Source organism: Amblyomma mixtum, chromosome 5 (assembly GCF_055824585.1).
Source record: "Amblyomma mixtum isolate Tamu chromosome 5, ASM5582458v1, whole genome shotgun sequence".
NCBI lineage: Eukaryota > Metazoa > Arthropoda > Arachnida > Ixodida > Ixodidae > Amblyomma > Amblyomma mixtum.
In genome coordinates, this window is record NC_143016.1 from 99,608,852 (window position 1) to 100,140,125 (window position 531,274).

At 49.7% G+C, this 531,274-nt stretch overlaps 12 protein-coding genes and 2 pseudogenes across 25 annotated transcripts; 7 read left to right on the forward strand and 7 right to left on the reverse strand.

Moving 5' to 3' along the window:
* Nucleotides 1-13,308: 13,308 nt before the first annotated feature.
* LOC149343182 (endothelin-converting enzyme 1-like) lies at nt 13,309-32,602 on the forward strand. Its single transcript, XM_089545712.1, has 2 exons — nt 13,309-14,761; nt 29,548-32,602. The coding sequence occupies exon 2, from the start codon at nt 29,611-29,613 to the stop codon at nt 31,483-31,485; it is 1,875 nt and encodes a 624-aa protein (XP_089401838.1). The 5' UTR covers nt 13,309-14,761; nt 29,548-29,610; the 3' UTR covers nt 31,486-32,602.
* A 12,421-nt stretch (nt 32,603-45,023) lies between these two features.
* On the reverse strand, nt 45,024-132,321 carry Khc (kinesin heavy chain). The gene is made up of 20 exons (XM_089545715.1): nt 131,787-132,321; nt 86,541-86,628; nt 65,567-65,640; nt 64,641-64,745; nt 63,603-63,651; nt 63,430-63,485; nt 62,277-62,364; nt 61,689-61,813; nt 60,247-60,351; nt 58,938-59,086; nt 57,619-57,767; nt 55,899-56,176; nt 54,236-54,592; nt 52,384-52,479; nt 51,976-52,189; nt 50,800-51,323; nt 49,252-49,388; nt 47,207-47,286; nt 46,499-46,611; nt 45,024-46,021 (listed from the first exon to the last, which is right to left on the reverse strand). The coding sequence occupies exons 1-19, from the start codon at nt 131,958-131,960 to the stop codon at nt 46,499-46,501; spliced, it is 2,961 nt and encodes a 986-aa protein (XP_089401841.1). The 5' UTR covers nt 131,961-132,321; the 3' UTR covers nt 45,024-46,021.
* Nucleotides 105,034-108,522, forward strand: LOC149343184 (uncharacterized). Its single transcript, XM_089545713.1, has 3 exons — nt 105,034-105,302; nt 105,977-106,173; nt 107,224-108,522. Exons 1-3 carry the CDS (start codon nt 105,143-105,145, stop codon nt 107,689-107,691), a joined length of 825 nt encoding a protein of 274 aa, XP_089401839.1. The 5' UTR covers nt 105,034-105,142; the 3' UTR covers nt 107,692-108,522.
* Nucleotides 132,322-136,858: 4,537 nt separating the features above from the next.
* LOC149343185 (uncharacterized) lies at nt 136,859-138,426 on the reverse strand. Its single transcript, XM_089545716.1, has one exon. It carries the CDS (start codon nt 138,334-138,336, stop codon nt 137,011-137,013), a length of 1,326 nt encoding a protein of 441 aa, XP_089401842.1. The 5' UTR covers nt 138,337-138,426; the 3' UTR covers nt 136,859-137,010.
* A 3,146-nt stretch (nt 138,427-141,572) lies between these two features.
* LOC149343186 (uncharacterized) lies at nt 141,573-371,026 on the reverse strand. Of its 11 annotated transcripts, none has more exons than XM_089545720.1 (44): nt 370,858-371,026; nt 289,785-289,877; nt 249,487-249,687; nt 235,250-235,372; nt 234,684-234,791; nt 234,115-234,183; nt 230,715-230,942; nt 228,853-228,996; nt 224,220-225,878; nt 223,218-223,469; nt 221,982-222,206; nt 220,930-221,292; nt 204,094-204,229; nt 202,584-202,867; nt 199,321-200,666; nt 198,175-198,283; nt 196,920-197,014; nt 195,667-195,687; nt 193,225-193,278; nt 186,715-186,884; nt 185,348-185,512; nt 184,776-184,955; nt 182,812-183,024; nt 181,326-181,376; nt 178,443-178,675; nt 177,822-177,941; nt 175,763-175,948; nt 174,797-175,012; nt 172,552-172,881; nt 168,189-168,395; nt 166,497-166,661; nt 163,038-163,166; nt 160,240-160,326; nt 158,613-158,840; nt 157,020-157,286; nt 155,693-156,131; nt 153,052-153,504; nt 152,138-152,331; nt 151,469-151,579; nt 150,114-150,270; nt 147,114-147,336; nt 145,724-146,727; nt 144,757-144,907; nt 141,573-142,831 (listed from the first exon to the last, which is right to left on the reverse strand). In XM_089545720.1, the coding sequence occupies exons 1-44, from the start codon at nt 370,900-370,902 to the stop codon at nt 142,720-142,722; spliced, it is 11,346 nt and encodes a 3,781-aa protein (XP_089401846.1). In that variant the 5' UTR covers nt 370,903-371,026; the 3' UTR covers nt 141,573-142,719. The 11 variants fall into 11 exon arrangements, with proteins under 11 accessions (XP_089401846.1, XP_089401843.1, XP_089401847.1 ...); XM_089545717.1 differs by having other exon boundaries at nt 193,225-193,350; XM_089545721.1 differs by lacking the exon at nt 289,785-289,877 and having other exon boundaries at nt 193,225-193,350.
* Nucleotides 213,461-214,651, forward strand: LOC149343187 (uncharacterized). The gene has a single exon (XM_089542319.1). It carries the CDS (start codon nt 213,540-213,542, stop codon nt 214,602-214,604), a length of 1,065 nt encoding a protein of 354 aa, XP_089398445.1. The 5' UTR covers nt 213,461-213,539; the 3' UTR covers nt 214,605-214,651.
* On the forward strand, nt 352,248-364,638 carry LOC149343188 (G protein-coupled receptor Mth2-like). Its single transcript, XM_089545729.1, has 3 exons — nt 352,248-352,583; nt 362,099-363,084; nt 363,910-364,638. Exons 2-3 carry the CDS (start codon nt 362,159-362,161, stop codon nt 364,196-364,198), a joined length of 1,215 nt encoding a protein of 404 aa, XP_089401855.1. The 5' UTR covers nt 352,248-352,583; nt 362,099-362,158; the 3' UTR covers nt 364,199-364,638.
* A 112-nt stretch (nt 371,027-371,138) lies between the features above and the next one.
* LOC149343189 (general transcription factor 3C polypeptide 4-like) lies at nt 371,139-390,785 on the forward strand. Its single transcript, XM_089545730.1, has 14 exons — nt 371,139-371,503; nt 372,401-372,530; nt 372,825-372,942; nt 374,109-374,332; nt 375,451-375,571; nt 376,183-376,268; nt 377,686-377,831; nt 380,110-380,254; nt 382,330-382,419; nt 382,552-382,657; nt 384,378-384,423; nt 386,429-386,667; nt 388,926-388,971; nt 389,921-390,785. The coding sequence occupies exons 1-14, from the start codon at nt 371,381-371,383 to the stop codon at nt 390,365-390,367; spliced, it is 2,067 nt and encodes a 688-aa protein (XP_089401856.1). The 5' UTR covers nt 371,139-371,380; the 3' UTR covers nt 390,368-390,785.
* Nucleotides 390,786-392,054: 1,269 nt separating this feature from the next.
* LOC149343190 (uncharacterized) lies at nt 392,055-404,374 on the reverse strand. Of its 2 annotated transcripts, XM_089545731.1 has the most exons (8): nt 403,977-404,359; nt 403,588-403,797; nt 400,378-400,494; nt 399,351-399,393; nt 399,188-399,239; nt 397,870-398,057; nt 396,754-396,894; nt 392,055-392,482 (listed from the first exon to the last, which is right to left on the reverse strand). In XM_089545731.1, the coding sequence occupies exons 1-8, from the start codon at nt 404,051-404,053 to the stop codon at nt 392,369-392,371; spliced, it is 942 nt and encodes a 313-aa protein (XP_089401857.1). In that variant the 5' UTR covers nt 404,054-404,359; the 3' UTR covers nt 392,055-392,368. The 2 variants fall into 2 exon arrangements, with proteins under 2 accessions (XP_089401857.1, XP_089401858.1); XM_089545732.1 differs by lacking the exon at nt 403,588-403,797 and having other exon boundaries at nt 403,977-404,374.
* A 3,743-nt stretch (nt 404,375-408,117) lies between these two features.
* LOC149343191 (uncharacterized) lies at nt 408,118-409,296 on the reverse strand (annotated as a pseudogene).
* A 6,615-nt stretch (nt 409,297-415,911) lies between these two features.
* LOC149343192 (endothelin-converting enzyme homolog) lies at nt 415,912-417,912 on the reverse strand. The gene has a single exon (XM_089546905.1). It carries the CDS (start codon nt 417,910-417,912, stop codon nt 415,912-415,914), a length of 2,001 nt encoding a protein of 666 aa, XP_089403031.1.
* Nucleotides 417,913-429,410: 11,498 nt separating this feature from the next.
* Nucleotides 429,411-432,169, forward strand: LOC149343193 (uncharacterized). Of its 2 annotated transcripts, XM_089542320.1 has the most exons (3): nt 429,750-430,048; nt 430,155-430,241; nt 431,036-432,169. In XM_089542320.1, the coding sequence occupies exons 1-3, from the start codon at nt 429,888-429,890 to the stop codon at nt 431,370-431,372; spliced, it is 585 nt and encodes a 194-aa protein (XP_089398446.1). In that variant the 5' UTR covers nt 429,750-429,887; the 3' UTR covers nt 431,373-432,169. The 2 variants fall into 2 exon arrangements, with proteins under 2 accessions (XP_089398447.1, XP_089398446.1); XM_089542321.1 differs by lacking the exons at nt 430,155-430,241; nt 431,036-432,169 and adding an exon at nt 429,411-429,522 and having other exon boundaries at nt 429,640-430,052.
* A 2,249-nt stretch (nt 432,170-434,418) lies between these two features.
* LOC149343194 (uncharacterized) lies at nt 434,419-441,287 on the forward strand. 2 transcript variants are annotated; one of them, XM_089542322.1, is made up of 4 exons: nt 434,419-434,558; nt 434,908-435,020; nt 437,682-437,833; nt 439,950-441,287. In XM_089542322.1, the coding sequence occupies exons 2-4, from the start codon at nt 435,012-435,014 to the stop codon at nt 440,464-440,466; spliced, it is 678 nt and encodes a 225-aa protein (XP_089398448.1). In that variant the 5' UTR covers nt 434,419-434,558; nt 434,908-435,011; the 3' UTR covers nt 440,467-441,287. The 2 variants fall into 2 exon arrangements, with proteins under 2 accessions (XP_089398448.1, XP_089398449.1); XM_089542323.1 differs by lacking the exon at nt 434,419-434,558 and adding an exon at nt 434,683-434,793.
* On the reverse strand, nt 440,650-482,071 carry LOC149343195 (uncharacterized; annotated as a pseudogene).
* Between the last annotated feature and the right edge of the window lie 49,203 nt (nt 482,072-531,274).

The window sequence follows — 531,274 nt, forward strand, 5'->3', positions numbered from 1 at the left end:
TTCCTCCCCTTCCGAAGACCTTCTCAGACCGATTTCTCTACCCTCTCCCTCTACAACTCCCTCCCTTCTACCACCTTTACATCGCCTCCCTCATACTCCCGTTTACCTCGTTTCCTCTTTTCCCCTGCTTACCTACCACGCGCTGCGATGCTCTGCCTCTCCCTCCTCTTCTCGTAGAGCTTCCCTAGAGTAAGGGAAGCAGAAAAAAATGGGTTTTAAGGAAAGGACTAGCTTCTCGGTGAACACCGCAACCTCGCCGTAAGGGAAGGTGGAAGTGAAAGAAGAGAGGGAGTGCCGCAGTGAAGGGCTCCAGAATGATTTCGAGCACCAGGGATCTTTAACCTGCACTGACACAGGTACACTGGCTCAGTAGCCGACACCTCAACCGCGCCATGAGGGAAGGGATGAAGGAGGGAGTGAAAGAGGAGCCGTAGTGGAGGGCTTCGGTTTAATTTCGGCCATCTGGGGTTCTGTACTGTGCATTGACATCGCACAGCACGCGGGCGCCTTTTGTGTTTCGCCTCCAACGAAACGCGGCCGCCGCGGCCCGGTTCGAACACGGGTACTCTGGCTCAGTAGCCGGCTCCTCAACCGCGCCATGTGATGGAGGGAGTGAAAGAAGTGCCGTAGTGGAGGATTGCAGATTAATTTCGGCCATCTGAGGATCTTTATCGTGCAATGACATCGCACAGAACAGGGGCGCCTTTTGCGTTTCGCCTCCGACGAAACGCGGCCGCTGCGGCCGGTTTCGAACACGGGTACTCTAGCTCAGCAGCCGGCACCTCAACCGCGCCATGAGGGAAGGGATGAAGGAGGGAGTGAAAGAAGTGCCGTAGTGAAGGGCTTCTGATTAATTTCGGCGGCCATCCACCTGGGTTTCTTTATCGTGCAGTGACATCGCACAGCACAGGGGCGCCTTTTGCGTTTCGCCACCGACGAAACGCGACCGCTGCGGTCGGTTTCGAACACGTGTACTCTGGCTCAGTAGCCGGCACCTCAACCGCGCCGTGAGGGAAGGGGTGATGGAGGGAGTGAAAGAAGTGCCGTATTGGAGGGCTTCAGATTAATTTCTGCCATCTGGGGATCTTTATCGTGCACTGACATCGCACACATAGGGGCGCCTTTTGCGTTTCGCCTCCGACGAAACGCGACCGCTGCGGTCGGTTTCGAACGTGTACTCTGGCTCAGTAGCCGGCACCTCAACCGCGCCATGAGGGATGGGGTGATGGAGGGACTGAAAGAAGTGCCGTAGTGGAGGACTTCAGATTAATTTCGGCCATCCACCTGGGTTTCTTTATCGTGCAGTGACATCGCAAAGCATAGGGGCGCCTTTTGCGTTTCGCCACCGACGAAACGCGGCCGCTGCGGCCGGTTTCGAACACGTGTACTCTGGCTCAGTAGCCGGCACCTCAACCGCGCCATGAAGGAAGGGGTGATGGAGGGATTGAAAGAAGTGCCGTAGTGGAAGGCTTCAGATTAATTTCGGCCATCCACCTGGGTTTCTTTATCGTGCTCTGACATATCGCACAGCACACGGACGTCTTTTGCGCTTCGCCTCCAGCGAAACGCAGCCACCGCGGCCGGGATTGAACCCGGGTACCCCTGTTTGATGAAGGGGGGATTAACGCCAGCTGAGGTTACAAGGAGGGGCCGGGATTTGTTTGAATAAACACCTCCGTGCTCGAACACAGAGGGTACGAACTCGGGAAGCTGCCGTAAAACGCGCTTCCAGATAACATGCGGAAGATGTGCCCACACAATTCATGAACAAGTGTTGACACTGTTTGCTCTATGCTGCGTAATGCGTTAAACTGGGCGACGGCAGTGTCGCATGGCCGCGCTGGTGACGCCTCCTACTTCATTCATAGTTAAAGCAGGGCTTTACTCGGTCTGCCGAAGCCATAGAGAGTACATCCGGACAAATCTTTAGCTGGTGTGCGCGACGGCCGCGTTTTTCGTGCTCCTACAGCTTATGATGTAGCAAACTTGCGAAAATATCAAATCTAAGCACAGGCACACTAAGCCCGTGCGTAATATTGAGCTTTCCGCAAGTTCGCTTCGTAGCAAAGCGCAGAAAAAGCGGCCGTCACGCACGCCAGCTAAAGATTTGGCCGGGTGTACGTGTCCGTGTATATGGTAATGAATAGCTATAAGAAAAGAAAACGCGCGGTCGCAGTTTCGCAGTGGGCGGGCACCTGGACCGTACCGTAAAGTGAAGGGTGAAAATAGTAGAGATTTTAGAGATGGACGACAAATGAGCATAGCTACCGCATAATTTCGCGATTACCGTATCAAGCGTAGACGTCAGTTCTCTCCCATCCCCTCCCCCATGTTTTTTTTTTTTTTATAAAACAATGCAAACTGAAAGCACGCAAACCGCACAGCCTAACAACCACTGTCGCAGAAAATCCGGCAATGTCGGTGACCGTCAGCGAACAATAGACGAAAAATGCCCAGAGAAGCAAGCTAGGAGACAGCTGGGCCACCTGTCACGGAACCTTGTGGTGTCATCCCAACCTGCCCACCGGACTGTGAGCAAACATCACCGTGGAAGGTGGCGGTTAAATTAATGATTGGTTGCTCGGGAAGAGCAAGCTGGATCGCATTCTCACCGGTGGCAGCACCTGTCGTCGCAGGGCAGTGGCACATTGCTTATCCGCTGCACCACAGCGCCAGGAGTAGTATGAAGACTCCTAGGGTTCTATGAATGTTGAGTATAGAGAATGACCAATTCTGCATCAATGAGCATTAACCCATTACGCTATCGCGTCGTACCCTTAAGGCGGAGCTTAAGTGTCCCCTCTATTTTTTTTTCTCCGGAAGATGACGATGCCTTTCTATTTGTAATAGGGTGTTTGAAATTAATAAACTGTTCTTTCTTCCCCATCATCTCCGCTGCTTCGATTGTCGCTCACGTGCCGCTTTTTTGGGACATTATTCTCTAAGCGGCTGCACCCACCATTTCTCGATTTGTCCGCGCTAACTCTGTCCTTAGTACTTGCACCAATAATTATATCACTTAAAAAATCGAAGCATCACAAAAGTTAATTTGGCATTGTATTAATTCGCTGACACTGGGCCGCACGCGAGCAGCGTGCCGGGGCGGCGGTCGAAGTTACGAAGCAAGGAAAAGTTCTGTTTTCGCGGTCCTCGGGGTAAATGGGATTTTGAATTTGGGTAGAGCGTGCTGTAACTTTGTACCGACTTTACGTTCAGTTCTACGAGCAGGTGTTGGCAGGCGCTTCCCTCACTCCAGTGTTGAGTACGATAGCGGTGGCCTTCGATCCCTTTGTGAGAATTGGCAGCGGTGAGTGAATTAGAACAGAAACTCTTTATAACGAAGTTGAAGGGGACCGGCGATTACTTCGCTATAGCCGTAGCTTCGTTCCCGTGTTAACCGAGCTTCAAAGGGGAAATAGTCATTGTTTCGTTATATCCATTATTTCGCCATAAACCGTTTCTTTATAACGAGGTTCTACTGCAGTTCGGCCACACCGGCATTGCATGCCTCCGAGGCAGTCACCTGGCATGAAGCTCAACGTATAGGCGGTAATTCCGAAAAAAAAAACACGAGCTGATGCAGACGCCCCCAGGTGACTGAATCTGGGTCTCTTCATTAGCAAAAGCTGCCACTAAGCAGCTTTTGCGGAGCGGTATAGGTGCTACGATATTGGTGAATAACCCGTGATGTAATCTGTCGTGGCGCGGTATGATGTTTACAGAAGATGGCGCGACCATATGCTACTCAGACCATCTAAACACGCTCGCAGACTCCTTTGTTCATTTCGCATCCGGTGTGGTATGTTTTATGGATATGTTTTCACAATAATAAAAAAGAAATCCTGTAGGCATACATGCCACAAGTACCTTCGAATGCCATATAGCTCACTGCGGTACTTGCGCCGACCGAAAAACGTTATAAACCCTGGAAAGTGCTCCATTCAGCTTTTGTTGTAAAAATTTAAAAAGGCCATACTACTCGTCCTCCGGTGCAAACAAACTCGTATACTGCAGTCGCAACTGTAGCATATGTGTTAGTCAGGCCGGCACACAAGCCGTCGCACGTCGCTACGAGGCGAAAAGCTTTCAGCGCGCGCCCTGTACGCTGCAGAAGACCTGCCGCATTCCAGCGCAGGATGGAGTCACCGCGGCGCGCTTGGATCGCGGAGCGAGATGAGAGGCGATCACGAACAGAGCGAGGTTAGCGAGGCCGCGAAAGTGCGCCAGCTGTCCGCGCACGGCGACTGCAATGCATGACTCAACAGGCTGGCTGCGCGCCGGTCGTGACTCAGGCGGTTACGGCAGTTTGTAAGAACGAGTCCCACACATAGAAAAGAAAAAAAATGAATTGCTGGAAATAATTACTTCACAACGCGCTGCCACGCTCGCCTCTGCGTTAAATGTATGTACTTGCGCAGTAGGAACAAGCAGTGAGCCTGCATACCTGATGTCGCTCCCGAGCGCCGCCACTTAGCGCCACGCGCGACTGATTCGTCCATGGTGGAAATCGAAAAACAGTTAAGGGGCTTACGTAAACGCAACTCTTCAACACGAGAGGCGAAGCCAGTCTAGCGCGGCAAGAGTGAGATTAGAGGTCTATGTCGTGTAGCACTGGAGTGTATGCTTTCATGAGGAAGGCGAGGCTCGGATAAGGTCGTCAACCGATTGACACCGACACTGCGTGGAGACTGAGAGAATGCGCGAGCACTTGGGGAGAGCCTGTGTACTGTGCGATGCCAGGGCACGTCAAAGAACCCCAGGTGGTCGAAATTTCCGGAGCCCTCCACTACGCCGTCTCTCACAGCCTGAGTTGCTTTGGGACGTTAAACTCCAATAAACCAAACCAAACCAAACCAAACTTGGGGAGCCGAACACTCAGTGCAAAATAATTAAACAAAAAAAAAATGGCACCAAATTTGCTTGGAAGCTAAATGCGACTGAAGTGCGCCACCACTTTTGCCCACTTTTGCAGTTTTTTTTTTAGCTTTAAAATTCGAGTTGCACCCAAATGTTCTTGCAGTCGTTCCTCGGCTGTACTCCTGCGGTAAGCCGCATGAGCTGCTCGTTGCGATTCGAATCGTCGTTCCCTCTGTTCAGCGCTCTCTGAAGCTAATTGTACTCGCCTCTACTGCGCGTTCCTCTGGCGACTTCATCATTCTGGCACCAGAATGTACACGCAACCGTGTTTCTCGCTCATCATCGTTTTCCTCATCCGTGTTCAGCTCAGTTATGCTGTCTCCGCCGTTATGCTTCGGCTTTCCGCCAAGCTTCGCTGGGCGCTCTTCTTTTGTGTTGCTGTTCAGCTTGCCGTGCACGTCGTTCCACTTCGGAATCACTCGAAGACCGGCTTCATCCATGATTTACTGTCCGCTGCACGGCGCTTTCCTCCGGCGGCTTCTAAGCTGAGCATGGTGGCAATTGCCACCACCCCGTTTTAAAGGGGGCGCTCCTATCCATCCATCCATCCATCCATCCATCCATCCATCCATCCATCCATCCATCCATCCATCCATCCATCCATCCATCCATCCATCCATCCATCCATCCATCCATCCATCCATCCATCCATCCATCCATCCATCCATCCATCCATCCATCCATCCATCCATCCATCCATCCATCCATCCATCCATCCATCCATCCATCCATCCATCCATCCATCCATCCATCCATCCATCCATCCATCCATCCATCCATCCATCCATCCATCCATCCATCCATCCATCCATCCATCCATCCATCCATCCATCCATCCATCCATCCATCCATCCATCCATCCATCCATCCATCCATCCATCCATCCATCCATCCATCCATCCATCCATCCATCCATCCATCCATCCATCCATCCATCCATCCATCCATCCATCCATCCATCCATCCATCCATCCATCCATCCATCCATCCATCCATCCATCCATCCATCCATCCATCCATCCATCCATCCATCCATCCATCCATCCATCCATCCATCCATCCATCCATCCATCCATCCATCCATCCATCCATCCATCCATCCATCCATCCATCCATCCATCCATCCATCCATCCATCCATCCATCCATCCATCCATCCATCCATCCATCCATCCATCCATCCATCCATCCATCCATCCATCCATCCATCCATCCATCCATCCATCCATCCATCCATCCATCCATCCATCCATCCATCCATCCATCCATCCATCCATCCATCCATCCATCCATCCATCCATCCATCCATCCATCCATCCATCCATCCATCCATCCATCCATCCATCCATCCATCCATCCATCCATCCATCCATCCATCCATCCATCCATCCATCCATCCATCCATCCATCCATCCATCCATCCATCCATCCATCCATCCATCCATCCATCCATCCATCCATCCATCCATCCATCCATCCATCCATCCATCCATCCATCCATCCATCCATCCATCCATCCATCCATCCATCCATCCATCCATCCATCCATCCATCCATCCATCCATCCATCCATCCATCCATCCATCCATCCATCCATCCATCCATCCATCCATCCATCCATCCATCCATCCATCCATCCATCCATCCATCCATCCATCCATCCATCCATCCATCCATCCATCCATCCATCCATCCATCCATCCATCCATCCATCCATCCATCCATCCATCCATCCATCCATCCATCCATCCATCCATCCATCCATCCATCCATCCATCCATCCATCCATCCATCCATCCATCCATCCATCCATCCATCCATCCATCCATCCATCCATCCATCCATCCATCCATCCATCCATCCATCCATCCATCCATCCATCCATCCATCCATCCATCCATCCATCCATCCATCCATCCATCCATCCATCCATCCATCCATCCATCCATCCATCCATCCATCCATCCATCCATCCATCCATCCATCCATCCATCCATCCATCCATCCATCCATCCATCCATCCATCCATCCATCCATCCATCCATCCATCCATCCATCCATCCATCCATCCATCCATCCATCCATCCATCCATCCATCCATCCATCCATCCATCCATCCATCCATCCATCCATCCATCCATCCATCCATCCATCCATCCATCCATCCATCCATCCATCCATCCATCCATCCATCCATCCATCCATCCATCCATCCATCCATCCATCCATCCATCCATCCATCCATCCATCCATCCATCCATCCATCCATCCATCCATCCATCCATCCATCCATCCATCCATCCATCCATCCATCCATCCATCCATCCATCCATCCATCCATCCATCCATCCATCCATCCATCCATCCATCCATCCATCCATCCATCCATCCATCCATCCATCCATCCATCCATCCATCCATCCATCCATCCATCCATCCATCCATCCATCCATCCATCCATCCATCCATCCATCCATCCATCCATCCATCCATCCATCCATCCATCCATCCATCCATCCATCCATCCATCCATCCATCCATCCATCCATCCATCCATCCATCCATCCATCCATCCATCCATCCATCCATCCATCCATCCATCCATCCATCCATCCATCCATCCATCCATCCATCCATCCATCCATCCATCCATCCATCCATCCATCCATCCATCCATCCATCCATCCATCCATCCATCCATCCATCCATCCATCCATCCATCCATCCATCCATCCATCCATCCATCCATCCATCCATCCATCCATCCATCCATCCATCCATCCATCCATCCATCCATCCATCCATCCATCCATCCATCCATCCATCCATCCATCCATCCATCCATCCATCCATCCATCCATCCATCCATCCATCCATCCATCCATCCATCCATCCATCCATCCATCCATCCATCCATCCATCCATCCATCCATCCATCCATCCATCCATCCATCCATCCATCCATCCATCCATCCATCCATCCATCCATCCATCCATCCATCCATCCATCCATCCATCCATCCATCCATCCATCCATCCATCCATCCATCCATCCATCCATCCATCCATCCATCCATCCATCCATCCATCCATCCATCCATCCATCCATCCATCCATCCATCCATCCATCCATCCATCCATCCATCCATCCATCCATCCATCCATCCATCCATCCATCCATCCATCCATCCATCCATCCATCCATCCATCCATCCATCCATCCATCCATCCATCCATCCATCCATCCATCCATCCATCCATCCATCCATCCATCCATCCATCCATCCATCCATCCATCCATCCATCCATCCATCCATCCATCCATCCATCCATCCATCCATCCATCCATCCATCCATCCATCCATCCATCCATCCATCCATCCATCCATCCATCCATCCATCCATCCATCCATCCATCCATCCATCCATCCATCCATCCATCCATCCATCCATCCATCCATCCATCCATCCATCCATCCATCCATCCATCCATCCATCCATCCATCCATCCATCCATCCATCCATCCATCCATCCATCCATCCATCCATCCATCCATCCATCCATCCATCCATCCATCCATCCATCCATCCATCCATCCATCCATCCATCCATCCATCCATCCATCCATCCATCCATCCATCCATCCATCCATCCATCCATCCATCCATCCATCCATCCATCCATCCATCCATCCATCCATCCATCCATCCATCCATCCATCCATCCATCCATCCATCCATCCATCCATCCATCCATCCATCCATCCATCCATCCATCCATCCATCCATCCATCCATCCATCCATCCATCCATCCATCCATCCATCCATCCATCCATCCATCCATCCATCCATCCATCCATCCATCCATCCATCCATCCATCCATCCATCCATCCATCCATCCATCCATCCATCCATCCATCCATCCATCCATCCATCCATCCATCCATCCATCCATCCATCCATCCATCCATCCATCCATCCATCCATCCATCCATCCATCCATCCATCCATCCATCCATCCATCCATCCATCCATCCATCCATCCATCCATCCATCCATCCATCCATCCATCCATCCATCCATCCATCCATCCATCCATCCATCCATCCATCCATCCATCCATCCATCCATCCATCCATCCATCCATCCATCCATCCATCCATCCATCCATCCATCCATCCATCCATCCATCCATCCATCCATCCATCCATCCATCCATCCATCCATCCATCCATCCATCCATCCATCCATCCATCCATCCATCCATCCATCCATCCATCCATCCATCCATCCATCCATCCATCCATCCATCCATCCATCCATCCATCCATCCATCCATCCATCCATCCATCCATCCATCCATCCATCCATCCATCCATCCATCCATCCATCCATCCATCCATCCATCCATCCATCCATCCATCCATCCATCCATCCATCCATCCATCCATCCATCCATCCATCCATCCATCCATCCATCCATCCATCCATCCATCCATCCATCCATCCATCCATCCATCCATCCATCCATCCATCCATCCATCCATCCATCCATCCATCCATCCATCCATCCATCCATCCATCCATCCATCCATCCATCCATCCATCCATCCATCCATCCATCCATCCATCCATCCATCCATCCATCCATCCATCCATCCATCCATCCATCCATCCATCCATCCATCCATCCATCCATCCATCCATCCATCCATCCATCCATCCATCCATCCATCCATCCATCCATCCATCCATCCATCCATCCATCCATCCATCCATCCATCCATCCATCCATCCATCCATCCATCCATCCATCCATCCATCCATCCATCCATCCATCCATCCATCCATCCATCCATCCATCCATCCATCCATCCATCCATCCATCCATCCATCCATCCATCCATCCATCCATCCATCCATCCATCCATCCATCCATCCATCCATCCATCCATCCATCCATCCATCCATCCATCCATCCATCCATCCATCCATCCATCCATCCATCCATCCATCCATCCATCCATCCATCCATCCATCCATCCATCCATCCATCCATCCATCCATCCATCCATCCATCCATCCATCCATCCATCCATCCATCCATCCATCCATCCATCCATCCATCCATCCATCCATCCATCCATCCATCCATCCATCCATCCATCCATCCATCCATCCATCCATCCATCCATCCATCCATCCATCCATCCATCCATCCATCCATCCATCCATCCATCCATCCATCCATCCATCCATCCATCCATCCATCCATCCATCCATCCATCCATCCGTCCGTCCGTCCGTCCGTCCGTCCGTCCGTCCGTCCGTCCGTCCGTCCGTCCGTCCGTCCGTCCGTCCGTCCGTCCGTCCGTCCGTCCGTCCATCCGTCCATCCGTCCATCCATCCGTCCGTCCGTCCGTCCGTCCGTCCGTCCGTCCATCCATCCATCCATCCATCCGTCCGTCCGTCCGTCCGTCCGTCCGTCCGTCCGTCCGTCCGTCCGTCCGTCCGTCCGTCCGTCCGTCCGTCCGTCGTCATCATCATTCTCCTCTTCTTTCTAGCACCAGAACCGCGTTTCTCGCTGTTCGTTTTCACATCCTCTCTCCACTCGGCTGCAGCTGGCGCGACGGCCTCCTCCCATGGGCTGCACCTGGCGCTACGCTTCTCCCAGCTTAGCCGAGTTACTCCGAGGCTTCACGCGGTGTCACCTTCGTGCACTTTAGCGTGCACTCCCAGACACCCATAGCGCGTGTAGGGGTAGCGGTCTCGGCCTCAAGAGAGATGCCCTCGACTCAGCGTGGCAGGTTCAGCCAAAAACCAGCTACCAACCCCATTAGCACAAGGTGGCGGGCCCACGCGTGTCCGACATGGGCAATGAGGGCTGGTGGCTGCCTGCAATAATCCCACATGGGTCCCTCGTGGGTGCAGTGCTGGCACAAAACGCCTGGGCTGGCCACTTCATGCCTGAGTGGGACCCTCCTCGGCAATGCATGGGCTTAAACAGACTGGGCAGCCCACCTAGGTCCCACCGCGGATACATGCGGGCTAAGATGCGGGCTCTTTTATGGCGAAGTGCAGGCAACCCCAATAGGGGCTGCCCATACATTACCGTGAGGGAGCCGCGGTGGTTTTTCGCGGGCAAAGAGCCTTCAACCTACATGGGTCCCACGTAGGAAATATAGAGGCTAAACTTTGGGCTTCACAGCGGCGAAGCGTAAGCATGCAGTTTGGGCTGTCTGAGCAACACCTGCGACGGTCCCGCATCGGCAGGTTTGCCATTTCCACATGCCATTCCCATGCATGCAGTTCGTGTGCATAAAAGATGGGGCTACTTGGTGGTGGACTACGAGCACCCCCAATAGAGAGAGGCTGCCCGTGCAGAGCTCTGAGAGAGCCTGTTAGGCTGTGTGTGGGCTAACACCAGTATTGCCGCCTGTAGCCTGCATGGGTCCTGCGTACAAAATACTTGGACTGGGCATGGGCACATTTCCCATTCCCACACCTTCCCCGCCTGTATCCTTCATATCTAGTAGAAAAGGGTTAAGCGTAGGCTGCGCAGTGGCGAAACATGCAGTGCGTGCATGAAAGACGCTTGGTACATGACGGTGAATTGCGGGCAACTGCAATAGGGGATTCCCGTGCAGCACCCTGACAAAGCCAATGCGGCTGTGTGTGGGCAAACAGCTAGTATATTTCCACCTGCTGCCTTCGTAAGTCCTGCGCACATTACTCTGGGCTTCATAATGCAGAAACTTCATGCGCCATTAGCGAGTTGCCAGGCAACACCTATCGACAGTCCCACGTACATTAGTTGTACACGGGAAGAGTTGACATTCTCACATTTAGCCTGCTTGCATAACCTACATCGAACGTAAAAGGACTAAGCGTGCACAAATAGCAAGACCTTGCATGTTTCACTCTTATGAAGAGCTACAGTTTGACCGTCATAATAAAACAAAAAACTCGCCCCTTTACATGGGATTTTCATGCTTCTTTTGCGCATATCGCTCTGCATTTTTTCTGGTGTACTACGGTCGCCGCGGAGGAAGCTGCCAGCATAAGGTGTCTTGCTTGTTTCAATGCACTGACGACAGCACTACGAGCGCTTTCGTCCATGCAACATGTGGCGCATGGCACCCTCTGCATTGCATGGCAATAAATGTTTCCGCCAACACCACCACGTCAAAGTGCGCCATGTCTTTCTGAACTGAAATCCCTTCGTGAAGTTTTTGTACCCTAGCCTTTCTTCTGCCAGTATCGTAGCGTGGATGCATGTTTTTGGGCAGAGGATGAACGATTAGGTGTTCATGCACGTGCCTTGGAATTGGCAAGGTGTGTACACGGATTCCTTCATATTGTACTCCTGATTTCGTAACCCCACCACTGCCAAATACATCATCAGAGACTATAAAACCGCAATTCGAAATTTTGCCAAAAGAAGGGCCCACTCCGCAGCCATCAAAATCTTACAAAAAATCTCCAATGCCCGCCAGAACACATTGATCTGGGTCCCCGCCCATTCGAATCATCCTGGAAACGAGGCGGCGCACCAATTAGCCCGAGGATTCGTGGTTAACCGGGAGGTGCACTAGTCCGAGCTCAGGTCGGCCAAGGAGCGAGTGACGACTTACGAAGAAATTACTACCCACTTCAAGAAAGAAAGACAAATCTTCCCAGAAACATACAGATCTGTAAGTAAAACACAGCAAGTGAGTTGGCGGCAGCTCCAAACAGACACTTTCTTTAATCCGTACATGTACTCCACATGGTTCCCAGAGCAGTTCAGCCCCGTCTGTTCTCTCTGTGGGCTCCAAAAGGCAGACACAGCGCACATCCTATACTCATGTACTCAAGACAAGCCATCGCAGAGTCTGCAGCTCTCTACCCAATCTCATTGGGAGGCCGTGCTGCTCAGCTCGGACCCGGAGGCTCAACTCCGAGTCACGGAGCGGGCCGAAGAGGTCGCCGAACGACATCGTCGGTCGGCCACCTGGCGTCCTGCCTAGAAGAGGAGCCCACCGCGGGGAGGCGAACGTCACCCCAACCGGCGCCAAGAACTCGTCTTTAATACAGTTTACCTCCTCTTCCTACAATGCGGGTGCCGCAGTGATCTCTAACGTTTCTTCTTTATGGATGTGATGATGATTTTGTCCTCAGGCTTAATGGCACATACCCACGGCGAGGATTGGACAGGGTGCATAGCGGCACCCTTAACCACATTCCCAAGTTTGTTTTTGAAGCGAAAAGCTTCACTAGGCTCGTCAACACCGCGCTTCGCGTGGGCCACCCCTGGGCGCCGCCGTGGCGCGCCCTTTCCCTCCTCGCCACCCCCTCCCTTCTCCTCCTCGCCAGTTTTTCACTCCGACTCCGAGCCATGCGAACGGGCTTCGCATGGGCTCCGTAAATTATCGCTACCACGGCGAAACGAAACAGCGCATTGACCCAAGACTGGTACCAGACGAAGCGGAACACCATCCGGATTCCGTGGATACCTATTGCTATCAGGCAAGTGGGTCCTCTGCCGAATATTCGACGGAAACATTTTTCGGACGCCGTGTTGACAGCTAGGCATAGCTGCGACCACGGCATCGACCGAGCCGGCTAGGCCTAACGGCGACGCCGGTGCCGAGTACGGTCACGCAAGATGATCCACGCCGTAGAAGGCGAAGCTGTAACGGAGGCAGAGCTTCAGGATGACGGATGGATCCCCGCCGCCCTCGCCACGCAGAAGAAATACAGGAAAAATAGGCAAGCCGCCAACGGAACGCCGGCAGCAGACGCTGACGGGCCGGGGCGTCTCTCTGATCACAGCAAGGCGTCCAAGGATGGAAACTCTGCTACACCCAAGCCGCGTCCGCCGCCTCTATTTCGAGGCAAACCACTGCCAAAACTCCCGCAAGACGACTACATAATCGTCGTACGACCACGAACGCCACTAGATCTGAAGACGGCATCCACGTTGGAGATTGCCGAAGCCATCTGTACTGCGCTAAAACTGCCTCCAGCGGAGACAGTCCAGAATGATAGGTTCAGAGTGCATCCGTCGAACAACACTCTGACCATCTGCACGCCAAACATGCAACGTGCCGAAGCTTATAGTCGCCTGACATCTTTTCAGATGGCGGACCAGCTGTTTGAGGTTAAGTCCTACGTACCAAAGCCAGAAGATTCTGTCCTAGGTATCGTCTTCAACACTTACACGAGATAAAAGGACGAGGAGATCCTAGCGGAACTTCGCGCCCGAAATCCCGACACGGATATAATACACGCGCGAAGAATGGGGCAGACCAGGCACTTCTTCATCATATTTGCCGGAAATCACCTCTCAAGATCCATCAGATATCTGATGTTCGATGAACTCGTTTATCCATACCACGACAGAGTGGAAGCTTGCTTCAACTGTCGGAAGGTTGGACACCGCATGGACGTCTGCCCACAACCATTCCGCGAACTCTGCCGCAGATATGGAGTCAACCACGCTCAGCCCAAGCAGGGAGAACAACATACGTGCATCTCCACTTGCATCATCTGCAGGGGCCATCACTTCACTGGCAGCCGCAACTGCAAGTTCCGCTTTCAAAAGCAAGTAAAAGAAGCCAACATGAAGAGGGCCAACAACAGCGAGGGCCAAAAACAAACCGACGAGAGACAATCGCGATCCAGGAGCAAGCATCCACCAGGGGGACGCCACCGCAGCGGATCGTCATCCAGGCAGCGACGCCTCGTCGGGAAGCGCCAGCAGATCCGCCAGCCGCAGCCGATATCGCGACCGCAGCGAAAGCCCGGGACGCAAGAGTGTGACCTGGCACAGGCCCCGAAAAAGAAGCCCTTCAGAAACAGGTGAGGGAGCTTCAAATGCATAACCAGCGCTTGCAGTCCCAAATAGACGAGCTGAGGAAGCTAATAGGACAACATGCCGTAACTCCTTCTAATCAACAAAAATCCTACAAGGCAGTGCTACAGCAGTCTGCAACCACAAGTACTCCACCTGAACCCAAATCACCTTCCCCATCAGGCCCCTCAGTGATCAAACACACATCCCCTGCTCTTCCCAAGCAGGACGATAAGCTAGGAGATAAGGCTATGGACGTGGAGGTGGCATCTAGACTTAAAAGGCCGGCCAATTCGATGGCAGATACTCCTCTCACACCTCCCAAGAAAAAACCGAAACGACGGTAGCAGATTTAGTCGCCAAAGTGGACCTCAGATTTGCCAAAGTAGAGGCCGACAGAAAGGCCGATCTAGAACGTCTAGATGCCAAATTCGCGGCTACACTGGCAGAATTCAAAAGTTTTATCATCGACGAAGTTAAGAAAGAAATGGCCAACCTAGCGGCCAGGATCACTACACACGGAATGCAACCAATTCATGGGCAATATGGCCCCCCGCCCACAGAGAATTAGCGTATGGCAGTGGAACTGCAGGTACTTCCTTCCCAAGAAGGATCACCTGCAGCTTCTAATCCAGAATACTGAAGAAAATCCGGACGTAATTGCGCTCCAGGAGAATAGAGGAAAAATCAAATTAGCGGGATTCAAAAGCTTCATGCAGAAAGGCGCGGACACCAAAAAAGAACAGTTAACCGCTATTCTAGTACAAAGAAACATCACGGCTATCCAGCACGAATTCGATAGCATAGCCGCTAATTACACTCTGATAGAGGTTGTTCCTCGCAATAGAGGAGACAGAAATCTTTTCATACTAAATGTGTTCAGCTCTCCCCAAGATAAAGGGCTAGCCGTTCCAAATTTATTGCGTAAGACTATGCACTTCACTAAAGGAGCGCAACTCCTCGTATCGGAGACTTTAACGCACCCCATGCTGAATGGGGATACGTTAAATCCACCAAGAAAGGCACGAAGCTATGGGAAACTTCACGCGATCTCGGCCTCACTTTACTTAATGATCCGCACTCCTGCACGCGGCTAGGCAACAGCGTAGCAGGGATAGCACACCCGACCTGACCTTCACCAAGAATATAACTGAAGCCAAATGGCATAACACCAGAAATACGGCAGGCAGCGATCACTGCATTATAACAATCTCGTTTCATACGTCCGCACACAAGTCAATTCCAACAAGCACTACGCTCACGGATTGGGATAACTTTAGAAAACTTAGAGAAGATACCGCTCCCACCAACATCGAAAACTTAGATAGTTGGGTAGAGCAGCTTAAAAATGACGTGCGCAAGACGACCAAGGAGGTGGACGCGACGGAAGATCAGCCGACGGCTGACTCCAAGCTTCTACATCTCTGGGAAGCGCACAAAAGCACGGTCAACCAGATAGTCAGGCTCATTCGAAGAATCACTGCTAAGAAGAGAGGTATGAAGGAGTCCGACATCTGTCGCCTTATACATGCATTCGTCATTAGCAGATTCACCTACTCTCTACCATACCTCAAACTCTTTAAGATGGACATCGACAGATTAAACAGGTTACTCAGACAGGCATATAAAGCTGGTCTAGGGCTTCCTAGAAACACACCCGCGGACAGATTTTTATCCTTGGGTATACACAACACTGTAGAAGAACTCATCACTGCACACAAGGCGATGCACATCCAATGACTGGCCAACACTACAGCGGGAAGGGAGATTCTAGATCGAATAGGCGTAAACGCTGAACCCATGTCTAACCGACCGGGCCCTCTACTACGAGGAGTGCGCGACAAACTACTCATCAAACCGCTCCCCAAAAATATGCTACCGGGCTTCCACGATGGCAGACGACGAGCCAGAGCGCGGGCTCTGCATAGAAAGTACCTCAATCATCCTGGAGCAGTATACACCGATGCAGCCGATTATAATTTCAGCCAAGGGGCCTTCGCTATCTGCGCATACAAATTCATAGCAGGAAGAAGCGAGTGCATCTCTGCGGCCTCAGTCACGGTCAAGTACGCGGATCAAGCAGAAGAAGCGGCCATAGCCTTGGCCATAGCAAATACTGACATCATTCTCAGTGATTCCAAGACTGCCATACGCAACTTCTCGCGCGGTAGAATATCCATAACTGCTAGAAACATACTCACAAATATTACACTGCAACGAGAAATAGAACTGGTATGGACTCCTGCCCATTCAGGCAACCCAGGGAACGAAGCAGCCCACCAACATGCTCGAGGTTTTGTCGGCCGAGCGGTGGGTTCTCGTCCAGGGGGATCCGAGATGGAGGCAGTGATTTCGTACCACGAAATTACCCAATTCTACAAACTCTTTAGAAGAATCTATCCTCCCCCGCACAAGTCACTCTCCAAACACCAAGAGGTGGCTTGGAGAAGACTTCAAACCAATTCTTACCCGAACCCGTACATTTACGCCCACATCTACCCCGATCTCATAGACCCCACCTGCAAACACTGCGGTAGCACAGCCACCCTCGATCATATGCTATGGGACTGCCCGGAGGATCCTCCTCCGGAAGCTCTTATAGAAGCTCCCTCACCAGACGCCTGGGAAGAAGTGCTGCGCAGCTCGGACCCCGCCGTCCAGGCAGGAGCCATCGAGCGCGCCGAAGAGGTCGCCGCCAGCTATCAGCTAACGGCCACCTGGCCCTTCTGCCAAGCGTCCAGGAACCCTTCTTTTCCGACAATAAAGTTTTTCTCTCTCTCTCCTCCTCGCCACCGGTTTACCCTTCGCCGCTGCGGCGCGGTCTCCGCCGCAGTCCCAAGAGAAGGTTCTTTCGCAAGTAGTTGCGATAACGCGTGAGCGGCGGCGGCCGTAGAAGAGGCGCAGACATTCGCCATGGAAGGAAGAAAAGAAGACCCAGACGTGGTAGCGAGGGAGTTGGCTCGAAATCTACACCGCTATCGTGCTGCTCCCAGTGCCTTGTGCGCGAACTGCGACATCCATGGCGTCAAACAAAGCATAAATGCAGCTTTTCGCTTGTATATCCAGGCTTAACCAGAGTTAAACCACTGCGAATTTGTTTCCTTCCTCAGGTGGGGCCTCAGTGATAACGCATTAAAAACGTTAATTATCCGGCCTTTTTGTTGGTGATGACTGTATGGCAGTTCAACGTTCGAAAGATACACATTCGCTATGAGAGACGCTGTATTGTGGAGTGCTCTAGATTAATTCCGACCCCCTGACGTTCGTTAACGGGCACTGACATCGAACAGCACACTGGCGCCTTTGCATTTCGCTTCCATTTATATGCAGCCGCCCTGGCCGAGATTTGATCCCTGCCATCATTGGCTTAGCATCCGAAAGCCACTCTGGCGGGGAGAAGGGACAATCACACACGCGTTGCCGTTTTTCGAAGAGGAAAACAGACAAGGAACGCGCACGGAAGAAGGAAGACAGAGAAGAATAGGCTGCTTTCACGAGCGGTCACGCGATCGCCTGCTCTAGAACGTCGGTTCTCCTGGCCAACTCGAACCAACGAAGCTCTACCGATGGACGCCGGGAAAAAAGATGCCGATTCCACAGCGCACGATAAGGGCTCACGGAAAAAAAAGAAGGCGGAGAAAGAACCGCACAAGGAACGCGACAGTGAAGCACCCACTGCGACGGCAAAGGACTCGTCCAAAAAGGAGAAGACAGCCCCGAAGAAGCGTCCAGGAGTACAATCGTCCAAAGGCCCGTCCTCCGCCGTTGGAGGTCCACCGCCAGAGACAACCGCGGCCGAACACACTGCGGTGGAGACTGCCGCCGTCGTTGGGCATCGTCAATCTGACATTACCCAAGGGACCACGGCTTCAAAGGCGACGCTTGCCAAAAGCCGCGACAAAGATGGCGGCGACAAGCGTAAGGGACGGGGCGTCGGTTCCAGTTCCAAGGAGTCTGCGTTACGGTCAGCATCCATCAAAGGTCCGAGCCTGCAACCGGACGTCGGTAGTTCCCAGGGGGCTCGCGTGAGCAGTGACAACGCCAACCCGGATGCTCCACGTACTTCCCACCAGACTGCAGATGGTCGTAAGCCAAGCGCCGCAGCTCTGTCGCAGCTCATCGACGGAGTGGAGCTCTCCGGTGGTCTGTCGGTAGATGTCATGGCAAATGCGCCGGTCTACGTGGCGGTTGTTCCCGCGAGTGGCGCATCTGACGCCCACGGCACAGCGCATGCTGAAAGAAGTGCCCACGAAGCGGCTGACGGGAAGTACTCTGCTCTCACGGATGCGAGCAGCGTCGCGGCGAGCGCGTCAGAGCACGTCGACATAGCCGCGCGGAGCGACAGGAGGCGGTCGACGCTCGTGAAGCAGCACACCGCTATCGCCGAGAGAGCGCTACGAGACCGACGGGGCTCCACAATGCCAGCGGTACGTGTGCTGATCGAAAGGGGCATTCGCGTTTTGAGGGCTGTGCAGAACGCTGAAGGAATCTAACCAAGGATTGTAACGTGGTCGGCAAGCTTAAAACTTGGAGGGACACTTCAGCTACGCCACAGCCGCTCCCCACCGATCTCAGCGCACTTGCCCGTTGTCAATTTCGGCCAATCAGTGACCGCTTTGGCGGCGCCTGGCGGTGCGCGCTTGCGACCGGTTTGGGGAATAAATAGTAGTAGCGCAGCCCTCTCGAGCGGACCTTCCGGTTGCTCGCCCGTGAGGAGGGAGGAAAGCGTACTTTCCTGCGTCTCCACGGCGCGCCTCGTCGGCCATGCGCCTCGTCGGTCATACGGCGTTCTGAAATTACCGCAGACTAATGCCATATATATACGGAACTGATAATTCCCGACTTAATATTTTTAGATCCCTGGGGGTCATGATACGACTCCAGGTGCAATGGCCCTGCGATTGCACATGGTGCCACTGGTGGGGCCTGTACGACCCAGGTTGCTTATCTTGGGCAACTTCTCGCGTCCAGTCATTAATTTAATTGCCACCTGCCCCGGTTGTCAGATTGCTCCCAATCCGGCGGGCAGGTTGTGACGATGATGCACCAATGTCACGTGACCTAGGTTGCTTCTCCGGGGATTTATCGCTCAACGCCCACGCCGCCGACGCCGGATTCTCTGCACAGCGGGGGCCCTGACGCTGTCGCGTTAAAACGGCAGCGGTGCTTCCTTTTTATTTTAACCCGTTTCTGTGGGTTGAAGGGACGCGTTCGGACCGGGCATCAAATGTGGTCGGAGCTTGAGCGACAGTATCCGGATTCGAACCTGGCCTCGGCGGCTACGTTTCGGTGTTGGCAGCACGAAATGCACCTATGTGCTGTGCAATGTCAATGCAAGTCTGTTACGTCCTTTATTGCTGGTGGCAGGGTACAGACTGGCGGGGAAGCCGCCAACACGTGACACATGGTAGCTCAGGGTTGCTTGGCCCTAAAGATTGTCCCGCTATAACACTCCTCCCCCCTACGTCACGAAGTCCTTCAGATACGCAGGGCGGCTGCGTTGGCGCTGTGGTCGCTGGACTTGAAGGGAAGCACTCGCTTCACGGTCCTCACCACAGGAAGCAGATTCGGTACTAGGCGCTGCAGCCTCCTCCAGTCTTTCTCCTTGGTCCCGTCTTCCAGGGTCCTCTAGGCTTGAAGGAATGCCAAGCCCGGAACACCCTGCTGGGGAAGCAACCAGCGGTTCCTCCTCTTCACACATCCCAGAAGCGAAACTGTCCAATGCGTAGCTGGCAGAACGACTTCTGAGTTGGTCAACATGACGTCTCCATCGACGACCGTCCTTGGTGACGACCAAGTACGACACTGGTCCTGTGACAGCATCCACAATGCCCGGCAACCACTTGGGCCCATAGAGATAGTTGCGCACAAACACTCGATCCCCCACATCAAACAGTCGCACTGCCTGGCTACGGCGCTGCATCACCTGCTCTTGTTTCTGCTGCACACTGGACTGCAGGTCAGGATGCAGACGCTCTAACACAGTTGAAAGTTTCCTGCCCATTAGCAATTCGGCCGGGCTCTTGCCTGTTGTAGCATGAGGCAGGATATGCTGGGTCATTAAAAACCTAGCCAGACGTGTGTCGATATCGCCTCCAACCATTCGCTTGAGTACTCCCTTGGTTTCGCGCACCATGCGTTCTGCTTGACCATTCGAAGAAGGGTGATATGGGGCAACGGTCACATGTCGGATTTGATTCCGGCACATGAAGTCTCTGAACTCCTCCGAACAAAAGGCAGTGCCATTATCAGAAACAACAGTTTCTGGAATGCCATGGGTAGCAAAAAGGAAACGAAGCTTCGCACAAACTGTAGCTGTCGACATGGAATTCATCCGGCACACTTCCAACCACTTTGAGTGAGAGTCCACCACAATGAGGAAAACTTTGCCTTGGAAGGGCCCAGCAAAATCGATGTGTAGTCTTGTCCAAGGACGCTTTGTGAATTCCCAAGGGTGAATCTTTGCAGCTGCTGGCGCAGACCTGGATTCCTGACAACGTGCACAGTCTCTCACCTTCTGCTCAACATCTCTGTCGATTCCTGGCCACCACACGGCTCCTCTGGCAAGCCCCTTCATCTTGACAATTCCTGGATGAGCTGTGTGAAGAATGTCCATGACATACGGTCGAGCTGGCTCTGGAATGACCACACGACTGCCCCACAGCAAACAACCTTGGTACACCGACAGTTCATGCTTGCGGCTCACAAACGCTGCAAACTCTTCTGGCAGCTTACCCTCTGGCCACCCATGCTGCACCCAATTGCAGACTCTAGCCAACAGCTTATCCCTTGACGTGAATCTTGCCACCTTCCTAGAGTTCCATGCTACTTCCGGCGCCATTTCCAGCATCCCTACTTCCCAAAGACGCTGCTCCTCTTCCTCTGCCCTACTGGCTCTCAGTGGTAAACGACTGAATGCATCAGCATTGGAAAGCTTCTCCGCTGGTCGATACTCAATTTCATAGTCATAAGCCGATAACATGAGGGTCCAACGCAGCATCCGTGGTGATAGCACCTGGGGAATGGGCTTGGCATGGTGCAACAGTCCTAAGAGGGGTTTGTGGTCTGTCACAATTTTGAAATGTCTCCCATATAGAAACTGATGATACTTCTTTATGCCAAAGCCGATGGCGAGCGCTTCTCGGTCTGTCTGGGCATAATTCCGTTCTGCCGCACTCATAGTTCTCGACGCATATGCAACCGGTCTCTCGCTGCCATCTTCGCACACATGACTCAACACAGCACCCAGTCCGTACGGGGATGCGTCACAGGCCAGCACTAGGGGTTTGTTGACATCATAGTGCACCAGAACATGTGATGACTGTAGCAGATCTTTCGCCTGGCGAAATGCTTCCGCCTCAGCTTCCATCCAACGCCACTCGCGACCCTTGTCCAACAGCCGGTACAGTGGCTCCAAGGCATGAGCTGCTCCTTTAAGAAACTTGTTGTAAAAGTTCAGAGCTCCTAAAAAGGCTTGAAGTTCCTTTTTGCATGTCGGCTCTGGGGCCTTGTGAATAGCACGCACCTTGTCTTCTGTCGGCTGCACACCTGCAGAGTTCACACGGAATCCCAAGTAACACACTTCCTCAACACCAAATTGACATTTGTCAAACTTTAGTCGCAGACCGTCTTCATGAATTCTTTTGAGCACTTCTTGTAAACGAGCATTGTGCTGCACCTCATCCTTTCCACCGATCAAGATGTCATCCAAGAACACAAGAACACCATCAATTCCATGCAACAGTTCTTCCATGTACCTCTGAAAGATAGCCACTGCCACTGCCACGCCAAATTGAAGACGGGTTACGCGGAACAGTCCCCGATGTGTTGTAACCGTCAACAAGTCAGCTGTTTCTTCATCAACAGTCTTCTGTTGATACGCCTGTCCGAGGTCTAGCCTTGAAAACTTCGAGCAACCTGCCAGCCTGGCAAACAGCTGCTCCGGTGTCGGCAGGGGATACGTCTCCCACTGCACTACACGATTGACTGTGCTCTTGTAGTCCCCACAGATCCTTATCGATCCATCTTTTTTGACAACTGGAACGACAGGTGTTGCCCACTTCGAGTGCCGCACAGGCTGGAAAATGCCTTGGCTCACCAACTTGTCCAGTGCTTCGTCCACCTTCGGTCTCAATGCAAACGGTACTTGTCGTGGCTTCAGAAATCGCGGCGGAGCTGCCGGGTTCACCTCTATGCGTACAGGAGGCCCTTTACTTGTCCCAAGTCCAGGCTCAAAGACTGAAGAATACTTCTTGAGCAAGGCTGTTGTTCCCCTACTGCCAGTTCGACTCGGCTCGTACACACTGTGAACACCACTCAGACTTATTCCCAAAGACTTGAACCAGTCCCGACCGAGAAGTCCGATACTAGCACCCTTAACCACCACCAATCGCAGGCGATGTTCCTGCCCCTTGAATTCCACCTTCACGGTCAGTTCACCCAACACTCGTAGTTCCTTGTTATTGTAAGCTCGGAGATGAAGATTACTTGGGCGCAACGCCCTTTTCGATATTCGCAGCTTCTGCATAGTCCGGTCGTTGATGACTGAACACACTGCACCAGAGTCCACCTCCATCTCTAGGGGACTTCCGTTGACGCGCACTTCCACTCTCACGGCTGGCTCTTCACCAGACAGCACGAACACGTCGTAAACGTCCGACGCAGCATTCTTGTGACGGCCTCCACTGGCCCGTTTTTTGTTCTGAGAGTTGGGTTCAGCCGAAGCGCGAGCTGCCGCCTTCCTCCTGCATGCTCTCACTATGTGCCCTCGTTGCTTGCAGAAGTGGCACTGCATATTCATGAATGGGCAACTGCTTGGCGAATGCGCACCCTTGCAGCGGAAACATACGCTTGTGCTTCCAGGCGAACCAGCCTGCTTATGGGTACCCTCCTTGGCTGTCACTGGCGCAGAGACCTTCGCAACACACGGGTCGAAACGCTGCCCGCTCACGCTGCCAACTTCACACGATGCGGCACTGCCGCGAATTTGCTCGGTCTGTCGCTGCGCAGATTCCATTGCAATGGCTTTCTCCCGAGCTGTAGCAAACGTAAGCTCCGGCTCCGCCAGCAACCGACGCTGAAGGGTCTCGCTTCGCACCCCGCACACTAGCCGGTCGCGCAACATGTCATCGAGCGACGCACCGAAATCGCAGTGTTCCGAGAGACGTCGCAATTCTGCGATGTAGTCGGCAATTGACTCACCGGGCTGCTGTTGACGTGTGCCAAACTTGAAACGCTGTACTGTCACCGACGGTCGCGGCGAGAAGTGGTTTGAGAGACGCCTGACGATCTCATCGTAGGCCACGGCCGACGGCGCATCCGGAGAACAAAGGGAGCGAACGATGGCATACGTTGCTGGGCCGCAAACGCTGCAGAGCGTTGCTCGCTTCTTCTCGTTACCGTCGATGTCGTTTGCTTGAAAGAAAAATTCGAGGCGCTCCAAATACAAGGGCCAAGACGTCGCCTCTGTTGGAACGAATTCCCCAATCGTGCCCAGCGCAGTTGCCATTTTTACCTCGTCGCCAATTATATGTTACGTCCTTTATTGCTGGTGGCAGGGTACAGACTGGCGGGGAAGCCGCCAACACGTGACACATGGTAGCTCAGGGTTGCTTGGCCCTAAAGATTGTCCCGCTATAACAAAGTCAAAGATCCCAGGTGATCGAAATCATACCGGAGGCCTTAACAAATTTCTCTATGCCTACACTATGACACCCCTTTATACCTTCTTTCACTCTCTCTCATCTTTCCAGTCGCGGCGCGGTTGAGGTGTCCAATTCACAAGCGGTCTCTCAAAAGGCCGCTCACACAGGCTCGACTCCCAGACTGGCAGGCTTTCAGAAAGTCCCTGCCCACAACCAGCCTGGTTAAAGATGGATACGAGCAGTGGGCCCAAACACTTATGACAACACTCAAGAAACACGAAACAGATACAGACCACGGAGGACTGCCCAGCGGTGGACAACCATCTACTCCACATCTGGGAAGCCCGCCGCAGTCTCACGAAACGTTGGAAAAGACAGAAACATAACAGAACACTCAAGAAGCGCATCCTAGATCTCTCACAAAGCAGCTCAGTATGCCTCAACTTGCTGACGCCAACTGGATAGATCGCTGTAACACGGCTGCCAGGCAGATGTCCGGGAAGAACACTTGGAGGCTTTTCCGCAGCCTTATAGACCCCGCGCAGACCCGGGGCGAAACACAGCGCCACTTACAACGAGCACTGCATAATTTCAAGGGCAGTAAAACACAACTCGCAGACACACTCAGGGACAAGTATCTCTGCTGCAAACAGGACCCTTGTGGTCAGAAGTATCTTTACGCAGGCAAAGATAATCCTGAGTTAGACGAACCGTTCCAACTCTTTCATCTCAAGGCAGGCCTGGCTAAAATGAGAAGGGGCACTGCGCCTGGGCGGGATAAGGTCACAGTCAAGCTGCTGGCCAATCTCCCTGACCAGGCGTATGAGGCCCTTCTGGAATACATCAACACTATATGGAAGGGCGAAACTCCGCTCCCTCTAGACTGGCAAACAGCTCTAGTAAACTTCATCCTCAAGGCGGGAAAGGAAATCAACACAGACAACTTGAGGCCTATCTCGCTCACCTCGTGTGTGGGCAAGCTAAAGGAGACAAGTGCGGGATAGGCTCTCCGAATACTTGGAACAACGAAACACGTTTCCAGACACTATGTTCGGCTTTCGCCCACATAAGTCGGCACAGGACATACTCCTCCAACTCAACAGAGACATAATACAACCAGTTGAACATCCACATAATGACAAGGTCGTCCTGGCCTTGGACTTGAAAGGAGCCTTCGACAATATCAAACACAGCGTCATACTGACACACCTCAATGAGACCCACTGTGGCCGCAACACTTTCAACTAAATCACAGACTGTCTAACCCATCAAGCAGCATTAATCAAAATCCAAGAGGCAGAATATGGTCCGTATCAAATGGGTACGCGGGGGACACCACAAGGCACGGTGCTACCCCCTTCCCCTTAAATTTGGCGATGCTCCATCTCCCGGACCAGTTGCAGGGTATTGAAGGCATGCGGCATGCGCTGTGTGCCGATGATATCACGACCTGGGCCACAGAGGGAAACTTAGGGCGCATGGAGGAATGCCTGCAAACAGCCGCTCACGTAGTGGATCGCTACGCAGGACACTGTGGTCTCCAATTCGCACCCAGCAAATCTGAATTTGTACACCTTAGGGTAACCCCTAAGGACACTACCAAATTACATCTCTCCTTAACAAGTGGCCCCATACATGAGGCCAAAGAGATTCGAATACTCGGACTCTTAACCAAAGAAGAGTACACAACATTGCACAAACTCCGCTAAATTGGTGGGCCGTATGGTCCGTCGCGTCTCCAAAAACAGAGGGGGTTTGCGAAGCAGGGATGCAGTTCGGCTGGCCCATGCTTTCGTAATCAGCCGAATTCTCTATTCGGTCCCTTATCTACACTTGCGGAAGCACGACGAAGACAAAGTTGAGATAATACTCCGTAAAATGATGAAGAGGGCATTTGACCTTCCTGTCTCCACCTCCAATGCGAGACTTCTTGCATTGGGAGTGGTGAACACCTTTCAGGAGCTCAAGGAAGCCCATCTCACAAATCAATACACGAGGCTAGCCCAAACGAAGTCGGGCCGGGACATACTAGCCCGGCTTCACATCCAACACGATTTCCACATTCAGGAGCGGGTCCGAGTGCCCGAACTCTGGAGACGCACCGTCAGAGTTCGACCCCTCCCCACTAAGATGGATAAGGAAGATCATAGTGGTCGTCGCCAGGCTAGGGCGGAAGCCTTAGCGCGCCACTATGGCAACAAGCAAGGTGTCTACTACATAGATGTAGCCGGGCCGACCCACGTGGGGTGGTACACGGCCGCGGTCATACATCAAGAAATACAGGTGGATGGGCTCTCCTTTCGAGCCCCAAGCACAACACAACCTGAAAAGGATGCTATCGCCCTATAGCTGCTTCTGATACCAAATCAAAACACATCATAACAGACTCGCGTTCGGCGTGTAAAAATTATAGGGCTGGCTGGATAACTCCACTAGCTGAACGGATACTAAGGAACTGCAGCCGAGACACCGATCCTACTCCCCGCTGGATAGTTTGGACTCCTGGCCATCAGGGCCTAGCAGGAAACGAAGCTGCAGACGCGGCGGCCCGAGCACTCATTCACCGGGCGTTCCCATTGGCTCCTGAGCACCTGAAACCTGAAGGTGGCTCTTTACTCTCGTTCAAAGATATAACATCTTATTATAAGGATAGGCACCGCGTGTACCCAGCCCCTGCAAAGGGACTGGGGAAAGCATACGAACGCGTTCTACTTAGACTATTCACTAATACAATGCTGTGCCCGGCAGTATTTAAACATTTCGATCCCGCGTTCACTGGCAGGTGCAAACACTGTGGCGAGGTGGCTGACACCTACCACATGGTTTGGGCTTGCCAGCGCAACTCAGCTCTCTCCCCCACCGCAACCCTACCAGAGAGGAATGGGAGGCGGCCCTGCTTGGCTGCTCGGACCTTCAGGCCCAAAAGGCTTTGGTCAAGAGGGCTAAGCTGGCGGCTTCGACCAATGGGGCCCCGGAATAGGGACTCCACCCATTGCGGGGCTCTTTAAGAGAGCCTCACCTATTTTAATAAATAGAGGCTTTTCATCATCATCATCACCGATAAATGAGACAGTTCGCCATTTCCTTTCCTCATAAACCAATTTTATATAGCGATGTAAACCAGCCCCGAAGTATTGAGTTTAGAATAGACACGTATTTAACTTGTCGAGATAGGCCTCGGTGCAGGCAACGCAATACTCACACGCTGTCTCGGTCAGTGTGACAGAATTTGTGGTTTTCGAGCTAGATAAGTGTATTAGCAAGTGTATAAGTGTATAGGAGCTCATCCTGTTTGCTTCTCTCCTGTGTTTTGTCCCCTGCTCAGTTTTATGTTTTGTAATCATGTCATACCAACTAACTGCCAGCAGAATGTTTTTTTTTTCAATAATTTACACTTATTTGGTACTGCTCACAGAGTGCCGTTTATACTTTTTTTTTTCATAGGAATCGTCCGAGACATTCCTGAGCAATATAAAACATTTCATGGGGTGTCTAAGACATGTGCTACTTGGTAAAACGATTGATAACGATTGCACAGCTACCATAGTCCTCCATAAAGCCAGCAGTAAAATTCCAATAAGGAAAGGTGTCAGGCAGGGAGACACGACCTCGCCGATGCTATTCATCGCCTGTTGACAGGAGGTATTCCGGGGCCTGAAATGGGAACAGTTGGGGATAAGAGTTAATGGAGAATGCCTAAGAAATTTGCGATCCGCTGATGATATTGCCTTACTAAGTCACTCAGGACATGAACTGCAAAGCTAGACCAATGAATTAGACAGGCAGAGCAGAACGGTGGGGCTAAAAATTAACATGCATAAAACAAAAGTAATGTTGAACAGTCTAGCAAGGGAACAGCAGTTCGCAATTGTTAGCGAGGTGCTGGAAGTAGTAAGAGAATATGTCTTCTTAGGGCAGGTAGTGACCGCAGAGCCGGATCATAAGAGGGAAATAACTAGAAGAATAAGAATGGGGTGGAGCGCGTATGGCAGGTTCTCTCAGATTATGAATGGCAGCTTGCCAATATCCCTCAAGAGAAAAGTCTACAACAGCTGTATCATATACCGTTACTCACCTATGGGGCAGAAACGTGGAGGCCGACAAACAGGGTTCAGCTTAAGTTAAGGACAACGCAGCGAGCTATGAAGAGGGCAGTGCGGGTGAGGGAACAAACGCGGGTAAAGACGACCTAGTCGAAATAGGTTTTTGGTTTGGTTTGGTTTTGGTTTATGGGGCTTAACGTCCCAAAGCAACTAAGGCTGAGAGACGCCGTAGTGGAGGGCTCCGGAAATTCCGACCACCTGGGGTTCTTTAACTTGCACTGACATCCACAGTACACGGGCCTCTAGAATTTCTTCTCCAAAGAAATTCAACCGCCGCGGCCGGGATCGAACCCGCGTCTTTCGGGTCAGCAGCCGAGCACCATAACCACTGAGCCACCGCGGCGGCGCCCTAGTCGAAATCAAGAGGAAGAAGTGGGCTTGGGCAGGGCATGTAATGCGAAGGCAAGATAACCGCTCCTTAAAGGTAACAGAGTGGATTCCAAGAGAAGGCAAACGTAGCAGGGAGCAGCAGAAAGTTGGGTGGGCAAGTGAGATAGTTTGCGGGGATACGCTGGCCGCAGCTGGCAAATGACATGGTTAATTGGAGAGGCTTGGGAGAGGCATTTGCCCTGCAGTGGGCGCAGTCAGGCTGATGATGATATGATGATATTACGCGGTTACCCTCGGCGCTGTGGCCTAACAAAATTGCGCTGCTTCGATGATTTACGTGCACTGAAGAGGTTGCTTTCCCTGCAAGCTTCTTGAAAGCGCATGTATGATGGCGCAATGTGGAAAAAATTTGTAGGGCCTCAGCGCCGAGGGTAACCACGTTTTCAAAGCTCTAAAAACTGATATGGATACTTACAGTGGGCTACACGTCTCTCAGTAATTAAGCCTAAAAGTAATAGTGGAGGTCTCCGGAATAATTTCGACCACCTGGGGATCTTTAACGTGCACTGACATCGCACAACACACGGGCGCCTCTTGCGTCAATCAAAAAGCCTATTTTTAAAAATTGTGTAGTCTTAGGTGAGAAACCCTGTATAAGGCATCCATTCATGTGTCTTGTGTCAGTGCAGTCAAAATTATTTATATTCTTTCTTCCAGAAATCAGGGCTCTCCAACAACAAGGCGGTCGTCGCGCTATGTGCGCTCGCCATAGTTGGCGGCATGCTGCTCCTGGTGCTCGCCCTGTACAGAGAACCGGGAATTCTCAAGAGCAAGGTCTGTGAAACTCAGGCTTGTGTCGAGTTTTCCAGCAGGATACGCGAGTCGCTGAATGCCTCCGTGGAACCATGCCAGGACTTCGCGCAGTTCGTCTGCGGCGGCTGGGGCAAGGCACACGAACTGACAGTGGCCGAAGAAGCTCTCGTAGCGGCTTTGCGCGGCATGGGCGACTGGTTGCAAGACGTGAGGGCGGCCGATAAGCAAGACACGACGCTGAAGGCGCACCTCCTCTACCGCAGCTGCTACTCAGTGCTGAAAGGAGAGAGGGACGAGCTGGACGACGTTCGTAAGGCGCTGCTCGAAGTGGGAGTCGTCTGGCCCCACACGTCTCCAGAGCCCGACGTGCTGAGCACGGTCCTCCGCTCGTCCCTGGCCCTCCACTGGGGCGCTCCTTTTGACGTCACCCTGCGACAGGAGGCCACTGGCGCGCTCGTCGTTGAGCTGGAGCCGTCCAGAATGTTCGGCCTAGTTCGCGACAAATTCGACGAATTGTCCGGAGATGTCCAGAGACGCAAAGCTTACTTCGAAGCCCTCAGGCTGAGTTTCAAAAAGAACGACGAGAACCTACTGGACTTTGAGCAGGTGAACGGACTGGACAAAGACGCCTTCTCTTCCCTTCCGCAGAAGGTCGAAGTCGCTACGGACTCGGTGACGCTCGACACGAAGCTCGTCTTCGAAGGCGTCGAATATGTTACACCAGAACTGTGGCGGGAAGTGCTGACTCCTTACGCGCCGGCGAAGAACCCGAATAACATCCTGGTCAAGACGCGCTCAAATGAATTCCTAATGAACATCAGGGAGCTGTGGACAAAGTACGGCAAAAATAATACGCACGTCTTCGTGTCCTGGTGCATCGTGCAGACTGCCGCCCTCTACGCCAACCAGAAGCTCCAGCTCAACTTCTACGACACCGAGGACAGAGCAGTTCTGATTCAAGGCTCCACGTGTCTCGCCAGGGCCTTTCTCATCGCCCGCAGCCAGATCTTTGCCGGCTACGGCGACGAGGTGCTCGCGTCCAGGTCGCGGATTCTGGCTTACAAACTAATGGTGACAGTGCGCCAAGCCTCCAGTCACCGTCTGCGTCGCTGGAAGGGCTACAATCCTAACGTGACAGTCCTGCGGAAGACCAGTGCGACGGAGGCAGTGCTGCACGTCCTGCACCCGAGCTTTGTGCCTGACGGCGACGATACGGCGGCCAACATGCAGGACTCGCTCGTTCACAACTGGCGCAGCGCACCCGCCCCGACCACGGAGGCAGGACCCGTGCGGGACGTGCACTCCGCCATCGAAGCCAGGCAGCTGCTCCTGCTGCAGGAACAGGACTTCGTGCTTATGCCGTACGCCTTCACTTTCCCGTACTTCGACGAAGGCTTTACGGCGGCTCTCAACTACGCAGGCGTCGGAGGCATCGCTGCGTTCGCAATGGCCAACCTCTACTTCGAGGCGTACACTGAGCCGACCGGCGTCAATTCCTATCTGCAGGAAGCCTTAGACTGCATGAGCAACTCTTCGGTGGACGCCCAGGACGAAACGATGGCCAAGCTGCTGATGCTTCACGTGCTGTCATCGTCAGCTTCGCTCGACGCCTACGAGCGCCATTGGGTTTCGAACGACGTACCCCTGACGGGGCTTCAGTCGTACTCGCCGCGCCAACTTTTTTTCATTGCGTACTGCTACAGGCTCTGTGCGGGCGGCGTCCACTCCGCTGTTCATGCGCTATGCAACGAATTCCTGCAGCACGTTGAGGAGTTTGCGCGTGCCTTTAGTTGCCCAGAGAACTCGCCCATGAATCCGCTGATGAGGTGCAGCCTGCTTTGAAGAGTTCTCTGCGTACTTCCCAGTGGACAACCGGAGGAATGACGACTTTGCCAGCGTCTTCGCAATTCTGGGCTGCAGCTTATAGATCGTCTCCCTCAAAATTCATCGCGTCTTGAGCTATTTCGTACTACTGCATGAAACTGTTGTAATTTTCTAGCGGCCGTGTGTGTGTCATGTTTTGCTTCTATGAGACGGACTTAGTTATTTCTGTGCTCTCGATGAGATATTTGCAAGGCCTTCACCTGTAATGCTTTCTGTACCTTTCCTGACTAGTTTGTAGTCGCGTATCGATTGTAACGCCATACTGTCACTTTTTTTTTTTCTGAACACGCCAACCCTAGAGATGTTTGTGATCTTGTCACGAACTTGCGCGTGCGTGCCGCGGGCAGACATGGGCCTTTTCGTAGACGTAGCGGTGTACATGGAAGTCAGTCATGAGTCTTTCATTTTCTCCTATTGCTCTCCGACTGGCACCCCTTCAGTTCGATTCGTATATAAGCAGCCCGTATAACAGCTTTCTTAACCTTGTTTTGCGGCGAAGCGAGAGAGATGTGTTGAGAACACAACGCAGAGGACTGCTTCACAGAAGGGCTAGCCAAATGGACTCTGATGGACGCGTGGAAACGCTCATCGTGTAAGCGCGGTCACTACTCTTGGTGTGAAGAGGACCGAACTTTCTATACACTGCATCTGAGATATCTCAGAAAACATCACAAGGCCCAATCAGCAGGCGCGGCATCTTTTGTTGATTTCATATCGCTGTCATTCGCCGCTTCTTTCCGCCACTTGTTCACTTTCTTTCGCTGTTAGGAATGCATGGTTTCAGTGCGGAGCCGTGCGGTGGTGTTGATGCATGAGGAGGAAGCAGAGCGACCAGATGGCACGCCCAAGTTGAATTTGTTTTTAGGGCTCATGAACTTTTAGTGATGAACGTACGCACGTCAAACTGGAGCGAAACCTTGTCCAGCGGTCACGTGTGCGGTTGGAAACGCTGGATCCGGAGACGTCACTTAAATCATATTCCTCGCTGATCAGCGGCTCTCGTCGACAACTTGGAAAACAATCCTGCTTCCACGTGTTTGTGGCTTGACTGTGTTTCTTTTCTGAGTGCTGCTTGTCTGCCATGAAGGCGCTGTTGCATCGTCCTAGGGTTCGTGGTGCCCTTATTCTCATCTCGCCTTCGAAGCAACCGTCATGTTTTCGACAGGCGTGCGCGGCATTCCTGTTCGACGCAGGTGCCGCCTCTGTTAACTGTCCCAAGCAACAAATGTGCCGCACGCACACCGTGGGGGCTTGGCCGAGAATATGGAGGCATAGAGGGGCTAATTAGAAGAAGAGCTTCGAGAGGCAGATAAAGGACAGACGCCGCGTAGAGCATCTCCAGGAGGACTTCACACAGTGTCATCGCCAAGAAAGCGAAACACGAAAAAGGGGTAAAATTGTGAGACTAGCATCGCAGCCAGTGTGCGATTCAGATAAAATTTTAAACGGCGCAACAAACAGCCCTGTGGATGCACCCAGGCATGGTGGCGCCATATGTATACAGTATATGGCAGATAGAATTGGTCAAGCTAAGGTCAAGGACCCCTCCAATAGCCTCTTCCAATTAAAGGGACACTGAGGAGAAAGTGCAGTTGGCTTATGCCAGCTCCTAACTACAAAAAGGCTACTCTTGCTTCAAACAAAGCTCTTGCAGTGTAGAAGAGAGCAAGAACTTTAAGGCAGGTTATGGGGTTGCCAGTGGACGCGGCACTTATTTCAAAAGTATCTTCAGGCGGGCTAGTTGGTCTGAATTGTTCATATTTAAAACTGCGCGAAAACAAGGACCGAGCACGAACACAGTAACACACACAAGCAAGAACATAACACACACACAATCTACGCTTGTGTGTGTTACTGTTTTTGCTCGGTCCTTGTTTTGCTAAGTAATCAGCGATTCGCGGATGACAATGCCTTGGTAAGTCACTCAAGAGATGAACTGCAAAGCATGATCAATGAGTTAGACAGGCAGAGCAGAATGGTGGATCTAAAAATTAACATGCAGAAAACCAAAGTAATGTTCAATATTGTGGAGTTTAAAATGGGGAGATAAACACGTTCTCCCCTTTTAAGTACGGCTGACAGAGTTCAAAGCCGCGCGGACCCCACCCCGTGGTCGCGTACGCTACCGAGCGCACGCCGACCACGGCGGGCATTGCTCTGCGGGAACAAAGGAACGACACACTGGCTGACACAATCAAGGCATTTATTGCTGCAACAACAATAACGCCAGCTAGCAACAAAATACACTGAGGAATCGAGAATGTCCGACTCACCAGCACGGTTACGAGCGAACGTTCGCCCACGGTGGGGCAGAGGGAATAACTCCGAGGCCGGACGGGACGAGCTGAGGGGAACACGTTTCCACACGAGGTCGCCCGCCGACGAAGAGCGAAGCGGCTTGCGAAACGTCCGCGAGCTATCCCGGTGCCGAGCAGAAGAGACCCCATCGCTCCCCGTGAGCGCGCAGCAAATCGCCATCCGTGGCGCTGGTGCCGCTGCGACGCGAGCGCCCTCCCCTGTTAGTTAGAAGCAGGGTGTCGAACCGGTATTTTTTCGGGTTCGGTTCGGGTTCACGCCTTTCGGGTTCAGTTCCGGGTTCAGCTCCAGAGGGCCATTCCGTTCCGGTTCGAACCGGTTCGGACCGTCTCGAACCGGTTCAAACGGGTTCAGGACAAAAAAAAAAAAGAACGCAGATGGGTTTCAGTGATATGCGTTTTCTTTTTTCTTGCACATCGCTATACAAAATAAAAAATGCAAAGATTTGTTTGCGAGAACATAAAACTGGGCTAGTTGGTAACTGTTGCTTAAGCAGCGCAGTAAACAGGACAAACGGAAGTCTGAAGACGACATAGACGCTGACTAACAACTGGTTATTACATTCTCTGAAAAATATATGAAGGCGCAGGACACAATGAACAATCCAAACAACAGCAGAGCAAAGATTAAAACTAAAAAACCATACTACGCATGGACATCGTAGTCTAGTCATGACATCTTTTTCAATGAAATTCGAAGACTATATTCCATAGTAGACGGCACTCCCCTATCTCCTGGACCTCACATAATTCCAAGAAAGCCTGGCTCCTTATCTGCGAAATTGATGTATGGTGAAGCAACACGCTCATCTGCATCCTTCCTGATCATACAGGCCTCCACCATCTCCCTACAAATTCGATCAGGGGGATTAAACAGGAGACTTGTCTTACTAAGTGGGGAAGCAGATGAGTGTGTTGCTTCACCATCTATCAGCTTGGGAGATAAGGAGTCAGGCTTTCTTGGCATTGTGTGAGGTCCAGGAGACAGGTGAGTGCCGTCTACTATCGAATATACTCTTCGAATTTCGTTGAAAAAGACGTCACGACTCGACTGTGATGTGCATGCGCCGTATGGTTTTTAAGTTCTAACCTTTGTTCTGTTTTTCTGGGGTTGTTTCCTGTGTCCTGCGCCTTTTTCAAGAATAAAATTACCAGTTGTTAGTCAGCGCTCGTGTCGTCTTCTGTCTTCCTTTTGTCGTGTTTACTGCGTTACTTGAGGATGAAAAAATTGTTTAATGCGAGATGTTCTCACTTTACCCATTTCATTTATTGTCCGCAGCAAAAACACGAACTTATGGTAAGAGCCGCAAAATGAAATGAACTCGAAATTAATGAAAATCGGCTATGTATATACACTATAATCCACCTTATGAGGTGTAGGATGAAATTTAAGGCAGAAAGCTGGGCTAGTTGGTGTTTGGATTGAGAGGACATAGTAGTAGCGCTAAAAAACAAGGACGACAGGGTAGACAAAGATATCACAGGCGCTAGACATCAACATTGCAAACGATGTAAGCATGATGAAAAAACATGTACCCCTTTGTTTGAGCAGACGTGTGATATATGTCAATGCAGATCAGAAAGAGCGGGAAGTATTGGAAGCCTTTCTCATTCACATGGAAAGGCAATCGTGCGTGAGCAAACGAAATGTTTATCTGTGCATTAAAAATTTGAGGTTCCTGTATCGGGAAGTGCCATCACGCATGCGATTCAATTGTTGATTTTTTTATGCCCCTGATTGTCGCCTATAAATTCGGAGTTGTTCTCGAGAATAAAGTCAGTTGGTGTCTAGCGCCTGTGTTGTCTTTGTCTACCCTGTTGTCCTTGTTTTTTAGCACTACTACTATGTCCTCTCAAGTAGGATGAAAAGCCGATGGATTTTACATCTGCAAGACCCTCCTGCGTCAGCAGTATGGGAGACCCCGTAGCGCGAGTAATAATAGGCCTCCCTTGAAGCTTTAATCAGTTGGGACTTTCTCATACGCAGTGTACTTACGGGGCCCCAAAATTGCCGCTGCACGCGCCCTCTACGTTCCCGCGCACTACTGAGAAACGAAACTGTCATGTATCGGTCCGTATACATACAGACAGATACCTTTCCGTCACACCGAAACCGACTTGCCAGTCCCCCCTCCTTTACTACATGGTAAGAAAATGTTCGAGAATCCCTCCACCGCCCATCCCCCACCCAACGAGAGCCTCGTGGGAGCACTGGCTCTCCCTAACATCCAGAACTTACCAATCATATTTTACTTAAATCGCCTATTCAACATCGCCTTTGTGACTCACGTACGTTATATATCCTGAGCCCCTATAGCTCAGTATCTTCAAAAATCAGCTAATCGTGGCTTCTCGCTATAGTAAAGTAAGAAATTTATTTGGGATAGAATGTTTGGGACTTTTCCTGGGGCGCTATCCAATGCAACCTTTGCGTCCACAGAATTTTTTGCGCCCCTGATAGAGTGATAAGGAGGGGTTAATCTGGCATGCACCATTTGTCCACCAACTTGTTTCAGGCATTTATTTCCAAAACCACAAACAACCCCTTTCTGGCAGCTATGCTTAATAGGTGAGTAAGTGCTTGCCTGTCTTTTCTGGACATGCTCGCGAGTGCTGATTCATTCGGTTTTCTCAGTCTTGGCTTTTACTTACCTGTACGGCCTCTCCACAAGGCAGATGACAAATGTTGCGATCGGCCATTACTTCCTTTACCCATACATCTACAGCCTTACCTAAACTTTCTTGATACTAGTGTATTAAAGCGAAGTCAGCGGATGTACAGTGGAGCCCACTGATATAACGAACGCTCGCTTATTTTGAGCGGGTGTGGTGAAACCGTGAAAATATGCATAAGGGCAACGGAAATTCATCGCAGATACAGCGAACAACTCTGGCCACACCACTCGGTTATAGCGAACGAGGTGGCGTGGTGAACTACCCCGAGGTTGTGGAGGTCGCCCTTCCGCTAAGCACGCAGATGAAATAGCGCCTCTCAACCTTCACGACACCGCCCCGGAAAGAACATGTCAACCCAGAAATGGAATTACAAGGCGTCACTGCTGTGCGCAACGCTAACCGGAAAGTCCGGCGTCCGGTAACACTGTATATGCTAATGTAAACACGGTAACCATGTGCTATAATTCTCTATTGAAATGAAATAGTAAGTAGCCGCCGGCCAAACCCGCGTCGATGGCCAACGAGGGCGATCATTGCCAACGCGTTCGCCGGCTCGGCAAAGCGTCCTGAGTAGAAGAAGCGCGATGCGCGTGAGACAGGGGCATCGTCAAAAGCGAAGCTACTGAAAAATCTCGCGGATCAACTAAAAACAGCGATTAGATAATTTTGAAATCCTTGCTGGCCATGCCAACCACGCGGTGGAACCTGCGGGACCGTCAGGTTCGCTGTAAGTGGGCTCCACTTCGTTTTAATCGGCCACAAAAACCCTATTCACCCTTCAGACACGGACCTTACATGTTAGGACGTACCTTCGTGCCCAAAAAAATACAGCATCATGACAAAAATATCATTTTATTGCTGAAATTGTTTCTCGTTGCTCGCACAGGTGGAAATGCACTGACCACGGCACAAACGCCCCTTTGGCGCGAAGGTATGGTTTGGTTTGGTTAATGGGGTTTAACGTCCCAAAGCAACCTAGGCTATGAGGGACGCCGTAGTGAAGGGCTCCGGAAATTTCGACCACCTGGGGTTCTTTAACGTGCACTACTGACATCGCACAGTACACGGGCCTCTAGAATTTGTCCTCCAAAGAAATTCAACCGCCGCGGCCGGGGTTCGATCCCGGCTGCGAAAAGTAGATATAAGTCGCCAGACAGAGAATTCAAGATCGAGCAGTGCGCGAACAGCGGATGGAGCCGCGCGCTGGCGACTGGCAGCAATTTTCTCTTAGAAGCAGAATGATTTCAGCGAATCGGCATAACGAAATCACTTCATCGTAGTTACATTGCATCGCAGTAGCATCTTTTTGGGCGTAATCACTACCGCATGCCATCGAGCACATGTATTTCCGCATTGCCCTTTTGTGTAATAGGTATTTAATTTTTTCCTTATTAGTACATCTCCACCGTTGCCAAGAACCCGCCTTTCGTTGCTTATTTCCGTCGCACGCAAACAAGAATATGCGGATTCTAAAAAAAAAAAAAGAAGCTGCAGCAATTTATACATCCTTCTTTTGGTAATACTAGTAGCAATATCTTAGGTTTAACGTGTCGAGTATACATAGGGACTATATGACAGACGGTGTAGTGGAGGACTACAGATTAACGGAGACCAGCTGGGGATTTTGGACGTACGCTGGTTTTTGTACTTTTGGAATCAGCAGCCGAGCTCCACAGCCATTGAGCCATTTTTTTTTCTTTATTGCCCTACAGGCCCATCGTGAGGGGTTTTTTATTTAGAACTTGCTGTCTAAGATAATGAGCGCCTACAAAAGTAAATGTTGCACTGCCCACTGCGGTTGTTCATTGGTTAGAGCGCTCGGTTACTTATTCGGTGTACCTGGGTTCGAACTCGGCCCCGGCGGCCAGGTTTCCATGGAGGCGAAACGCAAAAGGCCCCGTATGCTGCGCGATGTCAGTGCACGTTAAAGGGCAACTGCGCCACTTTTTGAGAATTTCGCGATACTCAAGGATTCAAATCTATATAGGCTGCAGGTAAAGCATGCTAAGTTTTTTGCACTACCATTTAAAATAGTGACGTAATCGACGATTAAATTTTGCACTTCTCCTCAAAGCAAAAAAGGAGTGCGGGGAAGTTCAGTGTGAGGTCACGGAAGGTATGATTTCAAATTACTGCTGCCGTCAGCCACGCCCTGCCGTGCCTCATTGCACGCTTCCAAACAACGTTCGGCGTGCTTTGACTTCGGTGCCGTTGGTTTTTTTTTCCTTCAAAGCAGGCGTTTATGCGTTGGAAATGTACGGATACTTTCGATGACGTCATCATACGTCCCCCACTTAGCGTTGTGCGCTGCGGAGAAGCTTGAAGGCCGTCGAAACTTTAATTTGTCATTACGTCACCGTTTCAAATGCTAGGCCAAAAGGACTTCGCATACTTTACCTGGAAGTTTCACTCATTCGACCTTTTTAAGCTCGTCGATTTCTAAAACATATGCAGTTGCCCTTTAAGGATCCCCAGCTGGTAGAAATTATTCTGGAGCCCACCCCTACTGCGCTTGCTTCTCTTTTTTCTTTCCCTCCTACCTTCCTCCCTCTCTTACGGCGTGTTTCAGGTGTCCATCAAGAAGTGAGACAGACTGCGCCATTTCCTTTCTTCAAAAACCACCATCACAACATTGTTGGGTCAGCCGCCGCGGTGGCTCAGTGGTTATGGTGCTCGGCTGCTGACCCGAAAGACGCGGGTTCGATCCCGCCCGCGGCGGCTGGAATTTCTTTGGAGGAGAAATTCTAGAGGCCCGTGTACTGTGCGATGTCAGTGCACGTTAAAGACCCCCAGGTGGTCGAAATTTTCGGAGCCTTCCACTACGGCGTCTCTCATAGCCTTAGTCGCTTTGGGACGTTAAACCCCATAAACCAAACCAAACCAACATTGTTGGGTCCTCGCGCTAATATTTCGTCTATTGGTGGGAAATGACGCAAAGAAAAGGAAGGCATTCTCAATCCGTACTAAAATGACTATAGACACCCAGTTTTATTGCGTGTTTTCTCCTTTCAGATGACGCCATAGATATTAGAATACATGGATCACCGTGTGGTATTCGCCTACTGCCACTAAATAATTTAGAAAATAACTCTTTCTCCCATGCTGTTTCGGTTTCATCAACCGAATGATGGCTTTGACGTGAGTTCAACATTAGATCACGTGAGGTACGGTAAAACTAATACAAACGCTGATACGTTGTTTTGACTCACTGCAGCACTTATATAGCCGACTTCAAGACCTATAATTACAACGAACGACGTGTCAGCAGTTATTTTGCCTTTTTATAGCACCTCACGCGACCTAATTTCCACTACACGTCACAGCCATGGTGAAACCAAAACAGGGTCAAGAAGAAATTGAAACAAATTATTTATTATGAGTTGGTGAATACCACGCGGTGCTCCATGTACACCAACGTCAAACGCATCGTTTGAAAGAAGAAAGCACACAAGCAAAAGTTTGGTGTCTTTAGTACTTTACTGAGTTAGAGCAGTCCTAACATTTTGATTAAAAATTTACGCAAATATGTAAAAGCGAGGAGTAATAACTCAAGATTTCACATAAACCTGACGTACAAGTGTTTAGAATTGGCGGCAGTACATTACAGAAGTGTCAATTAGGCTTCTTCCCAGGCACCAGGCCTCCTGTAAGTTTGCTGTCGCATATACTGGGTACCATTTTCGGACTTCCCAGCGCAGACTGCTGCGGGTGGGTAAGTCTATGCGATAGATCCTCTCATTTTGTCGGAAAACAAGACGTATGCCGGGATGCAAAAAAAGAGGGGCTGAACCGGATCCCGAACCGGTTCGGAACGGTTCCTTTGAATTGTTCCGGTTCGGGTTCAGTTCCAAGATGGCGAAAAATATGGGTTCGGTTCGGTTCCGGTTCCGGGCGAAAATTCGGGTTCGGTTCCGGCTTCGGGTTCAGTTCCGGTTCGACACCCTGGTTAGAAGTAACCCCACTAAAGGGAGTGCGTTGCGGGGGAGCTAACCACAGGGAACTAGTGAGTTGAGGGAAAGCGAACGCAGGGGACGAAGGCGTCCCCACAATATTCTTGAAAGAGAACAGCAAGGAAGTGGTGAGGGAAAAATTGGTTTTGAGGAAAGGGAATGACTCAGTAACTGTCTCACAAATCTCAGTGGACACCCGAACCATGCCATAAGGGAAGGGACAAAGGAGGGAGAAAGAAGAAAGGAAGGAAGAGGTGCCATAGGGGAGGGTTCCTGAATATAATTTTGACCACATGGGGATTAACATGCACAGCACATGGGCACCTTCTGTGTTCGGCTCCATTGAAACATTGAAACGCGGCCCCGGTTGGATGCCGTAGTGAAGGGCACAGTACACGGGTCTCTAGAATGTTGCCTCCATCGAAATTCTAGAGAATAAGAACGGGGTGGAGCGCATATAGCAATTTCTCTCAGATCATGAATGGCAGTTTACCAACATCCCTCAAGAAAAAAATATACAACAGTAGTGTCTTACCAGGGCTCACCTATGGGGCAGAAACATGGAGGCTGACAAAAGGGTTGAGCTTAAATTAAGGACAATGCAGCGAGTTATAGAAAGAAAAATGAGGGGGGTAAGGTTAAAAACCACGGGAACAAATGTGGATTGATGAGATCCTAGTTGAAATCAAGGGGAAAAAATGGGCTTGGGCAGGGCATGTAATGCAAAGGCAAAATAACCGCTGGTTCTTAAGGGTAACTGAGTGAATTCCAAGAGAAGGCAAGTGTAGCAAGGGCAGCAGAGAGTTAGGTGGGTGCATGAGATCAAGAAGTTTGCGGGGATATGGTGGCTGCAGCCGGCAAAGGACAGGGTTAATTGGAGAGGCCTTTGCCCTAAAATGGGTGTAGTCGAGCTAATGATGATGATGATGCATCCTGGAGAGTTTTGTTCCCAATAGCATTCAAACTCTTCTCACACCTTACTTCCAGAAAATCAAAAGGTACAGTCACAGACAGAAGAATATGGAATATACTTCAGTGGTTAAAGGTTTGGTTTGGTTTATGGGGTTTAACGTCCCAAAGTGACTAAGGCTATGAGAGACGCCGTAGTGGAGGGCTCCGGAAATTTCGACCACCTGGGGTTCTTTAACGTGCACTGACATCGCACAGTACACGGGCCTCTAGAATTTCTCCTCCAAAGAAATTCCAGCCGCCGCGGCCGGGATCGAACCCGCGTCTTTCGGGTCAGCAGCCGAGCACCATAACCGCTGAGCCACCGCGGCGGCCAGTGGTTAAAGACTTCTGAAACATTACCCAACGGAAAGAAACAGATGCTTGATGCATATGCCAGTAAAATTTACTCTTGCACTAGCACGTAAAGGGAGCAAACACTTATATTTCCATTACGCTAAGTGACAGAAGTCTCTGAATGCGGAAGCATAGTCTACATTAGTATGTCCGTGAGTGTACATTCATACATGGGCTAGCAAATGCCACTTGTACGCTCGAGTATAGCCCTGAGAAAACTTTACGTTCCGTTAACGGAACGTTCAAGAAAAGTTCACACGCTGAAGTGTGCTCTGTATTATTTCAGCTGCACATGCACAAATGTGCTGTCAACACGTGAATGGTGACCAAAGCGCGCTGCAGTGCTTTATGGGGGGAAAGTTGGTGGCGCCGGCACAAGACTCAGCTAAACGCGCAAAAGGAGAGTGTTCTGCCATTCCGAACGTGTGCTGTGCATCGCTCGCCGAGCTTTATCATAAGCCTGCTACTTTCTTCCAAAGCACTAACATTTCAGTGCACCAGTGACTGTGCTGTGATGCAGTTTTTTTTTTTTTACTTGTCATGATGGTATTGTTACAGATGGGGAACAAGGATGCAGGGGAGAAAGCTCTGGGCAATGCGCACGTTTGGAACAGCAGCGGTCCCTCGTTTCAATTTCAGCACAGTTGCACTGTTCGCGTGTTGCAGGTCATAATAAGTAGAGGCACAAAGCCCGCAACACCATGCAGTTATTGACAGCGCAGATCCAGGGACCAGCTGTATTTCTTCTAGCGATCACAACTCCATCACCTTCCCACCTCATATGCCTGCCAAGACACAGGACATGCTGTGTGCTGTGGAGTGATGAGGGTCGAGAGCCAACTCACCATGAAGCTTATTCTTGCTGTAAAAATGCAATAACTAAACATACATAATGACAATTTTTGAAAATGACATCTACCTAGAAGGCTGCAATAGGCATGCTTGTTCCTGACAGACTTTAAATGAGAGAAGGACCGGACAGGTTACCACCAGAAAACAAAACTTTTATTAAGCCACATACAGTACGGTACAATGTTTTTTTTTTCATAAATTACTTTAACGCTTGACTTCCCATGGACACATTGCAAAAAAAAAAAAATATAGAGGATAAGACGAAAGGTGGTTTAGGTGCGGACACAATCCCGCCTGCAAGAACCATTACAAGCAAACCGCCCCATAAAAGCCCAAAGTGTATGTGTGTGTGTGTGTACGCTGCATGCACTAATTGCACTAGCCCATCATGATGCTGCGCAAAACGCCAATAATGAGCCTACACTGTGGTTTCTGAAGAGGGCAATCCCACCTTTTCCCATCATGCACCAGATGAAGTGCTGTTCGTGGGCAAAAGTAAAAGCAAAACCACACAGCTATAAAGAGCAACGAGGCAACAATAAGCCCAGAGGATATGCGCCCAAGAAGAGAACAGAAGCACGCACTTTGAAGGCTACAGTTCCCCTCGCGGCTGAGAACAAAGCCTGCGCATAGATTGTGTACACATCATCTTTTTTTTTGTTTGTTTGTATGTTTCTTAAGCTGTAGTGCATTCCGTCGAAACAATAAAAAATAGTACAGCTATTCAACTCTATTATTATAACAACCGCCTCAAAACACACGGTATATAAATAATTGTTACGAGCTACAAAATAGGAAGAAGGGAAAATATCAGGAGGGGGTCATCACTATTGCAGGCTGCTGTTCACAGCCATTTAAAAGTCTGTTGTACCCTCCCCTCCTCCCCTACCATGCCAAGCTCACAGCAGCTGAAAGCAAGAGATGTACATATCTAAAGAAAAAAAAAAAAGACCACGCATCAAGCTCAAAAGCAATCACAAGTAACAAAGGAGTCGATGCATACTTTCCAAGCATTGAGTGGACAACGGAAACTACCAAACTTTTTTTTTTTGGTCCAGACAGCGACATAAAATGCACGCCAAGAAAGTCTAAAGAGGAAGAAGAAGAAAAAAAAAAAGAAAGACAAGTAGTACTGGGGGCTCCCGAGGACGTATCACACCAATGCTCTCTCTCTCTCTTGTACAGCGGCATTCACACCCCAAATTCAAGGTTTCCGCGCCACAGTCTACATCTGTCTGTCAGTCTGTGTACTGTTGTATGTCCACATGTGTGTTGAGTGCACGTGTCTGTTGTGCGCAGCATGTGTTGGTCACCACCATGAGAAAGGCACAACAAACCCCCAAGGACGTCGCCTGCAGCACTGCTCCAAAAATATATAGTACGCAACTCTCCCTTTTCCCTCCTTTCCATTCCTGTTGAGGGGAAGGACCATGGGAAGGTGGGTTCGGGAGGGCCCAACAAACAAGCCCCATAAGACACGGCACTGAGGAGGATTAATGACAGACACAAGAGGATGGACGGGCACCTAGCTAAGGATCTGCAGAACGACATCAGGACAGAGAATTTGCACCTGCGCCATTAGAAACCGGCAAACACAAGCGAGTTGCAAATCAGCCACACAATGAAGGCTTTCATGGACAAGAGAGACTGAATCCACAGAGAGTCACGGGCAGCCTGCTCATGTGACATCTGGCGTGAGCATTCCTTTCGACAATTTATGTACAAGCTGTGGGAGTGGAAGGGGCCATGTTAGAGAGAGAACAGTGGGAGAGTTAAGAAAAAAAAAATAAAGAGGGAAAGAGAGAAAGAGAGTCTCTGCTTCACGAGGAGCAGGTTTGATCTCTTCAACGAGGCTGACGTCGCACTTGTTCGGTAGCATCTGCAGGGTGCAGATGATTGCCTGTGTACCGCAACAGTGGGCGCTCCCTCGAACAAAATCAAAACCCGGGAGTGAAAAACAGTGAAGGGAACAAAAAAGAAATTGGGGACGAAGTCCCCAAGAAATGCAGGCAAATAGTGAAATGGGTGTCTGAGCACAGTCACAGTGAGAAACAAAGAATATAAAGGAGAGACAGGCACGCAACAGACCAGATGCCACATTAGTATGGTTTCACAGTCACCTTGACGTCCCGTCAGCACCGGCAACTGTGGGAGCCAACCGAGCACAACAAGCGCAATGCTCACAGTCGACCCACCTATCATCACACGTCTGTGCGAAATTGCAGGCGATAAAATTTTAACTGAGCATGTACACGCGCAACGAAAAAGGAAGTCCACACTCCAGTGCCGTTAGCTTTGTACAACATGCCTCGATGCTGTTAGAGGAAATGCACCCGCCTCGATTCATAGCACCTGCCCCTTGCCTTGCACTCCAGATGTACAGCTTCGAACGGAAGATCCCAAACGCATGTTCAACCATACAGCATTTCATCAAATAACATGCAATTGTTGCTGTTGCAATAGTGAAACACAAAAGGCAATTGAAGAATACAGAAGGCAACCAAGTAGAAGACACAACAAGGAGAAAGGCAGGGCACTATACCGTGCAATGGACTTAAACGCCTTCCCAAGCTGTGCGAGTACATTACATCATAAAAACAAACCATTGCCTTCGAACCCAAACTATATTTTTTTTTGCTTTTTTTTTTACTCACTGGGTATGCAAGGTGTAAAAGAAAGTAAAAGTGAGGACTCTTGATAGAAGTAACAATCTAGAACAAAACTCTTCATTAGAAGCAGCAAGCTGTAGGAACTTTTACAAAAAAAAACGCTAAAGGTGAATAAAGGGACAGTTCCTACCGCGTCTCGACAAAGCAATGAGTCAGCTAAACTAAAAATGTATGCGCACTGAGCAACATTTTGGTGCGGAGCTTAGACAGTTATCACCAGTCTGATAAGGAGAGACAAGAGTGAGCTTAGGACTGAGAGAGTGGGGGGAGAGGAAGAGCAGACCAGAAAGCAGTTTGATCCTCTAAAGCGACTTTTTTTTTTTTTTGCTGTTTCACTGCTGCCATCTTTGGAAAGAAGCTGCACGCCATTTGCTGCACTACAAACTGCTGTCTGCTGTTGCTGGTATTTGGAAGGATACAGTATGCACAAAGGAGGTCCCAGAGGATTGAAACACGAAGGCAAGATGGGGGGGGGGCATAAAGTAAAAACAGAAAGGAAAAAAAAATCACAAAGGAAGCACTGGAGGGAAGAAGTGTGGGTAAACCCTGAAGGAACACGATGCGAGTCCCATGCCTGCAGGCATGTGACACCAAACAAGCAAGGCCCAGTGTCTCTCTCTCTCCTTCCTCCTCCTCCTCTTGCCTTCCTTCTCTCCTCGGCCTCTTGTGAGTGCTGGCAGCTGCAGTTGCGTGCACTGTGCGGCTGTGTGTCGTGTGTGTCCATGATCTGGCAAGAGAAAGGAGGCGGGGATTGGCAGGAGAAAGTTAGACCGAGCTGAGAATTCCTCCGACTGAATGTGGCGAAGAAATGCTAGGGTCGAGCCCAACTCGATGCTTCGCACAGAGACAGAACGGTCAGCGCGAGCAACATCCATCAAGAAATGAGCAAGGTTTGGCTTTTTGCGTGTCTTGTCTAATACGTGCCGCAAAGATGGCTTTCAACCTGCCATGCACACACAGCAGGCGTTCAACAACTGCGACACCTAAAATATCCTTAGTGAAAAAAAAGAAAGATGAAGGACAGAAAGAAAGAAAGAAGGTGGAGCACCAATGAAACCAGCGTGAAGTTCCGTACACCAAAGACTTCTTCAGTTACCTGAAGCATGGCACACTGCCCAAATTGAGTGATTCTGGCATGAAATTAACCCTGACTATGAACCTAGGCTGGCTGATGAAGCTGGAGTCACGCAGCAAGCGCACTCACCTAAGCCTTTTCCACGGCTGTGTTGGGATGTTGGTAGACCATGCCACCACCTCGGATGGCAGCTCCCACGGGAGCGTGGGGAGCGTGGGGCTGGCCGGCTCGGATTGGCTTGGCTGTGCAAAGAAAGTAGCAAAACGACACTTTAATATGATCAGCTGCAAACGAAAGGCACACAGTGTGTCTATAACGAGGCCCTCCACATGAGCTGCGAAGACACTGCACAAAAGAGAGCCCGTCGCTAGCCTCGGTCTGCCATTGAATGAACTGAACAAGAACAGCACAGCAAGAGGGAATGGCACAGATGCATTACAATAATGAAGCTGTCATCAGGACTGTAATGAAAGCTGGCAAAGGTGCACCCAATATATGTAAACAGTCCTCTACCACCGGTTACCATGACAACGCCTCTAACTCTACATCTAACCGATTCTACTCGTCCACGGGGAATCCAGAGCTGCTGCTTTTAAAGCACTAGTCCTTATTGGCTCTTTCCCTGTTTTACGGCACCGTCCTCAAGCACTAGTCTGCAGCGCTGCACAAACAGGGTGCCCAAAAATCGTGTGTCACAGCACGGTTTTGTGGCAGCCTGTTTGTGCAGTGCTTTTGTGGCGCCACAAAACTAAGCCACATATGGTGCCTCGATGCAGCATTCCTGGAAACACCACAACACAGCATCGCAGGGGCACAAGAAGTTCGGTTTCCACCCACCTATCTGTGCCATGTGAGTCCTCCTGGCGAGGTTCTTCTGCCTGACAGCCTCCTTGATGCGATCCACCTCATACTGGTAGCTGAAACATTCACACACACCCACATTTAGCCCCACTGGGAGTTGATTGTACGGGCTCAAGGCAACACAAGGCTTGGTGACATTAATTTGAACACGGTATAGAGCTGCCGAGTCATTTTTCATTGTTGGAAACAGTTTTTTTCTAGCAAAACGTAGCTCAGTGCAAAAGGCAGCATTTCAACAGTCCTATTCATACCCAGAACAAAATTAGGCTATATGTAAAGTGCGCAATCACAGTAAAATTTAACCACATATTCAAAAGGCAATTGATTTGCACGAACATTGAAGAATTCAAGCATAGGAGCGGGGAAGGATCTAAAGTGAGCACGGCTGAAATACACTCACAGATAAGATTTATCAACGGCATGCATCTCGCTGCAACAAGCTTAGAGAGTAGAGTCAGACTCCTGAATTTCACACCTTAAATTTCTCGGATGTGCTTGATAATTAAGACTTCTTCGCAACACTGCCATATGCCCCATAAAGTCACTAACAGCGACTAAGTCACTCACTGCTGAATTTCTAAAACCTCCCATGCGCTCACCACAATGCCACCTTCAATAGCCAAGCCGTCATTAAATCTGCACCATGGAATCTATTTGAAAATTCATAGGAGCCAAAAATTGGTCCAAGTAAGGTGGAGTTCAGACTGAAAGGGCATTTTTTAGATTGTGGGGCTGAGTCTCTATGGGTTGCCATACAGCAGAATCTCGTCGATACGTGGAAAGAAAATGTGTAACTGGCAACACCTCAGTTTCTGGTGCTCGCATAATTCGGTCTGCATATGCATTCTTCACTGCACAGAAGAAAAACTCTGCTAATCATTCGGTTTCTGGGCGCCAATGAGGAAAGTAGCCGGAATCTCTTCTCCTGTCGCATCCCCACGGGAACAGCCCACTTGTCTTATTGATTTCTTTTCTTTTTTTTGTACTTTGTCCCTTCACACCAACTCACTGCAGAGGAGCGACCACAACTGGTGACTGCAGTTTCACTCCAGCTTTTCACGCCACATGCCACCAGATGACCAGGTTCGGCCCGCTCTTATGTTTGCACCCACTAAATGTATCATACTGTCACGTAGTGGTGACTGCAGTCCGGCGAACTGGAACACAGCGAGAATGTCTTCGAAACGAAACTCTTTATTCGGGCTGACTTGTGCCCGCAAAGAACTGAATCACTCGGCGGCGGCGTAGCAACAAGCGTGCTCGGCAGTCGTCGAACAGAATGCCCGCCGCTGTCGGCCGTGCTCTTTTTAAAGCTGATAGCGAGCATTCGCGATACAGCTTAGGAAGTTACTAGAACCTTCTGGAACAAACTAGAACCAGCTCCGTCCGCATGCGATCAATCGAGATAAATCTAGGCGCGTCTTGCGTCACAAACGAAGCGATAAAGTGGCGCGTCGGCAGCCTTAAGCATGAACAAACAAATACTACAAACGAACGCTACAAAGATCCACGGCAATACGATCACAAATGATGAGCTTTTGAGCAGACTTATTGGGAGTTCACGTTATCAGGGAATGTTTTAAAGGAAGAAAAAGAGTGACTCTATGGGACATTTTATTGCTCGCGATTCTGAGTGTATGAACCAAAAGTCGTACAAACCAGAAACAACAGCGGTGAGGTTTTACTGCATTACTACCCAGAAATTTAAGAACTATCAGCCATCAATTATAAGTTTCGTTACATGCATCATCTCATTTAAATCATAACACACCGCCATTTAAGGCAGGATAGACCTATCTGTGACCAAAACCGTCAACAAATCGTCAGCCACAACAAGAACTAACTAGTGCAATACGTTAATGCAGATACAGGAACCAGCTCATCCCATAGTTATACCCAATAGAGAGCCAATAGAGCTGCTTGTAACAAATTATTCTCTGCACTGCCGGCGAGCAGAGTGGGTAAACAAGAGTCGTGGAATAAGAGGTGTTGTGGAGAAGGGAATGAGGGCACAAACTCACCGCTTTCTGTCGCGCATGGCACTTTCCTTCGCTTCTTTCAGAGCACTCTCCAGAGCCTTCACTCGCTCCATGGTTGCTCGCAAGCGCTTTTCCAGCTTAGGCAGTTCACAGCGCAAGTCAGCGTTGTCACGCACCAACTGTGCCATCACAAGACAAGAGGAAAAAAAAAAAAAAACGAGGTTAGGCTTACATCTGTACAGGTTCCCACATGAATGTCACTTGATCTCAAAAGTTAGGTACCTGGAAAACAAGTCATCCCCTTAATTCTGGTTGTACCAATCAAATCTATCTCAAATCTTACAGCAGTCATGGTTTGGTTTAGTTTATGAGGTTTAATGCCCAAAGAGACTCAGGCTATGAGGGACGCCGTAGTGGAGTGGTGCGGAAAATTTCGACCGCCTAGGGTTCTTTAATGTGCACCGACAACACACAGTACACGGGTCTCTGGCATTTCACTTCTACTGAAATGCGACTGCCGCGGTCAGTATCAAACTTGTGTCTTTTGGGTCAGCAGCCAAGCACCATAACCACTGAGCCACCATGGTGACTAAAAGCAATCATGGAACCTTTGCTTGTCACCAATATATTCACTAACGTATTACTAACAAAAAACAAGGTAATTCTCTTATGCCAAATAAACATCCTCCCCCCCAAATGTATTCTGAATACACACTCAAAAATTCTGCCAAATTTGCCAAAAATAAACGACAAATCCAACACCTACTCATATCAGCCCATTACACTTAAATGACATGGGCCGGGATATTTTATTTTTAATTCGTTTTTAATAAGTTCCACCACAGTAAAAAAAAAAAAAAAACCTAGTCATGTAATTATTATGGTTTTCACCTCTGCACAGAGTCACATCAAACAGAATAGACATCGAGGGCTAGCACAGGAAGCTAATGATAACCTCACAAAGCAGAACGATAAACAATCCTCAGCTTAAATCAACAGTGCAAGAAATGCTGCAACAGTGTACAGGAGTGCTAACATCATCAGCTTCCATTAAAACAAGCCCAGCATAAGAACTGCTGCCATTTAGGTGCAGGAAAGACAGAATGCATTTGATGTCAACTAAATCTCTCAAATCTGTCACCCTGCTACCTGCCACAGTGGCTCAGTGGTTAAGGCGTTCCTATACCAAGCCAGAGTACCAGGGTTCCAGACCATGGGGGCCTCCTTTCCATGGGAACGCAAAAGGTGCCTGTGTGCTGTGGGATGTCAGTGCATGTTAAAGATCCCCAGGTGGATTGAAATTATTCTGGAGACCTCCACTACAGCACCTCTTTCCTTCTTTCTTCTTTCACTCCCACCTTCATCCCTTCCCCTACAGGGCTGCTTCTTTCCCTCCTCCTTCTTTCACTCCCACCTTCCTCCCAATCTCTCTCTCTTCTTTCACCCCCACCTTCATCTCTTTCCCTACAGCACCTTTAAGGTGTCCACCCAGATATGCCAGCTAGATACTACACCATTTCCTTTCCTCAAAAACCAATTTACCAATTTACCACCCTGCTATGATGGGATGCCAGGAAGCCGCATACAGACCTGCTTGTGGACCTTGGTAAGCTGGTCCAGGTTGTTCTCGAGGAAGGCGATCTTCTGCTTCTGGGCCAGGGAGCCCCCGCCGCTGGCGTCCTCGGCGTCCTCCCCCTGGTTGGCCTTCTTGACGCGGCTCTGCAGGTCCTGCACGAACAGCTTGCGCAGGTTGTGCAGGGTCTGCAGCTCCTTGGAGACGGTCTCCTCGAGCCCCTTGAGGTCCTGGCGCGCCTGCTCGCGACGTGCGTTGAGGAACTGCAGCTCCTGCAGCTTGTGGCTCTTCTCCTGCTCCTCCTGCTTGAGCCGGTCGTACTCCTGCTGCAGCCGCTCCTGGGCTAGCGACAGCTTCTGGTTGGCGTCCTTCAGTGCGTCAATGTGGCCCATCTTGTCCGCGATCTCGTCCCGCAGCGAGCTCAGCTGCTTCTGGTGGGCGTCCCGGTGCTTCTCGATCTGCTGCTCCAGGGCCTCCTTCATCTTCTCCGCAGAGTCCTTCTCCTTCTCTTTCTCCCGGGAGGCCATGATGTGCATCTCCTCTGCAGAGCAGGGCGCAACGGACGTGGATCAGAGAAGCCCATGACGTCGAATTTGAACACAAAAATGTCTCCTCCTGCACCCCCCGTCAAAAGTATACAGCCCAAGGGGTTTGCTTGTGAGGCCGGCAGACAGCCTCGTTATGCATCCTCAGCGACCATAATCTCTCGAAAGAGGAACGGCTATGCGTCCTTAATTTACCCAAGCTTCGGACTGTTAGACATGCTAGGGGGCCCCGCTAAACGGCTTAGAAGCAAAACCCCTTGGACTGTATACTTTTGACGGGGGCTGTACATACAGTTCCCACAGAAAGCGGTGCGTGAAGTGTAACATTTGCATCTGTTGACACAGAAGTTGACAGAACTCAGCTACTGAACATGCAGAACAATGACAGTGCTAGTATTTATTTACAACGGTGAACCTGCACCTTATAATTTTCACACCTCTGATACTAATTTCAGGACATTAGAGGTACAAGGTGTTTCATTGTAATAATGCAACCAACTCTGAATACCGCTTGCGAGTGGCCACGCAGCACAACTGATGCTGACAACACCAAGGTGGTCCAATTGAAAATGTGTATTCAGTGCCTGCTTAACCTTTCGTGGTCAGCCTTCAACTCCAGATGTTGTGAGGGGCTCGAAAAAGGCTTACCAGCTGCCTTGAGTTTGGAGCACTCCTCGTTGAGCTCATCAAGTGACTCCTCCAAGGCACGCTTCTTGTTCTCGATGTCCTTCATTGACTCCTGAAGCGACTTCATCTTAGCTTCGTACTGGCTAATCAGTAGGCGGCACTCAGCGAGGTCCTTCTCATTGGACTCGATCTTCTTGTTGCAGTCTGACTGGAACGACTCCAGTTGGTGGCAACGCTGCATAGCCAAGAAACAATTCAGTGCATCGGGTATACTATGTGCACAAATGTAGCACACAGAGCCAGAAATTCCATGTCACAACAATGTACGAGCTGACTGAAATAGATGTTTGGGAGCTTTGAATGCAGATTTTACCTGCCCAGATCAAGATCAGCAAGATGCCGCATGCAGTGCTTCATACAGCCCCTTACCTGAGCCAATGCTTTGACCTCAGACTTCATCTTGCTGATGTATAACCGAGCCACGGTGAACTCCTCTTCGATCTTGCCATTCACATCAGTGCCAGGCTGTGAAGAGATGATGTCAAAGATGTCATGTTAGGTCCCAAGGGTAAGATAACGACAGCAATGCACCGACAAGTAACAGACACTGCCTGGGTCCGCTTCAGAACAAAAATAGCAGAATAACGACACGTGTACAAAGAGCAGGGGAAATTGTAAACAGTACCATTAACTGCATGAGTGGAGACAAGTAAATATTAATAGCAAGGACTAAATCTGCTGAATAAAAATTCAAAGGAGGATATCTTGTGGTTAATTCAGAACTGGACAGGTAGATGAACAGCAGCTCAGGTTAAATGATGTGTACTACTCGTCATTACAGCACTGAAATGAATAATGGCTCGCAGCTTTTTTTCACAGGCTGTACCCAACTATCTCAGAACATTATATGAGCATGATGCACACAGTTGGTGCTCTACATGTTCACAGGCCACCGACAAAAGATGCACACAGGCAACTACCATATTTACTCAAATTTAACGTGCGTTTTTTTACCGCAGATCAAAGTGAAAAGGCACCCCCCGTATTATGATCGAATATTATGTAGAGACAAAAGCACATGATGCCCTATTTACTCGCACACTGGTTGACGCCTCGTACAGGTCGGCCCTCACCTTCGGGAAACAGAAACGCAAAGTTGTAAAATTGCATAAGTCGATGAACAAAAGCTGCAAGTCGCAAACATTTCCACTAAGGCGAATGGCACAGTGCACCACGTATCGGAGCAGCAGAGGAGCAGTGAAAGATTCATCACCGGGGGCAGCTCTTGTGCACCAAGCATTAACTCATTGCTTCATTTCAAGGAAAGCACGACAGAATACACGAGGCGTAAGAGCCTTCATTTCATTCTATTTAAAGTTTGGCAGAGGGTGGGCGCTCCCGATGTTGCAAATTAACGACTGTAATGCGTTTCGGGTGCATGCAAAGTTTGGTATTGCTATTGCAAGCGAAAAGCCGCAATCACTGCTTTCCTTATTATCGCTTCTGACACACCTTTTGGTGACATCGAACTCGCGTGCTGTCTCGTAATGTTTCAGTAGCTCCGAGCATAAGGCCACGACTCACTTAAATGCTGCAGAGAACAGTCACTGACATACGGAAGGCATGGCTCACCACCATGCAGTTGAGTCAATCGAGCAAAGGGGAGAAGTTTCATTTTTAAGCAGACAGTCGATGTGGTGAAAGAGTGACAAGACCCCCAAAAGCAGCCTTCATGTAACATTGGTATGCTTTTGCACTCGTAGCACTACTACTGTGGTGCAAGCCAAACAGAATACAAAACTGAAGCCAGAGACAGAGGTAGAGAATTAAAAATGAAAGGCACCCTCGTGGTTTCAGTAGACCAACTGGCACAGAGAATGTACACCTGCTGTCAAAAGTTAACGCAAAACAACTCTGTCAGAAAATTTTTTTTTTTTTTTTGCATCCAAACATATTGCTCGAAATTTATTTTGCAGATTGGCAGTCAGGCTATTTATTCCAGGATTCACACAAAAAAAAAATGGCTATGAAATTATAATTTATTGGCTTATACTATTGCCTTCCATAAACTTTTGACAGAGGGCGTACACACACCAAGATGGAAGACATATGCTATTATTTACTACAGAGCTGTATACTCTGATTATGCGTTAAGTATTGTAGATCATGTACGTGCACAATGTTATTTACTTGGAAATAAAGCATTCTGCTTCTGGTAGAACCTGGCCATCTTTTTTTTTTTTTTTTTCACAAGGGGCACACTTTGACAGAGACCACCCACCTTGGCGTCACCAGCGGGCCCGCCGAGGACCAGCCCAATCTCGGCCAGGTCCTTGAGCAGCGAGGTGAGCATCTCTGTGGTGCGTTTCTTCTGGTGCACACTGTGGTCCTTCATCTGCTGCAGCTCGTTCTGGGCCGAGTTGAGCTGGCAGAGCTTCTGGTTGAGCTCCTCGCCCAGGGACTCACACTCGCGGTTCTTGGCGTCCACCTCCTGCGACTTCTGGTCGTAGTTGACGGCCAGCTCCTCCAGGGCCTGCAGCACCTCCTTCACCTCCTCCTTCGCAGACTCGTTCTCCTGCTGGATGCGCAGCATCTCCTGCTGCAGGCTGCTGTAGTCACGCCGCGTGGTCGTAATCAGCTGCACACACGGACAGGACACGGTGCAGTCAGCACACTCGGAAGTGACAGGCAGGCTTGGTTCTCGACAAGGCCACAAAAGGACATGCAGGCAAAGAGGTGGGTGACCAATTCCCTAATCTGCCCATCAAGTGAGGCTTCTGCACCTCTAAGCCCCAGCTAGCGATGGTTTTTCTCCAGCACTTGTGGCCCTTTTTGCCTCCCCGTACCAATGGAATGTAATGGTTAAACCCCCTTAAGACTGCTAAATGGCATCCAAGAACTTTCACATGTATGCTTTGGAGCCCCTCTTCGGTCACAACCCAAGTACATAATGGATTTTGTACCTAACTGAAGCCTTCCCACTCTTCTTTTGGTAGTTGAGGCCACTGCCATTCTTAAGTGGCCAAAGAATAATGAAAAGTGTGGGCATCTATGGACTGCTGCACTACATAGCATCCGGTACAAAAGTTTAGGCCGGCTCAGAAATAACACTCTGGCAGCTGATAGCTTTGCCTATTCAAGCTACGTTATGTAGAAAACGCTTTTGAGACTACGTCGTTTTAATACTACGTTTAGGGACATCCTAGAGAAATATTTGCTCGTAAAGTCTACAAACATTATACCGATGATTTCTAGCTTTGGACAAATAAAGCACTGCCCACATGACACAAGTTGGCGGCTACTACTGTAGTCTTCAGACGTCTTCTAAGTTTACAGGACCTAACACTGCCTCAATAAGCCAACAAGGCAGCACATACTGTCTTTTTAAGCATGAGCAGACACCCAGTCAAAACAGAGTGTCACCTTGACTAGGGCAAAGAAACGCACAGTGTCCAGCCCACTTCATCGCCATGAGCACAAAATTGTTTTCTGCAAGGGGCAAAAAACTCAGCCTGCTTTTATGCCTTCCCTCTTTACGTGATATGTTTGATGGTTATGTGTTTTTTGATGCCCTGAACGTGTTTATTTTTGATGCAATGTGCTTTTGTTTTAAATATGTGACAGGCATAACATATAATGTACCGTTGTGTGATTGTGGGTTTTTGTGCACAATGTAGTTGCTGTAGGGGGCGGGGACCTCTGTCAAGCCTCTATAGGCTTTTTGTCCCCGCTCCCCACATCCTTGATGTGAAAATAAACCTGATTGATTGATTGATTGATTGATTGATTGATTGATTGATTGATTGATTGATTGATTGATTGATTGATTGATTGATTGATTGATTGATTGAAGCAGCTCTCCCGTCGAGGATGAAGCAAAGCTCATGGGAGTGTCAAGCAGAGTGCAAGCTAGGGCGTGTGTGTGCATGTGTGCACGTGCGCACCTCCTCCTGCTCCATCATCTGCTCCTTGAGCTTCTCAATCAGCTGGCTCTGGCGGTCGATCTCATCGTCCTTCTCATCCAGCTGGGCGTATAAGCGTGTGCGCTCCTCTCCAACCAGCGGGTCCCCCTTGGGTGCTGCAGTGGCCGCAGCTGCCGTGGGCGTGGTGCCCCCAACCGACAGGGTGCTGGCCGTCAGGTTGCCAGCCGAGGCCGTCTCAGACAGGCTCATGGTGCTGGTCTCTAGGTCCTTGAGTTGCTCGTCCGTGGGCACACTCTCACCTACAAGAGAATGTGAATGAGTGGGGACACATGAGCACAGTGACGCCTCGAAGACAAACACCTCCGTCTTCTCCAGTCATGCACCGCTCTGAACACTGCTCTGTTAGAGCTGCAGGTATCGCATGTGTGCCTCATTGAATGTATGGGCTTCACTGTAAACAGACATCCGTAGTTCATCTAAGGAAACAAAATATCATTAAGGGGGGACACTGGTCTTGAAAAGAAAATTTTATTAATTTAGTCATAGTTATGAAATTTTCATGGCACATGTATTTTTGTGCGCTGATTCTAGATATGTCATTTAATTTCATGTAACACAATTCCTTGAGCACTTATGCGCTTTTTATGCAAGTATTTTTTGGACAGTTTTGAAGAAAATTTGCTGCAGGAAACTCGCTGAAATGTATGCCATTGGGTTCTCTAGACACCAAGGAATACAATAAGGGTAAAATTATCATCCTGGCTCTCATAGAACTTGAGTAATAGGGTACTGAAGCTGCCACTTCACACACTGGAATACACACTTTCCTTCTCATTTCTGAAGCGACAACTTCAAAACTCTATAACTTAAGTTCTATGATAGGCAGGAAGACAATTCCACCCTTATTGCATTCCTTGGTGTCAGGAGAACCCAATGGCATACATTTCAGCGAGTTTCCCGCAGCAAATTTTCTTCAAAACTCTCCGCAAGATACTAGCATAAAAGGTGCATAAGTGCTCAAGGAATTGTTTTATATGAAATTAAATGACATATTTAGAATCAGTACACAAAAATGCATATTCCCTGAAGATTTCATAACTGTGACTTCATTAATAAAAATTTTTTTTTCAAGACCAGTGTCCCCCCTTAAGACTAGGACCCTCAAACCACTTTTCTTGCTTTTCAGCTAGAATCACAACTCTTCCCAACCAGAAGAAGTGTATCAAATGGCTTACTGAAAGCCGTGCAACTGATTATTGCATTATGATTAGTGCACTATGCTCGTACCCTCTGTTTCTTTCGCTTTGTCTACACGACTCTCTGCCCACAGTGACGGGATTTGAAGGCGCAGGCTCCTTTCCCAAGCAATGTAGCCCTAGTAAGCCGAGCACCAGGCCGGGCCATAGCTTGTACCCATTTTGAGAAAACCGGTGGGTACCCGGCCGGTGGCGGGAGTCGAACCTAATAATATCTGCTTTAACTACATGGACAACTAGTTGTCCAATATTTCGTACATGTGGCAAAGCACAAGACAATGTCTGCTGAGTGCCCCTGCAAACTGCTAGTCAAATATCAACGCTGCCCATGTCAACACTGTTCACTCCTTGCTAACTGGCTGTCAAGTGCTCAGCAATCTTATAAACTGCACAGTACGAACACGCCTTCAGAGGGAGCATGCTAGAAATCAAGCATTCCCACCAAGAGAAGAAGGAAAAAGATAGCGGTGGGGAGCAGCACTGACCACTGCGCCAGCGGCTGAGCTCAAACTCAGCCCTGCTCAGCTGGCCCTTGAGCTTGGCCACCTTCTCACGCTCCTTGTCGAAGCGCCGCTTCCATTCCTCCGCTGTCAACTCCTCGTTGACGATGACTGTGTTCTTGATCGTCTTGGCCCTGCGTGTGCCAACAGGTGCAAAAATCACTCACAATGGGTACCAGGGACAAAGAAAAAAAAGAGGCAAATGCAAGCAGTGCCATTTCTGTTACAAAGAGAGAGCTGCACAAAAGATATTGCCACAAAGCTTTGTAGTGCTTGTTCCATTCCCTTTTCCCTTATCTTTGTTTACCATCACTAGCATGTGGCTTTATCATGTTCTGCTGGCCACGCAGAGTGAGATATCTCAAATGGTCATTAGGTTTAGTCTAGTCTATGTCAGTTTCCATCAGTGCTTTTTGTTTATCGCCACATGCATGTGGTCTCATCATTTCTTGATCACTGTGCACGTTATCTTGCATGTGTTCACTGGAGAGTAAAGCCTGTTAGCAAATCTACTCATGCCTAGGAAATGTAACAAAGTTTTGTGGCAAAATCAACAGGCACGCATATATCCACCCCTTTTCAATCTGCATTTTCTGTCTCAAATGACAAAGCTGGTTTTGCTTTTTGTTGCTCAGGGTATTACTCATGAGCCAAATTAAGTACTTAATAAAGTATACAACAAGGTTATCAACTATACTGGCATTAAGGCTCCAAGCATCAAGCCTGTCACTTCACGCAAGCATTTCACACGATTTGCTTGTATGACTTCGCCGAAACAAAACTTTTTCCACACATATACAGTGTTTAAATTTTTTCTACCAATTGTACATGCAGAGTGCAATAAAAGTGGTGATGTGGGGGGGGGGGGGGGGGGGGGGGAAGGGTGCATAACAAGCACAGAACAAGATGCAATACGATCTGCGTGCGACTGCCCTCCTTTTCTATGCCAATAAAAGGTACCTTACACTTAGGCAACATGCCAACAATTCCTCTCTTTTTTCCTTTCTAATAGCTCTTTTAAGAAGAGTTAAAAATATGTTCCACAAAATAATAAAGGGCCGATACAGCCACTACTACATGCTAATCTTAAAGAAAAGTCCAATACTGCATAGAAAACAAGGCAACAATGTGCCAGTGCCACTTCCTTTTTCTTTTGAACACTTACGTCGATTACATGGCTTCAGAGCAAACGCCTAAAATGCAAACACAAAAGCCAAAGATAAGCACACGGAAACACTTTCACTGTTGATGTGTGACAGTTAGGTTCAAGTTGGTTATAGATGCAACTGTGAAAAGGTACCCACCTTTTGCCAAACTCAAGGGTAGACTTGGTCTCGCATTCGTTGAAGGATGCTGGCGAGCAGCAGATGATGATTGTTGTCCTAGAGTTGCCCCCAAGACTCTCCTGCAGGATTCTCGTCAGCTTGCTGTCTCGGTATGGGATGTGCGACTTCTGCGATTGGAAACAAGAGGTCACAACACAAATGAATGGAAAACCCGTGGTTTTACAGAGCAATAGAATGCTTCTCTGCAAGATTCTGCCGGATACAACGCATGTAGCGTGGGCACCAAATATCTGGTGGGTATAGATCTGGGCACCGCACTTGCGCATGCTCGCGTCCTGCACTGCAAGCGTTTGCAGACCGGTTCCGGCATACACATCGACGCGCACGCTTCGGTAGTGTTTGTAGTCTGAGCTTTAGTGAACATCGTTGCCGGATGCACTGTCTTCAGAAAGGCCCTTGTCAGAGACCTTCCCACAGAAACATGTCTTCGATACCATTGAGTGCATTCAATATCCCGCATTTCTTGAAATCACAATCGGTGGGCTCCTCATCAGATGCTGGCCCAAGCGCCCGCTATCCAAATGCAGTGTGGCTGGAGGTATGGGATGTGTCCGGCGGCAGTAACTGCAGGCTCTCCGCACCTCATCCAGACCGTGTGGAAGCCCTTGACACGATTTTGACTTTTTTGACAGCTATGATTAGTACTTTCCTTTAAAAAGCAGCCGAGTACTGCTTTCGCTGTCACAACACCATGGGAAGTGCAATCGTCCTGTGCAGGTCAGCATAGTGAAATAGCAACAAAATCGAAACTACCGACCTGCGCCTACACCTCCCTACACCTCCTCTTGCTTGAAGCCTGATGGTGATGACACTCAATCATAACAAAACGGGAACTGCGGATTCTAGCCGAAAATTGTTTGAATCCGCATATAATATGAGGTGGAAATCAGACATGCTAAAATGTGAAAAAAAGAAACTTGCACTATACGTAGGTTTTTGCAGTATTTTTCCCAGAACAATACCATAAAGACAAGATGTAAGAATAAAATTGGTCAGCTCTGACTAGGAGGGCTTCTCAAATGACATGGAGGTCTGAAGCAAACCACTATTTGCAGTGAGCCAATATACACAGCCTTGTTGCTCTTCCTTACTTACCTTGCTGCTCTTCCTTACTTAAACAGGAGGAAAAAAAACTTTCTCGTGCCCTCAGCCAAATAATGAAAGAAAACATTTTAGAAGCCAATGCAGCAGTTAGACCTCTACCTAGATATGCCCGAAAAATATCTCTGTCTGAAAACAGCTTCAAAAAATAGTCAAAAAAACTTACATTTCCATCGGCAAGTGCCGCAATCACGTTGCCCAGTGCAGACAGGGACTTGTTAATGTTCTTCGCCTCATCCAGGACCATGCCTTCGGCTCCAGTTTTGCTGACCTGCAAAAGTGAGCACCACGGATGAGGCAATGTGTGCAACCACTGCCAAGTACCTCCTCACCCAGTTTCGGTATGGCATGCAGGGCTCAACAAGACAATATCTGCTTCAATTCAAGCGGCGTGTCAAGAAAATATTATATTACTAACCACAATGCCAACCATGCATAACAAGCTCATAAAATGGCCCAGTAATCACGGCAGTGACAAATTCCAAGTCAAATGAACATGGGCACTGCTATATTATGCAACAACTTTTCTGGGCAATGGAGTGAAAGCACCAGTGAAAGCACCAGGAGTGAAAGTGCCAGGGCCATGTTACCACCGGCCGACCTCTCCACCTTTCCCTCATTAAAATTCCTTTCTCTCTCTCTCTCCTTATTTAAGACATTTTTCTACCATAACTGCCAATTTTCGACGTTACAGAGTCGCGGCAAAAATAGTTTCTTTAATTACAGCAGATTTTCAAAGCTCGTCCTGTTACAAGAAGCTTCCACAGATGATGCCAGCCACACCAGCGACAGAGGAAAGCAACCATCCAGTGAGCAATGCGCAAGGCGCATCGTGTAACAACTGAACTATTTTGCCAAGCGACACAGCTATGGATGCTCTGCGCTTGTAGCTTTCACTTCATTGCCAAGAAAAGATTTCACGGAGTGCCACCACTGCAGATATAGTGCAGCAGATGAATGACTATATCCCATGCACAGAACAGCCATTATCTACAAGCCTTGCTTCTAACAGCAAAACATATATTTACACAGTCAAAGTGCCCCCTGAATTTTTTTACGCTTTTCATTCTTGAACCGAAAGGCTCGGATAGAAGGCAAAAGAGCTTTAATTTTTTTTTAGATTCAGCTAGGGTCATTTTATTAGTCAAGTAAGCTAATATAATACAGCCTTTAGGCAGTCACATGCGAACAAGACCAACTGAACTGTTTTTACCATTTACATTATTTTTTACAACCAAGCTGACATCATTGTCAGCTGCAACTCACATGCCGCTATGTGCCATGCTGTCCAGAACAACACAATAGGACACTACACATCTTCTGTGCCTCACATCAGGCACACACAAAAACTGAGCTTCACAAATGTGGCTAGAGTTTACTCATCCAGCTATGCTAAACAAGGACATCACAGAATCACACTGAACAAGAACAGAAAATGAAACCAGCCATGATGACTGCTCCTTTTTTTTTTTTCATCCGTGCATTGCTGCCCTATAATGCCTTTGCACAAAGTGAAATACCTAGCCTCAGCAAGAGCATTATTCAACAGTAAAGCTGAAAGCTCACACACGCACAAAGCATCGAGAAAGTAAGCAGAAGTGAACATACTTTTTCACTGCCAGCAAGATCTACTAGGTACAGCTTGCCACTCAGCTTCTTCTGGTCATCGAGGTTCTCCTGCTTGACATTGATTAGGAACACGCTGTGGCTTCTGGAGCTGTGCTCGTTCATGTCTGCAGGAATGACACCAGAGTCCACATGACACGCTATCAAAGCGCCTCTTTCATTGCACACCTGTCCCACTCAACACACACGTTACATGGTTCAAATCAAACCCCATGCTCACTCTAACTTTTTCCACGGGGGCGAAAATCAGGCGCTTTTCGTTATGCTGTGTTTAATGCCCCAAAGCTGGAGACATAAGCTATGAGGGATGCCGCAGTGGAGGGCTATAACTTAAGCTTAATCTCAATCCAGTGTGGTTTTTAACACACACAGCCATCACACAGTAAACGGGTGTTTTTGTTTTTCGCCTTCACTGAAATGCGCCAATTGCAGATCGAATTCAATTCCACAATCCTGGGCTTGGCAGCCTAACGCCCAAAGCCACTGAGCCATTGCAAAGAGCTATCTGCAAGAACTAGAGACTGTGAATGATCAGCAAGCAATCATGAGGAAGTCAGGAGAGTGGCTTACTTGTAACAGCAATGTGTCGGTTTGCTTTTCCCTCATCGATGACTTCCATCACCTCTTCGGGGCTGGTGACAAACCTCTCTGTAGCACCCTAGAAGGCAAAACAAAAAAGAGAGCACAGAAATGGGTCATTTCAATGACATAATTACATACCAGGAGAGATGAATTTGCCAAGGCTACAACATTTACAGATTAGACACCAACACGTAGAGTCTACGATTTGAAAGACAAAGGCCCTCTTAACAGTACGATTTTAGTTCGCAGAACACAAAGTTTGCCATAGAATCACTCGCCTTGTATAATGTCTCCTTCTCACAGCACCCAAACGGCATTTTGATACCAACATGACGTGACATTTCACTATGGTTTATGGGGTCTTGAGTCCCAAAGCAACTCAGGCTGTGACGGACGGCAAAGTGGAGGGCTCCGGATAAATTCGACCCCCTGGGGTTCTTTATGCGCACTGACATCACATAGCACACGGTTCTGCCTCCATCAAAATGCAACCACCGCAGCCGGGATCGAAACAGCGACTTTAGGGTCAGCAGCAAAGCACCACAACCACTAAGCCATTGCGGCAGCTGACCTTTCTCTAAGACACACCAATGGTCAAATATAAACTTTCTGAGGAATACAAAGGTCTTTACCACTTAATGCAAAATTCATACAATGGTTGGTTGGTTGGTCTATGGGGTTTAACGTCCCAAAGCGACTAAGGCTATGAGAGACGCCGTAGTGGAGGGCTCCGGAAATTTCGACCACCTGGGGTTCTTTAACGTGCACTGACATCGCACAGTACACGGGCCTCGAATTTCTCCTCCAAAGAAATTCAACTGCCGCGGTCGGTATCAATGGTTTCTGCATAAGTACATATTACAACTGCAACTGCTTAATCATTTAAGTGCCGATTAAGAAATGAAGAACATAAAAATGGTTTTACTGCCTTTATTTAGGAGCGTGACTACCACAGCTTCATAGTTAATGCTTTGCTGCATACCTTTTCTCGTTGTTACCAAATCATTTTAAAACAACAGAATGAATGCATGAGACTATCACATTTTTGGTAGTTTCCATAAAAAAGTAAGATCGTACATGAAAGCGCCTAATACAAAGCACCTAAACTTTCCCATTCAAAAATAACAAGACTGCTGCCTACCTTGACAAAGGGAACTCTGTTCTTGTCTTCATGCACTGACAAGTTTGTCTTTGTTACTGAAATGAAAGCAAAACGCACGTTCAAGGCATCATTCTTTAAAACACCGCTACAGTGATTATTAGCAAGGGAAAGAAAAATGCAGAGAAGCAGAGCAAGAAGATGAACCCTCTTACCATCAAGGAGATCACGAATCTTGTCAAGATAAATTTCAAAATAAGACACCTGCAAGAGAAGTGGCAAATAATGAGCTTACAACCACTGCAAACATGTGAAAGCACGTACTGTTTTATCAAAGAGCGCAGTAGCTACTCAGATTTTGAACATACAGTGTTCGTCAAAAGTATACTGCCCAAGGTGTTTGCTTCCAATCCATGTAGCGGGGCTCTTAAGCATATCTGAGAGTCCTAAGCTTGGGAGGGTTGAGGACTTCAGTTCCTCCCTCCTTCGTGAGATCAGGGTCCCTGAGTATGCAAGAGGAGCCATGCTGCCGGGCTCAGAAGCAGACCCCTTGGGCTGTATACTTCAGACAAAGACTGTACCTTTACTATGCTAAATCTTAAATAAGTAGACAAAAAAAAATGATGTCAAGGTCAGACAGAAACCTGTTTTAACAGTGCTGCTGTAAGCGCTGGATGAATCAAAACCCTTGCAATTAACTGGCAAAAGCCCCCAAATGACCAAAGCAGCATAGTACTGGTGGCTAGGAGGAGCCTTTCCCCAAACACTTCTTCCCTGGAAAACACAAGCAATTGAATGGGGGATACTTTTAAAGGTTAGAAAAACTGGCGGATTATTGGCAATACTCGGGTTTAAACACAGTACCTCCTCCCATATCTGGAACCAATGCAATACAACTAGGTTATCTCACTTTGTCTACTCTGAACAAGGTGATAAATTTCATGGTTTGCATGCATCATACCAAAGCAAGAAGAGTCAAACAATTGTTAAAAGTGGCATAGCTAATCCACACGAGTTAAATTTTACACAAAAAACGTAAAAGTACCACAAAACATGTGGCTGCTCACTGTATTGAAGCCTTCTAGAAGCGTTAAAAAGCACTGGCTCAATTTAATCACAAATTTAATAAGAGTAGCCCTAACACTGGCATGCCAATACAGCAACAACATGCTAACAGGGCAAAAAGTCAGCACACTAAATGTTGCTTACACAAGCAGATATAATAGTGCAACTAAAACATGATCAGTACAAACCTTTATGTGGAACTCAATATTTTCATCCATTGAATAAATGTGATTAAAAATATCGTTAATGATCCGAGGGATGATGCCTTGGCTGTAGGGATCTCCCAGAACGCCCTGCAAACATTAATATAAAGCATATAAGCAACAAAGATAGCTGTGCAATTCAGAAGTTTTAAACATAACATACCTAGAAATTTTGACAGCTTTAGTTCACTTATTTTTAGATAATTAAACCAGCAAAGTTATTAACATGACACTGCACAAATATGTTCAACACTTTTTTTCACAAAGACAAATAAGGCAGCTTCTATGCTTTTCCACCTCAACACCAACACATTTGCTGCCGAAATCTGAACACGCAAAAAAACTACTGGAGTCATTTATTGCCAACGTTGGTAGAAACTGCAGTGGGAATAAGTGTAGCAGTCTACTACTGCTGGCTCCCCAATTTCTAGTACCCCAAGAACTGCCTTCTAGAAAAGACACCTATGGATCCATTTACCCATAGCTTTTAGGAGTTAGCAGAAAAATAATACCAGCCTAACAGCCTTCAATATTTCATCTGAAGTATCTGAAACTGCCTCGCTGAACATTCATGTATACCCGTGCTTTGTGGCTTTCCTTGGTTTCTTCATCTTTTTTTTTTATCTCTTCTGGCCGTGAATTCACCAGAACACCCAGTTTAGGGGCAAAATACACACAGAAAATTAAACCCGCGCCGGGTACTCTCGCCCCAGTGTTCACAGCGACGCACACGCCGCGCGTCCGTGTTGGTCAGGGGCCTGTGCAACAGCGCGTGGTGGCCGGACCAAGAGCGACCTCTACGGGTCAGTCTGACCCCTGCAGGCGTGCCCCTGCACCCCACGTACGGACGAGAGAGAAAGAGAGAAAAAAAGAAACAAGGAAGAGCAGCGGGGAAGCGCTGCAGTGCCCACCTCCATTGTGTGCGTCTTCCCGCTGGAAGTCTGGCCGTAGGCAAATATGGTTCCATTGTAGCCCATGAGCACATCTGCAAAAGAGGAGAAACAATCGCCACACTCATGAGCGGGAGGCGTCCCGTACTCCCCCCTCCGGGCAACAAACGGAAGGGGGCAATTACAGCGCCAACAAAAGGGCATTCAGTGCGAGACACGAAGAAGACGACGAAGAGCGGCCGTGCCACATGCGCGCGGCGCTTTGACGAAAGGGTTTCTAAACGGGCACGCCGCGGAGACAATGCGCACCGCATGCCCCGGCGTCCGCGGAGCGCCATGCGTCCCTGACTGTTGTCAGTCCATCACGGCGCACACGTCTGAAAGGCGCCGGCGACGATCAAACCCGTTCTCGCATCTCCAGCAGAGGAAGTCCCGAGCCGGCGCGCAACTCCACATACGTGTCTACGTATGTTCAAGTTAGCGCGCGCGGCTGTAGTCTGCTCGGGATAGTAGTAGAGCGCATCATAGTAGACGAAGGGGATATACCCGACGTTTCTCCTAAGATGCTCTGCAATTTTTTTTAAATGGCTTTTTTTGTTAGAAGGGCGCTTTTTCGTCATGGCATTGTCAGCGGTGTAGCGCATCAAAATACAGCTAACACGTGCTAACTGGTATGCTGGTTAACTAATATTGAATAGTTAACTTTTTAACTATTCTCCTTATTTTCTGAGAGGCGTACGTACTACGTAACATCCATATCAGTTTTTAGAACTTCGAAAATGCAGTTGCATTTGGAGCCGCCGCCCAACAAACCGTCTGCATCGCGCCAAAATGCGTGCGCTCTGGAAAAGCTTGCAGGCGAAGCAATCCCTCGTCGCGATAGCCAGAATTTGTCGGGCCACAGCGCCGAGCGTAACCGCGTTTTCGAAGTTCGGAAAACTGATAAGGATATTGCTTACGATGGGCCACGCACCCCGCAATGTTTAATGAGAGGCGCGTAGCTCACCGCAACTGACAGGGTTAGTTTTTTTTTTTACTAACTAGATAACTTTTTAATTTACTCAATATTAGTTAACCAGCCTACTAGTTAGCACATCTTAGCTGTATTCTGATGCGACTACACCACTGGCAATGCTATGTCGAAAAAAGCGCTCTGGTATTAAAAATTGCAGAACACCTAAGGTGAAACACCCGGTATATGCTGCATGGCACTCCGAGTGGCGTATAGCAACCAGAATGACAGTCATGATCGGCTCTTGGCAGGTTCACAAAGGCGAAGTGTCTGGGTAACAGCAACCACGGTAATGGCAGGCACTGTAGAGGCATGTACAAAAGTTTGCGGGATGCGAATTCGCGGATTTATTTATTTCTGCGTTGCCTCGCTAGCCGACCAGCTGACTGTCATTCCAGACGATGCATTTCATCTACTTGCTTTGCCTTTTTTTTTTGTTCCTGCAAAGCCGCATCCCGAAAACTTTTGTCCATGACCATGCAGTTCTTGCGACGACATAAACTGAATAACGCGCTTTGGTGTGCGTCACTAAACAAGCAGAAACACTGCATGGAATCCTGTTCTCTATTATCACCAAGATGTATCCGGCTCTCTGTCGAATCCAGATCATTTTTTTTTCTCTTCGTGGACTGAACGCCTTCGCACCATATGTGTTGCAGCGCGCGATTAACTGCATAAATTACCTTCGCTGGCACAGCACGGATTTATTATAGGTCGCCGGTTCGAATCCGTGCCGCGAGTTAGGCTCTAACTTAACTAGCAGGCTTATGTTGCAACAAACACTGAATCGTATGACACTATCAGGAACATTCTGCGGCAAGCGGTTGGCATGATACGATTGTTTTTACGCAGCCCCGATTATTTCCAACACGCGGTGCCGACTAATAATTACTACGCCGACGGCTTTTCGACCGAACAAGCTGTATACGCTGCCGCGTAAGGAGAGTAGCACTCTCTTAGAAATGGGACAGTGAACGCGCATTAATTCCGAACAAATGTGCCGACACGTTGAGTTTGCAGGCCTTCTCGGAGTGAGTCTATCTTTCGCTCATTGTCCAGCAATCAAGTCCTGCGCCGCATTGCGGCAAGCAAATGCAACACGATTAGAGATCGGAAGACTTCCCCGTAGTTCAACACGCCATGTTCCGCGCGAAGGAACGGAGCCCTCGATCGCGAACACACCAAGCACACCGCCTGCCCGTAAATCAATCCCAGAGCTTATACAGCTTATAGTTCATCAATAAGGTAGTATACACACATACAGGCGAGTTCGAGCGTAGTATACACGGAGCGCTCGTACATCACAATGACGGACGATTATACCGGCTCCTCGTTACACGCGCGAGGGGCGGTCGACGACAAGCCAGGCCAACAACGATTTCTCACCTCGCGCGAAGTCGGGGCGTAACAACAACGCCGTTCATTGACCCCTTTATTTTTCTTTTTTTTCCCCTCCGTTCTTCGGCTCGTTTAGCGAAGCTCGCAAAAGCCACGCTGCGCGCTGACCAACGCAGAAGCGGCAGCAATCTTTCCGGCCCGCACGCTGAAGCGCCCGAGAAAGACGCGCCTCCCAAAACGAGCACGTACACACACACGCATTTAGGCAGGAGATCGCGATGCGAACAGAAGATTCCTTCCCGTCATCGGCGAAGGCGCGCGCCCGACCCACATTATACGCTTACGGTGCGTGTGTGTGTGTGTGTGTGTGTACATACGCAGACAGACGTCGGACGCATACGTACGTATACACACTCGGACGACTCTGGGCGGGCGCCAATCAGAGCGTGGAGAATAACGCCGCTCTCTCGCGCGCGCGCCGGTCAGAAACACGAGGAGCTCCCAGCGGACGGGCCGAACGGGGATCAGTTTAGAGGGGGCCAAAGCAAACAATGGGAAAAATCGGCGTGCGAAAGGAAAGGCGAGACTCCCGCGAACGTCGCCTCTGAGTGAGGACGAACGAGAAACGGGCGAAATTGGTTTCAGCCTACGGGCTGCGAGGTACCAGCCGCTTCCGCGTAATAAACTGCCCAGTTAGGGGTGTACACAGATGCATCTGCGGGCCGCGTTTACCCGGGATGACGGGCTTTATGACGTTTGGTTTGCGTTTAGGTTTGAACTCGAGCGACGAGACGGGGCTAAAACGGGACGCTATAAAGAGGTTTCGCACGTCGTCAATTTATTAGAGTGTACTTTCGAGCGATCAGGAGATAAGGCTCTCGGAGCACACCTAGTGCGCGCTCCGTGCGCTTCCAGGCGCACTTTATTTTTCTCCGGTAAAGGTGCTTTCAACAAGCCCGCATACCCCCACACTTTCAATCACGGACGAGATGATGCAGGAGCGATAGCAAGAGCTTTTAGTGAAGACCAGCGCTAGGACTATCTCGGCTATCACTAAAAAGAAAGGATTAGAAAGGGAGTAAACTGCCTTCTAACGCACGAGGGCGTTATTATTTAGAGTGTAGGGTTCGGCTGCCGGCATCGGCCTTTAGAGGTGTTTCATTACACTCGCCCACGAAGAAGGGGGACCGCGTTCTTCTGACCGCGGACAGGCAGGCGAAAGAAATCGGCGCAACAGAAAGGGAACTTCTCGACAGAAGCGGAGTGTAGAAACTACAAATCTGTACTCGTGTGTGAACACAAGCGCGCCAAATGATCGCTAACGGTGTTCGACAAAGAAATAAAAACTTTCAAATGATCCAAGGCAACTAAAATAAATACAGAAGTTCTGAAAGGCATGCTGCTCAACAATTTGCTCGCGACACGTAGCCGGACACCGAGATCCAACGACGACGCAAGAAAGCGCCCGCTTTCGTCCGTCTTCTTCACAGTTGTATGCGTGCGCTCAGCAAGAACAAGGCAGCATCGACCAGCATATACTAGCAGATATGAAACGGGCAGTGTTTCACGCGAGTCCCGGCGATCGTCTGGAGGTGTTCACTGCCCCTCTCTAATGTAAGGAAAAGCTCAGGAGCGGACCTAAAAGGACAGAAGCTACGGCGAGCAGCTTAATCTAGAGCGTGGATGGGCAAGAAAAATCCGTTTGGAACAGTAACTGGGTGCACAGTATTGAACCCTAGCCAGTGAAGCGCTAGACAGATAACTGGAAGCTTCCTTTTTTATCCGCAACGCCACTGCTGTCACCTATAGGACTAAGGGCGAACAACCTCCCCCGTAATCTTGTTGAGGCATAAACGATCTGCAACGCTCGGCAGTACTGGCGCACGTGGGATCGCTCCACGAGCGAGGTGTCCATCCAGTTTGTCAAGACTCAAACCACACCGCCCGCGGACAGAGAGCCGGGCCTACGGACTGACAGGGGTGTCGAGGAGGAGAGAGCCGCAGACTTAACCATACAGCCGCCCCCTCCGCGGCGGTGGGCGCAGCTGGAGCGAACTGCGTCACAGACGCGTTACGACACCGGCGCACGCACGCGCGGGGAGACGGCGGCACGCCAGGCACGGGCGAAGAACGAACGACACTCGAAACTCGCCGGTACAGCCGGCTTCGCCCGGAAAAGAAGCGACAATGGAGGGGAACTAGCACGGCGCTTCGCAAAGACAAAGGGAGAGAGACTGCCGCCACTAACAGAAAGAAGGTCCGGCGACGACGACGACGCTCCCTCGAGTTGCATAAAGGGTCCGCCCGACACCAGCAAGAGCGCAGCAGCAGCAGCAGCAGCAGCACGTGCTAGGGAACTCAGAAGCACGCCGGCGAGCTAGACGGACGAGAGGTTCCAGCCGTTAAAAATTAAAAAAAAAAAAAGAGAGACCGGTAAAGCGTTCGTCTCCGGTGTGCAAGTTGGGACGAGGAGGGTGAAGAAGAGAGGGCCGTCGGCGCGTAATCGGGGGGTTGCGCAAGCAGGGCGCTCCGTGCCAGAGGTGCGCGGGGACGGCTCTTGGCGCACGGCGACAAGCCACACACGCGATGCGCCTCTCTGCCTCCGAGCGCAGGTGGGCCGCGTCCGGCGGCGCTCAATGCACGAGGACGAACAGGCCGCCGGAGAGGGAGCAGCGCACGAGGCGAGACAGCGCGTCGGGCTGAACGACGGACAGGCAGGCGGCCGAGGAAAACACCCCTGAGGGCTGTGAACAAAAAAATTTATAGTGGCTTAACGTAGTTAAACCGAGTAGAACTGCGAAACCAGGTGTTCACTCTTCAATTGGAGGGGGCACTTAAACTCCGCCTTAGGGGTGTGGCATGATACCTTTAGTAGGTCAATGCCCACGTGTGCTGAATTGGTCATCCCTACTTAAGATTCATAGATGGCGGCGAGTCCTCATATACCACTACCAGCGATGTGCCACTGCACTGGCAGGTGGCTGTTTCTATCCCAGTCGGGATTTTGCGACACATGTTGCTCTCCCCGAGCAACCTCTCTTGCCCAGATGGCACGACGCTCGTCCGAGCTTACCCGAGTTACTACCCGATCTTACCCGAGTAACTCGTGTAAGCTCGGGTAGTAACTCAGGTTGCTAGGCAACGGCACAAGATCGTTTCGTAGCCGCACCGCCACGAGCATACGCGACGAGCCGAGCTGGGCTCCAGTAGTGTTGCTTTCGTAACAAAAAAAAAAAAGTGATGATCGATTCGCATAGTTGGGCCAAATGCGAATTAGGTGTGCTAGCAGTTTAGTTTTCACTTCGGCTCCGGTGTCCAGATCCAGTGTTCCCGGATGGCAGTTGTTCGGACAGCGATAATGGGTTAGTGTGCATCTATGTGGAGTTGGTCATTCTCTACATTCATAGATCCCTGGGAGTCTTCCTACCGCTCCTGGCGCAGTGGTACTGCAGCGGTCAAGCGATGCACCACAGCCCTTTTTATGGCTGGTGCTGCTATCGGTGGGACTTGGGTTGGGTTGCGATCCGGGTCGCTCTCCCCGAGCAGCCCCTCACTATTAATTGAGCCGCTGCCTGACACGGTGGGCAGGCGAGCAGCCTGCCACAAAACAGGCCTCAGACAGACAGACAAACACACAACGGCTAAATGCGGGGAACGGTAAGCGCAATAAAGTAATAACAAAAAAAGCTGTCACTCAGCACACCATGGGGTTGTATCACCTTATAAGCCGGTTGGAGGAGCGAACATCCTTGGAAGAAAGAGGAAATAATATTCATTCGCACACCGAGGCAGCGAACAACAGGAACATCGCGATGTTACACGCCGTGACCGCGATGAACCACACGAAGCTCTCCACTTTTCAAAACGCGCACAGGTGCGGTACATTCAACTTTGATGTATGATTTATGTGTTCAATAAAGCAGAATCAATCAATCAATAGTAGTATACTTCTTGCAGCCGCAATGAGAAATGGGGACAGAGGACTCATTCCAACTTCCCAACCGGTGTTCAACATCTGCCCCGAGTCATGCAACACACCAAAGCGGGTTGCCCAATGTCAGGCGCGTACCACGATCGGGGATTCTACAATTGGGCTTCGCGTTGAATATGCACCGTATGAGTACTGCCACACTTTCCGCCCTTCCATCGGTAGAATAAGCGACGTTACAGCTGTCCCGCACCCATTACGCCATGTAAACTTAGTCCACTTACACGCCGTCTAGTAACCACGTGACCAGGGAAGGCACGTTCTCGACACGGTCCACTGTCTCGCGCAACTGTCCCACTGGAATGCCCACATGGGACAGGCACATCTGGACGACGCCACCACAAAGAGCCCATGCACTGTCGAGGGCATCCATAGTTACCCCCGCCACAAAAGGCGCCGCCACCGCAGAGAGCTCTGCCTAACGTTATTTGATGAGGCCGAATGAATCGTCCCAATTTGGGCACCGCTCCGGTTGTGCCAGACGAGACAGTCGGCGCGGCCCCCACCTACCCTGCCCTAACCTCCGTTCCAGAGGGTGCCCAAGGCGCGCCGGGAGAAGGAGGGGAGTTCAGACGGCGGACACCCCGGGGCGAGGGGGGGAGGGCGCCAAGGGCGTAGCAGGGGCAGCCCTCACCCACTTCCCTCACCTCGACGAGACATCGATCGCGCCGCCGCTGCGCTCAGGGTCCCGTTCCCGTCCCTTGGGCGCGGTTCGAACCCGACGTCGGCGCGTCGGCGGCGGCCCTCCCTGCCTGCACAACTGCCGGTCGATGCACCGGGCATGCCGGCCACCACGAGTGCGTGAGGGACGCGCAGCCTCCGACGCCTCTACAGAGGCGCACGGGCGCGGCGTCCCAAATAGAAGAGGTCCCGGCGAGAGCGGCACGCGCAAAGGGGCTGCACCGAGGGACCCCTCCGGGCGGCCATGGCCGTTCTTCCGTAAAACTGCCCCCACCTGCTATGCCACTGGTCCTCGTCCCGCACAAGTGCCCTCGTTAGCTCGCAAGCACCCCCTGCTCTCGGAGCTATTTACTGCAGCGGAAATGCGGCGAAGAGGTGCATTTCTGCGGTGGGAAGAAGCGGGGGAGCCGCGCTGAGCGCCAGGAGTCACCATCTCTGGAGGCCATCTACTCCGTCAGTTCTTGGCAGCGCAAACGAGAGCGCGAAGACAATTACCGCTGGACCATCTCTCCACCTTTAATGTCAAGCTCTTCATGGCAAATCAAGAAGGGAACTGCACACGGGACGCCTTCTCCTGCTCCACGTCCGAACTTCCTCCGCGTGTGAAGCCAGCAGGCGCGAGCAGCCACGAAAACGTAGGGTGTTCCTCAGAACACACCACAGACCCCATGGATATACCCGGACGTCTTCCGCGGGTCAATAGTACCAAGTGAGGCAAGGAAAGCGCCTCTAGCATAAAAGCCCATCTCAGACTGGACACTCCAACGCGTCATAAGACGATCGAGGAAATAACGGCCCACAAGCGGCACTTTAACCAAATATATGAAGACGGCGACCCGTTTAATTTCGGGTTTTCAGAATTCACATAGGTGAGTGCGAACTATAGCCGCGGCACCGTCCAAGGCCTTGCTTCACAAGTTCCCGAGTATTCCCATGCGAGACGAAACAACTGGGGGCCACTAACAAGGGCACGATGTGGATTTGGGCAAGCACGGAGAGCTTTCAGTGGAATCCCTTCGGATGTAAGAGTAGACGCTGTGACCGCTGAAGACATATCGGCAACGGGCAATTCATGCATACGCTGAAAGCCGAGAATAAATTTATAGTTCAGACCACTTGAAAACGACAACGTTGGCTCTGCAGCAGGCTGCAAGACTTTGTACAGTTGGCACCGCCGAAAGAAGGACCTGTACACTAACGACGCACCCCTCCAAGATGGCGACGCTCGCATGAGCGAGACTAAGATCGTCAGCAACGCATGGGAGAACGGTGCGTTAGGGATCCCTCGTCCAGCTGCTCACCGTTCAAGGTATATTACACGTGTATACGAAAACGAAGGACGAGTTAGGCGCGCCCGAGGCGGACGTTGCTACGCTGTTCCGAGCGTTTCCGAGTCGTACCGACAGAAGGAACGGCGGAGAGCAATACGCAAATTCTGAATTCTGCGCGCTCTCGCTACACGACTGAAACGAAACGAAAAAGACATCGACTGACTTGCGGTTTGCCACGCCCTGTTCGAGACTAGCGAGAGACGCCAGCTAGCAACATCTCCGGCTGGTCTCGAGACTAGGTGACGGCGCCGACAGTGTCGACGAGCATCCACGAACAGGACAGAACACCCGTAGGGGCTAACAGTAGCGGAGGCACTAATCTGGTCCCGCCGCAGCCACTGCAGCAACGCGATATACTCGTACAAATGCCGGCCAACGGCAGTCGCAGCAAGCGCCAAATCCAACTCGTATACAGCAGCTCGCATAGGAGGAGCGTTTTCCGCACTGCGCACCGCACTCCCGCTACAATGGCCGGCGGACTCGAATGGCACACTCGAAAGCACTCGACAGCAGCAGCAAGTTCTGCGCAGACCTGGCAAGCCGGCTGCATACTGTGTGGCTGACGCTGCACCTTTTCCCTTCCTTCCAGCCCCCCCCCCCCCCCCCCCCAAAAAAAAAACCTACGCACCACACACACACACACACACACAAAGAAGAGAGAAAAGAAAATGGAGATAACGGCACTATGACGACGATGTGATTACCCCGGAGAGCCATCAACGGCGGTACGCGGATGTCGAAGGCGAGGGAGAAACCGAAGGCCGACACACTCCTCTGACGTGTACCGTTTTGATGCACCGTTTCCAGTCACGTGACGGGCCAAAAGCCGCTGACGGGGCGAGGCTCAAAAGGGGAAAAAAAAAATACAAAGCGGACAGAACGAGGGATAACAAAAAGGCATTAAAAAGCAAGAACGAAACGTCCGACAATGGGCCGTCCAGGGGGGGAGGTGGAAGCTCACGGAATGCCTTTTGTTTTCGCCCTTCCGTCCATCTGTACCGCGCACGGCTTCGATTTTTCGATCACGACGCGGACACACGCGCGTCATCAGCTGAGTCGGCGGCGGCGTAGCGGGCGCCACGCGAAAGCCGCCGCGCCAGCGCACCGCACGGCGGCGGCGGAACAGTGGGGCGCCTCGAGAATGCGGTGCAGCACGCGGGAAGGCCTCGACGAAAGAAAGGGTGAGCTGCTGCACGCACGGAATGGTCGCGATAAGTCGGAGGAGGACGCAAAAAGAACGCGACCGCGCACCCAGCGAGCCCCGCTAACGGACCCCCACCGATGTCCAGGCAACACCACCTAGATAGACTCCAGGCCGAGAGGACGGAGACGGGGGGCTGACTTGGAAAGGTGAAGGACGGAACACGGTGAAAGGCTTACGGGGGAAAAAAAAAGACGCTCATCGCCCCCGCCATATTTATAGCCTCGAAAACGGTGCTTTCTGGTCAGACGGAGCCACCACGCCCCAACCTTGTTTTGTTGCCCGGACACGAACGACACGCGAGCAGCCAGCCGGCGAAGCGTGGACGCCCTACTAGGAATTGAAGTGCCGCACATGCGACTGGACGGCCGGTCGATGGATCCACAGACGCGGAGGCAGATATACAAGGGCGATCGGCAAAATCGTATACGAAGCAAGCGTACAGCCTATCTATAGGCTCCTCCTTAATTGACTGATGGACAGAAGCCATCAGAATGGCCGCTGATAGTGGGGACAAGCAAGAGAAAACCGCCATCCATTCGAGGGACGATGCCCGGACAGGAGAAAATCAAGAAACAATGGGAGCAGCAGAGATAAACATTACACTTGAAAACACGATACATGACGTCACTGCTGCACGCTTACTCCAGGAACGACAGCGCTGCAGACCGAACGACCAGCAGGAGGAGACAAGTCCCGCGGGCGACCAGCTACAGGGAATCAAAGATGGCGCATCAACCGGAAAACCGCATGCATGCCAAGCCGGCAATTTTCGCGCATTTGGAGCGGCCGCAGAGTTGCGATTGCATATATAGTCCTGCCGTCCCAATTACGGGAAGCGTGTCGCATTATAGACGGGGCAGGGCAGTTACAGTTGCACGGCCGCTGTACGTATAGGTACGACAGGGAATCGACGAAATGACAGAGGGCTGATGCAGATGGTGTGATACATAGGCGTGCTCCATTTCCACCTGCATCAGCGGACAGCGCGGTTGGATCTTTTCTTCTTCTTCTTCAGTCGGTCGTTACACGCGCGGCACCGAAGGGAAGACCATTGTGCCGTCCGCGGGGATGTAACACGGCACGCAGTCACGGAGAGACCATCATCGCGGCACCGATGGCGTTGCTCGATCGCCCTTCGCTGAGGGACGAAGGCGACTCTGCGAGAAAGAGTCGGCCGCCGCCGCCGCTGCGACGCGAGAACGAAGCGACGAGTCCACAGATGCGCGGCCCAATGTCGCACATGCATACACCGTGCCACGCCAGCGACTAGAGAGCTTCTGGACTGCCGGGTATACGGTCGCCCCGTAAGCCAGGACAACCGACGAACGGCAGCCGAAGCTGAGTGCTTCGAAGGGGAACGGTGCCCGAAGCTGGGGTCGAGTCGAACTGGAACTTCAGCCAAGTGATGATAAGGAAACGTTATACGGTGCTGCACTCCACCGATACGGCTGCAGGGGACGCCGACGGAGCACTGCTTTGGCGGTTAGGCCCCACGACCCGGAATCTTTCACCGCGGCTACTGAAACGCAAGATCGTAACACGGCAGCCCAGTAATTGTCGATATTGAGTCCGCATCAAAACGCGACCAGCGCCGCCGGCAGGCGGTCGATATCCCATCGCCTAAAGTTCTTAGCTGTACTGGCTAATGACTCCGGCAGCGGCTGACTCCACGAGAAAGCTTATACGCAGCAGCGCCCGGGGGCGTTCTCGGAGAGGAGCTGTTACTAACGAGGAAGGCGAACACGTTACAGTCTGTCAACGTGCGTCACAATGAACCGATGTTTCAGAGCCTGGTCGCTACAGAGGAGCGACACATACGGTTGTTTCCTATGCTTGCACCGTAGTCAAGAACTTCGTTGCGTTCGACTCCGGAGCCGCGTCAACTCGTACGATCGACACGCGGCACTTCCGTCTTCCTTCTGAGAATAGCACACCGCAGCTAAAGCGGCAGTGAATTGTGTGCGTGCAACATCGTGCGCCTGAAGATTGAGCCGGCCGACTACACGCGGCTCTCGGGAGACGAATATACATCAGATTAAAAGCAGGCGCAGATAAGGAGCGAAAACTCGCGCGTGGATGCCAGTGGGTCCAGATCGATATGCGCAACTCTTTCTTTTTATATCGCGACCCCAACGCGGCGCTCGCGTATAAATGCGCAATGACGCTCAGTGATTAATGAGGCAACCGGAAGAGAGATGATCCATTAGAGACCGCAGCGAGCGCCCCCAAGCGCCGCCGCCTCGCACAGGCGGAGCTCAATCTGCCAAATGGACAGCGACAGCGGCGCGGAGTCGCAATGCGGGCACGTATATACGCACTGCCACTGTGTACGCGCGCCCACGTCTACACCGGTCTGAAACTGCATACAAAGCTGCGGGGAGGCACTCGGGACTCAAAAAAGATCCACAATCGAAGCGAGGACATGTCAGATGCAAGGGGTTGGAGTTCGCCCAACATGGAGCACGAAAATTACGACACATGTACGGATGGGGAATAAACGCACTATACCTTCGAACGTTGTGCTGCGGCCAATGGGCGGCCTACACTTCGTGTGACAAATGGACTAAAAACTACAATGCCACAATGCACTACACTATAAGCTGATGAAGATGATGAGCTTTCATGGCGCAAGGGCATCTGTGGCCAAAGAGCGCCAAATACAAGGTTTTTGGTTGGCCCAGGCTAAAATATGTACACATGTTAAATTCAATACCGGGTCTATAGGGCCTAAGATTAGTGAGTATGTGAATGACTATACTGTGTCAGGAGGGTGTATAAGTCAGGTAGAATGGCCTAAAGTGGTGTATAGCGCCTAAAAATTGTGTTAGTAATTGTTACCCATAAAAGACGAAGTCAGGCAGCCTGAGGCAACCCCATTCCTTGCTTGGGCAAGAAGGGCGACGCATCTGGCGGCTACACTACACTATATAAGTTCACTCAGGAATCACTCGCGTTCTCGTTTTTCCACATTTACTATTACACACCCGCCGGTTAAGTAACGCACACAATCCTACCTAATGGCTGCACCTCAACCCTGCTGATCTATATAGTACGTCGGCCCAACGTTCCAACTGCCACGGTATAGGCATCCGCTGAAGTCATAGTTGCGGGCACAACACTGAAAAGCGCCAAACACCACACGGGGCCAATGCCGTCCCAAGTGACGTCGACTAACGTAGCCGAATGCCTACACGGGAAAGTAATGCAAGCGGCAGGAATAACACTGAAACAGTACTGTTAATGAGCGCCTAAATATCAAGTAAGAGTGCTTTCTTCTAAACGGCGCTAGCCAATTTATTACGTAGAATTAAATGACGCGTACATTTTTTAACAGCGGGCGACCCGATACGCAAGAGAATTCGTCAGAAGATTGCAAAACATCAAACGAAACCGAAGACGGCGGAATTGTCGTTCCTTATCGCGACAAGTGCGGTGAAGAATAGGCGCGATGCAAATCCCGAACTCGAGTGGCAAAAGCCAGCAAGTTACGAGTAACCGCGCGTTCGGCAGCACTTCCGCATACTGGCGAGTGCCGACCGCGCTGTTGTTGGAGACGGAGGGGCCCAGGTGTTGCCCGACTCATTCAACCCCCAGGTCCCGGCTCCTAAGGACGGTGCCGAAATCCGTTATGGAGGAAACTGTACAGTAGGTTTATTTGTACATATTTACAGTCGAGATAGGAGTGTGTCGGTCACAAAACATCCCGTTAAATACGCTTCGTATTCCCAGATCCCTGACTGGGGAATAAAGTTCGCAGAACGATGTCCAATCAGGTGGGCGGTTTGTGGACACCGGTGGTGCCACCCATGGCCGGGGGCAGCGCTGATGCACTCTCGCTCTCTCACAGCTCGGGCGATGGAAGGGGGTAGAGACAGAGTCATCAAACACTCATGTGTCGCTTTGACCACTGCGGCTAGTCTTCTGTTCGTTGCCTCTGTGGGAAGGGAATTTCCTGCAGTCTCCCAGCAGGTGAATGAACGTCCTCGTACTCCCCCGCCAGATGTCCGAAACACGAGATCTCTGTCGAGGACACAGCCGTCTTTCAATTATCAGCAACAGCTTGACCTTTCGCACCATCATTCCGTCCGGCGACCCGAGGGCAGACTCAGCCACTTGACGCCGCTGCTTCCGCCGCGGCGATGACTCATGTCCGGTAGGAATTCCTCCCAGGCCCATGTTGTAACTGAAACCCTTCGCGTAGCTCCAGTGGTTTAAATGCCGGTTAATAAAGTTTAGCTAGTTATTTCGGAAAGCAGTAAATAAAACACAAGGCAATGAAGATCACCAAACAATGTTGATTTAATGTTATCCCTGCGTTTTGCACTTTTTTGTTTTATAAAAACCACTGACTAAAGTTAGCATCGCCACCATCCACACCATCGTGTGTTTCAATTCAGCTCTTTTCTGACTTCAACGAACAGTTTTCCACTGTCTCCGCAGAGTTTTCCGGATGCCGTTCAAAGCACACTGCACCGCCCGCGCCAATACACACAACACAAACAACGCCGCTTCAACCAGCGACGTGGCTAGCGCTCGCCACAAATTGACACCCCCCTCGCAAATCCCACGAACGTGTCCTCAGCGGCTCAATCAAATTTAGATTTACGGCCTCAGGGGGCAAAAAAAAAAAAGGCGAAAAAGCATATCCCGTTTCCTCGACGACAGAGGGGGGAACGCCGAGCAGCAGCATCGCCGTCGGAACGAATGACCCGAGGAAGGAACGACGACGAAGACAGGAGAACAGGCGAAAGCCTCGCGAAAACCCGCCCGCTGCGGCGGCGTCCCGTTTTAGCCGCAAAGCCTCGCTTTACCTACTTCTACGTATTCGCTCGCTGCCTACTTAACTGCGCTCTTCCCAAGTTTATTTTTACTTCTAGTTTCAGCTTTCTTCGCTCGCCGCCCACTGAGCTCGACCTTTCCAAACCGCGGCGTGTAAGCAGCCTTCGAGCGAAGGGACGCGCGGTACAGTACGCGCGCCGCCAGAACAACGTCGGCAGCAGCGCGACCAGCGCCCGCGGAGCGGCGACGACCTCCTCCCCCGCACAGCGGCGGCAACAGCTGTGCCGGCTTATGCCTCGCTCTTCTTCTGTTTCCCGCCAAGCGCTCCCCGGCGAGAAATGACATCAGCGGGGCCTCGCAGCGAGGGAGGCGGCCGCACTGCGAAAGCGAAAGAACACAAAGGTCGCCACGAAGCGTCAGGCTTTTCTTCCCTTCCTTTTAGCCTCGCCGCCCGCAGCGATGCTTCCACGTCTGCCGGCCAGATATGTCTATGCGCCGCAGCGAGTCGCGTGATGAGCCTTTTATCGCTCCCCCCTCTCTCTTCAACAAACAGCTGATGGAAGAATATGGGCCACTTCGAAAACCATGCGCGGTGCGCATTCACAGAAAACGCGCCGACTACCCAAAGCCTGCTACTGCACACAATAAGTACGTAGTACCGCACTCTCGCAACGACCGGAGGCCTTTCTTCGCTGAGTGTCCGGGCAATTAAGGCCAGACAGCTCGGAGCTCTTACGTCTCCATCCATCGCAGCGGCGGCGGAGAAAACGTTGTCGCAATAGAAGCCGCACACGCTTGCTGTGCATACACGCAATCAAACTTGCGCGCCTCCGGTCAAAGGACTCCATTCGCTTCCGCGTGGCGCGCGCGCGCGTTCGGCCACGCCCCCACTGTCTCTTACGTATGCGCACAACAAACGCCGACGACTCGCGAGCGCAAAAGCAATGCAATCGGGTTGCGTCGCGCAGTGAAAGCGATTCTGGGCGCAGCACGCACGCCCTCCGAACACTGTCATTGGAGCCGCAAGCGAGTGCGTAATATGGGGGGACACCTACAAAACCCGGTTTTGCAGCGCTGTCGTAGTGGGGAAGGCCACAGGGAGTCGAGGAAGCGACGCCGCGGGCAAGACGGCAGCCGCACAACAGCGAGCACTTTATCGTTACCTAATTACGTCGTAATTGAGAGATTTCGCATAGCAGAGACGTACTGCAGCGTACTTACACAATGTTTACAGTGCATACCGAAGAGCAGGGTGACTGCCGCGCACGCGCAGTGGCCAGGGGAGGGAGTGCACCTGCTACGGCGCAGTAGCAGTATCACGTAAGTGGTCCAACCTCGTTATAACGAAACGGGTTATGACGACATAACGGATATAACGAAGGAATGAGGATTCCCCTTGGAAGTTCGGTCAACACGAGCTGTAAGTTTAAAACGAAGTATTCGCCGGGCACCTTCAACTTCGCTATAACGAGGTTCAACTGCATATCGTATATGACATCGCAAATATATAATTACGCCGCACAAATACACTACTGCGTCACACAGAATTCCGTTAGACAAACCTATTTCCGACACGCAACCGAAAGCACGCACGCGCCAGCAGTACGCAAATATGAGAAAATGAAGCCCAGCTGCAGCTGGAAGCCACGTATCCTGCGTAGCTTCGAAGGGCGATGAAAAAAAAAAGGAAAACAAAGAGATGACGGTGTCAAGCCTGGGCTGTCACGTACACGGCCGGAGAAACAGGCCGAGACAAACAATCGCTACAAGGGGCGAGGAGACAGCGAACAATGAAGGCAATCGCGAAGGACCGAAACAGGAAAACCTGAGTCGCCAAGGTTAGGGTGATTTCGCACCCGGCGCCGGTGTGTGTGTGTTGTGCAAATAGTTGTGCAAATACGCAGTACTAGAAAAGCGGTTGAAGAAACACTCCCATCGTTACATATGTCCGTCCGCTTGCAGTTAATTGTCATCGAAGTCAGAACAACGCACCCCCTACAAAGGGGCTCACTCGGAACGGCCACAAAGGAATGGGGCAACAATCCGAGGTCATAGAGCACAAAGGTCTGAAGTGTGAAAAAAACAACAACAAAGAAACAAAGTAGCCAATGCATCACGCGCGTTGCATTGCTCATTTCCCGAGTACAAAACACTCCGCCAGCCACAACGTATCACAACGCACCTTTTTACAGGAGGGGAAAAAAAAAAAAAAAACACGCGTCCTAGTCACAATAAACTACTACCTCCACATAACCAGCGCTTTGTGTTGGCAGGAGCTAAGAATTACTCCTGTCCCGGAAAGAACGCACCTTCCAACCCTCGCTCGACACAGAATGGAGCCTTGACTACACTGCTACCGAAGACAACATAAGAACGAAGCATAGACTCCCACGAGATACTCCAGTCCATGCCGCAAAGGCCGTTAACAAATCTATAACGACTCTGCGCCCACGTTATGCAAAACGCAAGCGAGCAGAGAGAGTGTTACTCGACTGCCAGCCGTTTCATAGCTGCGGGTGCAACTGCAAACCGAAGAGCACCGCAAGAGTTCGAAATTAAGCTCCCGCATGCTGCGGGCGCCCTCTATACCTTGAGAACAAATTGCGTCCGTGACAAAGCAATTACAGCGAAGGAGGCTAATGCGCCAGTTCGCACCATACATCTCGCTCCTCCACTCGTCCACGGCTCTCGGCACATCGCGGGCCGCCACTCATACTCCCCCCACCGAACAGAAACCGCCGTCTTAATTGAGCGCCGACTTCCTTTCTTCCATGCCACCCGATGCCGCCAGCAATCGTTCGGGCGGTTTGATTAATTAGGGCCGCACTTCAATTCATTAAACGCGTACGACGTTCAATTAGTCTCGCTCCGCGGCGGCTGGACAGGCAATACTGCTCTTTCAACCTCGGCCTTTTTTTTCTTCTTTTTTTGATCTCCTCCAGCACGATTACGAATTTCATCAGAAGGCCCGCGCAGCACTCTCCGGGTCTCTGTGCTACCCGTTTCTTCCGCGCTCCTTAAAACTTGGGCGTATTCGAAATACAGCACACATAAACGCAATGGCTGCGAACTGCGCAATGGATGCGAACTTCTTTAAATATGATGAACGGAGACAAAAAAAAAAATTAAGCCAGAAAAAAAATTTCTTACGAGCTGAGACGCAAAGAAGAATTCTCGCCGCTTCCCTCCGCATGGGAGAAACCATCGAGCGACAAAAAAAAAAAGAAAAAAAAGGACCAAAAACGCTTGCAGCGACGAGGACTCGAGAGCGGCTCGCAAGGGCCGCAGTTCATATTCGCGGCGGTTCCCAAGAAGACTAGACGCAAGTCCTCGCCGCCGGTCCCTGGCGCTTCCGCCTAAGCCGCGCTTGTGATGTATCGCATCTTACCGCATACAGACACGACGGCGAGTCGTAAAGAAGAAACAGCGTCCAAGAACAGGAACACGAGCGTGACACAGAGCCGCGCTCCGGCAGCCCCATGCACCTTACCCCGGTCGTTGCTTGTTCTTTTCACCGCCTACGTCATGCGTGATCGCCCTTGTCCTCGTTCGCACACCCTTACAAAGCGCGCCACGGACTAACCAACCTCTGTTTCGCTTTACAGCAAACTGGAGCAGCCACACGTTGCTTGTTACTCGCAAGCGAGCGCAGGCAGCCAAGGCTTAGAAGAACTTTTTGTGGGGCTAGATGGTGCATGTTGAAAGAAAAGAACTGTAGCGTAACCAAGAACTACACAAGAGAGGACCACACAGGACTAGCGCTAAACTTCATCCAACTTTATTCACTAACAGCGCAGCAAATATAAGGAAAAACCAGGACACGTGCAGAGAGATACCGGTTCCCACACAACACCATCTACATAACCGTTCGAGATACGCCATTTCCGATTTGAAGAGGCTGACCGACGTATCGCTAACACAAAATACACCTCTCTTTTTTTTATATGAAATGCTTCCAATAGTTCCCTTGCTCTTGTATCCTTGCTTTTACCTAGAATCTTTATCTCGTGAAACCGTGGTTGACACTTTTTGCAGTACTTGCATCTAGCCTGTGGCCAAGGCGCAGCCAAGGCGAAGCCAGCGATCGCTGCCATCTCGTCCATCACGAGTCCCGTTCTCCTTTGCAGTCACCGCACGAAAGACTGCACAGATGAGAGCTAACCGACGCTAACAGACAGAGCGCAGATATGTATTTTTTTTTCTTTCGAGGAAAGAAATTCACTACAGGCTGCATATAAATGGAAACACGACGCCTCGCCTCGACCCCCAAGATACCAGACATCCATTAGTATAGAAGCTGCTTGCAGTTGCCGATTTCCTGTTTAACCGGAAGCGCGGATCGGCGTTCTCGCCACAAGTATAAAGACCGGCCGCTTTTTGACAGGAGCGTTGAATATCCCATTTGCGCGACGTAAGAATGGTTTGTGGGGGGTTTAACGTCCCAAAGCGACTCAGGCTATGAGGGACGCCGTAGTGGAGGGCTCCGGAAAGTTTTACTACCTGGAGAACTTCTTTCGCGTGCACTGACATCGCACAGTACACGGGCCTCTACAGAATGGAAGCGGGTAAACGGTAAAACCTAGCGTAAACGTCTCGTAGCAGACTGGTTGCTCACACGTACGAGGCTTGCAAGTTATGAATGCGAACAAGAGCGTCTGTCTACCGGTCGCACACAATGAGGCGGCCAAAATGACAAAAACAAAACTATCATTAGGATCGCCCGAGTTCCTTTGGACGGCGAGGTAATGCGGTAAGAGGCTGAACCATCTCTCTGGGGGAACAATTTCTGGGAGAAGCTTGAAGGATCCGACAAAACGAGTCCTCAGTTAATCCCTCTGATCTGCAGCACCCCTTCTGTCGGTAAACGGTTGACAGCTGCACAAGAACGTACATTCCTGGCCATAATATTACGGAAGTACCTTTATGCCTATGTTAGCATGTGCCGCTGGTGTGCTCACGAACCCAAGAAGCCACCACCTCTTCTTTAGGGAACGGGTGAGAAAACTGCAAACGCCGAAGCGTGCTGTGTGATATTTTGGCCGCACCGCGGCACTTGTGAGGCCCGTTCAAACGGAACCTTTACGTTTATACCGCTTCAGGTTTAAAGGTGCACTAAATAGGAATCTGAACTCGTCTTTTTCGAACTAGATCTACACATTCCGAGCATTCTTAGAAACCTCGAATAATTGTCCTGCGCGGCCGATTTCCCTAATTTAAATCGAATTAAACATCCCGGCTCCCACCTTTTTTTTTTCTTTTTTAACTCGCCGCTGACGGTAGGAGGAATCAACCAACCTTTCAGTTAGTCCCGTGGCGGCTTGCCGCTCTGCCATCGGCGAAGTGATACGTAGCGATCGGCGAAGGCAAGGAGTCCGCGCGTATTTTTATTTCCGCGGGCCTAATTTGCAGCTATGTAGTCTCTGACTGGATCTATTTAATCACGGAAACCAAGAAAACAAAACAAAAAGCGAAAGCAAAGACGCCACACGACTGCCTGAAACGCACTCCACGCGTTAGTTCGCCCCTCGTCCTGTCAGCGGTGAGTTCAAAAAAAAAAAAAAAAACAAAGGCGAGAGCCGGGACGTTTAATCCGATTTAAATTGGGGAAATCGGCCGCCCAGGCAATAATTTGGTGTGTCTAAGAATTCTCGGAACGTGTAGACAGAGTTCCCGCGGTAATAAGACGAGTTCCGATTTCTCTTCAGAGCACCTTTAAGGAAAGTCTGGAGCAAAGCTCGGGCTCCACTACACCCTTGGGACGCGTCCTTCGCGTCCCGATAGACTCGGGCTGTTGCAACCACAGCCGAAAAGGGTGTGCAAGAAAATAACGCGAAGGTCTGCCGCAAGAGCGAAAACAATGCGACCAGTCTCCCCGTCCTCGCCCCCTTCCCCCTCCGCGAAAAGAGGAAATAAAGAAAAAAAACAGCTGAAGTGCTGACATTATCGCAGCACGTCATATGTCCTTCATTCCGGAGGTCAAGTACTCGGTAAAACAAAAAAAAAAAAGAGCAGCAAAAGCAAAACTAAACACTGCCAAGACTCACTCCGGTCGATGTCCTACAGTTTCAGGCGTTCAGTGAACACAGGAGAGCTACCTACTCTCTCAAGCGGCGTTGCGAGGATGAAGAAAAAGCTACGGTTCGCTGAGCGGAAATATTCTCGGGGCAGTATACAAAGGAGCCGCTATGCCAACGCTATTTTCATATAGCTACACGCTTCGCAACTTCGCTGCTTCAAACAAACCTTGCCTTTACCAAGCACATGCTGCTGATATCAAACTGCGCTTTGAAATTACGCTACCCCTCACAGGCTTCCTCACCGGTAACGAAACAAGAAATCGAAACTATAGTAGAATACAAGTCAAGAAAAAAGCGGCTTTTCCCTAACAGCCGATGGCGCCGGCCGGTTCTCAGGAACCTGAGCGTCACAATGCAGGTAGTGGCGTGACAACGCAGGCAGTGGCGATTGTTCCCGACAATGCAGGGAGGGGACCAGCCCCTTACAAGCGCCACTCCCTGCATTGTCACACTAGCAGGTTCATGAAAATCGGCCAACACCACTGGCTGGCAGGGAAAAGCCGCTTTTCTCCTGACTTATATCATCCGACTAGCTATAGCGAGCGGCGACCAACAGAGCACGGGGGGCAGCGATCATGCGCGCACCTTTGACGATGGCCTTGGCTGCCTCGTTGTAGACCTTCTCCTGCGTGGCGTTCGGCTTGAACACCTTGTCGTACACGTACACCTTGCCCTGCAAAGAGAGATAGAACGGCGAAAACGTCACTTCCTGCTTACACACAACACACAAGAGGCACGGGGATGTTACGCAAGAACGCGACGGCAGGCCTAATGATTGTCGCGACACGCCCACGGCTCTCCATCACTACTCGCACGCTGCCTCCCGTTTCGAGGGCACCGATGAAACGGAGGAGGTGGGTAAACAAAAAAAAATACAAGCTGCAGCTCAAGGCAGGCTATAGAGCGAACAAAGCGAAAGGCTAAGTCCAGTCGTTACTCGCGGCAAACCATTTTAACGACCGTCACACCGTAAGCAGTAAGCAATTCGTGTTCAGTCAGAAGCGGGGACCACTTTCCATTGAAGCACGCTATTAAGCTCTACCAGGGGAAGTAGTTAAGCTTGCACAAGAACTGAAAGAACGTCTAAACTTGTTTTGCATTTACCTGAAGCGATCACGCCTGACATAACTGAGTGGTCTACGATCAAAAAGAATCGTTGCGGTCGCTCCTGCAGTAAGTGACTCGATCAGGTCGACACGTGTTCCCTGCCTCATAATCTTTTATAGTACAGAAAAAAAAAATATAGCCTCCGACTACGTCCCCGTGTAATCGCGTAGGATGCCCGCCGAGCCACGTCACAATGCTCAAAGTCACGCTGCATACGACTTATAGACAGGAGCCAGCAGACAGTATACGGCACTGTTTATAAAGCGAACTTCCTTACAGAACTTACGAGCACGACGCACGGATACATGCAACATAATACCCTTAAGTGGCCAGCCAAGACCAACAGGCATACTGTAAATGCGAAGACGGAACAAACAACAGGGCCCAAGGTGAGACAAACGGCAGTGTACTGTCGCGCTCAATATGAACTGCAACGCGCAGGAAGTTTTAAGAGTTCAGTTCCCGAAACGGTGCTCGAAATTTGGGCACCTAGCTTCCGATAAAAAAAGAACAGAGCGCACTGAATGTTTGGGCACGTTATGTGCTCCGTGTAAAAGGGTTTTTAATGTACTATGAAGCGAGAAATTCTGTTGGTTCACTCAAGGCGCGTTAACCAACAGCTGAAATGACGGACATAAAAACAGACTAGCTGTTCTTGCAGGTTCAAGGCGTGAGCAAGACAGGCAGTGAACTGGCCGGCCTAAAATATAAATGGACGACGAAAACAAAGAACCCACTGATGTGGTGTAGACTTACACAAACTGAGTTGACTGATATGCACTCTCCCCCCCTCCCCTTTCACGCGTGAGGGACTGAACATCTTCCTACTCAGTTGTAGCCCGCCACAGCCGTGGTTATAATCTGCCCGATGCATCGGTCCACGCCACACGCCACAGACCACACGCTACGTGCCCTCACTCCCTCAGCTTACCAAGAGGCACGAAACTCGGGCCGATTGCCTTCTTCACGCGGAAAAACCGTATCCGAGATGCAGCTTTTACCCTTTTTTTTTTCACCAACAAAACAGCGACCTCATTTATGCAATGCCACGAGTAAAATGAACTCGAAAAACCGAAGTATACAGCAATTTCCTCGCAACGCAGAGCCTTTGAAAGCTTGATTACTGCAAGATTTAAAGGCGCCTACACTATATTCCCCCTACTTGCACGGTTCCCCATTTTTCAACGTCACGCGGCTAAGCAAGCAGCACGTAATAATAACGTGCTCGGTAAGCACAAGGTGCCCTCCATTTCGCCGGCACGTACGCCCCGACCGTTATACCGGCAGCCTTCGGGACTGCAGTGAGTATACCAGGATGTTTCCCAGCTATACATCGTAACGCCGCTCCTTTTTTGTTGTTTTCTCCTCGACTCGCCAACGCGGCACGAGGTGCGGGTTATCCGGCGCGGCTCGGTCCACGCCAGGCGCACGCAAAAGACCCTTGGAGAGCCGCCTCTCGCGCTCCCATTCCGCGCTAACGCGAGGCAAGGACGCCTCTCGCCTTCCTGTTACCACAACTAGCTAACTTTTCTTTTTTTTTTTTGTAGCAGCTACGAGGCGTGCTGCGCGAGACACGCAGCACAGCGTGCGTGTTCTTGGGCACGCACGGACGCGCTGTAGAACCGCTCGCATTTCCAAGGCACGAAATACTATTCTGATTATCGTTCCTTCTCTAACCGTGGCAAAGCCAACGGCTTCCCACGAAAATAAAGCGGCCGTAAGAAATGACGATGGGAAGCGAATACAGCTGAACCTCGTTATAACGAAGTTATAACTTCGTTATAGCCGTAGCTTCGTTGTAGCACGCGTTGACCGAGCTTCCAAGGAAAAATCTTCATTCCTTCGTTATATCCATTATTTCGTTATAAACCGCTTCGTTGTAACGAGGTTCGACTGTACATCGCACGGAATGAGGAAGAGCACGCGCGCCGTACACGTAAAAGGTTCCGTCGGCATGCCAAATGTACGGTTAGTGTACTGACCCCCCCAAGAACAGGAGTACCGAGCACCTTGGACAGCACTTGATGTCACGCACTCGGAAGCAGCACATCCTAAAGTGTTCCGGCGAAGGCGACGAACTGCTTCGCGGAAAACGCGAAGCAAAATGAGGCGGTTAAATGAGAAAGTTTCGTATCAGAAAGTTCCATATGCGCTGCAATCTGCGAAAAGTGCACCCACGCACGGAGAGACACAGACTGCCATGCGGCACTAAGGCACATGCAAATAAAGCGGTACGGAACGTCCCTTATTCCGTTCGCGCCATTGAAAAGTTAACTCCAAAGGACGGGCTTCTTGGATTAGATATTACGGCACGTGTTCAAGCCATGCGATCGACAGCCGTCGGATATGAAGCAAGCTGCTGACGTCGCTAAGAGCACGCGACTATCTGCATTGAGGCAATGTGCCTTGGAGATGTGGGAGTTGGGTGGAGGGGAGGGGGGGGGGGGGGGGGGGGGTGCAATTCAGGACCAAGTTACTTAGGACAGCATTACCCATGACTAGAGAAATTCAATTATGGCAGCTGGCTCGTTAATTGCATACACCCACGCACACTATCCAGCAACTATCCGTATCTGCCGAGAGTGTCACGCTGCTAGCAGTTACGTAAACAATGGACAAGGAACAAGGAACACCAATAATGAAAACAGGCAAGTGGTCAGGCAAGACAAGCCATTACGAGAGCTGAAACGACCGCTACGTCGAGTGCTTGGTGGTTCTATACCTAATCGCCGGGGCTTCGCCATTCAACACGTTTTTCCGGCTCGGAAACGTAAACGAAGGTTCGAAAATTTTCCGCAAGAACTAACAACTTTGGGCTAATCGCTCTGTGTTTAGTGCTCCCTTCTTCTGGCAAACCTTAAGGAATATGCAGTGTTGCCTATATTTCCCCTTCAAAATGACGTTGCGCAACTCCGAGACGCGCGCGCGTCAGGGTGAAGGGCGCGAGTCCATACCAAGACGGCCACGACCTCCTCCCACAGGAGCGGCTGTGTGCGTGTTATTTCTTCCGTAATGCGCGCGCTTTGAGGACCCACGCACGGAGGGACCTATACAACGTTCCGAGGGCGCCCGGAAGAAGAACGTGCGGACATGTTCGCGCAACTCTAGAAACGAAAACAAAACAACGGCGTGCAATCAAAGGCGGCGACTAGCCGCGCATCGCCGGAATTTTAAAGGCAAGCCAAGGCGTGTGCGGGCCCTGCCCAGATTTGCCAACACCGCCGCTCGCATGCCTAGCCGCTTGTTTACGCACTTCGTACGCGCGAGAGCGCAGAGCGGCCAATAGCGTTGCCTGCCGGAAGACGTGAGGGCCGCTCCTCTCAACGGCTGACGGCCCCAGCATCGCCGTCATCCCAGCAGGCAGCCGAGGAGGGCTGATTGAACGATCGCTCGCCCACCAGCCGCGTCTTCGGGGCTACACGAAGGAAAGAGTACGAGAGGCAGCGCGCCTCTCGGCACGCTCCGACGAAGAAGACTCGCTCGTCCAGGCACAGGAACCACGACCAGAGGCCCACGAAGCAAGCGAAGCCGGCAGAACAACGAACGAAGGCGACGGTGTCAACGAAAGTGAAAACACACCGGCTTCTGGTATGAGCACCCGCACACGAGAGAGTGCATATAAATTCCGCCAGACTAGAATCCGCGTCACACTCTCCTGAATAGCAACATGAGCGGCATATCGCCTCTAAAAAAGCCGATAGAATGAAAGCGGAACAGCGGCGACGCGGAACGGAATGCACAACGGAGAGGACGAAAGACTGCAGCCAAGCCGGATGGTTTCGTTAATTCTCAGCGGGGTTGCGACTGCCCTCGCTTGGCCCAGAACGTAAACGGTGTACGTTTCGGGTCACCTTATATAGCACGAAGCCGAGCGGTTAATGCACCAAGTGTTTTGATAAACGCAACGTTTCGCTGGACGTATATACAAGTCACGCGTCTCTCGAGAAATGTGGAGACAAACTCTTGGACGAACAGGACCATGGAACAGGAACGGGTCAGCCAGTCGCCCCGGGACCGCGAAACCCTGTATGGAAAGGCAGGGGAGGGGAGATGCTCACGAACGGATACACGACGATCGAGAGCAATGTTCGCACTAGGACACGAAAGTCAAATACCGCCTCGTTAGTCCACGTTCGCCACAGAATTAGAGACCGAAGAAACGAAGACGTCCCGCAACTCACTTCACTCCAGCCGCGGAGACAATGACAATGAACATGGAGACAATGAACGACAGCGCGTGGTAACGAGGCCGGCACAGCTCCTGTGTACAACAAGCGCGACGACTGCGTTAACACGCTGCTGCAAGCGTGTAGCAGCACGCGCGCAATCAGCGGATTTCCCGCGCACACAGCGGCTGGCCGAAAGGGTTTAAAAGCTCGGAAACACGCCGCGCACGGGCAGACATGCGGTCGGCACACCGACAGGCACGAACGCAAACACCGACCGGAAGCGCGTGCCGGAACGCACTGCGGCGACAGCGCGCGGGGTGAGGTAATCAGAGTGCTTCCGTTATACGGCGAGGCCTATATATGCACTGACGTCACAGTGGCGGCCATTTTGTGGCGTGTGCAGCACGGCGAAAGGATATAAGTGTACATCTAATCGGCTTATCTCCACCTGCTGCGGCTTGCACTGCTGAAGTTGCGCGCCGCACCACAAAATGGCGCCCGTGACGTCACGTATGCACGCATCACCTCTGCCGCTAACGACACGAACGGAGACTGCAGCGCTCCCTTGCGGCCGACTGGCGGCTCGAGTTCGGCTCCTGAGGCGACGAAACATGTTCCTTCAACGCGAAACAGAGGCTCGAGCGAGAATTAGTTCCTGCAACAGACCATCGTCAGTAGAAAACAAACGACACCGATGAAGCGGCAGCGGAACTCGGTAAAACGCGCACCTATGCGCGCAGACCTCGCACGCTATTTACGACTATACGCGAGAGGCGCCTCTGCAGCCCGTTTCGGGCAGCACAGACACAACAAAGAGAAATCGTCCGCCCCTTTCTTGGAAGTGTTTACCCAGCTGAGAAACGGGGGAAATCCCCCACGCCAGAGGCGTCTTCCGGAATAAGGAGACAAGAAGAGGGGAACTCGGCAGCGCGCCGCAGTCCCGAAATAGTAGCAGCCCAGAGGCAACGAAACAAGATGAAAAAAAAAAAAATCGAAACCTCTCCGAACTTTCACACTTTCATACACACATAAAAACGCGCCCGAGCGGTAAAACTATGGCGCGTTTCGCAGGCCTGGCATTCTCCGCGCGCACACTTCAAGCAGCGAACCCACCAAAAGCAAGCGCTGTCAAACCGAACCAAGCAAAGGACGAATACAGAGAGGATCGCAGGGGCTCCCGAGCCTCCAACGACGCGCACTGTCGGGAAGAAGGAAGGAAGGAACGAGCCGAGCAAGAACAAGAGCTCATGCGGAACACGGCGGCGGGGGCGGCGGCACGCAGCGTCGAAGGTCACGCAACAGAGGCACGCGGGGGTGCGACGCGTATATAGAGTACACACGGCAAAGGGCGACGCGCTCTTCTTCTAAAAGGGGCAAGTTCACGAGGGGAAGAAGAGTTGAGAGGCAGCGCCACAGCGGAGCCCGGGCGCCGTCGGGGGCAGGAACCTTTTAAAGGAGCCGGGGCCCCGGAGTTGATGGCCTTCTTAGCGGAGCGCGCGAGCTACCGTGGGGACCGGAAATAGAATCGGCGCCCTCTTTTTCGCCTCCCGACGCCGAGATCGCGAGTGAAGCGCCCAGCAGCTGCTCGTTCCTTCTATTCTATGCATGCACGCAGTCTCTTAGAAGGACTGACCCCGTCGGAGACAGAGAATGTGGACGACTCCAGACCGGTGGCACACGACCGCGTCTCGACCACTCCGATGTAGTACCGCGTACCCGAAAACATAGGCCACATTCACTTGAGTTTTCGTTATGTCTTGCTGGATCTTGACGGCTATAATATTAAAACTAAGATACGGGGGGAGATGAAACGCTGCTTCTGCCGATACAACACAGTTAATGACTGTTGAATGACTGAGGCACGGGAAAGCGAAGAACATGTCAAAAGTCATTGCGATCAAACCAACTTCAACCTGACCGAGACTGTCCACTTGAAGTTGCGCTCCTTCCCGGCGTTGTGTGTCTCTTGCTTCTAGAGTCTGTCGTTTTCGTACGCCAGTTACCACATCGTCCTCGCAAAGGGTGCGGCGGATTTACGAAGCACAGCATCGGCTCGCGACACACTACGCAGCGACAACTCAACGAGGAGAAGGTTGCCACATAATGTTCATTAGGAAGTGACTGCACACTGTAGAAACCGCCTAGTGAGCGGCTTTCTTGCAGGGCCATTCCTTTCATGCTTTAGGCGGTAGCACATGCGGCTTCTTGAAAGCTGTTTCCTGGACCAAGGCCGGAAACTTCCAAGGTCCAGCTGGTTGCCAGCAAATTCCTCGCACATTCTCACTGTCAACCAAGTGGGGGGGGGGGGGGGGGGGGGGCAGCAGCAAGCGACATCTTGCGACCCAGGAGCCGCCGCTAGGGGCGCTACTACCACTTCCCCTTGCGACCTGCCCAGGGGGCGAAGCCCAGCTACGCACGTCTACGAAGTCACTGCTGCCTTCAGAGTCGCGAGAAACTGCAGAAACGACCGCGGAAACGGCGGACAACAAGAGAAATGAACGCACGGGGGTCCATCGTCAATCACGCACGTGGTGAGCACGCGAGATATCGACGCAGAGCACGCAACGTGTTCATCCAACCTCTTGCTCGTTCACGGAAGAAACCACGGCAGGTTCAGATCACCACCGCCGCCGTTGAAGCAGAGAGAGAGAGAAAGAGGTACAAGTAGCACCGAACGCTACACGCCGGCTTCGTTTAACAATAGAGCTACACGCGCACCCCTTGCGGCGGCCGGACCCATCAATCAGAGCGCAAGTGGGGAAGAGGAGGCTGATTAGCGACCGCCGCTCCGCTAATGGACGCACGAGCTCCGCGTGCTCCGCCGATGCGTCGTCGTTCGCCAACGCCGCAGGCGGCAGCTAATTGCCCGCGGTGCGCGCGCCACGCTCCATCGCGCCGAGGGAAGAGGAGTCCGCGTCCATTCGCCTCCCACTCCCGTATATAGTATTCCATTGCGCGCGGGGAACCCTCCTCTCTGTGTGCAGCTTCGGGCGAAATCTCGCTCTTTCGCGCGTTCCCGGAGGTCATAAAAAAACAACGCCAGCAGCGTACCCTGCGCGCAGTAGTCGACTGCAGAGAGACACATTCATCAAATGTGGTTATTTAAATGGAACTCAGAAATGATATGTCTTCGTATATCTGCTGCTCAAGCAGCCGTCGCAGTCGCTTCGGCGGACGCGGTTGCTGCGACACGCGCCTCTCCTTTCAATCTTTCCTCTCACATCACTTTCAACTTTCCTCTGTCTGCACTGGGACTGTATGGCCCAGCTGTACGCGGGTGCGAACCCGGCCACGGCGGCCGCGTTTCGATGCAAACGGAACGTAAAAGGCGCCCATGTGCTGTGCATTGTCAGTGCACGTTAAAGGTCTCCAAGTGGTAGAAATTATTCAGGAGACCTCCACTATATGGCACCTCTTCCTTCCTTTCTTCTCTCAGTCCCTCCTTTATCCCTTCCCTTACAACGTGGTTCACGTATCCACCAAGATATGTGAAGCAGACACTGCGCCATTTCCTTTCTTCAAAGAAGAAACGGTACATTTCTGCGCCCGCGTTCGCATCAGAGCTGCATAACCACCAAACCTAGCTGGAACTCGCATCAACGCGAATACGCGCAGACCTTCGGCGGCTCTCAAACCAACCCACTGTGATGTAAAACCGTTCAACTCAGTAAGAATGAGTGAGCGAATTGCGTGTGCCAACGGGAAAGGGGTGTTCGGAAGAGGGACGGGAGGAGAACGGGTGCTGCAGTACGAAGCTGCGACAGCCCGAAGCACTGAAGCCCAAGCGACACACAAATGCGTAACTAGGCGCAGTCCTCTTCGGGCGACACCACTTTCACGAACCACACACAGCTTCGGCGGCGCTGCACGGAACCGAGAGAGAGGGCGCGCCCATGCAGCCTTTCCCGCGCCTCTCATAGGCGATGCTAAACTGTGCGCATAAATTCGGCTCCGAATATGCTCACCTAACGTTACAAACAAAATCAGCAAGCACACAAGTACCGCGAACTACTACTGTCACCTAGAAAGATGGATGATCGCTATAGACACGCAAATTTTTTACTTTTCTTAAGGCTAGCCTCGACACATCAAGCGCGCGACCCCCGGTAGAAGACGGATCGCTCATTCTCAGCTGCATGCAGGCTTTATACCGCGTGTGACCTACTTTTGTCGACACTCACTACATGCAAAAAAGGAATAAAGAAAACCGCTGACGCCGACGCTTCGACCGCGCTCAAATGCACGCAAAGCGCGTACTTTGGTCAAGAAATCGAGAAAGAGAAGCGGCTCCGATACGACCTGTCGTTCCAAAACCGGACGAGAAACAGATTTCGGGGGCGGAAAGCGCGAAACCGCATGCAGCCTACCCGGAGTTGTAAATTATTCCGACGCTGTTCCCGCCCTTTCGCGCTCTCCCCCACACAAGTTGTAGCTGGCAAATGGACCGGTACACACACAGGGAAGCGTATATCTAAAAGACGTTTACGGCCCTCGCCGAGCTCGGTAGCTTCGCGCGCGTTCTACGAGAAAGCGGCCGACACCCGTGGCTTTCTCGGGGCTACACGCCGATGCCTTCCGTGCACGACATGTTCATACAGGCGGTGTGAACGAGGTGTGCTGGCTTGATGCGAAATTTCCAGCACAGTGGAGTCCAGGAGCTCTAACGGGTATACTTCAAGGCCGTGACTTTTCGTTGCGTTGCTCGTGCCTGTGAAGTCACGGATGATGATGATGATGATGATGAAAACGTTTATTTAAAGCCCCAATGACTTAGATTAAGGGAAGGCTGACCGGGTCCCTAGTCCGGACCCGGTCACGGAGAAAACATCTTGGGATGCGAGTCCGAGAAAAAGAGTGAGAGAGAGAAAAAAAACATCCCTGCATTTCCTCGGTACCCAGTCAGCTGACTCTGGTCGAATGGACAGAGCATGCGCGTCTCCCATTCATGTTTCCAGAATTTTTGCTCAGAAAAACAAACAGAGCATTCGCATGCCAAAAAATCTTCTCCGACACTGCACGAACAGAAACGTCTGCGCTCGCAGCACGGATGCGATGAAGGCGTAACTTCCCCAGGGTTCACCCATGAGAGTAGCCTCGGCTACCAATAAAGGCCGCACGTACGGCCGACACCAGCTCTGAGAAAGAAAAACGAGGGAGAAGGGGAGAGGAGGTGCAAATACGACTATACGACAAAGCCTTTCGGGTCTCCATCACGCCTCGGACCAACACACGTCTCGAGGGCGCGCGCATCCTTCGAGATCTCGCCGCCGAGATGCTTGTATGCATGCATGCGTGCGTGCGTCCACGAAGAACAAAGAGCCGCTTTGGCACCGCCGGGCCGGGCTCCTCTCTATGGATAGGGACGGGGTGCGCTGGACGGCTTCAAGCGCCCCGAAGGTCTTCGGCGAGGCCGCGCTAACATCGGCCAAGAGGAGGAACGGGAGAGGAAATAGGCAAAGACAAAAGCCAACGCAGTTCGAACAACTGCTCGCTGCCGCGCCGCTACTCGCGCGCCGCCAGACGCCCTCCACAGAAGAGGACGGAGGGAACAAAGGGATGGGGGGCTGCGAAAATATAGTGGATATTTAAAGGGCTCCAGACAGTATGTCCGAAAAAGAAAAACAGAACCGAAAAAGAGCTTTAAAGGGCTCCAGACAGTATACCCGAAAAAAAAAAAAAAAAAAAAACAGAAAGAGCTGATAACGTTGGGGGCTGACTTCGTCCCGGAAGTTGTCCAGGTTTCATTTTTCTTTTCCCTTCCCGTGCTTTTCATCTTCGAGAGGAATCGACGGCCTGAAGCAAGCTCGTCAAAAGCGAGCTGGATTAGCCGGCAGCGAGGAACGTAGTACCCGATCGGCAAGGAACCAAAAAAAAAAACGAGTCCGTAATATTGCGCACGCTTTTCCGGAAGCTAAGTTTTCCATTCTTCACCCACCTGGCGCCGCGTGCTTCTTTGACGGCAGAATAAAGACGCCGAGCCACGCCAGCACTGAATAACACGCAACCGCTTAGATCGGTACAGCGAGCTCCAAGATAACCGTGTTAAGACCCCTACTCCCGAATAAACGGGAAGTCCGAATCGAGCGGGGTCGCACTGACAAGATTTCACAGTGTGCAGGCTTCGCGTCCTGAGCTCCCAGTCACGCTATTTTCTCAAAAAAAAACAAAAAAAAACGGGGGCTGACGCGATGTCCGCCTACAGTGAAATCTCGTTAATGCGAACTCGCTTGATTCGATCTCCCCGTTTATTCGAACTGGTGCTTCCGGTCCCCTTACTTCCAACTCTGCGTAATCCCATCCAGTTTCGGAGCATCTCCTAGTTCGAAATGCCAGGATTCGAATGCTTAATTACGAGCTCGGACGCACGATATGCTCAATCTGACACTATTACGAGGCTCCACTGATACATCGAAAAGAGCAGCAGCAGTAGATCGATGCGCACTGCTGAATAGACTGATGAGCTGCATGCAGGGGTCGGCTCGTCCCTTCCACCGACGAGCCCACAAAGCTTCCCTCTTGTTCCGTTCACTAACATGACCAACGCGGAAGAGCTGGCTGCGCCTGCATGACTTGGGTCGCATCGTTAATCCCTCCACAAGAGGGAGCCCCTTTTGTTCGACAGGGCGCCGTGGGCTTCCCAACAAAGGAGACGCATTCGTCCGACCAAGCTGTGGTCCCTTTAATCCAACCAGCTTGTAACCGACCGTCCGATAACCAGAACAGAGCGCGTATACATGGCAGCAAACCGGTCAAAGCAGTATACCGGAATGCGTGCGCGCCATGCAATGCGTCTCCATCAGGAAACACGCTCGATTACGCGCTTGGAGGGGGGGAGGCTGCTAGCAGAGGCAGGAAATGGAACGAAGAGGGAGGTTAGATATAGCTTTTCGACAACCGAGGCACGGCTAGACGAGAGACAGAGGTCTGCGGTCTCGGTGGTCACCCACCGCCCACCGCTCGGGGCCAGCAGGATGGGGACACATTTACAAGCGGACGCGAGCAGCGGCACAGGGAGGCCGGGACTCTTCAGTGGCGGCCGTGACCATGAATAGAACGAATAGGTGGTGTGGCATGTGGAGTGTAACGTTCCGAAGCCGCACACGGGTTGCGAAGGATATGAATTTCGACAACCTGCACCGACACTGCGCAAAATACGGGTGATTTTGCATTTCGGTCTTATCGACACACGCGGTCGGCGTGGCTGGGATCCGAACCCACGACGTTGTGACAGCCAACTACAAGAGCCACCGCGGCGAATGACTATGGACAAAGGCAGCATAACATCGTTGATGTTGAGCTCGTTTAGCAATTGCACAGACCTGTGTGCAGTTGACAAATGTGGGGTGGAGCGGGTGGGGGGTTCGCCATTAAGTTTCCACTTATCAGAAATGGAACCAGCTTCAGAAGGGCCAGTACTGACTAAACCGTCGAAATAGCTGCAACGCATGGTAGAGGTAGAAGGACACGGCCACCTCGACTGCTGGGCTATGAGCCAGCGAGGAAAAAGGCGCGGCGCGCGATCGAACCGCGGCTCAGCTACCGACTCTGCACACGGCGGCGTCGGCGGCGGGGTTCAATGACACCGCGCGCCGACACGCAACGCCCGTTTAAGTGGCGGCGGCAGCGGCAGCGTATGACGCACTGTTGTGCAGACACACACAGAGAGGGCGATTCCCATGAGCGGAGGAAGCAGAGCGCCACCCGCGCACGGGGAAAGACGGCAACACCCCGAGAGGCTGGAGGAAGTGCGCCCGGAGAGGAAAAGAAGAAGATTCGGCCCGGCTGCTGCTGAGCCAGCTGACCGGAACTCTCGCTGCTGCTGCTGCTGCTGCCATGGCGGCGGAAGACAAAGGGGGCGGCCGTGCTCGGCGGAACGCGCACTGGCGACGAGGAAAAGAGGAGGAGGCGGCGCGGCCGTCAACGGCACGCGTATGCGCAGCAGCAGAGAACGGATGCAGGCAGCCACGGGGAAGACGAGTCGCAGAGCTTCGCGGGAGGTCCCCCGCCTCTTCTTCAACGACTCGCTTCGCCCTAAAGGACGGCGAGTGAAGCCCGGACCGACACACGCCTGCAAGAGGGTACACGTGTCTGCTTATCGCCCAGTTAAAAAATAATGAGAAAACCGATGGCGGCATTTTATATACCAATTCACGGGGACTGCATTTCAACATCTGTGTCCAACTTGTTAGGAGCAACAAAGCTCTCCGGGATAGATAAAACTAAAAAGAGGCTAGTCGCATCACCGGTTCTGAATTCCGACCAAGCAGTTCCGCACGCACCGCCCAAAGCGCACGACGGCCCAACTTCGGCCACCTCAATCGGCGCTGCGCTGAATCCGAGCCAGCGTTGATCCCGACGGCCGTTTAATAAAATGAACGAGGCCCTCGCATTACCTCCTCCAGCGACCTGCATCTAAGCCATAATTCAAGGATGGCAAGTACTACACGCGGACGCGCGTAAGCAAACCGAGCAAAGTCATTACGCAATAAGCACGCCTCGTCAAAAGCACCGCGAGCGTTTATATAAACGGGCGAGTCCCCGATAGCGGCCGCCAGAATAGATACACATAGACTGGCGCGCACGCGTCGTGATCGAAGGCAAACTCGCAGCGCGAGTCTGGTCAGCCAACGGAAGCGACAAACGGCGGTGCAAAAAGCCGCCCCAGAAGCCGATAAATTACATCGTTACATGCGCTGGCGGCGCGCTTCGCAAACCGCACGGGGGCGCCGCGGGCGCTCCGTGCCCAGGACGCCCTCCGTACCCGCAGTGGGCGCAGATATACGATTACGTCGGCCTCCCCGACTTCAGGGAGCATTAGGCGCGAAAAACAGACAGAACGATCCCCGGCTCAGTTCCGACGAAAGGGCTCGCACACGGGAGCCCCGAGGCAAACAGGGCGCAGCGGGGTAAAATAGAAATGTAGAAAAGAAAGAATATCGAAGCGGCACCGACGAATGCGCCACGCATCTTACACATAGCGAGCGGAGCGAATTGGGGGGGGGGGGGTGTTCCGTTATTCGCGACGCGTGTTGGGCACCCCCGCCTCTCCAAGGCTGCTAAGCTCGTTATCTGCCCATACGTAAAGAGGGGAGAGAGGGAGAGCCGTGAAGGGCAAGGCAAGATGGAGATGGCTCGAAGGGAACCGGCCGGCGAAAGGGCAGCTCGAGAGCACGCCTGCGGCAGGCTGCGCGATCGTCTTCGCCGAACGGGCGTCGGTCACCTCGTCCACGGCCTTTTAATGGGCCCTGCCGCTCTCTCTCCCAGACTGCATAACAAATCGGGCCGAGCTGCGGCGGCGGCCTCCCTCGCAGCATCGCACGCGGCGTGCGAGGCCCTACATGCCGGACCGGCCCCAAGGTCAGCCGAAGAAAGGGCCGGTGGAAGAGGCTTCAAGTTCGCCCGGAATGAAACACGTGGACGGTTGTGCTTCCCTCGGAACGTGGGGAGCCGCCAAAGCTGCCGCATATAAGCCCCCTGGATCCAGTTACAGCCACGCACGTGGCATCACGACTCACTTGCGAGCACGCTAGCGTGCGGAACAGCGGTATCGCTCGCCGCGCGGGAACCTAGAGTAATCGAGGCTACCAAGCGTCGACTACGGTATCGGCGTGTTCGCACGCCGGTCAGGATGAAGCGCGCCGAGCCCAAATGTACTGTCTCGAGGCAATGCACAGACCAATCGTGTGTCACCAGTGGTGTCGACGCGGGGGAGGAAAGGGCTCGAACTTTGGAGACAACCCCCAAACACAATCCTTTGGGAACAACGCTTTGGGGACAACGCTTTGGGGACAGTGCTTTGGGGTCAACCCTTGGGGGACATAGCGGCCGCAGAGAATAAGGCTATTTGTAGCCAACATTTGAGGCGACTGGCCAGTTATCGCTAGTTAAGCCTATCTATTCCGTGAGCGGTGAACGAGCCATGATCGGTGTGTGCATACCAAGCTCAAAAGTGGTTGGCTGACGATATCCACAGCAAGGGTATAACAAACCCAGTGTATGCCTGACAACCCCGTTTTTACTTTAATTTACTTTAGGCTATGCAGAACAGTGCCAGCACAGGATTTCTTTTTTTTCTTTTTTGCAGATTTCCAAGAGCGACGGAGACGCCGAACCAGGACTGCGGCTCGGGCGCCCCACAAAGCCTTCGGGGACCTGCACGCTACTACGACCCCGTCCCTTGCGTTAGAGTGTAGTCTACTTGCGTTCCATCTTGGGCCGGCGCGCACCCGGAAGTCGTGCACCTCCTACGCAACTTCCTGCGGGACGCTCGGCCGCGCGCACCTGCACACCACGAGCGGTGGCCCGCAGCGCGAGCGCGCGCGCGCCCGCATCAGGCCGGGTATTTTCTGCAAACCTGTTTCGGCGGAAACGGGGGCGATTGCGCGACGGCGGACGACGATGATGATGCCGCGGCCGAGGACAATGGAGGCGACGGTCGTCTTCCGTCCCTCCTCGGCGCTCTCGGTATAAATACAACCCCCCCAACCCCTCCCGCGGCGACGATGCCCTCACACAACATGCGCGCGCCGAGGTGGAATCCCCGTAAGAAAAACGTCGTCCCCTTGTGCCGACAGAAGGGGTTACTTTAACAACCCCCCCCCCCCCCCCCCCCCACACACACACACACACACCGAAGAGCAATGAACAACAAGCCAGAGAACGCAAGGTTTTCACGTAACCAACAACTGCTCCTCCTCAATCACGCAAACTTTTCGTATTCCCCTTTCAGTATTCTTGCTGTGAAAGACTGAGACGCCCATTAGGCGCTTTTGGTTGTTGCTCAGTTTCATATTTGCCTTTACCCGCACTGTTGAGCAATTTGGCCCCGCTTATTCCGCTCAAAGGAGCGGCAAAAAGTCGAAAGGGAAAAGGTGAACGACCAGACGCCGATGCGGGCGCTCGTGTGCGTTGTCCGCTACTTCACTTCCTTCTGACCGGCCAGTCCGAGAGCTGCACACGCACGTGGGGAGTGCAAAGCGAAGGAGGAGAATAGCATAGGTGAAGGCCCCTTCCGAAACAAGGCCTCTTCCTATATTATAGGCAACCTGCAATAGCCAGGCGGCGCCGCTGTCGCGCTGCTTACAGCGCCGCCACCATATGTTTTTTTGGTACTGGGTAGGCGGTCGTTCTTTTCGGCGTGCATGCCCAGTACGAATTTGAAAATGTCGGTTATTTTATATTGCCGATTCAAGCCTATTGATGCCATCGGTGTGTATTTTCGGCGACCGGAGCTCTAAAAAGGATGTCGCCTTTACGAGAGCAACCATGTGCACTCAGTGAAGGAAACGGACGGCGCTGAAATTTCGGCGAAGTGTCAGTCTCAGCGGGGCAAACACGTGTACGACGTTCAACTTGTGCATGTACAGTGCATGTGTAAGCAACCGTCTCGTCGCTTTGCATTGTACTGATATGGAAAATAGATTTTGAAAAACATAAAGGGACAAAGTTTAGATGCACGGGACCCGTGAATATGTGAATTTTTCCCGTAGCGTGTAATCGAAAGCACAGTAAACAGTGGTGGGTGTACAGAAAGAATTGCATCTATCGAGCCCAGACTGAACGTCCAAGCAACCACACAGTGAGCCTCTTTATGACTCCCGCGGTATCCAGGTGTTTACAGCTGAATTCAGGTTGTTAATAATCTTAGGGCAGTTTCATGCATGACCTTGCTTGTCGGGAGATAACCGGGATGCGTTTCAATGGTACTCTTTTCACCACGGACAAAGTGCTTTGAACATATTTTTGTGTTGTCATTTGGGCTGCAGTTGAAGAAGTCTTCACCACTCAAATATAATGCAACCAAATTTGTATGACACACAGCACTGCAAAATCAATTCACCCCTTAGGCAAAGCATGTAAATCTGCGCGAGACGGGCAAACACATAAGGGAACGACATACGGGAGTGGGACCTGAATTAATCACCTGCGACTCACCCCGCGAGGCGTGCTGCCTTTAATTCATGGTACCTCGACACGTACGCGCTAACGTTGAGCGCACGTACTTGAGTACCAGTATAGGACAAAACCGCGACCAAGAGCCCTGCTTTCGAACGCGACGAATCCTGATTTGAAGACCGTTGTTCTGACAGAACCAGAAAAACGGATTCTTAACGCGAGAGCGCGACCGCAATTCGACGATACCAAGCAAGAGAACTACTAGCGGCGAATTTAATGAACGCTCAATATTATAGCTTCATTCAGCAGCTCCACATTTATACTTTTTTTCTCCTCTTAGCTTCACGTGAATTATAACACCAGTGCAACTTCCTTGACACGACGCACTGCGACGATCCACTTCAGTAGCCGGGTTGACCCGTACGCCCTTGCAGGGAAACGAAACAGCTTCACGTCTCCGTTCCCTTCTCGGGTATGACAGTCCTTCACGCAACAGTATCTCCGGTTGGTTTTTTTTCCGAGTGCGACCGACATCCATGGCGTAGGATGGCCGAGGTAAAGCTTCCAGAAAATCCGCAAAGCTCGCTGTTTGCGCCTTCCTCGGGAAGCGGAGCCGGTCGGGCCGCGCCGAGCTGCCTACTCAGTGCTTGTCTCTTCGGCCGCGAGACGGCGCCACATGTACCTGCAAACTACACTGCAGGTTGCCTATGGCTGTGGGGTAGATGAAGGGGATTGAACAGGACCGATACACGTTTCATTCACTGCCTAATAAAAAAAATGACGGTGCTGGATAGGGGATTCAAACATGAAGCTAATCTCACGTGTTTCATCCAGCCTTCTTGCAAAAATAAGCTGCACCAGAGCATTTTGACCTTGCGAACATTACGCAGTGACTTTGCGAACATTACGCTGAGGACGCAAGCGGCGAGAAAGCCCTCACATTTCTCCACATTGTACCTGCTTCAAATAGGCTTACCGCACGGAAAGCGATACGAGCCATGGAAGCTCGTAGGAACTAGACGTAAAGGCGAGGAAAAAAAGGAGGTAGGGGAAGGGGGGGAGGAGGGGAAGCATAACTGCGAGGGTGATCACCCGTCGCCTCAAAATCTAACGGGAGCCAGGGTGGGCCAGAAATGGGAAGAAAATTTAAAAAAAAATCAGAAAAGAAAGGGCTGGCCCGCATGAGAGGAGGGCGAACCCTGCCTGATGACGGACGTGCACAGGCGGCCAACGGACCGACCGGGGCGGCAGCGGCAAAAGCAAAGCGCGGAAGGGGTATACGAGTGCAGGTATATATATATAAAACGTCACCCCCCCCCCCCCCCCCCCCCCCCTTCCCCCTTAAGCCCGAGTCACACTGCAGGAACACAACAACGACATGAACCAAACATGTTCGCAAACGAGCCGTCAACAAGTCGCCCAACCAACTCGTCCCACAACTTCTTGTCACACTGCACGAACGGCAGGGAAACGAGACAGGTTGCTGGGATGTTCCCTCGGTTTGACAGCTTCCGGGAACCGGAACAACAAACAAACAGCGTTCGTGGACCCTGTTGGCGCTGTTCGCCGGCCGGGCGAATTTCCTGGCGACACCGCACGAACAAACCAAGCACTTTGCGGTGCTTCACCGCTTTTGTGTCTTTCGTGCTTGGAAACGTCGTTTTCGAAGTGCAAACATGGGCATTTTTTTCAGAAGGTCGTGGTTTTTTTTCGTCGCAATGGTATCTGCCGCGTACGGCGTCTTGCAGGCGGGCGCATGCGGACGGGGAGGCTGCCGTGGCAACCACCGGCTGGCGGATGCCACCGCCGTGGAGAAGCACATTTCCCCGTCGCATTCTTGTGAGCAGTGAGGAATGCGGCTTTGTAGGGAGCCAAAAGGAATGTCTTGTGCCGTGTGTAGAGCCTACCTCGGCCGCGAGCACTAGCAGTTTCTTGACGGGGTTGTGCGCGAGATAGCACCACTCGAGCATCTAGCAGCCGCGACAGCAGACGAGTGTGCCACTTGCTCCCGCAAACATGCTGCCGTCGTTCTCCAGCCGCCAGGAAACTGACTTGATCGGGATGGTTGAAGAGAGGAGATATTTATGGGACATCACGGACCCAAAATACCATCGGCGTGATTGGAAAGAGTCCGCTTATCAAGAGATCGCTACCAAATTGGGACCGGACTTCACAGGTGAGCGCGAGTTACCTGTCCTGCTACTTTTGAACGTGAGATGAACAAGAAAGCAGCGCTGTAACCCCCCCCCCCCCCCCCCCCCTATGAAATAGCAATCAGAATAATTTAACTGAGTTCCAGTTTCATTGCAAGAATGATATGTATAATTATGCATTTTTTCACTCTGACAGGGTGGAACAAAGTTAATGAATCTGTCAAGATTGTGGCGTGATTTGTACTGATGTGTACTTAAGGTGACACGTCTCCAATTATTCTTCAATTGGGCAAAAAGCCGGCCGGGGTGGCAATGCATCGTGGAACAGCAGCGCAAAATACGGAATGAATGCATTGAAGTAGACACAGGACGCAAAAAGCAAACGCATGTAGCCCCTGTTTAATTCTGTGTGTTGCGTTTTTTGCGCTGGTCTTGCACATTTATCAAGCTGGTTACAATTGTAATTGTTCAGTTTTGCCTTGTATCGTACCATTTCTGATTCGTATTTTTGGCATGATACGATTTTTTTTAGCCCTCTTATTTTTTTTCTAATGTAAATGTGCAGACCCCACTCTGCTACAACTGGAACCTGTAGTTAGCAGTACTGTAGATAAACAAAATTAGGTGTGGTGTCGGCTGGCCATCATTGTGTCTATTCTTCAAGATTTCTAAAGAGGTGATGCCTTATTTTTTGCAGCCGCAGCAGTCAAGGCGAGGTTTTCAAACCTGCGCTCGCAATTCCAGCGCGAAAACCGAAAAGTTAAAGCGAGCGAAAAATCAGGAGCCGGACAGGAGGATATCTATGTGCCACGATGGGTCCACTACGCGGAACTCCTATTTCTGCTGAGTGGATGCCCGAAGCGTGACAGTCGGTCAAATATGGCATCGGCAAATGTAAGTCACAACTTTGCGCTTCAGTGAAGCCAGTTTTCTTGGGCACTGCACTCTGCCTGGGAAATAAACACTTTCCATTTTTGTGCATGGATGTCTAGGCGTGCCTCTTCCACTCAGTCCCTTTATTTGGTAATGTTATTCCTCTTCAGCGACATTCTGTGAATAGCGTACCTACTATATTGTAGCTTATTTTCGCTTAATAAAAGAGCCCTACATTCATTGTGTACAGGCCCAGCTGTAGAAATAGTTCGAAACTTTTTATGTTGGCAATCTTTTTCATTGCGACAACTTAAGTTTGATGGCCCATATTTCCTACAAAATCAAGCATGATTTCATTTATTTCTGCATTACTTACCTTTCTAGGAATATAGCATATTATTTACATGTGGTTTCCCTATCCACTACAAGATCTAGAGCTAACTATTTAATAAAGGTCAGGTAGCCACATATTGCAACCCTGTGTAAGGTGTAAGGTAAGGTAACCCTGTGTAAGGTAACCCTGTGTAAGGTAAGGCTACCAATCTCTTGTAGCAACTGCACAACAAAGTACCAGTTTGTTTGTCTTTAGTAAAACTGAAGATTTTTTTATCCTCTCTATAATCTTAATCAATGCCAGAAATTGTTGACATTGTGCGGATTAATTTGCGTTATTCTGTTATACTGTTTATTTTAATAATGCTGTATTTTCAGAGCCTCTTTCATTTTCCTATTCTGCTGTATTTATTTTGAAAATTGTTTTGCTTGCTACTGAATAATATGGTAACACCTTAAATTTTTTTTTCACTGCACTGTGCAAACATTCTAAAAGTGTTTTGTCATGTGTTTTTCCCGCTCTGCCTCTGGTGTCACAATATGTAATCCGGGTTGTAGGTCTCATCAAGAGGCATACTTCGTCTCCGTTCTTTAGCCCATCCTCTTGGCCGTATTGTATAATATGGTGATATAAAATAAATACTTCCACTACTAGCCCAAACAAAAATAAACAATTCAGCAAGCTGGAAGGAATAGAATGAAAGTGAAACTCTGCGCTATTTCTGCTTTATTTCACAGTCGCAGGTTGAAAAAGAGAATGAAGAGGCCGGATCAACAGAGAGTGCTCAGTTGTGCTTCGATGAGACGCAGCAGCCTGTTGACAACATAGAAGATGAGACAGTAGGCACTGCGGTCATGGTGAACGATGGGCCTGCAGACAACGGCTGCACTTCGAGGGGCGCTTCAGCCACTCCACCCATTGTTCATCGGAGAGAGCCTGCCAAAAGAAAGCAGGAGGAAAGTTGTGGCAGCGAAAAGAAGCTACTTCTAGAAGCAGCAGTGCATGCTTTAAATAAGTCTGCGAGTGCCGCTCGGCAAAAAGATGAGTGCGACGATTTTGCTGCAACTATGGCCAATGCACTGCGGCAGGTGCCTGAAGGGCCGCACAGACAAATGGCCTACTTAGCAGGATATAATGCCATTGTAAAGTATAGCATGGCACTTCATAACACACAAGTAGAAATTATACAGGAAGCAGATGAATGATCAGGGACGTAGGCTGAGTGCAGACTCAAACAAAATTCACATGTGCCTAATTTAATACGGTGTTGTGTGTTATAATTGTTCTGCAACCGAAATTAAAATTGAAGTAATGTCATCAGATGTTATGGTATGTCATTTTGTTGTGTGAAGTGAGTCATTTTTATGTCAGTGCATGTCGTATGTGTGTAATTTATGTAAATTCAACAGAGGTGTGGAAGAAGCATGCAGTGCTTTGGGACAATGTGTATTATTTTACCCATCTTTGATTTCCTTTTGTGATGTTAGTATAGAGATAGTGATTTTGTAAGTCTCTTTTCATGAAATGCAAAGCAGATACTTAGTTTACATAGCCTTGTACCAAAAGATTATTCTTGGAGATGATTAATTTTTGCCCATCTTGTTGTGCTACTGTTGCAGCCAGGGCAACGCAGCTTACTCAACCAACTTTCCTGCCATAAGCATGCCTCCCTAAGCTGTGCTCTGTTTTCTGAATAAACCAATAGTTAAAAAAACATACTTTGAGCATTGCATAAAGCTACATTTCCACTACACTGCATGGTGAATGAAGAGCAAAAAAGTGGAGCAAACGCATCATAGTCAGGCTGTCAAGGCACAACAAGAACGTGCAACTTACGCCTTCATTGTGGCAGAAGCTCCTGATTAGGCAACGAGGCGCCACTGCCAGCTGACCTGTCCTTCGTTCACAAAGTACTCCGTGTACGTATCCCGGACAGCCTTGGCATTGACGGAGTGGTTGCTTCCAACTCTTGGGAGCTGGCTCATGGCTCCAGATGGGCTCACACCATCCCTCCAAGAGCCATTGCGTACGTGCCCTATGTATCAGATAGCAGCACCATACATGCGAAAAATTAACTCTTGGTTATAATAATACATTTGTATCAGTCAAGAGAGAGGCCCATAGGCTTGAACGTTTCATGAAAAGCCTTGCAGAAATTTTCTCTGAGCCTGTGATCGTCAAGCCATAAGTGCTCTTGTAATCATTTTAGTGTGTGCCACATGCACTGCATTAGATAGCTCTGTGTTTCAGGCTTTCACATCATGTACAGCAGTTTCAAAACACACATACCTGTCAAAACGTCCTCTACATCCACACTGTCTTGAGGGGTGTAAAGTTGCTGAGTGGTTTTCTTCGAGCGTAAGTAATTGTGCAGTGCTAGTGTAGCCAACACAATGTCTTCCGCTCGCTCAGGAGAGTGTCGAAGTGGGGCGCGGAAAATTTGCCAGCGGTTTGCAAGCACTCCAAAAGCATTTTCCGCTGTCCGTCGAGCGCGGGAAAGTCTGAAAGGGATCGCAAAAATAGAAATAAGGCAACGCTGACTGGTGGTCTGCTACCAAGTTCTGAAGTTGTTTGCAAGCATTCATGGGTACTTATTCATGTTAAATAAAAGTTTTGTTATTAATCTACTCCTTTTGTTATTTTCATGTCATCCAAAATAGTATTTGAAGCAAGGCAAGCAGACATTCATGACAAGTCACACAACTGCATAAAACTTAGTGCTGGGTGAATGAATCGCTACGTGACTTTTTTTGCGCTGAGCGTGTGCATTAGTTGTGATATTAGTAGCATTGGTTAAATGGCAAGCTAAACTTCAGTACTGTGCTTACCTGTAATTAAAAATTCTTTTCTCCTTGGTCAGCTCACCAGCAGGATATGGCCTCATTAAGTAGTGTTTTAGGCCAAAACCCTCATCACCCACGATGACATATGGTGCTGTCCTTTTCGAGAGCGGCAGGACTTCAGCACAGGGCAGCGGTGATGGCTGCACCTCCAAGGCCTTTTTCATCTCGCATTCGCTCCAGACTCCGCTGTCATTTAGTCGGCCATTACGGCCAACATCAGCAAACACAAAATTTAGCTCCGCATCCACCAGTGCCATAAGCACAATGCTAAAGAATCCCTTGTAGTTTCGGTATTGCGCACCGGAGTTGGCTGGTGGATTTATAGCTATGTGCTTCCCATCCAGAGCTCCGATGCAGTGTGGAAATTGCCATAAGTCTTGAAAGCCCTGTGCTATGGCTTTCCACTCCTCGGGGCGGCTAGGAACCTGTAAGAGACATTTTGCTGGTCGTTCATATTCCACAGCAGAATTCTCAGCTGTGGGACACAGTGAATAAGTCTAGCGGTTCAATTTTTCTGCCTGCCACCTGGAAGGTCGGTGGAGATTGGTTGCTTTATTAAAGCCAAGTGAGGTCCCATAAGCGCCACGCCTACAAGTGATCAAGTTGAACCTTTTTGAGCTGACAAACCACAGAGGATGCCGCTACACTTTTATGATTTCTTATTACCTCTACTAATAAGTGTATTGAAGTGTAAGGTTAGATAATTATTTGGAATGGCAGAATTTTAACTTTGCATTAAATTATCACAAAAATATATCAATACACTAACAAATTGCTCCATATAAAATTTTGATCAAATTATTCTGTATAACCAAAACATCTCATGTAGATTAATTTCAAAACAATACCAGATGATCTTTTTAACGTTCACAGATTTTTATTTTCAGAAACTGTGACAGCTACGTCAGTGCTGTTTGTTTAAGTGGACTGTACAGCAAGGCAGGCATGTACGTGATAGACCCCAATAATTATTTGCCTAAAAGAACAATAAAATTCTTAATTTTTACTTTATGAGAAGAGATTATGTTGCAGAATTGAAGGCCGTCAACATGTATAGTGAGCCCAGTATATTTTCTTTATCGGCAATGTGGTTCAAAATATGAAACGCCAAAAAATACGCACCTCAAAGCTATTGAATTGGCTTTCCCACGTTGCACATTTATAAAATGGGGGCGATAGCATTTTGAATGCTGCAAATAGAGACGCACTTTGTGTATCTTACAGCGTAGAACCAGTTAACAGGATTTCGGTGGCAGTACTACGCACAGTGACTTAGTATAGGCAACTGACACAGCTTTGAAATGCACAATTTTGACTTTCTAAGCTCTCCTGTCTTGTCCCTGTCCTTTTATTCCCGCTAGCACTAATAAAACCACTAATAATATTAATTCTGAAACTTTGAAGCACATTTCCGATAAAACTGCAAAAACTGCACATCTTCGACGTTGACGGCCTTGACTCTTGCCCCCCAAAAATCTCTTGCCCCCCAAAAATCAAAACTAGAAAGTTGATGAGTTCATTTTAGCTACAGAATTAATCTCCAAAGAACGCACCGACGTGTCACTCAGTTCTTAAAACAAAAAATTGTTTAGAAGTCACACTGTATAGTCTCACTTCAGTCGCAGAGCCGACAAATTGCACCATTTACATACCTTCAAGAAATCCTCCTTGAGTTCGGCATATATGGCCTTGCACACATCTTGCACAATCCCAGAGACTGTGTTGTGTTTCCTTCTGAACTGCCACTGTATGGACATTTGACTGTCTCCTGAAAACGAGGTCAAAGATCAACAAATTAGCTGAGATGTATTCATAGAACAGATAGATAAGGACAGAACACACGCAAAATTAGTTTTGCGCTCATGCCTACTCATGCCACAAGCGGGCACATCGCTTTGGGAGTGTGCACTTCACGTACACTACATACGGCAGCGAACGAGGCTACCTCAGAGAAGAAGCTTTCGTAGCGATCTCCCGAGCATAAGAAACTGCGGCGGACAAAAAATTTTAAGCTAGGAGCTCACCTGTGGCGATGTAGCGCAGTCCAATGGCCAGTCGTTCTGCAGCAGGAATGGCAAGGCGGAAATTCGTGTCCTTTTTTTCGATTGCTGGTCTCACTCGGGCTAAAAGTTCTTCGAACGAGCTGGTGTCCATACGTATCCAGCGGCGGTACCCCTCCGCATCTTCTAGGGCCAACTCTCGCATCAAGTTTTCGAAAGCGCCCTGCTCAGGCGCCCTTCGCAGCCAGCCCATCATCCATTTGGAGCGCGGTTTCTTCTGGGGTGGCGGCTCGTCGTCCGAGTCAGAATCGACGGCGCAGTATAGCAGCAAGGATGCTGCTGCAGCAGCCGCGCACGGCGATACTTCCTCCGACATTCTGCAAAACCACAAGCAGCTACGGCAGCGCAAGGTATCGAAAATTTCCGCGGCTGTACACACGCAGCGATCGCGCACGGAAGAGAGCGCGCGAGCAAAGGCAGAGAGGTGGCGGGGAGTGCGCCGGAACTGGTTTTTCTGGTGTGACAGGGAGTTGCTGAACAAGTGGCGCACATGTGGCCGACACATGTCGGCGGGAGACGGCGACACGTTTCCCCACTGTTCGTGTTGACGCGGTGTGACAGGATCGCCAACCCGACGAAAACACTGTTTTGTCGGGCGGGTTGGCGGACTGTTTCCTCAGTGTGACTCGGCCATTACTTCACGGCTTCACTCACACGCAGACAGACACACGCAGCTGTCGCCGAGGCAACGGCACTGGCCTAGATCTGGGCACCGCCACCACCCCCACCGCGGCGCCCGCGTGTGCGGCCAACCGCGCTGCTGCGGGTAGCGGGAGGAGGCAACCCGTTTCGCCCGCAATGACGGACAACTCGAGCCAGCTAGACGCCCGGGAAGCGGCCGGCGTTCGCAGCAGCAGCAGCAGCTGCGCTGTTCCGTTTTCGCCACAGATGCACGGCAGCATACTGAGGCAGGTCTTCTTCTCCGAAGGACAGCCGATCTATTTTGCATGCAAGGCAAGGAGAACGATGGAGCACACACGCACAAAGGGAGTGGTCTGCACGTATATTCGTCCAGCTCGCATACGTAAGCGCGCACTGGTAGACGGTGGCGGCGGCGAGCGCAACGAGAATAAAAATGCGATCGCCACAGCGATGCAAGGACGGGAAAGCCAGCGTCGAACCTCGTTATAACGAAACTGTTAATAACGAAATAATGGCTATTACGAAGTTATGTCGATTTCCCTTGGAAGCTCTGTCAACACGGGCTATAACGAAGTTACAGCTGTAACGAAGGAATCGCCAGGACCCTTCTACTTCGATATAACGGGGTTCAACTGTACTACCTTTCTCGGGTGTTCGAGACTGTTCGAGTTTCCTTACCGCAAAATACACCGGTACTAGGAGGCGAAACCTTCGTCCGCGGTGCACGTGAAACATCCCGCACGTGTGAAGATAACCGGTAGTGGAGCACGACTTCGGGTCGAAGCTTACAACGGAGCTGGAGCTGGTCCAAAAGGGGCGTCTTCGACGAGGTATTTGCTCCCACCGTGACGAAAACACAGCCGTCGACGAAGCACGCGTAGGTGTCTGACGGGCCTCGCGTATGTTTACATCCTACGGCTGCATGATAACCGGTAACGCGAGACTTGGAATCGTATCTTCGATTCCGGCACTGCCCAACCGCCACGGTCACCCGTTATTCCGTCCAAACAAGAACAACGACCGCACAGCGCTACCAAAACGTCAAGACAATTCGAGTGAAAGACGGAACGAAGAAACAAACAAGCAGGGAGGGTGAGTGCCGAAAATTTGACAGAAGAATGCCGCCAAAGTCGGTGACTTGGCCATTAAAGAGAGAGAGAGAGACGTTAGCTTCCACACGCCCGGTAAGCTATTACTACTACGGCTCCTGCTGCCAGATAAACGTCAAGACACCCCAAAAGAGCTACAGAACCGAATTTTACCGAGAATAAAAAATTAGGTGGAGTTGTCCTCAAGAGTCCCTTTTGAAACAAAGCACACCGACATCGCTCAACCGAATGATTTCGGGGCCGACTCCCGCACGCTGCAAACCTCAGTGGTGTGGGTAACGTTTCGAGACCCGACTAAGGACGGCAGGAAATTACGAAATCGCCGCACAAATTCCTCGACGCTATTTAAGGAAAACAAAAAGGCGCTACAAAGAAAAGATCAACCTCTAGACTTCCGTCAAACGCTGTGTTACGCAACTATCTTTCGACGCCTTCCAACGAAAAACAACCTGGTCGCGCGAACAACAATGTGGTCACAAGCTTGCACAGCGTCAGCAGTTCCGCAGCACGAACTAGCTATAGGCGAGACGCGGGCCTTCGGCGCAAGGCTTCCTCCGCCAACTGTGGCCAGCTGTACCCTTTCCCTCTCCCCACAACGGCCCCCATTTTTATTCCTCCTCAATCGATCAGAGAGTCCAACAATAGTCGGGCAGAGCAGGCGTAATCCGCGCACGCTTTCCCACTGAGAGACGCAGGCAGAAAAACGCGCCGAAGGCGCCTGCGAGAACGGGAAACGGAGAAAGAGAGAGGGGGGGGGGGGGGGAGGCTCTTGAATAACAGCGGATGCCGTCGCAAATCTACATCGGCGCGGCCGCCGCGCAAAGGTATAGGAACCGAGGAGAGAAGCACGAAAAACCCGCTGACAGAGGCAGACCCCGGCGACAAACAAACAAGAGAGGGCGGCGGAGCCGACCGCAGGCGAAGCCAGCTGTTGGGACTCCGCCAAGGTCGGCGCGCGCCGCAACTCACTCCCCTTTCACGTCCACCCCTTTCCTCACCCTTCCCTGCAACGCCATAGCAGGCCTCCGAGGAAGAGGAGGAACAATAACACAAAGGGCTCGGAAAGAGCATCGCGCAACGCTCCAGCGGCAGCCGCGTATGAATAATAATACAGCACGCGCGGGAAGGGGGGGGGGGGGGGGGGCGGAAGAAGCTGTGTACAGGAGGTAGCGGCATCATGACAAGGAGCGCTTAGTTTACGTCCAAGGATAGGGCTCAGTTTTGCGTGTCTGCGAGGAACACGAAGAACAAACATCCTGGGACGCAAGTCTTCAAGAGGAAAGGTACTTATAGAAAAGCAAAGAAAAAAAAGTGGCTTCTCATTTGTGCTTGTTAAGTATAAGCGCTGCAATCAGGTCAAGTAATAATCGGGCGCTCCCTTACGCATTGATGAGGCCTATACGTGCGAAGCCGTGCAACTCGCGGTTGCTTTTCCTTGCAAGGGAGAAGGTTACTTCGAAGGAAAGATGCGGAGCTGCCTGAATTTCTCCGGGACGAACAGTGCGCTCCAAGCATTTCGACCAAACAGTGAAAGGGCTGGGACAAAGCGAGAAGAAAAAGAAAACAGGACGGACGACAAGGCACGTTTACGGCAGGACAGTTCCTGCGTCTTCCAAGACCCGAGAGCAAGATATGTTAACACCTCTAAGGGCTGCCACGGTTCTTCCCTCTGTCGCGTAACATTTGCATCTCGTGATAATGAGCGGATTTGTTTCCCTCAAATTATGATTGAAAAAAAAAAAGGAACATTACCCCCCGCAGTACGAGACGTGAAATAGGCGACAGCTGATGAGAGAGCCTCGGCAGCCCTTCTCCGCGCGTGGCCGTGCGTAGTGTGGAAAACGTGCCATTTTCCTCACTCAAAGAGGCGCCCGAAGAGAAAAAAAGGCTCGTCAAGAGGTGACGATCGTGCCCCTCTCGACTGTCGCTCGCTGGCGCCGGCGCGACTTAATTACTTCGCCGGCGGCCGACCGCGCCAGTGTAGAGGCGCCGCCTCGCAGAACCACGCCTCCACCGTGGCCGCATCCAACATGCACAGCTAGCGCGCTTCAAACGGCGCTGCCAGAGGAAATACCCCAAGAACACGATGAACCGTTTGCGGCGACTATAGCTAAACTATACCTAACTGCACCTATACTGAAGCTATACTACCTTTATACTGTACCTATGCTACACCCAACTATGCCTTCCTATACGTCACGTGAAGGCCACTCAACGTGCTATGCGTGAAGTTTCGCACCGCACGTCGTGATACATATGCGCGGCTGAGGAGAAAACCGAACGAAGCAGCAGGGGGGCAACGCCAAGACGGTCACGCAGTTTCTTGCATCCGCTGTGAGCTTCGAATATACGCCGCATAGACGTACTCGACGTGCAGTCACGGAAGGGGGAAAATTCGCGCGCGAGCCTGGCGCCGACGGGCCGACACGACTCGCAGAGCGCTGCCCAAACATTCGCGCACGTCACGCAAGCAGTTAATAGAGGCGAGTAGAACCGCGCGTAATGGCAATCACTCGGGGTTGCACGTACGCTTCTTTGGCTGCTAGCGCCGGAGTGGAAACGGGTCTCAGACCTCTCGCGCGGCTCTTGGACGAAAAAAGTGGCAGCTGTACCGCTGATGTAATAACGGTACACAGTAAACCGTTGAACTGCCACGCCCACAACGACGGCGTCTTCGCTTGGTGTTTACGGTAGTAGAGACGTACAAACTACGCTCCGGGTGAACTCCTGACGCTTCCGCTGAGGTTCATATGGCTCTGCCGCCGGATATCTGGGACGAGGCATAACAAAGCGCTGCTGCGTCCTGCGGGAGAGGCCGTTTCATTATAAAAACCTGTGGAGTTTCGTCCTTGCTTTCGGGCAGAAAAGGCTATTTCGCCGCAAAAGAACGGGCACAGGCCCCGGATAGCAAGAACCGCACACCTCCGCTGCAACCTCTAATTAGCGGCCCGCTGTGACGGGACAAATAAGGGCGGGGGGGGGGGGGGGGGGGGGGGGGGGGGGGGGGGGGGGAGAGTGCAGTGGAGGCACAGGTGCGCGCGAAGCGGCCGACACCACACCTCACTGCGCTGTCCTGTCGATGCGACAGCGAGCGAAACGAAGCCCCCACAGAGAGGGACGGAAGAGCTGACACGCGCGGCGTCACTATGCGTCACGGAGGAGAGACGGGCGAGGCCGCGAGAAGGCTGATCGCTGCCTCCTGCCTGCCACGCAGCAGTCACTGACACTGCGCGGTTTCAAAAGATGCACTTGAGCTGCCAGAAGGAAAGAAGGAACTCGTGCAGCGCGATTAGAGAGAAACCGTACGGAGGAAGCCGCACGAAGGTCAAACTTGAACGAACAGAAACAAAAGGCCACCGCACGTCGCAGGCCCCGAGGAACACAGAATGTTTACCTAACCGGATTTCAAGCGCGCCAGATCGAAGACGCGACCGAAGTGGAGGGTTTTTCAAACTAACCCTTCAGCAAAGCCCAGTGTCGCGAATTCGCTACATACCGTTTGCAAGACGTGTATACTCAACACGGTGCTTGCATGCAAAGTTTGACGTCACATAGTGTTCACAGTAGACAGCAATTTCCAGTCTACTTGGCGTCACTGTGAGGAAGATGCGTGAAGAAAAAAAACGGGGCGAGAATGTGCGGGAAGAATAGGATGACGTTAGCCTGTATGTTGGATAAAAAAAAAAAAAAATGATGTCTATTGCTCCTGGGCCTTCGAGTTGGTCTTTCAAACAACTTTTACTGGCTGCACAACATGGACCAAACTTTCATTGTTTCGGATTCACGATGCATTCATTTCTCAAATTTTAGTGACGCAAAGAAATTTCTAATATTGGCGTTTGAATGAGTACATAAATTAGTATAATGTGGAGGCAGTGAATTTTGTTTTCTTTCGTTCCTTTTTAATTTCCACATCAAATAGTTAATTGCTACCACGTGCACTGACACCGGACAGCACGCGGCGTCTTCGTGTTTCGCCTCCATCGAGTTGCGGCCGCCGCGGCAGGGATTCGATCATGAGACCTTTGGCTCCGCAGCCAAGCGCCAAAACAACTGAGCTGGTTTGCCAGATCGAAGAATCATTGTGTCCGTTTTTGAACACCCCTTCGTTGTTGTTGCTATTGTTATTATTCACCATAGCACACCCTCGCACTGTCGAAGGAAGAAATGAATGCTTTCACATCGACGGCACTCAACTACAATGGACCCGCAACCTATGACTCACGTGTCAAAGCCCACTTAGCCCCGCGAGCTGTTTCCTCCAGCCCCACGCTTGTTTATGCGCGCCGACATTTTAAAAGTTCAAGGTTTCCGCGCACAGTCCCGAGCAGGATCGAGCACACCTAAACAAAGCAAACAAGAAGGCAGACATTTCCTGGGACTAAAAAGTACCCGTACATACGCCGGTCGTGTACGACAGAAGAACACGCTCGCTCATCGCCAAGTCCCTACGCCAGCGCAAGCAATCACGCGTCGTTCAGGAAGTTATCTCGACCGCCGCCTTTCGGCCGTCAATCACAGGCACGAAACAGCCGCGCGTCCAAACGAAACAAAGAGAAAGAAAAAGGGAGCACAGGTAAGGTCGGAGGACGTGCGCGTGGCACGTTTGCACACATTCAGAGGGAGAGTGAGGGGCACGAAGAGACCGTCACATCTTTTGTCTTCTCTCTCTCGCGTCCGCTCCTCTAAATATGCTCCAAAAATACCGACGCGATAGGACAGGAGCGAAAGAGGAGGAGAGAAACGGAGAAAGCGAAGAGAATGGGGGAGGAGGGGGGATCCATTTTGCAACACAAAGGAGACGACACTGCACGGGCAAGAGGAGGAGGATGAGGGCAGAGGCCGCACGCGCCCTCCGCAGGCGTCGTCTTATCGGCGCGCACGTCTCTGCAGACGCGGCCGCAACACAGCAACGCGAGAGTGGGTGACGAGTGCCTCTCTCTACGCCGCGGACCGCGCGAGAAATACGACGCCTCCTCGGCTCCTAGGAGAAGCAGAACGGAGACGACGCATCCAGAGCGCGTGCGGTGGGAATAAAAGATGAAGAGGCGGCCGCTCGAGCGTCGGGCGAGCGGAGAAAAAGGAAGGCGCGGGGAGGGTTTTGCATGTCGCCGCACACGAACACACACAAAGGGAGAGCGCACCGCCCGAGAAATAAGGAAGCCAGAGTCGGACGGGAGGAGAACAGCGGCGCCAGCAACAATAGTGTGACATTATATACGTACCAGGACGCAAACAGCAAACGGTTCGTGTGTGTGTGTGTGTGTGTGGGGGGGGGGTTAGGTCCGTGTGCGTGGAAACAGAAAACAGAACAGCCCCAAAGAATCTTTGCATGCATTCATGCACGAGCCTTCTGTATCTTTTTTTTTTTTTGTTCTCGCCAAGGCAGCGAAGGATGAGAGGGATGCTGCTCCAGATACGCTCCGAATGTGGGTTAACGCACAGCGAAGACGACGACGACGTCCACCGCGCAAAGAAGGGTACACCTCCACCGTCGGTCCGCAAGCTTTTTAATTTTATTTTTTTGTTTCTTCTCTTTTACGACGCGTCTCTCGGGGTCGGGGGTGATACAGCAGCGGCCGTGGCACAGGCGCCGCCTACCACCGAGACGTCTACGTGAGATCAAAACACCACGGGGGGCGCGGTGAGTGTGCACACTTGCCTCGTCCTAACTATTACACGCGCGACCAGACGGGTCAGCCTTATCTTCCCCCATCCCCATTCGGCTCGGGTTGCGGGTGGTGTTTCACCTATGCCACGATGAAGGAATGGCTATGCACAAAGACTGGCGTCTGCGGAGCACCGGACAATCCAAGTGAGAACGAAAAGACGGAACGGGCCGCCGCAGCGTGTCAGATCAGAGAGAGGTCATAAAGCCACTGAAAAAAGAGCCACACGCTGGACGCATCGCGGCGAACCTTCACACCCCACCCCGCCTTCTTTTTTATTATTATTCTCCTGCGCATTACTCACCCAGATTTCTTTCAGAGGCTGCGAAAACGAGACAGAGGCGTTCTGTATTCAAGTTCACTGCCCTCGCAATTACCGCCCACTCGGTCTCAAATTACGCTTTTTTTTTTTGCCAGCGGAAAGTGAAGGCCCCAAAAGTGAACAACGCCTAGCCCAACCAGCACTGGAACCAGTACTGGCGCACGCTTCGTTTGTTACCCGATGTGGGCGGTCCTTGCCACTGCGCTATACCGAACGCCATGCGAGAAGGAGACCAAGGTGGTTTTGTGAGACAGCTTATTCAAGACGGCTTGGGATTACCCCGGCTCCTCTCGATTTGAACGAGACCCGCCGCGGTGGCTCTGCGGTTACGGTGCTCAGCTACTGACCCGAAAGAAGCGGGTTCGATCCCGGCCGCGGCGGTCGCGGCCCCCGTGCACTGTGGCTGAGCGTGCACTGTGTCGCGCACATCGCCTCCTGGGGAAGCTTGTGGATCGACACCGCTGATGCAGGTCCAGTCAGGAGCACACCAAAAAGCCGTGTGCGTATAGTGACTCATACACTCGCGGGAAGCCACGGATGCGCAGGACTGCGAGCTAGAATACAATCATCGGGAACGATCAGGCGGGAAACACGCGAAAAGGCTCGGTAGTACTACTCTCGCGACCGATGTGTCCCCCGCCGAAATCGAGAGTTTATCTCGCACGCCGCGTTGTCAGCGCTGCGGATCAGTTCACACGGAGCATCCGAAAAGGAAGGCAGGAATTTCACGCGGCGTGTAGTATACCTGCGCCGCCTTAAGCCCAAGATATCATCAAAGCCGCGGGGTGCCTGGACGCCGTGTAGCGGAACGCCCTTTCTCTTCGCGCCGATTTCTTTCGCGCCCATGCACCGACACCAAGCCCTTCGTGCGAATAGCGTATCGGTGCCGTGTATATATATATATATTCGGGCAGCTACCGTATAAAAGTGGTCTATAGACTTCTTACAGATGTTTCCTTCTGTCTATCCACAGTCTGCAGACTGTGATTAGACAAAAGTCTGCTAAAAGTGCATGAGAATAAATTTACAGATTGTCCATACAGAATGTCTATAGGATTTGTGTTGCCTATAGACTAATCTCTAGAATTTGTCTATAGACAGTCTATAGACAAAGGTGTATGGAAAGTCTACAGACAGTCTAAACAAATTTTTGTAAGGGCGTGTCTCCGACTACAGACGCTGATTTCAAGATCGAGCAATCCTGAGAGCAAAGTAAGCCGCGATCAGGGAACCTTTGCCCACTGGTGAAGGGTACCGAACGATTCACAATCGGGGCATCAAAAAAAAAAAAGAGAGACGGGGGAGAAAGCGAAACGCCATGAACGGAAGAACAACGAGTGCTTCCTCCGCACTGTGTCGCGTCCTCTTCCTCGTCTTTGCCTTCCGTTTTGCCGGTCCCGTTTCTCCAAACCACATCCTCTTGACAGTTGGCGCGTGCCCATAATACAATAAAGTATCTCACGATCAGATGGCGCTGCTCAACACGGGCGGCTCACGCTAAGCGCGCACATCCTACGGGCTTGACGACAGGCGATCAACTTTCAACAGGAAAAAAAGGGGGTTGAGATGGAAATGACTCCGATTCGCATCGACCTCAATACGCCGCGTCACACGCGCACGGACGGACCGGAAGGGGGCGGAGGAAGGAATCCAGCCTCCTCCCCCTCTGATGACACGCTCCGCACAAGCTGCGGCGGTGGGATGAAGGAACTAACGACGATTCGCCCGTGCCAATTGAAAACTTCCGACCCTCCGCCTCGTCCCGATGACGCGAAGGGAAGCGGGGCATCCAGAAATAGCCGACGACAGCGTGCCACCGACTCACCCCCCATTCGTTCACCTCCCGCTGCAAGCCCGGGTCAATTGCATCACAGCTGGGAAACAGAAGAAAAAAAAACAAAACCCGCCCACGGAAAGTGTCCAAAATAGCCACCACGCGCCTCATTCACTTTCGAGGAGGCGTCGTGACAGTTGATTTCCCGCTACAACGCCTCGGCATATAACCTCCCCCCCCCCCCCCCACTTCCAAGTCACACAATGACGGGGCAAGTGCTGCAAAATGGCGGGCAGCGGGACTCGCGCCTGCGCTCTCTCGGGCGACCACCGTTGTGACACTTTGCTCATGCAACTTGCTCGCAGTGGAGCGCAAGCTGTATACCAAACGCTAGGCGACGGTTTCCACGAATGTGCTGTTCCTCTCACGAGCTCGCGAGCCGGCCGCACAGGTGTGTGGAAGCTGTCCACCCACGCACGTCGCTTATGCTCCGCCATCAGCAAACTGCGAGTGGAATTACAAGGTAGCAGGTACACTATACTACAGCCTTTGTCAAAGACATACAGCATATCAGGGTTGTTTCTGGGCCATGCAGTGCGACTCCATTTTGCATCGTCAGTGTTAAAATAGGCGAGAGAAACTGCAACTCTCACTCGTCCGAAACCTATAGAGAAGCTTCCAGGGAGCCTCACTGAACCACTGAAAACCACTCGGGCTGCTGTAGTACACGGGTTTCAGGAGAGCAAGCTACCGGGCTAGTTTGCGATGCATTTTCTGAAGAAGTTAGCGCAAAAAACGGACAAGAGACATAAAGAAATGACACATAAGACATTCACGAGCGGTCGTGAATATCTTATGTGTATTTTCTTTCTGTCTCTAGTCCGTTTATGCGCTAACTTCTACAGAAAACACGGGTTTCGCTTACGGGCTTCTGGCAACGCATATTAGCTACTGGAACCAAAAGCACCACAACCAAGGGGACAACGGAAGATGAGAAGACAAAACACGCCCCACGAATGAACTAATCAAAAGAGTGAGCAACTTTCGGGCTCCATGCGGGTGCTCGTGCTACACTGCGGTTTATTTCCACAACAAAGGCAGCTAACCACTCCAGATCGAGAAGGCACTGAACACCTGTACTTCAGCGGGACACCACCGACACGGCCGCTCAACGGAGGCGCACTTGGCTCTCCATTGAGCAGCCGTGCCACCGAAAAGTCGAGACACGTGCCCGCAGTCCCCGCCGCCGACAGCGTCCCACGCGTTCCTTTCTCCGACAAGCGGCGCACCTGACAGCGGTGCCAAGAGTCTCGCCTGCGCGCGCCGCATTCCCGGACCCTTAATCGACGCCATTTGTATCAACTGCTCGTTCGTTCAGTAACATCGCGTTTCATATCCCGCGGGCATCTACGCCGCACGCGAGAAACAAATAAGTCCCGGATAGTGACGTCACCACGCCACGCCAAGTGCGAGTGCGGTGGCCAACCACGAGGGCTGTCGCAGACAGGCAGGCGAACCGCGAGAGAAAAATTCGCTGGTCCTATGGGTGCTCTGCTCACGAGTTGGTGTAAGAATAACTGTGTAATGCATGCCGCAACTTGTTCGATACCGCAGCACATGGTCCCAGCCCGCGCAAACAGAGCACGCCGCTGCTCTCAACAACATAGGCCAGCGGCTGTTCACTCCGGCAGGAACACGTGGTCGCTCCCCCGCCGCAGGCAGTGCTGTCCACAGGCTACGCTCGGGCCAGAGCACGCGGCCCTCGTTCTGGTCGTCTCTGCGACGGCACACTTCTTTTCCAAAAGACTACGCTGTGGAGTCACGCGTCCTTGCACATTTTTTACTGAGCCCACACTTCAGGGTCTCCTCTTCAGTGCGCCAGCTCGCTACGCGGCGTCACGGCAGAACCGGGCGTATAAAAAGCACGTTACGGAGCCATTCTTCCTCACACAGCCCCCCGTAGACCGCTTTTATAGCGAGGTCCTATGCAGTTAAATACCCCCCGCTCAATTACACGACGCGCAGGAAAGCCAACCACGAGGCGGCAGAAGACGAACGCTCAGGGTCAATGACGAATCGCCGCCCTACGGCTACAAGGGCGGGTAACGCCAATCCCAGACACAAGCAGCGAGACGGCGAAAACAAAGTGATCACGCCAGCCTCCTCCCCCTCGTCCCGCCGGTACACTCTCTCTCCCATCGTCGGCAGCGGGCGACGAAAGCTGGCTGCCTCTACGGGTTTGCTGCAAACGACACAAGCACGCCACTGCACCTCCACGGGGTGGCCCAATCAGCGCCGGCTTGGCTGAGGCACCTTTGCACACCCCACCTCCTCCTGCTGCCAGGAGGTATTTCGAGGTATGCAGCGGGTGGCGCACGGGTAAGAATCGAATACAAGGAGAAAAACTGAGAAGGCCATGGAACATGAGAGGGACGGCGCTAATGAAGTCGCGCGAAGATCATTACCCCCTCCCACGCGATTGCACAACCGCTCACTCATTTGTCTTCCACGGAGCCGCGTGGCTCACGCAGCGTCGGTGCACGGAGTAAGCACCAGCTCCCTAGGGGAACAGCCCCCTCTCCACACATACTTATTTTCACCCGCTTGCTAACAACTTCACGCATGAGAACGCAAATCGACCTACTCGCACCTTTCATTCCGGCACCTTTTTTTTTTTTTTGTTTTCACCTACGTTAGAAGAAACGCGCGAAAAAGGAAAAGTTTGCCTTAGGTATTCCAAACTATTCAGTACTGCCTGTTGCCTAAGCAGTAATATGTAGTATTATATAATATATAAATTTAGCGGATGAATAGAAACGAGCAAGGCCGTTTGGCATTAAAATCTCTCACTGCGCTGCTCGCATCTTCCCATAATAACATGCCTGTGGGAAATCATGAAATCAAACGAAAACGCACGCGAATGTTTAGTGAGGACCTAGCCTAAGCGCATTCACTGTCGCGCTATCGACAGACACACGAACCGCATCCTGAAAAAGTGTGTGTCTGTACGTGTGTGTGCGCGGGCCGGTTGGGCGGGGGGTGTAATGTGCGTATTTGCTACCAAAAGTTCGAGAAGTTTAGCTGTACACCTTACTTGTGTAAGCAAATAGCCTTCCGTTTTCATCCCCGCGCCCAAGCAAAACCAATGGAACAGAGAAAGCAAGAGTAAAACAAAAAGTAAAGTGGTGTCGAAATCGCGCCGCCGGACTCGATGCGAGCGACACGGGAGTCACAGCTACGTTTCGAGGATGGCCCGAGTGAGTGACCGCAAAAGTTGGCGGCCAGAACCAAAGCCACCCAGAACACGAAGACGAAGAGGAAAAAGAAAAAGGGAAAGAACTCCCAGTCTTCTCGCCACTTCACGGAGCAAAGAACTGACAGAAGTAAGCTGTACCGCACAAAGTCGACTCTGGGGCCCACTCTTCCACAACGTGACGACCACAGGCGGCACAATCCAACGCCACCTAGACTGCACTGGACAGCGCCCATACCCCGGCACAAGTATCCGTCACGGCTCAGGAGGCTCCCGTGGCAAAAGCAGGTGAAGGCGAGGGTGCGCGGACAAAACGGGTCCCGGTTATGAACAATGACATGCTGTCTAGCCGAAAGTGCCCAGCCCAGCCGGCCCACCAGTGGGCGCTATATTTAGAGGGCAAAGCGTCCCTGGTTGTTCGGCTATGGTTCGGCCACCGTTCTAGACGGCACTATCGGCGCAGGCAGGATGCGATACGGACGCAGGGAGCGGCGGCAGCCGCCGACGACAGCATCGTGTGTCACCAGCCGAAGGGCGCGTATACTGCGGCCGCTTATCGCAGCGCCGAAGCGACAGCGAGATGACGACGGGGATCGGATTCCCTTTCCGGAGTACGATGAAGCCTTGCACTCATTCGGGGTGCATGGGTATCAAGGGTGTCGCCTGTTTGCAGAACGAATTCCATGCCTTTCCCTGAGCCCTCCGACTCCTTTATGCACATCTATAAAAAAGAAAGGAAAGAAGAGACAAACGGAAAATGTCTCTCAAAGGAGACCCTGCCTTCAACCAATGAGCTCGGCCTATGTCACGAGACACGACTCGCTCCGCGCTTCCTGAATGAGAAATTGTCGGGCTCGTTTTCGCGAACCTACGACGCTTCAAGAGTGGTGCCGTTTAGGCAACCTCGAGCAACAAGCGCGCGCTAGAAACGTTTGTCGGGAGCGTCTGTGACGTATTACGTCACAGCGAAGCACTCTGCAGCCTAGTTTCGGTTTCCTGTTGCTGTAAACAATAACTATAATTTAATGAGAGGCCAGGCCACTCTCTCTGGACACCTCAACCACGCTGTGAGGGAAGGGAGGTAACGATGGAACTCGTGACAACTTGGGGTTCCTTAACTGGTATCGCACAGCGCACGGGCGATTTGCGTATTTTCTTGCAAAACAATTTGTTGCAATCAAGAAAGACGAAATGAATTTATTTCGACCATGAACATGACATGTTCAAAAAGAAATCTCCTTCTCACCCTTAACTGGTTCAGCCCTCAGCCTCGCTGACATGAAAACGAAGCACCGAGACGGATCAAGGGTAGCCGTGCATACCAAAGCTACGTGCCGCCCTACGCCACCAGCGAGATGCACCCAACCGCAGACAGTAAAGCAAGACCGAAGCGGCCGCATCGAAACAGAATTCCTACCCGCTCGGCCGGCGGCACTGGAACGCGAAACAGTTCCAGCGAAACGCGAGCAACCACGCTGCCGATGCAAACGCCGGCGCGACCGAGACTCTGGGGGCCCGCATTCGCAAATCCCTTCCGCGCAGCTACTCCTCCGCTCTGTTTCACCGCGTCACGGGACAGCCAGCGGAGCGTGCACATCCTCTCCTGAGAAAAACAAGGCGGCGCGGCCCCGCAAAACGCCAGCAGCCAACAGCAGTAGCAGTTGCCGTAGTAGCAACAACGGCAGCAATTTTCTGCCGCAGTGGCTCAACAATGGCGAGCCCAGCCCCCGTTTCGCCGCTCAATTCTTGCGACAGCGACTCCGTCGGCGACCCAGAGGGAGAAACCGCGCGGCACACTGGAGACCGGAACAGAGTAAAAGCAGCAGCACAAGCTACTTCAAAGAAAATCGCCAGAGGCACAAAAAAAGTAAGAGAATGAGAAACGGAGAGGGTGGCGAAGAGACCAGTCGCCTCTCTCTCCCACTTCTCCTAATCGGTGTCTCCCGCTCGCATTTTCGCTTTCTAATTCGGCGCGCGCAAGTAGCCAACTCGGAGTTGCCCTTGCTGCTTTTTTTTTTTCGCGGCCAGGTAATCGGGGGCGATCGACGAACGGCGGCAAGCGCCGGCGGCCGAGCGGGAACCCTTGATGAATGACCCGACGGAGCGTGAGTCACCCGGCCGAAGAGACGAGCGAGACGCGGAGGGAAGGGAGGCGACAGCCTTGGAAAAGCGCGGGCCGCCGTTGTGTTGACGAGGGAGGGAATGCAGTAGGAAGACATGAGGTCTCTTTCTGTCTGTCTCTCTCTCTCTCTCTCATTTTTATTTTTCTTCCGCAGAGACAGCAGGTGCGCGCACCACAGCAGAAGCAGACAACGTGTCAAGGACGCCCTTTTTCCGATCGCCGGCTACATGTGTGGCCCGCAAAGAGGAGAAAAAGACGCGAGAATGTCCAAGACAAAGGGACAAGTGTCGGCAGCGGTGGACACCATGACGACGCCGCCCGAGGGAATCGGCACATTTTGAAAACTTTCGCAAGAGTGATCAAGCCTGAGGCAGCGACTCGTCGACGATCGCGTTCAGAAAGCACGCCTTACAGACGCGCTAAACGGGTTACAAACCCGGCAACCTCCCACCACCTTTCTTACTGCGGTCAATTTTTCGCAGTAGGTACTAGGTAGCCCCGCCGGAATCCGAACATTACTTCCGCCTGAAACCCACGCGCGCTGGAACTCGTGTTCTGCTCCGTATTGCATTCGAACGCGGCAGCGCACCGCCGCCTCCCCAACCCTGGTTACTTTCATGGACACGTGATCAGCATTTCGCCACATCGGGGGGGGGGGGGGGGGGGGGGGGGGGGGAGACGAGAGTCGGCGTCACGAAAATACCCCCAAAAGCAACACGCCAGCACTGCTCAGAGGTTTTACTTATAATCTAACCTAGCAAAATACATCTCCGTGCGTTCCTATGTGGCGCACTTATTAGCAGCAGTGGGGGCCGAATTTCGATGCATACGAAATTCTAGCGGCCCGTTGTACTGTGCGATGCCAGTGCACGTTAAAGAACCCCAGGTAGTGGAAATTTCCGGAGCCCTCCACTACGGCGTCCCTCGTAGCCCGAGTCACTCTGGTACGTTAAAACCCCATAAACCAAACCAACAAATGAACCGGCTCAATACCGCACCCATTAATGAGCACGCACGAAAGCGCGGCCGAGCCACTCCAGCAGATAAGGAATGCGCGATGAGTGCACAATGTAAACAGTGCACCCAGGAATGTGTACGAACTCGCTGCCGGCACTTATCTCGCGCCACAGACGAGCGGTACTCCGTGCAAAGGCTTCTGAGCTGTCTTGAGCAAACATGCCTACGCACCTCTCTCGTCCCAGAGCAGCTGATAGCCGAGCGGAGTGTCAATATCATCGAGAGGCACACAGTGCGCGCGTCATGCAAAGTTCCGATAAGCGTCCTATCGGAGCATTCCGAGAGGTACGGTGACGGCATCGGCCCCTCCCATTCACTCAGCAACGAATCCGAAAAGGGAAAAAATCGGGCCGCACGGTCAACTAAAAGCGCCGTTATCGGAAACGCACCTTGCTCTCCCATCAAACCCGGCTAGAAAATACAAACGGAGGAAACGGATTTGTTTGGTTTGGTTTATTGGGGTTTAACGTCCCAAAGCGACTAAGGTTATGAGAGACGCCGTAGTGGAGGGCTCCGGAAATTTCGACCACCTGGGGTTCTTTAACGTGCACTCACATTGCACAGTACACGGGCCTCTAGAATTTCTCCTCCAAAGAAATTCGGCCGCCGCGGCCGGGATCGAACCCGCGTCTTTCGGGTCAGCAGCCGAGCACCATAACCACTGAGCCACCGCGGCGGCAAACGGATTTGTGCAACAATGCACAAGAAAGAAAACAGCAAACGCAACTACAGGAGCTGCCCGTAAATACAAATTGTCAATAATGGCAGTACGAACTATAACGGCCAACTGCAGCTGCAGGTTATGACCATTGCTGCAGCCAATTTTTCTTCACAATGACGTCCTGTGGGGCGAATTGGTGCATGATGACTTGAAAGGTGACGCAACGACGACAGCACAAGTGACAACACATGCGCATTGATTTTCCTTCACTGCATTCTTGCTGAATGATGTCTCATGTGACATCATCTACGCGCTTGTTACAAGCACCTTGCATTTATCAAAAGCTGACCAGGCATCTCTATATGCCGGATTTCTTCTTGCAAGGTGCTTGTCACAAGCACTTTGCGGGGGGGGGGGGGGGGGGGGGGGGGGGCAGCTGTTCTGATACTGCCGCTGTAATCAACATCCTCGAGCGCCTTGTAGCATGTCTGTGGAGAAAGTAGACGAGCGTGGGAGTTAGCTTTCGAGGGTCCCGTCTCGATAATTCCAGCTGGGTTCCTTCTGACTGTCAACAAAGTCCTACAGGCAGCCTTCTAGAAAATAGGGTGACCGAACTATGGCCGCCGTGGTCGGGAGTCGAGTCCGCAACCTCGTACTCGGTGGCAGACAGCCACAAATACCCGTCCGCAGCGGCGTGTGAGCAATCGCAGCCAAACATTAAACTGATCCCAGTAAAAAAGAATAGTGAGCGTCACAAAATTATTGCTCCCTTGAAGACGGCTTCACTCCAGCTAGTCACGCAGGGAGTGCCGGGGCGAAATGCTTCTGAAGAGGATGTAGCTATGAATTTCAAGACAGTAGTAGTAAAAACTTATTTATTGATGGAAAATTCGCCTCTTCACTACAATTAGGCATCGGACTGACGGTGGACTACGTTTCCTAGATTCCGGAGTTTGAATGGACTCGGCATTGATCTCTTCAGTATGCAGTTCCGCGGGTTCGATCCCAGCCGCGGCGGTCGAATTTCGATGGAGGAGAAATTCTAGAGGCCCGTGTGCTGCGCGATGTCAGTGCACGTTAAAGAACCCTAGGTGGTCGAAATTTCCGGAGCCCTTCACTACGGCGTCCCTCATATAGCCTGAGTCGCTTTGGGACGTTGAACCCCATAGTAGTAGTAGTAGTAGTAAAAGACTTTTATTCGACCAAAATTTATAGGCCGAGCATTTCGACCGCCTGGGCGACCAGAAGTCGCTGTTCTTCTTCCCCTTCAGCGCCAAGCCAGTCGAGCCAGGTGGTGATGGATAGAGAGGGTGGGGGGAAGGAACCCGACTGCTGAGCAGCCGGGCAATAGAAGAGGCAATGGGCCAGGTCCGCATAGATACAGGGGCAGTTGGGACAGGAAGGGTCCGATCGATAGCGATAGAGGAAGAGGCGGGACGGGGTGATAACTGCATTCATCTGAATGTGCCGAAGAAGGCGAGACTCCGGCACCGTGAACCCCATAAACCATACCAAACCAGCACGCAGTTCACTACGGGGATGTGCCACCACACCAAGCAGTGTGAGCGTGCGTGTGTGTGTGTGTACGCGCTCCGAAATGCGACAAAGAATTTATAGGCAATCCATTTGTGTCGCCGAAACGGTTAACAGCAGAAAAGGGGTGACGACAGCGCGGCCAGGAGCGCAAGTTGCTACGGCAACGTCCAACCTAGACAGAGAAGCAAACCGAGCCGGAGTACAGCAGTACGCAAGCATGGTAGTCGGCAGCCCGCATTGTCCGTGCACGCTGCGCGGCAGTCGCGGCTGGTCGCGGCATAGTTTAAAATGAATCATGATGCGGGAAGTGCTCGAAAGGTTTGCCATCGTTCCAAATGCGGCCCGAGGAGCGCCGCAGGACGGAAGCTTCCTCCAAGTCACCCAAACCAAGATATATAAACTCACCATCATCATCATCAGCCCCAATACGCTCACTGCAGGGCAAAGGCCTCTTCCCACGTCTCTCCAATCAACCCAGTCCTTTGCAAGCAGCGGCCACCCTATCCCCGCGAACAACTAAATCTCATCCGCCCACCCAACTTTCTGCCGCCCCCTGCCACGCTTGGCTTCTCCTGGAATCCACTTCATCGGAGAGATTAATAGGGCAATTATTTTGAAAGATAACTGAACAAAAGAGCAGAAGCAAAAAACAACCACATGCCGCCAGTGGGACCCGAACCCACGACCTCCGAGTCTGAGGTCGACACCTAGACTACGATTTTTGTGGGACAATCGCGCCAGCTGATTCTCCCCAAAGGTTGAAGAGGGGGGCGGGGGGGGGAGATTTGCCACATCCATACGACGGCGCCGCAGCACGTATTGTCATGCAAGACAGGCTCTCGGTTCCGCGTTCTGTGAAAGCAGAGCGAGCGAGCGAATAAAGCAATGAGTCATGGGACCTGGCCACGCAACAACGACGTCATGTTATACGCAGCCTTTCATCTTCTTAACTTGGCATACTGACTGCCGTCTCCTGACGAAACAATAAACTGCGAGAAGAATACCACTATTTCTTACTGTCGCAGATAATGCACGGCGGTGAAGAATGGATTACCCAGCTGAAAACTGCTCACGGAGAGTAGAATATAAAGGAAGGGGGGGGGGGGGGGGGGGGTACAGCTGCGTCTCATAACTTAAGCTGCACTATTTTAACGCTTCTAGCGGCTTTCTCTCGCGTGTGTTCTCGCTTTTATTACAGAAAAATTGCGAGTTATTAACACGCACAAACACACCAGCTGAGGCGATATCTCCGAACACGGGTCCTTGCCCCGAACGCGTCAGCGATCAGCTGGGAAAAGCAGCACGCGGCGCTGTCTGGAGCAGGCTTCCTTTCCTAATCGCCCAGTATCAGCCGTTTAGGGATGGAAAGTTTTCGAGGGAGACGACACAAAGCTGAGCTCGACAGGGATTCCAGAGATAGCGAGTGACTTGTGTTTCTTCGTTTACCCTCGATATCTGTTTAGCCGAACCACAAGTGAAAGTTTGCACGCTGGAGAGCAGATAGCCGTTGCTGTGACGGCGAAAGCAATGAGCACCGCTGCTGTGCCAGACTGCGTCACGGTCAGCGATCACACACGCGCGTCACAATGCGAAACTCCGCTTGCGACAGCTACGCTGATGAGACCTGCCTGGCTGGCTGGCTGCGCAAACCGCGGGTGGCATGTAGCTGACACTAGCTCGCGTGACACCACTGCAGATTTCGATTCGATCAAAATACCCCAGCCGGCACGGTTTACTACGCACAGCACAAAGTTTCGTACGGAATGATTCAGCGACTGCCCGGACGTTTATGTGACGTTCCGAGTAGAACAGCCGATTAAGATCGCCTCACCATACTAGCGATTTTAAACAGTTCAAGTTCTGTGTAGTGAAGGAAAACTCAACCGACTTCGACAGATATATCTGCAGCACAAGTCCTTTAGCAAGCTCAGCTGTGATGTGCATCGCCCTCTGTACGGAGATATCAAACAAACCAATAAGTTTGTTTTAAATGTGCAACAAACTGCTCCCCTTCAGGGCTGCCAAAATGGAACAGTTGAGAAATAAATAACATACCGCTGCTGGAAATTAAGCTGGGTTTTTACAACATGTGCAAAAGATGGGCGGAAAGAAAAAAGTAAGATCTGCTCCCGTGAGTCCCGTAGCGACCGAGTCGGGGCAACGCCTAGGGGGTACGGGCAGCCGCTACGGAGAATCAATGAAAAAAATTTCTGTCGTTCGTGTGTGACGCGTTTAGCTATGTAGAGAGCTCGTGGGCGTCTTTGAGGGCATAAAAACGGACACGGCACTCACCGCAATCGACACACAATCCTCCGATCCCGAAGGAAACTTGACGATGAACTTGCTGCCGGCACGCTCTTCGGCATCGTTGAGCGGCCTGAACCGGCAGACGACTTTGATGTTGCACTCTGCCGGAGGTGCCTCCGGCGCGTTCGGCGCGTTCGGTGCGTTGGGGGCTTGCTGCATGGCGTACTTTTTTTTTTACAGATACACACAGCTGAGAACTAGATAAAGAGCATGACCGCACGATGCTCGCAGCGTATCGATCCCACTAGCTTTAGGCCTACGCGACAGTCTCCATGATCCGCACAGGCTACGCACGTCAGCTGAACATCTGGCCGGTCAGCGGTCGCCCTGGGAGCCCGGAGCAGGCGTGCAGCGGTGAAGCACAATGGCTGAGCACGGTCGGCGCGTCCGTCTTGAGCACGGCATCCAAAGAGGGAAGAACAAAGGGAATGACCACAGCACTGGGCAATCACTGGGAACGTCGACCGGCCATGCTCAGCCAGCCGCGAGGGGTACGACGGGAGTCGCTCGAGCTGACGTCAGACCCGTCGGGCGCTCGCGAGGCCGCCCCAACGCTCGCCGCGGCAACTCAGTGCCATCTCGGCTCAAGTGGCCGAGTTACGACTCGTAGCTTCGAGGTGGCGCGCGCTGCAGACGACAGCAGCCAAACTGCGGCGCGACCGCATTGTCGAAATTCATTCATACCTCCGCTACTGCGCAGCGGTAAACCAAGCAAGCTTTCTTGTTTTCTCTGCTCACGGTCCACGTCTGAATAGTTCTGTTGCGTTGTACCGAAGCTGGAAAGAAGGGCGCCACCGATAGAAAGAAGGTAGTGCTAAAGAGACCGAAACACGCAGAGACGCGCACGCGTGTGTGCGTGTGCGCATTTTAGCCCCGAGTTGTACTGCTTCGAAAAGAGACCAGAACAAGCACGGAGTAACACTCTAGCACACACACGCACAACAGATCCTCTGCGCTTGCTACTCCACGTATCACATATCATATGCACTATAGCCAGAGCAGCTAGCACCCTTTCAATAAACGTTTGCGGTGGTGAGTAATAGCATAGCGTGGTGCAGTATAAATTATGTATTCCAGACAACCACAGATATATCTACTGAACGTTTAACAGACATTCTTCTGGAACATTTAAGCACGTACAGCGGATATCGCCAATTTGTGCACCCAGCATGGAATGTGCATGCTTTGCAATTCAATTGTCCGCAAACATATCTTTCAAGCCATGCATCCACACCTATGCAACAAACATACGTTGCAACTTATATTCTTAGCAAATATAATGGCACACCATGGTTTAGGATAATATCGTTTACTCTCTCTCTCTTCACCCACCTGATCCAAATATAAGCTTCACTCAAGCTCCATGTACAGCAATCATGAAGAGTGTCTTTTAATTCATTCTATGTTCCCATACAATTGAAAAGGTTCATCTATATTGCTTTAAATAAACCAGCTTGATAGACAGGTTAACAGCTATCTAACTCCCATGCAACTATGTGGACACCTATAATGTGCACATAACATGCAATGCACATCCACTGCGGGTCTATGCTATACTCATGAGAAAAAGGGCAACTTTATAACCTTACCCTGTTGTAAACTGTGCTATGCTAGATTTAGCCTTTTCATTATACTGATAGCATCTATCCGGAACATGTGTTAAATGTTTTCTGATTTTGATACGTGAAGTATCCAACAGCAAACAAGTCACAAAGGTTGCTCTTGAAGATGGCAGTGGGTCCATTTTAATGTTGCAAACTGTCAGCTTTCTGACGAGGATGATTGGGAAGCTTTCACATGCTGTGACACTTACACGACACTGCAGGACAGCTGAAAAGAGACAGCTACATGGTGCCAAAAGCTGTTAGCATTGTAATGATATAATGGGGATTAGATACATTACCAGAGAGTACAAGGAAACAAGGTGGATAATGACATGCTATATGTGTTCAACATACAGGGTCTGTCCTGAAAGTAATGAGACAAGTCGTGGCATGGCGCGCGCATGCGCTGGATTGGGAAACCGATTTTGGGGGAAGAAGGGGAAACCTTCAGCTTCACAATGCGATGAACTTAGTTGGCTACGAGCAGGGGAAGCGAATGGACGTGTTTGAGCGTGCATCCAAGTTTCGTCGCTGCGTCGAGGAAAGCATGGAGCTAACGTTGGAACAGCGCACGTGGTGAAGCTTTGCAATAAACTGATAAGTCACCTACTGAGACATTTGACATGATCAAGACAGCACGTGGGAATGATGCAATGTCCAGTTCGCAAATGTTCCAATGCCACAAAGCATTTACTAATGGCCGTGAAGACGTTTACGACAAGCAACGGTCTGGGTGTCCGTCGATGACAGTTACGGACGGTAATGTTGTGTCGTCCTGAACATCTTCACGACCGTTTCTACATGATTTGTGCCATTGGAACCCTTGCGATCTGGGAATTCCATCATTCCCACATGCTGTCAAATGTCTCGGTAGGTGATTTACTCAGTTTATGGCAAATCTTTACCTCATAGCGCTCTTCCAATGTTCGCTTCATGGTTTCCTCGGCGCAGCAACGAAACATGAATACCCACTCGAGCACGTCTACTCACTTGGCCTGCTTGAAGCCTACTAAGCTCGTTGCAATGTGAAGCTGAAGGTTCCCCCTCATTCTCCCAAAAGCGGTTTCTGTCATTGGGTAGTCCACAATTACTTTTATGACTTTGTTATTTAAGTTAGGCCCCTCATTTTATGTTGTGATAGTTCATGTGTGACGAAATCGAACACTTTGTGATAGTCTAGAAACATTGCATCCGTACACAGCCTTTCTTCAGCAGCATCCACAAGCTCACGGGAGTTTGACCCCTTTGAGTGGCGCACGACAAGTCTCTGTGGAAACCATGATGGTTTGAAAAGACAACACTGTTTTCTTTTGAGTGCTTAATTACACTGCTGTAAACTATGATGATGAAAATATGTGCTCAAATATTCCACATTGTAAAGAACACAGCAAGAATGGGCTGTAGTTAGTTGGGAGATTTGGGATTGCTCGAAGAGTGGCACCATAGGCTTTTTTTTCCAATCTTTTGGAAGCGGCCGCTTTCCAGTGTTTTGCAAAATATTATACAAGTGGCAGCACCCCGCTTTTAAAGGTATTCCATAGAAAGAAAGTATGTGCTCCGAGATGAATTCTGAGTGTATCGTAGATGTCACTGGATGAGCTACTGAATGACAATTACTTAACTTACTTCCATTTTATGCTATTGTTTTTACTGTTATTCTGATGCTCCAAAGCACCAGGTGTCTTCTGTAAACTCTGTGCCAAAGCTTGCAAAACTGCCATTATTGCTTCCAAAGTCAAATGGGAAGGTGTTTTTGCCTCTATGTTGTAGCCTAAAATCAACACACATCATAGAAACTGAAATTTAAACTGCCTTAGTGTTCTGGGTGTGCTTTTTTTCTAGGCAGCTTTAACACACTACAAAAATAACTATCCTTTGTGTATTCACTTATGCTAAATATATACATTGTATATGTGTCACATCATGCAAAGTACGTTCAGCATGGCCTCAGAAAATTCATACAATTGCTTAAGCAACTCACACAATCTGGCAAGTAATCTGCCAGATTACTGCCAGGTTACTTGAACAGACATTTAAGATACCCCTTGTATTTTCATCATAAGTGCAGTGCAAGGCTCCATTAGTGGACATTCCTTACACACAAAGGGAACCCCGTCTCAATATGGGATGCTCGAGACTAAACTCTACATCCTTGTGATATTTATTGTTGATTGGAAAAAATGCGCACTCATTTTTGTTTGACATGGCACAATAAAAACCTCGCATTAGAGCAGCCTTCTTATCTTGTGCACCTTCTCATTACAAAGATGTCTTACAAAGCCAAAGTCCCAGTATAGACTTCCCTCAACAAGGTTTGGTAATGGTTAAGATTCTTTCTGTGCGAGGTAATGTTTTTACGCTTTACGGTCTCTTCCAGGTGCAGGGCTTCTGAAAAAATCTGCACCAATGCTGATTGCTATATTACACGCCACCATTAAGCACCTGTTCAGCGGAGGAATCACCATAGTTGTGCTGGCATGTCACAAAAATCCAGGTTGGTCAAGAGGGTCGTGACATCACGTGTTGAGCTGTGGAATGAAAACTCTTAAAACTTGAGTTAAATTGTGATCATAAGGCCATAGCGTGACTCAAATATCATTAGAACATGTAAGGATGCAAAATAAATTAATTATGCTGGGTAGCATGAGTCAAACATGTTACCGTTAGGCCATTTTTTTTTAGTTAATGACGCTGCCGTTAGGCCATTGAGGCATGTTCATTTTACATGGTTAAAGGGGGACCTTGTGTGCTTTGTGGTGCATCACATGGTCTGACATGCCTACTGATGTATACTAATGAGTGTAATTAGAATGAGGTACTAATTGAGAAAGTAGCAAATAACCATTAACAACCGTCATATCATTTCTTATATATGCTGATTATATACACATCGATAAGACTAAGTAAAATTGCCATTTGTTAATTATACTCAGATAGGGACTTGTCTATAAATTTGCTAGTAAGCAAATAAAATTTAAACTACAAAACAATGCAATTAGTACAAAGAGCGGAAGAAATAGGACACGAGGTGTCCTCTCACTTGTGTCCCATTTCTTTCAAGCTGTGTACTCGTCACTATGCCAGACCAACTAGCCCAAGCTGCCACCTTATTATAGTAAAAAACCATACAGCAAACTAAACATAAGAGGGCCAGGGCACATGGGAAAAGGTTGGTTTATGGGGTTTAACGTCCCAAAGCAACTAAGGCTATGAGAGACGCCGTAGTGGAGGGCTCAAAAATGTATCTCAAAACAGGCTGCATTCCAATACGCTTGCTGATGTGGTTAACAAACAGCACATCTCACAACTACAGTGATGCCCTAGACAAGACTTTGTGATGCATTATGCATGTATTAACGTCCTGCTAAACTTAGGTCAGACTTGCACTGTGGTTTGCTATGAGGCAGGGTGCGATTTGAAAATAATGTAAATATACCACATCTTAGCGCATTTATTATGGTCACTGTTATACAGAACAAAGTGATGCACATGGCTGGGAAAGAAAAAAAAAACAAAAATAAGGCACGCTTTAAACTTGGACGCAAGCACAGCCTTAACAGCTGCGAAAGTGCTTTTTCTGTCAACTGCTGCAGAGCGGTGTTCAGCTACTGATCTCGTTCGTTGCCAGGCTCGCGGCCAGCGCCTCTCCTCGCACTATTCATTCGCTTTTCGAAGCGATTGGGGTTATTATGGAACTCCTTGAACAGCTCGCACAGTATGGCCTGCCTTTTGTCGTGGTGAACAGCAGCGCTGATATTCCTGCACCACGTTTCTGGGCTGCCCCGGCAGTCTTCGGTGATTCGAGCCGCGAGGATTTCGGCGCGCGAGTGCATGGCTGCCTGTCTTTCTTCCAACCTGCCGATCGCGTCGACATCGGCACTTGCAGCAAAATGGAGCTTCCTGCAGCGTTCTTCCAGGGCGGCACCGTAGTCTTTTGGCAGGTCACTCTTTGCTTCTTTCGACTGCGCTGCAGCTGCTGCGGCTCCACCGCACGGTCCAGCGCTGGCGGTAGCTTCGGCTATAAGCGACTTGCATTTTTCTTGCCGCGATGCGAGGATGTTGCGAAGACGGGAAACGCCGTTCAGGACATCATCGACGCGCAACTGGCACGTTTCTTCGGAGCTCTCGATGCCACGCAGCCGGCGATTTTGGTCCAGCAGTTTGCGCACAATGGCCACTCGCTTGTCGATGCTTGCCGACAGCTTGAGTATATCTGAACAGTCGCGGGCGTCGGTCGTATCCAGCCGCGCTGACAGGAGCACGCGCTCGGCCAACTCTTTCGGAAGTTGTCGTTTCGTTGGCGATGAAGGCGACTTCTCGACATCATCGCCTTGCAACGCGCGAACACGTTCCTCAACAAGGCGCGGAAGAGCAGCATACACGGCGCTGAGCTTGCTCTGGTCGAGTCCCTTGGGTCCCTTAGAGGAACGCGCTACGTCTCGTGCACCGGACGTTGTGGCGGTCCACACCTTCAGGTCGTGAGCGGCTGAGTCGTCGCCGATCAAAGTGGAAACAAACTCCGCGCAGAGCTTTCCATGCCCCTGTGCGACGAACTCAACGCCGCCGTCTGCCAGGATGGCAGCAATGCGGTCGTTAATACTGTTGTCAACGTCCGATGTCGAGGGAATGCTAGCACTTTCATCGCGGCGCACTCGATGCAGTGAAGTGATTTTAGCCTGTTTGCAGAGTTTGTCGCAGAGACTTCTTTCATCCCTTAGGCAGGTCAGCAGCTCACCTACTTTGAGAAACTCGTCGGTCCCATCGGCGGATCTGCGCGCGAGCAGTCCATCAAGCTTCTGTGTCACCTCAGCGACGACGGCACCAGTCTTTTCGAGCACTTTCTTCAGGCTGTCATCGCAGAGTGCCAGTTGGGACAACTCTGCTTCCGCCCTGCTTATCATAGACTCTTGGTCGGAACGTTGGGCTGTCATACCCTCTTTGTGACAGCTCACAAGACGCACATTCAGGTTCGAATTTCGAACGTGGCTTTCGCGATTTCATTTAAGCTGGATTGGATTGGTTTGGATATGGTTGGATTGAGGTAGCATGTTTATGGCGATGGCAATAGCGGCTACGACTTTCATGCAGTTTTAGAGTCCAGAGCGTGGTGTTAGAATGATGGTCCAGAGTGAGCTTCTAAAACTAAGTGCTCCCGTTCGAACCCGACCGCGGCGGACGCGTTTCAATGGAGGCAAAGCGCAAAAGGTGCCCATGTGCTGCGCGATGTGAGTGCACGTACTCCCTCCTTTATTCCTTCCCTTACAGCTCCTTACGGCGCGGTTCGGGTGTCTACCGAGATATGTTAAGGTTACTGCATTTCCTTTCTTCAAAACCAATTTTCATCACACATCGCCCCACATACAACAGCAACGTAGAAATCACTTATTAAGCTCTACACACCGCCACCTTTAAGCGAGCTCGTGAGGCAGAAAAGCCGGTATCGTTTCCAAGTCACGTCACGGGCGCCATCTTTGGGTACTGTGGCTAGCTTCCACAGTGTACGCGGGAACCAGTTGGTGATGGGCGGGTTAACAAAACGCCGAGGCTTTCGCTGCGCTTTCGGGACCCAGAGATGGCGGCCGCTATGACGTTGGTGAAAACTATGTATAGTCCTTGAAAAATCCCAGGAGCACAGGCCGCGTTCCGACGGAGGCGAAGCACAAGGCGCCCGTGTGCCGCACGATGTCAGTGCACGTTAAAGATCCCCAGGTGGTCCACATTATTCCGGAGACCTCCACTACAACACCTCTTTCTTCTTCCACTCCCTCCTTTATCCCTTCCCTTACGGCGCGAAGGCACTATAGCGACTACAGTTTGGGCGTCCATCGAGATATGCCAGACAGTTTCCACGTCATTTCCTTTTCTCAACAATTTTCATTCTTACCAGCGGCGGAAGCCTTGCACAGCCTTGCGCAGCTCGAGAACGGCCTTTCACTTCTCGTGGAGTAGGAGCGCTGTAAGTGTGACGTCACCGTTCACCCTTGAGGAAGCGTAGTCGAAATTTTCCATTGCGCACGGGGGATCGCTAGAAGCAGTGCAGAGTGACGCCGTGTAAAAACAGCGGACATTTGACGTTTCACTCTTAAGGTGGAGCTTAAGCGTCTGCCAAGTTTTTTCTTTCAAAACTTTCACTGGCGCGTGACTTGTGTCATCACAATACTGGAACCCAGTTCCTGTATGGGCAACAAGGAAGAAATTATGAACAAAATGTTGCACGCACTGTCGTTGGCAATAGCACTGTGTGTGGTACTCTAAAATCCGAAATCCAATTTCTCTTTCTCTTGAATGTTGACTCCATCTCGTTGCCTTGCTGATACCCTTTCAACTAGTACATCTTGCAAACAATTTAATCAAGTTTACCCTGGCTGTGTACGTGAGCGTGTAAAAGAATGTGTACAGTAGGCTGGAATGAAACTACATGAACAGCACCAGTGAACAAAAAAGTTTACCTGCCGAATGGATGTCTTCAGGATGCTTGCTGTCTGGGGTCATGTGACAACCTCCTGTAAACCACGAGCACCCCTGCGACACCCAGATTGTCTAGTGATCGCTTAATGATCTGCTGAATTTTGTCCTTTGTTGCGCTGCTGTGGAACAGGGGCAGATTTATAGGCCACTGTAGGAGGGCCAGTTCCATTTGGACCATTTATTTCCGAGACTTTTCTTAAAAAAAATGCGGTGCAGCATGACTTCTCTATGTAAAATTTCTCGCTTGGAGGTGGGGGGGACGGGCATGAGTGCTCCCTTCCCCCTTAAATTTACCCCTACTGTGGATAACCTAACACAGCATATGGTTATCTTTTGGCTCATGAATGCTTTTAGACTGCCCAGAATGGGCAGATTGGCTGTCGATGGCCACATTTTGAGTGCGTCAGCAATCAACTATGTCCCACAGCGCGCACTGCAACCACCTTCTGTTGCACAATTTTCGGTACAGTGCAAACAAATTGGTTTTGAGGAAAGAATAATGATGCAGTAACTGTCTCGCATATCTCTGTGGACACCAACCACACCAGCAGAAAGAGTTATAGAACTGCTCCAGGCTTTTTGCACATGCTAGCCTGTGATGCACTTGTACCGTCATCAAGCTATGGATGCTTGCGTGCTGAAAACAAGATTTTGACATCAACTAAAGGTCGAGAATTTTGAATTCTTGGATGTGTGCAGTGCAATGTTGCCATGGTATCAGCAGCTGCTTGGTCAAACAGATACGAAGTCTTTCTTCACATAACCGATCTGTTTAGCGTGGTGACCCTATTGTGGACGTTACTTTAGCGACAAGAGGCATAATACACCCTTGGAGTGGCATCTGCTTACCTTTCGATACACTCAACATATCCCAAGATGGCTTGAAAAGTGAAAATATGCCTTTATCATATGGCAAGAGGATATATTGTTGACGACTTGATCAAGTGCAAAGCCTGGCTGTCATCGTTCATTTAAAGGGCTGCACACACGCAATGTTTTTGGGTGTCCGTTTCTTTTTTACCTTGAAAGAGGCCTAATGGGGGCAGTAATCTTGAAAATGAGCTCAAAACACCAGTGCGCGGCATTAATAATTCATTACAGACTATTTTGTACCAGCAGTTTGGGTCTCTGTAGCACTTATGTGCACCTTAACGTCATGGTCGACAAGCCAACCTGGACTACCACATTCCTGACGAAGTCGGCGTCGCTGGCGAGCGCTTGTTGTTTTTGTGAACAACCACTGGCATCGATAGTCATAATTGGGGGGCAAATGCACCTTGATGTCAGTCGTTGCGGGCGAAAATGCCAAGCGGCACCTCAGACAACCATCCAAATCATACCAAATTGCGTTCCACTCAACGCCTGCAAGTGAAACTTGCTAAAGGCATTTCTGTACGCCCATGGAACAAATCATATTGTTTGTTTGCACTTCGTATTTCATATTGTACCCTTTTCAAGAAGTAAGGACACCAAATTTTTTGTCATATTTTTTTGCTGAGAAAAAGGCAAAGCGAAGACAATGACACCTGGGTAGTGCAAAAAACAAGGACAAGAAGAAGAAAACCAGACACCACAAGAAAGGAAACTGCCCTCTCTCTTATTTTCTTGATAAGGTCATGTGCTTTAACTAACCATGTGATGCCTGCAGTGAGACTGATTATAGGAAGAAGTTACAAAAATAAACGAAGGAAATGAACCATTTGTTTAAGAACAGGTATGTACATGTTTTATTCGCAAAGACATATTCATCTTGGCCAACTTTCAGACAAGGCAGCAAGACGCTTTCTAAACATGGTCAGTGCTGGTAAAATATACATATTCTATATACACTGTGCAGAGTTACCTGCCAAACCCAGTAGATGACAAAGGTATAGGTGCCCTATAAGCTACACTGAAAAAAAAAAAAAAAGACTAAAATACCCAAAGCTGCACAGCTTTAAAGTCCCTTCGAGCACTTTTGAAAAGGAAGGCACTGACTTCGGAGGTCCCTCCATGTTTTTGGCAGCTCAGCGTGATAAATGCGCAGAGACGGATCAGGAACTGGAGTTGGGGTGGAACTAAAAGCCCACACAACTCCCTGACTGGCACAAACTGTTTGGCAGAGTGCAAAGTAACTTGGGAGTCCCCAATGGCTGTCGCAACGTTTGCATGAGCTTGTTTGGAGACTCGAAAGAACACGCATCAGGAGTTTAGGGCTATACAAAAGGCAATATTGTACGCTTTGCACCATGAAAAAAAAAAAAAAGAACATGGTACTTAAAGGAGTGAGCGCTGAGTAACACATGCAAAATGAACTTTGAAAAAGTTATCCGAGCATGACTCGAGCTGAACCAGAGTAAGCCTCTCTTCAATAAAGCAGTGTTGTCATAACACAGCCTCTGCTGTGCCACTTAGAGAAGCTTCTTCTGTGCAAGATTGCATTGTGCCCACAAAGTGCTACCACACCACATGCACAGATACATCTACCCTGCTCCAACAGCCCTTGCCCAAACAAATTGTCTCCACTACACGTCTTGTCACACTCGTTCACGACTAGAACAGAGCCAACCAAGCATGCCTCCGTCAGAAAGATGCCATTTTTAGCATAAATAAGCCTCAATAAACCTCTCCTCCTGGCTTGCATAGAGTACCCTGGGCGGCAAAAATGTAAAAAATATCGCAGTCTTTCCAAAGAGCGATGGCAAAGCTACTCTGCATATACTACTTATCTACACGATGTGCGAGGCGTAGCTCTCTGAAGCACTATTTATTCCCCTCCTCCCTGTGCGTTACTATATCCCTGTAGGCAAGAAAAAAATAAATTGATGTGCGTGCTATCTAATCCCACCAGCCCCATGAGCGATATGTCAGCAATGGCTGTCATCACTCAGGCCAAACTGCTTGTGCAAGTTGTCAAGCCTATTGACGAACTCCCGCATGCCCGATGTCGGTGTGCTTGGACCAGGCCGCGCAGGTGACCTGTTATGGTGAAACCAAGGAGAGAGTCAAGTTAAAAAACGCTTGCAATCAAAATCAAAACTGAACTGGATAGCCTCCGTTCTTGAGATACATACAGTGCAAAAGTTTAAAGGCCCGTGAGGATATTCAAAAGTATTCAATATTTGATTCAATCTGAATGGCTGGTATTCGAAATCTCAAAGTATTCGCCTCAAGCGAATAACGTTTCTGGAACACTTGTTTCGTGTGGTTTCGGTTCAGCGTGCCTCCTCCGAGATGGCGCTGTGGTGCGCACGGCCTAGCCCCGACTCGACAGACATCTGCTAGCGTATCCAGAAATTGGTTTGCACATGCGTGTGGCAGCACATGCGTGCGGCAGCACATGTGAGCAGGCGCGAGCACAGTGCCCACATCTGCACCTCCTATAAGTGACTGTGCCAGCGCTACCTGTGATTTGCACGTGCCTGTACCCCTTTAAGGGGGGATGAGGGTCTTGAAAACTTGTTTTTTATTTTTTGGCATAACTTGTTGAAACTTAGCACGCAGGTGTATCATAGAATGCTGATCTCAAATATGCATTTAGATTTAAAATATCTCACCTGGAAGAAAATTTATTGCAAAATAACATTCAAATTAGGCAATTTCTTACGGGCCTTTATAGTAATCTATCAGCTAAAGAATGATTTTTTAAGAATATGTAAACATTTGCAAAGGCCCAAAGCACATGCTAAAGCTTTCTTTTTTCCTTTAAACATGATATATGAGCAATTAGGCGAAGTGTGGGCTAATTACTGCCACATCATTTTTTCTTTCCAACTTTGTTGTTTATTTATGATCAACAAAATTAGTTTGTAGACATTCTGTTAGCTTTAGGATGTGCTTGGGGCCTTTGTAAATGTCTGCTTATTCTTTAAAAATGTTTATTTAACTGATAAATTAATAAAAAGGCCCGTAAGAAATGACCTAATTAGGATATTTTATTTTGCCATATATTTCCTTCCAGCTGAGATACATTTGAAATCTAAATGCATATTCGAAATCAGCATTCAATGATACACACAGGTGCTAAGTTTCAGAAAGATATGTTAACAAATAAAAAAAAGTTTTCAAGACCCTCATCCCCCCTTAAGGTGATCCAGTGCGATGTGCACTGATGCATTGTCGAGGACGACGACCACGTTTCTTTCCTTCACCGCAAAACGGCAGTCGATAAGGCGCACACGCTCCTCGAAAAGCTGCCCGGTCATCCGCACTTTCGTATTGTTCCTGCAGACGACTCCTGATGGCAGCTGGGTGCCTTTAAAGCATTTCGGCTTTGCTAACTTCCCAATCACAAGAAGTGGCAGTTTTTCGGTTCCTGACATGTTGGCTCTGAATGCAACCGAAATCCTTCACATGCATACCGCCGGTGCACGACTCTCCTTAGAACGGACACAAGTGTTCTATTTGATTGCAGCTTGAAAAACAGCGTGGACTCGTCAATGTTAAAAACACTGATACTGCCGGGCATGTAGTCCATTAAAATTTGCCCCAGCTGACCATTCTTTCAATCTTCTCCACCATCCTGGCCGGCTGCGGCAACTTCTCCGGCTATGATCCTTGTACTGATGTCATGCCCTGGAGATATGACACAGTGGCGGCTGTTATTATTAGGCAGAAAAAGCTTGACATGGAAGCTGTGTCTTACAGCTACAGAGGCACAGTACACTTTTTCCAGGGTGAACTGCGCGAACACAACAGTTGTAACAACACGCTGTAACCGAAAACTTGCATGCTCTCCTCTATGGGGAAGGGGAGGGCACCTCGTACAACTACCACCCCTTGAAAAGGGTGAAAAAAAATTTTCTTTTTTCTTTTTTGCTGTACAGAACAACACTGTGTACAAATACAGGCTGTATGCATGCCTGCTGAAAGACGGTGAGATGCGCTCTCTACATGCTACCTACCTAGGCGATGGGGGCAACGGCAACCTCCGGCACAAGACTGTGGCCGCTGATGCTTGGCTTGCGCTGCCTGACAGCACTGATGTCTGGGATGATTTTGCTGTGGCCATGGAGAAGCCCGAACCAGTTGATGCTCCCAACTTCCATGGTCCAGCTGGAAAGAACACAACTCTACTCACTGTTTCCTACTTACCCGATCAAAATATTTGATGCTTTCGAGAACTTTTACAGCTGAGAACAGACTTTTTGCGAAAATTTCAAATCTGTCCATGCAAAGTAGCAAGAAAGAGAAAAATGAATGATTTGATTAAAATGAAAAATTACACCATTTCTCCACCCCCTTCCCCTTTTCAGAATAATCTTAAGGCTACCACTATCAAAACGTGATTTGATGACACAAACAGACAAAAAGTGAGCAACCATGGACACAATAAAGACTGGTCAGTTTCACCAAGCTGGCCACACTGCTCGAGTCAGAGCCTGCTTAGGTCTTTCCTTGCACGATTTGCCAAAGTCTGGTCTTCGGGTAATCAAGAATAAACAAGATATGATGCCTATTTTTAACTTAACTGCTTTTAACCAGTGAATAGAATGCCACAAGGCTCAGAAACAAACGGCAGCTAGAGAACTGGCGCAGGTGAACTAAGAAGCATGCATAAGGCAGCGAGTAGTAGTCGCGCGTAGTACATGACAGAAGTCCACCTAAAGATCCTCTCGTTTGCATGACCATGAATAAGATTAGTTTCAGGAAGAACACTTAGCTTGAAATTAACGTATATAAGTAGCATTATGGTGAGCTGTGTGTTCAGGCTTTGACTACAAAAGGCTTAAGCAGCTGGGAACACGTGTTGCAATGCAATTCGTACTTCCAGGCAAAACTAAAGCTGTGGAGCCGTGCCTAAGTGCATACAACTTGCAGTGAAAATTTCACTGCTCTGCTAAGAAGGATGTAGAAGGTGTAAGCACGCACCAGGGGGCACAGACCGCACTGCCAGCTCCACTTTGTGGAGAAGCACGGGTGCTGGAGGCACGCATGCTGCCAGTCTCCACTTGTGCACCAGGTGCTGCATGCGGTGGAGGGCCACCAGGGCCTGCACAGCTGACCGGAAACGGAACCGTGCCGACACCGGATGCGACGACGCAAAACCCGACGACCCATCGGCCGATGAGTGAGACGACGAGCCCGAGGGCAGCGGAACCTCTTCCACCGAGTCTTGCCGCCCTCGCGACTGGTAGGCCAGCAGGTGCTGGAAGTGGCGGCCACTGGAGGAATCAGCGGCATGCAGGCGGAAGCCCTGGTGTTTGGGACGCGTGTCATCCTCACTCGAGGTTGCTATGCCGTCGATGTGGTGCAAAGGTGGGGATGACGGAGGCTGTCGCCGGGAGCCAGCCATCAGTCGCATAGCCATGTCTTCTGTGGCCTGGAAACCTTGGAGAAGGCTGAGCAAGTACTGCTTCTGGTAGACGAGCGCCTTGCGCAAGCTGTCGGCCTTGCGGTACTTCCAGTAAAGCTTGTGCAGCAGGCGACAGGTGCTGGGTGACGGAGTGCCGTCCGCCGCAGGCCGGCCCAGCAGGTCTTGGCTCAGAGCCAGCTGCCGCAACCGTGAGATCTCCTCTTCTGCCTTCAGCAGGGACTCGCTCAGGTTCAGCTTCTCCTGGGCACACACGTAGTGGCTGCTGCGGCTGGCAGCATCATCTTCGTCGATGCGCATTGAGCTGTCGAGGCGGGTTGCGCTCGACGGGGGTCCTCCGCGCATTTTCTCGATGTCACTGGTCTGTGTCTGTCGCGGAGTAGAAGGTAGAGAGGAGCTTGCTTTGAGCTCGCGGATGAGCCGCAAGTCCTGTTCGTGAGACATGGCCCCACGGCATCGCTCCAACTCCAGGGTGGCTTGCAGCTGGTTGAAGTGTGCCCGCTCAGCGTTAACTGCATTCAGCATGTTCTGTGCATGGAGCTTCTCTACTTCCAAAGAACTCCTGCAAAAGGAATAGTCACAGACCTGCTTCAAAAGCCGCACTCTCTGTGCATTGCATAAGAGTTTTCCTTTCTGCTTGCTGTCCTAACACCTAGCAATAAAAAAGTGACAAACCATGTTGCCTAAGTGTCCAGTCATCATAAAACGAGTGCCTCTTCCCTCAGTGTTGCTCGCTAACACTTCCTATTCATATGCAGCAACCTTTCACTGACTTGAATACAATGACAATACGCTTTCGCTACATATGCGTGTGATGTGAATGTGCAATGCGAATTGCAAAGGAACCTCCCGGTGCCATTCCCAGTAAACAAGCCAAGGTGTAGAACCGGGAGGCTAAGAAGCGGAAAAGTGAGAGCAGAAACAAAAGTGAGGGGAGTGTGCACTCACTTCAAGTGCAGGACTTCCTGCTTCAGGGCGAGTATCTGACGGTTAGCATCGGCAAGGTCGGCCCGGCAGTTGGCCAATGCCATCTCCAGTTCCAGGCACGAGGACCTCTGGCTGTTGAGCTGTGTGAGCAGCTCCAATGTCTTGGCCTGCTCGGCATCCAGCCGGTGCTTGAGCTCCTCTGCTCGTGACCGCTCCTGCCGCAGCTGGCATTCCAGCCCCTCCACTGGGTGGAGGAAACACAACAGCCGATGGGGAAGGACCACATTAGTTAAAATTTTCACTGAATGGCCATCCAAATTTTTGCACCAAGAGCCCCGAGAAGGGGATTTGGAGAAGCTGGCACGGACTGTTGCATCATGAGCAAGATAAGCAAAAAAAAAATGCATGTACAGTCGACGACCGAAAATTCGGACGCTTGATTTTTCGGACATGCTTGATTATTCGGACTTTTTCGCGGCACCGCGACATGGCCCATAGAGCCAATGTGTAAGAGCGCTTGAAATTTCGGACGCACCGCAACTGACCACTCGATTTTTCGGACCTCGTTCGCACTCGCCGCCAGTACCCAAGCCGCCATATAATGTGTACAGTGGAACCTCATTAATTCAGACCGCAGGAGATATCGAAAACTTGATCAAATAAAACGAAATTCAAGCTTAAAGGGAGCCTCTTGCGACGCTGAAATTCTGCGCGAGTCGGCACATTGCGCTCGCGTGTTTTCGAATTCGTACTGTCCTTGAATGTCTTCCGCCGCACGAACTTGAACCGTAGTCTGAGTTCACGGAACTCATCTATGCCGAGTCTTTAGTCCCGAACACGGAACGCGAATACGATCGCGGAGCGCCGCTTGATCGGGGAGGCTACCCGCACGCCGTGGCCTCCGCGATCGAAGCGCGCTTCAGGCGCGCCGCCGGATCTTATCGCGGCCGCGATCTGCTCCGGCGCTGCGCCGTTCGCGGAGGCCACGCGCGCGCACCAGAGCTTCCAAGTGCAGTTTATGGATGGCGCCGTGATCATTATCATCAACATTTTTCTCTGTAGCGATTTTCCGCTGTTCACATCGGCATCAGTATCGCCAGCTCCAGCCTTTCGTGGCGTGTTAGCATGCGTGTTAGCGCGTTCGCCGTGATAGTGGCTTTCGCGTGCTGCCGCCGAGCTTCACAGTTTTAGCGCGATGGGCACGCACCTTAAGCTACACGGCTGGGAGTTAGCTCTCGAACGCGGTCGGTAAGCGTGCGGCGGGCGGGAAATTCGACGTGGCCGAGAAGTGCGTCCGATGATGGTGCAACCAAAAGAGAAACACAAGCTGCAAAAAGCGCGCTTTCCGAGTCAAGCCGTGCGAGTTTCCTGAACTGGAAGAAGAGCTGCTCATCTATGTGATGGAATTTCGGAACAACGGCTACGCGTTGACAGCGGACATGCTGCGCGGCTTCTTTTGGCATGAGCGTGCACCAGAGCGCAGCACCAGCTCAGGAGTCTAAATACTTCGCGAGTGACGATTGAACGCAGAATAAATGTCGCTCATTCCCTGGTTGGTGTGTTTTTACTTAAAAAAATTTTTTTTTTCGCATATCGCGTGTATGGGCAGCACCCCGAAAATTGGCCCTCGAATCTGGAAAAAGAAAAGTGCGGCCCTTATACGCGTTTATACGGTATTTCGCGCGGCGAAATATAGTCATGAGGAGCTTTAGAATGTGTGCAATACAATTGGCCGCTTTCTCCGGCATAGTGGAAATAAGTTCGCGATTTTTTCGGTGAAATTTGATTTTCCGGACTGCCCGATTTTTCGGTCGTTTTCGCGGTCCCTAGAGAGTCCGAAAAATCGGTCGTCGACTGTACTTGTGATAAGCTCAAGTAATAAAATGCCCATCAGCAGAACTCGAGAGTTAATAAGGAGCAAGTAAAATGTATTAAAAAAAACGATATGTGCCACAGGACTGCGGTGTGGGAACCAGCAGACCTTCTACAGTAAAACCTCGCTGATATGTTCCTAGTTCATATGCTCAAAATCACGGGCATCAAAAATGTCCCATTGAGTTACACTATCTTTCTCATGTTTAATACGTTCCCGGATAGCGTGATGTCCTGGACAGTAAATTCAAAATTTCCACAAATTCTAGTCGTTCAATTCGTTCAGCAACAAACCACCTATGTGCAAACATACAAATGGGCCGAATATGGGCACATGATATGAGCTAGAATGCAGCAGCAGCCACCCATCATAGTTTCTTTTTTCTTTTCAAATGCCATTCCCGTGGGGACGTGACAACTACAATGACACGCTCACACGTGAGCGGGCTGGGTCTTGCGAAAACAGCATGAAAAGCCCGAATGCGGAGACAGTCAGCCGCTATGGTGGCTTCCCCGCATTGCTTAGGTGCAAAAGGGCGGAGCATCCGAGAAATGATTTCGGCTACTTTCGCCATCACCATCGAGGGAGCGGTTGTGTTGCGAAGTTTATTCCACGCTTAAGACAACGCCAATACGGACCGAGTTCGGCGAGCACTAGACAAGGAGTTGCTAAGACCTTGTGCCAGGAATGCTAACTGACATAATTTTTCAGTGAAATTATCAATAAATGTCTTTGTACCTCATTCAACAGTTCCACTCCTGAAATTAAGGCAGTTTGAATGATATGTTTTATCTGATAAGACATTTTTTTTTTTCAAATTTAAAGAAATGTATCAACAAGGGTTTACTTTATTTACAATGTGCAGCCTTGCATGGCAAAGTACAAAAAATGCTGCACTAGTCCCAAGAAACTGAGCATCAGAGGCGGATAAGTGACACAATAATGCTTGCTCATTTTCTTTGTTGCCATCCCTGCGTCCCAGACTCCTCATTTTGTGATAAATATTCACGCACCAGGATTCTTATCTACAATCACGCAAAACTGCAGGCTCAGCAGCTACATTTAACAGCCTTTCCTTTTCACAGCAGCTCCAGCAGCCTGACCAGTACCACCAAACAATACCCTTCAAACGGTCTCTAGCTCTCTACCTTTGGCTCTGAGCTTCAGCTCCTTCTGGTCCTGCTGCTCCCTGGCCTGCTCCATTTGCTCCTGGAGTTCATCCAGTGCCTTCTTGTGTCCCAGGCGCTCCTCCTTGAGTAGCGAACGCAGCTGCTCCCTTTCATCTGTCACAGCTGAGGCAGCAACCTGAACATGGGAAGAAATTATGCTCATGACTCCACTTGTGAGGCACCAACTCAACTGACACAGCGAACTTGCCCTGGCATTCTTGCAACAATGGTTAGATTCAACACCACAATTTTCTCTGAAGTGTGGTTATTTTTCCTTGTTTGTTCTCAAGTCTTATCACTTCCTCTTACCCAACAAATTCCTTTACTGGAAAGTTAGTAACCACAGACTAAGTACCTTCCATGTCCTGTCTTTTGCTTGTCTGTGTTGTTCCCCACTTTTGCGCTTGTGTCCTCTATAGATTAAGTATTCGAACTAGCTTAGCTATGACCATGTCAAGGTACTTCTTTTACTGAGCTTAAGATTCAAACTAGCTTAAATATTATGTACCATATCAAGGTACTTCTTTTACTCAGCAGCAAGCAGCTCTTCGACAACTGCTCATAATGCCATGACGAGTATAGCTTCAGTTATCGTATGTATGCCTGCTATCTTCTCAAGGTCTTGGCTCAGACAGGTCAGCAAGCCTATAAACGCTGCAAGTGGATTTAAACATTTTTCGCAGGTGCTAGGTGCTAGCATCCTAATTCTCATTTTTTATAACATTGCTGTTACGGACATCAGTAGGAACAGCAGTACAATAAAAAAAAATGACTATTTCTACCTTATTTTCATAAACACAATGTGAGATGGAGGTTTGAGAACTTGGGAGAATTTTGAATTATTACTATGGTTACAACGCAATCTCAAACCAATCTCACCAATCATAGGCCGAGGGTCCTCCAAAGAAAGGCAGAGACAGCACACTAAAATACAGAAGCGGCAGAAACATCGATACTGTTTATGAGGCAATGCTTCAGGTGTTCGTGCCACAATAGAGTGAACCGAAATTTCTAATAGTTTAATGCATGCAGCCCCTCACGCACCAGCAGCCATGCTATGTGCTTTGCCCCAAGGTCTTTAAAAAAGCTGGCTTCCCCTGGCAGCTTTTAAAGCCCAGTGGTGAAGGTTGCTTTAGCTACCTTGAAAAGCTGGAGAAAAAGAAAAACTGACACTACATTCGTGGTTAAGAATATAAAGCGAGGTGCAATTTAAAGCATTATTTGATGCCTTCCACAGAATTTCACGGATTCATTGTTCTCAGTTTGCCGAACTGAAAATTTTCTGCCGCAGAAATTAGGGGCCTTAAAGATGTCCAATTGAATATTCCACTTACTGCTTTGACAGTAGACGACGAGTGGTCAGATGCCGCCGCTGTATGGTCGCTGCGGTCGGGTGAAGGCGTCAGGTGCCACTGCAGCAGCTGCCGTTCTGTCATGGACAACATCTGAAAAGGAGCGCGCAGTGTACTGTGGAGCAGTCTAGACCGCTACAGAGGAGCTCGAACCAAGATATCGATCCAAATGCAACAGCACAGTGTGAATGTCTCTGCTGCACATCATAAGGACTTGATTACATTTACGCTTTCAGTTCTTAGAAAAACATGCTAGAAAAAGAAAAGAAAAACGGGAAAAAAAAATCGGCATACTTGTTTTCATTTCACTCATGGTGTCACGAGACCAAGATGCCAAATATTCAACAATTATTTTGCATTGAAAATATGGCTTTGCATCTTTGACCAATACATGCTCAATAAAAGGAAAAAGAAGGTAAAAGGCTAAGCGCGACATATACATATCATTTTCTCTTTTTTTTTTCCCTGCGTACATCATCTGCTGTTAACTGCTACAACCGAGTGCAGACTAATTATTAATGCCAATGCTTTCAAATCAGCTAACCATTAGTTTGCATTTACACATTCCAAAATCCAGAGTGGACAGAAACCTTTGGCCAGCTCACTGCTCCATGGCAGTGGCTCGGAAGGCTTTCGAAACGGCCGACTCACGTGCAGGCCCTCGCGGTATATCTTGGCCAGCAGGTCCCGCAGAGGTGGCGAGAGTGCAGAGTCCTGGGAGACGCTCTCCTCCAGGGTGCCGGCCGAGACAAAGCTCGAGGTGCTTCCATTGTCCGATGACGGAGTGCCCCCACGAGAACGCAGCATAGCAGCCATCTTGTGTGCCCTCAGCTTCAGCTTGGCTCCTAAGGGACAATACAGGCAATTTCCCTTCACAACTTTGCAACAGATGTCTCCCCGACTTGTTTTAATGCGCTGTACACCTTACAGGAAAAAACAGACACAAAGGAAAAGAACAACACCAACACACAACGCGTGTTAACTAACTATTCTTGTTGTTAGTCTGTTAAAAAAAAACTATTCTTGTTGTTAGCCCGCTAAAAAAAAAAGTCATGAGCAACCAACTAGATTCAGTTCTCCACTTTTTTTCCTTGTCTTCCCTTTACCTTCCTTCCTACCTACCCCTACCCCTACCCCTACCCCTACCCCCCCCCCCCCCCCCTTCCCCCCCCCCCCCCCCCCCCCCCCCCCCCCCCCCGCCCCACATGACACTTTATAGTCTCATGTTCGTAGTGCTTTGATGGTACTGGATTCATATTCCAAAGGATGCAACCACCCATATAGCATTTCCAGAGCACTGGCTACTGCTGTTCTAAGTCAGTTTTGTAACTCAACTACAGTTAAAACTGGATGTAATGAACCCCCACATAGCGAATTCCTCGATGTTATAAAGTTTGTCAATTCCCCAATGCCGCCCCTATTGAAGTGTGTGTTTGTGAACTCCACGTAATGAATATGTTGCAGCGGTTGGCCTTGATGTAAAGAATTCGCCATGCCGTCTGTCCATGGCTACTTTGCAACTTTGATCTGTTAATGTCAGCCATGACACAGGTGCCAAGACTCACGGTCCAGCTCTTCCCGAAGGGCCTCCACCTCGCGCAGGTGCTCTGTGCGGAGGGCCTGCATCTGCTGCGTGTGCTCCTCCCGCAGTCGCCACGCCAGCTGCTCCTGCAGCAACGAAAGGCGCCCTTTCTCAGTCTCCAGCTGCGCTCGCAGGGTCGCCTCTGTCCTCCGCATCTGCTCCCGGTGCGCAGCGTCACGCTGCACAGCCTCTGCCTGGGCCCTACGCAGGGCCTCCAACAGTTCGTCCCGCTCCCGCTGGAAACTGGCCTCGGTGGACAGCATGCGCTGGTCAGCACGGGCCGCCAGAAGCTGCTCCTTCTCTTCCAGCATCCTGGACATCTCGGCTTGCAGGTGGGCCAACTCTGCCTGGTGCTCCTGCCGAAGGCGCGTGATGACCTCTTCCTCCCTGGCTGAAGCACTCGAAGCTTCTTCTGGGGCAGTGGCACTGCCTGCGGCTGAGAGTGGCAAAGAAGTGCGCTGCAGAACTGGGGAAGCCAGTGAAAACTGCGTGTATGTGGTGCTTAAAAAACACAAAAGCTGCACATTGCCTGTAAGTAACACTGCAGCGGAGGGCCACAGGTTAGTTCCAACCACTGAAGATCTTTACCATGCGCTAAAGTTGCACGGCATAAGTTTCTGCATTTAGCCTCCATTGAAATGCGGCCACCGCAACTGGGATACAACCCTCTGACCTTGGGCTTGAATAGCTACTGCCAAAGCCACTGAGACACTGTGGTGTGTAGGCAAGAAAACTGCAGAGGTAACTGAAGTGATGGTGATTGGAGGTGAAAGTTTTTATTTTTTGGTGTAGAGCACTGAAATCTAGCATGCTCATTGGGAAGACCACTGAATCCTTAAATATAAACTGCCACTGAAATGTTTTCAATACTTTTGACATTATAAATTTTTAGTATATGCTTCATAGCTATACCAAACTTGCAGAAAGCCTGGCGTGACAAAAAGTTGTATGGTAGGAGTCTGCAGCCACTCAAGTTTTACCCAAGAAAAAAAATGGTTGATGCAGTGACATTCTTCAAATATTTTTTGCAGCCTGACTTTTTTTTTTTACACAAAATGTTATATCCATGCTCGCGTAATTCACTCATTTATGTGATGTCAAATTAGTGACAGAGTGAAGAAACGAGAAAGTAATTCAAAAATATAGGACCATCATTGCATAGGAATTTATTAAGGAACACAATGCAACAAACCACTCGAAAATCCACAGTATAGCATTGTCACGCTATGCTTCCTGCAGGCAAGGGAGCCAGGTCAAAAAACACTTTTGAGGAGACTGGCATTTTGAGGGAAATTTCAGCGACTTTTTTGCTGCCTACGAACACAAAATCATTTTCCAAAAATATTTCTGGGCTGTTTTTGGAATAATTGAAGCTGCCTAATAGGCACGAAATCTGCTGTTTTCTAAAATTCCGTTTATATTTCTTTGAGATTTGGAAGTGAGAAATTTCAGCTAAATGTAATCAACGCTACAAAACTTAGGTGGTCTTTCTCTCACTGCAGATAACCGGTCAAAAAAGAAAACTTTAACTAGTCTTTGTATTCTCACTCTGGTGCAAAAGAAGTGACGGTAATAGTTCATAGTTAAACCACTTTTTCAGACATTGCTAAAGCCAAGCTGCAGGTTCTGTGTACTGTCAGCAACAAATGAAATGTGAACAAGAGAACTGAAATGCCAACATAAAAACACAAATATATTAGCCCCTGGAGAGGGAATACCAGCGAGGTTGATTAACACCTCTAAAGGACAGTTTTCGCACCCTTAAAGTGAACTTCACCTGTGAAAGAATAGAGCTTTTCCTGGCTAAGACCTTCTCATTTTGCTCTTTGCATTTCGATTGTCTTATTCACGTTTCAATTATTGCTAATATTACATGCAGTAGAAAAGAACTGTCCCTTTCTAGCTTCGTTTGAATGAAGTCTACTGTATGTGTACATCACTCAAGGGTGCAGTGTAGCACTGATGACAAGAGCAATAGCTATGGAATCAAACCAACCACAAAAATAGTGAAATTCCACTGGGACTTCTGAAAAGCACAGTTTGATGGGCCGTGCACTACTGAAGTGCAAAAAGACTTTTTGCAGCCAATGCATGCTGAGCCTGTAGTGCTCATGTTGCCACCATCTTTTTATGTCAGGGAAGCCATCAGCATTGTACTAAGGTTGAGAATAAACTTGATTTGATTTTATCTGAGACCTGTCACACATCAATTGTGCAATCAAAGCCCATCATCCCAGTCTCCTCACCTAGCAACATACACCTTAGCCATGTTATGTACACCCCTCATACCATGTCCTGGCTAGGGGCCTTTGAGGTATGCAATAAAAAAAATTAATGCAATGCTCCTATCCACACTGGCGTTTATTTAACACAACATCAGTGTCCATTTTCCATGCAGATGTATCCCTTTCTGCAAGAAATATGCATTTTTGGACACAGCCAGAATCCTTCCTCACATCCATTTTATACAATCACAAGCACAACATGCACATATGCCATGGCAAATATATGCAATTTCACAGCTGACTGCTGCAAAGTGTGTGCCTAAACTGCAAGACCTCTTTTTGCAATGCTAAGCATACTGGAATGGCATAGGATCATTAAGGTCTTATCCGTACACTCACCTGATGATGCTCTCGCCCCGTGCTTGCCAGTCCACTGCCGCTCCACTGCCTTTTTCAGCACAGCTACCTCAGCTTCATGCATTTTGCACAGCCGGGTCACTTCTTCCGCGATGCGATGGTTCACTAAGCTGCGTATCTCTTCCTGCGTCCACGGTGAGCTGTCCCCAGAGTCCCTGCCAGATGTCTGCTGCCATGCGTTGCGGGTAAGCTGCATCTCTCGGTCGTGGTTCTCCTGAAGCGCTGCCTTTTCAGCTTCAGCCTCTTTCCGCACTTTGGTGAGCTCTTCTGCGTGCTCCCTGGTGAGATCCGCACGCAGTTTCTCCAGGGAGCGCTGCATCTCATCCGCGTGCGCCTGCCTCAGCTGTCGCTTCTCCTCGTCGAACTCTTGCCGGAGGGCATCCACGGTGTTACGGTGCCGTGCATCCAGAGCAGCCGTTTCCTGCAACATCAGCCACTCATCAGAAGTATGTAACTGAAGTGAAATAGGCCCCATTCAGTCCATTACTCCGTTAACTGGTTTTTCTTACCGCCTAAGCTGAATTTTCTCACTGACGAACCTTGTCAGGTATTCTTGTGCGCATTTGAACATTAAATCCTGATCAACATTTCAAGCGCACTGTCACTGCAAATGCTTAGACGAAGCTTCTGAAAAACATTACCACAAAAACCTACACATGATACAAACCCACATATAAAACAAGATGTAATTTAGGGATAATGAAAAAAAAAAGTTTTCATCTGCGTATAATGAGAGTGAAAAAAGCTCCCTGAAAGCAAGCATACGAATCGAATATGTTCGTCATTCGGTTCATATTCGATTCGAGGAATTCCGAATATTCAAAAATTTCTCAGTGCATGGCTGCAATCGAATACTGCATCGACTTCATGAATCTGGCTGGCAAAACCACGAAATCTGGGCAAATTATCCGAAGATCGAGTTAAAAGTGACAGAAAAACAGTACAAAGGTGTCCTCTTCCGCATCTTTTCCATCGTGTGCCGCGTGGACCAATCACACTTGGACGCTTCTAGGCCTGGGCCTCATGCGAGATTCCGCAGGTGGGCCTTCCCACCGATCGCATATAATAGGGAACAAGACAGCGAACTCTTTTTAACTACCACACCCATGGCACTCATGCTGCAGTTTTCAGAACACTTCTAGTGCAAGCTCTGCCATATCACTTTGGCAGCATTATCTCTTGCCTGTTAATGTTCTTCTGAAATAACTTTTCTCCATTGAAGAGACATTCTATATTAGATTCGATATTCAGCGCCGTTTTCTCTTCCTGTTCGTACTCGGACTGTATGAACGGAGCAAGTATAGCGTGCCTGCTCCAGGTAGGAGGCCATCTCCTTCTCCAGGTCGGTGCGGTTCCAGGTGCGCAGCCGAGCGTGCAGCTGGCACTGGCGCTCCAGGTCGGCCGTGCGCTGGGCCTGGGCCTGCTCCAGCCGCTGCCGCTCGGCCTCCAGGCGGCCCCGCCACGTCTCCTCCAGCAGCCGGATCTCCTCGTGGTGCCTGCCCTGCTGCTGCTCCCGCTCGGAGGACACCGCCTTGTTCAGCGTGGCCGCCGCCTCGTCCTTGGGCACGCTCCGCGACTGCACAGTGTGACAGGGAATGTTTGGAGAGGCGAACTCGCCTCCTGCCTACTACGGCCCCACTTCCCCCTCTCTCTGTCAAAACAAACCATTTCTCAAAACACTAGGCAGAACCAATTTAAAACGGTGCAAACAACAAACCGAAACCAGAACTCAGTCCATGGCCAGCAACGATGCGTCACGTGAAGCAGCAACAATGCCGCGAACAATACTAGAAACGAATTTTATGAGCTCTTTAATAAAATGCCTGAGATGATCCAATACAAGTCCCAAAATTTAGTTAGTAAAGCAGGGAGCAGGTATTAACGTGCAGAGAATGTTAGTGATGTCGAAAATGCAGTGCTGCCCGTAGAAATCATCTTAACGAAAGGCACAAAAACGACAAACTTGTTATGACAACCTGGTGACCCGTTAAAAAACATGATGCGGCCGGCCTCGTCAGTCGGGTGCCTGCACTCAACTGCTCAACATTGTTATGCCGTTCTTTGATTTGTGCCAGAATGAAATGTCACAAGGCTGCCAAGCTTAGTGGAAGTAATAAGGAAAGACAGAAGAGCCCAAAGAAAAAGTTTCACCAAGATATGGCAACTTCAAAAAACTGCCGGCCCTCCAATGCATGCTAGTTTCATGAGTGCTTACCAATATATGCTAGCGAAAAAATGATAAACCACGTGAGATTTCTGTCCAAAATAGCACTTAATGTAATTGAAAAAACACAGCACATCTTCCTTGGCAACATTTTCCTCCTTTGGAGCACTTTCGGAAGAACCGTTGTCAACTCATGCATGATAACATGACAGATCTAGCATGTAGCTACTGCAAACAATAGTGGTTGCTGTGACACTACCACTACTGCTGCCAATAAAAAATGCCGAAAATTGGGGACACATTGTCCCTTGTACCTCAAGGGGTTAAGTACCTTGTAAACTTGGAAAGAATGAAGGCAGCGCTCACAGAACAGTGGCAGCTGGCCCATTTTTGACAGAACAGATGTCCTGTTCCGCCATGCGTAACAGCATACAAGACAGTGATGGAAGTGTTTTACTCTTCCTCTTTTCCCCCATGCTTAATTAGGCCAGCCTGCACTTTTTCTCCTGCAAAAAGAAATTAACTGACTATCTCCAGAGCTCCTCACAGTGAACGTTTTTCTTTATCAATTGCATGAAATTCTGAGGTGGCTGTTGCTGCCCAACTGCAGAAATATCAGTTTTGTGTTGCAATATACTGGCTGCAAGCATGCTGTGTGTTCAGTCTTTTTCTCTTATTGCCTTCTTGTCCCTTTGTGAAGTCTGTGCCTCACCTCGGCTTGGCTTGGCTAGTGCTTACCAAGGTGTCCCTGAGTGTGAGGATCTCTGCGCGGAGTGCCTCCTGTGCCTTGGCATGCAGCTGCTGGGCCTCGTGCAGTCGTAGCCGCAGCCGTCTCACATCGGCTTCGTGCGCTTCACGTGCGCGGGCCAACTCCTGCCTCAGCCGCTCCTTCAGCTCACTCAATGTGCGCTCCCGCGCCACCAGATCATCTTGCAATGAGCAAATCTTGTCACGCAGTGGAGACACCTACAGAAAGACCGAGACTGTTATTTTTCTTGTATCAGACGGAAGCAACCAATCCTCCTACACCTGAACTTAGTTTCGTAAGAAGTCAGTATGCTACCTGGAAAGTTACACTAAAAAAACAGCATAAACACAAGCCATACACATAGTGACAACGTAGCCAAACGTAAGGTGGCGACCACTACAGTGGCTTTGGTGCATTTTCTTGCTCGTACAAGCTCCTTATTGGCCACCACTTTGGCCACTATTCAAGTTTGATCGAGCATTGGCATGAAAGACTGAGTTCCGCAAACTTTGGCCACTATTCAAGTTTGAGGAGCGGACGAAGTCCAAAAATGCTTTGACTGCACAACTACACATGCATGATGGGTGAACCCGTGGGAATATTATCCCTACCACTAAGAAGACTCTCTTTTCCCTTGAATTCTACTTTATTCGATCAATTTTTTGATCCCCCTCGAAGTCTCAATTTAATGAAGTTTCAGTGCACACATTATATGGTGGCTTGGCTATACTGCGCCACCACGAAAAAGTCCACATAAGTGAGCACATCCGAAAAATCAGGCGTCTGAATTTTCGGTCGGCGACTATAATATGGCTTCAGCAGCTCAGCATTTCTACGTGGGGTAATGAAAAGAAATGGCCACCTTTACCCAGTTTTGTCAATGTGAGCTAGCTCCCAGTATTTGTGTCTCATCTTGGCAACACCTTCTCAAGTTGATGAATTAGCTTGGGGAGGTTGCCCTTCCTTTTATTATAGGCTGTCACATATTATACATTTAATGGTACCTTTGCCCAATGCAAAACTTTATCCCTTTTAATGGCTGATATTTATTATAGTGTCAACACATCTCCCCACAATGAATACCTACTAACAACAGCCTTAAAGAATCTGCACACTTTTGGACAAACTAATGTCGCAGCATAGTGCGCATTAATAGTGAGAGAAAAGTAGAAAGAGAGAAAAAGGATGAACACCACACGAAGCAAAAGCAAAGGAAATTGAAAAAACAAAAAACTGTGCATGCATGGCCCACATAAGCGACTGTTCTCAGCTCAGTTCAGAATTTCACAAAATGCCTACAGCTGTGTGGACGTCAGCTGAGCCTGCAAGTAAAGGAAGCTTAATTTTGGCATGCAGCAGCTATATGGATGCACATCCATATAGTACCACATCAACTTCCAGGCAGCCAGTGCTTACAAGAGCATACTGTACGTGATGGTGACAGCTAGCTGTAATGGCTGATGCATTTGCACTCTCGATGGAGTCAGTCAGGTTAACAAACGCAGTAGTTGGGACAAAACGTAACGCCGCGCGATGCACCAATTTATTGTTAGTGCCAAGGCTTCAGCTCATTACACTTCATTCATGCCTTAGTTTGCTAATTTTTCACCCCCTTACCTGTGCTTCGACTGCGTGATGCAAAACATCAATTTCTTCCTCTTGCTCCTGCAGCCTGGACTGAAGTTCAGCCATTTCCTGTTGTTGCTGCATGAGAGAGGGCGTAAAAAACATCACTGCAGTGTGTGAAGCAATGCTGTAGGAATGCTGCATAAGTGTTTGCTGGACTCGAATAATGGAGGTGATGAATTCAAAGTGGCCTCGTGACAATCTACGCCAACTTTTTTTTTTTCAATTCATGCTCTAGCCCATTCACCTCACAATGCTTCGTCAAGGTACAGAAGTCCATACATGCACTTGTCCAGATCACATGGGCACTCTAGACAAGTGCGGTTTGAACACTCCTTTCACCAAGCACTATAAGCAGCAGATTCTGAATGTCCGAACACATACTACTGCCAAAGCATTCTCAGCTAATCATAGACAGACATAACAGTAAGCAGTGGGTAACATAAGGCATGAAAGACCGAACACCATAGTATTTGTTGCACACACATGCAAGTTTAAAGTGTGCTATGTGCATCAAATTTGCAACAGATGTGAATGATTGCATGGCCACTTTCACAAATGGGAAATATAGAAACCAAGGCCTCAGGAGAGAATCAAATTGAAATGCAAAGGCTCCAGAAACTCCCTACTGCAGTAGAAACTAAACATCCTTCAGTTATGCCTCCAGTGGTTTTCTAGCACCCTTCCGCAATTACAGTGTAAGACAAACCACCGGAGACCACAAAAACTACAAAAAAAGAAGAAGAAATGAAAACTTAACCGACCCTGTGGCCTACCTCAGTGGGCAAAACAAGTTAAAAAAAAAAAAGTAACAGAGGAACCTACTGCAAGTGGCAGCCATATTCCCACAAAGGTACACAGCTTTCACAGGCGGCAAAAAAATGTCAACAAACAACAGTGGTTCTGCGAGGCAACAGCATCATGCTGTGTAGCCTGAAGAGCACTGACAACAGTTTTCCAGCAAGGACTTGAGGTAGCAGGAGTAAGGCAAAGGCAAAACTCACCTTGAGATTTCAATGGCATTTAAAATGGAGCATTTACAACAGTATATGCCGAGGACATTTACAAGACTTCATGCGATAAGCGTCTTCACTACAGACTTGCTGCTTGCAGTATAGAAACAGGCTCTGTGAAATTTTAACCTATTTAATTAAAATCAAATGGAAATGTCAGTCAGGCTGTGGCAGCTGCTAAAGTTTTGACATTATGGGTACAAGGCTAACTGAAAGCTTTTCCGCTGCAGTAAAAAAAAAAAAACTTAAAAAGAGCTTGAGCTAAAAAACGAAGGTGTTGAATGCTGCCACACCAGCACATAAGGGCAAAGATTTAAGTAATGCAAGCTGCCAAACAAAGTACCTGCTCTCTTTCTGTAAAAAAAACCTCCTGCTCAAAAAACCATCCCAACACGATATTGAGAAAAACAAAATAGTGCTTTAGAATTATTAAATTTAGCCGCTTTCTGCCACGTAAGAATGAGGAGAGGAGCTTACTCATGCACAAACAAGACAAAACAAAAAAATCACGACACAATGTCATTAACCTAAGCCAAGACAGCTTGCAGTTCCAAATGGCTGCCAGCCACGTGGCCCTACACTTGCCTTTTTCATTCTGTACTTGGAAGCAAAAAAAAAAAATGTCCTCAATCTTGCCTCCCCCCCCCCCCCCCCCCCCCCCCCCCCCCCCCCCCCACCTGGTCACCCTCCTAGCTCGAACACTCTCACCTAAGTTTAAATCACAGAAGATAAAAAAAAAAGCAGCGCTTTAAAATGCAAAATAGAGCACAGATAGCAAAAAAAAATGCAGAATTTTGGGCCTGACCGTTTGCCTTGGCTTCCCACGATGAAGTCGAAACGCGTCCAGCCAGTCACAAAACATGTCTCCCCGTTACCCAAGAGTAGCTGCCCGTGGTGGCACTGTCTACCACATGCACGTGCAGCATGCCAAATGCTCTCTAATGGCGTTCACGCAGTGAGAAACCCTGGCACGCACGCAGGACACCCGAAGTTTCCAGAAAAGACCCACGTGCTGGCCAAGACTGAGAGGCAGAGCAGCGGCAGCAGAGGCGCCGGCCTCAGGGCTGACGGCGGCGCAAGCAAGAGGGGTGCAAACAGGGTGGCTATTTTTGCACCCCTGACCCTCTGCCCCTCTGCCCCCTCGTCTGCGCTCAAATTAGCCACGGAGTGAGGAGAGAGGGAGAGAAACTCTCCTCGAGGCAAAGCCAGCAGGTTGCGCCCCTGAAGCTACCATAAGCAAATAGACTTTGCACACTACTGCCACCATCCGTCACCAGGTGGCCAACTGACGTCATCAATCCACAAGACTGCCAAGAAGATCCTTGTCTTTGCATTCTTTTTTTAATGTGTGCACCAAAAAGCATATCTGCAACTTGCTAGAGGCAGCAAGGAATCCCATCTTTACCTAAAGAACTAATCATGCAAGACAAGCGCGGTGTTTATACCCTTTGCTGAGACCAAATCAGCACAACATATGTACACTTGACTAAGGAGGGCAGAGGAGTAAAAACAAATTGTGCATGCATTTTGCTTTTTTTCTGTGCTATATTCTGTGCACAGAAATTCTGTGCTATATTAATTAACTGACAAATTCTTAGGGTGGCCTCTGCAAAGTGCACCCACCAGCACCTGCCCCGACTGTTGAAGTTTCTGCCTCGTGCCTGCCTTCTAAGGGCCAGAACTTGAGTTTAGCAAGCTCGAGCTCATCTGCACATCCCGTACAACAGTGCTGTCTGGCAAACCACTCCAGAATCCACCTGGACTGCCAACGCTCACCTTGGCCGCACGCGTTGCCTCCAGCTCAGCCTCCAGCTCCAGGGTCCGGACTCTTTGCTGAGCAACTTCCAGTTCCAACAGCTGCTGCAGGCCCAGCTCTGTCATGGTCCCTCTCGTGCTCACAGGCTTCTGCAGCGATTCAGAAATGCCACGCGGGGACACAAGTCGAATTCACCTTCTTTATATAGGGGCAGTCTCCAAAGCTGCTGCCTACCAGATGCTAGCCATGTCCCTAGCGAGATGTGTTTTTGTTAGTCAGACTGAGCTCAAAGGGTTAGAGACACAAAATTTGGTTGTGTCCATTCCTTGGGGCTACGAGATATAACTGGGCCTCAGGACACGTAAGGCATAAAAAACAATCATGTTTTGGCTCTTTGTTCACTGTTCCTCATTCTGGCTCTCGTAGATGGCTAGCATAATTTTGTAGTGAAATAAGTTAAAATAGTAGTAATTATACAGTTGAACTCGGACATATTGAATTCAAAGGGGATCGCAGAATAGTTAGATACATCAATAATTCGATGTATTAAAAATGCAATAGCTAAGCTTATTTGTAACCCAGAAAAAAGAACACACTGCACTCATGCAAGTGATGTGCTTCTTGAAGCGACATGCAGTATGCCGGTGTTTTGGTAGCTCGCCGCTCACTAGGAGTTGCCAAGCCTAGCCTACTTCGCATTGAAACCGCAGCGGCTGGTGCGCTGGAACAAGCCACTGAATATCATAGGATGCCTGATCCTGTCACTATAAATAGAATAATCTCGTTAAATTTAAGATAGAATTTATTTCCAACACACCTTCGGTAGCGAAGAGAGCGAAGTATGCCAGGCGAAAACCACGATAGGCTTTAGGTAGTTAGGTTGGCTTCACCATTTGACAGCAACGTTGCGTGGAAAAGGACTACAAGAGCCCGAAGGCCACTCCCAAGAGCATCCCATGTTCATCTCGTCCGCGGTTTTGTAGCGCTCGTGATGCCAGCAAGTGACCAAAGCAGTGCAGCCGACGTGTTTTCAGTAAGAAAAGGCGTTGAAGAGTGCAGTTAGGAGAAGCGCCACTTGCAGAGGTGTGGCTCGTTTTCGATTACATTGCATTACCAGAGAAATTGGAGTTCGATATACTGCACGACTTTTCTTACTTTTACACAAGACTTTTCAAGCGGAAAATAGGTGTGTAGAATATAGCCAATAATTCAAAACATCTGGGTTCTATATATCCAGGCTCAGCTTTATCGCAGTTTTCCTTATACCTCACATAACTTGAAGTCCATTCACACATCACTGAAAAAGCATGAGAGAAGAAATTAAATTATAAATTATTAACTAGGTAGAGACAAATTCCATGCGGTGATCCACATGTATTTAATGTGTTATGAAGCTTTCCAAGAAAAAAAAAACAAAAAAAAAAACATGCAGCCAAAAATTTGGTGCCTGTACTTCATTTTTCTCCTCCTTCCTCTGAATTAGTGGCATGTGGAAGCCATTCCTAGAGATACAGCAAAGCCCCTATGTGCACCTTGACTGCCAAACTCAATCTGAATGCCATTTACTCCAACATAAATCAAATGAAGATCTTAGTAATCATAAATATGGGTCAAAGGTGGCTGGCAGGCAGCACTCATACTGAGAGTAAAGAAGACAGCACCACTCCATGCATGATTGCTATTCTTAGTCATCATGTTGCATGTACTATTTCACATGACTGAAATGGCTGCAAACAGATCGCACCTACTGCATCTTTTGTAGTAGTCCCATGAAAGCTTGTCATGATGCTTATTTTTGCTAGTCTACCACATTAACGAATGCTAAACAAGATGTTTCGCGGTGGTTTTATAGTATTTTTTTATAATGGTTTCATAATGATTATAATGCTTGCACAACAGCACACTCATATTAGTAGCCTCATCAGATTAGCATATAAGTTTCAAATAAGGTGAAAAGGGGCATCACAGCTGACTGGTTTTGGTAGACAAACAGCAGGAGTATTTGTGCACATGAAGCTTATCATCTTGCAGACCAAGTTTATCGTTAAGTTCATCCGCTGCTAAACATTCTAAGTGTGCAGCTGCAATATTTTCTGACCTGGAGGCTTTAAGGTGAAAGAACGCACAACACCGCCTAAAACACCGAAACCACACCTCATCCCTTAACCAATTTCTTCCCCTCCCCTTCCTCTAAATTCAGATCGATGCTAGAAGACATTAAGTTAAGTGCCGAGCAATTCTGTCAAGCACTTCCACATTTCTTGCAGCTCATGTTGGAGGATATTGGCAAAAATGCTTTATGAGAAGGCCACTGATATGATGACTTGAAATATGAAATGACTACTCAGCAAAGCAGCATGAACTGCTCATAACATAAGCGTCATTAAAAATGGACGCGTGGTGTCATGCACCTGGTGATCCAAACAAATGTATTTCTTTTGCGTCTGCAACAATAAGTAAACTTGCACAGATGTGTATCAGCACATCTCTTTGTTAATAGCTGAGGAGGGGTGTAACGACGCAGACTATTAATCATTCTTATTAGTCCTCACTGCCTCTAGTTAATGAGGGCAGCAATTACCATAAATGATGATAACACTTATGAGAGAATGTTGGCTCACTGGCCTAAAGATTAGTGTTGGTGGGGGGATAAGGGTACAGGCAGCGGCCAACTGCAAGTCGTACCCCAGAGGATGAATTACTCGTGCCAACCTGGCAAGCATTTAAAGGTGCACTGAAGAGGAATCTGAACTCGTCGTTTTGACGCGGGAACTCAATCTACACGTTCCGAGCATTTTTAGAAACTTCGATTTATTGCCCTGTGTGGCCGATTTCCCTAATTAAATCGAATTAACGCGCGGCTCCCGCCTTTTTTTTTTAATTCTGCCTCGTACGGTGGGTGGCGTCGACCAACGCGGGGAGTACCTTTCACCCAGTCCTGTGGCGGCTTGCCGCTCTGCCATCGGCGGAGTAATAATACGTAGTAGTCCGTAGAAGCAAATAGTCTGCGCGTATTTTTATTTCTGCGGGCTTATTTTGTGGTTATATTATCTGCAAATGAAACTATTTATTCGCGGAAACCTAAAAAACAAAATGAAGCGAAAGCAAAGCCTCCATGGAGCTGGCTGAAAGGCACTCCCCGTGTTGGTCAACTCCGCCCACCGTACGGGGCAGAATTAAAAAAGAAAAAGGTGGGAGCCGGGCGTTAATTCGATTTAATTAGGGAAATCGGCCACACAGGGCAATAAGTCGAAGTTTCTAAGAATGCTAGGAACGTGTAGATCGAGTTCCTGTGGCAAAAAGACGAGTTCAGATTCCTCTTCAGTGCACCTTTAATGGCACAAAGGAGGCTATGACAGCAGAGTGCAATGCACAACCAAAGAGAGTAAGCAGGCGCTGGGTGAATGGGTGAGTAACAACAGGCAGGGGGTTGAGGGTGGGTGGATGAGAGAAGGTGCAGCAGAGACAATAACAGCCACCTGTGCGTGCTGGGGAGGAGAGGAGGAGCGGTGGGCCTCGAGGTCTCGGGTGAGGGTGCCCGCATGGTGCGACGGCCTGAGCTGTTCCCGCTGCCTGGCAACCAGCTCGCGCTGGGCCTTGAGTTGGCCGTGGAGGCTGGCCACCTGCTCAGTGCTCAGCTGCAACTGTGCCACCACCACCACCACCACCAAGTCACCGACACCGAAAGGAAACAAAAGAGGCATGCGTGTAAGTGCAACAGAAGTGAACGAAAAACAAAAAACAAGAAGAAGCAGTGCGCAATAAAAAAGAGGCAGCAATCAGACCGTCTCGGTTGCAGTATGTTGAGCCAGTCACCCACTGGCCGGATGAACACACAAGACCATGTAATCCTGCATTCCACATCCTTCAAGAGTTCCACGAAGAAAAATATTTCCCTGAACTTCACCACACAGCACCATCATAAATGGTTGCTCTGCACTGCTCAAAAAGGCAACTGTGACTAAAAGCTGCAAGTGTTGATCTAGACTCAAAGTATGACTGGCAATTCCTTTCCTGTAGCAAATGCTGAAACACGTGACAAAAAGTCACTAAGCTTTTATTTGACTGCAGAAGAACTACAACACTACAGCAGATGAGTTATGCACCAACTTCCAGCTAATGACTTATGCACAAGCTTCAAGACAAGGCTTCCAGTTTGACACATAAGGCTGCCACATGGCTGTTAAGACATCATGATAGCTGTGTGACAGCTGCGTGAACATTAGGCTGTCTCTGAGTAGCACGGCTCCAACCACTTGAGCCAGGCCTAGGCCCTGTTACTGACACTGTTACTGGCAGTGACACTGAGAGCCAGAACTTTCTGAAAAAGAAACTGCTAGGATGTGAACACCACTGAACTGAGGTACAGTCTATGACATAGTCATTTGTTTGAGCAGCACAGCAAGAATACACAGGGTTGAAAGCTCACTAGCAGGCATGCAGAAAAAGTCAGGCACATAAAGAAAAATTTGGGCGGGAAACTTAAGCTCTGCGTTATACGATGCAATAGCATTCACGGGTTAATGCCCACATATGCGGAATTGGTCATTCTTCACTTCAGACTCACTGATCCCTGGGGGTCCTCACACCATTCCTGGTGTAGTAGTTAAGCGATGCCCCATTGCCCAGTGATGGCAGGTGCTGTCACCGGTGGGGCATGTGTGGCCCAGGTTGCTCTCCCAAGCTACCTCTTGCGACCAATCATTAATTTAACTGCCACCTGCCAAGGTGGTCAGTTTGATCACAATCCGGAGGGCAGGTTGTGATGGTGCCACACGGTCATGTGACCTAGGCAGCCCATCTAGGTTGCTTCTCAAGGAATTTTTCACTCACAAGGCCACCGATGCTGGATTTTCTGCAGAACAGGAGCCTTAATACTATCACATTAAAAAGGAATTGCGGTAGTTGTAGATGGCACTCCAGAATACACGCTTCTTGCGCAGCACTTCGCTGTATAACCTTCAGCAAAACAGACCCCCTACATTGGCTTTGTGCATTGAGGCGTTAACGAAATGCCTCATGCATCAAAAGCACAAGAAAGGCGTCGACACAGTCATCTTTTTGGCCCCCTGTGCATCTGACATTCAGGACATCCCGGCTGCTTGGAGTGCCTGTGACAAGACTGCGCTGTGCCACAGAGAGAGAGAGAGGCTTTCCCCCTTGGTGCCCACCTTGTGTTCAGCTATCTCGCGGGCCTCCTTCTCGCGCAGCAGGTCCTGGCGGAGCTGGCGCAGCTGCTGCCCCACGGGGCCCCCTCCCCCAGCGCCACACGGGGAGAGCCCCAGCCGGTGGTCCTCCACAAACGCCTTCATGGAGGACATCTGCAGCGTCTGCTGCTTGGTCTCCTCTTGCAGCGCCCGCTTCTCCCGCTCCAACTCCTGCACAAGCACAAGGAAGGTCACAACACCTGTCGGCTGCCTTCACCTGCCACTTCACAGCATGATCGTTGAAGGGTGGTTACAGTACGTATGGTATGATTCTCCGAACCACAGTGGAGTCCTTTAGACTAATTACAACCACCTGGGCTTCCTTAACGTGCACTGGTATCACACAAAACATTGGTATGTTGCATTTCACCTCCATCAGAATGAAGCTTCTGTGGACAGGATGCAATGCCATCATGATCTTGGGTGTGGCATTCAAATACCATGACCACAGAGCCACTGAGGAGTGCTTACACTTACCACCCTAGCAGTTCGCATGCACCATGTCTCGGGCACCGTGTGCCGTTTCTGTGTGCATGGCGTGGCCACGTGGGTTTGACCATTTGGCAGTGTGTTTTGTGTGCATGATGGTATCGACGTCCTGCTGGCTTCACAATGCCAAGATGACTAACTGAGATGAGGTGGAAAATGAATGAGCTAAACACTTTCGACTGCCCAAAAGGTGGCCAGCATCAGGTAGTTGATTTCGGTCTGGTGTAGTCATTTTTCACTACATGACACCGCTGTCATGCAGTGAAGTTGTGTGGTATCTGTTGTAATCAGCTTGCTCATGTATCACGAGGAAAAGCCAGCCAAAATGGGCGCTTGCAATCAAATCACTGTTGTGTGCTCACTTTTACCACAGCCTGTATCGCTTCAGTGCCATGAAGAGGCGATAAATAATTGCAATAAGTCTCTCCCTGCCCTTTGCAGCAATATTCCTTCAATGGCCATTTTCTAGGTGCTCATGCCTTTGCAAGATGCAGAAAAAAAAGAGAGTGTGTCGGCAAGGCTGGCTAACGTATTCTGTTGGTGCACCCATAATCAGCCATGTTCGGGCGTTCAGAGAACATGTTTAGGGATCGCTTGGAGAAAAATGAAGAGGACAGGAACAGACGCCTTCCAATATTTTAGCTCAGTTTTCTAGGCATCCAAGATATGGGCTGCGATAAGAGAGGGTGCATGGCAACAATACCATCCCGAGTACTCGTTTTGGAAGGGTTCCTTGCATTATGCACAAGTATGCTGGCCGCTATGGTACTAGCGCACAATTGCAGTCGGCTGAATGCCAGCTATGTTGTCCTCAGTCAACACAGTGGTGGGTAAGCCTGCTGGCATGTGACAGTTGGGGACACAGGGATCTATGGCTATAACGAAATATCGTGTTTACTCGCCTAATGAACCCACTTTTTCCAGAAAAGTTGACATCAATTTGAGGGAAGGGTTCATTACGTGGGGGGAAAAAACTTTTGACAGATTTTTTTTTGCGAATCGAAATTTCATATCATATGTTCTCCTGCCTGTTCGTCATCAACAAAAGCCCGTGACCAGCTGCGTTTGTGCCGCCGGTGTTTAGCATCATTCGCTTCGAAAGGTATTTGCTGTATCATGGCATTATCTGAAGATTTTGTGAAGCCGACAGTGCCGGCCAATCATGGCGGGATAAAACGAAGAAATCCTACATACTGGCCCTGAAGGCCAGGTGTGCGTTTCTTATGCAAGGTTTAAAAAACTTACAGGGCTATTTCAAGTGTGTTATGCAAATGTTTAAGCGTTACCTGTGGTGTGAAAGGGGTAAGGCTTTTTCGCTCCCGATATCGAGCTCACCAAATCGCTGGGGGTCTGAAGGTCCTCATTCCTTCATAGTATTTTAGTGGATAGGATGTTTCATAACGTTCTGGTTTAAACTGCTGTGCTCCTCTCTGATGCTCGAGCGCTCGTGGGCTTTCTATAGCGTTCACTGGTTTTCTAAATATGCAGCCAGCTGTGCAGCAGCGTCAAGCAATCCACCGCGGCCGGCACTACTGTCAAGATGTCAAGAGCACACAGTGCCTTGCACTCTGCCAAACAAAGCACTCTGCTGGCTCCACTAGAGGCTCTTGTCAGAAACAAATGTACAGTATTAAAAAGAGACCCCCCCCCCCCCCCCCCCCCCCCCCCCCCACCTCAATTTCCCACCTTCCTACACAAGCCATTAATTCAGCAACTGTCATGCTAGCTGTGAAAGGGCACATCTTGCAATTACTACAGCAAAAACAAGGGCTCATAAAAGCTCAGACACAGCCATAAAACATTTGAGGTAGCTGGAATGTCAATCTTTCCTTTGTAATCTAGCTTAGGCTGCAGGATGCATAATTCTCTGAAAAACAGAGCAAAGGTACTGCTCAGTCCACAAATTCTGTTTGATCTTGCCAAAGAGCAAATTTTTTCCTTTCTCCTTCAAACGCCCAAGTAAAATTAAGGCATTCTGATTAACATATCATTCAAGCCCTTTGAAGTTACAATGATGCATTAGTGAGTCAATTCTCGGCCTTGTCATTAGCTCACTGTTCATCATATTTGCACATTAGAGAGAATGTAACTGAAAATCTTGACAAAGAAACACCCAGAAGATGGGGAAAAAAAAATCTGAACAGCTACAGCCATTCCTAGATTGAGGCAGAGTGAAGCCAAATGAAGCCAGACATCACAACCGAGTTAGAAGTAAATACCCAGAGGAGGCAGAAAAGCTCACACAAACAAGACATCCACAATTCCAGCCATTGCAAGTGACAACAAACGGTTGCTAGGTGTGTTGCTAGGGAAGCCAGCTTCGACTGTAACCACGGAAATGGGAGGAAGTCCAGCTGGTATGAAAGATACAGTGCTCTAATAACCTAAGCAGCCCATTTAAAAGAACAGGAGCCATAAAAAAATGCAATACGCAAGTATGCGAACTGAGGAAAGGATTTATGCAGAAGAAATTGCAAAACCCTTTTCAGTAAAAAATAAAATAAAAAAAGCAGCAAAATACAAGCGACATTTATCTCAGCACCTCGCTGTGAGCAATGCAAATACATGAAAAATACACTATATTGTAATATATTTTGCATCAGGTTACATTGTTTCTCTATTTTATACTTGTTACCACTTTGAAAGTGTGAAAAAATGTTTTATACCTCCCCAACTCACCTTACTGTCATACACACCACAACACTTTCGCTTAGTGCCCCGCCCCTCTGACACGCTAGAACCAACGAACCTTTGTGGCATATGTGTTGCGTGCCTGCCTGGCACGCAAGGGGCCTGGGTTCTAACCCCAAAACCAGCGAATTTCTTTTTTCATTTGAAACTTCTCAGAATATTTCTGTCACGTTTCTGAGGCTTTCTTGCCACTTCTAGGTCACGGCGACGGCTTTTCGACCGAACGAGCTGTATACGCTATCACGTAAAAAAAAAGCATGTCACACTGGTTGATCAAAGGATGCTCCGAACCACAAGTATTCAACTAAGGAGACCACCATGGTGCATAACATATTGGAGAGGTGGAATAGCAGCCAGAAACGCATCACAGTAGACGGCGCACTTGCATGTACAGATTGCAAATTTGACGCATCGTTCCCTGAGGAAACATGCTAGAATAGGCGTTTATTTCATTCTACTGAAATTCAGCAGATTCCCTCAACGTCTGCAGTGCCACCAATGTTATACGCTAACAGCACAATGCGCTTCGGGTGCGCGGAAACATTGATGTTGCGACTGCACATGAAAAGGCACACACTTAATGCTTTCCCCGGCATCATTATCTGACAACATTTTTTGACAACGTCGAACTGCCTGCTGTCATGCAATTTTCTGAATGCTCCGCACGCATGACAACGTCATGTTTTAATGTTGCCTAGGATGGCCACCAACGTTCGGGAGGCATGACTTGCTGCACAGCTAAGCGACGGGAAGAATGTTCATTTTTACGATGAGGCCTCTAAAATGCATGACTGACACGGTGACGTCATGGTGGGACTCCGTGCTTATCTACATAAAAGTCTTATTAGATAATCTTTTGTGCGGATGTCTTGAAACAAAAGGAACACGTGAAAGCCATTTTTTTCAGTAGTTTTGTTTGTAAGCTTCTACCCATCTTTTCGTATACTGCAGCCTCGTTCCTTGCGTTACACTCATGCTTGCGTTTAAATTTTTTTTAGCAATTTGCTACAACAAGGTTTGATTATATGTACATAAGTACAGCCCCCAAATTCTAAAAAACCTGAGAAAAAAAGGGTGTTTTCCGCAGTAGTACATATATACGGCAACTCTGCTGCAGAAGCTGCAGCAGCAGTAGCTGACCACTTGCCTCTTTCTCCTTCTTGGCGGCCTTGAGTGTCCTTCGTAGCTGGACGTTCTCCTGGAAGGTGTCGCCAACAGCTGCCACCAGGGCATCCACTTTTTCCTCTAGGCCTCGCAGTTCCTCCCACTGCAGTGCGCTGGGCGACAGTCCATCACGGATGTCATCGGCTGAAAGGGGGCGCACTGACAGGGATGAGGAGTCCTCGCTGGCACCCGACAGGGCTCCGTCCCGGGATCCCCCGATGGGGCTCAGGGCTTGCACCAGCTGTCGCAGTGCACCGTGAGCGTCCTGCACCTGGCGGATGCGGCTCTCCACCTTCTCTTCCAGTGAGCGCACCTGTATGCAAGCAGCAGCAGCAGAATTATGATAACTCAACAGAATGATCTGACAGAGTCATTAATTTCGATCACTTTCAAGCTTCGACTGAACTCCAATTCGGTAAAGTAGAACCCCTCTATAGTAAAGTCACTCAGACCAGCAAAAATCTTTTCTATATCAGGGTCTTTACTATATGTTGTTAATGATGGCATGGCTCTCAGGATGCTCTCTGGTTAACTGGTTACTTACTAAACACATGTGCTGGTTTTATAAAAGAAGCACTCACAGATTACCTTCTAGCCTGCTCTTATGGTCCCTCTATGTGAAAATTATTTATTTTCAGTTATCACAACTCAAGTCATCATGTTTTCGATTTTGTTTACGTCTTGTGGAAGTATCGCATTTGCACACATACAATGTGGCTATGAATATATAATGAGAATTTGATTTCATGTGAAAGCCAAAATTCTGCGTGAACAAGGCGACATTTTCTGCTGCCTCAGCGTCATTTAAGAGGCAATAGCTAAGAAACCCGCCAAACACAGTCGAGGCGCTCACCACTCATGCAGTGCTGCTGCACCTCGAGTTTCTTGCCGCTGCTTGCCTGTGCTTCAAGCTGCCGTGCTGCGAATGTTTGCCCTTTTCTTCCCTTCCCCACTCTTCACTGCACTTTTACTGTCTTTCATTTCTAAGCGACCCGCGCCGTCTTCCTTCTGCTTTCATGGCCAGCTTTACTTTTTCTTCCGCGCGCGCCGCGCTTTGCCTCATGGCCCGAGGACGTCAAAGAGTTGGCTTCTCCTCACAGCTTCTGAGCTTGGCAGGGAAGCCATCTCAAAAAGCTCGGTTTTATTGTTTTTGGTATTGGTTTGCCTCCGAATGTTGGCCTCACGCGTGCCGCGTTGTCATCAATCCATGGTAAGTACGTCGCCATGGCCAGACATTCTTTTCTACAGCCATTTCTTTGAAATTTTTTTTTTACTACAACCGAAAAAAAAAAATGTTCAGTCTTCCATGGAAGGCAAAATGGGGCTGCAGTTTCACTTTACTATATCCGAGTTTTTACTATATCTGTTTTTACTATAGTGGGGTTCTACTATAGTACCTAAATGTATTATAACAGTGTTTGAAATCTATTACCGCATGTTTTGTTTTACAGCGACAGTTGTGCGAGTATCACTAGGTGAAATCATGTCGTCGTAGTCAGTGTTGTCCCCACTATCGTCCCTCCTACGTCACACGGCCAAATCTCAGGTTGACTAGCAGGACCACTTTCCATTATCTGCACCTATGCCTTTTCGTTAAGGAGGCAGCAAACTGAAGGCCACCCCTCTTCAATCCATCTCCCAGAGCTTACCCATGGCATTAATGCGAGCGTAGTGGCATAAATACTGCAGACACCCCACACCTCTCTCCAAAGTCACCCAAACACTCCTACTGGTGCATGACCCCAGCTGTCACCAAAATTTGCATTACCACAAACATAAACATTGAGTAAATTTTTTTACAACTCTTTAGTTTCAGTTCTCTGTGTGTTTGTTATTTCCTGTAGAGTTTGTTTTCCTACACAGTCATTTTTGTTAACTGTTTGGGACTGGTCCTGGTCATGACTTATGCCAATAACGCCCTACAACAATGCTTGCATTGGGGTTAGGTGTAGTGTTGATAAAAGCTGCATGTCTAGTGCGCCAGAAAAACAAAAAAGCTTCAGGGGTGAAAATCATGACAGCTCATCTTCTCAGCAAGAATTGGTGAAAGCATAACATTGCTTCACAGCGGAATGCAGTGAAGTGCTTCATGCAGGCCACTAAGCACGTAGAGACATAGAGCAAATGGACAGACTGCTCTGAAGTTTGCCTCGCAGAGGGAGTTGGGACAGTAGACAAAAAAAGGAAAAGGGAGAAAGAGGGAGAAGAAGTGGCGAGAGCCTGCCCACCTGTGCCCGGAACTCCTGCAGCAGGGACCCCATTTGGGCCACCTTGTCCAGCTCCTGTGTGCGGGCCTCCAGCTGCTCCTCGAGTTGCCGCAGGCGCCCAGCCATGTCTGCCGACTGGCTGCCCTGCGCACCCCCCGTGGCCCTCTCCAGCTCCTGCAGGGCCTCCTGCTCTCGGTGGCGGGCCTCCGACAGGGCCTCCTCCAGGCCAGACACCCTCTGCAAAGCAAGCAGAGAGAACTCGCAACAGGAGACTTGAGAGCAACAGGAGACTTGAGAGGAAGAAAGAACTGCAGGGAGTGGATTCACTTCGAAAAGGCCTCTGTCCTGCAGTGGATGTAGTTTGTCTGATGATAATAAGCGGTAGGCTAGGAAATTGCATCTGCTTACACAGATCAACTTCCTACACTGTACAGAAGAACTCTGTTGTGTTCCTGTGCAGCAGAAAGGAGAGGAAAAGGAACATCAAGAAGAAGGTGGTAGGAGAAGAGATGCCTTTAAAATTTGGGGAACAGGGACGGCAGGAAAGAGGGCACTCATCCATTTGGCTAGGCCTGCCCTTGCATAACTGGGGGAATACAATTTGGTGCCATGCTGCAAAGTAATACGGACCTAAAAACTACATAGCAAAGTGGAACAATGTGCTCAGTCAGTATGTAGTTCACAGTATAGCAAAAGCAACATAAGCCATTTGCTGGCTTATGATCAACTGCTCTGGTTCCCTTTTCTCCATCTTTTATAAATGAATGAAAATAAATACTTTATTCATGCAGTCACTGCATTCCTCACTTTTTTTTATTCTTTGCTACTCCATGCACTTTAGAAAACAGAGACAATAGTCATCATGTCTCACAGGCAATTAATGTAATGCACCTTCTCGTGAGTCCAGCTGCAAGCTGTGTTAAGAGAGTCAACGTTTCCATACTACTGATACATTTCAATGCTGTTCTGTCATCCAGCAACACATACCAGCGTAAGCTCTTGGACAGATCGTGACTTGGAGGAAAGGTCAGCCTCAAGGTCACGGATGATGTCACGAAGGTCGTGTATCTTGTCGTCTCGAGCCCGAACCTCAGCCTCCAGCTGGTCACGTTTGCGCTGCACCAGTCCGTGATCTTCAACTCGCATCCGCAGCTGTTGCTCCAGGGACTCGATCTGACAGGGGGATGAGTTGAAGACGAGTGCAACAGGTTTTGAGTTGCGCTTACAGAGCTTTCAGTATTCACTGCGGTACTTGATGTCCTGTTGATAAGCACAGATTCCGTGCACTTTGCATGAAACTGACATTGAGGTACAGCTGTGTCGCGAACTGCTCAAAGCCCTGTAAAATGTAGTTGAGAATTAGCCCAGGCAATAAGCCGTGTCCTACAGAACTGTGCAGTGCACGTTATTTAATAATAAAGCAGCCGGAGAGCATTACAAACCTTTTAGTTGACATGAACAAGTTAGCTTTTACACAAGGTATTTCTCTGTACCTTGCGTACAGTGTTAGCTTCAATAGCACTGGTCGTTACTTCGTTAGTACCTATCTATATTTCTGATACAACAATGACATGCTGCCAATGCATCCTGTATGCCAAAGAGTACCAAACAATTTTGTCTTACATCACGGCAGTTTTGCACACGGAAGCACAGCCATGCTAAGGTTTTGTCTGGCCTTTCTTGCTACAGCTTTTTTAACTATCCTGAAATCCTGGTGAAAGCTGGGTGTAAAGGAATATACTGCAGCTACTGATGGGCATTTATCACCAGTATTAAAAATACCACTTTTGTATTTTTCTCCATTCTTCCCTCTCAAGATTACATCCTTTCCTTCCAACTTCACAAGTTAAAGTAACCGATAGTAACTTTAGGAAGGCGTCAGGTTAAGTGCAGTTTGTTTTCAGAACCAAAATACTGTGATATCAGCAGCCAGCTCAACTGTACGAGATGTGTTCCCGAGGGGCCACACGCTCCATTTTCTGGCACACTGGCACTTGCCCCAAGCAGATCGATTGCTATTGCAACTGCCGCTTTTCCAGAAGCGCTAAGCACTGATGTATACTACCACACAAATGTGTCTGAATGGCCAGCTCCTATGTCATCCAAGAATACGGAACTGCACGCACACAGGATGTTTGTGCTGCCTCTTCTCTTTTAGCCACACTGTGTATTATCAGTTCCAAACCTTGCCACACTGCATGCGAGCTCCACATGACGATGCACTCCTGGTCAACAACCTGGCGCAGTGTGACGATCCTGACACCTACTTTTGTGTCCTCGCTTACTTTTGTCTTCGATAGTATGTGAGGGGACGCCTTCGTCCCCTGCGTTCGCTTTCCTGCAACGTGCTAGTTCCCTGTGGTTAGCTTCCCCGCAACGCAGTCCCCTTAGTTGTGTTTAACTAACAGGGGAAGGCGCTCACATCGCAGCGACACCAGCGCCATGAATGACGTTTTGCTGCGTGCGCGCGGGGAGCAACGGGGTCTCTTTTCCTTGGGACCGGGAAAGCACGCGGATGTTTCGCGCGACGCTCCGCTCTTCGTCGACGGGTGTCTCGTGGCCGGAACATGCTCCCACCACCCCGTCCTGTCCGGCCTCGGAGCTTCCCGTTTGCCCTAGCATGGGCGAACATTCGCTCGTAACCGTGCTGGTGAGTCGGACATCCTCAATTCCTTAGTGTATTTTGCTGCTAGCTGGCGTTATTGTTGTTGTAGCAATAAATTCCTTGTTTGTGTCAGCCAGTGTGTCATTCCTTTGTTCCCGTAGAGCAAGGCCCGCCGTGGTCGGCGAGCGCTCGGTAGCGTATGCAACCACGGGGTGGGGTCCGCGCGGCTTTTGACTGTGTCAGCCGCAGTTAAACGGGGAGAACGTGTTTATCTCTCCAATTTAAACCCCACATATGTTATCAGAAAGCACATGCAAACAATGTCTGCTTGTGCATGCTCTGTATTGCTTAGGAGACATTTATTTCCCAAGGAAAAAATCACCACAGTAACACCCATGCAGATATGTTGAAAGAAAATAAATAAATAAAACGACTGCCCACCTCCTTGGAGAGGCGCTGCTCGCAGTTCTGGATTTTCTCCTTGTCCTTGAGGGCCTCCTGCATCTTGGCCAGTTCCTGGGCAAACTCCTCACGTTCCTGCTCCCGCTCATGCGCCTGTTCCTGCACGTGGGATGCGAACAGCTGCATCAGCTCAACGGTCAGTTTCATGTCCAATGCTACCACAAGAAGCATGAGGCTTTCACACGTTGGTGGAGCAACTAACTCCCTCTGCCAGCCAGGTCAAGAACCGATAGGAAGAGCACAAGTGAAATCGAGCAGCAGGAAACCTCTCGTGTTTTGATCACTGCAGAAAAAGACTCAATGACTACACTTTTGACTCCAACATCTGCAGCCTGTGGAACAGCAAAACCATGTTAATTTGTCCCCGCTGGAATGCGAGAATAAGCTACACTTCTGCTGTGATGTACAATTCCCACTACTTTTTGTTTTCTTCACTGCATCAGTGATATAACGCTGCAGCCACCTAGAAGAAACACAGTCAAGGCAAAGTCAGACTGCAGCAAAGCACTACTGCCTCTTAGCTGTTGTTCAATAAGCCCCCACACTACGACGCACTTTACCCAAGAAAGAAACAGGAAAGGGGGAAGGCAGCACACTTGCCTCAATGAACTTCTTGTGGGACAGCAGCTGCTTGTCCATGGCATCGATCTGCGCCTGCATGTCGGCCACCTCGAGACGCCTGCTCTCAAGCAGCTCCTCGCGCTGGGCAGAGGCCTCCTCGAGGGCTGCCTCTAGCTCAGCGAGGCGAGCAGCCAGGGCGTCGCGCTCCTGGTCCTGGCTCCGCTGGAGGCGCCGCTTCTCTTCGCTCAGCCGCTCGTGCTCCTCCAGCAGCCCTGCTCGGTTGGAGGACGCGCACGTGTGCACGAGGAGGAGGCAAGAAGGAAGCAAGGAGAGCAGACACGAAAGCGGAAATTTAGGCGCCAGATGCAACACGCGTGGACAAACACTTTGACTAAGCTAAGAAAGAAGAGCCGGAGCATAGCCTCCGTTACAACCAACTGTGCCTGTCCAAGTGTGCCGAAAACAGTGGGAGTGCTCTGGCTCACCGAAGTGGCCCAAAAATCCCTGGATCCTGGCCTTTATGCTGGTTATCCACTGGCTACAGAACACGAATAACAGTAGAGTCTACTCTTAATATGGATTAAAATTTACTTGTATTAAAAGAGGGGACTTCATCATTTTGATACACCCAATACTGATGGCGCAAAAGGATCAGTTGAAATAAACTGGAAATGTGAATTAAAAAAAGTCTCAGTGTGTTCTATTTTTGCTGCAACCTGCAGATCAGAGGCAGGGTTTTGGCTTGCAATAGGAACTATGCATAAGGTGACGGAACAAAAATATTTCTGCTACCTGAGTGCAATGTGAGAGGGTTGTTCCTGCAGCATTCCTTGATCCTAGGGCACATGCTGCCCACATTGTGAAAAAGCTGGTTGGTCATTGCTGCCAAAGCATACAGCATTATTTGCCTTGCACACGGCAAACTTCCCTTGGAATTACTACAATTCTAGAAACAACTTTTAAAGGGGATAGGTGCTAAGAGACCCATTTCTTTTCTTTTTGATTTGACAGCAATTATGTACGAGCACAGCACTAATACATGACGTTCTCAAAAAATCAAGATACCGCAACATTTGTAGATGGGACGTGAACTTCCTGGCATTTTGCATCTGTTACAGTGCCAGTGAAAATGCTATGACAGATGGTGGCAACACACATTACCATCCACTATTCCTCTTGTGAGCCCAGAAAAGAAGGGAAGCTTTCACTAACTTCTACAATAACAGCTCAGCAGATAACCAGCACTGCCAGCAGTAGAAGCAGCAGATGAGGCACTCTTAGCTTAATTGAAGATTTTGGATTGTTGGGTAGGCACAGTCCATAAACACGGAGGCTATGGCTAGAAGAAAACTAAAGCTGCCACTACAGACAGCTGGAAACACGCAACAGCTGTACCTAGAGCCAAAATAGGACACAGCCAACAAGCATCTCTCTTATTCTTTCAAGATACTCTGAAACTGGTGTTAAAACCACTGTTAAATTAATTTACCCCCATGTGGCCATGGCTATTTGAGACAAATGTCAACGTTCCAAAACTGAATGTAAAGTGGAAGAAAGCACTTGAAATTTTGGTGAAAGCATCTCATAGAGGCTCCATCACATACAGAGCCCTTAACAGACAATCTTTAAGTATTCAGATGCAATTACAGCAGAACAGTGGTCAAACTACGCAAAGTTATGCCTAATAGCTGCATTTAAAGAAGCTATATGATCACATTTCAGGGTACGATCGGCCAAATTCACTCAGATCAAGTGCACCTACTAGCACGCACAAGAACAATTTTAGTGATGCGAACATCACCACAGATGTATCGAGGATCACAGACATGAACACTATGTAGACCCCATTAACACAAACAAAACTTAGACTGGCTTGAATGACACACATACCGACGGAAACATAAACGAGCTGAGGCTAAAGCTTGTACCACAAAATAAATAAATAAATAAATAAATAAATAAATAAATAAATAAATAAATATTTGAGCCTCGACACTATCTGGTGCAGTAAGATCGGGTGCTATGAAAAATTTTATAGCCCATAATGAAAAAAGTTCATACTTGCTGCTAGACAAAAAACTTAAGAACCAAAGCATCCCAGAAAGGAATTATTATATCTAAAGCAGCTTCTGAACATGACGATGCCACTAATATGATGAAGCAGCTTTCTAAGCCCAGCATTAAACCAGAATAAGGAATACGATTTAAATTAGCCTAAGGTTTTAGGCAATCAGCCTAAATACTACTGCACGAACAACAATGAGGATCACACTGATAAATATCAGTTTTGCTGCGACCAAAGGAACAACAAAACAACACATAGCCACTCCACAAGCCACAGTACTGCGGAAGCTATTAAGAATAGTTGTATCAGTTACTAGAACACTGCAACAAGTTAGGTACTTGCCATACTATTGCTGGCTAAGATTATAATCTGTTAAGCTTTCTTGCAGAGCCAATACTCCAGTGCCGTCTCTTTGTCCTGGACGAGGCAGTGGCTGGCTTCATTACCAACAGCATAAAGCTCAAACGAAACACGCTACACTGTGCATGCAAAGTAGGGGCATGCACTGCCATGGGATCCAAAAGCCACCCTTAGTGGCCTTATCTTGAGATATGCACCACAACAGCATTGTTCCATGCACTGACAAAACGTTCTCCAGCCACACCCTTCCCTTTGCCATAAAAACACCAACACACACCATGCACAGTTAGTTCACCATTACTTCTCTGAGACTCACTTCGCTTCAAGTCACAGAGTCTCTGAAGAGGAACAAGACAAACTGTATGTGCAGCAGGCAACAAATAAATGATCAAGAAACCAATACAAACCATGCAGCACACAAAGAAAGGTTAGAAAACATAAAAGAGGTTAGAGAAACGCAAGGCAACAAAGTGCAAGTGCGGCCAATCGGCACCAACCTTCAGGCGCTTCGTTCGGGGCTTGCTCAGAGGGAGAAGAATCGCATGGTGCTTAAGAAAGAAGGGTGCAGAGAGAAAGAAAGAGGAAAGAAGAGAGAGAAAAAGAAAGAAAAGAGGATAAAAAGCAAAAATGAATTTTTGGGAAGAGATAAATATATATATATACAAGCATGATCACCAAACCGCACAATGCAGTGAGCATAAACGCAAGAAAAGAAAAGATTTAAAAAATAAGGATTCAACAGACTGTTCAATCCACATACCGTCAATGCATAAACACATGATGCAAGCGGTAAAAAAAACCTACATATTCAATAACACTTTCATTATTCTGGCCAACACCAACATGTAAGCACGATAGCTACTGCTAAAACAATATTGTTCCTTGGTAGCTAGCTTGAACTGTAGCACTACATAAACTGCTACAAACAATTAAAAAAAACAATGGCCATAATGAAGCAATTCAAGCACCCTCTTTAACTCTGTTACAACCAGGTTTTAACATTATCTACTGGCAAGAGTTTCTCACCTCAAGGTGACAAAAAAAAGAAAGCAGTGTTGCTTGTCAGGAAGAAGAGATGCTCAGTCCTGAAAACTTTCCGTTCACAGCACAGATAATGTGAAATTAAATGCAGCATTGTGCTATTTAGCAGCCAAAACCGAGCCACGACAATTCTTTATGCAACAGCAGACATTTTTCAAAAACAGGGGCATAACTGTGTGCCGTGAAAGGTGCTCTGTTTGTGCAAAGTATAGATACACATAATGAAACCACTGCTGGTATGCAACTCCTCACCAAGTTCTTCGACCATCACCATGAGCCACTTATAACTGCCTTAAACTATGCAACAGCACGTTCCATGTAAAGCAAATAAAAAAAAAGAAGCACCACATTTACAGCTCCATCACAATGCAAGGAGCTCAGTATAAAACTAAACAAGCTAATCTGACCTCAAGCGAAAATGCTAAGATTATATCACAGAAGGCCAGGCTGTGGAGTTCCCCATTCTCCAACCAATGAGCGGACCATGGTCACAACTGTGTAGAGATACTTCGCAATTCGCTGTACCTCTGCATGTGCGAGGTATTCGGAGCTGACCACTGCATCCAAAGCACAGGAACTGAACTGGGACTTCCAAGTGTGGTCTGAATGACCAACCAACGTAATATCACTTGAGCAACCTGTAACAGTAGACACAAAAAGCAACAAGCTGTTGTGGCTGCTAGTGAAGCCAGTGCTCCCTGCGCCATATCATGACGACAACAGTGGCTTTGCCACACTGCTGCTTCTTCCCGTGAGTGCAAACAACTGCCAATGCCATCCTGAGGTGGATCTGGAAGAAACCGGTAAGCACACTCTCCCCACCTCCCTCTGCTTCATGCTACAAAAAAAATGCGCCCATGAAGTATAAAAAAAAAAATCAGCTAGAGCCGTAAAAAGAGGGAAGCAAAACCGAGGACTTGGGAGAGGGAGAGAAGCACTCACTGATCTGTGGCTCATGCAGCCCCTCCCGAAGCATGCGGCGCTGCTCTTCCAGCAACTGGCGCTGCTCCCCGAGAGACTCCCGAGCGTCCTCGAGGCGTTGGGCACGGGCACGTGCGCTCCGCACCTCCCGCTGCAGCTCTGTCCGCTGCTCTTCCAGCTGGGAGAGGGTGTCCTCCAGCCGTTGCTTCTCCAGCTCCAAGGCACGCACTCGCTCTGAGGAACAAAGAAGGGGCAAAGCGCAAGTGGAAAATGGGCATACCACAGCATCCCGCGCATCGGCTGCCCTCTACAGCTGAGCACAACTGGCCTAGGTACAGAAAAACCGCAATGGAACATTGTTGGCACCGAATTCAGCATGCAGCTTGAACCTGAAGAGTTTGGCGTCGACAGCTGTTCGCAAATTGCAGCACCTCTGTTAGGAATGCCTTTTGTAGGATCACTCCCCTTAAGCTATCCCATCAATTCGGTTTCAAATGAAAGTAAGCTAGTTAATAATAAAGGCACTTTCGAGAACATGATGGGCCAAACAGATAAGCAAATGTATACAGCGTTTTTTCTGTAGTGGGGTGACATCACTTGACTAGTTACCATGGACCCCAACCTCTAACCTTAATCCTTAACATCCCAACAAAAACAGTGCTCCTCGAAAATGGTACAAAATGGTCATTTAGTGCCAGTGTTGTCATCTCTCTGCATATATAAAAAAAAAAAATGCTTTGGATGAACCGGACACTGAGTGCCAGAAAACACATGACAAGCTGGACTTGTCATGAGCCAGAAATGACAGTCAGCCTATGATGAGCCTCGCTCGTCCAAGTCTGCTTGGGAGGGGGGTTGACAACCAATTTTAGAAAGCGGCAGAAGCTGCTTTACTTGTTTTCACAGCAGTTTTCTTGCTTGTGTCCATCCATATTATTACTCCTCTTGCAGCTACTTTCCGTTGGCTCACTTCTTCTTGGCTCTTTTCAAAGCCTGAAGTGTCCCGGACCTTTATAACCTCTACTCAGGGCTAGGAATCTTGCAATGAATCAGGCTGTGTTCTATCATATGTAAAAAGCATCACCTAGTGGTTTTGAGAAAAGGCAAAAATAAAGAAGGAATGAAGTAAAGGCCCTCTGTCGTAGTGTGTGACCAAATTGGACAAGTGACAGGCTGATGCCAAAACTTTAACTGACAGCATGTTCTGCAGTTCCTCTCTGATAAAGACTCCGGAAAGCTTTTAGCGCATTTTTTCCGTCACTTGGTCCGCATAATTTTTTGACATACACAGTTGCTGTATAATGAAGCCATGCACAACATACAACTTGTGGATGGAGAGGTACGATTTGCTGCTTAAGAGGAAGAACTAAAGCTTCAGACCTACACAGGTTCACTAGTCAACTTTTTTTTGTAGTCTGGCTGTCAGGGGCACAGTCTGATACTCGCATGCGGCGTAGAGGAGCGGCGCAACATATGGCGCTCCTATGGCTCAGCTGGCAACCATGGAGGCCGCGCCGTGACTTTGCCTTCCTTCTCAGGCTTCCACTTTACCCTCCTCCTCTGCTTCCTCCTCGTGCTCCCTTCGCTATTCACTGTCTTTCCTTCTCCACTGTGCTCCGTGTTCATTCTCTTCTGATCCTTTGATGCACTCCTTTGCTCGGTTAAGCTGAGGCCGAGGCACATCGCTCAACGCATGAACGGCCACTTAAGAGCTATGCTTTAGAATACAAAGCTCACATGCAGTGCAACAAATTTTGCATTGTCAGCATTCCGAATCTCTTAACAATGAGAGGAGATGTCGTCCCAACTCTCCTGAAGCTTCAAATCTCCAGAGGTGTTAGGCGGCCCCAAAGGAGTGTGTAGAAGCAAACCCCTTGACCTGTACAATGCATACTTTTGACAAAGGCTCTGCATGCATGAAAGCTGACAAGGCTGAAAAGGGGGCGACGGATGCAAGTTTTGGCCACTCCGACGGAGATGCCCACCCTGTGCGTGGAGCAGGTCCAGGGACAGCTGGTTGTGCAACTGGCTCTCCTGGCGCAGCTCAAGGCAGAGGTCTCGATTGCGCTGCACCAGACCCCGGAAGTCCTCTCCCCGATGCTCAGACACCTCTGCAAGCAGCCGCAGCACCCTGTCCACAGCCGTACGCAGCCGACGGCTTGCCCCTGTGGTGGCATATACCATGAGGTCACAACCATGCAGGACAACTGGTAGTGGTAATGGTAGTTTAAAAGATTGTATGAGTGTGTGCGTGCACAAGCACTGTGCTTGTGCTTTAAATGATATCACTGACTAAGCCTGCCCAATCTAAAAACAATTGAAGGGTCACCTTATACCATCATTGCAAATTAAATGTTTTTATAAGTTCTTTTAATTTATATATTTAACTCCCAACACGCAACTGATTTTTCCATTTAAACGCTCTTTAAATCTGGAACTGCATCTACGACTAATTAATAACGAATGCTTAGGGAACATGCCACAGCACAAGGTAGGCAAGCATTAAGTATGAAATGGCTTTTGAACAGCATAGACAGTGCACCCGGCATCGGCTCACCGAGGACCACGTCTTCGCCCTCCATCTCGGTCGTGTCCTGCATGCCAATGGCAGAGGCAAACATGTCCCAGGTGCGTGGCGTCAAGTCAGGTCCATCCTCGCACAGCTCCGAGAGAAAGCCTTCCCCAAAGTCTTCCTTGGAGCCTTGCGTCTGGCAGCTCATGCCTAAAGGGCCCCACAAAGCAAGGCCTTGAAAACGCATGCCCAAAATGGCTGCTATTGGAGCTTATTGGTATAACGCCCTTCAGAAAGTGTGTGTAATGTGTTAAAAATGAATGCACGAAGCGAAAAAAAAAAACAAAAACACACACACATTCTTATACTTCAAACTTAAATGGTCCTGTACAGTAAAAAACACAAATGCCTTCTATGCGTTAGATGACACAAACACAAACACAGAGGGAAAAAAAAAATCAAGAAGGAGCCTCTTTGACGAACGGCAACCGTTATGCCAAGACTGCATGCTTTCTAAAATGCGTTGCAAATGGGCAATAGAATAAGCAGAGTCATGACAGAATAAAATTAGGTGCCCCCGGTGTTTGTTACAGGTTATTACTACTGCTCATCAGTCAGTTTATAGTGAGACCACAGTATAGGATATATACAGCCTGTGAGAGATGCTCCTTGAGCTGACATCCAATAAAACCTAGTTCCCATAAGTGCCTACAAATGAGCCAAATCATCACAGTGACACCTTTCCTCTATGCCTGCTGTGACATGCCTGGCAGAGAACCCATTTCCACAAAACACACACTTGAAGCTTGTCCAGCATCACAGCAGCGAAAAGTAAGGAGAAAACAAGAATTTTCCAACGTTTTTACAACTCCACCATGGACTTACTATGCATTCAAATGGAAAGATCACAAACCTGGCTCAGCTACAGAGATGATTATAACATTAAGCTTTCTCCTGCACTTAATTCTTTTCTAAAACAGCTAAAATTTCTCTCGTGGTGTAAACCTAGTTCAATTTGCAGTGTTACTGTTTTGTTGTGTGCAGTTTAGAAACCCGACATGAATATCTATTATACACTTATCATCAATCTCCACTGCCTATTGTTACATAGTTCTCATTAATAAAATTTCTGTTCACAGAGGTTGAAAATTTTATCCACTTTCTGCCATTGTGCTCTGGTATCATGGAACTGTGTGATGAACAAGCTTAAAACTCTGAAACATTATCCTGCAGTACTGAAAGGTTTTGCATGCACAAAAGGGCTTCAGTTATGCTCACACTATGTATGCAGTACAAATACAAGTTTCATTAAAAGCTGCTTCCTTCTGTGAGCTTCTCTCCCCACAAGCATACACAAGAAAAAGAAATAGAAAAACAAGTGAGCAAAAAGCAGTGGGCAGAGGTATGCTGACCCCCAAGGCTAGAGTAGTCTTCGTCAGCAGCTGTGTTGGATGCTGGGGAGTCGACGCGCGAGAGCCCCAGCTGGCCCAGTGCATCCTGGATCTCTTGCTCCGTGTCCACATAAGTCTTCACCAGGTCAGAGAGCACGTTCAACAGGCGCGTGTTGGTCTGTGCTGTGTGCCTACAGCAGAGATTGGGGGGAGGGGAGGAGGAAGACGAAGCAAGAGAAGTGTGGCACAGGCGGTGGTGTGCCAGCTTGGAACCAAGGCAAACCATGCACCCCGCATGCACATGTGACACCAGTGGGTGGGGCACATCAGCAATAAGGTCACAGCTTAGGCTTACACCCTTGATGCAGAAAGCACATTAAAGCTGCACTAAAGAGGGCTTTAGACACACCTAGGATAACACCAGAGAGCAAGATAAACTTATCTTGGTGACTTCAACAGTTCTACACCCATTTTCGCATCCTACAAGCCTCTACTACAAGAAGAATGTAAGCTGAAGTTGTGAGCTTAATGACTGACAAATATGCAGAGAGACAATTTTTGGTCTTTATTAGATAAAATGAAAATGAGCAACAATAATGAAAAACATCGTCAGCTGGTCCAACAAGAAAAAGGCATTGCTGACTGTAAAGCAAGAATGGAAGCAGTGAAGTGTTGTCATCTTGCAGATGATGGCTGTGCAAAAAAGCACTGATATGCACTAAGTGCAATCACTTTTTTTACAGCTGCTGAGAAAGAAATGAAAACTGATGTCAAGTAAAGCATTAAAAAGGAGCCAGAAAAGGATATTCACTGCTACCAAAAGGAAGCCACAAAATATTCCGAGGGTCACTGTGATTAACACTTTTGTCAGCCTCACCGGCTGCAAGCCTGCAACACTCACCCTTCCGGTTTCAAGCTTTCCAGTTGACACAACAAGAGGTAACCTCAGCCATCACTGCTTCATTCATACCAATTACTACACACACCTAAATTTTTTAAAATTGCCCCCGACTCATGCCCCAACTCAGGACATGCGCAAGAACTCGAATGTAGTGTCACCACACCTTTTGGCATCCCTGCTTTGAGTGTCTGACTAAATACACTGAAGCAACAATAAAGCAACCCGGTTGACTGCAACAGCAACAAAAATGAAAAGGAAAAAAAGACAGGATGAAATTTTTTTAAAGTCTCTGCAGCTGCTCTCATAACACCCCAAATCACATGGCCATGACAACGTTTTACCATCTACAAATCCTTTAAAGTGAATCACTCTCTAAGTGATGTCACTAATGCTAAAGTGATGAGATGCGAAGCTTTGGAATATAAAAAATAACATGCCTCGAAAACAAATTTTTAAAAGCTAAACACATAAAAATGTGTTAAAGAAGGAAACAGTAGCTGATTGAATGACATTTTTTTTTTTCATTCTCCTCATACTTTCCTGTTTCAGGACACCAATGCAACCACAAGACGGTAAACAAAAATATCAAAATCAAATCGCCTTTCATAAGTACTACTCACATTACTCTGGCAATGTTGTCCCTAACCTGAAAACCACAGCCAGTTTGATGTAGTCTAGCAAGTCAAAGTTTACTGGTACAACAAGCTAAGTGCAAGAAAGCCATCTGTGCCCTTAAGTGCTGGACTAAGCACTAAGAATGTGCTGGGGTTGCGATAGAGCTTGCACAGCACGTGAGACGTCTATTTTTCTGGGTGCAACCACTGCAGTCATCCTTTATGCATCTCAGGAGAGCTAGCCAGGTCTAGTGATTCTCCAGACTTCACACAGAGACGCACAGTCACGCGCACTTACCAATTCCATGACTGTGACAAGCGAGCATTGGATAAACCCCATCAACCCAATCATCCATACTCAAGGCACTAAATGCAAGAAAAATTTCAAGCAAAACAGCAGTCAACAAACAATGCTGGTTTTAGTGAATGGAACCGAGATATAGGCATGTTTTGGGCAGCAACTCTAAAATGTTATTTCATGTTCAGCGTTCACTTGCAGATACTGTGCCCTTCTACAAAGATAAAATTTTACAGCCTCTTTCACATAACAGCACATTGCCCACGGCACCTGTAATATCTCAACCCCAGATCTGGAAGGCTGTACCTCGGTCCCGCAAAAGCACTTGTCCCCTTCTCTTCAAATGGAGAGTAAAAATGAGTGAGCGAATGCAAGAACGAATCAAGTGATCCAGGCCTCACGATTGGCACTCTCGTAGGGGGAGGCTGATGTGGTAAGGCCCTCCACGTCACGTCTTTGAAGAGGTTTATAGGTGACAGGTAAACAAGTGCCGTAGCCAAATGTGCTTCTGTTGTGCAAAGGAGACTAAGAATGGTGTTCATCTCTGAGCAACATTTCAGCGCTAGCATAAAATTTACTTTTTTTTATAGTAGTTGTTGCTTGTGTGCCGACTGCAGGGAATACCACTCACTATATATATATAGCAATCTACCTCGACCGATTTTGTGCTAGCTATGCAAAGAATATCACGTTTTGAATGACCTGACAATGACAAAGATTCATTTTCACCAAGCTAAATGTATCTCACAAACAATTCCTACGCAAAGAGCTTTACCCACATCTCGAAAACTAACAAATAGGCTGCATTTTCATAGTTGCAAGGGGGACCAATTAGTAGGATCAGAAAGGAACAAAAAGAAGAAATCAGAGAGGAGTATATATCAAGGGAAGCTTAATATAAAGTAAGCAAAGCCAACCACATTTTCTCTCCAAGCAGAATGATCAGGTAAGCACAGACAAGAGTGTTGGGAGACAATTCCATAGTAAAAGCACACAAGGTCCTGCAGAAGTACCGTGCTGTGAAAAAAGCCAGTGGCTATACATGCAAAGATATCACACTGCCAAGGGGCAATAAGTTCGCTATAAAGGCTACCTTGAAGCTCGCTTTTGTTAGATGAACCTTGATAGAATGGGTAGGTATTAATAAACACCAAGAGATAGGTGAAGATACAGCTCTCAAGAAGCTTTTTCTGAATAGCAGCCAGAAAGAAATTTTTAATGCACGAATACCCCACAATGATCGCAATAACTTAAGGCGGTCATCAAGAGGGGCTCTCCAGCAGTAAAAAAGTGTGCATTTGCAGATGTTTGTGGAAGGAAGGCAAAACAAAGTTCCAACTGCTTTTCACCCCTCTGTGTGTTCAATCACATGCTTAGGTGAATGCAGGCACGTAGCCCTTTTCCCAACAACTTTTAAAAATTATTTTTTCATATCTTCCCCATAACATTTAATGGAATGAAAATGCAGCTGGTAGAGACGGCTGCACAGTTTGTACTCTTGCGACAACAAGTAGCTGTAAGAAAGTCAATTCAGCCAGCCAACTGAAACAATGTCACAGAATTCCAGGAAAAAAAACAACAAAAAACTAAAAAACACTACCAGCTGCAACCCTTCATATTTCCTCCCCTTTGCAGTAAGTTTTGTTTAACTGGCTTTCTAAAAATTCCATAACAAAACAGGCTGCAAAATGCAATCTTTCAGAGAAACTGGGGCACGGTAGGACAGAGGTCTATATAAAGCAAGTTATGAAGTCATTACAACAAAGATACACGCTCTTATATATGGGAACATTCACCAGCCCTGGATTGGAAAAAATTACTCCCTTCATAAAACAGTTCAGCATCATAAACCAGACCTCTGCAGCACTGGTGTGCAACCCCGAGGACAGAAACCGATACAGTCACGCATAAGGGAGGGGCCAGGCCAAAGCACAAGGGTTGCTTTTCCACTCAAGCTGCTCAAAAAAAGAAAAGATGAAGTGTGAACCAATGCATGAGCAAACTTGAAGAAGGAGCCACAGAGCAGCACAAAAGCAATGCAGAAGGAGTGGACAAGAGAAGCTGTTCTCGGTGACCCACAGGCTCAATGTGCTTGCCATCCCCCGCTGCAGAGACAGTGCTGTGCTCATCACTTCTTTGCTCCTCCCAAGCCCCAACCACAGGGCGTGAGGCACAAGGTCTGTGCGCTCTCATTCCCAGTGCAACATTTGAGCAGACGACTGTATGTTCTGTCCTCACTGCAATTTTGCACACATGCCTCTTCCAGTGACTGGTGCAGTTGAATGTATAGCAGGTTAAAAAAAAATGAGAAGGTATAAAAAAAAAAACTGACTGCCAGTTACCATGCCTATGTACCGACACGAGACTCAGACACATTTGCAGTGGTAAATGCGCCATTCACGGTGCCACAAAGTGGCGCCCCCTACATGCAAGGTGGTGAGCAGCACAAACACTAATTTGTGCCATTGCATATAGAGGGCGCCACTTTCCTTTTGCATGTCGTCGTTTTTTGTATGTATGTGTGTTACACAAGGACACCGCAGAACCAGGAAACGTGCCTTAGAGCAACCACTGTTGCTGTAAAACTAAAAATGTTTTGACCTTTGAGATAACTGCTATGCAGACACAAAAGCAGGTTCATTGCATGTTGTCTACCTGCACCAAAAAATGGGTTTCCTCACACATCTGGCATGGTGTGGAAGGTGAGAAAACTGGCAGCAACTGCAGTGGCTCTAGATATGAAACCATTGAGATATACGCACCCACTGATGCTACTGTCAAATGCCATCGTCAGTTTGAACTGAATACAGATGAACTACGCGCCACCTTAATGCCACGAAGAAAGGTGGTCGATTGGGCAGCTGCTATGCCCGCTGCAACCAGTGCACATTACATACAGTGATCTGCTCACTCGCACAAGCAGGATTGTAGGGACACGACCTTCTGTCTCGCGCTGTGTGTAATATGTATCATCCGAGATGTACTGACGAAATGCAATTGCAGAAATAAATGTGATAATGCTCGCAATGACAAACCAAACTAGGCGACTAAGAATGCATGTTAGTAAAGGACGCCTAATTAAGACGAAAGAGGAATGAGCCATAGGAAGGGCATATATAATTCTTTCATCAAAGTAAAAAAAAGGACAAAAATGCAACCTACTGCTATGGCATTACTAATAATAGGATGGTCCCGCAGATTAAAAGCGTAAATAATATTGGTATATAGAGCTTGAAAGTTGTAAAATATGTATAATACCATAATCACAGCTGTACTAACACCCCTGTCACATCCATTGCCATGTCCTTGCCTTGCATCTCAAGGCAAACCATGATAGCATAGTGCTCAAAGGCCTCATTCAAGGCTTCAGGATTCTGATTATACCATAGAAAATATACACGCATATTTGTGCACCTACTTCAAAAGGTAACAGCATTCTAAATGCTTCACCTATGTTATTTATAAACTAAGCGTATATCTGTGGCTCAACATGCATGTTAACAGAGCAAACAAAACCAAGAATGCCAAAACTATGCAGTTCACCGAAAGCAGTGCGGATGCAAAGACCACAACTTGTAAGGTCAAAAGAGGAAGGCGTAAGACGCATGCACACATTCAGCCCCTAAATCAGGCATAAAGGGCAGAGGTAGGAGCAGAGGCAAGAAAAGAAAGTAAAGAGTCCCACAAAGCAACCACCAGAAATAGCACACACAGGTTGAAAACATAACTAGGCATATAAAAAGCAGTGATGACTGAGCTCAAGACAATGATCCTCTAGGCTGCTTCCTGCAATCTAGCAATTTCCACAGCAATGGTCTAGCGTGGACAGCCACTAATGCTGCGCTTAACAGTGTCTACTCCAGTGCACCTCTGATGACGACAACCAGCAAACTTGAGCAACTTGCACACGAAGGTTTACACCTTGCACGAACTTTGCAATCAGCATGACGGACAATTCATAGTCAACAACAACAACGTCTTGCCAAGAGCTGTAAAACGGAGGTCTCTAGACTTTTGCTTGGTGTAATAAATAAAAAAACAGATAAAAACTTACTGAGTAATGCCTATGACTGTGCTAAAGCAACCATGAAACACATATTGTCCCTTGAGAATTGCATCATTGAGCAGTGGCCAGAGAACTAGTGGCAATCAACTATATGTACAAAACACGGGAGGCAAAATGAGTACCACCACTGCCGACTGCACTCACTCGCTATGCCAATTGTATATTGTAACCTGGTTATTCTTACGAGAGCTCCCATGGAAGCATGTGCACCCTTATCAAGGTTTCAGACAACGGCGAATTTTTCCACTCCGACCAAAATCCCCACAGTTAGCTGTTGCCAGTAAGAACCAACTCCGCAGTCAATTTCAGCAGTCTTAGGGGCTGAAAAAAGGCTGAGCAAAGGACGTGAATACCATGCAGCATTGCACAAGGCACTAGGACATGATCAAAAGTGCACTGGAGCAAGGAAGAGCGCAATTAAAGCTGCAATGCCGATTCCTCCTCATTTCGTCACCTGCATCCAATAATGCACCGACACGGGCTTTGCAATATCTGGCCTAGTCATTGGGATGGCTGGGGGAAGGGGGGAGCAAAGACAGGAGGAAGCAGCGTAGGTGCAAAAAAACCCCACAAAGAGAATAAAAAAAAGAAAACAGCACAATCCAGCGCCACCCGTCCCCGATAGATTTTAATTTCAGAGCAATGCACTTACAGCTGCCAAGACTGAATCTCATTGGCTGTCAGCCCTGAGCCTGCGAGCCACTCCCTAGAACAGAAGACACCACCACTGCATGTGTAGAGCGGGCTGGCCCTCTCTTCCGAAAACGGCCGACAAGGGCTTTGCGGGAGGTCGGAGGTGGTCGCGCAGGGAAAAGGAGGGCACGGGGAAAGTGGTGCAGGGAAGAGGGGAAAAAAAAGGTATAAAGGTGGGGGGGAAAATAATCAGGGAGGTGGGGAATGAACGCAAACAAAAACGACACACTCAACGAAAAAAGGGAAGGTGAAGGGGTCGACAAAGGTGTGGGTGGTGAGGAGTGCAGGCTGAGGAAAACAGTGAAAAAAAATACTACACAGCAGGGATGAAAAAGGAACACAGGATCAGACCAGAGAGCTCTGAGAACATAAATGGAAAAAAAAAAAAAACGAGTCAAGTAAAAAACACAAGCAGTGTCAAACAAAAGTCATACCGATACCCACTTTATTAGCAAAGTTAAGCAAGCTAAATATAATGACAAAGTTAAGCAAGCTACATATAAAGAATCTCTTATTCTATGTGTTTAGGCTGCCAGGAAGATATCGTGAACTTTGTGAGGATATATATATCAGTACGGTATAAAAACAGACTCGGAAGCAGTGTGCCCCGACCTGCAAGCCTTTCAAGCGTTAACTGACTAGTTACAAAAACATACATGCATATGTTTTCAGCTTCAGTAGAAGACTTGCAGAATGACCTGCACCCCATCCTATGATTTTGCAAGCAAACATTATGGCCTTCAAAAAGTTATACATAACAGAGTGCTCTTTATACTATATTTCTGCCCGTTGTCTGTAGTTCACCTAGTCCTAATGTAATCTTTTCTTCTTCATCCACAGCCCGGCGTGCTAAATAAAATAGAGTGACATTCAACGTATGTCTCAATAAACAATGACTGACTACAATATGGTATGCTGTTCCTATGAAACTGTTCTTAACATGCTTGCTCAGCCTTAATTTCATTAAGACATGCAATCCACTGCAACAGCAACAACCAGTATGCATAGGCATGACAGCTTTCTCAGAACATTCATTTTCAAATCTTGTAAAGTGGCCCGAGTTGTTTTTTTAAGCAAGTACTCTACAAAGCTCTTTTATAGCCTAACCTGAAAGGTCTATAGTCGACTCAGCCTCTGTCTAGCAGTGTTCCATCAGTTATTCATGTAGGCCTATGATCTCGTATAAGTCAAGTACTATGTGTTAATGAAGTCTACACCTGCATATACTATTTATGTACCAAACTTCACGTTTCAGGCACTAGTGCTAGGCACACGCATCTCTCTGCCATCTCTGAAATCTGTTCATAATACCATAGCGCTGCCGAGAATAAATGAATTGCAGACAGTTGCTTTTCATCTCAGATGAAACTCTCAAACGAAAGGCGTGTCCTCTCCTGTGTGTAAGCAACTGACTTTCCATATTATACCTTACAATGGACCTTGCCTTTTTAAGAAACCTTGGTACTGCACTTCTTAATGTACAGCCTTTGTCAAAAGTTTGGAGCCCAGGGGGTTTGCTTCTGAAGCGCACTGTCTGGTTCGTAATGCATCACCAGTGCTCCAAATTTGATGAAGGTAAGAAGATTTCTGGTCTTGCCTCCTCCAATAGGTAGGACTACCACGAATGTTACAGGAGTCCCACTGCAAGGCTTAGAAGCAAACCCTCTGGGCTCTAAACTTTTGACAAAGACTGTACAGGGATGTGCATCTTCCTCGAACAACACCTAAAAAATACTTCCCCGAGACGCCTTTCCTGCTTAGTGCCAAGTCTTGTATAGAGATTCCATTTTTTAGTCTACTCCGTTCGCCACTGTTTACCAAAGTGCATCAGTTGCAAGTGCATCTGTTGCAAATACTTTGCCATCCTGTCTGCTGTCACCATTTACTGGGCAGAGACGGAACTAGCCACTCTGTGCTTGCTCTCTGCAGTACCTGCTTTGTCTCTTCCCAATAGCAGCATTTTCCCATGCAACTCACTGAGTTCATGATTTAATTCCAAGGCCCACAGACAAGAGCTAGCTTCCAGTTCTGCCAGATGAATCAGGGCAGTAAAAATAAACAACATATTAGCTTACGAACCAGACTGAAAAATGCAGTCTAGCATTAATCCAGCATAGAGAGAGCAAATTTTTATGGGCACAATTACATTAAAATAGTCGAAGTAAAGTTGCAGGACCTTGCCAAGAAAGCAGCATTGTGTTCTCTTTCCTGTTCAAGTCCTTATAATGTTTGTTTTTGTAGCTAACTCAAAAAAAAGAAGGCAACCGAGTATGCCAGGCCATAAATAAGAGAGCGGGCCATTCTCATGAGGCAATTGCACCTAAAGCAGAGTGGCACGTGTACAGAACATAAGGGGAGAGAAGCTATAAGCTGTGCACAAGCATAAGAGAACTGTACTCACATTTTCAGTAGCAGGGCCTTACTGTGTGAATGAACACAACAGGTAAAAAGGCATGTTACCTTCCTATATAAGGCACTGTTCGGTGCAATGGCAATGTGTGCAGGGCTTCAGATTCATGCCACAGGGGTGCAGGGTGTGAAAGCTGAAGTAGACTGAGGCACAACAAATCTGCTTTGCTACCACTGAGTGAGTGACTAGGCAATGCATATATGCACTGCACTCGTTTTCCTCATAAAAAGTGCACTTCATTTTTTTCACATAGTGCTTTTCTGTTACAACATGCCGAGCATATTCTATGAGACCTATATTCTTTCTCCCTTAACTGATAATAAAGGATGTGCATTGTCTGTGCCTAGTTACTCACAAATGACTCATAATATTACGTTTTGCTTCCATCTTTTAAATCCTGCTCCTAAAATGCATTCCTCCTATCCTGGAAGCACTGAAAAATCAGTCATATCAAAGAGAGGGAGAGAGAGAGAAAACAAATTCAACTCAATTTATATGTTGTGAGCCATTTCCCTGAAATGAACTGTCTGCCCCTAGCACAGACAAGGCACTAAATGTGTCACTCAAAATCTGATAAAGCATTTACATTATCAATGAACCAGATTGTAGAGAACGATTTTCTGACCCCAACTTTTCTTGTAAATGCTCGTAAACTACCTGCACTAGTTTCATCCCTCGTCAACCGACCAAAAACTACCACGAGAGATTTACTAATGGAGTGCTTTCAATCTTCAATCTTTCCAAATCCTCTTGACGAGAGCTGATTTGCTTAACTAGAATGCAAATAACAGACACCCTCAGCTACTTGAAAACCTGATCACAATTCAGCCAGCTTTGAGTTATGCTCGTATCGAAATTTCAAACGTGAAGCTCACCTCTATCTAGAGCCCACTACAAATACAAGTACCTGGTGTTTCTTCTAAGCAAAGTGTTATGATCCTCAAGTTCTGAAGCCTTTGTAAGCAACCTTAAATTTTACAAACAGGTCAAGCTACTGTTAGGGAATCAGCTTAGCAACAAAACGAACAACAAGAAAACCTTAACCCATGTCTAAACCAGGACAGAAAAAACAACAACAAAAAACAGAAGACCGGAAGTGTGGATGGTTTATCCACAACCCAACTGGTGAGTGGCAGAACCACGGTTAGTCAGAAAACTGAATGATCAAATAAAACAGACGGTGGAGAGGAGGAAGAGGAAGAAGGGAAGGGCCACATGCACAGACGCTGGGTGCAGGGGAATACCTTGGTGAGCGTGAAGTGGCTCTGATCTCCTTTGAGGCGAGTTCCTCGTGCGCTTTCCGAAGCTGCTCTTGCATGTCCTCTTTTTCAGCTTGGAGCTGGGGGCAAGTACAAAACCTCTGCATCAAAGTTCATCACCTTACCCCCCTCCTGGCTGCCATGGGCACAAGCATGAAGCCTATGCGTTAGACAAACAATTAAGCAAAATGAAAAGAGTAGAGCACCCTACATGTAACTTAATGAGATCCCCGATTCCTTAACAGCTCCCCCATTAAATTGATTGCGTCTAGCAGTGTCCTCATGACCATCTGGGCAAAATAAATCATGCTTCTTGATTTTCCATCAAGCCTCAATAACAAGAAACACCGTAAAGATTCTGCAACGCCTTATGAGTGATGCCTTCCCAAATTATTCCTAAATGCGCAACAGGATGGAAAAAATTCAGAGCATTTAGCTTTTTGTTTTCTTCTCTTCCTGAATTCTCTCTCCTACGAAGCATCACCCAGCTTGCTTACTTTTGCACTCAGTTTGCTATAGCTATGCACTTTTTACGACCATGTAACTTGGCTGAGATGTCCATGGCGGTAACGCAGTCCACTCAACGGAGTGTGATAACTTGACGACCTTAATGGGGTGGTCCAGGGCCCTGTAAAGGTTTTACGGGGTACCCACCCACTCAAAACAAAAAGCTATATGCACTCTTTAGAGGCAGCGCTGATGACGTCATGGTTTCTATGGTGACATAGCAGTTTGAAACCCACTGCCACTGCTCAAATCTATGTGTGACTGACAGCAAGAACATTCTATGGCAGCTGGGAGGGATTGCAATTAAGCAGCATGAAAAGCTGACGGTTTCTACAAGGCAAAAAAAGGTTTTGATACAAGCAGGCATGTTCTTAAGTTCCCACTGAAGCTAGACATGATGGGCATCAAAGGAAGGAAGTAACAGAAAGCAGCATTTTATTGTAGCTGTCACTTCACTTTTTCAAATGATCTTTGAGAGGGAAACACTTTTCAGCAACACAGTATGGCTACCAGTTGGTAAAAAAGTTGACTGATCTCTTTTCCCAGGCTCTTTGAAACGAGAATGGGACAAAAATTTTGGCTCTCGCTCTTTCTCTGGAAGATCACCTACGAAAAAGACTTGCTGACCAACATTTTATTGCTTTGTATGGCCTTCCTGCTTAGAGCAATCGCCCGCATTTCAAGAAACAACCTCAAGAATGAGGTTCTGAGGGAACACATGCAGGTTCCGTACCCTGTCCACTGTTGCGCTCAAGCTCCTCAGCTGTTTCACCAGTTCCGACCGCTCATAGATGAGGTCCTCCACAGAAATGTCTGACCACTCCACTGATGCGTCTCTGGCGCTGGTGGGAGACACAGAACACACAAAAAAAAGGTATGCAGAAATGATGACACATGCTTCTGCTGACCAAAAGCTCAAACCCACCACGAACTGGTGTGCTCATGATACCAAATGAGGCATTTATCAATGTTCTATGATATATGTGCTACAGGAACTAGAAAATTATGTGTGTGAGGCCATTTTTGACACATTATTCCCAAGTAACATACTCACCTTACCAAACGAAGTTTGATAACTATGACATGCTTTGCAGGCTCAATATCAGCTTGAAAGAGGCTTGCTGCAGCAGCACTAAAACGATGGCATTATGCGCAGGTGTAGGGAAATAATTTTCACGCTGCTAAGAGGCACCATCTGTTTTTGTTTTTTTTTCTGTTTCTTGAAATCTTGGCAGCTTTGCACATCACATTTATACTGGGAAAGGAGCTTCCCAAGGTTTCAACAGCAGCAAAAGATCAGTGGGAAGCATATTTCCAGAAGCCCTTAAAAGGACTAGCATACACAAAAATAACACTACTGATACACGAAGTATGCTTCCGACAGAATCCCCCGGCAATATACAGCAGACACTTTCTGGCAGTTAAAGCCATGACATGGCACAAAGTTTCAACACAAACAAAATCTGGATTACAGCTAAGTGCTACAAGTGCCACTAAGGTATTAAAGAGAGCAAAAAACCGGATAATTAAGGGATTTAACAATGACGACAACTAGTAAGAGTGCATCTCCGAACAGTCAACTCAGGGCTGTCAGCTTTAAATAACGATTAATGGCATTTATTGGTGCAACAGCATCTGAGACCAAACAGAGCCAGAGGTTGACATTGAAGGATCTCAAGATGAGAGAAGACGTCAGAAAGTGATGGATACTATAAACTACGAACAGTCAGTATTAAAACTTCGGTGCCACTCTTAAAGCACACATGAAACATTTTCTCAATGCTAGAAGGGAACTCAAACCCTGAGAGTGCCCAGGGCGTATGCAAGTTTTCCAACTACTGCAGCGGAATTGCATAACAAAATGAAAGAAGGAATTTACCTGTCTTCTGCAGCAGCGCCCGTTGCTTGCTGCTTCATTTCTGAGCCTTCACAGATCGTTTCTTCTCCATCCTCTTTTTGCTCTGGGTGTTTGCCATCTAAACTGTCTAAGGATGCCGAATTTGCATGGACTGCTGCCTCAGACTGACTGGCCTTTGTGGGAGCAAGTTCTTCCTCCTCAACGGGCTGCCTATTCGCTTGTTGGCGCAACGAGCTGACCTCTGTCTGCAACCTCCCTATCTCTTCTTGCAACTGCTTAACTCTAGCAGCACACTCCACCTTCACAGTCTCCACAATTTCCAAGTAGTGAGCCTCCAGCTTGAGCTTCAGGTCTCTCGTGGCCAACGCCCTCTCCTCCTCCATGCGCTGTTCCAACTGGGCCTTCTCCCTCTCGAGCTCCTCTACAGCGCTCGCGTGCTGTTCCTTCAGCTTCTCTAGTTGCGCGCCATGGTTCTTCCTCAGGGCCTCAAGTGCAAGCTCGTACTGCGCTTTCTGCGAGTTCGCTACCAGGTTGCGCTCCATCTCAAAGCTCCTTCGCAACTTCTGCTGCTGCTCATCGTAGCCAGCCTTAACATCCTGCAGCTCTCGGTGCAGGCTCTCCCTCAGCACGTCGATGTTGGCCCGGTGCTCAGACTTGAGTGCCTCGACCTCGGCGGCGTGCTTAGCCTCCAACCTCCGCTCGACACTCTCCAGCTCTTGGTCATACTCGAGCCGCAGCGAGCCGAGCGAGTCGGCGTACTGCTCCACCTGGTGCTTCAGCAGGAGCAGCTCTTCATCCTTCAGCTTCAGCTCCTCCTGGTACTGCTCCTGGTTTGCAAGCAGTTCTTCGATGTCCTTCTTGTGCTCGGCTTCAGCCTCCTGGAACCTTGCCTCCTCCTCTGCGAGTTCACGCTCATGCTCAGCCTTCGCAGACTCAGCCTCTTGGCGCAAAGTTGCGTTCTCCTCAGCTAGTCGCCGAATCATGGTGCTTGGGTCTGCTGCCCTGTTTGAACCGGCCTCTGCAATGCCCTCTGCGAGTTCTACGATTTCGTCCCTTTCTCGCTTGAGGGAATCGAGTGCGTTACGGAGCGACTCTGCCTTCCGTTGTTCTTCCTCAAGGGCAGAGGAGAGCCTCCGGACCTCGGTGCCGTGTTTGTCGATGAGCGCTGCCATTTCGGCCGAGGCCTTAGCTTCCCTTTCATCGACAGCTTGGCTAAGAGCTTGCTCTTTTTCCCAGAGACTGCGACGCAGAACGTCCAGCTCCTCTGTCAGACGCCGCCGCTCATCAGCCAGCCTTGCTTCCGCTGCCCTCTCCAGCTGCTCCACTTCGGCCCGATGTTTGCTTAGCAATTCCTTGGTGCGAACCACCTGCAGATATGATAATCGCTCCTAGCACACAGATGCTTACAGCTGTGACAGCATGCAAAAAACTACTTAGCTGTATAAAAAACTTTAGATTTCAAACACAGTGGCTAGACCAGTAGAGAACTAGACGAAAGTTGTTTTCAAGTAGGATAATGCGAGCTTTTTTTTCATGCCCTCAGTGTTCAGCTTACTTAATGCATAGCACAATAAGCTCTCTATTTGCAATTATCCTCTCTCTGAAAGGCTATTTTATTCATTGTTTTCATGTAACATATATAGTCGAGCCTGCATATATCGAACCCGGATATTCCACATTAATAGTTATATCGCAAACACAGTTTATCCCCTGGAAAATCCCATGTAAAACTATAGGAAATTCGCGTTCTATATGAAACTCCAAATTCACCGTTCATTCAATATATTCAAGGTGCACTGCACTCTTGCAAGTGGATTTTCTGCTAAAGGTGCTCTTCAATCACTTTTCGTGCATGGATGCTGATTGGCTGTCGGCCTTGGGCACTTCCTGGCAGTGCTAACGCTGTGAAACCGTGTGATGAGCTGAATGTGTGATGTGCTTGAGGGTGGCCTTCAGTCTCTCATACTCATTTTCTGCGCCACATTACTGCCATGCGGTGAAGCCAACCTAACTAAGAAAACCCTAACGACGACTCTGCCTTCTTTGCCGATGGCGTAGAAACCAGCTATAACCTAATTTCAATCAGATTACCCTATTTATAACGTATTGGTAACAGCATTAGACATATTATGCTAGGTAGTGGCTAGTTCTAAAGCACTGTCCACTGCAGGTTCGATGCGAAGCATGCTAGGCCTATAGCGACGACTAGAGAGGGGTGCGCTGCCAGAATGCCAGCGGATGGCCCGTCGCTGCACATGTACAAGTAAACACCTAGCGTGTTCACATATAATTTCTAGGGGAACCTCTGTTAAGACGAACTTCTGATATGACAACAAATTTTCTGGTCACTTCAAGGTCGTCTTAAAGGGAGTCTACTGTACTACTGTTGATAGTACTATAAGCTGCGTTCATGACCGCAACCAGAGGGTGAAAAAAAAAAACTGGTCTGCAATAATGAACATCTCTTACACAAAATACACCAGTAATCTTGACACCTCTTTTAAGTGCTGCAATTAGGCTACGTAACATACATCTTTCAATGCAGGCGCTACGAGACAGTGCTGCTGAGTAAGGGGAGCTAGTGCTCACCAAGTGGTTGTGCACATTTTGCTCTTCAATCCCACAAATATAATTTTTTATTGAGCTCTGGCATGCTCACGAGAAAATGTACCCGGTGATAAATGTTCTATTTTTTTTTTTCTACACCGAAAATTTAGTTTACAGTTCAAGGAGAGGGCTAGTTTATAGTGTGCATTGACTAGGCTTTGATAAAAACTACATACTTCCTAGAACACTTGACTAAATGGTGTAAGAAAATGCCTTTTACAATGTAAAGGATCGGCTAGGACTGCTCCCTAAAACAACTTCGGACGACATTCTTAAAGCAGCTTGGCCTAACTCAAACAAATGAAATTTCCAAACATCCCAAGTTTATGGTGCTGTATTCTGGCGAAAATGCTGTGACTTAGCCCTTCCCCGGGCATAATGAACAGGTTCTATTTTACAGCAGCTTGTGTACCTTTGACATGGGTAAGATGAGAGAATTCACGGCTGACAGAAAGGCAACTATCCCATTTTTTTCCGAAACCTAAGGAACTACTGGGAAATTGCAAAGTTCCCCAATGCTTATATGAAATCACACCTAGACTGACACAGGAAGTGCGGCTTCCTACGAATTGCTCTTGCAGGAAATGTGTGCCACGAAGTGACGTTTCTGAAAGACTGTTCCGGTACGCAACCCTTTTGCTTTACGACCACCGGGTGGTGCATTGCAGGGCACGCACCTGCTCTGAGAGGAGTGCCGTCTTCTCCTGCGAGTGCTGCTCCTCCAGGCTGGCTCGCAGGGCCTTCAGCTGCAGGTTCTGCTGGTGCTGCAGGGAGGCCGGGTCGGCAGGGGCACCCGAGCACAGCTGCTCACAGAGGCCCCGGTAACGCTCCAGGGCTGACGCGGTGTCCATCTTGTCGCACAGCTCCCGGTAGGTGTCCAGCAGCAGCTCCAGCTGGGACTGCAGACCTGTCCGGAGCTCCTCACTCAGCCGGTGGAAGGACAGAACCAGCTGCTCTGCCTCTGCACAAGGAAGGCACCAGATTCGGAAAAGAAAAACTGAGCTCCCAGTTTGCAAAGCTCGAGACCTGCTGTCAACACTTGCAGAACAAAGATTGCGCAAAGCACTGACTAGAATGGTGTAGCCCCGCCGCGGTGGCTGAGTGGTTACGGCGCTCGGCTGCTGGCCCGAAAGACGCAGGTTCGATCCCGGCCGGGGCGGCCGAATTCAGATGGAGGCGAAATTCTAGAGGCCCGTGTACTGTGCGATGTCAGTGCACGTTTAAGAACCCCAGGTGGTTGAAATTTCCGGAGCCCTCCACTACGGCGTCCCTCATATCCTGAGTCGCTTCGGGACGTTAAACCCCATAAACCAACCAACTAGAATGGTGTAGCATGCTCACTGTATGGGTAAAGCAATAAAGTTTTCATTTTCCATAGCGCATTACCCAGCCATAGTAAACACACATGCAACAAAAAAGCACACATGGTGAAATCACTGCACCGTAAATTCCCGCTGATTTTGCAATGCAAGTGCAGCAAGTTTTACATGAAACTGGCTTTTATAATATAAACGCTGGCAACACTGCTTCGAATAAGGAGCACTGTACACATATGTTGCAAGTTCTACCTATTGGTTCTTAAATTTAGCGCAACTGCAATGACATTGTGCATAGAAGCTATAGTAACACAGATTAGGATATCTACTTTGCGGGTATCCATTTGACTACAAAAAAAAAAGCCAAAAAGCTACGACTCAAATCATAACGAACTTTCCATGACCGCACTGATACAAGATATCTGTGCAGGTTTTATCAGTAGCCATGCAACTGCATTCAGATGGTAGATACATGTAATTATTCCCTCAACAGCAAATCCTGCCTTAAGTAATTTCCCTAAACTCATTGATTACCAGATATAAACGACCAAGATAAGTTACAGAGAAGAATTGCATTGAGCGCACAACTATAAAAGCATTATTAGAACATATCTGTCTATTCATTGCGGTATTCAATTTTGGAATCCATAACGAAGTGTGGACAACTTGTCCAGGAATCATTAAGTAGGTAAGCTTGTTTTCAACTCTAAGATATCCTGGCTGCTAGCATGCGTTGCGGTTCCTCACAATGATGATGCAGCCAACATCATAGTGTTGCCCAAGGACTACAGGTACAAACATGTCAAAGGGGGCATAAAGACTACAGGAGGAAAGTCAGAGTGCAAATGTTGCAAAACACACTCCCCCTCACCTTTAGCTGATTCCAGGTGCTTCTTGAGATTGTGTAGCAATGCCTCTGCATCCTCTTTTGGTGCTGCAGATGAATCTTCTGAAGGAGTGGAACTAGATGCATTGGCGTATTTTTCCTTCCATTGACCAGTGAGTTGCTGTTGGCACAAATGAAAAAAAAAAAGGGCTTAATGAGGAAGTTAGTTCCAGGTTCATGTTCCTCCCAAAAAACTGGAGCAAACAGCTTGCTCAGAAGTCCCACTGACAGTAAATTACTATAACTGATTAACATGTGAACAAGAAGAAATGACGTAATCTTAAAAATGTAATAAACTTTAAGCATTTGTTCCATTTCACTCGCAATATCTGAAGAGCAGTGTCTGATCCTCACAGAATTTTACTAGCACATGCAGTAAGACTGCATGTGCAACCAGTATACAAAATTTCATGGATTAGATGCACAGCGGCACGAGACAACAAACTGCAATGAACTTGCAAAATAACATCATTCTTGCTACTTTGCACTGAAAACAAGCCCATTGCTAGTGTGAGCATGAGCAGACATGGTGCTGCCACTCCAAAATTATCACGAACAGTGACACATTTTTCTATGTGATGATGAGCACCTTAATGCATTAATTAAGCAAAATCAAGTAATGCACTAGTAGTGCACAGCAAAAATAGACACCATAGCATTAATGGGTGTGATGATCCTTATACCCAGTTCTGAAGGGAATGAACGCACTAGAAACAGCAGGCCAACATTTGCCCCCCCACACATCTACCGAGAGCGCGCGCGAAACGCTATCCACACCTCTCTTTCTGTATAATGCAGTATACACGCGGCTGGAAAGGAGCCACTAGGTTGAACCTGAGCCACAAAATATAACAAAGGATGCAGACGGCTGAACAGAAACAAACAAAAAACATGCGTGAAGACAACTGCGATAGAACCCGAAGGCGAGGAATATCTCATCGGCTTATTATCGCCGTGCAGGCAACACACACGCATGCCAAAAAAAAAAAAAAAAGCGGGAAAAAAATACAGCGAACCCGCGACGGAAAAGCAAGATAGTGGGGAGGGGCCGTAATGAAAGGTAGCTTACGAGAGGCAGACGTTCGTTATACTACGGGCGCTGGCTGCGATGTAGAATAATATCGCTCTCCCCCAAACTCTCTTTCCACGCATCTCCGGACTTTTCGAAACCCAAACGCGCGATCTCGCAGAGCCAGTGAGAGGGAGGGAGAGAGAAAGCAGATGCTCGTGCGCGCGCGCGCGCGCGGGTGTCTTTGTGCGGCCTGTTCCTTTCTACCTTTTATTTATTTTTTTCCCCGACCGTCGCCGCCGCCGCAACAACCAGCAGCGCAGGCCAAACCCAAACGGTCGCGCCGCACCATCTGCCCCACCGCAGGGGAGGAGGACAGAGGGGGAGGGTGAAGAACAGCGTGCGGCCGTTGTTGTCCGACCATGAAGCCACGCGACTGCTGTCACCCCCTCTAGGACCCCCCTCCTCTTCCTACGAGCTAAACCAAACCCACTTTATCCCCCCCCCCCCCCCCCTTTCCCGCGGCCAACATCAGATATATAAGCAAAACGTCCCCCCTGAGCCGCCGACTCGCAACGAACGAACCGCTGGAGACGCGAGGCAGACGACGCTCTCCTTCCGCACCTCGTCCGCGTCGGGCGGCTCCGACGAGAGACGCGCGCAGCGGAGGGAGACTGCCGCGCGGTCGCGGGCGGCCGCCTCTCCTGCCACGCGCCGCCGTGCGCGCGTGCCAGGTGCTGCTGCTGCTGCAGCCGCCTCTGGTAGTAATAACTGCCCTCCGTCCCCTCCTCTTTTTACCGGCCGCCGCGGTTCACGAGGTACGCGCGCATAGATGCGTGCGTGCGAGCCACCCGTTCACCGGGGAGGCCCCCAAGCCGTCGGTTGGAGCCGCTCCCTCCCCCATTCGTTCCCGTTTACCTCCCAACAACCAACTCGGGAACTTTTTGCCGAGGTAGACGCCCCTCACTTACCTGGCCTCCCTCTATCTCAAAATGTACAGCCTTTGTCAAAAGTTGGGAGCCAAGGGGTTTTCTTTTGAGCCACACTGTGTCGCTCTTAATGAATCTCTAGCGCTCCTAATTTCCTCAACGTGAGAAGATTTCTGGTATTGCCTCCTGCAATAGGTAGGACTTCCACGAATGCTCCTGGAGTCCCAATATAAAGCTTAGAAGTGAACCCCCTGGGCTCTAAACTTTTGACAAAGACTGTACATCCCGGCCGCAGCGGTTGAATTTCTTTGGAGGAGAAATTCTAGAGGCTCGTGTACTGTGCGATCTCAGTGCACGTTAAAGAACCCCAGGTGGTCGAAATTTCCGGAGCCCTCCACTACGGCGTCTTTCATAGCCTGAGTCGCTTTGGGACGTTAAACACCATAAACCAACCCACCGACGAACCACACTTTCCTCCCTTCCACCATGCGCTTTTTACTTCGCCTGAGTTGCTTTGGGACGTTAAACCCCATAAACCAAATCAAACCATCCACTTATTCCGACGGTAGAACTGAAGGCAAAGGATTCAGGGCTGCGATGTCGCGACAGAAATTCGCACATGTAGCGATTCGCACCTTTTTGAGCCTTTTAAACGGCGGGCGTAATCCGACGCACGAATGTGAAGGAAGGAATGGAATAAAAAACGAATGAGAAATAAACATGGAATAGCGAAAGTAAAACGCAAGTTCACACACGCAAAGGGGGCCAATGCGCGCGGTGATCTCAATGCCGTCGGAGTAGACAATACGCGAATGAAAGAGAAAGGGAGAAGGGAAAGTATAGTACGCTCCACAAAGCGAGTACGAGGCAGTGTATACGGCAAAACATGCGTAGTAAGTAGCAAAGGAGAGAGAAAAAAAACGAAAACAAGCGGATGAAAACAGAATAAAAAGCGACAAAGAAGAGCGAAGCGGAGGCAACCCGTCAAAGAAAGAGGGGATGCCGGGGGAGGGGGGGGGGGGGGGGGGAGGGGCTTGATCATCTCAAACGGCTCCGAATGGAGAGGCCTGGGTAGGAGGAGAAGGGGGTGGGGGGCACCTCCAGGACGAGGCAGGAGGCAGGCGCCCTGAATGAACGATGAAACGAAGCGGCATAAGATCGAAGCCGGGTCGCCCGGAGCGGCGTCAAAGGATGGACGCGGGGTGGCGAGGGGAAGATCAGAATAAAGGACATCTTACGCTAGAGCGTACCGTACGCGCACCACAAGTCACACTTACGGCAAGGGAGAGAGGGCACGCCAGCCAGCTTCGTAAGAATTGATAGGAGGAAAAGTGGGAGAGGGGGACAGAGAGAGAGAGAGCGGGCCGAAACAGCGCTAGTTTTGGCGCGCGCGACGTTCCGGACGACGGGCCAGAGGAGAGCACCTCCGATTCCTCCTTCCCTTCCCGCTCGCCATTTCTCTCTCGCCGCAACATCTCTGATCCCCACCGGTGTGTGGGGGGCCACCAGAAGAATCGCCGCCAGCAGGCAAAGCGGCCGGTCCTGTGGAAGCGGGCCTTTTTAGTTTCCCCTACCCAGTGCGCGCCAGAACACGATGCGCTGAGACACCCAGCCAGCAGAAAGTCGTACCGTGCCTGACCCTCCAGCATCCCTCCTCCACCGTTCTCTCCACTCAACTCCGAAATCGCGCCCCGGGGTGCGGAGATCGGGCGCCCATCGATCGTTGCGAAACCCAGCGCGGGTCCCCGCCCCACGCGCTGACTCACGCGCGGGAACAAGGGGACGCCGACCACTCGGCGAAAAACAGGAGAGACGGCTACGGGAAGACTGCGAGCGCCGACGGCAGCCTGATCGAGGAATATACGCTGTGAAAAGGTGAGTTCACTTTTTACGCTCACTGCAGAGATTTCAAAGCATCGCGCTGCCTTGGAAGAGGCAAATCATCGCAAGCTTCATGAGTGCACACAGCGCGCGCGATATCGATAACGCGATGCGCGACTTTGCAGAGTGGAGGTCACTTTGAATGCGGCCGTAAATGTGAGAGAGAGAGAGAAAAGTCGATGTGTTCTCTTTTCTTTTCTTTTGCGAACAAGAGACACATTCGCGTATACTGACACGGTAATGAGTATCCGTGCTCTATCACATCTTGAAATTCAGCGCGACAGACGAGACGAGCACAAAGGAACAATACTTGACTAGCACTATAAGAGAACAACTTTCTGTACCGAACTTTCCGCACCACTAGCACGGACACAAGGCAGTGCTCGGGAAACGTGCACGATGTTCGCGGGGCACTTTAACCAAGCACCGCTTCGAATAAGCGCATCTCACAACTATCTGCGACGCATGCGCTAGACGCTGCAAGCTGTGACTGAACCATCAGCTAACTGCAGCTTCAGATATGCAACTGGGACCTCGGTGACGATCACCCTGGACTCACTGGCTGCACGTAGCGTGCGGGTCTGTCTTTCAGAAACAAAACTCCAGATCCCGATTTTGAATATGCGGTTTTTCTGAAAACACTACGCGGTTTTTAAACAGTGACCCCATCGCTTCTTGCATCGCATCGCTCTTTTGGCCCCAGAGTAGACAAAGGAGCGAGGTCTCGTCAGGCGCAGATTCCTGGCTGCACAGCTCTAAAAGGCAGAAAGAGCACTCCTCCACGTATAAGTTAATATCATCTCTCCCCCCCCCTTTCTATTATACTATACAAACCGTAAGCACGCAGTTCCCGAAACGCTGCTTCACGGCGAGCTGCAGTATAGCACCACACTTGTGTACAGCTTCGTTTGCTGTTCTAAAAATTCGCGCCTCGACCGTACCGCCACATGCTCACTATACAGCACGGGCGACCGTGGCGTGCTCTGGAATTAACGTAACGACGAGAGCCCACACACACCATGCGCAACAATCATCATAAGCAGCAAGCGCGGCCGATGCCCTGTGCTCTTCCCATTGTGTTAAGACATTAGTTTGCCGTCGCGAAGGTGATGCACCAAACACTGAACCCGACGCCGCTAATTCTGCCCCAGTGTTAAAGTGCAAGCCAGAAACTAGAGCGGGTAGGAATGCCAGGCTCAAAGCTCTCCGCCGTCCAAGCATTGCTGTCTTCGCCGAAGGACCGTTCCCGGCAGACCTTGCCACAGCGTTATACTATACATCGGGCTCAGGTCTTCTCAATTCTTTTCACACTCTGGCGCGACTCTTGTCCACTCTTGTCTCCCTGCGCGCCTGACAGCCGAACGCCAACTGCACGCCTGACAACAGAGAACAATCGCGCCGGCCGTGAGGTACTGAGTCGACTCTGCAGATGTCACACGCCCGAAAGGGCAAAGTTGAAACGCCCCGAGCCGTGTACACACATCTCACGCCCCCTTTGCCCCGGATGACTCCCCGGAGGTCACCACTTCGATATATTTCTTTCCTCTATACGCACTAGCGAGCGCGCCCACGTCGCACAAACAGGCCAGCCGAAACAATGGGGTCGCATTGGGGGCGGTGCCGTACGTTCTGGCCAGGCCGCACCGCCGCCCATGCCACAGGTTGAGGGTTCGTTTCCGGTGGAGCAATGAGGTGACGCACTACAGGTAAAAAAAAAAAAATCGGAGTTCCATAGTGCCGTCCCCTTCTATACGGCATGTGTTGTTATGCTTACTCTCGAAATACATAGTATATATGTCATATTATGTGAGGTCTAACACCCCGAAGCTGCACGACGCCGAAGTGTGTGTGTGTGTGTGTGTGTGAAGGGGGGGGGGTGGGGGGGGCTCCGGCGAACACTGACATCGCACAACACAAGAGCGTACTTTGCATCTTGCCTCCATCGAATTGCGATCGACCTTGGGCAGTAGCCGAACGCCAAAACCACTGAGCCATCGCGGAGGGCGGGTACTCGCGATACATATTTCCGCTCTATTAATGGAGCCGAACCTCTTTAACATGCGCAGCCGGTGAGCTCTTCGTTACAAGCGCCGATTCGATCTAATGGGGAACAACGTTTCTGCAGCGCCTAAATAGACTCGTTAGACGTACACGACAAACTTCACCATTGCTCCGCGCAGACGTAACGCACAGTTGTAAACTCGCGTCCGCGGCATTCTGTCGGCCTCGAGGTACGCTTCTTCCGAGAACAGCTAGCGACGTGGGCCTCACGAGAGTCCACACCCTCGGAAAGCCGCGTTGGCCAAGACACGACAAAGTACGCCGTGCTACACGCCTGGCATGGGCGCGTTTGCGCGTGAAACATACGTGTAAGGTAAGGCAACGAAAACTCACAAACGAACGACCAATTTCCCTCCAACGCACTTATCATAAGCATTCAAGTTTAATCAGGCACGCACGAACTGCGAAGTCGACGCCATGTCACCGCCGACTTAGGCTTAGCGCATCGAACACGTGCCCAACAAGCAGCGTTCAGTACTAGAGATTGCAAGCCCATTTAGTATCAGTATTATAACAGATATGAGGTTCATGGTGGAAGGAAAGACTATACACTTTAGGGGCTCGCACAGTTAAAAGGTAGTTCTCATTCGGTTAAATTATACGTTTCCACATTTGCTGTATACCAGCCCGCCCTGGCGACAGCGGCGCGGCAGACCGCCAGCCAATCACGGTCGCGCGAGGCAAGGGCGATTCCTGGAAGCAGACGATAAAGATCGCCGTGTCATCCGGCGCCCTTCTGCGCCTCCGAGCAGGCGGGCCGCGCGCTTGCTTGCGTCAACCCCCGGCACGTGAGGGCCAATCGCCCTCGCGCATCATTTCACCTGGCGATCCACGAGGGGAAACGACGGCGGTCAGCAGACCCGCCTCATATTAGATGCCGCGACCAGAACAGGCTGCCACGCGCCAGTTCTCAACCAGTTCTCGCCATCGGACAGGTGGTCGCGGCTTCGACGCAATCGCTCCACGGCAGCCGCCAGCGCGACGGCGCCAAAACTGCATGCTGTTGGGGTCGTCTGTCGAGGCAGGCAGATGGACGAGCCTTGCCTGTGCGGATCCGTTTAGAGCGCATTCAAACCGTCCGCGGCGGTCGTTTCTTAATTTTTGTGGGGACGCGGCTTCGATATCTTCGATATAGTAGAGAGTATGCACAAGCATGAAATATGTTGCAGAAAAGGCGTGGCACATTACGACGGCTCACTTCCAAAAACGCTGGCATGCTATACTACTATAGGTTCGGAAAAACGGTTTACTGGGTTTAAACGTCCCAAAGGGACTCAAGTTATGAGGGACGCCGTAGTAAAGGGCTCCGGAAATTTCTACCACCTGGGGTTCTTTACAGTGCACTGACATCGCGCAGTACACGGGCCTCTAGAAAGGCGCTAAGCCTTTCTCTAGAGACAGGTCGCGTATGTTCGTTGTTTAGCCTTTAGCTGGGGCGTACACGAACACGACGTCTATACTCTGAACAGAAAGGAGTAACAATCCTCTAGCGCACACCAAAGGGTGTGTCCTAGAGGACAGCTTACTCCCATATAGGCGTATTAGTGTTTAGAGTGACAGAAGCGAAAGGAAAAGGCTGAAAGATTAGGCGCGCGCCGCAGGTATACTTGCGCCGAAGCGACGACATTATGAAAGCAGATAAAGTCGCTTCCACGTCGGCCGGCATCGCGGCTTCTGAGCAATGTGCACAGAAAATCGGCGTAATATGCAATTGCCGCCGTTCCACGCGCCCGGCGCCGGTCCCTTCAGCGTGCGCCAAGGTATATGCACATCGTGCGGACGGAAAGTTTCGCTACGTTCGCTTCGGGTTCGGCGCCATGTTCTCCCTGCGGTTCGCCACGACGTTCGGCCCGAGTTCGCCCAGGAACGGGAGCTAGATGCATTCCGTGCTTGAAATTTGTATACACACACCCGCGAACAGCTCGGTACAGGAATACGAAAATACTTAGTGCAAGTCGCAGAATGTGGATGCATACGTAGTGAAAACTCCCGAGGTTTTCCGGGCGCTCTATAGTTCGCCATGCCCTCAATCACCTATATACAGTGCCAGTGAGAGGCACCAACAGCGCATGCGCAGTTTGACAATAGTAATGGGGTCCAAGTTCCGTACAAAACTTTTTTTTTTTCAACACTCGAGTTACATACCGAGCCGGTAATTAACCTCCTGATGTTGCAGCATTCAAACGCAAATCGCCCGGAGTCTTTTACACCGGCGATTAAAACCGCGTTGTATATGAAACGTGCGCGGCTCTGGGATTGAGAAAAAAAGAGAGAGAGAGGGGGGGGGAGTTGCCACCACAATTCAGGAACGGAAGCGGCGAGTTTTCCTTTCTGTTTTTCACTGACCTCAAAAACGGGGCGGCGGCGGGAAGACCCCGTTTTCACTTCCCGTCACGAAGCCTGAAAAAAAGCGTAGCTTCCTGCCGAAGAGTTGTTGAAGTATAGTGAACGCAAAGTGCATTCCAGGGCGTGCCGGGAGGCCCGTCCTACACGCGTGTTTATCAAAGACAATGCGAGGGGGCCGCCGACAGCCAGCCACCGATTCGCTCGGCTGCCCGCCGATGCGAGTCCACGCGGAATGCGGCACGCAGGCGAGTCCCGGCTTCCCTCGACTGATCCACCGGCGGGCAGGCTCCGACTTACTCCGCGTAGTGGATGCAACCTTGCGAGCCAATTCCGAACGCGGAAGACGCCGTACGCGCGTTTCTTTATAAAAGCGAGCCAAGCAACAGCGCATGCGTGCGCGGGATAGCGGAAATAATGACCCGCGCTCCAAATCGTAGCCGGCATCCGTGCGTCCGCACTCATGTAGGGAGCCGCGCGTTCTAATTCACCGACTCCTCAACGCTTCCAGTTTCGAGAGCCCTCGCGAGCCTGCCAGGCAGCCATTGGAACCGGCCACTAGCAGAGGCGTAGCGGCGGGTGTGGGAGCCTGCAGTCGAGCAGAACTCGCACCCTCCCTCTAGAAAACTGCCCCAGACTATAGGGCATCGACAATAATAATGTTTCCTGCCACTGTATAGAATGTTAGCAGGCTCAAGTATCATAGACGGCGTCAGAGTTTCTCCCTCCACTGGCATCTATAACCTCCGCTGGCAGCGAGGCAGCCGCAGATTTTGTAGCGAGAGCGACATTGGACACGAACTCGCTATTTCGCTGTGGCGGTGCTCCGAGGGGGCACAGAGACCGACCTTGAGCCGTTGCCTAGCAACCGCGCAGCTGGCGGCCGCCGTTTGGTATGACGTCACACCGCTTGCCTCGTCGCTGCGCTCGCCTCCGCTCGCTTCGCCAGCCGAAATGCAACGTTGCTACCGAAATGTCATTAGACGAAACTGCTTTCGCTAAGTATATCCTGGCCTAGCTGAGCTAAGCCACTGCCATTTTTGACTAAACATATGCATGAAGTGCATCAAGAGTAGACCACAATATAATATAGACTTTGTTTCTTTTTTTTTTTTTTTACTACAGACAACTTCTGCTGTCTCGGCTTCCAGAGGCATATCGGAGGAAGTCTTCGCACGGAGGAACCGATCGGGGCCGGCCCGGTGGCGATGGACGCGTTCGGGTGCCCCGTGGGCCGCCTGACCTACTTCGCGGCGACCATCAACCACTCGGACGTGTTCGTGGTGCTGTCGGCGACCGCCGCCGTGCTCGCGCTGGGCGCCAACCTGACGCAGGCGCTGGTCATCCTCTGCTTCGCCTGGCGCTCCTGGAAGTGCGCCTACCACCTGGCCCTCTCCCTGTGCGGCCTGCTGTCGGCCGCCGCCCTGCTGTGGCACTTGGTCGCGTTGCGGCTGCCTGAACACAGCAGGGCCGGATGCGGGGCCGCCCCCTCCGCCCTGTCCGTGGCCCTGCTCATCGGGTACGTGGCCCACGTCACGGCGCCCATCGTGCATCGCTGCGTGGCCGACACGTGGCCGAGGGCGTTCGCGGGACACGCGCGCAACCGGGGCCTCTGCGTGCTGCTCAGCGGCTTCGCCTGGTGCGAGACCGCACTGCTGGCCGTCACCGTGCTCTCCGACTGGCCCTCCGGCAGCGGCGGCGGGGACGAGTCGGCCGACGCCTGCTCCCTGCCGCACGTGTGGTCCTCGGCCTTCTCGACGTTCGTGTGCGCCCTCTACGCGCTCCACGTCGTCGTCGACCTGGCCGTGCTCGTCGACATGACGGCGTCGGCGATGCGCAAGGCGCGCGCCGCCACATCTCCGCAGCCGCTGCCCACCATCGCCGCGGCGGCCGACTCCTGTCGCCGGGCCGACGATGACGACGACTTCCCGGGCGACGGCGCCTCTGCGGCGCTGAGCCGCGCCGACCTGATGGCGCTGTGGACCAAGTTCGCGCTGCTGCTCGCCGGCACGCTGCCCTTCATCGGCTTCATGTTCTACCTCATGGTGGCGCTCCCGCCCACTGTCTCGTCTTCGGCCGGCCGCTCGTGTCCGAGCTTCCGGGACGCCCTGCCCCTGTGGACGCTGCTCTGCACCTTGCTGCTGGGCTTCGTGCTGCCCATGGTGAACGCGTGCAGCGACTCGGTCGTGGCCGAGGGCTCGGTGTACATCGTGCGTGTGCTGTGCTGCTCGCCCCGGCAGCACAGGCGGGTGGTGCCCATCGGGCACATCTGAGTTTGCCACTGCCTCCTCGAAAGTCTCGATGGACGTGGATGCGCTGACGTTACCAATCGAGAGACGAATCTGTCAATCATCTGACAATGGATGCAGCAACCAGCCTCAACGGTGACCACTCAGATGCTAAACGCGTGACGTGTGAGCTCAAAGACATCATGCAACATGAAAAAGCCCTTGATGATCACTGCAGGAAGTCATTCCCTGAGTTCCAAGCGGACACTGCACATTCCAAAGCTACAATGAGATGGCTTTCGCTGAGCACAAGCCACCCTACCCTATTCAGCACACAGCAAGTGTTTCACTCTTCAGCCCAAGATCAAACAGTATGTGAACACAATGTATACATGTGGTATGGGCAACAGCCACGGAACTGCACGAGCATGTACTGCCTCTCCTTCTGGAGTGGTGCCTGCCATCTATGCCAAAGGTCTAGACAAGAAAATATTTTCGCAAGTTTTTCATGCATTGTTAGGCTCTGCCCTAACACAATGATCTTGTCAAAGTTGTAAACTGCATGTGGGTTTAGTTTTTTTTTCGATATCATGTGCCAGCAAACAGAGCTCTTGGAAGTAGTCTTCATGCATGTTTAGTGCATACAGCCAGGCAGAAACTGCTTTAAGAGCACGCGACTGGCCCTTGTGCTTGAAGAATTTCAGCATTTATTTGAAGTGCATTTGAGCAGTGTGTATTCAGTGTCTTAAGTGTAACCTTGTGGTTCAGATATTGCCAAAAGCATGCAGGCATCAACTGAAGCATGTCGAGGAGCTTAAGTCCACAAGAAGCATGTAATAGCATACTAGAGAGAGTAAGTGGACTTTTCTCATGTGTTACTTGCATCCATGTGCAAGCTATGAAGCTTGAATGATAGCATCATAGCTTTTGATATGTACAAGTGTAATGCACATCTGGTCCGTGGAGTTGTACAGACAAGAGTATATATTTAAGGCTACTGAGTGGTGTCTATGTCTGAAGAACCCTTTCTTCAACTCTCGTCATGATGTAAATAAACAGAAACAGCCTACAAATGCCTATACACATCTTCCTGTCAACAGGAAATGCAGGAAGAACAGTGCTCAATTAAATAAACATACAGCAGGTAGGAGAGGAAATTGACAACGTTTATGGATCTTCATGGATATGCTCAATAATTTGTATGTGCCATTTTACAAATTTTTCTAGTGTTTTAACACTATACCCTATGAAAAGTGCTATGAAAGTAAAGTATAATTATGAAAAAATTTTTTGGAGAAGCTGAAATAACAAGACACCACAAGGTACAAGTCATGTGAAGTGTTATGGGTACTGAGTCATACGTAAGGTGGGGAACAATCAAAGAGGTTATGTTGCTCACAGGTGCTAAGAAATATTTACACTGCTATGGCTGTTCATGTTGTGTGAAATTTTGTTTTGATATTTGTTGCGTTTCTGTGTGTTTTTGTCACCTAGTCACATTTAGCACACTGCAAGCATGCACACAATAGATGCACCAATAAGCACCATATGCAGTGTGCTGCAGCTACTAACAAATGAACTAGATGCACCACATATGCCGGCTGAGGAAAATATCGCTGCTGGAGAGCGTAAACTAGGGAGGAAATTCATTACCGAGATGTGCAACAAAAATTGCTCAACAGGAGGCCTAACTTAGGAAGCTGACGTTACAGGGAGAGATGAATCGATAATGCAAGTGAATTGCCAAAGGTCAATGCTCTTTTGTGATGAAGCCTGCAGTGTCTATGTTTTTTTTAGCACTGCTGATTGCTTCTTGAAGCAGGTACATCGCTGCACCAAACTATGCATTGTGACTGCTCAAATACTTCAATGCGCAACTCAATCTATGGTGCAGATATGTATTGAGTAATCTGGTTAACCACTATGTTGGTGAAAAGTGCCCATGCATGGTGCCAGTCATGAACTGGCATCAAAGAATGAGACTCAGAATGAGGCCCAAGCTTTAATGGCAGAATTTTAAATTACCTCATTTTAAATAGCCTCAGAATTTTAAATTACCTTCGCTTAACCGCACGACTTCCATGCTTCTTGCATAACCCACTTGTTTATTGTCTGTTTGCCACTGCTGTCACTGCATGTTGTTTGTACAGTCACTGGTTTGTGATCACCACTACCTAGTCAAACAGGTCTGAGAATGTGTAGTGATGGTTGAAATAAAAGCTGCACCAAAGTCCCTTGACATGTGTTGTTGCTGTTTCCTAGCCAAAGTAGCTTAGATGTAAAAATAAACTAGAATGCTCTGGCTAGCTGTATTGAGAGATCAGTATACCAAAAAAATCAACATGACATTTTACTTAAAACAGAACTTGGATATGACAAAAAAATTACATAAAAGCAAAAGACATATACAGCGTACCTCGCTGATGCGTTCCTGGTATATATAAAACGCGAACAATAAAAAAGTCCCACACAGATGCAGTTTTTCTTAAATGCGTTTCCAGATAAACAATCTCCCGATAAGTACGTTAAAATTTCGCCAATTCTGATCATATGATACATTTAGTGGTCATCAGAATGTGCGTGAACATATCAGTGGCCCGAGTCTGGGGCACGTTATATCAGCAGATGACCAGCAGCAGTTAGCCACCAGAGCTGCTTTTCCGCGCTGCATCAGTGCAATGGGGCAAAGCATTCAAAAACGATGAGCACGATAGTTAATTCACCGGGCCCTGCGATTTGGGGCATGCGACGCAATCAGAGGCGCAATGGCAGTCAGGTGCAAAAGTGACTTCTCCATAAGCATCTGAAAAATTGACAGCCGCAACAGCGGCCCCGGCTACTTTCACCCTTGCCATCGTCAGCTTGGATTTTGCACTAAGGGCAATGCAAATACTATGATAGAAGCCTGCAACTACACCATAAGAGCTGTTTAGCTCTTGTGCCAGCAAGTGCTAATCCAATTTTATAGAAAGTGAAAGTGGCAGTAAATGCCTTTGTACTTCATTAGTTGCATTTTTGAAAACTTTTATGGCTTTGGATCATAAGTTTTCCTGGAAATACATGTTTGCCCAGGCATTTTTAAAGAATACATATGACTGCGGTTTTCCTGCGGTGATGTCTCAGATGAATACCAAGAACTGCACCTGGCCATGTGCATTATGAGATTAGGACGTTTCTGGGGATAAGGTGGCCTCAGCTGGCATAGAGTCGGGTTAACTGGAGAGATATGGGAGAGGCCTCTGCCCTGTAGTGGGCACAGTCAGGATGCTGCTGCTGATGATGATAACAAGCATTTGTTTTTTGCTTTCTTATGCAACACTATAGTTGACAGGTAAGTAAAACCAAAATGATGGAACAAAAGCAGTGTGACGAGGTGTATCAGTCACACCTTATCTGGACAATGAGGCTGCCATGTTTTGAGGAGCATGCAGTGTGGTGACGCCATCTGTGGACACATATTGTAACAAACAGTCCAGCCCCCCTGATCGGTACATCAAGAGGTTTCATTTTTGCTAGTTTCTCTGATCTGTCAAGAGCCCAGGATATCCCATGTCTTAAAAATTCGCATTTCCCGCACTCCCATGTCATAACAATGATGTCGCATTTCCTGCACTATGTGGGGGGCAGAAATTGAAAACTAATTTGTGATTTTCTCAATAATGGTCCTATCTTTTGCACGGAAAAAAAAAAAAAAAAAAACACTTATCACCAAGATTACCCACTGCCTGCCTTTCAAGCAGTCTTAACACAATTTTACCATCACCTGCATGACATTCAGGACCACCAACTGGTGGTATTGTAGCATACCAACACACTGCAACATGATCTTCAACGGCAATAGAATTGTACTCCTATCTTTCAGGAGCGTTCACAGCCTAGTGCTTTTGTTCACAGCAGTATTGTGTACCTTACCAACTTTACCTGCATGTGTACATCTTTGCATAGATGCTATACATGCACAAATGTACAGTCTTTGCCAAAAGTAACGGGGCAAAGGTGGTTTGTTTCCTAAGTGCGTAGCGAAGCGCTCATGGCAACCCTTAAGCTATAAATATGTGCAAAGTAAGATGAGCCCTTTTCCTTATGTTTTTACACCTTTCGGTCTTGAGGGGTGCCGTAAAGGCTCCATTATACGGTTGGGAAGCAAAAACTTGCTGCTTGGTTACTTTTGGCACAAGGGGGTACATAAATAACTAAACCCATAGCTACCAAAACCCTCACAATGAAATGCACTCGCGCACAGCTATACTGCAGTGGACGTCCCCCTTCCAACAATGACAATAACTGAGGTGATTATATAAACCCATGCAGCCGGATCTGCAGCCTTGACAGTGCTAAATATAAAGTATGAGTAACCAAACCCACACTGATGTGTGATGAGGGGGAAACAGAAAATGCATTCCTGCAACAAAGTGACATGAAATTAACATGAGATGAATGACCAGTGCCCATTTTATGCAGCTATCCTTGTGGTTTTCCTTACCGTTTCCAATCGCACAACATTTGCGAATGTGTTCTGTTTTCATTGAGAACTGAAAACAACACATGCCTGCAACCAAGACAAACAAACGGAGAAGACCACAAGTTTTGCACAAATTTAAATACCCTCTCATATAATACAGTCGAAACACTCCATCGAAGAAGGTTCAAAATATGCCTATCTGCTTTTAATGGCGATAATACTTCAATGAAGACATATGGATAACTATGATGGGAAGAGTGTTTTTAAACAGCTGTTGCTGTTATTTTTATTTTGTATGGAGATGGGCAGAATAACAATTACAAGCTCATTCAGGGATGTACTGGAACTTTCGAGGGGGATAGTTGGAACTAAACATGAAAAAAATAAAAAATGCTTGGTATCGCAGGTTTAGATAGTGTGTGGAAATAGTGCCTCCTGAGTGTACGGCCGCTGCTGCTGTTTTTTTGGTCATGCGTCTGCAAGTGGAATGCGAGCGGGTGTGCAGCTTGTCATCCAAAGGGAAGCTCTTTCAAGAACCAGTGTCAATCACCCTTCTTTCTGTCCTTCCTTCTTCGTCCTTGCATCTCCATTGACTGAGGTTTGGGGCATTGTTTTGGCGAGAGGTCGCGAGCCAGAAATGAATGTGGAGACCGCCACTGACTCGCGCAGCAGAAAGGCGAGTAGAGTTCACCTCCCGGCCAGTTCCTTGGCCTTTGCCGGGGAATGAAGAACATGGGTGGTTTAATGCACGCACCTAGTATGCATGCTCAAATCTGCACCTGAACGGATGTCCCAGAATCGGGAAGGCCTGATTTGGCTGCTTCATCATCATCACTGGGCACTGTCAGTGATGAGCTCTGTGCACCCCCCATCTCGAATTTAACATTTTGGTTGGCTATGTGGTCCGCGAGCACCCTTAGCTTTGCAGTCAGGTTTGTAAAGTCCTAGCTATGCGTGTGTGGCGCCGTGGGCCCACTTTTAGGTGCTATGGTAGGGCTATGGGTTGAGGTTTTTGGGATAGTGCAGTGATTTATAATGTTAAACTGAGGTTTGGGGGATAGTGCAGTGTTTTGTAATGAAGCTTACTGTGTAATTAACACTTGTGCTCTCAAACAACTGTGCCTTCCTTCCTTCAGAGAGAGAGCACAGGCGTGCAGTGAGTGTTGGCTGTGCCTTCAGCTTGCTCTGGCACGAACATAGGTTATGTGGGTGACGTGCAGCTTAACACACCCTATCACTGTTTTTAATAGAAAGGAAAAAAAAAAAACTTCCTCTCACATATCTTGTCTTTATGCTGCATACGCAATGACAATTCTGACCCCAGCCCATTTGGATATAGTAGCAACTCGATGTCACGAGCTTGCAAAAAAGTATTTGTATTTCCCAAAGTTCGTTTTATGAAAAAAAAAAAAAGGAAATAAAATCTGCATGGTAAGCAAGAGAAAAACCAATCACAGAAATCTATTTACGGCTGACAGGATTTATTTATGGGCACAAGGCACCACTTAGTGTTCGCGATACGCAATGCGCAACTGACGATCATGCCATACCCGGCGTGTGGGTCTCTCAAAACCGCTCAGTGCCGGCAGCGAGTACGTCATTGCTGGCAATCATGGCGTCGGCAATGTGCAGGCCTTGCGAAACCACTCAGTGCTCGTGATGCACACAGCACGCCCAGCAATCGTGGCATTCCTGATGCGAGGACAGCGCTTAAGAAACGTGGGTATCACCGTCGCGGTGCGGGAGAGTGCTCGAACACCCAATATTCTGTAACTTGCACAAAATGCTGTTCAGCCAGGAAATGCTACAAATTCACATCATACAGAAATCTGTATGACAGCCAAGATAGTAGCATCGAGATTATACTGTAGTGCCTATGGTAAGCAGCAGATGGGGTGCATAACTCACATTGACGGCCGCATGGAAGTCCTTGTCTAAACGCTCCTTGAGGAGGCCACAGAGCACCTCGACCGTGCTCTGTGCGTGGTCCTTGCTGATCTGTGAGAGATGCAGTGCGTCAGGACCATCCCCAGCAGCAGTAGTGGTGGTAGCAGGAGCAGCAGGAGCAGCAGCAGAAGCAGAGCTGGGTGGAGCAGTGGCGTCCTCAGAGGAGTGCATCTGCCCAGCTGTGTCGTTCAGCAGGGCCTGGTACTGGTCCCTCAGGGCAGCCTTCTGCTCATGCTCAAGCCGGGCCTCCAGTGCCTCCCTGTGCACCTGGTTGCAGGCTGTCAGTGCTTCCCACAGGCGCTGCTTCTCGTTGGCAAGATGCTCCTGCACGGGGGTCATCGAAGTATGAGCATGTGAACTAAAGTGGTGCAAATGCGAATCACGTCAGTGGCTTTGCGACATAAGGACTTCTTTTCTTGCAACAAGCAATTTTCCTGCAAAAACGTGTCAGCTTTAAAAAGTCGTTTATTTCTATGCTGCACAGTGTAAAACTGCTACTCACTAACAGTGCAAGCGAGAGAACGACTATCTAAAGGACCGTCCTCTGGGGTCCGCTCATAAGATACCTTATACGGACCGTGAGGGTTCGTTGCACATGTTGCGGGGACAATCGTACTGAAGACAGCGCCTTCAAGAGCAGGGAGATCAAGGTTCAAGATACCATGGCTAAAACTTGCACAATATGAAGCACGGCACAGGCCCCATTATGCCTACAGATATTGCTTCCATGCATCAGCACCATCAGATGTAGCTCACTCACACTCACAGATGAGAGTGTGATCGAGGCGAGTGCACTCATGAGTGTGCTGACCATGGTTTTTTCTTTCGCTACTTTAGCCACACTTTTAGTGACAAGCTGGAGGAAGTTTCAATGAAGGGCGTCCCAAGACTGTTTGAACACCGGGCATGTCTGCCTTGTGTTTCTTTTCAGAAGCCAAGTCGAGCACTGCCTCAACAAAACTTGGCAGCTGCAATATTTTTAGTGTTCTCCCACAGCTGGTGATGCTGCTCACCTGTGCAGAGGCCAGGGCACGCTCGTTCTCCACCTGGTGTATCCTCAGCGTCAGAGCAACCAGGGCCTGCAACTTCAGCTGGAGCTCAGCGTCCAGCCTGGGCAGAAGCTGCTCGTACTCTGCCTGCTGCCGCTGGCGCAACTCGGCAAGCACCGCTTCTTCTTCCTCGCTGGCCGACGACTGCGCAGCATCGGTTGGCAACAGCTTAGCCCGCAGCTGCTCCACCTACACAAATTCACAGCACCACCATCACACAATGCTGAAATATACAATTATTGGTGCACTACTAAGCAAGATGGGCCTCAATGCATCTCCGGTTTAAACTGCTAGCACACCTTTTTTTAAATTTTCTAGAAAGGAGGACATTTACCACCAATACAGGATTACATTACGTTGCATGCTGTTTTGTCCAAAACTAATTTAACCCATCCCTAACAGTGAGGGACATTTCATGACTAACACAAACAAAGTGGGTGGCATTTTGTTACTAGGAAAACAAAATTCCCATCATCCTCTATCGTGGTAGGCGCTTTATCATGCAAAGTAGACAAGTGGCACCATTACTGTTCCTTATGCGAAGAGGCAGATTTTTCAAGAGCCGCATATGTGCACGCCAACGCCCTTCATTTATTGTGAATAAACCAGGCACCAAACTGGCTGGTAAAAAACCCACTGCCACAAGTCACCCCTCCGGAATGTTTCAGTGCATGTGCTAAGTAGTTTGCAGTTTTAGGCATAGGTTTAGGGATACAAGTGTACATTAGTGATGAAACAGCCTATATAAGTCTGCACATCAGACTGACAATACGACAAGCTCTCCTTCGGTCACGAGCTCCCCGTGTAAGGATATCAGAATGAAAGCCCTTATTCACAATGCTTTGCAGAGACTGTCCTGGAGAAATGAGCCTTCAGGTAAGAGTGAGCCACGGCTGAAAATCTGTGCTTGAGTACACACTAAATACCATCTGTTTACAGATGAATAATGTACCAAATACATACTGATTACGACTACTTTTTTCATCAAAACAGTGCCATAAAGCATGCCAAAACAAAGTGCAAATTGTACCAGAAGAATGTAGTTGAGGACTAGCAAAACAAGCTGAAAAAAGAAGCTCCCAAATCAGACTACTTCCTGCTTGCACTATTAGCAGGGTGTTTATTGTCTCAGAGGTACAAAACAATGTCACTTCTTGCAAGCATAGCAGCAGGCTTAAAAAGGCAAATGACTGATCCCACCTGCTCTGCATGTCGCTGCTTGAGCGCTGCAATGTCCGCCTGGTGCGACTCTCGGAGACGAAGCAGCTGTAGTGAGGACTCGCGCACAAGGCACTCCTGGAAGGACAGCAGGTCCCGTCGGCACGAGTCCTTGAGGGCCGCCAGGGCGGCAGCAAAACGCTCCCCGTACTCTGCGTGCAGCTGCTCCCTCTGCCTGCACAGCTCCAGCAGCTGGGAGGAGCGGCTGCAGAGGTCCTGGTTTGACAGAAGCAGCTGGGGAGAGGGAAAGAGTGCGTGGGAGGTGACCAGCTGGGAATACGAAGATTGATTCCACGTGGTATGAAACATCACGCTAGGGTGATTACTGCGGGCAGGCTAGTTGAACACTTGAACTGCAGTGCGTCTTGAATTTAACTGCACTGCTTGTGTTGAAAACAATGCTAGAAGAAGCAATGACAGCAACACCTGAGCAGATGCTTAGTTGCAGCTGGATGACTGGACTGCACTTTGTGAGCTTTAAGTGCCCATGGCACCAAGGAGGGTCAAAATTTTACTTTAGTTCTACTTGTGCAAGTGAGTACAGATACCTTGACTCAGCACAGCGACAAATGTACGAAAATAAAAATCAAGTGCACAAAACATGATGATTCATTTATGTACAATTCAATAAGCTAAATGTATAATTCAATCTAAGATACTGTACACCACAAACTATGTGTGGAACTACTGTTAAGAATGAGTTGTGCACACTTAAGATACAAACACGGGAAAATGATCAAGACGGAAAGAGTGCAAACTATCAACTGGTTTGGTTTCATTCGTTTCAATACTGCTTATATAGGCAGGCTTATACTACAGGCTGAGGGCAACTCGTTCTTAACAACAGTCATGCATCAACTCGCCCAGCAAGTTCCTCTAAACTATGTGAGCAATGTCAGGCACAAGAGAATCAGTTCAATTTTACATGCTTCCAGCAAGTAAAACTGCTTCCAATGCTTCCTGCAAGTAGCAAGTGAAACTTACCTCTTTTTCTTCTAGCTCCAGCAGCATGCGTTGAATGACAAGTGGCCTTTCCTCCTCCTTTATGTTCCTATCACCATTGCTCCCCTTCCCAGATCCCCCACTGGATGCCTCTGTGTTCACCCCATCCTGCTGCTTGGACTCCTCGTCCTGTAAGGCACTGCAATCTGCACCTCCATTTTTAAGGCTGCTAGGAGACGCATCGCCTGATGCCTTCAGGCTCCCTCGCAACCGCTGCAGCTCTGCTTCCAGGCGCTTGGCTTTGGCCGCCGATTTGGCAAGGGCCTGCTCCAGCTGACGGCACCTGTCCATGGAAGACCGGAGCCGCTCACCACCGCTCAGCAGACGGTTGGTCAAGTCCTTGACAGTCTTCTGGAAGGCCTCGTCCCTTGAACCGAGGCACTGAACGTGTCGCTTGAGTGCTGACGAGAAGTCCTGCTCCCGTTCCAGGCGGCTATTCAGCAGCACCACCTGACACTTCAGGCTTTGGTTCTCCAGGAAGATTCGCCTGTCACGGCTGGACAAATCGGCATTGGTTGTTGCTTGTAGCATCTCTTCTGTCTTGGCCACGAGCTGCTCCAGAGTACCATGCTCTTGCTCTAACTGTGCCTTGAGCTTGTCGATCAACTCCTCCGCACTTCGTAACCTTTCCCGGGTGACTTCCAAATCACTTTCTGCCCGCTGACGATCCGCTGTGAGGCGAATGTTCTCCGCTACAAGGGCATCGTATGCCCCCTTCTCGTTCTCACCATCGTCGAGCTCTGCCGACGCATTCAGGGAGTCGAGCGACAGCCTTTTGTCAACGGCCTGTGCAAAAGCTGCGCAACTGTTCTCCAAGGCTGATTTTGCAGCCTCCACATCATCTGTCTGCACAGCGGAGCTGTGACGAACCCGCTCCGGCATAGCTGTGAAGACGGAGGGGATGGGTGACACGCAGGGCGACTGCTCGCCGGAAAGCAAACGAGTTCGCTGCTGCTCTAGAGCCTTCTTCTCCTGCTCGAGCCGAATACACTCCGTCTGCAGTTCATAGACCTCGAGCAGACTTTCGTCCTCCACTTCTTCTTTGGCCCGCTGGTACTCGCTCTCTTTGATGGAGCTCAGAGTCAGGTTTCGCTCCGTCCGCAACGTCTTCAGCTCTTCTTCTGTCGCCACAGAGCTCCGGCGGAGGTTGCCGTTTTCGGCTCGCACACTCATCATCTCTGCTTCCAGAGCCCTCAGTTCATCCTCGAGTACGGTCACCTTTGCATGCAACGTTGCCACCTCTCCCAGAAGGTCGGCCGGGTTTGGCACAGGGATGTTGTAAGACTCGCAAGCAGCTGCATAATGAAGGCCCTGCATTGCAAACAACTTGAGATCGTCAAACACAGACACTATGTCGGCGTAACTGTCCACGGAGAGAGAGCGGGCAGTGATCCAGTCAGAGAGGTGGCTGCAAATGAGTTGCTTGCAACTTGGGATAAGGCAGTCATCGCTTTCTGTGTGCTCCGGTGATGGAAGGTGCTCATGGCTAGAATCATTTGCCAATGGTTGGTCAGAGAGTTCAGATAGAGGCATAAGAGTGAGTGTGACAGCATCCCCATGGCAACCCACGTCTGAAGAGACGGCTGCTTTGCATTCATTGGAAGATAACAGGTTCAAATGGCCTCCGTTGTTGGCAATAATCTGAAAAATAAACAAGAAAAAGAGAGAACGAAACACAAAACTCACTTCCAAATCTCTGCAAGAAGCAAGTGATGATGCAAATGAAAAGAAGCACAAGTTTTTCAAGCTAGTCCTGAAGGGATAAGCATTATGAGCCAGTAATGGCCACTCACAGGAGTTACTGCTGCCGTATACATTCATGTAAGAGCTGCACCTTTTTTTCCATGGTTTTGATGGGGTGCGGCCCTTACACGGGATTGGCACTGCTCCATAAAATTTTTCCGAGTACAGCAGAGACCTTATTATGCGCCCTCTTTTTTATGCTGCGGCACGCATTTTTACGATGAATTGGTGCAGTCCTGGTGAATCCTTCAAATGTATAACCCATTGAAAGCATTAAAAGTAAGGATGATAAGACACGTGCCCAACGATCCACATGAATTAATCGCATAAAGTAAAACAGGTTGCTAGATCGATCACTTTACTAAAATGTCATGTGATTCAAAGTTAAGATCAGGATTCTCCAAAGATCTGGCGCTCAACTGACCGACCGTCTGTGTGAAGCGGTGTTCTCCTGGCCTGCTTTTCCACGCTCTTCACTGTCGAAGGCCTTGTGGAAATCAATTACATGTTGATTTTAACGTGAGGTTTTTGTGCGATGGTAAACTGGTAATGAGGTTAGACATTTTATAGAAAGCCATGACTAAGATTAAAACCACTTCTGCTGCAGCTTCAGCACACAAGATGAGTTAGCAGCACTTCAGCATCGCATGTTCACGGTTCCAAGTGGAGTCCGGCGGGGAACGACGCGCATGCGGTTGTACCAAGCATCGCAGGCAGTTAAGTCTGTCAGCTTCCAGGGTAAAGGACCACGTGGAAAAAATTATGCACATATGAAGCAATTCTTCTGACTGAGTTTTTCTTTTTTTTTCCCAATTACCAGCTGCCAAGTCCTGGGTGCAGCTCTTACACAGGGGCTACCCTTACATGAGAACATACGGTATGTCACGCTCTCATGTGAGAAGAGTGCATATAAAGCTATGTAGCTGAATAACTGTGCAATGCATGAAGTGGTTTTCATATGGGTGATGAAATCCCTTCCTAAGCAAGGGTGACTGCACATAAGTGATGCCTTTTTTCAAAATGCGAAGTGATGCTACAGCTTCCGATTTTGCTCCACAGGCAAAGATGGAGAATGTCTGCTTGGCTGGCATGAACAGTACCCTTCTCCTGCAGTCTGCTTTTATTGCGAAAGCACTTCTAGCTGTACCTCCGGAGTTTCAGTGGGGCCTGTCTCTGAGTAGCAAGCATAACTAGGTCACTGGGCAGTAGACACCTCAATCACACTCTAAGTGGTGGTGTCCACCTTCGAATGGAGGCAATTATGTGCCTCTCCTTTTCTCAATCCGTTCATTTTGAGAAAAGGAAAGGCACATAACTGGCTCCATGGGTCTGTGGACACCTCAACCAACCTTTCAGGCATGTGGCAGAGGTGTCCATCTGGTAAAAAAAACCTCGCTTTTGCATAATATTTTGTGCTTAGCAATGCTAAACTGTCAGCCATTTTTTTTTTTAGCAGGCACAGCTCCTGTTCTGCAGTGTGTCCATGGCTGAGTCCCTTTCTTTTCTTTTTTTTGGCCAGTGGTTCACATGGTATTGTAGCTGCCCATGTGAATGTGACTTGGGGGGAGGGAGTGCCGCAGCATCCTTCCCCCCTGGGGTAACCCTGTGTAAACACTGTGTTGAGGTAATCGCAAGTCCTCCACTGACCACTTCCTAATCTCTTTACTCTGCCTGATTTTTGGCTGAACTATTTCTGCACTTACATGCTACTGGCAAATGTATTTAGTGCTAGTGGTAGTTTCTAGGCATCTATTACCATTCTCTTCATGAGTCAACATACAACATGAGGTGCTTTCTGAAGCACTTGATTCAAGAAAAAAGCTTTGTGTAAATATGGTAATATGGCTTTTGACAGCTGCCGGTCTCATGACTCTAAATTCTCATACAAGCATGTGAGCATGCTGCTGCTAGCGCCACAGCGCTTTACACGTCAGCCTGCTTAAGCGGATGGAAGACCAAGCATGTCAGAGCGCTGACAGAATTTCGACCTTCACCAGACACTATCTTACGAGCGAATTCAAACAATTAAATTAACCAGATTTCCATCATTCTATCGTTTCTGCTGATGTCCACAAACGCAGTATTATATCTACAAAAATTAGAGAATGTGGCTGCAAACACACAATCATGTGAAAAATGTTAAATCTGCAATAACTGCGGAAAACTAGGGGACTCAATTACAGGAGCCATGCTAGAGACAAGAACAATGAACCGAGCCATGTACAGTGAAGGAAATCTATTGCCAATTCAAAACTAGCACATGACCACATTCCATGCTTGCAAACACCATTCATATAAATAAAAAAAAAGATAGCAACAGACATTTTATAACCTCACGCACCTTCCTCACAAGTAAGCAAGCAAAAAAATAATTTTTCTTTGAAAAGTTTTCCCTGAGGAACATCTGGAACGATTATTAGCCCCATTTTTCGTACATGAAAAGAACATTATTTTGTAATAAGAGAGTAATTACTCGTTGACATCCACCTGAGCGCAGCCATACGGCTACAAAGAAAAGCTATACAGCTTTCTCAGAAACTTATTACAAATCCCTCATTACAAATCTACTGCACCTTGGGGGAGTCCCTTAAAACATTTGACCAACATTATTTTAAAGACAATTGCAATAACAGTGTCTGTGCAAAAATTCGACTGACTTCACAATTGTCCTTTTGCAAAAGTAAACGACAATACATTAAAGACTGCCATGTCCTGTTCTACTCTGTATCCCTCAACCACCAAGTGAGGCACTGTCCAATGATGGTAATAGCTTTCCCTTAAAACTGGCTCGTTAAGGCTGCCCTCAGAGGAGAGGCCCAATGGTGGCGCTGCGAATGCTAGACATGGCATGCCCGTGACAGCGGCAGCTCACCTCGCCCTGCTCGGGACCCAAGGAAGCGGCAGCCAGCCGGCCGAGCAGGTCGGTCCGTATTTGCTGCAGCATCGTGATCTGCTGCTCCTGGGCCTCCACCTTCTGCTGTAGCTGCTCCAGGGCCTCATTCTTGGCACTCAGCATCTGCGCCACAACAGAGTTCGACACCCGGTGCTGTCACGGCAACATGTATACAGTCAGCGTCACTATGCGGGTGACATCACCTTCGTGCCTGCCAACCAAACCAACATGTTATTTTTTTCCTGGTGTGACGAAAGAACTGCCAATGAAGGACACAGGGACAAAGAATCCAGCTATTCTCATGTGTTTCGTTCAGTCTTCTTGGAAACACAAACTGTGGTAGAGTGCTTAGTATGAGCAGGTTTGCCCTGAAGTGATCATGCTCGCACTGATTCCAACAATACATCGACGAGTCCCTTGTGGACCATATTAATAAGCAATGAGAGTGCGCTGAACCGCAGGCACTTCAGGTATGCAAGCTTCTCTGTCTTAAAGATGCCCAATCTTTGAAATCACCTTATTATATCGCGGACAAGAACTGCACATTGGTTTAGATCTTACAATAAAGCAAGAATACTGCAGCGACTGATACATTTTGAGCAACCGCAGGCTCACTTATAAGAATGCGTCAAAAACAGCACAAACGCATGGCATGGCTTTACTGCGTGCAACACTGCACATTGTATGCTAAGCGGCTACAATCACTGACATATTTAATTGTGTGAACGGACATGCAAAGTTCCTACCGCAAGAGCATATGGCAAGAGCAGCACAGTCTTGATGAGGCTTGGCTTATGCTGAATTACATGCACAACAATGCCTTCACGTTAGTCATAGCCAAGAAATTAATGTGGACAATATTTGGAATTAAAAGCAACGCGTATTATTAGAAATACCTGTAAACAATTATTTGGTGTGATTCATGATATCCTGAGCATAATGCAGACCTAGTGAGTGTCATTTAGCTAACAGCACAAATCTACGCTATAATTTTTGTGTGAAAGATAAGCTTATATCATAAAGCTAAGAACCTATTTACAAGAAATTTTCAGTAATGGGAAACAATGCTTTGAAAAGAACATCTAGACATAACATAGCTCCTCCATTTATGACTACTGCATAGGATGTATGAACTGTAAGCAAAAGAGTTGGGGTTTGATGCTCCAGCAGCTAGCGCCGACGAAGAAGAGGAAGAAGGAAGCCGACGCAGACGAAGTTCGGGTTTGCGCTTCCGAACGCTGGCCTGCTGGGCAGCACGGCTGGAACAAGGACTGTGGCCGTTCATACTAACTGTTCGTGTCGCCCCATTACACTATATATATTTATAATGCTAAATTGAGAAACGTTTCATTTGATAGGTGTTGATATATTTTTGAGAAATGGTGCACAAATTTTGAACTCTGACTCATGATTGCTCATTTATATATTTGTTTTTGTTCCCTCCCTGTAACGACCCTCATTTGAGGGTTAACAGTATGACCAAATAAATAAATAAAAAATAAATAAATTTAGGCATGTATAAATATTCATATGTATAAATGCCCGTCAGTTGCCCGTTCCATGCTTCATCAGAACAGCTTCGATATGACATTCTGAGAGCTCCTAGTAGTTGATTTGTCTGACTCATTCCACTTTTGTCTCTTTCATGTCTATCTATTGTCACGATGCTATGGTCTAGCTAGCCACACCTCCTCTGGACCCACATCACAGAAGCTTCCCTCTAACTCCTGCCATGTTTATTGGAGGACCCTACAATCCGAAAGCTAAGACAACCAAAGCCTTCTAAAGTAAGAGCAATAAAGTTGCACGAAGTGGGCTGTCCACTTCTCTCTGACCCCCACCTGCTGGTGCTGCTGCCTGACGGCAGTGTCGCCACCCCTGGCCTCGAGCAGCTCCATGCAGAGCTGGAGCTCCCGCTTGAGCTGGCTCACTTCCTGGGCCATGGTGTGCTCCTGCTGCGAAGCCTCCCGCTGCGCACGCTCCTGCTCCTGCCGAGTCTCCTCCAGCCGCTCCGTGAGCAGCCGGATGAGCTCGTCACGCTTGCTCAGCTGACGCTTCACCTCGCCCATCTGCAACGGAAGGACGGCGCACCTGAGGTTGCTGCTGCACAACCTTCTCACATTTTCAAGCTGGAATGGCTAGGCACTGAAAGCTGGATTAGCACAGTTAACCAGTTTGGGAGGGCACTATTTCCAGGCTGTGCTGTTAACGTACATTACTACTAAAATGTGACCAGCAGAGCATGCCACTTGAGGCACTTTCTGCAGAACTTGACCAGAAAGTTTCTGTGGTCAATGATTGGGGCTAGAGAGTTTTTACCTACCCAGGCAACAGCATGGGCTTCAGGAAAAAAAAAAACTGGCATAGTTCAGTATAATACCGGGTGTTTCAGCGAACACTTTCAAAAATTCTCATAAGTAGAATTTTCTTGGTAAAGATATGGCTTTTGCAGCATAGTATTACCAATGTTGGCGGACACCAGAAAACCGGTGAATCATATTACGTAGTAAACTGGTTCACTAATTTTTAATAATTAACTTTTTAACTATTACAGTTAGGCGCCTAGTTGCAATTAGATATTTGTAGCCGGTCGTTAGTAATAGCCATATCAGTTTTTAGAATTTCGAAAACGCAATTACCCTCACTGCTGTGGCTGGACAAAGTTTGGCTGCATCGGGCGAAAAATACATGCGCTATCGAAAGCATGCAGGCAAAGCATCCCCTACAGTGCACGTAACTAGTCGAAAAAGACAAATTTTGTCGAGCCACATCGCCGAGGATAATCGCATTTTCGAAATTCTAAAAACTGATATGGCTATTACTAACGACCAGCTACAAATATCTAATTGCAACTAGGCACCTAACTGTAATAGTTAAAAAATTAATTATTAAAAATTAGTGAACCACTTTACTACCTAATACGATTCACCGGTTTTCTGGTGTCCGCCAACATTGGTAATACTATGCTGCAAAAGCCATCTCTTTATCAAGAAAATTCTACTTATGAGAATTTTTGAAAGTGTTCGCTGAAACACCCGGTATATATAACCACCAAGATATATGGGCAGTTTTGATTTGAGTAACCCAGGGCTTAATCTCGTTACCTTAACCCAAGTGAGTTATGAACACTCATGAGGATAGTCCCACAATCAATTAAACACAGCTGTCAAAGTTATATCTGATTAGTGCATATGTCAAGCTTTTGTTGCACTGAAGAGCAGATCTGGTTGCCATGTTCATGGAGTATACCTTCCATAATACTACTTACTTTTTTTCATTCAACCTCGCAACATACTTTCCCCAAACAGCCAAGAGCCATGCAGTCATGCAAGAATAATTATGGTATGGCAAAGTAACACGAAGGGAAGACCAGTTGTGAACACTGATGGCGACGGATACGATGAGATTATCTCCACCCAACTCAGTTCCACGAAAAGCTGTTAAAAACAGGTGCCAATGGAGACAGGAGTAAAGCGAAAGAATGCCACTCCAAACAAAGACAGACTCTGTGGCTCAGCAAGCATCTCATGAGCGTCTATTGTCTTCGAAGTGTGGGCTCCTTCAGATGACTGCAAACAAGAGGCCATTTTGGAGCCACCCCCGGAACAAAGATTGAGCCCATGGGACAGAGACAACAAGCATCCATTAGACAGTGCAATTAGGTAATGCCATCATTTTGTGTGGTTCCAGCCCTGCTCGTTCCAGAGGTCTCGAGGTCAGCCAGGTGGGAAGACGTCAAAGCACCTTTCAATGTGTCAATGCAATTATCTTAATTCCTTGAAAGAGGAAACCATGCAGCGCTTGTTTAAAGCTGTCAGCCCACCGTGTCAAGTCCTTCCTTTTTTCATTCCCTTTCCAGGAAAGCACTTAACCGGGGAGCTGTTGCAGGAAATGGTGACATAATGGGTCACACCTAATTGATGCGCTATATAATAAGAAAACCTTGCTTAGGTAGGCAGCACAGCTTGACAACAAATATTCTCAGCAACAGCTCTCTGTCATGTACTCACACAGATTGTGCCTGTAGCCTTATTTTATGCAAGCCTTGGCCAGCCAACAAAAGACGCCTGCTCAAAAATACTGGACATGATAAATATAATTAAGCAGCCTATTTTGAACTCACCCTTAAAAGCCCTAAGCAAGAGTCATGCTAGAGAGGGGAATTCTTTTTAAGGTAAGCAATTATGTTTTAAATTTATTTTACGCCAACATTAACATTTCCTGGTTGCACAGCAAGTATGACATAGCTATGACATGGCATGGCAAGTTAACATAGCATCTCCTTCGTTAAAAGAAAGAAAAATTAGCTGTAATGAAATATTTAAACGAGTATTTTAAGATTACTTTACTTTAAGCCGCTGAAGATAAAGCCTGCCAACTAAATTCCATGGAAGATAGGGTGCTAACACATAAATGACTTCTTTATCGCTGCACATGAGAAGAGCACCTGTACAATGGTTTTAAGTTCTATAAAAATCTTATAGCAAAATTTTAATCTCGAGGTTTTGGCCTCCTTGCGTTTGCTAGCCTATGTATGTACCAACCTTTGTCAGATTAGCCCAATCACATTATGGAGAGCTTTGTTCTGTAGTATGTAGTATTGCCTGCCTGTACGCTCGATATCACAGCATGTAATAAACACGGAAACAGACCTCAGGATTTTGTAGGTTGCAGTGTCACATGAAACAACTTCTTTGCCTGCAAGAAATACCTTCATCACTCTTCAATCGTGTAGGCTTTTAAAAAACCAAGGCATACAGCCATCTCCTACGTTTAGATTGGCAACCAACAGGATTCCCTGGCCCTCAGAAAATGGATTCTTTCTGAGAAAACAGTGTTCAAGAATTCTTTTAAGCCACACCACAAACGACATTTCTGTGAAAGCAATCTAAACATGCACTTTTCTTGAGCGGCCACCAGTCTGTTAGAGTTTGTACCTGCTGGGGCTTTTAAATTGTCTGAAATAAAAACAAAACAAAAAGGTTTTTCGAAACTACGACCTCAGGCTTAACATTGGGCACCAGAGTTTCTTGAGATTGCACTGAGCAGTGATAGCAATTTGTCAACTTGTCATGAACAGCATTTTAACAATTGTTCTCCATAACGTAATTTTGACAGAGTGCCATAGGGTGTCCCCGATGTTGGTTTACGTTGAAGAATGCAAGCAACACCAGATAATGAAAACAAAAGATAGAATGTCGGCGAAAAAGGATACAGCAAATCAGAGCAGCGATTGCTCACCTTCTTCTTGTACCTGCTGAGTGTTTCATTGAAAGAAGTATCCCCATGTGCAGGCGAACGCTCCGATTCCTAGAGAGAGAAATTAGATACAGAGCTCACATACTGCAAGAAGATAGAGTGAACACCAACAAAAAGCTAAAAGATGCATGACATCAAGAAGTCTTAAAACAAAAATTTGCTGCAGCCTTTTTCTAGCAACAGTGTCACTCAGAGTGACACCACAATAAAGCTTACTGCCCCATACACACAGGCAGCCAAACGTTCACCGTCCAATCGCATCAAGCTAGAAACTATGAAGGAAGAGATTGACAAAAACATTTTTTTAAAGATGCAAAACGCTACAATTTTTGCTTACAAACAAGCGACTACACTACACAGCCACCAAGCACTAAATGTGATGCTGCGGTCGCATTTATTGGAATTGTACCAAGTTGAAACAGCCTGAGCTGTGACACCTTTTTTGACTAGTGCTTACTAAATGATCTTCTAGCATCAACTGTGACAACACACATTTCCTCCTCTCACAGCAGTCGACAGAGTCAAATCCAGCAGTTATCCATTCCACAAACCTTCTTGAGTAGCTCAGGTGACGCGCAGGCCTCTATACTCGAGAAGCTAATGTTTGAGCTGGAGTCCAAGCCGTTGTTCACCTTCCCACTCAGGTTCCCTGTAGACGTCTGTTGGAAGAAAACGTGTGGTAAGTTCACGGTCACTTTAGCGAACCTGAGGTGAAGTGAGAATGTCCGGGGCTACAAACTCTAGAGTGACTACTGTTAACAGTTGCTAATAGCATGAAAAGGTAAATATCAAAACTGAAGACATAAGCTGTGCATTTAACCTGGAATTCAGTGTTTCTTGAAACTCGAAACAACCGTCACCCACTGCTGCAACTCATCTTTAGACTGCACAGCTCTCCTGGACGGCCAGAGAAGTATTATATGCACTGAACAAAAGACAAGCTAGGCGGCTTACTAAATGAAAACTTTTGCGTTGAAGCACCTGTACCATTCTCAAATATTTTATCGCACCATTTGCAGTAATATCACTTGCTTTACGCCAGTCTGCAGAGTGCGACAATACGTCTGGTTACTTATGCACTCAAAGCATGTTAAAAAAATGCCAAGAATGTGCAAACCTTTCTGGACACACGGTCTGGAGATGCTGCGGAAGCCATGCTGGAATGGCTGGTGTCTGCAGAAAGCCGGCTGCCGAGGCTGGAACTTTGACTTGACGATGGAAGGGGAACGGAAGATGGGCTCTGGGGATAAAAAAGAAAGTATGCAAGGCCTGGTTAACAACAACTCTCTGCAGCAATCCATGACCCGAAATGGCACACTTCAAAACTCACACTGAAATTAAGATGAGTGGAGACTTCGTTTGCTAATATTTGCTAATATGAAGACAGCACAGACAGCCATTGACTATGCTAAATCATGCTTTCATGATAAAAATGCAGGAATACCAAACTGCTCAAGGAAATACAGTTTACACCTGGACCACTCTGCATGTCTGCCCTGACATCTTCCCATCTACGATGGATACAGACAGCCATTGACTATGCTAAATCATGCTTTCATGATAAAAATGCAGGAATACCAAACTGCTCAAGGAAATACAGTTTACACCTGGACCACTCTGCATGTCTGCCCTGACATCTTCCCATCTACGATGGATACACAAAGAGTGACTCCAGTCTAATGTATTCAACGAAATAGCATGAAAAAGACAAAGTAAAGAAAGAAAGAGGCTGTACGGACACAGACAATGAAAGAAGCACTGTAAGCAAGGAACATTTTCGTAACATATAATTGCCTTGCAAAGACCTCAGGCTCATTTTTCACACAATTTTTTTTTGTCCTCGAATGTTTTCCTCGGGAAGTAGTGGCCTTAGGTGACTATTTTCGGTACCAGCAGCACTGACCCAAGAAAAACTAGAAGTGCCTAAAACAGCTTACTCAATTTTGTTGTGCATTCAATGAATGCAAGGGTTGAAAGAAGGGATTTGATTGTATGAAAACTACCATAAATTAATACAAAGTTTTAATTGCAGGCTCATATTTCTAGTTCCAGGTGTGTACGACAAATGGGCCTTAAATGGGTGGACTCCTAACTTCAGAGCTGTGTGAATAGCTAATAGATAGAAAAAGGCACAATTATGTAAAGCATTTAAAATGAACAAAAAAAAAAAAATGTGAACATTTCCTTTCTGAATTTCAGGCTCAATTTAACTAGCACTGCTCCTAGAAAGTATATCAGGAAATTTTGATTACCACTGCTTTGATTACAACAGAGGTTTGACTTTTCAAATTGTATTTTTAGAAAATTCAGCGGACCTTTTCAGGCGTTTATTTCAAAACACGTTTCAGTTTTTTAGATAATTATTATTTCCGTGAAATGAGTTACTGATTTTTTCGGTAATTTAATGTTGTAATCCTGCACGGTCAAAAGCTGCCGTTGTTGTCTGCATGACCAGTTTATTTACCAATAGCTGTAATGTACAAAAAGTAGTACATGGAGCTGCGCTTGCAGAAGGAATCACTATGACCATTAAAAACTAAACACAAGTTAAACGAGATAGCTGGCAGATAAAAACGGAAAGAAAGTTTACTTCTAAGAAGTAGGTAGACATCTTATTGCTGGACTGTCGCGCTAGGTTGAGCGAGAGGGATGGGCACCACATGGTCTGCATGTTAATTGCAGCAATGGAACTTCAGCTCAATTGTTGGGGTGCCAATGACATTTTTTTGTGATGTCCATGCACGGTTTCATGTCAGTGTCCTACATGCAGTTGATAACTGTGCTCAGTTAGCTAGCAGGTGGTGAGGAGTGGTGTTTCCGGGTCTGCAGAGTATGCTAGCGGAGCAATACCTCACGCCAGACGTGTATTCAAGGAAGGAACCGAGTCCCTCCCAATCGGTACACAAAATTACTTTCAGCCCCTCCCAACAAAAACACCATCATATTACTCCTGTGGCTTTCATACTTAGTTGACTTTCAACTTTAACCGAGTGCAACTAGTACTCAACAGCCAACTAGCTATGTCTTGCACGCTGAGAGCACTGACCTCGGTTAAAATCAAAAAGTCCCACCCCTACTTATACAACAGCTGCAGCATATTTTATTGTTATCAAAACAAGCGCTAGCTTCTTTGCAGTACACGTAAGTAATGCAGTGAAGTATACAAAAAAATTTAACTCTCGCGCAGTGGTTTTAGGTGCTGGTGTGAACAGCACCAAAAGGGGAGATAAGCAGGCAAACACATGCTAATTAACAACACCTGCTGCACTTCCTTCTGCTTTTTCATCAAAGTTTACAATATTCTCTGCGACTTCATTTCTGCCACACTGCACAACAGGAAAATATACGTAATGTGCTCCCTCTGCTCCCTGCTGCCAACCCAGCAACAGGTGCCTGCTAGCACAAAGAAAAGGAAAAAAAAAAACACCAACCCTCACTGCCAGTCTGTCTGTTGCCGGTTTTTCCTTAATGCTTCCTCATATACAGGCAACATTGTCCTCAACGCAGAACTTTATTGCTGTCTTTAACATTCAGACTGCTGGAGCTTCTGGAATTTTCAGAGCCCACTTGAGAACTTTGAATTTGGTTTCCTGCCCCAATCGTCCAGATAGTGTGATACCGAAAGTTTCCTGGCAGTTTTGGATAGCATCTGCCCCATTTGAAAATCGCCATCATGGAGGAGCATTCGGGTGCACCATAACCATGGAACTGTGATCTTCAAAATTTTCAAACATCACAGATAGGTTAATACGCTCTTCTGCGAACACCTGAACCAAACAGAACTGAGGACAAATGACAACGACGGAAGTGGAGTTTTCTACAATGTGGACGTGCATTTCCGAACGTTTACTGTACCCATAAATCATTTATTCAAATGAAAAAAATAAATAAATAAAAATGAGCAATACATGCATGGTCAACATTTGCTGTTCAAATCAGCATCTGCTTTCCTGAATCACTGACTTCGAAAGCTTTCAAGGGCTGAATAGGGGCTTAAAAATGGGATGACAGTTTATGTTTCTCAGGGTCACACTGTGCCTGCGAGAGACCTCAGCAGAGCCAAACATCAAGCAGTTTAGAGTCCGAGTCTATTAAAGCTAGTTACGACGCACAGACATAGCCATAATTTCACAAAATATGGCCTCGAGGATTTTTTTTTGCCAAGAGAGGCGAACTATAGATGTCTTAGAATCTTAGAAGCATTCTTTTTATGCTGGAATCAATACCAGCTCATCGGGTAGCGAGGCAACATAAAAATATTCTTTCTTTTTTCCCCGCGAGCTCACATTTCGTCTACTTCTGGCCCACGACTACCAGTCTTAGCAAAGCCGCCAACTAGCACAACTCTACCCTTTAACCTTGTCTCGAAGATACTGAGGCGATTCCGTTCAGGCGATGCCCGAGTAGCATTGAGTCAAGTCTCACGGCCGTCGCGGGCGAGGCCCTCCAACACGGAAGGGTGCGCAGGCAGATACGAGCATGGATACGCGAGGCCCATCTCCACCGGCGACGGGCACGCTAGGAAGCAAGCGGCTGCTTGGCTGACGTCATCCGCTGCATGCGTGGCCTCCTCTGACGTCATCGTCTACGCGACTGTGTCGTCAGCGCCAGCCGGCCGCGACGCCATCTCTCTTCGGACCGGTGCGACAAACCGCGCGCTCCCGACCGGCGCGGAAAAGGCCTCGGTGGCGTCAGAACGACCCCTACGGCCAGCATATCAACCGGTAAACAGGTGTATACGAACTCTACACGCATATACAGCGTTAAAAACATAAACAAACGTGAAAAATACGAAACAACGGGAGTATATATAGCGACCGTTTTAATGAAACATGACCACATCGCGAGGAAATACAGAACACGATAGGCGAGTCCTGCGGCAAAATCCTTATCAGATTGTGGACTTCCCCCGATGTGATCTGCCTCTGCCTTCCACAAACACACGGATTGCCTGTCGTAAAAAAAAAGGCGGTGCACTAAGCGCTAGCCGTGTCGGTTTTGTGCTTGTTCGTCATCATCGTATTTTTCGAACGGATGTATTTCACGATGAGTAAGTGACTATTATAGCTGGCGGACACGTGTATACAGCCACGCTAATTATGTGCTGATAAAAGCAGGACAGCACAGAACACATGCAAGACGGCAGCTATAGCTAAAGAAACTAAAAGCTGACCTGTATTATCAAAGTGAACCACAATATCAGTTCACTTTACCAGTATCCTCATGAGTTGTGACATTTGAGAGGGCCAGCACTTGAACAAACGGTTGCGCTAGGGCACAACTCAAGAACGAAGCGGAAAATGTGCCTCGACAAGAGACCCTACAGGCAACGCAGTCGACCTGTTTTCGCGACGTCGCGGATAATCCGCGGTTGATCCCCGGTAATCTTGGGATCAACCTGTGTGACCTGAGATTAAGCGGCAACCGCATGAAGCGATGTTTGCGACGCGAAGTACGATGGCGACGCCCGTCGCGGATTCCGCTGCCGCTGGTACACCCGCACGATGCGACGATCGAGACTTGGCGACAGAGCGGCGCGTTCTCAGTGAAGCTCGGTTGCCCCCGCTTAAACGTCCAGTCACCACGCGTTATAAAGTACATAACTACGCTAGTACCCAGCTTTTATGACTAAAGAGCGTAAGGATTCACGGAAACGATGATGAAAGTCCCTCTTTGACATAATTTCTGGGGCAGAGCGCAACGACCTTAAACTACATTTTGTGGTGCTGCGACTATAGGAAGAAGTCAGACATACGCCACAACATCCCTTCTTGTTGCACTACTCCTACCAGGTTTTCACTGCTTCTCCGTTGAAACTGCGAACTTCGCTCGCAAAACAGCACTAGCTAGATCGGAAGTTACGTGCCAGGAAAGCCTTCTGCTACTCTCGGGAGTTGCTTCCAGGCTATGGGCGAGATTTTCGGCAAGCCCATAAACTGAGCGACAGCGTTTCGGCGGCTCCCTGCAGGACCCCATCGCGCGGCGTGTCACCGTGAATTATCGCCTCTTGCGGATTAACCGCGACACCACAAGAATCGGCCATTGGCTGGAAGGCCTGCCCTGAGGGGCATTTGCCGCTTCATTCCCGAGTTGCATCCGACTACAGACACAAGCGTCGTTTGGTGCATATTAATGCGTGAGCATTAGAGGGTACGTGTCGCGGAGAATGTGAAGCCTTCGCAGGTGAAGCCACAGTTGTGAAGCTCTGCCCACCAGGTTGTGAACGAATGGCCCACCGTGGCAGGCGGCAGTTAAACTAATTATTGGTCGCGAGAGGTTGTCCGGGATGAGCGCCAGGAGTGGTATGACTACCAGGGATCTACGAATGTGAATGAGAACTACCGTAACAGCGACTGCTCAAGCGTATGCGTCGCGCCGCCCGATAGAGCGCCATTGAGTTTTTTTGTTTTTTTTTTCATCTTTGTACACAGTCTACACAAACAGCTTCCCTGTTCTCCCCTTCACACACCGGTCACTGTTCGAGTGCCATCCACGAGCAACGCAGTCGCAGCGGCAACTCTTCCTACGTTTCTTATTTCCTGAATAAACACCACCAGTCACACCACCCGGGGCGCAGCTGCTGACGTCACGAGAAGCGGGCTCTGAAATATCCATTTCCTCTTTTGCCCGTGCCTTTCGAATCGCCAAGCGCAGCAACGGTCACGGAGAAAATACAAAAAGCAAGGATTTAAGACCACGTCGGCGCGGGCTGAATCCGTGACGCAAACGCTCCCCGCGGCATCAGCGACGAGTGGCCGACAGTCTCTTCAGGCGAGAGCGCATCGTAGAAGGCGACGCGATCTTTCCGCGACGGATCACGGAGGCGTAAGCTACAGGCTATTACTCCAGCCACCAACGAAACGAAAGCAGCAACATGACGTCAGAGAATACGGCGCCACATTGACGTCATCACCACTTGGTTTTACGGGAGCGCTAACGACTCTCTGGAACTGTTCTGAAGCTTCCTTTACAAAAAGTCAATCGAATTCATGAACTCGCAACAAACTCTCTATGCAAGTGTAAGGGCTACAGCAAGTCACGACGCGAAGTCAATAAGCCAGCCCGCGCTCCCACATGAAAACGGAGACTCGATAGGCTGTCGTCACGGGTCCCACACTTTTCCAGCCACAGCGACGTTAGCACTTCCGTTCCGGCAGGACACGATTGCCGGCTCAATAATGCAGCTGGAAATGACATTTTCCAGCTGGAAATAGAGTGTCATTCCTGCTGGGATTCAATGGTTGCCAGATCAATAATCCGGCTGGAAACGAGAACATTTTTCGTCCCGGTCTAAGCTGTGAGCGACGCCATCTGATCGGGGTCTTCTCATTACGTGTGAAGGTCGGACCAGCCTCGCAGATTAGCCGCCATATCCGTGTGCACCGAAAGTCTGCCACCGAATGGGGCAGTCAGCCGGATCACTACAATCCCGCCTTATTAAATGAGTTTTTAGGAGGCCATTGACGTACTCTCAACAACCTTGCGCGGAGCAGCATCCTACATTTATTTTTATTTTAATATCCTGTATTTGTACATAGTGTATAATGCCGCCCTACCCCTATTCTTTCTTCTATCGCTCCCCCTTATTTCCGCTAGACACAGCTCAGGTGCTTAAGGTTTCGATGGCAGATGTCGCGGCTAGCAACAACTGTTCCTTCAATTTATATTTTTTATTACCAATAAATAACCACTCACAACAAGTCGTTGAAAGGCGCCTGTCGGGCGTTCAGAACGATTCTGCGAGCATAGACGAACTTGTATGCAGACGTCCATGATGCCATATCCTATACAGTGACTGTAATTGTGCAGTGTGCGTGGAAGGAGGCGCATTATATTTAGTAATTCAAATTGCTGCAGATCTAGCCTGACGGGAATGCCCATCAGACATGATCTATACTGTCATATAAATTCTAGAGGCCCGCGTACTGAGCAATATCAGCGTACGTTAAACAACCCCAGGTGGTCGAAATTTCCGGAGACTTTCACTACGCTGCCCTTCATAGCCTGACTCATTTTGGGAAGTTAAACCCCCATAAACCACAAACCTATACTACATACTGTATAATCAGCGGGGTCTCGAAACGAATTTCACCTATAATCAAGCGCGCAGCGCGGACGCGATGTTAAATCGACGACCTCTTCTTCTGGACGAGTTGCGGCTTTCCCCTTCGACGTCTCCGACCACACTACCCCCCCCCCCCCCCCTCCCCCCCTTTACGTGGGTTTTCCTCACTGCTCCCCTTTCTAGGTCACAAACAGCGCAGCTGAGCTTCCCGAACGGCGTTTGTTAACTACACGCAACTTGCCGCGGCTGTGTCCCAAGAGGCAGCCCAAGTGCGACAAAAACAAATAAAGCAGGATGACGGCGCACCAGGTTGTCTGCAACGCGGACGCCACAGCAAGCAGTCGCAGCGGTGCAACGCAGCCGAGCATCAGTGCATACACTGTATACCTTTACGAAAAGAAATACAACCAGCACAAGTGTACCGCGCCTGTTTCCGTCTCAGCTGCAGTCCAGAGCGCCTTAATTACCCGCGTGCGAGATGACTGTTGGCGAATGGAAGCGTCCACGCTGGCGTCGAGCCAATTGGGAGGGCTCGCACTGGCGAACACGGGTCCCTCACAGGACCACTTTCCCAACGCTCGCGACAGGTCACAAACAGCCTTCCAGCGAGCGACGCAAAAAAAGCTACGCTCCGGAGAATACCGACAGTGGGACGACGCACGCGTCCGCAGAGTTCGACGCGGGTAGATGTGTGACCGCTCTATTATCTGCGCAGATCGCGGCCTAAATAAAAGGTCGTGATAACAGACACGCATAGAACTGCCAGCTTACAAATAAAAACCGAGCTGGCTGCACCAGCCAGCCACACAGGCCACACGTCTCCACGATCGGTGTGAACGGAAATTAATCAACTTTCCAAACATGGGCGTCGCCACGATATGCTGGCTAAACTGTTGTGGACATCTGGCGGCCACCTAGCTTGCGTCGTGTGCACATAGCAGTCCAGCGAGCAACAAGGCGACGCTCAGCTACGAGCAGCGGAAAAGTAACGACGGTGGCGACAGAGCGCACGCAGACGACACGCGGCCAGCGCACGCAGTCACGACAGAGCGCGCCACACAGAGACAGACCAGACAATATACTGCACGTACGAAAAGCCAGGATTTCTCAAAGGGGCGCGCGAAATCCACGGGAATAACGAACACTGGCATGCCATTCGAAGCTTACCTCAGGCAATGCCAAAAAAAAAAAAAATCTGAGAGACAAAAATGAATTTGTAGACGCTTTCTTCGCCGCCGTATACACATGCCGAGCCTATGCTACCAACGCGAACTCAAACTTCTGAGGTCAAAAGCTGGAAGGGACGCTTAAGCTCCACCTTCAGTGTATGGCGCGATAGCGTAGTGGGTTGATTCCCATATACGCAGGTCATTCTCTACATTCATAGATCCCTTGGAGTCCTCATAACCCCTCCTGGAGCAGGGGTGCAGCGGTTAAGCGATGCGCCAATGCCCTGCGATGGCAGGTGCTCCCAGCGGTGAACCTTGTGCAACCTTGTTGTGATGACGCCGTGATAGGTGGCTCACGTACGTGCCTCCTAGGTTGCTCTCTGGGGACGCCTGCCAGAGTCGTGCCCGTGATTTTTCGCTCACAACGCCGATGCCTACAACGCCGCCATCAGATTTTCTTATGAACAAGACATTAAGAATGCGCAGCCAAACATCATGGGATCCCAACACAGAAAACAATTATGTGGTGCACCCAGCGATCACACGCCATGTATACCCCATAGCTCTGAGCAGACTGGAAGCGTGCACAGTGCGCTGCCATGCTCCCTTCCTCGGGCCATCCATTCAGAGCATCGGGTCCTCCCTATCCTACCTCATCCTCTCTGGCAGTCCGCCCGACGCAATCGCGGTGGAGCGCGCGCAGGCGAAGGCAGCGTGAAGGCTCGACTCCCTCCCCGCTGCCTGCCAAGTTCGAATCGGCAACGCTCAGGGCTGCAGCAGCACATTCCGCCACAGCGCGCATGTGGTCGGCGCGACCGAGAGGCTCGCAAATCCGCAGGCGCATCTGCCCCCAACACGCACACTTCATTCTGCGGGGGAATAAATCCAAGAGAAACTAGTGCGTACCTTACAAAGCCCGGAATCTCGAGATTCCGTGCTTTGTAAGGTACGCACTAGAGTTAAGAGTGGACGAACAGAAGCTAACCTTTTGTTATCATATAAGAACAACAATTTACAACAAAGCGGACAACACTGTTGGGTCTGCCACCCGGCGAGACTTGTTGACGTCGATCTTAATAACACCCATGCGGAAAGTACGACTAACCATGCGCTGACGCAGCAAGGAAAGTCGTTCATTAGCGCGTTAACACAACAGCACCACAAAACGCAGATCACAAGCTAAAGCTTCGAAGACGGTCAGCTTCACCAAGAAAAACAAATGGGGTCTCATAACCTCAGCAAGTATACCAATAGTCAGTCTAAGCGAAGATTTAAGGACATCCTGAATAAAAAGAAAAATATGAAAGCGGTTCGAATACGAATGGAATAAAAACCAAACATTCGATTCGCATTCGCACAGCCTTGAGCTTGCGGCCCAGCACCGCCCTCTCTCATAATAACGTGACATTAAAGGCAACGCAGTTTCTAAACAAAACTGCTGGAGTCTTTAACGGCAAATGCATGCGAAGAGGACCAGAGTGAACACGGGAAGTCTAAAGGGTTTATACACGACCTGCTATCTGTCGTCTACTGTTGTTGTCAGACCATTAACAAAGTATAGCGACGGCGGAAGCCGAAGCGCACGCGATGCTTTCCGCACATGGAAACGGGCATGGCAAGGTCTCCGGGGATTCGGGGTCTCTTAAGACACGCAGTGCCATGTCTCTCTATCTCGACCAGAATTACCAAACTTATAAGCGTCCGCCGCAGTGGCTCAGTGGTTATGGCTCTCGGCTGCTGACCCGAAAGACGCGGGTTCCATCCCGGCCGCGGAGCTCGCATTTCGATGGAGGCGAAATGCTAGAGGCCCGTGTACTGTGCGATATCACCGCACGTTAAGGAACCCCAGGTGGTCGAAATTATCCGGAGTTCTTCACTACGACGTCTCTCATAGCCCGAGTCGCTTTGGGATGTTAAACCACATAAATCAAACTTACAAGAACTGGCGAAGCTGGCAATATTACCCATGCTACAACGAAAACGTAACTGCGTCCCCGCCCCCACCCTCCTTCCCCAAATGAGTGACCGTGGACTTCGGAAACACGTCCACTCTCAAGAAACAAACAAACAAATAAAAAGCGCACCGACAGCGGGCGGCCCAGCCGTTTGCGTAAGTTGGCAGCGTGCTCATCCAGTCACGCGCCCAGTTCAGGTGAAATCTCCCCTTCCCGACGATATTATGCGCAGTAGGGGAGAACGGGGAAGTGCGGGCGGGAATAAAGAGGGCGGGGGAGAGAAAAAAAAACCTAAATGCGCCCGCGTACACACACACACAACCGCTGCAGGAATGACGCGTAGGCGAGTGCAGTGCATGGTATACACGACCCACGCCGCCACGACACATTCTTTCCGCAGCTACGGAGCACATACCCGGGGGACAGCCGTCCATCAACTGCGCCCGTCATCCGTCGCCCATGCACGTTGCATCGCAGAGCCCCTCCGAAGAAAGTGCCCTTTCGGCGTAAGAGGAGGGTCACACAAACACACGCACGCACACACACGATAACGCGTAGTACACGCAACTCGACGACCACTTCTCGCACTCGCGGGGTGGGTTGAGGCCGCGCTTCACTGTTTCGTTTCGCTTTCGAGGAACGTTCCGACGCACCACTGTGTCAGACGCACGCACGAACAAGGGGCACAAAAACAAAGGCAAAAGCTCCGAAAAGGGACGCGGCTCAAAGAGGAGAAGCAAAAACGGAGAAGGAATAACACCGAGAAGGGAGGGAGGACACACACAGTTTCCTCGTCGTTTTCGTCGTCGCCGCGTTTAAGGTTTTCATCGCCGTCGTCCCTCGTAAGAGGCGGCGTGAGTGAGAGAGAGATATATAACGTCAGCCACCAGCCAGCCGCGAAGTGGGGCCCATTTCTGGAGGACCCCGTGCGTGCACGGGTTCTCACGTTTTCACCGGACCGAATGCATCGCCATCGGAGAGACGCAGCAGCAATGGCGACGCGAAAAAGTCCCCAGTACACGAAGCACACTCAGAGGAGGAGGGGCCGGACACGGGTCTCATAAGCACGACGTCCATCGAACAACACGGAGGCGACCGCCACAAAGAAAGGACAAAGGAGACGACGGCGAGACGGCCGAGTGCGTCGCAAAATGATGATCGAGGACCCGAGTGTGTTTGTGCCGCGAGTCCACAACCAAGCGAGCTTGCTGGCTGGCTGGTCGTCGGAAAGAGCCCAACGTCTATCTCTCTGTCTCAACGGCCTACAGTCTTACTGCCGCCAATGCGTCGTCGTAAAGTGCGTCTGTGCGTGTGTGCGGGTCCCCCGGAGCCCTCCCCCCTTTCCTCCCTCTTTCCCTTGCCGCAGTGCCATCACGGCGTCACCTTACGGGAACCCTCCGCCCCGGGCCCGTCTCCCTTGCTCTCTCTCTCTCTCGGGCTTTCCTAAGGACCCGTTATATTCTCGGAGAGCCGACCCGTGGGGCGCTATTTTGGTCGGCGCTGCTCGGGGGTCGCAGAGGTGGAGGAGAGGGAGTCTCAGGACCACGGGCTCCGAAGAGGGAGGGGAAGGAAGCCTATCGGGTGCGCAGCGCACGAAGCGTCGTCACCCAACACCGCGCCGCCCAATTTTTCCGAGCTCCCCATCCTCACCGCTCCTCCTCGGCAGCGGAGCGGCCCTGCATCCGCTCCGAATCTCCGAGGCGGACAGCAGCCCGAAGACCCGAGCGAAGGACTCGGCCAGCTGTTCGCCTTCCTCCGTCGAAGACGCGCGCGGAGTTTTTCAAGGGAAGCCGTCGACGCGGCTGGCTTGGTCGTCGGTCGTTGCACTCGTTCGCGCTTCTGCCTCACCAGCTGCCTCGCTAAGCGCACTGAGGAGGCGACAGTGCGCGCGCATACACAGAGTTCGCGTCGCCGCCGGATGTCATCGACTTCTGCGTCTTTTCCTTCTTGGCCCTGTCTTTGATTTTCAGCGCCGATATATAAGCGGGCAGGCGGCACCGAGTGAACACCCTCTCGACGGCAGGACGTCAACGACTTCCTCCTGCCTGCACCTCCTCCAGCGCGTCCGAGCAGCAGCCGAGAGGTATAATTAAGAAAGCTGCACGGGGCGTGAATGACGCGTACAACAAACGCCGTGCCTGCACAGCACCGTCCTAAATGACGGTGCTAACCATCCCGGTTAGCTCAATTGGTAGTGCGACTGCTCCTGTGAAGCGGTGGTCCCGGGTTCGAACCCCGGACCACGACGAAATTTTCTTTAACTACGAAGTTTCCGTGCAAGCTGTACAGCTTTCCTTTGTAGTCGTATGGCTAGGCTTGGGTGGATGACTGTGAGTAATTTACTCCCTTATTAAAAATCTACTCCACCTTGGGGGTTCCCCCTAAACATCTGACCAACACCGTCCTCCCAAGGTAACACCACTGGGATGAACAACCATGCGGTCAAGGACCGAAGAGCTATAGCTATAAGCCACGGACAGCACATGGCCTTATTGACTGATTGAGTTACTGATTGATCGAATGAGTGACCAATTTTTACGTATGAAAGCTACACAGTAGGTCATGAGGCACGTGTCAGTGGAGGGCTTATTATTATCGAAACAACGATCATTATCGACCTAGTGTTCTTTAACATGCAATGAAAGCTCAGTACCCGGGAGTTTTTGCATGCAAACTCCATCGAAATGTGGCCACCGCGGCTGCATTCTAGCCGGCCTATTGCGCCCGAAGTGTTTTGCTTCTTTCTCGGGTATACGATATTCAGCACCACTGAAACAAAACGAAAGAAAATCAAAGGCAGCGGAGCAGCGAATTCCGTTGTGTTCAGGAAGACGAGACTCGTATAGCTAGCGGTTATACTAAACTGCAGTCTTCGAAACATTCACAAGAATTTTCTCCATACCCAAACCCCATGTGCGTTAACGCGGACGCGACGGCGCTGACTCATGCGCCTTACAACAGAGGCGGCACTTTTAGACGCCCGACACTTCGGTTAGCTCCCTACGGAAGCGCCTAAAGTGCTTCCGCCAGGTACACGTCACCTGGGAAAGAATATACTTTTCCGGTGGGCAGACTTCGACACCGCTCTTGCGCAAAGGCACCGTCTGGTACAACACCTACAAAGGAAAGCGCCCAGCCGCCGGGGCAGCACCTAAGTATACAACGAAGACAGCACTACAAATATAACCAAGCCACTCACAATCGAAGGCCGTTAGAGGTGTCTACTGCAGCTTTTTCTGCGCGTGCGTGCGTGTGTGTGTGAGTGTGGAAAGGCGAATGATAACGATAACGTTTTCACGTGTTCAACGTAGAGGCCACGAGAGCCACATGCGCTGTGAATGCAGGTAGCCTTCGGACAAGGAACCTCCAAGACCGCACAACATTACTGCTTCGGCTTCAACGGGGGACTCAGAGATTCTGACACGCTGGTGCCGCATTGGCTGATTGAACTTGTTTAATTCACACTCCTACAGGCGCCTGAAAAGCTGATCCAGAATTGTGCCACTCGCCATAGACGAAGTGCAGATGGCTAAAATGCGCAAGAGAAAACAGAAGGCCCGGAATGTTGGAAAACTGAATGGGAGACAAGGAGGCCAAGGTAAAAGCGATGCACAGCCATATACGAGATTCGAGAAAACGGCGACTGGGTTCCGAAAAAAGCTAATGCAGTCCGGCCGATCGCTGATCAGCGAAAAGGTTACACAAGCGTCCGGGGTCGTAATGTCATGCATTATACACCGTGATCAATACGAAGGTCACCGGCTTCGCGTCAGCCAGCCGACACCAGTAAATTTTTCCTGATGTGGCGGTCACCTGCTTTTCAATACAAGTGGTGGTGCAGAATATGAGTATACCGAGGCGCCAGCTCGGTTCGTGTATTTTGTCTGGTCTTCGTGGAAAACTGACTTCGGCGTAGAGCACCTCATTCCGGGTACGTACGTCTCAAGCCTATAAAGTGGCCACCTTCAAATCGATTCCGACCCTACAGGCAGGAAGCATACCATTTCAATTTTTTTTTGGTCTTTACACCATTGCATTCATATGGATAGCACGACGGGCAGGGATATATTTTCAATTCTTTTCTCGTCGTCCCACCGTAGTTTTCGTATGTATGGCTCAGAGGAAGGGACGCAACAGCGATAGCAGAGCTCGATGGGGCGTATACCGTGCATGATGCGAAGCTGTTGTCGCGACTGCTGCGCTCCCCGTCGGCAGACGACGGCGACTGGGGGCCGGCGCCAGGCGTCAGACACGGGGCGGAGGAGGGGGAGGAGGAGCTGCCAGCCACACCGCCGTTGTCGTCGCCCGCCTTGTTCTGGTGCTGGGCCGAGCGACGCTGCTTGAGCCGCTTCCGCTTCTCCGCAAACTGCGTCAGAGAGAGAGAGAAAGGGAGGGTGCTTTAAAAACAATCACTCAACAAAACACTCGCGCCGTCTTACTGGCATACCTGCCAAAGGGATTCTACACGCCCAGCGTATACAGACATCTCGCGAGAAGCATTCATCAGGCGAGCTGCCTAGGGTCAGGAGACACAAGAGGAATGTTTTACGCCTGATCTGAATTGATTACCAACAAGAGTGCGTGCGCCGCGCAAGACAGCGTGGCTCGAGACGCCGCAACCCGGCTCCCAAGCTATGCAGGATCTCTGGTTGGATTCCCACAACTCAGAGGCAATTTCTACTTCCGGGACATCTCTCCATTGGGGCTAAACCGATAACGGACATCCATCCGAAGAATGCGAAGAGTTGGCGGGGTTTTGCACCATAAAAGGCACGTATTAACCAACAAAACAAAGGAATACACCGGGCAAGCGGGCACGATTGTCCGGTTTGTGCGCCTATGCGACCATATAAAATGACGTAAAGTACCAGGCGGGATCCGTTTTGTTCTTTCGACAACAAGTTCCCAGGAATGCCAGCTCCTGACACCGCGCCAATTCGCAGACTGCTTAGCGTTACAACGCACACTTCTTTCTCTGCTTCAGCTTCCGATCACGAACCAACGTTCCCAACGCTTTCGTAAAGAATAGCAATGAGTACGTTTGGCGGAAATACGATTGGCTGAAATATGGTTTCCGAGCCAAACGTTATCGCCTGCACACATGATTCCTAGTCCGACAAACGATTACATTGGTCTACAATACCCCTCCCCCCCTCCCCCCACCTTTTATTTATTTCTTAAAGTTAATTATGAGAAAGAAAATAGACAAGAAGCCCTGAACGCTCCCGGCTAGCTGAGAGAATTCCTTCGCAGACGGATACCGTTCGAATGAAAGCCCTATAAGACCAACTATCTTCGTGCACTGGTTGAATCCCGTTGTGCAGCACGACCGCGGAAGGGACTGGACTGTGAGTGCAAGAAACGTAGGGCGCCGCAAAAAAAAAAAAGGAAGAATGAAAGAAAAGAGAAAACAAGTAAACACCAAAGTGGCCTCGAAATTGTCTCACACACCTCGGACCAGAGGTTAGTTCACTGCCTGTCACGAAAGGCGGTCGCTCGCGCGCATGCCACAGGGCTAAACACACGCGGCGCTCAACGCCTCATCGACGCGAGGCCGCGTAGGCGTTGTTTACCTTGGGACCTCGACCGGACATCGGGGCGCCAGGAGCTCGAAACCCGGCTCGCTCGAATGAGGCGCTTTTCGCGGCAACGTCGTCGTCTTCGCGCGGGCTTTTGGCCGACGGCATTTCCGGCATCGCGGTGAATAGTGCGCAGTTCACGACTGTGAACCCGCATAAAATATCGTGTGCACTGATCCAGCAGATATATATTTATTTCACGTTGGTCACACAGAACGACCCTGTGCGCGCAGTAGCATAGCAAGATCCGTGGCGACCCTTCCTTCCAACGCCAACGTCGTCTTCATCAAAGCAGCACCAAACTCTGGCCAATTCCCCACCGTGGGTACGATATGCCATTGCTTCAGAGGTAACGCCGACAACAACCCCAATTCCGATACATCTTGAATTCGTTTGCAATACGTGCATGCCGCAGCCTCGAAATGCGCGAAAAGCGGAAGTAAAGCAAATTGGCGCGCAGTGTAGGAACACGGTCTCGTCTTCGCGACGCACTGTCGCCGCACGATGCCGTTTTCGCCATAGTCGGACACAATTCAAGAACAAGGCGGCTTTTCCCTAACAAAGGGCTGCCCTTCCAGCCAATGGCGTCGGCCGATTCTCACAAACCTGCGAACGTGACAACACAGGGAGGGGCTTGACAACCCAGGGAGGGAATTATCCTTGACCATGGAGGAAGGGGGCTATTCTCTTTCGTCATACCACTCCCAGCATTGCTGTGCTATAACAGGTTCACGAGAATCAGCCGTCGCCATTGGCTGGAAGAGGGTCGGTCCTCTGACGGGGAAAACCCGCTTCGTTCTTGAGTTGGATCCGTCTACAGCAAGCGACACTCCTAGGAAACATACACCGACAGCGGGGAATGCACGGTGCCTTAAATGCCACCCAGCATTAAATGCAGTCCAGCGCGCACTTGACGCGCCTTCCCACACAGAAGGTGTCCCAACCCGCAGCTCATAGAGCGAACCGTGCACACGCAGTAGCCAGGTCACGCGAGACCGCGACAACGCAGCGCAAGATGGCGGGACGAAGAAGAGGGGGGGGGGGGGGGGGGGGGTCGACAAATGTCTCAATCACAAGTTGTCTCATGAAAAGAGGCTGCCGCGTTGTCAGCTGCATTCCCTGCACATGAGTGCGGTCGATCGGCGTCCGGCTGTCTGGGAAAGTCGACCAGCAGCTTCTTATCCTTCTCCCCCCCCCCCCCCCCCCCCCCAATTAGACATGCGCCTAATTGCCTAGCGCACTAAAACCGCACTACCGAGTGACGAGACGCGCTCTTTACACACGTGAATGTATACGACGCAATAACGGCGGTAACCGGGACACAGCGCGCCATAAATAATACATGCGCGGAACATGCGTCATAAAGCGAGCGGCCCCAAAATGAGGGCTTCACAGGGAAGAACGGCCCTTCCGAGTACAAAGTTGCGGCACGCTTTCGCACAAAGCGCCGCGACTTCGCAAGTGTGCGCGTATATGCGGACACGTTGTGCAACGCCAGTGTATGAGACCAGAAAAGGGAGCGGGAATTCCGGCACCTTCTCCGCGGCTGCCTCGCAGTGTGAGAAACGACGCTGGACGCAGTCTCCTAAAGGGCATTATTAGGCAGCAGTTGCCTCTAGGCATGTGCAAGACAGATTAGTACCTATGAATGCTTCTACATAGCCTTGCACCTTACATGGTGAGAAAGCAAGCAGCGGTCATTTAGTGAACGAAGGAGTGCGTACTCGAGAAAACTCTCTCGCAATCAACAAAAAGATGTCCAGGCTTAGCTTGGTTAAGCCAAGAATGCGTTGCATATTGCGCGGTCTTTTTGCGCGAGGTATTGCTTGGCGGCACTCGATTTTCTCAGCAGCTTTTCCTCCGTGACGTGACGGGACGGACGGACGGACGGACGGACGGACGGATAGGAGTGCCCCCTTTGAAACGGGGCGGCGGCAACCGCCACCATGCTCAGCCGTTTTTTTTTCTTTCCTGTTTTTTTTTCTTATTTTTTTCCTTTTCTTTTCCTGTTTACTGTGTTTGCAATTGTCACCAAGAATCGCCATCATCTTTACCTACGGTTTTTCCTCCGGCTGTCGTGACGTCACGTCACGTGGTTTGGTGGCTGCCCGGCCGCGCCCAAGGGCTGAACTGAGTGATTGCAATATGCTACGCATAAAATGTTGGAGGGGACACTTAGGCACCGACTTCAGGGTATGACGCAATAGCGTAATTGGTTAATTAACGCCAATATGTGCGGAATTGCTCATTCTAGACTTTACATTCGTAGATTCCTGGGAGTGCTGATACCCCTCCTGGCGCAGTGGTGCAGCGGTTAAGCGATGCGCCACTGCCCTGCGATGGCAGGTGTTGCCACCGGCGGGGCTTGTGCGACCAAGGCTGCTCTTCCCGAGCGACCTCTCCGGGCATGCATAGCGAGTTCGATGAGCGGGATTCGAAACCTCTGCCGCTGACTAATCCCCCTAAGGAACAGAAAAGTTTGAGGAAAGGGGAAGGAGAGAAAAGGAGTATCACCACTAAGGGCGACACAGATGACTGACACGTACGCGAAGCCCGCGAACTGGCAAGTTGGCTTTCCCTCAGTGTCTTACAAGTCCGAGGAGAAGACAGCTTCGCGGGTCCATCGCTGATGAAGTAAAACACCACCAACAACAACAACAAAAAAAAACGATTAAAGTTTCAGCTACGAAGCTCCACGGTTACCAGCAACGGCGCCGCTACAGAACAGTTTAGCATGCGACGTGATAAGAGACAACAAAATGACCAAAACCAAATCCGATGGCCACAAAGAGGCGCTTGGCCGAATCCGACCAACGCGAAAAGAAGCACGGCACGATGCAGCCGAATTGGCACATGCAGACGTGATTCATGCCACACGTTGAAAGCAGACAGGTTGTGGTGCAGTATAGCATAAAAACGGAAACCAACGGTAACGGAGATCCTTTCTTGGCATGTACGTACAAAAGCCACAATGAAAAAAAAAAAGAAAAAAGAAACGGAGAGACAAAGAAATAATCGTCCACGCATAAAGTGGCGGAAGCGTGGTCGGTAAAAGCATGCCACGAGAGATAACAACCGCGAGAAAGGTGGCTACGGAAGAAGACGAGAGAAGAACGCGCGCACCGTGGTGGCACAGACCGCACGGCGCTGGCGAAGCAATGACGAGAACGACACCGCGATATGCGCGCGGAGAGGCTAAAATAAAAACAACCAAGAGGAAATAAGCGGGAAAACAAACGGCGCGGGTCGGTGGTACCACTCGAAGAGCGCGGCAGACACCATTGTCTAGCTCCCACCGCGAGCTGGCTTCGAAGGCCGGGATGTCCGCTGGCACAAAGTCAACACACACAAGTGGTGGAGGCGAGGTTGCACCACCAACGAGGGCTCATCTTTGGCACCCACTTCGAGTCTCGGTTTCTTCCAAGGCCACGCATCGAGGAGGGTAGGAGGGAGACAAGACGCCCAGTTCTCGGAACGGAACGTAAAATGCGAGCGCGCGGCTCCTTTCTCCGCTGGCAGGGGGGAGGGGGGGGGGGGGGCGCGGGCGTGACGCCGGTGCCGCCAACGAGTGCGTTGCGTGTGGATCCCTCCACACTCTAAACACGAATACACCTATATGGGAGTAAAAAAGAGAGTAAGCTGCCCTCTAACTCTGTGCGATAGAGGACAACTTTACTCCCTTCCTTCTCCTTTCTGTTTTAGAGTGTATGTACCGACTGTTCGCAGCTGCAGCCCCTTGATGCGTCCACCCGGCAACAAAGAGTCGTTCGGGAGACAAACTCTAGGCACTCTATTTACTCCCAAACGCGGATGATTCGAGCACTGCTGCGTTTCCGAAAAAAAAAAAAAAGTTCCTACCAAGCCATGACATCACGTCCTAGGCGGAGCTTCACTCCCTGGCAAAGCACGACGGAGCAAGACGCAACGGACCCTCGATCCCGCCCGCCCTGAGCGTACACCGGTGCTGGCTTCCGGCCAGTCGGGGGTTCGCTGACGGAACACTTAAATCGGGAAAAGTTTTATGACACGCACGGAGGGTTCGTTTGCTCAATGAGTTCCCCGTTGAGCATTTGCTAACCCGAGTCTGGGGTCTGCTGAAAAAGAGCTCAGGACAAAGCCACACAGCACGAGGCGACCTCTGTTCAGCGCGCCATGGGTTATAAGCGAGCTGCCCCTAAAATGAGGATCACGACGGTCATCCTTCCGAACATACTCTAAGAGAAAGGAAGGGGATGCCGGTCGCTGCGTTATTATGTATGGACAAAATTTTCAGCGCTTATAAGAGAATACACTCTGATCGAGAACCTGCGTCGCAGCCACATAAAAGGCGGCCTTGCGGAGTAAAAAAAATAAAAAAGATCTAAGCGAGTCGGTCTGCGAACCCCAACTTGATCGGTAAGTGCGTTTCGCCTGTCCTCCAGGCCGGCTTGCCCTCAAACGCGCAGACACACATATATACACCCGCTTAAATGCACAGAGGCGAAAAGTATAATCTATAAACCGTATAGGTCCCGAGCGGCAGGATCGACGGCACCTGAAGGGTAAATGGCGAAAGTGATCGCTATAGCTAATCCTAACTTATCGGTTTCAATCTTACAGCGCGAGGTCGGCTAGATGAGAGAGAGAGAAGACGGTACGCATGCACGAGGTTACATAAATCCCAGCGAAAAGAGCCCGCGTTCTCCCTTCACGGCTAGATTCAGGCAGTACATGCGATGAGTTGTATTGAGTTCTATTAAATGGTGTTATTCATCATGGAAGGTTGATAAGGATCACAGCAAATGAACAGGAGAGGCATTTCTCCTGCTATGGCGCTAGTCGGGCTGATGAGGAGGATGATTGGGCTTTATGGTGCAAAAGCAGGAAATATTTCTAAAACGTTAATTAGTCAAAAAGCATTCGTTTCGCTTCAAGAACATAAATACACGCGAAACACAGTACGCACTTCAACGTCATTTAAGAATGCAATGTGTTCGTCTTAACATCCTCCATGGCAATCGGTTTGCTAGTAGTTACTCAAGTTTCACGCAGGAAAATAAGACGTGGCTCGCCGTGCACTCTAAATGCGAATTACACCTCTGCGGGAGTAAAAAGGGAGTGACTTACTCCCTTTTCCCCTCTTTCACTTTAGAGTGTGACAACGACTGCACATACATACTTAACAAGGTTAATTACCTAGTTTTATAAGTACGAAATCGAGTGCAAGGTAAGAAAAATTGCGAGGACACTTTGGCAACTAAAGTGCTGAGAGGCGAAAGCCGAGGACACTATGCCGTGACGACTTCCGGTGGACGTGACGTCACACCGTTCCCGTCGCTATATCGATACCCAAATTATACATCTTTCGGTAATCTTAAGTGTTCATTGCGCCTAATTACACATTTTCCCATCTAATTTGACACAAATCCCACGTTTTTCCTACCATTCCGTGAGAATTTTCACTATGTCGCGAAGACTTCCGGCGGACGTGACGTCACACCGTTCCCTTGGCTATATCGACGTCCGCGCTATTTCGACACAATTTCGACATTTTTGCCTATTTTTGCTATAACTAATTTTTGCGACATTTTTGCCTATAACTAATCTGCAGCCATCAAACTTGGCTTCTAGGTTCATTTTTTCCTCTTCCACCTGAAGCAACCACTAGCTTTCTTTTTTTTTTAGTTCCCGAGTTAAACTCGTGTGACACGCTTTGTTAGCAGACGACAGTATGAACGACTAAAGGCTTTCGCCTTAATAATGCCCACAGAGAACTCCCCATATGGGAGCGGTTCGACCAATACCATGCGCATGTTATTGTTTTCCAGGCAGTAAGCAAGCTCGCCGTGATGGAGGGAGAAAAATGACTCCGTTAAACGCCACCAGGGGGGAAGACAACGACAAACGGGAGCAAATCTGCGGGGAGCGTTCTTCTACACCCCCCCAAGCAATCAAAAGGCGCGGCACGCGAGGACGAATTCTTGCGAAAGACGCAAGGTGCGCGCTATTAATAAACCGCCGCCCGCCTCTCAGCATCGGTCCGTACAGGAAGCGAAGCGCGGACGCCGGTGAAGCGTGCAGCGCATACGCGGTAAGCAAACGGGGGCGGGAATGCGCGAAAGCGGAGAGGCACGCACATCTGTCAACAAGGCCGAAACCAAAATCGGAAGCGGCCGCACTCGGGTAATGGTTGCCGAAAAGGGCGACTAAACAACAACAACAAAAGGGGAAACTAGAAAACGCGCCGAAGAAAAAGTTCCGCGGGGACGCAGAAAAGAAAAATAAATAAAAACCGCGCGCTACCGTGGGAATTCCCCGCGGCGACCAACATGTTTTCGTCGTTGCTGGCAAACTAACATGCTTCCGCGTCGACCGCTATAGTGAGTGTTGTGTGTGTGTGTGTGTGTGTGCGTGCCGCTGTGCCAACGAACGCGGTCAGAGCACAGAGAGGAGAGAAAGGGGAGAGGGAGGGGGGTGTTGGCTGCCAGGATAACGATGCGTAACGCGGCGCGAGTGACGCACACGATTTCATCGTGTTCGCTGATAGAGCGCATGCGCATCCGCTTAAAAAATGGAGCTCCTAGCTGCTTTTCTTTCTTTCTGTAAGCAGGATGGATAATTAATTTCACGTGCACTGAGATTCCCGTAGACAGGATGGTAATCGAGGTACAAGTCCAGCCGATCTTGAGGTGAAAGCAGCCGCAACATGTTAACCCGCTTAATTGATCGTGAAATGCGAGAAATTCGTGGGGACCGGATAACGCTACTGCGTAAACCGAGCCAGGCATCGGCTCGGACAATGCGCGCACAAATAAGGAAGGAAAAAGCCTCGGCGTCATTCACCCCAGGCGCGAACTTAACAAAGGCCCTAAGCATGTCTTCGCAGAGTGCACAGCATCATAAAATACTATTATCAGTCTCCGCCCACAGATGCAGGCGAATACGCTGACAGCCAAAGGCTTAAAAATAAGGAAAAGTAAATACACGCCTTTTGTAATCGCGTCAAGTCTCGGGTCACTGTGCCCAGGTCAACGTTTCTAGATAAAGACAGTTGGAAAACTCTGTCCGGGTATGCGGCCCCTTTCTGTCGCCGATTTCATCTCAAAGAGATGCGAGCGCCATCTCTTGGGTGGTGGGAGTACCGCGTTTGTTTTCTATGGTCTCCGTGACCACCTCAAGCATCGGTACTTTAACATCGCGCTTGATCTCAGAGGCCACGATTTCTCTTCACCGCCGCGGCGCCCATTGGCTCATTGCATTGCGCCCATTGCGCTCTACGTCTGGGGTACGTGAGGTAAGGATGCTCGAGGTTGAGCTTTTGGCTGTAAATATCGGAAAAAATTGGAAGCCCTTCTTTCCGCGGTTTAGAGAAACATGACGTACCGATTGCCTCATCGTAGTTTATGTTGATTATATTATCTAAAAACGTTGAACTGGGAGTAGCAGACGACGCGGTCATCCTAAAGCGACCGCAGCGCCACCGCGTAGACGGCGATCGCGAGGGGCCGCTCGGCTCCCTGGCTCGCCGGCGAAGTTTCCCAACTGTCTTAATCTAGAAACGTTGGCCCAGGTGCAGCTGACGCAGCACACACAGGACGACGCCCGGCGCGCCGGCGTCACTAAGAGAGCGGGAAGTTCAAATGAAGAAGAACTTGTCGCAGCGCTTTGTGTGTGGGTGACGCACAACTTTTTTTTTTCTTTTGCCACGCGGAGGTGAACCAGACACTTTACGTTGTGCAGCCTAATAATGTGTTTCTCTTTACAGTGGAAAACTAGAGGCGTGGAACAAATGGAAAAAAAAAATTGGCAGTGGTTTAGCTCTGGTTAAACCTGGAGGATTGCGAAAGCAACGAGGAGAGAGAGAGAGGCGATGGAGAACGCGCGGCTGCGGCGGCCCCGGCACGCTAGCTATGCGCCGCTACTGCGCATGCGCAACTGGCGAGCAAGGCGGCGGCACCTCCGAGTGACCCGCGCAGCGGCGGCGCGCCAGCTGTGCGCCGTGTGACGTCACTGCTCCTCGCGCATGCGCAATATGGCCTTTCGTCAGCTCCGCGAAATGGCTCGCGACTCGCGTAGTGTTGCTCTCGCAACAAAAAATACAGCCATCAATCAACCCGGACGATCGCTGGAGGCATGGCGCTTTCAGCTACGCAATACAGAATAAATGCGCTCATTACAGTAGCTTATCACGACTCAAAACAACAACACAAAATTACAGGAGACACTTAAGCTCCGTGTTAAGGGTACGACGTGATAGCGTAATGGGTTAATTCATATTTATTCACTAGGCAATTCTCTACATTACACACATAGAATTCTAGGGGCTCAAAGGACAGAAAGACGACATTTTCAACTGAACAACAGGTAGTAAATGTTACTACCTTGCAGTTCCTACGCACAGTCACTACCTACTACCTAGGTAGTCATATATGTGACGGTTGTTGCTACGCCAAAATGCAGTAACCTCAACTACCTTTTTTTTTTATAGTGTATGGTGGCGAATGGACAGTCGTTGCACCCCCGGTCATCATACGTTTGTTTTCGACTTCCCTTCAATTTGAACTTTTCGTTGCTTCGCTTTGTTATTCATCTCTCTTCGTTAACCGGAATCGCCCGGGTCTAATTTGCATGCAGTCCAGCCGCAAATATACGTGTATTTAGTGCTGTGTCAGCAGCTATCGCTTGGTAGTCATTGCATAATGTCAACGACGCGTTTGATTTTCCTTTGCGTGTTACAACACGTGCGTGAAAACATAGTCACCTCAATTTTCGGCTCTGTCTCATTCACAGCGCTGAACATAAACCGGCTAACGCTGGGGTCAAACACTAGTCGCTTTTGCCTAGGTTCGGGAAGGTGTCTCGCAATGCTCCGAAGCTGTGCAGTACTACCGGCAGTGTAGCCTAGCATACGAATCTGCGCCCAAAAAACTGTGTCGAAGCACGAAATCGGCTGGCGGTACTTCCTTATCTGGCGGTGGTATCTGTACTTAATTTTTTTTTCGCCTTTTCTGGCCTATAAAAGCTTGGCTGCAGTTTCACTTCTATTCGCACTTGGCCACATAGAAAAAGCGGCAAGTTTTGATGTTCCCGTGCTTGCGCGATGGGATGCTTTTTTTTTTTTTCGAAGGCTTCGGGTGTTGTCCCTAACACAGGGCATAAAGAAGAGTATTATACGAAAAAGCACGTTCGGTGCAGATACCTTAAGACAGTCTCTTCAGTGAATACACAGTCCTTGCCCCACACTAAACCAATGGAAGAAATCGGACATCTTCGCCTGCTGAAGGACAACGATGGCGCAACGGACGGAACGAAGTCACGTCATCGTGGGGACCGGAGCCCAGGCGATGTGCTACGCGGGTGGGCACCGACGAGAGCAAGGGAAAGGGCGGAGGAGAGGCGAGAGGCGAGCTACCGTGTCACGCTCATAACATACGGGGCGCTCCCCTCTCCCCGACGCGGCCTTGGAGAGCTTCCCTCCTCGGATCATTACACTGGCGTTCGCGACGAGCACGCAGACAGGCAGCGGTACATGTATAACAACGCACAGTACACGAGCCAGCAACGACGTTAGGTGCCGCCATGCGGATCTGCGGGTGACGCAACGCCCAGCTGAGGGCGCCCAGACGCGAGCGTAATTTACAAAGCTTCCCGCAGAATAGTGCAAGGAGCGAGCGGTACCGATTGTTTTCCAGCCGGAGGCGGAGAAAAATAAATAAAAAAGGCAACCGCCGCGTCTGGCGATCGAGAGTCGATCGTGAGAGTCACCCGCCACGCACGCACACTACAACTCCCGGGAGCAATATCGAGCCTTGGTCCGCGCGGCAGTTGAAGTATACACCGATGCCCGTCGAAACAGTTCGTGATGGGCTCGGCACGAAGATGAGCTCGCAACCACGCGGTGACGTGATGATGATGTCAAAAGTGCTTACTGCATAAAGTCGGCACTTCCACCAGTGCATGGCATTAAGACGCTGGTAGCGTATCGTCCCATTTTTTTTTCGTTTGTTTGTTTTTGTTCGCGGCTTCGCCGTCTCGTATACCAGCGGGCAGGCGCTTGTCCGAATTGCGCAAGAGACCGAGAGGTGTATGCCGCTGTCTCTAAATACAACCGCGCATGGGACTTGTGCCGTATATACAAGACGAAAATATACATTTAGGGGAAGCACTCATGATCAGTTGGGCTTTCTTGCGTAGAAGGTGGCCTCGTGCGCAGTCAGTGCAGCCGACTCTGCGCGACAGTACACACGTCAGAAAGAAAGTGGAAAAGACACGGCGTACGCGTACGCGACCGCGAAAAGACTTAAAATGCGTGGTCAAGCACACAATAACACGTCTCACTTCTGATTTGAACTCCGGGTCGCAAAATTAACTCCTCGGCATGAGTCCTGCGCCACAAAATTTTGCCTGCGGTAACTACACACGGTATACCCTGCAAGCTCTTCGGACACGCCGATCTGTCGTGTGCACGTGCGGTGGAGCACGTAAGCTTCGCGCGCTGGATTAACAATGCTAATGCCGAAGGGGTACGCAAGCGCACACAACCCACGGAACAAGACAAAAAGACTGCTATAGTGCAGAAAGGGGCGAACGTGCCCGCTGCCACGACGGGGAACAATGCTGTCGTCCTGCACGGTTCGGTGCGATTCGTCGGGCACGGTTGGCCAGTCACATGCGTCCACGACGGACAGAACACGTCTACGGGGGGAAAAAAAAAACTGTCCTGCGCGTATTGCTGCCGGTGCGGGAAAACGCGTGTAACAATGTCGAGCCCAATGGCGGGAGTTACTTCGTCACAGGGCGCAAGCCCATCGGGAAAAATACACCAGCGCCCACCAGACACCGGCACTCATCTACAGGCTCTTATAAAAGGTGCCGGTTCCCCGAGCTGTTAAAGCTCAAGAATTTGGACTATTTCAATGGAGCGGCCAGCCAGCTCCATGGTCAGCCGACCGCATCTTCGGGCGCCGCTCGCAGGAAAATGCTCCACGACCGACACGACCACGTTTAGACACTGACCGCTTTGACACTTCTACATCAAAGAGTTTAAGCTGAGCCACGAATGAAGGAATGATGCCCCATCACATCGCATATCTAATATATATGGTTGGTTTATGGGGTTTAACGTCCCAAAGCGACTGAGGCTATGAGAGACGCCGTAGTGGAGGGCTCCGGAAATTTCGACCACCTGGGGTTCTTTAACGTGCACTGACATCGCACAGTACACGGGCCTCGAATTTCTCCTCCAAAGAAATTCAACCGCCGCGGCCGGGATCGAACCCACGTCTTTCGGGCCAGCAGCAGAGCACCATGGCCACTGAGCCACCGCGGCGGCTATATATCTAATATATAAACGCTTTGCTACACGCGCTACGACTGTCTACATAGCTGGCGATCGCTAGGGCATTACGGCTGGCTATAACGGGTGTTTAAGCGAACACTTTCAGAAATTTTCTGAAATAGGCTTTTTGCGGTGAAAATATGGCTTTTGGGCATATTATTACCAGTGTTGAAGGACACCAGAAAACCGGTGAATCGTCTTAAGTAGTAAGCTGGTTAACTAATTTTTAATAATTAACTTTTTAGCTAGTAGAGTTAGGCGCCTAGTTGCAATTAGAGACTTGTAGCCGGTTGTCAGTTATAGCCATATCAGTTTTTATAATCGCGAAAACGCGATTAGCCTCGCGGCTGTGGCTCGACAAAATTTGGCTTTTTCGACCAGTTACGCGCGCTGGAAAGGTTGCTTGGCCTGCATGCTTTTCGAAAGCGCACGTATTTTGGCACGATGTAGCCAAATTTTGTCGAGCCACAGCCGCGGGGCTAATCGCGTTTATAAAAACTGATATGGCTATTACTGACGACCGGCTACAAGCCTATAATTGCAACTAGGCGCCTAACGCTAGTTAAAAGTTCATCATTAAAACTTAGTTAGCCAGCTGACTACTTAATACTATCCACCGATTTTCTGGTGTGCGCCAGCATTGGTAATATTACGCCGCAAAAGCCACATTTTTACCCCAAAAAGCCTATACTTGAAAATTTTGTAGTGTTTGCTGACACACCCGGTATACAACTAGTAATCATGGGCCCTTAGCGCCTTCCGTGAGCAGGCGAGTAAAATAAGCCATCGTTCAACGCAAAAACGACAGAAAACGAGGAATACACAGCCCCCCCCCCAAAAAAAAAAAAAAAAAGAAAGAAAGGAAGAAAGTAGCTGGCGACCACTGCAGCCGCTGTTGCACAACCGCTCCATCCATGCCCTTTTTCCTCATTCCTGCCGCGTCAGATAGCGTGATACGGCGACCGTGTAATGCAACGCGTGCAATATACAAGGATTACAGCTACCGCGGTGCGACACGTTATTCCGCTATTACCCCTCACTTCGCCCCTTTGTTAAGAACAGCGGCCGGTGCGACTTTCCGTGTATAGTATGCGTACACGCAGTCATGCAACGCGTCGCAGCGAGCGAAAGAATCAGCGCTCGGCATTCGTCGCCGATGCGAACAAATGCGTTGGTCGCCACGGGGGTCAATGAGGCGTGCGAGAACGATATCGCGCCTAGGGTGCTACAACGGTATACACAAGGAGTTCCCGGTTCGCTGCAAAGCGAAGGACGAAAAAGGAAAAAAACAAAACAAAAAAAGGGATCGATAGCGTTCAGCGGCAATGGCGCACGGAATCACTTAACAGATCTGAAGCGTGACGAACTGGAGCGATGCGTCACAATTATAGGGCCGGACGAATGCCTCAACGAGAGGGGCATGGACTGTCGAAAGCTATATATTGTCACAGGCCAGACGGAGAACAGTCGTAGACGTAGAGGGGGACCGCAGAACGGCCGAGAGTTTTTAATCGCCCAGAACAGAGCCAGCTCGAGCGCGCCTCACGCGAACGCGACCACTTCGTCCTCGTCATGGCTTAGCGCGCAGGTAGCTCGAGCCAGGTCCGCGGCATTAGTCCCCCGAAAAAAAAGAGCATCGTCCCGATGCGAGGGTATGTACAAAGCAGAAAATGAACAGGAAAAGCAGGAAGACAATGTTAAAAAAAAACGAACAAAAAGAAATAAATTAAAACGCAGAACCCGAACACAGTTTAAAGTGGAGCGCCATCGCTCTCACGCGAGAAGTATGGCTTAAGTCGCATTACATGCACAATGTCAGTCCGTGGTTGCCGACGACCGGTAGCCACAGTTCCACGTGGAACAACCTCATAATCCACGTTTCCAACACGACGGAGCACCTCATAAGGTCCGAAATATCGGTGCAGCAGTTTTTCGGACAATCCCTTTTGGCGGACAGGGGTCCACACCCACACACGGTCACCGATGTTGTAGGTAACCTCCCTGTGGCGCCGGTTGTAACGTCTGGAGTCCGTGTCTTGTTGAGCTGTGATGTGCAAACGAGCAAGCTGGCGAGCTTGCTCGGCTTGTTCGACAAAGGAGCCCGCATCTGGTGTCAAGTCATCATCCACGCACGGGAGCATGGCGTCCAGCATCATCCGCACTTCTCTGCCGTAGACTAGACGGAATGGTGTAAAGCGGGTTGTTTCTTGAGTCGCAGTGTTGTACGCGAATGTGATGTACGGGAGTATTTGGTCCCAGTTTCTGTGCTCCACATCCACGTACATGGAAATCATGTCGGCCAGTGTTTTGTTCAGGCGTTCTGTGAGCCCATTTGTTTGGGGATGGTATGCTGTCGTTGTTCGATGGCTGGTGTGACTCAGCTCAAAGATGTCGTGGACAAGCTGAGCTGTGAATGCCTTCCCTCGGTCTGTGATGACGACGGACGGAGCGCCGTGTCGAAGCACTATTGCACGCATAAAGAAGTGCGCAACTTCGAACGCTGTGCCTTGAGGGAGAGCCTGCGTTTCGGCGTAACGCGTCAGGTAATCGGTTGCAACAGCTATCCATCTGTTTCCTCCCGACGACAAGGGAAATGGTCCGAGGAGATCCATGCCGACTTGTTCAAAGGGTGTGCTAGGAGGCATGATAGGCTGCAACATGCCAGGCGGTTTCAGAGGCGGCGTCTTCCTACGCTGGCACTCATGGCAGGTCCGAATGTATCGCTTCACACATGAGGCAAGGTTGGGCCAATAGTAGTTCTGCCGCACCCTGGCAAGTGTGCGCGTGAATCCAAGGTGCCCAGAGGTCGGCTCGTCGTGGCAGGCGAGGAGGATCTCGTGGCGGAGGGCGGCTGGTATAACCAGAAGGTAACTCTTACCACTGGAGGCAGAGTTTTTCTTATACAGCACTCCGCCTCGAAGACATAGGGATGGCAGCCTGCGAGCCAGGTGGGAGGGTATCGAGGGATGGTGACCTTCTAGATGCTCTATGAGCAGCTTCAACTCGTCGTCCGCACGTTGTTGTGCGATGATGTCGGACGACGTGACTGCACCAAGGAATGCATCGTCTTCTGCGTTACCTTCGTAAGGTTGCACGGGTGAACGCGACAAGCTGTCAGCGTCGGTGTGCTTGCGACCAGACTTGTAGATGATGGTGAAGTCAAATTCCTGTAAGCGTAATGCCCAACGTGCTAGGCGGCCACATGGGTCCTTCAAGTTTGTCAACCAGCACAATGAGTGGTGGTCAGTAATAACCTGGAACTGCCTGCCATACAGATAGGGGCGGAACTTTGTGATGGCCCATACTACGGCCAAACATTCCTTCTCAGTTGTAGAGTAGTTACACTCTGCACGGGAAAGTGCACGGCTAGCATAAGCGATCACTTTTTCGACACCGTTCGGACGCTGGACGAGAACCGCTCCAAGACCGACGTTGCTGGCGTCCGTGTGAATTTCAGTGGCGGCATCATCGTCAAAATGGGCTAGTACTGGTGGTGATTGTAGCCGACGTCGTAGATCGTCAAAAGCAGTTTGCTGCTCGGCACCCCACAAAAATGGCTCCTCATCTCGTGTCAAGCGCGTCAGAGGACTGGCCAGCTTAGCAAAGTTTTTTATGAAACGTCGGTAGTACGAACAAAGGCCTAGGAATCGTCGGACGGCTTTTTTATCAGTGGGAACCGGGAAGTCCGCGACGGCAGAAATTTTGTCAGGGTCTGGCCGGACGCCCTCGGAGCTGACGACATGCCCGAGAAACTTCAATTCAGTAAATCCAAAATGGCATTTTTGCGGCTTTAGCGAAAGATGAGCTGATCGGACGGCTTCTAACACCACTCTGAGCCGCTGCAAATGTTCTGAAAACGTTGTTGAAAAAATGATTACATCATCCAGGTATACTAGACATGTTTGCCATTTAAGGCCGGTGAGCACGGTATCCATCATTCGCTGGAACGTTGCTGGAGCACAGCAGAGTCCGAAGGGGAGCACACGAAATTCATAGAGGCCGTCCGGGGTGACAAAGGCGGTTTTCTCCCGGTCTCTCTCATCAACTTCTATTTGCCAATATCCGCTGCGCAGATCTACCGAAGAAAAGTATTTTGCTTGGCGCAGTCTGTCGAGGGAATCATCTATACGAGGTAGCGGATAGACATCTTTTTTTGTTACGCTGTTAAGTTTTCTGTAATCCACACAGAAGCGCAGCGTGCCATCCTTCTTTTTTACGAGAACGACAGGAGACGACCAGGGACTATTCGATGGCTGGATTATGCCGTCATTGAGCATCTCCTTCACTTGCGTTTGGATGGCCTCCCGCTCTCGGGGAGATACGCGATAAGGCTGTTGATGTATTGGGCGCGCGCCATCGTGCGTGACTATCCGATGCTTAGTGATGGGCGTCTGACGTACCTTAGACGACGAGGTAAAGCAGTCCTTAAACTGCAGCAACAATTCTTGTAATTGCTGCCTTTCTGCGGGCGGGAGGACCTCGTTTATGTGAACGGCGCGTACTGCCTCTTCGTCAACTTCACCAGGCGTGTCTTCTAGGCATGCGAAACACTCAGCCACCTCTTGGACAGGGTCGACGTGGGCGATGGCTGTGCCACCAAATAAATGGCGGTGTTCATTACTGAAATTGGTCACGAGGACTTCAGTGCGACCGTCAGATAGAAAGGCGAGCCCTCTTGCTACGCAAACACCCATGGTGAGCAAAAGAGAGACATTTGGCTCAACAACACGTTGTCCGCAATGTGGCGCGTCGCAAGTGACCCTAGCCAGAATACTCGCCCGTGGAGGCACCGTTAAGGCATCGTCGGATATACGCAGTGCGGCTCTGCGATTCTCGGGGGCGGGTTTGGTGGCGGCGAGTTCAGTTGAAAATGTAACCAATCGATTTCGAAGGTCTATAGTCGCACCATTTTCTCGAAGAAAGTCGAGACCGAGAATGACGTCTCGTGAGCATTCAGGTAGAATGAGGAACGTTGCCACGAACGTGCATCCGCGCACCGTAATTCTGGCCGTACACATTCCGAGCGGCGTAACCACGTGGCCACCAGCCGTACGTATCTGTGACCCTGCCCACGGCATCATAACTTTCTTCAGCACCTTAGCCATCCTACCGCTCATTATCGAGTAGTCCGCACCCGTATCGACTAGTGCGCTAACCTCCTTAGAGTCAATCAGCACGGGTATGTCAAGGGAGACCTTGGTCTTACCAGACCCAGTCGTCGGCGCCGTCTTCGTCGTCGTCGTCGTCATCGGTATCGTGGTCGTCAATTCGGGAAGGGTCAGTCGGCGCGTCGGTGGAAGCTTTTCGGCAATACGGCGTTCGGCGGCCTCGCCTCCAAAGGTCGCCTGTTCTAGTTTTCCCGGTGCGGGCTCGAGGACCCACGCTGTGCACCAGGTCCATAACCGGACTGATGAGGCGACGAATGGCGAGGTGAAGGCGATCGGGACGTTCGGCGCGGAGGAGGTGTTGAACCACGCCGGCGGGTGACGTATTCGTCAAACTCCTGAGGCTGTTCGGCATGCCGCGGACGGGGACTACCTGCAGACAAGCCTCGGAATCCCAGAGACCGATATGGACACCGCCGGAAGATGTGACCGGCCTCGCCACAATGATAACACAGGGGACGTCGGTCTGGCGCACGCCAAATATCGGTCTTTCTCGGCGCCTGTCCTCGAGCTTGCCAGTGGGGAACCGGCTGCTCGGCGTGTACTGCGACTACCGAAGGGGCATACGGTGGCGCGCAGGGAACCGGCGCAGGACGGCGCAGGACGTCCGCATACGTCGCTGGCGGCCAAGCAGCTGGCTGTGGTGGCGGCTCTACTGGAGCGACGGGTGGTCTGAGCGCCTGCTGAACTTCCTCCCGAATGGCGCTAGTCAGAGAGTCCACAGGAAAAATCCCCTGAAGTTTCTGCAGCTCCTCACGGACCACAGAACGCACAATGTCCCGAAGGGAGCTTGTATTGGCCCCCGAAGCAGCATCCAGGGGGTGTAGAGCCGAGATAGGGTTTAGCTGCCGGTCGTAGAAATTGTACCGTTGCTGGAGCGCCCTCTCCATGAGCACAGCCTCGGAGAGGAACTCGGCGACAGTTCTGGGCGGGCTTCGCACAAGACCGCAGAACAATTGCTCTTTCACGCCTCTCATCAGGTGTCTGAGCTTTTTCTCTTCCGTCATGGTCGGGTCCGCTCGGTTGCAGAGGCGCGTCACTTCCTCCACGTACATCGCTACGTTCTCATTTGGTAGCTGAATGCGAGCGGTCAATTCACGCTCGGCCCGTTCACGGCGATCGCTGCTGGTGTAAGTCTCCAACAGCTGGCGACGAAAGTCCTGCCACGTCGTTAGACTCGTCTCGCGGTTTTCGTACCAGATCCGAGCGGCGTCTTCTAAGCTGAAGTAGACGTTCCGGATCTTAGCACTGTCGTCCCAGCCGTTGAAACGCGCAACGCGCTCGAACTGATCAAGCCAGTCTTGGGCGTCCTCCGAGTATCCGCCGTGAAAGGGCTTTGGGATCCGGGGATTTTGCAGGCTCACAAAAGAAGCAGGTATGAACGGAGCGCTGTCTGACCTTGCTGCCGTGGTCGTAGCCATGGGTGCGCTCTCTTGAGGCCGGAGTCCGAATTCTGGAGACAAGCCGCGGAGCCTGCGGCTGACACGATGGACGGGGGTTCGCACAAGAGGCACCGGGCTTGTGCTTCGGCTCTCCGAGGAAGGATGGAGCATCAGCCGAGAATACCCAAGCGACCTCCACCAGATGTCACAGGCCAGACGGAGAACAGTCGTAGACGTAGAGGGGGACCGCAGAACGGCCGAGAGTTTTTAATCGCCCAGAACAGAGCCAGCTCGAGCGCGCCTCACGCGAACGCGACCACTTCGTCCTCGTCATGGCTTAGCGCGCAGGTAGCTCGAGCCAGGTCCGCGGCAATATATATACATGGATGCCGTGCGAACCGCTCTCACCTTGCATGCGGCTATGATAAAATCAAACGAGGATAAAGGGCCCGTATGGTTGGCCCGTACGCCTGCAACTATGCGGCGTTCATCTGTCCACGGCGTTAGTTTGACGGCGTTAAGCCTTGCGCCTCACGTATGCCGCATGGATTTCACCATCGCGGAAGCCTCTTCTCTCGATAGCAAGGCGAATACAACAACTCATTATTTCCCAACGCAATAGCACCCTGGAATTCCCTGCCTAACGACATCGCTGCATGCATTGACCACAAAACATTCCGCGAGAAAATAAAAATTCATCTTGTATAGACTTTGATCGCTTCTGCGCACTTTGTAGCATATATATCTATGAAGAGTGCATGTTTATCGCCTGCTGGTGAACGCTGACATGATTACAGCCCCTGTTATGTTTGTTTGTTCGTTTGGTTTTTTGTTACGCATGTTCGCGTCACGCACTTTCGCCGTTGTAAACCAATATGTCCCCCCTTATGTGTTGAAATGAAATGAAAATTTCGGCTGCTGACTGCGACTGATCTATACACGGTCCCCCGTCTGCCGATGGCGAAGGAGCCCCGCGCGACCTCCGCTCTGAGCCTATTCGGTCGCGAACTAACAGAAGGACGCGCGCTCGAGATTACAGCCGCTGCAGGGCATACCGCCGGCAATATATCCTCGCATCTGCAAGCGTGAGATATCATACGGCGCCATCGCCGTAAGACTTTTAACCCTTTATTAACCGAAGCCTCTAAGGGCCGCCAGGAGCTATTTTTAAATCCAACACCGCTGCGCTGTCCAGGCCAAAGGGCGACGCGCCATGCTCAACGAGCATCACGGTATAATCAACTGCCCCGCCCAACCGAAACGCCTCACAAGAGGGGCAGGCAACGACACACACGCAGAAAAAACTATGAAAACTAAGAAACGCATGTCCGTTGCATGTCGCACGCACAGTGCCATCGTGGAGGGAGTCGACCTCCCGTATACACACGAAAACGCAATGCACACAGGCACGATTTTAGTATATTTCGCGCGCCGCCTATAGTCAGCACTATATAAGCTTCTTCCCAGGGACACCGACCAAGAACCGTCGCTGCTATCAACGAGAACAACCGGCGGGCGCCTTCAAGCGTATCAAGGCAACGATCTGGCCGCGGCGGCGATTATTCAAAGCGCCTGAAGCAACGCGCAACTGCGCGCATCTAAGAAAAGGCGCCAAGGCGCCGAGTAGTGCGGCCTTTTCAGGCCGACCTCAACGCTCCTTGAACCCCAGTTTCGGGGAATATATAGGAGGATGCTCGGACCTGCCCGAGCGACGTCCAGAAACGGGCACTTCCAACAGATTCCACAGAATGCGTTCCGAGTGCAACACGCGAACCGACGCCTCAGCCGCACAACAGAAAGCATTACGGCGACAGAGTGCCGTCACGGAACGTGCATTATACCGCGCCGCACGAGGAAATTTAATGTAATTAAGTGCTTAATTACTGCCTCGAGTCTTAACGACATTCGTGTGCTGCCAGACGCATAAATTTAATCGTATTAGTCTTAATGCTATTCGCGACCTGTACTGAGTTCGCCGCCGCGGAGGCTCAGTGGTTACGGCGCTCGGCTGCTAACCCGAAAGACGCGGGTTCGATCCCGGCCGCGGCGGTCGAATTTCGATGGACGCGAAATTCTAGAGGCCCGTGTAGTGTGCGATGTCAGTGCGCGTTAAAGAACCCCGGGTGGTCGAAATTTCCGGAGCCCTTCACTACGGCGTCCCTCATAGCCTGAGTTGCTTTGGGGCGATAAACCCCAATAAACAAACTATACCGAGTTGGCCACAATTCGCTGGCCCGAGCAATGCGTACTCATCGTCCAGATTCCACAGGCAGAACAGCATGCAACTTTGTTAGTAACAACTTCCTAACCCGTCCTAAGTGGTCCATTCACAACTTCTAGTCGGATATGAGGCATCCCTACAGCTCTATTCGATGCGAAGGGCGCCATTTTTACAAGCAATTCTGAGAGATAAGCTCGACTTGTGTGCCGACGTGCGAGTTTACGGCTTTTTCGACTTGTCAAGCAAGAACGGCGGTATTTTCCGCAAAATAACTGTTATATTACATTTGAACAACATTCCCTAGATGTATTCTGCTCATTAGCACTGTTGAAATTTTTGACTGCCTTGCAAGCATTATCGTCATCATGACTATAGTACAACTACATTAAATGTGGCAGTGAAGCCCGAACTCTGAAAATAATAACGTTAACAAACTTAAGGCCTCAAGCATTTACTGCCATTTCTTCTGCGCGTGTGGCACGGGTATTATATACCGGAGTGAGAGCAGCCCTAAAATTAGCCGGAAAACCTATAGTCACGCGCACTGCGAAACGTCTGCAAGCCCAACCAATAGCGCCAGCACGACACCAAGGGCAGCAGTTCTACGAGGACATCCTATACGAACGCGCCTGTTGCCCAAAGACCAATTCGCCGCAAACTATATCACTATACGGACAGAGTCCAATGTGGCAGGAGTCATTTACAGCACGCAGGGGTGCGCAAAGCAGAAGAGGTCGCAAAATGAACGCTCCATGCCAAAACTGCCCACATATTAGTGCATCTGTGATCCAGTTTTCCAAAATGTATACCACTGATATGAATACGTTATTGGTAGACCCACTCTTCCATTTTTTGCGCGTCATTGTTCCTTTAGAAGAGCAAGTTGCTGGGCTAGTTGGTGCTGTTGCATATATTCTCTGTATTTCGCAATAAAAATTCAGTTGATAGTCAGCGCCTGTGTTCGTCTTTCCTTGTTTCTTGTGTCCCGTCCTTTGCGCTGCTCCACCACGATGATTGTTCCTTTACCTAGTCCGGTAAAATTTGCTTATTTAACAACGCTGTCGTATTCTCAAGCCTGGCCCATTTCAAAGTGTTATGTATAAGCAGTTGCGGACGTAAGTAGCAGGCAATTCCGTTCTAACTGGAACTGCATCTTCCTTATCGGAAATGAATAAACACTGTTTGTTCATGAGAAGGTGCACTAGACTCCACTGACAGCATGCACATATCATATATAGTAGCCAATTTAAATCAGGCAACGCGCGAAAAAAATGTTAGAAGGCAACAGAGTGCTCCGATCACTTTCGTCAGATCCTGCACCTCCCCGCCGCGGTGGCTCAGTGGTTACGGCGCTCGGCTGCTGGCCCGAAAGACGCGGGTTCGATCCCGGCCGCGGCGTCCGAATTTCGATGGAGGCAAATTCTAGAAGCCCGTGTACTGTGCGATGTCAGTGCGCGTTAAAGTACCCCAGGTGGCCGAAATTTCCGGAGCCCTTCACTACGGCGTCCCTCATAGCCTGAGTCGCTTTGGGACGTTAAGCCCCACTAAACCAACCAAACCAAACCAGATCCTGTACCTGTCATTGACGCTTACATGTGCCGTTCCTGCAATAATATCCCGCGTAGGATTGGCAGTACCTATCAATAAAAAAAAAGTAAAAAAAAATAACGGTTTTCTAGTGGCGGGGAACTCTTCGAATTAACTTACTGGTTCCGGCCACCGACTGTATACCCACGTAGAACGAAAGAGATGTGTAATGCAGGAAAATAAAAAAAATACATAACGAAAAATAGCAACAGATTTCTCCTTTTGTTTCCATTACACCGCCGCGTTACATAAAACCCCGTAGAAATCGACAGGGATGTGGAACAAGCAGCAGTTGGCTACCGATCAAGTGAAGAGAACTCAACATCACATGACACCACATCACTTTATTTTCCTAAAAGGCACCTTGTGGGTTTCGTTTCGTTTATTGGGGTTTAACGTCCCAAAGCGACTCAGGCTATGAGGGACGCCGTAGTGGAGGGCTCCGGAAATTTCGACCACCTGGGGTTCTTTAAACGTGCACTGACATCGCACAGTACACGGGCCTCTAGAATTTCATCTTCACGGAAATTCGGCCGCCGCCGCCGGGATCGAACCCGCGTCTTTTGGGTCAGGAGCCGACCGCCGTAACCACTGAGCCACCGAGGCGGCGCACCTTGTGGGGTGCTATAAATCACAATCATATAACATAATAAAACTACTGACACATTAGGATATACTGAATTATAAACAAATCAGTCGGTGACGGACGGGTACGGCGGCACGAGTGCGCGATGCCGTGAGGTCTAAGCGTAGTTGGGAGTTCAGGTCCGGAACTTTCCACTGAACAAGGCGAGGTGGTGATTTTTCCCCTCGCGCCACGTGTGTTTGGCATATCGCGATGTTGTCGCTGCTATCACCCCTGATTTCCCCGGGTCGCTCCGCGGGGCCCTCCCCGCGCGAATGGCGTCAGCTTTGCTCACGCGTTTGACGATTCCCTCATTGGTATGCTAAACATAATGGGGTGCCGTGAAAAAAAAAAAAAAAGGCGGGGGGGAAGGGGGGGGCAAAGCGCGCCGTGATGCTCTGATAGCAGTTGTAGGAGGCACAAGCTTACACAAGGCCAACAGAAATGGGCCGCGCAGCTGACGTCACGAGTACGTGTCAGAACGAACTGCCAGGGACATCAGACCCGGAGAAGACTGCAGACACTATTGCACCTGTTAGAATTCGCCTCCCAGGCAGCAGCGTTCCAGCGACGGGGGATATCACACATACGGGTTAAACAATGAAAAGGTGGGCCGGGGACAAACAGTTCGACTGGAAAAGTAATAAACGACAAATACTGTTCCTTTAAAGACTTTAAACGAAATAACAGATCAAGCTACACATCGTTATAACATTAACAAAAAACCAGTGCGCCTTTCCTATAGTTACATACCTTGTCAGTACGGATTTTGTTTAAGCCCGCATTTTGCGCTCTCTTTACGTCCATTATATTGCTGGCGTGCGTTTACAAGCACTGTTATATTGTGGCGGCTGCATTCGCAGTGCGGACAGTTTGCAAGGCCAGCGGGATGGGTAACCATTTAGCTTCCCGTTGAAACTGGTGCCAGATCGTCTCAGTCGTAACCCAGTTATCACAGGTCACGGTTTCCTGAAAGCATTTAGGTTTAAGTTTATTGGGGTTTAACGTCCCGAAGCAACTCAGGCTATGAGGGGTGCCGCAGTGAAGGGCTCCGCAAATTTCGACCACCTCGGGTTCTTGCAGATAATTGCAATGTATTGTGTCTACATTAGCCCACACGGGTATGGTTCTTGTTTTAGGGTGTTTAACGTCCCAAAGCGACTCAGGCTATCAGGGGCGCCGTAGTAAAGGGCTCCAGAAATTTCGACCAGCCGGGGTTCCTTAACGTGCACTGACATCGCACAGCCCACGGGCCTCTAGAATTTCGCCTCCATCGAAATTCGACCGCCGCGCTCCGGGATCGAACCCGCGTCTTTCGGGTCAGCAGCCAAGCCCGGCGCCCCACACTGCTAAGAAACCGTGATAAACTAAGAGCGCGGAAGGCTGGCGCGTTGAGAGGACACGGCCTACTGGAAATATGCCAACCGCCTACAGGAGGAGAGGCCTGTCTTGTGGATGTTCACATTACGAGCTCAAAACAAACAAACAAACAAACAAACAAACAAACAAACAAACAAACAAACAAACAAACAAACAAACAAACAAACAAACAAACAAACAAACTGCCTAATCCGCGCCGAAAGCGCAGATGTTCGCGGCACGTCAATTTTTTATTCAACACTGCCGGGTATTATGCCGCCATTTTTCAGGTACACTTTGGGAGGACGCGACCCTTTCCTTTCGATTCAGGACAGTGTGAGGCGCCAATGCATGTCCGATGCCTCCGAAAGATCCCACAAAATTCCACACACACGCACAGAAACGGGCATGACATCGGCACACGCAGGGCGAATTCAGCATATTTCTCTCTGGGCTTCGCACTATAACTTATAAGCTCAATGCAGCTGCGCTCCAGATGGCGTCATAGATGCATTAATTACACCAGGGACATCAGCTCAGGGACACAGCCATAGTTACTTTCACCGGGAGCCAGCCGGCCGGGCCTCTTTCCGAACAACTCGTTCTAAGAGAGCAGTATGTATATTAAAAAAATTAGTTTAAAACGGCTCACCTCCCTGAAGGTGACAGAGATCACAGCGCGAACTAAAGCGACATGGACAACATGACGAGAGAGCGACAGATACAAATTAAACTGGTTTTTGAGGAAAATAAATGGCGCAGTATCTGTCTCACATATCTCGGTGGACACCTGAACCACGCCGTAAGAGAAGGGAGGAAGGTGGGAGTGAGAGAAAGGAAGATATGCGATTCAAGCATACTGACAATTGGCCGTCCTGGCGAAGAAAAAATAGCGAAAAAAGTGTACACCCGACCAAGCAAGCAGTTTGGGCAGACCAGGAAATGAACGGCCGCCAGAACCTTTGCGCTGCAGCTTGCAACGTAAGTTTAGCGCTATAGCAGAGAGGAGCGCAGCGCAAGTGGGGAGCTATATAGTGTCGATCCTGTCAACGGGACATGGCGCACAGTTCGCGCGGTGTTTTGGCAGCAGTGCTACCACGTTGCGTTTTCCGCGAGTTCACATCACCATCGCCTTGCCACTTCCGACGTGTCTGGGCCATGCGGCAGCCAGACTACAACGGGCGCTTGCACCTCACGCCATCGTCCGAAGGATGCGCGTGTATACATACGTGGCGGCGTTGCCGCCCATATAGCTGCACACGATGCGCCAATAAAGCAGTTATTACATGTCGCGACCAGCAGTCGCATCAGAATGCGACACAAAGAAAGCAGGCAGAAAAGGACACAGCCTTGCGTCGTAGCCCTTCGCGTGAGCAGGTTAAACCGGAAAAAAAGTTTCTCTCGCTCCATTTTTTCCTTCTTTCTTTTCAATTCACTGTCGGGCTCGTGCAGCCATATACGCGGCGCGGCGGCGTTTCATTGGGAAGCCGCGGCTCCCGTGTCGACACCGCCACCAAGGCAAGAACGACGCCCTCGGGACCACGGGCCTAGAGCGACAACAATGGACGAACAACACACACATCCGTGGACCTTGCCGGAGTGAAATGAACGCCTTAAACAAAGCAAAGGTCATCCTCCTCCGGACACCCACCGCACCACAACAATTCCGGCAGCGGCAATTTGACTGTGGCGGCAGCAGATTAGATAGCGAGGCAAAATGCAATACAGTATAAGCGCGCCTCATCCTTCACTCACTCACTCACTCACTCACTCTCTCTCTCTCTCTCTCACACACACACACACGCACACACACACGCACACACACACACACACACACACACACACACGCGCGCGCACGCACGCACGCACGCAGCGGTATCGCGGTCCCCCGACCGTTTCGATTTCGGTTGGTCATTAGCCACAGCCTGTGAAACGCTGCAACCGTTCTCGAAGCCTGCTGACATGAACCTCTGTTAGCGCGTACGCACGAAGCGGATATAAAAAAAAAAACAAAAAAGTGAACACACATACGACGACGTCACACATAAACGCCACTCGCCTCGTCAGACGTTATGCGTATACGCGCAATGCAAACTGCGCGTGAATTACGAAGAGGTATGCCATCTTGCTAACCTCCACTCACGCGAAATAAACAAACACCAACCAAATATATTACAGGGAAGGACAGGAGAGCATGCACCGACAAAAATGGTAGCTACGAGCGTTTTTCTTATTTTTTTTTCTTTCGCTTTATAATACACCGTCGTCGCAGCTTCTCCTAGCGCGCAGAGGACTGTCCTTCCGCGGGGCTCCCATCTCGAGCTCCTCGGCAGACCCGCAGGAGCAAGGCCTCGTTATTATCGTTTCTTTTTTTTCTCTCTCTCTCCGTCAGACAGCGAACAATGCGGTGGGAGCGTCGCTCGACGAGAGGCCGGCGGTGACGGGGAGGTCGCGTCTCGGTCGCCCCAGAGACAGTCAGCCTCCACCCCAGGACGCACGCAAAGCGCGAACCCCGCGGCGAGTTTGGCGGCCGTAATTCGTGTTTGTTCCACCCGGGGTGTCAGTCAGCCTTGAGTGCGCCATTATCTTCCACCGCCGCCGCGCTCCGATCTGCGCATATAACTGTGGCTGCCCCTTTGTTTCGCGCTGATATTCCCTTCCGAGCGACATAACACACGCTTGCCTCTCGGAAGCCAGTCCCCTTCGGAAAAGTATGGAGTCACTTCAGCGCAGCGGCCTGCGCGTTCGTGCACCGGCGCTGATATGACTTTTAAGGCGTTGGGCAGCCATTCCCTTAGTTACAACGTTAACTTTTCCCCATCAAAGCTGTCATTTTGACGAGGCCACAGCTCCCCCTGCGCTCTCTATAGGCACTATTATATAACGCCCTGAAAGGAGTAGCGGCGGCGTACCAAGCGCGGGCGGGAAATGTTTCCACAGTTTCGCCACAACAGCTAGCAGTGAACAGGTAGGAGAGCGTCAGTTTCGTATTGCGGGGAGGTGCGGGGTTCGAACCCATGGGCTACGAATAGAATAGTCTGGAAGGCCCGAACTAAAGGAACAATAACACGACTGAAGTCGTCTTTGGTGTCTACAGTTGAATCCCGTTATAACGAAGTTGAAGAGGCCCCGCGATTCTTCGTTATATCCAATATTTCGTTATAAACCGTTTCGTTGTAACGAGGTTCGACTTGTGCTCTGTAGTGAATCCCCATGAAAAGTGAAAGGTCTCACTTTTATATCAGGCGGCCGCCGCGGTGCCACAGTGGTTATGGCGCTCAGCTGCTGACCCGAAAGACGCGGATTCGAACCCGGTCGCGGCGGTCGAGTTTCGATGGAAGCGAAATTCCAGAGGGTGTGCTGTGCGATGTCAGTGCGCGTTAAAGACACCCCAGATGGTCGAAATTTCCGGAGCCCTTCACTACGGCGTCCCTCATAGCCCGAGTCGCTTTGGGACGTTAAACCCCCAGACGTCAAAACACAAGTACCCGGGCCCAACGGTACGCAGGATCTTTTCGGTCAGCCCTGCCTCGCCTCCGTAACATGCATATATCGGAAACGCTCACAGACTGACACTGCTTGCTCAGATCACAATGAACAACTAAAACGCCGAGTGCTGAAGCTCAAGGCCAGCTTTACAAAGGCCGGATGCGCTGAACAACGAAATCAAAAGCTGTGCTGGCAACGCATGCCATTCGTGAGTCACATTACGCGGCGGACGCCATTCGATGTGCGCCAACTTGGAAGCCACACCGGGCGAGGCACTTGCAGCGAGGCACAGCGAACGGCCGTTTAGGGCACGGCAGGGGCTTCCGGGGGGTGTAACGTATGCGTAAACGGAGAAAGCCTCGCGGCCGCCGGCGTGTGTTTGCAAACATACTCGACACTGTTTGTAAACGAACTAAGCTCTGCCTCGGAAGCTCTCAGGCCACCGGTGCTCACGTTGGGCCTTGCAACCCCCCCCCCCCCCCCCCCCCCCCCCCCCCCCCCCCCCCCCCCCCCCCCCCCCCCCCCCCCCTGCACTTCGAAGTTCGAGGCTCTGCACTGGTAAAGGAAGAAAGCTCTCGTATATACCGCCGCAAATCAAAGTGCATAAGGGAACCACGAAACTTTCGACAACGAGTTTATTTAAGGGGTAAAATGGAAGAGTATTTACAAAGCTTCCGGAAATTGACTAAAATGGACAAATGTGCTTAAAACGAGCTAATAGACCGGCCAGATGTTAAACCATCCTCAAAATCGGTGCTCAATCTTTCTTTTTTTTTTCTCGCTATCATAGTGTCTACGTAAAATATTGTACTGAACAAAGCGAAACACCCTAGCTCCAGAACCACTGTCTGGCTATGGCAGCATTATTTAGGTCAAAAAGCGCCGCCAAACCTTCCCGGCCGTCCGAATTAGGTGCAGTAACGGAAGAACCAGGTCGACGGTGAGCCCCCCAAAAAACCGATGACGTTAGAGCTCAGCCTCCAGTCCATGCATACATTTCAAGAATTCCAACCGCTCCGACCACAGTACGAACGCGCCAGAATATATAGCGGCGGCAGTCAGACAAATCAACATCGCTGACCGCACACCAGACCGACGCAGCCTCGCTCTGCACACCACCGCTCCAACCCTTATAAAAATGTTCTATAGACAGTCTATAAACTTCTTATTGACTCTATTGATTTCCTATAGATATTGCTTTTTGTCTATTCATAGACTACTGTCTATAGACAAAAGTATACTAAAGGTGTATGGCCATAAATCTATAGATTGTCTATAGACTGTCTATGACATCTGTATTGCCTATATACTGTTTTCTAGAATTTGTCTATAGACTTTATAGACAGAAGTCTACAGACACTCTAAGGCTGTATAAAAAAATTTTTTGTAAGGGAAGCGCAAAGAGGAGGCGACAGCACCTCGTGTTGTCAGGCGACTGGGAGGCCCACACAGTCGCCAAACAGGCACCCCAGCCCGCGGCTGTCACACCTCGAAACTCGTTTCCTTCGAGATGTTTCTTCTCTCCCCCCCCCCCCCCCCCCCCCCCCCCAGCCAAACGCACACAAACTGTTCCAGCTCGCCAGAGTTCTCGCGTCGGACAATTATGCGCAGCCACCATCTTCATTAATTCGCCCTCTCGGCGCGCGAACGAGTCGAACACTTTACACCGCGTCGGCCTCGGAGGCGTCCAGCTGGACGACGATTGTGTTGCGGGCCGTCAGGCTGGCTTTCAGAGGGCGGGGAAAAAGGTTCCGAGAACCGTCGGCGCTCCCTTGGGTTCTTCCCTGGCTGCCTGCGGGATACAACACCGCTCCCAGGCCACGAGGCAGGCCTGGACCGGACTAAACTAGTCCCGTGCTAGGGGCGAGGAGGGTGACCGACACAACCTTCGCATGCGCAGTTAGCCGCGTGCCGAGAGCACGACACGTGCGCGACCGCGCTCCTCTCACGGGCATGGGGCAGTTTGACCTTGCAAGCGTCACACAGCGCCTCATTGCGAGGAAATGAAACGAGAGAAATATTGCAACGGGCGGAATCCTCGCTGTCAGGCAATTTCAACGTTTTTTTTTTGTTCACAAGGAAGCGTTAGAAACAAAGTGGGACACTCACTCCTTGCAAGCACGCGCGCGCGCACGCATATCCAGAGAGTTGCGGCGGCGCAATTTAAAATGCGCGCAGTAGTTGTAGAGTTAAACGAAGTTGGGGACGGTGTTGGTCAGCGCACAGAATCGGCGAACGACACGGTAAGCGAGACGAAAAGCAATTTCAGGCGCAAGCAAACGCGAAAAAAAGTTATTTCGCAAGCCCAATCTCTTCAGGTGCTTCGCTGTCATCAACCTGTTCATGTACGTATAGGCAAGAAAAACACCAGTGAAAAAGCATGGAAATATACGTGAGCAATCATTAAGTCATTGCGCTCATTCTCGTGAAAAAATTTCGCATCTTCGAGGACGTAACCCTGTGCCATGGCGCATGACAGGCTTCCCTTCACCAAGCAATGGCCACCTCAAAGCGTTACACTCTGAAAACAGAAGTGTCCGAAACGCTGGTAAATGTACGAACTTCGTCTGTCTGTATACATACCTGAACTGTATCTTTCACTAACTGGACTGGTTGTTACTAGGTTTCAAGTAACTGAGTTTACAAAGCGGCCCTGTAACGATGAATTACAAGGTGAAGATTTTTCTACTCTCATCGCCCACTGGTAACCGGCAGAAAACTCTCTTCTTCCTCTTACTGAAGCTTCTCCTCAATCTTCTGATGATTTGCGCCAAATTTCGCAGTTGTGCGACGTGTCATTTCAGAGCCAAGCAATTTTCGAATCTCCCATTTCATGGCCTGCGCCTTCTACGGGCAACCTTGCATGTGTGACGTCACGGCTTGCACGCTCGTCGATATTCGCTCTTCGTCTGCTAAAAAAAAAAAAAAGACTAGCTTTAGCTTGCCTTTGGAAGGATTTAACTTAAGCTTAAGTGCTCTACGCTCGCACAGGACGTTTCGCGACTGTCATTAGTTGGTCTCTAGTGACGTCATGTGCTGGTCAAAACCTTGTTTCGCCCCCGGATCCCCGGGCGCTGGGGACAATATTGAAAGTAGAGAGGATTGGAAGGCCCTGCTGCGAAGCGAGGTCCCCGCCGACCAGCAACGAGCTGTCCGCCTGGCGGCTGAAGCCGTGAAGAACCAATGTATCTGCGCCAGTCTTTAGTCGTGGAGGTCCCGGCCACTATCCCCTAGGCCTGCGTGCCAGGGGCGGGGAGTAGGGGGCCTCCTACATCGGTGGAACAATAAAGTTTAAGCATCACCATAGTCTAATCTTGTTTTGGTCTCGGGTGTTTTGCCATTTGATCATAATTTTCCGCGTTATGATTTTTTAAATACTTAACCGCAAATACCAGAAGGAGGTCCACGAGATACAATGCGATGGAGTTGCCCCTTAACGGAGCACAGCGGTAACAAACATCCACGCCTTGCTGCACTGACACAGAGACAACGAAAAATAAAGCTCGCAAGGCGGGACGGAAGAATGAAATAAAAGAGGGACCAAAGAGCAAAAAGGAATGAAGAATGAGGGAGAGAGAGAGAAATTAGGATAAGAAACAAGACTCACAAGAGCGCATCACGCACGGCCGACAACACCGCAAAGAAGGTCAGAGCCCGCGGTTCCCGCAAAACGCGTCCGCCCGTGCACGTGTGGTCCTGCGTGCCTTGCTTGGCGCCAATAACACACGCGCGGTGGGCGTGGACTTTCTTCCCAGACGATCCCAACCAACGAGTGCAAAGCACGCAGTCTCCAGACACACGCATGTCGTTATACAGTCTTAATACGCGCAAGGCTGTCGGCCAATTCAGTGCGCCGCCGAAGAGAAAGCAGAAAGAGCGTATCTTTCTATATGTCGGGAGCCAAGCTCGGCTGCGGTCAGTAAAGCGAAGCACAGGCCGGGAATCCCCCGCGCGCATGCGCACATTCCGCAGGGCAGATTGGTGGTGGTGGTGGAGGGGGGGGGGGGGGGGGGGGAGGGTGGCGAAGCGCCATCACAAACGGTCAACGACGGTTCGTGGATTTCTGCGAGCCAATGCCACGCAGCGTGCTGTACATGAGATGCCGCAGACGAGGGCTCGGGATTAATTTAGGCCGCCTGGCGTTCCTTGAAACGCACGCCGACATCCCGTAGCGCGCCGTTGAATTTATAGCCTCCATCGGACGATACCCAGCGGACGAACGGCACGACCATCATGGTTTGAGCACCCCTCGCTACTAAAAAATGTAGCCAATCTATTAATAGTTTAAAGCCGGATTCATATCTCCCCGAAAAAAAGACGGGTGTATATCAGTCAGACCGCGCTCGCGCTGCACCCCCTCTCCCCAGAAATTCAAGGCAGAAAAAGATATAAACAGCCTCTATAGTACATCCATCGCCATTGTGCGCACGACCGGAGGCCGCGCGCCCGTCGGCTACGCAGCACGACAAGGAAGAAACGACGAGAGGCGAGACGGCGGCGGAGGCCGACCCTCTACGCGAGAGATAACGAGCATTTCTGCCTCTTCTATTACCTTTTTCTTAATCCCCTGAGTGACCGCCAGGCACCCCATCGTCGACATCCCGCGGTCTACTTAGTTTAACGCGTGCACTAAGGCCGTAGTTAGTGCGAAAACTTTTCACACGTGCGGAGGGGTTTGCATGGTCAAAGAAAAAAGAAAGAAAGAAAATTTAAATGTTCAACGAGCATGGTCAACGAGGCGAGCGAAAATGAGACACAGCGCCAATCAACACGGAGTAAGCTCGACACAAAACTAAAAACGACCCCTCCCCCCTTTCCCTTTCCCGAGATTTCATCGTCACCTGCGCATCGAATTGGAATGCCGCCGTTCATTGCCAGACAACAGAGAACACGTTCTCTGCAGCACTGAAATACAGACCAGCTCAAAGTCGCACGTGCGCGCCTACAACGACAGACTTCATCGGAAGACATGTTCAAATCTATATAGGCTGTAGGTAAAGCATGCCAAGTGTTTTTGCACTACCTTTTAAAATAGTGACGCAATCGGCGATTGAATTTCGCGCTTCTCCACAAAGCACTGGAAGAGTGCGGAAAAGTTCAGTGTGACGTCACGGAAGGTATGATCTCAAATTACCGCTGTCGTCAGCCACACCCTGCCTTGACTCGTTAGACGCTGCCAAACAACTCTCGGCAAAATTTGCCTTTGGTGGCGTTGGTTTTTTTCCTTCAAGGCAGGCGTTAGTGCGTTGGAAATGCACTGATACCTTCGATGACGTCATTATGCACCTCCCACTTGGCATTGTGCGCTGCGGAGAAGCTTGAAGGGCGTCCGGATTTTTATCGGCGATTACTTCACTATTTCAAGTGCTAGCCCAAAAAGACTTCGCATGGTTTACCTGCAAGTTTCACCCATTCGACCCTCTTAAGCTCGTTGATTTCTAAAACCTATGCAGTTTCTCCTTAAACTCCTTCAACGTTTGCTTTTCGGCGCAGCACGGACCCGCGGCTTGAGGCGCGTATATGAGCGCCGGCTGTCGAGGGCTATATACCACGTCGCCGCCAGCTCCGTGTCCGAGAGAAGACTCGTTTTAAGTCTGCTCCGCAGTCGAGACGTGGAGAGCGGACGAGCGACATTTGTCGAACCGGAACGCGCAAACGATATGCGGAGGTGAGGCAGCTGGGCGACCGCATGCTAATCACCCGTTATACTCCCGCGCATACCATTATTATACGTCACCTCTACTGCTCTTGCCGCTGTTGCAAAGCAGTACAAGGAAGACAGCCGGCCCATGACTAACACGAGGAAAACGGCGCGACGCACGGGACGAGGAAGAAAGGACGGACACAACGCCGCCCCGTGTGACGGCATTGGGCGCAGAAGTCACTGCAGCATAACTTGCGCAAAAAAAAAAAAAAAACGGGATTCAAGCGCTCGAAAGCGGAAGCAGGAGGCTTAACGGAGCGGGGTTAAAACTTTGCTTTAAGCGCTACAAAGCGTATATTATGAACACAAATGACAACGCAATGTTTGCGGGCAGCACAAAGGATGGTTGCAGAATTACAGCTTGCGCATCGTGTGAAGAAATCAAGGAATCAAGCGCAAAGTAGAAGAAGGAAAAAAAAACATTTCACACACAAAAAAAAAATTCAGAGGAAACTTCGCTATAACGTAATGAGTTAATTCCCAAATATGCAGAAGGTCATTCTCAACTTTACATGCAGAGATCCCTGGGAGTCCTCATACCCCTCCTGGCGCAGTGGTGCAGCGGTTAATTAAGCGATGCGCCACTGCCCTGCGATGGAAGGTGCTCCCAGCGGTGGGTCTTCTGCGTCCCAGGTTGTTCTTCCCGAGCGACCAATCATTGACTTCCACCTGCCACGGTGGGCACTTTGCTCGCTGTCCGGTGGTCAAGTTTTTCCATCATAGGTCACGTGACCTATGTTGCCCGCCTAGTTTCATATCTACAGAGCGATAAACGAGACAAGATGAGAAGAAACATGTAAAGAGAAACACAGCGCTGACACACATGTTTCTTCTCATCTTGTATAGTTCATTGCGCTGTACTATATGGAACATCATCACCAACTTACCCAACAACTTAATTTGCCCGCCTAGGTTGCTTCTTCGGGAGTGGCTGCCTGGGCGACCCTATTAATCGCTCTCACAACGCCAACAACGCATTTTCCGGGTGACGCGGCCTTTAACGCTGTCGCATTACAACAAGCCTGTGTTCAAGTTTTGTATTAATTTATATTCAAGTTCAAGTAAATATTCGTAATCAAATATTCAAGTCACGTCGTCACCTCAATGAAAGAATGTGTCTGCCTTATATCCATACAGAAAAAAAGCGAAACGAGCTGCTACGTTTGGAAACGGTAATCAGCGATGCACTTTTGCCAGATTTTGCAGTATACGTGCTCCAGAAGACCTCTGAGTCGACGGCTATAGAGAGGATACAGGCTACGGGGCTATACAGCGAGTCCGCGGGATTCGTGTGCGCGACTTTGGCGATCGCGGAGAGCGAATGCACAAGTTTTGCGGGCGTTAGTGCTCAAAGCGACGACTGTCTACATCGCAGGAGGCGCGTACAATGAGGAAGAAGTGGGTCCCGGTCTGCACAACAGTGATGAAGGTATGCTGGCAGCAGTCGTCGGCGTCGTCTGTGGACAACAAATCCGGCTGTTTTAATTAATGAAGGTGGCCGCCGAATGTATAATGATGAAGTATTGATGACATCGGAGGAAGCGGACAGAGTTAGCTGGAAGCGCCGTGGTCCTGTATACACTCTACACAGAAAGGTGTAAAAAAAGGGAGTAATCTCTGCTCTAGAGCACTCCCCTTTATAAAGGAGAATTCGCTAGAAGACAGCGTATTGTCTTTTTACTCCCATGTAGGAGTATTCGTGTTTAGAGTGTATACGCGAAGCGTTCCCAGCCAGGTGATCCAAACATCGGCGCTAATCGCACAGTTACCGCACTGTGCAATCGAGTAGAACAACAACTTGTGAGCAAAATGGGATAATATTTAAGATAAGGAGAGCTCACCTTGCGTTTTACGCCATAGCAGTACTGTTTATGCACAGCTATACATGTAAACAACATCAGCGCGAGGCTGCAGTCGTCGTAAGCGGAGCATTTCTTGGGGAAGTTCACGCATATGCGCAGTAACAGCTGAAGCTGAATGGCGCATTATAACCTCGAAACACTCATACAAGAATTATTAGCCCAACAAGCCGCGGAAGGAAGCCGGTGAAGTCGCGCGGAGCGGGAGCGAAATGAAGACGCCTACATTCGTCGGTTCGGGCCGTAAACATTCGAGACTCGTTGGGTTTTGCCAGCGGTTTGGTTTCGCAAAAGGGATCTGCCAGCCGAAAAGAACGTTATACACAAGCTTCACTCTGGCGCCATCACGTGCTAATTTGACTTCAATTATCCAGCCGACACGGCAGACGGCTACGGAACGCCACCGTCGCGCCTATAGATATACACAGCGCACATCGGCGAAGGCACGGATGTCACGCGCCGCTTTTCACACGCGGGAGCACTTGGTTGCTAAAGAGAGACCACACCCATACAGCATACGAATAACACGCTTCTGGGAGTCAATAATAGTGCATGGGCCCATCGATTTCTCTTTCCTCAACGATCACGAAGACGAACGCCGCGATCAAGCGTACACACACTTCCCCAAGGATGACTAAGCACGCGGCGATGGAGGCTTCCGAAAAGAAAACGAGGAAATTGCATTTTTATTTCGCTACGCTAAAAAAAAAAAGGAATACACGGGAAGCTCCCCGATCAACCGCGCGTCTCACACGGCTTACCCGTGGCCCGGATAAGCACTGCGGTTGTTTCATCGCGAAAATGTGGAGTCGACTCGCGAAGGTGTGGAACTGAAAGCGCAGCGCGCTTCAATGCGCTCGTTCTGATTCGACCCGCTGAATCGGATTCAGTAGCTGGATTTACACGCGTGGCTCGATAGCGGGCACCCGGTTCGGTAAACTCGAGCCCGATCTGCCCAGCTTAACCCACAAATATACAATGTCCATCGGAAATATTCGCCCAATTTTGCTACCGAAATTCTAAAATTCGACACAGCCGAAGAAGAAGCGAAAGGCTATTGAGCAAGTTCAGAGACCTTCCGCGTGTGGGCCTCGTATTTTGGACCCGTGACCAGCACGCGCGCGCACTCCAGACAGGAACACAAGACCAATCAGTTCTTTGTCACCCGCACCATCGCATACCACACAAGACAAGAAATCTCATGCAAGCTCCTTTAGTAGGCGACGGCCTTGCCCACCTCTCCCTCTGCCTCGGAAGCGCGACCTCCGAAGTTACTGTCTTCGCGCGCGGTTATCTATGCTAATCGCAACAACAGTAAGCGCTGTCCCCCGGAGCGGGTCGGGTTCTTACGTATAAACAGTGGAGAGGGAACAAACAGCACGTGGTTATCGGACGATCACGCTTTCCCTTTCGTGCACAATTCTCATGGGCAACAGCAGTGGGCCTTGGACAGATCGACGAGGGTTTTCACTTTACTTCACCGCAGACCGAGGACAGCGATTATTAACGTAAGCTATATACGGGGCGCATTTATAAGCGGCCACCTTCGGTAATCTCGCAGTCACGTAACTGCCAAACTCATAACACGAAATCAATGCAACCGCACCGACACCGCGAGCGCTCGAAGCCGGTATATCTCGGCCGGAATCTCGGCGCGAGGGTTCGGGAATCTTAGCGAGCAGCGCAATCCTCGTAACGCTCGCATCTCATGGCCCCCTCAGTCAGGGTTGCCGCGCAGTCGAAATTACGTATTTATCGAGCGATATATAGTATGCGCATGCGGGCGACGTCAGCAAGGTTGCAAGGAGAATTATATGTTTCTCCGAGCCTCGCCCAAAGACTACTTCATCTGTCCTGCCCCCCCCCCCCCCCCCCCCCGCCCTTTCCCCCCGCCCTCTCCTCCCTTCAAGGGGTAAACAAGGCAAGGAAGGCATGCAAGCACCGGTAAACAAGTCAAGGAACATAGCCTTCGAAAAAAGTGATGCAAATCACTACGGCGACCCGCATTGAGCAATATATATACATCGACGCCCGGGGCTGTTCTGAAGAACACATACTTTATATATCGACGTCCACGGCTATTTTGACGTCTAAGTGTATTTTCTCGCGTTGAATTAATCAACTAATTACAATTCATCTCCCAAATTTTTCTCACGGCAACATTTCATCACCGCCGCGGTGGCTCAGTGGTTATGGTGCTCGGCTGCTGAACCGAAAGACGCGGGTTCGATCCCAGCCGCGGCGGTCGAATTTCTTTGGAGGAGAAATTGTAGAGGCTCGAGTACTATGCGATGTCAGTGCACGTTAAAGAACCCCAGGTGGTCGAAATTTCGGGAGCCCTCCACTACGGCGTCTCTCATAGCCTTAGTCGCTTTGGGGCGTTAAACCCCATAAACCAACCAACCATTTCATCACACACTATTTGTCGCAATCGCACTTTCACACATTTATCTTCAGAGAACGACGTAATCGTGCGGACAAATTCGCGGACACTTTTTGCTGACGCGACAGAGCCGCATAATACTCTCGCGTTAGTAAGAACTGCAGGGCGCACACCTATCGCTTGAATCGACACACATGCCTCGCTGGTGGGGTGTGCAAGAATCCCACGACAAAGCTCGTACACTCGCAAAGCCGAAATGTAATTCAACCGGCCGTTGTTTCAATTTCACGAAGCACGGGACGCAGGAGGTGGCCGATAGGCGAAGCGCAAACGAGCCCCGTACACGGCTTCGGGCACAGCGGCGACCTGCACACATCAGCTAGACGCCCCGCTACAAAGCGCTCTTGCGTGAGGGCTGCTGCCAGCGATGCGACGTCGGCCACACACATCTGCGTACCGACGACGATCGACGGAGTCGCGATGCGGCTGTTACGCCCGAACGCCGCCACCGTATCACGCAAGTGGCGCGCGCTCGATCGTGCGCGATACACCCGAATGACCGGACGAGCCCCTCTCGGCATCGACGCGCCGTCCTTCGGCGAGGGGGACGCCCGGCAGGCCGATACACCTTCGCAGCGTAGAGAGAACAGCGGTAAAAATAGACGCAGCTGAAGGGAGGGGGGCATTACACACTCACGGCGGGATGCACGCGAAGTCGCCTCGGGCCGGTAACCACGCAGATGCATCGGACGCAATCGGAGTTTCCACCGCTCGGGGAGGTGGCGTAAACAACAACAGCAGCAACAACGATGACAACGACGTCAACCAGGACGTACAACACGGACAGCCGTGCGCCAAGGCTGCGGGAAGTGTATCAGGCAGAGCGCTTGGTCACGCCAAGAAAGAGACCAGCGCTAGATCGGCTGCTCCTTTCGATTTGTACGTTTTCGTTCTTCAATAAAAGGGCGACGGATTTTCCAGGACTCTCAAACAACCAACGTTCTCGCAGCCTACAGTAGCGAGGTAAATTAGCTTCGTTAAACACCATTGGGGTCAGCTGCCACGTCGCTAAGACGTTGATTCATGAAGTCAATAGAAGGAACGCCGACCAAAAGGTTGTTGTTTAATATAGACGAGTTTTCGTCGAACATTAGATTTCATTTCTTCTTTAAGACGTTGATATTTTCTTCTCTGTATCATACTCCGTTTACACGATGAAGGGAGTCGGAAACCACTGACCATATATAACGGTCCCTTTATTAATAACAACGCGATCAAACTTGTGCGCCCACGCCAACTCCTTGAACGTTCACCTACAGACCGGCAGCAATCATGGGACGCTCGATGGTGGGTACGCTTCAATCAGCGGTGAAGAAAAACAACTCCGTTCCGGATCACAACGTCAACTTCGTTGTCATTAAAATGTCACCATAAATTTCCTTTTTACCAATAAAATATCCAACGGAAGATACCGCCTCCACTGCGTGGCACAGCCACACATTCGTGTAGCCAGAGAAATTGATGTCACCGCGAGAAGTCGTCCGGGACCCATCCACGTGTCATGTGGACTCACGGCATCAAGTTACGTCGTTGCCCGTTTGTTGTCCTTGCTGACGTCAGAGCGCCACAGTCTTTGGAACAAACATAGCGGCGCGTTCGCTCAGCGCAAACGATCACACTGCTGTAAAATAAAATAAAATAAAATAAATCGATTGAGACACACTTCGCTATTCGCTTCTGCACAGAACGCGCTCAGAAGCTCTGCCAGCGGGGCGGCGGCAAGCAGTCTGTACCTGTTGTTGGTGGGCCCACAAGAAGCGCTCGCCCTCCCCTCCACCGCCAGGCGTCGCATCCCGAACAGCCGCGGCGGGCTCGCCGAACGGGACCTGCGGGCGGTGGAAAGCGCGAGCGGAATCTGTTTTGGCCCCCGGATGCCCTTGACAGGGGGGCAGACCGAAATGGTGCAGAAGAAGCCGCCCTGCTGGGCACCCCGATGACCGGTCCCCGGAGGCAGAGAAAGACGGGAGGGGGGGGGGGGGGCACGGTGCAACAGGTATAACCGCGGCCAGTTCCCAGTCGCGCGGCGGGCATAACAAACGACACCACGGCTGCAGGAGAGGTCAGACGACGGGACACAAACACGGCGAGGCGCCGAGGTCAGTGGGAAAAACAGCGCTGGCCGTGTGGCCGCCGGCCGAGCATCTTTTCTATTTCGACAACGAGGGGAGGAGGGGGGGGGGGGGGGGGGGGCAGAAACGGAGGGAGAGGGTAGGCTAGGTCAACCGACACTCCCAGTAGCAGATGTGATGCGGCCAGGATGCTATAGCGGTACCGGCGGTCAAACAACGGCCGCATCTAATGGCCCGCCCCCGGCGACTTTTATCTTCTAAGTGAAATCGCCAGCTACCGCGTAGCTGACGTCAAAGGCTGTGCGGGCGCATAGCGGCAGCTACGGTATATAGCTCCTAGCGTACGCGCAATAGACCCTAGACCCCCCCACCCCTCTGACCACATAATGCCAAGCAGCTGATGATGATCTTTTTTTTTATGGCCCAAGGGCAGCTCTCTCCAAAGAGCGCCATGACACGAGGTATTTTCTTCTACGCGAGACCCATCTCCCAAGCATTTCACCCCAGCTAGGCCGATCACTAGGCCAGCGGAAAGCTTGAGCCGACTGTACCACCGGTGGAAGCCCAGTGGCGCTGGGGATCGAACCAAAGACCTTACGCATGCCTAGTGCGAAGCAATCACTAGGCGCACTGGTCCGCTGACTCGTTTGTAGCCTGTATATTCTGCGACAGTTTGCAGGGGGCCCTTTACCGGACTGAGTAAACAGAGCGGCGAGTTCGCCTGCTTGGCGAACGTACAATCTGAAAGCGTTTAACCCTTTGACACGCTATATATGTAAGTCAAACTTCGTTATAACGAAATGGTTCATAACGTAATAATGGCTATAACGAAGCTACGGCTACAGCGAAGTAATACCGGGCCCCTTCAACTTCGTTATAACGAGGTTCAAGTGTCGTACACAACTGTGTACAAAGCGCACCGCAGCTTTTTCTAAAAGAGGGTTGCACCTAGCAGTGAAATAAGCTTTTGTCTTATGCATTTCGCGAAATAGTGAGCGGGCAACAACGCTGTCCGCCATTTTTGTGCAGACATATTTTTGTCACCAACATTAACATCGTACATTTTATAGCAACTCATGCGTAATGTGCACCTTCGAAATAGAAGTTATATCACAATTCTCCGGGTGTCTAGTGATAAGTCATGACACCTCGATGTTGCTATCTTCATCAATTATGACACCTTTTCTTTTTACGATATCTGCACATCCTTGAAAAAAAAAAAAATCAACCGCTAGTATTTTGCTCTGCAAAACTAACAAATTGTCTGTCTTTCTTAAGGCCTGACTTATACTATTTAGGCAGAAAAATATTTCATTTCGATGGGAACAAGAAATTGCCGCGTCAATGGGTTAAATATCAGACTGTATAAAGCGGCAGCTACGGTCCCTCGCCAGCTTTTAAACGGTCCCCCTTGACACGAAAAGCCCCGCCGCGGTGGCTCAGGTTATGGCGCGCGGCTGCTGACCCGAAAGACGCGGGTTCGATCCCGGCCGCGGCGGCTGAATTTCGATGAAGGCGAAATTCCAGAGGCCCGTGTACTGTGCGATGTCAGTGCACATTAAAGAACCCCAGGTGGTCGAAATTTCCGGAGCCCCTCACTACGGCGTCCCTCATAGGCTGAGTTGGTTTGGGACGTTAAACCCCAATAAACGAAACCAAACCTTGACACGAAAACAGCAGCAGCATTAACAAAGCGCTTTTCCCCGAAAGAGGATCCCCGTGAAAGGAGCCACTTCCAGCCAATGGCGTCAGCCGATTCTCATGAACCTGCTAGCGTGACAATGCAGGGAGAGGACTCTTGGTGAGCACTATTATAAAAGCGGACATACCATACAATTCTTCCATTCTGAAGCTTCCTTCAAGTCACACTAGACACGCTGACAACAATAACCTCAATTTACCTACAACAGACAATGTATACGGACGTAGAAGCATAGCATTTGTCAGCGCTAAAGTTTGGAATATCATCCCATTCAGCATTAAGTCCATCTCGAACATTGCACCTGCTCTAAAAAAGTACATGTTATCAGAAAAATACACCTCCCCTTACTGTTGAATTGATTATTTTTATTGCATTATATTAATTATATGTTTTGTATGTTCAGCCTTGTTCAACTGCCTAGATTGATAACATGTTTGTAATGGATCCAAAACTATAGCCACTGGCTAAGGATCCAGATGCCTCATTCACCGTGAACTTTATATATTTTTTCTGTGTAATAAACTTGAACTATGAACTATATCCCCTTTCATCTCCTGCTCCCTCCATTGTCAGGCTATCAGGCACATGAGAACCCGCCGACGCCAATGGCTGGAGTGGCTGCAAGTGGGTCCTTCGACGGGAAAAACCCGCTTCTTTCTTGAGTTGTACCCGACTACAGTCCGCTTGCAATACGGCTCGGACCACTCCGCCTGAGCTGTGGAAATGTGCTGCCATATTCCGACAACCCAAACAAACAAGGAAGCGAAGGAGCAGCAACCGTGCACGCAGATAAATGGGAGAGGGAAACAACGCCCGCTCCAGCGAGAGAAAAGCCGCTACAGTTGACGAAACCGCTCGCGCTTCTTAGCGCGCGCCCCATGTTAAGTGCGCCTCGCGGGGCATTGCGAAACCCCCATTGCGACACTCGTTGAGGCGGGGCCGCCTAACAAAGAAATTGCGCCCAAGCGCGTTACACACGAGAAGGCGATAGAAAAGAAAACAGCAACGGGGGAAGGCGGAAAAAGAAAAAAAGAGCGTCCGCGCTAATTTGGGAGCCCGCGCGATACGAGACGCATCCTGACAAATATAATTCCGCGATCCGCGCGGCTCACCCACGCGAGAGTAAGAGCAAAATAATAACAGAAAATTTATAACGAATAAATCCAACAATATCATGCCTTTTCTTCTTTCGCTTGACGCCAGAATGCTGTAAAGATCTGTCACACTTTAGGGCTCTCTCGTGACGTAGAAGCACCTCCCTGCACCTTCGAAATGCTTGAAGAGCTTCCACAATTGGGCGTTGACCACCGTGTATGACATTCTGCCTTGGACAACATGTGGTCGAGGAAGCATTGTTTGCTACCGCTGTGGAAGAACTTCTTCGGACGCCGACAGCCTAATAAGCAGCACGGCGCTGACGGCGATCGAAAGAACGGAAAAATGAAAAAAAAAAAAGGTGAACGTTTAACGTAAATCTGGGACAACGTATAACCTGCCGTCTCATCAGATAAGGCACACATTTCTCTCTTTTCTCCTCTCTTTTAAAACTGCCACATACCGTATTGTGCGTTTTTATCGTAAAGACTTTCAAAATTTTTCTTACCTCAACCGCTGGCTCCTTTGCGGTGAAACTGCACACAGAGCTTGCGTACTATGGTAACTTTTGTATCGTAGCAAGTTTTACAACGGTACTTACTTAGTTCAGCCGTGCATGATGCAAAAGCGCAATCGTGTGCGTCGAGATCGGCGTACCGAAGCCCAAAACACCGTTTTTTGGCTGAAGGGTGGCAGTAGCGCCATCTGTCGTCTGCAGTGAAAAGCGTCACAAGGCGAGCGTTGCAAGGAGCGCGGGGGCCTTTTCGTCTGCTTCAACTGAAGAGCTTCGAACATTTTCGGCCAGCTGAGCGGGAAAAATGCCAGAATCAACTATTTTAACGATGCTTTGCCATTAAAAGAATATTGTTTGACGTCTTATCTTCGTCCAATGATTTTATTCAATTCAGCTTATATCGTCTGCTTTCGTGGCTCTCCTAAAGCGTCGGAGGACGACGTCGCGTAGTCCTGAGCTGTGTTCTCCTTGTTTAATTTCGTTGTGGAAGACAGATGGCGCTACTGCCGCCCTTCAGCAAAAACTCGGTGTTTTGGGCTTCGGTACGCCGATCTCGACGCACACGATTGCGCTTTTGCATCATGCTCGGCTCAACTAAGTTGTAAAACTTGCTACGATACAAAAGTTACCATAATACGCAAGCTCTGTGTGCAGTTTCACCGCAAAGGAGCCAGCGGTTGAGGTAAGAAAAATTTTGAAAGTCTTTACGATAAAAACGCACAATACGGTATAATGATAGTCGGAATATATGTATAATATAATCGATAGGCTATCATGGGTGCTTCGCATCAGGCGCTTCAAACAGTAAGACTATAAAGTTTTTCGCCACTGCATTCCGGCCAGCATTAGCGGCGCACACGAATATTCTGACGCAGTTTCGGTGCCTGCAGGTTCCCGCTGCGGCGAACCTTGCTACCAAAAGGCTCGCAGAAGTTTAGCTCGCGAACGGGCCGTTAATTAAAACGCGTGTAATTGCCAAGGGAAACAATACAAAATAACAAAAAGAAAACAATGGCACCAACCGACACGCGCTTTCAAGTCTCCTACAATGAAACATCTGTGCAGCACACGCACACACACACACAGAGAGAGAGAGAGAGAGAGAGAGAGAGAGAGAGAGAGAGAGAGAGAGAGGTAAAGGAGAAAACTCGCCGCTATAGCGGGACAAAACGGTCAAGGTGTCCCAAGAAGTGGCGCCGCAGAGACGCGGTCCTTCCTGGACACGCCAAACAGATCCCATCCTCGGAGCACGCGCGGGTACAATTATGCGTGGAAACGGATTTCTTTTTAATCTGGCAAACACAAGGAGCGGGGATATACACACACTTCATTCCTCTCTGCCGCAAGTTAAGAACTCCGCTCCGTGAAGAGGAAGTTATTACGGCCGGCGCCGCATTGAAGAAGAGCCGCGCACGTGCGCGCGCTTCGAAAACATCGTCCCCCCCCACCCCGCTGGCGGAGACAACGTGGCACTACGCCACCCGTTAAGCGACCGCTATCACGCGGAGAGTGTGTCGGCGGCTCCTTTGATGTTAATAAGGCTATGATCTCATTCGAGGGCCTTTACTTACCAAGGGTACAATATGTTTTGGCCGGCTAGTTGGCTAAGAATAATCACGAAGCGTATTGTGAACAGACGCGCAATAATTAGTTTGGGCGTTCTGTAAAACAAACACTAACAAACCACAACACAGAGGGCAGGGCCATCCTCCATAGAACAGTATACTGCGGAGGATCCACACATCCTTGAATCACAGAAATGCCCCCCTCAACAGGCCAGAAGTCACATCGAAGTAAATTCCCTACCGAAACATTCCTCAACCACAAAAGGTTCCATATGCCATAGATGTGGACGTGGCGGCGTAGCCGGAGAGGGCAGCTGTAGACCATCAAATTTTTTTCACCTTCGCAGTGCCGGTGAAGGCAGAGATCAGCATTGCAGTTGAGACCATAGCCGCAGCTGTGACCATCAAACACCGAGATGAACTCGGCAAGACAGCGCGCACGCAATCACAGACTCGCAAACAGGCTTGTCGCAACTTCACAGCATGTGCCCCCCCGCAAGGCGGCTATCATAATATAGGTGCCACTCTTACACGACACCACCAAATCACATCGATTCCAGGCCATGTGGGACAAGAAGGGAACGAGGTCAGTGCTCTTGCTGGAGCGCTAATTAGCTGAGCGGAACCCCCCACCCGACCCTCTCCATACCCCTATCCGCATTTATCGCGGTCCTTACAGCCGGAAAACAGAGACTTTTGTGAGCCATCGACTGGTTCGATATCTTGCTTACAAACTCAAGCTACACGTTTACAGAGCTTCAAGCAAGGGCAAACGAGCCACAGCGGGGAGTGAGCTTTTCGCTGAACAAAGTTTGCGCCGACAATGAAAAAGCAAGGGGGTTTGTGCAACGTAAAATAAAAACAAAGCGAGAACCCACGAGAAGTCCGTTCGCTGCCGTCCTGGCGTCGCGAGTGGGCACGCATGCAATGCATGCGTGCATGCCGCGCCATCTATACGAGCAAAACTTTCCGCAACTGGAGCAGCCGCATGTATAATTCCGCGGTCGAGGTCAACACCCGCCAGCGCGGGGTCGCTAACTCCAGGGTAGCGCGCAGAACAGGGGTCAATGCGCCATCCGCCATTTTCCGTATGCGCAGGCTACAAGCATGCAGCCACAGAAGCAGAGAAACTGTGTACGCCGAAAACAACGTCCGCGCGCTGATGACACGCAACGCCTGCCCGGCATCTGCTGAAAATGGAAGGCATCCCTCGGGGCGGCGCAAAACTACGGGCGAGTGGAGCGCGGAGGTCAGAAATTACAGCTTACAGTATTCCGGACGACAGGCTGCAGACGAACGAGAATGGCGGTGGCGCCATTCTCGCCCCGTCAGCAGCGGAGTGAGATCAAGGCTACTGGGAAAGCCCTACTGCAGTGAAAGGGTCGGATGGTAGAAAGGGAAAGAATTGCGCATACATGAGCGGACGGATCGATTGCACTGGAGTACGGAGGAGCAAGAGACAGGAAAGGCATCCGTACGAGTGGCACACTCTGTGCGCAGCAGCCGATTACGTAAACATGGTGAGCACTTCAACCCCCTCCCCCCCTTTTTTTGAAGTTTAAAAGTGGTTCAACTTTAGGAGTGAAATCACATTTTATTTTTTTTTTTTTTGCAGACGCGATAAACACGCAAATTCATGGTGCAAAATCGGTAACATTAAACATGAGATTAAACTGCACGAAAATTCGGCCTTATAGCCACTGCACAGTGACGGTCCGAGATCCACATCAAGTTATTATATAGACTGACGGCGCCCCAAAAATCAACCGATCACAGTCTCAGTATGAACTAGAGATGGAACGCAACGCGATACGGCAGCCGAGCGTGGAGCTGCAGCAGCAAAAGCAGAAACAACAGCATTAACACGAGAAACTACCATCCGCATAGCTCACAAGCGCCAAAGCATTCACATCTACGTCGCAAAGCGAAATGCAATGACGTCACGATTACGGTGGTCACGCCCTTACAAAAATGACTTTTGAGCTTCAGTTGACGCCTTGTTGAGCTCCTGTTGAATCAACTGGAAACCAACATGAACTCAATGTATGTTGAGCCTACCCAACACCTGCTACACGGAATTTTTGTTGAGCGTAGTCAAGAGATTTACTGTTGAGCAACTTCTGTTGGATTTAAGTTGAATCATCTCAAGGCAGCCGTTTCTAAGCCTAACTAAATGAAATCATTTCGACATCCATCGTGTAAACAGAACCTGATCACATTACACATATTAAGAACGCATGCAGCACCCGTTAAAACTCTCATAAACCGCTCAAAGTCATTTTCTTGCACAGAAAAAAGTGCACTATGCTCATTCAGGCATACCTACTTTGGAGGATTCGTATGTGCTCTCATAAAAAAGGGCGCTTAATTAATGCTTTCATTAAGTTATTTACGAATAAATCAAGGTCGTCAAATAATAGACCGTTGCATATGAACTTCATTACTTCTACTACACATTGGTCACATAAAATAAATAAATAGTAAGAGTAATAACTGACATAACTTTGCTGATCGGCAGGCCATAACCTGCGCAGGTCCGGACACCCCTGAGTAGGACTATATAAGGGCGAAGCCGAGGTTGCACTAAAGATCAAGATGAACTCTGTCAGTTCTTTCTATAGCCTCGTGTGCAGTGCTGTCCCATGCTCTTTATCTGATGGATGTGTAGGATGTGTATGTATATATATATATATATTTATATACATACGTGTTTGTGCGTATGTGTGGAGCGTTACGTCACAGGGGGTGATGGCTTCACGTTAACGAGAAATCGCAGCAATATGAATGCGCCATCTGGTGCAATACGAATGCATTCCCAGGATTTTTTGCTTTTTTACCCCAGCCAAGATTCAGAATGGCGTGTTGATTCACTCCCGTAATTCCAACATGAATTCAACATGAACGCAAAGCAGAAATTTCATTGAGAATGCTCAACTCTAGCACAGTGGCCACTTTTCCAATGAGTTTCAACTCGGCCTCAACAATTCACCAACACTAGCCCATCCTGGTCACAACAAAAATTCAACATGGCGTGTTGAGTCTGCTCATGAGAACTTCAACACTGTCTCAAGAAGCATTTTTGTAAGGGCGATTTCTTGATTCGCTGCTCGCCGCCGTCATTCGTCTATAGCAACGCTCGCAGCCTAACCGACAGATCCAAAACTATCCTGTCGCCACACATCCCAACTATATATAGTTCGAAATTCATCGGGTGACAAAACGAATCTTTCCGCGCAAACCGTAGCGCACATCGCAAGAGACACGGTTTCCCAGCGTTCTTTGCCACAACCCCCCCGCTTACCGAGACGGAGCAAGCAAATATCGTGTTTATTATGCAGAAGGTCGGCACCTTGTCTTGAAGATCAGATCCAAGGGTCGCGCGCCGGGTCATCTCTGTAACCCTGCAGGAGTGTCGTCACCCGCACAGACAAACCGGCGAGGGGATAATTTCTCGCGCGCGCGTCATTCCCGCAGCGATCGCGGCGACAAACGCGCTCACCCGCACCGAAAGCGCAAAACAAGAACGCCTCACATCGCGTTAGCGCATACGTAAACACAACCACGCACAATACAAGGCGCGCCCTTCTCGAGAAAGTTCGTCGGCACACACCGAGACGCGCACAACAGCGGACTCGTCTCCGTCACGCATGGAGAAGACGCGGTTTTTTTCCACGCCAAGTCAGCCGACACCACAGCAAGAGCCCGTCGAGACACATACACAAAAATAACGCAAAACGAATAATAGTAAAGTAGTAACAACAAGAAGAATAGGTAAAGAAAGCGAGCCCATCGAGACCGGCAATTTACTCGTTGTTCCGCGGAAAGGTCTCCCAAGAGAGAGAGCCTCTCTCTCTGACTCGCGAGGGATCTCGCAGAGAGAATAAAATCTGAAATTCACGACCGAGTTATATCCGCAATTACGCATCGCGCGGGAGTCTCTTGTTTTTGCGCGCTCCTCCCTTTCATGAACGCCGCAGAACCCAAGACAAAAACCGGCAGCTCACTCGCTCGCTGGTTCGTCGCGCGGAGCGAGAGATTATCTCGGCAGCCGAGCGAGCCCGAAATAAAACGAAGGAGGGAGGCACGAAGGAAAGAAGACAAAAAAATGGCAGCCGACCCATCCCATTTGAAGACAATTAAACGCATTATTCTATACTCGAGACGAGAGAGGGAGGGATGGGGAGGCTTGCGTCCGTTCGTATACACTCTCCATTTTTCTACCTCTAGCTGTTTCACGGGGTACACCCGGCCAAATCTTTAACCGGCTCGGGTGTTGCATCGCTAAATGTACCTTATAAAAGATTCTTTTCGGCTACACCGCTGGCATATTCATGCTGTAATTTGACGCGTGAGATGGCATTTCGAGGTTCCTTTTTGTTCATATAATGTTTGAGTGGAGTACTTGCGTGTTTAGATCAACGTTATCAGAAATATTCATCGTCTGCCACTGCAAAGAGCCGAAACAAGCGGAATACGCAGCAATGCTTCTGGTGGCGCATTTGAGCTTACTCTGGGTAAACAACTTGTCCGCCATGAAATGAGTGGTATATAGTTTACCCAGAGGAGGAGGCCATGTGAACCAGAACTATTGCTGCGCACTAGATAAACTTTATATGAACAAAAAATGAACCACAAAATGACATCTCACACGTCAAATTACAGCATGAATATGCCAGCGGTGTAGCCGAAAAGAACATTTTACAAGGTGCATTTAGCGATGCAACGCCCCAGCCAGTTAAAGATTTGGCCGGGTGTACAACCCAGTGCAGCCATGCACGGACATACACGGCGTATCTGGGTAACGCAGTGGGCATAACCACAAGTGAAGCCATGTACGAACGTATACATGGTATATCTGCAGGCAATGCAGCGCAGTCATGCACGCACATGCAGGCACATGCACAGCACACGCCGCAGGCCGCCAAGGTGCAGACAAAGAACAAAGGATGGCCCCGGGCAGCTTGAAGCGACGCGTCACCTCTTCGGGTATATAAAGTGTCACGATGGACGACCTGAATGAAGGAGCCAAGGTCACCGCGAGCACGTTTCGCCGCTTCGGTGGCGCACTTAGGCGAGCAATTTGAATTCTCCAGCCTGTGCGTGCTCGGAATAAAGCGCGCGGAGCAAAGGAGGTTTTCTTCCCCTCCCCCTCCCCGTATTCATACACGAGAGTCTCTGCGGACCTCCGATTGCTTCTGCCCGCCTTAATGGCCGCCATTACACGGGTAGAATTTGTGTTTAAAGGCAAGAGAAGGTATGTCTAGACCAAAAAAAAATAAAATAAAAAATAAAGCCCCTGTATTAGCTTCACTACATACGTGGCAGACGCCACTTGGCGATAGCATCAAGCGCGCGAAGCGCCCGTCAGCTCCAGACAAGAAGACTTTGGAAAAAGATGTGCCCGGCAATGTTGGACAGCAGCGCATGCACTCAATATGCATGCACGCAACGAATCTTGTTCACAGAGACAAGTACACGCAAAAAATACAATAAAATACAACCCAGAATAAATTTATTCACGCGCCATTCACCGCGGGCCGTTTCACACATGCTCAGGCGTACACCGCCATATATGAAGTGTTAGCTAAAAAACGCCACGCGCGCCCGCTCAACGCATGAGGGCACATACGTTTCGCCCGATTCTTGCACCTAGAGCTGATTTCTATACAAACCTGCTTAAACCTGGTTTTTACCTGGTTTTTACCCGATAATGCACCACGACGAAAGCGCGATTCGTCAGTGTACATAGTCGAATGCACCGCACGTATGGGAAGAAATAGTCCGATACAACCTTTAAAATGATACAAAACAAAAAAATAACGAAACAAAACAACAGATGGTAACAATGAGCTGCCACTGTCCGCGGCCTCCAGTATTACTCCGCTGGTCAATCACAGCAGCGAACAAAATCAGCTTTTTAATGTTTGACTTTATCAGAAAAGCCACGGGGAAGTCCAAAATTCCTTAGATCTTAATTTCGTCTCGTGGTTACCTACTTGTCAAGAAAGCCTTGTTTAATTCCAATTCTGTTCGGCGGTTCTGAATGTGGGCGGAGCTTCACCGCAGACGAGTTGAACACAGCCCTTGACTGGAAGGAGGCGGAGATGGCGTGGCATCGCCTGAGTCAGGCCGGGACGGAAGGAGAAATGAATCGAATTGGAATATAGCATCGGAATACAATTGGTGCATTATATCGTCGCGGCGTTCATGCCGCGGAGGAAAAACGAGCAGCATCACCACCCTGTCGTTGCCACCTCCACGAATAGCGCAGTTTAATTCTCGAATCGAATTATATACGCTTAATTAATCAATACCCTATTATTCTGGATACTGCACGCAGCACTCCCTCTATACGTAAATACAAAATGTTAATTAAAGCAATGCTCATAAATGAATCTTAAAGATGAAAACTGAACGTGTACCTATCACTAGTGTATGTTTTGTAAATATTGCTATGGTCGAATTGTGTTTTAAAGTATGCTGTTTGTTTTTTCCGCCGAAAGCCAGTGTTTTGTAAGGATGTCTTATATATTGTGTAAAAAATATTGAATGTGTGTTCTATTATGTAATGCTCTTCTTGATTTTTGCAGCCAGTGGTGCCGCCTGTCATCCGGGTGGCGTGGCCTCGTCAGGCAATGTATGCCTTTTGCCACGTCACCCTGGACAACCTCTTCGTTGTCTTAAATAAATTCTGAATGAATGAATGAATGAATGAATGAATGAATGAATGAATGAATGAATGAATGAATGAATGAATGAAAGAAAGGTCGCTCTGACCTGGACACGAAGGTCAGTGTGGCGGCTACGTGAAGCTCGGAGTGGGCGTATGCGTCCGCAGCCAGAGAGTTTACAGAACGCCGCGTCAGCGAAAAACGTTGTTACCCTCCGTTTCTTAGCATAGCTTGGAAACTGATCAAGTTTATAAGCACGAAAATTGTAGCGTGGCGTTAAACCCCTGGCAGCGTATCCCGTATGAAAAGAAATTAAATTCGTTCGCCAGAATCTCGCATGCCCCGTAGACTTACGACGGCAGGTGTATGTATACGTGTCGATCTATGCGCACCTCCTCCTACCCAGGCGCGTTGCGAATTCAAGAGCGTCGGATGCGATGCGACCGTGGCGTCCCTTGACCGGCAACAATGGCCTTCACAAGGAAGACGCACGCTAGGAGAGAAAGGTATACGTGCTCTGGGTGAATGACGCCGCGTCACGGGTCTTTCGCCTCTCCTATACCACGGTCCCCACAGGGTGTATACATGGCATACTGCCACGGTCGCTGTGCCGAATATATGTGTGTAACGTGCTTTGTGGGCAAGAGTTCTTGGCCTGTGCTAAGTTCGACGCACTGTACACTTTTGAGAGGTGACTGTTCTCAGAAATGCTCTCAGGAGGTCCTCGCCCTCGCAGTGCGCTAATTCTTTGTTCTGGAACACGTCGTAATAAAGCGCTCCGCCTCACCAACACACAGTGTAAAGCGCGAAATATGACTCTAACGAACTTCAGAGAAATTTTATAGACAACAAGTACGCTTTAGCGAAAGTCCGCTGAAATTGAAACGAGTGCGCAACCACTCATTTAGGCTCATTGAGAACATTTGGGACATTCAGAAAAAAAGCATTTGTTTCTATATCAAATACAGAAAATTCCGCGCATGCCTTCTCTGCTTGTACCTCTGATAAGATGCAGTAAGCTGAGCTCGAATATATCGAACGCACTGATTATCCCCTTGAAAATGTTGTGCAAAAAGCATAGGAAGTCGAGCAGTATATCGAACTCTAATTTCACCTGTCATCCGATATACTGGCACGGCACTTGTATTTTTCTTACTCTTCAAAGCCCTTTCTAACATATGTTATTCGATATATCGAGCGGCACATGGCTCGCGGAGCAGGAGGCTGAGCAGTCTTGGGCACCTATTAGCAGCACTATAGAGCTGAAAAAGCGTGCGACGAGGTGAATGTGGGGAGTGCTTCAAGGCGGTCTAGAACTAATTTTCTACGCCACACCGCTGTCGCGCGTTGAAGCCAACCTAACCAAATCCTAACGGCGGCCCTCGGCTGGCTCGCTTCGCTGCCGAACACGGCGGAAACCAACTGTACCCCAATTTTAATGGGCAGTTTCAAGGCGAATGCCTTTCTAGCCTTACTAAACGAAATTCGTCGGCGAGCGGCGTTGAGTCCGAGAGGTGGTCTCCCAAAAAATTCAGGGGTCTCACGTGCTGCGAAAGTGTGTCATCGTGAGCGTTCAGCCTCGACGCAGGTAGCGCACTGAGAAACGAAACGAAGACACGCCTCCGAACGCAAGCGCCGAGTCCAAAAGGTCCGAGCGAAACACTCGGACACCGTTCGAATACCTGTCGAACGAGAGTTGGCCCCCAACTTCAGCACATGCAAGCTATATGCAACGAGGTATCGTGCGACACCACCCAGAACGCTGAACGACAAAACGGTTGCGTCGCAATTTTGGTCGAATGTATATTTAGGTTTCATGCATATGAGGAAACGCAGCGGAGGCTGAGGAAGTAGTGCGTTAGCGGAACCATATTACTCCGCCACGTATCATTCGTTCTTCTCCAAGCCTCGGTCAGTAAACAAAGAGCGGTATGAAACGAATTAGTAGCACTGAACATTACGGTCGACGCCGTAGGCCGCTTAGTATTCGGGCAATTTTCCCCGAGTGTGAACTATTTTTAGGCGCGGATGGAGTACGCGATTCGTCCTACCAGCCGCGTACCACACCGCCAAGTGTAATTCTTCTTGAAGTCTCCATGAGTAGCAGGAAGAAAATATGGCAAGAGGTAAAACGAAATGCAGGAGGTTTCCAGACGCGGCAGTTAAGACCCGCTGTAAGTTTCGCAACGAAAGTGTCTGTGTTCGCATTGGTTGCATGACGAACTACTTTTTGGGCGCAGGTTTTAGCCCGCGCAAACAGGCGCGCTAGCTTTGGCAGCGTTGCCTGCTATGTATGAAACGAAGTATAGTCAGGCAAACTGGCGCCACTGTAGGTCCGCGCCAATGGGGGTACACATGCACACGAACGAACATGTATACGATTTTATGAAATGGCTGTGATCACTTTGCTGTGTGGCAATGAGAGGGGGAGGCGGCTTGTCCACCCAGGTGGCTCGATGCAGCGTTCCTTTGGTAGGGTGGCGACACCCACTGCCTAATCGGGAGACGTCATCTTGAATCACAGACAGGTTGCCGACCCCTACAATGAATACAAAGCTTCCAGAATCTTATCTGCAGTAATACTTCCGTGCCAGGAAGCAGTACTGGACGCCCTCGTGTGTCCAATGCGAGAAAATGCTGATTTTATGCAAATATACTTCGATGCGGCTAAACGAGTCCGTGCTCCAAACTGACGAATATGCCGCTACCTATACCAACGGAACGATGCACCCTGGATGCACCCACAGCGGCACAACCCTAACGACCGCGCCATCTCCGTATACGATGCCGACGGTGGGAAAAAGCGTAAAAGGAAGCCCCTTCCCGGAGGCGTGTGAGCCGCCTTCACCTGGCACACGTTTGTTTGGTGTGGAACTCGGCGGCCGTAGACGCGGAACCTCTCTTTTCTTTTATTCCCTCCTTATATCCAGTTCACGGTCCGCGCGTCGGGCTTGGCTACAGTCAACAAGCCGGCCCAAAACAAGGTGCAATTATACGAGCGGCGAGAAGCTGCTAGGGGCCGTAGTAAACAACATTCGGAAGCCAAATCCGGCGACGCGCCAAGGACATACCGCTCACACACGGACGCGGTCGAGTGGCCGTCCCAAAGGAAGCACGAAATAGTCTCTGCCGCGCGAACTGGATTCCTGCCGGTTTTAAACTTTTAAGAGCGTGAGCTTTCACTGCTTTCGTTTGCCAAGGAGGCGTCCGTCTGCAATGAAGGTCAGATTGACCAAAACAGTAACCACGTGACCGGACTGTATGACGTAGCAACAGTCCGTTATATATTTGTCAGTATAGTGGCCATCAAAGTCGAGACCCCCCCGGGGACCACCATTTGCATAAAATTTGGCGGCCACCCGTCTGACGCAGAATGTTCCGAGTGGTGTCAAATGACTTGGCACTTTTCTGACGATAAAATTACTGAGATGAAGCCCAAAATATGTGTGGGATTCACACCGACGACCTTTTCGCCCCCAAACCGTGCATTCAGAGAACCTTCAGACCAGCCATTACGGCCGAACCGTTTGTCGCATGGGGTTCCGGATGTTGTCAAATGATTCGTCCGTTTTGAAGCACGCGCTTATAAAATTTATTAACTGATATAACGAGGAAAAATTCCGGACATAGCTAAGGTGGCTGTAAATCGCAATAGCAGTGTAAAATCCAGGAGGTAGATGGCGCTGCTTGTGTCTTAGAAGGGGTGTTTTCGGAAAGGAAACATCAGCGGATGTTTGGATTTGGTCTTCTTCTCGTTTCCTGAGCACACCGACGTAAACACTTGAAGCTCCCGCAGCTAAAGTTCTCAAGTCGAACACTGAGGCAGTGTTGGCGGATAATATTTTTCGTTTGCTCAAACAACTTGACAAAACGCTATCTACACCATTGAATAATAGAAGAGAAGCGTTGTCAAATGAGGAGATCGGCTATGAAATTCGCAGGATAAATATGGCCGTGTTTCTATCACTGAATTGGTTCGACTACGTGGCTTCCCGTCAATAAGTGAGAGACATCGCATACGTAGGCTAAAATTCTTTCTTCAGTTACTAACAGGACATTACAATATCAACACCTCTGGCATCTTTATTTTTTCGACAATTTATAAAACAAGACAACGACATGGCAGTACTGTATTGCCCCTAAACTCAAGAATTAATTATTTTAAGTACTCTTACTTCCCACGAACGTTAATTGATTGGAATAACCTCACTAACGCCACGCTCCTCGAGGAGTCTCGCCATGGAAGTCACCGACGAAGAGTCTATATCTACATCTAGTTGCTCTACTGCTTCTGAACAGTTTAACTCCAAGGCGACAGCCAAGCAAGCTAGGAAGAATGCAAGAAAGGGGCTACAACGTGCCCAGAAAACAGGGGAACAACGAGAAGAACGTTTGCGAAAAACACGAGAATCAGAAGAAGCTACGCAAGCCATGCTTTCGCAACCAACCAGGTTTAACCAGAGCTAAACCAAACCAATTTTTTCGCTCACAGCCAAAGACGATGACGCCGGCCCTTCTGCAACCCGGGGCCATTAACGCTGTCGATTTAAAAAGAATTACACGGGTGGCAGCATTTGCCTTTCCCGCTGACTAAACCGCAAAACAGACAACCCGCATACATACAGTTTAAAAACAGGGAAACGTAACCATTTCTATCGACTCATTCAAACGCTACCTATAGGGCGAACCTCAAACTGAATTTTCTCCTAAACCGAAACGCGCCGGTCAATGCCTGGTATCGACTAAAACGTCTACGTTGTTCGGAGAAGCACCAAGGCGATATGACCAGGCACAGCGAGACCGAATTCCCCACGTGACGCGCGCAATTCAACGGAGAACCACGACACCGCGAGCCGCGCCCCAACGACGCGTTAATCCGCAGGCGCTCTCTTTCTGCGCGACGCGCAAGACAAGAGACAATGGGAAATGGGCGCTCGTTAGCAAATTGCCACGCTTCGAACGAAGGGAGCGCGCGAAAATATGGGAGAAACCCGTCAACGCGACGACACTGCGCCTTCCGCCTACGTACCGAGAAGTCTGGGCGGCGCGCGAGCAAACAGAAGAGAGAGAGAAGGAAAGAAAAGGAAAATGAAAACAAAACAAAACAAAAACTTCACCCGGCTTCGCAGAAATCAATCTCCTCCACCCCGCTTTCCCAAGCACCCACGAGGGAGAGAGGCACGGCGTATTCCTCACGTGGTAGTCCACACACACAGCGCAGGAGGACAATGGAGACATTCGTTTTTTTTTCTCCCTCACCACCGCGTTTCCTCCCTACAGCGGCGTCGTGCTCTGCTCCGGGCGACGCGCCTCCGCCGGAGCACGGGATTGCTTGATTACATGCTTTCCGTAGCTAGCTTTCACGCCATCCATCCTAGCTGACAACGGCAAGAAGAGTCGATTTTGGGCACAATGCTCGCGTAATAAAGGCGGTAACGAATAGCCTGTCAGTGAGATCTCACGAAAGCAACGACTATTAGCTCATCAATGGCGGCCATGAAGTGGCACCCCCCCCCCCCCCCCCTCTTCCCTGGCTTATATCATCACTTCCGCTTGACCATTTGCGGGAATGTGCTTCTGAGTGAAGCTTGTTTTCCAACCAGATCGCCTCGTTCCAGGACGACACTCTCGCGTTCTTCGCGGAAACGAAAAGAGGCAGGTGCCCCCTTAACCTCTTTAAACTACGGACGGTCGCCCGGTACACCTTCAAGAGCGCACTAAGAAGTGAGGAGCCGGACAGTCCTCCACTGTTCCTCATTTAGTCTGTACCTTTTCTTTTAATTTGAGAATAATTGGGGTGCTATTCAAGCACCCTACTCTTTCCAGAGACCTTTTCTTCGAGCCACCTAGGTCCAATGACGAACGTCCGGAGTTCTAACGCCGATCAAAGGGACACTGATGATTATTCCGTTCAATCACCGTTCTCAGTACGCAGACCGATTTGCTGGCTCTCTTTGGCTACGCTGGCGCTTGTCCCAGAGCAAGAAATGCATTTATCGGCGAAAAAATTAAAAAAAAAATCTTCCACCAGTCGATTCAAACTCGTGACGTCCGTACCGAAAAAGACCGCTTGCAACCGTTTTGAAGTGAATGGCGGCGTAGCATGGCCTCCGAGATCCGCTACGAGAATCGGCGTCGACGTACGCACTTTACTTGCGAAGTCGACCGGTGATGGCGACACCTATATTCCATTCCTTGGTCTTTACTACGACCTTATAAAATCTCCGTTTTCAGTGATCAGCGATCTGCTTGGGCCCGCACGTGGCTCTTTTTTGCTTCCGAGACCTTTGCCAGAAGTTGGAAAACAAGCCTCGCCGAAAAGCTGACGTAAGGTTTTCCGCAAACGACCAATTACGAACCGTACTCCGCCAGTGTTTCTCGAAGGAAGGTTTGCGAATATCGGCACCGATTAGTACGAGCTTGTGACAGCTGTCGTAAAAGACGACGCCAAACTCGACGCAATGCTTATTCGGCCGACCTTGTTTGCTGCACTCAACGACCAGTTCAGCCTATAGCTGCGAAGGAAGAGTTCACGCAGACGCGGACGGCAAACTAGAGCTAATCGCACTAAGGAAAGCGTCTACTCCATCATATATGCAAGAAGAAAAGCGAAAGGGCTGGAGGGAATGCAATGTTCCGAGCAATAACAACCCCCAGGCTTACAACCGTCTTTTGCTGTTGATGTCCGCTCAATTGTCCGTACGCGTTCGAGTATTTTAGAGCGAAAACAGTACTTCACGAGGTCAAACCGGCTCATCGAGTTTGTGTGAGGCTTGACCGTAAGGGTGACCTTGGCCAAATAAATAAATAAATAATGCCGCGACTGGGATTCGAACCCGTGGCGGCGCGAACAAATCAGCTTCGCTGGCCACTGCACGAGAGCACTATGCTACCGCCGCAGCCGATCACGCCTCGTGTTAATCACATTCGCACGCTGCGCATTGCACATCGTCGTCTCCATCAACTAATACTGCTATCGAACTAATATTGTCGTCAGACGTGCCGACGACCCACAAAAGCAAAACCATGAGTCACCACGGCCATACATATGCTTTCGCGTGTCTACTCGGTTGAACCACGTTAAGATCCTACCACTTTTTTCTTGTCTTTTCGTCAAGCGCAACAAGGCGCACGAGAAAACTGCGGAGAGAACCGCAGTCACCAGGAAATGATTCCGGCAACGCCGACAGAAAGCTCAGGCACCTGTTTGCCTCGCGACCGTGTGTGACGGGGCGTTGCGAATGGACCACATTTTTTTGCCCCTCTCCACACCTGGACATCGGCGCAGTATGCATGCACCGTGGATGCCCTCTCCCCGGTGGAGGCGCACGCGGTTAGCGCCGAATGGCGACGGACCGCCGGGCACGTAGGCCCATCCTACCAAGCACGTGCCGGGGTGACCGCTGAAAGCAGCAAACAGGCCCGGAGGAGGATCCAAGAGGGTCGATCGGATGCATCCCATATCGGAACATGCCTGTCCTATCAGGGAAAGAAGCAGCAGCAGCACGTGGCTCTGTCGCGACAGCAATGGCAGGCTGAGGTCCGCCGCTGAGGGGTGGGAGGTGGGGGGTACTTTGATCATACATAGGCCGAAACCCACCTTTAATTAATGAGTCAAGATCGTGCCAAGAGCGAATTTACGGGCAGCTTTCTGAGCGGCGGTATCATATGCATAATGCATTTCATCACAATGTTTCTTCCTTTTTCTTTTCCGCAAACGCACACAAAAAGCTGTGGGCCAATGTAGCTTTTCTCACAACAAATTTGACCCTTGTGTGTGTCTGCGTGTGCGTGTATGCGTGTGTGTCTGTGTGGGTGTGTGTGTGTGTGTGGGGTGGATAGCTCCTCTCTCCTATTTAAATCCTCCCAGGGCCTCTCCTACGTTCTCGTCGACGTTCGCGGGCACCCCAGCGGCGACTTTAAAACTTCACGGCGGCAGTAAAGAACGATGCAACGACCTCAACGGCAGAGCTCCCAGGCCAAGGGTTCGCAGCCGGGCATCGAGAGGACGGAGTGCACCGAAGTTTCGCTTCGGACAGAGGAGGGGTAGAGAGACAGGGAGAGGGGATGAGCAGCATCCTCCGGTCGACAGACACGCGTCGGTCAAGGAGAAACGTGCACTGCCGCGGTGGCGCACGTGCGAGACGCGTCAAGTCCGGCGCGTCGCCCCCGTCGCCGGTCAAGAGATGCCGCGGCGCACGTACACCAGCTCACGGAGGGGACAGCCACCCGGTAGGTTTGGTCCGGCGAGCGCTTGTTGCCTCGAGCGCGATCGCGCTGGGCAGCGCAGCTAAGCTTACGCGATATGACCCGACCGGCTGGATTATGAGCGCGGTATGTCCGTACGATCACGATGCAATGCGGCTGGCACTTACGAACTGTAGCGCTGCCTACTCGAAGGTGGCATTTCGCTTTAGCTGCTTGCTTTCGGCTTGGCTGGCCTGATTTAACGCGGATCAGCTCACCTCGGCTGTGAACGACTGAATAACAGACAAAGACAAAAACCAAAACGCTTCCGGACGACGTTGGGCGGCTGTTCGCCAGTTTTTCGCAGAAAAACCGCTCCATGTGAGTCGGCCTTTACGCGTCCGCCGCAGTATCGCAGAAACGGGCAGCACCGCCACGAGACGGCGGCCGCTTTTCACAGCGCCTTTTCGCCCAAAGTTCCGCACACACATTCGACGAATTCCACGCTCTCCGGGAAACAAACGATGGAGTACAGTGTCTTAGAGTCGCGTATAATATTATCCTCGAACGTTACGTCGAAAAGGTTGCCGGACAAGAGGCATTAATTACCGATGAGGAGAGACGGACGACAGAACGCCTATGTGAAGGCCAAGAAGCGTCAAGAGCTCGTCACCCGTAAAACAATAGAAGAAACGATACACACTCACAAAAGGTTTGGTTTTTGGGGTTTAACGTCCCAAAGCGACTAAGGCCATGAGAGACGCCGTAGTGGAGGGCTCCTGAAATTTCGACCACCTGGGGTTCTTTAACGTGCACTGACATCGCACAGTACACGGGCCTCTAGAATTTCTCCTCCAAAGAAATTCTAGCCGCCGCGGCCGGGATCGAACCCGCGTCTTTTGGGTCAGCAGCCGAGCACCATAACCGCTGAGCCACCGCGGCGGCACTCACAAAAGGTATATGGTTTATGGATGTTTAGCGTCCCAAAGCGGCTCAGGTCATGAGCGAAGCCTTAGTGAAGGGCTCCGGAAATTTCGACCACCTGGGGTTCTTTAACGTGCACTGACATCACCCAGCACACGGGCCTCCAGAATTTCGCCTCCACAGAAATTCAGCCGCCGCGGCCGGGGATCGAACCCGCGTCTTTCGGGTCAGCAGCTGAGCTCCACTGAGCCCACGGCACACAGCTGAGCAGCTGAGCTCCACGGCACACACGCACAAAAAAAAAAGGTAACGATGGTATGCCTACAGCGCGTTCACAACGGACACCCAAAGAGGTGGACTCTCGCCACCGTGCAAGAAGAAGGGATCTGTCTCACCCCGAGCCATCCAGTGCTATATCCGCCGATCAGGACCGGAAGTGAAACGAAGTCGCGACCGCAAGGCCGCAGCCTGCGCACGATCGATCAGATCGCGGGAACGGTACACCCTCACCCTCGGGCACAGCTTAATTAATAAACACACGTCGCTGCGCCGGCGTTCACCCCCTCGTCCGCCGATGGCTCTGCTTCGCCCCGTAAACACTGGCGCCACACGCAGCCAAGCACGCGATCAAACATTTTCCGAGTGTCGACGTACTCTCGCAACCAAAATATTATTACGGGACGCATGTTCTCGGCCAATTGTTCACTGGAGCTGTACCTCGCGACCCAGTCGCCGGACAGACTATGCACGCCTCTTCATATCTTGACTCGTTTCAGGCGACTGGACTGCTTCACTGCACCGAAAATTTTTTATTGCGAAAGCAATACTACTTGCACTTTCACGCCTTTGCCGTGCCGCGGCGGTGACCACCATCGTGCCGCGGCGGTGACCACCATTGACCTTCATTTGACCTTGATTGCATTAGATTGGATTGGATTGGACTGGATTAGATTATATTACATTGGATTGGATAGGAGTGGATTGGACTGGATTGGTTTGGATTTGATTGGATTGTATAACCGATGCATCACCACAAGTCTAACCACAAGCACCACCACCAGCTACACTACCAGCTGTACCATGGCGTAGGTACGGATATTGCTTTCGCAATTACCGGGCTTAACCGAGCTAAGCCAAAGCGAATTTTTTCAGCGCGAAAGCACTTTTGTCCTCCTAACATCGCCAATGCCAGTGTGTGAGGAAGCCTTTGGAGTTAGTCACGTGACGTAGGAAATGAAGGGAAATTAAGAGACTTTGAATGAGGGTACGTGCCCTCGGCTAACCTAGAGAAATAAACATTGCCGCGACTGGGACTGCAACCCGTGCCGCTGCGAACAGATAAGCTCCGCTGGCCACTGCACGAGAGCACTAGGCTAGCGCCACAGCCGATCACGCCTTGTGTTGAACTGCGACACACTCTCGTGTTGTGCATTGCACGTCGTCGTCTTCATCGACTTCCATCCCTGAGGCATCAGAGAGCGGCGTGCAGGCTACTGCTGCGCATTCGTCACCACATCGTGGAATCCAGGAAATTTCGTTGAGAACTGACAGACTGAGAGAGAGAAGTGCGTAGCTTTCTCTCAGGATCCTGCACGCACCGCTGCGCGCGAACACTGCACGCCAGCGCTAGCTGCTCGAGCACGAGGCTTCATCACCCTCGTTATCATCATCATCATCATCACGTCCAGTGTAGAACACAAGCGTCCCTCGCTGACCTCCAACACTGGCCCTGTACTGTCCCGCCAACCCGTGCGAGCAACTTCCGCGATCTCGTCTCGACAGCTGAATGGACTATCCTCCAAGGCGAACGTTTAAATTCTCTCGGAACCCACTCCACAGACGACGCGTGCACGTCTGGACGGGCCAGACAACGCTTTAGCAAAGCTTCCAACCGTTGCCCAAAAGTAAGGACCTGTCGCCGGGGAAACTGAGTTCCCCCCAAAAAAAGTTGTAGCGCCGAAACAGACAACACACAGAAAGCTAGACGGGACAGGCGCAGTCTGTGTGTTGTCTGTTTCGGCGCTACAACCTTTTTCTGCCGCCGCGGTGGCTCAGTGGTTATGGTGCTCGGCTGCTGGCCCGAAAGACGCGGGTTCGATCCCGGCCGCGGCGGTTGAATTCCTTTGGAGGAGAAGTTCTAGAGGCCCGTGTACTGTGCGATGTCAGTGCACGTTAAAGAACCCCAGGTGGTCGAAATTTCCGGAGCCCTCCCCTACGGCGTCCCTCATAGCCTGAGTCGCTTTGGGACGTTAAACCCCATAAACCAAACCAAACCAAACCAAACCAAACCAAACAACCTTTTTTCTGGAAACATGCACCAACTAGCCCCCCAACAAGTATTACTCAGAAACTGAGTTCCTCGTTGTTTCCGCGTCCTGTCCACGTCCGTCTCCTGCTCTCGATATCCACTAGCATATCACTCACTAACTACGGTAAGATACGAGTAAAGAAAACAGCGGCCAATACCAATCCCCCACGCTGTGTCCATCGTTTCACAACGTGTCCGAGGCCTGCCCTCCGACATTCGGCGACTGACGCGCGGCATAGCGTCCAGAGCCTCTTTCTTAATTCTCCCTCCAAGCCGAACTGACCTCAATCAAAATGCGTAGAGGCTGCGGGCAAGACGGAAGCGGCAGAGATAAGTGCACGGCGAGACAGCCCCAACGGGGCCCGGGCCACCGCTAGCGTATTACGTACACAGACACTCACTCACGCACACACACACTACTCTCCTCCGCGCAGAAGAGGGAGCGAGCGTGCGGTTATATACATTACATTATAGCGCGCAACCTTCCGCAATGCATTACGAGGCGGCGTATGGTATAAGCCGCCGCGCGGTGCGTGCGATAATTGTGCCCGACCATCGCCGCTTTATCCTCCGCTTATATGCACGCGACACGCGAGAAGAGGGGGAGGGGGAAAAGCCGATTGCGCAACCCCCGGAGCGAAGGCTGCACTAGCGACGACCTTACGCCCAGTTCGTGCAAACTGGAAGAGAAGAATATAATCCGCCCAGTGTGCGTATGGTATACATAAATAATATGTGCGTGTGTAGGCGCGCGCGCACGCACTCACGCACACGCTCACACACGTGGTCCCGCCTCTCGAGGGAAACAATGCGTTCGCGCTGCGCGGCTCCCAATACGAGAGAGAAAGGCACACGTCCCGTGTCTGCCACTATACTCACGAGGAAAGACACGCTCACGACCATGAAGCGCTGCCCTTGCGGCGAGGATACGAGTCCGGCAGCATGCGCGGAGGTACGCGACCCTTTGCCTCGCTTTTCGCTCTAACTTGTCTTTGTCTTACAGGGCGGCCAGCAACGCGGCTTCTCTCAGCTGCACCGTTCTCCCGACCGCGCCCAGGGTCGCCGTGAGTCAGCATGCAGTTCCGGCTTAATACGACGGCATCTTAGAAAATAAGAGAAAATCCCTTTATTTCGAGCGCAAAGCTCACGACGAACACTCCGACCACCTTGCCAGCGCCCTGCGACAGGCTGCTTTCTTCAAAAACCCGACGAAAGCTAAGATAACGGACACAGTTCATCGAGCCATGCACCCTCTTTTAGTGAAATATGCACCCAGAGAGGTCGACAACACTGCTTAAAATGTCACAGCGTGTGTCTATTCTTCGACTCGTCGCAAAGACGGAACGAGAGGAATCGACGCAGTGACTTACAGTCGGACAACTGAAGAACCAAGCGTCAAATGCCACCTATTGTCACGGCGTCGCGATCAATCATCTTACACCGCTGTAGCGTGGGATCACCAATGGCTATAGCAAGTGCAAGGCAGCCGACCGCGAAGCCGTGACAATAGGCGGACGTCACTGGTCGGAGGGCCTTCTTTGAAGCGCATTTGACGCTTGGTTCTTGAGTTGTATCTGGCTGTGTAGTGACACTGACGGACTCGCTAGGGGATAGCGGGGAGGGACTTTTCTTTCGTAACATTTGATGACACACGCGGCGTCCATCGCCACTGAACCTCGCTATAGTCGCTCGCTTACATTTACACATATTTGCGCATATTCAATCGGCGTAGCGGCAACAGTCTGTGGGAATGCGAACGGCTGGGAAGCCATTTCGCTCCTCGACAGTCTGCGCATACATATGAGGAAATCGTGAACAGAGAGCCGTCGTCTTAAGCCTTTAAACGAGGAGTAAACACTCAGCAAGCGAAAAAACAAAACATACATAGCAGACAGGATACGGTTGGCGGCTACCCATAATGGCAGAAACAAACCACGCGGAGGCAACAAATAAACCCAAAACCCGCATTTTCGCACGCTTTTTCCTCCGTCGCAAAGCACACGAATATAAACAGAAACACTGAGAACCCAAACCAACTCCGCGCTCCCGTGCCAGCTATAAACAGGTTATGCCCACCGATTACCATGAAGAGAAAACGTGGATTATGCAAGCGAGTGGAGAAAGGAAGAGTGAGCACTGCGTGTTCACGGCAGCGGCGAGGGTGCGGCGGTATGGGGGTTTATTTACGCTTCAATATCCGATACCGATCGCTGCTACAGACGCAAGCCCCCGCTTGTGAAACAAGACGCAGCGCTGACGACGTGCCTGATGAATTACAAAGACCGAGTCGCTCCAGCTACATACATGTATACAGGCGAGCCGGGAATTTGCAGGCGAGTTGCAATGTCGAAGTGGAGCGCACGCCTATATACCAGCAATCCCGGATGAACAACAGAAACGAAGCACAGGAATGACATTTAGGCATCTACGTACACGAGGACCGTCATGGGCCATTGACGTTAAGGATATTGAACGAACCCTCCAAGGAAACTGGCGCAGCGAGGACCGCACAGACAGGATCCGACGCCACACTGGCCGAATGTCAAAACGCGATTTTTTCTTCTTTTATTTCCACGTCACCCGGCATCAGAAAGAGCTCCACATCTGGGGAGCGAAATTACGCAAACGTTCTTGCTCAAAAAAAAGCGCACAGAGAGGTACAGGATAAGGCGAGTGCGGGGGCTTCTCGAAACCGGTAGGGCATCATCGCTTTGCGTAAGTAAAAACAGAAAAGAAAACACGGAGATCCGCTACGCGACCAGTCATGTATATGCAGGGATCTCGCCAGCGTGTATACAGCATAAGGATATATGTGCCGGTGCATACAAGTGCGCGCTTTCGTACGGAGAACAAAAAATAAACAAAAAACAGCGTTTTCTTTAGTCAGATTCGCGTCCTTCGCGCAATCGCTCACGTCCGCGATGTTGTCGTTACGTAATGCGCGTTGTTTACCCACGCTGAATACACGGTGGCAGCCGAGCGGCCGCGACAACTCTTGCGGCTTGCGTCAACGAACGGATAGCGCCATTCCATGCACTGCACAGTGCTCTCGTAGATACCACGCGCACATAAAAACTCCAAAAGGCTGTGACTTGTCACGTGAGTAAAATAATCCCGCGCGAGATAATGTCTGGAGCTACGCATCGCGGTCACATGGTGCACGTCTCGTACTGTTTTTCGCATGAAACACGGTACTCGTAGTGCAGTCCCTCCCTGCCTGCAAAGCTCTACCCCGCACCCCAGCGACGTCTACAGCCATAAGAGGAGGTTCAATGTAATCACATATTCAGTGAACTCGAATCCCTAAGCATTGTCGATCCAAAGACAAAAAAAAAGTTAAAGCAAAGAACAGAAAAAAAGAAAGAACTAAACATGCAAACATGAGCATTGCAGTTTTGGAGCGGAGCAACTTGTGCCAATCCGCGCGCATGGTGCTGGCACGGAGGCGCTTTCGAACACAGCCAGTCCGCCTCGCGGCAGTCCAGGGAGTCAACAGGCAGTGTTGCCACGACACATAAAAAAATATTAGTAGATTTTTTCGCGAAAAATCAGCGGAAATCAGTAGATTTTTAATTTCAATTTTTGTAATTTATGAGCCCACGAATTCAGCGGTTATATTAGTACTCTGCTGTTGTATTGTAGCTTCTAAGAAATAGTACAAAAATTGGCCACGAGATTCTTGGCGATACTTTTGAAAAACCCGGGGATCCAGAGAGCCATTGTCAAGCACGAAGTGAAAAACAGTGAAGCCCTCTGATGGCATATTCAAAGGCGTCAGATGGTAGTTAGTACCTGAAATCTTTATAGTATAGTATCGTCCAGACAGGGGTGATTGGGAGACCGATAGTTTTGGTTTAATTTTGTGGACTTGTGGCTTCATAGTTGTGGGGTACGGTAGTGCACCCACTTTCACAAATTCACCGCCTCACCTTTTCCCCACTTTGCTCAAAGAAAGGGGTAGCGCCTCGTTTGAGAGTCTGGAAACGCAAGAATGTATGTTAACCTCGGAGCCAACCGAATTTTTTTTTCGCTCGCTAGGTGGCATCACATTAATACAATTTCTGTACTGAAAAAGTAGCAGCTTTTGCTTTCATTTCAGTAGAAAAGCAAGAAAATCAGTAGATGCAAACGCTTTATCACTGAACCAGCAGAAAATTTTAAAAATCAGTAGATCTACTGATAAATCAGCAGCCGTGGCATCACTGTCAACAGGAACGGGATGATGGGAAGCGGCACAGATGCCGTCTGCCACGTGACCCGAGGCAATCAGATAGGAAACCTAGTGGACGCACCAGTCGTGACTTCCCGCGGCGTCGGCGACCGATGATACAAGCTATCTGAGGCGACACCCATGGCGACAATCCGTGGCGGTGGTGCGCTTGTGTGCGCGGGTTCGCAAGCCTTTTCCATAGCCGGTCGTGAAGCGTATACCTTCGTGCGTGCTGTGCGCGGCGGATGGCTCAGGTGGCTGGACTGCAGGACCCACATGCATACGCCCAAAGTCTGAGGCCATGCAACACGACTCGCCGGAGTGAACAACTCCACTGGTATCATCGCCGGTTGCGCAACGCCACGGGTGAGTGGAGAACCATTCTAACCTAACGAACGTTCTCGTTTCCAGCACGGGCCATTATGCGTAGTACTTGGCCGCAGCTATCATTGGCGTTGACCTTGCTGCGGCATGGCGTGTTTAGATTCAAATTCCGCGACGGGTTAGTGACAGCTGTGCACGATTATACGGATTTCTACGAAAAAAAAAAAACGTGAACAGCGCCCCCTATACGCTTTCAAGCGCATGGACATGCCGCTGGCTTGCTGAAAAGAAGCCCACAAGCACAGTGCGGAGGCAGCTACTCCCGTCATAGGAGGACGTCTATAGCGCGTTCCGTAAATACGTCACAACCGAAGAACGGACCGATCATTAACCGGTTGACAATAGAAACAAGTAAGTCGATTCTCTACCCCTGACACCGGACGAGCGCAGATTCCGCAAAATAACGCACGCGTGAAAATGGCAGCGCAACACACGGATCACATTTCGAGCAAATAATTCCATTCGACGCCAGAGAATCTTCGTCGGGTCGAATACATTTTGCCATATTTTTTTTTATCCCAAGCTTTTGTTCAGAACGCGTTAAAAATACCCACCGCGGCCCTTCTCTACAATTATTTCGCCGACGATTGGTTGGTTGGTTTATTGGGGTTTAACGTCCCAAAGACACTGAAGCTATGAGAGACGCCGTAGTGAAGGGCTCCGGAATATTTCGACCACCTGGGGTTCTTTAACGTGCACTGACATCGCACAGCACACGGGCCTCTAGAATTTCGCCTTCAAGAAATTCAGCCGCCGCGGCCGGGATCGAACCCGCGTCGTTCGGGTCAGCAGCCGAGCGCCGTAACCACTGAGCCACCGAGGCGGGGCATTTCGCCGATGATGGAGAAAAGAAAAATTGAAATAAAGAGTTAAAAAAAAAACGATAACGGGGGAATCGGTCAAATAAAAAAAAAAAAAAACATTAGTACACGCCGACACCCGCACTGCCCAAAGGTTAGAAGCCCGCAGAAATTTAATACTAAAGAAACGGGCGTGCTTCAGCGCACGTCGGACATCCGTCACGCTGCTGGCAGCCCCATCATGAGTTCGGACACGTCAACACGTTGCCGCGGCTAAGCCCAAGAGAAAACGGGGGCGACATAGTAATGACAGCACCAACCAACCAACACACACATACAAGGCGCGCGACGACCTCGGTGGCTGTGATGTATAGCGGGGGAGTCTACAACAGCACCACTGCCGGCTTTCACAGACACATACTACACGCAACGCAGCAAACTCTAGCTGGCACACACACACAGAGATGCCGATGGCAGAACTGCGATCCACACGGAAAGATAAGGCGCGATAAATTGGACGATACTGCTTCTCGCCAGAGAGCGCAAACTTTGGCAGATCACCACGCGCGATAAGCAACCCGCCATCGGCCGTCGAACTCGTCCGGACGGTGGCCAAGAGAGAGATGACCATCTCCACAAATGGTATACAATCCCAAGCGTTCTTTGCTTCTTCATTTCGCGTCACGTAAGAAAGCCTAACATAGCAAGAACGGAGGGCGAAGGGTTACCCTCGACAGCAGTCGGAGAGGAGTGGGAAAGCAGACTTCTCGGCAAGTCTCGCCAATCGTCGTCCCCAGCGCGTGCTGTCACCAGGCGTGCACAGTGGATAAGCGACCGACCGACGAAGGTTACCGATTGCATTTGCGGTCATCGGTACTATTATAAGAAGTAACAAGCGGGGGTAGCGCCGACCGGCCGCAGTAAAACGTGGTCGGCACCGCGTTCTGTGCACACGTACGGGCGGGCGCCCTGCTGGTCACGGCTTCCAGCTTCCCAGAATTAAGCCAGCTCGCGAACCGGCCTCGGGAATTCAATGCGAGGAACGGAAAGCGTGGGGTCGTCCGAAAGGCGTCCCTTGTTACGCCTCGCCAGCGCAGTCCATAAAGTAGTCTGTGGGTTTCTACGTGGACACAGGCCACCACCCACCGCGGGTTCGAGCTTCGCGCGAGCCAAGGGCCCCGATCAGCCGTCACCACACACACACTGGGACACCGATGCGGTGCACTCAACCTCCGCTGGGAGGAGAGCGATGCGCCGCAAAGAAATAGGCCTCCAATCTCACAAAGGAGACGTTTATTCACGTCGTCCCCCAGCTGATACACACACACTCAATAGTCACCCCGTCCCGGGGGCGCGCGAGGAGCAAGGCTCCGCTGAGCGCACGAAGCGACCAGAGTAATGCGCGCCACTAGCACGCCGCTGCAGGAGAATGACCCCGCGGCAGTGCTGTGATCTCTCTATCTTGTCGACCGTTGGGCCGGTTGCGAGAGAGAGTGGGCAATCAACGCAAGGTACGCCTGTCGGAGGTCGCTGGACCCCGCTGGACAGGCTCGAGCCGCTGCAGGTCAGAGGACACGTGCGGGCGAGCTCTAGTAAGCACTGGTCCGAACGGCAAAGGCCGGCACAGACAAACAGTAGCGTACGCACCTTACGCTCTCGGAGGGATCTCTCTCTGGGCCCCGCTCGGACGGTCGCGCGGTGCGCGGCACCCAAAGCGGGTCCCGAAATCCCGCCAAAAGGCACCAATGGCAAAGGCCGTTTGGGAGCCGGGGCGGAGCTGTGGCCAAATGACAGTGATTAGTCACCCAGCCGCCTCTCCACCGCCTGAGGCGGGAGCAAGGGAAAGAGGAGAAACAACGCGGGAAGCCGGCACAGCCGCGCAAAGGCAACGGCGGAAAGCCAGGATTCCCACAGGTCTCAAATCTCGGAGACCAATGCGAAATTTTAAAACTCTTACGAGACACTTACTGAACGGTTGGCACGAAGGTCCTCAAATCACAGGTATTCGTGGACCATGCCTTGCGTCCAGGAGACATGGCCGTGTGCATCTTTCAATGGCGCGTGAAGTGGAATAAATTTACTACGCTGGCGAAGCATACACCGCGAGCACGGCATAACTGCAACGGTGTGACAATTCACGCACAGCGGCGCACTCTTGAAGACTCTTTACAATGCAGTCGCCGCGTGTCTGTCGTGAAACTCTTCTCGGACGTCGCTGCCCGCATACAAAAAGCGATTTCCACGCACAGTGCCGAGGTAGCAACTGCTGCGCATGCAGGCGCGTCAGCTCGCGGACAGCGTACATCGACGTCGCTTAGTACCGTTTTCCGAGGCAATCTCGGCGGCGCACGGCCGGGGTCGCTTCGCGTTTTGCGAGCCTGTTGCTCTTGTCCGACTCGAAGGAGAGCCCGCCACAAGGATGTCTGAACGCGGAGCTATTCGCTGGCTGCCGGCTGGCCATGCCAGCCCGCACCTTATATAGGCTTTCGTACAGCGGCGGCTTTCCGCGCAATTAGCGAACGCGAGGCGCGACTGCATCGCACGCCCGGCGCGTCCTCATATTCACCCCAACGTTTATCCCCGCACGGGTATACAAGATGCACGCGGCCGCGAAAAGCTTCCTGCAGGCTGCAGCTCGCCGAGTCACGTACACGGCCGCCGGGATTCGCTAACGATGTTCCAGTGGAGACGGTGTCGTCCTATACGGCCTTACCCTTGTATAGTATACCACCGAGGTGCCAACGATACGGAAGGCGATGCTCCCGTGGCACGAAGCCAGTCGCCGCCGCCCAGTCCCGCAAGGTGACGGAAGAGCAAAACATAAGCGGGTGCGCTGAATGGCTCCCGGGCTCACGTACAAAGATACGTCCACCGATGGGTTCACTCGAACTCATGGACCCAAACTGATCTGGTTTGGTTTGGTTTATTGGGGTTTAACGTCCCAAAGCGACTGAGGCTATGAGAGACGCCGCAGTGAAGGTCTCCGGAAATTTCGACCAGCTGGGGTTCTTTAACGTGCACTGACATCGCACAGCACACAGGCCTCTAGAATTTCGCCTTCAAGAAATTCAGCCGCCGCGGCCGGGATCGAACCCGCGTCTTTCGGGTCAGCAGCCGAGCGCCGTAACCACTGAGCCACCGCGGCGGGGCTCCAAACTGATCTGGACTCAGCCCGGTTTACAAGCCCCGTTGCAACCCGCGACTAACAATGACGCACGGCACATCTGGGCTTACTTACGCATCACTTACGCATACTGTGGGAGTCTCACGCTGTGTAGTGTCGTTTCTGAGCCGTATGTACTAAATTCCGAGCCATTATCAAGTGTCCTCCTCTGCTTCGAGGTATTCTTCGCAACACCTGTTTTTGTGGTGTTTGCTTTTTGTGAAAGTGTGGTAATGTGAAGTCGCACATAGAAGGAATTAAGACAGCTCAAAATGACAAGTGTGTGCCGACACAGCGGGGACTGCTTTCCACGCCGACACGACATCCTGGCTGTCTATATGTGCGCACATGTACGATAACGACGACGAACTTCGCAACGCCTACGTCGTCATTATGGAGGGCACCGGGCAAACCGAACCATGAGAAAGACAGTCAAGTTGCAGAGGTTTCGAAACGTCAGCGACACGAGCATAGTCAGCGCGTAGAGTCGGCAAAAAAACAAGTCCATAAGCTCGCGACAACATACGTCCCTGAAATGTGCCCCCCCTCCCGAAACAACGCCGTACCCGAGACCTCATCAGCGTGCGGCAAGCTTCAGCCGTATACCTATACTGGACCTATACGCCGAAGGCAAGAAAATAAAGATAAATAAAGCAGAACAACTCGGGTGAGAACCGCGAAAGCAAGGTAACATTAGGGGGGAATCACACGCGTTCGATTCTGTCGCGACCGTGCAGATGATGCCCATGAAGGAAAGTTTATAAGCCACGCGTAGTTGCACGATGCAGAGAGGAATGCAAGCAGAGCCGGCGACCAACTTAAGACACGATACCTTCCTGCCTTACTGAGAAAAACATCCGCTGAACACGAATGTATCGTTCGTGTTGCAACCGGGCGCATGACGCACGCGTGCGCGACTGCTTACGACTGTATTCGCCGTGACTGCATTGCGTGGACAGGCCGGCACGGATATATAGGCCACGTAAATCATTTGCACAATCCGCAGGACTTAAGGCGGCGACAGTACATGTATAGGGTACATCAGAAACTTCAGGGGTCACAGGGCCTTCTTTTCGGCAGCATATTTGAAGCTGTGGGGCGTCGTGCACGTACGAATGCACGGCTCGAAAGCAGGCCATCTGACCTGGATACTTTTGACGCGCCCTCCATATGCACAATACACTATTGAGGCACAAGCATAACTCGCGCTCGAAATGCCACAAAAGATACGGATTTATTTTCGAGACACACACACCCGTTGTCAGCAGGTATACAGCTATAAGCACAGCAATAAATTTAGACTATATACGGCAAGGTCTAGCCTAAGTCAGGCGACAAATATGCCTCACATACCTTTCCCCCGTCTTTCGCCACCAGACGGCTCTCACATATCCGCAATTCAAAGAGCATGAGAAGGCACTCTTACTGTTATGTGTGAACCCAATCTGTCAAGTTGGACGGTGCTTTTGGAGCGAGCGCACGACTACGACGTCCCGGCATACCGCCGCAAACAAGAACAAAAGAAAAAGAATGGAAAATAAACGAGAACGCATACCAAACTATTTATAACCCCAATCTATGACGTGGCCGTATACCGCTATAGAACTTTTGTGCTGTGCTCGTAGTACAGAAAGAGTTGGAGATGAAGCTCCCCGAGGATATCCGCACAGCCCAGGAAGCCGGTTTTCGCGGCCGGTTGTCTCGGCGGTCGTGAAAAGGTCTACAGACAAACGATACAATGTCCCCAAATGTTTCACTTTTTCCTCCATGGAACACCATCGGAACGCACGCACGCACGCACGCACGCACACAGGCGACCGCGAGAGCTCCACTGCTCGCACGCAGGCACGCTGCCCCGCAAAACATGGCGCCGACGTGTACAACAGTGTCAGTGTATAGTTGCACACACGTCGCGCACACCCGACGGTGTTCGCTGAAGCAACCCCTTCGTTAATTCTTCGCCGTCGGCAACGCGGAAAAGGTCGCGTACGACTACACGGCGCGTGCATACGCACGGTCGCTATCCCCTAAACGTCCTGTCTGCACGTACTGCCCGCGCACTACTGCACGGCGCGCATGAACGGCTGCAGCGATCACCGCGACGACAAATGGCCGGCCGAAACTGGCCACCGCCGGTCGACACGACGACGGCAAGAGAAAAAAACGGCATTGCAGCGATTCGTGTACCGAGGCGGAGTGTACGCCCCACAGCTGCCCCGCTTCGGAAGACGCAATAGAAGCGCTGTTGGACGTTCGGCGCCGAGTCCTTTGTCTAGTTCGCTGCCGCGCATTCAACGAGATAAATGCGCACGCGCTACGGATGCGCGTGCGCTGCCCAACGCCGCCGACAAAAAGGAGAGAGGAGCTTGGGAAAGGGGAGGAGGTGCCGATGATTCGGCATTGCACCAGCAGTTAAAGGGTTACAGACGGCAGAGAAAGCCGCCACGTCTGCGGCAGCGTGCAACGTTACTTTGCCGTTCACGGCCGCCCGCCTGTAGTATACTCTATCAGAACTTTCAGATCACACCAGTTGGGAAATTCGGCTTCGAAAAGTGGCTATAGTTCCAGTGGTCACTTTCCGGATGTTGGCGGATGGTGGCGCTATATATCTAGAAGCAGCCAATAAAAGCTTATGCCTAATGTTGCCGTCACCATCTGAAAAGAACTTATTTCTTTGTTTTTCTTTGTACCTCTTAATTTATCTCTCCGACTGTTATATCCACAGATTTTTGTTAATGCATATGTTTCACTGATTTGCGTTTATCAACAATATCGAAGCGTGCAAACTGAACACAGGTTACGTTATTAACCACGGGCGGCGCGGCAATCCGTAAGCATTCGAATTTTGGCCAACTGGGAGCACCTTTTTTTTATATATATATACGCGGACCCTACGGGAAGTTTCGCAAGAGGTAATATTACCAAACAGCTCTGCACTCCACCGGCGCCGGTGGTCAAACTGGAATCCAGAGCAGCGCGGCGCAACAACGCGATCGGCACTCTTAGGAATGCTGGACAATCCGAATGACGGAGTATTTCTGCACGGCACGACCTTCGCGAAACTCAAGTTGCTCAACGGAAAGGCCAGGGGACCCTGCTGTCTTCAAAGAACGAGAATGTGGAATCAGAGGAACCACGCCCGTATAATATGCGTCAACGCGGCTAGCAACATCTTTTCCTTTCTTTTTACATTTTTGCAATAATAAACCACTGCTGCTACTACTACTACATTCCTCATGGCACGACTGCCTTCCGTCTGGGCGCGAGTCTGGCAAGTAGACGTTGGAATGCTATAAGGCGTTAAAGCCCTATCAGCGAAGCATTTTTCCGGCTAATACAGACAAATGCCCGCCGCGTCTATGGTGCTCGGCTGCTGACCCGAAATACGCGGGTTCGATCCCGGCCGTGGCGGCTGAATTTCGATGGAGACGAAATTCTAGAGGCCCGTGTACTGTGCGATGTCAGTGCACGTTAAAGAACCCCAGGTGGTCGAAATTCCCGGAGCCCTTCACTACGGCGTCCCTCATAGCCTGAGTCACTTTGGGACGTTAAACCCCAATAAACCAAACCAAGCCAATACAGACAAACACTTTCTCACACTTCTACTGATACAGTACGATGTACCCAACAACACATCGCAACACTTTTCCGTGCTGCGGGAGCCGTCACACACTCTTTCACAATTCGTCGGGCTGAGGGAGCAAGCCAGAAAACTTAGAGACGCAGTGCACGTCATTCGAGCGGTGTACAGCTGACCGGAGATACACTGGCCAGTCAACAAGCCCTTGCTCAGCAATTAAGTTCGCCGGGCGGCCAAGGCCAGAGGAGTCCTGGAATGAGGAAGCCGCCTGCAAAGCTCATGAGCAGCTTTCTTTTATGGTTGCAATAAATGTTTTTCCCCTCCTATATACTGGACAGTTACGAGGACGCGAACAAGAAAGATCTTACTGTCAATATCCACATACTTTCTTTTATTTTAAAAGAACTTTTTGTTGGGCTAGATGGTGCATGTTGTAAGAAAAAGAACAGTAGCGCAACCAAGACAAGCGCTAGTCCTGTGTGGTACTCTCTTGTGTTCGTCTTGGTTGCGCTACTGTTCTTTTTCTTTTATTTCCTCACCACAGACCAGTGACCATAAAAGGTACCATGAGTTTCATGGGTTGGAACACCAATTTTTTTGTTTGGTTTTTGGTTTTTAGTGAGTATAAAGTCCCAAAGCGACTAGGGCTATTGCGGACGCCGCAGTGGAAAATGCCGGATAATTTCGACCACCTAGGGTTCTTTAACGTGCACTGACATCGCACAGTACACGGGCCTCTAGAATTTCGCCTCCATCGAAATTTAACCGCCGCGGTCGGGATCGAACCCGCGTCTTCCGGGTCAGCAGCCGAGCACCATAGCCACTGCAAGCCACCGCGGGGGATTTTGTATATGTGTACTTCGGGGAAGAGTTGTTTCGAGACCTCGGTAAGGGGTTCGGCGTTGATCCTTTGTATAAAGATCAACGCGAACCCCTAACCGAGGTCTCGAAACAACTCTTCCTCGAAGTTCACAGAATACTCACTCTCAAGCCCCTACCTACACTACAACGGCACTACAACGGCACGATTATTCACCTTACACTACAACGGCACGATTATTCATTGTCCAAACGACAGACACAGACAGCTGTCGTCTTCACTTAATTCGCTCTGCCCTCATCCGCACCACGAGACTGCTATGATTTGGCTGCTGATTTCGATATCTGCTGCTTGTTTAACAAACAGTGCTTGTACGGGCTATACAAGTGCTTCGAGATAATACTGCACGATTCAGCATACGCCGCGCGAGCGCGAAATTCCGCCAGGAATGCATGGTGACTGCACCACAGTGCATTTCTGTTCACATATAGCTGCATGCGCTCTACTTACGTTAAATAATGTCTTATACTTAACTGGTTGTAGCTTGACTTGTTTACGCACTGCGACAAATCTACAAGCGCCAGTCTGCGAAGCGTTTGACAGCAAGGTTATTGACATTCCGTTTATAGAACGGCACGTTTCTCGGTCACTGTATCCCCTTTCTCCGATGTGACCAGTTCTTGATTCTAAGTCGCTTTAACTCGAAGTATGCCAGGCGACCATGAGCTATTCGTTTTACAAAATCGAGGCCGACGACTGCTGTCGGTCGCTGTCAGCATTCACTGCTCGGCAGACCGCTCATCGTATGTGCGTCCTGACATATAAGCAATCGTCTACTTCTTGTCCCTGTTGCCAAATATACACTCGGCGGCCATTTGCATTCGCTAAAATCAGTGGATTGGCTCTCCGCGATCGCCGATATCGCACACACGGACCCTGCCGACTCCGCGCTAGGCCTGAATAAATAAACCAGTCCGAAGACATAGAAGAGACGTGGAGAAGAAGAAGACGATCGAGGCACACACAACGACTGCACTATATGTACCAACAATCAATCAAGACTAGGTAGCGTTCACTCGTCGCGGAAGGCGCGCCCGCGACGTCGACTAAAGCTAAAGAAGCCTACCAATGTTCACAGCTGCGGGTAGCTATATAGGTGTTCCAAGAACGAGCATATCCAATTTAGCCGCTCGTTTCCCTCATTTTTAATACTGATAAGGTAGAAACATTCATGTCATAGACGACCTGGACAGATGCACTTGTTTCTGCCTTCACGCCGACGATCGTCTCATTAGCGTGAAGGTTTCGTTCGACCGCCGATGCTGGTGCGTCAGCGGCGGCCGCCGTCGCGCGTCGCCGTTCCTAGTACGTCACTGTGCTGTGACGTCACTAGCATCCACTGGTGCCGTTCCAAAGATCGTACGTCATTAACTATCGCTATAGCGATGGGTATCGATCGCAAAGACAAGTAGCAATCAAACGAATGTTCGGAGCTGAATTAGAACATCTTTTAAACGTCTGTTACGTCGAGTTCTTGGATGTGGGTGACCTTACACACAAAGAGGAAGCCCAAAACAGGCTATTTATAGCATCGAAATTTGGCGCCTCAACCCCTTTAAGGGATCAGAAAGGCACGATTGGCGCGAGCCGCGCAGCCCGCACCACGTGGCGTCCCTGAGAGAGGACAAAAAATCAAACAGTAACAAAAAAAAACTTCTTTGGAGGCGAAACTTCGGCGAAGAGCGCGCCGTCTCCTTCTATGGAGGCACGCCGGAAACGGCGCCCGCGGCGTTTCCGAATGCAGCCCCGGGCACAGTGCGCGTGTGTATCGGCCGCGGCAACCAAAACAGAGCAACTGCCGCGCACCCCCACACATCGACACGTGTCGAAGGACGGAGGAGATACAAATCTGAGACACACAAGAACGCCGATAGCGTCATCGCTCGGTCGGCTTGGAGATTGAATAAATACACGCGCCAGCATTTCCGCGTCAACAGAAGAGTGCGCACACGCTGGACCGTATACCATGCTTTTAGGGGACAGTGAGCGTGGTGAGAGAGAGCGAGAGAGAGATGCAACTGACACAGCCCGTCTCATCAGGTATTATAGGGAGCCGGCGTCTTAAACGAGATCCACGACGAAGAAAGACTATACCGGGAGAAACTTCCCCCTCGGTGAGACAAGTCAGACGCACAACACAGCCGCTCACGCTTTTCGTAATCTCTATACGTTATCTGGCACACGCCTGAACTTTCCATTCCTGACTCATAACGGGGGGCCAATTACGAGGGGGGTGGGGGGGGGGGGGGGGTGTTGCGGGAATACTTAAGCGGAGGAAAGAGCGCTCGAGTTAAGCGCATGAGCTAAATACGCGACAGCGATCAAACGACCCCGACGCTGCTTATCGCCTTGCGCGAACAAGGTATATATAAATATATGTAAAAAAAAAGCGAGCATGAAGGGAAGCTCTGCTGGCAGCCTGCCAGCGGTATGATTTGCATACGCACGCGGCATATAGCGCGCTTATCGGCTGAGATCGCGCGGTGTCACGGACGGCGACGCGTATACGAAAACAGGGGTGGAGCGCCAAGAGAGGGGACGGTGAAGGGCTTTCAAAAAGCGTAACACATTTCGAACCAAAATGCGCTCGCGACGTTCCCGTCGGCCAGAACATCGTGGGGGAACCTGCCGCATCAAATAAGAAAGAAAAAAAAAATCGGCGATACACGTTGCCACCACTAGTTATTTGGCTAATACGCGTTAGTTGAGCTAGTTATTTGGCTAATACACGACAGCATATAAAAAGCGCACGTACGATAACCGCATGCAGCACGCGCCTCTTCGTGCGAAGTATAGTCAAAATCGCGCGTTTGCACTCCATTAAATGCAGCAAACTACTATTCCCGTTGATATACGATTTGCACTCTGGAACTGCGACATACGGGTCACCTGGCCCACATGGGCCACCTCCCGTCGTCGTGTGCGAGAGGCGCTCATAATGACCCACTAAGTGGGCTTCTATGAGTTCCATCGCCGTACTGTAGAAGCCCTAGTGCCTGAAGCCTGGCAGTGGCGGTGCCGAAGGGCAGGCATAAGGTGGCTTTGTAAGTTTTTGCAGATCAGGGTGTCTGTCTTGTCCACAGTTATCCTGTCGAGAGGGTTAGGTATGGGAGGAAGTAAACGAGTCGACTTCGGATGGAAGGAAAACGCCGGAGCCGCAGGCTCATTGTGAGGCAATGACACCCTAAACGTTACAAGGTGCGCAGGTAACTGCAAAGAGAGGCCATAAACACACGACAGGGATCAGGGAAACAGGAAAACACCCTCCAGCGCTTCACCTCACTTGACAGACGTATCGCGAATACAGGCAGGAAAAGAAAGGCGCCGTAACTTCCCAGTGGACGCCTCAACCACACCGTGACGAAAGGGAGGAAAACGAGCAAAAATGAAAATCAACGCCGGTTTTCAGAAAAGTAAATGCGAAGTAACTGTGCAGTGGAGGCCTCACGGAAGGCGCTGCACGCAGAGAGACGGAACGCATATGCGAGCACGCCGATATGAATATTCGATACAAGCGCTGCCAAGTTCACCGTGCCACGGACGACTGCCGTCATATCGGGAATTCGATCGGGCTGGCCGCTGCCTCCGCTGTGCCTCAGGGCGGACAAAGGCTTGCGAGCTCGCAGTATAGTTTACATATTTATCAGTATCGCATCACCGCAATGCCGATCGCAAATGAGAAGGCGCGAACACGAACGCGCAGCCATTCTCGCTGGACAGTTCTGCGGGGTTCTCGAGACCCGCAGCGGGCTTTACAGGGCGGCTAGTTTTATGGCTGCCGCTCTGTCCGAGGAAGAATTCGCTACCCCTCGGCAATGCACCGCGGCTCAGCCTCCGTGACACCTTTCGGCCGTGTTCTGCGGTTGCACACGCCGACTCTTCGGCCAATGCATTCCTTTACATAGCGGTTCACTTCCTCCTTCGGCACCCGCGGAGACACGTGGCGCTGATAACGAGGACGCGTAGCGAATTCAAGAGTGCTCACACGCCTGCAGTATACTTTCTCCTATATGCGCCCGTTCAAGCTTCACGGAGGTAAACCGCTAATCAAGGATTCTGAGCGGTCTGGCCGGGAAACCCAAGTGTTCAGGGGTCGATTAACGCCGTCGAGTCCCTCCCTGGCAATTCCCTACGCGCGCCGCCAGAAAATTTACCTGGCAATGTTCCGGTGATATCTTCGCGAGCTTCCACCAGAAGTTGGCAAGGAAGTTGATTAACACCGCCAACCGTAGTCAAAGGTGTTTTTGCGCTTGGGAAGCACGCTGTCCTCGAAGCAACTAAGGGGCGCTCGAACTGGCACACACGGAGGAAAAAACTATGGCGGCAAACGAAGACATACTGCGCTCAAGTTCTGCGTTCTGTATAGCATGCTAGGAGTGTCAGTAAGAACAAGCTAGAAATGCCAATGAGAGGGCAAATTCAGTAAAGCGATGACCTGGCTGAGTGAAAGGGCATTGAATGCGAGAACACGCAGGACCGCAAAGTACGTACAAGCGTGGAGCAAAACTTGAAAAGTGGTTTATAGTTCCTCGCGGCCCCGTTAGAGAGCGCTTATAGTATGCGAGGCCACACGCTCGCTACCGTGTTCCCGCTAACAGCGATTAATACACCCCTCACGGCAACAACCTCAACGGCGAAGCGGGCTCAGTATTCAGCGTACACATACGACCTCCACGTTGGATAGGGGAAGCGCTACAGAATTTCGCCGATCAGTCGGTGTATCAGGCCTGTTTCTCGGATGCGTCCGACAAGAAACGAATGGCAGCGACTTACGAAACCTATATACACGCCTCAGTAACTTCCTGCTTTCAGACTTCTCATCTGACTTTTCCGGGACTCTATACGTCTCCGCCCACCCGCTGCTCGCCTATAGAGAGCCCGAGGCGCGACCCTGAATTACAGATACACGTCGATCATTCATTCGCCTCGCTCATCAGCACAGATGACAGCCTCTCAAGAAGCGAATCGCCGAGGGCTGCAGCCAAGCAACCATGGGTCAAACCGGCGTGGAAAGCGGCGAACAGAGAAACGGTATGTCTATATATGCGCAATGGACGTGCATGCAAAGAAAAGCACGAGGAAGCAGCAGCAATAAGCAGCGCGTGACAAAACACGCGCATTATACAATCGCACCGCCAGGGGGGACGAGGAAGCAGATGCTACAGAACTAACCAAGCAACGGTGCCCGCGCAGTGCCTTATACACTGGAAAAACGCGCGGGCGCATGCATACACATATAACCTGGCGCGATTTCCGCGGCTAGGGGTGCTTTGCAGCGAATCGGGAGACGCGTTTAATTAGGCGCGGTTTCCAAGCCATGGACGTGCACTTTCCTCCTTTAGGCTCGGCGCTTCATTGGAACCCGAAAGTACGAGGAGGCGTTCCTACAGCGCAGCAGCGTCATACTTCGCCGAATTCGAAGACAACGCGAAGATGAGACAAAACAAACAAACAATTCATCAAGATCGCGCTTCCTGCTAAATGGGCTGGGCAAGGTCTCTCTTCTTTTCCTGCAAGTGGAATGTCCCAAGTAACAATAAAGTGAATGTGAGAGAGCCGAGACGCCTCCCTGTTTGTGTTCAGAGCCAAACTAGCCATCTCACTCATAGCGTTAAGGCTAACCTCTCCATTCTTGAACAGTCATATCTTTTGTTCTTTTGTTTGTTTTTGTTTATGGAGTTTGACGTCCTGAAGCGACTCGGGTTATATAAGGGACGCGTAGTGGACGGCTCCGGATAGTTTCGACCGCCCGGGGATCTTCAACGTGCACTGACATCGCACAGCATACGGACCTCTAGCATTTCGCCGCGTGTGGACAGAAGGGCCAACCTTAAAGTTCGCCCCGTCTGCCCACTGACGCCATCAGGGTAGAGGATGCGCGGCGAGGTGAGCCGCTCTAATCGGTTGCGAGCTACTGCGAGCAGCGATATCTAAAAAAAACTTCTCCCGGCAACACGAGCCTTTAAAATAGCTGTTCATTTTTAAGACTGTAACAATAAACAATAAAGGAACTTTAGCGACTAAAGTGGTGAAAGCCGAAATCCTAAGTGCTGCATTGTGCTACGCGATTGTTGCGCATGTAGCGATGAATGCTGCCACGAGTAAAGTGAACGACTACACTTTCACATACTGTTGGTGCATTAATTAACTGCCAATTAATGACGCTTAATCTTCGCCTTTAGGAGTGGAAAGCGACAGCGTGTTGTAGCGCTGCCAGCGCCACCCGTTCGGCGCGATGCGTTGCCCTTTGAACCGCAACGCTTTTTGAGGAAAGGAAATGGCGCAGTAATTCTCTGCCATCTTGGTGGACACCCGTCATTCGCTTGTAAAGAACGGAAGGAAGTGGGAGCGAAGAAAATCTCTGCCTCTCCCGTAACCGAGAGTAGAGTAAGCATGAAATATTTACGGGCCTAATGTCATCTCGGTGGACACCCGAACCGCACCGTACAGGAAGGGAGGAACGCCACCACCCGTTCAGCGCGATGCCTTGCCATTTGAACTCAAGGTTTTTTTTTTTTTGAGGAAAGGAAATGGCGCAGTAATTCACTGCCATCTCGGTGGACACCCGAACCGCACCGTAAAGGAAGGGAGGAACGCCACCACTCGTTCGGCGCGATGCCTTGCCCTTTGAACGCAGCGATTCTCCCCCGGGCCCCTGTGCGCCTGCGCGGCTTTGCATCGATGCGCGAAGCCTCTAAGAGATCACGTATGACAACGAAGTGTATCGTGGCATTTATGTGCGTTTTGAACGCGTTAGTAGAAATCGGAAATTATAATTCCGTGCATTATCAAACGCACAGCGCGACTGATATCTTGATAAACATTGAGAAGGCACTGGCAGCATTTATTTTAGAGCGCAGCTCTTTGGCGTCCGTTCCTGGGTTTCGCGTCGTCGTCGGCGTCGGCGTCGGTCTCGTAACCAGCTCCGCCCCCAATGTCATGCTTTTCAATTGGTCGAAATGCTCGTGACGTCACAGTGCGCGAATTTCAAATGGGGCCAATTGTACTTTGGCTAGTAACCATGCAACCAATCAAAGGGATCGTACAGTGATGCTGCAACTAAGTTGGACTGAGTTTAGTTAATTGCTTAATTAATCAATTAGCCTAATTAATATAGAGGAGAATGAAGAGGTCAGAAGAAAAGAAAAGAAAGACGCGCGCCGCAGCGACAACAGCGTCCGCTGAAGGAGACGCTGCTGAAAAAAAAAAACATAAGTATGAAGCCGCGTTCCCTCCACCACCACGCACTTCCCCACTCAGTAAGACGTTGCTCGTTTCATATACGTTGTGTCGAACATCCTAGACAGTTCCAACAATTGACAGGTTAATGACAGAACACGATGGATAGAAATGCAATAATGTAAATATGAAATAGCCTAATTAACCTTTCTAGTTAGACCGCATAAATCTATAAAACCGAGAACGAAATTGGTCGAGTTGGGGAATCGAACCAGGGTCTCCGGAGTGCGATACGAGCACGCTAGCCACTCCGTAATGCCAGCTGAATGGTTTGGAATGAACAAAGGCGCGTCTAGCTAATACGGCGTCTTCGTTCACTCCCATCTTCCCCCTTCCCCTTACGGCGAGGTGCAGGTGTCCACCCAGATATGCGAGAGAGATACATTTCCTTTCCTCAAAAAATAAATTTACCGTCCAGCAAGGCGTACAGCCGAATTGGCGATGGCGTTCTGTGGACTCCCTGGCAGCGTTGCAAGACGCTGTCGCGTTCCACTCTTACAGGCGAAGCTTAACATAACACATCAGTAACACACGCAGACAGCCAATGGACGCGTCATTCGCTGGCAGCACTTGATTCATCATTCACAACCACATTCTTAACGTACGCTCCCTTGCCGCACATGCCAAGGACGTACACCACGATCACATTCTGCGCCCTTCCTCTGTACTTTGCTTTGCTGAAACCTGGATGGATCCCGAAGAGCCTCTCAAAATCATAGATTTCCTATACTGCTGTGGTGCTCGCAGAGACCACAACACAGCGGCGGGAGTCGCTATCTACTTGCGCACAGGTCTCTCTAAAATACCAGTCGAAATGTTTGGCACGTCACATGAACTTGGCGAACTGTGCGCCGCAAAGTTGCCCAACGGCTTGCTGGTAGTAGCTGCCTACTTCGCCCCTACCGCACTCACGAAAGACGTCGTGCACTTCCTGCAACTCGCATTAACCGTCCATCGATCCACACCGATGTTAGTAGTGGGGGACTTTAATGTTGACATAAAGACAAACAGCAATTTCCTAACACTTATGCGGGAGAACATCCCGTTCCTCTCGCTCGTAACGCGTCCCACGGCTGTGACAACCTCGCGAGGCGCTTGTATAGATCTCGTCTTTGAGAATCAAGCATTGGTGTACCAAGTCGAACATATATCAGTCTATTTCTCCGACCACAAAGCTTCCTTCATGACTGTCAAGAACTGTTAGTGGAATCTTTGTTAAAGGAATACGTGTGAAAAATAAAAAAAAACTCTGTGATAGCGCATACATGTGTTGCTCGATTTCTTTGCCTCAATCTATCGAACAGGTGAAACAGCTTTTTGCTGCGCTCAAATTTCGCATTAGGAAGTAACGTAATCGTCGGTAATTTTTTTTTGTGACTCGTTTGGAGACCAACCGGCGCTTGCATGCCGGTCGCGTAGGAGGGCTTAGAGAGTCTCGTTAAATCTCGTTTAGTCTCGTACGGTGCCCGGATGTTCTCGTTTTAGAGCCCGGATGATGGCTCTCGGTCTCGGCGTGACGTCACCACACTGCCGACAACGGGAGCTAAAAGCATTTCATGCTTAAAATATTTCTAAATTACACGCTCCATGCAGAGCTTTCAAATTTGACTGAATGCCCACAAGGACCACCTCTACAAATCTGTTGCACTATAGAATATGCCCATCAAAATCGTTTCAGGGTCCCTTTAAGGAAGAGCCGGAGGACGACTACTGCACCCTTTGACCCGGGCGCTATACAGGGAAGCTCGGACTGCGAGTACACCCAATGCAGTCACAAGCACTTGCAACTCTGCTGCATGCAGGACACGTGAATTCCGTTCGTCGAGGATGAGGCCCCACGACGGGTCTTTGCCGGCCGAGGGGACGCAGGAGCAGCGGTCAAGACAACGAGATAATTACGGCGCGGAGGCAAGAACGGCGGAAAAAGCAGAAAGGACGATGGCCGTCGACGAGGAAAAAAAAAAATAAATAAAAGCAGGACAGGAATGCAGAGGCAGAGTAGGCGGAGGAAACTGGACGGCGAGGCTAGTGGTACACGTATACACAGACGACCGGCTCACCGGCGATGTGCGCAGAATGCACGGGGGTTGTTGCTGCATGCATGCCCCGTTCCTCTACACACTGTATATTCACAATCGCGGACGGACAAAGGCCTCCGGGGACAGTCGGGCTGTTCTACCGCTACACGCACTTGCCGCTTCGCCGCTGAGGAAAAGAACACTCGTCGTCAACTACGTGGCAGCCGGCCATCTTAGCGCGGACAGTTCGGGGAGAATGACATACGTGGACATTGCAACATGTCACCAACGGACGCCGCATCTGCGCGCAACTTCCAACGCACCTCTAGCACTGAGAGTTTTTTTTTTGCGTTTTAAAGAAAACTTCCTCGCACCGCACGATTACAGACAACTTTGCCTTCGTGTTGGAAAGTGATACGACATATCGTTTTCTCCGCAGCCAGAAACTCGCCAATGGCCCTGCGGCCACACTCGCCTTGTGGGCTTCGACATCCCGAACCTGGAAGTGATGATGATGATGATTTTTTTATGGCTCACGGCCGTCTGTGGCCAAACAGCGCCATGACACTTTTTTTTTTCTTCTACGCAAGGCGGGGTCAAAGACCCACTTCCCAAGCATTTCCCCCTAAAGAAGCCGAGCGCCAGACCAAGGGGAAGCTCGTACCCACTGTATCACCGGTGGGTACCCCACGGCACTGGGGATCGAACCCCACACCTCCCGCATGCGAGGCGGATGCTGAAACGACTAGGCCACAGCTGCGGTTTGAACCTGCAAGTGAGGTGCAGCTATGAGAGACAAGACAATGGCGGACTGATTTCGCCTACCCGGGGTTCCTTAAAGTGCACTCGCACCGCAGAGCACACTCACTGGCCGTGTTTTACGTTTACCCACCAAACTTCATGCGGTAATTAAAACACGTTACTTAGCAACTTAACGTAAATTAGCTACCCAATAAACTTTATTTTCATTATTATCGACGTCCCCTGCGGCTAACAGCTTGTCCCCAAGAACATCTTTGTTCATTTTTTTTTTTTTTACCACCAGATCTTTCGGAATTTTCGTAGAATTCCCTGAAATACCCGGATTCGAGCGTGCTTCAAAAGCCCAAAACACCCGGCGTACTTCCTAAGTCTAATCACGCGGCCGCATGCATGCAGACGAACGCAAACACTTTTCGGCATCTTCACGCCGCTCACTTACAGGCGCGCAACATTATACCACGGCCGTGATTATACACATCATCGATCGACACATGCGTACACTCCCGGTGTACACCTGTACGCTGCGCCACCTATATAGCAGCTTTCCGAGATTACCAGGGAACCAGGCCGCTCACTTACAGCCGCCCAACATCAGGGCCCCGGGCGCAAATGTCCTCTGCGCCAGACTTGTGGCTTTACGCACGGAGTGAGACCACTATTTAATCCCCCGCCACGGCCGGCGAGGCAAGATAATTTCCGCAATCACGGAAACTGGACGAGACTAAGTAAACAAAGAAAAGGCAAAAAACAAACCGAGTACAGCCGGGTCGTAAAAGCCGCGCGGCGGATCTCTCGTTGCGATCGTCGCCAAAGGCGTACTCACACGCGCACTGCTTCAGAAGGCGTACGCATTTATTTCCGACTACACTTCTAAACGCAGCGTGTATGTGTACACACACACACACACACACACACACACACACACACACACACACACACACACACACACACACACACACACACACACACACACACACACACACACACACACACACACACACACACACAAGCACGCACGCACGCACGCACGCATGATGCAGCCGCTTTCAAAGCATCCGCAATATACAAAAGCTATCGATCACACAGAACACGGACACCGCCACTACACGAACGAGAGAGCGTATTCGACGCGATGTCCATCCTGCTCCACATATAGATTTATCAAGCCCGTGAAGTCAGGGGCGCCATGATGTAATGGCGGACCACGCGCATTTGTCACACACATCTAAGCCGGTGAAGACAGGCGGGTTAGAAAAGCCCGCAGACTTTCACAGCGGTCCTGCACCCCCCCCCCCCAAAAAAAAAAAAAAGAAAAAGTCGCGCTGCGCCTGTTGCAAACGGATGTACGCAAATGTCACAGTTATCTAGAATGCGATCGCAAAAGCCGCCCACACAAGACCCATCCGTTCGCACAGAATGAATGTTCTCGGTCACAGGCGGGGTTCCAACCGCGGTCGCAAGAGGCGCAAGACGGAGGAGTACAAACGTCGTCTGCAAACGCCGATTCGCGACTACCTGAACTCGAACTACGTATACAGAGCGGTGTCCAGCCGACCAGGGGTTCGAACAATGTCTTAAATTACGGTCAAGCCGCCGCTGGAACAACTTACCTACAGATATTTCAGGCTACACTGCAAAGGCATTTAGAGCCGAGTGAGACGGTATGACGGCCCCGATAGACAGACTGAGGAAGGGTCGAGAGAGGACAGAAAGAGGGACGGAGGCAGATGGTGTTGGTGAAAAACATTTATATACAGATACACTTAAAGAGGTTATGTACGAGCTGGCCCAGAGGGGGCCAACCCTTACAAGTATTAGGTGGAGGTCCCTAGTTCGGGACCCCAGTGGCGTTGGCCGCCGCCCGGGCTCGCGCGACCAAGCCCCGTTGGGCCTGCAGGTCCAGGGTCGCCTCCCAGTCCTCCCGGGTTGGGTTGGGGTGAGGGGGGATAGCAGGGTTGTAGGGGCAGGCCCACACCATGTGGTAGATGTCCGAAGACTTCTCCGCACAGTGCGGACAGCTGCCCGAGAAAGAAGGGTCGAAGTGTTTGAGAGCTGCCGAGCACAGCAGAGTATTAGTGTACAGGCGAAGCAGAAGCCGCTCCTCCGCCTTTGAGAGACCTTTACACGGGCAGGGATGAAGACCGTGGCCAGATTGATAGAGTATACCAATATCTTTGAAGGTGTAAGCTGGAATAAATTCGAGTTCCTGATCGTCGGGGTCGGAGGGGAATGTCCGGTGAGAGAGCGCGCGGGCGGCGGCGTCAGCTGCTTCATTTCCCTCAAGGCCCATGTGAGCAGGAGCCCAAACGGTACGCCAGTGAGCGGGGTCCCCGGTGTAGACGCTGTTTTGGAGAATGCGGTAGGCTAGGCAGAGGCTATTTATAACAATACATATATTTGCACATAATGCCAACACAACTACAATGCAGATTAGAAAGCGCCCGCAGCACACACAAAAAAATCACCGAAATCCGTCAAGTTCCACATCAGAACACAGAGACAAATTAGTGGACGCGGCGAAAACGATCCAGGGCTTTTTGGAAGCGCCCTCATGGGCCCCCCGCAAAAAGACGGAGCACTTCCTCCCACTGCCTTCCAAGTTCAACGAATTAAACCTTTAAGGAAGTTCATTCTCGGGCGTCACATATATACAGTAGGCGGCTTCATAACGGTCAACTTCCCAGCACGCTTCGACCGAAAAAAAAAAGATAAAATAAAAAAGAGGTAAGAGCCGCAAGTAGCGTTGCAAGAAGGCGATGGACCTCCCAGTCTAAAACGGACAATTACCAGAAGTCCGGTAAATTACGGCCCACGACAACGAGACAGCTAGTCGGGACTAATGCCACGAAAGGCCGCGAAGCGCTCAAGCAGCTTAGAGTGCCGTATTTAAGTGCGGCCCTCCTCGCAACTCATCTAAAAGTACGATTCGCGCGAGGGTTCCCCAGCTTGCCAGTTCCGGAACGTGATCGTCTTACGCGACGGTGGAAGATTAATTCGGCGCCGCTATAAAAATCGGTGTATGCGAGAAAACATCTCTCATCTACCGGGCATTACCCCCCCCCCCCCCCCCCCCCTTTTTTTTTTCCGGAGCACGAGGCATTCAATATGTGTGCGTGAGGATATCAGCCGTGTTTTTACTCCAATCTTTTCCCGGTCGAATCACCGTAAGCAGGGGACCGTACACAGCCGTCATCGTAGACAGAGAGCCTTGGCTATCCGCAGGATTCCCCCGTTGGAAGTGGTCCAAGGCTGCGCGCGTGGTGTGTGCGTGTGTGTATATGCTCTGAGACTCGCACAAGACTCGGACGATGCCGCGCATACATATACAGTGACTTCTGAAAAACATGAAAACTGAGTGAAATTTGAGATGAAGGGATGAGCTAACTTGGAACTTTTTTGTGAACACTGCCTTATACGGGCCTATATAACTGAAACGCAGGGTCCACATCACAGGTTTATTGGCCCCATGCAGCAGAGATATAGGTGGCCATGCGTCGCTGCGTATATAAGGTTATATCATATACGAAACGCTGCAAAACTGCATATAAGTCCCATATACGCTAATACAGGATAATAGTAGGATACAGCTAAAAAAAAAAGCAGCTGGTAACACTAAGTCATGGTCCGCGGCGTCCTGTATTACTCCGCTGGCCAATCAGAACAGTAAACGAAATCAGCTTTTTAACGTTTCACTATATTAAACAAGCCAGGTGTGAAAATTCGGCAGCTTCTGATTTTTTTTTTCCCCCTGTGAACATTATCTTGTTTAGGTAACAAGAAGCGGTTTAACAACAGACTTTTTTTTTTTTTTTTTTGTCGCGGAGGAATTCTGTGCGGCGGTCCTGAATGTGGGCAGAGCTCACCGCAGAGTGAAGTTGTAAAGGAAGTAAAGGATTCTTTTTTCTTTTTTTTTTTCACCAAGGCAGGGGCAGGGAGATCGGCACGGAGGCGCGACCCGCACTCCGACCAGCCACTTAGTAGTGAAGGAAAAGAAGAACGGAGTTGTACCACGGCAAGGACGCGGCAAAGTGCATTCACGAATGGGACACACCGTACTTACCAAGTACAATCTGACACCGCACGTTAACAGCCCATTGTGGCTGGCTTGTTTAACCGACGGCACCCGCGAGGTATATGGACGGGCAAGGGGTTTCTTGCCAGGCAAGTGACGGCTTCCGAGGACGGCAAACATTTTTTGGCAACTTCCGACCTATTCGCTCGGACCACAACTAAAACTGCCGCGGCGAATTACGCCAGAGAGGCGACAACAAAAGGAGGCCCACACACGGCTGCTGCTGCTGCTGACCCCCACCCCCCATTTCGCTTCTTGTTAAGAGCACGTTAATGCTGGCCATCCCTGCATTATTAATTTTCAGCGCGCGCCTTGGAGCCACTCCAAACGCGAGAATAACACGACGCAAATCTGGTTACAGTCGGCCGCGCAAAAAGCAATTACACGGCGCTGCGCCACCGAGCGCTGCCCACAAAGGTCGAGTGATTTAATTTCCAACTGCGCAGCTAGAACGCTTGTTCCGGGAACGCTGCAAAACACGCACGGCTTGGAACTAGAGAGAGGAATCCTGCCGCGACACGAGAAAAAAAACAACGAACTTGGACGACGCTTAGTCTGCCCTTAAGAGCACAATGCGATGCCATTAGAGATGATCCCTTCCGCGAAAGTACTCCTTCTCTTTCACTCTCTCTGAACGGAAAGGAGTAAAAAGGGTGTAAGCGTTTTACACCCATGTGGGCGGATTCGTGTTTAGAGTGTATACACCGCGGGCCGTCCTCACATCACTCCTGGTGCAGTGGTGCCACTGTTCGGGCAGGTGGCTGTTTCAAGCACTGCCACCCCCAGTGACTCTGCAGCCACCCGTCGGGCTTGCGAGACAGACCCCTGCAGGTTGCTTTTCCTGAGCTCCCGTAAGGCTCATATTTGCACAGATAGCTCGTCGGGAGGCTCCCCTGCCTCTCGACCACCGAGCTGACGCGCAGTGCCACGGTCGACAGGTGGCAGTTACATTAAATTTATTTGTAATAAGGGAGTAATTACTCACTTGTATCCCCCCCCCCCCCCCCAAGCGCAGCCATACGGCTACAAAGGAAAGCTATAAAGCTTTCTCAGGAACTTCGCAGTTAAAGAAAAAATTCGTCCTGGTCCGGGGATCGAACCCGGGACCACCGCTTCACCGGAGCGGTCGCTCTACCAATCGCTCTACTTTGGTAGAGCGACGGCTCCGGTGAAGCGGTGGTCCCGGGTTCGATCCCCGGACCAGGACGAATTTTTCTTTAACTACGAAGTTTCTGTGGAAGCTGTATAGCTTTCCTTTGTAGCCGTATGGCTGCGCTCGGGTGGATGTCAATGAGTAATTACAAATCTACTCCACCTTGGGGGATTCCCCTAAACATTAGATCAAATTTATTTGAATTGACTCCATTTCCACCAGCCCAACGTAGGCCGCCTCATTTTCCTCGGCACGGACGGACGGACGGAGGCCGGCTTTACTCGTGAAAGGGACCTGCAACGTTATCGGATTAAAATTCAAATCGCGCGTCTAAGAACTTCATTTAGGTGAGGCAGAAACTTGTCTTCTGTCAGGACGTATGCTAGATTCCGAAATCAATCCTACATGTACGTATATATTAACGTCTCTCAGCCGCAACACCCCTTCCAAGAACAGCAAGAAAAAAATAATGTTGCATTTCTCTGCTTATTAAAAGCGTCGCACCTGTTGCTGTCTATTTCATCGAAGATTAGTCCTGGGCTCTCTCAGAAGGAGGACAATGCTTATGTAGATAACCACGCACGCATGAAGGTTATTATTCCCAGCCGCTGTCAACCGATTCTACAAGACAAGCAAATTTGTAAGCGCGATTCCTCACACAGTAGCATCGGGAAACACTCTTTGTTCCGTCAGCTTGGATTACTGCCGTCGCCATAGTTTGCTTGTTTGTTTCTTAGACATACTGCGCAACTCCGCAAAGCAGGCGTGGGGACAACGAAGCAGAGAGAGCATAAGAGGGAGGGAGGGGGGGGGGGGGGGGGGCACAGTACAGCAAACAGTAGGCTCCGCAGAGGGCGGGGAAAGCCACGCTGGCTCCATTGTTTTTCGCGTCACATCATGAGGCACTCCTAGGAAACCGGTCCAGCCCAACCAGAGTCAGTTTGCCCTGTAGAGGGAAGCACGCCAGTGTGACGGAACCCCTGCCTTCACCTCTGCGCCCTTTTAGCGCGAAAACGCTATTCCGATGGGTAAACCCCGAGCAAGATCTTGCGATGTTTGTGGGTTTGTGCCAAGTGAAATAAATAAATAAAAAAAATAAACAAATATCCGCGACGGGGATTCGAACTCGCGGCGGCGTGAACAGATATCAGCTTCGTCGGACACTGCGCGAGAGCCCTATCGCCGCAGCCGAACAGGCCTCGTGTTTAACTCCAACACAATCTCGCGCTGTGCATTGCTCATCATCTTCTACATCCAACTACGACTGCTACATCAAACTAGTAATACTCGCGCTTCGAGCTATGCGGCGGTATAGTGACAGAGAGATGTGCGCTGCATGCGTTGGCGTGGACAACGTTGCGGCAGAAACACGGCACTATAGAGAGCAACAGGCGTTGACAACACTGCTGCAGAAACGCGACGCTGGAGCACAAGCCGCCGGCGTACATTGGGTAAATTGGCCCCGACGATCAAAAAGTCAAGACGCGCATAGTTGTCACTCTGAGCCAGCGGACACCTCAATCGCGCTTTCGGGCACGTGGCGGTGGTGTCGACCCGCAAAAAACTGTGACTTCGCACAATATTTCGTGCTAATAGCAATGCTAAACGGCCAGCCATTCTTTATAATTTCCTTAATTGTTTTTCCCGCTAGGCCACGACAGACAAGGCAGTAAACTACTAAAACGCAATTACAGCAATTGATTTTCTTGGCAGCCTGTAATGAATTACTTTTGGGCAGTAGTTTGGGAGCAGAAGCAATTGTTGAAATTACTTTTTTAAGAATGCACCCGTGCTCTTTGAGTAGGCAAAGATTTGACCTCTCGTTTGCCAGGTCATGCACCTCGAAGGCAGGACCAATGCGCGAAAACTCCTGGCCAGCAAGCCAACAGCGAAGTTACACGCGCGGGCGAGTTGGTGATGTGCACCCTCCACATTATAGACCCGGGAAAAGCTACACAGCTACTTCATGCGAGCACAGACATACCGACAGGCGATTTTACTCAGCTGCTCCTGCGATGCAGTAAATTGAAAAATCTAGAATGACTGCATAGAAGCGGCGTCCAGTGTACGTTTTTAATGTGTGAAATTAAACAGTAATTTAGAACAGAAATGAATTTCCTAAGGTATTTGTAATGTAATGTCATTACTTTCTCTGGAGAGAAATTGGTGACGCAATTTAATTACGTTACTGCATTTTTGCGAGCAATTAGTAATGCAAATTAATTAATTTTAAATAGTAATTTCGCCACGTATGGGCCACGCCAGCATAGAGCAACGGCCGAGCGCTACAGGAGTGAAGGGACGCAAGCCAGTTCCAATAATCGGGAAGTTCGAAATAAGCGAGTAACAACATTCCGATGTCGCGGGTGAATAAAAAAAAAAACAGAACGAAGAGCGGCGACAGCGGCGGAGGCGGGGGCCCAAGGCAGAAAACTATGCTGCCCCGGGAAATCTAAAATAAGACCCCTACCCTTATTTTTTTTTCCCCCCTTTTCGGAGAAGCGCAATTAAGCACCCGCGCAGGCGTGCTTTGAAAAAAGCCACTCTGCCGGCCACTCAAGAACAGAGCGGCCGCTCCGCTTCTCAGATCTAGCTCGCTTGCATCTCGGCGGCATATCGCGCGCGCGGCACACATTTTCCCCAAAGTCGCCGCCGCGACTTTGCGCAGTCGCAGGCGCTCACTCGTCGTCGCTCGCAGGGTGCCTTGATGTACGCGAGCCTAGTCGCTCGCGCAGCGTCTCAAGGTACACCTCTGTCCTTGCCTTGAAGGGGGGGGGGGGGGGGGGGGGGAGAGATTACGCGCTCGAAGCTGCCTCTTTAAGGTCTCCCGCGAGAATCGGGGTTAGCCGCAGAAAAAAAAAATAATAAAAAGTAATAGAGGCAGACAGAAAGGGGGAGGGAAAGAGAACACTTTTCAACCGAAGCAGAGGCGCACGTTCACGCTTAGTCCGATCGGTTTTTGTACACACAGACACGCGGGAGCACCCACTAACATCACTGCCGCGATCAGTCTGGACTCGGTCCAACGCGTCAAATATTGCGCCACACCACAACCGCAAGCGACGTCTCAAGACTGCGCGTTCGGCTCGGCGAACAAAAAGGAGCGCGCTCTTGCCATAACGGCGCGCTCTCGCGAGGCGACCGAGACGGCGAGGCCTACCGAACGAACAAGTTCCGATAAAGTAAGGTACACACGCGTTCAAAATTTTCAGAAAATAAAACCCAAAAAGTCCAACCGCTATCAACATAGAGTCCAAAGTCCTCTGCTAAGCAGTGCAAAGCGTTATGCCACCGCCCCCAAAAACGCGCAACCAGCTTTTCGGGCGAGACCTATCTCGCCCCGATCAACAGTGTGCCTATACGAAGCCTCTTACTCCTCTTGATGATGACGTTCTTTCTTCTTTTTTTTTCATGGCGCAAGGCTACCTTTGGCCAAAGAAGCGTCATGGCACAAATCGGTGTTCACCTATACTCAAGGTGGGGTCGGAGACCCATTATTCGAGCATTTCACCCCGATAAGCCCAGCACTAGGCCAGTGAAAAGCTTGTACCCATTGTCCGCGGTGCGCACCGGGCGACACAAGAGACCACTAACTGCGCGCACCTAACCCAGCACATCCATGACAATCAAGCTAGGAGAGGAGTGACGCCACAGAATACAACGCCGAACTAAGGATGGTTTAGTTTGTGGGGGTTTAACGTCCCAAACCGACTCAGGCTATATGGGACGCCTTAGTCAAGAGCTCCGGAAATTTCGACCACCTGGGGTTCTTTAACGTGCACCGATATCGCACAGTACACGGGCCTCTAGAATTTCGCCTCCATCGAAATTCGACCCCTGCGGCCGGTATCGAACCCGCGTCTAATGGGTCAGCAGCCGAACGCCACAACCACTGAGCCACCGCGGCGGCCGAACTAGGAGAGAATAACATCTCCCTTACAGATTTTCGGGTAGATTTGTTATTCAGGCTCTCCTGAGTGTACCGGATTTCGCACCTGTCAAGAGGTCTAACGCCGACCTCTGCACTCATTACAACTTGACTGAGCGCACGTATATACGTTCTGGACTGTTCCGCGCATGCTCAGTAAGCTGCCTCTGTGCGATCCTCGGAACGACGCTTTTCCAGAAGGGCTAATTTGAAAAAAAGGGACACACACACGTGTGCGCCCTATTTGTTTACCGCATAAAAAAGTGGCCCGCCGCTCTTCCGCCACGCGGGCTCAGCGTCCATGGTAGCAGCTGTTGACGCTCGCGAAGGTGCGAGGCCGCACAAATCGCGATCGCGCGCGCGTGCAAACGGCGCGTGCCGCACGTGCGTCACACGCACCAGCACATGTAGAAGCCCGCCTCGCAGCCCACACCGCAATTTGCACACGCGCGAACGGCGCGTGGCGGAGATCGATGCCGCCGATACGGGACCGAGCGAGATGGACGCCGATCTTGCCAAGTGCGCCCACAATGCGCGCCCGGCAGTTTCAAGGTGTCTATAGAGCTTGACACCAAGCCGAGGTCTCAAAAATACTCCGGCTAATTTCTCACACGTTAAAGCAGTAGGGGCCCCCTACAAAGTGGTTAAGGGGAATCCCCCAAGGTGGAGTAGGTTCGAAACGAGCGAGTAATAATAATAACTCGTTACCACCCACCCAAGCGAGGCCACAACGCAAACATATATATAGGAGCTTTTTAAAGCAGTATAGGTTTCGCTTGGTTTGGTTTATTGGGGTTTAACGTCCCAAAGCAGTATAGGACACCAGAATTTCAGTTGCACGTTTTCATTTTTTGTTTTTAGGACGCATGAAGCATACGATTAGCAAACTGGATCATCGTATCAAATCGCCAGCGCTCAGTAAATATTTCGTAACTAGATACCCCCCCCCCCGCCCTGTTTCAACAGCAGCTCCGACGTCCCAGTTGGGGTCGAAGTCGCTCGATGCTCACAAAAAACTGCGACGCAATCGCTGCTTCGTTGCTGTAAGCTGTTCCCAATTCTACACCGCCACCCTGCCTCAGGATCCCAAGTGATACCGCGGGAACGTATAGAGCAATAACCCACCCTAACACGTCGAGAGTATCTCGTTGTGCGAACAGCAACGAGCGGATACAAAAGTTTCGAGTGCACTCTGTTCGCCAACACTAGTCGCCGGTGCGTCACAGGTAGTGCAGGAACCATACTTAATGAGCGGACGGTTCACGCCCAGCGCGGAGAGTGACGGATTGGCCGAGCCGATCGCACTGACGAACCGATCCATTGAATGCACGGGAAACAACGAATGCAGTAGGCAGCCCGCGCGTGCGTTCCCCAGCGAGGAGGCAAAAAACAACGGTTGCACATTAAAACACAACACGGCCCCGCCCGGGGAGTAGCTCGCTCCGACCACGCAACTGAATATGAAGAGAAGCGCGCGCAGAAAATAACGCTAAAACAACAACGAAAGCGACGGCGCCTGCGGCGACATCCAGCACATACGTCGGCCTTCGCCGCGTCTTCATCTCCAGAGACAAGACGACTCGTTCGCCGGGGCGCGGTCCTTGCACCGGCCGGTATACAGAGGTGGGGAGCTAAAGAAAGATGACTGCACGAAACCCTTGCATAACGCCACATTACGAGAAACGGCAGGGACAAAAAAAAAAAAAAACGCAGGCACGGTGTCACTCACCCCCCCGCGGCTATAGCATATCGGCGCAGTCCTCTGCGCTCGATCACGCGAGCGGTGTGAAGGCGAGCGGGACCAGAAGGCCGCGGTGTTACGAGACCCTAGCTGTCACGACGGCCGTAATACTTAAGCGCTCGATACACCTTCGGGCAACAGCCCCTCACTTCCCCTCGAACACGTTTGCATCGAAGATTAACATCGAGATATTATAGGCGTGTATATTTATATATATATATTGCTCCGAAATTTAATAAGCGAAGCTCTACGAGGACTATTACAGAGAGCGCAGAGAAGATCGGCAGCGTCTCACTTCTCGGCGGACACCTCAACCGCGCCGTGAGGGAAGGGAGTAAGGAAAGAGCGAAAGAAGGAAGGGGGAGCTTTCCAAAGCTGAAGCGTCCACAATCAAGCCCCCTTCCAACCATATAGAGCTAAGGAAACAAACAAAATGCGCTGCCTTCTTTTGTGTGCACAAAATAAAAAAAAAAACATTCACGTTTTCATCAGTTCATTCTGCAGACCAAGTGATTTGCGGCGCACACGATCCGCCACCCCATATGGCGAACGAGCTTTTTTCAGAAAGACGAGCTCAACTAGCGTTTTCAGCTTTTACCAAGAACTTCGTTCTCAGTATGTATAGCAGTTCGCCGGTGACCAATAACACCGCGCCACCACCTCCCTTATCTCTTCGCCCCCTCCGTCAACAGCCAAGCTGCAGTCAGCCATGCCGACAAATTGGCCGACTCAAGTGACCACACAACTATCCCGCATCTCTCCCCCACCACCGCAACAACAACAGAGCTGAAAGAGAATCGCAAACACAATGCGATCCCTCCCTCTTTCATTAACCTCTCCTGTTATGTTTGCCCGCTCTGTTTGCCGGGAACCTCCGAAACAACTCGAGCAAGGGACGCCTCGCTTTCTCCGTATCCGCGGTGCTACGCTCTGTCATCTCGAGCCCAGCGCGCAAAGCGCGGAATTTCGCTGCTCCCGGCCCCTGGGTCACTTCTGTGCTCGGCGTGACGATGGTTTGAAAAAAAAAAGAAAGAAAGAATTACATGTGCTTGGTTGGCACTGCGTCGTGAGGTGGGCACGCCGCGCCTAAACGACGTATAAGCGCCGTTTTCTCTCCCCGTCTTTCCATCTTCTCTTTCGCGCTCCGTTTCTGTTCACTTTCCCACTCTCTCGCTCGCGCGCGCTCTTGTTTCCTGGAACTCGATGATTGTGCTGGGCCGCGCGCAGGCCGACCTTGGGGTTTTGATTATCACAGCCGCTTGTCGAGGGGTCGTCATGAGTGCACGGCAAACAACAAAGCAAACAGGCGAGGCGGAGCAAACACGCGCGTGTGTTTGCCCGCAATATCAGCGGATTAGATGAGCGAAACGCATATTGGCCGTGGCCGGCGTTGTTAATGCGACAGAGTTAGTGTCCACATGCCGCAAAAGTGGACTGAAATTGGTTTTTGAGAAAAGAAAGTGGAGCAGTACCTGTCTCACATATCTCGGCGGACACCTGAACCACGCTCTAAGGGAATGAATAAAGGAAGGAGTGAAAGAAGAAAGAGGTGCCGTAGTGAAGGGCTCCGGAATAATTTCGACCATCTAGGGATCTACAAATGCAAAAGGTGCCCGTGTGCTGTGCGATGTCAGTGTACGTTAAAGATCCCCACGCAGTCGAAATTATTCCGGAGAAAAAAATTGCGCCGTGCCACGAAATTCGCTGACTGGTCGAGAGAGGTACGGTGATATTTTGAAGTCATCATAACACGCCTACCGTGGCAGGTGGTCATTAAAGAAATGATTGGTAGACAGAGGTCGCGTTACCTGGTGACGTCATCACAACCTGCGCACGAAAGAAAGAAGAAAGGGAAGAAAAAGAAGCAAGAAAGAGAAGGCAGAAAGAGTAAGAAAAGAGAAACAAGACGGGAAAATCAGGTTAGAACCAGTTCTTGCATCCCGCTCTTAAAGCGCGTTAAGTGTACCTCAAGTTTTCTTTTTCTTTTTAACGCGAAAGCCTTTCTTGGCTGATGAGTAGCATGGACGGAAGTTATTCGCAAGTGTGGCGTGAACAGCAGTTGTAGGCAGAGGCTGTCCGCAAAAGTGCCCGCACGAACTGACAATAGTAAGTTGTATGGTAATTAAAATTAAAAGTAACAGCTGATTAAGCAACACTTGATAAGCAACATATATGTAATGATAGTGGGGATAGTTAGTAAATAGACAGCAAAAAATAGTTATAGTGATAATGATAGCTACTGATAATGGCAATGCTAAAGATAGGTGGTAGTGATGATAGTGATAATGATAGCTATTGATAGTACTATAGAGATAGATAGTGATGATAGTGATAGATGGTGGTAGTGATGATGACAGCAATAGTGACAGTTGGTGGTAGTGATGATAGCGATAAAAATAAGATAGAAAAAATGCAAAATTTAAAAATGGAAAAAGGAAAGAGAAAGATAGGGCAGGGACAGGCTTTCGCATTTCCGCTCTTAAGCAGACTTCAGTGCAATCCTGTAATATTTTTTTTTCGACCTGCACTGCTAATTGCTTGACAACCTTCCCACCGACGGAACCTGACGACGTCAACGAACCATATTACTTGCGAACGAATAGCGACAGGCGTGAGCGATCGCTAGGAACAACGGCCTTTCAGAGGCCAGTGCTTGTGTTGGGCTTAGTGGCGCAAAAGCATCTAACACCCGTGCTTACCGTGGGACCCAGCAGAATCGATGTCCATGTGCTGCGACTTTTTCTATGTTGTGCATGACGCTTCCTACTGAGGGTAAATTCAACCGCCTTTCTTGACTGTGTCAGGCGGCACAAATACACCTCCGACAACAAATTATAACGTGCGAGCGCTACGTTTTGGTGTTAAGTACTACACGTGTTCGAACGCAGCGTCATGATAGCGTTCGTTTTCCGTTCGATCCGCCGCAAGGGACAGAGGTTTATAAATCCCTTTAGCATAGCGCTACCTAGTACCGATATCGACTACAGCGCATGCGCATGCAACGGCATGCACTCAGGGACTAGGAGAATTCGCTGTTGGCGGCTGTCGGTACAGGGTGTAGCGGTACACGGTTGCGCCTCACTAAAACTCCCTCTCAATTACGGTCGACACCCGAACCGCGCCATGAAGGAAAGAATGAGGGAACGGGCGAGAGGTGGAAGATGGAATTAATTGAGGCCAGTTCGAGTTATTTAATATGCACTGATATCGCGCAGCACATGAAAGGAGACAGCAGTCATTCGTACATTCTTTATGCAGAAACCAACCACTTCCGTACGGGCCAGGCGCTATACCATTTCCTTCGACGCAGACGCGAACATGTTGCAGCGACGCCGTTGTTTTAATGCAAGAAACGTGTATTAAATGAACCTCGCTCTGCTCTGTATAAGTCAAGTGCTGAGATCCGACGAAGGTATCTATATACCGTATTGTGCGTTTTTATCGTAAAGACTTTCGAAATTTTTCTTACCTCAACCGCTGGCTCGTTTGCGGTGAAACTGCACACAGAGCTTGCGTATTATGGTAACTTTTGTATCGTAGCAAGTTTTACAACGGTACTTACTTAGTTAAGCCGTGCATGATGCAAAAGCATAATCGTCTGCGTCGAGATCGGAGTACCGAAACCCAAAACCCCGAGTTTTTGCTGAAGGGCGGCAGTAGCGCCATCTGTTTTCCACAACGAAATTAAACAAGAAAAACACGGCTCAGGACTTCGCGACGTCGTCCTCCGACGAGCCACGAAAGCAGACGATATCAGCTGAATTGAATAAAGTCATTGGACGAAAAAAATACGTCAAACAATATTCTTTTAACGGCACAGCCTCGTTAAAATAGTTGTTTCTGGCATTTTTTCCGCTCAGTTGGCCGAAAATGTTCGAAGCGCTTCAGTTCTTGCAACGCTCTCCTTGGCGCCTTGTGACGCTTTCCACTGCAGAAGACAGATGGCGCTACTGCCGACCTTCAGCAAAAATTCGGTGTTTTGGGTTTCGGTACGCCGATCTCGACGCAGACGATTACGCTTTTGCATCATGCGCGGCTTAACTAAGTAAGTACCGTTGTAAAACTCTCTACGATACAAAAGTTACCATAATACGCAAGCTCTGTGCGCAGTTTCACCGCAAACGAGCCAGCGGTTGAGGTAAGAAAAATTTTGAAAGTCTTTACGATAAAAACGCACAATACGGTATGTACAGTCCATCCGCTAGAGATCCACCGGCTACGGGATCAAAACGGCCACCCGTGGCGGGAGAGTGAAAGGATAAGCGGATCACCGCCGGTATAGGATGCATGATTCACGAAATGGCGGGACGGGAAAAATTCAACACGGACTATAATCTTTGCGCCTGACAGGTCAGAAGTCGACGCCACCCTGCCCAGTCCACGCGGGGTGCGGTGCCGTTAATGCACTCAACCATCCAGATCTTGGGCCATCCAGGGTCCAATATCAACTCAAAGAATCGCACAGGATTGGGAGTCACAGCCTTAAAGAAAAAAATAATACCAGGTTTCCTTGCATAACTTCAAGCTCGGCTCGTTGGGAATAGTGCAGCGCTGTCTACTCTGCTCTGAGCCGTCCCACAACTCTACGGATGACCCTTCGACGAACGAGATCTCGACGCTAAAGAAAAAAAAAAGCAGTCAAGAAATTTCAGGGACTGCAATGTTTGCATCCCTCGAAATGGCCGCTCTTGAAGAAAAGTGCGTCGAGAGCAGGAAAACTCCCAAGAGAGCGATCACGCCTTAATCCCAGTGTTTCCCGCGCAGCACGTTCTTGACGCGCTGGACGAGAAGCGGAAAGAAAAGGGAACACTGCCAAAGGAGTCCGGCACCGAAGAAGCTGTCTGAAATACGCTCCGAAACTTATTTCCGGGGTTTCGACGTCCACGTTTGCTCCACAAACCCCGAAGTCCCACACCGGATAAGCCCGTGTGGACGTGGTCGCATCCGCGGCGAAAAAAATACGCACGAAAATCACGGTATTACGGCCCAAAACACTCCTTCCGCGTCCGACGCGGTCCAGCGCCGAAGAAGGGACGGACGCACGCCCTCAACCTCGCAGTTCCAGAGCGAACGAAGAAAGTGAGGCAGGCAGGCAGGCAGGGAAGCGGCCGAGGCTGATGCTCGACGGACCACGTGGGGCGCGTCCTTGGAAGAGCCGAGAGGAGTGGAGGAGACCCCTCTCCTCCGCCGTCGTCCGGTCGAGAAGCGCCTCAGCCAGTCGACTAGTCTACGCCGCGGGCGGCGGACCGACGCGGCCCCCACAGCGCGACGAGCGAAAACCGCACCACCGGCGACCAAGGCTGACTGACCACTCCCCGGTTCTTCTTCCGCGGACTCACGACAGGACCAGCGCACGCCAGTGACAGTGACCCACACCAACGGAACCGTGTGCGACGACGACGCTCCCGAAGAGGACAGACAGCATGTCGTAGTGCGCGGGTTGTTGTAGATACACACGCTGTGCTGTTCAGTCGCTGCCTCATCGACCTCGCAGCCGTCGCGACACCGGCTTTCGTGCGCCTTTGGAATATAACGCCCAGTACGGAGCCCTCCTCCGCCTCCTACAGGTGAGCCGGCCTGCGTCCGCGCTGGGATGCTGCGCCTGCGCTTGACGCACCGTGGCTTGACGTGCCCTTGCACTGCGCCGTTTCCAGGACACAGCGTAGCAGGACGTATTCGGGAGCTCTCGTAAAACTTGCGCGCTGCAATGGAAGCGACACTGGTTTCCGGCCCAGCACGCAAGCTTACAGTTCAGGAATGAACGGCGCATAGTGTCATCCTCCTCTGGTCCGTGAGCGCTGGTGGAGCACGCAAGACAGGGACTGACGTAAGCGAGCTATAGATGCGCTTCGCAGAGTCTGCCCCGTCCTCGTCCGTGTCTTGCGCGTTCAAGCACCCCGTTGCTAAGTTCGAACGCGGTTATTCTACGCAAAAGACTGCGGCGAGTGAGTGCAGGAGGATGTCGTTGACGTTTGAATGGACCGAGCGAAATCCACAATGCCATAAGTAGCGCGGACCGCCAGGGGACAGTGTTTGTGTCAAATCACCTGATGCCCCAAAACCAGTTCCGTGAACGGTGCCTTCTTTTTTTTTTTTTTCTTTGCTCCCGCTGATAAACCCCGCGAACTTCACTCTCATACGCGCACTCTTTTCTCGCCTCGTTAAACAAACCGAAAAAAAAAAGCCATTATCAGATTCTTACAACCGTGCTTTCCACAATGAGAGCTCTCCAGCTTTTCAGAACAAAAAGCCACCGAGAAGGAGGTAAACAAGGATTACGGGAAACCTTTCTTTTTTAAAACGTCAACGCGAGTTAGCAAGACGGCGCGGTAAGAGAGAGAAGAACGTACGTCAGCTGTTTTGGTCGTTGGCGGAAAAAAAGCGACGCCACCATTTCCCCGTTACTTCTGGCCCACTGCCCTCTGCGCGCAGCAGGACGGCGGCAGGGGCTTTGCTTCGCACCCATTGATTTGCCAACCGCAATGCAGTAATAGTGCCACGACCAACTAGGAAATGTATACGCCGCTAGCTAGCCGACAGCTGCGCGCTACTGTCATAACTACGCGCATATCTAGATGAGTTAATTATGTATCAATTAAGATGCGCAGATTGTCTATCCGCATAACACTAAACTTGAACAGAACCATGGATGATCATCATTCAGAGGCCGCTGCCTTTCCTTCAAGTGCTTTACCGTACTACCGCGCGTTTCGACTGGAGGGTGAACGAAGTGACCACGCACGCAAATAAGGCACTTAACGACTGCGAGCGCGATTACGAAACTAACACCGCAGCTGCTTCGCCTACTGCTCTTAAAAGCACGACAGCGTTTCTCGATGAGGGAAAGCGTTGCGCGAGGAAAGCCAGCGTAGCAAAAAACAACAAAAAAAGCCTTGCTACAGGTCCACGCACAACATCCACATCGCGAGTTGCGTCTGGTCATGCACTGGTCGCAGGAATGCGCGCGATATCTCGACGAAACGAAACGAGCGGCCATGAACCGGAATCGAGAGGAGAAACATCAGCGCTTAAGAGAGTTTCTTTTCAACACGTCGCACGCACACTCCTGACAGCCAGGCCTTGGCGTTACGCTCCAGGCCACACAGGGTAACGCAGAGGGCTGTGTTCGCGACCAAACGAGGTACTTCCTTATCGAAGGTCAGTCGAGACAAATCGAACACGACGACGAGAGGCGCACAGTGAACAGCACAGCGGTTCGCTCGTGTCACCCCGCTACGCATACAAATCCCGGGACCCGCTATGCAGTCGGATACAACTCAAGATCGATGCGGTAGGTGCACGTCAAAACGGAGGCCCTCCAGCCAATGGCGTCGATCGATTTTCATGACGCCGCGGTTAATCCCCTTTCCGTTTGGTTTATGGGGGTTTAACGTCCCAAAGCGACTCCGGCTATGAGGGACGCCGTAGTGGAGGACTCCGGATAATTTCGAACCACCTGGGGTTCTTTAACGTGCTCCGACATCGCACAGTGCACGGGCCTCTCGAGTTTCGCCTCCAACAAAATTCAACCGCCGCGGCCGGGATCGAACCCACGTATCTTGGGGTCAGCAGCCGAGCGCCATAACCTCTGAGCCACCGCGGCGGCTGTTAATCCCCTTTCATCTGCCACCCCCTGCGATGTCACGCTAACAGATCCAAGGGGATTAACCACGACGTCACGAGAATCGGTCGACGCTGTTGGCTAGGCCTCCTGTGACAGGCATTTGCCGCTTCGTTGGCTGACACTTTCGGGAAGATATACTACACGGCTCACGAAGGGCAACGAGCCTCGAAGAAGTCGTATATACGTCCCTCGGGGCGAGATCGCGTTGCGCTATGCACGCATTGTCCGCGGACGACTCGACGGTGCGGTGGAGGCCGAGTACGCGCGCGAGGCTCACTGTCTTTCCTCGTTCGGCGCCGCGACCTTTCCCGCCGCTGCATTAGCGCGAGGGCTTCCTTCCGCATCGGCTCGGACAAAGTATCTGAGACAGCGCCTCGACAACATGTCGCGCATCTTTTCAACCGGCCAGCTCGGTGCGACGAGGGAGACAAGAGTGGTGCATGCAGGCGCCACACATCCGCTGTATGGAGCAGATAACTAACCATCGCTATACGGACTGATGCAGACAGGATGGGCTGAACGAATCAACTGTGTGCACCGCCGGATGGCCTCGAATAAGCAAGGTTAGCATAAAGGATTTGTTGCTGTAGTCGGATAGAACTCAGGAACGCAGCGGCATTTCTCCGTCAAAGGATCCCATTCCAGCCAATGGCGTCGGCCAATTCTTATGAACCTGCTAGCATGACAATGCAGGGAGTAAGGGGCAGGTCCCCGCCTTCCATTGTCAGGTATAGCCTCCTCCCAAAGTCGCCTCGTTACTACTCAGTTGTATTCTACCACAGACACGGACGCCATTTTTTTCTCCCGAGCTTTCTGAAAGCAGCTCAAATGACTAGAGGGACGAGTTATTTTCAGAACAGGTTGCATAAATCGCACAACCATGTGCGAGCTCAACAGCTTTGCGTTCCAAGAGCCCTCGACGAAAGGACGCGCACGCCCAAACACCACGCAGAAAGCCACCTTCGGAGCTGCTTCCAACTTCGAGAGTTGCGAGAGCAGTCGTCTGCCGTCAGGGGGGCGTCACTCGCTTTGCACTTTCGTTGACACTGCGAGAGCGACTTGGCACGCGATTCGGCGGAACGGGACGCTAATGATGACCGCTGCCACTCAGCGCGCCCCCGCTTTCGAGAAGCTTGAATAGGACGAGCCAGTAGAATGAGGACTTCTCAGTCGGGGTCTGCACTTCCAACCGCCGAGGCATACTGGGCGGCAAAGTGTAAACACAATGAGGAAATACACGTTATACCAAAGCGATTGAAGACTCTGGAGGATTAATCACAACCCCCATCTGGAGAAATAAGTAATGGAAGCGGAATTCTATAGTCGTATACAAGTCAAGAAAAAAAAAAACGGCTTTTCCCCATCAAAGGACCAAATGGCGTCAGCCAATTCTCATGAACCTGTTAGCGAAAGTAGCGCGGCAATGAAGGGAGAGGACAATCCCCTTTCATTTGCGACTCCCTGCATTGTCAGGCTAGCGGTTACATGACAATCGGCCGAAGCCATTGGATGGAAGGCGGTCCTTTGACAGGAAAAAGCCGCGTTTTTCTTCACTTGTATCCGACTACAGCTGGACTTGTATGACCACTGAAGATATACACATATAGACATAAGTAGCACTAGTAGGTACGTAAGTAATGCGAGGAAATGTGCCAGGCAGGGAGACACGATTTCGCCAATGCTATTCACCGCGTGTTTACAGGAGGTATTCCGAAGCCTGAAATGGAAACACTTGGGGATAAGAGTTAATGGAGAATACCTAAGAAATTTGCGATTCGCTGATGGCATTGCCTTGCTAAGTCACTCATGACATGAACTGCAAAGCATGATCAATGAGTTAGACAGGCAGAACGGTGGGCTAAAAATTAACATGCAGAAAACCAAAGTAATGTTCAACAGTCTAGCAAGGTAACAGCAGTTCGCAATTGGTAGCGAGGTGCTGGAAGTAGTCAGGGACAATGTCTACTTAGGGCAGGTAGTGACCCCTAATCCGGATCATAAGAATGGGGTGGAGCGCATACGACAGGTTCTCTCAGATCATGAATGGCAGTTTACAGATATACCTCAAGAGAAAAGCATACAACAGATGCATGTTACCAGTACTCACCTATAATATGGGGCAGAAACGTGGAGGCTTACGAAAAGGGTTCAGCTTAAGTTAAGAACAACGCAGCGAGCTATGGAAAGAGAATTGATAGGTGTAACGTTAAGAGATCGGAAGCGGGCGGAGTGGGGTGAGGGAACAAACGCGGGTTAATGACATCCTAGTCGAAATCAAGAGGAAAAAATGGGCTTGAGCAGGCCGGGTAATGCGAAGGCAAGGTAACCGCTGGTGCTTAAGGGCAACGGAGTGGATTCCAAGAGAAGGCAAGCGTAGTAGGGGGCAGTAGGAAGTTAGGTGGGCGGTCTTCGGATATTTTAGAGTTTCGTGTCTCAAGCGCTCATGTCGAACGCGCATTCTGAAATTGCGTGCTGTCAACAAAAAGAAGTGCATGGCTGACGACAAGCTATCTAAATATGCTTAAGAAGTTTGCGGGGATACGGTGTGGCCGCAACTGGCAAAGGACAGGGTTAATTGGAGAGACAAGGGAGAGGCCTTTGCCCTGCATTGGGCGTAGTCAGGCTGATGATGATGGTGAATGCGAGGTCTAAGAAATTGCCTGTACGACTAAAGGTTGACACTGCTGAACAGGGGAGTACAGTTTTGACAACTGCTGCAAAGTTTTGGGAGGTTGACAGTATATTGGTCGCTCAAAATAAAGGACCGGGAAAGGAAGCCCGCCTTTCCACGACGCGACACGAGTCAAGCGTTAGGCCATGCGCTCTTCTTCGTCTAGTCACACGTCCTTTAGCGCTGAACTGTTCCTAGCGCGATATCCCGTGCCACGTCAGCACTACGTATATATTCATCCGAAGTTCAAACTGACAACAATATGCGCAACAGGCAAAAAGCAGACCAAGCGGACGCCTCTCCTCACTGCTCGCTAGAGGCGAGCTACAAGCGAACAAAGTGGATAAGCGACGACCACGCATCACGGCAAAAGGCTGCTTTTGACAATGCTGACAACCGTAGTACAGAACATTACGCAACGTGACGACGACAAAAGCAAGCCATCTTCGTTTCGAAACGCGGACACGTTCCCGCTATAAGCCGGCGAAGAGGCCTACCTGCCGGGGCGCGCGGGTCAAAAAGGTGCAGCAGCCCCCGACAGTGCAAGTGCAAGCAGTGAGCATACCATGCCCAAACCCGCTCACGTCGGCGCCAGCGTCGCGCACCCGGAGCCCGCAACGACCAAAACCTCGCGATCTGCGTGCGTGGGCACAAGAGGAGTGAACGAGAAAGAAAGAGGAAGGTTGCACGATATTTTTCTTTCCTTTTTTTCGTAGGCCGTAATTTTCCACAGCCGCCTCACGCGACACGCACCTGTGATGTCCCTCGCGTGTGAACACCAACGAGGAAACGACGCTCGAAAGGCGCGCTTCGCACACAATGGGGCAGGCACGGGCGGGGCATAGTATATGGTGTGTGTGTGATACGCTGCCCACGGGCACGGCCATAAACACGCACGAACGGCTCGACGACGAGTGGCCCAGAATAAATGGCGCCCAAGAGTTACAAAGACATCCTGACGCGCTGAATACGCTACGCGGGAAAAACGTGATCGCAACGGGCGCCAACAGTCACTGCGCAAGAACGGCTATCTGGGCCAGTTGGCAGTACATCCATCCAAGTCTCTGCGTTGGTATTTCAGGTAAAGTGTCAACGCCGTTGACGGCATTATTGACAGAGGCCAGTGACACGAGCGCCGTAAGGCCACCGCGACCACCACCTGCTCAAGTCACAATAGCGCGGAGAGACCCGGTGACGTCATCGGTGTGCCGCCTTCCGTAATAGCATAGCTTGCGTACACGCTGGGCAAGCCAGTTACGGCTTGGCGACGCTTTGCGTCATACAAGTTTCCCATGGACTCCTTCCAACGACCGCTATACGGGAAACGGTTTCCCACGAGAGTTATACGCTCGAACGGCAAGTGGCGCCAGAACACCATTTTCGCTACGCGGATGCATTATAACGTGCGCCGTATACTGAACCGTTCGCGGCAAGGTCCCCCAACCGCTATATAACAGTGTACCGCCTGGTCGCTTGCGGGCCGAGGCGTCTGTCGACAGCAACAGGGAGCAGCTCTCCAGAAGTCAACCCAGCCAGGAAGACAGTGGAGGAAGGGCGCAGCATATTCGCGACGCATATAGGACACACCGCAGTGCACGTATCATGCATGCGCAGGAGCCGCCGAGGCTCGAACCGGACATCCGCACGAGTAGCCCTATCTTGCGGATGCCCCAACAGCTGCGACCGAGGCACGGCCGTTCGTCGGGGTGACGCTACACGATGCAGCCATTTCAAAGAGGAGGCGCCGAAGCACCCTTTGTCACGCACAAGGCGCCTGTGAGCTGTGCGATGTCAGTGTTAAAAATCCGCAGGTGGTCGAAATTACTCTGGAGCCCTCCACTACAGCACCCCTTTCTCTCTCTATTATCTCACTCTCTCCTTCATCCCTTCCTTCACGGCGCGCGGTCGAGGTGGTGAGACCGTTACTGCGCCTTGCATTCTCTCAAAACATATTTATTTATTCATTTATTTCCACTCCTCTCGTAGTTCAAGCAGACCCAACACGATTGTGGGGGCACATTACTGCCCCAGAGACGCAATCGTTTCGGGGCCCCTCTCTTAAACAAACACTCACCAGTGACGTCGCACTTCCCGACAAGCTAGGCTAGGTGGACCCTGCAGCAACACGCGCTCGACCGCCAGTGCGCGTCAATCCAGTGCACACGCACTCCGCGGTCGGTACACATACGCACGCACGGCACACACGCGTGCGAGCAGAACTCCCAGTGTACATCTCGCACCGACAGGTCTGACGCAAGAGTCGCTCATCAATATCGAATCAAGGCAGAAGGGCGAGCACCACGCTCCACTGCTACCGACCGGCCCTCTTCGAACAGACCTCGGGAGCGACAAATCCGCACGCGCGCGGCGCATGCATACATGCATTCCGCGGGCATCCCGGTCGTCTTCGCGTAGCAAACGCGCACGCAACACAGCATGGCACCACCAGCATGCGACAAAATCACCTCCGGAAACGGTCGGCTGCGCTCGCACAGCTGCCAACAGCGTTGGCCGTGGGAGGACAGCGGACAGCAATTTGCATCGACGACCGCAGCGCCGGACGCAATGCAAGATCGAACGACGATGGGCCCTCAAGCGCAGCGGCGACGGACGCAGTCGGATCGCCATTATACGCGATTCGGCGGGCAGGCAGGCCACAGCCGGCGCTCGGCGGAATCTCGCTCGGCTCTCAGGGCCGAATGCCCGCAAAACAATTTTTCCCTCGGCGCGCAAAGTGCACGGATTCGAGCGAGGCCGAGGGCAGAAAACACACGGGCCAGATCCGCGTCCTCGCAACGAATTACTCGCGGAGCTAATATACACACAAGTCTGTCCTGCAGGACGAAGAGGAAGGAACGGGGAGACCTCGGATAGCTTCCTTCGAGCACATTCCAGAGCTCGCGTATGCGCACTGCGTATACAGAGTACATACACGCGAATGCGCTGCGCGCAGTAGGGTTTTGCAACGCGAAGACGACAGCCGAGTTCCTGATACGGCCAACTCCAACCGGACCCCCACCTTGGCGACACCTTCGCCGCCCTAGAGTATACAGGCGGACTCTCGCGCACCGCCTCGAGTGTTGTGCGAAACCTGAATTCAGCGCACGCCTCAGCCGAATTGGACGCTCCAGTCGTTCAACGTGGCTTACACACCCAGATACAGATCATCCTCCCGCGTCACACGAGACTGAACCGTCGCGCGCAGAATGAGGAAACGGCGGACAGCGGGAAGCCGTGTCCCCATATGGCTCCGGCGAGTCGGTGACACACACGCTGCCATGCAATTCAATGCGTTTGCCGTGGTTTCAAGACTCCGCCGGGACTTGTGCGCGGACGTCTTCGAGTAAAACCGAGAGTACTTCTGCGCCATCGCTACTTGCACGGGTGCCAAACCCACAATACGCCGCGCACCTTGTCATTGCGCGCAGCCGTGGAAGTCGACAACTCTATGCGTCGCCACTTCTCGATCCAAGACAAGCACAGAAGACAGCAGGTGATGACTGACGGGGCGAGTCAGCTCCGCGAACGACGTCGCGGACAGCGTGATACGCAGACTCCGCCGCTGGCTTTTTCAAAGGGTTATATTTAAAGGTGCAGGCGTTAGGTACAGAGGCATCGCTGACGTCGTCTCGGTACTATACAGCGCGGGTTGCCCCAGCGCCAATTACGGGACGCGTCAGGTCGTCGCAGCGAGAAGTCTTGTCAGAGGGCCTCCCGCCAGGCACCCTCAATGCCCCCGCGCCGCGTACCATTAGGAAGGGCGCCACACGGCGGACGTTGCCCACTGTTGTTTCTTTCGTGTGGAGGGCTTCCTTTAGAGCAGTCGACGCGCAATAGCGGAGAAAGTACAAACATCGCAAGGCAAACCGCAGGTTACACAACTCCGCCCCGCCCACAATACGTATATAGCCGCGCGCTGAGCGACGACCGACCTGCCTTCGTCATCGGCCACCGCCGCGCTTCTGCCTCTTCGCGGAAGACGCCCTTGAACTTCCCGCTGAAGGCGTCGGCAGTCCGCGGCGGGCAGCGGCGGTCAACCTGCAGCAATGGCTCCCCGCAATCGCCCTAATGGCAACTGTGATGCTTGCTGAGGCTGCAGCGGCCGCAAGACGAGAGAACAGCCAGTGGCCATTCCTCCAGACTGCCGCCCGCAGTGGAAGGCGTACTACAGAGACTATGAAACGCCGTTATTAATTTGTTTTCTAGGCCTTTTTTTTTCTTCGCTTATGCGAAGCCACACGCGAAGGCAAGCGGCAGCGAGCTAAATTATAAGCGCGAGGTTGGCGCCCACACGCTCGCACGCGCGGTCCACCACCCAGGCGTCTCTGAGGACTCGGGTGTATTTATAAGATTTCAGGGCTGCGCGGCCGTCGGCTCATCAAGTTTCGCTTTCAGCGGAAGCGTCGTCGTCACGCGTCTCAATATAAAACTCGCCCGAGGGAGACCGCGCCGGTGCAGAAGCGGAGCGCCTCCGTGACGGCCATGGAGCACTTGACAGCAGCTCCGGCATAGGACGTTGGACTACCTCAGAGTCGACGTTCCGCCGCCCCTCCGTTCTTAGACATACGTAACCGATTAAGAAACCTGGTGGACGAGGCGCTGCGGAGGAGCAAAACAGTGAGCGCGAATTCTCAACTCTTAGCTCTCTTGATTAGGGAAATGCTTGATATCAGACAGGCCTCGCGGAGTCCCCGCTTGTGCGTATCTCGTTATCTCTTTGTCTGTGGTTACGCGAAGAGGTGCATTACACAGAGCTTGACGAGGGTATATCTTTCTCCTGTGCGCAGGCGCGGGGGCCCGCGACAGCCCTAAGTCGGCCGAATGTGGCCGAGGGGCGTACGGGGCGCATGGCCATCAGCATGTTCTTGGACAGCATCTACCTCAACTGGGTGCAGCGACGCTTCCAGAACGCCACGCCCGAGGCCCGCAGCCTGCTGCGCGCCGCGCGCGTCTCGCTGCCCAGCGTCGAGCAGTCCACGGGCGGAGGGCCGCTCAACGCCTACCTGGCGCGCAACCCCGTGCTGCAGCTGCTGCAGAACAACCACACATGGCTCACGCTGCTCGGCAACTCGACGGCCATCGGGGCGGGCGCCGACGACGACGCGGTGCGCGTGAGCAACGCCAGCCGCGCCGCCTCCTACTACGACCACGGCCTGAGCGCCCTGTACCCGTACCTGTCCGTGGCCATGGCCGTGTCGCTGATGTTCCTGGCGCTCATCTGCGCCGCCTACTGCGTGCTGCCCGAGCTGCGAAACACGCACGGCAAGAACCTGCTCTCCCTGTCGGGCTGCTTCATCGTGCTCTACGTGGGGCTCATCGTGGACTTCACGCTGCGCGCGCTGCTGCCGCGGCGGCTGTGCCTCGCCGTGGCCGTGGTGCAGCACACCAGCTTCCTGGCCGTCTTCTTCTGGACCAACGTGATGGCGTTCGACGTGTGGCAGGCCATCGTGACGCTGCGGCCGCTGGCCAACCCGCGCCTGCGCGAGGACCACTACTGGCAGTACGCGGTGTACGCGTGGACCGCCACGGCGGCCGTGTCGGTGCCGGCCTTCGTGCTGCACTTCACCGAGCTGGTGCCGGAGGCGTACCGGCCGCGCTTCGGCGAGGTGCGCTGCTGGCTCAGCGGGCAGCTGGCCTACGCGCTCTACTTCAACCTGCCCGTGGGGATCATCCTGCTCTGCAACGTGGTCATCTTCGGACTGACCGCGTGGGCCCTCTACCGTGCAAAGACCCTCCAGAGGGTCACCCTCCAGGCCAAGCAGCACAAGAAGATGTGAGTAGCCCCAATCCTTCCCAGAAGGAGGGTGACCTTCACGTCCCAGATATTTCTGAATTCCAAACGCCTTGGCCATGAATGGCACAACGGTACAGAGATTGCTGCCAAGACCTTGGGCAGCAGTGCTACTGGAATATAAGTCCGCAGAGAGTGGTCTGACAATGCGCACAGAGGCCACCAGGTTTGCCTGGCATTTAACTTTTTAGTGAATGCATGATTTTGTGAAATGCGGGGCAATGGCACTACTAAGAGACTGCACTGAAAGGGAAATGCCAATTTAAAAGGTAATGTTCCTGTGGCCTGCTCTTTGCGGGGTGTGATCTAAAAGATGTGCTTGTCAATGTGAGTTCCTATCATTTGAATGCAACACAAGTGGCTTGTTGTGTAGCTAATCTGACTTCCAGGAAAAAAATATGCACCAGCTAAACCGTTTGTCACTAGCTACCTCCTCTTTTTCCTCTTTAATCTTTCAATCCTCTAGCAGCATGTTAAAGAAACAGTTTATCAGAAACAGCGACAACTATAGAGGTGTATGATGAAACCCCTTTTGAAATGAATCTCAAGAACTGGGAACAAAAGTCTTACCTTACAAAATTTGGTGCTTTCACCAAAGAATTGCCATACTAAATGTTGGATTAAATCCCTTTCACATTCAGCAATGTAATAAGCTACACCATACAACAAATATCCAATGGGCAATCGACTAAGCAAGGAAGGGCACAGCTGTTGCCTCACCACAAATCAATGGAACTGTGCCACTTTGAAAGGTGACATCATACTGCAACAACGCAGGGCTCACAGCTCTTTATTTCATTGTCGCAGGTTCTATCTGTACGTGAAGCTCTCAGTTGTCATGGGCATCATCTGGGTGTTCGAGTTCATCCCGTGGATCACAGGCTACTACAGGTTGTATGGTCTCGCAGGCATGCTCAACTCCCTGCACGGGATCTACCTGTTCTTCATCTTTGTCTTCAAGCGCAAGACACTCGCCCAGCTGCGCCAACGCCTGAGCTGCTGTGGCAAACGGACAGTTAAGCCAACCCTGTCCAAGAAGTACTCATCCAGCACCCTCACATCCATCTCGAACTGTGCGCTGAGCTCGGGGCCCTAGTGTGACTCCCTGTGGTGCCTGTGTGGAAGGCGCGGTCCCTGTGTGCAATGTGCTGTGCCTTCTGGGAGCCAAGGAGATTGTGACATGTGCCTCAAGAATGTCTGTGTGTGCTGATGTGACACGACGTGAAGGGCCATGGCGCAGAACATGATGGGAACATGAATGTGCGAAAAATAACAGTGATGCAACTGTGACATGCAATCCCATGCTTAACAATATTTGTGACATGCCATTGAACTGCCACTGAATTGTGGGGATATTTATAAAAACACGTTATTCATCAAGCAAGAGTATGCTGATCACAGTCTAGTGTAAAAAATGTCGTGTGTGTTTCTATGTACAGTGTTGCTGTGTTGAGTGGAAGCTTTATAGGATTTATCTGTAAATGACACCAATAAGTTGCGAATGTGTAATATTAAAATATGTGCCAGCTTTTCCAACTTTTTATGTTTCCTGGAAAGTATAATCAGCCCTGATTATGCTTTCACAACATTAGCCAGCACTGCTGATACAACACTACTACACTAATTGTACCTGAACTCATTGTGGGTGGTACAGCACTTCAATGTACCTGAACTGCCAAAAATATGCCATTCAAGATATTAAAAGTTACATCTGAGGGAAAGTGGCAGATTAAAGACACAGGGACCGCTAATATGCTCTATATTGTACAAAGTTCAAAAAGTCTCCTTAAAGGGCAACTGAAGAGGTTTTAGAATTCAATGAGTGTAAAAGTGCCAAATGTGTGAAGCAAGCAGGTAAAGCCTGAGAAATCATTTTGCGCTAGCATCTGAAATGGCGGAGTAATCACCAAATAAAGCAGAGGTCGACACTCGGGCTTCTCTGCAGTCCACAGCGAATGGCAGATGTCTCGATGATGACGTCACATATGACGGCGCTATGTTACCAGCAAAGAAACGGCTGTTCCATGGAAGACAACCAATGCCATCTAAGGTGAAGATTACAGAGCACTGCTTGGCGGCATTGGATGACGCATAATAGATGCAGGCGAAGGCAGTGGACATCTGAAATTTCGGCGACAATGACATCACTACGAGTTTTCCCGCATTCTCCAACGCAATGAGGAGAAGCTTTATTATCGTCGGTATTAATAGACGATTATGTCACCATTTTAAATGCTAGTGCAAAATTACTTTAAATGCTTTACCTAGAAGGATAGATGCTTGGGCTTGTTCATAGAAGCTTCATAGATTCGAATTTTTGATTAACCTCGAATTCTAAAAAAAGAAACCATTACAGCTTCTCGTAAGGGGCAGATGTAAAAAGCTTAATGCTCGAAAACCACAAGTGAAACTTTGAAAAAAATGGCAGTGAATATCATACCCAAGGCTCATATAACAGAATAGGGGTAATTTCAAGCTTTGTATTTTCAAGCATACAATTTCTTATGCTACAGCTACAATGCCTGCTGGCGCAAGCTGGAATACAGGGAAAAGATTACTGGGTTTATGTGTGCTAAACTGACACTGCGAGTAACAAGGCATGCTATAGTGAAGGGCTTAGAATTGCAGATAGTTATTACATGTACACCTAAATCTCAGTCAATCGGGGTTTTCACATTTTGCCTTAACTGAAGCACGGCCTTCACAGCACGGCTCGAACACACAAACTCATGCCTAGCAGTTGAACATTTGCTATGGTCATTCGTTACACCATTGTGGTGCCACATTCCCGGAGATTAACAGCACAACTGGTGCTCACTATGGCCAGCAATGGAGAAAGTGGATAGCGCTAAGACAGGGACAATTTTTTAAGCCTGCTTCCAATGCCACACCATGCAGTGAGAGTTATCACAATAGGAACCAAGATTCATAGACAGCAACCAGTCTCCGAGAATGTGGCACCCTCAAACAGCAAAAAATATTCAATACAACGATGAATTTTACACTGCCATAGGAGTAATATAAAGGAGGCAAGAGTTTAAATTTCAGGGCAAAGATGCACTATACTCAAATAGTTTCTACATGAAAAAGTGTTTTTTTATGTATATATTGAGGCAATATGCATTGTCTCATTATTTAATGCCATACTATCCTGCCTGTAGCCATTTTCCAGTTACCTATGTATCCTAGTAGGTTTTTTAAGGAAGAAACAAGGAAACCCAAAGCAGTTGGTGAATTCGGTGGCTTTCAAATGTTATAATCCAGGAATCATTGCATTTTTTCGCAGGTTAGGGCAGAGCTAGTCGAATGGTGATCTTTGTGTGAAAATGTCATCTGGTTAAAAAAATAAATTCTAATGTAATAGTAAAAGGTAGTACATAACAAAGCTTAGGAAATGCAAATTTGTACTGAGATAGCATCAATTTTTAGTTTGCCTCTTATAAGTTTCCTTTTCACAGAGCGGTGAAGTTGGATATATGTTCCAGTTGAACAATGCTTTCAAGTGATCAACAAGAAAATAAATCAGGCTCCACCATTCCGCAAGTTGCATGGAAACACACCAGAGGCAGTGGAAACGCCCTAGGATTAACTTGAAGTGCCTCTCCTATGCAGTCGTATTGTTAACGAGATGCTTGAACCCACACTTTGAGCTTAATATACATTGCACAAAAAAAATATGTCATTTTGTGCAGAATAAAAATTGCCTTTCTCTGTTCACTTTTCCAATGCACAAGTGAGTTGTATCCTCCTGAGCTTGTGAAAATGCAGGCTTCAAGTATGCAGTAAAGGAACGGCGGAGCAGTAGGAGAGAATGGGGCTGTTGATGCTCGACAAACTGCACCTGCCACGTAAACAGTACATTTTTACAACGTATGCGGCATGAAATTTTATGAACAGTGCCCAAGAACAGTCGTGGCTTCTCATTCATGCTTTCGATCTCAATCAATACTACTACTACTGTAGAGTTGCCCGCTAAACAATACAAGTCTGAACTTAAAATGTGCAATGCAAAGAAGATAATGACAAAAAGAAGGCACACAAGTACACAGTACTGTGTGTGTGCTTTCTTTCTGTTCTGACCTTCGCACTACATGTTTTATGTTCAGTATGCAACAACACGCCAAAGCATCTACTCTTGTGAATACAGATCTTACAGGAGCATGCAGTTTTTTTTTAAGCCACTGTACAAGTGCCATCAAGCTGCATTGTGGAAGTCCACAATTTCTGATGAGAAGAAATGAAAGCTGCACAGAGAATGTTTGTTTTTCTTTTAAATTGGACACACAAATGCTAGTACACTTTAGGATGCCTTCCAGAGCAACACTACTGTCAATTTAGTGCTTTTCTTTTAAGCCGGGCACAGAAATGCTGGTGCACTTTGTCAGGCTTGTTAGAACAACAATAATGTAGATTTCATTCGTCATCCATTTGCTTACAAAAAATCAAGCTTTACAGCCTCTTCGCTACATTCACTTCATTTCATGCATGCTAAGACGCAGTTTTTCGTATCAAAAGTGCCCATAACATGGCCGTTTATATTTTTTGCACTCTTACCATAATTGGTCACATCATCATGACATCATTACAGACGCCCGTATCTGGAACTTTAAGGCGATATTTGACATGACAGAAGCTGCCTGTGCCTCAATTTGTTTGTAAGGGATTAGCTACTGTATTTATTTGTTTTTCAATTACACTCGGGACCAAAGCATTACAAAAAGGAATGGGGTTTACACACACAAAATATACATGAAGACATGCTCAGTGATGTGCAGTGATAACTGTAGCAGTTAGGCAATCAAAATGACTCATTTTTGGTAGTAAGTACAGAACGAAACAAGATACTTTTGATGGTTGCATTCGAAGCGGTGAAGCCGTTTTGGTCACGTTAGGTGGATGGCACAAAATAACTGAAATGAGTTAGTGCTGCATTGAGGCAAAGTAACTTTGTTGGCATGATCACACCGAGATGAAACATAAGTAAGTGTCGAAATAAACGCAGAGCAAAATAAACTACATTATTCTGAACTACAGAGTTTGTGAATAACTGATACATTCTATTGATCCCAGAAGGCAGCGGTGCATTCAAGATGGGGCCTTGTTAGCACATGGTATAGAGGGAATTCTGGGATGATGGCGTGCAAGAATCTTCCGTAACCTAACATTTGATTAGCTTCATCAGTAATGTAATTAGTGTGCAAATTCTATGTAAGATTGTTGTTAGTGATATCAACTCCCAAATATTTGTAGGATGATAGTGATTCTAGTGGAAAGCTATTCTATTTTGCATGAAGGAGTGTTAAGAATGTGATACATGCATCGCTTGACGAATGTTAAGTTCCATAAGCCAGTTGTCACACCAAGAAATATTGATGTTATGTCGCATTGCTGACATTGCTGACTGGTGAGGATGATATGATTAATTACATGACCTGTCATTGCGGCACAGAAGAAGTTCATACGAGGGCCAAACGTATCACCAGGAGTTTACTCCACTTCCGATGAAGCTCTGCAGCAAGGCTAAGTGGTTGCACAGTGCATTATGTAATTTATTCTGCAACATAGAACGATAAAATTCACTTTAGTGTCCCTTTAAACATTAAGTCGCAATGTCCCACTTATTGCATCAAAGCACAGGAAGGTAGAAAGTTCAACAGAAAGTGGAAACTAACCAGAATCAAATGTCCAAGCCACTTTCAAACTAATTATAAGAAATGCTAAATAAATGCAGTGCAAACAGCACTCTTTACGAGGAGTCTGCTCATCTGAACAAGCAGTAAAGCACTGCTATTATGGCAGCACATATTCCAAAGAACCTAGAAAAGGTTTCGATTGGGATCGACTCCCAAAATACTGCAAAGAACAATATATTATGGTCTCCAAGCTTGTTTACAACCAATATGTTTCTGTTTTGTCCATGCTCACGTTCAAGAAATGCTGCAAATGAACTTCAACCTCACAGCCATTATTAAATCTTATGTTACGGACACACCAGTGAGCGCTCAACTTATGCAGGCAGAGCTTGAAAAGTGAGTGTGTAAACAACGATGGTATCACAGCTAAATGTAACGAATGCATCCCATATTCTTATTTCTTGGGTGGGTGCGTGCTGCTGCAAGTGTATCCAGCAGCTGTGCAGCTATCCTACCACTAGATGCAACCATCTCGCCAAATAACTTTGATAGAACTGCACCTCAAGCTGTTCATTATTAAAAATGCCAAAACATTCATTCCTACAGATGTACGCTGCCGAAACTCGAAATTCGCGCTTCCTGCAAGAAGGTGGCAGCACCTTACAGACGCACCGGCTCAAGACACTTCAGCGTAAAGGAGTCGAGCATCATTTCACCGCGTACTACTCCCGCTGCGAAAACGGCACGTCACATGAGCGCGACATCGAGGCACCGGTCACGACAGACAAAGGCTGTTTGTCTCGCTAACCACAGTGACGATACTGAATGAGGCGTCATTTGTCACTGACAATCGTTCTTTTCCGCTCTATTAAACAGGGCTTCGCGCAGCCGTCGTCAACAAGCAGAACGGGCGCAAACGACGAAACCGCTGCGCACCGCCACAACGTGTGAGCGGCGAGAAAATAAAAGCTTCGCTTTATAACTTTGCACTCCTTCTTTGACACAGTCTAGAGGAGAAGAACAATGACAACACGCGCAAACTCGGTCGTCACGCGTGATCTTCCCTGCCGCTTCAGCATTGCAAACATGCACGCGCGTCAAATCGCAAATCACGTGCAACGGTCACTGTGCGGGAGTTTTTCAAAGAAGCAAATTTCCAGGGTGGTCTCCAAAAACAAAACAAAAAAAAGACACCATCGAAAGCAGCGGCAAGGAAGGCGCATCAAACGGGGCCAACGACAGAAAGTGCGCGCTCGTGAGGGGACCTCACAAGAGGAGCGCCGACAAAGCACGCACGTAGTTCAAAGAACCCTCCCCCGCCTTTCTTTTTTTTTCGGGGGGAAAAGAAGAAGACAGATGCGGCACCATACAGACGGAGAAGATGCCGCAGTAATTGCGTCCCGAAAGACGCGCAAGGGACGGGACAGGCGCGCAACGGCCGACACTCGTGCTCAGCCGCCGAGCAAAATAAGAAAAAAAAACAAGCAGAGAGGAGGGCGGGCATGGGGAAAGAGCGCGCAGCCAGATAAACGAACCAAGAGAAAACGCTCGCGATAGCGGATAGCGCAGAGGAAGCCACGTTGGTGAGACCGAGCTCCACAACGGTCTCTATTCAGCCTTTCCCGAGAACCAACGGAAAGATGAGAAGCGGGAGAACTATCGGAATCAAAGCGCTACGCCGCGCTAAGGGTGGGCACAGCGCCGATGCGGATGTGGCAGCCCAACGGAGTGTGAGAACTGCTCCCGTTAGACGAAGCGGTGTTTACTCCCTGTCATCGCTTTTTTACGTAAACATACAGAAGCGCACGAAACTCGCGCCGTGAGGCTAATATGGAAGCCCGAAATAGCCTACAATCTGGTCGCCGCCACAACAGCGGCAGCGCGGCTCCGCTTCGCGATCGGGCAGGAATAAAAGACCTCTGCTGGCGTAGGTTGATCAACTATAGTATGAGGCGGATGTCACTTTCTAAGCTGCGTCAGTTGCCGCTGTCGCCGTTATTCAAGCAGCACACAGACTCGTCTTCTGCGCAGGAGCATCGTGTAGTGGTCTTGCAACACAGCCACATACGCGCGTCGGGTTATTTTAGAACGCTCTAGTTTGAAGGATGCGACGACCACTCACCATCTCTTGGCCGGCTCGCAGCTTCTTCAGTCGCTCTTCCTCCATGCTGGACAACTGTCACAGACACAAACACACACAACACCACATGAAAATGAGAAGACAGTCTACTCGGGACAGTTCATTTTGAAGCGCATCTTCCCCAGCGGAGCACACAAGGCAGCGGCCATGTTTTCTGCTCATACGACAATGAGGCTGCCACATGTCTCCAAATATTTCACACAGACACAAACAATACCAACTATAATTTTAAAATACCTAACTAAAATAAAAAACGATGAACGTTTAATATAATATTCTAACGATACAAAAGCAAGCAGTACGTACGAAACTATTTTGCTTGCTTTATCAGCATGAGAGAAATTTGCGGGGAAGTTCGCCCGCGAACTACGCGAGCATTGGCGCGCTGGGCTGTTCACGTGTGGTTTTCGCCCCTACGATGTGAAACTGTAATCAGCGTAATGCTAGCTGTTTGATGTGATTTTGGCTTGACCAGCTTGATGTCACTGAAGCCTCGATATTTGAAATGGAGATCTACGAGCCCGCATACGTCACCAATTTTTCAGGCTCCGCAAACTGCACTTCGGCCGTCAGTTGGTCGGCTGACAACAAGTTGTGTGCAATCACCAATGAAGCAGTACGAATTCTGGTGAGGTGAAACAGTGCTGGAACTAAATTTTCAGAACCCAGAACCCAGTCAGAACCCAATTTTCTCCTAATACTGAAGCCGCGACGTGTATTGTCTGCACTCCGGCTGATGATTTCTTTCACGCAGGCGTGCTGATCGGCCGTATTCGTTCTCATATCTCTGGCTTTACGCATCTTCAGACTGTCTTGAGACTGTAGTGTGCTCAGACGACCCCACTTGGTCACCGATAAAACTTGCAGAGCAGTGTGTTGAACACTAAAGTTTGTCGCGGCCATTGTATACGCTTGCTGAATTTCTGGCTAGAAGAATTGGAAAGCTCCCTTTGTGTGTGGCTAACAATTTCAAAGGGACTCAAAGGTATATTGGAAAGAATTAAGATGTGGTCAGAACACCAAAGTGCCCTTTTGTGTCTGGCTGTCAGTTTCAAACCAGTTTCAAAGGGACTCAGATGTACTGGCAGGAATTGGAAAGTGGTCACAGCACCATAACCTGCTAATCATTCTTCCTTTGTGGAATTAAACCTGCTAATGAACCAGACAGCAAGTTTCGGGCCGCCGCGGTGTCTCAATGGTTATGGTGCTCGGCTGCTGTCTCGAAGGACGTGGGTTCGATCCCGTGCGATGTCGGTGCACGTTAAAGAACCCCAGGTGGTCGAAATCTCCGGAACGCTTCCCTAAAGCGTACCTCATAGCCTGAGCCCATGAAACTAAACCAGACAGTAAGTTTCACTTCGAGTAATTTTTGCACCCTTGGGTCGGAACCAAAGCCTTTGTGATGTCAAAGGAGCTGTATCACATGTTGCAAAACTTTCTCTTTAGCCTCGCGACTTTAAAGGCCATTTTTTTTTGTCTCACGAAGTACAAGTGTTTCATTGTTGTTCTTGTACTTGCATTTCAGGTTTCGCCTAGCTCACCTAGTGAGGGTGGTTACCCTCACCAGCTCAGCAAGGCGTGCATTGACAATCCAGACAAGCCCTTTGACGTTGCCTCAACTCCTTATGACCGTCTGTTCCAGGACCTTGATGTTGGTACGTACCAATATTTTACATACCAATATTGTACCGAGATTGTTGTGCATGATCTCACACTGAGGAAACCCATTGCGATATGACCTTAAAGGCATATTTGACCACAGTATTAAATGTGGGAGATGGTGACGTGAAGACATTATTATGCTGCCAAAACCTGCACACATTCAAATGTGTTGCCGTAAGCATTGCATAAGGTCACACTTTTCTTTTAGGTCACCATGTGCCCAATTCGTCAGCCTTGTTTGTGCGTGTACTCTTGAACACAAAAACAGGCGGAGTTTCTGTTCACAGATCTCCGTCACTCGATGATGCTGGACCCGACACTCTCACCTGATGGTGCTAATGCCAGCCTCCACAAAACGTACCACAGGGCACTCTGGTCTCCAGTGCATTTGGGTGGCCAGAAGCGGTAAGTACCTTCTGGACTTCGGGGAAGTTTCCTGCACTTGTGTGATGGTCACACACGCGTACAGCCAGATTAGATTGGTGATCTACTATGCTCGTCAGCATGCCAGTTTACTGGAGGCACCATACACTTACAGTTATAAGAAGTACACATTTCTATCGCAAGGCTTTTTGTTTTAAGATTTAATGAATCAGCTATTCTTGTCGAAAGCAACACAAACCGTGCTTATTCATTGCCTCTGTTTGTTTTTTTTTAGTCTTGTTGCAGCAATGCAGATTGCTGTAGCCCTCCTGTTTGCTCCATTCCCTGTGAGAACCTAGCTGACATGCCACATAACTCTGTCTCCTCCCAAAATTCACTGCAAAGGGCTCAGGAACGAAAAAATCCAGCTACTTTTAAAGCGCATCTTCTAGGTGTTCTGCCTTCCTCTGCTCCCAAACTTCACCGAGGCCACGATCATCTTAGTGTCACTTGGAACAGTAACCCTTTATGCTTTCCACAGTTTAGGTTTCAATAAATGCACGCTCATCTCTCTGCATGACACATTGTGTGATATGCCTTCACATGACAATGGCACAACATTCTGCTCATCATCTTTTAGAGTGCAGTTCTTAGACACCTGTTCCGTGTCGTAGTCGGCGGCGCCACCTGCCAGCAGTGGCAGTGCTCACTACTGTATTCGTCTGTCAACTTTTTTTTAGTGCACTAGCACTTATAGTGGCCATTCCCTGCATTTAGCTATTGTGTTTGTCTGTATGTCTGTATCTTTGCTTGTCTAAAGCCGGTTTTGTGGCAATCTGCTCACCTGCACCACTTTGCCAGGAGTGCTAGGAGAACTCCCAGGGATCTACGCATTGTAGAGAGTGACCAATTCCGCATATATGAACATTAACGCATTATCGCTATCCGAACAACTGCCATCCGTGAACATTGGATCTGAACACAGGAACCGAAGTGAAAACCGAACTGCTAGCGCACCTAATTCGCATTTGGCCTAGCTACACAAATCGACCATCTTTTTTTTTTTTTCATGACCACCACCATCCTTTCTTATTACCCGGCTTCAAAACTGTTGTATGATGCTCTCTGTCGGAGCTTCCTGCAGAGACCTCACGTCACTTGTGGCACACAGTGGGGTCTTCATGCTGCAGTGGCCACTTTATTCCCAGGTGCCTGCTCGCTACCTTGACCAGGGATCACCGAATCCAGGTGTGGCATGAGTGCGTCGAGGGACATTGGAACTGCTTGGCCGAGCCCTCTGCAGCACTTCTGGAAGAGGCCAAGAAGCAATGGGCCTCACCGCCTCCACGGGGCAAGAGCGAGAAGCCGGCCGCCTATGCGCTTCGAGTGCATGAACTGTTCAAGGAGAGGAGCTACTCTGTGGCCACCCTAGGTGAGTGCACGGGACGATTCCAAAGCAGAATGATCGCTCTTCTTGCGAAATCCCTGCAGGTACTCAGACTTTAGAATATGTGTTACGGTGAGGACAACTCCATTCAGTTTTTGCTGTTAGTAAAAATTGGTTGCTTGGCTCTTTATGGCCATGCTTATGTGTGTTTGGCAGCAAAAGATGCATTTATTCACTCTTAGTGGGGGAAGTTGTGGGGAGTGTGGTCCCATTTTAACCATGTATTTCTCTCGCCGCCGCGGTGGCTCAGTGGCTATGGTGCTTGGCTGCTGACCCAAAAGACGCGGGTTCGATCCCGGCCGCGGCAGTTGAATCTCTTTGGAGGAGAAATTCTAGAGGCCTGTGTACTGTGTGATGTCAGTGCACGTTAAAGAACCCCAGGTGGTCGAAATTTCCGGAGCCCTCCACTACGGCGTCTCTCATAGCCTTAGTCGCTTTGGGACGTTAAACCCCATAAACCAAACCAAACCATGTATTTCTAGGACCCTTTCCTTAAAAAGTGGGTTCAGCATGATTTACCTATGTAAAATTTCTCGCTTGGAGAGGTGTCTACCCCCCTCAGAACCCTTTCTCTCTTAAAAATTCATCCCTGAACTGTTACTCTGACTGGAACGTATTCTCACTGTAGTTTCCGCAAGTGTGCCTTAACATCATGGTTTGCAGTGCCTGCTGCTTTGCCATACTTTACTTACAGGTGCTTAAACATGCTAGTCTTTAACTTAAGCCTGTTTTGCAATAGTAGTTGTATAAAAGACATTCTCTAGGGTAAATAGTGTCAGCGTTTTATGTCATAACTAAACGTTGCTGCTTTCAACTGTTGCTTAATGGAAATAATATTCAAGTGGACTTTGCGGTTTTGTAATCAGGACTGCATAGTACATCCAAGTCTTCAAGTCTGTTTCCTCATGTTTCGGCAGGGCACTGAACCACATTGCTTAAGAGTAAGGCAGACATTATAGGACTTCTTTAACTCACATTCATTTTTGTTTGCTGTCTTCATCATCAGCCTTGTGTGTTCATTTACACAAATTTTTTTGAGGTCAGTTTGCCTTGTGTTTCTCTGAAATAATTTGGTCATCCGGCCGCAATTTCTTCCTTTTTAGAAATCACGTGGTCTCATCTGATTAAGGGTGATGACGCAGAGTCGTTCTGTCTCCTGGTTGGAGTCACTCGTGGCGGTTCAGTTCTTTTCTGGAAGGTTCCAACCCTGGTCAGTGAGCAGAGGTGAGTTTCGACAAAACTCTTGTTGATCCTTTCATTGTGGAATAGTATATTCCTGTCTGCTGTGGTTTGTATGGGTCTCAACCAACAAGGGGCAGCATTAACTGTTGTTTTCAACAGTGTTATTGAAGGGCTGTACCAGAGCTCAGAAACGAAATTTCACTGTCGAGTGAAAGCAGGCAACACAGATAATTGGAGCAGATAAGTAATACTTGTGAAGAAATCGCTGAAGTAACTTTTGTTCTTGCAAAGCAAAAAAAAATAGCAGTTATTTAGGTTTAATGAAAATTTGTGATCTGTATGCACACTGAAAGGTGATGCTGCCGTGACAGACTGATTTTTAAGGAAAAGCTGACGCGTTTCTAGTATTTAGCTTGTTGAATCATTAAATTGGATAGGCTGTCAGCCAGTCATTAACGTCTTTAATTGCTTGGCTACTGTGTACAGGGAAAAAATTGGCATAGTCTTCCTAATTGTTATGTCATGCGAAGTTTTTTTCAGGTCAGATGGCTGAATCCTGGCTTGTTTTCAGCACTGCTAGAGATACGGGAGAGTGCCATGAAACACTTATCTTTGAGCTGTTTATCAATTTGTTTTGCCTGCATTTTTTGCAGCTTTCAAGTGGAGCTCTTGAAAGAACAACAAACAAACATCATGCGTGCAGCAAGACTCTGCTGGCACAAGACATCCAAAACCACTGGTAGAGTTGAACCCCCTACTCTTGCCTAGTGTTAACTGCTTTAGTAGCTTGTCCTCATCTGCTGAATAGTTGCTGAAATGTTCTTTTGCTGCTGCTATCGGCAGTTGTTCTGCCACTGTTATTTGTAGAATTTGTTGTGCTTTACTTTGGAAAAGACTTTTAAGTTGCGGACAGTAAAATCTGCCTAGGGCTCCTCTGCTATGATTACTCTCATAGCTTCTGTATTACTGTATAAAACGAGGTCCAGGTGTTATTAGCACTTTAATGAATTAGTTGAACACTTAAAACCACACTTCAGCCAGTAGGCTTCAGTTTAACTGGTATTCTTCTAAATTTTGTCCCTCTCTTTCTACCAGTGGCAGGGTGCGTTTTCTGACTACTGTAAGAGTGGTGTGCAAAAACATTGAAGTTTCAAAGTTCCTGTGCACTTCAACAGCTCCAGTTGCTAAAAATAGCTTGTAGTGCCCCTCTCTCTTGTTTCTCATGTGAGCAGGCTGTTTCTTCGGTGCTTCAAAGGTCATTTTGAGTAAGCAGTGATATTAGTGAAATGTGAGAAGTCTTCCTTTCTTTTATATACTTACTTTTCAAGAAAGTATCTTAGGCATGCACTGAAAAGCATGTTCTACCTCCTGACGTTCTGTGTTCACATTGTCCACACCCACTATCTAATGTCAGCGAAAACTTGCAGCCGGAACCCACTTCTCAGTGACCTGATACCGCTTTAACACTGGTGAATGTAATATCTGTTTCAGTGACTAGTGTTGGATTGACTCTCTGTTGGGCTTCAAGGTCAGCATGATTGTATACATGCTTTGCAATTATTCTGTTATGCTGCATATAGAACAGAAAGGTAGTCTGTAATTTTTTTTTACTGCAACGGCATGCCTTTTGGCATTAATGGCAGGCGTTACGACAACATGCCTTTTGGCGTGCCTTGTCGCATGCTGTTGTAATAAAAAATGACTGCTATATGCTAAACTAGTAGTCAGTAGATAGCAGACTGTTGCTTACATAATGTATTTCACGCGCATTATCACCAAGAGTTGTTCATAGATTTTTATAGGTGATACTGTGCTCGTGTAATCCTTGACTACATTGTCTCGCCATCCTGGGACCTTGAAAACACTGGTCGCATCACTTTAGCATGTGTGCTACTTGAGTCGAAAAGTGAGGATTTCAGTATAGTTCAGGCTCAAATCAGCTGCATAAATAAACATTGCACTAACACGTGGTGTCTGTTTATTGTGTGATGCCTGATCTGTGTCACTGAAAACACAAACCAAACAAACAGTAAACATTGCATCATTTGAACTCATGAGTAAAGGATGATGAGCGTATTGTTTATTACCTATTTGTGCTCTGCAGACTAAGTTTTCCGGCAACCAGCTGGACACATGGCATGATCTGCTTTTGCCAGGTCTTCTGGTGGCTTGCTCGGACGATGGCAGCGTGATTGCGCAGACTGTGGCGCTGCGCTGCGCTGAAGACGACAAAGTGCAGCTGGGTGAGCCGCTTGTCCTTTGGAAGAGCGACTGCATACCAGCACAGCATGTGCTGTGCAGGGTATGTTTTTCACTTGTTTTCCTATGGCTAGCTTGCTTGGTAAGAAGTGATGCAAAGGAGTGAGTCATGTAACATTGTTTTCTGGTGCACTGTGCAGTTTTTGTGTGGCGTATTCTTGAGAGTTCCTCCCTGAAATGCCTTTTAGTCGGAGCTCCTGTCTCTTTGTGTTCGAGATTTTTTGGGTTCTCTCAGTGTTCATAGCATTTAGAAAAGCGCAGGTACAAGCACGGTGGAACATATGCACTCAGCCAACTGTGTGATGTCATGCTGCATCTCCTTGGGTTCACTTTTCATGATGCCGCAGGCATATGCTTCTGTCATGGTAGGAGATAAATCTGTGATGGAAATCGGGTCTTTTATTTGTGTGTCTCAACAAAATCTGTTCACACACAACAAAACCCATCAACGGTGCTGAGACATTGAAAGGAAACATAAGTGCAAAAAGAGAGCTTAATTCATTGCTTACCCTTCCATTTAGTTTGCCCTGTGATGTTGTCAGCGAAGCCCATGAAAACAAGTGTGCACTGACTGGCCGAGGGAATTAACCTGTGGGATATCTTCTTCAACTAGCTCGTTTATTGAATTTTTACGCTCTGAAACTGTGCAGTGGGCTGTAAGACATGCCATTGTTGAAAGCTTCAGATTAATTTGTTCTTGAACAGGAATTGATGTCACGGTTTGCAGAAACTTCAGCATTTTGGTTTCATTCAGATATGGCTACAATGGCTTAGCTCACGCTTGTCATCAGTCATGCTGGTTAGATTCTATTAAGTTAGTGTGGTGGCTGCTAAAAATGAGCTAGGCAATATATATTGAATCTAAATTTGGTTGCAGTTCTCTTTCCCCTACCCCTCTTGTTTTTTACTCTAGTCTTCTCTAGTTGGTGGTGACCGAGTGGTGACAGATGCGAGAACTTCATGTAGGCTACCTGTCTTGTATTTTTCCTGAAGGGCAGCATTTGGAAAGGAGCACACGCTGAATGGCTGTTGCTTATTGGGGACAGCTTTTGTTCGTAAAAGCTATGTACTAGTTAATGTGGCAACTGCTCTTAAACCCTCCCCCCTCCTGCCCCTTCTTTGTGTTCCTGCCACAGCCGCCTTCTGCCAAATGATTTTCACCAAGTGCCAGCACAGACATATATGACTAAAGAAATAGTGCAGTACTAGTTGAAGAGCTAAAAAAAAAAAAGAGTAAAGTATGAGAAGCATTTTTGGCTATATTTTAATCTCTTTGTTCATGTATGTCTATATTTGTGCTGATGTTCTTTGGCATGGGCTTGAGCCTAGATATAACAGCATGTGTGGCTTTGGATCATAACAAAGTGCAGGCACTGCTACATTATCCTCCTGTGCATTGCTTTGATGGGCCTGATGCTGTGAGCTTGCAACACTGAATAAACCACTCAAATCTGTAGGGAGATTTACGATAAATGTGTAACTTTGCACTGAGACAGGGCATGTGTGCACCTTTTATTGCTTTGGCAGCTTGATTGAAAGGGATCTGGTCTAGGTTTTTCACTGCCACTGCAAACTCGAGCGTTAGCATTTGTCCACATATTCACTTTCATACGATGTAACATTCGGCACAGGGTATGACTGCTGCAAAGGGTTTTCAAGGGTGCTACATTGTCGCTGTTTGTACATACTGTGAAGTGCACACCGCAAATGTAGTACATCGAGTGTGTCCAGTCGCTCTTGCTAGTTTTGCACCAGATCTAAAGAGTGGCATCGGAACACATTTCTGTGCATTTCAGATGAGCTATTCCTGCATAGGCCTGGTTAAAAAGTATTCTTAGTTCACAGAAAAGTGCCTGTTTGATCACTTCAAACGAAACTTGGAGTAAACTATGCCCTTCTTTGATCTGTGCTGATGCACCTAAAAAGTGCCTGCCATCAAATTGACAGGTACAGAGGGGTGTGCCAATGTGCCATTACTGTTTCTTTGCTTTGTCTGGCCTCACCGCTATAGCCAGCAGGGTTGTGTAGAAAGTAGTATCCTAACATAAATTGAAATCCAGGGTTTGGCGGAAACCCGTCTGGTCGGGTGTGTTCATGGTGGAAATTCTTCAAGTGCCGACCAATCGTTCTAAAAAATGACGTTTCGGCCCCACCATGGGGCTTTGTAGTGAGGCTGAAGCATCATTTTTTAGAACGATTGGTCGGCACTTGAAGAATTTCAGCCTGACATAAATTGTGACTCTTGAATACAGTCGTATTTATGTTAGCACTGCCGGTAGCGTGAAAACAGGGAGGCAAACATATTGCTTGCTTATGTGCAGCAAAGTGACGGAGACAGCTACGTGGTGTGCGTGGCCAAGGGCCGTTTTCTGCTGTGCTTCCGAGTGACACCAGATACCGATGCAGGCCAGGTGCAACTTGTGCAGAGCAGCTTCACCCGTGATGTGTGCGAGTCCCCCGTAACAGGTGCTTTCCTGCATTTATAGTGCTAAAGTTTATTTTTTTTTTTTTTGGTGCAAGGAATGACGGTGCTGTAGAGAGGGCCATAATGCTAATAAAAGCAAAATCAAATGTGAGTGGGCTGGTACTACCGCGCTCAGAGACCTGCAATGCACTAGGTTTGGTAGAAGCTCAGTTCTCAGACCATTGTGAACTCAGGGGGGCTGGAAATTGATGCATTTAACCGTAGATGCAAAGAACAAAGTGCACTGAATACTAGCGCAAGTTAGTGCTATTTGTGAAAGCGCATTGCTTTACTACAAAGCAGAAAAGTCAGTTTGTTCACTTTGGACGTGTTGAAAGTCATATTGAGCACGATAGTGCATGCACATTTGTTTCAGCCTGACAAGGGCAGTAGCGAATTGCAAATGATCTCATATATAGCATGTGAACAGGCACGTTGTTTAAACATGCAAATGTGAGAGCTTTTTAAGAAGCTTGAAAGTTGTGAGCAATCTCGATGCATATGTTAAGCAAATGCCTTCTTTACACGGCAAATGAGAAAGTGTTGCAGGGAAGGTTAAATTCCACAACTACTAAAATGGCAGCTAAAGAAGCTGAGTGGTATTTCTAAAAATATTTTCCTTCCATAGTGTCCCAGTAAATGTTTCCTTGCGACTCCTCTTCAATTATGCTTGTCTTGTCTATGCCCCATTTATGCTTATCCACTTTTCTAACAGTGCCTATGTGCTCCTTTATAGCCTTTTACTTTGTTAACTTGTAAACTTGGGTAATGTCAGATTGAGCAAACATGTTGCAGGGCATGGCATAAAGAAGTTAAGTGTATGAACTATTCTTTATTTTGTATTTCAAGTGCAAAGAGAGCAACGTAAGCAGGCACCTTTTATTAGATTATTTGGTTAAAATGTGCCCTTGAATGCCTTTAAGGCGTCATGGCAGTTGTGGTTCGCCCATTAGTTACTGTCTACCAGTGTACGCAGAAGCTTGGGAGATGGTTGAAAATTGAAAAATTGGTAAATTGGTTTTTAAGGAAAGGAAATGACGTAGTAGCTATCTCACATATCTTGGTGGACACTAGAACAGCGCTGTAAGGAAAGGAATAAAGGAGAGGGTGAAAGAAGAAAGGAAGAAAGAGGCGCCATAGTGGAAGTAGCCAGAATAATTTAAACCAGTTGGGGATCTTTAACGTGCATTACATCACACAGCTCATGGACGTTTTTTGCGTTTCCATCGAATCGTGGCTGCCGTAATCGGGTTCGAACCCAGGTACTCAGGCTAGTATAGATGAGCGCCTGAACCACTGAGCCACCATGGCGGATCTCGCGGGATGGTTCGTAATAGTTCCTGGGCCCCTGAGGTTATAACTGTTCACAACATCTCGAAGCAATGCCTGGCATTAAAAAAATTGGTGTCTCAAAACAGTAGAAAATTTTGAAAGAAGCAAAATATGAGTTGCACTGCAAAGCGAATGATTGGGTGCTGCCAGCATAGAAGTGAGGGAGCCAGGAAGCAAGATTGCAGTGTGAAATTTTTGCCATTGAGCAGCAGGGCGATCTGTTTTTTTTCTGAGCTCTTATGGATATGTGTGATGCTAAGGGAAGTGCAAGGACACGATCAAGCTACTTCAACTCTACTAGCAGCTGTCACCCTTAAGCACATTATGCATACCTGCAGTGCTTCACCACCTGTGAAAAATGCTGTATAGGAGTTGATCAGCAGCCAATTTGTAAAGGTTTGGTTTATGGGGGTTTAACGTCCCAAAGCGACTCGGGCTATGAGAAACGCCGTAGTGAAGGGCACCGGAAATTTCAGCCACCTGGGGTTCTTTAGCGTGCACTGACATCGCACAGTACACGGGCCTCTAGAATTTCGCCTCCATCGAAATTCAACCGCCGCGACCGGGATCGAACCCGCGTCTTTCGGGCTGCGGTGGGCCCGAAAGACCCGTGGTGAAAAAATCACCGCAGTAGATGAAAAGGTTTGGTGCAGGAGATGCCACAGTAATTCTGCTTGTAACACAGCATAGGTGATTACAAAATGGGGCGCTCACTCATGTTCAAATTCTCCTCTGCTTTGAACAGCTTTTGATGCCTGTCCAACAAAGGACCGCAGCCTTCACCTGCTGGTTTCCACCATGAAAGGGGACCTGGTGAATGTCTACATTGACAGTGGTAAGTTCTAAACTTGTCTAGCAGCTGAACAAGACGCATTTCTAACTGTTTCGACTTAGTCTTTATCTTTCCTGCCTCATCTTCTATGTTTCCCCACTTGCTCATTGATCGCTTTGCTTTTCCCCATCGCAGAGCTGAACTTCAGAGGTGAGAGACTCACCATCGAGCTACCCTGGATGTTACAGCCCATAGGCTTGGCTTTCTCACCTAGCGGTGCCTACTTCACAGTTTTCTATCAGTAAGAAATTTATCTTTTGGGGTGCATTGTGTCTTGCAGCTGTTGAGGAAAACAGTGAATTAAGAAGGACACATAACTGGGAAACTGGAATATTTTGTAGTGGTGCGATGTATTACAACATAGGCGTCCTTCCTGCCTAGATTCAGGAAAACTTGGATTGCAAGCTTGCCCAGTGTTTGTAACCACACTGCCTCGCAATGGCTGGGGGCAGTTAAAGGGACTCGGAGGGCGAGTCTATTCAATGTTTTTTCCTGGTAAAAATCCATTCTGTGGCTCTTTCAGGGCATGTTGACGTGCGTCCAGCACCAAAGGATGCATTTTTTTTTTTAACCGCCCAAATTAACAAATTGATTTGGTTGGTTTATTTGGGTTTAACATCCCAAAGTGACTTGGGCTATGAGGGATGCCGTAGTCAAGGGCTCTGAAAATTTCAACCACTTGGGGTTATTTAGCGCGCACTGGCATCGCACAGTACATGGGCCACTAAAATTTCACCTCCATCGAAATTTGACCGCCACAGCCAGGATCGAACCCACGTCTTTCGGGTTAGCAGCCGAGTGCCATAACCACTGAGCCACCACGGTGGCTTCCAAATTAACAAATGTCAACTAGTGCAGAGCAAGGGGATGTGCACTTTTGCTGATGTGAGCACTTGCTTTGGCTCTCGTGACGGTAAACGGCTGCAGTGAATTAATCTGTTCGTGTCTGTCCTTACTAGATCATGTCGACCATACTTTTTGATATGTAAACAGTGTGCATTGTATTCTGAGTTACTAATTTGTGTCCGTGAAACAGTGCCACTTGTGTCCGTTTTTCAGTGTTGGAAGTCTGAACTCATTTTAGACGCGCTTACATAAGAAAATCTGTCAATGTGTATTTGGATGTATGGCTGGGAATCCTGCTGCTACTTGGAATTAGTAGCCTTATAAGCTAGAATGCAGTCTAGAAAAATTATGGAGGGCACTTAATACTACTTACATGCTGTGAATGCGAACAGTTTTGTGTCATCATGGACTTAAGTATATTTGTTTACCAGCTAGTACTAATTAGTAAATATAGTACTAATGTCCGAAAGGCCTTTCCGGTGAAGGCCTTCAGTCAAAGGCCTTAGCGTGAAGACCTTTAAGAAAGCGCACATGACGTGCACATACATTATAAAGCGCCACTTTTACCAAGCAAGCACATCAATTCCGGCTTTCACTTCTGGTTCCGGGACCATGGTGATGTCACACTGAATTTTCATGACCACTTTTGCGGTCAGCAAACACCGGTTTTGTTGCTGATGAGCCGTATAAGACTTTCGCCTTAAAAACTCTTAATTTGTTGCAGCAACATACGCGATCATTCAGTAACAAGAACAAACGTACTGGTAGGCACGCAGTCATGTTTGCTGCATTTTACTAGTTGGCAGCAAAACGCTCTACGAAGAAAAAATGAGAGTATGTTTGCTGCATTGTACTAGTTGGCAGCAAAACGCTCTACGAAGAAAAAATGAGAGTATGTTTGCTGCATTGTACTCGTTGGCAGCAAAACGCTCTACGAAGAAAAAATGAGAGTATGTTTTCTGCATTGTACTAGTTGGCAGCAAAACGTTCTGCGAAGAACAAGTGAGAGCATGTTGTGCTTATTCCCTCTTCTACAAGCTCTGCACTTAGCTTGTGCTGCATTCTAAACATCTGGCATGAAGCTTATTGTGGTACTTTCCTGCTTTTTTTTTCAGCACCATCACAATTGTTCATGAGAACATCTGGAGGGAACCAATGCAGGTAAAAACATTGATGCCGTGAGTTTTGTGGGTTAAAGGAAATTGCCCATATACAGTCGTGTCTCGTTAATATGGACACTTTGGTTCCCAAGCAAAAGTGCCTATAAAATGTGTCATTCGTAATAGCGTATCATGAAAAAATGTAAAAAAAAAAGCGGTTTATGATTTAAGACTTCCTCTATGCATAGTGGTGGGCAGTGAAGTGGAAATCAGATGTTGTTGGAAGCTCCAGGTGTATTATTCTCATTACCTATATCTTTAAAAGCACGCAGTGCAGGCTGAAGCACATGTGAAGCGTCTAGTGGTCGTGAGACGTGATGGTGTCCCTTGGTGTGATGACGTATCTCCTTCTACGACTGTTAACATACCACTAACTCTTTACTCAGTTGGCTGACAGCTCTTGAATGTGGTCTCTAAAATAACGCACAGAGAGAATCTTTTTCACAGCCATTTATGCAATGCAGGAAATGTTTAAGGCTCACGGAGCAGGCACCTTGCCACAATAGAGGAAAAAAACCACACTGACACACAAAAAGGCCGTTACTGCGGAATTTGCACTTTCGCACTGCCTTTCAATGGTGTTGTGCACTCAAAATACAAGAGGCAGAATATCTGGTAGAGGCACTTAGGATTCTGTTCTCATCGCTCTCCATATTAACGGGGCAAAAATACATCAGTCCCAATTGGCTCCATGCAATTTCACCTCGTCCATTGTCCAGAGAGCGAGTTTCCATATTAACGAGGCGTAAATACATTGAATAAGTTTCATCCTCTGAAAAACTGTCCATAATTTGAGTCGTGCATATCAGTGGGGGTCGTATTAACTGTAAAAACTGTAACAACTGCAGTACATCTTTATGTTACAATGCAATAGCATTAAGGGCCCCGTGTTGTAGAAAAGCCAGCATCGTCATCACTTCCATTGGCCTTGAGCAAAAAATCCTCGAAAATCTCCAGAGGAGCAAACTAGGGGTTGGGCAGGCTATTTAGGTCATGTGACCTTGTGATGTCATCAAAACCTGCCTACCAAATTGTGAGCAAACTGCCCACCGTGGCAGGTCAGTTAATGGTTGGTCACGAGAGGTTGCTCAGAAAGAGTAACCTGTGTTTCACAAGCTCCACTGGAGGCAGCACCTACCATCACAGGGCAGTGGAACATCGCTTAGCCAGTGCACTACTGTGCCAGGAGTGGTATGAGGACTCCCAGGGATCTGTGAATGTAAAGTACTACGGAATGACCAATTCTGCATATATGGACATTGACGCTATCATGTCATGCAGAGCTTAACCTTTTAACAACCAGCACCGAGCTGTACTCGTCATGAGAGATTCTACCAATATTGACTGTGACGAGTCACACTCGTCCGGCCCAGTACTGCACTGCTCGCGCCACCAAAGACGAGTTAAGGTTGGCAGTTGTGTTACAGGTTGTAGTTTTAAACACTGGAGGGCAGTATAGTTGTCCGTGAAAAGTGTTTCGCACCTTTAGCGCATGCTTTGAACCTGACAGCAGTCATCTTCGCCCAAAATTGCCTAAACAGTTAAAAAAAACTAGGCAATTTTGGTATGTTTTGGGAATTTATGTGGCGGTTAAAGGGTTAAGTGTCCCTTCCAGTTTTTTGAAGTAGTAAGTTGTGGGGTTTAACGTCCCAAACCAAAACGGGACGTTGCAGTGTAGGGCTCCGAATTAATTTAGGTCACCTGGAGTTCTTTTAGCTTGTCCTGACATCACACAGCACATGAGCATTTTTGTATAGCACCTCCGTTGAAATATGACTGCCACAACTGGGATCAAACCGGTCACCTCGGGGTCAGCAACCAAACGTCCAAGCCACTAAGCCATCACAGTGGGTGCATGCAAACACAAGGGTGCACATCCCGACTTCGTTTTTTCAGGTCTACCTTCCTACCTTGTGTAAATTTGTGCCCACATTAGTACTGCCACGGAAGGCATTGAAACTGTGGAGCATTGCCTTTATCGATCTGTTTTTGTGTTTACATTGCAGCTGATGATCTTCAACCGAACACACGTGGCTGACGTGTGTGACCTGCTGCTCAGCATGGTCGAAATGAGTGGCTCAGCATCAGACGTACAGCTGGCAGATGCAGCTGACTGCCTTGACCGTGTCTACTTGTATGCCTGTGGCAAGGGATCCATGCCAGAGGGGCTGCAGTTATACATGACGAATATATCTTCGCTTGCATCACTCGACCAGGTCTCCAGATGTGGACTGCAGCTTTTCTGGTAAGATGCTTCTTCTGATGCGTGCTGTGCCTGCATGAAGCATGTTCATTCATTCATTCATTTATTTTACCCTCAGGGCTTTCGCATTACAGAGGGGGTGGGACAGTGAAGAAAACAATACATAGATCAAAAACAGGGCTATATATACGAACAATATTGAAAGATCCTAGAGACATAGGACGAAAACATTGAGAACAAAAGTACAGGAGTAAAAAGAAATAAATAAAAGGATTACAAAAAAAGAAACCTTATGTAGTCTATATATGAGTAAACAACATATCACATTGCTTTCATTCATGTTCTCTGCTTGTACCTTTGCAGCATGCGTGAATGTGAAAAAGTATGGTTAATGGGCTGATTTATGTATTTATTTATTTATACATACTGCAGTATTTGTTCAAGATCTTAGCAGGGTGGGTACATGTACATAATTTCACATACATAAAGGCTTCCTTTAGCATAAATTGCTTTTAGCTTTTGTTTCATAAGGTTTTCCATTTAGTTCATCGAAACCCGCTTTTAGAGGGACACTGAGGAAAAATTAAAGTTGACCTATCGCATAGACTACGGCATTTTAACAACAAAGACGCTACTTTCACTGAAAACGGAGATTTTGTAAGCAATGAGAGGTCAGAAAATAAAATATGGGTGTTGCTGTCACCAACCAATTTCACAACTGTGCTTCATCTCACAAGTTGTTTGCAGCACTGCGAAAGGTAGAGCTCTCTCGTCATATTAGGGCCAAGAAAGGCCACAAATAGTCCCTAAAATATTTGAGAAGTGTTGTATTTTCAAAAAGTTAAGGCTATAATTGAAAAGGTCGTTCACGGCACTGTTTTGACAGTACAGCGAGAGTTCCATTCGCTGGTTAAATTAATAGAGAAAATCGTCACTAACACAGCATTGTGGAGGTCTGCTGTTAAATTGTTACGTACAAAGGTTATTTATGCCCGGAAAAGTAACCTATTCATTGTATTTTGTAGGGTTCCAAGCCACATCTTATGAACCATGAGGTCATTCTTTAGCATATTCATGTGACTAGAGACAAATAGAACTGATGTTTACATATTTACATACTATATAGCCTCTCTGCCTGTGTATAACTCTTGCCCAGGAGCAAATGCGGAGGGGGGGGCAGGGGCAGGCAAAGGAAATAGAGAAGATGCTAATTGGGCCCCAGGCCCCTCGGCAGAGTGAAAATTCAGTGCTTATGTGCTAAGGCATTTATTGACATTCTCATAAAAATGTTGATTGCCACAAGGTCTGAACAGCTCCTTTTCTAGCGCTCGCAGAATTCAGTCCAAATTTGTGTTGTGTTAAGCGCGGAAGGAACTTTGCAACACACCTGGTCCGTTGATGGCAATGGTGAAAGTAGACAAAATCTCTTTCTTGTCATTTCTGGATCCTTCTCCCCCCCCCCTGCACCTATGCAGTGTGGGGAAGCCACTATGCCTCCTGACTGTCACAACATTCTTGCTTTTCGTGCTTTTTGTACGAAAGTCACCCCGACAAGCAATGGCAGACTTCACGACAACCACGACGTTATCACATACTACACAGATAATAGACACCGCTACCCACTACACTACCGCTGCCTAGACACGAGGGAAAGCATGATCTGGAGACAGCTTCTGATCAATTCGTACATGTCACCTGCAGTGGCACACGGAATACATTCCATCTTACACCCATCCTAGTGTTCCACTTGCCAAGTCACCACAGCTGATCTACACCACTGCCTGTGGGCCTGCCAGCAACCCTGCACAGTGAACCCCATCCCTTCCCCATTTCTCTATTCTGGGAGGACATTCTGCTAGATGCTTACCTGAACCGATTAGCTGAGGCTGATCGTTTGGGCCAGGCGAGAAGCACAACAAGCATAACATGAAGATAGCAGGGCTGGACACCAGTAAAAATGGTTGCCACCGAGCTAAGCTTAAACCAGGGCCCACCTTCGTTATGAAACTAAATTCGAATGCTTACGTAGTTGCGAACTAGAGTGATTTCACTGCAAGTTAATTCCTCCTTCTCCCCAGACGTGGCCCGCTTGTATGTGAGTGCATTGTTGTAGTTCTCAGATGCTTCGCCCCCTTGCCTTAGGCACTGTATTTCTCCTCTTCATGTTGCCTGCCCGCATGAACGGCCTGCTCATAAGAGCAGTGAAGAAGGGAGGGATTGCACACAACTGGTGTGCACTGAAGTATGCCTTGAGGGCTTTTGTTGCTAAGTGCGCTGTTTGGTGCCCACGTCTTTTGCAGTTTCTTGAAGAGGATAGCAATGGCCTTGGCCAAATCTGACAAGCCGGTAAGCTGCACTTTTGGTAGCCATTGTAGTGCAGATCTGGAAAGCCAGCCGAATGTCTGCATCAGTATTATGCTTTGTTGGCCTTCATTTTAAAGGCATATGATATCAAGAACTCCACATGTAAAATTATGTACACAGAATTGCTTTTCCTTTGCAGCAGCAAACCATAGTTGGCGAAAGGATAGCTCCAGTTGTATAATAACGGAATTTTCATGTTTGTAGTGTCCTTCAAGTTCTGCAATAGCAAATGCATGTTCTTCCTTTGAGGCCATCGACTGGCAGCAAGATGTAAAAGTTCTCTCTGTTGCACGACTATTTACACAGTAGAGAGTGCAAGGTAGCAGGCCAGCTTTTGTACTGCTTGCACTTGTGCACGACATATTGTAAATGCAAAAAAAAAAAAAAGAGGATGCAGCCTCCCTTCGGACACTTAAACGTATCACATCCAATATAAAAATGCAAAGGGCAAAGCATTGGCACACCATTAGGTATCGTGTAATTAGCACAACTTTATGAGGTCACAAGTTGCCCCATGCACAGGCTTTCTGAAGAGTGTAAAAAAAATTGCTTTCAGAAGGAAGTTTTTCCCTTGTCCTCTTTATTTGACTGATTACAGCTTGCATACTAGCATCATCATTGTTGAGCGCGCTGCTTCACGACACAATCAGACAAAAACCACACACAACGATGAAGCACGTTGTCGCGCTTCGTTGTTGTGCTTGTTTTTTCGTGTGATTGTGTTGTAAAGTAGCGCCCTCAACAATGATGCAAAACCAACTAGCCCCCGTTTTAGCATTACTAGCATCATGTTTTAAGCCGCTTTAAGATCATTTAGTTGCACCACAGCTGTGTTGGAACCCTAGCTCCAGTGTGGAGACAGAAGCAAGTGAAGAGACAACAGTCATGCAGTTTTCATTTCGGGTTTTTTTTTTTTTTTTTTTTTTTGCAGGATGATGACATGAAAAGGGCATTGCAGGAGCTCTTGCATCGGCACATCGCGACTATAATCAGAAGCTGCGATGCCAGCCATCTCAGCGACCGTCAGAAGACGTCAGTGCAGCATTTTTACCACCATCTGGCCACTTCTGGTGTGGCCACAGAAGAGCTGGTCTCGGAGCTTTTCGCTTCTGGACCGTTGGCTGCTGTTGTGGCACCTGTCGTGGAGCAAGGGGCCGTCTTCGATAAGTGTCCCGCATGTGGAGATGGCATTCCTTTCACTTCACTCAGCAACGGGACGTGCGGCCAGGATCATCGGTTCGGCCGGTGCATCAACTCGCTGCTTGTGTGTGATGCAACCCCACCGAGGCGTTGCAGCACCTGCAGGGTCTTTGCACTGCGCGAACCTGTCTGGACAAGCAACACGACCTGTGTATATTGCGGCAAGGGGATTGTGTGACTGTGCCCATCAGTGAGGATGAACCTCCAAACATATGCCATGCGCATGCCTGGCGGGTGGTTTCAGCAGCTTCCCATGTTTAACACATGGTATGCCAGCGAGAAGCACAAGAGGATTTGGTGGACGAGTGCTACGTAGACCTTGTGTGCCACTGTGTGAGGAATAGCTGTTGGAACACTAGCATAACAAGCTAAGCAATCTGTGGTACCGGCGGACAGTTTCTACAGTTCTGGTGCTGATCACATTTGTACTGTTTCAGAGGTAAAGCTGCTTTTTGACTGGAACTCTTTTACCATACCAGTCAAAGAAGCTCCCGTTGGGCCATTGTGTCAAAATCCACCTTACAACATTTTAATGAACTGTGTATGGTTGCTCAAAGTGTAAATATAGTGGAAAAATAAAAGATGCTGAGTGCCACCAAAAAGCCTGAATTCATACCTCAATTTCAAGTTACAGTTTTATAGCCGGCAGGATGAGAAAGTTGTATTCTTTGATGTCACACCTTGGGCAGTGTCCCAGTGCTTGGCTGACAACAGCAAACAAGTAAGACTGCTGTGTTAAGTGGCACAGCATCTCTGCTTGGCCAAGTACTAGGCATTTCAGCGATTTCAAGTCCTTGTAATGCTGAGACAAAAATCCCTAACGTGGTACCAAGTAAAGCACTGGTGTCGCATTAAATCAATTTATGATGCAGTGCTACAATCTTTAATGATAAAAAGTCTGACTGATTTGTTACCCAGTGTGAAAATCACAGATACGTGTCCACTTAAGGGGGTACATGGCTTTGAGATTCCTAAAAATGCCCCCCCCCCCCCCCCCAAATTTTTTTTTTATAATTGTATCCACTTGTATGCTTTGTTTCTTATGCTGTCCCGAGGGAAAAAAATAATTTTTGCCTAGCTTTCTCCAGAATTCAAAATTTCCAGAAACTTTATATCTCTCACCACTGAGCCACCCTGGCAAGTGCATGAAAAAAAAAATGAAAATTGGTTTTGGGGGAAAGGATATAGCTCAGTAACAGTTGCTTCTCAGTGAACACCTCAACCACAGTGCGAGGAAAGTAGGGAAGGATGGAGTCAAAGGAGGAAGTGTCTATGCAGTGGTAATAATTTTGATCGCCTGTGTTTTTTAAGGTGCACTGTCACTGCACAACACACGAGCGTCTTAAGCATTTTGCTTCCATCGAAACGCAGCTGCCATGGCCGCAATTTTATCTGCCATCCTTTTGGCTAGGAGACGAACGCCACAGAAGACTAATTTCATCCTGCGTCTACGTACTCAGTACCAGAATGCGATAGAAGACGCTGCGTCGACAGTCGCCAGCTTGGATTGCATATTTATAACGATGACAAAACTTAACCTGAACAATCGCAGTGTCGGATTTGGTGTTTGGAAAAGACCTTAGCAGTGTCAGCTGTCTAAACCTAGCGGCACACTTCAGTTATCATACGCTATCAAGTCCAGTGAAAAATTTCGCTTTGTGCCAGAGCACATATCCTGGAAGCGCGACCGTGCAGCATCTTAGCTATCATTGTTGCTCTTTCACAGGATACGGCAAAGGTCCAGGAATTTTTTTCCCGGTCCCTTAAAGTCCTAATTGACAAGTGTTTACTGTACAATCAAAGATCCCTAGCAAGACATCAATTCACTGTGGTTGTTTGAGACAATCAGCAGACAAAAACTCCAATTAGTGCTGTGCACAATGTTTACTTAATCACCATGTCAGTCCATGCTACAGCAGAGGCCACAATGCAGGCATTAAACTACAATCCTCTCCAAGATGCCTGCCACGTGCATTAAAAATGAGAAAGCCAGCTCCACCGCAGAAGCCTGCCGAGTAAAAACTCAGCTAAGGCATACCACCAAAAAGGGCCACCCATACCACACTTTATGTACAAGAATTCACACACACACTGTCACAGGTTGTAGCTTCCAAGACGGGCACCACCACAGAGCGTCCCGCCGAGGATAAAAGCCATCCAGCTTCTCCTCTGGTCACAGTCACATATCCGTGCGCACCAAGCCGCCTGTGGTTGCTCCGTTGAGGCGCTTTCTTCTTTCGGCAGCCAGTTTCTTCCGCCAACGCTCCAGCTTCACCTCTGGTGCCTCTTTCAGCTATGAGGAAAGAGTAAGCAGGATACACAGACGTCAATACTCTCTCAGAAGTAAAGGAAAGTTCTACATTTAATTTTAAACCTCCTGGCATACACACAGCATCCTTCTTTTCCTTAATTTTATTTTTTCCAGAATTCAGTGAGTAGGAACCAGGCACTATTGTTTAAGTTTATATTTGGGTAGAAATCAGGTTGAGATTCAACAAAGATTTTCATAGCCCGGGCTATTTTGGGTTATTTCTCCAGCAAAAATTACTCACTATTGGCTTGCATTGTTTTTTTGAGCATAAATTAGCCTGTATGCACTCACCACTTTTGTAATTGTCTAGAAATGGCAGCCTCCCACGCAGCAGTAACTGCCGCCATTACTCGGTGTTTTGGGCTTTCCAGTCCGGCGCCCATTTGCCCTTCTTTGCTTTGCTTTCTCTATTCCAATCAAGTAATGCAGTGCCCTCTCTTTCTCACCAACCTGCACCACCTTCTTCCTACACCCATGCCCACCTTTTCCTTTGCACTTGAACACCCCATGCTTCGCCCAAAGGTCATTAAAAAGCTGGCTTCTCCTGGCGGCTCTCAAGCCCGGTGGTGAAGGTCACTTTAGCTACCTTGAAAAGCTCGGGGGGGGGGGAAAAAGGGGATACATTTTATATTCATATCTTGGTTTCGTATATAAACATGAGGTGCGTTCCGAAGCAATATTTAATGTCTCCTGTGGAATTTAGAGGATTCTCTGTAGTCATTTTGAGGAATTTTTTTAATACTCCCTTGCAGAAAGTAGAGGCCTTAGCAACGGTTTAAAGATACAGCTGCAAACAGGTCAGCTTTCTTGAAGACTGCAACTGTCATGACTAGCAACTCACATAATTATGAACACCCTTGTGTGTGTGTCTATGACTCAACTATTCAATGCATCATGTTTCACTTACCCACAGGCCTCTGATTTGACTCTTATACTGTGGACTTTTCGTAGTGCAAATGACATCCCTGAGTCTGGGAAAATCTTTCAGTCTTTCTGCGAATTTCAATTTTGTGCCACTAAGCCCACTTCCTGATGTGTGCAGCACATAGTTATAAAGCGTCTCATGCTTAATGTACTGTCCCATCAAAAGTTCTGAGGTCACCAGGCGTGCAACTTGAAGCAAAGCTCCTGGTCCAGTAGTATAGCACAGTCCTGACACTTCAAAATGCTGAGGGGGTAATGAGGGAGTTTCAGCTTTCCCTCAATAAACATGAAGCACTGGCAGTGCTATACCATCCACTATACTCGCAGTCAATTTTCTGTCGCTCTGTAGCTAAAGTTAGGCAGAAAAGTGAAGGAGGCGTCGCAAAGCACCGCTAATGTAAGTAACGACCTAATCGCAAGGGCAACTGTTAGGGGCGGATGGAGGTCGAAAACAATAAAACAGCACATCTTCTAACACTCGCATGTTCTAACGTCGCGACTGGCTTAAGCTGGTGAGCAGCAAAACGTAACAACCGAACCACCGTCCACTACCAACGGTCTTTTGGTTGCTGTGGCTGTAGTTTCGTATTTCAGCAGGACGCATGCTCGCAAATTGCGGAAGGTTTCGCTAAGGCCACCTATCACACTATCGAGAAAACGACTGCCAGTGTTAGTGCGTCACATAGGCAGCTATGGCGCACATTTCGAAAAATTAGTGGCGGAGCCGATTGCACCACTAGGGTCGGTGGTCCGCAGCAGCCACTACACCCACTCCAATGAAATGCGGATGCTACGGCCAGGATTCGATCCTTCGATTTTGGGCTCACCTGCCAAACATCACAGCTGTTACATGACGCTACATGACGCTATGTAGAGAATAATGCACACAAGGGGCTTGCTACTACCTGTGGGTGGGCTGAAACTGCCTTTGGCTTTGCAAATAGGTCAGCTCCGGACCAGGGTTGCTTCCCCACCCTCAATTCTGTATGTTTATTTCCAATCAATGACTTGGCTCAGATTTCTGTATGTTTATTTCCAATCAATGACTTGGCTCAGATCATCCTAAAATGGGATCCTTAAGAAACCTCAAGGTTGTGCAGCTACCTTCTTTTAGAGGTGTTAAGACTGAATAAACAAGCTCCTGTATGCAGCTAAGTACAACATGAGGGTCACTCTGTTCATAACAGACTCTCCTATGGTTATAACAAAACTCTGTTGTAACACCATTTCAATTGTGCCGACCTCTCTTACAACAGACCGAAATCTTGGACACTATAGCAGTCTGCTGCAACGAGATTATACTGCATTAGAAAATTATGAGTGCTTTTAGAAGCCATCTAAACTTGGGGCAGTCAAGTATTGAAGAATTCCTGGATGCCGCTGTCGGACGCCCATTACGTCAAGGCATTTACTCTATCCTGGTTGATATGCTGGCGTGTGGAAAAAGTGCACACACAGTAGTAGCGCTAGACGTTGCATGTGCATGGCACTATTTGCACAATCAAACCCACCAAAACTGAAAATGAGTTGACAGCCTACAGACCAGCGGTTGATTTCGGCATAGCTTCTCTACTGTTGCAGATTGAAAACAAAATGCTGCATGGCATCCAGCATTTTGCCATAGCAACTGGCTGGGTGTAGACAAACATACTTTGCTGAACGTGCCAGTGGAGATTGCAAACAGGCATAAAAGTCACTAACAAAGCCATAGTTCGTTTCAGTTAAAATCACCGTGATACAGCCTGCAAAGCTTAACATGAATAAGCAAATGATAGCAGAGAAAGTATAGCCACTGCATGCTTGCTAAAGCGTGCCCTCTCACAGTGTTTTACACTAAATAAGTTTTGTCTATAAGAAACCAGAGGCACACGCCTCTCGTTTCGTAAGAATCAATGTCGTAGGAGTCAATAAAAAAAGTTAATGAAAAAAAAAGCTGCAAAATGCTGCAAAACCTGCAGTGGAGTCTCATACGCAATGCTATACGGTGTTGCCGTTGCTAGAAATGTGTTGCAGTGTAGTTTGGTTTGGTTTGTGGGGTTTAACGTCCCAAAGCGACTAAGGCTATGAGAGACGCCGTAGTGGAGGGCTCCGGAAATTTCGACCACCTGGGGATCTTTAACGTGCACTGACATCGCACAGTACACGGGCCTCTGGAATTTCTCCTCCAAAGAAATTCTAGCCGCCGCGGCCGTGATCGAACCCGCGTCTTTTGGGTCAGCAGCCGAGCACCATAGCCACTGAGCCACCGCGGCGGCTGTTGCAGTGTAGTGTCGCCACCTTTTGTTAGGTCATCACCTCATACAAGTTAGGTCATGACGATAATGCGAGGAAGAAGTTTTTGGCCTGGGAACGTGGCTTTATTCATCGAGGCTTTGCACACACAAAACCGACATTTTTGCAAAGCGCCACCGATACTGCTCCTTCAATAAAAATATACCACGATTATAACACGATCTCAACTTGTTCAAGCAAACTAGTATACCTGAGGGCTAAAAAATGAAAAATCAACAAAGGCGGCATGCAAAAATACGGAACCAACCGATATGTGTCAGTTGATATTATTTGAAAAGCAACACTTCAGAAACTCGTGCAGCACCATCGAGCGCAGCAAAGCCCCATCCACGTTAAAGCATGAAGCCTCCCATAGTGCAGCAGCTGCTGTCAGTGCCGCTGCTTCGTGTTTCGTGATGCCCAGTCCTGTGCCCATTTGCCATTTTTCCCAATCTTTACTCCACTCAGCTCTTTCAGTGCCCTCTTTTTATGAATGGCCCGTGCCACCGTCTTTCCATGTTCACAGCCACCCGAGCACACCGCAAAGTCACAAGGTGACCAAAAAGGTAGCTTCTCCTAGCAGCTCACGAATTGTGTGGTGAAGGATGCTGTAGCTATCTTGAAGAGCAGCAGAAAAAAAAAAAAAAAAAGATCACATTACATTTGTACATTGGTTTTGAGCACAATGCAGGATGCGTTCTTAACCAGATGACTTGAATAAAAAAATGCATAATAATTCGTGTAAATACGGTACACTGCCAAGTGATAATGTACGACAGGCCGAGTGATAAGAGCACTGCATATGCTGCACCCAGCCTACCCTGTATGCCGAAACATGCTTGCAACGGAGAGGGGCAATACGAGGGAAAAAAAAGCTGCGGCTTCAAGTGAAGGTGCCGCACAGACTAAGCCAATGAGAAACCTGTTTTAGAGAGCAATAGAGGCTGGAGAGACGCTCAAGATTTGAAAGGATAAAAAAAAACGTTTTCTTGAGCAAGTGTTCCCGCCTTTCAAGGAGCAGCCTTCTACACACACACAGGCAGTGAGGAGTAACATACGCTTTCATGAATCAGCAACTCGGGCTTCTCCCTCCAATTGGACAGGGGCACGACCTCCTTTGATGCTGCCATGAGGGACTCGAACGACCCGAAAATGGCCGCTGCATGATTGTCCACCTCCTTGGAGGAGCTGGCCGCATCCTGTGAAAGAACAGCGCGGCTAATGCATCGCGAAGATCCTGACAAACACACTCAACGAAAGCCTAAATTTCCCAGCCACTGACTGTTTGCTGCATAAGGTGAGGCCCCACAACACAAATCGAGCATGTACCAAACTTGTACCTCTATTTGCACAGTCCGAGACGCATGATACCTCAGCACCTGTGAGCACGCTGGTACATTATTTTAACCTTTTCTTTACCCCATTAATACAAGTTCTAGAATGACTGCAGATAATGTGGGAGGTCATTGGCTGATCAATAGCTGCTCAACAGTCAGTTGAGCGAAAGTTCACCTCATTCTCCCCTAGACAAGAAATGAAACCAAGCAATAATACTGCTTTTTTGTCACTCTTTTGATCTACAAAGCAAAGCAATAAAAATATACGTAAAGGACTGCAGTTTATGCAGCCAGCACCAGCTGCCACTTTGCTACAAACTTTCTTAAAGGTAGAGAAAACTTGCTATGGAAAAGGAGAAAGCAGAATGAAACTACACATTACTTTTCAGCCCTCAAGCACTGAGCAGCGCTTTAAAGTGTATGCATAGGGTGCACTCTCAAATCCTGCATAGCCAGGAGAAAATATTGCTAGCACTTATTCCGATACCCCATAACATGGCTATAACTGTGTGCTCAGCTTGAAAGAGAAATGTGTAATTCTGTCTAATGGTGATAAAAGCTCCGTTTTCAGTGAAAATAGAGTCTATCGAAACATGGTAACCTACTGACAGAGGTCAACATCAAATTTCCTGTGTCCCTTTAGCCAATTTTGCATGATCAGTACGACAAAGGAAAAAGTTTTCTTAACAGAAGTTTTCTCGGGCCTGATACCTTATTACACACTGTAATTCAGCACTAAATCTGCGCACTGACGGGCTTGCTCGCATGCAGTTCACGACCCTAAGGACTACTGGCTTTATTTCATAGCCTCAAGCAAGTGAATGAGCAGCCCACTACCTTCTTGCTGTGGTCCCGCCGAGAGACAAAGGCCTGTTGGCTGAAGGAGGGTGCATTGATGTCATCGATCAGGCGTGCCCGCTCCATCTGCTCCATCACGCTGGGTGGTGAACTGCCAGTGGCTGCCGCTTCCTTGCTGGAACCGGATGGCAGGAGACCACGCTCACGGAGCTCCGCATTGGCATTGGCTGCGATAGCGGTCGGTCTCATTAGCCCATCCTTTTACACAACGCCGCATGTGCCAGAATGCCATGGACAGACACTGCAACATACAGGGGTGTACTGCACTGCAGCAAAAACAGCTGCACTTTGCAAACAATGGTAACGCAGGAAGGCTTTTTAAAAAGGCCCAACAACAGTAACTTACATAGCAAGCAGATGGTTTGCCTCATCTTTTAAACGCCATCTCATGATGATGCTTGGGACGTCTCGATGTCTTTTGTGCTCATTAAATAAACACAAGCCTCTTTGTGCTACTTCATAAATTCACAACATTCTCAAATCTTCTGTCTGTAAATCCAGAGGCCAACCTACAAAGAGTGTATCAACGTAACTCATATTAGCAAGTCCAGCCAGTGTAAGGTTTTTGCAGTACACCCCCATTTCTGGAAGCCCATTTGCGATGTGGCCATGATCATAATGAAAAATGTTGGCATTTTTAGGGCACTGGGTGCTGTGGAATGCTCATGTATAATTACAACTAGAATTTGTTTTTTAAGCTGATGGAATGAAAAACCAACTTAAGCAAAAAAAAACAAATATAGCAAAGAGGAGAGCGCATTACATCATCCATGAACATAGAACAGCAACAGAACCCAATTAAAAGATCCTTCTATCTTATGCATATCTTCAGCGCACGAAGGTGGAGAACGAGAAAGAAGGCTGACACCACACAATTCAAAATAGTGACATCCACCATTTTGTAGTGAGCTGCAGTGTAGCCTCTGGGAATGGCACCACAAATTTGGTGTCGGTGCACGCAGCTTACTTGCAGAATCAACCACTGATAGCAACACCTGCATTTTGTTTTCTGGTCTTTTCTACCTTATAGATGCTCCACTTTCAGTGACGGTGAGCTCTCTGCCGTTAGAATGGTATCAATACAGGCCTTGGTAAACCTGCTAGAAGGACTGAATCCACACACAAAGAAGCAGAAATTTACCCCCCTTTCATGCAGCCACCTCTGCAGTGAGGCTGGCAGTGTCAGCCATTATGAGCTGCTTGGCTCAAAGTATAGACTGTATTTCCACCACCACCTCCCTCATACTTGTTCCAGCTAGGATTTACGGCACATGAAAACATGAGATGGAAGGCACACCTGCAGCTTTGATCACCTGTTGAATCTTTTGCTTGAGCTGTTCGGCTTCATTCTGGAAGGAGAGAGAAAAAAAAAAGTAAACGTCAATGCGAGTTATTGAGACACCCTATTGGTTACAAAGCTGTGGCGACCTCCCCAAGCTTCTCGCAAGCACTGTACTCACCCCGGTTTTCGGTGCCACGGGGTCCCCTGGCTTCCTCACTCTCCTGAAGGCACAAAACGGACAAAAAAAAAACGACACTGAGCTGCTGGGCAAATGAACGTGACTCTTGAAAATCCCTATTGCAGGGGTTTTTCACAAGTATTGCGCTATAATGTGCAGAAGCTCCTGTGAACCTACAGAGAACAGGCAGTGCAGACTGCGCTTGTTATGACTTCAATATCACGGCAAGAAACAAAAGCAAATACCCTATTTACTCGCAAAATAAATGCACCTCTTTTCCCAGGAAAGTTACTAAAACTTCGGATAAGTGAATTCATCACACAGGATAATAACAGCATACAGTGTACTGTCAATAATCTAATTCGGACAACAGACTCCCTTATGTCACTGCATTTTGTGCACAATGCCCTGTAAGTGCGGCACATGCAATATGAGATATACAACCAGCTTGAAGGACATGAATGAAACAACAAAACGTGAGCACCATGTAAGCAGCAACTAGTTTTTAGAACACCTCAGCATATTACAAGGAACCAACTAGCCAAGCTCTTTCCTCTATATGACGCACGCATATAAAATAAGTTGTGTATGTGTCTATGCAGCTACACAATTTTGTCATGCTGTATCCAAATTGAGAAACAATTGTTAATATCAGAAATTGAACTTTTTTTTACTATTTAACCACACCAGACGTGCATTATATAGCATTCAGAATGTTATACTGAAATTAAAAACCACATCACAGAAATAGCTCTGACAGAATTTATCCCCGAGTTACCATCAAATGCATAAGCGGACAATTGACAAAACAAAATGTGCAAAGCACATACTGTGGGTATCAGCAGGTGTATAGAGCCTGTTCACCTACATATGAATAAAGGATGCCAAGAAGTTTATGATCAAGCATCAATCATTCCTTTAACTGGAGGATAAGTTGGCAAAGGACATTCCCTTGGACAAAGGAAGGTGCATGAAGAATGAAAGGCGAGAATCAGAGGCAAAAAAAAAAAAAATCTGGAAGGCTCACTTTGGGGAGATTGATGGTGACGCCTTGCTGGATCTTCTCGGTGAGTTACTGCCTGACCATGAGCGCCTCCGTGAGCTGGAGCTACTCCTAGATCTGCGAGAGCGATGCTTAGGAGATCTGAAAAAAATAAAAAATAAAAATAATGATCCACTACCAAAGGCTGCTACTAACAGGGAGAGCAACAATGACAAAAAATAAAAAAGCAAGCACATGAATTCACACCAGGCACAGAGCCAGAAATTAGAAGTCCAAATCAATTTTTCTTTTCTTTTTTTTTTATCAGGAGGCGGCCTGGGATACATGCCTGATTGCCACAAGCTTCAATACGTTTTTGTCACATGGTACGGCATATTCTATCTTTAGTGCCACATTCTCAATCTCATTTTGGTAAGGTTTGGTTTATGGTTGATGGGGGTTTAATGTCCCAAAGCGACTAGGGCTATGAGGGACACCATAGTGAAGGGCTCCGGAAATTTTGACCACCTGGGGTTCTTTAACGTGCACTGACATCGCACAGTACACGGGCCTCTAGAATTTTGCCTCCATCAAAATTTGGCCGCCAAAGCCGGGACGGAACCCCAGTCCTTCAGGTAAGCAGCGGAGCGCCATAACCACTAAGCCACCACGGCGGCCCTTTGGTAAAGTTTTGAGGAGTCTGTTAGCATTCAACAGGAAATAATATACTATGACACTGTAGGGGAAAAAAAAAAGAAAGAAATAAGGGGTGGGGAGGGGGAGGGAACAACATGTAGTGATCACTTGTCTAACCAAATCCAAGCATTCTGACAAGAACTGGCACCCCATGGAAAAGTGTGTTACTGTGAACCAATTAAACAACTCAGAAGTTGCACTTCACTTTTTCTGGCAGGGTCATAACTTTGATAATTAATAGTTAATGAACATTTTTAAGTGTCGAAGCAGCACAATGACCAGTGAGGCATGCTGTTCTCAAGGGCTTCCAATTAATTTTAAGCACAAAGGGTTCTTTACTAAGCCAAAACCTAAATGCAGGGTTATTTTTGCATTTTGCTATTATCAAAACTCAGCCACCGTGGTCAGAATTGGACACATATACTCATGCTAAAAAACAGAACGCCGCAGCCACACGTTCACCATTTTTATGGGTGTTAACGCCAATGTGTACCTTTACGTACTATCGCGCTCAATATGAACTGCAACGCACAAGGTGTGGCAGTAGCTAAGGTTTCGAGACAGTGCGACTCCAGTGGTGCTGAAAATTGAAGCAGTTAGTCATCGATGCAAAGCACAAAATATACTGAATACTTGTGAAGTTGAGTGCTCTGTTTGAAGGCACAGTGATTTAATATAATCCTCAGCTGGTTCACTTCAGATGCATTGCAAGTCATATTGAACATGACAGTAGCTTGTAGATAGTTACTACCTCTTCACCCTTTCCTTTCTGCCTTTTCTTTCCACCAACCAGTGCATTGGTGGCAACCAAAAAAAGTCGTCTCAAAATCAAACTGCAAAAGCACTGTTTCCATATTCCGTGTTACTGCTCTTTGGTCACGAAAAATACCATTTTCTTTGTCAATAATGTCATTGAGGGCAACGTTCACAGCCCTTTCTTTTGTGAATGTTCAGTTGCACAGCATGAAGATAGTTATGGCAGCTGGCGCCCCTCCTTGTAATTTTTCCAGTGCTACTATGAGCAGCATGAGCACCAAACAGCACTGACAGAGTACATATTAGAAGTAGTACCTTTGAGAGAAAGGAAAAAAGAAACAGGCAGAAAAGGCAGGCATGTTAACCGAAGATACTTTGAATGGCTACCTATCACTAGGCAAGTGCGAAAATTAAAAACAGGCCGAATGAGGAGAAGGTGAAACATCAAAAGACAGACTGCAGGGGAGTGTGCAGAATTGCAACAATCCACTGTGCAAGTGCAAAAGTGCACTGCCTCTAGGAAGCGAAGCACTGCACGGCAGGCTGCCAGGGCCGTCGCCGAGACCACACAGCTCTGGTGCTAGCCATTATTTATTTTTACCACATCCAGCTTATGCAGTGAAACAAGCACTGACATGAACTGTTCACTACTTGAAGCGTAACTCAAAGTGAAAAACTGCACAGATCTAAAATATAAAAGAAAATATAAAATTCTCGCAGTTTTGATATTTTTGTATGAGCATGGCACATGAATATGCTGAGCATTATTGCTTTGGGTATCACAGTATAACACAATAATATGTCACTTGATAATGTCTGCCTTCTCAGGTTAATACTTCGGCGAATTCCTCGTTGGCGTTGCTTAATTCTCTTCGCAGCTCTGGACCCCTCCGCTGACCTGACAGTTGAAAAACCGCCGTTTTACATTAGTATACACCCGTGGAATGGTGTGAGGGGCCCAAGTGTGTCAGCGTATGTTTAAAGATACACATACAGCTGACACTACGGCCGCAGGTAGAATTTGCTGGTTCGGCAAACGTTCTCGCACAGTGAGCGGTTGGCATCAAGCTTGACGTGGACGTTCGCAAAGGCTACCGTCGAATATTGAGGTGCAGTTCGAAGCCTGTAGCCTACTTGTTGGTGTCTCTGCACCTCTGGAGCTGCAATCACGGGCAAACTGCACTCCGTCGATACCTCGCGAGTGCCGCTGAGGAGGCCTCCCTTTCTGTGATCGGGGCCGCCGTGTTTCGCCGCTCACCTGTGGCCGTAGTGTCAGCTGTATGTGTATCCTTGAACATATGCTGACACACTAGGGCCCCTCACACCATTCCACGGGTGTATACTAATGTAAAACGGCGGTTTTCCAGGTCAGGTGAGAGGAGGGGTCCGGAGCTATGAGGAGAATTAAGCAACGCCAACGAGGAATTTGCCAGTAGCTATGTCCCTTGCATAAATTATCGGCCGATAGATTTTAGGTTGGCCAATACACAAGCTACGCCTCACGAACATTGCTAGCCGCAATGAAAATGATGCCAGTCCATAGAGTATAAGAAGTTATAAAAACTGATATTCAGAGAGAAAAAAAACTGATGACGAACTTGCTTAGTCTTTACTCGATGTCAATGATAATGAAAGCCTCCACAGCTATTCAAAATAAAGCGACTGCGCAAGGGCGTTAACGTGTATGAAAAAAAAAGGTGGGGGGTGGGGGGGGGGGGGGGGGGGGGATTGAAAAAAGTTTAGTAACCCGTCGCAAATTTTCCAAAGTTTGTACTCAAGAATGAAAATGAAGAGGACACCGACCTAGATCGCCTCCGCGGCCCAGGCGACCACGAGCGTGAGCGCCGGTGCCGAGAACCGGAGCGGCGCCTCCGAGACGACGATCCTTTGCTGGAGGAGTAGCGGGGCGACGAATTTGATCTCGAACGCCGCCGCCTGGATTTGTTTTGTGAACTGTGCCCGCTCTTTTTCTTACGGCGGTAGCGCCCCGCTGAATTGTCCGAAGACGACGAGCTGCGCCAACGAGAAGCAGAACCTCGAGATTACATCCCCAAATACATTAAATTCTCGTAAAAGCTCTGAACAGATGGACAAACATGTAAGCCACTTCTAACTGACACCAGTGGCACTATGATGATAAAACCCTTGGATATCACAAAGATAACGACAAAGTGGCTCTTTGACAAACTTACCCCGATCGCGTATGTGCTTTCTTGCGCTTGCGTCTGGAGCTGCTACCAGTGTCCGAATCACTGTCGCGATGCGGCATCGTGGCAGGTTGCAGGCGCTCACAAACGTTTTTTAGGACTTTCACTTCTAAACAAGCTCATCATTACCTTATTACGCGACTTAAAACGACGCAAAAGACACTTTACACGTACCGGTGAAGACTAGCAACAAACACCGCGATAATGTGCGCCATTTTCCCTTTACCCAAGGTTGACACCACAACTTTTTCAATCGGCTAACGGTCAAAGCAGTTCAAGTTTTAGGTGCACGGTGGAAAGCGTAAACATGGAAACACAGTTTTAGGTGGTTTAGGTGAAGAGTGGTAAGCGCAGACTTCAAAAGGGCTACATGCTTCAGATGTTGTGCGTCATTACAGCACCAAGAAATCGTAATTCCAACTTTCACTCCTCGGCGCGCAGTTTTTCAGTACCGGATGTGGCTGCTTTGGGTAATGAATCGAGCACGATTTCATAGACTCCCTTAATTTTTCCTTTAGCACTATACATGGCGCGCATGACTATACATTACATTGTAAATCACACCTCTACAGATCTGTGAGGAAAGCTAGGTAAGTTGAGGCAGCAGCGCAAAAAAAAGACGATACCACGAAAAAGTGCGGACGGGACTAGTGCTCTGTCTAGTGTGCGCCTTAAAATAAACGGGCTCACTTTCAAAGCCTACAGCGCAATACACGCGGAGGTGATTGCCATTGCTCTGGCTCCGACTAATCCCAAGTCGAAACACATCATCACAGACTCGCGAGGGGCCTGTCGGAAATATGAGCTGGGCTGGGATGGGCTCCCCCGCTTGCCTGGCGCATACTGCACTCTAGATGCCGATACGAAGATCCAACTCCACGTAGCCTGATTTGGGACCCCGCGGTCACCAGACTCCAGAGAAACGAAAAGACCGATCAGGCCGCCCACGCACTCTCTCCCCGGGCTATCTCCCTGTCCTTGGAAGGGTACTCCCAATCAGACAATCTGGTCCGTACATTCAAACACATCAGCGATTACTACAAGGAGGAGCACCGGCGCTACACGGCCCCTTGTGAGGGACGCTCTACTATCCCTCCCGCTAACCCGACTCATCGACTCGATCCGATTTACATGCTATACCTGCCGTTAGGGTCGAACGAGTCAACCCACCCCCTGCAGCGGGGTTGACTGGACTCGCTCCCTCGACTCCCGGATCCGACTACATGAACCCAGTAACCGGTTTTCATCTCAACTCCTCGATTCATGAAAGACATGAGAGCGCAAAACGGCAACACGGACGAGTAGGGGAACAGGACGAGCGCTGCGCTCGTCCTCCAACAAGCCCACCTTCATGAAATTCCTTTCCTCGATTCAACCCCGTCATATAAACGCCGCTACTGCCGTCCCTATTTAAATCTCGCCTTTCACCTCGCTCATTTGGTGACTGAGCTGGTGCCAACTTGAGGCGATCTGCGTGCATCGTGATCACACGTCGGTTGACGTCTCGGATTCTGAAGGTTACTGGAGAAAGCTTCTCGACAACCTTACATAGTCCGCTCCACTTCGCCTGGAGCTTCCTAGCTAACCGTGTCTGCCCTTGCCAGTTCTCGATGTACACGCTGTCCCCTACATGGATCGGCGCGTCTCTGGGGCCGCGATCGTGCGTCTCTTTGCTCCTCTTCGCCGCTTTAATTAATGTCTCCCTTGCTATGTCCCTTGAAACCTGCAATCGCGATTCCAGCTCCACCTTATAGTCGTCCAATGAGGCGTATGGGACCAAACGGGACCCTCTGGGACTTCACTGGGCTGGTCCGGGTGTCTGTCCGTATAGCAGGATGAATGGCGTGTCGCCTGTGCTTTAGTGCGCTGCAAAATTATATACAAACATCGCATAGGGGAGCCAAAAGTCCTAGTCATGTTGGTCGCACGAGACAAAATGCGACAGGAACCCGGTCACGGCTTGGTCTAGTCGCTCCGCCGCGCCGTTGCAAGCAGGATGGTATGGTGTTGTACGTCTGCTTTTTGCTTATACTCATCTGCTGCGACACGAAGTTGGTTCCTCGGTCTGTTATCCTCGCTCTGTTGAGAGGTGCCTTGGAGTTCCATGCCGGAGCACGATCTGTTCGACAAATGCTCGCGCAACCGTGCCTGCCCTTTGATTTTGGATTGCCACCGCTTCCGCGTATTTCGAAAAGTGATCTACAAATACTAGTATGCACCTGTTTCCGCAAGTGGCCGGGGGCAATGGACCGAATCTGCCCCTACCTATACGCTCGAATGGAGCCGAAACCTCTGGGGAACGTCTGAATTGGCGCCGGCCTGCGACCCTTGGGTGTTTACCTCTCTAGACAGGAGTGACACTCTGCGCAGTATTCCCTAACATCCTGTCGCATGCCACTCCAGAAGTAGAATCGTTCCACCAAAATGGCCGGCGCAGGGCGCATCGTGAAACGCGCGAGGAACCCTTTCTGTCCACGACCTAGGTATGACGACCCTCTCCAAAGTGGTTGGCTCTGGTCGCCCTTTGCTTGTTGGCCGCGTCTGCCGGCCCAGGGTGCCGTCTTTGCCAATGAAGTAGCCTAATTGTTCAGGAACAGATGATTTTTCCTCTAGGCTTTCGATGACTTGAGGTCGGGATCTTTGCGATGCTCGGCGCACAACTCGGTGGGGCAGGGACAAAATCGCGTACAGCTGACACGGTGACTTGGCGGCTTAGCGCGTCAGCATTCATAAGTGCTCTGCCTGACTTATCTTCCACCTCAAAAGAGTATTTTTGTAGCTGTAGCCGCCGCGGTGGCTCAGTGGTTATGGTGCTCGGCTGCTGCCCCGAAAGACGCGGGTTCGATCCCGGCCGCGGCGGTTGAATTTCTTTAGAGGAGAAATTCTAGAGGCCCGTGTACTGTGCGATGCCAGTGCACGTTAAAGAACCCCAGGCGGTCGAAATTTCCGCAGCCCTCCACTATGGCGTCTCTCATAGTCTTAGCCGCTTTGGGACGTTAAAACCCCATAAACCAAACCAAACCTTTGTAGCTGTAAATTCCATCTGTCCAGCCGCGAGCTCGGGTCTCTGACACTCATCACCCATTTTAGTGGATGGCAGTCTGTAACTATAGCTTGAACTGGCGGCCGTAAATGTAGCACCTGAAGTGCTTTACTACCCAGACAACCGCGAGGCACTCCCTCTCCGTGGTTCCGTACTTCTGCTCTGTAGGGATCAGCTGTCGGCTAGCAAAAGCTACAAGATGTTCTCTACCCCCGATAACCTGCGGAAGCACGGCACCGACCGCGAAGTTTGACGCATCAACGAAGGACAAATTGAAATCTGAGTGGCGCAACAGCGGTGCACTGATTAACTTTCTCTTCAGAGCCCCAAAATAATCCGCCGCATCCTTACACCAGCGAAAAGCGACATTATTGGTGGTCAGCTGTTTATACTGCTTGGCGAATTCCTCTATGTGCCTTCGGTAGCAGCCAATCAGGCCGGGAAACTGCCGGACCTGGCGGGCACTAGTCGGGGATGGAAAATCTGAGATAAATTTTTGTTTCTCCGGGTCAGGCTGGACGCCGTTAGCTGGACGCCGTTAGCTGTTCTTGAGGTATTCAACCTCCTTTCTTAAGGGATTGATACTTTAAAGGCTTAAGCTTGAGGCCCACTCCCCGCATTCGCACCAAAACCTTTTCGATGTCGCGCAAGTGCCTCTCAAGGTTGTCACTGTATATGATTATGCCATTCATATACACGAAGCACAACTTTCCCAGAAGGCCTGCCAAGATAACATCAGCGCTCCTCTGCCAGACAGCAGGGCTGCTGACCAGGCCCATCGGCATCCTTTTCCATTCATGGTGCTCTGAGGGTGTATTGAATGCCGTTTTCTCGGAATCTGCTGCGTCCATTGCCATCTGCCAAAATTCCACCGACAGATCCACCACCGTGAAGTACCTGGCAGAGACCAGCTGAGAATGCGTCCCCTGTATATTGGGGGTGGGGTACGGATCGATTCGAGGTACGGCATTGAGCTTGCGATAGTCCACTACCAGTCGGTATAGGAACAACCTGGCTTCTCCACCAACAGGGCTCGTGCCCTGTGATACCCATGGCGACTTTGAGTGTTCGTCTACGCCGCGATCAATCAGATTCTGCGACTGCCTCTCCACTTCCTCGCGTCGAGAGTAGGGGATGCGGTACGTGTGCTGCATGATAAACGGGCGCTGAAGCGCCGGTTTCTATCTTGCATTGTGCGACGCCACAGCAGCCCAAATACAAGTTGGTCGCGGCGAACACCTCCGAGTATTCGTTCAGCAGTGCAGTCAGGCCCTCCCTCTCCTCGTACTTTGTGTGAGAAAGACCGAACAACGCATCTGGCGCGACCAAAAGACCAGCATGCCCTACAGCAGCGAGTGCCGTTTCAGTGGGTTCACGTCTCAATCGCTGTTCTCAAAGAAAGCTAATATTTTGTTATTAAAGAGGCTCAGTGGCTGTTGGATGCAATTAACCACCCGCAGACGCACTATGCGGGTGGTTAATTGCATCCTGGTGGTTAATTGCGCCTCAAAAATGCTTCATGTATTCCGGGCTTCAAGGGGCACGCGGCTGTCTTCAGGCCATTGCTGAGAGAATCGAGCGGCTCAAACACTCCCAAGGTGTCGCTCTCTACAACTTAAGACGCATAAGTGCATAAAACGTGCTACGACAGGGAAGGACGCTCGTTTCATCGAACAGCTTTGCGGCGACTCGCGAGAACACCTCCACCGATCCCATCGTCTGTTGGGTATCAGTATCAGTAATAGAAATCGCAGCCATTTTCCTGTTTGCAGACGGTACCTCAGTGTCACCCGCATGGACCGCTTCCAAGAATGAGAAATATACCTTTCCCCTTCTCAAAAAATCCTGTCCTAAGATACCCAACACTCCTTTTGGCAGAGACACTGTGCTTGGGCATATGCAACAGGGGTGACCTAATTCAATTCCGCCGACAGTGAAGAGTTACCGGTGGAGCCCACTTATGCCAAGTGGATCCCCCGTTACACCTACAAACCTGGTTGCAACACTGCCAGACGATCCCAACACCTCACGATCCCCTTTCTTTCGAAGAGTGTTGAAGCCGCTTTCCTTAAGCAAGGTCTCCTTTGACCCTGTGTCTATCAGCACTTCCAAGCAGCAAACATTTATCTTCCAGCGCACAGCAGGGCAAGCCTCGTCGGCAACACAAACCACCTCCACTTCATTATTCCCTGTTCGCTCCCCACGCTCTTCAAGCTGGGGAGGGCTTCCTCTTTTTGTGTTACAACACGTGGAGCCTCTCATACACTTGATTGGGACGGGTCTCACCTGCTTCAGTTAGTGGCTCCCCTCGCCGTACGTTTGGACAGAGCCTTGTAATGTGTCTACGAATCTGGCAAGCGAAGCACACGATTTCCTCGAAATCTCTCACGCCGCGCATGACGCTTTGTGGGGTTCTCCAGTTTTCAACGAATGGGCGCTACTGAGTCCGCGCTACATCCTTGCGTTCCACCTGCTGCGCTATAGCAGCAGTTCTAAACGGTCTAGCCGGTCTGTCAAAAGAGCGACCTCGGGGTTTAGCTCTGTTCTCTGTGTACGACGCGTACTCTTTCCGTTCACCGTTAGCGCCTCATTTCGCTCCTCATCCAATGCGGCCTCCACAGCTCAGTCAAAATCGCTCGGCTTGCGCGAGAGCGCGGACCGACGCACGTGGTCTCGCAAACCGGCAACAAACAATGCGGTCATTTTCTCTTTCAGTAGGTCTCCCCATGTTCTTTCCTTGTCTCTCCTTATCGTATTGTGCTACAAAGGTTCGCACGTCATCTCCTACCATCTATCCGGCCTCGCGGAACTTCAGTAAACGAACATGACGTGGTTCAGTATCGAAGTGCTCGAATACGAGCTTCTTCAATTCCAAAAATGGTTTTGTGGACTTGAACTTTTCGTCTTGCCTTGCAAAATCATGAACAGCTCCTGCCATCTTGCACCTTGCCATTCCCAGCAATTGCGCATTGGACCCCCCCCCCCCCCCCCCATCTTTCCTAATTCTAGCATGGAAAAGAAATGGAACCCCCGTCTCATCACCCGCAAATGTCGGAACCGCTTCCTAATGCCAGCTTGCTTGCTCCTAGCGATGGCTGCGGAGTGGGAGCTCCCTCCGGTACAGACATTTTGTACGCTAAAGCCCTTCGGTGTCTCAAGCCTCTCAAAATGGGGTCGAAGTCCCACAATCAGTTCCGCGATTTTCCTTGGATTAAAAAATTCAAGTCATGAATGTAGCAGCATTCAGAGGACCTTTGTTTCTGAGCCCCCCTTCTTACACCACGTGTGACGACCCCACATACTGCGCGGGTCCACACGGGACGGAGAGGTAAAGAGACACCGTTTGATTCAGTTGGAACAAAACAGAATATTCAAGAATTACACGTTAGCGAGTACATGATGCAGAGGCTGGGGTGCCCAAACTTACACGCCGCTGCATTGGCGCCGGAGACTTCGTCACAAGGAACGGAGGGACTGCGGACTTGGCCTTGCTCGTCCGCAGAGGATCTCCGATGGCTTAGGCGCTCCGGACCCCTGAGGGCCGACTATCAGCGGTGTCGTCTCGTGTCTTGCTTGACACCCCCATCACTATAGCTTTCCTCGTTTCTTTTTCCATCCATTCGGGCGATCCTTCTTTCCAGGCTGCAGCGTCTCCCTCACCCTCCTCTCAGCGCTTGAGCCGGCGGCATTCCCCGTCGTGCCCCGCATTTCCCACCGGCTTGGCTCTTTCCTCTCCGGGCGGCACCTCTGTCACTCTTGCGAAATTTGCTTGATTAGTTGAATGCTTGTCGGATCCGAAGTGTGAGGTCGTTAGCATAAATACTGTGATGCAGGTGAGGGATATCGGCGAATAGCTTGGGCAGGCCTATTAGTGCAACGTTAAAAAGCATCGGCGAAAGCACGGAGCCTTGGGGCGTGCCATGGTTTCCTGGAGAGATGATGGAAGGATCTCCCGTGACGGCGTTAAGTTGTACTGTGCAGTCGGAGAAGAAATCTCGGGCATACGCATACGTGCGATGTCCGACACCGAGAGCATGAAGTTGTTGAAGAATCGCTTCATGGAGGACGTTGTCGAATGCCTTGGAAACATCGAGGCCGACGATGGCTTTCGTGTCTGGCGCACATCTCATGAGTATCTGATGATGGAGAAGCATAATGTCCGTGGCCGCCAAATGAGGGCGGAAGCCGAACATTGTGTCTGGTAGTAGATGGTTATCTTCGAGGTATCTTAAGAGTCTGGTGTGAATAACGTGTTCCATCAGCTCCCAACGCAGGACGTGAGAGAGATGGGATGGAGGTTGGCCAAGGTTGGGGGTTTGCCCGGCTTGGCGATGAGGACTAGACTGGCGCATTTCCACTCCTGGGGGATGGTACCGCTGGCCCAACAATCTTGAATATAGTCGGTAAGAGCATGAATGGATGCTTCGTGTAGGTTCCTAAGCATTTTATTTGAAATGCGGTCGGGTCCGGCCGTCGAAGTCGTCTTCAGGCGATTGAGTTCTGCTTGGACCTCCGCAAGAGTGAATGGAGCGTCTAGGCCGGGATAGTCCGCGCCCTGATAGAAGTGCAGGTTGGTTGCTGATGCGCGTTTAAGTCACCGAGGATGAGGAGGGGTTGTCCCTGCACTAACTGCTGGGCTTTGAGGAAAAGAGGACCGACAATGTCCTTATGGGCTCGGGGAGGGCTATAGACATTAATTACAAACAGTTTGGTGCGACGTTTGCGCGAGGGTCGAGGTAATATTTCTAAGAAGACGTGTTCGGGGAAAGTTGGATTTAAATTGTGTTGGGGGACAGTGAGATTACGTTTGACAAGAGTGGCTAATCGAGGCTTTACTCTTTCCGATAGGTATGTAGTGTAACCGGCAAGTTGCTTGTTCTTGTCGCATTCCCGAAGGGTTAATGGTTCGGGGCGATCACTCACGGTGAGGAACTGCTGGAGGACCGGACGCTTAAGCGCGAACCCGCGACAGTTCCAACACCAGACAGTTCCACTGCCAGATGGTGGTGTTACCCGCCGCGGTGGCTCAGTGGCTATGGTGCTCGACTGCTGAACCGAAAGACGCGTGTTCGATCCCGGCCGCGGCGGCTGAATTTCTGTGGAGGCGAAATTCTAGAGGCCCGTGTACTGTGCGATGTCAGTGCACGTTACAGAACCCCAGGTGGTCGAAATTTCCGGAGCCCTTCACTACGGCGTCTCTCATAGCCTCAGTCGCTTCGGGACGTTAAACCCCATAAACCAAACCATAAACCAAACCAGATGGTGGTGTTACCCGAGCTGCTCGCCATGATTAGGCTGGGAAAGTTGTGGGGTTTGGAGCGGGTGTCAGCGCAGGGGCCGCGGGTACCACAGCAGCGAAGGGTTTTCTCTGTACTTCTATAGCTTTGCTAAATTGGTAAATTGGTTTTTGAGGAGAGGAAATGGCGCAGTATCTGTCACACATATCTCGGCGGACACCTGAACCGCGCCGTAATGGAAGGGAGGAAGGTAGGAGTGAAAGAAGAAAGAGAGAAAGAGGTGCCGTAGTGGAGGTCTCCGGAATAATTTCGACCACCTGGGGATCTTTGCTCAGAATCTCAAATTGTTGTGTGACTTGAGCCGATTGTGCGGATTAAGCGTTCGAGGTGTGCTTCTAAAGCCGTGATGCGAGTTTTATTGAGGTCGCAGCTTTCCTCGATTTTGATAAAAAGCGCCTGCCAACCCTCCGCGGGTGAGTCAGTGTCGGACGTTGCTTTTCGTTTTTCTGCGGATAGGTTGGGGGCAGCGATATCCATAGGTACTGTTTCAGCGTCTTGTAACGGTGCCAGGGAGTCCACAGAGCGCCATCGCCTGTTGGGCTTTACGCCTTGCTCGTCGGTAAATTGGTTTTATGCGAAGCATACTACTTTAGCTACCACTTCAGCCCTTCATCGTGGTTATGCGCCTCCAAATCACGTGATACATGACGTCACACCACGTGACACGATGACGTCATGACAGTGGAGAAACGGGGGCCCACCTCGCGCCGTCGCTGTGGTTGTGCGCCTCCAAATCACGTGACACGATGATGCCACACCACGTGACACGATGACGTCACGGCAGTGGAGAAACGGGGGCCCACCTCGCGCCGTCGCTGTGGTTGTGCGCCTCCAAATCACGTGATACATGACGTCACACCACGTGACACGATGACGTCACGACAGTGGAGAAACGGGGGCCCACCTCGCGCCGTCGCTGTGGTTGTGCGCCTCCAAATCACGTGATACATGACGTCACGACAGTGCAGAAACGGGGACCCACCTCGCGCCGTCGCTGTGGTTGTGCGCCTCCAAATTACGCAACAGGATGATGCTTCGCATTCTCCAGGCTAAACCTTTTTTGAGGAAAGGAAATGTATCTGTCTCGCATATCTCGGTGGACACCTGAACCTCGCCGTAACGGGAAGGGAGGAAGATGGAGCGAAGACACCGTATTCACTAGACGCGCCTTTGTTCATTCCAAACAATCCAGCTGGCATGGCGGAGTGGTTAGCGTGCTCGTCTCGCACTCCGGAGACCCTTGTTCGATTCCCCAACTCGACCAATTTATTGCTCGGTTTTATTTATCTTTCTGGTCTGACTAGAAAGGTTAATTAGGCTAATTGGTTAGTTAACTAAACTCAGTCCCACTTACTTGGAGCATTACTATACCACCCCTTCAATTGGTTGCATGGTTACTAGCCAAAGTACAATTGGCCCCGTTTGCAATTCGCTCACTGTGACGTCATGACCATTTCGACATATTGAAAAGCGTGACATTTCTGTCGACAACAACTGCTTACAACGATCAGGCATTGAAGGCTTCCGCCTTAATAACACAACGAACGCGTTTCTGGCACAATGTTGTCAATGCCAACGCATGCAGCGCACATCTGTCACACTGCCACGTAGTTTAAAGCATGATTGAGGTGCCCACTGTTCCGAGAGGGCAGTTATGCGCCTTCCCTCTGGTTCAGGTGTTCACCGAGACAATGACCGAGATGTGTGAGACAGATAGTGCGCCATTTCCTTCAAAAACCGAAATTCGCTCACTGTGACGTCATGAACATTTCGACCAATTGAAAAGCGTGACAGCCGCCGCGGTGGCTCAGTGGCTATGGTGCTCGGCTGCTGGCCCGAAAGACGCGGGTTCGATCCCGGCCGCGGCGGCTGAATTTCTTTGGAGGAGAAATTCGAGGCCCGTGTACTGTGCGATGTCAGTGCACGTTAAAGAACCCCAGGTGGTCGAAATTTCCGGAGCCCTCCACTACGGCGTCTCTCATAGCCTTAGTCGCATTGGGACGTTAAACCCCATAAAACCAAACCAAACCGAAAAGCGTGACATTTCGGTCGACAACTCCTGCTTACAACGATGAGGAATTAAAGGCTTCCGCCTTAATAACAACGAACGCCGAAGGCCTATGGCTTCAGCGCCGCGTTTCTGGCACAATGTTGTCAATGCCAACGCATGCAGCGCACATCTGTCACTACTGCCACGTATAATTTAAAGCACGATTGAGGTGCCCACTGTTCCGAAAGGGCAGTTATGCGCCTTCCCTCTGGTTCAGGTGTTCACCGAGATGTGTGAGACAGATAGTGCGCCGTTTCCTTCAAAAACCAATTTACCTATTTTGCCCTCTGCTATAGTATACCAGACTCACAGGCTGCATGCAGCGGCTTCCAAAGAGAAAGAATAAGCAAGCAGGCCGGCACCCTCCTCAGGGAGGCGACAAAACTCAAAAACAAGCAGAATGTGGTATGGGCACCTGGGCACGGAGGGGTGGAGGGAAACCTTGCGACGCGATAGTTCGAGGTTACACAAACCGAGCGAGCGAGCGACAAGGGGGAAACCAACACTACTCCGAACAAATACGGAGAGCTCACCAGGTGGTCGAAATTTCCGGAGCCCTCCACTACGGCGTCTCTCATAGCCTTAGTCGCTTTGGGACGTTAAACCCCATAAACCAAACTAAACCATGTTTTGGAAGTTAGGACGCCGTAAATACCCGCTTCCCCAAGACACTCACAAGACATCAGGCAACTACATGGAGACGGCTACAAACAAACTCATACCCAAGTCGCTACATATACAGTTAAGATTTGGCCTACGCAATACACTCCAGAATGCGTGTGGTGCAGAGAGATAGCCACCCTCTACCACTCCACGTGGGGCTGTCGGGCGAGCCCGATAGAGCCCAAAATTACAAACCCGCAGTCGAGCAGTGGGAGGAGCTTCTGTCCAGCTCCGGCCCGCAAGGTCAGCTGGCGCTGGTTGAGCGGGCCGAAGGGGCAGCAAGAACCAATGGGACCCTGTACCTAAGGAACACCACCTGCAGCTCAAGACCCCAACCCCTAAACCCTGTCCCACTTTGCGGAATAAAGTTTTATACTACTACTATACTGCCCTCTGCTTTCCAAGCTACCGCTCCATTGGCTTCGCAGCTTAAAGCGCGGCTAAGGTGTCCGCTGCTGGTTACAACGGACGACGACGACGGCGACGGACAACGGCGACGGCGACGCCGCGGAACGCAGAAACGGGCGCCAAAGAGCTGCGCTCTAAAAAATCAGCGGTCATTGCCCGCATCAACGACAACACAGATCACTTGTCCAATGACGCATTAAATCCCCTCTGTATAACCATAGTCCGTCTAAATAGAGGAAAATCAGCACTGTGTGTTATCGACTGTCATCAAAAGGGAATTCCTAAAATTTCTCGAGTTAATGAACTATTACAGCATATCTCCGTTTTCATCCACCGATATATAACACGTGGCTATTAATATTTATAGACGCAATAACAAAAACGCAATCGCATAGCCATTACTTAAAGTCTTTACTTGATGCCAAGGCCTCATATGGATAGATAAGCTGTCTACTTCAGCTACCACATGTCGCACAAGACTTTGGTGCGTTCTGTCGGGCACTGAAAGGCAGTTGCGAACTCTGCCGAGTGTCTCGCTATCAGATTGCACGCGTGGTCCTCCGGCTGCGAGTCCTCCTCCGGGATATCGCGGCAGTGCAGCAAACAGCGTCCCACGAAGAACTGCTGGTCGCTGCTGAGCGACCTGAGTGCTGGCAAAGCGCAGCTTGGACCGCGCCGCGCCGCGGCCGCCCTCCTGTAGGCACGGAACAGCGACTGCGCACCCACGGACATGCCCGCCAGTGGATCGACGGCACTGTCCGCGACCTTGGACGTGCGGTCGCAGTGGTAGCGGTCCTCGAAGTCGGCGCGCTCCTCGGGAATCCAGGTCATCTTGGCGCCTGTCCCGTCGTCCAGCAAGTTGTTGTGGCCAAAGGCACGCATCAAGTTCTGCAAGACGACGCTGCCCAAGAGGCCATAGTTGAGCTCAGGTGGTCCTCCGAAGCTGAACAATGGGCTTAACATGGTCGCGGCGGGCAAGACGAGGGCGTTGGGACCCTCGTAGAATGCCCCGACGACGTCGCTCCTGAAGCTGAATTCCGCTCTCCCGCGTTTGCGCAAGGCGTACAAGAAAATAAGTGCCTGTGCTTCGTTCGTATTGACGTAGTCCGCAATGAAAACGCCCGTGGCTAATGGGTAGCCTCTGTAGTAGCTGTTCAAACCGGACCAGTTTGCGAGACCTATGTCGAAGCCGAGCCTCCAAGTGACGAGACGAAGTTTCCTGGTCAGCTTTGCTATCGTCTCTTCCATGATCCAGTCCGAGTCCTTGATACTGGTATAGATTTCGCTCGCCAGAGTTCTAAGCATTCTTCTTACTTGTGCAAGCCTGCTACGGTTGACCAATGGCAACAAGACAGGCGCAGCAATAGCGGGGCCGAAGGTGCTGTGCGTCAGGTCATAACAGTAAGCCCGTCTGTCCAACGTGCGGCCGAATTTCATGAAGCCACTAACGCTTGCCAGGTGTCGCGCGACTTCCCAAGTGAGGTACACCGAGTGCTGCACTTCGTTCGTGTTGGCAATCATTCGGTTGAAGAACGCCACCGCCTTGGATCTCATGCTCAGCTTGTACTGTCCCATGAAGGTCCCCCGGCTGTAGTAGTTTAACAGCTTCATCCACTTCGGCTCGAGCTTACGCATATCGGGATTGTTCTTCAGCCTACGGTTGTTTTCCAGGAGCATCGACTCGACGTACCAGATCTCGCGAATTAGGAAAGATGTGCCGTTTCTGCCGTTTCCACGGAAACCCGTTGCCAGGATTATTTCTTTTGCTACTTGGTCGTACATTTCTTTGTCGTATAAAGCCTTCCTCGTCTTTTTCCACTCCTCGAACGGGCGACTGGCGCCGAAGTAAACGTAGCTGACCGTCTCTCCGAACCGAGGATACGGGTCCACCATTAGCGTGAAGAAGATCTGTAGGCCGTAGTTCAGCAGGAGCTCGAGAGTCGTTTCCAAAAAGCCGGTGACCTTGGTTGTGAAAGAGAGGTCTAGCTCCTTGAATAGAGATGTCAAGATGTGAGTATTTCCGCGCATGTGGATAGGTTTTACGCAGCTCCTGTAGTAGGCCACGGCCTTTGAGAGCGCCTCAGGTTGTTCCTTCTTGACCATACCTGTGGATCTCATAAAGTGACCGTAGATAGCCTTAGTCAAGTTGTTTTCCAGCTCGTTGAGCAGAGGTAAGCGGGCGATCCTCTCGTACCCACTGCACACGTAGGAGTAAAAGTCTCTGCACGGGTCCGCCGTGGTGTTGATGGTGTTGGCGATCATCCATGCCACGTAGGTGGTCTCCTTCTCGTCGCATGTAGTTTGCACGCTTCTGTCGAGTGAAGTATCGTTAAATACGTTGTCGACCTCGGCGGTAGCGTTGGGCAGTTGCACAGTCGGCACGAACTCACGCTTTCCCTTGAGAATAGGACGGTTAACGAAGCCGGTGAACACTACGAAGGCTACGAGGAAGGCCATCATCGTAGATGCTCGTTTCCGTGATGCAGATGTCATCAGCATCGGTGCTTTGTACGTGACCTCGCCCGCGATGGCGGGGGGACGTCTTGAAGGGTGGCTAAAAACCCATCGAACGACCTTGAGCAGAATGCGGCGGCTCACTCTTAGGACTATCATGACGACGTCAGAATTCGTAAATCCACGGCGCGCTTAAAGACCGTTCTTTGGGATCAACAAAAAAAAACCTCAAGAAGGCCGTCCTTCTTCCTCTTCTTCATCAAAATATTCGTGCGACACGTGCACGCGACATCTCGGAAGCACGTTTGTGAAAAAATTTTGGGGCGGAGAAGGAGTGAGAAAAATTGCCGACGATTGCGTTACTTCCTAATGTTGTTGTTGTTGCGACTGAGAGAAGGATGAAAAGGAAAGTGCACGGGCCTGCCGACTGGATCAAGCCGAGCCACCACCTCTGCCACGTGCAGATAGGACAGAGTTGAAAGATAAGAGGAAAGAGAAAAAAGACGCGCGTCGCAACAACCGCGTGGTGTTGGTAGTGGTGAAAAGCATTTATTTAGTATTTTACAGAGAGGTGCTCGAGGAGAGGCCCCTAGTGGGTCTCACCCCTTACAATACTAGGCAGAGTCCCCCATTCCGGGATCCCGTTGGCCATGACCGCTACACAAGTCCGCCGAACCAGGGACTGTTGGGCCAATAGTTCCTGGGGGGAGAGAAGGATTTTTTCTGCATGCCCAAACCATGTGGAAGGTGTCGGCCACCTCCCCACAGAATGAGCAGCGGTCATCAAAAGAAGGATTAAAGTGCTTGAGAACCGCCGAGCACAGCAGGGTGTTTGTAAAGAGCGAGAGGAGAATTCGTTCGCAAGCTTTACCCAGTCCTTTCATAGGAACTTAGTATCGCCGGTGTTCGGCACGATAGTGCTCAGTAATGTCTTTAAAAGAAAGAAGAGGGCTGTGATCTAGGCTAAGGTGATGGTGGTGAAAACTTTATTTATAACTGGGGAGTTTGGGACACACAGGTCCGTGGGCCCCCGCACGGCCCCACTGCACTCAAACGTTCATGTCCCGGAGGCTCATGACGCTGGCAGCCCGGCCGGTGGTGATGGCTTGCTTGGCCGGGTCCTCAGAACGCAGTAGGTTCTCCCAAGCCTCCCAAGTGGTAAGGTGCTCCAGGCCCCGCGGGGGAGGATCCGCCGGGCAGAGGAAAAGGATATGGTCTAGAGGGGCTTTGGGGTGGTGGCAGAGGGTACAGGAGGGGTTTGTGTGGACTTGGTGATAGCCTGAGCGTATATAAGGGGAGGGTTAGGTGCGTGTTTGAAGCCGCCTCCAAAGTGTCTGATGATATTGGTCAAGGGAGGGATGGGGTGGAGGGTAGAGCCGACGCTCGGCTTTGCAGGCCTGCGTCATTTCACTGAATGAGTGCATGCGCTCCCGCGAGAACCCCAGGTCGGAGGCCGCCGGTGCTCGGTTGAGAGAACCTCGGGCTAAAGCGTTGTTGACGGCCTCGTTTCCAGAATTCCCGGAGTGGGCAGGCACCCATATCAACTCCATGTGGCGGGGTGGGTGTGCGGCGAGGGAGTTCAGTATGCGAAATGCAGGGACGTGAACTCTCCCGCGAGCAAAATTTAGTATGGCAGTTTTAGAGTCGGATAGAATATATCGGGCCTCCGTGCGTGTGATGGCCAGGGCAATGGCGGCCTCTTCGGCCTCCTCCGAAGTGGCAGTAGGGGTTATGTGAAGGGTGGCAATCAGTTGGAGGGAGGGGTTCGTGATGGCTACAACCGCGTCCTCGCCCGTGCATGCGACATCCACCCAAACGGCTTACGGTTCCTTGCCATAGTGTTTGTGGAGTGCCCGTGCGCGAGCTCTGCGGCGGGGTTCGTGGTAGGTGGGATGCATGTTTTTGGGGAGTGGTTTAATAAATAATTCGCGGTGAATGTGGCTGGGGACCAGGAACTGTGTGGGATCCGTGTCCGGTAGGTGGATACCGAGGGTGTGTAGGATGTGTCTGCCGGTGGTTGTTTTTGCGAGACGTATGCATTGAGCAGAACTTTTTGCTGGGCTAGTTGGTTCATTGTGATAAGAGTGAAAACAGCGCGAAAGAAGCCCGAAGGCGAAACGAAGAATGGACAGGAAACAGCGCTCTTTCCTGTCCCTTCTTCGTTTCGCCTTCGGGCTTCTTTCGCGCTGTTTTCACTCTTATGTATTGAGCCTGTCGGTGGGCCTCGATAAGCTCCCCTACCGTATTGTGCAGGCCTATTTGGAAGAGTTTTTCGGTTGAGGTATTTGGGGGCAGGTGTAGTGCTGTCTTAAATGCTGTTCGGATCATGGCATCCAGGGTGGAGATTTCCCCGGCCTGGAGTTTCAGGTAGGGAAGCGTGAAGAGAAAGCGGCTGAGGACGAAGGCATGAATGAGACGACATAGGTCATGCTCCTTCATGCCCCGGTGATGTGCAGAAACGCGGCGGATTAGGTGGAATATCGACACCGTCGTCTGCTTGTTTCCGTATGGCGAGTGTGTTTTAAGGCGAAAGCCTTTAATGTCTCATCGTTGTAAGCAGCAGTTGTCGACAGAAATGTCACGCTTTTCAGTTGGTCCAAACGGTCGTGACGTCACAGTGCGCGAATTTCAAACGGGGCCAATTAACTTTGGCTAGTAACCAGGCAACCAATTGAAGGGATCGTATAATGGTGCTCCAAGTAAGTGGGACTGAGCTTAGTTAATTACTTAATTACTCAATTAGCCTAATTAACTTATCTAGTCAGGCCATATAAATAAATAAAACCGAGTAAGAAATTGGTCGAGCTCGGGAATCGAACCCCGGTCTTCGGAGTGTGAGACGAGCATGCTATCCACTCCGCCATGCCAGCTCGATGGTTTGGGAAGAACAAAGGTGCGTTACGGTGTCTTCGCTCACTCCCATCATCCTCCCTTCCCTTCCGGCGAGGTTTAGGTGTCCAGCGAGATATGAGAGACAGATACATTTCCTTTCCTCAAAACCCAATTTACCGACGAGCGAGGCATAGAACCGAATGGGCGATGGCGTTCTATGGACTCCTGGAAGCGTTGCAAGACGTTGTCGCGTTCCACTCTTAGAGGCGAAGCTTAACATCTTAACCACACATCAGTGAACGCACTTTAGGTCAGAAAAGTGCCCCTGAATTTTGACGGGTGTCCACCCAGATATGTGAGACAGTCACTGCGTAATTTCCTTTCCTCAAATACAATTTTCATTTTCTTCCTTGCGGGGCCATCTTTGTCTTTCTTCTTTCACTCCCACTTCCTCCCTTCCTCTACGGTGCGGTTCAGGTGTCCACCGAGATGACAGAGAATTACTGCACCCTTTCCTTTCCTCAAAAAGCGTTCAAAGGGCAGGGCATCGCGCCCAACGGGTGGTGGCGTTCCGTGGACTCCCTGGCAGCGCTACAACACGCTGTCGCGTTCCACTCCTAAAGGCGAAGCTTAAGCGTCATTAATTAGCAGTTAATTAGTATTCAGGCACAAATCAGTAATTAACCATTAATTTGTCATTTGTCGTCACTTAGCAATTAGTACTCAATTACATGTGACGCCACCAGTACCACAGAAGCAGTCAAAGTGGTGCGGAAAACGCTTTCGCCTCTATGCACTTTAGACAGTCAAAGTGCCCCCTGAATTTTTTCCCGTTGTTCTGGATGTGGAGGCCCAGTACCCTGAGAGTGTTTATCTCCGGGATGGTGGTGGTGAAAAACATTTATGGGCAATTAAATATTTTACAGAGAGGTGATTGGGGTAGGCCCTATTGGCCCTTTCCCCTCACAGTACTAGGTGGAGCCCCTATTCCGGGGCCCCATTGGCAAGCAACGCCGCCCGCGTCCGTTGATCCAAGGCCTTTTGGCTCTTTAGATCTTGACAGCCGAGCAGGGCCGCCTCCCAGTCCTCTCTGGTGGGGTTGGGGTTGGGGGGGATAGATGGGTTAGATTGACACGCCCAAACCATGTGGAAGGTGTCAGACACCTCCCCACAGAACTGGCACGCGCCATCAAAGGATGTATTGAAATGTTTAAGCACCGCCGGGCACAGTACAGTGTTAGTGAAAATTTTGATGAGGAGGCGCTCGTCAGCGCGATCCAGACCCTTACAAGGGGCCGGGTAGCGCCGGTGCTCCTCCTTGTAGTAATCGGTGATTTGTTTGAATGTAATGGCCAGATTGTCTGATTGGGAGTACCCTTCCAAGGACAGGGAGATAGCCCGGGGAGAGAGTGCGCGGGCGGCCTGATCGGCCTGTTCGTTTCCCTGGAGTCCCTGGTGACCGGGGGCCCAAATCAGGTTGCGTGGAGTTGGATCTTCAGATCGACAGCTATATTCCAGTATGCGCCAGGCAAGCGGGGGAGCCCAGCCCAACTCGTAGTTCCGACAGGCCCCTCGCGAGTCGGTGATGATGTGTTTTGAACTGGGATTCGTGAGAGCCAGAGCAATGGCAATCTCCTCCGCGTGTGTTGCGCTGTAGGCTTTGAAAGTGAGCCCGTTAACTGTGTTTGTGTTGTGTACGACTGCGGCCGTGTACCACCCCCCGTGGTGTGGGCCGGCAACGTCTACGTAATACACATGTTCTTGGTTACCATAGTATCGCGCCAACGCTTCCGCGCGCGCCTGGCGACGACCGCTATGGTCTTCTTTGGACATGTTGCGGGGAAGGGGTCGGACCCGGAGGGCGCGTCTCCAGGGTTCTGGCACTCTCTCCCTTTCCTCAATGTGGCAGTCGTGTTTGATGTGTATCTCCGGGATGTGCCGGTTTTCCAGTGTCACCATGATGGGGGCTGTGGGGTAGTTTCGGGTTGTGGGGCGGATGATAAAGAACTCCGACTTCTCCGGAGAGCAGGAGAGTCCAATACTCCGCGTATGTGTTTGGGTGAGGTTAGCTGCCGATTGTAGAGTATTTTCTGTCTCCATCACTGCCATGGGTGGTCCATAGCGTGATGTCATCGGCATAAAGTGTATGACGAAGGTTAGGGATGGTTTGTAGATTGCTGGCAAAGGGAATGAGAGTGATTTTTGAAGAGAAAAGGGGAGAGGACGGATCCCTGGGGGGTGCCAACCCCACTAAGGGTGTATGGGGGGATATGTAGGGACCGAAGTGAATTTCGGCCGTGCGGTTAGTAAGGAATGCTTGAATATAGGTGTACATGCGTTCACCTATGTTCAAGGGGGAGAGGGCTGCCATGATCGCTTGATGGTCTAGGCGATCAAAGGCCTTGGAGAGATCCAAGGCTAGGACAGCTTTTGTGTGACCCGTAATGAGGGGATCGAAAATGTCTTGTGTGAGTTGGAGCATGGCGTCCTGTGCCGACAGATGGGGACGGAAGCCCACCATGCTGTGCGGGTAGAGGTCTTGCTCCGCCATGTGGTGGGTGAGTCGGGCGAGTGCGACGTGTTCGAAAAGCTTGCCTAGGCATGAGGTTAGTGAAATGGGATGGAGATTTGAGGGTGTAAGAGGTTTGTGGGGCTTTGGTATGAATATGATTTTGGCGTGACGCCAGGATTGGGGAAGAGTGCCCTCCTGCCAGCATTTGTTGAAGTATTTCATGAGCTGAGTGTTCGATTGATCGTCCAAATTGCGGAGCATGGCATTAGAAATCCGGTCAACTCTTGGGGTGGAGTTAGAACGGAGAGTCAGGAGGGCCGCTGTGACTTCTGCTTCCGTGATCTCTGCGTCGAGGATGGCATTCGGGGCGCCTGTATAGGGAGGCAGGGTGTTTGAGGTACCGGGAGTTGTATGTGTGTTTCTAAGTATATTAATGAGTGCGTCAGGAGAAAGGTCGGTCTTGTGTATAAGGCGTGTGACGTGGCGTTGCGTGGCTGTTTTGGATTGCGTGGGGTCAATTAAGTGACGAAGTTGCCAGCTACGTTTGGAGGACAGATTGCCAGCCAAACTATCGCAAATCTGACCCCAGTTTGATCGGCAGAGCTCCTCAGCGTGCTCAGTAATTTGTGTTTGCAGCGCGGCCAGCCGCTTTTTAAGGGTCCGATTGAGCTTTTGCCCTTTCCAGCGCTCTAGGATGCTATGGTGGGCCTCCCATAGGTGGGCCAGGCGAGTGTCGAGGGTGGGCGTGTCTGATGTTGTGACAAGGGTTCGCGTGTGTGTGGAGACATCGTTCATGAGCGACGCCACCCATTGGTAGATGTCTATAATGGAAGCGTCAGGGAGGGCCGCCCGTGCAGAGCGGACAGTAACCCAGTTGGTGATTTTGTGCGTTAGGTGACGGGCCTGTCGTACGGTACTGTAATGGAGAGGATGTAACGATCGCTTCCTAATGTATGACGCGTTGTGGTCCACGTAATACCAACAAGGTTGCGGCTCAGTGTCAAATCCGGGCTGGTGTCCGCGCTGACACTGTTACCAATCCTCGTGGGGGTGTTAAAGTTGTGTACTGTGAGGCGGAGCTCTTGCACCAAGGAACAGAGACGCCGGCCTCGTCCAGTGGTGGTGCGGTAGCCCCAGTCAGTATGCTGACTGTTGAAGTCCCCTCCGATAATCAATGGATGCTTGCCTGCAAGACGATGGAGATCTCGCAAGAGCGTTTCCAATGAAGCCGTCGGTTGAGATAGTGGGTGGTATATATCGCCAATAAAAGTCGATCGAATTGAGTGTGTATTTTGTATGATTTCTGTGATTACGCAGGGCGTCTCTGAGGTGATGCGATGGGTTGGTGTGTAATGGAGCGATGTATAAGTGTGGACGCCCTGGGTGTATTCGTGGCGTCTGAGTGAGCAGATGTGTAGCTAGGAAGTGTGGCAGGGCTATGTGTGTCCTGAAGGAGAAGGATGTGAGGCGTGGGTGGGGAGGAGGAGTTGGAGGGGTGCGCGCTTGCCCCGGAAGCGGCGGCAGTTCCACTGCAGAATTGATAAGGAATTAGGGGGTAGCCCCGCCATACTGGAGCTTTGCTGGGGTTAGGGTAGGTGGGTTGGTTGGGTAATTCTGTGGGGTAGGTGGGCGGGATTGATGTGGCAGACTGAGGTGTATCGAGGGAAGGGCCTGCTCCATTGTTTGGAGGCGGGCGTCGTACTGTGCAAGGCTCATCTCTAGGGTGTGCACCATGCGCGTAAATGCCGCTTCAATTTGTTGCTGGAAGCGTTGGGAGAGGTGGTCGATGAGGTGATTGAATTTTGCCTCTTGACGCGCGTCCATCTCAGCGAGTTTAGCGTTCAGGCGGGCCTCGAGCGATGTAAGGTCGGTCTGAGTAACGGGTGGGGGCTCTGTTGTCCGTTTTTTCTTGGGTGGCGGTGAGGGTGGGGATTTGGAGACGGACTCCTCCATGTTTTCTGTTGATGTTTGTGGTAGTGGAGTGTGTTGTGCGGGAGGTACGGTTGGCGGAAGCTGTGGAAGGATGGAGGTGGGGGTCCTGATAAGAGAGGTAAGACGACCCACCTCGTCTCGCAGGGCCTGGAGCTCCCGGTCACGGGGATCCACCTGTGTGGGCGGGGGTCCTCCCAAGGGACGCCTGGTGCCCGGGCGGGCTGCCTCATGGGCGGCCTCGTCAAATGGCATGCCTTGGTGGCCGGGGACCCATACGATTGAGCGATGAGTTGGATCGCCGTCGCGATTGAGGTGTTTCTGGGTCTCCGAGCGTGTTTGTGTGGGGTCTATGAGACTCCTAAAGAGCCGCCAAGTGTTTCGGCTGGACATATGTCTTGTTTGTGCGTTGTCTTGCTGCGCTGTTGCATCAATCTACCCAGTTAGTGTCGGCGAGCTGGGCAGCATTCTCGGCAGCTTGCTGGGTGAGGTCAGAGATGCGAGCGCGGAGTTTACGGTTGTGTTTCTGCCGCCGCCATCGTTTAGTGAGGCTGCGGCGAGCTTCCCAGAGGTGCATCAGGTGGTTATCCACGTCCGGTGCACGCTCCGTAAGCTGGATCTGCTTTTCGTGTGAACGGAGTGTTTGCATGAGTCCGTGTGCCCAAGTGGAGTAGTCCTGCTCCGTGAGAGGTTACTGGGAGGGCCTGGCGGAAAGCATTGTAGTCGGGAAGTTTAGCTTGCGCAAGGGGGCGATGTAAGGGCCGAGTGTAAATGACAGTGTTCAGTAGGCAGTGGTCGCTACCGAGGGTGTCCTCGGTGTTGATCCACTCTGCGTGTCGGATATGTGTTTCACGAGGGTAAGGTCGGGGCAGGTGTCCCGAGTGACGGAATTCCCCACACGTGTTGGGTGGACCGGGTCGGTTAGAAGAGTGATGCCCAGCGTAGATATAAGTTCCGCCAACTTACGACCACGCATCTCTTCCATGCGATAACCCCACATGAGACAGGGGGCGTTAAAATCGCCCTCTATCATGAGGGGGTCGCGACCCGCAGGGTGAGGACGGAGACCATCACGTACGAATATTCCAGATTTAGGTCCAGATCAACCTCCTGCGCTGTGCAACCCTTATGGACTAGGATACAGGTGAACGGGTCTCGTTGAAAAGCTTTGTAGCCCACGAGCTTAACCGCATCCCCGGTTTCTTGCAACGCAAGGACTGCGGCGGGGTGTTCGAGGTTGTCAATGTATATCCTTAAGCGGGCGCGTTTGGTCCTGCCTTTGAAACCCCGACAATTCCATTGCACAAGGGAAAAAGCTGGCTGCCTTTGCGGGGGGCGGCGCCCTTAAGGGTGTTGGTTGGAAGGGGACGCTGCCATGTTGATTTGAAGGGAGAGTGAGTGCCTTGGAGAGCCGGCACAGGTTCCGTCACCTGTGGCTGGATCGGTTCCGCGGCTCTTCCGAGAGTTCGGTTAGATCGATGGGGCGGTTGAATATTGATGGGCGGTTTGCGTCCTTGAAGGGCCCCATTCGGCGTAGAAGTCTGTGGTTTGACTCTAGCCACATCTTAATATTGGCCGTCACAGTGGCCGTAACCGTGGCTGTGACTGACTTGAAAAGGTTTTCTTGAATTTGGCCAAAATTTCACATCTGATTCGCTAATGCGGCAAGGGCGTTTTCGAGGGCGGTGAAACGCGCGTCAGAGCTAGAGGGTGTCGGGTCCACCGGCACTTGTTGCATCCGTTCCGGAGCTACCTGGGCAGTAGGCGGGGAGGACCGAACCATTTCTAGAGCATGAATTTTGACCTGGAGTCGAGCATTTTGAGCCCGGAGAGTCTCGAGCTCACGGCGGAGGTCCGCAACCTCTGAGTTAGGGGGGGGGGGGGGGGATGAGGAGGAAGGGTTGATGGGGAAGAACGTAGGGGAGTGCGGGGGGGGGGGGCGGAGGAAGCCCGTCTCGGCTGCCTACCTTTGGCTGTGATGTCTTTGTAGTGCGCCAGCCATGGCGCCAGCCCTCGCCGGCACAACTTACGCGTGCTTCTTCCCTACGCCTCCGGGAACGTGAGGTGAACGCCGTTGCGGTCGAAGTCTGCGGTGTCCCTTCAAAGGAACAAGACCTCACCCCGCGCGCCCCCGCATCTGGCGCGCTCTTTCCTTCTCCTCCCTTTTCCCTCTTGCAGCGGCGGGGCGCGCCTCTCGCGCTCCCCGCCGCAGCTCCGTTACTCAGAGAATAAACGGTTGAAGGGACACCGCAGACTTCGACCGCAGCGGCGTTCACCTCACGTTCCCGGAGGCGTAGGGAAGAAGCACGCGTAAGTTGTGCCGGCGAGGGCTGGCGCCATGGCTGGCGCACTACATCTTCTTTGGTGTGCCAAGCGGACGGCCCTCGAGAGGCGGAAAATCCCCGTTCTGGAATACGGGGGCGCCTGGATCACTTGACGACTTTTGGCAAGTTGATGGAGGAGGCTTGGAGGCACGCCTGGGCAACGCGCCCGCCGGTGGCGCTGGTCCGGATGTGCCTTGCACCAGCTTGTTGCCGAAGCGGCCGCTGGCTAATAAAAAAAACAGATAAGCCCTTCCTAATGCGAAATTTGGGCGCAGCTCATCAGCTGTTTCAGCTTCTCTATATGCGAAATTGGAGTGCAGCTCATCAGCTGTTTCACCTTTTCGATAGATTGAGGCAAAGAATTCGAGCAAGACGTGTATTTACAATTACAGACTACTTGCTATTTTTCACACATATTCCTTCTTCAAGACACACTCCACTAACAGTTCTTGATTTTCATGCAGGAAGCTTTGTGTACGAAGAAATAGATTGATATATGCTCGACTTGCGGCACGAATGCCTGGTTCTCAAAGACGAGGCCTGCGCAAGTATTTCGCGAGGTTGTCACAGCTGTGGGAGCCGTTACGAGCGAGAGGAACGGGATGCACTCCCGCATAAGTGGTAAGAAATTCGCTACCGTCTTTATATCTACATTAAAGCCCCCATCCACCCCACCACCCTGGCAGGTGGCAGCGTTTCTGGCACAACGCTCAAGGCCAAAGCATGCAGCGCACATCTGTCACTACCTCCATAGCCCTTCCTGTACCCTCTGCCAGCATCCCTCCGTTACCCTTTCCCACATCCTCTTCCTCTGCCCGGCGGACCCTCCCCCGCGGGGCCTGGATCACCTCACCCCTTGGGAGGCATGGGAGACCCTGCTGCGCTCTACGGACCCGGCCAAACAAGCCATCGCAACCAGCCGGGCTGCCGACGTCATGGTCCGCAGGAACATGAACGTTTGAGTGCAGTGGGGCCGTGCGGGGGCCCAGGGGTCTGCGAGCCCCAAACTCCTCTGCATACAATAAAGTTTCTATGATGATGATGATGCCGTGTAAAAAATTGGTAAATTGGTTTTTGAGGAAAGGAAATGGTGCAGTATCTGTCTGTCATATCTTGGCGGACACCTGAACCGCGCCGTAAGGGAAGGGAGGAAGGTAGGAGTGAAAGAAAAAAGAGAGAAAGAGGTGCTATAGTGGAGGTCTCCGGAACAATTTCGACCACCTGGGGATTATTCCGGAGACCTCCACTACGGCACCTCTTTCTCTCTTTCTTCTTTCACTCCTACCGCCAAGTAGCATAAAGCACGACTGAGGTGTACACTGTTCCAAGAGGGCAGTTATGCGCCTTCCCTCTGGTTCAGGTGTCCATCGAGATGTGTGAGATAGATACTGCGAATTTCCTTCCCTCAAAAACCAATTTAAAAATTTTGCCCTCTGCTTTCTAAGCCCCCGCTCTATTGGTTTCGCAGCTGTGGGAGACAGATACTGCGCACTTCCTTTCCTTAAAAAAATACCGAAGAGAGACTGGAAATTCTGAAGTGTGCTTGGCGAAAGCCTTGTGGTTAACCCACTACCTTTTCTCCGAACCGCTTGGCGCGGAATCACTGGGCTTCTTCGATTATCAGTCCCGGACTCACCGCGGACTCACCACGACGCCGGCCCGAAGCTCGTTTTTCTCCGGCAGGGCGCGAAGCTCCGCCCACCAGTCCGCAACCTGCCGGAAGCGCACTCGATTTTCCCCGTCTGGCTCACCGCGGACTGCCGGAGCTGCTGGGACCCACACGAGCCGGCAGCTAGCAGACGACGCTGTCTGAGAAGCTAGCAGACGAAGCGCATGCGCATTTGGCACATCCGCGCCAATTTACGCGCGCTTTCGCTCCCTTCTTTTGACGCGGACAGCTGCGCGACATGGCCTCCGAAACAATTTTGCTCGACGGAGTCGAGACGCGCGCGCACCCGGAGCTTGGCCCGGACGGCATGCCCGTCATAGAAGAAGGATTGCCGGTGTATGTCACCGACGGTACGTACTACTTTGCATGCGCCTGCCATAGTAGTATAGTTCCAAGTACAATACCGCATTACCAAGTGCCATATACTTCTTGTCGCATTTACTAGCTAAGCATATCACATTTTGCAGGTGGCGTTCGACTGCGGATTGCCCTTCTCGACTCTGCAGGTACAGGCGCAGAAAGCGCCGACTTTCGCGGGCATGAAACAGCCGCCGTAGGCTCGGACAGCGCCGACTTCAACGGCCAGGAAACAGCCGCCGTAGGCTCGGACAGCGCCTCGGATGAACTTTGGCCGAGACAGAAGACTTTGGTCCTGATCCAGCTCTATAAAGAATTTAAAGAAAACCCGGCAAGGCGTCTAAAGACGAGAAAACAGATGTGGGAGATGCTGGCGGCCAGGTTGAACGACGTTTTCGGAGGCAACCTAGCACCTAGCCAAGTTGAAAACAAGTGGCGGACGCTTGAAAGAGCATACAAGCGAGTGCGAGAGCACAACTCTCGCTCTGGCAATGACCGTCGGACATGCGAGTTTGAAGAGTGAGTGTATACTGTTATGATTCTCATCCCAGTTGACATATAAAGTCCTGACAAACTGACACGCATGCTAACATATGTCGGTGGGTTCATTATTTGTTATGCCCAGGGAGTTGAGTGAGCTGCTGGACAAGAGCCACGCCGTGAACCCGCCGTGTTTGCTGGGGCCCGGGGTTGCGCGGACCCAAGACACTGAGTAAGTTTATGGCCTCTTAATTTACTCCCGCGCCACTGGTTTTATTTAAAGTTATATATTTGTGGAAGCAGCAGAAAGAAACTGCGGAGAAACCATGCTGGGATTGTTTTTTTGTTTTTTTTTCTGCCGAATGTTCCGTAAGCCGGCAATTTTTTCTTTTCGCAGTGATAATTTCTGGCAGTGTTTTTTGGCAGATTTTGCTTGCGTGTTTTCTTTGTAATGCGCATGAATTAATTCGAGAACTTAGGTCACATAGCGGCACTCGTTTGCGACTTGAATATTTTCTCGTGCTCGTTTGGTTTCACCTGGCTTTGACATAAACCTTAAGTATAGCCTACGTCAGGCATAGAAAAACTGATGTGATCTGTTTTAATTCAGTATAATGGTAACGCCAGCCTAGCCTCAAGAGCCAGAGTGATAACCTAGGCAGAATCAACGATTATCGCATGGTGCCGCTTCAGGGCATGAAATTAAAAAATGGAACTGAATTGGGAAGGAATCGTTTTATTATACCAACCCAGAATGTTTACATCTCAGCCTGGTAAAACGTACCGAAACAACATGGGAAAAAAAATTGATTTGGATCTCGTAAGCGAACATATCATGTGGAAACGAAGAAAGCACGAACCAAATTTGTTGTCAGTGCTGTGTTAAGGAAGTACTAAGGGTTTTAAATGAAGCTGTAAAACATTTATACAGGTAGATCATGAGAAATGCCAGTTTTGTTCAAGATCTTTCATTTAACGCCAGCTTTACTCAAGTGGTCCTTTTTCATTGCCACTGTGTATTTACAGCCCATCATGTCTGCAACCCACTACCGTGAGCGTTCAGCAGAGTCCAACCGTAGGAGACCAATGCACCGGTGGCAGGGATGTACCTGACAACTCATTCCAAGAGCCACTGCGCACTGAAACAACCACTGCAAAGAGGGCACGTCTGGACTCAACACGTGCTGTGGTGCAGGGCTTCTTAAGCCACCTTCGTGAAGCTGAGCTGAACCGACAAAAAAGGCATGAGGACCGCATGGCTGCTCGCAGGCAGGCCCATGTTGAGCGACTTGCTGCTCTTGAAAAATTTGCTTCAAGATTCGAGTGTCGGCACTCCACAGCAAATGTTGAGCCTGTTGAGTAGCTTATAATTACTTACAGCATCATGAGGTGAACAGCTCAATCTGAGACACACACAGAGGACAAAGAATGCGAATGAACACAGCGCTGTGTTCATTCTCATTCTTCGTTTTCTGTACAAGTGTCTAAGATTGCTCTGCTCACCTCATGCTGCTTCGTCAGCAGCTAGCCCGCAAAGATGTATATTGCTTACAGTAATCTCATTCACAACATCTTCACATGATTTCTGTGCATTTGTTTGGTGTTTAGTTTTCATAATGAAGCAACTTTGTAAGCAATTTTGTATTTTTTGCATTCCTGTCCGTGCTTTTTGCTAATTTCCTTTTTACTGAAACATCCTTGGATTGTTTCCAGCATTTGCTGTCATTTATATTGTTTGGCCACCGTGCTAAGATCTCGCAGAAGATTGTAGAAACAATAAATTAAATTATTTTTCCCATACGTTAAGAATTGCAATATTTAACTTTTAGTTCCATACTTTTCATGTTTTTCCAGGGGCATAAGTACATGTTACCTTGCTAGCTTTTATTGAATGCCTAATTTTATTCACTGTACTCTAACATTACATCTCCCATGTTGATCTTTTAAACGGTTCTGTGTTCAGTTAAAAGCATTCTATAACTTGTTCCTGAATAATAGATGTTGTGTATTTTTATTTATTGTTCCGGTTAACAGATGTTAGTGCAAACTTTATTTACATTGATTTGTTTGCAATCAAGTTACATTGCAATGTGACTTCAAACAGTATTATTTACATTTTCAATAAAAATATCACACAATAGTTTTGGCTCAGTCTTGAGAATATATCTGAAAATGTCACCTGGAACAGTTCATGCAGATTTTGCTCAACAAATTGGCAAGCCCTGGTTCTTGGTTTCACCACTTCATAGATTTTGTGCTATGCTGTCCCGTAAAGCAACAGCAAAAGAAGGTGCTTCATGTGTTTCAAGGGTGGTTTCATCGTCGGCCTCTATGTCAGTGGTATCTGGCAAATCCTCCAGTGTGTCAGCACGGCGCCTTGCCATATTGTGGAGCACACATGCTGCCATGACAACATATGCAGCCTTGGATACATCCCACACGTCAATGTAATTCAAGCGCTGAAATCTTGCTTTGACGAGGCCAAAGGTGCCTTCAATGACGACTCGTTGCCTAGTATGGGCACTGTTGAAAGCAGCCATCCATGGTTTCCAAGCTCCTGTCTGGCGATATGGAGGCAGAAGCCATGGCAAGAGCGGGTAAGCTGCGTCTCCTAGCAGGTAGCCGCCTGGAAATGCAGCAAATGGTTACCATGACTATAAAGTACTCTCCACTACTGTATATGTCATACATCACAACTGCATATGTTCACTCATAGAGAATCAATAGAAAGGTATGTTTTTTTTCTTTGTAGATTCGTGTTGATAAAGGAAACTATATTACTACAGGTTTTCGTCTCAGTCCTGATGATCTACAAAGTTTCTCAGCCATGTAGCATACATGTTCCTGTGCAGATCAATTTTTTATGTTTTCCATTTCTGTGCCCTTAGTTCAGAAGCTTCCAACTGTGATGCCACAAACTAACGCTGACACCTGTTCCACACCTGCTCCCCGCCACCTCAAAAAAAATTTGAGCCTTGTGGAAGGTCTTTGTAGGCACTCTGACCAAAGAGTGAGATTTGTTTTGCAGGTATTGATGTTTTAATATTATTTGAATCTGTACTTTGACACACAGCTTGTGACGGAGAGAGGGGTCACGAAACAATATCAACTCAGCATTAGAAAGAACACCCCTGAGACTCATTTTGAAGAGCAGGAACTGAGTTACACGAAAGTGACAAACAGCATAAAGCCCTTTTTCGCACTCTGCTCAATTATGCGCGGCAACCCCCCCCCCCCCCCCCAACCCCCGCTTTTTTTTTTCTTTTTTCTATTTATTGTCATAATGCCTCTACAGAGCGCCCTTAAGTTTTCAGATTACAAAGTGCGAACTTACCTTCGCATTTTGAAGCTGCCTCTTCGAACAGGAAGCTGTGCCGTAGGACTCGGGCGTCATGAACGCTCCCAGGGAATCCGATGAACACGTCTGTGAACATCATGTCCGCATCGCACACGCCTTGCAGTAATATTGAGTGAAATTTCTTGCGATTATAATAGCTCTCCTCCGATTCCGACGGCCTCGAAATACGGACATGGCACCCATCAATGGCACCAATGACGTCTGGCAGGCCAACAGGCTCTCCGTGGCGAGTGTACAGAGCACGAAATGCCCGCTTGTTGAGAGCCTGCTCTTCACGATCCGGCCAGCGGATCTCCCTTCCACTTACAGACCATAGAAAGTCCAGGACTCTGTTTATGGCGACGTGGGCGGTTGATTCGCTGACATCAAATTTGTCGGCGATCTGATAGAGCGCCCATTGGGTCCCGATGTAAGTGAGAGCGATCAGGACAGTTTTCTCGGCTGCGATTTTTGGCCTCCCTCTTAGGCCTTCGGGGTAGAAAGAGGAGTGCTGGAACTCGTCCACTAGAGTCGCCGCGGTTGATCGTGATAGTCGAAAAAGCTTCCTGAACTCGAAGTCCAAGTAGCGCGGCACAACCTCTTCCACATACAGCTTCACCCTGTGTCGGTCCTTGCGTTCCAACTGTGAAAGCAGAAGGCACATTACAAATGTGTCTCCAAAATCGTCGTCGTCGGATTCCTCAGAGTCGGAGCTATCAGACTCCAACATGTGGTCTGCTGCAAAAAGCGCGCCAAATTTCTCGAGCGGCATCGCTCCCCTCTTCCCTCTGCGCTGACTGCCCGCGGGCTGCCAGCCAGCACCGCTCGCACGTGATCATGACGTAGCTTCCTGCCTGACAGGAAACCGCGAACTGCCCGAGGACTATCAGAGCTCGGTAAATCGAAGAAGCCCACTGTGCCGCTTCGGAGCCATGCGTCTCACTCACTCGACTGCAACGAGCCGTCTAGCGAAGGAGCGGTTCCCGCCATGACAGCCAGATGGCGCCACTACACGCTGAGTTTATTTTTGCGTCTGTGCTAGCATACGCTGCACTAAAAGTGAGAATGTGCCTGCGTTTAACGTACGTAAGCATGCATGCGCTTATGGTACGCCGCTAGCAGCGACGCGGTGTGGAAAAGCGAGAAACAGCAGCGGCGCGACAGATCCGCCTCGCCCGCGCGCACGGTGCCACCGTGCCCGCGCGTGAACAAGTGAGAACAGGTCCTTGTTTTTGCGGCGAGCGAATCCGCTTCGCTCGCCGAATTTTTGGACAAGTGTGAACGGGTCTTAAGAGCTGCGCTCTAAAATAAGATAAAGCGTAGAAGGTGTGGAGATCTGTACTACGGGACGCGACCGCACAAGTTTCTGCGACGTGGCGGTCGACGCTGCAACGGAGGATAGCGTCCGGACGAGATGAAGGTGCAGCGTTGCGTCTCGTGGATGATGGTGATGATGATGTCCTCAGGCTAAAATGGCCATACCGACGGCGGGGGTTTGGCCAGGGTTGTTGTTGTTGTTGTTGCTGGCGCAACCAGGACAGCTCATGCCTCATCTTCTTAGGCACGTGGCCGGTGCTGGGCACGAGGTTCCATACATTGATATCATGCCGAGGGAGGAAGAATGCGGTGGCCTGCAAAGGACGACGAAGAAAGCAAGCGTTCACAATGGCTCGGGTAAGTCGTAGTGGCGCAAATTTATTTTGGGGGACGCTAAGATGATCAGTGCGGATACCACTGTCGCGCTCACGCTCTCGCAAGTACTACATGCGGACACGCAGATAGGCGCTGATGCCATTACAACTGCGTTGAAGAAAGCACGCCTATGTTTTCGTTCTCGCTGCCCACCGTAGCAATAAAACATCGCAAAACTGTAATGGACGCCCGTGAATCGCAGGCTGTTTTTTTCGTAATTGTAATCGTAAATAGGTAGTCTTTTTATGTATACCTGTTATGTAAGGCGCACTTGAGGTGCACTGGAAAGCTTCGGTTTTTCTAGCCAGTGCACGCTTACTATGCTTCGATGCCTGCCTTTAGCTGTGTTCTGGTCGGTATTGAACTGCGATAGCGTGCTCGTTTGCAGAATGCTATATTCTCTGGTCCGCCGTGGATGGCTGGTCCTCATATCAAATTTCAGTTACGCTCTACCGTCTTGATGAAGATCGTGTAACCCGTTAAGTGATGTAATTACAGAAGTGACTGGCCCGGTTGGAAGTTCGATAATCCGGTGCAGTCGAGCCCATATAGTTTATATCTTTCTCTTGGTTCCGGAGTCGATAGGAAGAAGTGCAGTGCATCAGTCAGTTACTCTGGTAGTTTTTGCGAGAAAAAAAAATTGCCGACGATTACGTTACTTCCTAATGCGAAATTTGAGCGCAGCTCATCAGCTGCTTCAGCTTTACGATAGAAAGCGTGACAATTCTGTCGACAACTTCTGCTTACAACGATGAGGCATTAAAGGGTTCCGCCTTAAAATCCGGTTTGTCTGTATATGCACATTAATGTCAGAACGCACCCTGCAACCCTGGCAGGTGGCAGTTCATGGTTGATAGCCAGAGTACGCTCACCGTTGGCAGCGCTAACGCATGCAGCCCACATCTCTCATCATAATTGCTTTGCGATTCAGGCGTCCACTGATCCAGGAAGCCACTTATGCGCACTTCCTTTCCTTGAAATGATCGGAGTGTAAAACATTCTCGACGCCAGCTCCAATGAATACAATGAACGCCGACGGCCTATGGCTTCAGCAAGACCTGGGCTTCAGCACCGCTTTTCTGGCACAACGTTGTCAACGCCTGCAGCCTACATCGCTCTCATCACCCCACGTACCTATAAGCGCGATTCAGGCGTCCACTGTCCCAGAACTTCCTTTCCTTAAAACGGCACAGCGTTGTCAACGCCAACGCATGCAACACACATCTGTCGCTACCACCTCGTAGCCTATATAAAACACGATTGAGGTGTCCACTGTTCCAGGAGGGCAGTTATGCACCTTTCCTTTGCTTTCCAAGCTCCCGCTCCATTGGTTTAGCGGCTTAAGGTGTCCACTGCTGGTTACAACGGACAACGGAGACGGCGACGCCGCGAAACGCAGAAGCGGGCGCCTAAGAGCTGCGCTCTAAAAAAATTTGGAGGGCGCTTAAGCTTCGCCTTTAAGAGTGGAACGCAAAAGCGACATGCAGCGCTGCCGGGGAGTTCACAGGATGCTACGCCGTTCGGCGCGACGCCTGGCCCGTTGGCCAAATCGAAAATTCCTTTTTTCTGGAAAGAAACATTCTCACTTGTTTTGGTGGACACCCGAACCACGCATGATGCGGTCTTTTCTTACGAACCCCCGTTTATAGGTCGCCGGTTCCCTCGATGATAGGCCGCTGGTTCGAGTCCCAGCCGCGAGCTAGGCTTTAACTTAACTAGTCACTTTATGATGCACGAAACGCTGAATCGTATTACACTGTCCGGAACATTCTGCGGAAATTTTTACTCTGCCCCCGATTATTTCCGACACACGGTGCCGACTGCTACTACACCGACGGCTTTTATAAAGTTACCCAGAGAACACCCAGGCTCTCCGCGTTTTTCCGTGACGGGTGTGAAGTTGTCGTTTCACTGCACTCAGGTAAAGTTCGAAGCGAGAGCGGCCTGACACACCCTTTCGCTTGTTCACGCCGCAGTTGTCACTGTGGTGCAAGCTGCTCGCTGCGTTGCCGCTGGCAATGCCGCCAGCGGCGGCCGCCTTTCGCCGTACACCCCAGGCTCATTTGAGGGCATTATTTACTAGGGGACACTGGGTTACGATCTTCTCTTCACTACAAGAATGCAGGACACAACAACGAAGGATGTCCGGAAGTGGTCGCGCTGTCTAAACAGCTCAGTTAAACGGCCGTATTTCCAAACGAGTTTTGAAAACCATACAACCTGAAAGAAGTGAGCGTGAAGTAACCACATCAAGTTTCAAGCCGTCAAGTATTGTTGAAAGAGGGTAAGCAACATTAAAACAGGCAGCTGGGCTAGTTGGTTTCGTTAACGTAGAGAGGGACGCACGGGCTCCATGAGTCGAGAACGGAAGTAGGTGGATAGAATGAGTAAGAGTTCGTGCTCAAGAGTGTGCGCCAAATTACTAGATCGAGCTTTTTTCCTCAAACATGCGGGACATGTTCCGCCTCTGAGATTTGCCTGTTAATGTTTATTCTACACCTGGTTGCGGTGAATTTAAGTCGTTGGTGTAAAGAAACTGAGGCAGTGGAGTGCACGGTAATGTAAGGCGCAGTTACATTAACTTATGTGAGAGGAGCGGTGAGAACTGGGAACGGCAGGTTTGCAGCGTCTTTTATTCGACAGGACAACGTCAGCGGACGAGACAGTGCTTCCGAGGACAGCGTCCGGAGGCTTCTGCTGGCATGTGCCGTCACCGCGTGTTTGTTGTGCGTGGTCATCACTGTGTCTGTGTACACCCGGAAGAAAGAGTCGTCGTCGAGGGAGGAGGAAGCTGAGTAAGTCGTGCGCTTTCATTAGCCCGAAACTACACAACCTTGGTCGCGTAGTAAGCACATCGCCTCCGAGATCATCCGAGGAACGCTCGTATTAGAGAAACGAGCGCTTGCGGGTGACCTCGGAGGCCATGGTAAGCACGACCCAGTAGCAACGCGGCTTGCTGGTGGCGCTGGAGGTTTCCATGCCAATCACGACGCCGTCACACGCAGCCTAGCGAGCGAAAGAAGCATCTTAAAAAAGAAATGAAAATTGGTTTTGAGGAAAGGAAATGATGCAGTTACTGTATCGCATATCTCGATGGACACCCGAACCGCGCCGTAAGGGAAGGGGTAAAAGAGGGAGTGAAAGAAGAGAGGTTACGAAGTGGATGTCTCCGCAGTAATATCGGCCAGCCGGGGATCTTGAACGTGCACTGACATCGCACAGCACACGGGCGCCTTTTTGCATTCCGCCTCCATCAAAACGCAGCCGCCGCGGTCGGGTTCGAACCCGGGTACTCCGGCTCGGTAGACGAGCGCCTTAACCACTGAGCGACCACGGCGGGCAGGGGTGGTATTCTATACCCACCGCGGTGGCTCAGTGGTAGGCGCCCGTCTACCCGGGTTCGAACCCGACCGCGGCGGCCGCGTTTCGATGGAGGCGAAACGCATGAGGCGCCCGTGTGCTGTGCGATGTCAGTGCACGTTAAAGATCCCCAGGCGGTCGAAATTATTCCGGAGACGTCCACTACGGCACCTCTTTTTCTCTTTCTTCTTTCACTTCCACCTTCCTCCCTTCCCTTACGGCGCGGTGCAGCTGTCCGCCGAGATATGTGAGATACTGCGTCATTTCCTTTCTACAAAAACCAACTTACCAATTTGGTATTCTGGTTGGTTGGTTGGTTTATGGGGTTTAACGTCCCAAAGCGACTGAGGCTATGAGAGACGCCGTAGTGGAGGGCTCCGGAAATTTCGACCACCTGGGGTTCTTTAACGTGCACTGACATCGCACAGTACACGGGCCTCGAATTTCTCCTCCAAAGAAATTCAACCGCCGCGGCCGGGATCGAACCCGCGTCTTTCGGGCCAGCAGCCGAGCACCATAGCCACTGAGCCACCGCGGCGGCCTAATTTGGTATTCTGTGGGTGTCGGCTCTTCAGGCATGTAACTTCGGGCCACGCCGAATTGCTGAGGCGGACCGAAGTAGACTTCTAGAAAATTTGTTTCCGCAGGCAAAAAGCTATCCGTAGCAGTCATTCTTGATAAATCAAGTTTTCGTCTTCAAAACGCCTTCAAATTTTGACCGTTTCAATAGACTGCCATTGCTAAAACTTCGAAGGGCGCAACAAAATCCCGATCCGACACCGGGGCGTCGCTGCCTTCAGATGCTCTGGAAGGTCAACAAAACAACCTAAATCATATCGGAGAAAATCCAGGCTGATGTCTGTGCGATTAGTTATTGAAAAATATCTGTGGCCTCCCATTTAGAGGCTTGGCGGCACCGGTAGGCGCAGTTCTGAATTCCTGGTAATGAAAACACCACACAAAAAGAAAACTACACCGTCAAAGAAAAAATATAAGGCGCACTATGAGCTCTGACTCTCAGCGAACTTTTTTCGCCACGGTACACAATTCTTATACTCTTATGCCCTTGTAATATCAGAACAAGACAGGAAATTATGCAAAAAATTTCAACCACATGAAAAACCATAGCGCTTTATTATATAAATGGATGGTTACAAACTCACCAAACCAGCTAAAGTGTTTGTTTATGTTTGTTTATCAGTGTGTTGGTTTATCAGGTTTATCAGCCGGTTGTGTTTGGTTTATCAGCAAAAGCTTCAGCACCGCTTGGTCCGCCCACATCTGTATTAGTGGACGATGGCAAACGCAGTAGGGTGTTGCTGTGGAACCGTTATCAGCAACAAACAACTTCGAAAGACACCATATGCATGCATTGTCTAAAGCATCTTTACGTGCGCCTAGAAGCTATAATTCACCCAATGATATGTGGCAACCACCCAGCTGCTACCAGCGGCAAATCTTACTGGAAGTGGGCGGTTGAGCGATCGTTCCCCCCAGGCCAACTCCTGGAGCTTCGACAAGCCCTTTCTTCCCCTCACTTTATTCTTCCAGGGCGCTCAGGCAAGAAGCTGCGGCGGCCGAGGCCAAGGCGAAAGAACAAGCCTGGCGGAGGAGGCGCCGGCTGCAAATCCTGCAGCGGCGGGCAGCCAAGCAGAGGCTCGCCGTCCCCGACAAGAACGAGTGGTTCTACGTGGACGAGCAGGGCCGGATGCTCGCCCACCTGTCCTCCTTGCAGACCGTCACGGTCACCTACAACGGAACCACGAAGACGACGGTGACCAACACCACCACCACGGTCACCACCAGCAACGAGCTGTACAAGCGAAAGCAGGCAGCCACCACCGGGGGTGAGAGGGAGGAGGACTCTTCTTCCGGCAGCCGAGACGCCGGAGTGGCCGCTGCTGGTGTGCGACGCAGGGCTCGCCGCTCGGGGCAGCAGCAGCCGCGCGTCACGGGTCTCGGGAGGAGTGGCCGAGATGGCGTCCTCCTAGAGGGCGACGCCGACGCTCGCGGGTCCAACGGGGCTAAGGACAAGAGGACCGATGGCATGAGGGTCGCTGCGGCGTAGCATCCAGTGCAGGTCCCTGCTCTAAGCAGGTGTCCAAGAGCACGTTACGCGTTTGTGTACGCATTGGTTGGACGGCAATAGGAAGAGGAGCCTGGACTGAGACAGACGAAGTCATGTTCGTGACGCTAAAAAGAAAAAGACACTTTTTTGTTTGTTCGTTGACCCACAATCCTGCAGTTCATTTCATGTGTCGCCCAGCTCGTGCTTGTGAGGCCTAGTTCAGTAACAACACCGAGCTCATCCGTGTAGGAGAGAGAAATTAACTGTGCATGTATGCATCTTCTGAAATGGATAATTGAATGAAAAAAAAAGAATGTGGAGGTGATCGTTCGTTGTGATCAGTCTTGCACACGCTACAGAAAATAAGTAACCGATTACAACTGCAACTACTCTTTCTGAAATGTAACTGATTATAGTAGTCATTTCCAGCCCTAGAAAAGTAACTGGACAATTACAAAAAGTAATCAATTACTACTGCGTTATTTCGTCTTCTAACTTTTATTGCCACAGCATAAATATACTCAGACTACATGCAATGACCCAGTGCAGTTGAGTGCTTGATGCTTTGTTACATGTTGTTGATTTTAAAGAGAAGTCGTTTTTCGAAGTTGATTCTTTCTCTCACGTTTTCTCGTGTGGAGGTCAGTGCACACTGAACACTCTCTCAATGTATGCGCCGAAGTGAAGGGCGGTATTAAAACGTATGAACTCCTTGCGCACCATCTGACACGTGCCGGCCGCTTGGGCTTACTTTCCCAGCAGCTTGAACACAACGGATAGCTTCCTATTCATGAACATTTTTTACTTGTTTTTTAGTTCGCTTAATTGCCACCGCCGCCACACAAGCTGCGAGGTTCCCTAGGCCGCTGTGATGCTGCCTGATAACGTCTCTCTGCGCGTATATTTTTACCTGGGTTTGGTGGAATGTAGTAGGCTGTGAGCGCGTGCTTCACATGCTTTCATGATGTGGGCTGCGGCCAACGTGCTCCGTACATGTGAAGGAGCTTTCTATATTCTCAAAATGGTAGCGTGGAACGCGGTTTTTCGCTGATGAGTTCCGCTCTACCAGCCGAACGCTCGAGCAGTAATGCGATTTCTTTTTTTTTGCACGAGTTTCCTGCGACTGTCGTGGACAACCGGCGGTTTAATACTGGACACCGCTGAATCCCAAGGGATCCCAGCCTGCTGAAAGGGGAGGAAGATGACGGCGGTCAAGACTCGTCTTTTTCGCCCTCTGGTTCCTTGACGGGTGCCAATAAAGTTATTTCATCATCGAGGAGCAGACAGTCCGCCAACTGAAACATCCACGAGGCACGAAGCACGAGCGAAGGTCGCTCACAATAGTAGGATGTGAAAGCGCAGGCTACTTTCCCAAGACGGGGAAGCGCAGCACCAGGCCGAGCCACGGCTTGTGCCCATTCGAAGAACCCGGAGGATACCTTTGTCACTGGAGTGCCGAAGCTGTATACCCTAGTGACCAGAGCACCCGCCTCGCACTCGGGGGGAGGGGGGGGGGGGGGGGGTGCTGGGCTCGATCGCAAAAGCCACCCTGTACCATCGGTTTTCTAATAGCTACAAGGTTTTCCCTAGCGGGGTGCTCGGTTCTTGTGGGGTGAAATAGTTGGGAAAAATTAGGGGAACACTTAAGGGCATGCCGTGACAGCGTTAATGGTTATTTGCTACTTTCTCCGCCGCGGTGGCTCAGTGGCTATGGTGCTCGGCTGCTGACCCAAAAGACGCGGGTTCGATCCCGGCCGCGGCGGCTGGAATTTCTTTGGAGGAGAAATTCTAGAGGCCCGTGTACTGTGCGATGTCAGTGCACGTTAAAGAACCCCAGGTGGTCGAAATTTGCGGAGCCCTTCACTACGGTGTCTTTTATGACCTGGGTCGCTTGGGGACGTTAAACCCCATAAACCTAAACCTTTCGTAGTACCTCTTCCTAATTACACGCGCTCATTAGCATACATAAGTAGGCACACTAGGCCATGTGATACACCACAAGACACGCAAAGTCTCCCTTTGAAGAAATCGAACGAATCATCATCGTCATAGAAACTATTTTATGCAGAGGAGTTTGGGGCTCGCAGACCCCTGGGCCCCCGCACGGCCCCACTGCACTCAAACGTTCATGTTCCCGCGGACCATGACGTCGGTAGCCTGGCTGGTTGTGATGGCCTGTTTGGCCGGGTCCGCAGAGCGCAGCAGGGTCTCCCATGCCTCCCAAGTGGTGAGGTGATCCAGGCCCCGCGGGGGAGGGTCCGCCGGGCAGAGGAAGAGGATGTGGGAAAGGGCAGCGGAGGGATGCTGGCAGAGGGTACAGGAAGGGCTAGTGGAGTGATATCGTGATTGTAGATAGGGGGACGGGAGGGTGCGCGTCTGGAGGCGTCGCCAGAGCGTCTGGTGGTAGTTGTCTAAGAAGGGGTGGGGTGGGGGGTAGAGCAGGCGCGCGGCCCGAAAGGCCTGCGTCAGATTGCTGAAGGAGTGCATGCGATCCCGCGTGAATCCCAGATCAGAGGCCGACGGCGTCCGGTTTAAAGAACGTCGGGCTAACGCATTGGCGGCCTCGTTACCGGGATTCCCGGGAACTCGCCCGCGCGCGAAATTTAGTATCGCGGTTTTGGAGTCCGATATTATGTAGCGTGCTTCCGTGTGTGCAAGCGCGTAGGCGATGGCTGCTTCCTCGGCTGCCTCCGAGGAGGTGACCGAGGGGAGGGGGACAGTAGCAAGAGGCTATAGGCAGGAGTTGGCGACGGCCACCGCCGCCGCTTCTTCACCCGTGCATGCGGCGTCCACCCATACGGCATCCGATTCGGAGCCGTATTATTTGTGGAACGCCTTTGCTCGGGCTCGGCGGCGCGACTCATGATGCTGGGGGTGCATGTTGCGAGGGGGAGGTTTGATGTGAAGTTCTCGGTGGAGGGGCCGAGGGATGGGGAGGAGGGTAGGGTCATTCGCTGGGATACGAATGTCTAGAGACTCCAGGATATGGCGACCAGCGGATGTTCCGGTGAGTCGCAAGTATTGCGCTTGGCGATGGGCTTCCACAAGCTCCCCAACTGTGTTATGGAGGCCCAAGTGTACAAGGCGTTCTGTGGAAGTGCTAACTGGCAGGTGCAGGGCCGTCTTGAACGCAGTGCGTAACATGACATCCAAGGCGGCCGTTTCCTGTCTGGTGAGTCGGAGATAGGGAATTGTGTATAAGAAACAGCTGAGGACGAAGGCATGAATGAGACGACATAGGTCTTCCTTCTTCATGCCTCTGTGGTGGCCCGATACTCTGCGGATGAGGTGCGATATCGCGCCTGTCACCTGCTTGAGCTTCTTGAAGGTTACGGTGATTTTGCCATTGTTCTGGATGTGGAGTCCCAGAACCCGGAGAGTATCCACCTCCGGGATAGGAGAGCCATTCAGTTCAATGACAATGGATGCGGTGGGGTATACGCGGGTTGTTGGGCGGAGAATAAGGAGCTCAGATTTCTCTGGAGAGCACGAAAGTCCGATGCTCTGGGCGTGGTCTTGTGTGAGTGTGGTGGCGTTTTGTAAGGTGCCCTCTATGTCGCCATCACTACCGTAGGTGGTCCAGAGTGTGATGTCGTCCGCATAGAGGGTGTGTTTGAGATCAGGTATGGTAATAGTTTTCGAGCGAGGGGGATGAGGGTGGCGTTGAATAGGAAAGGAGAGAGGACGGACCCCTGTGGGGTGCCGACGCTCCTGGGGGCCATAATGAACCTCAGCCGTGCGGTCCGTGAGAAAAGCCTTAATGTAGGTGTACATCCATGCACCTAAATTCAGGGGGGAGAGGGCAGTCATAATCGCGCGATGTTCGACGCGATCAAAGGCTTTGGAGAGATCCAAAGCCAGGACTGCCTTTGTGTGGGCCGGAATATTCGGATCGAAGATGTCGTGAGTGAGCTGCAGCATGGCGTCCTGAGCGGAGAGATGGGGGTGGAAGCCCACCATGCTGTGCGGGTAAAGGTCGTTGTCCGCCGTGTGATGTGTCAACCTCGCTAGCGCGACGTGCTCGAAAAGTTTTTCGAGACACGAAGTGAGCGAGATTGGGCGTAGGTTTTGTAATGTAAGGGGCTTGTTCTGTTTCGATATGAATATTACCTTGGCGTGTCGCCAGGACTGGGGGAGGGTGCCCTCCTCCCAGCATTTGTTGAAGTAATCTGTAATCTGGGTGACTGATTGGTCATCCAGGTTGTGGAGCATAGAATTGGAAATTTTGTCAAGACCCGGCGCTGAATTCGTGCGGAGAGTCATAAGGGCCGCTCTGACTTCCGCCTCAGACATATCGGCGTCCTGTTCCGGGTTAGGCTGACCTGTGTAAGGGGGCATAGGGTCAGGTGTGCCGGGTGAGGTGTATGTCCGTTGAAGGGTGTCTAGGAGTGCGTCCGAGTTGCTGGTGTGTGCGTGTAAGAGGCGTGTGACGTGGTGTTGTGTAGAGGATTTGGACTGTGTGGGATCTATAAGATGTCTGAGGAGTTGCCAAGCTCGCTTATTGGACAGTTTGCCGGCCAGTCCGTCGCAAACTTGCCCCCAGTTAGAGCGGCAGAGCTACTCCGCGTGTTGTACCTGCGTTTGCAGCGCGGCCAGCCATTGTTTAAGCTTTCTGTTGAGCTTGTTTCGTTTCCAGCGCTCGAGGAGGCTGTGTTAGGCCTCCAAGAGGTGGGCAAGGCGAGAGTCTAGGGTGGGGATGTCTTGTGTTGATGCGATGTGTTGGGTGTTGTGATGGACATAGGTCGTAAGTGATTGTACCCATTCGGCGATGTCCGTAATAGGTGTGTTTGGGAGGTCTTTCAGCGATGCGCGGATGGCGTACCAGTTCACCAGCTTGTGAGTGAGGTACGTAGGGCTTGGTTGTTTGAAGGGGAGCGAGATATTAGTGATGTAGTGATCGCTTCCCAGTGTGTGTTGTGTTCTTGTCCAAGTGATTCCACGGAGGGAGAGGCTGAGCGTCAGGGCCGGACTGGTGTCCATGCTGACGCTGTTTCCGATCCGCGTGGGTGTGTGGAAATTGTTGTGAGTAGTCAGGCGAAGTTCCTGTACTAGGGACCAGAGACGCTGGCCACGGCCTGTACTGTAACGGTAACCCAGTCGGTGCGCTGGCAGTTGAAGTCCTCTCCAATGAGGAGAGGGTGCTTGCCTACGAGTCGGTGGAGGCCCCGCAGTAGTGTCTCCAGGGAAGACATCGAGTGAGATGGGGGGTGATATATATTTGCCATAAAGATGGAGGGCAGTGTGTGTGTGGTGTATGATTTCCGTGATTACGCAGGGTGTCTCTGAAGTTATGGTGTGTGATTGGTGGGTGATCGAACGGTGTACAAGTGTGGACACCCTGGGTTTGTCTGTGGCGTCTGAGTGGTAGGACGTGAAACTAGGAAGGGAGGCCTTACTGGCCGTATCCTGCAAACGAGGATGATTTGGGGCGGGGAGTGAGGATTGGAACGATGATTTGAAAAGGCGCGCGCTTGCCCCAGAAGCCGCGATAATTCCACTGGATAATGGGTAAATCAGGTTGTTGCCCCGCAATAGTGGAGCGTTTGGTGGTCCAGTATGGGAAGAGTCGAAGGGGGGGGGGGGGGGGGCGGTGTTTGGAGGTTGGTGTGGTTCATGATAGCGGTTTGCATGTGCTCTCTGGAGTAGCATGCCAGGCCTATAACCAGGCAGACCTCTCCATTATCCATTAAAGTCTCTTTCCTTCCTTCCTTCTCTTGGATACGGGTGTCTAGGTGGGCCAGTTTCATGTCGAATGTATGAATCAGGCGTGAGAACATGGTGTCGATTTTTTCCTCCAGTTGCGTGAAGAGAGTCGATTTTGGCATCTATCCGGGCTTCTAAAGCCTTCAGTTTTGCGTCAAATTTTGCCTCACTGTTTTCAAGGTCTTCATGTGTGACGGGTTGGGGTTCTGTGGCACGTTTCTTTTTTTTTTTTGGGGGGGGGGGGGGCGGTTGCGTGGGTGAGGGTGCTTGGGTGTGAGTAGGAGCTTCGAGTTGTGAAGGTGGGGTTGGTGGTGAGGGTTGTTGTGGGGTTTGTATGAGGGAGGATAGGCGATCGCCTCTTCCCGCAGGGCCCTGATCTCCTTGCCGCGTGGGTCCTCCTGTGAGTGGCGCGGTCTGTTTGGAGATGGCTCCAGCTGCTCGCTCGGCCCATGACAGCTTTTGGGGGTCCTTTGGACGTTCTCCTCTGGGACGCGAGGTGGAGCGGGTGGCGGTGGTGTCCTTGCGAACAGTGTCTCTGGATGGTTCGTCCTTGCGAGAGATGTGGGGTTGTGCAGGGGTGTATATGAGTCTTCGCCCCCTGGCCATGCAACGCCCCGTGCCCGTCATGTGTGCGTCCCCGCTTAATATGCATTGGGGAGTGCAGGAAGGGTTAGGCTCTTGGTCTGCCACACCTCGGGCAGTTACTCGTACGCGGCAGCGTGCATACGAACAAACGTGCCTGAAGGACCCAGGGGTAGCGTATATGACTCGCAACCCAGGGTCACCGGTTTGATTCATAATTATTTAGCTTTTTCAGCGTAATTAATTTATTTTACATGCTTGCATGTCATAATGACGTTTCATTCATGCTAAGACCTCATCGTCACAATTTAACTCGAGTTTTAATCATTTTAACTTGACACCGCAACGTGCGACGTCACAACCCACTCGACCAATGCTGAATTAGTGTGACAGCGCGCGCTGCTTTTTCTCCGAACTTACACTCCAACGCTGTCGCTTTCAAAGGTTCCTAGGACAACCCACACTCACTGGCAAAATCTAATAATGTTGCCTCTCGCCATGGAACGACGCCAAGACCGTGAGTACACCGTGCCTTATTAGTTCGAATTACTACCATTGAGGTTCGTTCGCCATATCAACGGGTACTAACGAAAAGGAAAGTAGATGCACTGCGGAAGCAGATTAAAAATTTTCTACCTTGCAACTTGATATCGAAGAACAAGTTCATTCTGTCGGTAGACAACTGCTTGTTTGGCGGACAGCCACTTCCGTGCTGTTGATTTCTTGGTTGCATTTTTGGATTCCAAGAGAAAGCAAACGTAGCAGGGGACGGCAGAAAGTTAGGTGGGCGGATGAGATTAAGAAGTTTGCGGGGGGGATACAGTGGCGGCAACTGACAAAGGACAGGGTTAATTGCAGAGACATGGGAGAGGCCTTTGCCCTGCAGTGGGTGTAGTCAGGCTGCTGCTGCTGCGGCTGATGATGATGATAATAGAATCTTAAAGGGAAACTGCATAGGTTTTAGAATTCAACGAGCTTAAGAGAGTCCTTGGAGGTAAAGCATGCGAAGTCTTTTTGGGCTAGCACTTGAAATAGTGAAGTAATCGCCGATTAAAATCCGGACGTCCTTCAAGCTTCTCCGCAGCGCACAACGCCAAGTGGGGGGGGGGGGGGGGGCATGATGACGTCATCGAAGCTATCGGTACATTTCCAAAGCACAAACGCCTGCTTTGAAGCAAAAACTAACGCCACCGAAGGCAAACCCTGCCGAGAGTTGTCTGGAAGCGTCTAACGAGTCAGGGCAGGGTGGGGCTGACGACAGCGGTAATTTGAAATCATATCTTCCGTGACGTCATGCTGAATTTCCCTGCGCTCTTGCAATGCCTTGAGGAGAAGCGCGAAATTCAATCGCCAATTACGTCACTATTTTAAATGCTAGTGCAAGAACACTTGGCATGCTTTACCTAGCGCCTATATATATTTGAATCCTTGAATATCTCGAAATTCTAAAAAAAGTGCTGCAGTTGCCCTTTAAGGACACCAAGTGTCGAACTTCAATCTAGTTATAAATACTAAAAAAAATTCAGGGGGCACTTTGGCTTTCTAAAGTGCTGCAAGGCGAAAGCGTTTCCTGGCGCACTGTTTGTTTTTTTATTTATTTTTACTTTTGATATATTTAATTTGATTATTTAATTTTTGTTTATTGTCTTACTTTTTTCTTTTCTTATTATTATTTTTTCTTTCTGTTATTTTATTTATGAAACCCATGCATTCACTAGATGCGCCTTTATTCATGCCCAAACCCTGCGCCTTCGTCGCGGAGTGGGGGCGTGTCCTCTTCAAATGCCAAATTGCCCTGGTTCGATTCCCAGCCACGACAGAGTTTTTTCTTAAGTAGTGACGCCGAAACGCGGACACATTTGATAACCTTCCTTGGCCACGACAGTATGAGGCATTAAAGGCTTTACGCCTTAAAAAATGGAAGGGACGCTTAAAGGGGCCCAGAAACACAATCTTAGTTGACTGTTTGCCTGTTGATCGCATACAGTGAGTTACAATTGTGCTATTAACGAGTAATACCGCGTATATTCTGTTTTCTAATATTTTATTGTCCCCCCAAAAACAAATTCATGGCTCTGATGGTGTCCCCACACATTGGTGGGTTTCAGCAGCGGATATGACATCATTTGGCGCGAGCTTGATGATTGAACAAACAGTAAATATACTGCAAATTGTGTGAATAAATAGAGACACATTTTGTCACCTGTCTGCTTTTTCTATTAGATCAACAAAAACAACTTGTTTGTCTTAGTTAAAAGCCCTGCAAAGCAAGTAAAATAAAAATACACCACCAGGGGCTCTGGTATGGAAACGACGCTGCCAGTCTCACCAAGAACGACTTACAGAGAGCAGGCAACCGCGGAGTGCAAACTTCCGCGACGTGCTCTGGCTGGCTGTTTTGATTGGTTGCGCCAGGTGCCGTCATTGGGTGAGCGAAATAGGAGTGGGAAACCCCGCCAAAATCGAGTTGAGGGCAGCGTTTTGTTTGCTTGTATTTTGAAATTTCTTCTTTAATAACTCCCGTTCCTGTGCATCGATTCCTGTAATTCTTTTTAAGTCAGCACCTGTGTGACATAAAGAATCCACCTGAAGTATAGCCGGTATCCCCCCGAGCAGTGTTTCGCAGCCCCTTTAAGCCCCGTCTTGAGGATACGACGCGATAGCCTTGAAGTGGTTCTCAGCTTAACATTCATATGTCCCTGGGAGTTCTCATGACCCCCTCCTGGCGCAGTGGTGCAGCGGTTAAGTGATGCGCCACTGCCCTGCGATGGCAGGTGCTGCCAGCGAGAGGTGGGCTTGCGCGACCCAGGTTGCGCTTCCCGAGCAACCTCTCGGGATCAACCATTAATTCACCTGCCAGTGCGGTTAGTTCTCTTACAAACCCGTGGGCAGGTTCCATTAATTTAACTGCCATCTGCCAGTGTGGTTAGTTTTCCCCCAGTCTGGTGGGTAGGTTGTGATGACACCACAAGATCACATGACCTAGGTTACCCACCTAGGTTGCTTCTCAGGGGTGGCTGCCTGGGACACACTACTTGTCGCTCATAAGGCCGACAACGCCGACGCCGGATTTTATGCGCAACGGGGCCTTTAATGCTGTCGCGTTATGCAAGAAAGGGAAGGACGAAGAGACGTACACAGTGCGTACCCGTACGTGGCTATTTCCATCCTCTTCTTTTAAGGGGTGTTTTTATCACGTGGTCTACATACTTCTGCTCATACGCTCTAAACAGAAAGCTCTAGCGCTCTCCCTCTTATCAAAGGGTGCGCGCTAGAAGACAACTTACTCCCTCTTTGCTCCAGTACAGGCATACTAGATTTTAGAGCGTACAAAACTATCTAGCAGTACTGCTGGTTTCAACCATTTTTTACCTTGGCTCATTCCTTACGTTCCCGGTCTCCTCGCCACCACACCTCCAGCCCGTCGGCAAGCGTGTTCAGTGGCTACAGGACTCAACTTTGCGGCGGGCCCCTGTGATGGCGCCTGGTCGCGGCGCGCTCGCTCATCGTTAAAAGGTGGAGACAGGAGCACCAGCTATTTGGGGATACGCCAGTTCGGAAGGTTAAGCACCAGCCGCGAGGTCGTGTCTTAAGCCTTTGGTGTTTGCGCGACGCAGTGTTTGCGCGTGTAGGTATGCGTTTTAACCTCGCGGCCTCACCTTCTTAGAAAAAAAATGCTTCGTGGCAAAGAATGTAGGGCAGGAATTCCTGATTCTTGAAACCAGACTAAAAGCACGACAGCGCAACAAAAGACGTTTTTCGCAAGTTTACATTCAAGCTATCTTGCGATTATCAGTTTGTTCTAAAATTAGCTAACCAATGCAAACTAGCCACATCAAAAGCATATAAGCCACATGCTGTGTTTCTCGTACACACCACAGCTCTTGCGACCAACAAAATCTTATACAGAAGAATGTCCTTTGGCTAATTGCGACGCAACAATTGTAGTGCTCAACTCGTCATGCCGTTCTTTTGCATACCTTCTTGCACAACTCAAGTGAGGGGTTTCTTCGACTTGCGAGTACTTTCACAGTATATTTTAAGCAATCCCCTTTCAGGCCTGCACTATGCAGATGGTGGGGAGGTGCAGGTGCGAGCGCTTGCATCGAAACATAAACCAGTCCACTCTTTACATTCACCTATTATGAACTGAACTGCATGCAAGCTTGTTACTTTTAAATGTATTAACCGATTTATTTTGAGTACATTATACCAAGACTACGGAGTACTGTGGAATAACACGTAGGGTCTCACGGAGTACCACAAAGACAATTTAAAGTCACAACAAAGCAAGGGCATTACTTGACTACGTAAGCTAATATGTCGCAATGTGACATGCAGTAATAAAACAAACGACGCCGGTAAATCTCTTGTAAGCATAAGAGTTAACTGATCTTAACAGTCGGTATCATCAGGACCAGCTGGCCAGGAACTACAGCCGAAGACAACGCGAAAATCGTCCGAGTGAAGAAACAGGTAGTTGGACTCGGAACGCCGGAAGACAGGTGATGAGCACTTTGCTGCAGGGCAGTAGCAGTGGAAAATAACGAGCAGAAAGAACAGTTGGCTCCACGATGTTTTCTGTAGCCGATGAGAGTAGAAGGTCACTGTGGCATTCCAGTGTCCACGTCGAGCAGCGTCAAGGACGGCGTCCAGGAGGAACTTTGGACAGTAGACACGGGTGCGACGCTGTATCCTCTTTTTCTGATAGACACGCTTGTGACGGCGCCGGAGTCTTCGGCTCGTCTCGGCGAACAACATCGAGCCCAGAACTCTTGCTGTTTGCAGAGTCCGCAACTCTGCAACTCTGAGCGTCGGAATAAGGCTATGCAGACATGTCAGACTGGAAGTGGAGTAGGCTTCCTTTGGTGAGATGCTCGGAGTGTTAAGGCTCAAAGCCTCTCGTATTTTACTGCGAGCATCACGTCGAATACGAAGATATGCCTGCTCGGCCTCAGTGTTTAGTGGTGCTCGAATCGGGTTCATGGTAACCGAAATGTGATACACATAAGTTTTGTGAGATAGCAGGCAATGCCTTGCTTCCACCATATTTTCGCCGAGGAAACAAACTGGAAACTCGACGCCGTACTTCATGCTGATTTCGACGATAAGGCGCGCCGGAGATCTAATACTTAGATTCGGAAATTCCAGAACAGTTGCTGCGGTCTGGGCACCCAGCCGTTCCCCTTGAACAGCGGTTGTAACGCAGCTCCGATAGAATTGGTAAGCGAGCTTGCCTGCTGGAGTGTTCGAAGGCTTGTATCCCCAGGATCTGTCGATGCCTGGAGAGTCGACGAGGGCTCCGGGTGCCGCTTGAACGCTATATCTGTCGCATGTGAAGTCAAAGATTGACTTACATGGGCTGATGGTGCGGTTGACGATTTCAGAAAGCAACGCCACGTTTTCTTCGCAGCAGGAATCCTCGCTCTCTGATACGTAGAACCGATGCGGCACCTTCAACTCCATGATGACGAGAGCGCAGGCCGTTATCACCACAGGGATCAAGCATAAGATACACAGCATGTAGCAGACGAAACGTCCATGGAAGCGCTGTGCAGACAGTCGATTGCGCTGTGACGCTGCCCTGATGGTTCTTTACTCTCCGTCTGGTTACGCTATGACAAGAGCCCGGTACCTCGACAGCCTATTCTTCTTCTTCTTCTTCTTCTTCTTCTTCTTCTTCTTCTTCTTCTCCACAGTAAACATGACAGCCTATAGGAGATCTTCTTCTTCCTCTTAAACATATGGCACAGACCTACGTGAGGGGATTCGAATGGTCTTCTGTTTTGTCAAGCAATGGATGCATGTATACGTCTAGGCGTACTGCATTGCACACACTGAACGCGACTGCGCAAAAAATGAGATAGGACTAGAGATAGGAGATAGGACTAAGAAAGAGATATGAAAGAGACAGGGCGTGATCGAAAGAAATATTGACGCTAAATCGCCTCCGTTTGCGCTTGACTTTTGGAATTAGACTATATATTTACCTTAACAAATGGCCGGAGACCAGTAAGGAATAACAACCTATGCCTTTAGAATTGCATCAGGGTACCACTGGCGGTTGTATTCAGGATGCATATATCGAAAACGACGGCAACGTTGCTTCACATATATGCGCTAATATTATTCAGTGACTCTACCGCCAAGCAAAACAGTGCGGAGAAAAAGTATATAAGTTCTTTATATTCTGTATATGGCTGTATTTGATGCACTTTGGCATTTTTAAAAAGCCGTGCGCAAGATTTCGACGAGTACGGAAAGCGTTTGTAAAATATATTGTTAAGTGCACGTGTCCCACAACTTTCCTGGTCTGCAAGATCGTTTGACCGCAAGGTATACTTTCATCGTACATCAATACGCTTACTATAGTAAATCTTCAAACTGACAGTGCATTTTTGATAAAACCTTTCTTCACCTGTGTCCTTACTTCCCAACGCCTGAAAATGATTTCCCCGTACGCCAAATATATAGTTCAATTGAAGACGCAGCTCACGCCGATAGAAGCAAAAATTAGGATACCACATGCCGGTACAATGGCACATGTCAGGGCAATCTCAGGAAGGAACATGTTTCCGCATGGTGCCAATTACCTGGATCCTATTCTTAAAAACATGGGACCGTACAAGAAAATTGGCAGTGACTTAGCTGCCGTCGCGGTGGCTCAGTGCTTATGGTGCTCGGCTGCTGACCCGAAAGGCGCGGGTTCGATCCCGGCCGCGGCGGTCGAATTTCGATGGAGGCGAAATTAATTCTAGAGGCCCGTGTGCTGTGCGATGCCATAAAGATGTTATAAAGAACCCCAGGTGGTCGAAATTTCCGGAGCCCTTCACTACGGCGTCCCTCATAGCCTGGGTCGCTTTGGGACGTTAAACCCCATAAACCACAAATCGCAGCGGCTTAGCACTGGTATGCCAGGATATGCGAAGCGTGAGGTATTGGTATATCTTGGTTAAGCTTGTTATTAGCTTGGTTTCCCCCTGTTAAACCTTGAAATTCCGGTACGTGCAACTATGACTAAACTAAAGACGAGACAATGTTTAGTTTAGTTAGTTTATGGGGTTTAACGTCCCAAAGCGACTAAGGCTATGAGAGACGCCGTAGTGGAGGGCTCCGGAAATTTCGACCACCTGGGGTTCTTTAACGTGCACTGACATCGCACAGTACACGGGCCTCGAATTTCTCCTCCAAAGAAATTCAACCGCCGCGGCCGGGATCGAACCCGCGTCTTTCGGGACAGCAGCCGAGCACCATAGCCACTGAGCCACCGCGGCGGCACGAGACAATGTGCAGTATCAATTGTGAAGCGTTTATTTCTTTCTTATGGTTTCTCTTCTTCTCCTCGTTGGTGAAGCCATAGGCCGTCGGCGCCGCTGAAGCCATAGTCAGTCGGCGTTCGTTGTGTTCATTGGCGTTGGCGTTGACAACGTTTTACACTTCGATTATTTTAAGGAAAGGAAGTGCGCATAATGGCTACCTGGGTCAGTGAACGCCTGAATCGTGCTTATAGGTGCACGGGGTGATAAGAGAGGGATGTGGGCTGCAGGAATTGACAAGGTTGTGCCAGAAACGCGGCGCTGAAGCCATAGGCCGTCGGCGTTGATTGTGTTCATTGCCGTTGGCGTTTTTCCTCCATGGAACACGGCGCAGTAGCTGTTGTTGTTGTGTTGTGACTGAGAGAAGGATGAAAAGGAAATTGCACGGGCCTGCATGCCTACTGGCTCGCGCCGAGCCACCACCGCTGCCACGTGCAGATAGAGGAGTGTTAAAAGATCAGAGGAAAGACAAAAAGGAAAGAAAAGACGCGCGTCGCAGCAACAACTGCGTCCGCCGGAGCGGAGGCTGCTGAAAAAACAGATAAGCGGCCGAAGTCGCGCTCGCCAAAGCGAGAACAGATACCCCTAACTAGCTGGTTGCGACTGAGAGAAGGATGAAAAGGAAAAGTGCACGGGCCTGCCAACTGGCTCAAGCCGAGCCACCACCGCTGCCACGTGCAGATAGGAGAGAGTTGAAAGATATGAGGACAGAGTAAAAGAGAGAGTAAAGACGCACGTCGCAACGAGGTAATGAGGCCGCTGACGCGGCTGCCCGAGCGCTTACTCACCGGGCTCCTCATCCCAGCTCTTCTGGCTCGGAGACTAACCAGCCGCTGCTGCGATTCAAGGAAATTATAACGCATTATAGCGACATCCACCGCCTTTTCCCGGCCCCTGCAAAGGGGCTGAGTAAGACGGAGGAGCGAACTTTAAGGCGCCTGCAGACAGGTACTCTACTCTGTCCTGCAATCTTAAAGCATTACGATCCTAACACGGATGGGCGATGCCCACACTGTGGGGAGACCTGTGATATCTTCCACATGGTTTGGGCATGTACTCAAAATCCCCACCTCCCCCCTTCCCCTACCCCTTCCAGAGAGGCATGGGAGACTGCCCTTCTCAACTGCTCCTCGCTTGAGTCCCAAAGGGCTCTGGTGAAACGGGCTAGAGACGGGGCATTGTCATGCGGTGTCCCGGACTAGGGACGCCGACCATGTAGCGTGGCCACTCTGTGGCTCCCAAACTCTATTTCAGAAATTAAAAGTTTTCACCACCACCACCGGAACGGCCGCAGACCGAAGGCTGCAGACCCACCCCTAACTAGCTCTGTATCCCTCCGCATTTATACACGCGGCGCAATCTCCTCGCGCGTGTGCAGTAGCCCACAGCGGCGAGCGCGTGCGGCGAGGCACGCCTAAGGTCCCTTGATAATTAGGCACGCCAGCTGTGCTTAGTGACGTCACCTGCTCCTAGTGCATGCGCAGTATGGTCGAGCAAGAGAGCACGCGAAACGGCGGGACTGTGGCCAATGTAGCTCACGGTATATGAAAGGCAGATGGGACGATCGCTGTATCTTTGCTCCTTGGGCGTTCCTTGGTGGGCTCGGTGGCTGTCCCACGATGCAGTCATCAAACCCGTTCGTTTTCGCTACGCAGGTTTTTTCACCGCTCATCACCCAGATGCTATTCCTGTCCCTGGTTACCGCCCCTTCGCATGCCACCTGTGCTATCGAATCCCTTCGCTTCGAATCTCCCGCCGGCCTTTCTGCGCAGCAGCCTGCGGCTTCAGCCTGTCCGGCAGCGCCACCGCTGCTATTCCTCAACTACCTCGACTGCCCCCGGACTCACCAGGTCATGGACAGCAACATACACGGCGACTATAAAACCGCCTCACCCGCGAACTTCAAACTCTCCTCTATCTGCACGTGGCAGCGGTGGTGGCTCGGCTGGAGCCAGTAGGCAGGCCCGTGCAATTTCCTTTTTATGCGAAGCATATTACTAGAGCTACACTACAGCCCGTCGAGCGCGGCGGTGGAGCTACCATTGACCTTTAGCGTGACCACGTGACACCACGTGACAACATGACGTCACAGCAGAGGAGAGATGGGCTGCCGGCTCGCGCGGTCGGCCGCGGCGGTGGAGGCTCCACATCAGAGGCGCGGTGGCTGACCACGTGACAACATGACGTCACAGCAGAGGAGAAATGGGCTGCCGGCTCGCGCGGTCGGCCGCGGCGGTGGAGGCTCCACATCAGAGGCGCTGCAGCTGACCACGTGACGCTACAAGCTGAGCTTGCCTCGCTGTTCTCGCTTCGGCGAGCGCGGCTTCGGCCGCTTATCTGTTTTTTGAGCAGCGTCCGCTCCGGCGGACGCAGTTGTTGCTGCGACGCGCGTCTTTTCTTGCCTTTTTCTCTTTCCTCTGATCTCTTACCTCTCCTCTATCTGCACGTGGCAGCGGTGGTGGCTTGGCTAGAGCCAGTAGCAGGCCCGTGCAATTTCATTTTCATCCTTCTCTCAGTCACAACAACAACAACAACAACCGGGCACTTACGAGGCGGCCAGGTGTTGGGATGCCGCCTAGAAGCAGGGCTGATTTGAACGAGAAGCGAAAGCTTCAGCGTGCCACAGAGACCGATGAAGAGCGGGATGAACGTCTGGCTAAGCGGCGTGCTCAATATGCGGCTCGGCGACAACGTTCTACAACAACTGAAGAACAAAGCGAGGAACTTTACCAAGCCTAGCCATCAATATGCTTCGCATCTGACTAGGCTTAACCTTAGCTAAGCCTCAGCCATTTCATTCTTCTAGCAACAACAACAACAGCCAGTCGGCAGGCCCGTGCACTTTTCCTTTTCATCCTTCTCTCAGTCGCAACCAACCAACCAACCTCGGCGCCCTGTGGGCTCGGTGGCTGTGCCACGATGCAGTCATCAAACCCAGTGGCGTAGCCAGAAATTTTGTTCGGGGGGAGGGCTCATGTTGCAGCGCGGCCTCCTCATGGAATTTTTTCAAACGCAAGAATAATAACTGCATTGCCATATTGGCAATGCCATTGTGTATTAGATAACGCTACGCACTGTCTAGACAAATGAAATACGTATTTTTTCTAAATAAAAGAATGTATTCGTATGTAGTAAAAACCGTGGCAGACATAACTGATGCCAATACTTCCATGCTTTTGCGTATTTAATAAGTAAAGAAAATATCACACGAATTCCAGAACTATATCCGTCCGAAACCAGCAAAGCAGTGAATGCCGCTGATATGAAAAACGTAAAGGCCATGAAATTAGCAATTATAGAGGACAAATATTTTAATGAATATTTGTCGTTCACGAACCTTTACATTTTTGTACATATGCAATGGCCAGAAAAAAATCTCAACGACTTTGTCCTTCGTTCCAATGTACTGCGCAGCAGCAGCTGTCATCGGTCATGTATTGCGAGTAATTGCACCGAAATTTTAGTCGCAACAACGAGCACGTCTATAAACGAGGAGTTCTGCAAAATAATTGTTAGAAGTGCGAAGATAAAGAAATGCGTAGATACGATTTGATAAAGGACAAAAAGTGTCAATGGAAACAAAGTCACTGTATGTATACACAAAACCTTCAACAAGATATTTAAATACACGTATGTTTCCATTAAAGCTATAGGTATCTAAGCAAAAGTCATTCTATATAATGCGTCAAACAAGGCAAGTAAACATCTTGCGCAATCACAGATAGTAAACTTTCCACATTGAAAGACAAACGATCTGGACTATGATAGCAGAAGTCGCGATATGTACTTAGGCCATGCAGCGGTCGCGACAGAACCATATGGTTAGCATAATAGAGGAACAATGCAGAAATCAATAAGTACATATTTTAACTGCCTGCACGGCGACAATTATTCTGCACCCATAATTACAGAAGGGTATTCCTTTGTTTCAAAGAAAAAATAAAAATTTAGATCAAAAGGAAAGAGAAGGACAAGCGAAAGCCTCGAATGATGCCGCAAGTTGAAGTAACCAATATCCGAGTGTGTATGTTGGGAAACGCCGCGTGGGCAGGGCTTCAATAAGCAAGGTCAATCAAGATCGGTTATGTCCTCAAAATTTGCGTATTCGCATGTTAATTTTGATCATGATGCTAACTGATGCTTGCGTTACTTGACTCCAGGTGCATGGGCGTTGCCACGAAATCCGGCCCGAGTTAGCAATGTTCGCGCCAAAATGTCTTTTCTAGTCTGAAAAAGACATTGTAGGTGACAAAATCCAGAATGACTTCCGGCGCCGGTGGTTGTTTTGGTCAGCAGTGCGTGACAGTTCGAAAAAGTTTCGGGGGGGGGGGGGGGGTGAAGCCCCATAAGCACCCCCCTTGTTACGCCCCTGGTCAACCCCGCTAGTTTTCTCTACGCAGGTCAGTAAACAATACTCTCTTCCCACGAAAAAAACGACCAATTACTGCCTCCTGCAGCTACCGAGCCCACAGAGCTGCCTTTCCGTTGCTCTTGACTGTGCTGATGTCGTGCGTACCCTGTTGCTTTTGGCTGGCGATGTTGAATCAAACCCAGGCCCCAAAAAGGTACTAGAGGAACTGAAGAAACTGTCTGATGGTCGGTCACAATTAATAGTCGAGGTCCAAGGTCTTAGAAACCAACTTACAACTACGGTACGAGCTATTTCTGATCTTAGTGACTGGTTATCCGCCCTGCAAATTCCTTATCAAGATGTTGAACCCTACGTACCGACATGGATACTATCTACGCTAACACTACCCAAACAGCCAAACAAATAAGAGATATAGAAGCTCGTTTGGATGACGCCGAAAATCGCTCGTGACTTAACAATTTAATTGTTTACAACATTGAAGATGAGAATGCATCTGAAACGTACTCGGAATCCGAAGAAACGGTCCTCCGCCTCTGCTGTGATCAGTTAGACCTATCCATTGACCCCAAAGAAATTCAAAGGGCTCACCGCCTCGGGCGACATTCTCCTGAGCGCATTCGACCCATAATAATGAAGTTTACATTTTTTAAAACCAAGGAGCTGATTCTTTCAAATGGCCATAAGTTAAAAGGCATCGATAACAGCATAAAGGAGGACTTTTCACGCCTTGTCCGAGAGGCGTGAAAGCACCTTGTAAAGTTTGCCAAAAGCTACTACCACTAAATTTTCCTTGCGCTACAAAACCTTGGGCTCGGTTCTAAACGCTATGCATTCGACGATGTGATCAGTCTGTACACGAAATCTCATAGCATACGTCTTATCGTCGCGCTACTAATCTTCCTTGTAACAGCCCTCGCGGTAAACTGTCAAATCTTTATTTTTCTATGATCTTTACCAACATACGTGGTTTCCTTCCCAAACGTGAACACATTTGGAATCGTTTCATCATCTTCCAGCAATATACTCGTACTAACCGAAACGTAGCTAACAGACGACGTCACCGATCCGGAAGTTTTAGCTGATTTACCAAATTTTAACGTTTTCCGCAAGGACCGCAAGGGCTTATGAGGAGGAGGTGTTCTTATTGCCACTAACCAGCTGTTGCCTTGTTCTGTTGTTAACATGCAATCAGAACTCGAAATACTACGGATAATCTGCCGTTCCGTACCACAAATCGTCACACTAGGCGTCTGCTACCAACCCCCCTCCAGTAGTCCAATCTTTTCCTTGCAGTTAAACGATAATCTAAATCAAATAACTAAAAAATATCCCACGTGCGCATTGTTCTTTTTGGCGATTTTAATTACCCATCCATTGTCTGGCTGACCCTAACACCAACAGGCAACACCGAAATGACGAACTTTGTCGACGTTTGTTTGAATTTCAATCTCCGACTGGCCGAAGCCGCCGCCGAGAGTCAAGACCTTTCGGCCGTCGTCTAGGCGGGTAGCCGTCTGTTGGACATTAAAAGTTTTCCTATCCTATCCTATCACCCAGTTAGTAACTGAACCCACACGCGTCACACATGAATCCTCCAACATTTCGGACCTTATTCTAACTAATCACCCATAAAGTTTATCATCGCTTACTTACCTCCGCGAAATTATTGACCACAAAGTTTTCTCACGCTACTTCTACCGTAATCCCGGAATCGCGCCAAACATTCCATAAAACGATTCGCCTTTATGACAGCGAATTACGAAGAAATTAATAATCATTTAATGGCGTTCTTTCCAAACTTTGATAAAGGTTTCGATGATCGATCAATTGAGGAAAACTGGCTTACTTTCAAAATTAAAATTACAGAACTCACAGCTAAGTTTATTCCCATCATCACATTTCGTGCCAATCACAACAAACCATGGTTCTCAAAGCTTTCGAAAACACTTGAAAACAAAAAGAAGAGACTTTTACGTGCAGCAAAACGCAACCCGAGCGCATGCGCATGGAACAAATATTACGCAGCCGAGTCAACATACTTGCAGTCCATACGCAATGCCAAACGCACATTCTTCCAAACTGACCTCCCCAAGATACTAACAAATAACCCTGGAAAGTATTAAACCCTCAACAGGCGCCGGTCATCACACTTGCTAACCAACTTGGCGAGATGACAAGTGGCACTGAATGTGCTAATATTTTTAACGCCGCTTTCTCATCCGTTTTCACACATGAAACTGATATGCCACTTTGTATTGTAGCTGACAACCTGAGACTGCATATGACTTCAATCATGTTTTCTGTGCACGGCATTATATGTATTATTGAAAATATCAAGATGTCACCTTCTGCGGGTGCTGATGATATCACCCCCAAGCTCCTAAAAAATACTCGCCATGCTTCCGCAGCGTATCAAAACTGCTTGCACAATCTTTTTCCACAGGTAGCATACAAAGTGATTGTAAGGTGGGGTAGGTTGTTCCGGTCTTCAAATCAGGTAACAAAGAATCACCCCTTAATTATCCTCCCATCTCTTTAACAAGTGTGGCATGCAAAATCATGGAACATGTCATTTATTCTCACGTAATGAACTTTCTTGGCTCTACAAATTTTTTTCATCCTGCTCAACACGGCTTCCGTAAGAACCTATCCTGCGATACACAACTGGCTATTTTCATTCATGATCTGGATGTGAACCTTGACTGTAGCCTACAAACTGACGCAATATTCCTGGAGTTGAGATTCCCTCTTGATCTCGTAGAGGAAAATTGGGTTGATGATAACTGTTGTAGAATGCTTGACGTCTTGCAAATTCGAATTGCAAGAGGACACTTCTGGAGAGGTTAACTTTTTATAAAAATTAAAAGCACAAAGGAAGATACAAGCAAGGAGAAAACATATTTACACTTGACTGACTCGACGTGACAAAACCAGCCCTCGGTCCTGCCGAAACAGCTGGTTTTAAACCCTATGTCACCGCCCTCGATGGGGAGAATAACCAATCAGGTACTGTACAAACATCCACCCAATAACTTATTGGGGAAAGGAAAACATCACCAGTCAGCAATTTGGAAAGGATAACACAACCAATCAATGATTGGGGAAAGAAGGTAACTCATCGCGACACCGTACACATATGTACACTTTCCACCATCACGATTTTCGAGAATTATGCTTTCCTGCTGCGAGCTTCGCGACCGCTCACTTTCCCAACGTTCGGTTGACCCAAGTTGACGGAAAGTTAATTCAACACATCTGTTAAGCATCGTCGCTCCTCATGCTTGCAGCTAGCGTGGCAATATCCTGTTGACCGCGCTTCAAGCTGTCAACGCACGCCGCTGCAGACATGGGACAAAGCCACGCACTGTGACACGGGTCCGCCTCGCCGCAAGCATGTGCACACAGGATGCGACCTAATGAAACCGTTCCTGAAGGGAGTTTGACCTTTCCCGTAATCCCCCGCTATCCGGCTCCCCCGTATCCCGCTGGGTTAAGCTCACCCCCTTCTGTGCGGTTGTGCGGAGGGCCCAAGAAAGAACACAATGGGCATTCCACTAACGCGAAGCGGATGCGGCAAACGATGTACAGCACCGCGAACTTCACTCCTGGACTTCACGAAAGCATTTGACAAGGTACCCCACAAACGCTTACTACTAATACTTTCCTGGTTAAACCTTCATCCTGACATATTACAGTGGATAAGCGAATTCCTGGCTAACCGCACCCAGTTTGTTTACGCTAATAATCAAGCCTCTAGTTACCTTCTTGTAACATCAGGTGTCCCGCAAGGATCAGTCCTTGGTCCGCTATTATTTTTAATACACGTTAATGACCTTTTAACGCACGTCTCGAGTAACGTCCGTATTTTTTCCGATGACTCTGTCATCTATCGCACAATCAATAACGCCTCTGATCAGTTCGCCTTCCACAATGACTTAATCAGCGTACAGGACTGGTGTAACAAATGGCTCATGGAACTGAACCCCAATAAATGCAGACTCAGGTCATTTAACCGAAAACGTAATCCTCTCCTCTTCTCGTATAAAATCTCGCACGTCACGGTAAAATTAGCTCAGACTTAAAAATACCTCGGAGTAACATTGTCCAATGATCTAACATAGAACGCGCATGTCACTAAAGTCATATCATCCGCTAACAGAAGCCTTGGATTCTTAAAACGACACCTACGTCATGCGCCACAATACCTAAAATTACTTGCCTACAAATCACTTGTCCGTTCTAAATTAGAATACGCCTCTGTTATTTGGCGCCCTAACCAAAATTATCTAATAAATTCCGTAGAATCAGTACAAAATCGAGTCACAGGATAAATACATTCGTGCTATTCATATAATGTCCGTATATGAGCACTAAAAGCAAAGGCAGTCTTAACATCCCTGGCTTGTAGGCGTCGTATTACTAGTGTGTGCTTGTTTCACAAATTTTATTTCAGCTCACTTCGCCCTCCGCCCTACATCAATCCGCCGGCACGCATTTCCCTCCGCGTTCGTCATCCTCTTCAAGTAGCCCGGCCATTTACGCGTACAACTACATTTGCATCGTCATTCTTTTCACGCTCAGCAAAGGACTGGAACAACCTTCCACACGATATCGCCGCAATCACCTGCCCATCAACATTTACGAACTGTTTAGCAACTACCTTTAACAGCGAATAATTTATGTGCCTTACGTATTTTCTTTGTTTACTCAATCTGCTTTTTCAATGTAACCCACCATTTATGTAATACCCCCCAATCCTGGGAGCCTTTAAGGTAATAAAGAGAAGTGAACTTAGCACTCGTTCCGTGTACCCTTTTGTAATGCCGCATGCGTTGCGCTAGGATGCATAATCAGCCTCTAAGAATGAGCCAAATAGCTGTACAGGAAACAGCGCTAAAAGGCTTTCACATGATCTCCGAAACTTTATTGCTCATGGCGGCTCCTTTTTATTTCTCCTGCGCCTCGCATTCGTTGCGGTTTACATCGATTCATGATACTAATCTGGTTCCCCTTTCCTTTCTTTTTTTTTGCAGTAGATTCAGAAGACAATCAGCACTCCGCGTTGTATATAACGTGCTTGTATTCGTTCTTGCTTTGTTGTTTTATTTAATATACTTTCAACGATCTCAACGTTTTCTTTGTTGCGCTCGGCGTACAAAACACGTAGTAGCTAGAAGCAAGTTAAGTCCAGGAATGCATTCAGCGCCAAGTATTTAGTTGCATGCATCTGCACAGGTCGTTGACACAGACGAACTTCATCTGCCTTCGCCGTTTGTGTGTGCGTCCGTTTAGCGCTTTCCAAAACCTTAAAGGGCCCGTGCCCACCCCAGCGCAGCAGACACTCTCTACCTCTCTTTGAGCGAGCCTCCTCTCCTTCCATTCCCTCCTCGAAATTCTTCTCTCCCGCTCCTCGTCGAGTAGGCTCAGCAAGGCAAAATCACCCCTTCCTTCTCCGGTGTAAGCCGGAGGCGTGGTGTCTGTGGAGTGCGTCACAGGGCGACGTCATGGCCCCGCCTTCAATAGAATTCTTTTCTTGGTTTTTACATTTTCTCCGCACACTGAACGATCGAGAGGCGCGATCGGCTCGACCACCTAGACTTGTTAGCGAGCGCATCCTTTCATACATCTGTTTGTCATTCCCAGTTAACGAGCCACCTTTTCATTTTCTTTTAGGCCTCCCCACCGTTTCACGAGCGGAGGGGCGGAAGTCGGTTGTGTTCGAAACACACGGCGAAGCGCGGACCCGGCAACCGCCCGTTTGCTTTTCTCCATGCGTGTTTGTGTTCTGTGTGCTTGTGTCTTTTCTCCGCTCCAAAGCATATGTCATTCATTGGAGTCAAGGCGTACGCAAGATGCACGAAAGATAAGCGGTGTGTGTGCGGAGCGGTCAAGTGGGCGAGCGAGGGAAAGGCTCTGCTGCACTACTAATTAAAACCTTGTTTTGGGGGGCTCGCATAGAAGAAAAGAAACTGAGAAGGGAGCGCGCACGCAGAGCGTCTCGTGACGTGATCACGGCGGGGGGGGGGGGGGGGGGGTGGGGGGGGGGCGAACCAACTCCCTCAGTTTTACTATTTTTTTACTTTTTATGGCTAGGGTTCAAGGCTGTCGCCGCACGCTCCCTCCGCAGTTTTTTTTTTTGTTCCTTCATGCGGGTTTGTAGGCATGAGCCAGAACAGAAGGCGCTGCGGAAAGCCTTGTGCAGACGACGCGACGCCAAGGCTACGCCCAACCTTCTCCCGTCAGTCAGAACGATGCACCAATGGAGTGCCTTTAGCGAAAGTAGCCCCCCTTGACGTCAGCGGGGTGCAGAGTAGTGGGCCGGGCCCGTTTTTGAAGGAAGGAAAGAACAAACGGGCTTTGATTTGAATTTTCGCAGCTTTTCGGGACGCGCATGGCTCTAGTATTTTGCAGAGGTTATCTTCGATGCCTCATCTATGCAGTGGGCTTGTTTTTCAAAAATGTCCGGACCCTGGGCAGTGGCCCTTTAAGGAATAAATACCAGCTTGCCCCAGTAATTGCTCTTCTGCCTATACTGAGGCATCAGTAGCATTACCGTCAGTCTGAATAGCGTGGTTTGTGCGACAACCTTAATTATCCCTGACATTTCCCAGCGGCTACACCTGTTCTCTTCTGCTTTAAGGCTCTGCAACTGGAGTCTTCATGCTCAAATAGGCAGAAGGTTAGGTAGACGTATCGGAAACGCACCTCTGCCAAGCTTTCTTGATGTGCGCATACAATCCTTCAAACTCAAACGCGGCTCAAATTGTAGAAATGTACACGCAGCACAGACGGAGCCTAGTATTCAATCCAGTCAAATCCATGAAACTTTCTTTGCCAAACAAGCCGTTCCTCTTACAGCTTTAAGGGCCTTAAATAGGGACAATTTGTGCTCTTGGCCTGTTCTTGCATGCACACTTGTTCATCCTGGTGCGTAACAATTATTAAACGCAGGATGGCAAACATCAGAAACATACAAGGAGGTAATGACGCGAAAGAAGGGGCGTTCAGCGGCTAGACGCAGTAAGAAGCGGATGGCAGGCTGCCTCGCTTCAAGTGCGGGCGACGACAGCGCCACCGCTTCTTTTTACCAAAAACCGGTAAGCACCGACCAATAGGAGCTGCTGTACAAGTACACGGCATCCCCGGCGCTGGGTTCCTCAGTCTCGCCCATGGTCTCGCATCGCCATGGACGGCGCGACGGCTCGGCCGTCTGCTCATGAGCTTCAGCGCAAGCGACAGGCTGTATCCATTCATCCAGTAGACATAGCTAGACGGCAGGCTGCGAAATCTCAAGCAAAGGCAAAGTTGGCATTTGAAGCACCGGAGCAAAGGGAGGCGAGCTAAGATCGGAACTACTGCAACCAGCGCCGTCGTTCGGCAACACGAACAATAACGAGGAGGAGAAGACGAAGCCGTGGTTTCAAGCAGCGGCACCTCTGCCACCAAGGCAACAACAACAACAACAACAACAACCCAAAACGAACGTTTCTTTCTGCTGGCAGCAAGCTCGACTGCGACGGCCAGGTTTCACCGCGTCTTCACGAAGAACTTATTCGGCAGCGTGTGTAGTGTGTGTGAAAGATAAATCCAAACTCTAATAAAATACTGTGTGCCTCCTGTTTGAGAAACAAAGCCCAAGAGAGCTTACGATCGTGATAACTAGATTTGGAGGAGTTAAACCTCAGCAGATTTTTTCAATGTTTTCAAATGTAAGCAGTTGCTAAAGAAACAGACAATGCCAGTTAACCAAATGGAAGCATAGTATTTAATTAACCTAACAGCCAGCAGTATCAGCACCAGCTGGCCTTGAACTGCAGCCGAAGGTTTCGCGAAAATCATCAGACTGAAGAAAGAGGTAGTTGGATTCGGAGCGGCGGCGCCCTGCTGTTAAGTACAATCCTGCAGAGCAGTAGTAGTGGAAAATGATCAGGAGAAAGAACAGTTGGCTGCGCGATGTTTTCTGTAGTGTGTGAGAGTAGAACCTCATTGTGGCATTCCAGTGCGCACTTCGAGAAGCGTCAAGGGCGGCGTCCAAGCTCAACATTGGATAGTAGAAAATGGCGCCACGTCGAATTCTCGTCTCCCGGTAGACACATGTTTGATGGCGCCGAAGTCTCTCTTTCGTCTCGGCACTCCACTTCGACCCTAAAACGTTTGCCCAAACGGCGTCGGCCAACGACATGCCGAGGGTGGCTAACGGAACCACATCGTCGAGAGCGGGTGTAATGTTGACGGCGGCATAAGCTTTCAATGGAAGAAGCAGGACGTTGTTGAAGAACATTGGATACCATACCACTGCGCTTTTCACCACTTCAAGCCGAGGGAAATCATGAGGCATTGGGATAGAGAAAAATGTCCACTGGGATTTCCGCATAGTTAGATAGTTCCGCGCGAAATCGTTCGTGAGCTGTGGCAGAGATATATCCAGACGAAAGATTTCACTTGGTAGGAGCAGGCGTGTTCTCTGCACGTATTTTCTCACGGAGTCGATGTCTTCTGGTGCCACCAGAGTTCTTGCCCTTTCGCCTACTGCCTTTGTAATGGAGCGGAAGTAAGTTCGCAACATGTCATCGTGCAGCTTTGCAGCGTTCAACATCTGCATTTTCTCCAACATTAGCAAGGGTCCGACAGTGTAAGATGAAAGGTCTTGGCAGTAAGCAAAGTATCTTCGTCGTATGTCACTTTTATCTCTCTCAAGCACAGCACCAATGAGGAGGCGAAACGTTGCCTGAACGAGCGAGAAGACTAGGATCTTGGGCTGCGATGTTGGGTCCAGCAGAATGTCCAAGAAGCGTTTCAGGGCGTATATGTCGGAAATAAGAAAGACGACGCCGGTGACGTTCGCTCTAGTGATATTTTCCAACAGCGTCCGCCACTCTGCAACGCTGAGCATCGGAATAAGGCTGTGCAGACCTGCCAGGTTGGAAGTGGTGTAAGCTTTCTTTGGTGCGACGCGGAAAGCTGCGCCAATCTCTTCAACTTCACTCTCGGAGACGTTAAGGCGCAAAGCTTCGTTGATTCTACGGCGAGCATCACGTCGAATCCGAAGATATGCCTGCTCGGCATCAGAGCTGAGTTGTGGTAGTCGAGTCGGGTTGATCGTAACCGCAATATGATATGCATTGAAAAGATGTCTTTGAGGTAGCGGGTAGCGCCATGCTTTCAGCATGTTTTCGCTTAGGAAAGAAACTGGAAACTCGATGCCGTACTTCATGCTGATTTCGACGATAAGGCGCGCCGGAGATGTAATACTTTGATTAAGAAATTCTAGCACTGTTGCTGCGGTCTGGGCACCCATCCGTTCTCCTTGAACAGCGGTAGTAACGCAGCTCCTATAGAATTGGTAAGCGAGCTTGCCTGCTGGAGTGTTCGAAGGCTTGTATCCCCAGGATCTGTCGATTCCTGGAAAGTCTAGGAGCGCTCCGGGTGCTGCTTGAACGCTATATTTCTCGCATGTGAAGTCGAAGATTGACTTACATGGGCTGATGGTATGGTTGACGATTCTAGAGAGCAACGCCACGTATTCTTCGCAGCAGGAATCCTCCCTGTCTGATACGTAGAACCGATGCGGCACCTTCAACGCCATGATGACGATAACGCAGGCCGCGATCACTAAAGGGATCAAGCAAAGAAGCCACAGCATGTAGCAGCCGAACGGTCCGTGGCTGCGTGGTGAAGACGTCCGGTTTCGCTGTGACGCTGCCCTCATGGTTCCTTGCTCTCGGTCTTCTTATGCTACGAGCACAGCTCGGAACCTCGACAGCCTCGGAGACTGAATGGTCTTCTTCTTCTTTGTCAAACAATGCCTGCACGCACGTTCGCGCATACTGCATTGGATTACCTGGATGTCATACCAAGAAATATATAGGTGTTCGTTTCTCTATAAAGTCTCCACATTTATTTATTTATTTCCTCAAAGGTCTCGGTTGAGACATTACATGAGGGAGTGGACGGTATCTGGCAAACAATGGTAAAAAATGTTAAGATGAAAGGTTGGCGACGCTCCGCTTGAATTCTAGTGGGTTGATGATAATGGCAACTTCGGTGGGCAGGTCATTCCAGTCTCGTGCAGTACGCTGAAAAAATGACTGCTGAAATGTCACAGTATGGGCTTGTAGGGGATACACTGCGTTACTATGGCTGAACCGGGCGATGCGGTGGGCTCTTTTTATGTAGGGGTTATCAAGAGGCAAAGAATGGAAAAATTTATGAAAAAGGTTAAGACGTGCTATCTTACGGCGCGAGGCTAGGGGGGGCAAGTTGATTCGAGCTTTTAGTGCTGAGATGCTTGAGTGGTAGGAATAATTAGATAGAATGAATCGTGTTGCGTGGTTCTGAACCAATTCGAGGGCGTTAGTAAGATTATTGTGGTGCGGATCAAAAATAGCGTTAGCATACTCAAGCTTGGGACGCACAAAGGTTTGAAAAGCAAGCTGTTTAATAGGGGGAGGAGCGAGTGAAAGGTTACGGCGTAAATAACCTAGAGCACAATTAGCAGAATTTATTATGTGATTAATATGACAGTTCCAAGTTAGGTCACGCGAGATATGCAAAATCTACCCTAATAATGTGTTCCCTCACTGCCCTTAAAAGTAGAAAACGGGCACTGGTGTAGAATGCTTCCGGTGTGTTAAATAAAGGTACTTCTGTACCTTCCGCGCTCTGGGTTCAGATAAGTAGAAAACTGTTTCGAACGGGTAATAATGCGCCGTTATTTGAAAGACAGGTTTTTTTTTTTTTATTCGAGAAGTCTGCCATGAGGCATAAGTTGAGAAAAGGGGGAGTGGAATGTAGGTTACAGAAAGTTAAAAGAAGGAGTGTAGACCAGTGAATTCCTGACCCTATTTTGTGTACCTATATATTACGCACCTTTATGAAATTTAAATGTCTCATTAAAAGAGGAACAACTAACATTTTCAGTCAAAGTCAAAGTCAAATTTATTTTCAACATCAAACGTCCGCTAGACAGGTGTGATGTTGAGGGGGGGCAAGCAAAAAGCCTGAAAAAGGCTTGATAGGGCCTGCACCCCGTTGCAGATGGCGGAGCGACGCAGAAATCGACATGATAAGTAAAGAAAGGCAAGTACATTCTTATTTCATGTACAACAAAAAGAAGAAACAAAGATACATCAAGGCAGGAATTACAGTGCAAGTAACAAAGATACAAGAAAGGCGAAAAATACAAGAATACAAGATACAAAAATACAATGCAAGAATACGAGACACAAGAAAGGCGAAAAAGACTAGTTACAAGGCAAGGGATAGCTAGGAAATTTGAAAAACACGCAAAAAATACATATAGAAATAAAAATCACAGAAGTGTGGTAAGAAGTTTCAGAGCACATTGATTACGAGTGAGCGATATGGGCAGCGTTTTATACACTTGGTAAGGTGTACCGCAGCATCTGGTGACCGTAATTGGTTCGTGTATATGGTAACTGCCATTGTTCTGTGCTCCTTGGGTTAAAAGCAGCGTGCCGTAATTTCATTTCTGCAAGTTCCTTCAGATAAAAATCATTATTTTTCATCGAGGTCTGATAGCGTGATGCAAGCACTGAATTATAAAGATTTGGTAATGAGATTAGGTTCAAGCTTTCAAAAATGGGCTTCGTGTGGGCATCATAAGCACTATTTGAAATTATGCGCACAGCTTTCTTTTGCAACTTGTGTATTTTAGCAAGGTTAGTAGCAGTTGTGGTGCCCCAGACTAGGTAACATATTTAAAGTCGAAAAAAAAAGAGGCTATGATAAAGCAATAATTTTATGTTTGGGGGCAAAAGAAATCGCAGGCGCGATAACATCCCAACAGTACGAGATAATTTAGAGCAGGTCGTTTGAACGTGATCGTCCCACGTCATGTTCTCTTGGAAAAGAACACCGAGACTTTTTACAACGGGCACCACTTCTATGTTAGATCCAGCTAGGCTAAGATTGAAGCTTGCGTTCATCGGCTTGTTTTTGGGGCGGAATAAGACTGCCTTCGTTTCAGAGATGTTTATAAGTAATGAGTTTACCATGCTCCAGTCCGCTAACAGCGTAAGTACATCATTGGCTTTAGATTCGATCGCAGTCAAACTAGGCCCTGGAAAGAACAAACTCGTGTCATCGGCATATATGATAAATTTAGTGTCGTCGTTAATGTTAACAATGCCATTTACATAGATATTGAATAGCAATGGCCCGAGAATACTGCCTTGTGGGACGCCACTCCCGAGACCAGAAAAATTAGATGTGTAACCGTGTATTTGTACTAGCTGCTGTCGATTATTTAAGTAACTATGCAAAAGTTTCAAGAATGTGCCGCGAAATCCGTAGTGTTCTAACTTAGTTGTGAGAGTAGTATGATTAATTCGGTCAAAAACCTTCGAGAAATCCACAAATATTCCTAGCACGTAATATTCATGTTCGAAAGAGTCCAGGATAACTTCTTTTTGTTTTAGTAATGCTGTCTCGGTTGAACGGTGTTTAGTAAATCCAAACTGCAAGGGTGTTAGCAAGTTGTGTTTTGCCAGAAAACGGTTAATTCTATCGTGCATCAATTTTTCAATTCCCTTAGAAAGGACCGGTAGGATCGATATCGGCCTGTAGTTGGTCATATTGTTTTTGTCGCCTCCTTTATAAATAACCGACACTCTCGCCATTTGTAGGCGGGACGGGAAATGCCCTGTCGAAAAGATTAAGTTAACAACATGTACCAACAAAGGCGCTAGATATCAATGGCATGCTTAATTGGATGAATCTGCAAGTCGTCAACATCAACACACCTACTGGATTTCACAGACAAGAACACTTCTTTGACTTCAGGCACAGTAACCGGGAACAAAAATGCACTTTCTCGCATTCTGTTTTCCAAATATCTTGTACAATTCGGGTCATGCTTACTGCACGCCACAGAGGCAAAAAAACCTATTAAATGCTTCAGCTAGTTTGTGACCAGTAAGTATTTCTTCATTGATAGCCAACTTGACAGGGGCACCGTGGGCTGAATGGCGATAAGGTCGCCTCCAGATAAGGTCAGATCGCTTGGATATGTCGTTGTTCAGCAGGTTTTCGAAATAACGTTGCTTACTTCTACGCAGAAGCTTGTTCGTTCTATTTCTTTGTTTCTTGAATGATTTAAAGTCTTCAATATTTCTGGTCTTTAAGAAGCGCGCAAACAGGGAGTTTTTTCGCGAATTGCGCTGAGGCATTCGAACATAACCAAAGGCTTGCGCGCTGATCGCGGTCGCGTTTTCGTCACGTACGGAAAACAGCTGCTGTAGGACGCTTTGATTTTTTCTACGAGATGTTCGTATGCCTCGTCAGCACCTGTGGAACAGAGCACTCCCTGCCAGTCAATTTTAGATAGGCAAGTAGAAGAAAGGTTCATCGATCTATTGTTCATATCTCTAAATGTAGTTACACGAGCCTCTGAATCTTTTAACTCGAGTGGACACCCACTAAGCACTACATATATTGGCAAGTGATCACTCACATGTACATCTAAAGTGCCAGAGCAAAGCAGTGTGTTTTTAGAGTGCGTAATCAAAACGTCAAGCAGCGTTGACGTGTTCGGCTGAATGCGAGTTGGAGTCGTAATAACATTTGTGCATGCATGAACAGTTAATAAGTTTTGAAGCTGATCCCGACGCCCAGAATGAGTCAAGAAATCTATGTTTAGATCTCCACCAAGTATAAAATTGTAGTTATGGTCATTAATCCAATCCAAATGTGCGTCAAGAAACAAAATAAACGCTTCCATGTCTCCTCCAGGTGGCCACCAAATGTGCTTTGTATTACCAGAAGTTCATACTCGTCTGTAATTTTTGACAGAGAGGTAACCACGTCCAAGTCAAATGTGTTTTTGATTAGTAGCATAATGCCGCCACCTTTTTTATTAGAGCGGTTTAGAAAGAACGACATATAGCCAGGTAGCTTTAACACTTCCCATTCATTGCGGTACCATGTTTCGGTGACCATTATGACATCGAAACTGAAGGTAAAACTATCAAGCAACGTCGTGATCGTGTCTTCTTTGTTTCGAGCTGATTGAGCATTGATATGTAGGCATGAAATTTGTTCCTTACTAGCGGCGACTGGTGCTATCAAATCATGCGGCGTCATGAGGCCAGTACTTGAAGCCTTATCGTTAGACATGGGTCTGTCCATGGTGAAGTAAATATTGTAGTTCACGATTCAAGCACATCTTGCTGAAATCACAGGCAATGCGAACATAAAACAAACCACCTTTGGTGCGGTTAACCTTGAGTCTTGATAAGTTGCACATTTTGTTTTTCATATTATTGCGCTCAAATCTTCCTCTTTGTTCACGTGAATTACCGAGGCACCTTCCATCTTTCTTACCAAAATGCGCCCATTTCGAAGCCAAACATAGCGGTAACTCATTTCCTTTGCTCAAGTTTTCGTTCGCCAGAGAAGCCTTTTTAGAGCCGGTGTTAGGTTCTCGTTTAAAATAATTTTTTCCTCTTGTTCTAAAAGTGAACTCTTTTTTTCCATCCATTTTTCCTTGGTTTCCCGCCTTACAAAGCGAACTAATAACTTGTTTAACTTGTTTGTTAACTTGTTTAACCAGCTTCTGCAAGTTTTTCACGCAGACAGATTTCGCGCGTCTGGCGCTGTTACACCATAATGATGGCGCAAAGCAGCGCACCGTGCAATTCAGCCGTAGTGTAAGCAAAACGCACGCGAAAAGCAGGTGACACTGCGAGCTTTTCTTTGCCTTCGTGGGGAGGTGGCGTTCCCAGTTGTAAACAGAAACAACAGAAAACGTGAAGTGAAGCAAGGAATTCCTCTACATAGCCTTAGCTAGGAAGGTTGACGTCTTGTTCTTGTTGGACGGCCTCCTGTGAACGGAGGGTTTTGCGATGTTTCTCAACACACTGACTCTGCTCGTTTCGATGGGGAGTTTTGTGTCGGCAAAGAACTCCTGGTTAAAGAGGGGACTGCACAGATTTATCACCGCACTGAGCGAAGCAGAGAACGTGACGAAATGGAGGGGAGGGAGGGCAGAGCCTTTCCCAGTGTTTTCCCGGCGGAGATGCCGCCGATGTTGGTGACCCTTGCTGTGGAGACGTGAGAAGGCGTGGATGACACTGTCGCAAAGCGAACACAATGAAAGGAGTTCTTGCTCCAGGATGGCTCATTTCTTGCAGTGATATTACTGCTGCAGGTTCCTTGTATTGTGGCTGTGGAACTGGTTCATATCGAATCTGGGTGCTCTGATCAGAACTTGAAACGGGAACTTGAAGGAGGTCCAGTTCACGTGACCCTTTTATGGAGCAACGTGAAGAAAATGCCTTGGATAACTTGGATACGTTCCATAACTTGCCGTCACCCAGACAACATTACCCAGGACAATGAAAGCTTTTCAGTTTTCTTTGTAGAGAGAAAACTCGGTCCCCTTTGAATGAAGGACTTGCCAAGTCTCTTTGGAAGAAAGACCCTTATGTTTCCACACCATACGTTTTTATACTGTTTTGAATACCACACTCGTACAGGTAGGGCCCATTTTCCGTCGTTCTTGGACCTCTGGCGTTGGGGATAGCTGAGCAAAGTGTGGCTGGACCACTTTTCTGGAAGCATGGGAGGCTCGCCCCGATGGCAGACAAATTGAGGGCTCTGGTGGCGTCCAAGCCAATCAGGGAGAGCCCTCCTCCTAGACAACATAAATCAATACGAGCACTGTCCTTTCTTTAAATGTCGTCCATGCTGTAAAACAGCCCAGCACTTTGATAAGGCGCTTAGATTAATCCAGAAGCGTCAGTGGGGCTACCTGAAGCAGCGTTGCACTGAGGATATTTTTCTGATGGCTTCTTTTCTGTTATTGATGTGTGAGACCCTTAATCTACCATAAATTTGATTGTATCTTGGGCTACTTTCCGCTGTGTGTAGACAGCGGACTAAGGATCATGTTTATTTAACATGTTTATTTAACATGGTTGTGTCTTCATCGAGGTCTGGTTACGGAGCTCGTTCTTAAAATGGCGCGCCGAAGTTGTACGTTGACGGCACATTCATGGGTAATTAATGCCCTATTCTTCAGCACTGAAAGCGATGCGCCGACTCGAATCACACAGAAAACAACGCCTGGTCGCCTGCTGCGCTGTTGCTGAGTTATGTGGGGTGCATTGTGGCCCAATACTTGACAAATGACTACCGTCTCTGTTGCCGATTGTCAGGTCGATTTGAAGAAGGAGGGACGGTTTGTACTATTCCAGTCAAATCTTATGGCTGTGCCGCAGTTTCCTCATCGTGCGTTGTGATGCGGACCGCTGTTGAGAAGGATAAAGTGGATCATTTCCAGTAATAGCCTTCTCAAACACGCACTGATGTGAGGTCAGTTACGAACTGGCCTCTCAAAACCTTGTCCGTTGAAGGAAAACTTTACAAGCTCGCTAAGTTCGAAAGGGCTGAAGTGTATTTGGACACCGTCTATACTCGGTCCTGTTTTCTATGATGAACTCGTTCGCGTTTGCGCGACAATGTGTGTCCGCTGTTATGCGTTGTATTCTCACCTTATAAGAAAAAATGCTCTTCAAGAAGCATTGTAGGGCAGCAATTCTTTATTCGAGAAACCAGAGAGTAAAGACACGACAACATACCAACCGACGTTTTTCGTGTGTTTAGATATACACTGTCCTGCAATTACCAGCTAGCTTTAATTTAGGAGAACACTGGAAACTAACGTGATTACAGCACCTAATCCACTCGCTCGGTTTCTCGTAGTGCATACCAGAGCTCTTGCGACACAACCTTGTGCACAAGAATATCATCTAACTACGATGCAACAACTTGAGTAGTGTTCAACTTATTTCGCCACTCTTTTACATACATTCTTGCCATTTCGGTCAACACAAGTGATCGGTTTCTACGTGGTAGTCCTTTCAATCTCACGGAAGCAGTACCACAGCCTATTTTAAACAATCCCCTCCTTGTCTTGGAAGGTGCCGATGGTAGGCAGCTGCAGGTGTGAGCCCTTGTATCTTAACATACAGCAAGTGATTCTTCACTTTCACATGTTATGAGTTGAACGGCATGCCATCTTGCTACATAGAAGTGTTAACGCACAGCTTTGTTTCTTAGTACTTACTATCAAGACTACGGACTGTCGTGGGACATCAGTTAATGGGGTAGAAGCTGGTGTTTAGAGTGGTTAGCTAAGACAATTAAGGAGAGATCGCAAAACATTGATATTCGATTAGAGAGGTTGACGTGTAAGTTAATGCGTAGCAATGTAACCTGCTTTCAGTGAAACAGACATCCCCGGTTAGCCAAATGGAAACACCGGATTTATTTAATACTAACAGCCAGCAGTATCAGCACCAGCGGCCCTGGAACTACCGCCGAAGGCCTCGCGAAAATCGTCGGAGTGACTAAAGAGGTAGTTTGATTCGGAACGCCTGTAGACAGGGTATGAGTACATTGCTGCAGAGCAGTAGTAGTGGAAAATAGTGAGGAGAAAGAACAGCTGGCTCCGCGATGTCTTCTCTAGCCGATAAGAGTAGAAACTCATTGTGGCATTCCAGTGCCGATGGCGAGCAGCGTCAAGGACGGTGTCCAAGCTTAACTTTGGATAGAAGAAACGGGTGCCACGTTGATTTTGCTTCTCCTGATCGACACACGTTTAATGGCGCCGAAGTCTTTGGTTGGTCTCGGCGCTCCACTTCGAGCCGAAAACGCTGTTCCAAACAGCGTCGGCCATCAACATGCCGAGGGTGGCTAAGGGAACCACATCGTCGAGAGCGGAGTTAATGTTCACTACGGCACAAGCTTTGACTGGAAGAAGTACGATCTTGTTGAAGAACCCCGGCAACAATCGCACTGTGCTTCTCACCACTCTTGTCGAGGGAAATCATCAGGCATTGCAACAGTGAAAAATATCCATTGGGATTTCCACATAGTTAGATAGTTCAGCGAGAAATCGTTGGTGAGCTGTGGCAGAGATAAATCAAGTCGCGAATCAAGTGTACGCGCACAGGACATGGGTACTTTGCGGAGAGCAGATGAATTGATTGTGTAATCTGGAATGTGCGTCGAACAGCCTTAACTGTTTAAGGGCGGCGAAGGCGTCGCTGTAAAGATTAACTGCATTCAATGTGGGAACAAGTGAAGGGAAGCAATGACATTGTAAATGGCTTGAAATTCTAATGCAAGGGGGGGGGGGGGGGGGGGGGGGGGGCGCACGTATCCGCGGTGCATGTCGCGCGAGAGTTGAGATGCGGATTGGAGGGACTATATACAGCAGTAACTCCCCGCTCTACAGTATGTGATGCATCGGTGTACAATATGCATCCTTCAAGCAGATACGCGGCTGATACCGACGGGGAAACAGTGGGGCGAGTGTCTGTGAACCGAAAGTACGTCCACGGAGGGAGCGTCTTAAAACAATGAAGTTGTAGAGAATGTTTGCGAGCTCGGTTTGCCACCCGCTGGTCGATGAATTTACTGAGAGTATTAAGTTGGGCGAACTCCTAAAGCACGGGTATGGGTGTTAAACGGGGCAAATATGTAATGGCGAGCATAGCGTCACGATTGATAGCTTCAAGGCAGTCCCACTGTCTTCGGGTGATACGTTGAAATTGTGCCTGATATATTATCCGTGGTTGAAGGATAGAGCGCTCAAGCTGACGGGCGGTAAGAGGACGTGCGCCACCATATCGGATAGCTATGCGACGAATCAGACCTATAGAGTAGCGTGAGCCGATTTACGGGTGGCTGTCAGCCATGGGGTGCCAGTCCCAGAGGTATGAAGCAGGAGGCCAAGAATAAAAACAGTTTCTACCTGGGGAATTGGAAAACTATCTACTGTAAAATTTAAAGGGGGAGCTTTCCGTAAGCCGGCTTTGTTTCTAATGCGAATGAAACATGATCTAGTAGGCGAGAGGGTTAGACCCAGAGTTGGGAGGCGAGAAGTCAAGACATCCAGCGCGTGCTGGAGGACCGACGGATGGATAGACGCCTCTGGGTGACAGCACCTCAAGGTTATGTCATCGGCGTACACAAGCACGCGAATAGAAGGAATGATTTGGTTTTAGTTTGGTTTTATGGGGTTTAACGTCCCAAAGCGACTAAGGCTATGAGAGACGCCGTAGTGAAGGGCTCCGGAAATTTCGATCACCTGGGGTTCTTTAACGTGCACTGACATCGCACACTACATGGGCCTCTAGAATTTCGCCTTCATAGAAATTCAACCGCCGCGGCCGGGATCGAACCCGCGTCTTTCCGGTCAGCAGCCGAGCACCATAACCACTGAGCCACCGCAGCGGGTAGAAGAAGGAATGGTCTCTAGGGCTCGAACAAGACGAATAAAAGCCACATTGAATAAAGTTGGGGCGAGAGCGGAGCCCTGGGGCGCTCCTCTATTGGAAGTGAAGTTACCAAAGGGCTTTCCGTGGACATGTACACTGAAGGTTCGATTGGAGAAACCGGTGAGGGAGACCAAGAGTTTGAAGGGAGGCAAGAATGGCAGATTGAAGGATGTTATCATATGCCTTTGTATTGTCTGTAGCGACCACGGTTCGAACTGGGTGGCTCTGCGGAGAGTGGTGAAGTACATCAGCAGCCAAAGTAGCAAGACCATCCTCCGTTCCAATTTTTGGACTGAAACCGATTTGGGAATCTGGGTAACAATCGTGGGATTCCAGCCGCCACGACAAGCGTGCAGCGAGAATGTTTTCGTAATACTTGCAGATGGTAGGCGTGAAAGAAATTGGACGAAGAGCCGAGAGAGATACTGGAGGCTCACCTGACTTGGGTATTGGGACCACAATACAAAGCTTCCACTCTCCAGGCGTGACGCCAGAGTGCCACACTTGGTTGAAAGTATCAAGTAGGGTTTGCAAAGCAGACTCTTCAAGTTACGGAATCAAGAGTTAGGTGTGCCGTCGTGCCCGGGAGAAGTGGTAGTTTTGAGGCGTTCACTGGAGACCAGCTATTCTGCCATGCTTAGGTCAGAAGTAATCTCATCGGAGGGCTCTGTAACCGATAAGTCAGGAGGCGATGCAGAGGTGCAGTCATGGTGTAGAAAAAACGGACAGGCCACTTGTTGCGCAAATATATCTTCATCCATAATCAGCGCAAGACGACTGCTTTTTGTGTAATCTACAAGCTGAGACAGGCGCTCCACGGCTTGAAACACTCGAAAGATGTCAATTGCCTTTCGTAGAGGACAGGCGGGCACACCATGCAGACCAGCGTTACCTGCCTACTCGCTTTCCATAACGCCGTGCACGCGCGGTAGCTCGGTGAAGAGAGGGAGGAGCCGAGGGGTCCTCGGGGGGACGAGAAGCATAGTGATCGCCCTGGCGACGAAAAGCCCACAGACTCAGGAGGTGTATGTCCGGGTTCGGGTCGGCTTCATTTATAGTAGTGGTAATAGACGGGTTGAATGTAGGTAAACGATTGTCAGCGCGTACAGAGTCCCATTGTGTTATGCGTACGCTGCGCCGTATTTTCCGTAGACGCGAAGAAGTGAGGGAGATAAAAATGTGGCAGTGATCACTACCCCAAGTATCTGATTCAACATCCCAACGAGGGTTACCGGGGCCTAACCACCATGTCAGGTCAGGTGAATACGGGCCACCTCGTGGACGGGTAGATGTATTCGGGCGGCTTAAAGGTTGAAAGGAATTATCTGAAAAGCTGCCTTGGAAGTGTGAGCCCCTTGACCTGGAATCTGATTGGCAACCCCACGAAGTGTGTGTGACGTTGAAATCTCCACGAACTAGAGCAATAATACCCGGGTGGGTAGAACGGAGAAAACGAATCCATCCAAAATTGGGAGATGCGGAACCAGGACGGCCATAAAAAGAAACTAGAATAAGGGGGGTGCGTGCTGGTTTTACAAGAAGGGCGACGACCTCTTGACATGTGCTCGACCACCGTGAAAGGTGTAGCGAAGTATGTGGAATGAAGCTATGAATATAAATTGCAGATTTACCTGGGCTGAGGGAGGTGGTGATGCAACGGCGATAGGGATAGAGGGTGAATGGTATGCACAGAATCCTGAAAGGCGTGGAAGTGAATTATGCTCTTGCAACAGGATCGCCCATGCCTTCAGCTTTCCGTCGTGAAAGTGGATGTTCACCTCAGAGGCCTTATTAGCAAAGCCTCGACAGTTCCACTGCACCACCATAGATGATGCGCTATCCATGGCGAGGCCGAAGAGCTTCTATGATGAGGGAGGTCAACTGCTTCATGAGCGCCACTATTCTCTCCACTGCCGGGGTAGTCACGGTTAACGGGTGGTCGGCATCTGTTTGTGGCCCAGTGCCTACTGGAAGTAATTCTAGAGACGATTTCTCCCGAGTGATCAGTGAGTTCGTCTAGTCGACGGCGAGCCTCTGCGATGGAATCTTCTAAAGCTGTGTCTTCATCTGTGGAATCCACTTGTGAGGGATGCAGTGGTCGTGTTGGTGTACCATTTGATCCACGAAGGTGAGCCGCTTGTGGGTATGAACGCTTCTGAGAAGACGAGTGGTGAGCAGGGGGCCAGTTAAAGGAAGTTAGACGTTTCACGTGCAGGACATTTATCTATGCGCATTCATTCTTACCACGCACAATATCTGACTATCGCAACCACCACTGATCCTGATAAATATTTTAAACTTATATCTTCAATAACTACTGCTTAACTCTTCGCATACATTATTTTATTTGTTCATGGCTTCCTTTTTTGCAGGGTTTGTTACTAAAAAGATTCATTGTATTAGTGTTCCGTTTGTATAATTTTAATAATGCAGTAATCTTCGTTCTTTGCCGCGCTGCCATTCTTTTGATTCTTTTGCTTACTTATATGTCATGCAAAGTGTCTTATTTGTGCTTTTGATTGATTCTTTTGCTTACTTATTTCATCCAGTGTGTCTTATTTGTGCTTTTGTTGTTTGTTTTATATTTGTGGTTTTTTTTTATTCTGTTCAATTGCCTGTGCCCCCCCCCCCCCTATGTAATACCCTCTCGAGGGCCTTTAGGGGTATTCTGTATAAATAAATAAATAAATAAAAGTTCAGGAAAGTCGTTGTCGTCACATGCGAGAGCACCAAAGCGATCACATGAAGGAATATCCTTTTTTACAGAAGGATGTGCAACTTCTTCGTTCGCTTCTTCTTTGGACAAGCGGGGGAGCGAATGTCATGGTCCGGCGATTTGCCTAGGCCACAAATAACTGTTGGTTCATTCACGTCGACCAAAGCAGCAGGATTAGGGCAGGCATATTGCATATGGCCTTCTTTGTGGCGCAGTGATAGCAAAAAATACGTCGTGGTCGAAAGGGTTGTGGGTTGATGTCGCACCGTAGTAGGTAATGTACACTGGCCGAGTCAAAGGGCCTTGCAGAACGAGCAGCTATGAGCCCCGGCGCTCCACAGGCCGTGCTTGCAGTACTACGTGAGTTTTACAGCGAATGTTTGCGCGCACTTCCTCGAAGGACTTGTGCTGTCGACTTGATAAACCATGCAGCGGAGGGCGCCAGGGCTAGATGCAAAATATATTTGCACCGGGACATGCTTGCTATCGTCCAGGGGGAGGGTGGATGAAGAGGAGTACACTACCTCTCCCTCCAGACACGTTCCCAGAGGCTGCAGAGGAAGCCGCCATTGCACTTGCTATCACTCGCACGGAAGCCCGGTATATTTTAAGTGACTCTAAAACTGCGATACAAAATTTTGCTCGAAGCCGAGTTCATGTCCCTGCTTTTGACATACTGGACTCGCCCGATGCACCCCCGCCCCGCCATGTGGAGCTGATATGGGTGCCTGCGCACTCCGGGAATCCCGGAAACGAGGCCGCCAACCTTTTGGCCCGAGGTTCTTTAAACCGGGCTCAGGTGGCCTCGGGTCGGGGATTCACGAAGGAGCGCCTCACGCCAGCTCTACCCATCTCCCCATCCCTCCCTAGATAACAAACAAGCAACACTCTCGCGCAGACTACAGACACACTCTCACCCCTCAACCCTTACCCTAGCCACCTGTCATCCCTTCTTCCCCACTCCGGCATGCGCCCTATGCCCAGAAACCTTCGCCTCTTCCCTCCACATCCTTTCCCTCTGCCCGGCGGACCCTCCCCCGCGGGACCTAGAGAACCTCGGAGGACTGGGAGACCCTGCTGCGCTCGGAGGACCCGGCCGTGCAGACCATCGCCACCGGCCGTGCTGCCAGTGTTATGGACCTCCGGAACATAAACACTTGAGTGCAGTGGGGTCGTGCGGGGACCCTAGGGCGTACCCCGAATTCCTGTGTAAATAAAGTTTTTTTTTCTCTATCTCTCTCCAGGGGGATCTGCGTAACTGCGCACATATTCTGGCTGCGGCCACCAAGTATGACAAGTTTACCGTGATGGTGTTCGATGGGCGATGAACGACGAATCCGCAGTAGTTCGAAGAGCCAAGAGCGTGATCAATTGTGGCCTGAACATACCGGGCAGGGATTGCAGTCATATCAAAGCGCAGCGTGGGCTTGATGGTGACGCGGAAAGAGTGAGCAGCAGGTGGAAGCGAGGCTGAACTCACGGGAGGCATCAGTGGAGGCGGCAGGGGCGCAGACGGTGGTGTCGGCCATTGATGGGAGTACTGAACAGGTGTGACGGGCACTGTTTCTTGAGAGAGGGCCACAGGCGCGGAGGCGGTGCAGTAGTCCATGGCACAAGCCAGTGTCGTTGCATCGGGAGGCGGCGCAGGCCGGTGGCCCGTAGGCGCCGAAGATAGCGTAGACGTGGAGGCTGCGTCAGGTGGCAACCCAGCGGGCGCTCGCGTAGATGTCGTCGACGACGCAGTATCCATGCAGGCGAGTGGCGCGGCCTCGCTCGTAAGCGCCGACCTAAGCTTAGCTCGCGCCTTAGGATTCCGGCTGGTTTTTTTCATTTGAGAATCAGCCCACCTTGCAGGGAATATCTCCGCAGGGGCGTCTTCGGCATTCGTTTTCACGGAGGGCACTGTCCCACCCGCGCAAAACGCGAGAAAACATACAAAACAAGGCGAAACAGAAACCTAGAAGCGGGCACGTATCCACTGAATAGATCTTCTATTCCAATTTGCTCTACTATCATAAAGCCGTTGGAAGCTGTCCTCATCACCACCGAGAGATCATCGCGATTAATTGGGTCAAATCCTACTGACGAAGCCGCCACGGAGGTTAAGGCACAATTGTCCAATTAGTTCGTCTCCATAGTGTGGCAGCCACTGGCTTTACCGCGAAGAGGTTATCTTAGGCTGACGCAAGGTACAGCTCATTCGACCGCGATCTTCTTTACAGCTTTCTTATCCGTCAAGTACATCCCCACTCTCCTGGAAGGACGGCGCATCGCCCTGTTTACAGACCACAGAGGTCTCATACACTCCTTCGGGTCCTCAAAAACGACTTACTCCTTCTGTGAGATAAGACAGCTCGCCTTTGTCGCTGAGTTTTCCGTAGAAGTTCAACACGACAAAGGAGCATTAAGCATTCCAGGTGAAGCCCTCAGCAGTGTGGGAGCTATTGCAACGTCGGGGGTTTCGCATGATTAACTGGCCAACGCGCAGCAACACGACATTGAGCTCCAGCGCCTAATGCCAGCGCTGACAAGTTTACATCTTTAAGTCTTCACTTGCTCAGGCAAGACGCCGATCAGTTCTGACATCTACACTGGTCGCTGTCGTCCCTTCGAGCCGATTCCTCTAAAACGACGCATTACGGAAAAATTAAAATTGGTTTTGAAGGAACGAAATGGCGCAGTAACTGTCACGTATCTCGGTGGACACCCGAACGGCGTCGTAAGGAAGGGATAAAGCTTCATTATGCCTGATATTTCCCAGCGGCTACATCTGTTCTCATCTGCTTTAAGGCTCTGCAACTGGAGTGTTCTTGCTCAAAGAGGCGGAAGGTTAGGTAGAAGTATCGGAAACGCGCCTGCGTTGAGCTTTCTTAATGTGCGCATATAATCCTCCAAAATCAAACGTGGCACAGTTTGTATAAATGCATATACACGCAGCACAGACGAGCCTAGTAGCAGTCAAATCCATGAAACTTTGTTTGCCAAACAAGCCGTAGCTCTTAACGCTTCAAGTGACTTAGAGATAATATGCGTCCATGGCCTGTTCTTGCATGCCCACTTGTTCATCCTGGAGCGTGACGATTATATAAACGCAGGCTGGCAAACGTCACAAAAAGACAAGCAGGAAAAGACGCGAAAGAAGGGGTGTTCCGCGGCGAGACGCAGCAAGAAGCGGATGGCAGGCTGTATCGCTTCAAGTGCGGGCGACGACAGCGCCACCGCTCCTTTCTACCAAAATCGGTACGCGCCGAACAACAGCAGCGAACCCCCAATCGCACCACTGTACAAGTACAGTACATGGCATCCCCGGCCCTTGGTCGCCCATGGTCGCGTATTGCCATGGACGGCGCCACGGCTCGGCCCTCTGCGCGTGCGCTTCAGCGCAAGTTACAGGCCGAATCTATTCATCCAGTAGACATAGCTACACTCTTAGAAAAAAGGGTGTGAGACAGGGGTAAAAAGGGCATAGCATGGACTTTTACACCCTTTAGAGGACCCTAGGAATAACTTTACACCCGTTAAAAACACGCTTCCATCACTTGCCCCCTTTAAGAAAACTTGCACCCTACTTACACTCTCTACCAGTGTTAATAACTGCGCGTCCGTTCCTGCCCCTAAAACAGCGGGAAGACTATAGTTTGTTCGTGTGCCACGACGGGGCGCTCGTGCCGCATTTTGTGAGGAGTGCCTTGATGCGCGCCGTCTTCATAGAGGGACGGTGAAGAACGTATATAATGGTCGATTTCTATTGTGTGGCAAATACATCAAGTAATTATGCTGAGCAGTCTGTGCTGAAAACGGAATGCAAATCCTTAGAGCTTTTTTTCTTATAGACTATTTCTAGTACGACAAAAATATTCGATGCTTTAATTTGACATGATGCGACGATAAGCTCCTACGCTCACGTTCTATGCGCATTTTAATCTGTGTCCATTATCAAGGAAATGTAATATTTCCTCCTCGCGCTCAGCTGCATGTAACAGCAAGATCGGCGGGCCTCGATTTAATGTGATAATTGCACTTACACCATAAGCTCACGTTGTTCTATAGGACATTCGTGGTTTACGTATTGCGTCAGTCGATGTTACGAGTACTTAAATAACCTAAATGCAATTTGCACTTGACAACCTTGCCGTTAGCAGGACGGGGGCGGGGATGAGCCTAGGGTAATCTTTTACAAAGGAAGAGAAGAAAAACTACTGATTTTTGGGAAGCAAGTTGGGTCCTCGGCCACTTTACCCTCCTCCCTGGCACTGCAATTTCTTGTTTATTTCTCCAGTAAATTTGAAAAATACTTTTGACTACTATGCGCCAAGAGAAAAACAGAGAGCAGAATACTGCTTGTCGTAAATAATTATTGTGTGATCAATAAATGAATGCTCGAACTTTGTCACATCTCATATTTCTCATGGCACACTCGCAAAACAATTTCTGTAGAAAGGGCTGTGCAGAGAAGAGGGAAAGGAAGGCGCCTTCGGCCACGGTGACTGCAGCAATTAGTCCAAGTAGTTTTTTTTTTTTTTTGTCGCGAGTCCACTACTCCGCATTTATAAACGACCAAAGGGGACAAGAGTGCTTCGCTTGGAAACCGTTGAAGCTCGCATAAGGGCGCGCATTCGTCACAAACCTAGTTTCTGCGTCTGCTGAATATGTCATGATAAGAGCCTTCTCCGTGGGCGCGGCTCGCTGTCCAGTGCAATAGTTTCCTCGAAGTCTGTCTTGCGGTCACAAGCCTCCCTGTGTCCACCACCGCGCTTCATTCCCTGTTCATTTGTTTGACATCCATTTTGTTCAGCGAAGTTTTTGGTCTCGCCATGACTGTGATCTCGCCGATGTACGATGCCGACCGCGTCCAAGGCTCTTACTTGAGTCATCAGTCAGACTTGGCGCAATGTAAACCGCTCCCTAGAAACTCTTCCGCCCTCTTGCGTCCATGGTTTACGTTCAGTGACCCGGCGGATGACTAGCAGAAGGCTTAAAAATGCAAGCTGTAACTCGCCCGTAGTCGCACGTGATGAAAGAACCAGTAGGTTCCAAAACGTGTTTTTTTTAGTAATTTTTTGGTTGGCGTTCTCTCCAACTTAAATACGAACCAAGAGTCTCAACCGCAAGCTCTTTTAAGATCACTTCGTCCATCTCCCATTGCCTAAACCACTATCGAAGAGTCTGCTTGCTTATTTGGTCTCGTTTTTTTTTTTTACTCATGGAGTGTCCTGGAGGTTTGAAATGCTGCATCCTGTCCACCCCCGCCCCCTACTCTTCCTCCCCTCTCCAAGCCCCCTGGATATTCCCGTGAGGGTTCTCTTGCGTTCCCCGACGCGGAAGCACTTGCACAAAAGATCATTCAGGCGCGGCCAGGTGTCGACCAGTGCTGCCGGCACCATGGCGTCCGCCACGCTTCCAAAGAAATGTGTCAGGAATAGAAAAAAAAACATGAAATGAAGCGGGAAGCGAAAAGAAAAAAAAAGACCCCAGCAACGAAGAATATCTACCCTGAGCCGACGGCGTAGCTTTCTGCTGCCCCGGCCGAAAACTGCGACATCTTAATGACCTCAACTATCAAACATAGGATGAGCTCTTCCCAAAAACATGGAAACGAAGGCTTAGCGGCGTCACTCCAGAGGCCAATGCCTTGCCGAGCACCCAAACTGAAGACCGACCTTCAAATTCTCTGTGTGCAGTTTTATTGGAATTTTTCTGTGACCCCAATGAGGAACGAACGAATATTGCAAAGCACGCTGTCGCTAGAGAATAATACAGGAGCGAAAGAGACGCGGACGCGCAGCTTACCAGAGCCTTTTAGATTCGCAGCCCTGATAACCGCTTGAAAGATAATAACCCCGTGCTCTCCAGTCTTTGCGCGATTACCTTGCTGTCTGTGCACAATGCTGACTCCCTGTTCGCACGAGTACAGTCAGTGGTTTGAAGTTATCCCGCATTACGAGCTTTCCGACTGACTTGGTACTGCAACCGCAAGTGAGTGTGAATGCTAGATACATGTGTAAATGCTGCAATAAATAAATGTTGTAAAACTTATTTTTTATTAAGTGTGTTCTTAAAAAAAATTCAATACGTTCAGATAAGCGCACATATCCATGTTTGTCCCACATCCTGTGTACCATCCTGTGTACCATCTCTTCATGCATCTTTTTTTCGATTATGTATGTATGTTTACCTAAGGCTTCATAAACTAGTACCTACATGTTTAAAACACATTGGCTTCATCTGCTCTCCTGCTATAATTACAAGCTGACATTTGCTTTGTTTTGATACCTGGGACATCCTCTTGAAAGAGTACACCAATGAACATTTGAAATTTATGAAATTTGAATTTCAGATGTTGCATGAAATTTCATACCATTAAATTTCCCCAGGAGTGCGCCGATGAGGACGAGTACTGCACTGATACTGTTGTTTACATCGCTGCGTACGAACATCTAGTGCTCGTTTTCATGAAATAAAACGCAATCTGCGCTTTAATTATATTAAACAATCTCTCCTCTTTTGTACCGGTTGTACTTGTGCTTGTTTAGGCAGTGCGACAATCTGTGGGAAGCGCCGATGTGATCGCTCACCTGAGAAACACATGACAGCCGGGTTGTTGCCATCGCGTAGGAACGGCACTTCTCACTAATTGTCCCTGCTTCTTCCGACGTGAGCAGTACTCTATCTTAAACTACTTTATCCAGAAGTTTGTTTGGTGACCGTTCGCGTTAACTGAAATGGCCTAACTTGTTATCCACAAACTAGCGTCGGCGACGACTGCTCCTGGCCGTAAAGCACTGCTCGGCGGTCTGGGTCACACCGGCGCTTCCCGTTCATCATATGTGCGCCCTGCGATGTAAGCAATAGTTGACTTCAGCTCACAGTTGTCGTAACTACACTCGCTGACGATTGGCATTTGGTTGTGAATTCGCTATTCACAACCGCCGCAATCACAGACCTCACCCTGTGGACTCGCTAGGCCTAGTCGTCGCGAAAGGGAAGGGAGTCGTCGACTAAAATTGATTTCGCAAGCGCTTGTCGTTGGTGAGTGTTCACCTGTGCACATTTGAAATAAAGCCGTTCATTTCGCTTATTTCTAACACGGATAATGTAGAAGCGCAAATATATTCACGCTCAGCCGTCGACCTGCCGAGGACACGAATTCACTATAATCACATACTGCTGTTGACCGTGACAGTGTTATTGTCGGACTAGTGTGACCGTAATGACTGGCGCCGTCGTTTTCATTGTACTCTTAAAACAAGCTGAGGCTTATTCGAATGCGTTTGGAAACGTGTCGTGCAGCACCGTGGGGGTCCGTCGAGTCCGAATGCCATTCCAAGTCTCGAATGCCATTCGACTCAGATCCCATTCTAACGTATCTGTGTAGCACAGGTATAATTTTCCACGGTAATCAATTACATTTCAGATGGAGCGATTTTAATTGTAATCGGTTTGCTATTTTCTGTAAGGTGTACAAGACTGATGTCAAACCGAGCTGTGCAAGCTGCGTCCTCATTTTCTACCTGAGCAAGGAATGCGGTTTGTACCACTGCTCATTGTAAAGAGGTGGGGAGAAAAAGGAAAAAAAAATATTTTTTTGTATTCACCTCTCTTTCCTCGGCTGTTCTGGGGGAAGCGGACACGGTAGAGGTGAAATACCAAGAAAGCAGACACGAGGGACAAGCGGAAACCGGTTCGGAGAAGGAAAAGAAGAGAAGAAGCAAGAATCTGCCTGCAGAAGGAGAAAAGGGTGAAAGGCATGAAGAAAGGCTGCAAAGGACACGTGGGTTCGCTCATTCGTCCTTCCGCGAATAGAGTGCGACCCGTCATTGCGCTGCAGCTGCTGCCGGATGTAGTTTGCACTCCGCGCCTCTGGACGGTGCTTCTCATGCTGTCTGCTATGTGACTCTGTGGTGTGCAGTCGCCGAGGGAATAACGCGTTTCGATAGCCTGCCTACAGGCTTACTTCGCGACGACGTCATCAATCCTGGTAAGTACTATCGAACGTTTATCTGCTTGTATTTTGTAGAAGGAAGAGGAATTACTTATGCTCATGTACACTTTCACTAAAATAATTCAATTTCGTCGTCGTCTTTCCGTGCATCTTAGAATAAATATATGCAGACTAATTGTCATGGTGCAAATTGCGTAGCACCCTTATATCTCCAGCAATAAGTTTTGGGCGCGAAGCTTTTACATGTTTTCGACGCAGTCGCCTTTCATCAGCTCTTGACGGCGGGTGTACAGGGTCAATCACACTTAGAGGGAACAAGGCTCCGCGTGGCTTGCGACCAACCACCATTGCGACAAAGCCGGTAACAAACCCGTGCAAAGGGGCACATGACACGAAGCACCACTTCGAGGTCCCTCTTCTCGTGCACGCGCCACTGTGCAGTGATTCATGAACGGGTTCGATGCAAAGGCACTCCGCAGGCACGCGGCCACGCGGGGCCGTGTTCTTTCTGCAAATTGCATGCAACCTCCAGCATGAGTGCAGCTAATAGAGCATTTAAGCTTCAGAGGTTGAGTCCTACTTTCATTTATGAACCTTGATGATTGCTCTGAATGGTTGAAATCTAAAAAAATAATTGAACTGGAGACCAAAACTTTCTATGATGCGGCCCAATGCCATTTGGCAATCTTTGTTCCAGCGCACGTGGTTCGGGTGTGCACCGAGATATGTGTGACAGTTACTGCATCATTTCCTTTCCTCAAAACCAATTTTCAGTTCTTTCTCCAAGCCGCTATAGCCGTTCTCAAGCTTCACCCACAAACATTTTTCTATCGCTATTTCACGTCAGTAAACCCTCAAAACAGTTAACAACTTGCAAAATTGCCGCCGACTTAGAAGATATTTTCAAAATAAAAAAAGATTTTTTCCCCAGTCTGCGTTATGAATTCCTGCTCGGCCCACAAAAGGGGAGATGCGTCAGTCGATCCCGAAATAGATTAGGGGCTTCTCCCACCTTCCCTTTCTAGAAAGAATGCGAGACTGTTGACTGTAAATCGGAAACCATCCTTCTTGAGAATCTGACGTATATAATTTTGCAAGTTGTTGCAGAAAGAAGCGCATGATCTCAGTGCGCATGCGCCTTTGTTGCACGCAGGCGCTGCGATAAGGAGCTAAACTTTCTAAATTCAGCCGGAATTTTTCTAGCGCCAAAAGCATAACTGGACAACAACTTTCTCTTCAGTTTATTTTTGCTTGCGAAAAGTGTTCCAGGCTCATAATATTAGTGAATAATTGGTAGCACCACTGCATGCATGACAGGTGAATAAAGATACCCTGCCTCTTCTTTTAGAACCGTCAATTATACTGCGTTTCGGTTTCGTATGGCTTGCTGATTTCAGCAGCATCATCGTGCCCCTTTGAATCAACGCCGGAAGAACGCTGCAAATAAAAAAGAATAAAAAGACTAGGCCATTTTCGAAGTTGGAGCTGCGCGTTACTTCTACTGCATGTTTGATATGTGCATCAAATGAGGAGCCTACAGTTTGGTCTACTTGTAGGGGCATGCATGTTCTTCTGTCAAGTAGCATGGACGATTCTACAATGATTTAGTGTCCAGAGCTTGTGTTGTTCATTCTTCTATTTATTTTCTTGGCCTGTAATGTGTAAATCAGCTGCTCCGCAAGGTTTCTTTTCCAACCAAAAGGTCTCGTTCCCAGACGACACTCTCGCATACATTGTGGAAACGAAGAGTCAAGTTCCCCCTTCTGAGGAAACTGGCTTGTAAAAATGGCCCCGAGAGGGCAGTCAAAAGAGTAGAGTGGTACAGTATAGAAGAGGGTATTGCAGTCAACCTTCTGTAGCACTGCAGTAGAGGCTATAGGCAGGAAGTGGAAGGAAATGGGCCTTTGTTCCTATGCCCAGTAGTGAGCGAACTCATATATAGCATTCTAAAAAATTTTCTGCTGAACAACACCGTGCCTTCAACTTCCTCCCTTCCGAAACTCTCCTTCCCCCACACTCTTAGCCAGAACACGGAACCCACTCACCATAGCACTGTGACAAAGGACGATCTCCCTCCTTCTCCTGGCTAGGATGCTGCAGGCAGAGTGCGATCATCCGCAGTTTTCATACGCTCGAAGACTGAGTGTACCCAACGCGTTCGAGACCTTTTTTTTTTTTTTGGAAAACAAATTTGCGGAGAAGACGACTTACGGGTTTCCGCAAATGTTCAATTAAAATTTATGCATTAAATGTGTGTACCTCCCCGCATGTTTCAACGATCTTTCTTTTTTTCTCACACAGGTTCACTTGGACAATGGATGCCATCACGACGTTGACAGAAGACTACTGAGAATTATGCTGCCATTTTAAACTCAATACGAAATAAACCCTGCCGTGCGTACTGGTGTACTGTCACTGGAGTGCAAAACTGCCTTCTGATGTGCTGCACGGCACGCCACAAACTTATCGCACTATCACAAACATAACCAGGATTGTGGAAGAAAAAAATGTCTGTGAACTGCACGTAAATGAGGTAGTTATCATGCCTTTTCAGCGAGTAGCTTTGTTTTGTAGGTGTATGGTAATGCTGCGTTTAGTTGCAATGTGAGTTATACATTACAGCATATGCACCGTTACCGCACACTTACATAGGGAATTAGTTTCCAGGCCCAAAAAGTATCACAGCTAACGCCCCTGTGCCTTACTTTCGAGAAGGTGTATCAATACACTGCAATACGGGATAGCCTACAGTCCTCTGGACGGTAACGTTACCCTACCAAAAGAGGCGTAAGGATGCACCTCAACCAGCAAAACATACACACTTGCAGAGCAATGTTACGCCCACTGATACGGTGCAAAGTAGCACTTCGGGAGCGCTGTTATAAACTGATTAGGTAGGTTTACCTATAGCCCTTGCGAGAGTAAGTTTACGCTTAACATTACCCTTTCTAACACGGTGTAAGGGTGCACCTGAAAAGATCAAAACCATATCCTCTTGCAGAACAACGTTACGCCCATTGATAAGGTGTAAAGTTGCACTTCGGGAGCGTTGTAGTAAGCTCATTTGAAAGGCTTAATTGTAGCCCTTGGGAGGATAAGTTTACGCTTTGAGATCGAGCATAAGCTTATTCCGAGTGGGTGCAAACATGCACCAGAAAGTAAAGCATATGTTTGCACTTTCACGGCCTAAGCGTCAGTCTTTCTGAGGAAGGGTAACGTTAGTCATAAAGGGCTTATACTTACACCTGATCAAACAGAATAACATTAGTCCTATTGCAGCCTAAACTTTACACCACACACACTTAGTCCACCGACGAGGGTGCAAATTTGCACCAAAAGGGGCTCGCCACAGAGTCAGTGGATTTACCCCCTTAAAGGACTAAAATCACACCTTTTTTTTCTTAGAGTGTAGACGGCAGGCTGCGAAATCTCAAGCAAAGGCACAGTTGGCTGCTAAAACACCGAAGCAAAGGGAGGCGAGATTAGCAAGTTATACAGAAGCTTACCAAGCGCGGAAGCGTGCTAAGATCGGAACTACTGCAACCACCGCGGTCGCACGGCAACACGAACAATAACAAGGAGGAGACGAAGCCGTGGTTACAAACAGCGGCACCCTTGCCACCAAGCAAACAACCACAACAACCCAAAACGAACGTTTCTTTCGGCTGGCAGCAAGCTCGACTGCGACGGAAAGGTTTCACCGCGTCTTCACGGACAACCTATTCGGCAGCGTGTGTAGTGTGCGTGAAAGATAAATCCAAACTCTAATAAAACACTCTGTGCCTCTTGTTTGAGAAACAAAGCCCAAGAGAGCTTACGATCGTGATAACTAGGTTTGAAGGAGTTAAACCTCAGCAGCTTTTTTAAATGTTTTCAAATGTAAGCAGTTGCCAAAGAAACAGACAACGCCAGTTAACCAAATGGAAGCATAGTATTTAATCAACCTAACAGTCAGCAGTATCAGCACCAGCTGGCCTGGAACTGCAGCCGAAGGTTTCGCGAAAATCATCAGACTGAAGAAAGAGGTAGTTGGATTCGGAGCGGCGGCGCCCTGCTGTTAAGTACAATCCTGCAGAGCAGTAGTAGTGGAAAATGATCAGGAGAAAGAACAACTGGCTCCGCGATGTTTTCTGTAGTGTGTGAGAGTAGAACCTCATTGTGGCATTCCAGTGCGCACTTCGAGAAGCGTCAAGGGCGGCGTCCAAGCTCAACATTGGATAGTAGAAAATGGCGCCACGTCGAATTCTCGTCTCCCGATAGACACATGTTTGATGGCGCCGAAGTCTCTCTTTCGTCTCGGAGCTCCACTTGGAGCCGAAAACGTTTGCCCAAATGGCGTCGGCCAACGACATGCCGAGGGTGGCTAACGGAACCACATCGTCGAGAGCGGGTGTAATGTTCACGGCGGCATAAGCTTTCACTGGAAGAAGCAGGACGTTGTTGAAGAACATTGGATACCATCCTACTGCGCTTTTCACCACTTCAAGCCGAGGGAAATCATCAGGCATTGGGATAGAGAAAAATGTCCACTGGGATTTCCGCATAGTTAGATAGTTCCGCGCGAAATCGTTCGTGAGCTGTGGCAGAGATAAATCCAGACGAAATATTTCACTTGGTAGGAGCAGGCGTGTTCTCTGGACGTATTTTCTCACGGAGTCGATGTCTTCTGGTGCCACCAGAGTTCTTGCCCTTTCGCCTACTGCTTTTGTAATGGAGCGGAAGTAAGTTCGCAACATGTCATCATGCAGCTTTCCAGCGTTCAACATCTGCATTTTCTCCAACATTAGCAAGGGTCCGACAGTGTAAGATGAAAGGTCTTGGCAGTAAGCAAAGTATCTTCGTCGTATGTCACTTTTATCTCTCTCAAGCACAGCACCAATGAGGAGGCGAAACGTTGCCTGAACGAGCGAGAAGACTAGGATCTTGGGCTGCGATGTTGGGTCCAGCAGAATGTCCAAGAAGCGTTTGAGAGCGCCTATGTCGGAAATGAGAAAGACGACGCCGGTGACGCTCGCTCTAGTGATATTTTCCAACAGCGTCCGCCACTCTGCAACGCTGAGCATCGGAATAAGGCTGTGCAGGCCTGCCAGGTTGGAAGTGGTGTAAGCTTTCTTTGGTGCGACGCGGAAAGCTGCGCCAATCTCTTCAACTTCACTCTCGGAGACGTTAAGGCTCAAAGCCTCGTTGATTCTACGGCGAGCATCACGTCGAATCCGAAGATATGCCTGCTCGGCATCAGGGCTGAGTTGTGGTAGTCGAGTCGGGTTGATCGTAACCGCAATATGATATGCATTGAAAAGATGTCTTTGAGGTAGCGGGTAGCGCCATGCTTTCAGCATGTTTTCGCTTAGGAAAGAAACTGGAAACTCGATGCCGTACTTCATGCTGATTTCAACGATAAGGCGCGCCGGAGATGTAATACTTTGATTCAGAAATCCTAGCACTGTTGCTGCGGTCTGGGCACCCATCCGTTCTCCTTGAACAGCGGTTGTAACGCAGCTCCGATAGAATTGGTAAGCGAGCTTGCCTGATGGAGTGTTCGAAGGCATGTATCCCCAGGATCTGTCGATTCCTGGAAAGTCTAGGAGCGCTCCGGGTGCTTCTTGAACGCTATATTTCTCGCATGTGAAGTCGAAGATTGACTTACATGGGCTGATGGTATGGTTGACGATTCTAGAGAGCAACGCCACGTATTCTTCGCAGCAGGAATCCTCCCTGTCTGATACGTAGAACCGATGCGGCACCTTCAACACCATGATGACGATAACGCAGGCCGCGATCACTAAAGGGATCAAGCACAGAAGCCACAGCATGTAGCAGCCGAACGGTCCGTGGCTGCGTGGTGAAGACGTCCGGTTTCGGTGTGACGCTGCCCTCATGGCTCCTTGCTCTCGGTCTTCTTATGCTACGAGCACAGCTCGGAAGATGATGATGATGTCCTCGGGCTGAATGGCACATACCCTCGGCGGGGGATTGGTCAGGAACCTCGACAGCCTCGGATACTGAATGGTCTTCTTCTTCTTTGTCAAACAATGGCTACACGCACGTTCGCGCATACTGCATTGGATTACCTAGATGTCATACCAAGAAAGATATAGGTGTTCGTTTCTCTATAAAGTCTCCCCATTGTAAGTTTTATAGCGAAAATCTACCCTAATAATGTGTTCCCTCACTGCCCCTGAAAGTGGAAAATGGGCACTAGTGTAGAAAGCTTCCGGTGTGTTAAATAAAGGTACTTCTGTGCCTTCCGCACTCTGGGTTCAGATAAGTAGAAAACTGTGTTTCGAACGGGTAATAATGCGCCGTTATTTGAAAGACAGAAATAAATTCCTGACCCTATTTTGTGTACCTATATATTACGCACCTTTATGAAATTTGAATGCCTCATTAAAAGAGGAACAACTAACATTTGCAGTCTTAACTTGTTTAACCGGCTTCTGCAAGTTTTTCACGCAGCCAGGTTTCGGGCGTCTGGCGCTGTTACACCATATATATGGTGCAAAGCAGCGCACCGTGCAATTCAGCCGTAGTGTAAGCAAAACGTATCCGAAAAACAGGTGACACTGCGAGCTTTTCTTTGCCTTCGTGAGGAGGTGGCGTGCCCAGTTGTAAACAGAAACAACAGAAAACGTGAACTGAATCAAGGAATTGCTCTACATAGCCTTAGCCAGGAAAGTTGACGTCTTGTTCTTGTTGTACGGTCTCCCGTGAACGGAGGGTTTTGGGGTGCTTCTCAACACACTGACTCTGCTCGTTTCGATGGGGAGTTTTGTGTCGGCAAAGAACTCCTGGTTAAAGAGGGGACTGCACAGATTTATCACCAAACTCAGCGAAACACAGAACGTGACTAAATGGAGGGGAGGGCGGGCAGAGGCTTTCCCAGTGCTTTCCCAGCGGACATGCCGCGGATGTTTGTGACTCTGGTTGTGGAGACGTGAGAGGACGTGGATGACACTGTCGCGAAGCGGACACAGTAAAAGGAGTTCTTGCGTCAGACTGGCCGATTTCTTCCAGTGATATTACTGCCGCAGATTCCTTGTATTGTGGCTGTGGAACTGGTTGACATCGAATATGGGTGCTCTGATCAGAACTTGAAACGGAAACTTGAAGGAGGTCCAGTTCACGTGACCCTTTTATGGAGCAACGGAATGAAAATGCCTTGGGTTACTTGGATGCGTTCCATACCTTGCTGTAATCCAGCCCTCCTGACGCAGGACCATGACCGCTTTTGATTTTTCTTTGTCGAAGGAAAACTCGGTCCCCTTTGAATCAAATACTTGGCAAGCCTCTTTGGAAGCAATAAGGTTTCCCGCCACGTGTTTTTATACCGTCTGCCATACCACCCTCCCGTACAGGTACGACCCATTTGCCGTCGTTCTTGGACCTCTGGCGTTGGGGATACCTGAGCAGAGTTTGGCTGGACCTCTTATTTGGAAGCATGGTTGGCTCTCCCCGATGGCAGACAAATTGAGGGCTCTGGTGGCGTCCAAGCCAATCAGTTAGATCCCTCCTGCGAAACATAATTCAATACGAGAGCTGTAGCTTCTACATGTCAGGACAAACCACAAGGACAACACGTCTCTCTGTCGGGCGGTCCCATCAGAGAAGTGGCAGAGCTCCGGATCCTGGGTCTGTTCATCAATAAGAAACTTAGGCCGGACTCTACTATAGCGAAACTCAAGCGCATAGGTGAACAGGTAGGGCGCATGATCCACCGTGTTTCCAACAAGCGGGGTGGTCTGCGGGGCAGGGACTCGCTACGGCTCGCCCATGCCTTCGTGACCAGCCGAATCCTCTACGCCGTGCCGTACCTACGCACCACCAAACAACAAGACGAGCGCATTGACGCCATCATCAGGAAGGCAACAAAGCGAGCACTGGACCTCCCGGTGGCGACCTCCAACGCCAAACTGAAGGCGTTGGGAGTGGTAAACTCCTATCCGGAGTTGCGGGAGGCCCACCTCGTGAACCAATATACGCGGCTATCGCAGACGGTTCCTGGGCGCCGCCTGCTAAACCGCTTACACATCCAACACACATGCATACCAGAGGGAACGGAGAACATCCCGGTGCTGTGGCGCCACATGCTCTGGGTCGCTCCGCTCCCGCGTAACATGGACATGGTTTCACATGAAGGCAGACGACAAGCGCGGGTTCGCATGCCTGAGAGGCAATATGGATCTAAAGAGGGCTTCTACTACGTGTACATAACTGGGCCGTCGCCCGCGGGATTCTTCACGGCTGCCGTAGTCCACCGGGGAATGAATGTCGATGGCCTATCTTTTCATGCCCCAAATTCAACACAAGCGGAGGAAGTCGCAATAGCTCTCGCTGCCGCCGATCCAAAATCGAGAACGGTTATCACAGACTCTCGCCGGGCCTGTGAACATTATCTTGCAGGGGAAATATCACCTCTTGCCTCCCAAATTCTAAAACGCGCTCCCGCCGATCCAACTCGCACAACAGTGATCCGGGCTCCTGGCCACCAGGGTCTACGAGGCAATGAGGCCGCTGATGCGGCCGCCCGAGCGCTCACACACCGGGCTCCTCATCCTAGCTCTCCTGGCTCAGAAGCTCAAAAACCACTTCTGCGGTTCCGCGAAATCCTAATTCATTATTGCGGCAGCCACCGCCTCTACCCGGCACCTGCCAAGGTGCTGAGTAAGGCGGAGGAGCGAACTCTGCGGCGCCTGCAGACAGGAACTCTTCTCTGTCCTGTCATAGCAAATTACTTCGACCCGAACACAGATGGGCGCTGCCCGCACTGTGGAGAGATCTGCGATATCTTTCACATGGTGTGGGCATGTACTCAGAATCCTCACCTTCCCCCTTCCCCCAGCCCCACCCGAGGGGCATGGGAGACTGCCCTCCTCAACTGCCCCACACTGGAGTCCCAAAGGGCTCTCGTAAAGCGGGCGCGAGACGGGGCCTCGTCGTGCGGTGTACCGGACTAAGGATACCGACAATGTAGCGGGGTCTTCTGATCCCCAAACTCTCTCTGAGTATTAAAAATGTTTTCACCACCACCAACTGTCGTTTCTGTAAATGTCGTCGATGCTGTAAAACAGCCTAGCACCTTGATAAGGCGCTTAGAATAATCCAGAAGCGTCAGGAGGGCTACCTAACTCAGGGAGTCTGTGTAAATAATTCTGTGTGTGGGGTTTTCGTTCACTATTTATTGAGTGGCTACACAGACGGCGTAATATTTGGCAGTGAAGATTGATGCACACTGCGGAAGCCTTACTATTTCATTCCGATTCTCTTGTACCACTGCGCTTCCAACATAAACATCTGTTTTTGAGCCATCTGTATAAAAAGGTGTGAAAGTACTGTATTTTTCCTCCAGTGCAAGAAATTCTTGCATTATATGTTTGGTGGAGTTTGTTTTTTACGGAACTGCGTAAGAGTGAAATGGCAGACTGCAGGGAAAAGGTACCATGGATTTAGTGGATCTCGTGTTGGAGCAATGTCAGGTAAAAATCCTAGTACGCCGATGTTTTCGCACATCTCCAGAAAACGCAAGAGCAGCGGCGTAGTAGTCTGGGGTTTGTTGCTCAATAGTGTTCTTGACGGGCACTTCGTGATTATTTGGTGACAGATGTGTTTAGGTAGTGAACGGATTTTCAAAATGTATAAACACCTGAGCATCCGTCTTCTGTCTGTAAGTGATGGTTCGTTACTTTCTACGTAGACTGTTTATGGGCGACGTCCTGTATGCACCATTGGAAAGACACAAGCCTAAATTATGTATTGGGTCCAATCGTTTCAGGTATGATGGGCTCGCTGACCTATACGCTATACAACTATAATTTTCAGAAGAGCGCACTAAAGAGCGGTAAATTTGTAAGAGACACGTCCTATCGGCTCCCCAGTGTTTTCGTGACAGCGCTTTAAGCATGTTCAGCGATCGAGGGGCTTTTTTTTTTTTTTTCAAAGCGTTTATGTGAGGCAATAAATTGAGTTTTGTGTCATATGTTACGTCCAGAAATTTATGTTCATTTTTTTCAGGAAATTCTATTTCGTTCATGTGTAGGGTGGAATCTCCCTGTAAACCTCGTTTGAGTCAGGTAAGAATGGCCACGATTTTCTTTGGGGAAAACCGGAAACCATTTCTGTCTGCCCATGTTACCAGTTTATTGTTAACTGTATTTATCTTTCATATGTTGGTATGTTGGAGGATGTGCATGCAATCTGGAGATCGTCTGCGTATACTGAATACATAAAGGACCTTGGGATTATTTTGCTAAGAGCGTTCATTTTTACAACAAAGACTGTTGCGCTTAAAATACACCCTTGAGGCTCCCCACTCTCTTGGATGAATTTCTTCGAAAAGGTTTAACCTAGGCGTAGAAGAAATGAGCGGTTGGACAAGAAGTCTTTAGGCAGTTGAACATCCTGCCGCGAATGCCAAGCGCACCTATGTCCTGAAGAATCCCAATCCTCCAGGCCGTGTCACATGCCCCCTCCAAATCGAAAAAGACAGCACGGAATCGCTGATTGTGAAAAAAATTTCGCGAACAGTGTTTTCGAGGCAAACCATGCGATCTGTAGTGGAGCAACTCCTTTTAAAACCACACTGATTGCTGTCAAGAAGTTGAGACGAACGAAGGACAAAAGTTAATCTTATATTCAGGACACTTTCAAAGGACTTGGCGAGACAACTGCAGGCAAGGGCTATGGGTCTATAACTTCCAGAAAAGGTTGGTGGCTTCCCGGGTTTAAGAAAAGGCGCAATAATAGCTTTTTTTCCGGGCTTTGGGTATTTCCGTAATGCCCAGACTTTGTTAAGAAATGTTAAAAGTGCCTCCACGGCAGGTTCGGAGAGATGGGCCAGCATTTGGTAATTTATTTTATTTGGGCCGAGCGCACTCTGTTTACTAGCGGAAAGTACTGCATGAATTTCTTGAAGTGTAATTAAATTATTTCAAGTCTTATTTGTGCTGCGACTTGTCACCAGTCATTGCTTCTCTACTCTGCTTTTGTGCTTTAGAAATGAGTTTGTGTAGTGTTTGGTTTGGTTTATGGGGTTTAACGTCCCAAAGCGACTAAGGCTATGAGAGACGCCGTAGTGGAGGGCTCCGGAAATTTCGACCACCTGGGGTTCTTTAACATGCACTGACATCGCACAGTACACGGGCCTCTAGAATTTCTCCTCCAAAGAAATTCAGCCGCCGCGACCGGGTTCGAACCCGCGTCTTTCGGGCCAGCAGCCGAGCACCATAGCCACTGAGCCACCGCGGCGGCTGTTTGTGTAGTGTGATGAACTGGAAAGTGCAGAAAAATATTCGCCCAAAATGTTTGCCTGCCTGTTCTTCTATATTTGTCTGTATACCGGGGCTGTCAGATGGGGAACTGTGAATGGAGAGCAGCTACCATTTAACTTTCTAACATTTTCCCGCATTTGTTTCGATGTAATTGAGCTATTTATTGATGACACAATTTTTCCACGAAGATTTTTCGGCACTGCGACGGACATATCGAGCTGTCGCTCTCGCCTTCTTAAATTTTAAGACATTCTCTCTTGTTGGATATCTTCGAAAATTGCGCCAGTCATTGTTGTGTTTCTTTTTTTTCATCTTTACATTCATTGTGCACTAATATTTGTGATTCCGTTTTACTACTCCAGAGTACTGAGGAACAGCTAGCTTGGTGCGCATCGGAAATAATACAGTTTGTGAACATTTCATTAAGTTTGTCTACGCTTAGATTTTTCAAAACTATTTCATCTAGGCTAGCCTTTTCTTGGAACAATGCCCAGTCGGTTAAGTGCAACTTCCAACGTCATGGTTTAGTTGAGATTACTTCGGGTGAGGATGCTAAGCTGATTAGTATGGGTAAATGATCACTTCCATACGGGTTATCTATGACATCCCATTTAAAATTTGTTAAAATAGAGGGCGAACTAAAAGATAAATGTATACAACTCATTTTTGCTGAGCTAGGTGAAAAATAAGTTGTTTTTCCAGTACTCGATCAGTTGACCTCTGGTGTCTGTTTGATCACTACCCCAAAGGATGGTTTGCGCGTTAAAATCTGCGACCATCAAAAATGGTTCGGGTAGTTAACCTAAAAGGTCTTCTAGGTCACGGATGGCTATTTTAAGACGTGGGTATATATATACGCAATACATTGTGATTGTAGCCGCCGTGATGGCCCAGTCGTTATGACGCTTGGCTGCTGACCCGAAAGACGCGTTTTCAATCCCGGCCGCGGAGGTCGAATTTCGATGGAGGCGAAATTCTAGGGGCCCGTGTAATGTGCAATGTCAGTGCAGGTTAAAGAATCCCAGGTCGTCGAAATTTCCGGAGCCCTTCACTACGGCGTCTCCATAGCCTGAGTCATTTTGGGGCGTTAAATCCCATGAACCATAAAAACATTTTGATTGTTTTAAATGCTTGCAGGATGGCCTCCACGGCTTCCAATCTATTTTTAAGCTTATGTTAGCGACATGCGACTCCATTTTTAACTATTATGGCAACGACGCGAAAGCCTGCTTGCTTGCTCTCGGTCGTGGCGGAAGACCTGGTAGAGTTTGAGAATGTTTTCGTGTTTACAGGCTAAGTTTTTCTGTTGTGAGCACAAGGCCGTAGGCGAGCGTGTGGGCAGTAAGGCTTTTATGTCATTTAGATTACGTAGGAGTCCCATGCAGTTCTAGTGCATGAAAGCCATCTTCTATTATGGGAGTAGTGAAACAAACTAGGTTGTGTTTTCGGGTGCCCTGATCCGGGGTTTCTTTTTTTGTCGATCTAAGGAGCCCCGCCGTCTTTCCGACATCGACGGCACAGGGTTGCCTTGACTTGTGTCCATCGCATCCTCGGATACGCTAGACGTCCGTGCAGAACGCACTGTTTTTTTTTTTTTTGTGTTGGGCATCTCAGCTTGGGAAGGGGCCTTGTGACCCGCTGACCTTGAGGTTCGCGCAGCCTGCTTGGTGGGTGGTGGCACAGCGCTAGTTGTTGCCACCATGGCCACAAGTGGCCCTGCTCCAGGCTATGTGTGACCTGGGCAGACGCCGGAAGCCGCTGTGATGCTGTGCCCTGCTGCACCACAGCGGAGTAACTTGGATTTTGTCCGAATGAGAGTCGTTTGCATGCTTCCCTGAATTATATTGTCGCGAGTGGAAGAAAAAGACGAGTAGCGATTGCGGCGCGCCGACGACGACGTTGCTGCTGGTGAACCTGCCTGTTTTGTTCTGTGCTCTCTGTCTTCACCCGTTCTCGCCGCCGGCCTGTACGTCAAGCCGTGACATTTGGTGGAGGTGCTGGGTAACATAAAACGCTCGTGAAAAAGCAGCAAGAAAAATATTGTCACGAGCGTTTTATGTTACCCAGCACCTCCACCAAATGTCACGGCTTGACGTACAGGCCGGCGGCGAGAACGGGTGAAGACAGAGAGCACAGAACAAAACAGGCAGGTTCACCAGCAGCAACGTCGTCGTACGTCAAGCCGTACGTCAAGCCGTGACAATATGTTTTCTTTGACTTTTAGTGTTACTATTTCTTATTCTTTTTCCACACTGGGCATGACCGTAAGTAGGGTGGCCGCTCTCAGAGTTTACGCAACGGTGGGTTTGAACTTCACAGTTTTCAATGGGATGGTCGCGAGAAGCACATTTGGCGCAAGTCTGCCGGCCGCGGCAACTCTGCGAACCGTGGCCGTATCTCTGGCATTTGAAGCAACGGCGTGGATTGGGTATATATTGTCTGAGTTTTAGCTTTGTGTAACCTAACTCCACAGAATCTGAAAGTATACTAGAGGAAAAGGTGAGAACAATGTGCTTTGTAGGCGTTTGGGTATTGTCGTGTCTTTTCTTTATCCTGTAGACATCAGTAATAATTTGGTATTTCAGTCCTGCCAGTAGTTCAGTCTCGCTTAGGCATTTAAGTTCATCATCTGAGATCACTCCTCGAATAGTGTTGAGTGATCGGTGCGGGCTGATTGTTAGAGCACTTTCCCCAAATGATGTGATATCTGACAGTTTCTCATGGGGATGCTTATACGAAATTTCCAAAAGCAGATCTACATTTGCTAGCTTTTTGATTTTGCAAACAAGAACTATGGCGTCGGTTAGGGTTCTTGAAACAAGGAAAGATGACACAAGTCGAAGAATATTTTCGGGGTCTTCGCTTGTACTACATGGTAGCGTGGAAAGTTTGTCTTGCTGTCAAAGAAATGAGCAGTGACTTCGTTGCGCCCTCTTTTTGGAGGACGATCGGCAGAAAGTAAGAAATAAGCCATGAAATACATGTGTTGTTCTTTCTCGGTGCCAGCCACCCACCATAGAGGTCAACTAGGGGACGGGACAGGTAGTTGCACGTAAGTCCTGCCCGCCCCAGCTGTACACCTGAGATATAACCAAATATGACACAACTCAGGGCAGTTGGCCACTCAAGGTTAACCCTCGCCGCCAGGGATAAAAGGAAAAACCAAGAAGTGAGTAGTAGACAGGAGAGTTATGAGAAAGGAATAGGACCGCGAAGGATGGAGGGGGGAATAGGAAAAGGCGACTGCCAATTTCCCCCGGTAGGGTCCGGCTGGACGTGCCGTCTGCGGGGAGCTGAGGCCAAAGTGGTGTGTTGCCTCCGCCGAGGGGCCTTAGAGGTTCAAAACACTCGTCATCGGCTCAACCACCAGGATACCCTTTTCCCCGGAGACGGCAATGCCACGCACGGCTAAGCGCGGGTGCTCTGGTCCATGGTGACGCACTGCTCACCATCATCCCCCTGTGGGGATGTCCCTGCGGATGCTCCGGAACCGGTGGTGTCGCAACTCACCAACATCTGCATATAGCAGATGTCTCTGCAGGGGTGAATGTGAAGAATGAGTTGCTTTATGTTAAGATACAAGCGGTCACACCTGCACCTGCCCACCATGCACATCTTCCAGGACAAGAAGGGGATTGCTTCAAACAGGCTGTAGTACTTATTGCGTGAGATTGGTTCAAATTGAATGGACTCTCTCGTAGAAACCGAACACATGGGTTGGCCGAAAGTGCAAGAAGGTATGCAAAAGAGTGGCGAAATGAGTCGAACACTACCTCTGTTGTTGCATCGTAGTTACAGTCAGAGGACATTCTTTTCTACACGACTGGGTCGCAAAAGCTGTGGTATGCACTACGGTAAACACAGCGGGTGGTTTAGGCGCTGTGATGGGGTTAGTTTCCAGTGTTCCTCTAACTTTAAAAGAAGTTTGTAATCGCAAGACAGTGTATATGTAAATGCGCGAAAAACTTTTACTCTCTGTTTTCACGAATATAAATTCGCTGCCCTACAATGTTTCTTGTGGAGCATTTTTTCTTATAAGGTGAGAATACAAAGCATAACAGCGGACACCCACTGTCGCGCAAACGCGAACGACTTCATCACAGAAAATGGGAACCAGGATAGACGGCGTCCACATATATTTCAGGCCTCTTGCACTTAGCGAGCTTATAAAGTTTACCTTCATCAAACAAGGCCTTAAGAGACCAGTTCGTAAATGGCCTCACGGCAGTGCGAGGTTGAGGAGGCTCTTACTGGAAAGGATCGACCTTATCTTTCTCTACAGCGGTCCGCATCGCAACGCAGGATGAGCAAACTGCGGCACAGCCACAAGATTTCGCTGCAAATGTACAAACCGTCCCTCCTTCTTCAAGTCAACCTCACAATCCGCAACAGAGACGGCAGTCATTTGTCAAGTACCGGTCCGCAATGCGCCCCACATAGTCAGCAAAAGCGCAGCAGGCGACCAGGCATTGCTTTGGGCTTGATTCGAGTCAACGCATCGTTTTCAGAGCTAAAGAATAGGGCATTCATTACCCATGAATCTGCAGTTAACGCACAACTTCGGCACGCCGTGTTTGAGAACGGGCTCCGCAACAAGACTCCGATGAAGACACAACCAGTAATCAAGTCTTCATGTTAAATAAACATGATCCTTAGCCCGTTGTCTACACACAGCTGAAAGTAGCCCAAGATACAATCAAATTTATGGTAGATTAAGGGTCTGCCGCATCAATAACAGAAAAGAAGCCGTCAGAAAAATATCCTCAGTGAAACCTGCTTCAGGTAGCCCCACTGACGCTTCTGGATTAATCTAAGCGCCTTATCAAAGTGCTAGGCTGTTTTACAGCATGGACGACATTTAAAAAAGGACAGTGCTCGTATTGATTTATATTGTCTAGGAGGAGGGCTCTCCCTGATTGGCTTGGACGCCATCAGAGCACTCAATTTCTCTCCCATCGAGGCGAGCCTCCCATGCTTCCAAAAAAGTGGTCCAGCCACACTTTGCTCAGCTATCCACAGCGCAAAAAGTCCAAGAACGACGGCAAATGGGTCGTACCTGTACGAGTGTGGTATTCCAAACCGTATAAAAACGCATGGCGTGAAAACTTAAGCGTATTTCTTCCAAAGAGATTTGGCAAGTCCTTCATTCAAAGGGGACCGACTTTTCTGCTTGACAAAGAAAATTGAAAAGCTTTCATAGTCGTGCGTAATGTTGTCTGGGTGACGGCAAGTTATGGAACGCATCCCAGTTATCCAAGGCATTTTCTTCACGTTGCTCCATAAAAGGGTCACGTGAACAGGACCTCCTTCAAGTTTCCGTTTCAAGTTCTGATCAGAGCACCCAGATTCAAGGTCAACCAGTTCCACATCCACCACACAAGAAATTTGCGGCGGTAATATCGCAGGAAGAATTGAGCTACCTGGACCAAGAACTGCTTTTACTGTGTCCGCTTCGCGAGAGTGTCGTCCACGCCCTCTCACGTCTCCACAACGAGGGTCACCAACTTGGGCGGCATCTCCGCTGGGAAAACACTGGGAAAGCCTCTGCCCGCCCTCCCCTCCAATTAGCCACGTTCTGTGTTTCGCTCGGTGTGGTGATAACTCTGTGCAGTCCCCTCATTCAACCAGGAGTTCTTTGCCGACACAAAACTCCCCATCGAAACGAGCAGAGTCAGTGTGTTGAGAAGCCCCGCAAAATCCTCCGTTCGCAGGAGACCGTACAACAAGAACAAGGCGTCAACATTCCTAGCTAAGGCTATGTAAAGGAATTCCTTGATTCAGTTCACGTTTTCTGTTGTTTCTGTTTACAACTGGGCACGCCACCTCCTCACGAAGGCAAAGAAAAGCTCGCAGTGTCACCTGCTTTTCGCATACGTTTTGCTTACACTACGGCTGAATTGCACGGTGCGCTGCTTTGCACCATATATATGGTGTAACAGCGCCAGACGCGCGAAACCTGGCTGCGTGAAAAACTTGCAGAAGCCGGTTAAACAAGTTAAGACTGCAAATGTTAGTTGTTCCTCTTTTAATGAGACATTTAAATTTCATAAAGGTGCGTAATATATAGGTACACAAAATAGGGTCAGGAATTTATTTCTGTCTTTCAAATAACGGCGCATTATTACCCGTTCGAAACACAGTTTTCTACTTATCGGATAGGATAGGATAGGATAGGATAGGATAGGATAGGATAGGATAGGATAGGATAGGATAGGATAGGATAGGATAGGATAGGATAGGATAGGATAGGATAGGATAGGATAGGATATACTTTATTTGCTCTATTTACAAGTTATTACGGTCGACAGAGGTCGGCGCCCCTATTCGAGGGCACCGCTGAGCTTGGCTGCTCGCTGGGCATGGATGACCAGTTCTCTCTGGAGAACCGGGTTGCCGCTGGAGAGCAAACTCTCCCACTGTTCCGCACTCGGATTTTGTATTCTATGGAAAGCCTCGTTTCTTTTGCATTCCCACGTGATATGATATAGGGTGGGTTTGGCCCCACACCATGGGCGTATGTCCCTGTACTGATCCGGGTACATTTTGCTTAGTATATGTAAGTTTGCAAAGGTTCCCGTTTGCAGTTGCCGCCAGTATACTGCTTCTTGTTGATTTAAAAGGTTTTGTGGGGGAGGATGATTTCCCTCATTCCTCTGTAATAATTCAATATCTCCGAATACTCCAGGACTACCGGGGAGAACTCCTCATGGGCCGCGTGATGAAGCGCTCGGTTCGTGTGCTCGCGAGCTACTTCGTCGGCCCTCTGGTAGCCCTCTATTCCAGTGTGTCCCGGTATCCAGAAAATAGTGTGTCGGACTGGTTCTTTGGGAAAGTCTGCGCGAAGGAGAATGCGAAGTGCTTTCCGACTGATTCTGCTGTTCATATAGTTACGGCATGCCTCTTTGGAGTCTGTGAGTATTACTATAGGGGTCTGTTTGCTCATTGGTGCTGTGCTTGAGAGAGATAAAAGTGATATACGACGAATATACTTTGCTTACTGCCAAGACCTTTCATCTTACACTGTCGGACCCTTCCTAATGTTGGAGAAAATGCAGAACGCTGGAAAGCTGCACGATGACATGTTGCGAACTTATCGGAACCCAGAGCGCGGAAGGCACAGAAGTACCTTTATTTAACACACCGGAAGCTTTCTACACCAGTGCCCATTTTCCACTTTTAAGGGCAGTGAGGGAACACATTATTAGGGTAGATTTTCGCTATAAAACTTACAATGTGGAGACTTTATAGAGAAACGAACACCTATATCTTTCTTGGTATGACATCCAGGTAATCCAATGCAGTATGCGCGAACGTGTGTGCAGCCATTGTTTGACAAAGAAGAAGAAGACCATTCCATCTCCGAGGTTCTCGAGGTTCCGGGCTGTGCTCGTAGCATAAGAAGATCGAGAGCAAGGAACCATGAGGGCAGCGTCACAGCGAAACCGGATGTCTTCACCACGCAGCCACGGACCGTTCGGCTGCTACATGCTGTGGCTTCTATGCTTGATCCCTTTAGTGATCGCGGCCTGCGTTATCGTCATCATGGCGTTGAAGGTGCCGCATCGGTTCTACGTATCAGACTGGGAGGATTCCTGCTGCGAAGAATACGTGGCGTTGCTCTCTAGAATCGTCAACCATACCATCAGCCCATGTAAGTCAATCTTCGACTTCACATGCGAGAAATATAGCGTTCAAGCAGCACCCGGTGCGCTCCTAGACTTTCCAGGAATCGACGGATCCTGGGGATACATGCCTTCGAACACTCCATCAGGCAAGCTCGCTTACCAATTCTATCGGAGCTGCGTTACAACCGCTGTTCAAGGCGAACGGATGGGTGCCCAGACCGCAGCAACCGTGCTAGAATTTCTGAATCAAAGTATTAGATCTCCAGCACGCCTTATCGTCGAAATCAGCATGAAGTACCGCATCGAGTTTCCAGTTTCTTTCCTAAGCGAAAACATGCTGAAGGCATGGCGCCACCCGCTACCTCAAAGAGTTCTTTTCAATGTATATCATATTGCGGTTACGATCAACCCGACTCGACGACCACAACTCAGCCCTGCTGCCGAGCAGGCATATCTTCGGATTCGACGTGATGGTCGCCGTAGAATCAACGAGGCTTTGAGCCTTAACGTCTCCGAGAGTGAAGTTGAAGAGAATGGCGCAGCTTTCCGCGCCGCACCAAAGGAAGCCTACACCACTTCCAACCTGGCAGGTCTGCACAGCCTCATTCCGACGCTCAGCGTTGCAGAGTGGCGGACGCTGTTGGAAAATATCACTAGAGCGAGCGTCACCGGCGTCGTCTTTCTCATTTCCGACATAGGCGCTCTCAAACGCTTCTTGGACATTCTGCTGGAACCAACATCGCAGCCCAAGATCCTAGTCTTCTCGCTCGTTCAGGCAACGTTTCGCCTCCTCATTGGTGCTGTGCTTGAGAGAGATAAAAGTGACATACGACGAAGATACTTTGCTTACTGCCAAGACCTTTCATCTTACACTGTCGGACCCTTGCCAATGTTGGAGCAAATGCAGATGTTGAACGCTGGAAAGCTGCACGATGACATGTTGCGAACTTACTTCCGCTCCATTACAAAGGCAGTAGGCGAAAGGGCAAGAACTCTGGTGGCACCAGAAGACATCGACTCCGTGAGAAAATATGTCCAGAGAACACGCCTTCTCCTACCAAGCGAAATATTTCGTCGGGATTTATCTCTCCCACAGCTTACCACCAATTTTGCATGGAACTATTTACTTATGCGCAAATCTCAATGGACATTTTTCTCTATCCCAATGCCTGATGATTTCCCTCGGCTTCAAGTGGTGAAAAGCGCAGTAGGATGGTTCTTCAACAACATCCTGCTTCTTCCAGTGAACGCTTATGCCGCCGTGAACATTACACCCGCTCTCGACGATGTGGCCACCCTCGGCATGTCGTTGGCCGACGCCGTTTGGGCAAACGTTTTCGGGTCGAAGTGGAGCGCCGAGACGAACCAAAGACTTCGGCGCCATCAAACGTGTGTCTATCGGGAGACGAGAATTCGACGTGGCTTCATTTTCTACTATCCAATGTTAAGCTCGGACGCCACCCTTGACGCTGCTCGACGTGAGCTCTGGAATGCCACAATGAGGTTCTACTCTCACACACTACAGAAAACATCGCGGAGCCAGTTGTTCTTTCTCCTGATCATTTTCCACTACTACTGCTCTGCAGGATTGTAGTTAACAGCCGGCCACCGCCGATCCGAATCCAACTACCTCTTTCTTCAGTCTGATGATTTTCGCGAAACCTTCGGCTGCAGTTCCAGGCCAGCTGGTGCTGATACTGCTGGCTGTTAGGATTAATTAAATACTATGCTTCCATTTGTTTAACTGACATTGTCTGTTTCTTTGGCAACTGGTTACATTTGAAAAAATAAAAAAAATCTGCTGAGGTTTATCTCCTCCCAACCTAGTTATCACGATCGTAAGCTCTGTTGGGGTTTGTTTCTCAAAGAGTAGGCACACAGTGTTCCATTCGAGTTTGGATTTATCTTTCACACACACTATACACGCTGCCGAATAGGTTGTGCGTGAAGACGCGGTAAAACCTTTCCGTCGCAGTCGAGCTTGCTGCCAGCCGAAAGAAACGTCCGCATTTGATGCCGTTGCTTGTAACCACGGCTTCGTCTCCTCCTCCTTTTTATTGCTCGTGTTGCCGAACGACGGCGGTGGTTGCAGTAGTTCCGATCTAGGCACACTTCCGCGCTTGGTAAGCTTCTCTATAACTTGCTAATCTCGCCTCCCTTTGCTCCGGTGTTTCAGCAGCCAACTGTGCCTTTTCTTGAGATTTCGCAACCTGCCGTCTAGCTTTGTCTACTGGATGAACAGATTCAGCATGTCGCTTGCGCTGAAGCGCACGCGCAGACGGCCCAGCCGTCGCGCCGTCCTTGGCTGAGCGACCCAGCGCAGGGGATGCCGTGTACTGTACTTGTACAGTGGCGTGAACGAGGGGCCGCTCCTATTAGAGCACTGCACGGGCCTCAATCTGAGGCCCAAGCCCGGCCCGGGCCCGAGACCTGAAGCCCGAGCCTGGCCCAGGCCCGCTAAATTATCGTTCTAGGGAGCCCGGCCCGGCCCGTGTATCCCGGAGTGAAGACCAGCCCGGGCCCGGCCCGGCCCGTTCCACAGTAACGCTTGAGGTATACTGCTCACTCTGAGCAAGTACACTGCGACTAGACCGATAAGAAACTGGCCGACAAAGGTTCTGAAACCACAGTTTGGCTTGCAGAAAGTTGGTTCTTTTTAACCCAGTAGGAAGTGATTAAGAGTAGTGCTCGCCAGGCCCGTCTTTTGGACAGTGATCTCGTGTAGGTGCGCGAAGATAAACTTGGAAGTTCCGAGAGCCAAATAAAAAGAGCTGCATAAGCGCGTAATCGACTACTTTGCACTGCCGCCCGCGAAGTATAAGCATTAAAGCTGCCCAGCAAGCAGTAGGATGACATTTTTTTAGTGAACGCGATCTCACATGCTGAACTCATAGCCGAACTGGTCGCCTTTCAGCAGAAACGAAAAGCGAAAAAGCTCGAGTATTTCGCGATGTGTGTTTTGAAGACTATAAGCGTTATGTCCTTCCCGAATCCATTTCTAATAGTATACAGGCACGTTTTGGGATGACGAACGATCAATGGCCACTTAAGACCGGTTAAATATTACTCTTGCTGGTGGATAAGATAACGCGCGAACCACGTGATAAATTACAAGGCGAAACACTTGTCATGTCATCCAGGCTGAAGAAGCGAGGAGGGATAGATGTGGTTATGAGATGAGATTTACAAATTCTCGCGAGCTTTTGAGGCCTATTTCATATGAGAGACGTTCCGGTCAGCTGATCAAAAAGAAAACCAAACGCGCTTTAATTTGTGAATTTTCTCACATAAGAAAAGCACATAAGAAAAATATAGCTATAAAATAAAAGCTATGTTTTTGGGGCTTAAGGGCCCAAGGGGAGTCAGGCTGTATAAGACACCGAAGCAGAGGGCTCCGGATCATTTCGACCACCTGGGTTTCTTCAACGAGCAATGATACTACAAAGTTACATGGCTGTCATGCTTGCCGCCTAAATAGAAATGCGGCTGCCGAGGCTAGGAGCAAACTTTGGTTCCCCGGCTCAGTAATCAAGCACCTTGACCACTAAGCCACCGCGGCACGGAAATAAGGACATAAATAAGTCAATGAATAAAGCTTAGTTTTTTTCTCAGCGCGTACTATAACCCATAGCTCATCCGTGTCACTGCTCCAATGCCGTAGTTTTGTACTTCACTCTGCAATAGTGAATGAATAGTCGGACACTAGCCGTTTCTGTACGGACCCAAGCCCGGCTCGGGTCCGCAGCTTTAAGCCCGAGCCCGGCCCGGGCCCGCAACTCCAGGCCCGGGCCCGGCCCAGGCCCGGCAAAACAGATCATGTCCCGGCCCGGGCCGCGGGCCCGCCCGAGTCGGTCGGTCCGTCCGTCGGTCCGTCCGTCGGTCCGTCCATCCGTCGGTCCGTCCGTCGGTCCGTCCATCCGTCGGTCCGTCCGTCGGTCCGTCCATCCGTCGGTCAGTCCGCCCGTCGGTCCATCCGTCCGTCGGTCCGTCCGTCCATCGGTCGGTCGGTCCGTCGGTCGGTCCGTCCGTCGGTCGGTCGGTCACATACCCACTACGGGGGAGTGGCCAAGACACAGGCGGTGAACTGTTGGAAAGATTAGCAGTTTTAGAGGAAAAGGAGTAATAATAGGGTATAGGCTGACAGATTGGACGACGCAACGACAGGGGTCTTGTTAGCTGGGAGATCGAAGATATGGGACGACGGCTTTATGTGCAAATTCGAATACAGCACATGGAATGGTTCAATTTTGCAATGACTGAAAGAAAGAAAAATGAAATTAAAAAATATATAAATGAACTGTTTGATAATCAGAAAAGTGAAAACAAATAGAAAAATAAATAAATAAAATTAATATTAGCATGGGAGTCGCTGTGTTTCTAGAAGAAACCTTTGAACAGCACAGCGCGCACTCCTGTTGCTTCGTCCAAGTGAAGTAGCGCCAAAGGAAAGAACAACCGCAGTGGACACAGGCAGACCCAGCTGGTGAAACGGAATTTCTAATAGGCGCCTCCTCAAAGAAGAGAACCGGCGGCAGAACAGCAGGTAGTGGTCCACTGTCTCAGGCTCGGCACAAAATGGTCACAGTGGAGAAACCGCCAAACCAGATCTGTGAAGGTAGAAATTCAGCAGAGGAACTCGGCATCGCAAACGCGTGAGAGAGACCTCCAGCCTGCGCGAGCGCCAGTCTTTGCTACTCCAAGGGTGCAGAAGGTGATGACATTCAGGAGATGAAGTAAGCGCGGATGTTGAAAATTCCTGAAATAATGTGTAACTGCGAAACCTCACCGCAGCTGTATATGCTCAGGTTGGCAGGACATAAATTATTGGGCCACAGAGAGAGGCCCTTGCTAAGGAATCAGCAACCTCATTTAACTGAATGCCCACGTGACCCGGTACCCAAAGCAACCGCACCGAATTTAGATGGAGCGGGATCAGCTGCTTAAAGAGGCGTAATACCCGAGACTCAGTGGGGGATGTTAATGAAGAGCAAATAGTTAGAGAGTCCGTCATAACCATGACTTGGGAAACGGCAGGATCTAATTTACGTAAGGCTAGAACTACAGCTAATAATTCGGCCAAATAAATTTGAGTGAAGTCAGAGAGACAGAGAGAAAAGGACCATCCCAATGCAGGTGAAATAATGCCCACACCTGCCTTTTCCCGATCCTGCGAGGCATCGGTAGCAATGAGAATATGAAAAGGAAAGGATCGTACGTGGTCCTGCAACAAACCGTGAAGGAGAGGAAAGGGCTGCAGCTTGGCATTCGATGGGAAAATGTTGTGACGACCCCACATAATGCGCAGGTCCACACGGGACGGAGAGGCAAGAAGACACCGAATGGCTCAGTTTAAACAAAATGATGTAATCAATAATTATACATGGTACATCAGAGGCTGGGGTGTCCGAGCTTACGTGGCGACGCCGTCATGGGGGCGATGGATGGTCTCCGGAGTTGCGATCCGTCGGTGGCTGGCAGAAGCTGCGCGCCGTCCGGCTTCGGCGCTGAAGGACCCTTTTTCGTGAACGATCTCGTCCTCTCTGCGTCCCTTTCGTTCGCACTCGCCAGCTATATCTGCTCCGCCGGCCACGCCCGATCTCCTGTCCTCCCGACTGGAATGTTTTTTTTTCCTTCCTCCTTTCCACGGCGGCTCCTGCGGCATCCCCGACATCCCTCGTCGGAATGTCGTTTGTCTCCCGCCGGCAGCTTTCTTCTCTTGTCCTTGCACGGCCAGGCATGCCTAATTGGGCTGGATTTCCCTCCCGCCGGCGCCTTTGCTGTGGTCGCTTCCGTTCAAGGAATTTCGCTGGAGTTACTGCTGACAATGGCCCTAGACATTCCTGCTACACTAATCCGCTGAGGCTCGGAGGGGCATTCCAAGCATCCCACTTCCCATGGTCGTCGCGAGGTTGTCGGCCTTGTTGATTGTTCACGGTTGAGCACAGAGAAAATTCCGCCGAAGGTATGGGCCCTGGTAGCTCACGCACGGAACGTCACACTCGCTCACCCTCCAGAAGAATGTTCTCCGAACATTTGAGTCCAGGCAGCTCCCCTTCTTTTTCTGAATCGCCTCGCAAATTCCGTCCGACAAAACACTTTTCGCTGCACACAACACCACTGCACTGCACCATATGCCGCAGCTGTCATAACTGGCGTCTCCAGGGGCAGCACTGATCTTCTTTCACAGACAAACATGAAACTCAGCACCCAAGCCTCTCCTTGCTAGTCCAAACTGGACGAAATAAATTTACCACAGTTACAAAGGAGCTCCCACTTCCAGCACAATCACGGCACAGACAAAAAAAAATATAGAGATAACGAAAGGAAGTCGGGCATGTTCTGCATCCTGTGTAAAAGTGTTACTTAATGACAGAAAGGCTTAACTAGCAACTCCGATATTTTAACACATAAGCACATAGCAATGTTATGAGCTGCAGCATTACACAGTCTTAACCAGTCCCCAACTTCGCTCTGTTTACGCCATTAGTCCGACTTAGCTTTCCGATTTCGAAGCGGATATCGGCGTTCATGAGCCGTACCAAGTAATTCTGTGACCCCTTGTCTGCTTTGAGACTCGCGAGGGCTCGTGGCAGGAGCCTCTCTTGGCGTTATCTGCGCGGCAACCTCGCGCGCTCCTTCCTCCAGCAATGCATGAAGTAAATCCGGTGGCATTCCTGCCGTAACCTCTGGCGCTTGCCGAACAAATGCAGGAGAGGGCGTTTCTTGCGAACAATCTGCGCGCTCCGCTTCACTTCGGTCCCCATCAAAATCTGCGCTTTCCCCCTCCTCATTTCGTGAACACTGAACCGGTGCCGACTTGAGGCGATTTGCGTGTATCCTTATCAAGCGGCGGTTCACGTCTCGGACCCTGAAGTTTACCGGAGAAAGCTTCTCGACAACCTCGCACGGTCCTCTCCACCTCGTCTGGAACTTATGAGCCAACCCAATCTGTCTTTGGCAGTTTTCGATGTACACGCTGTCCCCCACCTCAAACGGCGCGTCTCTAGCACCGCGATCGTGCACCTCCTTCCTGCGCTTCGCCGCTTTCTTTAAGGCCTCCTTTGCGATGTCCCTCGCCACTTGCAAGCGCGATTCTAGCTCAACCTTATAGTCGTCCAGTGAAGCGTATGTGACACGACGGGGGCCCTCTGGCACTTCACTAGGCTGGTCCGGGTCTCGGCCGTAGAGAAGAAAGAATGGCGATTCGCCCGTGCTCTCGTGTGCTGCGGAATTGTAGGCAAACATTGCATACGGGAGCCACAAGTCCCAGTCCCGCTGGTCGCGCGAAACAAAATGCGACAGGAACCCGGCCACGGTTTGGTTCAGTCGCTCCACCGCGCCGTTGCAAGCCGGATGGTACGGTGTTGTCTGCTTCTTAGTGATCTTAAGCAGCTCGCAAACTCTCCTCATTAGCTGCGACACGAAGTTCGTTCCCCGATCTGTCAAGAGTTGCCTCGGAGATCCATGTCGGAGCACGATCTGTTCGACAAATGCTCTTGCAACCGTGTCTGCTTTCTGATCTGGGAGTGCTACCGCTTCCGCGTATTTTGAAAGGTGATCGACAAATACTAAAATGTACCTGTTTCCAGAAGTGGTCGTGGGCAATGGGCCCATTATATCCATACCTGTCCGCTCGAAAGGAGCCGAAACCTCAGGGAACGGCTGAATTGGTGCTGGCCTGCGTCCCTTGGGTGTTTTTCTTTCCAGACAGGAATGACACTTCGCACAGTAGTCTCTAACATCCTGTCGCATGCCACTCCAAAAGTACAAACGCTCGACGCGCCTGCGTGTCTTCGCTACGCCAAAATGACCGGCGCACGGCGCATCGTGGAACGCGCGAAGAACCCTTTCTGTCCACGACCGAGGTATGACGACTCTCTCCCAAGCGGTTTTCTCTGGTCTCCCTTTCCTGGTTGGCCTCGTGCGCCGACACAGGGTGCCGTCTTTGCCAATGAAATAACCTAGCTGTTCGGGGTGAGATGGTGCGCCCTCTAAGCTTTCGATTATTCGCTTCAGGTCAGGATCTTTGCACTGCTCTGTGCGTAATTCGGCGGGGTCGACTACGGGGACAAACTCATCTATAGCTGACACGGCAGCTGTACGGCTGAGCGCATCAGCATTCAGATGTGTCTTTCCTGACTTGTGCTCCACCTCAAAGCAGTATTCCTGCAGCTGTAGATTCCATCTAGCGAGTCGCGAGCTAGGGTCCCTGACACTCATCACCCATTTCAGAGGATGGCAGTCTGTGACTAGCTTGAACTGGCGGCCGTAAAGGTAGCATCTGAAGTGCTTTACTGCCCAGACAACGGCGAGGCACTCCCTTTCTGTAGCTCCGTACTTCTGCTCTGTGGGGCTCAGCTGTCGGCTAGCAAAAGCCACGGGATGTTCTTTGCCCTCGATAACCTGAGATAACACAGCACCAACTGCGAACTTTGACGCATCTGTGGCCAAGACGAAGGGCAAATTAAAATCTGGGTGGCGCAACAGCGGTGCACTCATTAGCTTCCTCTTCAGGGCCCCAAAAGCATCCTCCTCGTTTTTGCACCAGCGAAAGGCGACATTTTTGGCTGTTAAGGCAGTGAGCGGCTTAGCGAGCTTGGCGAACTCCTCTATGTGCCTTCGGTAGTAACCGATCAGGCCGAGAAACTGCCGGACCTGGCGGACACTAGTCGGGGATGGAAAATCCGAGACACACCTTAGTTTCTCAGGGTCCGGTCGCACGCCGTCAGCTGAAACAATGTGCCCGAGGTATTTCACCTCGTTTTTGAGGAATTGGCACTTAGAAGGCTTCAGCTTGAGACCAGCTCCTCTTAGTCGCACCAAAACCTGCTCAATATCGCGCAAGTGGTTCTCAAAACTGTCACTGTATATGATTATGTCATCCATATACACGAAGCACAGCTTCCCCAGAAGACCCGCCAGGATAACATCAGCGGTTCTCTGCCAGACAGCAGGGCTGTTGACCAGACCCATCGGCATTCTTTTCCATTCATAGTGCCCTGAGGGCGTGTTGAATGCCGTTTTCTCAGCATCTGCCGGATCCATTGCTATCTGCCAGAATCCCGCCGCCATGTCCACTACCGTGAAGTACCTGGCAGAGCCCAGCTGAGAAAGCGTCTCCTGTATATTGGGAATGGGGTATGGATCGATGCGAGTTACGGCATTTAGTTTGCGGTAGTCCACCACCAATCGATACGAGCCATCTGGCTTTTCCACCAATAGTGCCGGTGCTCCCCATGGTGACTTTGAGTGTTCGACAATGCCGCGATCAATAAGGTCCTGCACCTGCCGCTCCATCTCCTCACGTTGGGAGTAAGGAATCCTGTACGCACGTTGGTAAACGGGCAATGAAGTGCCGGTTTCTATCCTGTGCTTTATAACGCCACAGCAGCCCAAATCCAGGTTGGACGCGGCGAATACTTCTGAGTAGTCGTTCAGCAAACCAGCCAGAGCCTCCCTCTCCCTGGATTTCACGTGGGAAAGATCGAACAACGCATTTGGAGGAGCCGAAGGACTAGCATGCTCTACAGTTGCGAGTACCGTATCGGTGGGCTCATGTGTCTCTATCGCAGAGGTGAAGAAAGCCAATGTTTTGTTCCTGGGAAGGCTCAGTGGCTGCTGGCTACAGTTAACCACCCGTAGGGGCACTCTGTGGGCGTCATTAACAGTCACGAGGCACGCGGCTGCCTTCAGGCCATTACTAAGAGAGTCGACCGGTTCAAGCACTCCCACGGCGCCGCTCTCTACATCTGCAGGCACATAAGCGTACAAAATGTGCTCCGACCACGGAAGGACGACCGCCTCATCGACCAGCTTTACGGCAACCCTCGAATATACCCTCTCTAATGATCCCACTGTTTGACGGGTGTCAATATCGGTACTGCGAACCTCAGCCCTGCTCCTGTTCAAAAACGGAACTTTTGAGCCCCCCGCATTAACTTCTTCTTCAGAGAATGAGACTACTACCTTCCCTTTTCTCAAAAAATCCTGCCCTAAATATACCTGACACTCCGTTTGGCAGAGACACCGTGTCCGGGCATACGTAGCAGGGGTGCTCCAATGCAATTCCGCCGAGAGTGAAGTGTAACCGGTAGAGCCCACTTATGCCAAGAGGATCCCCCGTTATGCCTACAAATTTGGTTGCCATACCACCAGACGCTTCCAACACCTCGCGATCCCCTTTCCTTCGAAGCGTGTTAAAGCTGCTTTCCTTAAGCAAGGTCACCTTTGACCCCGTGTCTATCAACAATTCCATGCAACAACCATTTAACTTGCAACGCACAACAGGGCATGCCTCGTCGGCCACACAAACCACCACCACCTCATTAGCTGCTGCTCCCTCCCCACACTCATCAGGATGGGGAGGACAACCTAGTTTTTTGTCCCTGTATCTGGAGCCTCGCTGTAGGCTTGCTTAGGGCGTGTCTCGCCTGCTTCTCTTTGTGGCTCCCCACGGCGCACGTTTGGGCAGAACCTTGCGATGTGTCCGCGACCCTGGCACGCGAAGCACGCGATTTCTTCAAAATCTCGCATACCGCGCCTGTAGCTTTGTGGCGGTCACCGGTTTCCAGCGAATGGGCGCCGTTGAGCGCCCGCTTCAACCTGGCGTTCCACCTGGTGAGATAGCAGCTGCTCTAAGCGATCTAACCGCTCTGTCAAGAGAGCAACCTCAGGGTTGGGCACCGCTCTCTCTATGACGCGAACTCTCGCTGCGGCCGCCGTTAGCGCCTCATTTCGTTCCTCATCCAATGCGGCCGCCACGGCTTGGTCGAAATTGCTCGGCTTGCGCGAGAGCACGAACCGGCGCACGGGGTCTTGCAGACCAGCCACAAACAAAGCGGTCATTTCCTCCTTAAGTAGTTCCTCCGCGTATTTCTTCTTTAGCTGGTCTCCTTCCTCCTCCCTACTCAGCGTATCGTGCGCTAGGCGCTGAAGCCGCGACGCAAACGTTCGCACGTCCTCCCCTACCATCTGTCCGGCGTCACGGAACCTCTGTACCCGCACATGACGTGGTTCAGTGTCGAAATGCTCGAACGCGAGCTTCTTAAATTCCGCAAATGATTTTGTGGATTTTACTTTTTCGTCTCGCCAAGCAAAATCATGAGCAGCTCCTGCCATCTTACACCTCGCCATTCCCAGCATTTGAGCATCGGACCATCCCCCCATTTTCCCAATCTCTTCTAGCATGGAAAAGAAATCGCCGATTGGAATCCCTGTCTTATCCCCCGTAAACGTCGGAATGACGCTTCCTAATGCCAGCATGCTTGCTCCGAGCGACGGCTGTGGAGTGGGAGCTCCGTCAGTTACAGACATTTTTTCCGCTCCAGCCCTCCGGTGCCTCAAGCCTCTCAAATGGGGGTCAAAGTCCCACAATCAGTCCCGTGATTCCCCTTTCATTACAATTTTGAAGTCATGAATGTCGCAGCATTCAGAGGACATTTGCTTTTTAGACCCCACTTCTGACACCAGTGTGACGACCCCACATAATGCGCAGGTCCACACGGGACGGAGAGGCAAGAAGACACCGAATGGCTCAGTTTAAACAAAATGATGTAATCAATAATTATACATGGTACATCAGAGGCTGGGGTGTCCGAGCTTACGTGGCGACGCCGTCATGGGGGCGATGGATGGTCTCCGGAGTTGCGATCCGTCGGTGGCTGGCAGAAGCTGCGCGCCGTCCGGCTTCGGCGCTGAAGGACCCTTTTTCGTGAACGATCTCGTCCTCTCTGCGTCCCTTTCGTTCGCACTCGCCAGCTATATCTGCTCCGCCGGCCACGCCCGATCTCCTGTCCTCCCGACTGGAATGTTTTTTTTTTCCTTCCTCCTTTCCACGGCGGCTCCTGCGGCATCCCCGACATCCCTCGTCGGAATGTCGTTTGTCTCCCGCCGGCAGCTTTCTTCTCTTGTCCTTGCACGGCCAGGCATGCCTAATTGGGCTGGATTTCCCTCCCGCCGGCGCCTTTGCTGTGGTCGCTTCCGTTCAAGGAATTTCGCTGGAGTTACTGCTGACAATGGCCCTAGACATTCCAGCATCGGACCATCCCCCCATTTTCCCATGGTCGTCGCGAGGTTGTCGGCCTTGTTGATTGTTCACGGTTGAGCACAGAGAAAATTCCGCCGAAGGTATGGGCCCTGGTAGCTCACGCACGGAACGTCACAATGTCATCAAATGCAATCTTGACTGAAGGTGAGATGTTATACATTGGATGGATATCTGTGAGATTAATGTTTAAGGGATCGAGGAGAGACTGCACGAAACATATCTGCGGAGTATGCAAACGAGACCAGGTGGCATTCAAAAAGACTGCGGATTGACTAAGAAATATTACATTGGATGTGTGGAGAGGAGAGTGGCACAAATTTAAAAAGGTTTGGACTGTTAAAAGGCGAAATCTGGCTAATAAAGATGGAATTCGCGCCTCAAGGTGCAGGACAACATTAGCTACATATTTTGGAAGTCCCAAACAAAGGCGCAACGCCTCACGCTCCAAGAGCACAAGAGGGCAGGAGCTCCTGAGAATATAACACATCCGAACTCCACAATTGGGCGGACATACATTTTATAGATCAGCAGAAGTGTGTGCCTTCTCATTCCTGACCTAGCGCTGCAAAGCCTACGCAGGATGCCAATGGCCCGAACTCCTTTTACAGAAACTTGCTCAATGTGAGCCCGCCAGGAAAGAGTAGAGTCGTCTACTCTAGTCGGAAAGAGCATAGCCCGGTAACTCACAGCCTCGGAGATTCTTTTTCTTCTTCTCACCTCAGTTAACAGGGCACATACCCACGCGGGGGGGGGGGGGGGGATTGACCAAGGTACGGTGGTGAATGATGATAATGATGACCTCAGGCTTAATGGCACATACCCGCGGCGGGAGATTGTAAGGATGATCTTCGTCGTTGTCAAACAATGGCTGCATGCACGTTTACGCATACTACATTGTACGATCTGAACGCGATCGCAAGGAAGAGATATAGGACGTTGTTTCTTTATACTGGCCCCACCCTGCAAGCTTGCTGTTGTTGTTATCCTCAAACAATGCCACAAGCTCAGAGAGGGGGATCGGCCAAGAATTTGGTTGTTTTTCAGATCAATTTTCGTGGACGAAGCTTCATCGCGGGAACTTAGCGTAATAAAGTTTCCTCTTCCTCTACAGAAAAGTCAATTGTGGGCACTGTTGTGGTATTTTTTTCCCGTGACGGTGAAGTAACGATACATTAATTGGCAGAAAGGGCAGAAGTAAGTGAAGGGGACAAGCGTGTCGTGATGGGTGATGAGATAAGAGATAAAAATATATACAGGCATATTACAGTGCCGCCAAGAGCGTCTCAAGGCCATCCAACAACTGAGCAACTATACCTTGCTGTTGGCGTTCTGATGCCAGGAAGTAGCACCCGCATTGATTCACTGTTTCATTTCTGTTTCACCTGCTGACCTTCGGGCTTGTTATTGTGAGCTGTAGAGGCAACCAATCTGCGACGTGCCATGACGGCTGTCTTTGATGGTAGAGGAGGCCATTCAACCGAGGAAGCAAATAATACAACCGCATCTGACTGAGCCTTCGCGGTAACACTGGGGTTGCGCCGGCTCCCGGCCAGAGCTATTCCGATCACCCTTAAATAAATACGACAAGATGGCTAGCAGATGTAATAGGCATGCTAAAAACTTTGAAAAATTCCAGGTCATCCAATGGAACTGCAGGGGTTTCAGATCTTGGAAAAAGCGGTCACACCTCCAGCTTTACCTGCAGTCCCTAGGTGACATGCCGGTGCTCATTGCCCTACAGGAGCCCGGCATAGACGCTAAATTATCAGGCTACAGCACCTTTCAGGGGGGCCCCTCTACGTGCATCCTGGTGAATAAGGCTTACACCGTAGTTCAGGTCGACTTAGACTTGAGTACCGAGCAAGAATATACAATGGTCCGAGTACTGCCTCTCAGACGCCGCGACCCGTCAATACATATCCTCAACATATACTGCCCTCCGCGTAAGCCGCGCGTAACTTTCAATGAAATCTTCCTTCGCGCGATAAAATTGGCAGCCAAAGAGCCTCTAGTGATCGTTGGAGACTTCAATGCTCCCAGCCTTCATTGGGGCTACCACTTCGAACAGGCAAGAGGACGTAAGCTGGCGGAGCTCATCTCCACCCTCAGTCTCACGTTGCTCACGGACCCGGCGTATCCCACTCGAGTGGGGAATTCGGTAACCCGCGACACGTGTCCAGACCTTTTTCTCGTTAAAAATGCTAGAGCGGCTGCATGGGAGAACTTGGGAGATTCTCTAGGCAGCGATCACCTCCTTCTCCGGATTACACTCGAGGCAAAGGCAACGCGCAAAAAATGGGGTCAGGCCAAGCTGACCGATTGGCACAAATTCCGGAATCACACTATCCCTTCCGTACTATTTTCCGGCGGCTACGCGGAATGGGCTAACCACATATACAACATTCAGAAACAACACGTCACAACACTACAAACCACCGAAGAGATCCCCGCAGTGGACACCCACCTCCTGCATTTGTGGGAGGCGCGCCGGAGCTTAACTAAACGGTGGAAAAAGCAGAAAACTAATCGCAAATTACGCGACCGCATAGCCAAACTCACAGAGCAGGCTGCAGCGTATGCTGCCGAGCTCTCAGATTCAAATTGGATAGCACGCTGCGACGCCGCAGCTCATCAGATGAGCTCGAAGGGGACGTGGGGTCTCTTTCGCAGTCTAATCGACCCCTCCCAAACGAGAGGGGAGACGCAAAAGCAGCTCCGGCGGGCTCTGCAAGGGTTCCAAGGTACGACGGCGCAACTTGCGGACACTCTGTGCGACAGATATCTCTGTCGTATGGAGGACCCGCCTGGGCCACAGTACATGTACTCTGGCAGGCCTAATGAAACACTCGATGCCCCTTTTGAGTTGCACGACCTTAAGGCGGCCTTAGCAAAAATGCGCCGGGGTACGGCTCCGGGACGGGACCACATAACAGTGAACCTGTTGGCGAACCTACCGGACTCAGCCTACCTTCATTTATTAGAATACATCAACCAGATCTGGGACGGGCGTCCACTCCTTCCCGAGTGGAAAACGTCACTTGTGACGTTTATCCCTAAAACAGGTAAGGCCGTGAATACGGACAACCTGAGGCCCATATCACTGACCTCATGTGCGGGCAAGCTTATGGAGACGATGGTACGGGATCGCCTCTCTCCATACCTGGAGAGTAAGGGCTTCTTTGCAGTCACCATGTTCGGGTTTCGCCCTCACATGTCTGCACAGGATGTCCTTCTCCAGCTGCACAGGGATGTAATACGACCCACAACTATGCAACACAATGACAAAGCCATCCTCGCCCTTGATCTGAAAGGGGCTTTCGACAATGTGAAACACGGAAGCATCCTGGCCAACTTGAGTTCTACCGATTGTGGGGCTAGGACCTACGCGTATGTAAGAGATTTCTTGTCTAATCGCCAGGCCTTTCTTCGGATTGAGGGCGAGGAATACGGCCCTTACATGATGGGAACACGGGGTACCCCTCAGGGAGCAGTGTTATCACCGCTCCTGTTCAACATATTGCTATGATGCGCCTCCCAAGCCAATTGGCCCGGGTGGAAGGCATTCAACACGCGTTATATGCAGATGATATTACAATTTGGACCACTCAGGGGAGCCTTGGGGACATGGAGGACCACCTTCAGCAGGCTGCTTCCATAGTCGATGCGTATGCTAATGACTGTGGGCTCCAATGTGCTCCAGCGAAATCAGAGCTTCTGCATATGTCAGAGCGAACCCAAAGGATAGGACAGCAATACACATCTCTCTGTCAGGAGGTCCTATTAGAGAGGTGGAGGAGCTCCGTATTCTGGGCCTTTTCATTCACCAGAGACTCAGACCGGACTCCACTATTGCGAAACTCAAGAGAGTAGGCGAACAGGTAGGGCGCATGATCCGCCGCGTTTCCAACAAGCGGGGTGGTCTGCGGGGCAGGGACGCGCTTCGGCTCGTCTATGCCTTCGTGACTAGCCGGATCCTCTACGCCGTGCCATATCTCCGCACTACTAAGCAAGACGAGGCGCGAATAGACGCCGTCATCCGCAAGGCAACTAAGCGAGCCCTGGATCTCCCGGTGGCTACCTCTAATGCCAAACTCAAGGCATTGGGGGTGCTAAACTCCTACCAGGAGCTGCGGGAGGCCCACCTCGTGAACCAATACACGCGGCTCACGCAGACGGCTCCTGGGCGCCGCCTGCTAAACCGCTTACACATCCAACACGACTGCACTCCAGAGGAGGCGGAGCGTATCCCAGTACTATGGCGCCATATGCTCTGGGTCTCCCCGCTCCCCCGTAACATGGACACCGACATGCATGAAAACAGACGACAAGCGCGGGCTCGGGCTCTTGAGAGACAACACGGCTCCCGACCCGGTGTATATTATGTTGACGTAGCAGGGCCATCGCCCACGGGATTTTACTCGGCCGCTGTCGTTCACCAGGAAATGCACGTTGATGGACTCTCCTTTCGAGCCCCGAATTCAATGCGGGCCGAGGAAGTAGCGATAGCGCTTGCTGCCGCCCACGCCAATTCGAGAATAATCATCACGGACTCCCGAAAAGCATGTGAACATTACTTGGCAGGGGAGATCTCCCCCTTAGCTGCTTGTATTCTACGACGGACTGCCACTGATCCAACACCCAAACGAATCATTTGGGCTCCTGGCCACCAGGGCTTACGAGGTAATGAGGCCGCTGACGCGGCTGCCCGAGCGCTTACTCACCGGGCTCCTCATCCCAGCTCTTCTGGCTCGGAGACTAACCAGCCGCTGCTGCGATTCAGGGAAATATTAACACATTATAGCGACAACCACCGCCTTTTCCCGGCCCCTGCAAAAGGGCTGAGTAAGACGGAGGAGCGAACTTTAAGGCGCCTGCAGACAGGTACTCTACTCTGTCCTGCAATAATAAAACATTACGATCCTAACACGGATGGGCGATGCCCACACTGTGGGGAGACCTGTGATATCTTCCACATGGTGTGGGCATGTACTCAAAATCCCCACCTCCCCCCTTCCCCTACCCCTTCCAGAGAGGCATGGGAGACTGCCCTCCTCAACTGCTCCTCGCTTGAGTCCCAAAGGGCTCTGGTGAAACGGGCGAGAGACGGGGCCTCGTCGTGCGGTGTCCCGGACTAGGGACGCCGACCATGTAGCGGGGCCACTCTGTGGCTCACAAACTCTTTTTCCGAAAATAAAAGTTTTCACCACCACCACCAAGGCCATCCAACAACTGAGCAACTATACCTTGCTGTTGGCGTTCTGATGCCAGGAAGTAGCACCCGCATTGATTCACTGTTTCATTTCTGTTTCACCTGCTGACCTTCGGGCTTGTTATTGTGAGCTGTAGAGGCAACCAATCTGCGACGTGCCATGGCGGCTGTCTTTGATGGTAGAGGAGGCCATTCAACCGAGGAAGCAAATAATACAACCGCATCTGACTGAGCCTTCGCGGTAACACGGTCTCTGTTTCAGGCGCCTTAATATTTTTCGGTTCAAATTGCTGTGGCAACTCAGCTGGCGCGAGCTGGGCTGTTGGCTTACCCAGGCTGCTGGGTGACTCCAAGCGTCGGCATCGGGAACAGCATTTGAGGCGACGAATAGACGAAGCCCAATGAAAACCCTGACATCCAAGGGATGTCTCTGCAAAATCTTGAAAGGACATGCGGATATCCCCAGGAAGTGCGGAGAAGCTCCCTCGGACATCCCTCACTTACCTTCTGACTGTATCCAGGGGAGGACCTTGGGAAGTGTCGGGATTTTCATAGGCCTTCATAGGCCTCAAATAACGGTAACTTTTCCTGGTAATTTTTAAGGACCCATGAAAAAAGAACTTGCTCCGCCCACGTGAAAATTATTCGCAAAGTTTAATTCACATTTTCTGTTATTTAGACGTGAAGAAAGAAATGACTACATCTGATTGCAATGGGATAGTTGCTTGGCCCAGGGCTGACATGTTTACAGGCAAAATATACATAGCTTCAAACGCTGCCACGGTGAACATGTTTCAGAACAAGCAAATGCGAAGCACAGATAAAGCTACAGAAACGGTACAAATCAGGAGTCATGCAGCGCCAACATTTTGAGCATACTTCGACAGAACGAAGAATTTACACGACCTTATACACTTCAAATCTAAGACCCTCCTTTTGGAGCCAGTGGCTATTGACCATTAAGCAAAATTATTTCATTGATTTTGAACCTGTGATGATATAGAAATGAACACTGAGCGGACCACACTGAAGATTTCTATTAGAAAAAAAGCATGAGTCCGCTGTGCCATCTTTGCCGCAAAGTTATGCAGATGTAGAGAGACGTTATTCAAGTAAATGTCCGTAGTTTCACCTGAATGGGATGTCCACTACATAAGGTTTCAGGTCATCTAAAACAAGCACTTTCCACGGACATCCCTCGCAAGTACTCAAAGGTGTTAGGGTATTTGGCTATGATTCGGGTATCCCAGCGATCCGCTTCTTAGTGAGTCGAATCGTCTTTCACCACGTTCTTCAGGACGAGCCTCTCGATCTTCATTTTTGGTCAGTCTTTAGCCATCGCCTCATGGGCACCTGAGCAGTTGGCGCACATCAGTCTCCGTGTTGCAAATGCAATACAGGCGCAGCCCGCGCCGCATCGACGGCTGAATACCTCGTTTCTGCAAGCAGCCCTCACATGTCCAATATTGTTGCATTGTGGCACTGAACAGGCCTGAGGACATACAGACGAACAGGGTGCCTCCATACCCCACCTTAACGTGGGATGGAAGAGAGTCCGTTTTAAAAACCAACACACTTGGAGCAGCCGACACGATGAGCGCCGACGACCCAGGCCATATAGAAATGGGCAGGTCCAGAGGTCTCCGTAACTTATCTCATAGTCCACATCCGTAATGACACCAGTGATAGTCAGTTTACCGTGAGCGAGAAAGGAGCCGACCGGCGTGTATCGCCACCAATTCTTTCATCTTCCACTGATGCCCGGGATTTAACATCTACGGTCAGGATATTCAACCATGTGTTGGTTGTGACTTTTCGGACTTGTCCCACAACCACCTGGTCGAAAAAGTGAGATAGCCGTTGTCTGTTTCTGGAATCCAGATTAGCCGTCGCCGTTGCTGGTGCGAAGACCATGAAGAACACCCCTGGTTTGCCAATAGTATATATGTGACTCACTCGCTGTTGAAGTTCTGCGCAACTTACTCTTCAGGCGGTGCAACTAAACAAGCGTGTAGCTGATGTCGGATTCTATCTCAGAATCAGCAGAATCTGGAAGTTCTATATCCGCCACGTTCAAGTAACTAATTGGGTGTGCCGCAGTCTTCTCGACGGCGCCGATGGGAGGGCGCAGGGACGTGCACTCAATCACCATCCCGAAGTATGATGACGTCACAAACAAAAAAAAAAAACTGCGGAAAAGTGGGAGAGCCGCGAGGAAGAGACGTTCGGTACCACCACTGAAGTAAAGATAACGCGAACACTTTTCTACCTTCTGGGCTGTGCTTTCCGAAAATTAGAAATCTGAGTACGTGAACAGGAAACAATGTGTCGGTATTTAAAGGACACAAATGAAGTTCCTCGCCCTATTTTGCGGAGAGAAATATGACGCAATTTGGCGAAATTAAGACGCCCACTTAAAACGGAAACAACTAACATTTGCTTCTAAACGGGTGAAACCGCGTGAAACGCGCGATAAGCCTGTTACCCTGTAACAGCCCGCATGGCAAGCGCCGAAGTCGACGAAGTTGTAAGCCCCCGCTAGCGTTATAGAAGTAGTACTAATAAGCTTTATTGATCCTTTGGTGTTGCCCGGGAGGTCTTAACTCCAAGGTCCAGAATCGCGTTGACGAAGGCCGCTTGCCAGGCTTGGTGATGAGCTGGCGCTGTAATGGCAGCTCTGATGTGAACCAACTTCGTTTCCCATACTGCTCGTAGCTGATTTCTGTGTTGTTATCGAGTTCGAGTTGCTCTGGACAGTTCCATGTGCAGGAGAGTAGACGTCTCTCCACAGGCCTGGCACTCGTCTGTATTTGTTTAGCTAATCTTTGCGTATCACACGAGGTTAGCGAACGTTCGCGCGTGCAAGTCACTCCAAATTGTGGCTTCTATTCTAGTGAGGGCTTTGTGCATGGGCGTCCGGAGGGGGGGGCAAGGGGGGGCGGCTGCACCCCCCTGGAAAATCACTCACTCGAACCGTGAGTGATGGCCGCACGCCAGGGGCGGTGGTGCGCTCAGCCAAAAGGGTAAAAGCAGCCCCGCTTCGACGCTTGGTCACATCTGCGAAATGCCGCGTCCGGGCGCGCTTCGTTCCGCCGTTTTCAAACCACGCCACCGCCAGCTCTGCTGAAGGACGACCTGTTGCAGACATGCAGCGGCACCGGCGAGCATGTGTTTCGAGCCGTCTTGAGATGGGTGTCTGTTTCTTTGATCTCTAGAGAGATAGCGACACGGAGGCAGACAGTGCACAGGGCACAGGTCGCTCGCTATAATCATGATACGTTCGTACGCCGGCCACCGATGAATTCTTGAGGGGGGAAGGACAAATCAGCCGTGTCCACCCCCGCTTTGTCGGGCTGCTCAGGGGCAAGCCGGCGACGAGTTGGCGCCGCCGCCGCGCGCTGTCTCCTCCGATCCGCGGGAGAGCTCGGTGCGGTAGAAGCGCCGCTTTCAGAACCTTCGGCAAAGGGGATTAGCTGCTTTTGTTCACGGCGACGCAGTCTCCAGAGGCGCCCCCACACCAGCGTTCCTTGCGTCTTCTCCGAAAACCAGCGCCTTTGGTCAACGCAGCCCGATGGCGCCTGCCTGGCTCGCCTGTCACCTCTGGCTGGGCCTCAAATCACAACAGCGCCCATGTACTGTGCGTGTCAGTGCATGGTAAAGAGACCCAGGTGGTCGACATTATTCGAAACTCTGTACTACTCCGTCCCTCATAGCCTGAGTCGTTTTGGGGCTCTGAACCCCATAAAAGCACAAAAACAAATTTTCCGGCCGAATTAGTTGCGGGTGTCCCTTCCCCTCGGAAGTCGCGCGGCGTTCCTTACACCCCAAAAGTGCGCATTCGTGGATATTGTGGCAAGTAAGCCCTTGCACATGTGCGCGCCTCTGTGTTTGTGCTTCGGTGTTTTTAGTGGCGGGTTGTCAACGAAAGTGAGAACAACCAAGACAGCGGACGAGAAAACGACGAGCGGCGAGCAGTGTGTGTGCGGTTGCTCGACTGTGCGGATGCGCGAGCAAGATGGAGCGAGGTGTATGAAGCTGCGAGCGTGCATTTATCTTGTAAATATAAGTTTTCGTTGTATATATAGTCATCTTTTGTTTTCAACGTACTCGTTCAACCATTTTTCCAATCAATATATATGATGACTGTGCACTGAGAGCGTGTAATGAAGCACAGAAATGAATTTATCACCCGTGTAACTACGCAATTCGCCCAGAAAAATCCGAGGCGCCTACAGTTGCTGTTCAAGGAAGACTGACTGAGTGACTGTAGTTGCGTGTTTGTGAACATATTGCGCTGTGTGCTGGTCATCAATTCGGGTGAGTCGAGAACCCGTATGCAGTAAGACTGAGCACTTCGAGTATTGATAGTATCTTTTTGCATTTTTATTAATTTTAATTGTTTCTTTGTTGATAAACTCCAATGTATCTCTACAATCCGCGCTTTAATTTGCTGCTTGTAATTTTCTTTCATGTGTGTATTTTACTTATTTTTTATTTATATATAAATAAATAAATTTACTCCGCAAATAGTGCATTTTCGCTACGAATATACCCCCCCCCCCTCCGGCGCCAACAACCAATGGGCCCCCCCCTGCAAAAAATTCTGCGGACGCCCTTGGCTTTGTGCGAAGGGGCAACTTTCTGGCGACCGGGTCTATGAAACTCGATAATTTCTCCGTAGGTTGCGGGGGGTCCACAGCATCCGGTGGATCCCTACGCACGTGGGCATCACGGGTAAGGAGGCGGCTGACCGTACAGCTTTTGTAGTGGCAGTAAACTCCTTGAGGACATCAACAACAGTTGCGCGGCCGCGGCGCTTTCCCCATGAGAACCTCGAAGCGGTTCCTGCGGTGTGGCGCTGGCGTATAGTGTTTTTTGGGTTATCCATGCAGTCCTCCGCAGGGCCAGTGCGAATAGTCGTGCTGTTTGTTGTCATATATGTCCACTTATTTAAATACATCACCGCTTGGCTACCGACACAGATGTACAAATGAACGGGTCACTGATTTTTAGCCGTTCAGAGGAAAACCAGTGGCTGTGTGGTTAAGCAATGATCGACAGTTTTTGACGGCAAGTTGGCTGTATTAAAAAAAAAAAACGAAAGGATCGAACTTCAATCTCGGTTAAATTCCGAAGTTCCTTTTTTTTTTTTCATGAAGGTCAGGTGCCGGAATATTGTCATGTCGTGTCACTACCACATGGCAATATTCACTACCACATGACTACCACATGGCAGCGAAAGCGCTTCCAAAAAAAACTCTTTGTTGGGATAACTTTCGCCCACAAATAACTAACTTGGCAGCCGCGATAGCGATAAACGTGCTCGGCGGTCGTAGAAGAGCAGAATCACCGCCGCTCGAGATCTCCGCGCTCAGGTGGCGACCGCGCTCAGGTGGCGAAGAGCATCTCCTACCATATATAGAACGTGCGAATAGACGGTGCGAATATCAGACTTTTTTTGATCGATTCAGTCAGGTACCTCGAACAAAAGTAGCATAAAACAATTCTTCCAACCAAATGCCATTTATGTGCAAAATTTGAGCTCAAACAATTCACTAGTTTAGTTGAGAGGTGCATTCTACGGTGTGCATTTAATTGCTTAAGTCTTATTCTCTGCAGCTGGCAGCACAGACAGGCCCTGTAGGAGAGAAGCAGCAGCTGGCTGGCTTCACTGAGGGACAGCTCGCGCGGTAATTCCAGCACATTGGGCCTTCGCTAAAGAGTGACAATCACGCGGCCGCAAGAGCCGTCATTGCTGCAAATGTGAGCAAAAAAATCGCTACAGAGGTCTACGCTGCTGTTTCCAGTTAGCCAAAGATTTCTGAGGATGTCCTGGTAAGAATTGAATTCAAGTGCTATTCCACCAGTGGGATGAGCCACCCTACGGCGCTAAGGATGCGGCGCGAAGAAACTGGATGGCGTGGAGGTGAACGTTGCAAAGCAATAGCGTCGATCACTCGACAAGCAATGTCTCTATAAGAAAAGGTGCTGGATGGTGTGGAGGTGAACGTTGCAAAGCAATAGCGTCGATCACTCGACAAGCAATGTCTCTATAAGAAAAGGTGCTGGACAGCGATGACCGCTTCACGTTGGCAAAATACGTAGCTCGAAGATTTCTACTGACGAAACCAGAAATGTCCCGCGTTTTTTGGTCTGCAGGCATTTAAAAAGTACCCGAGAATGAAGCCATACACTTTCGCATTGTTAGTTCTACTATACTGGCATCTAGGCAGTAACCAGTAGAGGTTTAAACTAAGCTGGTAAAAGACACGAACTTTGCTTTGGAAATATTTAATCAAGTTAGCCAGTTACAGCACCATGTACTTACCACATAATGCAGCTGTCTGCTGTGTTTTCAGTGGTAGAGAACACTATGACATAGTTGAAATGTGTCTGAGGTAAGCTGCCAGGAAGCACGAAAACCTCAAGGCCACCAAAGACTATCCACAAAAAGGAGCATCATCATGGACACTGCGCTAAGAATCAAACAATAACCTTCTAATGAGCTGACGAATAGTTTTTCAATTCCATTCCACCAACGACTTGCAGATTTCAGCACTTGGTTTCTGTAGAGAGCCTTTGTACAATAACCGCAAAAGCAAGCACCATCTTTTTGTCCCCTGAGAGATAAAACAATCATATGAAACATCTAAGATATTAAAAACTTACTTTATAGAACTCATTTGACCAATGTGACGGTTGTTTCGTGTTCGTGTCTGTTGTGCT

What these genes read in the sequence shown, in the direction of transcription:
- LOC149343187 (XM_089542319.1), top strand. Translation starts at nt 213,540, where the DNA reads ATGGACGCGTTCGGGTGCCCCGTGGGCCGCCTGACCTACTTCGCGGCG.
- LOC149343188 (XM_089545729.1), top strand. Translation starts at nt 362,159, where the DNA reads ATGGCCATCAGCATGTTCTTGGACAGCATCTACCTCAACTGGGTGCAG. An exon ending in GCCAAGCAGCACAAGAAGAT is followed by an intron (nt 363,085 to 363,909) that starts GTGAGTAGCCCC and finishes TCATTGTCGCAG; the next exon opens with GTTCTATCTGTACGTGAAGC.
- LOC149343194 (XM_089542322.1), top strand. An exon ending in TCGAGGGAGGAGGAAGCTGA is followed by an intron (nt 437,834 to 439,949) that starts GTAAGTCGTGCG and finishes TTATTCTTCCAG; the next exon opens with GGCGCTCAGGCAAGAAGCTG.
- LOC149343189 (XM_089545730.1), top strand. Translation starts at nt 371,381, where the DNA reads ATGGAGATCTACGAGCCCGCATACGTCACCAATTTTTCAGGCTCCGCA. An exon ending in CATTTGGGTGGCCAGAAGCG is followed by an intron (nt 372,943 to 374,108) that starts GTAAGTACCTTC and finishes CTTTATTCCCAG; the next exon opens with GTGCCTGCTCGCTACCTTGA. An exon ending in CAAGACATCCAAAACCACTG is followed by an intron (nt 376,269 to 377,685) that starts GTAGAGTTGAAC and finishes TGCTTTTGCCAG; the next exon opens with GTCTTCTGGTGGCTTGCTCG.
- LOC149343184 (XM_089545713.1), top strand. Translation starts at nt 105,143, where the DNA reads ATGCTGCCGTCGTTCTCCAGCCGCCAGGAAACTGACTTGATCGGGATG. An exon ending in ATTGGGACCGGACTTCACAG is followed by an intron (nt 105,303 to 105,976) that starts GTGAGCGCGAGT and finishes TATTTTTTGCAG; the next exon opens with CCGCAGCAGTCAAGGCGAGG. An exon ending in CAAATATGGCATCGGCAAAT is followed by an intron (nt 106,174 to 107,223) that starts GTAAGTCACAAC and finishes TTTATTTCACAG; the next exon opens with TCGCAGGTTGAAAAAGAGAA.
- LOC149343192 (XM_089546905.1), bottom strand. Translation starts at nt 417,912, where the DNA reads ATGATGGCCTTCCTCGTAGCCTTCGTAGTGTTCACCGGCTTCGTTAAC.
- LOC149343182 (XM_089545712.1), top strand. Translation starts at nt 29,611, where the DNA reads ATGCTGCTCCTGGTGCTCGCCCTGTACAGAGAACCGGGAATTCTCAAG.
- Khc (XM_089545715.1), bottom strand. Translation starts at nt 131,960, where the DNA reads ATGCAGCAAGCCCCCAACGCACCGAACGCGCCGAACGCGCCGGAGGCA. An exon ending in ACCCTTGAGTTTGGCAAAAG is followed by an intron (nt 57,768 to 58,937) that starts GTGGGTACCTTT and finishes TGGCACACGCAG; the next exon opens with GGCCAAGACGATCAAGAACA. An exon ending in GCCATGCGCGACAGAAAGCG is followed by an intron (nt 47,287 to 49,251) that starts GTGAGTTTGTGC and finishes TGAATGTTTCAG; the next exon opens with CTACCAGTATGAGGTGGATC.
- LOC149343193 (XM_089542320.1), top strand. Translation starts at nt 429,888, where the DNA reads ATGTGGGAGATGCTGGCGGCCAGGTTGAACGACGTTTTCGGAGGCAAC. An exon ending in CGGACATGCGAGTTTGAAGA is followed by an intron (nt 430,049 to 430,154) that starts GTGAGTGTATAC and finishes TGTTATGCCCAG; the next exon opens with GGAGTTGAGTGAGCTGCTGG. An exon ending in GCGCGGACCCAAGACACTGA is followed by an intron (nt 430,242 to 431,035) that starts GTAAGTTTATGG and finishes GTGTATTTACAG; the next exon opens with CCCATCATGTCTGCAACCCA.
- LOC149343185 (XM_089545716.1), bottom strand. Translation starts at nt 138,336, where the DNA reads ATGACAGCCCAACGTTCCGACCAAGAGTCTATGATAAGCAGGGCGGAA.
- LOC149343190 (XM_089545731.1), bottom strand. Translation starts at nt 404,053, where the DNA reads ATGCCGCATCGCGACAGTGATTCGGACACTGGTAGCAGCTCCAGACGC. An exon ending in AAAGCACATACGCGATCGGG is followed by an intron (nt 403,798 to 403,976) that starts GTAAGTTTGTCA and finishes TCGTTGGCGCAG; the next exon opens with CTCGTCGTCTTCGGACAATT. An exon ending in GGCGGGACCACAGCAAGAAG is followed by an intron (nt 396,895 to 397,869) that starts GTAGTGGGCTGC and finishes GTTCTTTCACAG; the next exon opens with GATGCGGCCAGCTCCTCCAA.
- LOC149343186 (XM_089545717.1), bottom strand. Translation starts at nt 370,902, where the DNA reads ATGGAGGAAGAGCGACTGAAGAAGCTGCGAGCCGGCCAAGAGATG. An exon ending in TGGGTCCCGAGCAGGGCGAG is followed by an intron (nt 225,879 to 228,852) that starts GTGAGCTGCCGC and finishes TTTATTTTTCAG; the next exon opens with ATTATTGCCAACAACGGAGG. An exon ending in CCGTTGCCCCCATCGCCTAG is followed by an intron (nt 142,832 to 144,756) that starts GTAGGTAGCATG and finishes TCACCATAACAG; the next exon opens with GTCACCTGCGCGGCCTGGTC.